This window comes from Scaptodrosophila lebanonensis, unplaced genomic scaffold (assembly GCF_003285725.1).
Source record: "Scaptodrosophila lebanonensis strain 11010-0011.00,11010-0021.00 unplaced genomic scaffold, SlebRS2 tig00001412-arrow-pilon, whole genome shotgun sequence".
NCBI lineage: Eukaryota > Metazoa > Arthropoda > Insecta > Diptera > Drosophilidae > Scaptodrosophila > Scaptodrosophila lebanonensis.
Window position 1 is genome coordinate 1,811,662 of NW_022060739.1, and position 561,208 is coordinate 2,372,869.

At 38.9% G+C, this 561,208-nt stretch overlaps 56 protein-coding genes and 2 non-coding genes across 84 annotated transcripts; 29 read left to right on the forward strand and 29 right to left on the reverse strand.

Annotated features, from left to right (window-relative positions):
• Window positions 1-862: 862 nt before the first annotated feature.
• LOC115631196 (extensin) lies at window positions 863-3,908 on the reverse strand. The gene is made up of 3 exons (XM_030527887.1): window positions 3,891-3,908; window positions 3,531-3,751; window positions 863-1,217 (listed from the first exon to the last, which is right to left on the reverse strand). Exons 1-3 carry the CDS (start codon window positions 3,906-3,908, stop codon window positions 863-865), a joined length of 594 nt encoding a protein of 197 aa, XP_030383747.1.
• A 7,274-nt stretch (window positions 3,909-11,182) lies between these two features.
• Window positions 11,183-19,962, reverse strand: LOC115631650. Its single transcript, XM_030528461.1, has 3 exons — window positions 19,805-19,962; window positions 19,253-19,500; window positions 11,183-12,101 (listed from the first exon to the last, which is right to left on the reverse strand). The coding sequence occupies exons 2-3, from the start codon at window positions 19,442-19,444 to the stop codon at window positions 11,919-11,921; spliced, it is 375 nt and encodes a 124-aa protein (XP_030384321.1). The 5' UTR covers window positions 19,445-19,500; window positions 19,805-19,962; the 3' UTR covers window positions 11,183-11,918.
• Window positions 19,963-22,863: 2,901 nt separating this feature from the next.
• On the reverse strand, window positions 22,864-22,936 carry Trnav-aac. The gene has a single exon. It is a non-coding gene; the product is annotated as a tRNA-Val (tRNA).
• A 170-nt stretch (window positions 22,937-23,106) lies between these two features.
• On the forward strand, window positions 23,107-23,177 carry Trnag-gcc. The gene has a single exon. It is a non-coding gene; the product is annotated as a tRNA-Gly (tRNA).
• A 241-nt stretch (window positions 23,178-23,418) lies between these two features.
• LOC115631704 (protein spaetzle 3) lies at window positions 23,419-33,447 on the reverse strand. The gene is made up of 7 exons (XM_030528530.1): window positions 33,060-33,447; window positions 32,276-32,987; window positions 26,331-26,464; window positions 25,716-25,840; window positions 25,241-25,609; window positions 23,795-23,920; window positions 23,419-23,695 (listed from the first exon to the last, which is right to left on the reverse strand). Exons 1-7 carry the CDS (start codon window positions 33,261-33,263, stop codon window positions 23,539-23,541), a joined length of 1,827 nt encoding a protein of 608 aa, XP_030384390.1. The 5' UTR covers window positions 33,264-33,447; the 3' UTR covers window positions 23,419-23,538.
• Window positions 33,448-39,074: 5,627 nt separating this feature from the next.
• LOC115631197 lies at window positions 39,075-42,944 on the reverse strand. Its single transcript, XM_030527888.1, has 6 exons — window positions 42,760-42,944; window positions 42,323-42,482; window positions 42,075-42,237; window positions 40,953-41,086; window positions 40,229-40,893; window positions 39,075-39,330 (listed from the first exon to the last, which is right to left on the reverse strand). The coding sequence occupies exons 1-6, from the start codon at window positions 42,942-42,944 to the stop codon at window positions 39,075-39,077; spliced, it is 1,563 nt and encodes a 520-aa protein (XP_030383748.1).
• LOC115631765 (probable small nuclear ribonucleoprotein E) lies at window positions 41,166-41,642 on the reverse strand. Its single transcript, XM_030528601.1, has one exon. It carries the CDS (start codon window positions 41,575-41,577, stop codon window positions 41,293-41,295), a length of 285 nt encoding a protein of 94 aa, XP_030384461.1. The 5' UTR covers window positions 41,578-41,642; the 3' UTR covers window positions 41,166-41,292.
• Window positions 42,945-49,028: 6,084 nt separating the features above from the next.
• On the reverse strand, window positions 49,029-175,909 carry LOC115630998 (homeobox protein 2). The gene is made up of 2 exons (XM_030527591.1): window positions 174,674-175,909; window positions 49,029-53,061 (listed from the first exon to the last, which is right to left on the reverse strand). Exons 1-2 carry the CDS (start codon window positions 175,823-175,825, stop codon window positions 49,720-49,722), a joined length of 4,494 nt encoding a protein of 1,497 aa, XP_030383451.1. The 5' UTR covers window positions 175,826-175,909; the 3' UTR covers window positions 49,029-49,719.
• A 1,614-nt stretch (window positions 175,910-177,523) lies between these two features.
• LOC115631064 (NADH dehydrogenase [ubiquinone] 1 beta subcomplex subunit 10) lies at window positions 177,524-178,563 on the forward strand. The gene is made up of 4 exons (XM_030527703.1): window positions 177,524-177,575; window positions 177,676-177,776; window positions 177,983-178,258; window positions 178,320-178,563. Exons 2-4 carry the CDS (start codon window positions 177,695-177,697, stop codon window positions 178,451-178,453), a joined length of 492 nt encoding a protein of 163 aa, XP_030383563.1. The 5' UTR covers window positions 177,524-177,575; window positions 177,676-177,694; the 3' UTR covers window positions 178,454-178,563.
• A 33-nt stretch (window positions 178,564-178,596) lies between these two features.
• Window positions 178,597-181,056, reverse strand: LOC115631063 (ATP-dependent DNA helicase PIF1). Its single transcript, XM_030527702.1, has 2 exons — window positions 180,030-181,056; window positions 178,597-179,966 (listed from the first exon to the last, which is right to left on the reverse strand). The coding sequence occupies exons 1-2, from the start codon at window positions 180,993-180,995 to the stop codon at window positions 178,926-178,928; spliced, it is 2,007 nt and encodes a 668-aa protein (XP_030383562.1). The 5' UTR covers window positions 180,996-181,056; the 3' UTR covers window positions 178,597-178,925.
• Window positions 181,057-181,983: 927 nt separating this feature from the next.
• Window positions 181,984-184,569, reverse strand: LOC115631682. Of its 2 annotated transcripts, XM_030528497.1 has the most exons (4): window positions 184,431-184,569; window positions 184,143-184,358; window positions 182,676-183,206; window positions 181,984-182,624 (listed from the first exon to the last, which is right to left on the reverse strand). In XM_030528497.1, exons 1-4 carry the CDS (start codon window positions 184,514-184,516, stop codon window positions 182,258-182,260), a joined length of 1,200 nt encoding a protein of 399 aa, XP_030384357.1. In that variant the 5' UTR covers window positions 184,517-184,569; the 3' UTR covers window positions 181,984-182,257. The 2 variants fall into 2 exon arrangements, with proteins under 2 accessions (XP_030384357.1, XP_030384358.1); XM_030528498.1 differs by lacking the exons at window positions 184,143-184,358; window positions 184,431-184,569 and adding an exon at window positions 183,323-183,554.
• Window positions 184,570-186,545: 1,976 nt separating this feature from the next.
• Window positions 186,546-189,945, reverse strand: LOC115631199. The gene is made up of 3 exons (XM_030527889.1): window positions 189,809-189,945; window positions 187,187-187,707; window positions 186,546-187,112 (listed from the first exon to the last, which is right to left on the reverse strand). Exons 2-3 carry the CDS (start codon window positions 187,673-187,675, stop codon window positions 186,546-186,548), a joined length of 1,056 nt encoding a protein of 351 aa, XP_030383749.1. The 5' UTR covers window positions 187,676-187,707; window positions 189,809-189,945.
• Window positions 189,946-199,622: 9,677 nt separating this feature from the next.
• LOC115631848 lies at window positions 199,623-204,654 on the reverse strand. The gene is made up of 5 exons (XM_030528692.1): window positions 204,241-204,654; window positions 203,467-204,170; window positions 203,194-203,400; window positions 200,061-200,600; window positions 199,623-200,009 (listed from the first exon to the last, which is right to left on the reverse strand). Exons 1-5 carry the CDS (start codon window positions 204,610-204,612, stop codon window positions 199,694-199,696), a joined length of 2,139 nt encoding a protein of 712 aa, XP_030384552.1. The 5' UTR covers window positions 204,613-204,654; the 3' UTR covers window positions 199,623-199,693.
• Window positions 204,655-209,398: 4,744 nt separating this feature from the next.
• Window positions 209,399-212,323, reverse strand: LOC115631408. The gene is made up of 3 exons (XM_030528131.1): window positions 212,234-212,323; window positions 210,029-210,559; window positions 209,399-209,977 (listed from the first exon to the last, which is right to left on the reverse strand). The coding sequence occupies exons 1-3, from the start codon at window positions 212,287-212,289 to the stop codon at window positions 209,671-209,673; spliced, it is 894 nt and encodes a 297-aa protein (XP_030383991.1). The 5' UTR covers window positions 212,290-212,323; the 3' UTR covers window positions 209,399-209,670.
• A 12,258-nt stretch (window positions 212,324-224,581) lies between these two features.
• LOC115631474 (N-acetylgalactosaminyltransferase 4) lies at window positions 224,582-227,148 on the forward strand. Its single transcript, XM_030528228.1, has 4 exons — window positions 224,582-225,156; window positions 225,210-225,552; window positions 225,609-226,037; window positions 226,258-227,148. Exons 1-4 carry the CDS (start codon window positions 224,624-224,626, stop codon window positions 226,909-226,911), a joined length of 1,959 nt encoding a protein of 652 aa, XP_030384088.1. The 5' UTR covers window positions 224,582-224,623; the 3' UTR covers window positions 226,912-227,148.
• Window positions 227,149-233,342: 6,194 nt separating this feature from the next.
• LOC115631363 (eukaryotic translation initiation factor 4E-binding protein 3) lies at window positions 233,343-235,034 on the forward strand. The gene is made up of 2 exons (XM_030528082.1): window positions 233,343-233,689; window positions 234,361-235,034. Exons 1-2 carry the CDS (start codon window positions 233,542-233,544, stop codon window positions 234,567-234,569), a joined length of 357 nt encoding a protein of 118 aa, XP_030383942.1. The 5' UTR covers window positions 233,343-233,541; the 3' UTR covers window positions 234,570-235,034.
• Window positions 235,035-238,828: 3,794 nt separating this feature from the next.
• Window positions 238,829-251,020, reverse strand: LOC115631449 (phosphatidylinositol 3-kinase regulatory subunit gamma). The gene is made up of 3 exons (XM_030528194.1): window positions 250,634-251,020; window positions 249,435-250,341; window positions 238,829-242,641 (listed from the first exon to the last, which is right to left on the reverse strand). Coding segments are annotated over exons 1-3 (1,578 nt in total). The 5' UTR covers window positions 250,635-251,020; the 3' UTR covers window positions 238,829-241,971.
• A 163-nt stretch (window positions 251,021-251,183) lies between these two features.
• Window positions 251,184-253,483, reverse strand: LOC115631142 (stress-induced-phosphoprotein 1). The gene is made up of 5 exons (XM_030527812.1): window positions 253,286-253,483; window positions 252,934-253,216; window positions 251,979-252,853; window positions 251,687-251,919; window positions 251,184-251,620 (listed from the first exon to the last, which is right to left on the reverse strand). The coding sequence occupies exons 1-5, from the start codon at window positions 253,292-253,294 to the stop codon at window positions 251,548-251,550; spliced, it is 1,473 nt and encodes a 490-aa protein (XP_030383672.1). The 5' UTR covers window positions 253,295-253,483; the 3' UTR covers window positions 251,184-251,547.
• A 516-nt stretch (window positions 253,484-253,999) lies between these two features.
• LOC115631318 (splicing factor U2af 38 kDa subunit) lies at window positions 254,000-254,958 on the forward strand (the record flags this gene model as incomplete). Its single annotated transcript, XM_030528033.1, has 2 exons — window positions 254,000-254,172; window positions 254,283-254,958. Coding segments are annotated over exons 1-2 (720 nt in total), but the record flags the coding sequence as incomplete, so codon positions are not given.
• Window positions 254,959-255,240: 282 nt separating this feature from the next.
• On the reverse strand, window positions 255,241-256,167 carry LOC115631319. 2 transcript variants are annotated; one of them, XM_030528035.1, is made up of 3 exons: window positions 256,070-256,167; window positions 255,803-255,933; window positions 255,241-255,742 (listed from the first exon to the last, which is right to left on the reverse strand). In XM_030528035.1, the coding sequence occupies exons 2-3, from the start codon at window positions 255,892-255,894 to the stop codon at window positions 255,415-255,417; spliced, it is 420 nt and encodes a 139-aa protein (XP_030383895.1). In that variant the 5' UTR covers window positions 255,895-255,933; window positions 256,070-256,167; the 3' UTR covers window positions 255,241-255,414. The 2 variants fall into 2 exon arrangements, with proteins under 2 accessions (XP_030383895.1, XP_030383894.1); XM_030528034.1 differs by lacking the exon at window positions 256,070-256,167 and having other exon boundaries at window positions 255,803-256,020.
• A 1,267-nt stretch (window positions 256,168-257,434) lies between these two features.
• On the forward strand, window positions 257,435-265,785 carry LOC115631120 (androgen-induced gene 1 protein). 3 transcript variants are annotated; one of them, XM_030527782.1, is made up of 3 exons: window positions 257,435-257,704; window positions 265,016-265,236; window positions 265,308-265,785. In XM_030527782.1, exons 1-3 carry the CDS (start codon window positions 257,507-257,509, stop codon window positions 265,630-265,632), a joined length of 744 nt encoding a protein of 247 aa, XP_030383642.1. In that variant the 5' UTR covers window positions 257,435-257,506; the 3' UTR covers window positions 265,633-265,785. The 3 variants fall into 3 exon arrangements, with proteins under 3 accessions (XP_030383642.1, XP_030383643.1, XP_030383641.1); XM_030527783.1 differs by lacking the exon at window positions 257,435-257,704 and adding an exon at window positions 264,201-264,410; XM_030527781.1 differs by lacking the exon at window positions 257,435-257,704 and adding an exon at window positions 264,532-264,780.
• On the forward strand, window positions 261,229-262,877 carry LOC115631964 (protein amnionless). Its single transcript, XM_030528827.1, has one exon. The coding sequence runs from the start codon at window positions 261,229-261,231 to the stop codon at window positions 262,789-262,791; it is 1,563 nt and encodes a 520-aa protein (XP_030384687.1). The 3' UTR covers window positions 262,792-262,877.
• Window positions 265,786-267,011: 1,226 nt separating the features above from the next.
• LOC115631674 (androgen-induced gene 1 protein) lies at window positions 267,012-268,759 on the forward strand. 2 transcript variants are annotated; one of them, XR_003996225.1, is made up of 3 exons: window positions 267,012-267,764; window positions 267,820-268,053; window positions 268,116-268,152. XR_003996225.1 is itself a non-coding variant. In XM_030528488.1 (2 exons), the coding sequence occupies exons 1-2, from the start codon at window positions 267,084-267,086 to the stop codon at window positions 267,964-267,966; spliced, it is 828 nt and encodes a 275-aa protein (XP_030384348.1). In that variant the 5' UTR covers window positions 267,012-267,083; the 3' UTR covers window positions 267,967-268,759. The 2 variants fall into 2 exon arrangements, 1 of the variants encoding a protein (XP_030384348.1); XM_030528488.1 differs by having other exon boundaries at window positions 267,820-268,759.
• On the reverse strand, window positions 268,726-278,578 carry LOC115631668 (protein smoothened). The gene is made up of 8 exons (XM_030528482.1): window positions 278,458-278,578; window positions 272,810-272,942; window positions 272,371-272,749; window positions 271,819-272,300; window positions 271,145-271,439; window positions 270,757-271,082; window positions 270,380-270,550; window positions 268,726-270,320 (listed from the first exon to the last, which is right to left on the reverse strand). Exons 2-8 carry the CDS (start codon window positions 272,815-272,817, stop codon window positions 268,802-268,804), a joined length of 3,180 nt encoding a protein of 1,059 aa, XP_030384342.1. The 5' UTR covers window positions 272,818-272,942; window positions 278,458-278,578; the 3' UTR covers window positions 268,726-268,801.
• LOC115631670 lies at window positions 273,269-275,561 on the forward strand. Its single transcript, XM_030528484.1, has 4 exons — window positions 273,269-273,518; window positions 273,593-273,745; window positions 273,807-275,003; window positions 275,070-275,561. The coding sequence occupies exons 1-4, from the start codon at window positions 273,344-273,346 to the stop codon at window positions 275,375-275,377; spliced, it is 1,833 nt and encodes a 610-aa protein (XP_030384344.1). The 5' UTR covers window positions 273,269-273,343; the 3' UTR covers window positions 275,378-275,561.
• On the reverse strand, window positions 275,462-276,184 carry LOC115631676. The gene has a single exon (XM_030528489.1). The coding sequence runs from the start codon at window positions 276,119-276,121 to the stop codon at window positions 275,594-275,596; it is 528 nt and encodes a 175-aa protein (XP_030384349.1). The 5' UTR covers window positions 276,122-276,184; the 3' UTR covers window positions 275,462-275,593.
• On the forward strand, window positions 276,704-278,414 carry LOC115631672 (protein mushroom body miniature-like). Its single transcript, XM_030528486.1, has 2 exons — window positions 276,704-277,613; window positions 277,673-278,414. Exons 1-2 carry the CDS (start codon window positions 276,780-276,782, stop codon window positions 278,192-278,194), a joined length of 1,356 nt encoding a protein of 451 aa, XP_030384346.1. The 5' UTR covers window positions 276,704-276,779; the 3' UTR covers window positions 278,195-278,414.
• Window positions 278,579-278,994: 416 nt separating the features above from the next.
• LOC115631673 (protein mushroom body miniature-like) lies at window positions 278,995-280,491 on the forward strand. Its single transcript, XM_030528487.1, has 2 exons — window positions 278,995-279,890; window positions 279,954-280,491. The coding sequence occupies exons 1-2, from the start codon at window positions 279,000-279,002 to the stop codon at window positions 280,410-280,412; spliced, it is 1,350 nt and encodes a 449-aa protein (XP_030384347.1). The 5' UTR covers window positions 278,995-278,999; the 3' UTR covers window positions 280,413-280,491.
• A 346-nt stretch (window positions 280,492-280,837) lies between these two features.
• Window positions 280,838-318,745, forward strand: LOC115631671 (tRNA-dihydrouridine(16/17) synthase [NAD(P)(+)]-like). Its single transcript, XM_030528485.1, has 6 exons — window positions 280,838-280,953; window positions 316,072-316,482; window positions 316,540-316,735; window positions 317,559-317,807; window positions 317,872-318,049; window positions 318,108-318,745. The coding sequence occupies exons 2-6, from the start codon at window positions 316,080-316,082 to the stop codon at window positions 318,636-318,638; spliced, it is 1,557 nt and encodes a 518-aa protein (XP_030384345.1). The 5' UTR covers window positions 280,838-280,953; window positions 316,072-316,079; the 3' UTR covers window positions 318,639-318,745.
• On the reverse strand, window positions 280,938-283,574 carry LOC115631669. Its single transcript, XM_030528483.1, has 4 exons — window positions 283,195-283,574; window positions 281,858-282,997; window positions 281,642-281,797; window positions 280,938-281,570 (listed from the first exon to the last, which is right to left on the reverse strand). Exons 1-4 carry the CDS (start codon window positions 283,390-283,392, stop codon window positions 281,070-281,072), a joined length of 1,995 nt encoding a protein of 664 aa, XP_030384343.1. The 5' UTR covers window positions 283,393-283,574; the 3' UTR covers window positions 280,938-281,069.
• Window positions 286,748-290,161, forward strand: LOC115631211. Its single transcript, XM_030527916.1, has 3 exons — window positions 286,748-287,639; window positions 287,715-288,470; window positions 288,519-290,161. The coding sequence occupies exons 1-3, from the start codon at window positions 286,748-286,750 to the stop codon at window positions 290,087-290,089; spliced, it is 3,219 nt and encodes a 1,072-aa protein (XP_030383776.1). The 3' UTR covers window positions 290,090-290,161.
• A 260-nt stretch (window positions 318,746-319,005) lies between the features above and the next one.
• On the forward strand, window positions 319,006-320,261 carry LOC115631212 (ribonuclease P protein subunit p30). Its single transcript, XM_030527917.1, has 6 exons — window positions 319,006-319,156; window positions 319,215-319,402; window positions 319,461-319,529; window positions 319,591-319,865; window positions 319,923-320,002; window positions 320,062-320,261. Exons 1-6 carry the CDS (start codon window positions 319,066-319,068, stop codon window positions 320,259-320,261), a joined length of 903 nt encoding a protein of 300 aa, XP_030383777.1. The 5' UTR covers window positions 319,006-319,065.
• Window positions 320,262-320,747: 486 nt separating this feature from the next.
• On the forward strand, window positions 320,748-370,235 carry LOC115632033 (mucin-19). Of its 13 annotated transcripts, none has more exons than XM_030528988.1 (18): window positions 320,748-320,825; window positions 333,447-334,189; window positions 334,689-342,814; window positions 342,920-343,097; window positions 344,815-344,902; window positions 345,098-345,251; window positions 346,539-346,863; window positions 347,038-347,127; window positions 348,229-348,435; window positions 348,943-349,085; window positions 349,710-349,882; window positions 351,291-351,752; window positions 361,420-363,640; window positions 363,811-364,060; window positions 364,121-364,331; window positions 364,405-364,645; window positions 364,751-365,387; window positions 365,715-370,235. In XM_030528988.1, the coding sequence occupies exons 2-18, from the start codon at window positions 334,146-334,148 to the stop codon at window positions 368,587-368,589; spliced, it is 16,425 nt and encodes a 5,474-aa protein (XP_030384848.1). In that variant the 5' UTR covers window positions 320,748-320,825; window positions 333,447-334,145; the 3' UTR covers window positions 368,590-370,235. The 13 variants fall into 13 exon arrangements, with proteins under 13 accessions (XP_030384848.1, XP_030384856.1, XP_030384850.1 ...); XM_030528996.1 differs by having other exon boundaries at window positions 364,124-364,331; XM_030528990.1 differs by having other exon boundaries at window positions 345,098-345,236.
• On the reverse strand, window positions 343,099-344,638 carry LOC115632035. The gene is made up of 2 exons (XM_030529000.1): window positions 343,988-344,638; window positions 343,099-343,925 (listed from the first exon to the last, which is right to left on the reverse strand). The coding sequence occupies exons 1-2, from the start codon at window positions 344,556-344,558 to the stop codon at window positions 343,177-343,179; spliced, it is 1,320 nt and encodes a 439-aa protein (XP_030384860.1). The 5' UTR covers window positions 344,559-344,638; the 3' UTR covers window positions 343,099-343,176.
• A 397-nt stretch (window positions 370,236-370,632) lies between the features above and the next one.
• LOC115631131 (TBC1 domain family member 15) lies at window positions 370,633-373,453 on the reverse strand. Its single transcript, XM_030527798.1, has 3 exons — window positions 373,274-373,453; window positions 372,280-373,168; window positions 370,633-372,210 (listed from the first exon to the last, which is right to left on the reverse strand). The coding sequence occupies exons 1-3, from the start codon at window positions 373,394-373,396 to the stop codon at window positions 371,087-371,089; spliced, it is 2,136 nt and encodes a 711-aa protein (XP_030383658.1). The 5' UTR covers window positions 373,397-373,453; the 3' UTR covers window positions 370,633-371,086.
• Window positions 373,454-374,580: 1,127 nt separating this feature from the next.
• On the forward strand, window positions 374,581-376,873 carry LOC115631491 (homeobox protein Mohawk). Its single transcript, XM_030528250.1, has 4 exons — window positions 374,581-374,646; window positions 375,460-375,520; window positions 375,585-376,277; window positions 376,334-376,873. The coding sequence occupies exons 2-4, from the start codon at window positions 375,477-375,479 to the stop codon at window positions 376,551-376,553; spliced, it is 957 nt and encodes a 318-aa protein (XP_030384110.1). The 5' UTR covers window positions 374,581-374,646; window positions 375,460-375,476; the 3' UTR covers window positions 376,554-376,873.
• Window positions 376,851-377,830, reverse strand: LOC115631492 (39S ribosomal protein L10, mitochondrial). Its single transcript, XM_030528251.1, has 2 exons — window positions 377,702-377,830; window positions 376,851-377,614 (listed from the first exon to the last, which is right to left on the reverse strand). The coding sequence occupies exons 1-2, from the start codon at window positions 377,721-377,723 to the stop codon at window positions 376,887-376,889; spliced, it is 750 nt and encodes a 249-aa protein (XP_030384111.1). The 5' UTR covers window positions 377,724-377,830; the 3' UTR covers window positions 376,851-376,886.
• Window positions 377,831-378,965: 1,135 nt separating this feature from the next.
• On the forward strand, window positions 378,966-381,635 carry LOC115631472 (alpha-N-acetylglucosaminidase). The gene is made up of 2 exons (XM_030528226.1): window positions 378,966-379,409; window positions 379,468-381,635. Exons 1-2 carry the CDS (start codon window positions 379,182-379,184, stop codon window positions 381,535-381,537), a joined length of 2,298 nt encoding a protein of 765 aa, XP_030384086.1. The 5' UTR covers window positions 378,966-379,181; the 3' UTR covers window positions 381,538-381,635.
• A 1,039-nt stretch (window positions 381,636-382,674) lies between these two features.
• LOC115631831 lies at window positions 382,675-383,512 on the forward strand. Its single transcript, XM_030528669.1, has 2 exons — window positions 382,675-382,727; window positions 382,805-383,512. Exons 1-2 carry the CDS (start codon window positions 382,677-382,679, stop codon window positions 383,408-383,410), a joined length of 657 nt encoding a protein of 218 aa, XP_030384529.1. The 5' UTR covers window positions 382,675-382,676; the 3' UTR covers window positions 383,411-383,512.
• Window positions 383,513-384,733: 1,221 nt separating this feature from the next.
• On the forward strand, window positions 384,734-385,524 carry LOC115631217. Its single transcript, XM_030527922.1, has 2 exons — window positions 384,734-384,784; window positions 384,843-385,524. The coding sequence occupies exons 1-2, from the start codon at window positions 384,734-384,736 to the stop codon at window positions 385,452-385,454; spliced, it is 663 nt and encodes a 220-aa protein (XP_030383782.1). The 3' UTR covers window positions 385,455-385,524.
• Window positions 385,525-386,619: 1,095 nt separating this feature from the next.
• On the forward strand, window positions 386,620-412,351 carry LOC115631731 (putative mediator of RNA polymerase II transcription subunit 26). The gene is made up of 6 exons (XM_030528568.1): window positions 386,620-387,135; window positions 408,212-409,383; window positions 410,151-410,339; window positions 410,399-410,641; window positions 411,277-411,279; window positions 411,628-412,351. Exons 2-6 carry the CDS (start codon window positions 408,310-408,312, stop codon window positions 412,123-412,125), a joined length of 2,007 nt encoding a protein of 668 aa, XP_030384428.1. The 5' UTR covers window positions 386,620-387,135; window positions 408,212-408,309; the 3' UTR covers window positions 412,126-412,351.
• Window positions 412,352-413,699: 1,348 nt separating this feature from the next.
• On the forward strand, window positions 413,700-418,127 carry LOC115631218. The gene is made up of 4 exons (XM_030527924.1): window positions 413,700-413,706; window positions 414,787-415,098; window positions 416,356-416,775; window positions 416,839-418,127. The coding sequence occupies exons 1-4, from the start codon at window positions 413,700-413,702 to the stop codon at window positions 418,125-418,127; spliced, it is 2,028 nt and encodes a 675-aa protein (XP_030383784.1).
• Window positions 418,128-418,762: 635 nt separating this feature from the next.
• Window positions 418,763-421,316, reverse strand: LOC115631511 (lactosylceramide 4-alpha-galactosyltransferase). Its single transcript, XM_030528276.1, has 3 exons — window positions 421,036-421,316; window positions 420,415-420,979; window positions 418,763-420,358 (listed from the first exon to the last, which is right to left on the reverse strand). Exons 2-3 carry the CDS (start codon window positions 420,963-420,965, stop codon window positions 419,776-419,778), a joined length of 1,134 nt encoding a protein of 377 aa, XP_030384136.1. The 5' UTR covers window positions 420,966-420,979; window positions 421,036-421,316; the 3' UTR covers window positions 418,763-419,775.
• Window positions 421,317-421,821: 505 nt separating this feature from the next.
• LOC115631022 (pre-mRNA-processing factor 40 homolog A) lies at window positions 421,822-425,553 on the forward strand. 2 transcript variants are annotated; one of them, XM_030527637.1, is made up of 7 exons: window positions 421,822-422,002; window positions 422,067-422,456; window positions 422,533-422,765; window positions 422,825-423,882; window positions 423,950-424,315; window positions 424,389-424,478; window positions 424,732-425,553. In XM_030527637.1, the coding sequence occupies exons 2-7, from the start codon at window positions 422,119-422,121 to the stop codon at window positions 425,014-425,016; spliced, it is 2,370 nt and encodes a 789-aa protein (XP_030383497.1). In that variant the 5' UTR covers window positions 421,822-422,002; window positions 422,067-422,118; the 3' UTR covers window positions 425,017-425,553. The 2 variants fall into 2 exon arrangements, with proteins under 2 accessions (XP_030383497.1, XP_030383496.1); XM_030527636.1 differs by having other exon boundaries at window positions 421,822-422,456.
• A 267-nt stretch (window positions 425,554-425,820) lies between these two features.
• On the reverse strand, window positions 425,821-428,570 carry LOC115631023 (splicing factor 3B subunit 2). The gene is made up of 5 exons (XM_030527638.1): window positions 428,439-428,570; window positions 427,721-428,382; window positions 426,689-427,658; window positions 426,386-426,630; window positions 425,821-426,310 (listed from the first exon to the last, which is right to left on the reverse strand). The coding sequence occupies exons 1-5, from the start codon at window positions 428,460-428,462 to the stop codon at window positions 425,944-425,946; spliced, it is 2,268 nt and encodes a 755-aa protein (XP_030383498.1). The 5' UTR covers window positions 428,463-428,570; the 3' UTR covers window positions 425,821-425,943.
• LOC115631024 (histidine protein methyltransferase 1 homolog) lies at window positions 428,486-430,005 on the forward strand. Of its 2 annotated transcripts, none has more exons than XM_030527639.1 (5): window positions 428,486-428,547; window positions 428,729-428,849; window positions 428,914-429,280; window positions 429,337-429,506; window positions 429,576-430,005. In XM_030527639.1, the coding sequence occupies exons 2-5, from the start codon at window positions 428,847-428,849 to the stop codon at window positions 429,981-429,983; spliced, it is 948 nt and encodes a 315-aa protein (XP_030383499.1). In that variant the 5' UTR covers window positions 428,486-428,547; window positions 428,729-428,846; the 3' UTR covers window positions 429,984-430,005. The 2 variants fall into 2 exon arrangements, with proteins under 2 accessions (XP_030383499.1, XP_030383501.1); XM_030527641.1 differs by lacking the exon at window positions 428,486-428,547 and adding an exon at window positions 428,625-428,666 and having other exon boundaries at window positions 428,729-428,817; window positions 428,888-429,280.
• A 76-nt stretch (window positions 430,006-430,081) lies between these two features.
• Window positions 430,082-431,858, forward strand: LOC115631026 (palmitoyltransferase ZDHHC23). 3 transcript variants are annotated; one of them, XM_030527643.1, is made up of 4 exons: window positions 430,082-430,122; window positions 430,197-430,461; window positions 430,521-431,438; window positions 431,517-431,858. In XM_030527643.1, the coding sequence occupies exons 2-4, from the start codon at window positions 430,301-430,303 to the stop codon at window positions 431,692-431,694; spliced, it is 1,257 nt and encodes a 418-aa protein (XP_030383503.1). In that variant the 5' UTR covers window positions 430,082-430,122; window positions 430,197-430,300; the 3' UTR covers window positions 431,695-431,858. The 3 variants fall into 3 exon arrangements, with proteins under 3 accessions (XP_030383503.1, XP_030383505.1, XP_030383504.1); XM_030527645.1 differs by having other exon boundaries at window positions 430,096-430,122; window positions 430,320-430,461; XM_030527644.1 differs by lacking the exon at window positions 430,082-430,122 and having other exon boundaries at window positions 430,312-430,450.
• A 1,092-nt stretch (window positions 431,859-432,950) lies between these two features.
• Window positions 432,951-436,488, reverse strand: LOC115631025 (calponin homology domain-containing protein DDB_G0272472). The gene is made up of 5 exons (XM_030527642.1): window positions 436,213-436,488; window positions 434,796-436,156; window positions 434,342-434,732; window positions 433,300-433,823; window positions 432,951-433,235 (listed from the first exon to the last, which is right to left on the reverse strand). The coding sequence occupies exons 1-5, from the start codon at window positions 436,438-436,440 to the stop codon at window positions 433,085-433,087; spliced, it is 2,655 nt and encodes an 884-aa protein (XP_030383502.1). The 5' UTR covers window positions 436,441-436,488; the 3' UTR covers window positions 432,951-433,084.
• A 614-nt stretch (window positions 436,489-437,102) lies between these two features.
• Window positions 437,103-438,801, reverse strand: LOC115631221 (serine--tRNA ligase, cytoplasmic). The gene has a single exon (XM_030527927.1). The coding sequence runs from the start codon at window positions 438,739-438,741 to the stop codon at window positions 437,242-437,244; it is 1,500 nt and encodes a 499-aa protein (XP_030383787.1). The 5' UTR covers window positions 438,742-438,801; the 3' UTR covers window positions 437,103-437,241.
• A 231-nt stretch (window positions 438,802-439,032) lies between these two features.
• Window positions 439,033-440,373, forward strand: LOC115631457. Its single transcript, XM_030528205.1, has one exon. It carries the CDS (start codon window positions 439,041-439,043, stop codon window positions 440,163-440,165), a length of 1,125 nt encoding a protein of 374 aa, XP_030384065.1. The 5' UTR covers window positions 439,033-439,040; the 3' UTR covers window positions 440,166-440,373.
• On the reverse strand, window positions 440,178-441,291 carry LOC115631458 (protein cornichon homolog 4). The gene is made up of 4 exons (XM_030528206.1): window positions 441,092-441,291; window positions 440,885-441,015; window positions 440,492-440,814; window positions 440,178-440,427 (listed from the first exon to the last, which is right to left on the reverse strand). Exons 2-4 carry the CDS (start codon window positions 440,960-440,962, stop codon window positions 440,355-440,357), a joined length of 474 nt encoding a protein of 157 aa, XP_030384066.1. The 5' UTR covers window positions 440,963-441,015; window positions 441,092-441,291; the 3' UTR covers window positions 440,178-440,354.
• A 285-nt stretch (window positions 441,292-441,576) lies between these two features.
• On the forward strand, window positions 441,577-442,632 carry LOC115631858 (zinc finger matrin-type protein 5). 2 transcript variants are annotated; one of them, XM_030528704.1, is made up of 3 exons: window positions 441,577-441,778; window positions 441,846-441,980; window positions 442,404-442,632. In XM_030528704.1, exons 1-3 carry the CDS (start codon window positions 441,649-441,651, stop codon window positions 442,541-442,543), a joined length of 405 nt encoding a protein of 134 aa, XP_030384564.1. In that variant the 5' UTR covers window positions 441,577-441,648; the 3' UTR covers window positions 442,544-442,632. The 2 variants fall into 2 exon arrangements, with proteins under 2 accessions (XP_030384564.1, XP_030384565.1); XM_030528705.1 differs by having other exon boundaries at window positions 441,846-441,894; window positions 442,404-442,528.
• Window positions 442,633-442,685: 53 nt separating this feature from the next.
• Window positions 442,686-444,701, reverse strand: LOC115631630. Of its 2 annotated transcripts, XM_030528438.1 has the most exons (5): window positions 444,306-444,701; window positions 443,983-444,245; window positions 443,712-443,914; window positions 443,000-443,646; window positions 442,686-442,934 (listed from the first exon to the last, which is right to left on the reverse strand). In XM_030528438.1, the coding sequence occupies exons 1-5, from the start codon at window positions 444,607-444,609 to the stop codon at window positions 442,771-442,773; spliced, it is 1,581 nt and encodes a 526-aa protein (XP_030384298.1). In that variant the 5' UTR covers window positions 444,610-444,701; the 3' UTR covers window positions 442,686-442,770. The 2 variants fall into 2 exon arrangements, with proteins under 2 accessions (XP_030384298.1, XP_030384297.1); XM_030528437.1 differs by having other exon boundaries at window positions 443,983-444,701.
• A 373-nt stretch (window positions 444,702-445,074) lies between these two features.
• LOC115632046 (RNA-binding protein 5-A-like) lies at window positions 445,075-450,552 on the forward strand. 2 transcript variants are annotated; one of them, XM_030529018.1, is made up of 12 exons: window positions 445,075-445,175; window positions 445,297-445,388; window positions 445,474-445,911; window positions 445,979-446,183; window positions 446,241-446,310; window positions 446,589-446,662; window positions 447,222-447,299; window positions 447,660-447,774; window positions 447,894-448,130; window positions 448,377-448,847; window positions 449,096-449,906; window positions 449,972-450,552. In XM_030529018.1, the coding sequence occupies exons 2-12, from the start codon at window positions 445,312-445,314 to the stop codon at window positions 450,333-450,335; spliced, it is 2,940 nt and encodes a 979-aa protein (XP_030384878.1). In that variant the 5' UTR covers window positions 445,075-445,175; window positions 445,297-445,311; the 3' UTR covers window positions 450,336-450,552. The 2 variants fall into 2 exon arrangements, with proteins under 2 accessions (XP_030384878.1, XP_030384877.1); XM_030529017.1 differs by having other exon boundaries at window positions 445,076-445,388.
• An 871-nt stretch (window positions 450,553-451,423) lies between these two features.
• On the forward strand, window positions 451,424-478,583 carry LOC115631153 (dnaJ protein homolog 1). Of its 3 annotated transcripts, none has more exons than XM_030527825.1 (6): window positions 451,424-451,580; window positions 464,273-464,490; window positions 464,982-465,289; window positions 465,345-465,573; window positions 465,629-465,998; window positions 478,014-478,583. In XM_030527825.1, exons 3-6 carry the CDS (start codon window positions 465,064-465,066, stop codon window positions 478,239-478,241), a joined length of 1,053 nt encoding a protein of 350 aa, XP_030383685.1. In that variant the 5' UTR covers window positions 451,424-451,580; window positions 464,273-464,490; window positions 464,982-465,063; the 3' UTR covers window positions 478,242-478,583. The 3 variants fall into 3 exon arrangements, with proteins under 3 accessions (XP_030383685.1, XP_030383687.1, XP_030383686.1); XM_030527827.1 differs by having other exon boundaries at window positions 465,641-465,998; XM_030527826.1 differs by having other exon boundaries at window positions 451,428-451,597.
• A 4,384-nt stretch (window positions 478,584-482,967) lies between these two features.
• LOC115631762 lies at window positions 482,968-483,990 on the reverse strand. The gene has a single exon (XM_030528597.1). It carries the CDS (start codon window positions 483,671-483,673, stop codon window positions 483,089-483,091), a length of 585 nt encoding a protein of 194 aa, XP_030384457.1. The 5' UTR covers window positions 483,674-483,990; the 3' UTR covers window positions 482,968-483,088.
• A 5,428-nt stretch (window positions 483,991-489,418) lies between these two features.
• Window positions 489,419-490,200, reverse strand: LOC115631926. The gene is made up of 3 exons (XM_030528776.1): window positions 490,061-490,200; window positions 489,816-489,938; window positions 489,419-489,622 (listed from the first exon to the last, which is right to left on the reverse strand). Exons 1-3 carry the CDS (start codon window positions 490,198-490,200, stop codon window positions 489,466-489,468), a joined length of 420 nt encoding a protein of 139 aa, XP_030384636.1. The 3' UTR covers window positions 489,419-489,465.
• Window positions 490,201-533,872: 43,672 nt separating this feature from the next.
• Window positions 533,873-539,391, forward strand: LOC115631219 (carboxylesterase 1E). Its single transcript, XM_030527925.1, is given in 3 exon segments — window positions 533,873-534,825; window positions 534,994-536,130; window positions 539,236-539,391. Coding segments are annotated over 3 exon segments (2,208 nt in total). The 5' UTR covers window positions 533,873-533,910.
• Window positions 539,392-561,208: the final 21,817 nt, after the last annotated feature.

Genomic DNA, 561,208 nt, shown 5'->3' on the forward strand with positions numbered 1-561,208 from the left:
TTTTACTATATTTAACGTATTAGTATTTCAAATCAAATGGCATCCTCGTCTGGCTAGGCATACAGTTTGACAATCACTGACCTAGTTTGCTTGGCCGCTCAATGAAATAGTTTGACATTCACTTGAAGTTGCTCTCACTTCACACGCTAGTGCCGTTACTTGTGCGATATGTGGCAACGCTTATTTAAATGAGGCAATTACTTAGTCATAATTTCGTTTTATACATATGTACTTTTATTTATGCAATAGCCATTCATTTACATATAAATACATATACTTGAGTATCTCTTTTTTTTGTTTTTCGAAATTTAACACATTTCCTTGCTATCCTCCAACAACAATTTACAGAAACATTAGATGTATTGCCTATTTGAAATTCATTTGCGTTTTGCGTGGAATTGTCTTCTTTTTTTTGTTTTTGAATGGTTACAGCTAGCTCAGAGTGGGTATATGTATGTATGTTTGCGATTGGGATTGGGGACATACATATGTGTATATATGTATAGTATAACGCATGCTTATGAGACTAAGAAAAACTTAAGACTAAACAAAACAAACAATTTGAAACAAACAGCCTATGAAGAATGTTATTAGAAACAACTTTAGAGGTAAATATTATTTAAGAAACAACAAGAACATCAACCATGGGGAACATGATATTGCTTGTTCGTTCGCTCGCTGATCGTTGTTCGTTGCTCGTAAACTTTGTCACACGTTAAGTCGATTTTTTTCCTTTTATGATTTGCTTTAACAAAATAGATTCGTTGAACAAAAAGAAAAAGTGGCTTGTACTTGGAAACCATGAGAGAGATTGAACACGTGTCCAGTTGGATGTGAGAATGGGTCAGGACATGTGTGGGGCTTAGTTTGCGGGCACGCCATATGAGCTGCTGGGCACCGAGGGTGCGGGAGGTGCGCCTGGGGCTCCATATTCCGACGGAGGAGGCGCAATGCTGTTGGGATATGGACCAGTTTCCTCCTTCTGGGTCTTGTAGCGAATAAAGTAGACCTCTGGCTTGCTGGGTTGCGTTGGTGCAGGCGTGGGAATGATAATATCGGGCTGTTCCTCCGGCTTCTTGACTAGCACATAGACCAGGGTCTTCTCCTCGTTCTGTGGGAACTGCGGAATGACTGGTGCTGTGGGTGCGGGCGGTGAGGGCGCCTTGATGAAGACGATCTTGTAGTGCTTCTGGGGTGGTGGCACATACAGGGGTTTTCTGCATTGAAAGTAAACAAAAAATAAGTGAAGGTATTCATAGGTTTAGAACAAGCAGCGAAGCGATTAATTCAAATTGTTGCCCAAGTCTAAGCCCAAGCCCGAACCCGACCCAAAAACTTGTTTATCCAGCTAATGGTAATAAGACTATGACAACATTAGCAACAACAACACCAACAACAGCCACTACAATGACTGTTGCTGCGATCCAACAAGCTGTCACAATTACCGCCCACCTTTGCGGTGCTTGGCTGACTCTTAGGGCTTATATAAAATGTATGCTATGGTAATTGCGACCCTCCGCAAATACACACACACACACACACAGAAACACACACAACTATGAACATATACATATATGTATATACGGAACGGGCTGGGACAGGGACAGGAATAGCGGCAGTTAGTCAGTCAGCTGGGCTGGCTAATTAGCTTGGAAATGGTACAATAAAGCAAAAACTTAGGTAACATTTTAGTCACGGTTTGGCGATCTTCATCACCATATCTTTCCTCTGGTAATTAACATTACTTGTATGTATGTATCGCTCTCTCTCTCTCTCTCTCTTTAAGAAAGAAGACGACAAAGTAATGGCAAAACAGACAATCGGACAGACTAGCACAGAAATAGTCATACAGTTACTTGCAATGGTCACAGTTATAGCCTTCGTGTCTGCGTATGTATGTGTTAAATAATTTTCCTGGCTCGCATTAAAATGTGCTCAGTGTACCCCTCAAAAATGTTGTGGCTGTCATAAATGATAATGCCAAACACGATGTGGTAATGGCGGCGGCCCCATAGCTGAGCAGCGTAAGATGATCACCGACTCGTTGGGGTGCATTTTGCAATGCCTGTACAAACAAACTCGTACTCGTACTTTAAATATGCGCGGGATCGCTAGTTTGCTGTAAAAGATAGAAATTTACGAGCGCCACAATCGCCACTTAAAGCGACTATTAATCAGCCATAAATTGTTTGCTCATCCCTCTTTCATTGCAATGGAATGTTTGTGTCTTGGTTTTCGGCCAACTCACGAACTGACGACGATCTTTTACGCATGCCAATATCATTAGCGTAGCTTTTGGCAATAACAACAATAGGATTAAGTCAGTAAGCAGGCAGGACTCCAATCTATTAGTTTTGAGTTATTCTTGCAACGTCCTATTAACTAGTTCAACATACTGAAGAGGCTAATTCTTCGGCAGGACTCTTCAGAACATGTATAGGCTTTCTTTTTGATCAGTTAAGGTGATTAGGTTAGATTGGCTTAACATTTTATAATAAGTACATAATGAAGATATGGATAGAGAATCCTTAATCCTAATGAGGAGTCTTTGAAGCTACTTATGAAGTTTTCAATACATGCGTACATAGCTTGCAGAATTAAATATACAAGTTTGAAATGTGGGTTTCTCTGGTCTCAGCTTTCACAGAATGCTTTGCTCAAAAGCAGAGAAAATCTTTTTCCATTACCGCCTTACACAATACAGAATCAGATTTAATAATAGAGCTACTTACTAGGTCAAGTAGAATTTATAGTGAAATTGGTAGAGGAGAAATGTAATGGTGGCGAACTCTCTTTAAGTTCTTAGTTTACTAAATAGGGGAATCATTTTGTTGGCCCTAAGATGCTTTCTTGAAATTCCTTACGCAATATGTCGGGTCCAAGATCCAATTATAATATCGGCTTACAGAATCATTTTTATAATTGAATGGGTCTAGATCTAAATGAGGTTACGATCCAGTTGGGGTGATTTACAAAATCAGCTTTTTATACAAACTTAGGCGTTTGAGGCGTTTTTAAAGGACGATAATGGAAAGCTATGGTTGATTACAGGTTATGTTTTACACAATTTAGAATAAATTCGATAAACTTTTAGAAATTGCTCAGCACCTAATTTTATAAGAAGGGATTATTGGCAACTTCAGAACGCAGAAGAGAATTAGGGTGTTTGAAATATCGTTTCGAGATATTGATTTAGCATTTCAACATACTAAGTCAAGGAAAATTCGCTATGATTTTCATACACATAGCCAGGCTACTATTTTTGGATCATTATAGAGGCCAATTAAACGGGTCTTGTCAGTAGAAAATATTGAAAGAAATTGGGATTGCACAGACTAGGACGAATAAAAGTCGAAGCTTAAATAGCTGAAACAGTTGGTTCGGAATATTTGCGAATAGCATTAAACTGGTGAAGAACTCAGTATGGGTTATTTGAAGGAATTTGAAAATCCTTTTATTTCTTGCCCTTTTATTCTTTGCCCCTTTATTTCTTGCCCACCTGAATCGTAGTAGACTATTCAATGACTTACCTGGGTGCTTGATACTCTGGCTCTGGTGGTGGCACATGTACATAGACATGCTTGTGCACTACCGGTGGCTGCTGTGGTGGTCCGTATTGTGGCGCAGGTGCTCCATAACCGCCGCTGGGTCCACTTGGCTGATAGCTGCTCGGCGGTGGTGCACTGTACGTGTCACGTGGTGGCTCCGGGCGGGCAGCCACCAATGATGCGGCGGCCAAAACCAGCACAATCTGAAGCGTTTGGACGAGAATAACAATGACAATCAATATTTTGGACACTTGACACACACTTTCACTTTATAAGGGCAGCAGCCAATAACAATAACAACAGCAACAACTACAATAACAGCAACAACAATTATAAACATACCACACAACTGGGCTGCATTTTGTTTTGTTGGACCGGGGAATTTAGATTTTTGTTGTGAACTAGTCTAGGCACTTGGTGCAAATTTTTGGGCACTATTGAGTGTTTGCTGAACTGATGGACTCGTTACTGCTGCTGCTTGTTCGACGCGGAACCTCTTACTGCATGCCACAGCGATTGTTGCAGTTTCTTTTATAGCAGCGCAGCGCGTGAAATAAAAATTAAGTAAAAATAAAGACGGCAGCGCCAGTGGAAGCCGCGCGACTGCGCAGTCAGCATTAACAGCAACAACAACAACAGCAGCAACAAAAACAAGAGTAACGAAGACGATGGCAGTGCGCGCTGAAGAAGCAGTTGGCAAAGAGCACATAACCATGAAGAAATTGAAATGTATAAAGCAGCAGCAACAACAACTATAACAACAACAACTGTAGCCACTCCATGCTCAACAGCTGGCAAGTCATCTGAGGGGGAAGCTGAAGCTGCGGCGGCAGAAGCAGAAGCAGCAGCTGCGTCTGCGTCAGCGGCGACTGATCTGTGACTCTCCTAGCTGACCATTTCTCGGGTTTCCTTTTTATTAACCTCTTTTTTTTTAATAGTGTACGTGTGTTTACACATGGACGTAGCCCCGATTAGGCAAAGTAGGACAATAGCCTAGAACTTGACTAAAATGTTGCTGAACAACGAAAAGCCAAAAAAATTTTTTTCAATCTTTACTTTTTTCATCTTTAGTTGTATTTGTGTATTATCTAACCGATTGATCTTAATGTCTTTTTTCTTTGGAATATAAAGAGAAGAAAAATGTGCATAGCTCGAACTTAATTTAATTTGCGAAATTTAATGGTTGTCTGTCGGTCTTGACACTTCTCAATTAGGGTTTGGGTCCGTTTTGTCATGTCATGACATGTCGGCATGTCGTATAAGCGGTTCAAACATGATTAAAAACGTTGGTTGAGTATTTTGGATGTCTGAATTTAAGGAGGCTGTATAAAAAGCCACGACACAGTAATGTTAAAAAGTGTTTTAAATTGATTTTCTTTATTCAATCAAAGTTAATACAATATCGAAAATAAATTAGTGATATCTCAGTTAGCGACAGGACAAAACGTCTTTTGTGAGAGCTGATTTATCCCCAATGAAATGGATAGGAGACTATGTTGAAAAATTAAATTTTATTTTTTAAAAGTTGGTTGCTTTTTTTGATATATGGGTCACAGGCGAAGGTTTAGGTTGTGAAGAATCGGTTATGCTATACCTCTCTACTCGTTCCTTCACCTGTAGTAAGAGCATCATCTTGATATTAGTGGTAGTTAAATAACATCAGTAAGTCTCTGAATTTGTATTTATTAAATTCTCATTAACATATTTGTCAATTTATAATAATTGCCAGAATAAAACAAACAATCGAAAGATATATCAACAAAGAGAGCAAAAGAAGGAGATGGAATAAACAGATGAAAAATAAATCAGATGGAAAAAGAGGGAGCTGGAGCTGTTATCAATTGAAATGGTGTAGTTATTCAAAATATATTTTACCAATCAATTATCAATAAATTATTTTATCGATGAAAATTAAAATATCTAAATCAATCTCGATCAATAAAATGAAGAGTAACTGATTCCACTTTGGAATGTGTGTGGAAGTGGGGAAAGAGTGGGGAAAAGAGCACAAAGAGTGGCTTAAGAATGCTCACTCATCTTCCATCCCCTCTCAGATAACATCCTGTCTACACCTATGTGTGTGTGCACAAGCCTTTGCGTTTGTGCTAGTTGTTTTTGTTTCATTTTTATTTTGGTCATTTGGTTATTTGCGTTTGTGTGTGTGTCTGTGTGTGCGACAAAAAGTCGAAGAAGATGAAAACGACGACGACGACGACGCAGACGAAGTCGAAGACGATGCGACTAGTATGTAGGATCGCCGGATCGTGTAGCACGATTCACTTTCAATTTCAATGGATTCACACTCTCTGCCATGGCCTGGTGAAGCTGTGGTTGCTGCTGTTGTTGTTGTTTTTGTTTAGTGCTTTTATTGCTTTTGTTGTTGTTGTTGCTTGGATCTGTGTGCTTATTGCCTGTAACCTGGGCTGTTTGTTGTCTCAACTTTTTGGATTGGCTTGGAAACGCTTTGATTTAATTTCTTCATGCTCTTCGGCCGCCTTTTGTTTTTGTGCTTACGATGTGCTCTGTTGTGTTTTTTAGATGCGCCGATTATTATTGTTATTATTATTGTTGTTGTTGTTGTTGCTGTTACTTTTGTAATTGCTGTCCGTTTGGCCACGAAGCATCATAATGAGCTTCACGCTCTTGTTGGGTCGCCTTTGCTGCTGCCAGCGTCACCATCGCGATCGCCATCGCCATCACCGTCACCGTCACCGTCGTCAACATATAATGCAATATTTTGATTTGAATTTCTTTCATTTATTTTTTCTTACGTGTATTCAATCATTTTTCTTTAAAATGCGCGACGACCCCAAACAACTGTCGAAAGGTATAGGGAGGCAGGGACGCTGCATAGAAATCTCATTTGCCAATGAGATGGGGTACGACACTTGCCATCGCAGTTGCTCAGAGTTTTTATTTATTTACTTTTGTTTTTCGTATTTGGTATTTGTTTTTACGAAAATGATTACCACGGTTACGTGTAACTTTTCTTTGATTGTCATGGCGTCACGATCAGCCATCGACCGTCGACGATCGGATCGACTGTGTGGCATTGGCAGCCATTTCCCCCGACTTTTCCCCGCAACCACTGCTACTCGACAAGTTGCAGGCATTTGGAAATAGAAATTCATGAATGCAGATGCACAACATTGTTTGGCATGGCAATGACTGGCAATGAGCAAAAATGTGCAAACAAAACAAAAAAAATCCTTAAGGCCAACTCCTGTGCAAATAAATGTTATTGCCAATGTCCATTGTTGTCGCAAACGGTGCTTTATCATAACTAAGTAAAAGAGCAACTTGCGCTTGCCGGAATTTAATGCGATGGATGGCATAATCATTGCCAGGCAAGCAGGCAGGCAGGCAGCCAGCCAACCAGCCGGCGGCGAACGAGGACGACACACAACTGCCAGCAGTAACTGCGACAGTAACTGCAACTGCGGCTGCGGCTGCGCCTGTGCCAGCGCCTGTCAGCTTCAGCTTGAAATTGGCGACTGTCACTTTTTCTCAACCGCATCGTTTATAATGCCGTTAGCCAAATGGCAAGTGTTTGGCCTGTGTTTTATGTTTTATGTTGATTTTGTTGTTCATCTGCGGCGCCTTGTATTTCCTTAATTTTGGCATCGTACATCCCGCATAGCTCATCGCTCATCGCTCATCACAAGCATCGAATTTGTCTTGAGTGGAGTAAATTATCATTGCAACATGAGTATTGTAAATGTACAGATGTACATACATACATACTTATTTATTTATGTACATGCACAGCAACACTCCTGTAATGATTAGTAGTCAACAGCAAAAACCGCAATGACAGTAAATTAAGTGCAGTAGCAGTAGGTGATAGTATTTTATTAAATATTTCATAATTTACTAATGCAGCAGGAATATTAAGTCATCTATTTATTTATAAATAAGTAGCTTAAAAGTAATTAAAATTACAGATAAGCTGTGTCAGTCCAAGCCTAAGCTAATAAGCCATAGATATCTACAGAGATGCAGCTGATTTAACAATATATAATTTATTTTAATAGATCAGCTATAATGGAAGCTATTAGATTTGACAACTTAAGAAACTTACCGATAATTATAAAATGATTATTAGAAGAACTAAAGGGAGATGTGGCTGTGCTACCAGTTGGGAAATGTTAAAATATTGCTTCACTAATTTAGGAGCAACAGGACTTAAAAGGTGTTTGCGGGTTAGCTTATTGCGACGAAGAAAACTTACCATACACATATGCGATTTTTTTGTGCGTGTTTGGGAAGTGATAGTGGGGATCAATTTAAAAATATAAGTTGATAGGGCATTTACCTGTCGTTTTGCCTTTTTGGTTACCTTTAATAATACAATTATTGTTATATGGCCGAAGTGTACATGTAGGGGGTTAGGTTAGGTTCCAATGGCTGGGGCGTTGGTGCTTACACCCACTTAGGGCTTAGAAGCCCATTGTGATGCTTTATAATCTCCATATATTGATGAATAGATATATATGTATATTAACGATATAAATATTTGGTAACTCAATAAGCTTTGTTTAAAATTGGTTGCCCTTGCGCAATGTAACTCCACCAGCTTAGTGCTGGGCAGTGGCAGAGAAAGTGCTCTACGCTCTTTTTCATTTCTTTTTCTCCGAAGCAACGTTTGTGATTGCTCTTGTATGGTGGAAAGAGAACAACAGGAATGGATCTTATCTATCTATAACCAATCTAAATCAGTAAAGATAACGATCATATTAAAATGAGCAGTAAATGTTGAATCTTGTGTTGTGTGCTCAGAATAAACTGTTAAATATTTCATATTAATGTGAACAAAAAAAAAAACGAACCTTTTTAAATCCAAAACATATTAATTTAAAATTTTACAATTCGAACGTCGAATTCTGTGGACAGAAAACTTTACAGAAATGGCGCAGTGAGGGCGAGAAACTTGTTCGTATTGGTAATTATAGTATTGGTGGCTTAATAGCGATCCTAATTATGCACTTTTTATGATATTTTACGCAACATAGCTGTCAATTGGTTTCTTGTGGTTATGTACTATAGCTATTCATTGTCATTATACTGCGTTAAGCTACGTTTTCAAAATTGTGGGTGGGTCTACATATTCGTTACATAGAGCCAAGCAAATTAAAATCAATTTGACATTGGTTTTAACCAAAAATATCAAATGTTTAAGCCGAACAATGGTTATATGAAAATAATCTTGCTTATGTAGATTGCTCAGATTTGCTTGACTTACCCTGAGGTGTCTTTTTATTCGAATATGTCAAAATGGTATGAATAAGATTGGTTGTAAAAGCATGACTTTTTAGGTGTCTGGCCATTATGGTGTTAGTAAAATCATGTTTTCATTCGCTTTAAATTTATTGTTCATATTTTGATATTTAAAAATATTGACAGCTTATCATGGTTGTCAAAAAAATGGAAACGCCTGCCAAATTGAACAAGTCTTTCTTTTCTCATATTAACTTTTAACGCATATTGTCTTTTATAACAACTCCACAAAGAGGCAATACCTTTTTGCACTGATGAAATTATTTTATTGTTCGCTATAAAAAATGCTTGGAATTATTGGTTATTGTTAAGCTATTGATACATATGAATATAACGTGAAAACAACTCTTAAGAAGAAAATCGTTTCTATATTAAAAGAACAACTGCCGTATTACTTCAGGGTGGGACCTTTTCTACATTGCGCGTTTTTATTTCCAAATCTTTTGAATTCCAATTATCCTTACTGTGGAGCATTTTCTCCAGAGCGGGTGTCCCAATAGATGCAGCATGGCTAGTCCGCTTTGTTGATGGGAAAATATAATTTTAAATGTTCAATTCACTCAGAAATTGTCATGCAACAGATTCCGGCTCTTGCACTATGTATCATGGTAGTATGTTATCCAGCACGGAATATATGTTTTTCTTCACATTAATTACGTTTGGCAGTCATATCTGAATCAGTGAAATTTTTAATTTGTTTTGTCTTTTTTTTTGCTTCAAGTTTGAATAATGTATATACATACAAGTATGTGTAATGTGAACGCTTTATTAGTTTTTTTTTTGCAAAGAATATTTGTCAGAAAAATTTAAACATTAGCAGAAACTTTTTTATCTCGGAGTCTGTGTTCCACAATTTTTTCTAAAAGGATCTTTTAGAAATAAATAAAATCACAAAATAACTTAATGACGCCTTTTTCTGTAAAAGAACAAATGAAATGATTCTTTAGAGTATCACAATTTTATTTATTTAGTAATGCAATTAGTACGCTGTGTAGTTCCGTTTCCCCTTCTTAAAATAAACGTGATGTATTTAATTTACAGCAAAATCGAAAAAAATGGTGTGAAGAAGTCGAAAGTGAAGAAAATGTTGATTCGTTTCTATGATTTAAAGTGATATTCGTTCCACCTGGTTAGTACAGTGTTTTTTGTTGTTCTTTTGAAGTGTTTGGTATTTGACCCGAACATCGTGAAAGAAGTTGGCGCTTGTTGCGCTATAACCCTTCGTCTAATCGGTCGAAAGTTGTGTCTGAATTTTTGATAAAAATTCAGATTTTAACCATAAATCACTTTCCTGATTTGGCTCAGTGTAACTATTACTTTTTCTGGTAATTGCATTTGTTCATTAAAGCAAAGTGTTTTTAGGACATCAAAGTTTTTCAAAAGGCTTCTACAACCATTCGAAAGTACCCAAAACGTCGATATGCTTTCTTATCGTGCAAAACGTGGTATTGGGTAGGAAGTTTATAATTTCGAATAAAATAAACTCATGTTGCCAAAATATTAATGAGGTGTTCACATTTTTAATAAGTTCAGTTTATTTTGAGAAGTCTCTTGTACATATATACATATGTATATTGTCGATTTGGTATTTGCATCCATTTCAATCAAAGGTTTCTAGCTGAGAGTAAATGTTTTGCTTGCTTGGAAAGAAGCTCAAAGCTTATTTGACAAAGATCTCTCTGTGAAGATTGCCTTATTAGTAGAATTTATTTATATGAATATGTGTACACACACACAGAATTATAATTATTCTCTCTCTATTGCCCTAAGGCGTCATTTCGCTGCACCCTGACCTGCTACTCTCACTCGCATTCCAGAGGCATGTTTCGTTTTTGTTTTTATGTAACAAATAATAAAATTGTGTACATATAACAAAACTGAAACAATAACAGTAATAAACAAGTTTACAAAACGTCCAAACGGTACTTGTCGCCGGACCGCTTGAGTAGAGTAGCTCTCACTCTCGCTATCGCTATTGCTCTCTCGCTGTCACAGTCACAGTCGCAGTCCCTCTCCTAAGGTCGCCATCGGCTGACTGTTACTGTGTGTGACTGACAGGTCGTCGTCCCCCGCACCGCTCCCGAACCGTTATACTCGTATGCGAGTGGACGAGGGAGATGAGGGGACCGATGGCTATCGTTGCAGTGCGTTGCGCACTTTTTAGTTTTAATTTGTGAAGAGTTGCACTTGAAAACGCCAACGCGTTGCCCAGAAAAAGTAAATTGAGATAAAGCTCATGTGAACATGCTACAAATGTAGCCGGCAAGTTGTTGTTTTGTTGCATGATGTAAATTTGTTGTTGCATAACACAAATATCGGCCGAACAGATCTTAGTAATACTCTGACGCACAAAAATGTAATTTGCATTGAAAATGATTTTTATTGAGTTTTAATAACGCAAGTTAACAACAATTAAATGTACAATTGTAAGTATAGGCCGATGTACATACATATATACTTAGATATACATATATATATATACATATATATGGCTACATCATATTTATATCGCATCATAAAACCGAACTAAAAATAGGCTGTCGAGGTTTATGAACCAGCAACTGAGGTCTGAAATCTGAATCTGAACTTGTAACGCCACTTGAAGGTCAGTGGCGGCGGCTTCTTTTAATTTAGTGCCACAAATTAACAACCAAATTTTAGCCTCAACACTTTAACTATGTAAGTAAGTAGGTATGTGGTACATACATATTTCATTTTATTTAAAACTCATAGCCAGCCTTCATGCCAAAACATGCACGCGCGTCCCCCACTTCTGGGGGGGAAATATTTACAATTGTCTTCACGCGAGCCTCAAAAGAAAAAACAAATACAACACTAATACTATATAAAAAGAGCTCAACATTTGTTGCTGCTGTTTTGGGGCATATACATATTCATACATAAATACATTTGTAATATACATATAATGTAAAAGTTTAAAATTATTGTGCTAACATAGGAACCTCATTAGTTCTTATTAGTTTCTTCGTTTTTCGTTCTTCGCTCTTTTAGAATTTTTGTTTAAAACCTTTGGGTGGCATTTTTCATATCATCTTTGTTTTCAGAGGGGGTCTTCAGCATTATTTCGGTTGTCTAATAGCGTCCATAGGCATCTGAGTCTAATGATCCGAGCTTTTGAGGCCAACCGGAGTTGGAACTACGCTGGGGTACGAGGGAATTCACGTTGGCCTCATTGCGCAGACGCAGCATTGGGTGTTGTTGTAGTTGCTGCTGCTGCTGCTGCTGCTGTGGATCCTCATTGCTTAACTCCAAAATCTGCAAACAAAAAGAGTTAAACATACAGTGTTGTTTTGTTGTGCGAATTATTTCTCAAAAATACTGTTGAAATCTCATTTATTCAACGCCTCGCACTGTGGAAGCAGACGATTACAATTTGGCCAAAATATAAGCTTTTGAATCTGATGCTTAAGCATCAAACAGGGAGTTCTTATACAATTTGTAAGTAATAATTGAAAAATGAAGTTTTTTGTAGGTAGAAAACCACGTTAAACTTTGTTAAAATGGTCAACATAAGTTTCTTTTAAACATTAACCAGCTTGATTCAAGATTTCATCTTGAACTTCAATTCACAAAGCTCCTCGAATTTTTAATTCTCAATCTTTGCTATTTTACCAGCTTTACTGAATTTTTTCGTGAGTTCTTTGAAAGACTTTATCAGTACTGATTATAAGTGAATAAAAATGTATTTCAAGTTCAGTGCTATTTGATTCCAGAACTAGCTTGTTTGTGGCTAAACAAGAAATGGTACTGCATAAGCCCCGTACCTTACCGATTTCTTGGACTGCATATAGAGGTATAAAGGTAAATGTTAGAGATCATCATCAGTTCAGACCGATCCGACTCTTGAGCTAGCTTGTGTGGGGCACGATTTATAGCTAAGCTTTAACTCTGAGGAAAGCACAGAAAACTTGGTGAGCGAGCTCGCAACCTCACCGACTACTTAGACGGCATGTTAAGAATACCACACGCAGGTCATACAGATTTTTAATTCAGTCTGAGAGTCTTCACCCAAAAAAGATGATTTCCCCATAATTTTAATCATTTTTCGTAATATATAGTATATATATATAACATCGCAGAAATTATCTAACAATGCGATCCTTTTTGTACGCTGTTGATAGATGAAAAGAGAAGAGAGATACTTTAAATAGTTGAAAAGGGGTTAAAGAATTATATTATGTGATATATTTATGGGACACCTTAGAGAGACCTTAGTGTTAATTTCAGATGTGCTTACTTTGCACAGTTCTGCAATAAAACGACATGTATTGCAAACTTATCTGAGAAAATAGATGCTTTTCTTCCTTTGGAATTTGGAATCACATGCTACTTATCTATCGACATATATTGCAAAGTTAACTGAGAAAACAGAAGCTTTTCTTTCTTTTGAATTTTGAATCACATGCTGCTTATCTATCGACATCTATTGCAAAGTTATCTGAGAAAAGAAAAGCTTTTTCTTTCTTTGGAATGTGGAATCACATGCTGCTTATCTATCGACATCTTATCTGAGAAAACAGAAGCTTTTCTTTCTTTGGAATTTGGAATCACATGCTGCTTATCTATCGACATGTATATCAAACTTATCTGAGAAAATAAAAGCTTTACTTTCTTTTGAATTTGGAATCACATGCTGCTTTTCTATCGACATCTATTGCAAACTTATCTGAGAAAATAAAAACTTTACTTTGGAATCACATGCCGCTTATCTATCGACATCTACTTGTATTTCAAACTTATCTGAGAAAATAACATGCTGCTTTTCTATCGACATCTATTGCAAACTAATCTGGGAAAATAGAAGCTTTTCTTTCTTTGGAATCACATGCTGCTTATCTGGTAATCACGGTATGTGTCCCATTGTGCGTCGTCGACTTCAAGGAGGGCGCTCGTCTTGACGTGGGAAGTTCGTCACTAGTTTTGGTGGATCATTAAATCGACTGAACTTTATCTGTAACGCAGCAGTAGCAGCAGCGTCGGCGGTGTCGCTGTCGCTGTCGGTGTCGGGGACGACTATAGTGACGACAACAACTACCACTTCTTTGGGCCGATGTGAGCGCTGATGACTGAAAATGTGTTAATGGGGGGTATTGTCGTGTAATTATCAACAGCAGAGCCAACAGCAGCTGCGGCAACCTCTTTTCTTCGGCTGGTGGTGGTGCGGATAACGTCTTTTGCTTTTGTCTTTTGGCGAACGTTGTGTGAACAGAAGAAGAAAGAAAATATGTTTAAAAAAAAAAACAACAACAACAACTTAAAACAATTTCGCGCCAAGTAATTATATTATTGCTAATTTAAAAGATTGTTTTGGTCTCTCGTTGGCTCTGTGTTTAGTTATTAATAGCCCGACTCTGCGATTGCGTCTGCCTCTGCGCTCCCATAAGGAAGACAGAAACACACGATGCCGATGTTTGTTATCGCAATAGGCAGCTAGTAGTATGTATGTGGCTGCTGGTGCTGCTTGCCGCTTGCTGCCTGCTGCTCACAGTTGCCGTTATCTCATTGCAGCATCTCCTGTTGGGGGCCTACGGCAACGCCAACAACAACAGCAACAACACACAGACACACACAAGCCACAAGATTTACTAACCGACCCATTTTGACAGTTTAATTTGAGCGCTGGCGTTAAAAGTCTGCTGCCCTGCGCTCTGCTTCTCTGCGTGCTGTTGATAACAATGCAGGCTGCAGGCTGAGGAGACCGGGGAGGGGGGAGAGGAGCAGCAGAGATTGTCAACCAGATGTGTGGGTGTGGGCGGAAGGTCGCTGTGACTGGCAGATTAGTTTAAACCATGTGTGTGTGCTATGTATTGGAAGAATAGACGAGTTGTGTGGGATAATAGATTGCCTCACCCATAACAAGCGTTTACTTCCCATTTACTTGTGCCACACTCGTACTTGTATGTTATCTAACAACTCGGCTTTTATCTGTGTCTGCGATGTCAAGCACCGCAAGTACTTGTAGTTATTATGAAAAACCTGCAATCATTTCTTAAAAATATACAACAATTGATTAGATTACTAAATGTTGCCCCTTCACTTTCTATAGAGTTCATAGCCAAGAGACATTAGATTATACTTTCGATTTGAGGATTTGGCTCGTGTTTAATTGTACTTTTACTAAAATAATGGATTGCTATCAAGATAAAAAAACATACGTTTAAATATTTCCTTTCACATATAAACAAATATAATAAAGCAAAATATCAGTAATTATAATTTGTATTAAACATTCCTTATATTGTAGTCACTACAATACGGAAAAACTCTTTATTTAATTAAAATGAATTAACATCTTTGATTGAATTTGCCAATAACGGAACGGAACTTTATTTAAATCGATTTTTAGATATAGTGAATTTATTTATCGAGTAACAAAGCGCTCTTTGTGACAGAAAACTTATAAAATAAAACATAAAAAACCTATTAAATTAAAAAAAAAATAATAATGCGAGAAGTTCTAAAACTGTTTTTAACTTTTTGTAAAAATCCTGTAATCTCTAAATGTTTGCAAATAATGTCCCAGGATGAATTACATTTCTTTTTGTTTCATTGTCTATTGTATGTTAGCCATGGTATTTAAATATCCGGGGTTCCTCAAAGGTATTAAGAGAGAAAATACATGTTGAGTATGATTAATTCCACCATATAATGCAAAATCTAGTCATAAAGGTAAAACCATAGTTAATGTCAATGCTAAACTTTTGGGTGATGCTTCATCAGGGACAGTTATGCCCCGATTCGCAGAAAAAAGTTGTTAATATAAAAATATAAAATAAAAATCATCGCATTTAAAACATAAGCAAATGAAAATCAAAACAAGACAATAAAATCAAAACACTCAATATTAAATTACAAGAATAATATAGAAGAAAAGCAAGTATTTTAATATTCTCTGGCGCAAGAGGAAGCTCATTGAAGACTCACTACAAAATGTTTGTATTCTTTTGCTTAAAAACTCGTCACTTGATTCTTATATTGCTTAACAATATTGGTATGTAAATACTTTTAGTACGAGTTTATTAAAATATTAAATTAATTTTAATATTTGATAATTCTATCGGATAAATTGTTTAACATTGCTTATTGTTATTTTTTTACTCATGTTGTTTAATGATTTTTCTAATGACTATATTTATTGTGAGAAAAGTCATGCCAAATAGCTGTATAATCAATAATGGCGGCTCCTTTTTATTATTTAGCTGACAAGGCGCCCTAATAAAAGCGAAAGTTGTTTTAAATTCGCGTCAATATAAAAAGGCATTTATGTTCAATAAAAACTAAAAGTTTTCGTGCGACAATAGAGAACTGATAGTTTGGTTTGAGAGGAACTTCTAAGATCAATTAGCAATGGCGCAGTTCTGTCTGTTGTTGTTGTTGTTGTGTAGGAGGCTGGTTGTGGGCTGCTTCATTGGTACTCGATGATTGTTAATTCGAGATGGTTCAATGATTTCTGACAGCAGCTTTTGGCCCAGTCATTTGTTGTTGATGGTGTCGTTATGTGGTGGTTGCCCGCTCACTCACGTGCCCCATCAGCATCAGCATCGGCACCAGCATCCGGCGACGTCACCAATGACATTTGTTTGCCTTTTGCCATTGGCATTTCGGCCAAAAGCCCCATGTCGCAGCCATTCAGTCTGGCTATCTGTCTGTTTGTCCTGTCAAGCGTCTCACGTCAGCGACTTATTGATTCGCACTGCCATGACTCAGAGCAAACGTGAGTGGAATGTCTGTGGCAGGCAGGCAGGCGCTGTTATGACTGTTTGGTATAGCTTGAAAATGAAGTCGCAGTCGCAGTTGCAGTTGCACTTGCAATCTTTACACTTGGCAGCTGCAGCTGTTTGCACTTTGAACAAAAAAATATAAACACTTACAAATAAGAAAAAATGATATGAAATGAAACGCTGCACATCCATTAAATGCCTGGCCCCCTAGTCGAGCCGCATTTTTGTTTGTTGCGAAAAAGAACAGGAAACTCGGCAGCTTGCAGCAAGACTTGCTAAATATGCCACACAGCTGAGCACCAGACTCAGACTCAGACCAAGAGACAGACTCAGGCTCCAGCTCTCATCTTCTGCCGCAATAATCGCCATCGACTCTAAAGTTGAGGCTGTAGCTGAAGCTGAAGCCGATTCCAAGTCTGCGTCCACAGTCCAGTGCTGGCAATTGTGAGCGGTCAGTCTGAGGCAATGTTTGCGAAATATTTGAAGTATTCGTGAAACGGTTGCACACGCAGCCAACTTTGGGCACATTTGTGGGCAGATAATACATACTTGTACATACTATATAGGCGCAATATCTATGTATATATATAAGTAGTTAGCCCATTACATGCGAGTACAGTCGAGCCGCATATGGCGGTTTGGTCAGTTGTTAATTAGAGTACAATATTTGAATAATGTGGTTTATGGTCAGATGAGCTCCTGGTTACAGAAAAAAACGGTAGAAGGAAGCGTTCAATTTGAAAACAAAAAACAACACCAAATTACAGCAAAGCCTTGCAGTAATAAACCAAAAACCTATTCTCCTAAAAAAATAACTTAATTATGCTTAAGATAATGTTTTGATTGATAAAATGTGCTATAATGTATATAAAGAAGCTATATGTTCTAAAAATTCTGGTGTAACTTCTTAAAATGTTGGACTTTGCTTGAATTAAAACACTTTTGTTTTTCTATTGCAGCTTAAACATTTCTAAGGCCGCGTTTATCAATTTGAATTTCATCATAATTTCATCATCACAATTTCTCATCAACTCCATAATTATAATTTTAGAAATATTCATTTTGTTCTTGCTGAAAAGTTTTTAAAAGCAAAATACCTTTTTTGAATTGAAATAATAGTTTCAAGTATTTCGAAACGGATCATTTTTTTAAATAAAGAGGACATTTAAGAAGTTATATTAATATTTTAAACAAATTGTTTAGGGTTAAGTTTGTGTAAAAAAGTTGTCGATGCCATGGGAGTAATCGTGAACAAACAAAACTGGCTTAATTTGAAAAAATGTGTACGAAATTGTATAAAAATAGTATAATTTTTGCCCTTATTGCTATATAAGGACATCTTAAGGCCCGGCAGGACCTACAACACACAACCCTGGGGAACGGTCAGTTATTTCTGGTGCACCCTTCTTTGTGCGAAACACTCGATCCATGAAACGATATGGTCGTATGTTGAGTCACAGAAATGTCCCGATTTATCTGTTTTATCTATTCTTTTCGCCATAAAGCTTTTATTATTAGTATTATAAATAACTGCCTTCTATATGGCAAACACTCGATCCACGAAACGATATAGCCGTATGTTGAGTCACAGAAATGTGCCGATTTATCTGTTTTATCTATTCTTTTTGCCATTAAGCTTTTATTATTATTATAAATAACTGATTTTATTTTGGAACCATTTAATAATTCTCCTAAACAAGAACAGTTTGTAAATAAAATCAACACTTAAAAAAAATCTACTTATACTACTATCTATGTATTTTTTTGATTTTGTTAAGACACAATTTTTAATTTATAATCTTGCCATTTGACTTGTGTGGCTTGTTGTATTTTTGTCAATAAGGCAATTTAGGCCTTTCATTATTTAAATTTTGTTTTCATATTCAATTCTCTCTATAAGTTCTTTTACAATTTGATTAAAAGTTATTCAAATATAGTTAAAGAATTTAAACTGAACGTGATACATTCTTGAAAAACAAATAAAAATTCTACAATTATATTCCCGTTCTCAAACATCAATAGAATGGCAATTTTCTAAAAGTTATTATTGTAAGAAATGTTAAAAATGTTGTTGTTTTTTTCAGCCACAATTGAATTTCTAAACAAATGCATATAGTGTCCGTAAGTATTGGAAATGTTAATATTTGTGTATTGTCTGGAGTCCCCAAATATGTACTTAGGCGGCATTTGAGTTGAGTTTATCAACAGGGGGGACCCCAATCTGAGGTGAGACTGTACTTAGTTGTTAACTGTTGTAACCCTATATGTAAGCGGGTCTTTGTGCTGCCTCTGCTGCTGTCCAGCAGATGACGTAATAAAGGCAGACAGGCGGACATGCGGACAGGCAAAATGCCAATGAAAACGCAAACGCAAACAAAAACAAGTTAAAAATAAAACCTCAATAATTGGCGACATAATTGCAACTTAATACCACGCTTTGGCTCTTTTAATTTAGTTAATTATATCGACCAAGACAACAGAAAAGCGAACACTGAAAACAAACCAAAAATACGTGTAAAAGGCAGAAACAACAACAACAACAACAGCAAAAACAAAAATACAGATAATGCAGGCAAGAAAAGCAGCACAGTAAGTTAAGGGCATGCGAGCAGTAGTGAGACCCGTAATAATGAACTGGTTGCGATTGCTCGAACGCTCCACTGGCCGATCGCTCCACTTACTCACCTGCAGCATCAGTTCACGCAACTTGTCCAAATCGTCGCCGTGCGACCTTGTGGGCAGATAGCGGCTCTCGCAGGGCTGCGGCGGCACGGCCAACAGCAGCAGGAGCAGTAATGGCAGCAGCCAGGCCAGCATGTTGCTCAGGCCGAGACTGAGGCCCAGGCACTGTTGCACTTGCTTCCTTGGGGCTGTCATTGTCGTCTTGGCTCTGGCTCGCTTGCTCGCTTGCTTGCGGTTTTTGTGGCTAACAACTGCAAGTTAAAAGGCATAAATTTATACATATGTGTTTATGTATGTGTGTGTAGGGAGAGTATGTTTAAAGGGTTCGATTTCACACACAAAGGCTACAATTTGATAGCGTATGCCTGGCCCCCACCCCACCTCGCCTCCACCCAGTCAACAGTTGGCGTCAGCTGCGACCTTGAGGCGGCTCTAGTTATTGCCACTCACTTAAAGTATTACACAATCAATTCTTCCCATTGACTTTTTCATGCAGACAACAACAACAACAGCAGCAACTACAGTTACTTTCTCATCAAGTGCACTCTGACTCACATTTATCGGTGTTATATATACGTATAGTATCTGGCTCTGCTTTGTGTGTGTTTTGTCTTAACCACGTCACTTGGGGTCTTAAGGCGCGTTCTACCGCTCAGCTTTCACTTGCCACGATGTGTTGAACTAGGATAACAATGTTGCTTTAAGCGAAGCTCCGTGCGAACATTTGTATTTATAGCTTTGTGTGCGGCAGAGATTCCAGTGCCGCCTTCATTGCCTTTGACTTTGGCTTTAGCAGAATTTTCGCATTGGTCATGGTATCTGGGCAAGGACTCAACGCCATCTGCATGACCTACATACGAGCAGCTAAGCAAACAATTGAAGCAGGAACTATTGCCGTAGATAGACCAACATATATATTCAGAAAGTATAGATATCACAAAAGTACTTTTTAACTCTCCCATTAATAGCTTTCACCCCGTTTTAGACATTCTAAAAGGCCTGATTTACTCAGCCTATTAAGTTTTATATTTCAAACATTCATTTTAATTCAATTAATTTAATATTGTTATTATTATTTCAATAATAATATGTATGCATGTCATTTTTAATCGCATGCTATAATAGATGATCAAAAACGAAAATTACATACATCATCTGAGTAAGCTAGATTTTTGCTTGCAGCGTGTTTGAATATTTTAAATTGACTTTTGAGATGATCGAAAAAAAATTAAATACATCATCTGGGTAAGCCAGATTTTTGCTTGCAACATGTTGAAATATTTTAAATTCACTTTTGAGAAATTATTTTGCGGTCTTAAAAACGTTTTACTAATTATTATTGGTAGAGGCCTAAATTGACAACCTCTGTTGTTTGGAAAACAGGGAAAAATGAAAAAACCAGCCAGTTTTTCATTTAATTTATTTGACAATCTAATTATTAATTTTATGCTTCTGTTTTTACATATTAAAACATAAAGTATTATTTTAAATACATACATTTTGCAACAGTGTCGTGATCTATTTAAATATACATACAATTTAATTTTCATCTATTCACTGTTTATTCTGTTCTATGTTTTTTGTGGTTGACCTTTCTGCATCAGTCTTCTTCTAATATTTTAGTTCCTTCATTTACTTTTATAATTATTACTTACACATGTATTGTTATCCCTTATAATACAGACAAATACCGTTTTATATAGAATTGTTATTGATTTAAATTTGATTCTATTCATGACTCGTTTATTGTTTACCTTTTCAACTGGAGAGTGCTTAAAATATATTAGAACACTAATAAATGACTAATATAACCTTTTTCCATTTTCACATCACATTTGGGTCTGTTCCTAACCTTATATAAAATCATGGCCTCACCTCAAATTAATTGCTATTTTGTTTCTCTTTTACTTACATAAAAGATGGCTTCGCTTGGTTTTAGTCGACTTTCTATTTTTTAATTTCTTATTAGCGAATTTTAATTTTAAACTTTTCTTTTGATGCAAAGTAATGATTTTCTGTTGTTATTTTTCTGAAATATATTCAAATTCATATGTGATTAAGAATATTATTTATTTGTTTAATATGTTTTGGATTTATTTTCTACTTAAATATTATTTTTTAAATATTTCAACTACACTTCCCCTTTATCTTGTATTGCTTTTTTTTCTTCTAATTTTCTTTTGTGTCCTTTTGGCAAATAAAATTGGACAGTTTTGTTATTTCTATAGGCTTTGTTTTTCTTTAGTTTTATCTAGTATAAGTTCTGCATTGTTTTGATTTTTTTTCTCAAATCAACAGCTCTGTTTGTCGATAAAATAGTTTAAAAAAATAAATATATATTATTATTATTTTTCTTTCAATTAATATTAAGAATATCGTTTGATCATAACACTCATAAATGGTTTTAAAATAAATAAAAAATTGTGTTCGAATCGCAAAGCTTTCTTCTGAATGGCTGACAGTATTAACTGCCTCTTTTGACTTGGTATTTTTTAGGAAATCAAAACTAAGACAATATTAAGTTAAGTAGCGTATCCTGGATCCTGAGGAGTCGGTTATGCCGCTCCTTTTTGCCACAGCAGTGTGCCAAATTCTTTTCACTTTTGTGACGCAAAGTGTGTGCGCGCGCAAGCTTAACAGAAGCGCGCACACACAAAACACTCACAAAACACATACACGTATAGTACATACATATATATGCATAAAAGCCATACAGACAGACACAGGCACAGACACAAAGGCAGCAGCACAGCAGAGCACAGCAGCCGTATCTTTTAGCCGCCCCATGTACGCCACTCTGTACTCTGTAGTGTCCATGGTGCGGCACATAATGGTGTGGGAGAGATCATAATACGCCCAACACACACACACGCACACGCACACACACACACACAGCTACAACCACTTACACACCATGTAGATAATGTGGCGAAATATTTTCGCTTACAGATTTTCATGCTTGACTGCCACAGGCTTTTCCCTGTCGCTGTCGCTGCCGCTGCCATTGGCTGCCTTTAGCTGCTGCTGCCGATTTTTATTATAATGCGTGTTGCTGTTGTCATTCTTTTGATTGTTGTCATCGTTGTCATCGTTGTCGTCGTCATGGCTGCAGTTGTTGACATTACGGCGTCAATAATATCCAGTCAAGTAACTAGCCACATGCTCGTACAACAAGCTCTTTACGAGTAGCTTCCCATTAACTGCGCTTGGGGGTGGTGGGTGGTTTTGGTGATGGGCCGTCGCTCCACTTCAATTGCTCCATTTATATACCGCGCACGTTGCCCGCTGGACGAAATTTTGATATAGCGCCGTTTTGTGTGGCCATTGCTGTGATTGAATACGTGCCCGGCATTTTCAAATGCATTCCAAGGCTCCGCATTGGGCAATACCCAGCGCAATTTATTAAGTTATTTACGATATTGTACCATATAGTGTGTATGTGTATGTGGTGGATATAATATGACAAAGTCCTTTCCTCTAAATCTGCAAAATAAACTGCACATGAAGCTATTAACTAATTATTTATGCCACTTGCGTTTCATAATAAAAGTGATAAAATATGAAAACTACTGACCTAAAAAAAAGTTGAGAAATTGCAAAAAAACTTTCTCTGCTGTTTCCGCCCGGGATCGAACCGGGGGCCTTCTGCGTGTTAGGCAGATGTGATAACCGCTACACCACGGAAACAACTGAACGAAGTCTCGCTAACATACAATATAAGCTCTAAAGCTCAGCAGCCTTTGTGTGAATAGTCGTTTTTTAACAACTAGGCAGCACTGGCTTGACAAAGCTGCTTGCTACGAAACACAAGCTCAACTTCAGCCTTGTATTGCGTAAAAGTCGACATTCGGCATGAAGCATCGGTGGTTCAGTGGTAGAATGCTCGCCTGCCACGCGGGCGGCCCGGGTTCGATTCCCGGCCGATGCAAGACTAATTTTTTGTTTTTTAAATCCCCTTAGAATTATTTAATTTATTTTTTACTGGTAGTACATTCATATAATAAAGCAACTGAGTTATTATAAACGTTTTATTTATTTGCATTTTTCAATTACAATAACAAATGAAGGCATTTTGATAGATGGGACATGGACATGGCTCGTATTTAAAAATTAATTATAAATCTTGCTTAACTAAGTATGTATGTATGTATGTATATAGTACCGTAAGCTATAATGCTACTTAACAACAACTAAAATACATTCTGTGGCATTCGACAACGTACAACGAAGCATAAGTACACTTTCGTTTCGTAGACTTTTGTTACGCGCATAAAGGCTTAGGTTTAAGTTTAAGGATTACATCTACAAACACAGCATGAAGGAAACAGGAACCAATCCATAAATATGCCCTTGCAATCGTTGTCCGGATCGTAGGCAAGCAATCGATGCCACTTATATTTCTGCTCGCATCCGCACTCGCCCTCGCAGCGTGGGGTCTGCGTATTGCTGAAACGAATCGAAACCGAAGTCGAATGAAAGCAAAATTATGAATGGGCGGCCATTTCGAGTATATTATGTTTATACGTAGTATATTATGTGTTATACCTGCAGACCTCCTGATGTATGGCCTGTTCGAAATGTTGCGTATTTACAATGGCTCGTATTTTTCCAGCAGAATTTGAGGCCCAGTAGGGTGTCACAATTTCAATTTTTGATTCACAGGCGTCAAGTCTGCAAAAATAGGATTTTCATTTAAATGTGATTTTATATTGCATTAAAATACTGATACTAAGAAAGAGATACACAATATTCAAAAATCAGAGTGTTGGATAAAAACAAATATGTTGGTATAGCTTATAGCTAAAATATAGGTTTAAAAACATATTTATAGCACAAATCTCTTGAAAATAGGCCAGTCTATTAAACAGTACTTCATATTTATCCTTATACTGATTATATGAAAACAATAGGTATGAAGAATTTTTTTAAAGCTGTACGATTTGAAATTGAATGAAGAATTAAGAAAATGCTGTCCAGATGGTGGTTAAATATAGAAAATTAGGTTGCCTAGGGACTGTATTCTGCCGGTCCAATTTCTCACCAAAATCTTAAAAGCCAAGCCTGGCTTGTCCACATATGTATGTTGAGTGAGATAAGATGATACATATTATTAATTAAATATAGTAACAGCTTATTGACATTTTTAATTCAAACATCCTTCATGGATTAAAGGTTAATACATATTCTCATAATAATGTTTTTAAATTAAATGGTGAAAGAAAATAAATGCCTTTGAATAGCACTAAATTGGAAGAAAATATTGAACACCAATATTTGTGTAATATAATATAATATTTGAAGTAATTATTGATTAACAATAGCTTTCGAAATAGCCTGCATTTTTGAGATTGTTCGTTTTTCTTGGGAATTTGTTTAATAAAAGTATAAAGACAGCATTAGAATTACTTCGCTTCAAACATTTTTAGTTTATTATTGCAACTAAAATTTCAAAACTAAATAGGAACAATCCTTGATTGGAATTAAAAACTAATCATAATATTAAATCAGCACCATTTATGGGACCATAACATTAAATTGACATGCAAATAAATAACTAAAATAAATAAAATTTCAAAAGCAATGCCAGCGTATGTGAAAAATATTACGTTTAAATAAATAACATTTTGTTAAACAAATAGCTAACGCACTTGAAATAACTATTTGAAGAACGGTATTCCATAAGTGTACTTAGAAAATTAAATTATAAATTAGGACGCTTTAAGCATTTAGTACCAAATCCTCAAAGGTTTTAAACCTTGAAAATGTAAATAAATGTATAAAAGAGTTGTTGAAGAAAGAAAAACACTTAAATGAGTTGCAAAATTCTTTGAATTTCATCAGGTTTTGATAAACCACAGATGAAATAAAATGATTTTCAAGGAACTATTTAAACTAACCATTGACCACAAGAAACAAAAGCCGCGATCGTAAATTTAAAAGGCATTACGCATTTAGTCCCACTCCTATACATAGTACAAGTAGTCGTATTACCTGCCAGTGCCTGAACTGCCTTGTCTGTTCTGATTGTTGTTGTTGGCACCACCGGCAGCACCGCCGCTGCCACCGCCGCCGCTGCCACCGCCAACGCTGCCACCGACTCTGTTGCGATTCTGCCCCGCCGCTTGACGCTTCTTCCGCAAATTGCCGAAGTAACTATCGCCGGCCTCGGCATGCGTCGCAGCCCCCGCATGGGCCGCATAGGCGCCCGGAGGTATAAAGATGTCCGGTTCGTCGATGAAGCGTCGTTTGCGGATCTTGGCCTGTTGCCGGGGCCCGCCGGTGTCCATATTCATCTCAAAGTCCCCATACATGCGACGCATCAGCGCTTTATTGTCATCGATGAACCGTTCGATTTTGTCACTAAAAGCAAAGAAAGAGAGAGGCAGAGAGAGAGAGAGAGAGAGAGAGATGGTGTTAGATGATAAGTTATTGGCGTTAACTGACCTCAGACACTGTCAACACTTACATGGGATAGCTGTTGCCGGCGGTGGGGCAGAAGAGCTGATGAAAGCGCTTGATGCAGGGCACACCTTTGATGACATCGCCACGCACGTCCAGACCCAGAGCCACAGACAAGGCGGTCCACCAGATCTATAGAGAGTGTGTGATTATAATTTTCATACCTGCATTCATACAAGCGTATAACAATTTATAGCAGGGTGTGAAAATGACTCAAGTACGACATAAAATTCATTTTTTTTTATATCAACTCAAAGCTTTTTTTTTAAAGTTTTTTTCTTCTTAATTTTGTTTTCATCAGCACCAACAGCCGTTGCTTTAACGAACGAACTCGCGCGACCTTCGTGCGCAAAAAATGAAACACACAAAGCAAAAAAAAGAAGAAAAAACAAACAAAAAATAACGAAAAAGCAACAAGTATCAAAAGTTATTTCCGCAAATGAGCAAACTCGATCGATATAATATAATGCTGTCGAGTACGAAAGCATGTGTGGGGGAAAAAACGCCGGACCTGAAGATTCTTTACATTTTCACGCCTCTTATTCAATTGTACACGTATTGTTTGCACTATGTGTATTCATTTTGTATTCATTTGTATTTATTCGTATTTATTTGTACTTACGGGTATCTGCAGAAAGCTGCCATTGTTGAGCTTCGGATAGGAGAAGAGCGGCACAACCGGCACACTGCCATTCTTCAGATAGATCGGACCCTGTATGGGTGTGACGGTGGGCATGTTGCCGCCTTTAGCATTATCTGCAATCAGGGCCAAGAAGTCAATTAGCCATTTAGCAATCACATGTGAGTCACTCTGCAGGTAGGCTGGCAGTCATTGTAATTCGTAGCTGACGTCCTTGCTGCCTGCAGAGCCATTAATCAAAGTGTGGTTTACGGATAAACCCAATATTATGTGCAACCAAGACTGCCTTGCTGCTGCATACAAATGGGCTGGAATTTTGCATTTTTGTTTTGGGAGGGGGGAGGTACGAGTCGTCTTGCAGTTGCAACGTTGACATTTCGCATTTAATGCGTGCAAGGCACTGCTTAGCATTTTTAATGCCGCTCGGCAACAACTTTCGCTTTGGCTGGCTACTTACTAAGTAGTGGTCTGACAGGAGGTCCAAAAAATATTTCAAAAAAAAAAAACAAAATTAAAGCAACGAACAACAGTGAAGATCGCCTCGCATGCAAATCTGGGCGAAAGGTATGGCTGCAACAACAAGTTTAAAATGCAGCTCCAGCTCTGTCTTAAAGACTTAACCGAGAAATTAAATGAAATGAATTATTGAATTGAAAATTTGTTAGTCCGAATCGGTTAATTATAACTTGTAGATATCATAAGCCAATGCCAAAATGTTTGTACTGCTGGAGTAAACAACTGAATTAAGCATAAGCGGGGCTCTTCAAAAACATAATCTTCCATGTTCTCCCATTTGATATCATCGGGAGACCCACCAAAACAGTCTTAGACTATGAGAAACATTTGCATGGAAGGATGCAGCTCCCCACCCACATCAATTATTACATACCAAAAGTTAACTTTCAAAAGGTCTTCACTGTTAGGACTCCCAAAGGACTAAAATGTGTATTTCTCTCGCACGCAAGAGACATCGCCATCAACGTATTTACGGCTGGCTTTAAACAAAAATGAAAAGGAGGAGGAGTCTACTCTCCGGAATTATAGAATAACATTCTCTGTCCGACTTCCGAACCACTGCAGTGTCCATATCCCAGGTGGAAATTAATGCGATACACCTATTTCTAACGATTCTAGATATCTGTCCGACCAATTCAAGATATCTAATAAAAATTCAAATGAGAGCTTAATGCGGTTTAAGGAAATAGAACCAGAAGAGAATAAATGATTGTTCATTCAACTAACTAAGTTCTAAAGCACAAATATAGAGAAATATTAAATATTGATTCGCATTTGTGCATATGGTGGTTAGCATAAACTATGTGTGAAGGTATTACTAAACGATTAGGAATTAAACACATTTGATATTAAGAACAGCATACATTTGGGCTGAACTTTATGGTTCTGCTGCCTATGCCGAGTTAAATGACAGCTTATAAAAAAGAAATCCAACTAACTTAAATACTGAACTCGACTATATAAGAAAGAGATGTTTTTAAAACTTTTAGAAGAAATATTGAAGGCCTAATAAAGAAATAAAATTCGATTTAATTTAAAATGCAATTAAATCGCTTCAATTGTTACGTGCTTCTTTATTTATTAAATGCTAGCTTCAAGTAAAAGGTTTCTAATAAATAAGCTATTATAGTCAATTTTATAAGCGATTAAAAGATTGTGAAAGATGAATAATTTTGCTAAAATGTCTATCAATATATTACAAGACCTCATTAAACTCATTTTAGAAGAACAACAAATTTTGGTTCGACGAAGTGTGTGTTCGATTTATATTTAATTATTAAATTAAATAATCTACTTACTGCACAATTCGACAATCCCTCACATTAAGAATCAATCATACACTGTAGGCATTAAGCAAAGTTTCTTTAATAAAAACCACTCATTTGCTTAGGTGATGGAGCCGATCAGTTGATTGCGGATTGAAGGAATAATAATACGCAGAATTGTAAATGGCACCACAAGAATAGATTTGGCTCAACTGAAGGGCCATTGAAACAAAATACTGAAATAATTCATCCACTTTTGTCCTTTTTTATTTTATTTGTTCTTTTTGCTCGCTTGTTCCTTTTGTTAAGCAAACAACTGCTCTTCAAATAAATTCAAAAGCAAAAACTGTTCAGTTCATGAATGAAAAAAATAAGCTGTTGAAGAACCTGATGAAATCGATAATGAACAAAATTAGCCGGTGACTGGCTGATCTTTTTTTCATTTTTTGAACTCAAAAATAATTAATTTACTGTATAAAAACTGATCTATAAGCTTCCTTTTAGTTCAGTTTTTTTAGTTCAAATAAATTTATGGAAATATAAAAGGCATTCTCTTTAGAGTTTGTTACAACTAGCTGTGCATTTTATGTAAGAAGATATAAATAAAATGAAATTTTCCAGTAATATTTATTTAATTTTGTTAATTACTTTGAAGTTTTGAAATGTTAAACAAATGATTAGAATATTCAGTTTTAAAAATGGATTAAGGTTAGGCTGGCTTTTCAATTTTTTAATAAGCAATAACTTCAATTACAATTGCTTAAAATGTTTTGCTTAAGCAGGCTGCCATAATAAAAGGTATTTTGTTTTCAGCTTATTTTTGATTTATTTTTATATTTCAGCCTGCCGCGCATTAAAATCTCAAGCTGGTTTTGTGTTTTAAGTTGTTACTTGTTTTCCGCCGTCTCAAAAATGTGTGCTTCTTAATCGGCTTTTAAGTTTCGAAAACTATTAAGAATGAAATAAACTTAGAGTGCAATTTTTGAGAGCAACAGCTGTGGAACTGGCTTAGGGTAGAGGGATGTACATATAGGAGCAAGCAGGCGTGAGGGCGCAGCTTGTTTCATGTTTTCGACTTCACTTAACTCTTCATTACATGATGGACTCGTTTCACACGAAGGCTGGCAAAACACGCAGGCATGTACAAAGGTGAAAACAAAATCTTGAACAAAACTAAAAACAGAAGAAGAAAAAAACAGAAATGAAACACAAAGCCAAAGAAATACAACATGTATGCGTGTGCACGTCTTCTGCAGCATTTAACATACGAGCTTGAGCCCCAGACCCAGACCGAGCCCAAGCCCCACTTCTTGCATAATGCGCGTTCGCGACGAGCACTTGAGATCGTTATTGTTGTGGCTGTTGTTGTTGTTATTGTTGTTGATGTTGTTGCTCGTGCTTGCCAACTGCTTGGCAACTCAGCAAGTTGGAAACTTGGCAACTTGGCAACCTGGCAGGTTGCTGTCTGCAACTAACGCCTTGAGATGTTTTGGGGCTCAACTAAAACAAAGAGGCGCCATCAATAGAAACCCAAAAAAAAAAAAAAAAAAAAAAAATGAAAACGAAAGCCCACAAGTATAATTATTGCCAGGCCTCAAATGAGAAATCAAATTGCAATGACAGTTTTGTTTTTGGGTCGCTTCAGGAGTACATACATATTAACAATAGCAACAGTTAAAACAATAGCAGCAACAACAACAACAACAACAATAACAACAGACGTTGCTTCGAACGAAATTGAAAACAAAATCGGAGCGAGAGTTGTTGGAGGCAGGCAGTATCAGTCATCTAAGCAGTGAGCCAGTGAGCCAGTCTATCAGCCATAAAAGCCAAACACTGGCCATTACTGTCAAAAACGAGACCTTGTCGTGCGTTTGTAGACCTTTGACCTTGTGGCTGTAGTTGTCTGTAGTCTAACAGCTATACTATAGTATGTGAAGAAGTTGCTCTCAATTGGTAAGATACACAAAAATAACAAATGCGCTCGACAGCCAATACTATGCGATAGCAATAGCAACAGCAACAGCAACAGTGACAGCAATAAACATTAAACATTTAACCCCGAACAAACGTTTTAGAGGAAACCTTTCGCCCCCTACTCGCACTGCTGGAACACCCACAGCCGTCGAATTTTAGAAGGGCATCATAGATAGATAGATTAGAGGTTGGTGGGTGGATTGCCAACAACCTAAATGAAAGATCATTAATATCAAGTTTCCACGCTCCTTTTTACACTACAATTAAGACAATGCTCGACTAACATTCAAATAAACGACCAATTTAATAATGATCCATTAACAATCGACTGCATTCAATTTCTTGTTCAATTCCTGCAATAAATGATTTCATAAAAAATTTCAGAGTGTTTCCCTAAAAACGCATTATTGTGCGTTGTTCATTGTGTTTATGAAAGATGTCTTATGTCTGTTATTAATACGAACTGTAAGTACTTGATCTTAATTAGTTACTCATCATTGCACAATTCATGGCAGAATTGAATGATCAATTTGAAATATAATCTTTTGGCGTGAAACAAAGCAGCGTTAGAGGAAAACTTGGCAAAAGCTTGAAATGCAAATGCTTATAAAATTAAAAAAAAACCTCGTTCGGCTTAAATCAAACAGAATAAAACGTAGATATGTTGCTTTGGTTTAAAAATTAACCAAATGAATCTCACAGATAATTGCCCCTTAGGGTTGGGACATAAGAAAATTTTAGGTAACGGCAGTTCTATGATTAAAACAATTTTGACAAACATTTTGACAAACTTCTCTATAATACTATGTAGATTGAAATGGAGAACATCTCTGCAAATACTATGTAGATTGAAATGGAGAACATATTTAAATATTTCCAATTTATATATTGCAGAGAAATAATTATATAAATATATCTTTAAAATGTGCTGCCACACACGGCACATTTTATGGAAATTGTACTTCATATACAAATTTAATGATGTCCTAATTTCTGATCATGGTTACTTGAACTTGGCCTAAATCTATGGCCGGGCTTTTTAAAGAAGCCATGTTTTCTAGAGAATAGTTTCTCTGGGAGGAGAGCAAATTGTGAAATTATGAATCAAGTAAAAGAATCCGACTAAAGACACCCATAAATTTTAACCGCGTTGTTAGTTTAGAAGAGAAGTGGGCATTCAAATATGCTGATGTATTATAGCCACCAAATTTAAAGCAAAACATTCATAGTTCCAACATTTTTAAAAAGAGTTTTGCAAGTTTCGTCCTCAAAGATTTGTGTACTTCTTAGTTTTAGTTTCATATTAAAATAGAAATATCTATTTAAATTACTTGTATATTAAAATTTATTTTGAATTGTGAATGTCGATCTTAGTTGGTTGCTTAAAATGCTGATAAAAATGACAAGTTATGCGGTTAATAATCTGTTTTATAACAAACCCATCTTACTAAAATACACTTGAATAATTTTTGATGCAATGTTTGGTGTAATGGGAAGGATTTAGTATCACAAAATAAAACAAAAATTTGAACTGAATATGTGATGACTAGCGTAATAACTTAAAAGTAATCTGGCACTTGTAACGCTAGAATAAGTTAATAAAATAAATAAATAAATACAGATAAAAGGTTCTTTTTTCAGTTGTGAATACCAATCGACAGCTATGTGCCTCTGGAATTTAAAGCTAAAGAACATTTGTTACAATTTTTTAACCAACATCCAACATTTTACGTACGATAACTAGCCTGATCTATAAAAATCACCATACCAGATATCGTTCTAAAGATTTCAAATCGGAAAAGCAAAATAAGTTCGCAAGTGAACGAAGCTAGTTTTAAATTTTTGTGGAATAAAGATTAACCTACTTTGTAATACAACACTTAAAATGTATGGAAGTGGCATTTAAAAAAGCTTTCAATTGCATTTGGTAGAGTTCTCTCCTGTAAGCTAATACAGAGAAAGGCTTGAGCAGCACACTTGTATACTAAGTGGTGGAAATTATCATATTGTAGAAAATTCATTTGAAAAGAATTCACGACCTCTGTTATTAGTTTTCCAATAATAATCGTGAATCAGCGGCAACAGTCACATTGTAACAGTTTCGTAATGAAAACCAATTTGTTGGGAATGCAAGGAGTGCTGGAAAGTGTAGAAAAAATTGTCATTCACCTTTTTCGTTCTCCTCGCCATCGTAGTAGTCCTCGTCCTCGCCCTCCTCCACATCGTAGTCGAGCACTGCATGCACTTGGGTGCGTGAACCCTGACCTGCCTGAACACGCGTAAATCCGGGCTGGCGTTCCGGAAAACCGCCACTCGGCGGAGCCACGCCATAGGTGGAGGCTGGTTGATCGGTCTTGCCACTGGAGCTCTGGCCTTGCTGCGGATGCTCGTTGACTTGCCTCGGCCGTTGTCCGGGCTGTTGCTGTCGAGGATTGTTGCCAAAACTGGTAATACTAAAGCTGCCGCTGTTCTTCGTAAAACTCGCACTGCCATGTGCATTATAGTACTGTTGTTTTTGTTGTTGTTGCTGCTGTTGCTGCGGTTGTTGCTGCGGTTGTTGCTGCTTCCCTGCCTGCGGATAGCGAGTGTAGGAGCCCTCGGCAGGACCGCGACCACTCGATTGTTGTGTGACTTGTAAGGTGCTTTGTCCTGTGGAGCCAGCTTGGAAGGCCACACTATTCTCATCTGTTTCCAGCTGCTCGCTATGGCTGCTTGCCTGCTGTTGGTGTTGCTGCTGCTGCTGTTGTTGCTGCTGTTGTTGTTGTTGCTGTTGCTGTATGTGGTAGACAGAGTTGCGCACTGCGCCCGCTGTGGGTGGCGGCAAGTAGGCGTTGCCGCTTTTTCTTCTACTATTCGAGTTGTAAGGATAGCCAGCAGCCTGCTGCTGAACCTGCTCCTGATGCTGCTGCTGCTGTTGTTGTTGTTGTTGTTGTTGCTGTAGCTGATGCAACGCTGGTGCTGCATAGGGATTGTTCTTAAAGTATTCTGGAGCCGCTGGTGTGGCATCTTGTGGCTGCGCCTGCTGATGATCGGCCGGCGAGTAAAGCAAATTGTTCGTATTGCTGGCCAGCTGATGTATGGGATGCAGGGGGGATATGGTCACGCCCCAGGGCTGTGATAGCGCGCCAAATGGCAATGAAAAGTTGGCCAGAGCCATGTCTAGCCAGCCTAGTCTGCTACTGCTACAGCTGCTACAGCTGCTTCGTGTTGTTTTGTTTTCGTTGCGTCACTTGTGTCACTTGGCAATCAATTTTCAATTTCTCGCTGCATGTCCAAACAAAAGACTTAGGCAACGAACGTGCTCGCTTTTCGCAGGGACTGTGGCTGCGCTTTTTGCATGTTTTGTTCTTTGCTGCTATATGGCTGTTTAATTTTCTATATAGAACACACATACACATGTGGTGTACACACACACACACACTGACACACTCACACACACACACTGACACTCGCACAATCGCGATAACCGTTCGTCAAGCGCGCGCTAAATTGATTTATGCAAAAATAACAAATTCATTGGCTCATGCTCGTATGGTGGTGTACCTTACAATAAGACAATTTGAATAGCACACACGCACACAGACTTAGACACAAGCACATATGAATACAAACAGACAAACATATATATTTGTTTGTGTATTATAAATATGTGCAAATGTTGTTGTTGGTAGTAGCCAGCCAGCCAGCCAGCAAGCGTGCAGCGTTCGGTACGGGTCGGCGTTAATAACTCGCGGCTAACTCTCGCGGTCTTGTGCTAAAAAACCATTCACGACAAGCTGACAATCAAGACTGAGCCGTTCTCGCTGTGCGCTTTTAAAAAACTTAATGGGAAAAATGTTTAACAAGTTTAACTTTAAAACAGTTGCTTTGGTGAGCGGCGCGTCGCAGCCCCAGCAGCAGCAGCGGCAGCAGCAGCCTCAGTCTCAGTCGCAGTCTCCGCCGGAGCCAGAGCCAGAGTAGAGGCAGAGGCAGCGAACAGCACTCAGCAACGTAAGTTTTTTGAATGGCAAAACAAAAAATAAAATAAAACCGGAAAAAAACCAAAGTTCTGCAGCACGAATTGTAAATGCCCTCAAATTTCAGACCACTTCTCAATATATAAATGTGTGTAATAGTTGTCAGAACTTTAAATTCTACAAAAGACTTTTACAAGTAAAGCGTGGGGAAAAAATTAATTAAAAAAAACGTAATTGATTGATGATTTGTTAATTATTAATTATATTTAATTTCAATGAGTTAGCAGGAGTGTCAGGCCTGGATCACGCCGCAATGTCAAAGTTATCATAAAATTTAAATTTTGTCCAAGATAAAAAAAAAAAAAAAATTCATTTCAACCTAAAAAGCGTAATGAATGAAAACTTTGTGCAACTAATAGCTCTACTTGTAATTTTTCCAAATGCTTCTGAAATGCTTTAGAATCAAATATTTATCTACTATATGATTATTGAAAAATATTCATACTTTCGTTTCCAATTTAGTTTTATTTTACATAAATAATCTGACTTTAGGCAGCAGATTATTTCACAATTATAGAATAAAATGCTCTTTCTGTAGAATGCGAATTATAATTTTTTGAAAACTTTGATAGAGAGTCGGAATTGAATTAGTGAACAAATTATTGCTACACAATTGTTGTGAAAGGATAAAAAGTCCGTTTAATACACTGCTATATAACTAAAAACAAAGTGTTAATATTCTATTAACATTTTAAATACACAACACATATTAAGTACAATTTACATATTTCACTTTCCTACGCACTTTTTGAAGTATTGATGGAAAAATGCGTGCACCAATATTCATATCTAAATGAAAATGTTATAGTTCTAATAAGATGGAGTCGGAAATAAATGACTGGATTGGATTTTGTTGGAATTGCTGTGACACACCTGTATGCCAATATCATAAATATATTTTATATATATGTATATATATTATTATGCACTTGTTGACAGCTGCGTTGAGCTTTGTTTGGCATATAATTTGATGTATTGCCGTTGCGCTTGCTGCTGCTCTGTTGTTGCTGCTCCTGTTGTTGTTGGTGTTGTGTTTGCTGTTATTGTTGATGATGATGAGTCGTCATCGTTTGTTTACCATGTCATCGTGGCTGGGTCAATGCGTTTGTTACCAATGCCCCGAGCTCAAGTCCATGGTGTGCGGTGCTACAGTTTTTGCGTTTTTGTTTCATTTTCGAAAAGCGCATATTAATCACAGCAGACACACACACTCGCACACACTCACACACTCAAGAAATCATCGCTTTTTGAAGGCAATGAAAAGCAAAAGTATTTTTAAGTGGGCTCAAAAACAGGTTGTGAAGAGTTGTGCACGCAAAATTGCTTAAGAGAGAGGCTGCGCATGCTTCCATTCTCTCGCTCTCTTTAGAGAACTTTGTTGCCCCCCTGTTCGAGTGTATGTAAGCAAGTGGGAAGGGAGGAGGGGGGGGGAGGGGGCTGGTAGTGTCAAACAACATTGTTGTAATGCCGCATTGCTTGTCTACGTGAGATGATGATGACGAGAGCTAGCAAGCTGAGCAGAGCTGAGATCAGTCGATCAGCAAACGTAAACTGTCCAATACGTCACACACCTCATTTCATCTAGTTTGCATGTTGACACTAATAGCTTCTCTTTTCACACCTCCGCTGCTACTGTTACTCTCACAGTTTGTGGGGCGCACATTGCGGAAACGGATGCTGACGCTTTGGTTTGTTTTTTCGCCGAGTGGCGTGCTCTGATCTTATCGTTTACATGAATGTGCCCGGGAAACCCGCTAGCTCTTTTTTTTAAATTTGTTTTTTCTTATTTCTGCTCCTGGTCAGCTACACGAGCTGCCTGTCAAATGATTCACAGCATTCATTAGTTCGCGGCAATTAGCAAGCTTTGGAGAGCGCATGAGCAGGAATTAGCAATGTTCTAAGCATGTATAAGACACATTTTTTTTTTAGCATATCACATACGTGCCTGCTGTAAAATTCCACCTTTTAACAACTCCGGCAATTAAGAGCATTCTTTATAATAATATAATAACATTTATAAACAAGTGTTTTTTTAATTTAACGGAATTTTAGTTGAGTCCGTTTGCGTCCTAAAGTCCTAAAATTGGCTGTAAAAGTTGAAAATGCGTGTATTTGTGGAAAGTCAATGAACTTTTTAATCAAGATTTGAACAATTTTATAGATCCAGGGTGAATACCCGCAGAATCAAGTTGTTTTCGTTTAAAGATTGGCTAAATTAAAAATTGTTGATAAGAAATGCAAAAATCAACAAAGAAAATGATTCAGCATCAAGTTGAGCTTCGATATAAGTCTTACTTTGTTTCCATATCAGTCTATATGTTCGCTTAATCTTGTCGCTATTGACCTTACTTCAAATCAATTCTCTAAGCGCGCACTTATGAATGAAATGAAAATGATGAGTTATGAACAAGAAAGATACTTATGGCTGGATCGTAATTGCTTTTCTGGCAAGTTCTGTAGCTATCGTGTGATATATTTGATTGAATTTAAACAAATATGGGCAAATAGTTAACAGTGACTTCACTAAAAATATGGTAATCTTAATTTGAAAATATGGTTGTTTATTTTGAAAATGTCGTTCATTTGGAACAAGTTAGATGTTTCTGTTGTTTTTGTTGTGGCTAAATCGAACTGGGAAGCTGCCATGATTAATTTAATTAATAGTAATGAAAAGGATGCGGGTATTACTTAAGCTTTGGCCAAATTCGTTATGTTTCTATTTGATTTGATACTGAAAATTTTTAGATGTATATCTGAAAACCAAAAATCAAATACGATTTTGAAACCATTACCAACTCAAGCGGGCTAAAAAGCTTTAACATTATGGCTTTCAAAAACTGGTCAGTAACTATTAATGGTTCTTAAGGAAGTTGAAAAAACATTAAAATTGTTTGCCACTCGACAAGTTATTTTAGATAGTTTTACTTAGAAAGAAATTCTCAGTTATTTGCCATTACAAATTTTACTATAAACTTCTTAGAAATATATACACCCAATTCAGTTCTTACACGATCTTTTTTACACGATTCTGATATAACACGGTTTGAAAATTAAAACCTTTAGAGATAAGGAAAGGATAAACGGTTGTTTCTGGAACCAATCTACCGTGTAAAAACAGAATTAGGTGTATTTGTAAGTATGAGTTAAAAGTGATCTGGAGAACGCTGACTTCCAAGTCAATAGACGCACCAGCCCATCCCGATCGCCATATCACCCGTCTCAGAACGAGACAACCGACATACTTACTAGAATAAGCTGGCAAATATTTTCACCCATCAATATATAAAACGTACCTTGTTAAGTATGAGTATAAGTATTCTTAAGAAAGTATCTATTTTCTTAAGAATCGCATATTTGTATTAAAAAAAAAATAAATAAATAGGCAATTCAAACGGAGTAAGAATTGGGGCTCACAAGCTGGTCTTTTAGTGGCGCCTGCAGCTCAGGGGCTTTCCAAGTCTGGCCAGAATGTTGTGACTTATCTGTTTCCGTCAACTTTATGGATAGATTTAGAGCAGAACAAGTTTGCGTTTGCGTTCGCACACAAATATACAAACAAATACATACTTACTTACACAGCTGACTTGGTTAGATATTCGAGTAACAACAATAGTAATACTAGCAACCATAACATGAACTACAACAATTGCTGTTGCCTTTCCCTTTTATGCGCCAGCATTGAAATGTTTGGTGTGGCGCAGTCGCAGATTTAAAGCACAAGCTCCTACATGTGTTCACGTACATACCAATTATATATATAATCCATAGTTTGATATGTGTACATACATATGTACGTACTCGACAAATCTAAATATGACATTTCTTAAACTCGTACAATAGCGAATGGCTATGGGGAGAGGGGGGGAAACTGTCGCCTGTCAAAATCGAGCGTTTGCCTTATCGTGTCAAAGCATGAAATGCGCGCTTTGGAGCTCTAGCTTTTCGGCCTTAAACACCAAACCAACTTAACAAATTTGACTGTCAATCTTTTGTGCAGACACAATATACAATACGGGTATATATAAAATAAAAATAAAAAGCGCCAAAACTGTCTGTTATAGAATTTTAGCACCAGTGCTAAAGACGAATGACAAAAATGTGCGCCCCTGGCTGACCGTTGATCGATCAACATAAAAATCTCTTTAATTAGAACCAATTTAAAGCGTGGACCAATTTATCAGAAGCATTTTGAAAAGTAGTTGAAAACCAGTTGAGAACAACTTCAGAATAGAATCGAATGGCAGAATGGCCGTGGAGGGGCGGCGGGTTTTGTTGTGAAGGGGCTGGTGGCTGGCACTGGAACTGGTGCGGGTGTGTGCTGTTCACCCAATACAAACAAACATACATACATACATACATACATACATATACACACATATATATACTTCATTAAAAAATAAGACCTGACGTTTACCATTATTTTTTTGTGTGTTGCCTTTTACGCATTTGTTTTTCTTGGTCAATTGTTGTTGTTGCTGGTATTGGCATTGTGTATACGACGTGTGTGCCAAAAGGTGTGGACCGCAACAAGTTCAAGTGCACATGCCTCATAAGTATATACATATACAAATACATACAAGTATGTACTGCTTATATGGCTGTGTGCGCGCTGCAAACAAGTTCACAATCTAGATAAAAGGCGTCCAAAAAATTTTCTTTTATACTCCATCATTAATTACCTTTCGATTTCTGGCCAGATATGCCAACGACTGTGACTTGACCAGTCCCGTCCAGTCCAGCTTTACCTTGTGCGGTGCCATGAACTCTGCCACACACACACCCTCATCACATATTTGGCATGGCTTTAAGTCTTAAAGCCCCTGCCCGTGGCGGATTTGCGGGATTACAAGATTGCGGTTTCTTAGAGGAATATATGATTTCTGATTTATTTATTGCAGCTGCAATTGCACTTAAAACATGCACATACTATATGTATGTATGTCTTAGCTTGTCTAATACCTATCATATTTTGTCTTTGTGGGCACGCTGGGCGCGGCTCCATTGCTGGCCGTCGTTTGGCTACTTCCTGACGCTGCCAGCGTGTAGACCTCGTAGTCACTAATCGTGAAGTTATAGTCTCCGAAGAGCGGCAGTTGGGCGGCATTGGGTCCGTCGTAGGAGTGCGGCAGATTCGAATAGGAGTCCATGTTTATGTTGCAGTTGCTGGATATGAGCAGATCAGCGCCAGCGCCAAAAATGGGGCCACAGCTAGAAACAAATTAGATATAATGCAGATTAATATTGTAATATCCGAATAAAATTGGAGATCATGAAGATAAACTTGCACAAAACTTTTTGTTTAATTTGAAATTAATAGCATTATATGAGCATTATAATCAACTTTAGTCAAATAATTAAAGTTTCTTTCTGCCTAAAATGAAAATAAAGCATTGCAGCAGACGAATTTCTTATATTTCAAAATTCACCAATACACTAATTAAATTCTAATAGCAATTAATGGATGACAGTTCTAGTTTAGGGATAGCGTATTAAGATATTAGTATATTATTGGTACAAGGTGCGACTAAAATTAATGACGCAACAACCTGTTAAAATTATTAACACTTGTTATTATTTACGAGCACGAAACACATTTCGACTTGGTTGGCTTTGTTAATAAACGTAAAGTAAAGTAAACCCAACCCCGATACTAATTTGCAACGAACGCCAGAACAGCAGTCTGCAAAATTGTTTCGGAAAATGCGCTTAAAACAGTTTGTATTTGTTTCTCGGCCATTCCAGGTTAGATACGTTTAACATATTTAAAATCGCACAATTATATAAAAAATTGTATTTTGTAATAAAAAAGTCAATCGCCAACACAAAAGATACATCTTTTTGTAGCCATTAAATAAGACTAAGTAAAAATTATCGAGTCTATCAGACATTAAATAAAATGCGGTGTTCCACGGAGGAATGGAATTTAAGAGATCCTGCATAGTTTGGTGGTTCTAGCTTTTTTCGGAAGCAGTAATTGAGTTTTCCAAGATATACCGGGTTTTAGGAGACCATTGTAAATTTTACATTTACGTTTCAAACACATGATATACATGATACAATTATTGAATTAAGCTAAATGTACAGCTCTCTAGCCAAGTATACTTACTCTGGATGATAGCAGATGGCATAGGGTTTCTTTACAATGTCAAACTTGACAGGCTGCTCCCCATTAGGTGGTGTCAGCATAAAAAGGAAGGCGCGCTCCGAATGCACGTAACCCCCCTTGCGACTTGTCTTGGCCCAGGCGACGTCTGTGAAGCCGCCACTGATCTCGCCGTGGGAACCCATGCCAATGACCATGCAGGGTGCCACACCATCGCAATAGCGATGAAAAGCGCTGGACACAAAGCCATGCGTGGACGCACGAAAAACCAGACGCCAGCCTTGCTTGGGCACACCATACCAGCCATTGAGAACGCTCTGCAGCGCCAGTTTGTCGTTACGCAAAATCTGTGAGCCGGGGAACATGTTGACAGTGAGCCGTGGCTGCAGTCGCTTGTCATTATCCACCAGTTTATTAGCATGCAGTGCAGCATAGCGATAGCGCTCAAGCAGCAGCTCCATGGGCACGGCGCCAGTGGGCTCCACCTCCTCGGCAAACACCTGACTGTCGATGAGCAGCAGGCGCACATGACCCATCACACCGCTCAGGTGCTGGCACACGCGGGCACGTTCCTCCTCAGTCCAGTGAGCGGTCGGTTGTGTGACGCCCGCCTGGTACTTTGCCCAAGTCAGAACGCAGCGCCAGACTTCCTCCTCCTCCAGGCAGAACTGCAAGTAATTTGAGCATTAATTACCATTATTATACTAAGAATATAGAGATCACTTACATAGTCAGAGGAAATGATTTTGATGAGCGCCTCCTTGCTTAGGCTTAGAAAGGCATTTGTCTTGACGCACTCGGCGGCATTCTCGCCAATATAAATGATGCAGCGTTCCATGAAGGAGGCCGCGCACTTGGCGCCTGCAAACAATTTGAAGAATTAGTAGCTACAATTCTACACACCTGCCACTTACGACCATAACATTAAAAACTCAGTCAATTTCATTTACATTAGGTTCTTTTATTATTGGAAAGTATTCAAGTTACATATAAATTCACTTATATTTACGATGTGTACTATCGTAGAGGACAGCGCGTGTTTCGAGTGTGGCTTGAAATTCTTTCTTTTAGTCCTTGGAAGGGCTGACATTCTGTATGAGCGTGATGTTATCACCCTTGAGCATAATGCGGCCCAGACTCTTGCGCTGTCGGGTCTTAACGTACACTTCCTCGGCGTCATCCAGCACCAGGTTCATGTATTCGTCGAAGCCTACGATATGGCCCTCAATGCGGAGAGAAATGTTCTCATATAGCCAGACTTGCACGCGCGAACGGTTTTGCAGGTAGCGAAAGATCAGGTTGATGGGTTGTACCATCACCTTTTGCACTTTCGTGTTGCCCTTGAACGACATTTTTGCGCTTTTTTATAGTTTTTATTCAATTTATGAAAATAATTTGCGCCGAAAACGTTTTCCTTTTGCCGGCGTCGTGATGTAGAGGCTAGAGATGGGCGTTTTTACACGTATGCGAGTTTGTCGCAGTTATTTCAGAGTCACAGTTGTGACAACTGTGGTGGGGTATTTAAATTAAGAATTATAATAAAAATCAACAATTTCTGCCACAGTAACCAAAATTATTGCAAATAAATTTGTATAGTTATTTGCAGTGAAACTTGTTGTTTTAAAACAGCTTCATAATTAAAAATAAATGCAATACACAGATGTCACAGGTCACAAAATACATCACATTAAAACTATCGGTATATCGAAACGCGCGCGCACGCACGCTTTTTAAGGCTGCCTGATACAGCACGCTTAACAAAAGCGAACCGGCGTTGCCAAGTGCGTGAATTTGTTAAACTCCGTTATGTTTATTGACATTAAAAGTATTTTCTATTGTTTTCACTCACCGGCCTTTTCGTGCATTTCCATAACAGCGCTAAGAAATGTGCAAGCATTGTCCACAGATAAAGTGGAGATCACATGATCTTCGCAAGCAGCACGCAGTTGAGCAAATCCCATGTCCTGGGCCAGCGTAAGCATTTCAAATACGCGCGAATCTTGCAGCATGAGCTACAGAAAAGCCGGTTGGAAAAAGGGGAATTGGTAAGTCGGCTAATAGTTAATGCTTTTAATTGTGTGATTAACTCGTGTTTACCTTTGCGGTATAGACATACAATATGAATTGGCGAAACAGGTCTGCATTGACATGTGGTAGGCGTATGGATGTGGGCGTGCCAGGTGCTGCCGGCGGCGAGACTGTGCAACCGGGAATGCGGCAGACCTCGCCACGTTTTGCGGTCTTGAAGCTCTTGCAGCTGATGGGAAAAAGCGACAAAGTAATTAACTGATTACCCGTTTATTTTTAGCTTATATCATTGCACATGTTTTCGTTGCTGTTGTTGTTGTTGCTGGTATTATTGTTATTGGTGGCGTCCACAAACGCATGCCTTAATCAGCTGGACGAGCCTCCATCCGCAAAAGGCAATAAACGCGGCGATAGCGCGGATAAAAAAGCGGCAACAAGTGCGTGTACGAACAAATATAGTGAGAAGCGCAATTAACGCGATCGGGCATGACTGGCAATTAACTTACCGGGCCATCAGCATCAGGCGATGGGCATAAATGCGTTCGTCCTCGCGCCCGCATATAAATACCAAGTCGGCGCTGTCCTGATCCTCGGACAGGCGTTGCATATCATCGATGAGTTGCGACAGCGCCGGCTCGCAGCTGTGCTGAGTGTTGGGCGCGGGGCAGGGGGGCGGAGCACGTGTTCCCATGACGCTCTTGAATGGAATGGAATCAATGTCACAGCTTTGAAGTACGAACTGACCAAATGCACTCGGCACTTTATTTTGGTTTTGTTTTGCTCTGTTTTCTCTGTAAATACGATCGTACCGATTTTGTTGCTCGGTTTGTTTATGTTTTCGATCCCACACTCCGCTCAGCTAGCGGAGCCAAGCACGTCGCGAACGTGGAATAGAACCGGTTCCTGCTGAATAATACGAAAAAAAATGCTACTCAAAAAAAAAAGCGAAGAACGCCACGAAGAAAACGAGCCAGAAAAACAATTAGTGCTCACTTGAGAACTATTTATAGTCTTTTTTCCTTCGATTTTCACAAATTTCCAACACTTGACTCAATTACTTTACACTTTAATTCATATTTATTGGCTTTTTACATTTCCCACGAGTGTCTCTAATTGAAGAATTCTGCTTTTTTTAGCCGCCGCACATCAAAATCTTCATTCATGCGCACGCATCTTGAATTGGCTCTGTTCGCAATCGCGTCGCCGTTAAGACTAACAAAGCCGACTAGGGACTGGCTCTTCCCAACAGGTAGGAAATGTGAATTTCGTTTTGTTTTGGCCTCTACTCATAAATTTGTTGCTGTTGTAGTTATTGCTGTGGTTGTTGCTATTGTTGTTTTGCTCTCTTAGGTCCATTCTGCGCCTGCGCAACACCGAACACACTGCCAGAGTTCACTAACCACATTTTGTGGGGTGGCCTGTGCCTGTGGATGTGATTTTGTTTTGTTTTATTTAGGTGAGGAATGTCGAATAGCTACTGATATTACTCGTATGAGTACGCTTCGTGGCACTTATTATGTGGGTCGTCATCTTCTTTATGTTCACAATAGGATCTGTATTAGGATTAACATAACATTCCAAATGACTAAAACGTCAATTCCTTATTTTTCATATTTTCACCCGCAGAATTTGCTTTATTAATTACAATATCTTGTCGATATTCTTATGCATTTCTCGCAATTAATTCACAAATGTTCGACTGTATAATATACTTGTTACATTTTGCTTTTCTATTATTTGAGAATGATTGAATTTTTCTAATAAATGCATTCTTTTAATGATTTCAGAACATATGCGTGTCATTATTCTTAATGAGCTCGTTGACTAAATCATATAATATATACTCATGTTTTGGTAAGTTTTTATAGTATATCGTACCGAATTATAACTAAAGAAATGCATTTAATATTATAGCATTAACCCTTGCGGTACTGCTGGATTATTACGTCCCAGAAAGTTTGAAAATTTCTGCTTGAACGGAAACCTCGAAATCGTCAAAGTTTCGCATTGAGCGCCTAATCGATATATGTAAGTAGACTTTATTTATAACAAAAATACTAAAGCTTATTAAATGAAGTGATTCTGGGCTAATCGCAAAATTAAGAAAAGATTTAAGATATTATTAAAGCGAAATTGTTGAGTATTTTGGTGACCTTCCTCATAGTTATTTTTATTGTTTGGCCGGCTCGAGGTCAGAGTAAGAAAAACCAATTTATTTAATTTTCTTTTCTTTTTCCGATATATTTCGGTTACGCCACGGTAACCGTCTTCAGGGCAATTATTTAAGCAAGTCTGCTCTGTTTGACTTGGAGTTACTTGGAGTTAGTAACTCCAAGTCAAACAGAGCAGACTTGCTTAAATAATTGCCCTGAAGACGGTTACCGTGGCGTAACCGAAATATATCGGAAAAAGAAAAGAAAATTAAATAAATTGGTTTTTCTTACTCTGACCTCGAGCCGGCCAAACAATAAAAATAATTAAAGCGAAATTTGTCTTTATAGTCCCTTTATTTTTTTATTTTATTTATTGTTTCTTTTCATAAATATTTTATAAATATCCTTAAATTTAAAATCTTAGTGGCATTATTAAACGCTCGAGACATAAAATGTGCGTTGGGACAGTATATAAAATTAAAATTTTAAAAACTTTTTTTTTCATTATATACGAATATTTTTTTCGCAAATAACTTAGTTTTCGAGTAAAATGCTAGCCCGTTTTAAAATATATTTTCCAATTGTATCATTTCCAAGTTACGCTAAAAGAATATAAACAGTATAAATCGAAGTAAGAAACTGAAGGTAACATAACCAATTCGATTTTATTTCAATTTAATATTTAGTGGTTTGATTTAAATGTCTATATACAATTTTATTTGAATGGCAATGTATAGTTTATTAATTCTTGCTGTAGACAAATGAAATAAGAATTCTTCAACTGATTCGATAAGTTGCACCTCTTCGCCTAAAAATTTTTTAAAATTAATAACATTATAAATTAATTCCTCCACAGTGTCAGAGGCGTTTTTAGATGTTATTGTAATTTTGTGGGATTCTTTTTGGGATTTATTAATCAGTTAAGCTATACTGAAGTTGGTAATATTCAGATTTTGATTTTTAAATGAACAAATTTTATACTACTTATATACGGGTACAATCTTACAAGCACTTGTTGCCAGTCTTCCTAGTCTGTTCGCAGCATTCACCATAACTGCCGACTTCACCATTTATTTGAAATTCTACGGTTTCCAGATTTAGGTCTCGTAGCCGCGATCGTAACAGTCGCATCCACTAATGAGCCGTAGCGCTTTAGTCGGTAGGTATTTAGACTAGTCTGCAGTTCCAAGCTGTAGATATGCTCCAAATCTCTGTACCTCCTTGTTGCCATAAGTTTCGTATCGCGCTAGGTTCGAATTTTGAAAACATTGCATACGCTCAGGAGGCAAGTATCAGAAAATAATTGTAGTTTCTTATACTCTTTGGTAGAATTTCATGCAATTTCATGCAGAAAAAATGCTTGAAAATCAGGAAAATATCAGATTTATGATTTTCTGATATTATTTATTTAATGATAACTATTTTAATACACCCCTTTTTTACGTTGGCTACCATTACGACTTATTGGTTACTGTCTACAACAATTAAGTTGACGTGCCTGAGGAGGGCCTGACGAGCAACCTTGGGATGTCATGTAGACCCCTTTGGATTATTGCTGTGCTTTCAACCATCCTGTGGTCCTTAAGAATTTCACATTCCTTATTTTTGGTATTTTTTGGAGATCATTTGATAGGGTTGCCCTGGCTAGAGCAGTGAACGAAAACCCGTTAGGTGCTGGAGAATAACACTGAACGCTTTCCCTTCTCGTCATCTCTTCAGTAATTCTGCAGTAATTGGACTGATAATTTGTTGTTGACTTTGAAATTATCGAAATTTCCGTTTAAAGCTGGTTCGTTGGGCCCATCATTTATTAATGCATAATTTATTTCTTGTTTTAAAACACATTTGCTTTAAATTAGCGTAATACACAATTCAAGTAAAAATGCAAATAATGTTTTATAGTTGTTGTAATGTGGTTCCTCTGTTATTATCTCTGAATAATTATTCATGCAATCTACAAGGATTTTAGTGAACAAATTGTCAAAGTTTTGTCAAAAAATGTACATTTCTGAAAAGGAAACGCTTTCTTGTGTCTGCAATCGATCAGATGTGGTGGGTTTGCGTTGCAAATGGTTGTTGTATTTGCTATTTTAGCCGAGGTTGAAAACGCCACCTATCGGTCATCTTAAAGAAGTTTGCTGTGAATGTTGAAGCAATAAGCAAAGAATTGGACGTTATTTTTGTTGTTTTTTAAATATTTATTTTGCATAATATTTACGGTTTGTTTTGTTGTTTTTACATATGTAATATTTTTGTTGTTTGTTGTGGTTTATTTGTCACTACTTAAATATGAAACGTTGAAGTCGAATTTGTTTATAAACTGTTTAATTTGATTAAACTTTTACTTTGTGGCGCATAATTCCTCACTTCCACTATTCCTCTCTCTTCCCCAGCCTATAACATCATCATTATTTATCGTCTAGCTTTCCATCCATTGGCGCTTCACAATTTGTACATTTTATTTGCATTCTGAATGTCATAAATAATATTCTTCTTGACAAGACGCGGATTTGATGCTTAATCTTAATAACTTATTTAAATCTTGTTACTTATGCTTTTTCCTTTTTCTTGTTTGTTTTTATTTTGCGCAACGCTGTTTAAATAGCTTTGTTGTTGTTCTTGTAATTCTTTCTTGTGGTAATTTTATAAATTTGTAACAATATCAAGTCGCTTGTTTGGGTTTCTAAGCAGCATGAAACAGGGCATCTTTTCTATATAAACATGTATGTAAAATTTGTTAGTAGATACATCATTTTCTTCCTCTTCTTCTTCTTGTTATTTAATTATAAAATGATTGTTTTTGTTTAAGTTTGTTTTTTCGTTTATCTTCTTTGGGTTATTAGCAAAAATGATACAAAATCTGCAAATCTCTTTGCGCTCAACTATTTCTCCACTTGGGCTTTGAGTTTGTTTGTTTGTTTGGTTTTTATTTAAGATTGGTGTAAAATTTGGCCATAAATACGAAATACGAAATTGTTGAAAACCGTTTTGATTAACATTTTTTAACTGCCTTTAATACTCTGTTCTCAGTTTTCTCTGCTTGTCATTTTTTGTTTCTTTGTTTGCTGTTTATGTTACGCATATGTTTGTATGTATGTATGTATGTATGTATGTATGCATTGGAAATGAAACACAAGATCAAAAATTAATGTACAATAATTTGTATTTGTTGCTGTTGTTGTTTTTAAATATTTTTATTTATTTGCATAGCAATTTGTATTTTGTTGCATATAATTTGTATAACTTTTAAATTTGCATAACAATTGTTGTTTTTTATTTGTATTTTTTTTATTTTGTTTTTTCTTTTCTTTTACTTACTTTGTTACAATTTAAAGTGTTTAATTTTACAATTTTACATGTGTTGTTGTTGTTGTTGTTGCTCTAATAATAATATTTTTTGTTGCATTTTTGACAAATTTTGGTTCGTATTTGTTGTATTGGTTATTTGTTTTAAATTTCGAAAATTGTTTAAACAAACGACGAAATGTTTTCTTTTAGAAAGTACAAACACACAGGCATAAATAATTTATGAAATATGTTTAACAAAAAGTTTATAGATTTTAGAAATCTCTGCGCTTTACCGCTTGGCTCTTGAAAATGTTTCACAAAGTGTTGGCAACGCAAACGAATCAGATGACAGATAATATACAAACATACATACATACCCATTTATGTATGAATGTATGTATGTGTGTATTGAAATAAGATATTTACACAAACATAGTGCTCGACGAAGCCTTAAGAGTACAAGTTTTTGTTTGTTTTTTTGTTGTTTTTCTTGTTTTTGTTGCTGATGCTGTTGTTGCTCTTCCAACGACTACAAACTAAATGCCTAGAAAGCAAGCAAGCTTACGAGTGAAACAAGAACTACATACGATGTACGTTAATTAATTAATTAATTTGAAACAATTAATCGTTAAATTAAGGACTACAATAAATATTAAAGTTTATATTTATGTGTGTATGTATATGTATGTATGCGTATGTTTAGGTATAGTATATGTATGTATGCATTGTTATTGTATTTGAATTATGTATTCAATTGAACGCGGCATTAATTTTGTTGTTCTCTTATTTATTCTCTTTCGTTTCGTTTGTTTGCAGTTTTGTTTCACATGCTATACATAAAATATTTTAAATATTTAATAATTAAAGTGTAAGATTGGTTTGCTCTTCGTTTGTTTGTTTGTTGTTGTTGTTTGTTTGTTACTTATTATTCATTAGTCAGTGGTGGGTTCATTTGTGTTTTCTTCATATTTCCATTTAAATATATTTTATAACTCTCGTTTTGAAACTTAAAATTAAAGACTAAAGATCATTAAAAATATATTATGTATGTTTGTATGTATGCATGTATTTATAAAGAGTTCAAAGATGCATTAGAATATTTTGCTAAATTTTTAAGCCTCGCTTTGAGTGATTTTTACTCCACGTTCTTTCTTCTTTCTTTTTTTTTTTAGTTTTTTGCATAAAATGTCTTCAAAGTATTTTCTTGCTTACAAATTTAGATAAAACCTAGACGTAATTAAACTAAAGTACACATACATATGTATATATTGTATATATATTTATGCATATAAAACAAACTTAAAAAAGCAGAACATAAACACACACGTAAGTAATTAAAATTGGTCTCAAAAATGTACAAATTAATTTGTTTTAAAGCTTTGGTTTCAATCATAATTTCTGCAGCAGAAGAACAAATTACAAAAAATTTTGAAAGTAAAATGCAGATATAAAGGGAATATAAACAAAAGAAAAAAGAAACGAAAAAATTGAATTGGAAAAAAGGCAAACATTTTGTTTTGTACGTGAGATCAAGTCGCGCATTATGAGTGTAGAAAAGAGCAGAACAGACCAGACAGAGCACGAGTAGATGCGATAGAAATGTTAACAGATTGTTTAAGCTTTTTACAGAAATTCTCTCTTTTGGCTCGGCAGCTTAACAGTGTTGCAGAGTTCCAATGCCCATACCCTTTGGGTAACGGTTGATGTTAATAGCTGCCTGTAAAATGTGCGTAATATTTGTTGCCTCCCTCTCTCTCTCTCTCTCTCTCTCTCTCTCTTTCTTCCTTCTCGATCGCGAAGCTTAAAGAGAGTGAGTGGTATAATAAGATTTACGCGCTAATGACTTAAGCTAAATTGTATTAAAATGTGTGTGTTTTTTGTTGGTTTGTTATGTTGAGTGTGTGGAGGGGGAGGGGGTGCATGTGTTTGGGCATGTGTGTGTGTGTATGGGATACGGCACTATAAGCTACAACTACAGCTAATGAATAAAAATAACAATGTGTTGCATTTGCGATTTACGGTAATCTAGACAATCTCCTTTTTGTTGATTTGTAATTCGCAATTCGTTGTCGGCGGCGTTTGCTTTTTGCTCGCTTTTGTGGGCAACGTCAGAATGCGCGGTGCAGCTGCTGACGGGGTCGATGCAGGCACAGGCGTCGATGTAGGCGTTGGTTTTGTCGTTGCAGCGATTGGAGCAGGTGGAGGCGCCACTGTCTCATTTTTAACATAGTTGTTGTGACGCTCCTTCAGGCTCTGTTGTTGACGACGCTGTTGTTGCTGTTGTTGTTGCTGACGTTGCTGCAGCGGCATTTCATCGTCCTCATCTTCATCATCGTCATCTTCTTCGTCCTCGTCATCATCTTCATAATCTTCATTTTCATTGTTCGCATCGCTGCTGTGGCTGTTTCTGTTGCTGTTGTTGCTCTTATTGTTATTATTATTATTGTGTCTGGCATTCTCTGGTCGTCCTTCCTCAGATTCTGCAGCAGACATTTTTGCCAACGCATTACTGGCCGACATCTGAGCCTTTTTCATGGAGCTCTCATCGCTGCTGTTGCTGCTATCGAACAACTGGCCAGCAGTTGCTGCCGAGTCAGGCGATATGGGCGTGGTCGCTGTGGGTGGCGTGACAATAGCATTGCTATGTGGCGCTTGCACTTGCTGCTCCTGGCTCTGCTGCATCTCGTCATCATCTTCCTCCGCCTCGTCATCCTCTTCATCATCTTCTTCCTCGTCCAGTTCGCTGCGTTCGGCATTGCTCTCTTCGTCGCTTTGACCTTGGCTTTCATCGATGCCGCCATTTTGTGCATTGTTTTTAAGCGGCAGCTGTTTGAGAGCTTTCTCTTCATTAGCGGCAGCTTCAGTGTTGCCAGCATTTTTCTCTGCTGCTGCTACTGTAGCTGCTTCAGGTGCTTCCTCTGCTTGACTTTGTCGTTTTAGACGCTTGATATGCGGCTCTGCCACTGATTCATCTTCCTCTTCTTCCTCCTCTTCGTCATGGTTGGAGCCATTCAGAGGCGTTGGACTGCGTCGATGTCCATTTTGTTGCGTTGACTTTTCCTCGTGATTGTTGTTATCAGCATTGTCTTGTGTCATGGTCTCATCGCTATCCATGCCGTTTATGCGCTCCTCCTCATCCTCCCGCTCTTCACGTTCCTCACGCTCATCATCTTCCGCTTCTGCTTCTGCTCCCTCATCCTCGTGCTCGTTCTCGACATAAACTTGCGCGGGCTGCTGCACTTGCTCCAACGTTCGTTTCAATGGCACTCTCAGTGTTGTCGCTTCATTGACCTCCTCCTCAATCATCATGTCCGGCTTGCTGCTACTATTGCTGCGAACGCTGGCCACATCGCTGGCATCGCCATTGCGCTGCTGCAGCTTCAGCACAGCCTCCAGCTCGCATCGGCAACGCTGCAGCTGCTCCCTTAGGTCGACTATGTGCGCGTCCTGCTTGTGGACTAGCTCACTCAACTGTATGTTGTTGTACCGATATTGTTGGTTCTCCTGCAATAGGCGCTGTAGTAGATGCAGGACACGCTCTCGATCTCGGGGTCGTGTGTCTCGCAACGCCTCGACGGCCATCTCCCAGGGTGGCAACATGTTGCTGCTGTCCGGCTCACCATTCAGGCTGTCGTCATCCGTGTCCGTGCTGAGCTCGAATTCGCTGCCCAGATGCGGCTTGCCTTGGCCGTTTTGAAGCGGAATGGCCTGTGACTGGAGCTTCGAGGTGTTACTGACCACATTCGAGGAGTGCGTGCTCAGATTGAGGCCGGCGCTGGAAGACTGCGTAGGCGAGTGCTGCTGGCGATAGCCCTGATGATGGTGATGTTGTTGCTGTGGATGAGAATGAAGATGGTGCGACGCTGGGGGTGGCGGCGCCGACTTATAGTAGACATGGCTAGGCGGTAGCAGAGTTGCAGGCGGCGGTGTCTGTGGATGACTCATCAGATTCTTATTGATCCTTATGCGGCTTGGCATGTCGCTGTTGTTGTTGCTGCTGTTGTTGTTGTTGTGATGAAGCTGTTGATTGCTGCCGCTGTTATGGTTGTTGCTGCTGTTGTTGTTGTTGTTGTTGCTGCTGCTGTGGTAGGTGCTTGTTGGCAGGAGCTTGGCATGCTGATTGACAGTGGCAATAATATGTTGCTGCTGCTGTTGCTTGCTGCTGCCATTGTTGTTGCAGTTGCTATTGGCCTGTGGCACTGGCGATGTGGAGGAGGTAATCTCGTTGGATCCCGAGAACTCTTCGGGACTGCGTGATGTGCGCAGCGTGGCGAGATGACGCTTCACCGTCGCTGACTGATGAGCGAGCTGATGTGGGGAGTTGTGACTGTGGCTGTGGCTAGGCGGGGGCGGCAAATGAGCGGGCACGGGTACCGGCTTCGGCGGTGTGCATGAGGCACCAACTGTCGGCGATGTGGTGGAACAGGCCGAGGATGAAGCCGTCGAGGACGATGATGATGACGAGGTTGAGTGCGTGGAGCTTGAGGTATGTAGGGAAAGGCGCTGCTGTTGCTGCTGACTCAGACTGAGCGACATTGGCGATATCATTGGCATGATGGCGGCATCTTCGTCCATTGGTCCATTGTGATTATTGTTGGCATTACAGTTGCTGTTGTTGTTACTGTTGTTGCTTGCGGGCGGACTCTGCAGCATGTCCAGCGGTGTGTTGGCCCGCTCCTGCTTTATGTGCAGCTCACTCTCTGTCACATGATGTGCCAGCTGTTGCTGCTGCTGCTGTTGTTGGTGGTGAACGTGCGATGATTGTTGCTGCTCTCTCAGCTCACGCAACTCACGCTCCCTGTGCTCCTTCTCACGCTCCCGCTCGCGCTCTCTTTCGCGAAGGCGCTGCCGCTCTATTTCACGCTCCCGCTCTCGCTCAATGCGCTCACGTTCGCGATCCTTGTCCCGCTCCTTGCACAGGATGCTCTTGCGCGGCGCCAGCGCCACATTTGGCTGGTAAGTGCCTCCGAAACGCTCGCGATCCGAGCTGCGCACCACACGCTCCGGATTCTGCAGCTCCGGGGGCTCCTGACAGGCGTAGGGCAGTGAGGATAAAGCTGCCACAGCCGTTGCATTGTATGCATGCAGTAGTGTCTTTGCCGAGCCCCAAGGACGAAAGGCGGACATCTGTTGACCCACTCGCTGTTGCTGCTGCTGCTGTTGCATGCAATGTGCATACATCAGTTGATAGCGTTGTATGTCCAGCGGATGATAGGCAGTCGCCACATCGAGGCTCTTGTGCTTCTTCGTTGGAATGTCCAGCAGCTCGGCTCGATGATGTTTCATGCTGGCGGGAAGCGTTTGATGGGATGGCGGTGGCGCCAATCCTGGCGGTCCCAGCAACGGATCCTCCAACAGCATTTCCGCCTACAGAGACGCAAGAGAGAAAGATGGAGAGAGGAAAGAACGAATTAGAAAATTGATCGGCCATAAAAATAGCGCCAGTCCAGAGTCGAGTTGTCTGTAAACGGCAGCTGTTTGCCTGTTTGCCTCAAAACCAGTAGCCTTCATTAATTTGAATTGCCGCTGCAGTCGTAGTTGTCGGCAGATCGCTGCACAACGTTGTCTACACTAAGCGGCATATGTTTTGGGATTGAGTGCTATAGGAAGTCAATTCGAAATAGTGGAAATATTTAATGTGGATTATACTGGATTGAAACTTGAAATATGCAAGATAATATAATATTATCTTTCGTTTTATTGTTATGTTTTTCTATAAATAAATAGCTTATTAGGTTTATTAATTAGGCTCGATGCTTCGAAAGTATTTCGAACTAGACAATTTGTCAGTTAAATGTTTCAATCCGACGACGGATAGACGAAACAAGTAAATACAAATATTTATAGCAAAGAATTATTATTATTAATTGTTTTGGGAGCTACAAGTCACTAATTAGAACAAGTTGAATCAATGGTCTATAATTTTAAGTATTTTCACTTAAGTTCATACAAATATAGTTAATAATATAAATAAACAATAATATAAATAATTGCTTAAGCGCCCTTTAGACGTGCATTTCTTCTATGGCAGTTTTTTTCTGGCATATAGTTTTTTCCAGCACAGTAAAGCGTTTCAGACTGACAGTTTTATTTTTTTTTAATACCAGCTGAAAATTAATTTAATTAAGTAATATGCGTTTTTTAGGAAATTAAGTTAATGCCAATTTATAGACGAACTCGGCACATGCGAATGAATTTCAATACCAGCAGACTATGCTTGAATAGCATTGTTTTCTTTGTCTGACAAAACAATGACATATCTACAACGTAGATATGTATGTATGTCAAAGAATTTTTTTGATTGTTAGTTAACTTTAAAGGAAAGATAGTTGAGTTATAAACAGACTAACTAACCTACGGATATGCTCGATTGGAATTCATAAACAATTGCGTAATTTTTGTTGAGTAATGGTCAATTAAAAGGGCCTGTTCGTTTAATCACTTCATTCTTTTGCTTTACAGTCTCCCAGACTAAAAACTAACTGCCTCCACCTGCCAGCCACACAGTGCCAATGAGGCAAAGGTCGGTTGACGGATTAATTATCCGTTGGAAAATATCCTCCCTACTTGTTTGGTTGGTTGGTTGGTTTGGTTTGTTGGCAGACATATGTGTTTGAGTGTAGAGTCCGTTGTTCGCTTGTTGGCTGCTTCGTTTTTACTTGGTAATTATAAACAAACAAGCAGCGACTCAAGCGCCCCATGGCGCCCTCGCCTGGCCCCGCCCCTCATTTCAATATCGTCGCAGCCATCGTTGGCGTCGTTGTCGATGCCAGTTATGGCGCCAATTGTCATTGAGCCCGTCGGGCCATCGTTGTCGGTGCATCGTTGTAGTCGCCGCAGCTCATCTTGCGCGGCTCCTCTTTGGTGGTGCCTGACAAACACACACACACACACACACACACACATGAACGCACACATGAACGCACACATGAACGCACACACAGATACTCGGACAGATATTTTGCATTATCAGCGACGAGTTTTGCGTGCTGCGTGTTTGCCAGGCTGTTAAAATGATTGGCAGCGGCCAATTATGAACGGCAGGCGGCAGGTATCTAAGTATAACCCATAGCCATAGCTATGGCCATAAAGTGCTCACAATGGCGCATTCGATTTGAATGGGACGACAGCTAGGTGTCAGTGAATGGATGAGGCAGATAACCGATAAATAAGTAAGCAGGCGACACTTCTAAATGTTGCTCAATCAGTGAGTTATGTGCTTTACTATCCAAATAGAGAGAACTGATGATGCGGACTATAGAAATGGATGATCGCATCGCATTAAATGCCCAAGATTGCAACAAACATGCTTACCAGATTATGGAATTTAATTATACACATATGACAGTTTATAATTTGTAGCCGATGGATGAGATGATATAATTCTTAAGAAGGTACTAATATACTTGTATGCGTATTAAGAAGGCAGAAATGAGCGTGACGGAATCTATATTATAGCTAAGTACTATAAATGATCAGCATGACGCGACTAATCGTCTCTTCGAATAAAAAACAAGAGACTTTTGGACTCACTCTAACATGATTTATAGACTTGCCTAACTAAATCTTTTTACAAACCGTATAAAGCCTATTTTAGAAGTGAACGACTTTCTTTTAGCAGCGCGTAGTTGTCGCTATTTTGAAGTACCTTTAAATCCATGACATCCTGTACATGGTCTGTATACTTTTTATATACAAGTAATATTAGTATAGTATTATAGTAATCCCCCTCAGATATAATGCACTTATGCCAATCCCCGGTATGGCCATCAACTCGTTCTTATATTTGAATTTAACTCATCAATTTTGGCAAAACGCTTTCCTTTCATTAGTCTCTTCAGTTTTGGGAATAGGAAAAAGTCGCAGGGTATTATAACTTCCATGTAGTATTCCTTATTAACCGTACGATCTATTGGCTAGAACTCATGATGCACTACGCATTGTAATCGAAGAAAACAGTGAGGAAAAACTTTGCAAACCTTTTGGTATTAAAGTTTTTTCTAGCGAGGATCAATTCTAAACAACTAAAAAGAATACAACAATATTTAATTCGAAAACTTTCAATGCAAGTTCTGGCTCTAATTTCGTGAATTTTCTTTTTGAAATAAAACATAGTTCTTCATTTCAAATACCTGCCGTCGCCCTATTACGAATTTAGTCTAGAGAGCAAATATTAGTTCTTCGGCTGATTCATCATGCATCAATTGTGCTGCACCTCTAATCAGGCAGCAGGCGTCAATTACAAGCGTGTTAACAACAACTGGGCTCCGCTCATTACAATTGCAATTACAAGAGAAATAATGACAGGCCATTACTTAATAATAATACAATGGACAATGGGACAGACTGACAGCTCGAAAGTATGCAGCAACCTTTGACCACAAAGGAGAAAAGCAAAAGCAATGACAGTGGTGCCAACTTAACTAAGACCTGGCTAGTAAACAAGCTGCCATAAGTTGGCCTCAGCATCCACTAACAACACTAGTTGGAGAAGAGGAGGTCTATGAGCCAGGCACTTGAGCGTCTTGGGCTGGCCTGGCTGGCTGGCGACGACGGCGCCGTTGGCAGGCAGGCAGGCAGGCAGCCAGACATACATACTATATAGCCGAAAATATAACCGAACCAAGCACAGACTTTGCAGATATAGACGGCCCGATAAGAAACTGGAAGCCAGGCACAACACACATACATACGCACACTCACAAATGTGGCATTAAAAAGCAAAATCATAAAAATCAAGAGCCATAAAGAAGTCGTCGTCGAAGGAGCGCCAGTTGGCAATCTCTTCTTAGTTGCTGTTGTTATTGTTGTTGTTGCTGCCAGCGCAGCAGGAGTTGCTGCTGCCGCTGTTGTTGTTGTTGTTGCTGTCGCTTGGCGGTTTTAACTGTTCGGAGATCGCAGGCTGCGATATAGATGATGCAGCATCCAATCCACTTGAAGAAAACAGGGAGAGATGCCACAATACGGACAGTACTAAAACAGATTCTTTACTAGATATATATCACAGAATCTTGATCCGATATAGTTTAATGGATCTTATAAATATTGGTGACTATGACTCATATAGTTATTTGAAACATTGTTTCACATTTATATATTTATTCTCATGTAATTTATTTGCAAGGATTGTATAAAAAGTAAAGGTGCGGAGGCGAATTTTCCTTTTGTGGTCGTCCTTGATTTCTATAAATTCTTTCTGAACATTTATTAAGCATATTTTTTATTTTTATACAAAATTGATAATACGAAATAGGTTCCAATTGATCTTGTCTTTAAGTATGTATTAAGAAAGACGCGTTTCATTCACTTGGAACTTCTGGTCTAGTTCGGCTTACCTAGCTGCAATGATTTCTTTACTGTTACTTAAGCAGATCATTACTGGATTGTAAGGTACTTATATGGATTTGTGCTTAAAGAGTTACCTATTTCGATTTGACAATCGAACATTAAAAGTATCCGTCAAGTTTGCGGCTTTCGTATGTTCTTTCAAAGTATAAAGTGTACAATCCATACAGGCTTTACAAATAAATTGGTAGTTAAGATAGAAAAGTACCGTAAATATAATTTTCTATTAATTGGAATAGTAAAAAAAATAATCTTCGGTTATTATCGAATTGAGATTTGGGAGACCAAGAAAGATCATTCTTGCAATCAAACGGACAGGATAATGAAGTCATCCTAGGGGAAAACATATTTTTTGACACACTTAAAGAAAGAGTTAGTTCATCGTTGCTCTATTCAATACTCATCTTCCAATAAACTGTTCACTCCTTGACAACTCTAAATTCCTGGCACTGAAATAAATAATGGATTTTCTGCAAGTGGAAAGACAGCGAGCTGGCCTTTGTCTCGACACTGGCTTAGTCTCGAATTGTGGCGCACGCGTCTCGCTGACGTTGCAGTGACAAATTGTGGCATGACGGCAATGGTGGCAACTCTGGCTGACGGTGCGGGTGTGCCGGCAAGGCAGCCACGTACAGTTTTTCAAAGCAACATTCGGTTTGCCACAACTTCCAAGGTCTTTTGCCATAACTCAGCACCAAAGATGATGTGCGGCAGCGGTTGCAACAACACCAACACCAAGAACAGCAACATCAAACATATATATTGAGGCAGCGGCGACATACAAAATAAAATAATTGCGCCCCAGTCGATGATGATGACGACGATGGGGACGGACACGAACAGCAGCAACAGTCATGGCAACAACAACAACAACATAACTTTGCTGAACGATAAGATCATGGCAAATATTGACGACGACGACGACGACGTCGAAGACGATGATGTTGATGTTGACAATGAAGTTGCACACACACACACATACTCGCACATACCCATATGTGTGTATGTGGGGCTTGACTGCAACAGCAACAACCACCACATTGATTTAGGCGAGCAATTATGCGGCAAGAGTAAGACGATCGCTTGCAACTTGCAATACGTTTGGCAATTGCTGATCATCTTTCTCTTATTTTCGCTGTTGTTGCTGGAATTGATGAGCTTGTAATCGGGTATGGAAATAGAGCAGCAACCAAAACGCGACACGCCACGCCATGCCACGACCCATATGCAACTTACAATCATCATCATCATCAACATCATCATGATCATCATCAGCATCAGCATCATCATAATCAACTGCATTTCTTGGCGTCATCGTTGATATCGTTGCTGATTTTTGTCTGTCTGGCCGTAAACTTGTTTGCTGGCGACATTTAAAATTTTAATTCGTGTTGTTGTAGCTGTAGCTGCAGTTGTTGTTTAAGTCTGGTACGAATGCATGCTTGGAGCAGGGAGCGCCGACTCAGCGCCCGCCACTTTTGCGGTCAAGTTTGCAACGAGCGTGCTAGAGGCTTGCAACAATACGTGGGCTGTTTGAGAACTTACCGGAACCAATCAAACTTTATATGCCAACTAAGTATACATATAATTCAAATTTGTTTGGTATTGAAGCTTAGACCTTTAAGATGGTCTTATGCCGGCTGATGACAGATTAGTATAATAGAGAAAAAGTTTCTAATTTCTGCAAATTTGCAAATATTTAATCTAAATATCAAGCCTAGTATTAGGTATTCACACTTTAATACTGTTTTAACTTTTATTTATTCCACGATAGCATGTGTCCATTGCAATATTGTTCATTGTAGTACTTAAGTACTTAAAAACAATAAAAACCTTATGAAACTATTGTGTTTAAAATCAAAATATCGAAGCGGCTCTGGATTTAATTTCTAATAACAGATGCTCTATTTATTTGGCCCAAGCATTTTGCAATGACTTTTATAGAATTTCCAAATGTAGTTTATTATTGAAACAGCATTGAATTTTCGTAGTTGTCTTTAAAATATATCTTTAATATTTTCATCTTAATCTAATCTCTCCTAGGAGACTGCAATTACCAAATATTTAATCTACTTTAGATATTTAAATATTTCTAAGAACTGTTATTTATTGTACGGTAACATGTGTCTAATGCTATGGACATTATTAAATGCTTATAAACAATTGAAAAGAATTGAAATGAATTGAAAGACTGCAATTCCCAAATATTTAATCTGAAGTATTAGATATAGAAATATTTATGGGAACTGTTATTTATGTTATTTATGGACATTATTAAATGCTTATAAGCAATTGATAACTTTATGAAATTTTAACCGGCTGTGGATATAGTTTCTAATAACAGATGTTCAATTTATTTGGCCCAAGCGTTTATGAAATTTTCAAAATTTGAGTCAACATAGAATTTTCATATCTATCTTTCAAATATTTCTTTACGACAAATCTTTAGTCATAAGTACCTACCTTTATCTATGAAAATTAACTACCTTTTAATACATACACATAACAAAGATCGTTTTGATTCTGGAAGCTGCGGTCACACATGCAAATAATTTGTGGACAAATTCAGTTCTGCTAGTTACTAATTAGCTTTTGTATAATATTTTCTGTCAGTTATAAAATCATACCACAGCTTTTAATGGAATAAGTTGTGTTTTCCAATGCCTTATTGCTTGTCTTTGAAGATCTTTCTAAAGCAGAAACGTTTGTCATCCACACACTCGTTTTACTTTAAACTGTTTTTAAAATGGAAACGCTTTCAGAATTTCTTTTTAATTATTTAAAGTCGCTTACTAATGGAAAGAACCTCGTCCATTGGCATGCCTTTTGTCTGTGTAATGTAATGAACAAATTTTGCGTGGCTGCTTTTATTTAGAGTTGTGCTGCAGTTGTTGTTGGATTAATGACCGATTTAATTATAGAGCGGCATTGCTAATAAAAATCTCAATTAAACTAAAACTGTAAAGCGAGACAGGGGCAGCAGCAACAACAGCAACAACAGCAACAACAACAATAATAATAATAATAATATCATGCAAGCGAACGCATTTAGAAAAATATTTAAATCAACTTTAATGAAGTTGAAAACAAATTCCAAGAGCTCTCTGTCCATGCATTCTACGGCCCGCTGCCTGACTCAGACTCGTCCCGTCCCGTCTCGACTCGACTCTTTTGCATTTGTTTATGTTTTGGGCTTGCATAATTAATGAGCAGGCAATAGGGGGTAGGGGAAGGGCAAAGGAGGGGGATGAGCAGCATACAATGCTATGTTGTCTAAACGAAACCGAAACTGCGCGTAAAATAAATAAGAAGCTAATGCGTTGGCCACTAAATCATTGTTGTTGCTGCCGCTGTCCATTTAAGTGGCCAGCAGCAGCTTCAAAACAGTAACATCAACAGCAACAACAACTTGCCACAGAGGCTTGAACTGCACTGCACTGCAATTTCACTGTCCAATTAGCGTGCGACGTTTTGAGTGATGGCCGCAAGTCAGACAATGCCAATGCCAATGCGACTGCGACTGCAACTGCGCAGGCGCAGCTCAACTACATACTTAATGCTAAATTATGCAAAAGTAAAGCGGCAGAGGCAGCCGTAGTAGTAGCAGCAACATCACTTTGTTCTGCTTGCAACAACAACAAAAACAATCGCTGCACTACATTGCATTTTTATGACAGACCCCGGCGTAATATTTTCTAAATTTATGCCCACAAACCGAACTCTAATCAAGCGATGCATTGTGAGTCAGTCCTGTAAGGCCCGCATAAAATCAAATTTATTGTCATTAATCATTGACAGCCATGGCCATGGCCATGGCCATTTTGTTGTTGCTGCCTCTACATTGTCATTATCATGGCCATGGCTATAGCTATAGCTTTAGCTTTTATTGATCAGCGACGGCAACCTGAACATGGCAATTAAGGCTGTGGCGGCTACAGGAAAGCTGGAAAAGCAAGCAAGAAAGTAGCCGTTTGTCTAGCTATCCGCAAAATTGCTGGCAAATTTATTTGTTGCTCTCGCAAATGAAACAGTCGAGCGACTTTTTTTTTTTTTTTGTTGCAGCCACAACAACAGTAATGGCAACAACAAGAAGATAAATGTTGACTTTGGCAGTGGCAGCCAAACATGCTTCATTATGGGTCATTTGTATTGGCCATAATTTTGTGATTTGTGTGAGAATAAAACCAGCCCAAAATTGCAAGCAACCCACAGTAAAAACTTGATACATTACACTTGTAGTCGAAGCTTTGAAGCAACAGAAGCTTGTCATAAGCAATTCTATAATTAGACTCGTGCTTTAGAACCATGACTGCATCTGAACAAACAGAAAACTAAGCAGTGGAGTGATTATATATACATACTCGTATGAGGTATACTTCTTGGTATTCTTCTAATATTTAAAATCTGCTTTACAAATCACATTATTAGCCGTGCTTTTATATCCGTTTTTCATTTAAACATTTCCAAAAAGTTCGTAAAATTCCATTTGTAAATGAGAATATTTTAATTTCAAGTTTGTATTTGACGTGCATGCCGATTTTTTTCTTCGTATTTATTTTAATGTGTATACGCATTTGTGTAATAAAATATATATACTCGTATTTGCGACGCAAAACTCGAAACAATTGATAACAATTTTAAAAGCTTGACATTAGTGAATGTGCCGTTAGATTAATCTAAAGAACAACATCTATTTTAAGCCTATGAGTTAAATATTTATAGATTTTCCATTAGCTTTGAATACCGCAGGCTATTTAATAAATGTTGTGAACAAGGATTTGCTATTTCAAAAGTAAATCACAAACATTCCGCTATTACAAAAAAGGGATTGTTTTTTTGACGAGAGATGTTAATGGGAACGTTATGATATTGGAGTATGTAATACTATATCTAATGGAATGTATTTCAAGACATATTCGTATATATGTGTACATATATGCATGACATTTTGATATTGGTAGAATATGTTTAAATAGTTAGTTTTGTCGTTTAATAATGGGGATTGTTGTATTTTCTGTATAAAGCAAGTTATATCTAGTGCCTTAGAACATGGTTAGCGGGTCTATAAGCATGTATTTATTATTATTATTATTTATTATCACATTATTAAGACGGAACTATCTTAGAGAGTTCACGAAAGCCGGAAGCTGACAGGTTGCTGCATAGGTTTTTATTCTACTACAATATTTAATAATGTATAATAAGTATAAGTATAAGGTATAAGTGTTCAGTTAACCCATACCTATTGCAATTAGAAAATTGTCTTTGAATATCTCTCATACTACCTTATCTAAGAACACAGTAATTGAAGTACAGTTTTCACATTCGAAATTCAAGAACTCAAGTTCTTCAATGCGGAATGAAACTGAATTTCTTTTAAGTAATTTCCACTATAGGTGTGTGAATACACTATAGTTTGACATGCAGTGCATTTGGCAGGACAGCTTGAACATTTTGGCTTTGGGGCGTGTTTTTGTACAAGAAGTGAAGTTCAAGTTGTTGTTGTCTTTTTATAATGAAAAGCTCCAGCATGCACAAAATCAACATGGACAATTGCAAACACACCCACAGACACACACAGACACACACACACATACACGGTGGATAGAGGAAGAGAGTTGTAGACCACAATGGGAGGGTGGGCGCAACCCACCCCCTTCCATCAATGTCGTTTAGAGTTGCCTTTTGTGGGGCGTCGTTCTTTTTGTTTCCTTTGCATGCTTGTCATTTAAATTAAAAAGTTTAACCACAGAGAAACTCCTACAAAAGAGAGCGGCGGCAGTGGCAGTGGCGGTGTGCTTGTGTTTTAGTTTTTTGGTTTTGGAAAAGTTTGCCACACGGCCCCGCCCCAAAGCTGCGGCTCAGAAAGAACCAAAGTCGGCGTTGCCATCAAAATGCTTGACAGGCAAACATTGCGCTAAAGCAACAGTTTTAAGCAAGCCGCCGGACTTGAGTTTCTAATGCGTCAAGAATTGCCAAGACATGCCAAGTACATGCATACATAAATACGGCTACATACAAATCCAAATATGTATATTATGTATGCCCACATATGCATAGTATGTATGTATGTACGAGCTATAGATTATGCCAGCAGGCAGGAAGGCAGGCAGGCAGGCCGACTAGCTGGCTGGTTGGAAAAAAGAAAAACACCGCGATGGCGTTAAGCAAAAATCCTTCAGTTTTGACAAAGTCAAAAACTTGTCAAGGGAAGTGGGGCCAAGTCAAGACTTGCGCTTTGACTGACAGTTTAGTGTAGTTATAGACAACAACAGCAACGGCAAGAACAACAATAACAAAAAGAGCAGTAACGGCTGTAACAACAACTGCAGCCAGAAGCCCAGTCAGTCACTCAACTCAGTTCGCAATGTTTGTCAAACTGTCAGTTTTGTTTTGAATTCTTCCTACCAAACAACCAAGCTTCGCACTGTAGATAAATTCAAGAATATTGTTGTGTTCATGCAGAAAACCTGAGATCCCAAATATTTATTTGAAGTGACTTTGGGAATTATTGAAAACGCGAACCAGCTTCCATCAAAAACATTTCAACATCATACTCTATAACTTTTTAAAGATATATAAATTTTGAGTAAAAAAAAATTATAAACTTATCCTAGAATTACAAGTACCAGATTAATGTCAAGTTATTACGCTAGTCATTACAAACTATGAAGGGTTTGGACATCAGTTTTTCGAGTAAGAACCTGCACTGCGAGCTGTCAAGCCAATGTTCATCTCAGTCTAGGAATTGAAGTGGCATTACAGCCTTCTAAGGGTAAGGTAATAAACCCTAAATGTCCGCTTGAGTCAAAAAGAAAACTTTGCCTAACGGAGCTACTGGAGTAGTACTTCTATTATACCATAATGGCATTTGGTAAAGTGTAATACTACAATCGTTTACGGCACTAAAATACAAATAATTAAGCGTCTTAAGATTTCTAAAAGTTTGAGAAAAGTTCTGTATTTTAATTAAACTCTGCCTTTCCCTTAAGTTTTGCCAAAGAATTTTCATTTTAATTTGCGTTTGGTTTTTGGTTTCAAAATACTTTCAGGCTTATCCCAATTTAATTTAATTTACGCATTGTCAAATTTTATTGACGTACGAAAATAATAATAATAACTGTAATCTACCTTTAATCAACGTATTCAAAGCTGTACCTATCTACATGCTGCTTTCTCAATACATTTAGATAAGATTAGATAAGATAAATGGGCACATTTAGCTAATATTGACATCATGTTTATTTTCTTGCCATCATGTTAGTTCTGTCTTTTATTTATACGTACATGTTTATCATAATTTTTTGTAACCATAAGTTTTCAATAAATTCCATGGTTTTGTCCGTTAGGTGTTTAACTCTAAAGCCTGCATTTAGCACTGGTCTTTGCCGTTCTTCTCTTCTATTATTATTCTTCGCAGGCATTGTTTAAAATTTAAATAACGCAACGCATTTCTTGTGGCCACTTGACCTCAAAAGGCCAAAGCTGTGCATTGCGAATGCTTCAGTTTTATGACCATTGGCAGCACTGGACTTGACGCGACTGGACTGGACTGGACTGTATGTTCTATACGTACATTGTACAGTTAGTTGACTCTTAAAGAAACCAAGCAAGAGCGGTTAGGCCAGGCCAGGCCAGGCCAGGCCTGCCAACCAAGCACAAGGAATCACAGAACTTTGCACAAAAATGCCGTAAACATGAATCGAGCAGAGTTGAATTTATGAAAATGGTCGCTTGGTGAGTCCTTCTTGGTCGTGGTCGTAGTCATCGTCGTCGTCATCGCCATCGTCTTTGTCGTCTTCGTTTCGCTTTATTTATTGTGACTATCAAATGTCCATAGACGGGCAAAGGCTTGCTTGCAATGTCGCCGACCCGTACCGTTGCACAGTGGCTCTAAAACTTTATGACCACATGGGCCCAGCCCGCGATCAGCGGCTATTGTGAAGCTGCGCCTGCGTAAATTGCGCGTCGCAGTTGACAATCCATGAGCAAATCATGAGGGTCGCTTACCGGCTCTGGCTGTCACCAAAGACGCCACGCAGCCTGGTCGACTGGCCGACTGGCAGCATGGCAGCTGGCATCTTAATTGCCTCTCAGCTTAATTAGGCATAGAAGACAGCGTCTTAACAATTGAGAGGCTGGCTCTTCACTTCTTCGGATACCAGCCAGCTGCCTGGCCAAGTGCTTGCCCATTAAAGCTAAGAAGCGAGAGAGAGTGCGAGAGAGAGATGGAGCAACAGAGAGCTAGTCATCGAGCGAGCGAGGGAGCAACAACATTATTCCACACCCAATTGCCGCAAAAATCCAACTGCAACAACCCGCAGCTGTAATCCCAGCCTCATTGTGCTTGCCTGCGCTGGAATTTCATTTCATGGCAGTCATGTCATTGAACCAACCAGGCTTCGAGAGAAGTAAGCAGGCGGGGTGCACAGTTATGTCGCAATTACTCGTAACCCTGCAGGCTGCAGCGACCGCAGTGGGCGCCAAAAAAACGACAACGATACCAAAAATCGTTGGCCAACACCGAGCAAAAGGCAATGCTGAAAAATTGAAGAAAATATTGTGGAAATACAAAACCAGCGTAGTGTGGCAAGCAGCAAGTCTGATGCTTCATATTCACCCCCTAGATATACTATATATATGTACAGGGAATGTTTATGCAAAGTTTATAATTCGTAATACTGTATATTTTTTATGGAGAGTTTTGGCTGTTATGGAAGTTTAGTCTTAGATAAAATAATCCACTACAATACTATTATAAAGTGTTATCAAAAAAAAATAAACAAAAAAAATTTTAACAGTTTTTTCGTAGAATTAACATTTATAAAGAAATTGAAATTCAGTTAACAGTTTATTTCGTGTTATAACTTCGATTTCCTCTTAACAAACATTCTTCAATTCTTTGATGAATGCATATCTTAAGATATCTTATACCGTGGCATCTGTTTTCTAAGACATGCACTCTTAAGTCTTTCTTAGATAAAATAAACAAAAACCACTAGAATATTATTAAAAACATAAATAAATTCTAAAAGTTTAATATTTTGTGTTCAAACTTCGATTTCTTCCTAACAAACTTTCTCCAATTGATTAATGAATGCATATCTTGCAATATCTCAAATTTATATCGCAGGGATCTGTTTTCTGAGACTATATATTCCTCTTATTTTCTACCAAAAATATTGCTTTAATCTGCAAACACTTGTCTCATGATGTTCTGATAACGTTGATCACAAGTTCGGAGCCTCGCATAATTATTAAGTATTACATGCTTTCCGCTTGTTCTCGGGATGTTCTATAAAAAGAAAAAAAAAGGATGGAGAATTGCGTGCTGCTGCTCTTGTTGTTGCCGCAGCAAGACCAACGAACCGAAAGTCAAGTTTAATTCATTAATAATGGGAACAATGAATGCAAGGCGCTGTGAGTGGATGGTGGTGCGCCTGTTGGGGGCGGGATCGGTGGTTTTCGTTGGCACGCTGATGGAGGTGGTAATGGTGGTGCCTTCAGCCCAGCCCAAAAGTATGCAACGCAATTAACATGCTGCCACTGCTAAGCGGCGCATCAAGGCAAACAAAAGAGCCTGGCAGCTGGCAACCAACTGCTTACCCTTGAAATGGGGCACACACTGAGGGAGTGGCAAGTTGGTTAGGGGACGGGTCGTAGAGGGGTCATAAGAGGGAGCTACGCACATGCCAGCACATCATCAGCAACGAACACCCAGAAGTGCACATTGCATTACAAATTCGAATTGTTAAGGGAAAAAAAACACAAAAACCGTTGAATGTGAAAATTATTTCAATTATATATATATATATTAATACTTTCTAATTAATTACTTTATAATTAGTTATAGCTATAAAACAACTTAATTTTGGTCTAATTAAAGAATAAAGAAGTCGGAAAGTCCGAAAGTTTTACAGATCTACAGACAAGTAGAGGAATACAAACTCAGAGCCAGGCACTAATCTGGCATCGGTTGCATAGTTTTTTCATTATATATCTTCATCAGTACTTTAATTTGAAGGTAAAATTTTATGTTTTAAACAAGCTTGAGCTTGTCAACTTATGGCCCAGTGTGCTGCGAAGAAAACGTTGCTGCCGGGCAACAATTGCCCCACGCGATGCAACAACAAGCAGCCAGCTGTACACCCTCAAGTACTCGACACACCCGCGCCTTCCTCTACTCCTATATACTCGTATATAGAAAAGATTTTTTTTTTTACAGTTGTCTAATTAAATTGCCAGCTCATGCAACTTTGCCAGCATTTAAAAGCCAAGCCAAGCCAGCCCGCCAGCGAGCTCAGCGCTCCAGCACATCCCCTACAAACATTGCCATTGCTCCGCCACCTTCACCCCCTCCCTTCCTCTCTGCAGTCGCCTCTTCAACAGTGTACCCCCTTAGCGCCTGCAGCAGCACTCCAAGCATCGCATTGTGGATAAAATAAAAACTGTGCTCCTTTTTTTGTGTGTGTGTGTGTGTTTGTAAGTACGAACAAGTATGTATGTTTGTATTTGCATTGCTGCATGCCACATAAATTCAGACACACACACACACACATACATATACATCTGCACTGATTTTCTGCCGCATTTTGTTGTATCCTTGCGGGATTTGAAATGAAAGTAGCAGTGGAGTGGAAAGAAGCAGCACAAGCAGCGCATAAAATGTGAAAAAAAACAACAGCAACAACAAATTGCAAAAAAATAGGAAAAACGAGTAATGAAGTCATTTAGATTTGCCAACGCTTGGGGTACATATGGCCAGGTACGCTCTGCTCTGTATTTGAGGCCTGCGAGGGCGGCACAGTTTGGCAGTCACTGCTCGGTACGCTGCAACAGTACGCGGCATCTCGCATTTTTGTTGGTGTTAATGAACTCGACTCGAAGCTGGGCAAGTTGTAAAAATAACAACAACAAAAATACACAAATTTTTTGTGTTTTCATGCAGCACTCGAAACTGATTTCTTTTTTTTTTTCTCTCTTTTTCAACTCCACATTTTTTTCGTCCTCGAGTGGTTTATGCAATTTCGCTTCGCATTTCTGGCACTTCATTTGGCCACCATGTTGTTTTTTCGCCATGTTTTTCTTTCAACATTTTCCTATACACAGCCTCCTGCAATATGGATACCTATACATACATATATGGGGAGATTTCTATCAGCCGCATTCAATGCACAACTTAAACTGAAGGATGCAACTCTGCATCTGAGACAGTGTGTGTGTGTGTGTGTGTTTCTGTTTGTGTGTGTGTGCGTGTCTCTCTCATTAGCAGTTGGCGCTTAATTTGCAACAATTCTGCCTTCTAATTTTTGTCGTTGTTGAGGTTGCTGTAACTGATTACAGGCTGGCGAAGGAGAGCTTATCCTGGCACTCAATATACATATATGTATATATATATATTGGAGTCACGTATTTTGGGCGCTGGTATTAAGAGGGCTCCAAAATGTTTAGAGCGTTTGCTTAAAATTTAAGTAAGTTGGCGTTTTTGAGTATGAAACTCCCCCTCTAGATTTAATAATTGTTTAATTGCTGCTCAGCTTCGATAGATAAATATTTGCTAGCCACTAGCTTCAGAGAAGCTAAAAATATCGTAGCTTCGAGCATAGACGATATCTGAGTTGGTTCCTAGAAAAGTGACGTTGTTAAAATTATAGCAAAGTGCTGGCAGCTATGTGGCGAAGTAAATGGTTATAGATAGCTTACGATCTAACTACATATGGGATGGACAGTCAATGCAACTGTACATGAAATGGCTTTATATAGTTCGTGTATTTGCGTTGGGAGAATAAGTATGTACATATATCTTATTCGCGAAAACGGTCGATTTTGGGAAACATGTTGATTGAGCTAGCTGGGGCGGGCCATAAATAGAAAGCTAACAAAAAAAAAACGTACAACTGTTAAGAATATTTACAGAGCAGCAACTGCAAGCCCATTTGCCCATTTGCCGTGTAGAATTTTACTCTTCAAAGATGTCAGCAGACGCAGGTGGTTCTCAAAGTCTCGAGTCTACTGCTGCTTGGATGCGCTGGGAGATCTAACAAATTTATTATTGCTATATAAAGTTTTTTTTTTTTTTGTTTAATTCCGTTCAATTAGACACATTTTAAAAATAGGTAACCAATCCCAATGAGAGTCGGATCTAGTAGATAGACTCCTGGATTCGTAGCTATAATAACGTCATGTAGTTTTTTGTATAGCTTTGTAAATGTTTCAATGGAATCTTTATGTATTCTGGTGTTTTCAAGTTTTTTTTTTTAATTTCCTATAACCAGAAACGTTTTAGGAATAGCTAACCAATCCTAAAAAGATTCGGACCTAGCAGTAAGAGTCCTGGGATTATATATATTATAACCTCCTAAAGTTTTTTGTATAACTTTGTAAATGTTTTAATGGAATCTTTATGCATACAGAGATTTTCAAGTTGTTTTTTTGTTTAATTCCCTTTAATTAGACATATTTAAAAAATAGGTAACCAATTCTAAAGAGAGTCGGATCTAGTAGATAGACTCCTGGATTCGTAGCTATAATAACATCCTGCAGTTTGTTCGTAAAGCCTCGTTACTTCTTTATTGGAATCTTTATACTATAGTAGACAGTGAAGTGCAAAGCAATTCATAAGTATTTATGAAAATATTCGGGTAATCCAAAACGATATTTTTCAATGCCAAATTATCTGCAGCGGGGCGATATTTTGCGCTACTCGTAGGGTTATTATTATTGAGGCAAGCGAGAATTTGCCACAATGAAGTGGGTGTGTGTGTGTATATGCATGTTTGTCTAAATCTGTGGCTATAAAGAAAGTGTCTGTTTGGGGCGTCACTCGTGTTGTTGTTGTTGCTGCTGCTGTTATTGCTGGGCTACGACCGTCGACAGCTGCAGTCGAACGACGCCGGCTCCGCATACACAAATTAGTTTTAATTATAGCGCAAATGCGAGCGTATGAATGGGAGAAATTAATTTCTCAATTGCATTTTGCCACGCATTTTATTGTAGGCAGCAACAGCAACAGCGTCAAAGGCAACCAAGCTGAGCGGCCAAGACCTGAACTGGGCGATGTCTGTGGGGAGTAGGGGAGGCGTCATCGCCATCGTCATCATAGTTGGCGGCGGCGGTGGTGGCAGTAGTGGTGGTGGTGCTGGCAGCGGCGGCGTCGGCTTATTTGGTGTCTGTAATTTGAAACGCTTCTATGCCTCGCTAAAAAGAAAGAAATAGGAACGAAAAAAAAAGTGCTGCGCGCTCAGCTTTCGTTGCAAGCCAAGCGACTGAGACTGTAACTGAGCGGACCGCTAAATGTTTGTTGCATATTTCGAATGCACACGCAGTTGCTGTTGCAGTTGGTGTTGTTGTTGTTGTTGTTGTTTCCGCTCGCACAAAGAATTGCGCCGCCGCCGGCGTACAGCTTTTGACTTAGGCGTTTTGGGGGCGGCGGCCGCTTCACGCATGCGCCCCAACAGCAGTTACTTGCAACTGCAACGCTTAGAAAGAAAAGATGATGATGATGACGATGACGAGGAAGAAGAAGAAGACGACGACGACGACGACTCGACTGACGACCATTATAAATGATGGTTATTTTATAATTGTGGCTCCGTACGTTCGTATGCAGTCAAAAACGCATATTGTGGCCATTTTTAATAGTCACAGCAGCGACGTTGGCAGCAACGGCAGCGACGGTGCGCAGTAAATCCATCAAAGAGTTAATTGCCATGTTGCGGGCTGGCAGTTGCCAGTCGCAGTTGCAGTCGCAGTTGCAGTTGCCAGTTTCTTGGACTGCACAGCAGTAGCAATGCCAGCGGCATTTCTCGACACAAAGACATAAAGACAAAGACTTGGGAGTCGGACGTGGTCTGTGGGAGGCGTTGGGTCAAACAAATGGGCAACGTCAAACGGTAGTTCAGCCTAATAAACGCCATGAGCCAACTTTAAATTAGTGCTTGGAAAATGGTCAAAAAGAAGCCACAAAATAAAGTGAAGCTCAACTGTAGATGGAGCCGTGTCCACTCAACACAATGGGGAGAAAAAGAGTCTATGAGAATTGAGGTATTTGAAATCAAGAGTTTATGGTAGGCGCCCCATTGTATGCGAGTATATACGCAAAGGAGACGTGGTCGTAAGAGTGTTTCATTTATCATTTGTCTCTCTGTATAAAGGCTTAATAGTATTGATTCCATCTCCTGTTATTTTAAAGAAATGTGAGAAATTGTTCAAATCTGCTCCACTGTTTTATACTATATATGTGATATTATTACGAAATGGCTAATAATTTGGATAAAAATAATAATAAACACCAAGTCCGTAGAATAAGATATGGAAGCTCTTCTTATCTTCCTGTTATTGTTGACTATATTTCTGTGCTATTCTAATGCCTGATCAGCAAGTTTTTAAAAGTGAAATCAAAGTGTAAGTCGAGTTCTCAAAACTTATATACAAATAGAATAGTTATTATTTGCCTTTGTTCATCTGTTCATTTGTCTGTCTGTATGAATGCCAAATACTTTTGAATCCAAATAGCTACAGAATTAAATATTCAAGCTCTTCATATCCCTATACATTACAAATGTGTTACAAATATTTTAATGGTGCTAAAAAATGGTTATAAATATAATTCCAAGAAAATATTGGTTCGCATGTTGAATTCCGATTTCAATAATTTCATTTATTGTTTGTTTATTTTATTTTTTTTCCAACCCACAACATTGAAATTTTTCCCGATTATTATATTTATTTGATTTATTTCTTTTTGACTCTGGGAAACTATAACATTGATTATAGACTTTTTGTCTGGCCATTGGCCATTCTGTATGCTGTAGCAGATAATTATATTTGCTTCCAAGAGAGCAATTCATTATATGGAGGCTCCACTGCAGTTTTGCATTTCAGCTCACGCCAGCTGCCGTCACACACTGCGTATGAGCTATGCGCCTTGGCATTTCACTTGGCAAATTGTGCGATGCATAGCTAAGAAAACTTGCATCGAACTCATACTTGTGCATACTATTTTGGACTTTGGGCCCATAAAATGGGCATAAGGTAGGAACAACAAGCTGAATAAGAAATAGCGCGTTGAACGACGAACAATTTTTAAGTGTGTAGCATTAAATATGTCTAATTAATTTTAATATTTATTGCGAATCGTTTTTGGTGCGCGAAAAATGTGGCGCCAGAAAATAGCAAATAGATGGAAATGGAGCGCTGCTGATGTTCAATGTGGTTAGGGCCGTCGTTGGGCCTATTTATCAGGCATATGACCTATGCCTTTGCTGGTGTGTATTAACTTTTGAATAACAAGCAATTAAAGCATTGGTCCCTGTCCTCACAGTCCCCAGCATTGTTGTTTCTGGCGGTGGCGGTGGCGGCGGCGGCGTCTTTTGTTTTCGTAATTGAAACCTTTTGCTTTCGTTTGGACGACGTCGTCATCGTCATCGTGGTCCGTGTTTTCGGCGCCAGCACAAAGGACCCTCTCTCTCTCTAGTGGCCTTTTAGTTCAGGCTTTGGCTCCGGCTCTGGCTTTGGCTTTGTTTTTGTTCTGCTGCCTAGGTGAAGCACAAGTAATTTAAGCCTGCCACACTGGGGTCATTGACAGCCTTTTGCCTTCACCGAGTGCCGCCAACTGCCGACAGCCTGGCGCTTTGGCTTTGATGTTCTGCTTGATATGCGCCGCTCCATATGCCCGGACTTGACTTAAGTTGCCCTGCACTGCCTTCCCCTTCCCCTTCCCCTACTCATCCCCTTGGCTTTTGTTTTGTTTTCTTTTATTTTGTTTTGTTTTTTGTTTTTGTGCTTTGCTTATTATTTAAATACGCTGAAAAACTAAATTATTTTCTTTTGCGTTGTAATGTCAAACACCGCTTAGCGTTGGCGGCCTTTCCACATAGCCTTTGAAGTTGTCAACGACTTGACGTCAGAGAATCAAATGAAATTTGATATGCGGACTTGGTCAGTGTGCTGTTACTCTTGTTGTTGAGCGGGCGAAACCAAAAGTGCACTTACTATATCATATATATATATATATATATACTAGTATACGAGTGTAGGGTCAAGACATTGCGCGCCAATATGGACAATGACCGCAACGAAAGGGGCTGGCAAAGTTCAAGATGCTGCAAATATGGAGTTCAATAGCCAGTTGTTTGCTGCCACAGACATGCCCAAAAAACCAACAAGCCGTTGTCGTTGTCGTCGTCGTCGTTGTCGAAGGCTCCAAATTCAGGCAGACTCCAATACAGACAGGGGCCAGGGCCCAACATACAAACGCCAAGCCAAAATAAATAACGAAACGAAATGAAAACTAGGTGTGTCTGGACACACAAAAGCCACGACGCTGGCGACGACAACCAAATGCCAAATGGAGCGCATGGCCGGCACAACTGCAAAAAACCAAAACTGGAATGTGGCCCAGACGAATGCGTGCAGAGGAGGCTTAGAGCAGGGCAGGGCAGAGTCGAGCAGGGCATGGCATGGCAGGAAAGCTAGTGAGGGGAGATGTGAGGCAGCCCCGGCATTGCATCAGTTGTTTCTGTTGTTTCCTTCCTCGTTGCTGAGTCAGACCTTGAAATGCCTCAGATGTCTGCCAGCCGGGCTTTAAAAATAAAAGGTTCGACTGCTGCTCTTTGTGTAAGCGGCGACGACGACGACGACGAGGACTGTCAGACTGTTGAATGTCCGCCTGCCGGCCGCCTGGTCCGCCTGCCTCTTCAAAAGCTCGACGACAACGACGACGCGTCCTATGCAAGGCAAACGTGTAACAAAACCAGATTTAAATGCTTCCAATGCATGCATGCTGCCTGCCGCTGTTGCTGGGCCCCTTTGGAGCTCTGCTCTGTCATTTACAGAACTCATAAAATCAGGTTTTCGAACATTCGCAGTTGCAGTTGCAGTTGCCAGGAGCGCGCCAACGTCCTCGAGCAGGCATTGCTGCACAGCCACTGCCACACATGTAAAACCAAACAAAGTCGCATAAGAATTGCAAAAAAAAAAAAAAAAACCCACCAGAGGATATAGTAGGAGTTGAAGTATAGAACGCTAAATGCCCTAAATACCAAAAAATTATTATCTTTATTTTCTGTATCTATTTGTGGCTAATACAGACAGCTGTGATTATGAACTATCAACATAAAGTATTGATATTGAAAACGATTGTTCAGATAGTTTGCTGTATTAATGCACGATAATGGCATAAGCAAGAGCTTCAGTTTTTTAAAAGGTTTGTACAGATAGATCGAAATATTTATTATCAAGTTTCGTTAGGAAATCCAACAATCCCTGTATCGACAATGAACATTTGTTATAATAGACAGGCTGTTAGTTTGAATAACTTAATCAAAATTGGAAAAAAAAGAATTGATTTATAGGTAGTCGACAGATTACTTGTATATAATGAGTAAAAAAATTATTATTACCATCGATATGTAACATTGTTTAGAAATGTGTATACAGCATCGATTATTCCACTAAAAATATACGAATATTGTGAATAAATGAATGCTGTTCTCCCACTTATTCCTATACATTATTCAAATTACTAAACAATTGAAAAAAGTTATAATTAATTGCTCCAAAAGATTGATAGTTCTAATGTCTAGCTCGACACTTGATAGCGTTAATTCGTCAAATCCCGGATAATTCCTAGTCAGAAAGGTTTTGAATTTATTTAATTTATTTTCATAAAATTGGCTCATAAATTTGTGCGTTTCTATTATTAGTTAACCATAAAGATTTCAAGTTCTAAGTTCTATCAACTGAATTAAATATAAAATATGTTTTTACATATTATGAGCGAACGCAGAGTTTCGAATATGTCACAAAAGCGGGGGACGAATTTGATCAAAAACCCATGTGGGAAGGGTATTCAATCGTAAAAAGGTGAAACCAGTTGTGTCGATTGCTCAGCGCTTCACTGTTTGCTATGGCTCTTGGCCATCAACATGGCCAGACCAGAGCAGGCCAGACCAGGCCAGACCGTGCTTTGTCTTGCCAAAGCCATTTCCATGACCATGCCATGGCGGGCCATGCCGCTCCCTGGCATGTTAGCCAGAGAAGAGAAACCTAAACAGAAACAGCAACAGCAACAGAAAGAGCCAACACTCGTCGTCTGCTCGCCATGTCGAAATAATAAATGCATTTGGAATTAGAGACTCTTACGCCAATTACAACAAAATGGTTTCAGGCCGCATTATCCTCAAGTTATGACAGCCGCAGCCACACACACACACACACTCACATATGGAACTGTAAGTGTGTCTGTGGCTGTGGCTGTGACTTAAATGCAACTCGTCACGATAGTGGCACGCAGCAACGCTTTAATTTCGCCCGTTCTCATTCTAACTGTGCAATCTGCATACAAAGTCGTACAGTGCTTGTAAAACTGTGACTGCAGTAGAAAATGTGTAACAACAACAAAAAAAAGAAGAAATGTTTAACTTTTGCGCGCAGCTGAAAGTTCTGCGAGCAACTTTAAACTACGCGTTAGTTGCAAAATTTTCAGTGTGTGTGTTAGTGTGTGTGTGTGTGAGTGAGTGTATGAGTGAGTGTATGTGTGTGTGTGTGTGTTGGCATGCTAAATGCATTTCATTTTCTCTGCATTTCCCTCCCAATTATGTTGAGTGCAAAAGCGCCAGCAGGGGCAGCAACTACAACAACAACAACAAGAAGAGTAGCAGCAATTACAACAACAAATGTGGCAGCCAAACTGTGCTGCACAGTTCAGTTCAGCTTCACTATATTTTGCTGTTGTATTTTCTTTCTTTTTTTTTTCAAATGTCCCAGCAGTGCGTGAAAATGAAAAATTATGAAAATCGCACACATCTCTCACCAAGCACACACTTCGCTCTTCTCCCATCCCTTCCTCCCGCCACTCACACACACACACACACACACACAGACACACACATGCCACTAATGCGAGTTCAACGTTCTTTGCGCAACATTGTGTTTGTGCTTTCCGCTTATTTTGCGTCCATGCTGCCCCGCTTGCCACCTCCCATTGCCAACGTTAGTAGCAGCGGCACACGCGCTGCACCTTTAAGTGCCCCACGACAGGCACCATTGCATTGGACGTGTATTGTAGAAGGAAGAGGAGGGGCAGCAGGAGGGCACAGGAAGCTAAACGAAACTGCAGGCAGCAACCAACCACGTCATAAAAGACAATTTTTGCCTTTTGCTTATTTATGTTGCGCTGCATTTGTGCATTTGTCTGACTGTCTGTCTCTCGTCTGTCTGTTCGACTCTTTTCTGTCCCTCTGTCTGTCTATTAATCTGTACCTCTGTCTGTTGCTGCGTCTGCTTGGGCTGTCTGCTCGTGCGCCAAAATGCAGCTGCCACACACACACACACACAAACACACAGTCTACTTAAATAAATGCAAGTGCTTGGTGCATGTCTGCTTTGGCGTCTGGCCTTTAGGTTTAACTTTGTCTCTGGCCAGTCCCCAATACTCGTAGCAGCATACAGCTAGTTTATAGGACAGATTTCTTTCTGATTTGCTTACCCAATACTCTGATAATAACTAACAATTGAGCAATCAAGCAGAAGAGGTCATTCCATTTGGCTATGTTTCAGAATTCAAGCGCTGCACTAAAAATATTTTCAAGTATTATTTAATTAATAAGTAGGTGCAAAAAAAGAGAAACTTACATGTCACATATTAATTTCATCAACTGAAGTACTGAGAATCAAATAATATTCATTCGTATATTCATTCAAAGATATATTTTCTTAAAAGATGTTTAATAATATCACATATTTTAAAAAATGTTCAGGAATTTCTGTAGGAGTTGAATAAATGAATAATGCTGTTTATGTGATGCTGCCTCTGGTAATTAAATAATAATGTTATTGAAAAAGGAGAAGGTGTGCATTCATTTCAAAGGAATTTGTTATTCAGCATCATAGCTTATCACACCTTATAATGAAGAATTTATAGTGGAATATTCAAAGGTATGAAAATTTGCATGTACAGTAAAAATGTAGAGCATTTGTATGAATTCAAAAAATAAGCAATCTTGTTCACATAAATATTGGCATATGGATTAAGTTTTGTGATGGATATTTAGCTCGCTTATCATTTGAGGGAAATAAATCAGAACTACATTTCTAGGGGGAAAAACGGATGCATAATACTTATTATGGAATCAAAGCAAGACACAAAATTGAAGCGAATTTATTGGTATTTCGTTCGTAAAGTAATTGCTTGCATTTGTAATTGTAATTAAAAGTTAATTTGTATTGTCGGGATAAATGTAAATAATTGTATCTACACTTTTTTAAGCAAACATTTTTATAAACAAAATAATAAAACACAATCACCCGGACTTTATAAAAAAAATTCTATGCTATGCTGCATTGTTTAGTTATTCATTCATTAAATAATTTCAATTTTTACATTTTGTATAAGTAGCTTTTGGCCAAGTACCTTAAATAATTTTACAAACAATGCATTTGAAGAGAATTTATTAGTTTTTCGTTCGTAAAAGTAATTGCTTGCATTTGTTGGATAGGAATTGAAAGTTAATTGAAACTAGTTTATTATATAACTAATTAATTAAATGTAAATAATTGTCTCTACACTTTACTAAGCAAACATTTTAATAAACAAAAGAATAAAACAGAATCTCCCAGACTTTGTAAAATGGATTCTTGGAATCCAGCTAAGCTGCATTGTTTAGTTATTCAGTAATGAAATAATTTTATTTTTAACGTTTTGTATAAGTAGCTTTTGGCCAAGTACCTTAAATAATTTTACAGTTGGCTGCCTGAATCTTTAAGTTGGATTTTAACGACAATTCTGGCGCCGCGTCCACACTAAAGTCAAGACTCAACACATATCATAAATGTTTAAAGAGCAAAGCTGATTAAGTTTATGGCACTGTTTTTTTGTTAGCCAGTTATGGGAGACGCTCTTTCGCTAACAATTCTTTTATTATACTATATACTCGTATATACGGGCATACATGTATATATGGTTCTAGTATTGATTATTGTGGCTGCTGCTGATGCTGCTGCTTCTTTAACAAATCGTTGGCAGCCCACAGCAATAGTATTTGAGGCACTAATTCTATTTTAATGAGTTGCCAAACTGTCACTACAAATTACGCAGTCTATTAATAAATAATAAATTCGGTCTGTGTGTGTGTGTCTGTCTCACTTTCAATATTGGGCGATGAAGATGCCACCATACTATACTATACACTCGTATAATGCAGATGGAACCAAAAGCAGCTTACACATAAATAATATCTTATTTTTGGGCAAGGCAACTTTTTCGTTCCAGTCGTCGTCTAGTCGTCTGTCTGCGACCATGTGGGAGACTGATTAGCATAAATTGATTTGTTCGTTTGTTCGATGGCATCGAAATGGGCTTAGGCAAACAAATTTTATTTCGTATTATTTCTCAAATGGACTTTTGACACAACGCTCTTGGGGCCCACATTCGAACGCCCAGCCAGCCGAGTCGAGCCAGCCGAGCACACATTTTTGACACATTTTTGATTTTACGATATCTTTTTTGTTTCTGTTGTTGTTGTTGTTGTTTGGATTTCAAAGGCATAAGTAGAGTTGTTGTTTTCTAAATCTGTAGGCCTGATGACCCACACGTTGTTGCCACAGAGACAACATTGCTTTAGCTTTTTTGACATTTCGTAGGCATAATTTATGACATTTCATAGGCAATGGCCCTCATGCGGCTTCTAGGAATGAAGTGGGTCAGTGGTTTGAATGTGACCGAGTCTACCACTTCCGCGAACTACTCGCATATGATCCCAGATCCTTCTGCGAAACGCAACGCCTACAAAAACTTACAGCCATCATACATACGAGAATATACACAATACACATTGTATGCTTTATTTGCGCTGTAATTTAATCGAGTGGCATCTATATGTATATGTGTGTGTGTGTGTGTGTGTACGAATGAATGACTGAATGAATGAATGGCTGGCTGGATGGCTGGCTGAATGGCTGGCTCATGGTATACAAAATTCCTGGAAGCAACGGCAAAACTTCAAAACCACAAACAATATCCAAAGCTTTTGTGCGTGGATCCAGTCTCGCTTATTTGCTGCGCCATCACAAAATTCAATTCATAACAAACACAAAAATGGCCAAGGAATATATAAATTTTTATATGAATGTATGTGGATGGCATAAACAAAAGCTGAATGCGACGACCATAATCATAAAATAACGACAGACAAAAACCTTTCTGTTGGTTCGGGGGTCTGGCGACAAGCATGTCCCGCGCTAGACTTTTTTTAAAACGGAAGACAAACAATTCTAGGAATGGCCCGAGTAGACTTCAGACTCGATGTCATTAGAGGCGTTCCTAGCGCCAAGATGCGGCTTAAGAGTGCTGCGGCAAGCTCTTCTAAAAATCGACCCGAGACTACAAATTAACCCTTGAGAGGAGTTTGTTTATATGTACGGGTATGTGTGAGGCGTTTGTAACGAAAACAACATTAGAAATTGAATATCTGCTAAGTATTTGTATGAAACTGAAGGCTGAATTGTAGCATAATTAATTCATTTAGTTGTTATAGAGCATAAGCAATAATACGAAATGCAACTTAGGATTTTAGGAACGTCTTTAAATTATTTATTTCATATTAGAGCGCATGAATCGGGTTTTTAAAGAGTTTGTTTATATGTACGGGTATGTGAGGGAAATGTAACGAAGATATTAAACATTGAATAACTTGAAAATATTTGTATGAAAATTAAGGCTGATTATCGAGCCTTGATTTGTGCCTCTTTCATCTTAATCATCCCATAATTAATGTTTTTACTTATTATAGAGCATAAGCAATAATACGAAATTATAATAATAATTTCAAATTATTTATTTCATATTAGACGGCATAATAGTATACGTAACTCCAAGTAGGGCTCAGTATCGAGTTGCTTGTCCCGCTTTATATCTTTAATAGTCGCATAATTAATTTATTTAGTTGATATAGAGCATAAGCAATAATACGAAATGCAAATTAGGATTTTAGAGACGAGTATTTCTTAAAGTTATTTATTTATATTTATGTCCTCTTCGGGATTTTATGGAAAATATGAATAATTTAATTAGTTATACCTTTATTTATGCTATTTGTCTGTCGAATCATTTACCTCAACATTTAAAGAAAATTAGTAGGGAATAATTAAATTTGTTCTTAAAAAATAAGTAACTAACATAAAATGTTCGAAATGTAAAATAATCCATTAAATTAAACTTTATAAAATTGGTTAAATCGAGTTCAATTTTGTCAATTAAATTGTATATTTTTTGTGACTAGGAAATAATAATAATAAATAATGTCAACAAACCCTCTGTCTGTTTTCTAAGCAGCTCTTAATATGAAGACTGTCTTTTCGGCTAGCAAGGGTTAAGCTTTTGCGATCTGTCTGTCTGGTCTAGAGTTCTAGAATTCCACGATAAGCGCAACTGACCAACTGAGTGTCACTGCAGTTGTCGTTAGAGTCGTCGCCGTGTTTAATTGACAGCATAAATCAGGGCGACTTTGCCGGTGCGAGGCTTCTCACCACACACCCCCCATGCCTCTGATTTGTTTTTCCTTTGCCATGCAACCCACTCCACTGCGTGGCAGCTTTGCGCGCACGTTGCGTGTCACATGGTTATGAGCAAAGCTCATTTGCAAATTAAACGCGCACCATTATGAAAGGGAGAAGCTTTATGCGAATAGGAATAGGAGAGCCCGTGTCGCCGTGTTTGAAAGACAAAGCTGACAATGTACGAGTACAACTGCAGACGCGACTATACATAGTTCTTGTTCTTCTTCTGCTGTCCAGGTCCGACGTGTTTGTGCGCTTTGTCGAGCTCATCATTCATCACGTTCAACGAAGTCGTGGCAGCCACAACAAAGTTGTGCAAAGCCTACATCGGCAGAGCTAGCTTTATGCCTGCCTGCCCCTCTGTCTGTCTGTTTGTAAGATTATGTAGGTATGTGTGTGGTCCGGCCCGGTCCGGTCTGGTCCGCTGCAACAAACGGCGGACGCATAAAAACGCAAACGTCGTCACATGCGGGCAAAAAGCGGAGAAAAACAAAGCAAGCAGCAATGCCAACTTTTATGCGTGCAAGTGTGTGTGTGTGTGTGTGTGTGTGGAAAAAAGTGTGAATTAGAAAAGGCACTCAAGCTTAAATGGCAAGCCGATAAAAAGCGACAAGAGATCAGAGCGAGAAACGAAGCGGACCACACGCATCGTCCAACTGAATGGCCAGCTGTCCGCCAATTGTCCGACCTGTCCGGCTAATGAATGTGGCTAACAAACTCAACGAATCAATCTCGCGCATCTTTGTCATTGTCGCCGGCAGCCACTCCAACAATAACTACAAGAGAGAGACCACCAGCAGCCGCTGCAGCAAGCTGTGCTAGCCAGTTCAGGCTTTTTCCGTCAGATTTAGCTATTTTTTCGGAAATTATGATAATTTGAGTAATTCAATGCAATTAGGAATGTATATTTGCCAAAATTGTTAATAAATACGAGATATTTATAGATATTTTTTGAATACAAATCGAGCAAGCTATTCAGTACGAGAATTAAGTGAAAATCTTCAGTTGAATTTAAAATTATAAGTTAAGTTTTTGCAGAAATTATTACTCGCATTTTAAACTCATTTATGTAAGTTAGAATTTCAAATTATATTTCGTCAACTTTTCTGCTCTTATTTCTACACATACTACATTTGAAATGAATAATATAAGTATACATTCAACTTCTTCTATGTATAATTAACGAAAGCCAATTTTAAAATAAAATTTAAATGTGGAAATGCAATAAGGGCGATTAGGTTTATTTCTTTTAGATCTCCTGATTGCCAGAAATTTTAAAATGGAAAGCTTGGGCTCGTAATTTTAGGAAATTCGAATTTGTTTTTAAACCACATATGGATATTTTATTTAAACGACCTTTTAAACGATTAACGATTTGTGTGGCAAGACAAAATTGTCGTTATTGTTTTCCGTAATTATTTGCAAATTTTTATATTGCCTTTTGCAACCCTTTTGCATATTAAACCCATGAATTTAATAATATAAAAAACATAAACAATACTGCTCGTTAGATTTGTTACTGCATTTTTATGCTTTTTAAAAAATCGCATTTTTATGTTTCGCCTTTTCAGCTTTTTTTGGCGTTCAAGTGCTGGCAACACTAGCGCGCAACAACGGACTGCAACAAATGTTGCATGCAACATTGTTGCTAAACATTAATAAATATAGTGCCTAATAAATAAAATGCCATGCCCTGTGGCCCAGGGTTTGGCAAGCACTGTTGGTGGCTGCTATTGCCGCTGCTGCTGTCGTTGTTGTTGTTATTGCTGCCGTCGCTGCTGTTGCGGCCTTTTTGGTTCGTTTCCTCGCTATGCTCCATCAATAAAAATAACTTTAATGCGCGCCGCCAACGCCGATGCCGATGCTGATGCCCCAACCGATGCCGCTCCAGACAGTTTGTCTGTTCGACGCGCTGGCTCAGCATGTGTGAATATTTGTGTGTGTGTGTATGTGTTTGTGTGTATTGTGACAACGTCTGCTCATTTGCAGCTTCTGCGTCGCATATCTATGCGTATGTTGTGAATTTTTGTGTAGGATGGCGGCGAGGTCAACATGAAGTCATGCTTTGAGCATTTCTTGTTTCGAATGCCGTGAATTATGCGACGTTTCCTTCTAGCTGCTGTTGTTGTTGTTGTTGCCGTTGCTTGCATTAGCAGTGTCGTTGTTGTTGTTGTCACACATATTAAACACTTTTGCTTAAGGGCGCCAAATCGCGCTCAATTAACCCCTTCATGTCGACTTTGTAACGAATTCGCGCTCCAATTCAAAGTTCATTCACGGGGTGTGGCTACTGTTGTTGTCGTTTTTGTTCTTGCTGCTGCTGCTGCCACAGCTGGCGGCAGCTGCTTTGAAACTCTTTGAAGTCGTAGCAGTTGTAGAGCACGCACTGAACTTGCATGGCCATTTACATTCGTGTCCAACAATATTGGGCATTTATTCAACCCACAACGAACAATTAAATTGGTGGCTAAAGTTTTTGACAGTACTGGTGGGGTTTGGGAGTGGGCTGAGGGCGGTGGGTGCTGGGTGCTGGGTGGTGACAAGCTTAAGGTAAACAAGCCAACACCAAATGAAACAAAAGCGAAGGCAACACAAAGGCCCATACAAAATGGAAATCGGCATGGGCATGAGCCTGTCATTCAGTCAGTCAGTCAGGCCAGTCCCGTGCAGTCCAGAGCAGCGCTCAGCTCAGCTCGCCAGTCATTCAGTCAGTCAGTCACTCAATCACTCACTCATTCACCCACACCCCACTGACTGGGCCACTGCCCACCACTCTACGGACCAGAGCTGTCTATCTTTTAGCTCCGTTTTTATTTTCGCATGCACAAAGAGTCAAAAGCAAACATACGAAAAAAAAAAGGAATTCGTTTGGGCGCCAAAAACGAACGGGCTGTCAATGCAAAAGCATGTTGCTACAGCAACAGCCACTTGAATAGATACATTGCGCAGCAATCAAAATTATTACAATAGGTCGTTGCTGAAAAGGTGATAATTAAACATTTGTTGACCGACTTCTTAGTTTGATTTGTCCGAGATAAAATTACTCGAGAGAAATTACTCATAGTCATAAATTGGTAATTTACAAATATTGGATAGCTTTTGTATATAAATAGTTATGTGTATAGAGGTATGAGCATTTTTATTTAAAATTACCCAAATACCAATTATTTGGGCTTGATAGAAGACGTTTTGGGTGGAAGTGCATAAAAACTGTTTCAACTTTCAAGACTTCTAAATGAAAACTGTATTCATAAAAGTGGAACTTCCGAATTCAGTTATTGCCAGAACTGATTCCAATTCCAGAATTGCAGCAAAGCTGCTGCGCATATAGTATTTGGTATTAATAATATTTAATACAAATTTGTGGACTTTGTCGTCCATTCTGCATTGAAGTATGACAAAATCAAATAAATTTCTCAGCTGCAGTCGCATCTGCTGCAACTAGTTGTGTGACTATTGCTGTTCGTGGATGGATGAGTGTGTGTGTGTGTGTTTGTTTGTTTGTGCGTATCTCAAGAGCCCACTTTGCCAGATTTAATTTAATATGAAGCGCTGTGGTTAAAAACAAAGCGTTTGCTTGCATTAAATGAAACGGTATACACTTTTTATTTCTGCTGGGTTAATGCTGCAATTTAAGTGCACTTTTGGTAGGCACCAACAACAGCAACAAGAACAACAACACTGCAAATCAAATTCAAAAAGCTTGCCGACGGCTCTCATTTTATTTATGCGCAACATGACGCCGACGACGAAGACAGTGACGATGACGACGACGACGAATGGCAATAAAAAAATTGCAATCAAAATGCAGGCGCGACAGACAGCAACAAATCGCCAACGCAACACAACAGCCAGCAATTTGTTGCAACAGCTATAACAACAACATTAGCAGCAACAATCTACAACTACAATTACAACAACAACGGCAGTGGCAGTTTGCCTGACAACTGTCAGTGTCAGAGTCAAAGGCAGCAGCGCATCTCAAACTGCAGCAGCGGGTGTGACAAAGACAACAACAACAACAGCAACATCTGACGCTGTCGACGACAAAAAAGCACCGACGCGTCGTTGCCAGCATGTTGATGGCCTTTTTGATAAGTCAACGCGTGCATTTGACTGTCGCCTGCAGGTTTCTTGCCTTATTTCTTTCTTCTTTTTTTTTTTTTGATTTTATTTTAATTGACAGAAATCGTTTGTAACACTGTGCAGCATAGCAACAATCTGTTTATTTGATAAATTGACGTTGGAAAATGCGACAGTCAGTTAAAAGCAAAGTCAGCAAAAGTTGTGGATGGTGCTAGCCAGGAATGGCTCCTTCTTTTTACTTTCAGTACACATTTTATATAACTTAAACACACCAATGAGAAAAAATTTAAGCTACGATTTTTATGATTAACTAAATACGTATACTCGTATACCCGAAATGTTAGCTAATTCTCAAATTTCTTTGGGTTCCTGCAAAATTTAATTTGAAAATCAAATCAGAGCTTTTTTACGACATTTTATTTGACTGTTTTTCAGCCTTTTCAATTAGCAGAAAATATTTATTTATGAGAAGGTTCAAAATTAATTGTTAACCTATTGCATATATGCATGATTTTAATAATATTTCTGGATAGATTCTATATTAGTGATGATTTCTTTTATTACTTGTATGCTATCGTGTGTTGGGGATTTTAGAGCGATTGCTGGTATCATATGGAAGAAAATATAAATACTCCCATCGATGTCTGCAAAACTCTCCTCGTGAATCGTGTTTCCTTTTCTATTTCACTGCTCCTTATTCTAATTTTTAATGTCCCCTCGAGCTTATTTAGAAACTTTGCGAATTTCAAATTTTTGGGATTATCGATCATTTTCTGGTTCTGGAATTATCGAATTTGCTTCAAGAATTTTTAATAAATCTTTTAATCTAGCTAAATCTATTTAATAGATTCGATTATCTATTAGTTTGCATCCTTAAAATAAATTTGTAATAAATTAGTAAATGCAGCTGCAGGAAATCAAATATTTTCCATAATTTAGTGGAAAATATTGGCATAGAATATATTTCTAGCAGATTATATAAACACAGCTCTGGATGGATTGTTGATTTTGTGCAATAGTGTTATTTTTTCCTCTGCTTTTATTATCCATCGTTTGGCAAAAATATAATCAAAGGAAGTTGTCGTTGCAGCTATAAGACAAATAAAGCCATTAATAACAAACAACAATAACCATAATGTAGTCTATTGTTGCAATTGCCGTGCCACAGACTCGCATGTGTGTTGTTGTTGTGATTGTCATTGTTTTTGTTGTTGTTGTTGTTGCTTCACCATATTCGGGAACGCATTTGCCTGAGCAATTAAATAACATTTAACTCGGCTTCTTTGTCGGCACGCTTAAATGAAGCCAGAAAAGTCAGCACACGATTTTCCATTTAATTAATTTATGCTTCAAAGAAATACACACTATAAGTTAGTATGTGTGTGTGTATGTACATATGTATATATTGTAAGCTATAATTGCTGCATCATGATCTTCATGATGATGCAAAAAATCTTGCCAAGAGTGATGGTAGCTGCTAATGCTATAGTTGTTGTTGTTGGCACTTTGCATGCGCCGTCGCGTGGGTGTAACCAACATGTCTAGATATGTGCGAGTGTATATATGCAGGTATATATAGTATAGTATAGATGTGTAGTCGCTGCTTTTGCTAACTACGGCGATAATTAGACCCGTTTTACATGTGTCGGTGTCGCCCCACACGCGCCTCTCACATTTGATTTTGTTTGACGGCTTCGCTGATTTTGCTTTAAACAACCTGCCAATGTTTGTCTATTTCTTAGGCTAAACTTTTACGACTTACGCTTTTTTGTATAGTAACTACAACAAAAAGTGACCGTGTCCGTGTCTTAGCTGGCCTTGGACCTAGAGTGCCATGGTTATGGGCTGCATTCATACATACCTGGAAAGAGGGGGAAAAAAGAGAAAAACGAAAAGTTAGTCAACACAAATTACAATAATCATGCAATTACAAACAAATTGTAATTGAAAATGCCATAATTTTTGCACTCAGCGAAGGCAGAGAGAAACAGCCAAAGATTAACTGCCAATTGTTGATATTCAAGACACAGCATTGGTAACTCGCGAACGGCAATTAGTTAAAACAACTCGCAAATCGCACATAAAACGCTGGCAAAATGTCAAAGAAGTTCTATACCCTATTCATAATGAGTAACATTAATTAGAGAATGAGTTTGTGTCAAAGGCATTGTGGAAAAACAGACAAACAAACACGTCAATACACGTTTAATGGCTAAATAAAGTTAACAATCGGTTTAATTATCGTTAAAACTGTTGGACAAGAAATTCGGAACGAAAATTGTCTCCTTCCTTTAGTCAATCTATAATCAATCAATCAATAATAACGTACTAAAATTTTCTAATTTCGCAATTAGATTTGTTTCAATGTTTTTATTTATTCGAAATATCCCTCAGTTGAAATTTCATTGGACAGAACGCAATGTTAATCTTAAAAGATTAATTTGAAATTTTAATAAAACTGCTGATTCCGAAATAGTTCGTTGCAATCGAAATGCTTTTTACCCTAATAATAAAACACTCTTTTGTGCAATGCCTCCCTATTACTTCAATTTTGAAAAAGTTTGCTAAACACTTATTTCCGGGTCAAATAATGGAATAAAACACAGCAAATATCTTTAATTAAATTTGAACATAAATTCATCATTAAAATGCACTGAAAATTATTTAAATATTTATTAATATTCTAGCTTCTTTTCTCTATGTGAGTTTAAAATTAAGCAGAAAGACTGTATTGAGCCCTTTTCCTAAACATTCTCAGAGCAATCTTTCAACAAAGCAGTTGCCCTTTTTTTATATTATATTATTATATAGTTTATTAATTTTATTTTATTTATTTACATTTCCCTTGGCAATTTAGTAAATAATGAAGTATTTAAACAAGCATTGAATTCAATATTTGAAACAGAAATTTTACATTTAAGCTTTAGTTAAGAATATTTTTGATATTTTGTTGTTTTTTTTTTTTTAACACAAATTGTACCTTTAAGTTCAGTTAAGAGTTTTTTTTTTTTGATTTGTGTGTTTTTTTTTAAACCTAAATTGTATCTTTAAGTTAAGCTAAGAATATTTTTAAATTTTTTTGTTTTGTTTTTTTTTTTAAACATAAATTTTACATTCAAGCATCAGTTAGGAATATCATTAATTTCTTAGTGTCTTTGTTTTTGTTTTTTAAAAGAGCATTTAATCGTTCATTTCCAATTGGGAATTTTTCTCACATCTTGTTAGGTTCTTTACAATTCGCTGCCATCGCCGCCCTCGCCCACACCCCCGACCACACCTAGAAAATAATCAGAACCAATTAAGGCAAAAATTGCTGGACAATTTGGATTTGCACTTGGCGGGCTTTTGACTGTTTTGGGGCTGGGCCAATTGAATTGGCAAAACGAAATATGCGCAGACAGTTTGACGACAACAATGGGCATTGAAGTCGTCGGGCCTTCAGTCCAGTGTGGTTCGGCAGTTAGTCAGTCAGTCATTCATTCAGTTAGTCCGCTGACTAATTTATGCATGCTAGTGCATTTTCTACATGTCTATACTAGATGTGTGTTCGTCTGTGTGTGTGTGTGTGTGTGTGTGTGAGCCTGACCTCACCATAACCCAGTTATGTGCAGCAGCTATAATTCGAGCTGCATTTGCCACATAGTCGGCAACAGCAACAACAACAAAAACAACAACAACAACTGCAACAGCAACAACATTCAATGCCAGGCCACGTCTGTTGCGCCGTTTGCGCTTGAGCGCATTTCTTGACTTGGAGTTTGGGTTTCCTGCCAAAGGCATGGCACGAGTGTTTGTTGTTGTTGTTGTTTGTGTTGCTACATGCGTGGGTGTGGGGCGGCAACAATTCGTTGGCTGTCTTAGGCTCTCAAGCTCGTGCTCAAGCGCTTGCAGACAATTATAATTTGACGTTTTGATTTGGCTTCACTTCTTTGGGTTCCTTTGCTTGTTTTTGGAATCGAGATTCGAAGCGAACTGTAATTCATGTCATTGACAGCCAATTCTAGATATAAGGGATTGGGCGCTTCTAGGGGCGTCAAAATCACAATTTCTATACACATTAGATCATTTTAATAATAGACCATAAAAGCATGAGATCTGTTTAAACAGCGAGTGTACTTTTTATAAGGGAAAAGGAACTTCAAATCAAATATTGAGGTATGATAATGGCTTTTACTCGCACTATTCATATTATAACTTATTTGAATTTGAAAACAGTCCTTATTTAGCAGACAGATTCATGAGCTTCCCTTTTCAAATTGTAACCTGGTGAGTTTTTACATTTTCTTTGATTCCTCTAAGCTGAACAACAAGCGGAGAAAGAAGAAAAATTCATAGCTGATTGGTTTTTGAATGCAAAAAGCTTAAAATCAGAAATGAATCTGTCAAAGGGAGCAAGGAAAATGAGCAAAGTCCTTCGCTAAACACAACTTAATTAAACTAAATGAAATCAATACTTTAGTTTCGCCTTCTAGTTCAATTACTAATTGATCTATCAGCGATGTAGTTGAAGGCTCCTTTCATTCTTAGTTTTTTAAGTTTGTAGGTTCTCAGTTCAAAAGCTTTGCTTGGCCGATGTTTAAGTTCATAGTTCCCGAAAGTAGTTCAACAATTTACAAGAACTTAGACAATAATAGTTTCAAAGTTGTTTTTTTTTTGAAATTCTAGTTCATTTACTTGAACTACATCGACTTTCAAAAGCTTCACTTTGAAGACTCGATCAGATGAACTGGTTCGATCCAGCCCAGCGCTAATCAATGCCTGAGATGTTCCTTAAAGCTAGCCAAATTTCCACGAATCTTTTAACTCGAGTAAACTGTGGGTTTTCAATTTGAATACTACATGTATTTAGAATAAGAAGACGTGGCCACTCATTGCTTAATATCTGCAGGGCGCTTTGCTGCCTAGAAACGGTCCTGCTGTATGCTCGGACTGTCCAGTCGATTGGCTAACTATTCGAATGTTCAAACATTTGACTGTTTTACTGCTCGTTTGTATGTTTGTTAGTTTGTTTGTTTGGTGGCAAGTCATGACAGCGTTTACCGTTTCAAATAAGCCAGCTTCAAGGTTTGCGTCGTCTGTTGAAAGTTGCCGCAACTTAAGGCCAAACTCATAAGAAGCATTCATGTGAGCGCCACATGTGACTGCTCCAGCTGCCAAGTTGTTATTGCTGTTATGGTTGTTGCTGTTGTTGTTGCTGCAGTTGTTGCCTAGCACTTGGCCCTAGTCCAACCCGGCAATAAACTGCGATGACGACGACTGCAAGAGTCGCGTTGACAGTTGCAAATGTTGCGAGCATCGCCATTCGTCGTCGTTTGTCTTTCTTTTCTTTCATTTTTATTTCTTTCTTTTTTTTGTTTTTTTGTTCCCTGCTCTGCTCGACTTTTTGTGTAAACTTCCGCATTTCGGGGGCGCGCATAGTGAAAAGTCATCCAGAATGCTCCTGCTGCTGGCCACAGATTTTTGCAAATGATATAACTTGAGCCAATATTTACATACATATAAGCACTCGCAGTCGCAGTCACAGTTGCTGCTGCTGCTGCTGCTGCTGCTGTTGCAACAAAGTTGAACAACGCCAATTTTCTAATGTTTGCAGACTCGAGTCTGCAAGTGGAGCTGGACAGACAGAGGGACATGGGGAGACAATCAGACACTCACTCAGTCACTCTGTCGTGTTACTTGCGGCTCTTCTGCTTTGCTCTGCTCTGCTCTGCTTGCTCTGCTTCAAGACCCATTCCAAGAAATGAAAAATTACACTCGGGAGCTAATTCTTTCAAAATTAGCTGCCAGCTATGCAAACAGCGTCCACGACAACCGAAACGGCCAAGAAGGAGACGAAGAGGACGACCACGACGCTGAAGATGAAGATGACGCGTACAAATGTGCGATTTAAATGAGCACAGCGGCAGTTGCATAGAAGGGTGCAGCAGCAAGCAGCGGCTTGGCAGAGATCGGCAGCTTGCCAAGAGCCATGTGTCATACAGAGCAGCAACTGTGGAAGGAAGAGGCAAATCCAACTCCATCTCCAACTCTAACTTGCAACTGAGGCAATTAGCCGCAACTGCAATCAGTTAAGACGTAAAACACAGTTAGGCCAGCGGCTATCAGGCAGTCAAAAAGAGAACGAGCGAGAGAGAGACAATCGGACAGACAGTCATCCAGCTTGACAGGCAGAGCCTGCCCAGCTATTAGCCTTTGGCCAGGTGCGTGACTTCATTTCAATTGAATGTCGTCATTAGAAGTCTTTGCGGGCTGAGCTGGCTGGCCTACACGTTCATATATTTATGCATACACTAAAAGGAAAGGCTAATTGAATAATAGAATAGGTTTTGAGCGTAAGAGGATTTGGCAAAAGGACGCCAAATATTATGATTAACTGCGCCCACACTTTTGATTTAGCTGCCTTCTACAAAAAGTGTCTAGCACATCGTTTCGACTTTCGTTAAATCTATATTTTGCTAGCATTTGTAAAAACGTTTATGGCCTTAAGATTTGCTAATTACCTTCGCGTCTTAGTAAGTATATCAGCCATCAGCCCCCACAGGTCTGCTCTGTAATTGACAAATCCTATGGTGAATATAATACTTGTATGTAATTGTTGTTTTGACCAAGAGACTTCAAAGTCAGCCGACCGCCACACTTGTTGGTCACACACTTGCTGACCACATTCGACAATTGCCAATCGACGACGGGCTTATTAATAATTATGACAATGCAAACGCTCTGCCGGCCTGCCTGCCTGCCTGCCTGCTTGCCTGAGGAATGCCAATAGACACAGCCACAATGGCGGCGGCTGCCCACGATTGAAACTGCAGCAACAGCAGAAGTTGCCAGAACTGCTCAAATGCTCAACTCTTGGCTGTTAGTTGTTGTTTGTTGTCTGATGTCTGCGGCAGCATAGCGAATGAATGTCACACGACCACACGACAGTTGCACACACACACACACACACACACAATCCTCAATCCACCGCAAATGCAATAACTTGGCCGCTTTTGATCGTGACCATTGTCATGTTGCTTTGCCGCCAAGCTATCGACTTGAGTTGTCTTGACTTGACTACACTGAGAAAAAAATACGAATAGCAACAGCTTAAATATAACTAGATGATTACAGTACAGGGTGCGCCATCTTTTATGTCGGTTTGTAAATATTGAATAACTTTGTCGTTAGTGAACCGATTGACTTGAGTAGACCAGTGTTAAAAAATTAGTCTGAAGAAATTGTACAGAACCAAATTAAATAAAAATATCTCATACTTGAAAATCGGTTGTTTATTTTCAAAGATATTCAATGTTTACATACCGACATAAAAGATGGCGCACCCTGTATAATTTGCTTAGCTGCCTCCAATACTTTGCACAGGCTTTTGGGACAGCTATCCTAAAAAGGCAGCTAACATAACTTTATTTCTAACCGACTTCAAAAAGGGGGAGGTTTTAAATTTGTCTGTATTTTATTAATGTTTATTACCTCAGCACATTCAGCTGGTAGGACCGATTTTGATGATTCTTTTTCCATTTGAAAGCTGGTGATTCCTGAATGGTCCCATTTTAATTTAGTCCATTTCTGACAATGGGATCCATGAGAAAACTACCCCAAACATACGGCATGTAGTCCAAATAGCTTAAAATCGGGCGCGTTCAGCAGGTCGTAGCGATGTGCGATTTGTGATCGATCATTACTGATCGATCACCTGCCGACTCCTATGAAACACTTAAAATGATTGAGCAAGACCTGAAGTCCGTTTTTTTTTTTGTTTTTTTAACTAAAATTTTTTCTCTTGCGCTTTGTACACAATATATGAAGTTGTATTACGTTGTTGGTCACATTATATGTACATATGTTTTAACATGTATACAATTTCTTAGAAATAGCCTGTAATTTGTCGTCTACAACTAAAAGATTTACAGCGATTAGTTGTTATTTTACCAATATGCTTTTATACTCTAAATGAGTGAATAATGTCTTGGCCTAGAGGTTGCATCAGAGTAGTTGTATATCGAGAAAAATCTTATATTTTTACATCCTTCTACAAACTTAAACTTAGAATCAAAACAAGAAACGGGTGTAAAAAAAATATGTACACACTGTCATTCTATACTGAAGACAAAGGGGCTACCTAATTTGAAAAGAATATTTCATAGTTTGCGCAGCTAACTTTCTTAAAATTCATAGAAAATGCCACAAAAAATGACAGCCGATATGAGGCACTTAAGTCGAAAAGGCTGGATGCACCAAACATAATTATTTTCTTACGAAATCAACTCTTAATGCTGCTGACAAACAGCTAGAAACCATTCTTATATGGGTCGGTATGCACATTTTATATGTGATTTAATAAAATAAACAGAAGTCCTTGTTTCTCACTGATGTGAATAGGTTTTAGAGATAAGGAACCAATCGCGGAACCAATCTACCGTGTAAAAACATAATTAGGTGTACTGTATTAATATTATTTTGAATTCAATTGGTGTTACACATCTGATTAAAAGGTGATGTAACCACACAGTTGTCATCGCGCTATACTACATTGTGGGTATGTTCTAGGCGATAAGTCGACTTATATTCTAGGCGATAAAAAGTGCAATAACTGAATGTTATTCTCTGTATATAATGAGCTATAAACTGTGAGAAATCGAAATATGGTAATCTCATTCATCTATGCCTATTCAGAGTAGACTAGCTACCATGATGAATTGAACTTGGGTTCACAAAGTGCAGTTAATTTTTTATGCAAATGGAGGGAGAGCCTGGCTTAAGGATTCTGCTTCGATGCGTAGTGTTGTGTTTTGTTTTGTTTCATTTAATTGCAGTGTACTCTTGCTTTTATAGCTGGCCGCCTGCCAAGTTTACGCGCGGTCAGTTGGCATTTGCCGCCGCCTTTGTGTGGGATTTATAAAGTTTTCAGCGCTTATTTACGATCAGCTGGATAGGCAGGCAGGCCGGCCGCACACTCGCCCTCACCAACTTATCGATTGCAGATCTCTGCGCGCGCTCAAGCGGGACAATCTAACGCTGTTGCAGTTGGTGTTGTTGCATCTTTGCCACCGCCATGCGCTGCTGCTCGCTATGCCGCCCCATATGAGCTGTCAAAATGAACAACGGCAACAATATCCTCCCTACTTGTTTGCATAAAGTGCGTAAAACCAACAACAATAAAGACAACAAGAAAGCGCATTAGAGCAGCTAGCATAAAGAAACAACCATTTGGGCTTTGAAGTGAAGTGCAACTTTGCGATAAGTATGGGGAACCAACCCCCCCACTGCTATTCTCGTAAAGCCCATTGCATTTGGTTTAGGGCCCCTGAATGCAAACGGCTTTTCGCATGGACCGCTAAGCGGCTTAGAGGCTCAACAGGCCGAGCAGAATGTACGTACCAGTTCAACACTTGGCTCAGAATATGAACGGTCATAAATGGCTAATTAAAATGTGCGCGTATACGCCGCTGGTGGGAGTCAGTGTTCGGCCCTCGACTTCGACTTCTCTCAGCTTCTCTCCGCTCCGCTCGACCGGGGAGTGCCACTCAACAACTTAATTAATGTTATTTATCGATGCGGAATATCTTGGCGCGCTCGGTAAATCAGACGACTTGCGAGTTGCCACGGAAATGCTAATTAAAGTAAATAAGCAAAAGCCGCTGCCGCTGCCACAGACAAAGGCGCAGGCGCAGCAGCCACAGTAACAGCAAAGGAATGAGAATTGGCAGCACCACCACCACCACCATCACCACCACCAGCAGCCTGTCGCTAATCTCCTGTCGCTGACTAGCTGATAAACACTGTTTAACAAGATTTTCAGTATAACAGTAAAGTGCCAACATGAAATCGACATTTGAATCTCAATCTAAAACTATTTAAGATCTCATTTGGAATGGTTTTTATTTAAATTGTATGCTGCTTATGAACAAATTAACTTATTTATAGAAACAAGTGCTGTTCTGTAAATAGTTTGTGTTTTTAATGAATGTAATTCCTTATTTGAAAAAAATGAAATTTCAATACTTTATTTTATGAATTCCTATCAGAAAAATTATTTGAACAACTTCAATTGAATTTTGAAAGTATTGGTTCATTGATGATTGTTTTATTGATGTTTTGGGCATCTTTGCACGTCCTTAAAGTCCCAAAAAAACACTTAGAATCTATCACGATTTAATTACATCGCTAACAATGGATTTTTAAAATTTATCACAATTGTTTAAGAAACCATTAATTAAAATATACTTGCAAAAGTTCCTTATTTCGTTTATAAAATAGCAAGGCTTAGACCCTAGCCATAAACCTTCTAGACAACAGTACCTCCATCAGAAGACTAAAGAGTCTTCGTCCATTTGACCTACCCCTTAGAACATATAACTTATTATCTATTCTCCCTTCTAATCTTCATATTAATGTCGAGCTTAATAAAATGTTTAAATTCCTCAAACATAAATATTGAAAATGTATTATTATACAATTTTATGATTGTCCTTTTAGGGGCAGATTTTAAATAAAGATCACAAAAAAAAAGTATTAAATAAATCAAGGACAGTAAACTATCTTCAGTGATTTGTTTTCATCGAAAAATTAGTATCTCAAAAGACTGTGTTTCGATTTCCAAAAAACTCGACCTACACTGAAATTTATAAATCAATAAAGAGAGGGGTTTCATAAAATTTGTGAATTTTAAAATATTGATAGATTTTGAAATATACACAAAAAGTAGCAATAAATTGACAATTTTGGTAATCAGTGGGAAATGTCAAAGGAAACTAACGCCAGAAAAATGAATAGCTTGTTGAAAACTGCTGAAAGGAATGTGAAGAGTGCCCAGGAGTGGCGTCTTCTAACTGCAATTTACTTTTTTTTTTTGTCGCAAATTTTGTTGCCTAGCGTATACGTAATTGACAGCGACGTCGGCAGCGGCAGCAGCAGCAGCATTGGGATTGGCGTCGGCGGTGGCGGCGTCTGTGATTTCCATAGTCGTCCAACCTCACCTGCCGTATAATACAACATGCACTTGGGTATCATTAGACGGCAGTTGGGCGTGTCCTTGGGCCTGGAGCGAGGCTTGCGTTTATGCATATAATGAACGGCGTCATCGTCGTCGTCGTCGTCGCCGGCGCTCGTGAACTTTCGGACGCTCCAAGCCAAGTGTGCCAGGTTTCTGCGCCTTGTCTAGTCGGGCCTAAATGGTGTGCGCGCTGCTGCCATTAGCGGAAATTTGAATGCCTGGCGCCAGAAGCGCTTGCGGCGCGTGCTGCCTGCCACAGCAACATGTTATCCGTTTGGCGCCATGCTGCTGCTGCTGAAGCTCTCTAATAATTTGCTTGGCTTGACGTTTGAGCTCAGCGTTGGCAACGTTTAACGGTGACCGCGAAACGGAAATCGCCTGTCAATGGCAGCCAAAGAATTGTCGCCAATTGCTTATACGCGTACGTCTCTGTTTATGTGTTCAGCTGGTCAGCGGGTAAGCAGGAAGCGCAACTGAGAGCCTGAGAGTCTTTGGCTCTTTACATTTTAATTGCCAGTTAACGCAAAGCCGTGTGAAAATGGCCAATTGTAGGTTTTGTGTGGCTAAGCAGCAGCTTGTAGGCGCGCGCACAGCTTTAAAGACGTGCCAGCCATTTCCTGTACCAACCATATATGTACATGCTATATACTTGTATATATATTTATGTATTAAAGAAAAACCTTTAGACTGTTAATCTAAATACTGGACAGCCTCACAAAATGCTCTGCCATTAAAAACTAATAACAACGCCACTAATTAAAATAATTGACTTTGGCGAAAAATTGTTTCTGGCCGCTTCTGAGATGCTGCGTGCGCTGGCAGCTGCCAATCATGCAGAGATCTCTTCATAGCTGGCCAACAGTCAGCAGAAGTAGTTGGCAATGGCCAATAGAGATGTGTGGTTTCAGTTCTGGGAACTAGCTCTAAGCATAACTATTGGGTGGCAGTTGCAGAGACTTGCCAATAGGAAAAAAAATAATTACAAATAATATTCAAAAATGATTTTCATTTGGAAAAACATTTATCTTAAGTTGAACTACTTGTGTTATAATTAATTTTATTTGTTTATTTTTGGAAAGAAAGTCATGAATAATAAAATATTACTTCTGCGTATTTTTGGGAAACTTTGCAGATGGTTTGTGATTGGATTGGCTACCAGTTTTATTCCTCAATATTATGGGAAGAACTTATACATAATTGTGATTTTATAATTAATTTTTAGCTCAAAATGTAGGTTTTCATAAATTCCTCAATATTTTGGAGAGAACTTATGCATAATTGTGACTTTATAATAGAGTTCTTGGCATTTTTATCTCAAAATGTAGATATTTAGGTTTTGATAAATTTGAAAATACTTTTACGAGTTATGATTATGAACATAGTTTATATAGAATAGTACTTGCTACTAAAAAAAAAACCCTCTGCTTAAACTACATTTTAATTTAAATAGCAGCAGTTGGCAGGAAAGTTTTGGAACTGGTTATGTTCAAACCGAACTAAAAACACAACACTAATGGCTAGAATTCGTTTCTGGTGAAATGGTCAGGCATACAAGTAGAACTATGAATGGATGCTTGGTTGTTCGCTGATGATTGACTGACAGCAGCAGCAAAAAGCATTTCAGCTGGAGGCTGATTGACTTGGCGCACTTCATTTGGGGCCATAACCATGGTCAGCCACTAAGCGCTGCTAAATGGCAGCCACCACAGCATCAGCAGCTGCTGCTTAAGCTTTGGTCGCATTGTTATCATTACCATGATGCGGCTGTGGCGGCTGCGGCGGCTGCTGCTCCAACTGTGGTTGCAGCTTCTGATTATTATCAGCATTTGCTTGCTCCGCGGGTCATGGCAGGCGAAAAAACGTGTAATTAGTTTTTATTGCCAGGAATTGTGGCAAAGCAGATCCGAGCCGAATAGAGCAGAGAGTAGCCGTTTGGCCAAGCAAATACGATGCGGGCAAAAAGCGTTGCAAAAATTAGCCCTTGCAGCTATGAAGCGACTACTGACTAACTGGCTAACTGCCTGCCAGCCTACCAGCCTGCTGCCGTCGTCCATGCTGCTAATGTGGAACATTCTAAACGGCAGGCGGTCAGGCAGGCTAGTAGGCTGTTAGGTAGGCAGCACCTTGGCATAGAACAAGGAAGTAAAATGTAGCGGCAGTCCGCAGCTACTTCTACTACTCTCCTACCCATTTAATACTTGGCAATTTAATATGAAATTGTTGGCCAACTTTGAATGTCATGCACTGGCTGTTGCCTCTGCTAGCAGCACTGAAAAAATTATGAGCATTGGTATTAAAAAAAATGATTTTAGATGTCAAAGAACAGTACTATCAAGCAGCATGATGGGATAATTCGAAATCAAATCTCTCGAATCAGTACTCTTTCCAATCACATCATAAGAAAGGTTTTTTCGTATTAATAGTTTTTTGTTTATAAAGATATTGAAACCAAATTGAATATTGATTGATGAGTATATTGAGAATAATACCTAAAGCTGTTGTAACATCCGTGTGTTCCTAAAGTTCCTAAACGAATGGCGAAATGCAAGAAAGTTACAAAAATAGTTTTTACTGAAAAAACTATAGACAATGGAGACAACAAATTTGTTTTGCATTTGCAAGAACAATTTTTTTAAAGCTCCACACACACCCAACAAATTCACTTCGAAAAGCATAGATAGAAATGCAAACCCTTTAAGAATATGAAGACTTAATTGAATATGAAAACTCGCTCATATATAGAAAAAAAAGCTCAATTCAATATTTCAAATTACTAATAAAGAAAGAAATTGTTTTCTTTTTTAAGCAAAATGTTTGCCATTAATGGAAGTTGCTGCTCTTCCTGCTTTTTTTTTGAGTGTACCTTTTGGTGGTGGTGATAGCCTTGTCTAAGTGCTGCCATCAGTGGGCTAGGCTGCTGCTCTAGCCACTGTACCTGTACCAGTACCAGCCTGTCGATGATGTTGTTGACGACGCTTTTTGCAGCCACAAAGCTGCAAACTGCAAACCGAGAACTAAGAACTGAAAGCTGAAAACTGAAATCCGCCGCCGCCTGCTACCCAAACGAAGCAAATACAAAACTGTTGCTGTGGCTACCTACTTTGGCTGCTAGAGATAATTTCAATCATTAATTTTGATTATGAACAAGCAAAGAGCAGCATGCCACGCCACCATCTAACTATCCACTGTGCCACTGCCACAGCTAGTGCTAGTGCCAGTGCCAGTGCCACCAGGCCGTGGCCGTGGCCGTGCCACGCACGAGTTTTGTGTTGGTGTTGGCCACTTGGACTTGGCCGCTTGCCCGATTGTCCGTTTTTGCCTGAAATGAGTTCATAAAGACGGCAGCTAGGCAGCAGGCGGGCAGGCTGGCCGCTCGTTTTCCAGTGAACGACACGTCTTTGCAGCTCCTCTCCAGTGCAGTCGCAATCGTAGTCGAAGTGCAAGCATCGTGCCTCCTCTCCTCTAAGTGGATCTGGCAGCAAGTGGAAGCCAAGTAGCAAAGTAGAGAAGTCGCAGTTAGTTTGGGTTAAGGCGCAAAAGCATTTTCAGATTCTGATAACTCGCGCCGGTTTTTCATTTGATGGTGTACGAACAGGTGCTGCTTTTACATTTATTGCTGGACAGGCTGCCTCGAATTTGGCACACAAAAACAACAACAACAACAGCAACACTCACAATTATCCACACATACATACATACACATGAGTATATGGGAGGCAATTGGCAATCAAAGGTCGCTGCCGCTTATCGTCGAGGCTGCTGCTGTTGTTGTTGTTGTTGTTGCTCACTTGCCACCATAGATTGTCTTTGTTTACAAGCGGCACGCAATTTGCTTAGGCCATGCCCCCAGCCCCCACCATGCGCCTATTTACTCATGGTATGTGAGGTGATAAGACTCTTATCAGCACACAGAACGTACGCACGTCAACTCTATTGATTAGCCAATGGCTACTGAGCCATCGAACGATGATACTATGGAATAAATTAATTTATTTTAATATCGAATATTCGCAGCTTTTAGTTCACAATCTAGAAAAACCTCAAGTGTAATGTTCGAGGAAGTAAAATACGAATCCATATTACTATTAGTGTTAAATATTTTAGAGAGTTTTGAATCGAAATGTAGAAGTTTTCAGTAAATTCGCAATTTAGAGCTAACAATCAAAGAAAAGTTCAAGTGAAATGCTTGAGACAAGCGTTGCTTCCAAATCACTGTAAAGGTTAAATATTTAAATACTATTCGTTTATAGCTTTGAGAATCTTCTTCTTCTTAAAACTATTGGAGAAAAACACTTGAAAATGTTTTGCATCTAAATTAATTAATTTTGCAGTAAATGGTTGATAAATTGTCAACTAAAATTCTTTTCAATTAAACATTCCGGGTTCTTTGTTTATTGTTCCGCACTTAATGATGGAAATAGATTATATTTGTTAACTTAAAATCTCAATTTTCATTATTTAAATTCTTGCCATTCTTCGTTACTTTATTTATTTAATTTGCCAAGTCAGAATCAGTTTTTGCTTACTATATAGCTACTTCTACAATATAACTAGACAACAGAACAACTGAACTCAGCAGCTCATTATAAAAGCTGTGAATTAACAAAGTTACATTATGTGCAACTTTAGTTTACTTTTTTCTATTATTTTATTCATTGCATACGCTTTTGAGTGTACTCAAAGGTTTTGTATTTACTTCACTACTTCTTTATTATTATTATTATTTTTAAATTGCTTCTATACATTTTTGCTGTATTACTATGCGTTAAAAGTTTGTTTATGCTCATCTGTAATTTGCTCCAAATGTATTATATGCCTATCGATTGCTAATTGTTGTTGATTTGTAAATTTATTGACAGCCAATATACGATTTTAACTAGTTTTGTTCATCATGGATTCATACGAAGTTGTTTGATATCAGATTTCATATTTTAAGCTTGATGCATCAATTTTTGTTTAGTAAACAATGGCGATTTCAATCAAACTGCAAACTCTCCATTTGCTGCATAATAAAAATGTATATTTTCAAACTATGATAACATTATTAATTTCATTGTAAACGAGTTGTTTATCTTTTCTATTTAAATTAAAAACTATTTTTTTTTCGAAATGATAAAAATGAAGTCCTATTTTAATTCAGACACTTTGATGTGATTTTGAAAAAGCTGATATTTTTAGTTCTGGATTATAATTAGCCGTATTCATTGGCCATTATCCGGTGCAGTAGTCCCCAGATCTGAGTGAATGGTAGGAGCAGCCGACAACAACAACAACAACACAGTGTTATCTGCATTTTAAACTGGTGGCGACTTTTATCGCATCGTTGCCATCGACTGGCGCGACTTGATTGCTTGGGCTAAGTAGCGGTTTTTCGATGCGGCTGCCCCCCCTCCCCCTCCCCACTTTTGATGACCGGCCAGCGGCTATCGTGATTTTGTTGCTTTATTATAGAAATTTGTAGTAATTCACGTGGCCACTTGAGATAAACGCAGCAGCAGCAGCAGCAACAACGGCAGCAGCAGCAGTAGAAGTGGCAAGTCAGCTTGTGGCAGGCAGTTGGGTGGGGGGAAAAAAGAATAGGGCGTGGCAGCTAGCTGGTGGCCGCTGGCCGCTACTGAAGTAGCGCTACTTCAAAGCTTCTTGGCATTGACACTGACAAGACGGCGAAGTCGACAACGACGAGGATGCCGACAACTTGACCCGCATTCGAGTGGGCAAAGACTAATCAAATTATTTGTAGGTGGGCGTGAGTTGGACAGAAAATCAATTATTGCTGGCGCAGGTGCTTGCAGAGCACTAGAGGAGAGCACGTGCTGAGAATTTATTGTGGAAACTTTGACAGCGCCTTTAAGCAGTCAAGGAGACTGACTTAAGCTCCCTAGCGCATTACAAAATAAACTTGCCAGCGGAACTCTGTCACTCTGTCGTTGATGATGATGAAAAGCACAGCAGGATGTCGCGGTGGAAAATAATGTTAGATGGGGGGACTTTTGCCTGCCATAATAATGCCCATAATGAATTTGCGTTTAGGGAAATGCTCCAAAGAAATTAAAATTTGTCAAAAGATGGAGAAGATGAGTGCGAATAGGAGATAGAAGGAGGTGGCGAAAGATAGAATGTAGAGAGAAAAGCAAGGCAGAGACATCGGTGGAAAAAAGTTAAGCGCATGGCGTAAAGGATTCAGCGCGCACAGCCATGCTGCTGATTACCCAAAGGATATGCATGCCACCAAACCATGAACACAACAACAGTAACAACAACAAGAGCAGCAACAACAATGACAAGAACCACAGTTGAAAGACAATGCGACGCAAAGGTGAAGCAAAAAACTGTGCAGACAACGGCAGACAAATAAAAATTCCACTCAAGTAGATGAAAATAGAGCGGAAGTGGGTGGCGCTTTGGGTGCGCGCGGATGCGGATAAAGGAGGCCAGGCCTGGCTGCTGAATAAACCAAGAAGCAGCAACAACAACAACAAAAGCAACAACAACAACAACAGCGACAACTACAACAAAAGCAGAGCATACAAAACTGAAAAGTAGCAGGCAAATAAGAGCAGGCAGGCAGCGAGACCAAATGACAAACAGACAGACAGACAGACAGTGAGACAGATATGCGAATGGACAGGCAGCCAAGTAGACAGCTACAGTTAGAAAAGTAACAGAAGTAGCAGGAATAGAAGTGAAAGAAGGAGAAGAAGAAGAGCGAGAGGAGCAAGAAACATACGCGGCAGACATCGGCATAGACGTGAATATATTGCCAGAGAGCAGCAAGCAGCAAGCATCGAGAAGCAACGCCCCATCCTGGCAAATGTGCGACTGACAGCCAGACAAACAGACAGACAGACAGTTAGAGAAACGGCCCAGTCAGACAGACGAAATGGCTGACTGACTGACAGCTAAACAGACAGCAAACTCTCAGACAAGCGGGCGACGGCGGCGGTGGTGGCGGCTGAGTCGACTGTGATGACTTGGCAGTTGCTTCTTCTTCTTCAATCGCTGCCCCCACACTCCTCTCCACATGGACCGCTTATCAAACCAATAGGAATATATACAAGTATGTACGTACCACGCGCGTGCACAAATGGGCATAGAACAACTTTTAGGTGCTTTTTAACTTTTGGGCGGCATGGCCAACATGAGCACGGACCCAACTTTAATAGGACCAATGCGCTAAACTTTTGTCCAACAGCAATGCTCATGAAAAGCAATTAGTGAGCTCGGCAAAAGGGGCGATGTACGCACAGAACAATGAAATTTTAATAAACGGAACTCCCATTGGGCATACCTCCTGCTACACCACCTACTGGAATGGGATGATTAAGAGCACACTTCGCAGTCGAATCAGTCTTGCTAGTGGCAGGCCGAAGTGCTGAAGTTTTTGTTAAAGTGTGGTATCTTCAAATAGGTTCCTCGGGTAACGTTATAAATTAAGAGGCAATAAATCTTTGAGTGAAAACAATGGAATGGAATGCTAGTCACGCCCTTTGATAAAAATTAAACGAATTGAAGTATTTTAATTACACCTGTTTTTAATAACAATTAGTTACTAATAACGACACGAAACCAACATACGAGTAAATACACATATTGATGTAATTTTTCCACTACATATATTTGCTTCCGACTTGTATCTTTTCTATAAAGTGCAGCCATAGCAGTTATTGTCTTTATCCCGATGGAACTGGACAAGACTGTGAACAAATTACGAGAGTAATTGGCACAAAATCGAAACATATTCTGCTTTGGTGACGACCTTTTTTCTTATACATTTCAAATTGTTTGCGTTGGCACGCCACTCAGCTCGTCCTATTAATCTAAAACACATCTGCTGTTTCACTAAACTAAAGGGTTCACTGTGTATTCGCAAATAACTGAAATTTGGGCTAAAATTTCGCTGCCGCACACACACTTGACAGTTGACAGAAGGGAGCGACCAAAACTCATCAAAACAGCGGAAATGTCCGGTAGTTGTTGCAGCCAATACTTTTCATATTGATTTTCATCATCGCTATATCAGAGAGAGTGGCATTGCTGCCGGTTGAAAGATGAATCTTGTACCCAGTTGGCCCACAAAAACCAGCGAGCCGTGCAAACGCAAACTCGGCGCAGTCTATTTGGCGAAATTACTTTCATTGCACTGTGTGCTCAAGTGGACGTATGTGTGTGGAGGGAGGTGTGGGTGAAGGACGTTAAAGGCTTGTCAGGAGGCGCATGCAAAGAGAGAGAGAGAGAGAGAGAGAGAACGAGACACTGGCAGGCAGTTGAAGAGTCCTTGAGCTTCTGATTTTGTGTACTGACGTGTACGTTGTTTGTTTTGCCGACTATGACAGGGTTACAAGGGGTCACAGTAAAAATTCCCCAAAATGAAAATGCACAGAACATTTATATTTCGTTTTATAACTTCGAAACCCTGTACCCCTAGGGTAAGAAGGGGAATATTAGTTTTGTGGAAAGTTCGCAACATGGCGGAAAGAGGCATCCCTGACCCCTTAAAGTATGTATATTCTTAGTCAGCATATCGAGACAAATCGATAGAGCCGTGTCCGTCTGTCTGAATGAACGCCAGGATTTCGGAGACGGTTGAGCCCACATTCACCAAACTTTGTATGTAGACTCTTCTAATTTCCAGACAACACGAGTTTATATTTATTATCCCCCCCCCCTCCCCTCTGCTCACCCACGTACAGAATTTCATCAATCCCGTCCTCATTTTAAGAGCTTCATAAACCAAACTTTGCATGCGTAATCTTAATACAAAACCCTACTCTAGTTTTAAATTTGAGCCAACTCGATTAATTCTAAGAAAAGTTCGTTCTTCTTCTTTTCTTCTGCTGTGCTCGCATATAACTCAGTTCCGGAAGTTTGTCTGGGTGCAGGGTATTTCACTGTCGTGCTTGCTCTTGTTTTTTTTTACCTTCAAAATGTTTTTGAATATGAAAAGGCATTTCATATGATACCAATATATGAGCTCTTAGCCAGAGACCATTGGCGATGTTAGAACTGGCTTGAACTATATTTGAGTTTATGCAAGGTAGTAAAATGTTGTGTAGAGTTGTAAAAGCAATATCACTGATTTGAAGGCATATTTGCATTCAAGAGTTAAGTCCGTTTTGGATTTTCTCCACTGTTTGGATCATACTTCTGTTATCTTCTTCCCCGGGTTTTTTCATTCTTCTCTGCCATGATTAATGCAGCCACATGTCGCTATCGTTGTTGTCAGTCCTCGCAACACCCACTCCTTCCATTCAGACTCGCATATGCGCCGTGTCATTGTCATAAGCCATGTTCGTACAGCAACAACAAGAACAACAAAAACAATAGGCAACCTTTACAATGGGCGCAGAGTTGATTTCAACAGCAACAAGAACAAGAGCTTCAGCCACTCATTCCGCCCTGCGAGACCAAGAAAGTGAAGTTGTAGTCGCCACTCAAAATCAGATTTTTACTTGAATTTGTTGCCATAGAAAAGATGCAGAGACGAGCAAAGGAATCCCAAGGCATGTGTGTGTGTGTGTGGGTGTGTGTTTTAGTAAATAGAAGGAGCCAACATTCATTACCCATGGCTAAGTGCTGTTGTAGGTGCTGTTGCTATTGTTGTTGTCGCTGTTGCTCAAGTGCGGCCTCTTGTAATGTTAGTGAAGTGAAATGAAATGTGAAAAACGTGCCAGACCTTTGCTGCCATTTTTCTTATTTCTCTTGCTTCTTTTTGGCTTTCGCCGTTGTTGTTGTCTTTGTTGTTGTTGTTGTATATGCCTTTGCTGATGTGGCTTCTTCTTTTGCTGTTACTTGCTGCTTTTCATTCTTGTACTTATTATTTGCCGTCTCATATGATACACGCATAATACATATGTACGAGCAGATGGCGCAGGGACCCTCCGAGGTGTCCTGGAAGTCTAGCTGAGAGCTTATCGAATGATGATGCAGTAGATTAGAGGTTGCTACTGCTAATGTAGTATCTAGTTGCCTAGGCTTTCACTTAAGCAGCAGTTGCTAGGCCATGTGTGAGTGGTAAGTTAAAGTGTCTCTCAGTCTTAAATTTTCTGACTACGAGTTTGGCTTTAAGGAATGGTATCTAAGGGAAATACATGGCTTGCTTGATAACTAAAGATTAAATGCTTACAAATGAAGTTTGTAGACACTACATTTTTTTTGGCAACCACTTTTGAAAAGTTGGTAGTACTTCAAAATAAATAAAATATATAACTATGCCAAATGGAATCAAACTAACTGCTCAGCGTTTCGGTTTATAACAACATGGGATATTGGGTTTAGATACTACAGGAGGAGTCTTGGCAAAGACAGACGGGCATCTCGGCGGAGGTGGTATGTGCGTTTATGTAAAGAAAGTTCAAGAAAGCCGGATCCAGACACAGCTGGTCGAAATTATCCAAATAAATATCAATTATCAAAATAAATGATGGGAGGTAGTACACGACGCTAGAATCAATGTACATGGCAACATATATAATTAAAAATTAAAGATGTTACCAATGGACTAGGCCGACAAAAATATTGAAGAGAATATGTTAAAGAATACTTATGTGTCTTTTGTATATATTTGCGTTGTTTGTCGAACTCGAAATCGGTTACAAATTTTAAAGTGAAAAACGCGTACATGCGTTTTCTATAATATTACCCATACGCAGCATGTGCACTAAAAAGTTTTGCCTAAATATAACAATAATTCCTGTGTACAGGAATAAGCTTGAGGATCTGCGTGCATTACAATGCCTTCCCGCAACAATAAAAACAACATACAAAAAGATTGACCTTGAACGAGCACGCGACGTATACGTAACATTTAAGTACGCATTTATGTATTCGAGCTCCCTATTTTGAGTGAGGCAGCCAGTCATGCTGTTGTGGCACAATTTCGCCGACTTTAAAATTAATTTAACATGCGAGCGCCTAAAAATACCTTTAAATGCGAAACAACAAAAACAATACAGCGATCCAACAACAACAATGCCAGACAATTATAAACAAAATGTAAGCCGGCAGCGTTTTTTGGAGCACACCTCCAGTGCGTGCGATGTGAGAGTGTGTGTGTGTGTGTGTGTGTGTGTGTGAGTGCGTTGCTCACAGGAATCAATAAAATACAAATACATACACACACATACGCACACACAGACAGAGAAACATACGCGTACAAACAGAAAGCACAAGCGGCAATGTGGCAACCACGTGCAGGCTTCAGAGCCTGGGGACACGCGCACGCAAAAGCGGCGTCAGAGCAGCAAATGGCATTTGAAGCAAAGTGCGAGTAAGAGAGAGTGCGTGTGTGTGTGTGTGTGTGTGTGAGAGAGAGAGAGAGAGTAACGAAGAGGTGGCAAAGGCAAACAAATTTAATTTACTGCCGACGAAACAATTTTGCCACGTGTAAGCGGCAAACAAACACACACGTACACACACACACACACATACAAACGCACAGACACAGATACCGCTATACAAGCAGACGCAGCCACGCCGCCAGACAAACAAACGCAAAAGTGACGAACGAGACACGTACGAAATTATGTAACACGTGCCTGTTTTGCCTTCGCTTTAGTTTCTATGTGTGTGTGTGTATGATCTTTCTCCATGTGTGTGTGTGTGTGTGGGTGTGTGTGCATTTGCGTCTGCTGAGCTTTACTGCCATACAGTAAATCCCCATAGATGTCGACTATAAAGGGAAGCAGCAATCATTAATTTATTTTAAAAGTGTTCTTTATCAAACCAACCAACTATTCTTAGTTAACAGCTATAGCCAACCGACTTGCATAATATATATCTCATTAATGCTGGACTTTTACCTAGGATAACTAATCAAACAATTCAACTGACTACTCTCTACTGTGAATCGGGGCGTAGCTGGCCGTTTGGTAAATGAAATTCCCCCACCGAGTCGAATTCTAATTCTTATAGGCTTTTTCATTCCTTAGGTTTTATTTTTCTTTCTTTTTTTAATTGACAGCTTTGTTTGTCGATGAAATAAATAAATAAATAATAAAAACAAATGCAGATCTTAAAAGGGAAATTATTATAATCGATAGTTCAAACTTCAAAAATAAATAATTTTGTTTCCAAAATACTTTATTCAGTTATATTCGTATGAAATAAAATAAAATAACTGTTCGACATAAAGGCAAACGATTCAATTACATATCGTTTAAAATAGAGAGAAACGAAACAGCTTTATTCGTTTGATATTTGTATAAACACACACGTACAACAGTCTTTAATCGTTTATCAAAATAAATTTTTCAATATATTTTCAATGAATGCTTACGGATAACAAAAGCATTGTGCTCCATATACAATATACATACATATGTATGTATTTCTGCAACAACAAAAAAATATTTTGTCGAATATTCAGGTATAATATTAAATCGAACCTTCCCCAAAATATAAAGAAGTATACTTTACAATCATTTGAAAAAAACCATCTACACTCAGAACTAAAATTCAGGTATACCTGTAATTTAAATAAAACGTCAAACTTTCAATTCTTTATCTACAATGTCAGACTTTCAATTCGAATGTGGCAAATGCCATTGAATTACTTAGGCAAGTCTCACTGTACTATGCGCTTTTATGGTGTTCTTTGACTTTGCCCAAAAGACAAGGAAGAGCTCATTGAATATGCAAATTATGCCGAAATCCACGATGCGCACTCGAAACTAACAAGGCGGCAGACAACGGACAAGGGACGCAAGACAGACAGATAGACACTCACACACACACAATCAAACAGAGAAAATGTCAGTTAAAGGTACAGAGCAGGCAGGCAAGCTGGCAGTCAGTCAGTCAGTCAAGGCAAAGTAGTCCGAGTCAAGCCACTGCGACGACGTCAACGCTGGGCCTGATGATTAGTGCTTTGGCGTGTATATCATGGGCCGGGCAATGGCAGTGGGTCTGGGCGCGGAAATGGCGCCGCCTGTCAAGTCAAGAAGAAAGACAACATGGCACACAGTTCGGAAGACAGGCGAAGGGACTGGCAGGCGGCGGAGGGACTGTCTGACGCGTCTGCAAGACGAGACAAGAAGACGAGACTGTGGGCACAGCTAGGAAGTGGCGAAGGGGCACTGAAAAGCAGCAACGAATGACGCAAACAAAGCAACGAGGAGGCACCTCAAAAAAGCGAAAGGGATAATGCTAAGTATAGACTGAGAATGGGCCAACTCAATTGCTTGTTGTTGTGTGTGTGTGTGTATGAGTGCATGGTGTACAAAGAACTGTCTGTCTGTCTGTGTGTCCCACTTGAGCTAACGCCGCCGCCTTGGGCGCAAAGTTAAGCCAAACTTTTGACACTTGAAGTTGTTTTATTTTTCTCAGGCGGAATGAGAAAACTGCTCGCACAGTTAAGGTGTTCGAAAATAGTTCCAAACTCATTAAATGTTTTATGTTTTGTATTCAGGACCTAAATAAGTTTCAGACATGCAAACCTAATTGTTGCTATACATAGATATGGTTCGGCAGGTATAGGTATACAGTATAGGTATACAGGTATACAGCAGCGAAGAAATATACGTAGTTGTTATTAAATTATTACTATTCGTTGCATGTAAAATAATTGATTGACGTGTATTTGAAAATCTTGTAATCTTTGGTAGGCCTACTCCTACGCCTAATTAGGTTTGAATTTAAATAAAGCCACAAATCCTCTTCGTTAGTAATATCTTCAGGCAAACACGTTGTAAGGACTGTTTTTTTTTTTTTAAGTTTTACGCCCAACTCGTTTATAAATTTATCTGGATTGGATTGTAATCTTGTTTAGCTTTAACATTGCTTAGTAATGAGCTTTCTAAAATTTAGTAAGAAACAAATTATTAAAATATCAGAGCAGCAGAGAATCCAATCTGCTTTAAAGACCGAATACTTGTACTACTTGTATTTATTTATTATTGTTAAGTTTGTGTCTGATTCGTTCACATGTTTAATTAGTCTTCTACCCAAAGTATGTTGCAATTTAAGAAACGTTCTTACAAGATATTGGAATCTTCTAATGAATTCGTACTCGCTTTATGTAAATATATTACAACTTATTTGATGGCGAATGCGCTTTTCAACTATTTGACGCTCATAAGTATGCTTTAAATTTTTAGGCTATTTAAGCTGGGAGAGCACTTTGGCGTAAACTTCAGCAGAATTGTGTGAAAACTTTTGGTAGGTTGAGCACAGGTGCAAGTTTTGTTAGTTTGTACTCACATATACAAATGTAAGGGTATGTGTGTGTATGTGGTGCATGGTTTTACAACCAGGGAGTGCAAAAGCTAGCCAAGCTTAGCCACATGGCAACATGGTACAAAATATGAAACGCACATGGACATAAATTCTCAGCTTAGACGGCAACGTGGCGAAAGGAAGTAAAGCACGCAAAAAACAACAAGCCCAACAAAAAGGAATGAATGAAAAGAAACCAAGTAAACAAAGCACAAGTTTTTCCCCCAGTGCGCTTTCCCAAAATAAACGAGCTCACAAGCGCGCGCCAAGCCGACAGTATGTTCCCCCGCCCAAAGCAAGCCCAAACAGCCCGAGTGGGGCGGGCAAGGACCTAACTATGCCGGACAAGCGAAAAAGTGTGTGGGGGGAAGGTGGTGGGGCGGTTGGTCGCTGGCACACAAAAACAAAAAGTAGCAGCAAAAAAAATTAAAGAAAAATATAAAACTGCGCACAATGCGGGCCACATTGTGTGGGCAAAAACAGCGAGGGGTGGGACAGCGGGCGGGGAAGGCAGACGTCGGCAACGACAACGACAACGCTGCTGAATGCCTGGCTGGCAACTTTATTTGTGCGCCGCTTCTGCGCTGCGCCAAATTTCCAGCAAACAACCGCACAAACCTCAACAGCACACAGCACAAGCGAAAAAAATACAAAACAAAACAAAAAGAACCAGACTCAAGACCAAAACGACGAGGATGTTGGTGAGGTGCAGAGAGTGGGGACGACGTCTAACGCCGTCTGCTGGCTGCTGTCTGCTGCGCACGACAGTAACGACAGTACGAAATAAAAAGGAACAGAAATGAATGAAAAAACGCGTTGCCATACACACACACACACACACACACAGTAACACAACTGCATGTACATGTATGTATATAAAAGTTCGCGAGCTGCGCGCCAAATAAGTAAAGCTGCGGCCAAGTGGGTGGCAAATGGGCGTGTAGACTGATGTCTCTCACACTCAAGCAGAGCCAAAGCCAACGCCAGCGACGACGACGGCGGCGACGATGTAACCGCGCTCTGCGTCACGACCGCGATGCGCCATCTGGCGACGGAAACCCCAAAGCGCGGAACGCTAAACACGATCGCACTGCAATATGACGAATCTAATAGCACCCAGGGCATTAATTTTGGGTTTCAAAATGGTTGCATAAGGGTTTTTAATCATATCTGAGTTAATTGTTAATAGTTAATTGTTAATAGTTAATTGTTATTAATTAATTGTTAATAGTTAATTGTTAACTACTGTTAGGCTTGTATTTTTTTTTAGAGATTTTATCTAAATCCTTCAAACTTATATAAAAATGGTGATTTCTTTTGGCAAGAAAAACAACTACAATATGACAAATCGAGTAAGAGTCAGGCTATCAAGTTTTACAAGATTTTTGAAGGTGTTTTATCATTTCCGGCTTATTTGTAGCCATAGATTTTATTCGAATTGTAATTAATTACCAAATTACCAAATCGTTCTGTATAACAAATCTAGACTTATTCTGTTTAAAAATATTTGAATTCGTCGTTACTGATAGTACAATAAATTTACATATAACATCCAAATATAGAGAGCAAAGACAGAGAGTAGAACGAAAGAATTCAAAAATAGGCTTGCTACAGATTTCTATTTTCATATTTCTAACAAAGCAGTTGCACATTCTCTGGATAAACTGGATTTCCAAAACGCTTTTAAATATTTGTATATCATTACAGGAAATGCATAAATGGAGAACAAATGTTTCTTCTACAGTGAGAGAAATAAAATAAAATAAAGAAATTAACAGAAAGGGGCAGTAAAGAAATCACCAGTTTTCAAGTTATATTTTACATTTATTCTACATAACCCTGTCAGCTAATTGCACACAAAACTCTTTATAGTTGGTCGACTGTATTTATAGAAGGGAGAGAGACAGCAGCTTGAAGAGTGAGTGAGAGGAAGAATAGAAGCAGAAATGGGTAGCGAAATTGCGAAAAAAAAGAATGAAAATAAAAACTGGTTCATGTCTAACCGAATTGTGGGGCTGCTGCTATGGCTTGGGCAGGGGTTTCAGCTTGGACAGGGTTGTGGCTGGTTTGGGGCTTTTGGTGCTGCTGGCCATTGTTGTTGCTGTTATTGTAGATGTAGTTGTTTTTGTTGCTTTTACTGTTGGTGTGCATAACGAGCACAGTTTCCGTGGCAGTTAAGTCGGCACGTTGTGGCGTTCGTTCCGTGCCGACGCAAAAAGGACGACAGAGACGACAACGACAACGGCAACGACGATGATGATGATTGTGTCGTTGTTGTTGTTGTTGTTGGTCTTGCACAAGTTTCGTCTGCCAGGCAGTGAGCGCGCAAATTGTGTCTCTATGGGTAAGTATGTGTATGTGTGTGTGTGTGTGTGTGTGTGTGTGTGTGCGAGTACGAGTATGTCTGTGTTAACGATGAGCCAGCCAATGCGTCTGTGTGCCACCAGCCAGCCGCCAACGTTTCGTCGTCTGACGCAATGGCCGACAGTCGCGCGACCTAAAATCAGTTAGTCGCCTGCCCTGCCTCTATATATGTAAGTCCGTGTGTATGTGTGTGTGTGTTTCTGTGCCGCCGCCTATATGTATGTATATGTGCGAGTTGTTGTTTGGCTTTCACTATGTGATGCGAAATGCGTGTGTCTGTGTATACTATATACGTAGATATGGTGGGCTGTGTGTGTATGTGTGCGCGCGCGAACTGAAAAAAGGAGTGTCTGCTCTAGAGACGAGTGCAAAAATGTCGCAACAACAACAGTAACAGCAAAAACAACAATAAATGTAACGGAGCAGCAGCTGCGCCAAAACTTTGTTGTATACATTTGGGTGTGTTTGCTTGCCACACACGCACACCTACAAATCGTACATGAACATGTACTTACTATATATGTATTTGTATATATGCCATATGTATGTGTGAGTGTGTGTGTGCTTTTATTAGTATGGCACGCAGACAGTCGTAAAAAGAGCCAAATTAATGGCCATGCTTTGGCCCGCTGGCAAAATGGGCAAAAATGTGTGTTGGCACGGGACGAGTGGGAAAGGGTAGAAGGGTGAAGAGTGCCCGCAGGCTAGCGCAAAAAATTTTACGCAATTTTAGCAACGCATTTAAAACTTTAATCATCGTGTTTGAAGTAGAAATTTCCAGCTGCACGTCAAAGGCGTTTTGTGGGCCAGTGCAAAAATGTTGCCTACTTTTGTGCGCAGCTCGCAAAGAGAGAAAAGGAAAATGCACTACAACTAACTCAATGAAAACGGAAAGAACTAAGTATATAGGTTATGTAAAAGCACGATATAGCACTGGCAGAGAACCGATCTACTATATACGAGTATGTATGCACATATATATATAGAGTAGCGCAACAGAGACATAAAAATGAAATGCCGGCAAGGGGCGTTGAAGAAAAACCCAACTAGCTGGAAATTGAACTTAATGGCTGTCATCGAAATGTGAAAACTATCAAAGCAATAACTAAGAATGTTGTTGAAAAAGATTGGAGTAATGGATGAAGTATTTTAATAAACGCTATAAATAATGAGCAAAAATAATAAAAGTAACGCTTAAAAGTTATTTGGTAGAACAAATTATATACTTTTTGTGTTAGTATTACAAAATCTAATTTTAAGAGTTGCATAACTTTCAATAAAGTATTGAAGCATCTAATCGAGTACTCAGTTTGACTAATAAAGGTAAGGATTTCGAAATTGGAAAATTTGTAGTCATATCGCAATACATATCTCATTAATATATAAACTACTTCAAAACAATAAATCGCATGTAACCCAAACTTGCTATTCGAAAGCTCATTAGGTTAAACCATTTATAAAGTATTCCAATTTAGGAAAATCGAATTATTTTATATAGAAATTCATTGCTTACTTTAAGCTCGGGCTGAATATAATAAAATCACGCTGTTTAACAATAAATGTGTTGTGCGACAACCACGCGTCCTCTTGGATGTTTACATACATAAATAATGGTAAAATTGTACGAGTATTTCCCAATCCGGCATCAATATGTACGAGTATACCTATCAAAAGCGCTTCAAACCAACAGCTGACCACTAACTGAACTGCCCAAGTTGTCGTTGCTTCTGACGTTGACACCCAGACGGGGGTGCAGGGGTTGCAGTCGAGTGTGGGCCAATCAGTCTACCTCTCCGTCCCTAGATATACTATAGAAGCCATAGTCTGCATCATTAGAGCTAAGCCGCTGCACAGTCGTCGTCATCAGCGTCATCGGTTTCGTCGTCGCCGTCATTGTCGTCGTCATTGTCGGGGTCTGATCGATGGCTCTGGTCACGCGAATGGCAACCACACTGACCCACATTCAATTTGCGAGCAACCGCAATGGGGCGGCCTGACATGAGGCAGCGTTGCAAGTTCCATGCCCATTACACTGTTGATATATTTATTTCATTATGAAATGTGCACCATCGTCCGGCAAATGGTTGACAGCTGGGGCGCTGCTTCTGCCTCTGCCGCTGCTGTTGCTGTTGCTGCAGACGACACACGAGTGCAGTGGCAACAACAATAACATGAGAGTGACACGATGGTCGCTAAACGGAAATATGATTTGCCTGCCAGCCTACGTCCCAGTGATGTGTAGGGGGCAGCGTGGGATTTGTCCATGTACGTGTCAGTGGGTCAGTTTGGGGGTCGCTTGGGGGGTTGCTTGACAGACTGACCCCAAAAGCTCGCTAACTGTGGCTGTTGCATTTAAAATTGCCGAGTGGTTTCGTTGCTCGAACTACTATATGTTTAATGTGTAGTACAGAGTTATATGTGTAGAACGTTGTTTCTACAATTTTGACCAAATCTTGGCCACTTGATATCACATTATTTTTGTTGTCTTTGCATATCAGACACACTTAGCATTAATTAGTGCAATTAAGTTGCCGCCTGCACATTCGTTTGGCAATGCAACGCAGTCAGCACGACGCCGTCATCACTCACTTCGTCACTGCTGTGGATACCGCGGTGCCTCCTGCTCTGGTTTGCTGGTGCTAATTGGCGGCGTAATTAAGTCGAGGCACGCGCTTGCAGTGGCAAACTCTGAGCATGGTTCATCGTTTAGTCCGCACAGAAATGCCCGCATGATTATGCCACAAAAAAGTGACAAAAAATTTAAGTATCAAGTATACGCATGGTTGACTCATTAGGTGGAAGCCTGCCATTAAAATCGTTGCATTTGTGCTTGAAATTAAGTTAACGATTGTACGCAATAACTGTGGATAGAGCGCCTCAAATATTTACCTACTTTTTTAATGCAAGGTGTGCCCAAAGAACAGTTGATTTTTACTTAATTTGTCTTTCAATCTCTAAGATAGAGTTTGAATGAAAATTTTCAGACCCTTCTCCTAACAGCAACACTAACTCAGCAAAATCTTAATATTCTCTTTTCTTCTTCTTTCGAAAAAATTCCGAAAATAAGCAAAGCATCTAGCAGAAAATAAAAATGTACATGGTGGTGTTTTATTTGAAGCAGAAACTACTCAAAAATCTTCAGCTTGACCAGCTGCTAAGGGTTTTAAGCTAAGGAGAACGCTAATCTACGACAAGAATTGTAATTGCCGGGCAAACGAATTTAATTTATAAGCCTAATCGATGTTTAATGTCCTTGCTTAGTTAAAGCATAAATAATTTATCTTCATTCATTTATTATTAAAAAATTGAGTTGAATTCATTTCACGCTTTCTCATTAACTCCTGCTCCAAAGTTCAACGTCATTTTGGTGACCTTTTAGCAAATGTTGTGCTTCCTCATACGATATCGACAATTAAATTCAATTTAATAAAAAAAGGATCACAGTTGTTGACCAATTTAATTTTGTACATGGTAACAACAAATGCTGTTAAACTTTTGAAAGTTACGCTTCGTAGTTTCGTTACTTTTTTAAGTTTCTAAACAAGTTATATTTCGGAAAAGTTTGACCCACTTTAAATAGCAAGAAAAATGAAATGAATGAGTATTCTGTCAAATATTTGAAGTGTGGGCGTATTTGCGATTGTGGAACAAAGTTGACAATACCTCCCGCTATTTTTTCTCTCCACTTTACACATCAGCGTTTGACACTACTGTATGTGGATTTTCTCTTCGTTTTTCCCTCTCGACTTTTTTTTTTTGTGAATTTCTCTGTCTGCTTTGCATGTCCATATATTGACAGCGGCTTAAACACGATTCCCGCCTGCCAGCATTTGTGCGAGTGTGCAGCTGTACGGATGTGTGTTTCTCATTCTCTGTGTGTATGCATTGCGGTTTTTAGCATGTTCCAAATGTATTTGCACAAATTCTAAAGTACAACTTGCAGTGTGTCCAACTCAGCCTCATCCTCAGCCCCAACTCAACTCTGTCTGTCCCCAGGACTATTCAGTTCGACGCGTGCTTGGCGCATCTGAAACTCAACTAGACCATACAAAGTTGTTAGTTTCAGAGCTGCCCGCATTTCAGTTTGCCGCTCAACATGACCTGATTCCCAAGCCTACACACCGCACTCACCAGCCTTCCAATTCATCCACACACACAGATACACACATCCATTTAACGCCCCTCCAACTACAGGGCTTGGCACTTCTTTTGCTATTGGGCCTCAGCCCGAGAGTTGAAGGTCGTTTTGTAAAATGAGAAACCAACCAGCAGTAGCAACAGCGGCAATGGTGGCTATGGCGGCTACATCAGCCGAACGACCGACAAGTAAGAGCGGCAGCACTTTGTGCCACTTTGGCAAACCCATATGAAGCCACAGTTACCACACACATCCATACACACATACACATACACATACAATTACAGTTGTACTACTGCTGCCTCTTGCCACATTGAGCATCGAGCCTTTTAGTGTTGAGTGTGGCGCAAAGGCTGTGTGTCGCTGCCTGCCAGAGCTTCTGCTATGCTGCTGGCTAAATGGAGAACCAAGCACTTTTGACGAGCGCGCATAATGGCAACACATATAATACAAATGCATCTTTTATATACCAGTATGTACATACACTGTCATCCATTTGCATAGGAGCAGCAGAATTGGCGGAAGCCCAAAGCGGATACATTTAACTTTTCAATTGTAGCCCACCTTAAAAGATATCATAACGATATTGTTAATTTTCTCTGAGCAACTCAATTATTTAAAAAGAAGTTCTTTAATTATAACCTGACTAATTCTGTTTATCTACATTTATAGTAAATGTCTGCTCTGAAACACATTCATATTTTTAAAAATATGAAAGAAACCATGAAAGAATGCGTTGAAACCCAAGCATCTGCATTTCCTCATTTATACAAATTTTCACTACTGCTTCAACATTTTATCTATGCTTGTCACTCTTTAGCTGTTTGCATTATCATTTTAATAATTCTACATCATTGCAACTTCTCTGCTGATGCTACATACATATATTTTGGTTTAAAATAGCGCTGTAAGCCCTGTCTATTCTACAAGTAATTTATTTGTTACCATGTCAATATTTGTTTTAACATAACACAAATTATAATTACGATCCTAATCAATGTTTTATTCCTCTCAACACCTTTCATGTCAGCAGTGACAGCTTTGACAGCTTTGAGCTCATTGCGTCTATATTCAATTGAACGGCACTGTATGAAAGTTTCTGTGTGTGTGTGTGTGTGTGTGTGTGTGTATCGTATGCATTGCATTCGAGTGCTCATGTTCAGTTATTTACAATAGAATTGCAGTTTCTATTGTGCTGCCAGCAACAGCAACAACAACAACGACAACAACAACAATAAAAACTACAAGTTTGTCCAGAACTTCTGCTTGCCAGTCAGTCAGTCCGTGTGGCTTGGCCCATGAACAAAGAGGAGAGAAGGCCCCCTGGGAGGCAACGCCCACACCAACATTTAATCTTTATTATCGATGACACAATGATTGTCAGCAGTCATTCTTTTTTATACGAGAGTATGTATATATATACTCGTATATTATATACGAGTGTGAGTGCCGGCGACAGCGACAGCGACGGCAATGGCAACGACAACGACAACAATTTCCAAAATGGCGAACATTTCTCTTCCTTGCGTTCCATATCCTGTCCGCTCCAATTTTATTTTTGGCGTCGCCAATGTTGGACATCCCCTGCCCCCAAGCCAGTTGGAATCCTGTCTGCCTTATCGCCTGCTGTGCATGGATCGCTGGCTGCATAATTCAAGCGAAACGTCGCCATAAAAACCAAGTGGGGAAAGGTCCGGCAACAAGAACAACAGCAGCAACAATAACAACAATGGCGGCGTCAAAATGGCGGCCCTATTTGGTTTTTGTTCTGTTCAGTTTTTTTTTTGTTTTTTGTTTTTTCAATGCCGTTGTCCATTCCACCGCTCGCACGTCCCGGCGACGACGCCATGTCATAAAAACACACATCCAGCTGCGTCGCGTCTGAATTTTCATTTATTTTTCCATGCCCATGTTTTGCGCATTCCCTTTTCAGCAGCTGCGGCTGTTGCTACCATATCTGGCTCTTTTCTTCTTCTTCTACTGCTGCTACTCGTACTGCCTTTTGGCCCGACATAATTTGCTAACTGAAATGGAAAACATTTTTCGACAGGCGTTCGGTCGTCGGCGACGGGAACGGGAGCGGAAATGGATCCGAAAGGACGAGGCAGACACGCGCACCAATACTAAAGCAAAAAATAGCACACAAACACACATACATGTATACATATGTATGTATACAGCAGACAGGCACACACAGACATAGACGTTCGCAGACAAAGAAAGAGAGAAATTGAAACGCCAGTTGCCTGGACTATAAAAAGCGACAAACAACAACAGTAACAGCAACAGCAACGACGACATTGGCAACTCAGACAGGAAAAAGGATGTCGCCGAGGTGTGGCAGCAAACGGAAGTGGAGCCAATGGCAGCACTATGGCATTTATTTACGTGTGTCTGTGTCTGTGTGTGAGTGTGTGTGTGTGCGTTAGTTTGGGTCACCGCTTTGTGTCCCAGCTGGGCCGCCTTATCGTCAATGTTGCGACAGTTATGAACTCGCCGGCCGGCCCCAAAAACTCACTCATTCATTGTCCAAGTTGCTGGCTCGAGCTATTAAATGTAAATGCTTGTTATTGTTGCTGTTTGTCCTTCACAGGCCCCGTCGCAAGATGTCATAAAAACGAGCAACAGCAACAACGACAGCAACAACAACAACAGAAATGTTATAATAATGATACGCACATACACTATACATATGCATGTAGAAGAACAACAACTAAGCAGCACAATGAAATGGACGACAAGCGACCGCCTGGCGTCCTTTGTTGTGACTTTCGTCCTTTAAATGGAAGCACTGACATGCATGCATTACAACTGGCGTCGCACAGTGGCTTGAAATTATCTCTATATTTGTTTTCTAAACCCTATTTTATTCAGTTTATCTTACCTGCCATTTGAGAACAAATGTAAACTTTAGATGAAAAGATTTGGACACTACAGGGGCTCGAACTAGGCTAGGTTACAAACTCAAAGGGAGTTTAAAACGGTCCCTGAAATTTGACTCAAAACTATGTACTCTAATGGCATTGGGGTGCATTTATGAATCGAGTTTCTGACGAGTTTTGATTACAAAACTGTCAGCACTGAGTTTTGTAAAATATATTTTGAAGTGCAACAAAATTTTCTTAAAGGATGTCATTTCATTTGACTGGAGCATTAATTTATAAAATCTTTCTTGTCGCACTAGGAACTAATAAATAAATAAATAATCACTCATTCATTCATTTCGTTGGTAATCTATAATGATTGGTCAGCTTGTATGCAGAAATTGAATCGATTGTTTCACTCAAAAGTCAAGAATATTAATACCTGCTTTTTAATTGTTCCAATAATGAGGCTAGGTTCATGAATTACAATTCTCTAGACCCAACCAATGTTTTATAAGCAAAACAAGTTATTAATTTTAAATGTTAAATATGCGCTTTTGTGACACTGTGCCGCAGTTCTAGTAGTTGCCGTCCATTATATCGCCGTATATTTTTAGGCGCAAATGTGAATGTCTAGCCAAGAGTGAACCAAAAGGTCCGACCCTCCCAGTTGGCCAGTCCCACAGTTTTTAATCATTTTCAGAGTCCGGCCTTTTCATTAAAATTTATAACACGACTCATTGCGTAATCAAAACTTGCGATACTATGGCGACTACTGCTGCTTCTGTTTCTGCTGTTGTTGAGGATCCTTGCCCGCTGTCGTCATCAGCAAAAATGTCATTTGTGTGACCCAAAAAGCAAAACAGAGCTGCGCAAAATGTTGCATGAAAAATTAACAGTCAGTTGCTAAATGCGCATTAGAAAATGCCAAGAATCGGCGCGCCATATAAAATTCATACACACATGTACTTGTATATAGCCAGCAGAAACTACAGAAGCAACAAAAACAAAAGCAATAACAACAGCAGATACTGCGCTAATGGCGGGCTAATCAAATTTCATTTGAGACGCCATGCTAATGCGTCGGGAAAAACCCAAAATGGGCTAAGAGAGACAAAAAGAGGCTACGAGGTATACGAGCGGGACAACAAGCTATGATGGCTATGGCCGATGAAGATGGAGATGACTACGACAGCGACACCGACAGCGACAACGACAACGACGATGATGTTGATGTTGATGTTGACTTCCATGGCCGCCAGGCAAAGAAGCGCGCCAAGACCAAGACAATAATAAGAGCCACACTTACTTTGGCGGCCATCAAGCGGCGAACTACGACTATAACTACGACTACGACGATGACGATGACAGCGACCCAAAGGAAGTCGAGGTCTTTGGCACAAGGTTTCACTGCCAGTCTATGTTGTCGGTCTGTCTGCCTGGCTGTCCTCCATGTCTGTATGCCAGGTGATGAATGGTAATGAAAATGTTGCCATGTTGCCGTGTTGCAGTGCAGCGGCAGTTGCATTTTCTTACCCTATACGTTGAGGGGTATGTTAGCAGAGTGTCTAGACATGTAAGTTACAAAACTATTCAAAGACCATGATGGTTCGTAAAGGGAGCTGATTGAGAAAGCTTTGTCGGAGAAAGCGTTAAAAAAATATGTTTGCGAACATTCCTCTAATATCCTGGTTTTGAGTTTTTAAAATGTTCACTTTGTTTTATAATCTATTGGTATCTATAGAAGCTAGAGGAAGGCATTTGTTGTGTATATTTCCCCTAACTAGATTATTTTTATAAGCAGTCATAGGCGTCAGATACAATCGATTAATTAAGACCATTTCGCTAATAATTTGGATATATATATACCCAGATTTTGAATAGTATAAACGTTAGGTATAATATTTTTTATTCCCAAAATTAGTCTGTCTGTATGATCTTTATCTAAATCTGAAACTTAACTTCGAAGTTCATGGCAGCTGGAGACGGAAGATTTAAACAATTAAGTTATTTTTGTATCTAAAAATATTCCAATCTTCCACTGTAGTGTATAGTTAGATGCATAGACCTCATATTGTGAGTATTTCTGTTTATTTTAAATGCTTGCTATACCTTTATATTTATAGTCCGATAATGGAGTCTGGAGACATAAGTGTGACTGACAATATATATTGCGATTAAGTCTCTGTTTCGTTTTAGATAAATTAATATTATTATAAACTAAGCTCATATATACAATAACATTTAGTCAACAAGCCTACAGATAACTATAATTAGGGTATCCCATAGCTGATTGCACTCGACTTTAGTGTTCTTTAGTGTTTTCGGTGTTGTTGTCGTTGTTGCTGTTGCCACGTTGTCTGCTATCCAACTGCCTCAATAAAAACTAATGCAGTGGCAGTGGTTGTATGGAGTGGTTGCTGCTTTTGTTGTTGTTATTATTATTGTTGCTTCTGCTGCTGCCGCTGCCGCTGTCGGCCGATAATCATCTGCAACTCAGACTGTGGTTGACTGCGGTTGTTGCTGCCACTGTTGGCCATGGCTGCAGTTGTAATTGTTGTTTGGTTTTGTCTCGTTGTTGTTGCTGTTGTTTTCGTTATTGTAGTTGGCCCACTTGTTGCCCACAAGTAGCAGCACCAGCAGCACATAAAATTTTATGCATTCGTATTTCTTGCAAAGCAACTAGCAGGCCTCCTCATAGCCTCCTCTCTGTCCCCTCCTCATGGCTAACAAAAACTAGCAAAAACAATTGTCGGTTTTCTCTAACGTGTGTGTTGTTTAATTTTTTGCCGTTTGTAGTTTTTGTGCCTGCTCGTTTTGATTAATCTGACATTGTAATGCAAAAATCCATTTGGCCAAAAAAAAAGAAAAATAAATAAAAAACGGAGTTATTATTATACGAGGTCGAGCGGACGTTCATTCGCAGCTCCCCACCACAGTCTCCTAGTAACAAAAAAGACCCAAACTTGACCTAGGTGGTAAATTTAGACATCGTATTCGACTTCACTGGCAGCCGAAGCCAAAGCAGTCAAGCAGCCAAGAATTATTGTCTGCAACACGCCCCTTAGAGGGAAAAATAGAGAGGCCATGGAATCGCAGATGCTTAATTTCATTTCTGCCAACTGCCCACAAAGCTCTGGCACGAGCTTCATTTAAGTCTCCAGTCTAGGCACCCGACAGAGTCGACTTGGTCTCGGCGCTGGTCAGCAGCAGCAATAAAATTGCGGAAATGATTCCAACAAATTGATAGGCATCTGCTCCCAAAAACTGCTCCACTTTAGCGCTGGTTAGCTTTACTGATGGCGGGGCGTGTATTTTTGGCAGCACAAGAAACGCGCCCAACTTGCAAGGTGTGCGTGTGTCCTGTGACCGGGGCGCTGGCCAAGGACAAGCCCAACAAGCCAAGTTGACACTGAACGGCCTAAACGCAGAGCAGCCCGTGGTTTGAAAGCAATGTTCAATGTCTGTCAATAATTTATGTTTATTACTTGAGTGTAGGTGTGCTTGACTTGACGTTTGCCTTGGTGCTCCCTGGGACTTCATCAAGAAAAAACCAAGCACGTCATTGTGATATCAAGGGTCGCATACCCTCGCAAATCGAAGTAGAGTGTGCCTTTTATTTGTCTTTCAAACTAGGGCTTATTATTTGCTGACCCTGATCTAATTTAGATGCTTCAAATGTAAACTCTAATATAGAGTAAGGCTTGATAACTTATATGAATAAAAATAAATTCCAATTAGTCTAGATGCTTCAAATTTAAACTCTAATATAGCGTAGCGCTTGATAACTTTTAAGATTACGATGAAATAATTTAATTTTCCTAGTTTACTGCACCTCACTAACAGCATAGAATATTTATCAAAGCCTGTACTACTATAGAGCATAAGGAAAAAATTTTTCGCATGAACAGGAAATTAAATATGCTTGTCATCTGATACCTCATGGTCTTTGCCGCTTGGGTCATTGAAATTGATGTGTTGGGCAGCATTCTGTGCGGCACAGGGGCTCTAAAATGTAACTCATTAAAGTCAAATGCCAAACCGCAAATGGACCACATGCGTTCCTTCACATCAGCAGAAACGGCAGCGCCAGCAGCAGCAGCAGGCAGTGCGGTTCTTTAAAATGTTATCTAAATTATGCACTTCAATTTAAATTGCTGAATATTTCGCTTAAAGCGACTATGTCTAAGCTTTAATGTGATTTTGCAGCAACAAGAGGAACACAACAACAGCAATAATAACGATAACATGACATGTCTGCTGCCTGCTGTTAGGAACAGAACTGAGGCATTGGGGCTACGCCCAACGAACGCGCCACGCCCAGCACACACGGCTTCTTCCTTCCTTCGACCGGCTACGACGATGACTGCGACGACGACTGCGACGACGACTGCGACGACGACATAAACTTGGAATGTTGAATGTGCCTCAAACTTTTGCTGACATGACTGTCACTAATGCCAAACACGCGCCACAGTTTCAGACACACACACACACATACAGAAACCACGCACACAAACACCCGCAGACAGAGACACAGAATGTCGGTGTGACAGAACGTCGGACCGACAAACATTTGGCACAGAAAAGCACACAACGACTTTTTACATAACTGTGCCGCAGACGACGCAGACGAGGAGAGGCAGACTGAGACGGAGACGGAGACGAAGACAGTCTAGTAATGTTGGCAGACAGCACTCAATACACACGCAATGGCGCTGCCAGAGCTCCCATTTGCCTCAAACCCCCAAATCGCACTGCTCCCCCCTCCACGCCCCACGCCCACCACCCAGCTGTGTGGCTGAGTATAACAAACGAGCTAGCAAACGAAAGAGCGAACGACTGAACGACCTAAAGACCGACAAAGCGACCGACAATCTGTCCCACTGCCATAGTACTCTCTCTCCCCCTCTCTTGCTCACTCCCTCTCTCTGCCACTCTCCCTCTCTTTCGCGCACATAACGCCAGTCTGTATCTTCTATCGTCATCAGCTAACGAAGCGCCCAAGCCCCGAATTGTTGGCCCAAAAAGCAATTTCCCTTACGAATAAGCAACGAAGTGGCTGAAGCACAGTGGCTAGAATGTGTTGAATTTTTTTTTTTTTTGCTTATACTAATAAAAGGCGTTAGCCTGCGATAATAATATTGATAGTGCAAATAATAAAAGCACTGAAGAAGGCGAGTAAGTCCAATAAGAAAACAGTAGCCGTAGCCCTGCAGTAAATAGTTTAAATAGATCACTAGGCCATAGAATTAACAGACATTTTTGTTACAATTAAGTTCAGTAAACACGCTAAAACATGTCTGATTTAATAACGCTGCATACCAATTGGAATTCAGGACTCTTAAAAGAAATGCAAAGCAAAAATAACAAAAAGTAAAGAGAAATACACACAACATTGACGAATATTCGATTGTGTTTGGAATTTATTTAACACCTTTAGCTTTTAAAATCCCCAAAATGTATATAAATCAGCCCTTTGGCTTGAAATTTTAGTATTAGGTCTTATCTATTTGCTTTGGAATACATTGGAATTCTGGAGTCTTAAAAGGAATACAAAGAAACTAAAAATAAAAATACACAAATAGTTGATCGTGTTTGGAATTGCCGAAAACGATAGATTGAATAATTTTAAGCTTACAAAATCCCACCAAATATAGATAAATCATGGGACTATGTGACTTTAAAAATTTAGTATTAGCTCTTATCTATTTATATCCATTCCTTTGTATAAAAAGGAGACTTTTTCATAGTCAAATATATTGAATTGGAACTCTTGAGTCTTAAAACGAAAACTAAGAAAGTAAATAAAAATACACACAACATTATCAAATATTATTCGCCTGTGTTTGGAATTGCGGAAAAGGACAGATTCAATAATTCTTAGATTTTAAAATCCCGCCCTTCAAATATGAATAAATCATCCCTTGGTGCGACTATTTGACCTCAAATTTGAGTATTAGCTCTTATCTATTTATATCCATTCCTTGGAAATAAACGAGACTTTTTATAGTCCAAGATATTGTACCCAGTGTACGACGCCCAGACAGAACGACCGTCAACGATGTCTCAGCAGACGCTGCCCAGCCACCCAATTAAGCCATAACCCAAACAGCCAGCCAGACCCAACCGCCAACCAAACCTGCCTCCATCCAACCACCCACCCACCCAAGAGTCGTAGCCCAAAGCGCCGATGTCGACGTCGTCGTCGCCGTCGTCGTCTCCACCACAACCTACAGCAACAAAATTTGTCTGAGGGCGCGCCATTAGTTTGTTGTTGTAGTTGCTTTTTGCTTTCTCTTTTGGGTTTTCTTTCTTTTCGTCGGTTGGACTCGTATGTGTGTGTTTGTGTGTGTGTGTGTGTGTTGCTGCACGTTGGGTTACGTCTTCTACACCCCCGCCGCAAGGGATGGCGAATTTCTTGTTGTTTTTTTTTTATCGTTTGCTCAGTGTGTGTGGCAACTTTGCCCTTAACGTTCCAACCGGCATAGCTCACACACACACACACACACACCCACATTCACACTTCTGCATGGAATGTAAGGCACACACAATCGTATAGTGCGGCATACAGACAGCGAAAAGAGAGAGGATGGGGAGAGCGGGAGCGGGAGCGGGAAGGGTGTCAGCAGACACGCGCTGACAAAAAGTTGAAAGTTTTCTGCTCACTTGCTCGCTTTGTTCGCCACCAGTGTCTGTGTGTGTGTGCGTTACTGTGTATGTGTTTATGTGTGTGTGTGTGGTCCAAAGTTTTGCCGTTTTATTTGCCAACTTTACTTCGATTTCCTTTTAGACGCCACTGCCCCTCCTTGTAGCCTTGCCAGCCTGTGCATCTGTGTCTCTTCTTCTTCTTCTTCACACTCGTCTCACATTTTTCTTATCAGCTTTTCTTTTATACTACTATATAGTATATGTATGTATATATTTTTTTTGTCTCAAGGGTGTTTTACTTTTATAGACGGCATTTGGTGTTCTTCTTCTTTTTAGCAATCGTTGGTGCTGCTGCTGCTACTGCTTATTCTTATTCTTCTTCTTCTACTTTTCTTGGCTTTACTTTGGCCCAGTGCCCCAAGCTGCTTTATATTTTGTTCTCGTTCTTATTTGCAGTTTTGGTTGCTCATAATAATTTATTGATTTTGCTTTTGTGCTTAGCTGCTGCCTCAGTGAAGAAGAGGGCTATGAATGGGGGATATGCCGGAGACGGTGGGTGAGCTGTCTTGGAAACGTCTTAGAAACTCTTAGCACCATATAACATTCACACACACATACATACATACAAACATATGTATAAATATTAGTATGTGCGTAAAAGCCACTCGCATAATGTGGTTTGTGTTTAAATTGCGGCAAAAATTTGAAATAATGTAATATTTGCTTTTGGTTTAATACGGCTTGAGTTGGGCAACTTTTTGAGGGCAGATCTACAATTATTTATGAAGAAAATGAGAGTTTCTGGCTGTTCATATATGCGCTGCATATATTTAGTTCATCCCACTGCCTTTTTGTCAGTCTATCTGTGTATTTGTCTGCCTGTCTATTCGACAGCATGAATTTTGCCTTCCCCTGTTCACATAGAGAGACGCAACCGGCTATCCCTCTTTCCTACCTCTACTGTTTATTCGACAGTATAAATACAGTTCAAACTTTGCAAATAGACCCGACTTTCTCCCCATTTATTTCATTATTTTCTTAGATTGTCTGTTCTTAGAATGTAGACTTCTACCATTAATACGAAAATAAAACATATGAAATGGTTTATAAACTACTTATAATAGGTAAGTACTATTAATGCGAAGAATAAACCAATTGGCATTAAATCTAGCATGCATTTTAAATTATTTTGTTCTCGTTCGTAAGTATACCAACATTTTTTTTTACACTAGTTGCTTTGTAAAATAAATATCAGTGTGAGCTGTAAGAAATCAAGCAATCAATTAGCAGTAAAATCCTATTTTATTACACCACATTACGGTTCGAGAAGAGTTTTAATCCGATGTTCAGTTATCACATATGTACACAAGCGGCTTGTACCTTGAACAATTTTCTATTCCGTCGCAGTTTTATTGTCTGTTTTATATAGAATGTATGCCTCAAATTACACGGCATTTTTTCGTATCAGTCACACTTCATTAGGAACGAAATGACCGCTTTATACTCATTTGAGGTCCGCTTTCCACCTCTTTCTTAACGCCAATTTGAAAAATTATGTCACTTATACGCTTCAAGTTCTATCAATATTTGAACAAGTTGCTCAATGAATAACTCAATGAATGCCTGCCTCCCTTACTGCCTGCCTACCTGCCTGTCCAGACTTTAGGCCCACGTGCGTTTGTCAAATGTTGTGTAAATGGCTGTGACTGTCTCGTCAGTGGTGTTGTTGTTGCTTTTATCACTGTATTTCTTCTTCTTATTTTTTCATTGTTGAAATAATTCCATAAATTATCGTATCGGCAAACACACACGTGTTGCTTTCCGCTGTCAACTTGTTTGCTTGATTTTTTTTTAATGATTTACTCAACATAAACAGGTGCCAGTCACAGCAGCAGCAACAACAACAACAAAAAGCAGTAACAACAACAACAACAACAATGCAAAGTTGTTGGTCATGTTTTCGAAATCGCTGCGTTTCAATCAAATTTGAATCGCCAACCAAGTGAAGCGTAAGTCGCTCTAATTGCTTGTAATCTTGTTCATCAAATGAAAAGAAATTTGAAGGCGTGTGGGTTGCTGTATTGTTGTAATTGCCATAGTTGTTGTTGTTGTTATTGTTATTATTGTTGTTAAAGCATGCCACTTTAGACAATCTACTTACGGTACAAATGCGTATACACCATATGTATATATTTATTTAGAGCAATAGTCATGGGACACTTACCTATAAAGAGAAAGAAAAAAGATATGGCATTAGATTTTGTAGCTGCGAAATAAGTTTTATGTTTTCGTTTTCGTTATTTTTGTTAAAAATGCAAAATTGAAAGCTATTTTAATGCCTGCCATTAATTTGTCAATAAAAGTCATTTCGTTTTTGGCAACAAGTTGAGAGCAAGATTAAAAATATTTTGAACAAAACACCAAAAAGGTGGAGGGAAGCATGCGGCCAACGGGGCGTATGAATGCACGCGCCCCACACAGCACAAAGATGCATTGTGTTTGCGTGAGAGAGAGAGAGAGAGAGAGAGAGAGAGAGAGGGGAAGAGTGGAAGAGTGCTGAATGAAAAGTCATCCACCGCAAGCACAGTGTAACAATGTAATGATATTTAAATAACTTATACATTTTTTAATTTTTCACTAAATTCAGGCCTAACATTGTTTCATTTTTAAAAAGGAAAACTTATAATTTAAATACAACGATTTTTGTTTATATTTATTTTTGTTGATTCAGTTTGTATTTGTTTTAATTATATAATTATTTAAATATATATATTTATTAATTTTGGTTAATTTTAAATTAAATTTTTTTAGTTTACAAATTACTTTTTATGTTTTTCATAAAATTTTAGATTTTATTTATTTTTTTTCAATTATTATTTTTATTTTTGAAATTCTTATTTTTGAAATTTTATTACTTTACTTCTTACTTTTAATTATTTTTTTTTTTTTGTGTTTTGCAATTTGATTTTTTTTTATATTCTGTTAGTTTTTATTTAATTACTTATTTTGATTTATTTATTGAATTTTACTTAACAGTGCCAAATTGCTTGTGAACTTTTTATTATTTCTACTTTTCTACCTAAACTATTTCAAAGTATAGTCAATTTAAATTATAATTTATTTATAATATATAGATTAAAAATGTGTTTAGGTAAGCTTCTGTATTTTCATGTGTATAATAAGTATTCATGATATTGTTATTGTTCGTATTGTGTTCATCTACTTTTGTTTTATTTAATTTATTCTTTTCATTTAACTGCAACATATTAGTCATCTTTAAATAAAGTAAAGTAATTAAATATGTCGTTATTATTTATTTTATTTTAGTTTAATTAAATATATATTTTAAGAAAAAAAATTTATTTAAGTTTAGATTAATAATTAGTTATATTAATTTTTACAATTAAATAATCTTTAGAAATTGATGGATAACGTATCGATTGCGACAATTAATCTCTAATACTCTAAAATGTATGTATGTTCGAATATCTTTTATTTAAAATCTTCAAAGCTCAGGCTTTGTTCTTACATTTCATTCACTTGAATGGTTTGGCTTTTCCACAACGCCTTGCACCCAATGCATTAAGCTGACTACGCTGCATTTTTCTGCCAAGATTTATGTTGCACGGCATGCCAGCCCAAATATACGGAGCACCCTGCCTCCCCCTCCCCCTCGTACCGCCCATTCAAATACTATGCAGGCAGTTTGGCAATTATTTTTGAAAACACACACACACGCTGGCAATTTTTCGCTGCAGTTGCGTTTTGCTAAAAGTGTTTTTGCCCAAATATTTATGAGGCCCAACCGACGAAAACTTAGACAACACCGACGATGATTATCATGGTGTTGATGATGATTATCTGCCTCATCTTCATCATTCTCGTCAACGTGATGGTCTGTGGGAGTGCACGAGCCATAATGCATATGAAAATAAACGGATTGCAATGAAACGCAATGAAATCAAATGATTTCGAAAGCAATGGCAATCAAATCGGAATAGTATTTGTGCAGTTGAAATTGAACTTTGAGCTGCTCGCTTTATAAATTGTACAAATAAATAGCGTGATGGTTCAAAAATGCTCGCTCTTCACAACATGCATATACAACGTACTATATATAAGTATATATGTATGTATATATGTATTTGTATGTACTCGCACAAATATGCAAATGTGCCAGAGCATAACATTTTCATAAATTAACGCAATAAATTTAATAGAAAATACGTGAAGACGTCGCTAAAGCAATTGAGTGAGTGAAGTGAGTGGTGGGGGGCGATTGTGGGGGTGGGGTTAGGGTTGGGGTTGGGGTTGGGTTCGTTTGTTTGTGTCGCCAGCCTGCGAGACTAGACAGCCGGCAGCTTTGTCCTTTGCGTGTGGCGACATCGTCGAAATGGCGTCGGCAACATGTCGCCAGAGTTGGAATATGGTAGCGATAGCATAGACTTATATATCGCGCATATCCACACACACTATATATACACTATATGTTCGTATGTGTGCATGCATGTGTGTTCTGTTTGTGCATCTATTTGTCTTTTGGCGCGTTAATTACCCCCTTTGAGCTGTGGCCAGACTTGCGAACCGCTGACGACTGACAGCGACAATAAACGATGAAGCAGTTGCAAAATTTGCGACGAAGTATCAGGCATGGATCGTCAGCCCTATATGGGGAGGGTTGCCTCAAGAAAAGCGTCAAGAAACGTGATAAAATTACATGCATTTGGCAAACGTTTGAAGAGGGAATTAGTTCCACTACAAAAATAAAGGAAAGTGTTCATTTTCGATCCAGCTTTATACTTATGATCTGGTACTATCTAAAGTGGTAATTAAATCCAATTTCAACTTTCAACATTTGCGAATTAAAGAGAAGTTGGCAACAGTTTTGTAAGTTCTTCTTGAAAACGACTTTAAAAAACTGAAGACAGTTTAATTTATTTATTTAACAGATCAAAAAATAGTGCTGTCGATATTGTTTACTAATATGACGTTTTAATTTAAACTTTAAAAAATAAGAAAAAATAACTCAACAATAATGTCTATTAATGCCCCCGACACGTTGGGCAGCTCTTTATTCTTTATCTGTATTCTTAAAATTATGATCAAGAATCAAGGACCAGTAACAGACTTTATATGTCGTAGCTTGTACCGTAGCTAAGAATTATTAAAAATAGGAGTAATTGGTAGTTTCAGTATCAGTATCAGAGCTGATATCATAACATGGTTAAAGAAAACTAAAACTAGTATAATAACATGCACCAAACCTACTACCAGAACAACTAGTACAAAAACTATTACCGAAATGAGTACTAGAGTTTGTAATACTAGTAATGGAACCAGTATTGCACGCTAAATGTGTGTTTTGGATAAGTATTACCCATTAATGCGAGCACAGCACTGAGTTGTGATTTCTAGCAAGAGTAATGCTAGAATTGGAAATTTAAGCGAAAAATTGTTATAGACATATACTTAATTTTTAGCTAATACTGATTTATGAATAAAGTACTTCTCGTCCAGCCCTTTCAACATATAGTAGGCCTAGTATGTATACACATATAGAGTAAGTTTGCCCGCCTGCCAATGTTGCTAATGCGCCTCTAATGTTGCTAAATTTGTGCGCACTCTTTGCCGTCGACTGCATAATTTTCCCTTGCTCTTTTTCGAGCTGTTTTAATTTAGCAAATGTTGTAAATTTACGCTAATTTATTGCGTGTCGCTTGGCACGGTCGCCTGACTCTCTCAGTCAGCCCGCCCCATTGCCTGCCCCACTACGAGTATTTGTCCAACCGTTCGTCTGCCTCTGCTTGCCTAGTATGAGCCTTTGCCGCATTAGTCACTCTTTGCTTTTGGAGCTGCCAACGCGACGCGCCTTTAGTGACTTCATAGCCTGGCTCTAAGTTGTTGGTTGCCCCCAAACTGTCTCGCAACGAGCGACCACCCAACAATGCGCCAAACATCTAAATTGTCATTAAAAATTGTTTTGATTTACAATCAGTTTTCACATTAACAGTAGCTGGGGGCTGTAACTCTAGCTGTAGCAGCATTTCGTGGCTGCGAAGTGGTGGCCACAATCATTATAAATATGTTTTTTTCGGTTGGCCAAAGTGCGAACATTATTTAACAATGTGGCGCATATAAATTATGAGCAAAATACACGCGCATATATCGAGTTACAGCGACGATGAGGATGGCACGAGTACACGGAGGTGCAGTTAAAGCTGGGGTTGGAGTTTGAGTTGGAGAGGAGACTGGCCAGCACTCTAAGTGCAAACAAAGTGCTTAAGCAAGTGCAGCCGACTTATCAACATGCCCGCACCTGCCCGATGTAGTCGAAACCGACGAGCGCAGCACACATTGCCAGGAATTTATAACAATAAATCACAAGAGCAGCAGCAGCAGCAGCAGCAACAAACCACAGCCACAACATGATGTTGCAAAGAGAAAGCAATGGAAAAGTGCAACAACAATAAAAACAACTGCAGTCCTGCTAGCCGGTATATGTGTGTGTGTGAGCTTTTACTAGGTTTATGCGCGGAATTAAGTTAACTCGACAAGGGGTCACCAAATTTAGATTCCAATTAGGATTCGCTACTGCTAAATAATTTTTTAGAAAACTTGACAAATCAAAACGCAAAACACGTTTTCGCATTCGAACTAATTTGTCGAAATAGTTTTAGTTTTGAACAAAATAAGCGAATTTCACAAACATTAGCAATGAATTATACTCATCAGAGTATGTATTATCATTGATTTGAGTATAGACGTGGACATCCCCCTTCATCTTCACAGCCTATTGAATCATCAATTCAAATGTTAATGTTTTAAGTACGATTTTAAAGCACTTCATGGTTTATTGGCCCTAGGTTGAGATTGCCTTTTTGTGAGTCCCCTTTGGTCTTTTATAGCTCCGCTCTGAGCCTCCTTGGCCTGTTAATTGCTGAACGATAACAAAGAAGGTGTTCTGTGCTTTCCTCCTCTTCTCTTTCCTCCTCATCTCTAAAGCTTCTTCAATAATCATAAGATGGGATGCAAATGTTGGCGGCTTCTGCTTAACGAAAAGTGGTCCACCGTGCAAACTTAAATCGTTCTAGTAGTTCGTAGATTGTCATGACTTGGCTGTATTAGCCTCGATGGCACACACACACACATTTGTGTTTTGGCAGCACTGCTCTGTCCTAAAAATGATTTTTTTTTTTGTCAGAAGAGATGCGTGCTGAAGTTCCCTTCCTCGCCAGCTCGACTGCTATGCAGTTTTCCCCCAATTTTTCACGGTCCTGGTACCTATTTGAGGCCTAACTTCACTCAATTATCCATTTGCAACCATGATTATATTTGCGCATAGCTTTCTCGCCAATTATATTGTATAGTACTTGAAAATTACCACCATAAAGTTGTTTTTGTAATAATGATTCTGCATAAACGTCTTTCCTACTAAATGCGTACATAAGTGTGTATGAATGTGTGTGTGTGTGTGGCAGTTGCAATTGCAAAGTGCGCTAATTGCAACCGCAGTGGCAACAAAAGCAGCAGCCAGGCTTTCTAGGCGACAATAATACCAACAACAAAATGAGAGAGAAATTATAGGTAAAAAAAAAAAGCGTTGCTCAAAATGGCGTTTAATTACAGAGGCAGAGAGGCGCGTCGCCACCTCTTACCCCTGCCCCCTTGTCGCCCTCCCCCCCTGGTTTGCATAATTTATTGTAATGAACTCATCGTAGCCATCGTTGTCGCCTCTGCCGCGTCGCCACGGCTGCCATTGGCAATTATAAATGAGCATTTTCTTGACTTTTCATGTATGTATGCATTTAACGCGCGTCGTTTTTTCTTTCTTCTCCTTTTTTTTTCATTTCTTTTTTCTTTGCAGCTTAGTTGAGGTTTTTCATCTACGCGGCTTTTACGGCTTTCTGTCTTGTAATTTATGAGCGCGACCCTTTTTAATGTCTCGCCCCTTCTTCCTTGTACTCCTCCTCTCCTCCTCCTTCTTGTATGTGTGTGTGTGTGTGTGTGTGCTGTCTGGTCAACGCCTGGTGCCGTTATAATTAAGCCTTGTGATTAATTGAAATTAATGTGTCACTAATTTAACGCCACCACAATGTCAATCATACGCCCCGTTGACAATGCAAATTTTCAACAATAATAACAACAGCAACAACAACAAACATCAGTCAAAGCGCATACGCAAAAGAAAAGCAAGCAAACAAACAAACAAATAAGCAAACGGACAGCATTGAAACGAACAAATTTGTTGCAAAGTGTACATTTTTTCTCAATTAATGCCAAGCAATTGGAAAAACTCGAACGAAAAATTCTTAGCGGCACTCAAAACTGCATCAGCAGCAGCAGCAACAACAACAACAACAGCAACAAATATGGAAGCAAATGCTTAGCCATGGCTTGTCCATCGTTGCACATTCAGTTGTTTGTTTGTTTTTCCATTTTTCTTGTTGTTCTTATTGCCATTGTGCGCCCTCCCTCGACGCAATGAAATATTAATTAGCGCAAAATGTGCGCCGCTCTAGCAAATAAAATAAAAATTGCAGCGACCAAAAATAGCGGACCAAAAAAGAAACACAAAAAAATTACAAAAAAAATAAAAGAAAATTGTTCACAAAAACATTTTGAAGTGCCGCCTCGCCCCATAGAAGGACGGCAGCCAAAAATGTTGCACCAAAAATAAATGTGAACAATCCTTTAGGCAGCGACTATCGATGGCATCCCATAGAAGGGTGCGAACGGAGCTGAGGGGCAACAGAGGACAGCAGAGGGCTGCACTAGCAGCCTAGTGTTTGTGCATGCAAATTTATGCAGACTGACGGGCAGAGGCCGTTGGGTAAAGTCGACATGTTAATCTTTGTGCAGCGCCAACAGCAGCACCAGCAACAACAACAGCAACAGCAGCAACAACATCAATAACAACAGCAGCAGGCATCAGGCAGCAATTAAGGACATCAGCAACGGATGCAAGGCATGCGGCTGGCATGCCCAAAAGATAAATGGACCGGGCGCACGGCAGCACCAACAACAACAACAACAGAAGGAGGCAAAGCAAAAAAAAACAGTACAAGAATAGTAAGTACCATGGGGTAAGCCCAACTATGGAACACCCTGCACAACAAAATCTATGATATTTTGAGGAGTTAGGCGTTTGTTCCTTGTATTTTAATATTGTTGATGGGCTTTTCATCAAACTAGACTACATTTCGATTGCTTGACTAGGCAGAGTCTGACTTTAAGACACCCTCTAAAAGAGTTTTGGGTTTAGAATTTATAATTCGAGATGGAGCTATTCTAGCGAGTCGAAGGGCAAATAATATTACCCCACCGGGTCGGAGGCGTTAATTAGATATTATTGTAATTTGATTAGATTTCTCCTTCTTATGCCTTTTCTAGCTTATAAGATGGTTTTTATAATTTATATATATATAGTATATTACCTATGTCGACATAAATAAATAAATAAATAAAAAAAATAAATAAATACTTGGTTATTAAACCATTATCAGTCAACATCCGCTTGATCTACCTAACCGAAGCAACTAACTGCCATTACTTTCGAATCATTGCTTCAATGAAGTATTTTTAAGGTAATGACTAAAAATAATTTCATAAAAATCCTATTAAAGGCTGGCGTTAAAAATAAATTAAGTATAGTTTTTGTTTTTAAATTTTAAGTACGATAAGTCACTCCCTATTTAGTTAAGATAATGATGATATGGATATTCTAAAAAACGTATCATTTTTCTAAAGTTTTCTTCATCGAATCATTATCGCTTGTCGGTTCCATACAAAATAATTTCTAAGTTTTTATTTGAAAGAGGAATCACTATTAGTCTTCAATTCCAGAAATATATTCCACATCTTTCTTATAAAATTGTATATAATTCATAAAATTTAAAAAACGGAAATAATAGACTTAACAGATCGCAGGTCAAGGAAAAGGCAGTCGAATATGTTAGATATAGATACTCATATATCTGTTACCTCCAGTGTTACATTATCGTACATCAATACAAAATGAATGTGCCCCAAGGATACGTAGAAAGAGTATGAAAACAGGCGAGTCATCGCTGCTGTCTGCATTGTGTGAAACATCAGGAGGCGAGGCACAGACCGCTAGTCAACGCTGTTATGAAATCTGTGCCATATTTATGCCTTGAACAATTCAGCGTAAAAGAGATAGAGCGATTGGCGAGGATACGGGGAGCGAGCGAAGGAGCGAGAGAAAGTGTCGAGATGGGGGCATTAACAAACTGGGTCAAAATTATAAACACGTTATCATGCAAATGGCACAGGGACACGCAGATAGAGCAAGGAGCTAAAGGACGAAGATGTACATGGCAGACATTGGTGACCTGGCTGGCTGGATTGCTGGCTGGCTGGCTGCCTGGCTGGCTCGCTGGCACAGAAATTATCCTAGCCAACAAGCATGACAACGAACGGCAGGCAAAAGCCGCACACAGGACTTGCATGAGTGGGGCAGAGCAGGATGTTGCATTTAAGGGTTAGAGATGGGAATGTGGCTGCATCTGGTGAGTCATAGGGAATTTTGTAGCGCATAACATTTGAAATGCAGATGAATTAGTATTGATTATTTCCAAATGAGATTTCTACAAGCTCTGGTTGGACGCATTGCAGCTGAAATTTCGTTAAATATTGGAGAAATGTTACTCTACATTTCACATATATAATGAGTATGTACACGTATCCCGATCTGTTCCAATTACCTGCTCTGAGAAGCAAAACGCAAAATAGCTGTTTCAGTTTCCATTAAGAGGCGGTTTATTCCAGTTCTTGAAAGTTCACAATTGCTTGCAAATTAAGTTATTTGCGTAATTTGTTCTTTTAATCTCAGGTGTTTACTTTTTAGACAATAAAAAAGTGACGGTGGTAATAGAATAATAAATATATAAATGAATGAACTTAAATTTTGTTTCAATTCAAAGAAAACTTTCACTTTTGTTGATATGGTCGATCATACATGTTTCAGATTGGCTTTATAGTGGAGACTTAAAGCAGAAAGAGGGCCAGCCTTTAACTCTGCATCGCATGAGCCTAACTTGAATAAACCATTTTAATTGCAGAAGAGAACCATCACTGGGACACAGTGGTACATACGGAATGAAAATATCTATAAAGATTTAAATGTGGGACCTGTTAGAGATGAAATCGCCAAGGTGAAAGCAAACTACCAGCTCAAGCTTCGGAACCATCCAAATAGACTTGCGCAGAATTTAACTTGGCAGACTAGCCATACACGACTCCGGCGAAGAGACCGCCCCACCCAACAATAACAATTAGAGCCGTAATTTGAATATTTAATAGTAATTAATTAAACACCTATATTCAATTAAGATTTGATTACTTATGGTAAGTCTCTGAGAGAGAAGATTCAATAAATATAGAAAACTACAAACAAACAAAATTCGCAGATTGTTTTAAATTAATTTTAAAAGCGCTATAAACAGTATTTCCGACAATTTAAAAAATGGATTTTAAGTGCATATTTGCCGTAAATTGTATCAACAATTATAATGTGCATTATAGGCGTCGTTTGTGATTCACAGTTGATGAAAACAAGTGTCGCTAACCATTGAAATAAAATATGTATAAGTTGGAGAATAAATAGTTCAGACTAGACTTAGAAAGAACTATTCATCAGCAATACAAATCATAATTTTTTGCAGACAACTAGGCACGTATTTCTCATCTCTAGCCATTGTGTGTGTGTGTGTGTGTGTGTGTGTGTGTGTGTGCTTAATAGGTAAAGGATGATTCTGTTGTTGTTTCTGCTGCTGCTGATTCTACTGCTGCTGCAGCTGTCATAGCTGGCCAAGTTGGTTAGACCACAAAATGCGGTCACAGCATGCCCGAAACTTTGCTCCCCAGTTGCTTATCTTTTGGCTTTGGCGCTTCGTTAACTGCTTCTGCTGATGACGATGATGATGATGGTGACGCTGCTGATCATCAAATTGTCCATCATAATGTTGTTGATGGAGATGATGATGCTGCTGCTGCTGCTGCACGTGTCATTTGGTTGCTGTTTGCGTTGTGTTGTGTTGCCATGCCGTGAAAATTCCACTGGCAACTGATTGGGATCTGAGCCATATTACGAGTATGTTGCATGTGACTGCACAGACAGCAACAACAACAACAACAACAGCAACAATAGGAATACGCGTAGGAATAACAGCAACGTGCAACAAATTTTTATTGATGTAATGACGCACATTTCCATTTGTCTTAACAACAATAAAACGACTGCTAATTGCAGCTGTTGGTCAGTCAGATATGCACAATTGTTATTGTTGTTTTAAATGCATCTTGGGTTATCGTTTCGTATCTGTTACCCATTCCATTTCTTCTTTGCGTGTAACGATAGGCTCACAAATGATACATGAATTGCTTCACTTTTTGCCTGCGTCTGGCAAATTAATGCAAAAGGTAATAATAAAAAAAAATTTACAAATTGCGTGCAAAGACCTTGCCTCCTCTTTCCATTTCTATTTCTGTTGAACAAATTAAAGAGCAGACTTTTAATTAAATGATTAAAATCGTCGACAAACAATGAAATCAAAACGAGCGAACAAACGACTTATGTACGAGTATAGACAGTTGCCGAGACTTGAATATTACTTATACATAGTTCATTCATGCATTCATTTATGCACTTACTCGTCAGCTCACTCGCTCACTCACTCAATCATTCATTCATTCATTCATTCAGTCAGTCAAGCGGGCAACATTTTTCCTAGAATTTCTCACAGGCCGCAGCGCAGCGCATCGAATTTTGCGCGCCAAACGGCGGAAATGGCGGCCAAGACACGCAGCACACAAAACTGTACACAAATTGGCCACAGAGACTGATGAACTGATGGACTGACAGACTGGGCGACTGGGCGACTGAGCGACCGACTGAATGCTGCATGCTATTGCTATAACTGCTATTGATGTACATTCGTCACAGTTGTCTACTCGTACATCGAGCATGTAGGGAAAACTAATCAGCAAGACAAACAAAGGCGGAAAATGTTGCTCGATTCAACTCTTCTCGTCTCGTCGTGTCTCGGCTTGGTTTGACTTTGATTTTTGGCCTGGTCAGGCATTCTTCTTCTTATTTATGTGACTTGTCTGCGGCCACATGGCCACATTGATTTTCATTAAGAACTTATATGGTTGGCATTCAAATTAAAATATTTGCTCTATGCTGCCAAGAAGTTGCAACCGAAATGGACCTATAAGAGTGACATATGACCGAATGCTGCAACTATAAACTAAAGCGATAGCATTAGCTACAGTAGAGACTCCCTTACACGAACTGAGCATACTTTAAAGTCTCACGATATCTGCAACAAAGGTACTAAGCGAAGTAGCTCTAGTGTTTGAATTGTTTCGATGTTTTTGCTTAAAAATATAATATCGTTAATGGCTAAGTAGAAGCCTGGAAAGAGTAAGCATGGGTCTAAGTAGCTCATATTTTCAATCTGCCCAACAATTTATATATTCTTAGAAATATTAAAATATAATTTATGTGCTTCAGCGATTTTTCTATATACTTGTATTATTCGCGTTTCGTTCTTCTAAGAAGTTTTCACTTTATATTATGCTGGCAGCCTTTAACGATTGGCATTCGATTGCTTCAATGTTTGAGGCTCATGGCTTGATGGTTTGATGGCCCATGGGCAAATCATGGCTTTGACTGAGATTGGCTTAATTGCCAGCTCACGTTTTCGATTTGGCTTTAGCTTTGGCTATATAGTTTGGCTTGGTTTCATTTGATTTCTGGCGAATGACATTTTGCAGCAGTTGCAGACAAATCGCTCAGGCGGCAACAACAACATTGGCATTGACGCAGATAATCAGCGACACATGCGCAGAGACAACAAAAACAACAACAACAACAACAGCACCAACGACGACTGCACTTCACTTCACAATTCTGAGGCGATGTCGTTACGCTCGTCGATTGCACTCGCTTGATATTGCAGTTTCTTGATATGCGACGTCACCGTCGTTGTCGTCGTCGTCGCGTCCACGTCCACGTCCCATGCAAATGCCAATGCGGCACACACACACATACACATGAAACACTTAAACATCTGCGCACAGTGGTGCATAAACAATTTGTATATTTGAACAAAAAAATTGCAAAACAATTTTAAAATTGCTGCTTCATAGTACAAACGTATTTGGTTTAAGGCAAGACATTGAAAAGGTAGAAAACGTTTAGAAATATTTACGAAAAATATTTTGCAATTTAAGAACTACTTAAATACTCTTTTATTAGTCTTAAAGGTAAAACCTTGGCCAAATAAATAAATTAATAAATAAAAACTATATGAAAGAAGACCCAACATGAAAACTATAAAATTGAAAATGTTTAGAAATGATTAGGAAAAATATTTTGGAATTTTAGGAACTACTTAAAAACTCTTTTATTAGTCTTAAAGGTAAAACTCTGGCCAAATAAATAAGTTAATAAATAAAAACTATATTAAATTAATGAAAACTATAAAATTGAGAACTTTAAAATTGCTTTAGCTTCATAGTACAAACGTATTTGGTTTAAAGCAAAACATTGAATATGTAGAAAATGTTTAGAAATATTTAGGAAAAATATTTTGCAATTTTAGAAGCTTAAGTGCCTTCTATTCTATATTCTATATATATTCTATATTGTGCTATACTCTTTTATTAGTCTTAAAGGTGAAACCTGCCGCAAAAAAATAAATAAATAAATTAAAACTATATTAAAGAAGACCCAACATGAAAACTGCATTTATATGAATATTGATCGTTGGCGGACTACTGTGCCGCTTCATTGTTGTCGCCGCAGGCTGGCAATGACAACAGCCCCAGCTTACAGACGCTGCTCAGCACTCACTCCCTGTCTCTGCCCCCACTGTAATGTCTCTTCAGTATCTCACCAGCAGCACGTGGTGTTGGCCTTGGCCATTCGCCTGCAGCAACGTGGGTGGGCAGCAATAGGTGTTGTTGTTGTTGTTGGTGCGACGTGTTTAGCTTTTAATTGCAAAATATCTAATGCAACAGTGAGGCAACGAAATGCAATGCAACATTGAAAACAAAGTTCAAACAAAAGCGACCAAAAACCAAATCGAAAAAAAATAGATGGAGAAAACAACTGCAAAGTTGCAAATATGCCAACTGCATGAGTGAATCCTCAGTCCCCCCCTCTCTACTCCACTCTCAGTAAATGCCTAACAGACAGACTGGCGGACAGACGAGCAAACATAGCGTTGCACATCAATTCCACATGAGTTGAGCTTTGCTCGTTGGCGGGCCACATTTTATGACTGCCGCTGTTGCTGCCGTTGGCGTCAGCAGCGCTGCCGTTGTACATTTTTGTTGTTTGTATTTTAACATTGTTGCATTTTGTTGTTGTGGTTGTGGTTGATGTTGCCGCTTCAAATGTAGCGTGCAAAACTTCAGTTTTAATTTAATACGCACGCATTCGACCGCCGACTGTTTGTTACTGTATTGTTGGCCCGCTCGTCTCATGAATTTTTGTCAAAAGCGCTTGCACATACATCCATAGAAATGTGGGGCGTGGCTGTGGCTGTTGCTGTTGCTGTGGCACAGGTGTTGAGTGCAAAGAGCCCGCGAACTTTTCCGGCCAGCGGCAGAGGCTGAGAGAACCGCAGACACCGCAATTTGTCTTCTCTGCTCTACTCAACTTGGCGCGGCGACTCACTCATGTATGAAAGGTGCCCGCTTCCTCTCTGGCTTATCCTCTCTCTATCACTCTCCGGTTCTCTATCCCCCTCCAATAGAATACGCATACGCAATTAAAATGAAATAATAATTAGCATCAAATTCTAAAACTCCATGTTTCTGTAATTATTTCATATGCGCGTTGCGTAAAGCAAATAATTATTGTAAGTTTTTGCAATTGCCCCAGAGAATGTGTATGAGAAATGGACATGCGATAAGACACCATGTGTCTCAGAACTATATTCGGATATATACTGATGTATAATGTGTTTAATAGAATATTTTTGGTTATTTGATTTCGTATTTCTGACCCTCAATTCCTTTTATTCAATCCATTTTTCTTTACTTCTTTTCTTTCCTTGTACTACTTTGTTTCCTGTTGCTACTTTCTTTATGGTCTTATACGACCATTCATCTATTCTCAGAAGATTCTCACTTTTTTTTAGTGTCCCTAACTTCAACTCTCTTGTTTCGCCATGATCTGTGGTTGGTTGCTTCATCCTTCACTTGCATCCTACGATTTTATTTTTATTATTTCCTTCTCTCTATCGTCTATCCTTCCTCCTGGACATTTCCGCTTCGGTTTATCTCCCAGTAAGGCATTTCTGTCTTTTTGTTGCTATCGTTTTCTGTTTTCTCTGGCCCTCTCTTCAACCTTGTTATCTCTGTATTACTGCTACTTTTTCACTCTTTCATATATCAGTACTCTTCCTCCTGCCTCTTTTAGCTTTCTGTTACTCCACTCTTTATCCTTATGCTCTTTTTGGGGTTTTCGTTTTCCCTTCCATATTCTTATGTGGCCCTTCCTCATTCTTTCTACACAAATAAGCATGCTTTTTCAAATTTGTGCTCTTTTTGAAATGTTATAAATGTATGAAGGCGCTTGAGGCGTATACGTAATGAAAACAGCCCGAGAACACTCACAATATACATAATCCATATTTATAAGTACATAGATACATGCATATGTAAATATGCGTATGCACGTACATATATACATATCTACAACTATGTAGTATGTATGCAGATGTCAGGTATTGCATTGAATATTTGTCTGCAATGTCAGCAGCTACAGCATCGTCATCATCGTCGACATCAGCATCAACTTCATGAGCCCAGCGGCGGCCACAAGCGTTGACCGCTTGGCTTGCAATAAATAAATGCCAATATGTGGGAGCGAGAGAGCGTTTTTAAGTATGCATGTGTGTATGTAAGTATGTTTGTGTAAATTTTGTACATTTGGTCGCTGGTAAATATTTGTTTATTGCTTTATACACGTGTTTACACACACACACACACACACACATACCTACAAACATGCATGCATGCATACATTCAAACATACTTATTCCCAAACAGGCCGTTGCAGTCGCTGACTTTTGCGCGTTAATTGCCACGAGCCATTGTAAGTCACACAAATACATGTGTAAATACACACGCACGCATACGCATACATACATACTCGTATATAAATATGTATGTGCAGTTGCAGTTTGTTTGAGTCAAAGCATTTGGCAGCAGTGAGGCATAAGACCATTTATAAAACTTGGCTTTGAGTCAAAGGATTATAGGGAGTCGTCATGGGCAAAGCAAGTGTTCTTGCCTTTACCCAAACATGTGAACACCACTGTGAGCTGGCAAGCAGTTATTACTCAATACGTCGACGTCGACGACGACGACGACGACGCCAGCTGAGTCAGCGCTGCTTAAAAACGCAGCAGCAACAGCAGCGGCAGCGAAAAAAGTCAAACATTTGCATTCACTTGAATTTGATTGCTGCAATGGGCATTGGGCTATGGAAAGTGAATGAACGAGTTAACAAGGGTGACAAGGGAGACAGGGGGAGGAAGAGTCGCCGAGAGCGAAGAGTGCGGAAGGTGGGCAGTTGAAGAAGCCCGTGGCAATTGCAGCCGGAAAATTAATGCAAGCAAATTTATTTTTGTCACAAATGCAAACAACAGACAACAACGGCAGCTGCGGCAGCAGCAGAAACAACTACAACAACAACTACAGTAACATATGAATGAGTAACAACAACGAACAAGAGAAATAACAGAAAACAACAACTACTACAAGTTATAGCAAACACAGCACTTGGCGCTGGCGCGTTAGCTTTAGCGTTGGCGTCGATGTTGACGTCGACACCTTCGTCGTCGTTGTTTGGCTCTGACAAAAGCAAAGGCAACGAAAGAAATAAATATCGCAAATAAATAAGAAAAATGCCCGCTGGGCAATGGCAGCAAATGCATAAAAGATCACACCAGAGCGAGAGGGCGAGAGGGTGAGAGTGCGAGCAAGGTGGAGCAGTGAACGTACGAGCAGAATGAGAAATGCGCCAAATAAATTTCACATATTGCAGTCAAAGAAATACAAATACACTTGTATACAGAAAAGGAAAACAAACAAAATTGCAGTTGCCCCTAAATATAATTTGTCATTGTAATGCATTGTTTAAGTGCGGGCCACTTGCTTCCACATGCAAACATATGTGCATAAGGGTACATATGTATGTACGTGTATGTGGGTTGTAGGTTCATAACGATAATAAATATATACATATATGTAAGTTAGATAGAGTTCCAAAACCCCTTCCATTTTAAACTAGAGTCGTTTTTTTAATTACCTTAAAATTATAGAGCAGCTAGATATTTTTGGCAAGGGGCTTCTCAGATGGACTAATGCTACCAACGCAGGATCGCTCTCTCCTCTCAAACACAAACATATGCTCTTAAAGAAGGAAACTTTTACCCAGTCCACATATATTTCTTAATTCAGGAAGGGCCTATGGTGGAAATAATGCAATATATGGGTCTCACCCTTTATAAAAGGCTGACCTAGAAGCCACATAAACACCTGAACAAAGAAAAAAGAACTGGCTGTTGCGTAAGAAATCTAAGAACTAATAAAACACAATTCTACTGTCCTCAAGCCAAGATTCCAAAACAAAGTACTGGAAACAATCTGCAGAGCCTTTTTGGAACTTTTGCAGCGCAAGTTGTTGGAATAACTTTAGTGTGCCCCTAAGAGATTTAATTTCTTAATAGTCAGACTGCATTTTAATTAAAACGTCTGCTTACTGTAGTATTAGTAGTATTTCTAAATATTTTGTTCGTTTGCTATTATTTTAAATATTACAATTTCTTTTTAGTTTCTTTTTCACTTCTTATTGTTCGAAGGTCGTCATTTTTTTCCAATTAGATAAGAAATTCACATATTTTGTACCTAAGGTATGTTTTATTTTATTTCGCCCCTTTTTTCTCAAACAATGAAGTTGCTGCAGTCGCCAATTAATTTTACGAATCCTAACCTCCCCCCAACTGTTAAAACAAATGAAAATGCAGCCCAGACTGCAATTGCCGCTGATGTTGATGATAACGATGATGATGAGCATTTTGTTGTCATTGCTATTACTATTGGTGTTGTTGTTGTTGTTGCTGCTGCTGCAGTTTTGTGATTATTTAAATAAAGCAGTGGAAGCAGCAATGGCAGTGGCAGCCTCAATGTTGTTGACAACACGCGCAAAAAAAAGTCACGCACACAAACATAACACAGCATAACATAAAATGTTGAAAAAATAAATAAAGCGCAGGCAGCAGCGCAACGCAACGCAGTCAGCAGCGTAGATTTGTTAGCTTAACCATCCTCCCCTACTCCCCCTCTACAGCGACCAACAGTAAAACTGACTGCCTGGTTGGCAACCCCATGCATTTATGTATGTATGTATGCAGTAAGCAGCCCCAGCTCACAGTCCTGCCTCCACACACACACTCTCTCCCAGTCTTCTTCCCACATACACACACACACACACACACACTCTTTCGTTCAACTTTTGCTGCGCTTTGCAAATTGCACGAGCAACAACAAAAAAAAAAAGAAAAAAGTTGCACGCGTTTCCCTTCATTTTACATGCGTTTCATAATCATGTCGAGTTCGCAGTCATCGTCATTGTCGTTGTTGTAGCTACCGTCCTCTCCCCTTTGCACACCCACCCACAACCGTTGCTCCCCTTTCTCGCTATATCTGCTATCTCTGTCATTGCTGCTGCTACTGCTTGAAATGACAGACATTGCGACGCTGCCACTGGCGCGTCATGTTTACAGTTAGTTGCCGTTGCTTTTGCTGCTGTTGCTGTTGTGCGCCCCAAATGAATATGCGTAGGGGCCGACGACTGTGAATGCAAACCGTTGCAATTTTCAAATTAGACAATTCAACACTGCAGTGCTGGAAACAACAACAACAAATCAGTGCCGCGCACGACTGCATCAATTAGAATAAAGTCAAAACAAAGTCTAGACGTGAGAAGAGACGCCAACGTCACGGTAGCAGCAGCGACGTTAGCGTCAAACTAACGCCACTTTGTCTTCTTGACCCGCTGACCGCATACATGCACGCATTCACACACTTGCATAGAGTATATATCTATATACAGCCCTTGTCAACGGCAACGTCAGGCAGGCAAGCAGACAGGCAGGCAGGCATTTAGTTGTTGCTGTTGTTTCAACCGCAAATTTGATTATCACACATCGTTAAGTCATCAATATCGATGCGTGTCCAAGTGCCTGTATATGAGAGTATTTGTGCCCACGAGCTGATCACGCAGCTTGTTGCATGCCGCCTCCAACGTCGCTGCTGCTCTCGCTTTTGGCTTGAAACGTGTCTTTCATTAGCGGCATAATTAGCACCTGACTTCCAAAGTGTTAATGGCGGAAAAGTACCAAAAAACAAGGAGCAGAAACACCAGCTTCAACAACAACAATATTAATCAGCAATTGGTCAGTCTCCGATTTTTCTGCAAGACGCCTCTGCGCCCGCACTCTACCTGCCGCTGACCTTGAGTCTGCGCCAGTTATCGGTCAATGCGGCGTATGCGTGTGGTTTTTTTTTTCTATTTTGACACCTGCGATTGTGTCGTAGAGTCTTTAAATAGCGATGGAATCGTGATAAAGCCGTTTAATCTGATTGTTTTGTTTTTTATGTGCCTGATTATAAAGGGGAATGGTGTATTTTTTCAAACAGAGCTTCGATGATCAATAATCTTAGAAAGAAATGTGGATATATGATGGATATGATAAATGATGGATATATAGTACATACGTATGTGTAATATACATATATACATCTTCAGATTCCCCTGCTTACCCTATTCTCCGAATTTTTTGGTTGATAAAAGATTTTTAGTTCTAGCAACAGCTGTATAACTTAAACAAGTAATATTATATTCTATTATGAATAAAAAAGCATAATAATATTTAATATAAATCCCTTAAAAGGTCAACCAAACCAAGTATTAAACTTTACAGAGTATTCCCCAGTTGAGCTTGCTTGGCTGTCTGTTTTTAAAAAGTTGTCGCATTTTCTTTATCTGTTCCCTATTTGCCCGTTCACTATCATATCGCTAGTCCATCTCTAATCGTAGCAACTATAGATATACAGATATTGCTTTGTTGTTGTTGTTGAGATCGTTAGCGAAAGTGTTTCAAAGAATGTTGTGCGATTTGTTGGCCAAAACGCTGCGTGCGAGAGAGTCAGCCATAGACAGCCCACAGACGATGTCCATCGAGGTGGTGGCGGTGGTGGTTGCGGTGGTTGTGGTGGTCGCCGTCGCCGTCGCCGTCTTCGTTGGTTTGGCCATTCGCGTTTGATTTTTTGTTTATTTGAAAAGCTCTACATCATTTTCGAAAATAAATTAGAAAAACCAACAAGCAAAAAGTCAGACACGATTTTTATTTAGTTAACAATCGCCATGCCGCTCTTCCACTCTGCTGTCACTATTGCTTCCATCACCCCACATGCTCTTAATGATTAAAGATTAGCAATTTGCGGCTGGCCCGAAACGTTAGCGGCGGTATTCCAAGCAAGAAAAAAGAAAATGCGTTATCTTAGACACGTCGACGACTTTATACTCTTGCCTACATTTTTTAGTGTAATATTGGCGTTTAACATTTAGGCATTTAGTGAAGGGAAATGTGAAAAGGATTTAGTTATGCCAGGTAGTGGATTGTTTTAATAAATTGTATTTGCCTCAGTAGCTATTATAATGGTAAGCTGGTCACATTTGGTCAAGACTATTCAACTATTTGTTATATCGCCTATTCATGCCAGTCTCAGAATATACTCGGCTTGGCTGCTTCGATGTCAGATTAATGCTCAGAGAGCACGTTATGAGAAATAAATCGTACAATGTATGCGTTAAGCTTAGAGAGTCTATAGAGATTTTCGAGTTTTGAATATAATACTTGAAGTCAATCCACTGATCCCATGTGTAATACTTGTATATAAATAACCAGATACAGTCATCTTGTAAACTTCTTATCAAGAATTCAGCGCTTAAAAGCAACAAGAGACATACAAGTATGTATGTTAAATCAGTAATACTTGAAGTACAACATGGAGACATATGTACTTGTATGTTAAATCAGTAATAGTTCAACTGCAAAATGGAATCTTTAACACTTTCTTTTATATGTTACACAGAAATCTGACTAAAACTATGGTACTCTCTGACAACACGCGTATATATATTTTTTTAAGGAAGAGAATGAGCAAAATTGTTTATTTTTGTATTTTGAATGAATAACGGCGCTGCAAATCAAAAGCCAAAATCTGGCCAACAACTGATGGCCAGTCAGTCATTCAGTCAGTCACTCACTCATTCAGTCAATTCTTTGATGTGAGCCTGTGTTTGTGTGTGTATGACTGCGTGTTTGTGTGCGTGTGCTTTTCAAAACTGGAGCAAACACATTTCAGTGTGTTTGTCTGGCGTGCAATGCGGATTCCCGACACCACTGAAATAATTTTCCGCGCATATTTTTCACAACTTGATTGATGATGACTGAACTTGAAATTATTCCAGTTGTAGTTGTTGCTGTTGTTGTTGCAAATCAACGCTTGAATTCTAGCTATGAGAGTACTGCTTTAGACTGTAAATAGACTTGATTCTGAGACCATGGCACAACCATTGTCTCAAAGGCCATTTATCAAGTAGAAGACCAACAAAAAAGACCCAGTCAACTGAATGACGAACGTAGTGCTGGACGGACTGACCTGCCAGGCAACTGTCAAGCTTCGAGCGTGCCACAGCCCCCGCCGCAACTTGGCAGCTGTCGGACGTGTGCGCTGAGAATTGTAAGGCTAATTTCCAAGCCAGTCAGTCAGTCAGTCAATCGTACAAAAATATGTACAGTCCAACATCAATATAAGTTATTTGTAGGTAACAAAAAGCAACATTTAAAAAATTTTAAAAATTCTATTCGTGCTTAGTTCCAAGCTACAATATAAAATAAATAATCTCTTGCGTCTAAATCTAAGAGTATTCTACAGGTATTACTCGTTTTAATCCCTTTTAATTAACGGCAATTAATATTTTAAGAGATTTTAATACTGAAGACCATCCAAAGTTCTAAAGTCCAGAACAATTATTACGCCTGTTGAAAAATTATTAACCCTATTAACTATTAATCAGACGCGTTGTTACGTATTCATATTTAGATCTGGATTCTGAATCAGTAGAAGCATACCCTCTACTTCACACATACAAGATTGTAGATTTATCTGTATGTCTGTAATGCTACAACCAATAATGTTGAAGCAAATGATGTGCCAACTGAACTAACTCTGAGCAGTGGGAAAAGGTTTATCATACTGAGGAGCAAGAACGATAGCTAAGACATTTTGACTGTACGTAAGTACTATTTGAACGAGGATACCCTCGTTGGTGATCAGATCAACCAATATAGTTGTTTTAATATAAAAATGTAATTTATTTAAGCCGCATAGTTATGTTTCATGCCAATACTTGTATCATAAATAATGATGAAATCCCTCGAACGTAGACAATAACATACTGGTAGATCTATAAATGGACGATTCATATTAAATATAATAATTCAGGCACCACAGACTGCTGAACGGTCAGACGAACGCCGATGACGATTATTGAATCATGGTGAGCCTATATTTTTAGCTACAACTGAAATGAGTTCTACTAGACACTTAAATCTTGGCTACACCTGCCTCCGACCGGATCTGAGTCAATTCTGCAATATCAGGCCAAAACTTTTCTTTAAAACAGCACTTATATGTTAGGCATAGACTTGCTTTTGATAAGTTGCTATTCCTGTATAAAGAAGCTCAACTGTCTGCATGTATCTGCATATTGAATGTATTTGTTCGATCTGTTACAACAACTTTTAGATTAGTATTCTTGACTTTTGATGCCTTTTTGTTTTTGTTTAGATTGCATTTGTTAATTACGCATTACATTTGTTGCTTTTAAGTTCTCTTTGTTTTGCTTTTTGCCATTTCTGATTGACACTCTCAATTGCCCATTTCGCAATTGCAAATATTTTAATTAAGTTTTTCAGAAAACTAGTCAAGCGACGTGTAATTAGCATTTGCAATGCGCATTTCGTTGCCTCTGCTGCTGAACTTCAGTCAGGAAATTCAAATCAAGGCGATGTGACGAGACGCGGCCAATGCCGATTACGCAATCGCATGGACAGAGCCATTTAAACAAGGTTGCAAGTCCAATTGTTCCAAGCTTGACACATTTTTCAGGGTGTGGCGCATGCGCGCGCAGCTGTTAACCCTTTTTAGAAATAGTGCTCATTTATTTTTTCCTGAATTTAATTTTAATTAACTTATGAGTAGCCTGAATAAAATGACAAAAACTAATGCTTGAATATATTTGGAGTATTTAGAAGAAACTGATTAATTATTCGGAACTACAGTGTAACTAAAAATTATAGTAAACTGGAAAAGAAATACTGTATGTAGAAAATAAATAATTTATATAATTACAAGTTTTTCTAACCTACTTATGTAGGCTTCCCATGAAATATAATATCCAATGTATGTATAATATTATATGTATATTTAAAAATAATATTTCCCTTCAAATCTATTACAGCTACAAATAATTGCTTAACAAATTTTATCTCAGTACAATAAACATGAAAAAAGAGAAAAATCTAAAAACATTTTAAAACCCTTAAGGTAACTTATGATTACATACTAAAATATTAAGAGTTCGACTGAAGGAGCGAGAGAAAGGAAGTGGCAAGAAGCTCTAAATTAATTCGTCAATTGGACAGCCTTCTATCTTTGTAGGGTTAAGGGACGTACACAAAGCTTAGCGTGCAACATGCGGCAGGCATAATAAATGTGACAAATGATCGAGGCGGCAACAACAACACAATTGCAACAACAACACGCACACAATTACAACAATTGGCCATATAAGCAAATCGCTGACTTCGTCGCACTTTTGTCGATGTGTGCGAAAATCAGAAAAATATAAAATAAAAGTCGCATCGTCGCTTTGGCGTCACGTCGGCCAATGACCAGACAATGACCCAAGACCAAACGAACGCCATTAGCATTATCGTCAGTCTGTCTTTTGAGCGTCCCTCCGCGGTTCGTTCGTCCATCCATCTATCTTCGATGAGTGGCGACAAGCGAAGGTGATGGTGATGGCGATTGGCGGTAGTGGTGCTGGTGGTGCTGGTAGTGGTGGTTATGTTGGCGGCGTCAGCCAAAGTGTTGGCACACGAAAATTATGAACATTTAAGCGTAGCTTTGAAGTCGCCACACGCAGAGCCAACAACAATTACGAAGACGACAACAATAACAACAGCACAACAACCACCACAAGTCGGCAACACTTTAAGACACATGCGGCTAGCCGCCGGCGTCACTTTGGCCAACGCATTTGGGTTAGTAAAACATTGAAGCGAACGAACGGCCATAAGCGGAACTTGTAATTAAATTTCGTGTATTTCACGTTTTGCTAGGTGTTACATTTGTTGTTGTTGTTACTGTTGCTGTTGTTGCTGGCTTAATGAGCCGGCGCTTGTAACTCTCACGGCCCAATTGCACTTTAATTGCAAATGCGCCAGCCGCGACAGCTTTTGTGGATGCACTTGGCCGTAAATAATGGCACGCGACAGCAGCAACATGTGTCCAGCAACATCTGCATGCTGTTGTTGTTGTGTTGCTAACGCCTAAACAAACTACACTGCCCAACACTACTACTATTTAACTTGAAGGCGAGAACCTAATCCATATTGTTATTATTTTCAAAAAGAAATAATTAGTTCAAGCTTAAATAATCGAAAATAATAAATGAAAATGTTTTGCACAATAAGAGTATAACAAAGTTTTTTTCAAAATGTTATATTACTAAATATATATTATCAATTAATATCTAGGTAAATAAGTTCGAAACATCTTATGTAAAAATTAAAAATTTAATACCAATTTATAAATGTATTGAAAAACTATTTAACTTGAAGCCGAGCACTTAATCCATATTGTTTTTATATACAAGAAGGACGAATTAGTTGAAGCCAAAATAATCAAAGAATGTTTTATACATAACTTTTGAATGAAAATGTTTTGTAAAAAAGGAGCATAATAAATTTTAAAAATAATCTAATATTCCTAATTATACATTATCAATTACTATCTGTGTAACTAAGTTAGAATAACAAACATCTTATCTAAAAATTAAAAATTTAAAAACAAATGATAAAAGTATTGAAATAAGTTATAAACAAAAGCAATTCATGCGATTAACAGAAAATGCAAGGTTGGGGGGTAAGTTTTATTTCTTCAAGATAAGCAACTGATGAGTGGACAGCATTGAGGCGTGACAGCAACAGCACCACCATGTCCAACAACCACAACTCGGCGAGCAGAAACAACCACAACATGTTGCCCGTGACTGTCGCATTGCTGCCGCATTTATCTTGTCTACGTTTATTTTTAATGTCAACATAACAATTTCTGCTTATCTAATTGCAACATTTTTATGCATGTTGCAGCAGCGAGAGCGCAGCAGCAGCAGCAACAACAACAACAACAGCAACAACGACAACAACAAGGCAGAAAGAAGACTGAAGACTGAGCAGGTGTTTTGAACTAAGTGGCTGGCATGTCACACACGACGAAGACATGGCAAGAAACAGAGACGAAGACGCAGACGATGCTGACCATGAGGAAGAGACGTGGCAGTGTCCAGCTGTGACCAGATCTCAGATCTCGCCTCTCTTGGCTTTATTATCTTTCAGTTGTCGCGGTCACCGTCGCTCAGTGCGAAACAAACAAACTTTGCCTTAATTTGACTAGACTTACGCATTTAGAAGCGGAAATGTACAACCAACTGTCATTTTGTGCAAATGACACAAAAGACGACAACCAAGACAGCAGACTGGCCAACATACTGGCCAGGATGGACAGCAGTTGGATGGAGAAAAGCCAAAGCCAAAGCCAAAACCAAAAGCATGTACTCGTATGTTTGTTTCCATGGCAGAGATGAATCGTTTGCTGTATTATGTGCATGAGGATTGATTTGGGAATGGAAATGCAAGTGGGATTGCATGGGGCGTCTTTAAATTCTCAATTATCAGCTACAAAAAGAGGATATCAACCAATTTAGAAAGAAATGAACTGAAAGCTATACGAATGGAAAGCAAAACTAATAACTGTGCCACATTTAATTATGTATTTGCAGTCGAATTATGCTTTGTATTATTCGTTTGTAAACTTTCCTAAATCTACCAGTCATTGAAATTCTTATTCGGAAAAGACAGTTGCACCGAACGCCTAAAAGTAGGCATGCCTTCTAACTGTTCCACACTTTTCGAGCCTAAAAAATTAATTTATAACAACAACAACGACCCTTACAAGCCATGTATTTATTTCACAGACGGCGCTAACCTTAAAGAGCATCTCGGCTTATCAATCGCCATGAGAAACGTTTTGAAATGGGGCACAACGGATGCTTCGCAACTCTTCCAGAAATCTAGCACATTAGAGAGTTAGAGAGGGAGAGGTGTGGGCAGACTGACTAGCGGACGGACTGACATGCTTATCAACCACAACAACGCAATATAAACAGCAGTGGCAGCAGCAACAACAACAATCGATGATATGGCGCTAAATTTCTTATCAAGCAGCGAAAAAAATGGAATAAAAATTAGAAAAGCAACAAAGCGGCGATAGCCACAGCGGCAAATAGAATGAAAAATACAATTTTTATACTAAGTACACAAATACAGATATTAAAAGAGACTTGTCATAGTAACAACAACTAGCAAGTGGTGGGAATCTTATGCCACACTAACTGATAAACAAGTACAGAGTATGTGCAATAATATAATACAAAATAGTGGTAACTTCTTCTTCACTAGAGAGTTTTCTATCGCAAAACCATACTTTTCCATAAATAATGAAGGTAATACTAAGACAATATAAACTCACAACAGATGAAGCAGAATGAGGAGAATTTCCTTGCAACATTAAGACGCTTATCTACAAAACAATGCTGATTTTAAGAGCAACTGCTAATTATAATAAATAAGTTAATGCATCCTATAAAATAAAAAAGCAATGTAAACATTCTTAAGCATCTGTGAGTATCACTTGAGGTTTATGGAATTTCACAATTCAATAAAGTCAGAATTCATTTCTAATCACAGGCTTTTGAATGTTGTAAATATATATTTTTGAGTTATCAATATTTCTACTTTTTATTTCCGAGAGAAGAGGAAAAAGTTGGAAATAATTCTAGAAAATGTTGCATAGCATTTCTATTTAAATCAAACTCTTAACGAAACAATAAAACTATCGCATTGAAAAGAATTTTAAATTAATGTCACAAAAAACACCTTTTTAATATGAAAATCTTAACCCATATCAATAGATATTAAGTAAGTGGTAAGTCAAACGGTACAAAAAGCGTTTTATTACATACCTTTTTTTTAACATTCTTCATTTATTTATTGTATCTCCGGTTATTTTCTCAAGAGACTAGCAATAATTAATCAAATCTTACTCTAATTTATTTTACAATTACATACATTAAAGGACTCATTTCATAAGGGTGCCTTTTAAACAAAACAAACTTCTAATTATAGTTGTAATACCCCTTGGAAGGGTACACATACCATAGTCGTAATAATAATAATAACCAGATAAGAGGCAAGCAGGGCGCGCAAGTATCGCAAGCAAAAGTAAAGGCAATGACAATATGAAATTTGAAAATCATTGGCGCTTGGCCAATTGTCAACAGCAAAGGCAACAACAACAAAAAAAAAAAAAAAAAAAAAAACAACGGCAGCAGCGACAGCAGCGACAAGCAAAACGAAACGAAACGAAGTGAAATGAAATGAAAATAAGCAAAAGGCGGCGAATACAAGAATCAAATAGAGCAATGCAAATGAAACGCAAAAAGAGAGCAGCCAACAACAAACAAGAAAAGATAGCAATGACAGCAGCAAAAGCAACAGCAACATCAGGCTGCTGCCAGTCAGTCAGTGAGTAGAACGAATCTAAGCAGCAAAGACAACAACAACAATAACAACAACAAAAGCAATGGCGCGCAAAAGAAAAACCCAGCAAAATGTTTTAATTAAAATTGTCTTAATTTATAATTTATGTCTAAAGCATTAATTCACAGACGATGGCACTGATGCTGCCGCTGGCGTCGCCAACAACTTCTACGCCACTAATTCACAGCTGGCCCAAGTATCTAACAAATACATAGATCTATCTACGCAGCAGTGTGTTCTGCTTGTTTTTCTAATTTTTCCATAAAACATATTTTTGTCGATTTCTTTTCATTATTATTATTATTTTTATTTGATTTGCGATCTCGCCAAGTGGCAAGCGATTGTGCCACACATCATTGAACACAATGCGAGGGGATGTGGGGAACAATGAAGTACGAGTAAGCTGTCGGAAAAAAAAAGGATAACTGCACCAGGGTTTGGGAACAAAGAATATAAGTTAGACAACGGGAAAGTCAATGTATATACTTAGGGGGATATGTGTATAGTATATAGCCCGGAGCTCTAATTATTACATTCAGATACATTGCGTTTATTTATTTAAAGACTGGCTTTCTTTTTTTAGGGGAAGATTGTTTTTTAATAATACCATTAAATATTTGTATGCTTTAAATTATAGAGTTTAATCTCGAATAGGAAATTTTATTATTTAACATACAGGTGTAACCATCATTATGAAATTATATTGAACTCAATCTCGACAATATCGGGCATATTTATTTCGTCAAATTTGAAAAAAATTCAAAAGCGGAAACAAGCTTAGTCACAGCTAACAACCCCAAATATGAGCAGAATTAATTGGAGATAGATTTGTAAATCTGTGCCAATTCTTTGAAATGCAACTACAATAGAAAGAGCTCCGAGCGTATTTTGATGCCTCATCTTCGACTATATCTTCATAAAGTTTGTGAATTATAAAATTGTATTAAAGGCTTTAAAAGTGTAGGGGCAAGTTTATTTACAAGCGACCCAGGTTTGTTATGATATCGTACATGAACAGTGGTGGCTGTTATTGCTGTTGTTGTAGTGGAATGCCCGACATGTCAAAGTCACATATAAACTCATAATAAAAAGGGATTTTCCAATGAATGCGCGTGCTTTTGCGTCCCTGCTTCTAATGAAAGGCGAATAATGAGCAAAACGCAATTGCCAAGAAGAAGGAGAAGAATAGGCGATGATGATGATGATGATGATGAAGAAGAAGCAGCTATAGCACTAAAGTACAACGCACCGTGTACTACAACAGCAACAACAACAATAGCAGCAGTGGCAATGATTGTTGTTGCTGCTATAAGGAATGTCAGGCGTTGCCGGCGACATGTTGCCCCCAATCTTGAGCAGCAAACGCGCGCATTGTCATTGAAAGGAACTTGAGCAGCACACACATATAGCGGATACAGTAGAAACCTGTTAAAGCGAACGAACACGCTTATCTAAATCATCATCACTTTTTCTATCAAACGCTTGGCCGCCTGGGTCTTGATTTTTCAGTGATGGCAATTTTTTTGCTTTCTGTTTTTTACATTTTTATTATTATATCTTATTTATATTTAAATAAACACAACATCTTTCATTTTCAGAGATTCGTTAGTTTGTCGATCTGTTCATATCATATGAAGGTCTTTATTTCTAGATATAAAAATCTTGAACAATTTTTGATGCATATAGGCATATTTCACTGTTTACGCATACAGCCAGCAGTGTAATAGGAAGCAAAACAACAATGGTGCGGCAACTGCTTAGATGATGAAACGCAGCAGCAGCACCACCAGCAACAACAACAAGAGCATAAAGGAAGCAGCTAAAAGCGGCCAGGGGCAGCGACCGCATGGTGAACGAGTTCAACATTTGCAGGAGCTGGCACATCATGTCCTGCATTGGCAAAGTCTTTAACCTTTCAAGGATTTCCAGCTAGCTTTGCTGTTACCAAGTGTTGTTGGTGCTGCTGCTGCTGCTGCTGCTACTGCTACTGCTGCTGCTGTTTATTGAACATTGGCTAACAGCTAAATGGGGGAGTTTCTCAGCAGCTACATACACGCGTCTGTTTGCTGATCTCATGTCGCAACTATAGCGATAAAAAGCAGCTAGCAGTCAGTTAACTAGTCTCTCAGTCAGAGTCCACCCTAATGCCAAGTGGCACGTACAGAAATCTAATAAATACGAGCACGGAGAGTGAGGCAAAAGTTTATGAACTTCTCACACACTCTCGCACACAACTCGAATCATGCTCGTACAGTAAAGGCGAAGCATCAGATATATACTTGTAGTACAAAAAAAACGGACTTTTTGAATTTGCGAAAAGTTGTCAGTTTTCTAAAGATACTATATGTTTGATTACAACAGATTTGAGTCGAAATTGCCACTTCTGGCTAATTCCAATTCGAAAAGATGGCATTAATTACAACTTAATTAACTATAAAAATATAACTGTTAATTACAACACAAGTCGACTGACCACCGAAAATTGCTAACTCTTGATGTTTTGGAGATACTCAATGATTTTTGCTGATTTTTCGCGAATCGTCGTTGATCACGGATTTTGGTTAACCCACATGTGGGTCATCATCTATGTCGATGATCTTTTTTAAACAACGTATATCACTCATGTACTCTACCACCAAATAAACAATTACCATTATAAGCTTGGTTTTTCAATTGAAGCAGAACTTAATATTGGCTCTTTGTTCGATTCTCATTTGTGTGCCAATGTCACAAACACAAATACAGGACTGGTCACCAGAAAATGTCTTATTTTGTTTAATTTAAAATGTACATTGTATAATCGTTGCTTGCGTTTGATTGATATATATAAAGACTCAAAGAATGTTTTCACAGAATTTAAAAATAATATGACAATTAACCGCCTAAAGAGAAGATAACCGGCCGATCTTACTGACTAACCCGATTAGTGAAATGTTTTCGCTATACATGTACAAATGAACATAATGTATTGTTAAATTGTAAAACTTTGGTCATTAATATTAATAAAATGTTATGACAGACTGTCGAACGCCGAGAATTATATGGCTTTCTTAATGCATCTCAGTATACACCTAGACTTAAGTATGACTGTTACAATTATCCAAAGAGAATTCTAAACATATTGAGTCGAATGCTTTGACGACATACTTTTGCTACTTAGTGTAGATATGCATATGCATTATCTAACAGCTTTGGGCCCTACGCACTTTTGTTGTTATAGCTAAAAGGTAATCACCCTGCCCTATAGCTGCATTGCTTCTAACCCACACTAACACACACGCACCACAAATGCCTTGGGCTATTTGCTTTAAAAAAAAAAAAAATGTCATAAATGGCTGACTGGCAATTGTTGTTGTTGTTGTGGCTGTTGCTGCTGCTGTCTGGAGCTATGCACACGCACATACATATGCATTACTACGAGTATGTACAAGTATGTGCGTATGTATTTTTGTTCTTTGTGTGTTAGACCCTTGGAAGCAACCCTCGCTAGGTGTTGCTTTGTCTTTGCTACGCATTTTGCCAAACTGAAAAGCAACGCAATTTACGTTTCCATTTGAGGGTTGGCTTTTGTTGCTGCTTAGGAAGCTTTCGAAGGGTTGCTAAGCAGAAGCTGCTTGACTAAGGTCTATCTACCTCCCTCCCTCCGTCACTCCCCCTCCCCCACCATAACTCGCTCATTCATTTGTTCCCCCCCTTTGCCTGTCTTTCGTTTGCTTCCCCCTGATGAAGCTACTGCATGCATTACTTACGCACTTTTGTCAATATTTGCCTGACGTTGCGTTTGCGTCGACAGCAATTAAAAATTTACCTGCTTTTTAGTTTCCTCCCCTTTAGCTTCTTTGTCAGCGCTTTGATAAGTCGCGCAAGATAAACGTCATTAAAAATTAGCACGCTAAGGCCGAAGGGGTGGGCGGGGGGTTGTGCAAGTACAGTTGCTGTAAACGCTTTGTTGTTGTTGTTGTTGCTGCTGCTGTCGCGTTCGTTGCATTTGGCACCACATGTTTTTTTAATTGCCTTTTTAGATAAATCGTTGCTGATATTTAAGCACCAATTGGCTAAGATAAAGCTGTTAACAAACAAACAAGCTGCGTACCATGCGCCGTATACTTAATGCTTATATTTTTCAGATTTTTTCAAAACTCATACATGCGTACATACATATATCTGTCGGCTTTTGCATATAAGTATTTGCGCATAAATTTGATTTATTTTGTGTCTATTTTAAGCCAAAGGCGGCAAGCTAATTGTTGCTGACAAGACAAGAAACAAGAGAGACGGCCCAAAAGCCAACAGCAGCAGCAACAACAACAATAACAACAACAGCAACAAACGTGTGCTCGCATAACTATAAATAACAACAGCAACAACAACAACAAACTCGCGCACATAAATTACAAATATTATACTTATTTGCACTTTCGGCAAAAACAATTTTTTTTAAACCAATTTTTTTAAATCATTTTTTTGTACTCTGTACCTCGCAAGGGGTCACATTCACCAAAATATGTGTTATAGTCAGGTTAAGCCTCAACATTTCCTTTTATTAATACACACCACCTAATGATCTGCGAGATTTCAGAGACCAACAGAGATATAACCATAAAACATTGCTTTGCATAGGCCTTGCCGGATTATAAATGCTATACAAAAAATTATTTTCAACGTTTGTTTACTTTACGGATTTATCAAAGTTCAAAGTTGAAACTAACTGGAACTATAACTTTACAACTTCACAAAATTAGTAGCAAAGATCTTAAATCTATATAAGTTTTCTACATAGAATGTGAGCAAAAGTTTCAGTTTCCGAACAAAAAATTCTCAGATCATCAAGGTGCAGTGTATTCCAGAGTCGAAAGCACTGCCTAGCCGTAAAGATTTTATTTTTTGTTTGTGGCATTTAGAATTTGTTGGCAACAAGAGCAACAACCACATAGCCACGCCCACATAATTTCTGCGTCTTTTTATCCCCATTACACATTTTTTCTCACTACTAGCAAAAAAATGTCTATATTTTCCAACGAATTTCACGAGAATTTTGCATGAGCTGTTGTTGTTTGTCCGATGTTAGGACCGTTCGGTCCGGTCCGGTTCACATCGCTTGCCAAGATTCAACATCGGCCGCCTGACTCACCCACCCATCGCCACATTTATGAATGACAATATTGTGGGCATCGTCGGGTCCTCGTCGCCATCGTCGCCATCGTCGCCGTCGTCGTCTTCGACGATGGACGATGAAGACAGGCGGCAGCTTATCGTAATTAACTTGAAAATGCGAATGGAAAATGGGGGAAAATTGTTTTCATGGCAATGTCGTTGCCAGCGTTGCCAACATCGTTGCTGTTGCTGTTGCTTTTGTCTTTGTTGCTATTCTTATTGCTGTTGATGTTGTTGTTCGTCTTTTGTGTTCGCACTCGCGCTCCTTAGTGGGTCAAATATATGCGTGTGTGTGTGTGTGTGTGTTTGTCTGCTCGCTAAAGTTTAAAGCTAAACCTTAACGCATGGCAAAAACCACTTAAAATATTTGTGCAAAAAAGCGCTTGAAAAATTGCCCAAGTGCCTGAGCAGCAATTGCATAACTGCCACAAAACGAGGCACGTTAATTAAGTACATATGTTCAGAGAGAGGAGACACACAAGAAATTATATTTAAAGGCTAACATATAATTATTTATTTACTATATACATCAGTTTAAGGCCGGGTTTTCGGATTAGAGAGAGAGAAGTGAAACAAAAATCACAAAAAAATAAATACGTTTTAGAACCACTTTCCACTCTAAGGAGACAATGAAACACAACTGGCAGTGAACAGTTCGGTAATTAGCTTACAAAAAGGATCTTCGCGGCATTAAATAATGTATTATTCAGTATTTTTCCATTTTCCATTTCTTAAGTTTCTTTATTCGTAATTATTGTGAAGCGCGCGGAAAAGTACTGGTTTAAGGATTTCTAAGTCTACTCGCTTTGTCCCTAGAAAGTTGAAAATAAAGTACAGCCTGGATCTATTTAAAAAACACAAACAGGAAGTTTTTTAATGGCATCTTAAGAGTCTTTCAGTTTGAGAATTTTATTGAACGTGCCTCGCACATTGGCTGGCAACTCTGATGAGCGAGCGGGTGTTGACAAGCAGACAAAACGTTCGTTGTCGCCAGTTGCCAGTTGCAGACACAAATGGCAGCGACAGACGGTCAGACGTATGGAGGGGTAGACGGACGCACATCAAACAGCTGTGCGCCAACATTGACGGTAGGATAGGTTAGACGAGGTGAAGGGGGGCGGCACATTTCCATATTGTTAAGCAGCTCCAACATGCTGGCTTTTTAAGGTCATGGCGCGTTTTCGTTGCAGCTACAAAATAATCAGTAGAAAATAAACTGCAATTGGCATAATTGAGGCAAGTGGCAAGATAGGCGTGTGTTGGCAACAGCAGCAGCAGACGCCACAGACTCCATCATTGCATGTAATTGGCCAAAATGGCAATGGCAACAAGTGCAAGAACAACAACAGCAACAACAACAGCCGCGGCAGAAACTAACATTGAAGATTAACCATGTAGCTTAGATGTTGCTTGCACTGGGTGACCAGCAACATCAGCAACAGCAACATGCGCCTAGAGATGGCCAAATATGATATCGATAATTACACAAAACCCCAAGACCTTAATGCAAATGCTCTCAAACTATTGTAATTTGTTAAATTAAGCAATAGAATACATTAACCGATCAAAAGATTAATGATCAATAGTGAGTTGATTTTTCAAACGCCTGAACTCCCACCAACTTTTGATATTTTTATATAAACATATCACTTCTTTCAATATTCATAATGCCTTTCATAAAAAATGTGAAGCTTATGCCTTATTATTAAATTGTGATGTAAAAAAATGAAACAAATTGAGTACAAGGGGTTTTTAAGAGATTTTATGAATTTCATATTAAATATTTAAAAAAAAATTAAATATGTTTTTATCATCTTACTACACATTCTCTCCGCTCTCGAAATACAATTATTTTATTTACTTATACCGAGCTGCAGTTGGCTCTAATTCACATCTCTAGCATTCGGGTAAGCGATAAAGTAATTTGGCCACGTTTTGACCAACATTTTGCGCACAAAAACAATTTAAATTGGCATCAACATGAGACGACTGTTGTGTGTTGTTTGTTGTTTTTGTTGTTGGTGGTGGTGTCGGTGTTTGTGCTTGTGCCACAAAAATGGCGTGACAACAAATTGTTGCAGTTAAAGTTTGAAATACGCGCCAAAGTTGCTGCATGAGGCAGCCACTTGGCCAGTTGGCCATTGAACCGGTTTCCAGCATGGTTGTGTCCAGCATCCAAATCTGGGCGGGCGCCTGGCTGTGCCGTCAAATCAAGTTCAAAACTGCAATTTGATTAGTGTTGGCGATGCTGGCCAGCCGCTGGACATACTATATTACAAAAAAAAAAAAAAAAAATAAATAAAACTACATACTCGTGCATATATACATATGTACATATATAATAATGAAACATCGTTTTACAGCCGCATTAGAGCGGCGCAAAATACAATTGAGCCGGAGCTCTTACATAAGCCAAGGGCCGACGTTGGCGACGACGCCAGACGCGGCAATTAGTTGACGACGCCAGACACATGCCGGCAAATATTGTTGTTGTTGCTATAGTTGCTGTCACGTGTAAAAAGTCAATATATTGCACAATGTGCGCCGTCAAGTGGGCGAAATGGGTGAGAGAGAGGGGCCACACTCGATAGCAATAAAGAGGTCGCCGCTCGCTGTTGCTGCTTCTGCTGCTGCTGCTGCTGCAGTCGTCGCCACATGTTTCCGTAAACAACGCGCACACACACTCACACATACACCTATGAGTGCAGAGAGAGCGTCTCTAGGGCGCACATTGCATTTAATTACAAAAACAATGCCTGCAATAACAACAACAGCAATGGTTTAATGCACGTTACGTTATAATTACGCGCACGCTCTTGGCTCTCTCTCCCACTTACTCACTGCCTTTACAAATTGCAACGTCATCCAGCTATAAGTACAGCCTCTAGCGCCCTCTACTGTCCCCACCAGAAAACAGTTGTCGGCATTTGTTTCTTAACATCAGCCAATTAATCAGCAATTTATGTTTTCTAATGTATGTATGTAAGAATTCTACTTGGTTTAGAATTTTCATAACGGAAGCTGTACTAATCCGTAAATTTATTATAAGCTTTGAAAAATAGCAGTATTATTTAAGCTTAAGCTTGAAATAAACAGTTTTTTTAGTTCGGTTCTGCATTCTTATGTAATACGTTATTAAAATTACAATACGAAATGTAGAATCTTAAGTATGTACGCATAGAATATTGGATTGCAGTGTTCTGAAATTTAACATTTATATAACTTTACCAGTTTATTTGTTGCGGAACATAAACATATAGGGCCTACTGTCTCACTGGGCTGGCTGTCAACTTTTTTAGCGTGTTGTGCGAGCTGTTTTGTCAGCTTCTAATATTTCATTAACAGCCACAAAGACGAGGAGACGAGACGCTGAGGCAATGAGGCGCGTGCCTCTGTCCGCGTTCGAGCTTTTCTTAGGGGGGGCGTCAACGTCAACGACAGACCTATTGTTGTGTTGCTGCTGCTCTTGTGTGTGTTTTTGAGGTTATGTGCATTTTGTGTGCCAATTAAAAATGAACTCTAAGCTGGGCAAAGGGAGTGAGAGAAGAAGGTCACTTGTTGGTGGTTTTCATATAACATAACAACAATGTTGCGCGATTATTTTATAGTTCAGTAACTACTACAGCTATGGCAACAGCAACAATGTAAACGCTTGGATCTAGCAGTTGATGTTGTTTTTGTCGCGACAATATCACTTACAACAACGAACGAACTGCTTTTCAATTCTTCCCGCAAAAATGTACAATTGACGCGCTTGCTGTTGTTGTTTTTTCTGGTTTTATTTGTCTCTTCCTTTATGGGTAAACTCTGTACCCGAACGGTACAAGAGCATTATAAAATCGATTTATAGATTCTTGATCGCTGAAAATTAAAACGCTCATGGATCTTTGACTTTATGTGCGTATCCACCAACACTTGGCAAAAAAAAGTGGGTAACACAAAGCTAAATAATTTAGCTGATAGTGAATGTTCAGGGCAATATAGCAAGCTATGACATATGAATATTAATTCAATATAATAATTCACTTGTTCAATATTTTTCAATGCTTGAGGTTGTTGGGTTCAAAAAGAGCCGTTACAAACAAGGGTAGGGTGACCCTCTATCCTATATTCAGTTTTGGGCTGAAGAGTGTTTACAAGTCGATCACGTGCACATTATCATTTGCACTGTTTGTTTGTTTGTTTTTTGTTTGTATTTTCTTTTTATGCAAAACTTGTTCAATGCTCGCACCTCGCTCAATGTGCACTCATGCGCATTGACTGGCGGCAAACAGCAACAACAGCAACAACAGACGCTGCTGCTGTTGACATTTAGACGTCTAGAATTTCTGGCGCGCTTAACACGGTAGCTGTTGAAATTTAAAACAAGAAACAATACTACAAGCCTCTAATGTAGCACACATTTTAGTCTAAATGCAACAACAATTACATTAACAGCAACAAAAGCAGCTGCAACACCTGCGTAAGAGCAACACCTACACACCCACACATACACAGATACACACACAGACACAAAACTGACAGGCAACTGTCGTCTGTGGTCAACGTCATAGCGTGTGAAAGTGCAGCCCAGCAGACGTCGCAACGTCAACAGTATACAGCAACAACAACAACCAGAGCCAAACCAACAACAACAACAACTACAACACTGTCAACGAAACGCTTGGGTGCTCAGGAATGGATGCGGGGAAACGGTTGCTACTAGGCGTCGCATACTTTACTTAATTATCAAAATGCCATAAAATGAATGTCAAGTTTTGGATTACAACAGCTGTCAATCAGGTGGGGCTAAAAGGTGCACGAGTGTGTGTGCGTGTGTGCGAATGTGGGTGGAAGATTGGGGAGGTGCAAACAAATACACAAAAATAATACACATCTAGCTACTGGCTGTTTAAGTGCAATGCTGAAATTAAATTCTATCGTTTTTTAGATACACATTTTTTATATATGTATATATACATATCTTTATTTATGTAAGATCTGTGCTAGGTAGGACAATTATTAATTATTATTATTAATTATATGGTTAAGCAAAAAGTCTTTCCTATTGGTACAAATTCTTTCAAAATTCTAAAAAATCTTAACTTTAGCTCACATGTCGTATGAGCGATCCCAAACTACGCATACGCCATGGAGTCCCCAAAAACAAAAATTATGAAACAAAATCTGCTTGCACAAAATGAAAAAACAAAAAATACTATATTGTTATAATTACTAATGGTGTTGCTGTTTAATCGATGATGGATTTGACATTCCTATACCCTTCATTGGAAAGTGTAAGGGTATATTGATTTTGATGTGTAAGTTCGTAACGCCCACCAGGTAGGATGGTACACCACAAGTTATACTAACATTAATTTGTAAAAATATAATTTTACCTAAAATTACTTTCCTGTACTTCTTATGTCAACTGTTTGATAGATATTAATTGCAGTAATTGTTATACAAAATTGAGATAATATTAAAGATAAGATATTAAACATAAGTAACTCGTTTATATATTATATATATTCATTTATTTATTTGCATAGTTTTCTTAAACAAATTAGTTAATGCTAATGGATTAGCATTTTAAGAATATAGTCAACCCATTCAAGATATATTCAGAGCTAGAGCTTGATTCTAATATTAAAGATTTGCTTCAAACAAAGGCAAGAAAATATATGTATATAAGAAAGATGCCCAGGCAATTACAATTTGGTGAAAAACTACTTTTTTTTTTTTGTAGTAGTAAAACTTTTTACTATAAAGGAATATATAGATCCGTCTCATCATACCGATCATAAAGAGTAATCTCCGATATTCGAGCACTACCGTACTGCAGAGCACATTTTGGAAGCTCCCTTTATAAAGTAATAACAATAAAAATAATTTTCTCCCACTTTTGGAATTGTTTTGTAGTTGTTGTTACCACAAATGCCAAATCGCAGCTCTGTTTGCCTCTCAACGTAATTGATGCGCCATCGATTTTGTTTTGTCATTTTTTCCCCTTTTTACTATATTTTATTTGAACATGGACTTTGGCACCTCTGCGAAATTCGTATAATTTTATAATTACCACTATTATTATCACTGTTGTTGTTGTTGCTATTATTGCTGTTATTGCTTTTTACTTGATGCTCTTGCCCGCAAGCCAATTGACAAACAATTAGCGCTGATTGTGAGCAGCAAGAAAACAACAACAACAACAATAATAACAGCAACAACTTGGCAAAGTCAGCGACTTACTGCTGGCTTGCTAGGCGCAGACACTTGAAGCTAATTTCCGGCTAGACAAACGAACCAAACCAAACCGATCCAGCCGGCTGACCGTCCGGCCGACCGACTGGGCCGACCAGCCGGGCGACTGGCCAATAGACCAAGCGACCAATCGACTGCCCAACCGTTAAGTAAATAGGAAGGAAACGGGCAACGACACAACAACAGCAACGAACACGATGGCAAGCTAAACTTGAATAGCGTCGTTGCCTAGGCCTACAACAGCACCAACAACAACAACATGTGGCTAGATGTTGCCGCGGCGGGGCACAGTCCAAGAAGCATTGAAGCAAGTCGCTGGCCAATGATGATGCCGTCGCTGATGCCTGTCAACTGTGCAGGTGTAAACTGTCAGTAAATAGCGAAGAACTGGCGCACAGTGACACAAAATTTAAATCTAGAAAGGAAAAATAACAACTGAACTAACAGAACGTTCCTAAATTTACAAATATTCCTTCCAAAGGTGTTAATTCATAATTCTTATTTCAATTAAAATAAAGCACTATCATATATTATTACTTGCTAATTATAAGAATCTACACTTAATACGGTCTTAAAGGCCTTTCACATAATTTCATTCTTTTCCCAAAGAAACAGCGAAAACATACGGATGGATTTATGGATCTATTGATCTAAACTTATCCAACAGTTAATAGGAGAGTACTTTAATGGGTCAACAAGTTAGAACACCTTAGCCAATAATAGTTTTTTAAATTTGTACAAAAATACAAATAATACAACTCTTATAATAGTCTTTTATCTCTCATCAAATAACAATTCTGAATGATGTCATCAAATATGTTAATATTACAAAATGGTTTAAAATTGCAAAAACGTTAGAACCGATGTCAGATAAATGTTACCACGCAAGATAGCTTATAAGATAGGGGCTCCGTTAAGTGGCATCTCTCATCAGATGTGCAGCAATAAATGGACACTTGAAGAGGAACCTTCGTCTTTACTTAACGAGGGATATAACAACAATTCTCAAGAAACTTTGCGAGGATATATCCCTCGCAATATATCGCAATTTTAAAGACTTTAATTAATTGCGTTAAGTGCCCATTGTCCAGCAGCCGTTTGGGGGCAAACTGACTGAACTGAATGATCGGCTGGCTTGGTTCGACTGCACTGAGCCTGACTGGGCGCTGACGGAAATGTTGGCCAGCAAGAACATGGGAAACGACACTAGGAAATCGCTTGTAAACACAAGTCGCTCAGTTATGTTTCCATTGGCTTGTTTAGTTTGCATTTGGAAATCTTTTGAAACGCATTCTGTCTGATACCAGATACTATCACTAGTGACAATATCCAACAAGTGCCACAGCACTTGGCAACATTTTAATCGAAATAGTCGCGTCGGGCAAATTTTGTCACGTCTCTGTGTGGGCTGTCGAGTTCTGATTGCAATTATGGCCAAAGATATGGCCAAAAGGTGCAGATAAACCGACGACACATAGACGACGAAAGAGAGCCACCTGCTGATAAGATAAGTCTCTGACTCTCCTACACACACGCGCTCCCTATCTCTCTCTCTCTCTCTCTCTCTCTCTCATTTTGCCTCATTTGCGGTACACATGTAATACACGGCTGGCACTTCACACATTCATTATCAGCATTGACAATAAACAATTGATTACACAGCAGCGACAATAACAAGAATACAATATTAATAAATAATATTTAGAATTTTTATTATCATACAAAGCAAAAACAACAAGAAGAAGAAGAAGAAGAAAAGCAACAACAACAAATCGAGGTCGTTGGTTGCGGCGAATTTACAAAAACATTTACATAATAATTTTCACCTCGACAAAATGTTTCGGAACACGTTTTGGTTGTTTAAATATTTTCACTAATTTGTGTGTTAAGTGTAAATGAATAAATTTCTCAAGTCAATTGGTTACTGGTTTTAACTTGATGCGCAAAAAATTATATACATATACTTGTATGTATATATATATATAGCAAACATTTAAACGCTTTGTTTTTTCATTAAAATAAACATGAAAATTATTTTTAAGTAACTGAGTATTTTAAATACTAAATACTCGGGGAGAAGTGAGCGGAGTGGCCCACCAACGGGCCATGTTGCAGATGCAACTGCCACAGCAGAAGAATAAAGAGAAGGACGACAAAAAAAGAAAGAAAGAAAGAATAACAACATCATCAAACAGCCTATTTAGATGTAAGACTCGCGATAGACAACGACGACAATCTCAACAGACGATGTTCTTTGGCCGACAGTCAGGCGACAGTGCACCTGTTCGAACAAAAACAACAACAGCAACAATAACAAGCAACACATGCGACTAGTCCAAGCTAAGAGCCGCACCTCAAGAAGAAGGGAGAAAGGCAGCAACAACAACAAGAACTAATGTATAATCAGACCCAGATGTCCTGTTCTTTCAGGCTTGTGATCTAAGGATCTAAGCCATTGTCTTATTTTTCAAAGCATAATAATATTTATTACAGCACAAGTCTATCGGAGTTATATAATAAAATTAATCGATGGAATGAATGGGTATTCGATTAAATACTAGAAGAATATAATTCCAATCGAGCTTTCTTTTCATAATATAGTAGTTCGCCAAATCTATAGACTTTAGAAAAGAAACAAAAGCAACTACAAGATTTTAATATTCTTCTCTAGAAAATAAACAATGTTTTTGCAAGAAAATACTTGGGGTATTCTACCTCGACTTCATCGCAGTAGAGTGCTATAATTTTGTGACCCATTTGTAAAAACACTGCATTCACCGCCTCAGACAGACCTCAGCGTGTGTCTAAAAACTGAAATAGATAATTTTTTGTGCTTGCCTGTAGATTTAATAAAAACATAAAAAAAAACAACAGCGCACGGCATGCAGCGCCGATAGACAAGAAAAGAGTAGAAGAAATGGGCAGAAGGTAGGAGGAGTGTAGAAGTGGAAGAGTTGAGCAAAGACATCACATGACCAGCGCCTGATGTTGTTTTTGTAGTTGCTGCGACGCAGTTGAAACTGGACTGAAGGCATGACTAGATGGCAAGAGTTGAATGAGATTGTTGCTAAGATTTGCTGAGATTGTCGGGTTGAACGAGACACCTGCTGGCAAATGCTTATCAGGCGCCTATCCAAGAGATCGCATATAAAAGCAAATGATTGCTGATGATGAGGCATTGCTATACTATGTTGCATAATGCCTATAGTAACGATAATTAGTAGAAAAAATCATTAAAAGTACATAATTATCAAGAATAAATAATTAATAGGAATTAAACGGAGCTTGTTAGGTTCCGAATGTACAATTTACAGAAAATGTTCACTATTAAATGGGACGGTGTGTTCCTCTCACATTTTTGTAACTTTATTGGCATAGTTTGATTGAAACAAAAAATGGACCAATATTGTCTCCTACATGCTGCCTTATATGGAAGAAGTAATGCCGTTTCTGTGACCCGAAACATAGGAGCAAAAAGGCTCACAAATTGTTGAAGAAAAAATCTTTTGCTTTTATCTAGTGGCCTTCTCAGTCATTAGACCTGTAGATGTTTTTCTTCAAAAGCCCTGCAACAATAATGAGCTTGGCGTTGTAATTAAGGTGTCCTGGGGAAACTTAGGTTCAAAGGATATGCAACAAAATACTTGTATTCGAATTGTTAGATACTTAACAAATATTACACTTCTCTCATATAATAATAAGCTTTTTCACCGCAGCTGTAGTTGAAATAGTATGGAATCATTTTTAACAAAAACCATTTAGCTAAGCTAATAAAAATTATGTAATTTATATTAACAAAAAGGATTATTATTTAATAATAAGAATACCAATATATTGATCACATTGTATAACTATTTAGTATTAAAACAATCACTTCAAAATGAATAATAATTATATGCTTTTATGTATGAATAATTACAAAAATAAATACAATTTATATCAATAATAAAATTCACCATAAAATATACATATTATTAATATTCTTGTTATTATAATACGTACTATTTTATGTCTGTATGTAAGTATTTGAATCAAATGTGATACCACAGCTTCATAAAAAAAAACAGCCCTAGCCTTGGATTATTTAAGCTTATCAGCACCACAAAATGCTCTTTGCTTGCTTCCCATTTGATTAGAATACATTTTTCATAATTGTTATTGTTAAATACGTACATACATACGTACATACATACGTACGTATGTTTGTATGTATGTATGTATGTGTGTCGAAAACGTGGTCAAACAAATACATGTGCACACGTATACATATACATACCTATACCTATAGGTGATGTTATCAGCAATATTGTTGCTTGATTTGAATATAACCAGAAAAACACGACGATCACACAAAAGAGTTTAAAACCACAGATTAGCATAAAATTTCAAATTTTACGACTGCGTTAACTTTGATAAGCCAGAAACAAAAACAAATACAAAAACCAACAAAAACAGCAGCCATGCTGAGACAGACATTTAAAAACCTGTTGAAATATTTGCCACACTCGTAAAAATCCAAAAACACTAATTTTTTTGCGAATCAAAGTTCTTAATGAGTTCCAAATTAAGAAAAATCTCGCTCGTTATGTAAGGCGAAAGCTTCAAAATAAATTGAATGAGTGATTGGCAGTCTGTCGTGCAAAGGGCGGTATTTTTGGCAATCCCAGAAACAACAATAACAACAACAGCAGAAAAGCGCTTAAAACAACATCGCATTGCACTGCTTTGCACTGTGAAGAGCAGCAGCCAACAACAACAAAATAAATAAATAAATAAATAAAAGGCTGCAACAAAATTCAACGTACTTGGGTGTCTTTGTCGCTCCCGTTTGTGTATGTGTGTGTGAGTGTATGTTTGTCTCTTTGAGCTGACATCGCAGCTGACGCAAGGCAGCATCGTCAACGTCTGTGCTCTCGTCTACCACCGTTCATTGGCATTTTTCAAGCAAGTTTGTTGTTTGCATGCTGTGTCCGCTTATGTGCTTAACTGTGTGTATGTGTGTGTGTGTGTGTGTGTGTGATTTTGCCGTTCTGCTTCTTTTCGTTATTATTATTTTATAAAATGTTCTTTTTTGCGCAACAAACGCTGCAAGCGGCTTTGTTTTGTGCACTCTCCTGCGACTGCGCGGCGACGCGTCGACGCAACTGAGCGGCCCCGACAGCGACGCCCATAGCAAGACAAGGTATGGCCCGAAGAGGGGAGCGCCCAACGAGAGGCAACGGCAGAGGTAACAATAACAGCAGCCACGGCCAAAGTACAATGGACAAACCGACAGACAAACAGACGGACATACAAACAAACACACATTTAAACCGGTTTGCGATTTATTTTTGCTCTGCCGCTGCTTCACTCGACGTCGACGACAACGTCGCCGCCAAAGCTTGCTCGCAGTTGCCGCTGCTCATTATCATTATTTGTTGAATATACATATAACTTTGAGGAGCGCTTGGTGCGAAATTCATAGCAAAAAATCGAAAATGACGCCGCAGGCGCTGCCAAAATGGACAGCAAATGGCAAACAAAAGCAACAACAACAGCAACAGTACCAACAACAATTACACCCAAAACTAATTTAGAAGCGTTGAAAACATATTTCCGATACGAGGGCAGATCAGAGAGTGCCGCTCTCTAATTTCAAATTCCACACCAATTACAGTAGTAACTGTATTCTGCGATATCAAAAACAACAGATAACGAAATGATGAAAATTTTTGGTATAGCTAAAAAAAAAAAACGAAAAAGGATTTACTTTTTTAGTGCGAATGTATGGACACAAAATAGGAGGTAAGGCATGCTCCACAAAGTATTATATATATGTACATACATACATACATACATATGTACATATGTATGTATATCGAAATGAGCTCGCTTCTACGCTAGACTCGGGTCACTGAGAGACCGACCAGGAAGGCATAATTTGTGTTTTTTCTCTTTCTATCGCTATTAGTGATGTTATACTTGAAACTTTTAACCAACTAGATTTTAAACAAAACGGGCCTGCACGATTCTAGCATTCAATTTTATTCATATTCATAATTCATATTTTATTTTAAAAACTTACTAAACTCATGAAGCACCCTCGCTAAGATCTTTGAGCGAGGAGTGACAAACTTAAAGAGAGCAACAATGTTTGTCCAAGACGTCACGACGCAGCAAAGCGGACTGCGATGACAGCAGCGGCAGAATCGGCGGCGACTGCAGCAAATAGACAAGTTGTCGTCTTGGCCGAAATACAGACACTCACAAACACTGCACAGTGGTGCCAACCACATATGTACGTATTAACTTGGTTTTTAAAATTCCAATCGAACAAAAAACGCTTCACTGCTGTGACCAGAGCAGACGTGCTGGCTGCATTTTGCCGGCGCAGCACGCAATGGGCAGTTGTTAAGCAAACAAAACGGAAAATATTTATTGTTTTAAGCCAGCGAACGCTGTTTAAGCACAAATTAAGTAGTTTATATAAATAAATATGAGCTGCCGCTGCAGCAAACAAAAAACAATGTTTTTTGCAATAGTTTTTTCCCCACCTTTTTTTTTGTGGCCCTTCACAGTGCAACTGCAGCGCTTTTAACAGTGAACGCAAAAAATTAACCGACAGTGATCGACGCGAAGAAGAAGTGAGAGAGAATGAAAAGCAGCGAGAGCGGGAACTCAAGAAGCTGCTGAGATACGAGCAACGACGACTCAGCGGCGCTTCAATGCAAATAATTTAAACGACGCCATCATCATCGGATGCAACAACAATGCGCATAATTACATTTGAATTTAAATTTAGAAAACAATTATTATAATATTTCCATTTTCGTCGCTCTTTGCCTCTCTGCCACTGTCGCTGTCGCTGTCCACCGCTGCTGTTGCTGTTGCTGTTGCTGTGCGACAACGATGCCATCGCACGTTTTACGACTTTGGGGGCAATTGGGGCGGCGCTCTGGACGACGACAACGACTGATTGACTGCGGCAATCAAAACGCGCACAACGGGGAGCGCTTTACTTTGGCTACTGACAGCGCCAACGTCGACGCCAGCGTCGCCGCTAACTTAAGTAAATTTATATTTATATTTGTCTGCCTTGCCTTTTTGTATAACTTTTTATTAGTTTTTAACGTGCGGCAGTCACGCCGAGCGACAAAAAGTCATAAAATAAAAAATATTCAACGGCAAACAGAATTGAAGCAGAGAATGTCAATGCGATGCGCCAAATAAGGCACCGCCCCCAGCCACCCCAGCCGTATATGTGGGCGCACTGCTGCGGCGCGGCTACTGCAGTACCCAAAGGTGTGAAAAAGCCGCCGGCGCCAGCTTCGCCACTGCTGCTGCTGCAGCTGCTGCTGCTGCTGCTTCTACTACAGGTTGTCGGTGAGAGGTCGCGAGGCGTAAATACACGCAACCACATCATAATTAAAGTCTCGTTTACACGGCCAGTTTCGGTCACGTAAAACATTTTATCACTAATCTTTCAAAATGTGGCAACGGTATTGAAGTTTATTGGCGACAAAGGCTCCTTCCATACCATTGGTATGCACTTAATTATTCTAGAACTGACGTTGTTCGATTACAGCTTTCAAAAAGGAGTGCTTCAAATTTTAAACAACAATTTAGGTAGTAGAAATATACTTATTTTTCCTTTTTTGAAAATAACAAAAGAGGTTGTTCTAGCTCTTGTACATGGCTATTGTCAAACTTATCAATAATATATATACATATATACTTATAGGGAAATCTCTCGCCTCCTTCTGGGCTACAGACATTCACACTAAACTGGTATACACCTATTTCTGTTTTTACACGGTCTTTATAACACGGTTTGAAAATTAAAAATTTCATATATATTTCTCTAGATATAAGGAACCAATCACCATATGATCAGGTACCCTTTTATTCGGATACAGGGTATAATGAGATCCCAAATTCCCAAGCTTAAAAGTAATGAAATATTATAAATTTTTCAAATTTCAGAATAATGTTCAGTTTGACTCTGCACTGTAGTATGACTTATATCTGGATACCATTTAATTTAATTCAATTTCATTTAATTAGAAACTGAATAAGTGTAAGGACGTCTCCATCTGTGGAATTTTTGACAATTATGAATTTTTCAGTTTGAATTGCAATTTTAAACATGGAAGGAATATGTAATGTGATATCTTTTAAAAACTCTTAAAAAATAAGGAAATGTCAACAAGTTGGAATCAAGAATTTTTACGTTTATTTGCGAAATTGAAATTTTAAACTTATTGTTAACTCTCTTCTTCTAACGTACAGGAATTCTCCAAATATTGGAGTTTTGATTAATAATTGATCCACTACATACCTTTCGCTTCTTTTGATCCAGTTGCGCCTTGTGCGTCTCCTTTAATTCGACCTCCTTGAGCTGATCCAATATGCGTTGATATTTCTCCCGATTCTCGACATCGAGCGCCACATGGAGATAGTCGTGCCAATTGCGGGAATCAAAGCCCCAATGGCAGGTGCGATTCTCGAACTTGCGATGCACATGCCCCACGAACTTCTGGGGCGAGAACCAACCGTCACACTCGAGGCACTTGATGCACGTCGGCTTCTGATACGAATACATATCCGGAGTGCAGATACCCTCACATTTTCCAAAGCATTTGTGGTAGACGTGGAAGGAGAGGGCGCCCTTTGCCAAATTCTCGACGGGTATATAGCTATTCCGATCTGAACGATGCAGCAGTGCTGCACACAAGCGCTCCGCATCGGTGCGTGTAATCAGACCACTCGCCTTCACATCCGAGGGCAGTATTTTGGCGGCCTTGAACTCCACCAGCTGATCGGGCGTACATTGGGAGCAGTAGATGCCCAACTCATCAAAGATCCGATTGATTTGCTCCAATGAGAAATCGTTGAGCACATTGTTGAGGAATTGTGGCAGACACAGACGCATCTCGCCACCCAGCGAGAAGCAGCCAATGGTTTTGCCCTCCAGACGCGTCTCGTAGAGCTCCCCAGAACCGGAATCGGCCACTGAGAGTATGGGCTGTGACAATTCCGGCGGTGGGGGCGGATAAATTTGTGGTGGTGGTGCTGGCGGCGGTGCCACACCTGGTGCGGCACTTGAACCAACCCCTGTGGCAACCACAACTGATGGATTGGACTGCTGCACTGCAGCATTCTGTGTATCTAGCATATCATGCGGTTCGGGTGAGCTTAAGATCTCCTTTTTGATTAGCGCCACAGCCGGTGGCACCACCTGACCCTGTCCCTGCCCCTGCCCTTGAATCTTGCCATTGGTTAGCGAAGTTTGGGCGACCGCGACTAAATCACTAATGCCATTGCCAGCAATGGTGGCATCCAATGGACAATTCACGCCCGAAGCTGCTGCTGCTGCCGCCGCTGCCGCTGCCACGGCCAGCGTATGTCCTGGACCCTGCAGACTTTTTGGGGCACTGTTCTGGTACTTCTTCAGCACGCTCGTTATAGTGGGCGTCACGTATTCGGTCATTTTACACGCGCAAGGACGCGGGCACGTACTTTTTGTTGTTGCTGGGCAAGCTTATTATTATTATAATTATTATTATTTGTATAACAATGTTATGTGCTATTATCGTTGGTGTTGCAATTGTAGTGCTGTTTTCTATTTTTATATTTCTTATAAATCACGGCAGCGCCCACGACGACAGAAATTCACGAGAGCAGCACAACATTTTGCTCCCTAATTATTATTTGGGTATTTATTTGTATGTATTTTTGTTAACAATTTGGCACTTTGTACAAAAAACGCATAATTCATTCTTCATTTTTATTTCGGTTGCGCCTTGCCGACGGCATTTTGACGCCGCAACCGTCGCTGCTGCTGCTTCTACTTCTGCCGCTGCCTCTGCCGACGCCGCTGAGAGCGTGAGAGCTTTTGTGGCGCGTGTTTTTCTCTGCCGCTGTCGACTGCAACGCAATCGCAGGACTGACAATATTTTTTAAAGATTTCTGTCCAGTTACTTTAAATTTGCAATTTAATTTGTGCCATAAATTAATTTTCCACTTATTTACTTCACTTATATTATTCACGCAATACAATTTCTTAATTTGAATTTCGTATGCGCTTAACTTTTATCTATGCGCTGCAAAAATACACAAACGCGAACACACACATACGCACACACTGGCTGCCGAAGAGTGAAGAAGCGCGCACGGAGGGACGAAACGAAGGCCGGTAGACGACGACCAGCCAGCCAGACGTACACACAGACACACACACACACTCGCACACAAACTCAAACGCACACGCACGCAGACAGAGAGACGGCGTCAACAGTAAAAACGTAAACGCTGCCAGACAATTCTTATTGGATTGCCGACGCTTTGCTGCTGCTCCGCTACTGAGACTGAGGCTGCGACTGCGACAGCGGCTGCCGATTTGCCGCCGCTTGTTAGTGTGTTGTTGTCGTTATTGCTGATGTTTTCTTGTTGTTGTTGTTTTTGTGCACTATTTATAAACTTCTAAAAATGCTTGCAAATATTTTTGCATTCTTAACGATTGCTTTGTCGTTATTAAATATTTATTTAAATTATAGCTCTTTGCTTAACCACACACACACTGACACACGCGGCACTGCGAGCATTTTTTATATTATTTCTTTTAGGTGCTTCCCTACTTATTGTGTGAAAATTGGCGATGCCGACGCGTAACAGCTTTACGTTCTCACAGGAGGTTCAACCGCGGACTGACAACAGCAGATTGGAAATTGAAATGGCAAGGGGGCCGTACACATCGAACATGTTCCGGCTCCCGCGTTGGAACAATACAACGTGTTCGATTGTGTTGGCAATACAACTTGTTGTTGCAAACATTACAGCATAAGCTTTTGCATTTGCGGGACAAGGACAAACAATTGCGCGCTTCTTCTGAGTGGTGAGTTCAACCAGCTGGTGTGGGGTATTTAATGTTGCAAAAAACATATCTGCTGTGGGTAAGAAGAGTACAGCATCTTGGCGGCAAACTGCCGATTCATTTGAATTGCTGATGGCGAAATGCAAATAAGTAATATTTTTGTCTTACTTAAAATATCACAATTATCTAATAAACAAGGGCTATTTGGTAATCTGTAAAAAGACAACGACGCCAAAGAAAGTATGTATTGAGTACTCGATAATCAGTTTGGTGCTGCTATCGACAGTGCGATATACAAATTGGTGTCATCGCTAGTACAGCTGTTTTGTTGTTTCTATTTCTTCGATAGGATTGGTTTCCAAACTAGGTACGAAACTAAAGGAAAACTACATTACTTAGCCAAATTAAACTCAAACTATAGGGTTCTTAACGTAGTTAAGGTTGTTCTTTACTTTGTACAATTACAGTTCGTGAAAGCGTTTGAAAATGCCGGAGCCGCGCAGCCCTATGCAGAGCTTCGCACAGTCAGTGCAGAATACCATTGATGGCCCCATTACGTGGTTCCGAGGTAAGATTTGCCACCAGTGGATAAGTCCGCGCTGCACGAATGCGATGAGTGTCAAGTGCTAATTAAAAGTTATGCTCCTGGCAAAGCAAAAACTTGGAAATGCTTCTTACATTACATAATGACATAACCTCAACCGAGGCGGCTGCTTCTGTTTTTGTTTACACCCGCACGCAGTTTATAGACAAGTTATATTGTTTGCATTGCAGAGACGATTGTCGAGCCAAATCAACAGAAATACAATTGGTATCATCAGCGCTATCGTCGCGTGCCAACCATCGATCAATGTTACACAGACGATGCCGTTTGCCGCTTCGAGGCCGATCAGCAATTCAGACGCGATCGTATGGTGGACAACGAGATTGTGAACATCTTGCGTCAACGTTTCGAGGATTGCATGCTCTACGAGGCACCCGATCACATTGCCAAGTGCACGCCGCTACTGGAGACATACGAGAAGGCCTCAGAGAACTGGTTCGTTAAGTGTAAGTGGAGCTCCAAAATGCAAAAAATGTATTTCGCTAAGCTTTCCCACTCGCCTTGCAGATGGTGATTTGGGCGGCTATGCCAATGCCAAAACGTGCTATATGAAGCAAAAGCATCGTTTGATTTGGGAACGTCGCCATGGCCCAGTCGGCAGCGGCATGAAGAGTGAGGATACTGTTGGCAGCAATCACTAAAGCATCGTATTGTTCCCGGCTGAGTTAAATTTCCGCAAAACTTGTTTCTTGAACGTGCTTCAGCAAAACAAAACAAATATACATGATCCAATCGAAGAATACCAGCTAAATAGCATGTCACCAATTCATAGACACAATCCGAGCATATTAGTAACAATATTACATTTTTTTTTGTTTGTCTTGTTACATTTAATGCTGCGATAATGTCAGTTCATATATTGTATTTTAAATCTAAATGTATAAGACGGTTTACAAACTTGTTCCTTAAAGGATCTTCAAATTCCAAGCTCGATCTTGTGCTTATAGAAGTGCATTTTGTCAAGGTCTTTCGTCCGGTTTCGTATTGAAAGACATTCTCAAAACGCTGCAGCGATTTGCGCGAGCTATGAGTCGAAGAGCCTTCCGTCAGTGCTTAAATTTGAGCTAGATGTGATAACTTAAATTGCGTACTTAATGTTAAAATATTTTTGCATTAGCTGATGGAGACAAGTGGTTTATTCATGAGGCTTTTCTTAAGCTTGGCCAATGCACTGAGCTTGCTATCGGTTGGCTTCTTTTCCTTATTATTCGGTCCCAATGGTATCATGGTGGTGTCGACAAGACGGCGTCGGAAATTCTTATAAAATTGCAGCACTTGCGGATTGGCCCACACCTGCTTGGAATCGAAGTCCAATATGCGCACCGAGTCTAGTGATTTGGCACGTGACAGAGCCACATAAGCCTGGCCAGCCTCAAACACTTTAGAGAGTGACATCTCTACGCAATCAAGCGTAAGTCCTTGACTTTTGTGTATAGAAAAGGCCCAGGCAAGCTTTAGTGGCACTTGGCGACGTGTGAGGACGCCACCGGTGGCCGTCTTGATTATCCACTTCTCGTGCTTGCACGCATACTCGTGATTGTTCTTGAAGCGCACCACTGGCAGACCCTTCTCAATGCGCACCACCACCCCACGAGCGCCATTCACTAGACCCGATGCAATGTTGATATTCTTGAGCAGCATCACCTGCGCATTCACTTTTAAATAGAGCTGTGCCGGAGCTTGGACTTGCTGATCCAACTGCTTGGTCAGCGTGGCGTCCGAATCCTCAGCACGAAAGAGCACTTTCTCGCCCGTTAGATTGTCCAGCTTGGATTCATTTATGGAATTAGCATCATTCGTGTGGGAGCACAATTGTGTTGCCAGTATGCCATTACCCTCGATCTTTTGCTTCGAGGTGGACACTAATCGTGCAGTTATCGTCTCATTTACATGCCCAATACGCAAATGATTGAGGATGCGAACAAATTCTGGATCTGATTGACGATGAACCTGCTTCAGCTCAAAAATACACTGTATGCAAGTCTCCCAGGCACTGGATTGAAAGCAAAAGCGTTGCTGAGCTGCGCTATTTTGGGCAGCAAAGTCGGCCTTAACCACCGGCGGCAGCTGCAGAAAGTCGCCACATAGGATCAGTTGTATGCCACCGAAGGGACGGTCATTGCGCCTTATGTGCCGTGCCACAGCTTCAATTTTCTACAACAGAATCAAATTTAGCGATTGGATATCCTAATTTATGGTCCATACTTAAGAACTTACCTCAAAATACTGTCCATCCACCATAGAGATCTCATCAATGATCAGTCTTTTGCATTTGCGCCAAGTCTGTGCCGAAACCGGACGCGACGCCAATTCCAGGCAACGCTGCATAGTCGCATCGCCGCCTCCAATGCCAGCAAAAGCGTGAAGCGTGGTGCCGCCGATGAGGCAGGCAGCCACGCCAGTCGACGCCGTCGCCACTGTGCCGTCCGGTGGCAAAGCAGAAATTATTTTGCGCAACAGAAAGCTCTTGCCCGTACCTGCAGAGCCCGTAAAGAAGACATTCTTGCCGGCGGTGCAGGCGCGCAGAACTTCCATCTGCTCCTCACTTAGACGCAACGAGTCCTCAGTTGATGTTTGCTGGTATAGTTTCTTGGCCGCAGGCACAGCGCCTCCACTACCATTACGTTCATCGCCCGTCTTAAGCTCCTCAAAGCGCCGCTTCTTGGCCGCGTGTGGCGATGGGGTCGTCAATGTGGCACGCGATGCCGCCAAACCGGCCTTTTTACGCGCCAAAACCATCTCGGCCGTCGTTACGGGCGAGACTTCTTCGAAGGAGCTCGGCTTGCCCGACAACATGTGTTCGCGTAACTTCTTCTGCAGGCTCGCCTCGTCGGGCTGTCCCTGCCCCTCACCCGTGCCATTCAGTTTAATGAAAATTGTGCGTAGGAAGAACATTAATGGGCCCGGCGGGGCATTTGATAGATAGAGCGCGCAGTGCTCTGCCTTAAAATTGAATGTTGCCTTGCCTTCATTCATGAACTTTTTGTGTATCATTATGTCCTTCAGTTTGAATTTAAGAGGCTTTAGCTTTTCCGGCGTCACTTCGACAAATAATTCGCGCAGATCATTGCGGACTAAGCGTAGCGTCGCTGTCTTGTACTGTAATTTACGCCCCGTCACGCCCACTGCATTTGTCCATTGAATATTCACCGCGCACGTGAGCACGGCATCGTTGAGATCCATGGTACGCAATTGTAATCAGAATTTTTGTTTAATAATAAAAACTAAAAGTCTTTTCTGTCCCCCAAACAGAAGCGTAAAAGGAAAGGGCTGCCAACTCTAGCACCCGCCAAAACTGCATTCACAATAGACAAGTATGGGATCAGTTTCAAATGGCAACGAATATCTCGAACGGGCGCTAGGTGGCGCAGAGATCGCCACAAAATGTACCATTGTTTGGTAATTGCTTACAGTTTTCTGTCCAATTTTCGAAATTCTGCCTTCTCTAGCTTCTAAATATTGTGAAGTAATACTCTTTACCTCAATTTGTATTGTATGTTAAAAATGCAATTGTTAATATGTCATGGAAATTTACAATTCATTTCGTGGAATCAAACTTTCATGTAAAACGAATATTTTTAAACTGTGCTGTAATTTTCATTTATGTACAATTTAGTTTCTGCACCTAAGTAGTATCTTCATTATTTTTTAGGTTAATGTTGCCAAGAGTTGCAAATATTATATGTATATATATTGGCTTTATTGGCAGTATTTTTGCATTAGATTATTAAATGCAACTTAAAACAGTACGAAATAATTGATTTATATTAATTATCTCTTTTGGCAACTTATGCAACTTCTGTAATGACAATAAATGTGAATAAAAATGAAGAAAATGAGTCAATACTTCACTAATTTAGAAGGTTTTGAAAACCTCAATCTTATGCTAGAATAACAAAAGTAAATACAGACAGATGAGCTGTGCTTAAAAACGATTGAAAATCCATTATGGAAAGGGTTCGAACGTTAAATGAACCTGAATTAAGAGATAATCTAGAAATAATACATTGACTGGAAGCCAATTTATTTCTTTAGATATTTTCTAATGAGATGCTTTTGCATCAGAAAATCCAAGCCAGAAGTAAATAAATAACTCATATTGTTAACCTTTCTAGTGTCTACCAGCCTTGCTTTTACGATTTACAAACAATACAATTCAAACTATGTCGGGTTTATTTTTAGTATACCTTTATTTATACACATTTTATACATTTTATTTAAATTTGTGGCAGCTCGACTCTTTAATACCCTCTACCCACCATTTTTCCCGTTCTCCATTCTTTTAATTTAAATCAGCATTGGTGGAAAATTCATTCCTATGCCAATAGTGTGCCGAATTTAATCAATCTTCAGATCATGGAGTACGGTGGCATGGGGTACAGGGTATTAAAAATGACATCAATACAAGAAACACATACGTGTGCATGTGTGTTCATTTTCAAAGCTTATTCACTGCTAATGGCTGATAAATCTTCTTCAGCATTTGGAAAAGCTATCATTCTTCGCGCTTCCTCTTTATAGAATTCATGCCACTTCTTAATGTTGTTTGAAAATTTTGAATCGTCAGAAATCTTGCATTCCTCGAATGGACCAAATGTCATATAAAATATATCTTCAATCACATTTTTGCTGATCGGGTTTAGACAAAGTCTTATTTCTTTAGCTCGATGATCTTCCCACTCTTCTCCCAGTTCTTGTATTATTTGTTGTCTCCATTTTCCAAGTTTCTCATCTTCTTCTTTCAGTTGTTGTATTATTGGTTGTGTCCATTTTCCAAGTTTCTCATATTCTTTCACAAGCTTTTCTATGCTCCTACAACTAAAGAGTGTTTTTTATTGCAAACTAAAATCGTGTCAATGTTACCTTCCTCTCTCCTCTTCACTTCTCTCATACTCCTCTATCCAGGTATATATGCCCAACAAAGCAAAGCGACGAATGTCAGCAATAGTGTCCTTTGTCTGATCCCAAAGTAAATTGAATATCGGCAAAATATCTGTCATATCGTCATACAATCTACAAAAATAGTGCGCGACAGATATTATTGATAGCTGGAAGTTCGGAGGCTCTTCCTGGAGTTTGCTCAAACGATCCGTTAGGGATTTAAAGGATACCCATTTTGCTACAAAAGTCTCATAAATCATCTTAACATTTAGTTCGTCAAACTGGGCTAATACCAAATCCCACCAGTTTTCTTCCCATAACGAACGTTTATCACGGATCACTCCAATGCGTAACAAAAACAGGCCAATGCGTAATTTAATTCTATGATCCATTGAATTGCGACAATATATCGGAGCTTTCTTTGTGTATTCCACGTGTAGACGGACTAATTCGGATATATACTTCGTATGATTCTTAGGATGGATAGACAGGTGTTCTAGACCGGTGTTGTCCCTGTAAAATGCATAAAGAAAAACAAGTTAGTAACTTTATTACGGTATAATGTTCAGCTTCTGAGACATGGTAGTATTGTTACTACTACTAAAATACATTAAAAAACAGCCACTTACATAGGATTTGTCATAGGAATTATCAGGTCTTAAAACGAGTAGAATGTAAATATTTGGGACTCTTCCTGGAGTTTTGTCAAGATAGATGTGTGTAGTATCACTTGAGCAGTCACCTCAAGGCAGACTAGACTTTATCGTATTCTAGTTTTGTGCGAATGTATGTAGCACACAGAAGGAGGCGGGGCAGACCCACAAAGTATAAATATATATTCTTGATCAGGGTGACCAGCCGAGTCGATATAGCCATGTTCGTCTGTCTGTCTGTCCGTCTGTATGAACGAAAGGATCTCAGAAAGTATAAGAGCTTGAATAACCAAACTTGGTATCCAGATTCCCCTAAGTCCGAGAAAGGACAGATGTGTGTGTGTTTTATCTGATGCGATCAAAAAAATTTTTTTTTTTTTTTAATACTATTATTATTCTAAGCATATGTACAGAGTATTTCAATGTCAGGACATCCGACTTTATCTTTTCTACTTGTTTTTATTTTATTTAATTCCTTTTTTTAATTTTTTTAAATAAATGTTTTTTGTATTTTCTGTTTTTGTGGAGAGTAGAGGGTATTTTACTGTCGGGCTTGCTCGACTATAGCGTTTCTCTTGTTGTCTTTTAAATGCTGCACTTGAATATGGAAAACCCTATATCATAAACATACATGTGCATTTTACTCAAAAGGATTTTAAGTGGCTTATTTATTTAAAAATCTACTTTTATGTATTACATACATTACTGTCTGTCCATGAGAAAAGTTGAAACGATCAGTTCCTATATTAGTTGGGACAAAAAAAAGAGTCTCGAAACTAATCGACTTCGTACTTACCACAAGTCCTTTTCAGAAACCTTGTATGGAAGTATTATTTCGCGCAATAACGCCATTGATTCAAATTCAAATTCAAATTTATGTGTAGTCCATCTTACCCATCTCCACAAACTGTTGAGTGGCATAAATAGAGCAAATTTCTGTACGATTTTTAATAAATCCTTAGTAACAATGTCTTTTTCTTCTTTTCCTAAGAATTTCAAAATACTTGTCGAACTGTTTTACAAAAAAAAAAAAAATGCATTTGCCATTAATATATATGTATGTGTATCAAATTTAATAACTTACACCTCTTCTTTTCCAAATATTTCCACATCAGTTTGTTCTAAGGATAAACTCAAAGCCATAAAATAGTCATAATAAATCCCAGGCATTATTGTTTTAATTTTCGTAATTTTTAAATCAATTAATTCGCGAATGGCGACTTTGGACGGACTTCGTAGAAGTTCTTCGAGACTTATATTTTTCTTTTTTATATCATCCCATTCCTTTATTTTTTCTCTGACAAAAACTTCAACAATTTTGGTCTTCACAAAGTTTTTCTCTTCCTGAGTATCACAATTCAGCTCTTTTAGAAAGTATTGTTGCACATCCTTCAAATTGTCGCGTTTTTCCAGAATGTCTATAAACGACCTGTATATTCTGAGCCAATAGTTAACGAATTCTTTAACACAGTACCCATAAGTGGGTAGGTGTACATATGTCTCTGAATCGCGTGTGATAAGAGAAATTACGAAACTTAACCAAGCCTGTTTTGAATCCTTCTTCACACTCTCTAATAATTCGGCTTGATTTTTCTCAATTTCTGGTTGAAATATGTCCTTGCATTTGCAACCCATATAATTATGTATATTACGTATTTTTTCCCAACTCATCGGAAATCCGCATCTTCTTTCCTCTGGAAGCCAGCCGCACGACCGATTAGGAAGTGAGTGGACAAGCATTTTGGTTATTTTAGACACTATTCGAGGGGTCACCCGACAATTAAACATTGATAAATTTATATTTTGGCAGAACTCAGCAAATTCCGTAAGTGATATATGGTCTATGGTTTTCTGAAATAAAGTGGTTGCAAGAATATAATACACAAATTGTTTTAACTATATTACTAGAAAAGTCACTTACCTCAAACAAATCAAACATTTGGTCCCCTAACTTTTCCCTGAAATTCCAAGCTCTTTGAACGCTCTCAGTTAGCAAGCAAAGGGTCTCGAACCGAAGAATTGGTAATTTTTCACGTATTTCTACCAAGATGTCCAGCCAGTAAAAAAAGGCCACTGGATGCCACTTAACCGAGCAAAATGCCTCTACGAAGATTGATATTTCTTTCGTATTCGCTCCCTCGACAGCACGGTTTATTGGCAATAAGAACCCATTGGGATTGTGAAGCTCCACATTATTCGTGGCCACCAGAAACTCTTTCAGAACATTAAGGCGCATGGTCACATCAATTGAAATATTTTTCAAAATGTATTCCAACGCCGTGAACCGCAGCATTATATTTGTATTATCGCTTAAAAGGTTTATCAGCAATTTGCGCAGCCACAGATGCCAATCCTTGATCGCACTCAATTCAACAATGGACGGCAGGAATTGCTTTAGAGCGCTCAGCGCCTGGTCTATTTTCCCTTGCTCGAGGTAATCCACCGTTTTGAAAAAGGCCAGCCCTTGGATGGGCTGACAATCATTCGATCCCATACAAAAATCGACAGCAGTTGTGTTTTTGAACGCATAAAAATTGTGCATTACGGCAGAAGCTGCTTTTCGCTCTTCGGGATTATCTGAACTCAAAAAATCGCGAATCATTGATGGCAGAGGGGCAGCAGTAGGGATGTTTTCCAATTTAAAAGCAATTGGTAATTCTGGTACTGGTATTTCCCAAATTTTGCAATGCAACGAAAGCTCATTCAGAAGATACTTGCAGTCCACTTCATTCCTCTGAATAAACGATTGCACCAAGTGACAGATACCTTTCCTTAGGTCGCTTCGCGTTGGGTCGAGCAGTCTTATCATCATAAGGATTGGCTTTTTACTTATAATGGATCCCCTATCATAATTGCTATGTAACAAGAAATAGATGAACTTGATGAGTTGGTTAAGTTTGTGGTTGTCGTCTTTGTTCCGATTTATCAGATCGCAGATCATGGAGTCCAAATAAGTTTCACATTCCACGCTGTTTGCATATGTTATATATTTCTCAAGCGGTTTGGTAACTTCAGTTCCTTCAAAGTTTTCATCAACATTTATATTTTCCAATAAAAGGTCAACTTCACTTAGCCAATTCGAATACTGTTCGTCGCTTTGATTTGAACTAATCAAAGTATTTTCTTGGCATGGCATTGGACCTTTAGATCTTGTTTGTATAGATAGCTGAGAAAAACCGTTAAACACACTCTCTTCGATCTATATTGGTTGATCCCCAATACTCGGATTGTTGTTTGAATCATGACTGAACAATGGTGGCAATATTTCTATACTTGTCACCTCTACCTTCGTTGAAGGCTCAATCTCAGAATCAACTTGAATTGGTGCATTCCCACTGCATTTGCCATCACTTACTGTTGTAGCATACCGGACAAAACTTACTTTCGTTTCATCCAATATTTCATCGCCATCGTAAAGCATTAGCTTACATGGGACCGCAGTTTCGATTGATGAGTTGGGACCATCATATTTTGGAACTTTGTAGGCCAGAATGCTATTCGTCTTTAGTTTCTTAAAAGTTGTGTTAGGTTTGATAATCGCTGACTCCCAATTTCCTTCCTCATTACACAATTTAATCTGATAATCTCTTTTAACATCAGAAAGCAAGAGAGACACATCTTCACCTTCAAATGATAATTTCTCGTTGAAGCACCGTATAATGCTTACTGATTCGCTCGCATTGAGTATTCCATTTGAGAAAACTGTTTCACAGATTTTCCACCGATTCCCGTCCTTGACAGTAAAAGCAGTGAATGCTAAATAAACCTATAGAAATTACAAATTCAGATCTCAGCAGATCTCACTAAGGTATATATTCGTAAAAAGAAACACAAACTCACCGTCACATCCTTACCAAATTTCTGTGTAATCACATCATCCGGTGGCAACTGAACCAATTCCGGAGTTATACTTTCCTTCAGTTTCTCTACATTTTCTTTGATGTCCGTATGCTTTGTCTTAGCAATGCAATAATCGGCCAATTTAAATGTGAAATTCATTCCTGTGCTATCAATAGTCGTCATCCACTTGCGAACCGGCTCAAAATTGAAGTTTAAGTCTGGCTTCTTTCTCTTTCTTGTTTTTCCGCCCACTTCAGAATTGGGAGCAATGCCAATATACTGCAGCGTGTTTGGCGATACGAAGTATCCATCGTGACCTTCATACTCTTGAACCAATTGGCAAACAATCTGAACTGGACTCTGAAATGGCTCAGTAGTTTCTAATCTTAATTCCGAGGCTTGTAGCGGAGCCCGAAACCCTTCACTTAAATAGCGAAAATGATGACGCTGAGAGGGCTGGGCGGTAATCTCTAAGGTGGCGGGAAACATTATATCGAGCGGCTTTTCGTAATGTTTAGCACCTATAAATATATATGTAAATATCATGTATTGTAATCAATTGTCCGGATGTTCAATATAACGTTTATCCCCTTAAAAAATCGGCAACGCCAATATATATGTACATATTATTTTTTGATGCGCTATGTGGGGATACATATGTACATACATGTGCATGTACATACATATACATAATAGTGTATGCATTCAATTGTTCAGTTCAACACTTTATTTATTTATCCATATGTGCTTTTTGAATATGAATGTTGTGAGTGTAAAAGGCGAGTTTCTGCTTTGTAAATCATAAGAATACATTTACGGAATAAGCTTAATTCTGGGAGACATTAAGTCCCAGAATTACCGTTTGGGTTGTGCGTTGATCACCAATCAGTCAGTCAGGACAAACTGTTTTATATACAGTGGCTCACAGCTTATTCGACCCAGTCCATAGAAAAAATTTTAAATGAGTATAACTTTTAAACGGAAAGAGATATCAACCAAATTTAAACGCAGAATCGTAGATTAATATTTAAACTAAAGCATAATGATTTCATTTATTATTTATATTAACCTATTTTATATTTAAAAAACAAAACAATTTCAACAATTTAATGTCACAGCTTATTCGACCCACGATGTTCAATGAACAGTTACGATCGCTGGACATGCAGGATAACGGTACTTTTTTGTCTATGCTTTGGTCATTATATTTGCAAGTAGAATGTGCACTTTTACTCAGATTTGATCAGCGCACCTCGTGTTATAACAATGGGAAAACGCACAACCGTAGAGCAACGTGAATTGGTACTAAACCACCACAAAAATGGCAATTCTCGCCGAAAAATAGCACAATGTGTTAATATTCCAGAGTCCACAGTAAAGGGAATCATAAATCGTTTCCTTTTTGAAAATAGAGTGGAAAACAAAGGAAGAATAGCGCCAAATAAAATATTCAACGAAACGGATGAGCGAAGTATTGTGCGGATTGTTAAACAAAACCCAAAGATTTCTGCTCCAAAAGTGGCCAGTGACATATGGGACAGGCTAGACAAGTCATGTTCTGCAGAAACAATCCGTCGAGTGCTATGAAACAATGATCTGCACGGCAGAATTGCTCGTAAGAAGCCTTTTATAAGCAAGAGAAATCGTGAGCACCGATTAAAATTCGCTAAGGAGCATATTAACAAGGACTCTAGCTTCTGGGAGAGCGTTATTTTCGCTGATGCGTCCGATGGGCAAGAAAAACATTTAAAAGCTACAGTCAAACATGGCGGTGGCAGCGTCATGGTTTGGGCCTGTATGTCTGCAGCGGGGATCGGAAGAATGGAATTTATTGAAAGTACAATGGACAAAAATATGTACCTAGATATACTTAAAAAAAATTTGCTCCAAAGTGCTGAGGATCTTGGCGTAAAGGACACTTTTCGTTTCTATCAAGACAATGATCCAAAGCATACGTCCGGGATAGTGCGAACTTTGTGTATCTGGAACTGTCCGCACGTTATAAAACCGCCGGCACAGTCACCAGACATTAACGTAATTGAAAATTTATGGGCGATTTTGGACGCGAATATCCGGAAAAGACATATTTCCAACAAAAACGACTTGAAAACTGCACTTACTGAGGAATGGGCAAAGATCTCTTCAGAAATAACAAAAAAATTAGTAGAATCGATGCCAAAGAGGCTTAAAGCGGTCATTGAACAAAAGGGGGGTCATACTAAATATTAAAATATTGTAGTTGTTCCTTTATTTTGCTTTTTGTCAATATTTTTTAAGGTGGGTCGAATAAGCTGTGACATTGAATTGTTGAAATTGTTTTGTTTTTTAATTATTAAATAGGTTAATATAAATAATACATGAAATCATTATGCTTTAGTTTAAATATTAATCTACGATTTGGTTGATATCTCTTTCCGTTTAAAAGTTATACTCATTTAAAATTTTTTCTATGGACTGGGTCGAATAAGCTGTGAGCCACTGTATGTAGATACTGTTTGGCTCTTCCAACGATTTTATCGTTACTCCCGTTCTCTATATTTGCCAACAAATCAAATAACTTTCTGATTCATTCTGACTCAAGTGCATTTATAGTAGTTTAATTTTTATTTTTCTGCGACCAACCTTAATTCACATTTATCATATCATAACACTCACGACGATCAAGAATAACATTTATTGAAAATTCCAAAGGAATAATCGTTATTTATTGAAATTACTACCTATATAATAAATGTTTTAATATTGTATAGTATTTATGTAAGCAATTCAAAGAAACACAAGGCTTTATCGCAATGGGTCTTTCTTTGTTATCACTTTTCAGTGCTCCTTCCGATACGATCGACCTATTCGCGACGACAAGCTTTAGAATACTGAAAGCACGTCTCCTACTACCCAATAGAGCTAGAGCTTTTTCGTTTCTACAACTTGTTAAAACGCGATGACGCAATTAAGTGTCCAACTTTCTGTATTCCATTTCGTACTATACATGAAATGTACAAGAGTGTACATATGTAATGACGCTGGCTGAATATCGTAATTTTAATTGCATTACCTTTGTCAAGCAGTGCTTTGGCGGCTTATGTATAGCTATGATTTGAATTAGTGATTGGTTTTAGCGCCAACTGCCTATTATCAAATTTTGTTGCCTTAGATGATGAAAACCACAAATTTTCCATAGTTGTTTTTTTTTTGAAAAAAAGAAAGCTTTTATCGCTCCGCACGGCTATTGGCCACCTACTGGTTGTTTTCTTATTTCGCAGTGGCAATATTTGCTAATTGTCAGTGGCCCTTGCTTGAACCCTGACCTGTCAGAGGGGAAATGTCAGAAGTGTTGTGAAGCAATTTCCGCAAAGAAAAGTTATCTTGCGCCGCCTCGTCATCCGGATGCTTTCCTTTCACCTCGAGATCGCATGGAAGCAAGACGTACTCAATCTACTCTAGCTGAACGATTAAAATTGTGGTTACCTATAACCTATAAGCCTTTCTAATTCGGCTTGAGCATTTTATTATTTCGGCGCTTACTTTCGGCTGAACTTAACTTGTTCGGCATACCAACGGATTTTCGGCAAGGTGCCACTTCTGACCAACGGGTAAAAAGCATATGTATCTTTTATTTTCGCATTTAAAGTGCAAGCTTTTATATCGTCATTTCGATTTGTCTTCGCTCTTTTCGTGCAGAAATGGCACCAAATAAATAAATGAGCAATTAGCGCATAAAACTGCGCTTATCACTTTGAAGCTCATGCTGAACGAAGGGCGCCGCAGAGGAAGCGTATAAGAGTTCATACAAGGTGTGTTCCGAAGTAAATAGGACTTTTTAAAAAAAAAAACAGAACAAATGGTTTTATCGGCAAAATCAATTTACTTAATGCAAAGTAGTCTCCTTCTGCTTCAATACAGCTTTTTGCACGATCCAAAAGCATGTCGAATTAGTGTTTTAGCTCGTTGGCCGGTATGGCCGCCAGTATGCCGATGCAAGCCTTTTGAATGGCCTCTACGTCTGCATAACGCTTTCCTTTCATGAACAAATGCATTTTTCCGAAAAGGTAGAAGTCGCACGGTGCCATATCAGGTGAATACGGAGAGTGGTTAATGGTTAAAATGTCAAATAATCGGTCACAATCGGTTGGATTCTGAACAATTTTTGGTCGGCAGTCAATTTGTGCGGAACAAACCGTGCACCCACCTTTCGTAAGCCCAAAATGCGATAAATCGATGTTTTGGAGATGTTCAATTCCATTTCCATCAATTTCAATGATGATTTCGGCTGATTTTTTATGAATTCACGCACAGTTTCGATGGAATTTTCGGTGATCACGAATTTTGATTGGCCCACATGCTGATCGTCATTTATGTCCTCACCACCACTTTAAAAACGTTGAAACCACTCGTGCACTCTGCTACGGGATAGGCAATCATCGCCATTAACTTGTTCCATCAATTGAAACGTTTCGGTAAAAGTTTTACCAATTTTAAAACAAAATTTATTGTTGGCTCTAGCTCATTTTCGCACCGATAACACAAACATACTGACACTTAAAACGCAATAACTTCACTTCCAATCGATGAAATGTCATGAAAATCTCACTGGACAATCGATAAAGATAGCAGATTCTAACGCACCTGTAGATAGCGCCACCAGGGGGCGCTACATTCAAAAAGTCTCGTTTACTTTGGAACGCACCTTGTATAATGTTTTTCTGCGTTCTATTTTTTTTTGGTTATCTTTTTTTTATTAAGTGAGCAAAGCAACAAGGCCTGGTGTAAGTGCGAAAGAGAAAAAGTTATTTCAAAGAAGTAAACGAACAATTTCTTAACAGTCACGAAAGCAACAAAAACTGAGTAAACAACGCAAGAAGTAATTCATGCCAAAATTATATTCAATGTGTGCAAGGCATTGATTTCATATAAATTCCGCATTATCAAAAAAAAAAAATCTTTTAAAAATTATGCATGTAGCAGCAGAGAAGTCGTCGCAACCGAAAGATCTTTCTACGTTGGACAAAAGACTGTAAGTAAACCCATTATAATTTTTAACAATATACATATATCTAACTGCTGGCATACATACATACCTGCGCGAATAAATGAAAACGCATATGCCTTACATAAATACCTATGTAACCCTTTGTTTGGTCACTTCGTAGTTTAAGAGAATTAAATTCAATTAGATATTAAGAATGTTTTGAAGTTTAGATTTAAGTAAAAAATGAATTGTTTGCACATATGTTATTGTTAGGCGGTGTTTACAGCTGTAAGTTTTTTTGTTTTATGTTGCTCTCTCGCGCTCTTGAATGCGATCCACTTGCGCATGAGAGAAAGCATAAGCATTGCATTACTCGACAATAAAGTCACTTAGAAAACTCAGATCAGACGGTGCAGTTCGCTTTTGTAACTTCTGCAACGTAAATTCAGTGCGAGCCGAAAACAGTCTGCCATTTTGACATTCAATAACATCGCTTCATTTGGAAGCGAATTAAGATACCTTGGACCTTCGCCTTTGCCATACCGGCAAGTTTCCGGCTTAAGCCGTACAATCTGATTGCCTGCGGCGCATTGAACTTCTATTTTTATACTCTGTACATGAAATGTACAGAAGTATATTAGGATTGCGGGAGCTGAAAAATGTAACAGGCAGAAGGAGGCGTGGCAGACCCCACAAAGAATATATATTCTTGATCAGCATGACGAGACGAGTCGATCTAGCCCTGTCTGTCTGTCTGTCCGTCTGTCCGTCCGTATGAACACCTGGATCTCAGAGACTATAAGAGATAGAGACACCAAATTTTGCACAAAGATGCCTTATGTGTGTATTTTATACGAGTTTGTTTTTTTTTTATTTCCCCCCTTTTCCCCCCTATGGGGGTTTTCCCGATTTTCCATTCGTATAATCGCCTATATCTCGGAGACTTTAAGACCTAAGAACACCAAATTTTAGTCCAAGATGCCTTGTGTGAATACGCAGAAAATGTATTTTGGAATTTCCCTCCTTCCTCCCTCTCTCCGCAAATTTTCTCTAACTCCCGTAATTCTTGGAATTTCGAACTAAAATACCAAATACTCCCTATTAGTTATTATGTGTCCGTATGCCAAGTTTAACTATAATAGACCGATTTAACAAGATGTTATAGCCATAAATATATTTGCTGCTGCAGCGCTGCCCGCAGCTGTTGTTGATGTTGCTGTTTAGTTGACTGCTAACATGTTAACACAGACACGAATAGATGCGCATAGGCATACATATACTCACACAGACGCAATTGCTATGTAAATGTGTAATTATATACCCTTTACGTGAGTTCGAATACCGATAAAGGTAAAATCGATCAAAATTTTTTGTTTTAATTTTTCTAATTTTTTTCATTTTCTATAAATATTGTAAACATATGTACAGAGTATTTCAAAGTCGGGACACCCGACCTTAGCTTTTTTACTTGTTATTATAAATTATTTGATATTTTCGTTAAAATGTGCATTTTATAGTATAAATTTTAGATTGTTAAGTATTTGATCTTTTTTTGCGATGCATCGACCATGTATCGATTTTTTATAAAGAGACATCGATGTACATCAACGTCGATGTTTTCCCTTCGATTTATATCCCTAGGGCAGTGCTCTGCCTTAAAATTGAATGTTGCCTTGCCTTCATTCATGAACTTTTTGTGTTTCATTATGTTCTTGAGTTTGAATTAAAGAGGCTTAAGCTTTTCCGACGTTACTTCCACAAATAATTCGCGCTCATCATTGTGGACTAAGCATAGCGCCGCTGTCTATACATACTGTAATTTACGCCCCGTTCGTCCGTCTGTCCGTATGAACACCTGGATCTCAGAGAATAAAAGAACTACAAAGATGTGTGCACTCTGTGCAAGTTATCCTCCCTATGGGGGATTTTCCGATTTCTCTTATGTGAATACTAGTGATGTAAGTCCGAATCGGAAAAGAAAATTGCCATGACAAACATCGATGCATAAATTTTTAATAAAAATGTAAAAAAAAAACAAGGGAGAAAATGGTGCTGCCAAGCGGGCTCAACTTTTAATTTAAGAGTCTTAAATACCCTATACCTACACCTGTGCATATTGCATTCGCATCGGGGTACAAAAAGAAATTAGGTGCCCATTTTGGCATTAATCATACGATTTTAATCCAAAAACATGTCATATATGTGGGGTTTTTTATTTAATACAATGTAATGTTTAGTTAATCAAAAGGTGGGATTTAATAGAAATAAGTTTGTTTACATCTTTTAAAGTCAAAACAAAAATGCACGGCTTGGCTCAGCGTTCCTAGTACCATGGCTTCAGGTATTCAGCACAGGTCGATGAGTTGTTTGGGCCATCAGAGTTGCCCACCTTGGTAACATCGTAGGAATTGTTATGTTTTATTTTGACAATTTTGTAGGGACCCAAAAACTTCGGCTTAAGTTTCAGACCGCTACCAAATTGAGTTCGTTTTATGGCAACTACGACGTTGCGGTCGTCGTTAAATGAATCAATCAATTCATTCTTTATCAAATTTTGTAGATTCTGGTCTTCTTTGTATCGCATCTTGACTCACATTAACAGCTCAAACGGTGTGCTGCCAATACTTCTGGTAAACGTTGAATTTATGGCGCGCTGGACGCGATCGGTGTGCTTGTACCATTTTGCAGGGTCATCCACGCTGAGTTTGGCAAGCACCGAGATGATTACAGCATTGAGTCGCTCCACTTGGCCATTAACTCGGGGTAGTCCTGTAGTTGTCTTGATAAGTTTAATGTTCTCGTCTTCGCAGTACTGTAAAAAATCAAGAGAGGTAAATGCTGAGCTTCTGTCAGATATAATACAGGCTGGATTTCCAAATACTGTGCTTTGGTTTCGTAACTTCGTGATGACTTCTTTGGCTGTCGTCGATTTTGTTGGGTAAAGCCAACAGAACTTCGTGAATGCGTCAATTACAGCAAATATGTGTTTGTAATCTTTATTTGTGGATTCAAGCGGTCCTAGAAAATCCATGGTAAGTCTGCAATGGTACGTCGTCTTTTTGCAAGGGATGCAAAAAACCCTCCTGCTTGCTGCGCTTTCGATTTACAAGCAATTTATATAGTTCTTAATTTTTTCGTCGATGTTTGGTATGAAATACTCTTTGCAGATCAGCTCCTTTGTTTTCTTGACTGCAACATTTCCTCTGTCGTGTGCTCTGCCAATAATTTGTCGCTGCATATTTTTCGGCACTACGATTAATTCGTCGTCGTTAACCAATTTATAAAGGATGCTTGCCTTCATAAAATAGCTCTCATAAGTTTCGCCGTCGTTGATAATCTTTGGTCTTCAAATGCTCGTCTTGTATTTATGCCTGCTCTATGCCAGTGATTATGCTCTCGTCAGTTATTCTCATAATTGGGTATCGGGACAGTGCGTCTACGTGTCTCATGCGTGATCCAGAACGATGTTCGATGTCATAGGAATACTCTTGCAAAACCATTATCCATTGTGCTACTCTTGTACAAAGGTTCTGCTTCTCCAAAGTTTTTGTAAATGCATTACAGTCAGTTATGATTTTGAAGTGCAGACTCAACAGGTAAACTCTAAATTTTGCATAATTAAAGATAAACTTTCTGAAATAACCTGTTAAACCCAAAAAACTTTCAAGTTGCTTGCGTGTCTGCGGCGTTTTAAATTTTGAAACAGCTTCAATCTTTTGTGGGGTCGGATACGTTATGTGTTCCAAAAAGTGACATTTTTTCAAATTCAGCTCAAGCCCATATTCTTTACAGGTATGTACAACTTCTTTAAGTTTTGATAATGCTTCCATCTCGTCTTTGGCTGGGATTATTATATCATCTACGTAGGGCAATGCTATACCTTGGCGTGCTAATGTTCGAAAAATCGCGTTGATGTGCCGCTGGAACACGCTTGGTGAATTCGTCATACCAAAAGGCACCTTACAAAACTGGTATTGCCCGCTCTGCGTCACAAATGATGTGTACTTTTTGCTAGACTCCGAAACTGATACATGGAAAAATCCATTTTCAAATCAATCGTACTGTATATCATAAAATGATCTTTGCACATTACCTTGTTAATGCGTCTGTAGTCGATACAAAGACGCGGTGTACCATCGCTCTTCTTTACAAGTACAACAGGACTCGTATACTCTGAGTCGGACTCTTCAATTACGCCATTTCGCAACCACTCGTCTACTTGTTCATCTATAATGCGTGTCTCTGAAATTGAAAATATACGGGGACGTGAACAAATTGGTGTATCATCTTTAAGAACAATTTTCATTTCAATGTTTGTTGTTTTCGGCTTGTCTGGCTTGTATTTCATTATTAGTTCGCGCACCTCGTGCTTAGCGTACTCACTGACGTCATTATTTATATCGAGTTCCATATTTTCCTGTATCATGTCAATTTTCATCATAATTGTTTCATCGTTTGCATCATTTTGTTCATCTTCAGTTTGCGTCTTTCGGATCATAACGCCATTGCGATTGAATGCAATTTCTGCATACATATGTACATATTTCTTCACCAATTATCATTTTAAGGTCCATACATTTGATTGGCACGACATAAAAATTTAGAACATAGCAATAGTCATCAATGCACACTTTCTGCTCAAACTGCCCAATCGGCTTAATTTTGTTTGCATTACTCTCGCTACCGAATCCTTTTAAAACAACAGAGCACTCCATTAGTTTTGACAAATTTAACTCCGTATACAAATCTTCACGTATCAAATTAAATTTACTGCCAGTGTCAAACAGTGCAACACACGTCGAGTTTTTCAATATAATTTCCTTGCTTGTTACGTCGTTTAAGCTTTTCACAATGCGCATGTTTGGTTTCTCATCTTTTTCTTTTTCGATCTTACAATTCTTAGAAATATGGACAAACTGATTGCATTTAAAACATTTTCTGTCCTTCTCTTTGTTTGTACAGCTATTAGATAAATGCCCATTCTCTTCACAGTTATAACATTTTACTTCTTTTTTGCCACTTTGGTTACCACTGTGCACGGCGCCTGCTTTTGTTTTGTCTTTGATTATTTTGTCGCTCTTTTTCATCTTTCTATTTATAATTTCGTAATCCTTTAATTTGCATTTAAACTCGTACAGATTTTTAGCACCATATAGCATCGTTTTGTTTGTGAGAGTTCATCAATTCCATCAATTACATATTGAATGAATGCTTCGTCCTCGACATTGGCACGGGACGCTATGTACGACGCTTTCATTCTGTAAAAATATTCTTGCATGCTCTCTTCGTTTCGGCGTTTACACTCAGTTAGTCTTGCATGTATTTGTTTACTACTTACTCTCGTTATAAATTCGTTTAATAAGGCCTGTTTTAACGCACTTCAAGTATTAAGGCGCTTTTCACTCAAAACGAACAATTTCGCTATTCCTTTTAGTGACTTCTTTGCAAATATTAATTTTTGCAGTTCACTCCAGCACATCAACAATGCTTGTTCTTCAAACTATGATATCCATGCTTCTATCGATAAGTCGTCACTGCCATCGAATGTTCGGATTGACTCTTCGTTATCTCGAAAGCTAATGGCAAATCGTGGTGCTGCCATTTCACAGCTGTTTTGTGGCTCTCTTCTTTGTGGTTTTTCTCCCATGTTTGTAACTACGCTCGCAAATTCGCCGTCGTCGCTTTCGCTAGTTCTGCCTTTTTTGCGTATATCTCCGTATCCTGCGTTTTCTTGTCCTTCGCCGTCGTCGCTGCTCTCGTCGTCTTCGTTTCCATTATCGTTGTTGCTAAGCAATTGGCCGGCTACCAAATTGCGAAATATGTTCAACTGTACATCATCAACGTTGTGGCTTATGCCCAATACAACACAAATCGATACAAGGTCACGATCGCTTAGATTTTGTTGTATGTACTCGCATTTTGCCTTGTGTAAGTCATCATTTTCGTTGAATTCGAATCCAGAAAATTCTCGCAAACGCTTTCTATTACTTCGGGCTCCTTCGGTTTCGAATACATATTTATGCAAAGCGCAAATGCTTGCCTTCGTTGCTGCCTTTAATGGCTTTGATATTAAATTATTTAAACAAGTCTCTTTTTTTTCAATTACGGTTTTTTTTTAAATCAAAATTTCACACGTCGTTGTAATTTAACCACTTTACTGTATTCCGGGACGAGCACCCAAAATGTGGGGTTTTTTATTTAATACAATATAATGTTTATTTAATCAAAAGGTGGGAATTAATAGAAATAAGTTTGTTTACATCTTTTAAAGTCAAATCAAAAATGCACGGCTTGGCTCAGCGTTCCAGTTCGTCGTCGTTTTTGCTCGACACTTCTGTCGAATTCAACCTCTTTCATACGTCTACTGGACGTCTTCCTGCTGTCGTCGATCGTCGTCTTCTTCTCGCCTTCTTCTCTTATTCGTCTTGCTTGTTGTCTAGGACGTCGTTTGGAAGGCAAAAGGGAAAAGGAACAGCACTCCTTCCCACATATATTTGATAAGTTTAATAATTACCAAGTTTTCTTATATGTTAATATTCCATTTATCGATATTGAAATGTTTTAAGAATATTAATTTGGATAGCTGCTCTGGCAATATGTGGTTATACTTAAAATACATCTTGCGCTGAAAGAAGCCTTTCGGTTGGCACAGAATTCCCAAAAAATACTTCTCGGCAATATGATGAGTAAGCGGAAAAGTCGTTTTAAGTGAATTCGAAGTCTGCAAAGGGCAGACGCTGTGATCTGCAATGCATGTCTATACATGTGTACACGTAAATATGTATGTACATACATTTAACATAGGCCATGTTAGTTTCCGTTACGTGTATATTTTGTTTTTTGCTAAAATCGGAATTTTCGATTGAAATGGGAATTACAACTTACTAGCACTTTTCTGCTTTACAATGTCCGTAAAACCGATGTTTTTATAAAAATCGATCGGATCATCGAATCGAAAAATAGCGAGTTAAAATCGAATACAAACGCTAACGTATAACCCGATACATCTATGTATCGATGCATATTTACATCACTAGTCAATTCTAAGAAAACTTACTAGCGAAACAATTTCACTCCAGTACTACGGCCGAAAACTGCAGCATTAGGTTCATCTTCGTATTTTTGCTTCTGCTAGGGGCGCATATAACTCAGTTAAGAAAGTTTGTCTGGGTACAGGGTATTTTGGCTTTATTGGCAGTATTTTTTTCGGTAGATTATTAAATGCTACTTAAAACCATACAACGTAATTCGTTCAAATATGGAAAGTTGTGTCAAGTATAATAACAATAAATGTGAATAATAATATAGAACATAATTCAATACTTTAAATTTAAAAACTTCAATCGCATGCTAAAAAAATTAAATACAGATAGAGAAGCTGTTCTTAAAAACGATTTAAAATCCATAATGAAAATGGTTCGAATTTAATAAAACTTCAGATCATGGAGTACGATGGCATGGGGTACACGATATGAAAAATAACTCAGTACAAGAAATACATACGAGTATATACATACATATATGTGTATGTGTGTTCATTTTCAAAGCTTATTCAATGCTGATGGCTGATAAAATTCTTCTTCAGCATTTACAAAAGCAATCGTTCTTTGCGCTTCCTTTTCAAAGAGTTCGCGCCACTTCTTATATTCGTTTGAAAAGTTCAATGCGTCTTTAGTCTCATATTCCTCGAATGGACCAAATGTCAAATAAAATATATCATTTATCACATTAATGCTCTTCGGGTTTAAACAAAGTCTTATTTCCTTTGCTCGATGATCTTCCAACTCTTCTCCCAGTTCTTGTATTATTGCTTGTCTCCATTTTCCAAGTTCTTTGTATTTTTTCAATGCTCCTTGGCTACAATTAAAGAATGTTTTGTATTGCAAACTAAAATTGTGTAAATGTTACCTTTTGCTATTGTTATACTCTTCTTCCGTACACTTCTCTATCCAGGTGTATATAACCAATAAAGCCAAGCGACGAATGTCAAAGGTAGTGTCCTTTATCTGATCCCAAAGTAAATTGAATATCGGCAAAATATCTGCCTCAACTCTATATGTCAATCTACAAAAATAGTGCGCGACAGATATTATTGATAGCTGGTTGTTCGGAGACTGTTGCCGGAGATTTTTTAATCGTTTCATTAAGGAATTAAAGGAAACCCATTTTGCTACAAAAAGCTCATAAATCATCTTAACATTTAGTTCGTCAAACTGGGCCAATACCAAACTCCACCATTCTTCTTCCCATTCCTTTGAACGATTACTCAAAGCATAGGGCATTTGAATGGATACCAAAAACAGGCCAATGCGTAATTTAATTCTATGATCCACAGAATTGCGACAATATTTCGGAGTTGTCATTGTGGATTCCACGTGTAGACGGACTAATTCGGATATATACTTCTTATGATTATTAAGTTTCCAAGGCGATAGGTTTGGCCTGTCCCTGCAAAATGCGTAACGAAAAAATATAAGTTTTTGAGGCATGGTAGTAACAACTAAAAATATATTTAAGAAACTGTTAGCGATATACAAAACCTACAACTTGTATAGGATCTACGTTAAATTTGTTGCTGGCCGATTTAATAGAAACTTGTACTTATTGTATAGGTATTTAGGTAACGAGCCAGGAATCCCAGTGTGAGTTAGTTGCTGAGTAGGCACTCGGTTCGAATCACGGAGCAGCAATCATCTCGTAAGCATGATTTAAAATTACTTGTAGTCTTAAAACTCTGTAATTTATATAAGTTATATAAAATTTGAAACTTCCGTGTTATGGCCAAATCTGCGAATCCCAGTATAGAAAGCAACAGGAACGTATTGAGTCTGTTCAGAAGCAATTCCTTCTTTTTGCTCTACGTGGTTTAAGCTGGGATCCCAACCTCCGCTTGCCATCGTACTCTAGCAGGCTGATGCTTATAAACCTTCCTTCTTTAGTTAATCGTAGGACTGTTCTTGGAGTAGTTTTTCTCCACAAGTTGATTATCGGTGAGGTTGACTCCTCTTCCCTCTTAGGTCGCCTTAATTTTTCCGTTCCTTGTAGACCAACAAGGAATTATTTGCCATTCGTCTTGTCTAGGTGCACAACCGATTACGCTGCGCACAATCGTTTTCGAGTCATGTGTTCCAATTATAATGAGCTTTCTCATTTACTTTCAACAGAACTCTCTCTTTATTCTATAAAAGTTCTTCTTTATAGTTATCTCCGTGGAAATCTCTGACCACATATGGCTGTGAATCGGGGCATAGCTGGCCAACTGGCAAATAAAATTCCCCCAACGTGTCAGGGGCATTTATAGACGTTATTGTACAGCTTTTTTGTAGGCTTTCTTATATTGTAAGTTGAGACTTTGTTATATTAATCATATTTGTATTTTTAATTTTAAATCTTAATATATATATAATATGTTAATACATATATATTGTTTTTGAATAAATCGACAGAACTACTTGTTGATTTAAATAAATAAATAAAAATAAATAAAGTATATATATTCTGAATCAGCATGACGAGAGAAATCGATCTAGACATGTCCGTCCGTCCGTCTGGATGAACGCAAGGATCTCAGAAACTATAAAAGCTAGAATAACCAAAGTTGGCATCCAGATTCTCCTAGGTCCGAGTAAGGACGAGTTTATTTTATTTTTTTTTAATTTTCCCCCCCTTCCCCCGCTACAGAATTTCGTCAATAGCGTCCACATTTCAAATGCTACCTAAACCAAACTTTGCACATATAATTTATAAATAAATATCTACTGTTGTTTGAAATTTTATTCAATTCTGCCGATTCTAAGTTATTAGCGAAACAAATTCTCGCCAGTACAACCCCCACAAACTGCAGCAACAAGTTCGCTCTTCTTCTTCCTCTTTTTGCTGCTGCTTTGGGCGCACATAACTCAGTGACGGAAGTTTACCTGGGTAAAGCCAGGGCTTGCTCGACTGTAGCGTTCTCTCTTGTTTTTTTTTGGTATTTTGGTACACATATGCTTATCAGTAGTTTGTTGTTGACAACTGAATAGGTTAGTCACGTTTTTGTGTGTTCTTCAATTTTTTACATGTGCATAAAATGGATCAAAGAAGATGTATTAAATGTTGCCTTAAAAATAGAATAAAGTGCTCCAACGCACTTGAAATGTAGAATGTAGTGGTACAAACGCTTTACAAAATGCTGAGAAGATGTTAATGACGATGGAGTTGCAACCACGGCAACAAGCGACGAAAACATCAGTGAACAGAGAAAACAATTTTGTTTGGTAAATCGTCGAATTATTGTTAGGGAAGTTGCAGAGGATTGTGGCATATCAATCGGCTCATGCCATGCAATTTTCTCGAATGTTTTTGGGCATGAAACGTGTGGCAGCGAAGTTTGTTCCGAAATTGCTAAATTTTGAACATAATAAACGTCGCTGCTCGTGATTTTTTGGCCAAAAACAACACCGTAATCATGCCACAACCACCGTATTCACCAGATTTGGCTCACTGTGATCTTTTCGTATTCCCGAAACGGAAAAGACCAATGAAAGGAAAGCGTTTTGCCCCAACTCTGCTAAAAGGCACACAACTTTTTAGGGCTAGTTTGAGAATCTTTTGTTTAATTGCTAATTGGAGTTTAATCATTAAGGTGTTTCAACATTCAATTTTTTTTCATTATTTGTACAAATATATAATTAACTTGTATTCTCTACAAAGTTGAGCGAAAGCAACAATAACAACACCAGCTGCGAGCAGCGCTTGGCTATAACTTTCTGTTAAATCGGGCTATCAAGATGAATCTTAGATCGAATATCCAAGGATGTATCATCGATCGAAGAAAAGGGTTGGTAATATAGCAATTTCGTTACTTTTTTCCCGACTTTATCTTCTCCACTTGGTTAAATTAAATATTCTAACAAATGATTATATCGGTTATCATTCTCTTACGGTACAACTCTCATATTGAGAGGTCCAAAAACTGACATTGGCCCGATCAATTCGATCGATTTTCCTATGTTAGTTGGAACAAAAAAAGAATCTCGAAACTAATCGACTTCGTACTTACCACAAGTCCTTTTCAGAAACCTTGTATGGAAGTATTATTTCGGCGAAGAGCTTCATTGATAATTCAAATTCACATTCTTCTATAGTCCAACGTAAACATTTCCACAGAATACTGAGTGGCATAATTAAAGCAAATTCTTTTAAGATTTCTAAAAAATCCTTAGCATCAGGGTCTTCTTTTCTTAAGAATTTCAAAATAGTCGTGACTCTGTTTTACAAAAAAAGAAGGAATTTGCAAATAATATAGGTATAAGTGTCAGATTTAATAACTTACGTTGTTTCTTTATCAAATATTTCCATTTCACTTGTTTCTTTTAAATCAAGGAAACACTTACATATGTCACTGCAATTGTTCTCATATTGTGTTCTGCTAATTTGCATATCTAGTAATTTGCAAATGACAACATTGGAGCGACTTCGTAGAAGTTCTTCGAGAGTTACATCTGCCTTATGTATATCATCCCACTCCTTTATTTTTCCCCTCACAAAAAATTCAGCACATTTGGTCTTGACAAAGTCTTCCTCTTCCTGAGTTTTACAATTCAGTTTACTCAGAAAGTATGTTTGCACATCCCTGAAATTGCATTCTCCTATACTCTCCCTATTCAATTCGAACGCAGTGCTCCAAAAGTCGTAGTGTGCCCCAAAAATATTGTCTAAATACGTGTCTAAATTACATGCTAAAAAAGGAATTACGAAACGTAACCAACCCAGTTCTGAAACATTTTTGACACTCTCTAATAAACTCGTTAGTCTTTCCTCAATTCTTGGAAATAACGTGCACCTGTCGCAATTCTCAAAAGACTGTTCTGGACAAAATGAATTGCAAAACTGTTTGCTGAGGTTGCACATTTCTTCATTTTCGGAATCATTTGTTTTAGGCTCTATGTGAGGTTTAACCTGAGTATTGCGCATTGATAACTTCATATTTTGGCAGAATCGATCAAAATCCGTTAATGATAAATGGTCTATGGTTTTCTGAAATAAAGTGGTTGCGAGAAAATAATAAAAACCATTTTTCAACTATATTATTAGAATAGCCACTTACTTTAAACACATCAAACATTTTGTCCCCTAACTTTTCCCTGAAATTCCAAGCTCTTTGAACGCTCTCAGTTAGCAAGCAAAGGGTCTCGAACCGAAGAATTGGTAATTCTTCACGTATTCCTTCCAAGTTGTGCAGCCAGTACAAGAGGGCCACTGGATGCCATTTAACCGAGCAAAATGCCTCTACGAAGATTGATATTTCTTTCGTATTCGCTCCCTCTACAGCACGGTTTATTGGCAATAAGAACCCATTGGGATTGTGAAGCTCCACATTATTCGTGGCCACCAGAAACTCTTTCAGAACATTAAGGCGCATGGTCACATCAATTGAAATATTTTTCAAAATGTATTCCAACGCCGTGAACCGCAGCATTATATTTGTATTATCGCTTAACAGGTTTATCAGCAATTTGCGCAGCCACAGATGCCAATCCTTGATCGCACTCAATTCAACAATGGACGGCAGGAATTGCCTTAGAGCGCTCAGCGCCTGGTCTATTTTCCCTTGCTCGAGGGAAACCACCGTTTTAAAATATGTTATCCATTGGATGGGCTGACAATCATTCGAGCCCATACAAAAATCGACAACAGTTGTGTTTTTGAACGCATAAAAATTGTGCATTACGGCAGAAGCTGCTTTTCGCTCTTCGGGATTATCTGAACTCAAAAAATCGCGAATCATTGATGGCAGAGGGGCAGCAGTAGGGTTGTTTTCCAATTTAAAAGCAATTGGTAATTCTGGTACTAGTATTTCCCAAATTTTGCAATGCAACGAAAGCTCATTCAGAAGATACTTGCAGTCCACTTCATTCCTCTGAATAAACGATTGCACCAAGTGACAGATACCTTTCCTTAGGTCGCTTCGCGTTGGGTCGAGCAGTCTTATCATCATAAGGATTGGTTTTTTACTTATAATGGATCCCCTATCATAATAGCTATGTAACAAGAAATAGATGAACTTGATGAGTTGTTTAAGTTTGTGGTTGTCGTCTTTGTTCCGATTTATCAGATCGCAGATCATGGAGTCCAAATAAGTTTCACATTCCACGCTGTTAGCATATGTTATATATTTCTCAAGCGGTTTGGTAACTTCAGTTCCTTCAAAGTTTTCATCAACATTTATATTTTCCAATAAATGGTCAACTTCACTTAGCCAATTCGAATACTGTTCGTCACTTTCGTAATAGTCATTTTGATTTGAACTAATCAAAGTATTTTCTTGGCATGGCATTGGACCTTCAGATCTTGTTTGTATAGATAGCTGAGAAAAACCGTTAAACACACTCTCTTCGATCTCCATTGGTTGATCCCCAATACTCGCATTGTTGTTTGAATAATCACTGAACAATGGTGGCAATATTTCTACACTTGTCACCTCTACCTTCGTTGAAGGCTCAATCTCAGAATCAACTTGAATTGGTGCATTCCCACTGCATTTGCCATCACTTACTGTTGTAGCATACCGGACAAAACTTACTTTCGTTTCATCCATTCTTTTTTCGCCATCGTAAAGCATTAGCTTACATGGGACAGCAGTTTCGATTGATGAGTTGGGACCATCATATTTTGGAACTTTGTAGGCCAGAATGCTATTCGTCTTTAGTTTCTTAAAAGTTGTGTTAGGTTTGATAATCGCTGACTCCCAATTTCCTTCCTCATTACACAATTTAATCTGATAATCTCTTTTAACATCAGAAAGCAAGAGAGACACATCTTCACCTTCAAATGATAATTTCTCGTTGAAGCACCGTATAATGCTTACTGATTCGCTCGCATTGAGTATTCCATTTGAGAAAACTGTTTCACAGATTTTGCGCCGATTCTCGCCCGCGACAGTAAAGGCAGTGAATGCTAAATAAACCTATAGAAATTACAAATTCAGATCTCAGCAGATCTCACTAAGGTATATATTCGTAAAAAGAAACACAAACTCACCGTCTCAGCCTTGCCGAATGGCTGTGTAATCACATCATCCGGTGGCAACTGAACCAATTCTGGAGTTATACTTTCCTTCAGTTTCTGTAAATTTTCTTTGATGTCCGCATACTTTGTCTTAGCAATGCAATAATCGGCCAATTTAAATGTGAAATTCATTCCTTCAATAGTCATCACCCGAACCGGCTCAAAATTGAAGTTTAAGTCTGGCTTCTTTCTCTTTCTTCTTTTTCCGCCCACTTCAGAATTGGGAGCAATGCCAATATACTGCAGCGTGTTTGGCGATACGAAGTATCCATCGAGACCTTCATACTTTTGAACCAATTGGCAAACAATCTCAACCTCAGTCTTAAATGGCTCAGTAGTTTTTAATCGTACTTCTGAGGCGTTTAGCGGAGCCCGAAGCCCTTCCCTTAAATAACGAAAATGATAACGTTTAGGGGGCTGGGCGGTAATCTCTAAGGTGGCGGGAAACATTATATCGAGCGGCTTTTCGTAATGTGTAGCATCTATAAATATATATGTAAATATTATGTATTGTAATCAATTGTCCGGATATTTAATAGGACGTTTATACCCGTCACTGAGAAGGGCGACGGTATATTGATTTTGGTTATTTTTTTTTTTTTGGTAAGAAACTTATTGTGTCGAAATAATTAAGTCTGGTTAGATCTATTAATATGAATGTTACATAAGATATTCGTTCGCCAGGAGGATAATAATAATAAATAAATTTAAGAAGAATTATTGATAACAACATTTATGATATATATATATATATATATATATATATATATATATATATATATATATATATATATATATATATTTATATTTTGACACGATAAGTAGAATCTTGCCCACAACTTTTCCGTTCAGCATAGAATCAAACGGAAACAAATTCCATTCTTAATCATTCAACTCGCAAAAGCCATTCTATTTCTTTGAAATGTGATTCATAGTCAAGATTATAGACCGAGTAGCATATGAACCATCTCGATAGGCTCTAATATTTGTGTAGTATGCTGTTTTCATTTACATAGCAAGTTGTTTATCTCTCGCTGCTTAAATATAGTGCACGAATGTCAATTGCTTTAAGAATATTCAAATAAAAACATGTTCATTGCATTCAATCACTAATGTTAAGTGCGTGCAAACTTTGTAAGACTAAGAGAATTTCACACGATATTTTAACATATAATAATGTTGAATCAATGAAAATATAGACACATAAGACACGATCCGAGGTGCAACGCTCCTCCTTCTCCAGCCGCTGAATTGTTTCCCTACTCTCCACAATTCCGTATATCTCTTGCCCTTTTTCAAATTGTATCAAAATCGGGCAATTCTAAGAAAATTGATAAACAAAGAATTTCCTAAATAACTTGTGAATTACAGTAGCGATACCGGGGTAAACGCTCTTAAGAAGTGAGGAATACATATCTCACAATATAACAAATGTATACTGTTTGGATCTTCAAACGCTTTTATCGCGACTATCGTTCTCCCTTCACTGCCACTCTTAAATTGGATCGTTTGTGTATTTGCAAACAAAGCAAATAACTTTCTGATTCATTCTGACTCAATGGATTCGCTGATTCCTTTTGTTATCTCTTTTGCTTAAAGCTTTCGAGTTTTATTTTTCTGCGACCAACCTTCATTCACATTTATCATATCATAACACTCACGTTGATCAGGAATAATTTTTATTAGTAGTTGCTTTAAAAAGGTCCATATCTATTGGCACCACTCCGTATATCATAAAGGTATTAATATTGTATAATATTTATGTAAGCAATTCAAAGAAACACAAGGATTTATTGCAATGGGTCTTTCTTTGCTATCACTTTTCAGTGCTCCTTCCGATACGATCGACCTATTCGCGACGACAAGCTTTAGAATACTGAAAGCACCTCTCCTACGACCCATTAGAGCTAGAGCTTTTTCGTTTCTATAACTTGTTAAAACGCGATGACGCAATTAAGTGTCCAACTATCTGCTTCTACTCCCCACTCTACGTTATACAAATGTATTCCATTTTGTACTATACATGTAAAATGCAACAGGCAGAAGGAGGCGTGGCAGACCCCACAAAGTATATATATTCTTGATCAGCATGACAAGACGAGTCGATCTAGCCCAGTCTGTCTGTCTGTCAGTCCGTTCGTCCGTATGAACACCTGCGTTTCAGATACTAAAAGAGCTAGAGACACCAAATTATGTGTGTACGCTACACGTGTTTGTTTTATTTTTTTGATCATTTATTTAATTAAATTGATTACATTTTTTTAAATAATTTTTTTTTTTCCTAATTTTCCTTGTTTGTGGAGAGTACAGACTATTTGACTGTCGGGCTTGCTCGACTGTAGCGTTCCCTATTGTTTTAAAATCTAGTTTTTAGTTTTAGAAAAAATTGCTGTTTTTGTTATCTTACTATTTTTGGTTGAGTCTACCAAAAATGTTAGGCTAATACAATTTTTATACCCTGTACCCAAAGGGTACAAGGGTATATTAGTTTAGTGCGAGTGCACATGGAACACACAGAAGGAGGCTTGGTAGACCCCACAAAGTATATATATTCTTGATCAGCATGACAAGCCGAGTCGATATAGCCATGTCCGTCTGTCCGTCTGTCTGTCCGTCTGTCCGTCTGACCGTCTGTCCGTCTGTCTGTCTGTATGAACGCAAGGATCTCCGAAAGTATAAGAGCTAGAATAACCAAACTTGGTATACAAATTCTCCTGAGACCGAGAAAGGACGAGTTTGTTCATTTTTTCTGATCCATTATAGCCATATAACCAGGCTCAATGCACACATACATACATATGTACAAGTACACAAACACGCATAGACACGATTCTGATGTAATTGTAAATGTATGTATGCATGCATGGAATATTTTATATTTAATTAGTTAATATTTAGTTAATTAATTAAATTAATTTAGTTAATTAATTTAATTAAATTAATTAATTAATTTAATTACTTTTTTGTGGGGTGGTACAGGGTATTTAAGAGTTGAGCCTGCTCGACTTTAGCATTCCTTTCTTGTTAGAATACAGAATACGTTGACTGGATGGCAATTTATTTCCTTAGATATTTTCTAATGAGATGCTTTTGCATCATATAATCCAAGCCAGAAGTAACTCATATTGTTAATCTTTCTAGTGTCTACCAGCCTTGCTTTTACGATTTACAAACAATACAATTCAAACTATGTCGGGTTTATTTTTAGTATACCTTTATTTATACATATTTTATACATTTTATTTAAATTTGTGGCAGCTCGACTCTTGAATACCCTCTACCCACCATTTTTCCCGCTCCATTCTTTTAATTTAAATCAGCATTGGTGGAAAATTCATTCCTATGCCAATAGTGTGCCGAATTTAATCAATCTTCAGATCATGGAGTACGGTGGCATGGGGTACAGGGTATTAAAAATGACATCAATACAAGAAACACATACATGTGTATGTGTGTTCAGTTTCAAAGCTTATTCACTGCTAATGGCTGATAAATCTTCTTCAGCATTTGGAAAAGCTATCATTCTTCGCGCTTCCTCTTTATAGAATTCACGCCACTTCTTAATGTTGTTTGAAAATTTCAAATCGTCAGAAATGTTGCATTCCTCTAATGGACCAAATGTCATATAAAATATATCTTCAATCACATATTCCGTGTTCGGGTTTAGACAAAGTCTTATTTCCTTAGCTCGATGATCTTTCAACTCTTCTCCCAGTTCTTGTATTATTTCTTGTCTCCATTTTCCAAGTTTTTTGTATTTTTTCAATGCTCCTTGGCTACAATTAAATAATGTTTTGTATTGCAAACTAAAATTGTGTAAATGTTACCTTTTGCTATAGTTATACTCTTCTTCCGTACAATTCTTTATCCAGGTATATATAACCAATAAAGCAAAGCGACGAATGTCAGTAGTAGTGTCCTTTGTCTGATCCCAAAGTAAATTGAATATCGGCAAATAATCTGTCATATAGTCATGCTTGAATCTAAAAAAATAGTGAGCGACAGATATTATTGATAGCTGGATGTTCGGAGGCTCTTCCTGGAGTTTGTTCAAACGATCCGTTAGGGATTTAAAGGATACCCATTTTGCTACAAAAGTCTCATAAATCATCTTAACATTTAGTTCGTCAAACTGGGCTAATACCAAATCCCACCAGTTTTCTTCCCATAACGAACGTTTATCACGGATCACTCCAATGCGTAACAAAAACAGGCCAATGCGTAATTTAATTCTATGATCCATTGAATTGCGACAATATATCGGAGCTTTCATTGTGTATTCCACGTGTAGACGGACTAATTCGGATATATACCTCGTATGATTCTCAAGATTGATAGACAAGTGTTTTGGACTGCCCCTGTAAAATGCATAAAGAAAAACAAGTTAGTAACTTTATTGCGGTATAATGTTCAGCTTCTGAGACATGGTAGTATTGTTACTACTACTAAAACACAATTAAAAAACTGTTTATAGACTGCCACTTACATAGGATTTGTCATAGGAATTATCAGGTCTTAAAACGAGTAGAATGTAAATATTTGGGACTCTTCCTGGAGTTTTGTCACTTGAACAGTCACCTCAAGGCAGACTAGACTTTATCGCCCTATCGTTTAGACCTGTAACCACTCTTTTCATACTAAAGGAAAGCTTGTACATGTATTATTCCAATATGATATAGTGAACCGATTTTAATAAGTTTCAGAATATGGTGAGACAAACCATACAAGCTTTTCTTAGGATATATATTTGTATACCCTGCACCCAAAGGGTAATAGGGTATTCTAGTTTTGTGCGAATGTATGTAGCACACAGAAGGAGGCGGGGCAGACCCACAAAGTATAAATATAAATTCTTGATCAGGGTGACCAGCCGAGTCGATATAGCCATGTTCGTCTGTCTGTCTGTCCGTCTGTATGAACGCAAGGATCTCAGAAAGTATAAGAGCTTGAATAACCAAACTTGGTATCCAGATTCCCCTAAGTCCGAGAAAGGACAGATGTGTGTGTGTTTTTTCTGATGCGATCAAAATTTTTTTTTTTATTTTTAATACTATTATTATTCTAAACATATGTACAGAGTATTTCAAAGTCAGGACATCCGACTTTATTTTTTTTACTTGTTTTTATTTTATTCAATTCCTTTTTTTAATTTTTGTTAAATAAATGTTTTTTATACCCTGTACCCGTAGGGTAAAAGGGTATATTAGGTTTGTGCAAAGTATGTAACATACAGAAGGAAGCATCTCCGACCCCATAAAGTATATATATTCTTGATCAGCATGACGAGAGAAATCGATCTAGACATGTCCGTCCGTCTGTCCGTCTGGATGAACGCAAGGATCTCAGAAACTATAAAAGCTAGAATAACCAAAGTTGGCATCCAGATTCTCCTAGATCCGAGTAAGGACGAGTTTTTTTTTTTTTTTAATTTTCCCCCCCTTCCATCGCTGCAGATCGTCAATAGCGTCCACATTTCAAATGCTACCTAAACCAAACTTTGCACACATATTTTATAAATATCTACTGTTGTTCAAAATTTTATTCAATTCTGTCAATTCTAAGAAAAGTTATTAGCGAAACAAATTCTCGCCAGTACAACCCCCACAAACTGCAGCAACAAGTTCGCTCTTCTTCTTCCTCTTTTTGCTGCTGCTTTGGGCGCATATAACTCAGTGACGGAAGTTTACCTGGGTACAGGGTATTACACTGTCGGGCTTGCTCGACTGTAGCGTTCTCTCTTGTTGTATTTTCTGTTTTTGTGGAGAGTAGAGGGTATTTTACTGTCGGGCTTGCTCGACTATAGCGTTTTCTCTTGTTGTCTTTTAAATGCTGCACTTGAATATGGAACACCCTATATCATAAACATACATGTGCGTTTTACTCAAAAGGATTTTAAGTGCCTTATTTATTTAAAAATCTACTTTTATGTATTACATACATTACTGTCTGTCCATGAGAAACGTTGAAACGATCAGTTCCTATATTAGTTGGGACAAAAAAAGAGTCTCGAAACTAATCGACTTCGTACTTACCACAAGTCCTTTTCAGAAACCTGGTATGGAAGTATTTTTTCGCGGAATAACTGCATTGATATTTCAAATTCAAATTCACATTCGTTTGTAGTCCATCTTAAAAATTTCCACAAACTGTTGAGTGGCATAAATAGAGCAAATTTGTTTAAGATTTCAAAAAAATCCTTATCAACAAGGTCCTTTTCTTCTTTTCCTAAGAATTCCAAAATACTTGTAAAACTGTTTAAAAAAAAAATGCATTTGCCATTAATATATATGTACAAGTATGTGTATCAAATTTAATAACTTACACTGCTTCTTTTCCAAATATTTCCACATCAGTTATTTTTAAGAAGCTACTGAAATCCAGATACTTGTGAATATAAGTCATAGGCATTATTGTTTTAATTTTCGTCATTTTTAAATCATTTAACCTGCAAATGGCCACTTTGGACGGACTTCGTAGAAGTTCTTCGAGACTTATATTTTTCTTTTTTATATCATACCATTCCTCTATTTTTTCTCTGACAAAAAATTCAACAATTTTTGTCTTCACAAAGTTTTCCTCTTCCTGAGTATCACAATTCAGCTCTTTTAGAAAGTATTGTTGCACATCCTCCAAATTGTCGCATTTTTCCAGAAACTCTATTAGCGACCTGTATATTCTGAGCCAATAGTTAACGAATTCTTTAACACAGTACCCATAAGTGGGTAGGTGTACATATGTCTCTAAATCGCGTGTGATAAGAGAAATTACGAAACTTAACCAAGCCTGTTTTGAATCCTTCTTCACACTCTCTAATAATTCGGCTTGATTTTTCTCAATTTCTGGTTGAAATATGTCCTTGCATTTGCAACCCAGCCCAGGGTATAAAAACTGCATATAATTATGTATATTAAGTATTTTTTCCCAACTCATCGGAAATCCGCATCTTCTTTCCTCTGGAAGCCAGCCGCACGACCGATTAGGAAGTGAGTGGACAAGCATTTTGGTTATTTTAGACACTATTCCAGAGGTCACCCGACAATTAAACATTGATACATTTATATTTTGGCAGAACTCAGCAAATTCCGTAAATGATATATGGTCTATGGTTTTCTGAAATAAAGTGGTTGCAAGAAAATAATAAAAACCATTTTTCAACTATATTATTAGGATAGCCACTTACTTTAAACACATCAAACATTTTGTCCCCTAACTTTTCCCTGAAATTCCAAGCTCTTTGAACGCTCTCAGTTAGCAAGCAAAGGGTCTCGAACCGAAGAATTGGTAATTTTTCACGTATTCCTTCCAAGTTGTCCAGCCAGTACAAGAGGGCCACTGGATGCCATTTAACCGAGCAAAATGCCTCTACGAAGGTTGATATTTCTTTCGTATTCGCTTCCTCTACAGCACGGTTTATTGGCAATAAGAACCCATTGGGATTGTGAAGCTCCACATTATTCGTGGCCACCAGAAACTCTTTCAGAACATTAAGGCGCATGGTCACATCAATTGAAATATTTTTCAAAATGTATTCCAACGCCGTGAACCGCAGCATTATATTTGTATTATCGCTTAACAGGTTTATCAGCAATTTGCGCAGCCACAGATGCCAATCCTTGATCGCACTCAATTCAACAATGGACGGCAGGAATTGCTTTAGAGCGCTCAGCGCCTGGTCTATTTTCCCCTGCTCGAGGGAAACAACCGTTTTAAAATATGTTATCCATTGGCTGGGCTGACAATCATTCGAGCCCATACAAAAATCGACAACAGTTGTGTTTTTGAACGCATAAAAATTGTGCATTACGCCAGAAGCTGCTTTTCGCTCTTCGGGATTATCTGAACTCAAAAAATCGCGAATCATTGATGGCAGAGGGGCAGCAGTAGGGTTGTTTTCCAATTTAAAAGCAATTGGTAATTCTGGTACTAGTATTTCCCAAATTTTGCAATGCAACGAAAGCTCATTCAGAAGATACTTGCAGTCCACTTCATTCCTCTGAATAAACGATTGCACCAAGTGACAGATACCTTTCCTTAGGTCGCTTCGCGTTGGGTCGAGCAGTCTTATCATCATAAGGATTGGTTTTTTACTTATAATGGATCCCCTATCATAATAGCTATGTAACAAGAAATAGATGAACTTGATGAGTTGTTTAAGTTTGTGGTTGTCGTCTTTGTTCCGATTTATCAGATCGCAGATCATGGAGTCCAAATAAGTTTCACATTCCACGCTGTTTGCATATGTTATATATTTCTCAAGCGGCTTAGTAACTTCAGTTCCTTCAAAGTTTTCATCAACATTTATATTTTCCAATAAATGGTCAACTTCACTTAGCCAATTCGAATACTGTTCGTTACTTTCGTAATAGTCACTTTGATTTGAACTAATCAAAGTATTTTCTTGGCATGGCATTGGACCTTCAGATCTTGTTTGTATAGATAGCTGAGAAAAACCGTTAAGCACACTCTCTTCGATCTCCATTGGTTGATCCCCAATACTCGCATTGTTGTTTGAATCATGACTGAACAATGGGGGCAATATTTCTACACTTGTCACCTCTACCTTCGTTGAAGGCTCAATCTCAGAATCAACTTGAATTGGTGCATTCCCACTGCATTTGCCATCACTTACTGTTGTAGCATACCGGACAAAACTGACTTTCGTTTCATCCATTCCTTCTTCGCCATCGTAAAGAATGAGTTTACATGGGACTTCAGATTCGATTGATGAGTTGGGACCATTATATTTTGGAACTTCGTAAGCCAGAATGCAAATCGTTTTTAGTTTCTTATCGGGTGTGGGTTTGATAATCGCTGACTCCCAATTTCCATCCTCATTACACAATTTAATCTGATAATCTCTTTTAACTTCAGAAAGCAAGAGATGCAGCAAACCCTCGCCTTCAAATGATAATTTCTCATTGAAGCAGTATTTAATGCTTACTGATTCGCTCGCATTGAGTATTCCATGTGAGAAAACTGTTTCACAGATTTTCCACCGATTCCCGTCCTTGACAGTAAAGGCAGTGAATGCTAAATAAACCTATAGAAGTAATAACTTGAGAACTCAGCAAGAAAGGGATATATTAAGGAATATATTCATACAAAGAAACACAAACTCACCGTCTCAGCCTTGCCGAATTGCTGTGTAATCACATCATCCGGTGGCAACTGAACCAATTCTGGAGTTATACTTTTCTTCAGTTTCTCTAAATTTTCTTTGATGTCCGTATGCTTTGTCTTAGCAATGCAATAATCGGCCAATGTGAAAATCATTATTCCGCCATCAATGCCCGTCATCCATTTGCAAATCGGCTCAAAATTTAAGTTTAAGTCTGGCTTCTTTCTCTTTCTTCTTTTTCTGTCCGCATCGAAATTGGGAGCTTTGTCAATATACTGCAGCGTGTTTGGCGATACGAAGTATCCATCGTGACCTTCATACTCTTGAACCAATTGGCAAACAATCTGAACTGAACTCTGAAATGGCTCAGAAGCTTTTAATATTACTTCCGAGGCTGTTAGCGGAGCCCGAAGCCCTTCCCTTAAATAGCGAAAATGATGACGCTTAGAGGGCTGGGCGGTAATCTCTAAGGTGGCGGGAAACATTATATCGAAAGGCCTTTCTTAATGTTCAGCACCTATTAATATATACGAGTATTTTAAGCATTTGCCCTCTTTTTCGGTAAGAATCTTTTTGTTCTTCACTCAAAAGTGAGACGATATTGTTTGTGTTTGTATTTGTGTTTGTTTGTTGCACCTATGAGGAAGAAAAGTAGACCACATGTTATAGGAATCAATATTAAAACCTCTTTGCGAGGTAAGAAACTTATTGGCGTAAGTAATACTGTATCTTCCTAAATTTCCCATATCAATACAGTTGCGAAAACGAATTTAGTATTTTGTAATAAAATAAGTTGTCAGTTTTTGCAATGTTAAAAGAATTAAGTTGACAGTCCCGTATCATGCGATCGGGGCAGTTCGTTGAGCAACGCCATGAAGGCAAGACATACTATATAGTGAATAATTTCCCTACATTTTGAACAGTTAAATACACTTTTTATTTGATCAACATTGTGGTTTTGTTGTAACGGTGTTTTTAATGACGTTCGGCTTGGAAGTGGCAAAAAAAAACTATAGACACCAGCGAATCTCGTGCCAACCACTGAATCTTGCTAGAGCGACAGGTCGTTCGAGCCGGATATATAAATATATTTTCTGTTACAACAGGTAACGATAACGTCCTCCGGGACGCAACATGGTCCTTCGAGCCGGATATTTAAATATATTTTCTCTTACAACAGGTAACGATAACATCCTCCGGGCGCAACATTGTCCTTCGAAGCCAACAGAACGGCACTTGGGTTGCGTATAAAGCGACGCTTGATTTCATCAGAAATTCCTGGAAGTTGTGTATGTATTGCTAAGCACGAACTCGGACATACACACATACTGGAGTCCACACGTATACGCACATACTCACATGAACGACGACTATTGCGTGTGTATGTATGTATTGAGTGTGCAACGGAGAAATCGACAGCAAAGCGCATTACAAAAATTGAGAGCTGTGGTATGCATGTACTGTTAGCTGCCCTTGAACAGACTCAAGCATAAAAGTTGTATGTATACATGTTTTGATTGACACGTACATATATTTGGTGACATTATTGGTGGGAACGATTGGAATTAGTGGAACATTGTGACGTCATACGATCAATGACAACAATGATGGCAAAAACGCGTTCCAACAAGAAAAACCACAAGGCTGGAAAGGTTGCTCAGCAACATCCAATTATGGACACGCCACGTCCAGACGCGAATATTGGCAAGCAGGATGGCACACTTACACAATTGGACGACACTAAGGACACTGTGATGCCAAACAAACATTTGCTATTGCCTGCATCAACTCCAAAAGGGGTAATTATGTTGATCGTCAATCAGGTGCTTAGCGTTCAACATTCTCACACATCATCCAAGGTACAACGAATACAGGTACAAATGGAGTTTTTGGAAAAATCGAATATCAGGAGAAAAAACTGGAGCTAGAAAGACGAATGCAGATGGCCCAAGTGGACTCAAACAGCCTTGAACAACAAAAAGATGGCTCCAGCGATAATAACGACCAACAGGCGCAGAAGCGGACACGTGAGTGGGTTGAATCAGGACGTAGATTAGAGTTTTCAAATCAAAATCAAGATCTTAATTATGAAGTCAAACCTAGTTCTATTGAAACTTTTATGGCTAGACCAATGATTCGACAAGATTTACCAACATTTTCTGGTGATCCAATTGAATGGCCTATGTTTTTCGCGGAATTTGAATGTAGCACTGGTGCATGTCGATTTACTAATTATGGGAACATTAATCGTTTGCGAAAGGCATGGGCAGGACGGGCCAGAGATTGTGTTCAGGCACTATTGGTGTTACCAGAGAACGTTGATGTAATCATGAATATTTTGAAAGAACGATTTGGTGACTCTGGTCATATCATAAGGCAGTTAATTGAGAAATCAAATGTTTTCCGGTAATTAAAAAGATAAAAGAGGCGACTACACTTGGATTTGGCCAGTGTAAATCAAAAGAGACCACATTAATAGTTTCAAATCAGTCAAATGTTACAAACATTAAAGACATTACAAAGACAAGAACACGGCACTCTGCAATTATTACAAATTGACAGATCATTATGTTGGCAATTGTAAGAAATTTAAAGTCTTGAATATTGATGAGCGTTGGAAGTATGTTGCTAAAATGGCTTATGCATCTCATGTTTGAATAAGGGGCATATTATGAAAAACTGTAGACGTAGAAAACTTGGTCAAATTAACAACTGTAGTCTCTCCCACAATAGTTTGTTGCACAAGGACAAGATTGCTCTGCAATCGGGCATGGAAAATGTTTCAAATGATATGTCACAGGCAGAGTTTGATACCAATTGTAATGTAAACTTGAGTCAAACCAAAGTTTTGCTAAAAATTAAACCCGTTTGTCTTATAGGACCCAAAAAGACAATCGAAACATATGGTCTGCTTGACGGGGCAGCAACAGTTTCTTTGATAGGTGAACGAATAGCTTCTGACATTGGGTTAGATGGTCCTACCCAATCTTTAAAAATGCATTAGACAAATAACCAAGTATACGAACAAGATGATTCCAAAGTAGTAAGTGTTCGTATAAAAGGGAAAACAGAATCCTCAAAAATATTTACATTGAGAAAGGTTAAAACTGTTTCCAATCTTAACTTGCCTTTAGTTGACGACTTGTCCAAGCAGTTTGGATTCCTTAAAGACTTTGCACATTATTCATATCAGAATGCTCATCCAAAAATCTTGATTGGGCAAGATAATTGGTCACTCATTGTATCGCGTAAATTAAAATATGGCACTTTCAATGGTACAGTAGCTAGCAAAACTGCTCTGGGTTGGGTTGTCCATGGATTGGCAAAACCAGTAAACTGCACTGAGACAAATTATTCCTTTCACATAAACAATTATGAAGAAAATGGCAATTCCGGTGATGATTTGGATGCTTTGCATAATTTAGTGAAATCATACTGGTCCATTGAGAATGAATTCACGAATCCACAAGAACCTCCAATATCACTTAGACGTGTGGGAAATCGTTTTCAATGTGGACTGTTTTGGAAAGACATAGACGTACATTTGCCAGAAAGTTACAAAAATGCATACTCGAGACTTTTGTTATGTGAACGTAAAATTGATAGGGACATTGAATATGGCAGAAAATATCATGAAGTGATTGAGTCATATATTTCAAAGGGATACCTGAAAAGATTAAATTTGGCAGAGCGAGAAGTTCAAACACCACTAACATACTATCTTCCACATTTTGGAGTGCTCAATACTAATAAACCAGACAAGTTTAGAATTGTTTTCGATGCTAATCGATTTTCTTTTGTCAGGTCCAGACCTTTATAATCAACTTTCTTCTGTGTTGATGAATTTTCGGAAACATAAAATAGCCTTTGTCGGTGACATAAAGGAAATGTTTTTACAAATTCAGGTTCAAGAAACGGACAGACATGCACAAAGAATCTTATGTCGCAAGAACAGACAAGACAGACCTGAGGTGTATGAAATCCAAGTTTTATTTTTTGGAGCAAAATGTAGCCCAAGTATAGCACAGCAGGTTAGAAATAGTAACGCACTTGACTTTGAAAAGGAATACCCAACAGCTTGTAGAGACATCATTTAGAAACATTATATGGATGACTATTTAGGCGGTGCAGATGACATTGACTCAGGAACGCATACTCGGATTGATTTGGGACTATGAAAATGACATTTTTACTTTCAATTTAAAATTTACAAAGTCGTATTCTGAACTTTTAAAATTGACTAGAAGACCGACAAAGCGCGAGGTATTAAAATTAACAATGTCAGTTTTCGATCCGTTGGGACTTCTTTCAAATGTTCTTATTTCAAATAAGATACTTCTCCAAGCTATTTGGGACAGTGGTATAAAATGGGACGACTCCATCACAGACGAACATTTTGAAATTTGGAAAACTATATGTAATTCTTTAGGTAGAATACGTGACTTTAGTACAACAAAAGCAATGACTTCCTTGCCAATAAACAAATGTAATATATATATATATATATTTTTTTTTTCTTCGTATTTTATTTAAAACTGTCCATCATGGACAATCATTAAATTTGATAAAGATAAACTTCTCAGTTTATTATTTCATTTAGAGTGTAGTTGTAGTATCCGGCTCGTCCCTTTGGAGGTCCAGAGGATGGGTCCTGAGCAGCCTCCTGGTCCGTTCGCTGTTGTCCAGCAAGTTCATCGCCAAGTTGTTGGGGTGGTCATGTAGCCTCTGCATGTACCGCTTGCTGATTTTCTTAACTTCGTCCTTCACCCAAGGGAAGCTGAGGACTTCATGAATAGTGTCGTTGTCGTGCAGAGGATGAGCGCTGGTGGCGATGCGGAGAGCTTTGTTCTCGAATGTCTGTATAATTCGGACATTAGTTTTACAGGCGGTGCCCCACAATTGGATACCATATGTCCAGATTGGCCTGATAATCGCCTTGTATACAAGAAGCTTTGATGACGTCGGCAGCTTGGATCTCCTACCCATCAGCCAGTAGAACGCTTTAATGCGGTCTTCTGCCTGGCGGCGCTTCTTCTGCAGAAATGTAATATATAACTGCATGTATTTTGTGATGCCTCAAAAGTTGCCTATGCGACCTGTGCATATTTACGTTTTCAGCACAATACAAAGTAAGTCGAAAATATTTTGATAATGGGTAAATCACGAGTTGCACCAATTAAACCAATGTCAATTCCGCGACTAGAGCTTCAGGGTACATTGTTGGGAGCTAGACTTAGCAAAATGATAAAGAAGGACTTGCAGATGAAGATCACGAAGACATTTATGTGGACAGATTCAGCAATTGTCTTATATTGGCTCAAATCCAGTAGCAAGAGATTTAAAACATTTGTAGCTCAACGCTTGAATCCAAGAACTTACAAATATGTGTGATTGGCGCTACGTACCTTCCAAAATGAATACCACAGATGAGGCCACAAAAGTATATGATATTGATTTTTGTAATAATAATTTATGGCTAAAGGGTCCACCATTTTTACAAGAGGACATAAGTAAATGGCCGGTTGGAAAAGTAGTGGAAAAGTGTCCTATAATCGACAGGATAATGAAGATGTTAGCAAAGAATATGTCAACTTAACAACTTTGACCAAATACTTTGCCGGACACTTCAAGATTTTCGAATTGGATGAGATTCCTGAGAACTGTTGCGTGGGTACAAAGATATATATCAAAGCTTAAGCGAAACAAATTTGTGGACGACGAACTCACCGCGAAAGAATTAGAAAAAGCCGAAATGTGGATATTTAGGAGAATACAATTAGATTTCTACCAGACCGAAATAGAAAGTTTAGTTAGACTCAGAGGAAGGCTAGATTATTTGAATGAAAATGAGTATGACTTTGATGCCAAAAATCTTATTATTTTGAGCAAAGACCATTCGATTACGAAATTGCTGATACATTACTATCACGTAAAAAACTGTCATATGGGTACTGAAACCGTGATTTCCAATCTTAGGCATAAATTTTGGATTACGAAATGCCTTAATACAGTTAAAAACGTCATTCGCAATTGTCAGCACTGGAAAAACTAAAAAAAACACTGTCTCACTCAACAGTGATAGGACAGCTTCCATTATGCCGAATAGAACCAACTGCAAGAGCATTTTTAAAAGTGGGAGTTGTTTACTTTGGACCTATAGAAGTTACTGTTAACAGGAGCCATGTTAAACGCTATGGTGTAATTTTTACGTGCATGGTATCCCGTGCTGTCTATCTCGAAATAGCTGAGGACTTGTCTAGTAATTCGTTCATGCATGTGTTTCGACTGTTGGGTGCCGAGTTCATGCTTAAAACTCTCTTTTGCGAAATTGAATTCATGATGAACAGTCGACCTCTTTTGTATGTGCCCTCTGATTCGATAGAGTCAGAACCATTAACGCCAAATGACATTTTGATCGGTCCCAATTACAGAGACTAGTTTTATTCTAATACAACTGACATTGATTTGAAACTTTTGAATATGTGGAAAGCATCACAACGACTAGCTGATATATTTTGGCTAAAATGGAAAAAAGAATATAGACAATATTTATTGTACACTCGCAAATGGACAAATAATAGTGATAAGGGGATATAGTTTTAATAAATGAATCTGAAATTCCAAGAAATGTTTGGCCAAAAGGCATTATTGTAAAAGCATATCCATCAAAAGATGGGCGCGTTCGTATTGTTGTTGTCAGAATAAGAGATAAAATTTATAAGAGACCAATCTAATTAAATTAGATGTTAACAATGAATTGTAAATCTTATGTGTTGCTGACTGCAAAACATTGATGCATATTATATACTTTTGCCGACTGCAACACTTGGGAGGAGGATGTTGCGAAAACGAATCCTTTAGTATTTTGTAATAAAATAAGTTGTCAGTTTTTGCAATGTTAAAAGAATTAAGTTGACAGTCCCGTATCATGCGATCGGGGCAGTTCGTTGAGTAACGCCATGAAGGCAAGACATACTATATAGTGCATAATTTCCCTACATTTTGAACAGTTAAATACACTTTTTATTTGATCAACATTGTGGTTTTGTTGTAACAGTGTTTTTAATGACGTTCGGCTTGGAAGTGGGAAAATATCTATAGACACCAGCGAATCTCGTGCCGGATATATAAATATATTTTCTGTTACAACAGGTAACGATAACAAATACTCTGTCGAAAGAACTAAATCTGAATAATTAGTTGACATTAATATGCATGCTATGAATTTTATGCTTTCGAATTTTTAAACATTCTACTACACAATATTTTTCGCACAGGAGAAGTACAAACATGCCTACAACTTATCCGTCCAGCTAATTATATGAAACCTTAGAATATAGTTAGGTAGAATTTAAAAGAGATAGACACAAAGTTTTCCACTCCCAGTTATGTTGGCATCTTTTTTTTATGGCAGCTTATTAGAAAAAAAGGCTATACTCGTATAAGATTTCTGATAAGCTTTAGGGTCTCTTGAATACTTAAATCCAGGTGAAATTATTTTGTTTATATTATTTTGAAGAACATTGAATATTGTTTGATTTGAGATGAAGTTAGGCACGTTCAGTCTGAATATCAAACCGTCATTATTATATCAGTGTAGACCCTCCTAGGGACCAGAAACCTACCTGTCATTAACCCAAAGGTGAAGATGTTGTTGTTGATGCTGCTTTGGTTCAACTTTGTGCTGCACACATACACGCATATAAACACGCAGATACACGATTCTGATGTAAATGTATGCTGTTGAAACATGTCTCCACTATCGTATGTATGTATTGAATAATTAATAAAATTTTTCATTTTTTCCTTTTTGGTGGGAGGTACAGGATATTAAAGAGTTGAGCCTGCTCGACTTTAGCATTTCTTTCTTGGTTTTATTTGAATTTAAATCATTTAATTGTAAAAATATAAACTGTTTTGTACAATTTCGTTGTTGTCCACTCCGGGTACAGGGTATTTAAGAGTTGAGCCCAATCGGCTCTATCGTTCCATTCGTGTTTGAAGTCGAAAAGAAGCAGGAACACGCAGTGCCGTTCAAGTCATTTAAAAATCAGCTGATCACATAGTAAGCGCTCATTCGAAATGTAGAATACGTCCAAATACATTCTTTTTTGCTCATTTTTATCGTAAAGCCAGTTCTCCCTTCACTCGCACTCTTAAATGGGAACGTTTGTGTATTTGTAATCAAAGCAAATAACTTTCTGATTCATTCCGACTCAATGGATTCATTGATTCCTGTTATGTCTTTTGCTTAAAGCTTTCCTTTTTTTTCTGCGACCAATCTTAATTCACATTTATTATTGATAGCACCCATGATGATCACGAGTAACTGTTATTAAAATGTACTTTAAGAAAGTCCACTAAAGTTAGTTATTGGCATTGCTACTTATATAATATAGGTATTACTATAGTATAGTAATATTTATGTATGTTTGTACTCGTTAACAAATCTACTACAAGGCTTTATCGCAATCGGTCTTTCTTTTTTATCACTTTTGTGTGCGATCCACCTATTCCCAACGACAAGCTTTAGAAGACTGACGGAAAGTCTCCTACTATCCAATGGGGTAGAGCTTTTGTGTTTCAGTGCCTTCAGAAGACTGACGGCAAGCTCCTACTATCCAATAGGCTAGAGCTTTTGTGTTTCAGTGGCTTGATAAAACGCGATGACGCAATTAAGAGTCCAGCTTTCTTCTACTCCCCATTTACGTCACACATGAAAGATTTTTCACGTTCTATGGAATTTAATAAAAAATTGAATTGTACTTGTAAGTATAAAATCATTTCATATAAATCTATTTAATTTTCATTATTTAAGCAAATATGTAAAGAAAAGACGTGTGATAATTACTAATTTGAAAAGCCGGCTGCCAATTTCAACTCAAAACTAAAAACTTAAAGTGTGAGGAAAGCTTGCCATGGAACTGCCAACTCTCTGGCTATTAAAATTTCACTTAGTACTTCACACAGACAAAAGATGGCGCCAGTGTAACTTATTAGCTGCGAAATTCAAATTGCAATGCAATTGATTTTTATCTGAAGTGAGTGGAACAATAGAATGGAGTAGTCGAAGCTACAATAGCAAACAGTATTGTAGCACTGATAATGTAATTGGTAGTGCAGAAGCATGTTCACCAAATTTGTGTCCTTATCAGCAGTCGTAGCTTGCGTTTCGTGCTTACCGCCACTGCTAGCAATTAAACTAATGAGCCAGCATCGCACACGCATTGCCAACTGCCAAGACCAAAGCTGCAACGTGTAAGAATTGTGGTTATTATTCGGAACTCAACACTCCCTCGAACCGATGGCTATGAAAAAGCGCTACGTCAAACGCCTTGTGCGGAAAATTGTCTTTGGATTGCTAAGCGTTGCATTCATCTCACTAGTGACCACCATGATTGTAGAGAAGCGACTGGGTAAGGGTAGTGGCGGAGAGGATGAAAGCAATTTGGACCCCAATGGGGATCCCATAACGCTGGAATACAAAGCGGTAAATAACATACCACCTACCCGTCGAGCTCCAAGGCCACCGTTTCAAGATCGCAGTCTAGCACGGGAGTCTGCCCCCGTGTCCCAAAATCTGCAGCAGTCGAAGCCGGCAGGCAGCTCGCCTGCTTGGCTGCCAAAAGCGCAAGGTCCACTTAAGGATTGGCATGATTATGCCGCCATGGAGGCAGACAAAGCTCGCATTGGTCTGGGGGAGCATGGTCTGCCGGCTCAAAACGAACCGACGGAAAAAGAGCTGGAAAGACAGATATTTTTAAAGGATGGCTTCAACGGCATGCTCTCCGATAGAATTTCAGTCAATCGCTCTGTGCCCGACGTGCGACGCGAAGAGTAAGTTTAGTGGTTTTGCCACTGCACTGCCTTTTTCAAATCCTATTTCGCAGATGCAAGACCCGACAGTATCTGGCTAAGCTACCCAACGTCAGCGTCATCTTCATTTTCTACAACGAGCACTTCAATACCCTTCTGCGCTCCGTCTATAGCATCTTCAATCGCACACCACCTGAGCTTCTCAAGCAAATTGTTCTGGTAAATGATGGCAGCGATCGTGAAATGTTAAAGGAGCAATTGGATGATTATGTGGCATCCCATTGGTCTCACCTGGTGGATGTGGTGCATAATCCTGAGCGTCGTGGTCTGATTGGTGCTCGCCTGGCTGGTGCTAAGATCGCTATAGGAGATGTTATGGTATTTTTCGATTCTCACATCGAAGTCAACTACAATTGGGTAAGATCTACATAATTTCCAATCTTAATTATTTCCTGCCAAGTGTCCTCTTACAGCTGCCGCCCCTGCTGGAGCCCATAGCCATTAATAGCAAAATCTCCACCTGCCCGATTGTGGATATTATTGATAACGAGAACTTTGCGTATAATGGCGGCTACCAGGAGGGTTCACGTGGCGGCTTCGACTGGCGATTCTTTTACAAACAACTGCCAGTGCTGCCTGAGGATAGCGTTGACAAATCACAGCCGTATCGCAGCCCCGTCATGATGGGCGGACTCTTTGCTATTGATCGTCAGTTCTTCTGGGATCTGGGTGGCTACGATGATGAGCTGGACATTTGGGGTGGCGAGCAGTACGAGTTGAGCTTCAAGATCTGGATGTGTGGTGGCATGTTGCTGGATGTTCCCTGTTCGCGTGTGGCGCACGTCTTTCGCGGCATTATGGAGAAACGACCAAACCCACGAAATTACAATTTTGTCGCTCGAGTAAGTAGACAAAGAATATAATTTTTAAAGCGATATCTCAATTCAAGAATACAATTATTTTATTGTAATGATAGCAATAATCATTTAAAAAAAAATTAGGAGCATTGCAACATATCCTTTTATGAATTAAATCCAATTCTAAATTGAAAAATTCATTGTATCAATCATTTGTCGATTATTTTAAAACTATGGCATATTTTTTTATACACCCTATTTACAGAACCACAAACGTGTTGCTGAGGTATGGATGGACGAGTACAAGAAGTATGTCTACGAACGCGATCCAAACACTTATGATAACATCGATGCTGGCGACGTTACCAAACAGCGTGCCGTGCGCGAACGTTTGCAATGCAAGTCCTTTGACTGGTACATGACCAATGTGGCGTTTGATTTCCTCAAGAAATTTCCACCAGTGGAGCCACCCAGCTATGCTTCGGGTGCTATAAAGCATCTGGCTAGTGGCTACTGCATAGATACGATGAACCATGGCTCCAATAATGCCGTTGGACTCTATCCCTGTGCCGAAAATCTTACGCATCCGCAGCATAATCAGCATTGGGTGCTGTCCAGTGACCGTGAGCTGCGCCAGCTCGATCGTAGCGACTGTCTCGATGTTCAGGATTCACATGCGAATGCCACTGTTTGGATTTGGCATTGCCACAATCAGGGCGGCAATCAATTCTGGTACTACGATCGCGCCCATCAATGGATCGTGCACGGCCAGAACACACATCGTTGTCTGGAGGGCATCGTCGAAGATGGTAAAGCCCATGTCTACACGAATGAATGTGATGCGAGCAACGACCGCATGCTCTGGACTTTTGGCATTATAAACAATGAAATGCTCGATAAGTTTTATGAAGGTCTCTAGGCAATAGCTTTCAACACTTTCACATAAACGCCAAAAACTTTGATCATATCACATACAGACACTATAAGCGATAAAGCTGCCAATACCACAACAGCAACAACAACAATACCATACCATACAAGGTAGGTAGGGTAGCTCGTAGAACTCACGCGCACTGCTGAAAAGCCTGGAGTGGTTCGGGTTCGCTGCTCGTACCGAAGGTTTCAAGTTTGCAAAATAAATTTCCATGACATCTTACTTCTCTGCCGCCTTTCCATTTCAGTTCTTTAATTTATTATTATCGATTGAGTGATCAGTAAATACCGAAAGTGTAAGAAGCTGCGATGCGCTCCTAACAACGCCTCATACGAATATCCCTCAATTCATGAACAATCCAAATCTTTAATGCATATATACTCGTAGTATTTATGTAAACAATCTTTTAATTCTATGCCATGTCTCGGTTCTAGCTTATCAGCTGAGTGCTGTTGAACTTGATCGGCAAAGGGGCTGCGTACTATATAGATGAAGTGCCGATCTACGAGTGTGTCGGACTCGTAATGCGCGCGACTCAATCCAGCAGGAATGACTTCTGACTGATACATGCTCGTAGATAGCTTGAGGCTGATGTAATAGGGCATGAAATTGCGCCGCCACGTCCAGGCAGACGATTACGTGGTAGACCGATTGGGACATTTAACAATTCTGGGTACTGAACTACAAGGTTATAAGGCACCAAGCGGTCTACGCTTTCCAAAATCTGTGGCTGACTTGAAGCTACCATTTTTCCATCTGATTACCGCGAATATATATATATATTTTTTTTTTTTTTTTTTTTTTTTATTCCTGTTTTACTCCACTTGGGAGCTTAGGGCTTCTACAAGTACTTTCCATCGAACTCTATTTCTGGCCGTCTGTCTAGCTGTGTCCCATGTGATGTTGTTATGGGATAATTCCTGAAGGGTGGTCCGTCGCCAGGTTATCTTAGGTCTGCCGACCCGTCTGCTTCCTTGGGGGTTCCGGTCTAGCGCCATCCTTACAATGCTGTGTGGGTCCTTTCGCAGTGCGTGGCCAATCCACATCCATTTCTTCCTTTCTTCCTTATCTGGAGGTGGATTGGAGATTCACCAGTCATGCTCCACAGGTCTGCGTTTGATATTCTGTTCGGCCAGAATACCCCGCATATAATTCTGAGGCATTTATTTATAAATGCCTGCAGCTGTTGGATCATTCTTTGTGTGGTCAGCCACGTCTCGCTCCCATACAGTAAAGTGGATTTCACGCAGGCATTGAAGATTCGGAGTTTGGTTTTTCTGCTTAACTGTCCGCTTCTCCATATGCGATACAGTCTTCCGAATGCTGATCGGGCTTTGGTAAGACGGCTCGACACATCTTCATTTACGCCACCATTTTTGGAGATAATGGTGCCGAGGTATGGGAAGTTATCAACAAACTCGATTGGGTTCCCACATATGTTGACATTTCCTTGGCAGGCGTGATTGAAGCGCATCGCTTTTGTTTTTGCCGTGTTTATTTCCAGCCCGACTCGACTGGGTAACTCCACGAGGTCATCAGTTTTGGATTGGATATCACAGAGCCTGTGAGAGATCAGACAGATGTCGTCCGCATAGTCCAAGTCTTCAAGATGTCTGTTGAAGCTCCACGTGATGCCACGCTTGGACTTGCATATTTCCCTCATGAGTTCGTCTACCACGATGTTGAAGAGCAGTGGCGATAGAGGGCAGCCTTGCTTGACTCCTGTGTTTGTCTGGAAAGGTGCACTTGTTTCTCCATTGTGCAAGACCGCCAGGTTGGCATCATCATACATCGCCTTAATTATGGCGATAATTTTGGTCGGTACTCCTCTCCTTGCAAGTGCGCCCCATATTGCCGCTCTTTCCACTGAATCGAATGCCTTCTTGAAATCGATGAACAGGAGGTACAGTGGGGCCCGCCATTCCACAGCTTGTTCGGTAATTATGCGTAGTGTGTCTGCCTGGTCTACGCAACTCCTGTGTGGTCTGAATCCTGCCTGTTCATCACGTATTGATGGCTCAATTTTTTCCTGAAGACGCTCGTTCAGTAGTGTGGCTAGAACTTTATAGCTCGTATTCAACAGCGTGATTCCTCTCCAGAATATATCACACATAATTAAGTATAGTGATAGCCTTACATGACCTTAAACGCAGCTTTAGGCCTTAAACCAGTCAAGACTCGCACAATGACACAAACAACTGATAAGTTTAAACAGGTTTAGTACGTTTGGTCAAATATCTATTTAAATTAATGGGTTATGGGTGCTAATTTGCTGCAATTTTTCCACTCAACTGTGATTTTTTGAAGTTGTGCATAAAACGATGACCCAAAAAAGTACAAGTATTTTAATTGAAAAGTTAAAAAATATAAATTAATTAAACATAAACACAGTAACAGAAACCTTTTCTTCAAAAATTAACTAATCTTTTATCTTAAAATATATTATTTAAAAAAGTCTTTAAACTACGACATGCTAGATAGTAGATACATAGATGACTCCACAAAATTATTTCCATTGTGAACTTACAAATGAAAAACTATTTTATAAACAAGTATGTTTATATATTACCTGTTGAACAAGTCTGAATATCGACTGCAATAAATAGGAGCATACTTTTAGGATATACTTTTCGGTTGTGCACTCCGGGTAGTTATAATTACATTAAAAACCTTTGTTCTTGAAATATTATAAACGTATGTATGAATTTTCTTCATCAGCATGACGAGACAAATCAAGCTTTGGAGTCTGCTGATCCTACATCTCTGCCTAGGCAATACGAATTTACAGAATTTCTTCAATACACTTTGCAGAAAAACTATTAGCATAACCATTATATTCCACTATTATCACTGTCGGGGTTAACTGAATGTAACATTACATCTTTTCGTAACATTCTTTGCGGTAAAAAGTCTTTTCAGTTATATGTAAAAATTAAATTAATGAAAAAAAGGAAATAATGAATATAGAATAAATGATAAATAAAATATCACTCTTTTTTAATTATTTTCAAAATGTAAAAACATCTTTCCGTTTGCATTTAATATAAAATAAACAAAACAGACTTTCGGCTATTCGCCAAGCATTGGCTCGTATGTGGGTCAACGACGTCGGCACGAGTTTAAAAATGTTGTTGTTGTTGTTGATATTGTTGCTATTTTGCTATGTTTATGCAAAGACGAATTTGCGCAGCATTTCGGCATTTCATTCACAACAAACTATTTTAGAAAAGCAATCGTTAAATACAAAATTAGTAGACGACGCCGAATACTGAGTATTTAAATTCGTCTATGATGATGAGCAAACGAACTGTGCAATTTCATCAGCATTTTATTTTTTACTCCCTGCCGAATGTTATAACAGTTGCCTACCTGATGCGTCCCCAATCTCAAGCAATTTTCCTAAGACGCATTTTCACCGGCCATTGCAACGCAATAGACGAAGCCGCTAAGGCGCAGGTACAAATAAAATTCAGAGGGTTGCTTGCTTTAATTGAGAAGATAGTAGTGAGACGTCTGAGAGAGTCAGTGTGTGAGAGAGTGATTGTGTGAGAGCGGGTGAGCAAAAGGGAGAGGAAGTTTAAAGGGCGAGAGCGCATGAGCGGGTAAAGCATGTTTAACACGCACGTAGGGCGTAGATTTATGTTTTGTTATGTTCTCGGGCGGGCTACGTGACATCAAGCATGCTAACCTTTAGGCTATAGCCGTTGTAAGTCCCGTGCTCCAAATTAATGCGCCTTTCGGGGTCAGATACATCCATACCTACATATAGTACATATGTACTTGTATGTATGTGTAGCGAACGCACTTTGTCACTTTTATCAGTTTTATGAATAACTGCACTTGTCTTCCCATTTCACACTCTCTCTAATCTCTAACGAAGGCTATCGCACTGGCAAGTCAATAGCCCGCTTGACTTATTGTGAATTTGTATTTGTTGTTGTTATATTTTATACAGAATTTTGTTTATATACCTTAATCATAAATTAGAGCACGTGGCCGTTGTCGTTGACCTTGCGCAATATTCTTAGCCTGTCCTCAAAGATGTGTACAAAAATGCTCAATATATATAGAATTTCTATATATGTAAGTACTATGTAGTTCAAAATCGTGGGTGTTTCGTGTGCGGGATATTTGTATGTACGTGTATATGTGTGACACACATAAAACGCTGTCCTCGCTCACACGTGGATGGTGCTTAGATACTCGTGGGGTGGTGGTGAATAGATTGGGTTAATATCCAAGGGGACCAAACTGATCTGCGCAGCGGAATTGATCAAAATCTATTCGATTCAATTAATCACAGTGGAAATTGCAAATACTGACTTTTTTATACATTTCTATACAAAGTTTTCGTTATGAAAAACACAAAATATAAATTCAACGAATTTAAAAGTTTATTGGTAACAAAACAATAATAAACATTAAAATGTTTAATTAATACAAATATTTTATTTAATACAAGCTTTAAAATTAACCACTGATACTTAAAGCGAATCAAGTTAATAATTTAAATATTATGTGTGTATGTGTATAAGTATTATGTAACATATTTACAATTAATTAATCAAACTAAACAAAATTGTATTTATAGGGGGAAACTTAATTATAATTAGGGACTAATTAAATGAAGAGCAAAAGAGAGAAAGGAAACGCGTTTGAACAATTATTTCAATGATTATATATTTATTTATATAAGCAAATTTGCTATAATTGCTTATAAAATATTTCGATATATAAATTAAAATCTTATCCGAGAGCACCAAATTCTATATGGCTTTGAGCAGTCCAAATCATAAAAGTAGTTGTAAACTTTAGAATATTTGCATCTCAATTGATGTATACTGTAGGAAAAACTTACATGGCGCCCTCTTTCATCGTCTGTTTTGTAATGCCAAAAGCGTGTGTCGTATTATTCAGATACAGATACGTCAGCGGTGTTTATTGTTGTGGTTCTTACATTTTGTTTTGGCACTCATTACGCCCCCGCCCGTTTGTTTCGATATTCGTACGTACATATGCTTTTTATTTGCCTACGTCAGCAGCATGTTAGCGACGATCGATCTAGCCGGCAACGTGCCATTATGCAAAATACTAGCGATTTTCGCAATAAAAAAAAAAAAACTAACACCCAGCCACACAGCAAACACGCGCTTGACTATGAACCGCTCGCTCATCCAACGGTGCTCCGGTTATGATGATGAAACCATATAAATTCTAAGAAATGCGCCACCGACAAACATCGACTCCTTTAGTCATCATTTCGGGTCTATTCTCTAGCAGACGATCTTATCACAAAATACATTTTCCATATCTACTATACACTACACCTTGACTAACCAGAACACGATTGTGAATTCTATTACAGCGAATTGTTTATACAATAGGTGCTGCGTATCTTTGTTTACCAATAAATTTCAAGCAACAACACATTATCGAGTAAAACAAAACCAAAAACAAAAAACAACTTAAAATGTTGTCAACAACTGGCCACACATAAAAATTAGTAGAATTATTGCTTGGCTTACCCCAGTCTCGATTGCAATAGCCGGAGAAATCGTAAAAACAACTAGAAGAATGCTTAAGTCGCTCAATCCCGACATTTGTACACTCTGTACCGGATCCCTTTATACGCTATAGCAGCTACATACATGATATTGTACTGCCATTTCGATATAACTTCAGAGAAAATCGTAATTTACCAGCAAAAATGGGTTTTTGCAACTAAGAACTATTTTGGAAGAGCTTGTCTCTGTGTTGATTTAAGTAAAAATTGGGAATATGCTGAGGCATAATAAACAGCTTGGAAATACTATATACAACTTAGTATACTCAGAGTAATTTTTGCACCGTTTTTTTCTAGGGCAGCCATGAACATACATGTACAAAATAATAATGTAAAATATGGATTATGATATACTCAGTCCACGTATTGATTAGACATATCTGCAAGCCTAGTTTTTTGTCCCTAGTTATTACAGTTCATACCTTCAACAACACCAGAACTTTTAAACAGGGTATAAAAAAGTTCAGCTACTAGGGTGTGCCCACAGCTTCTAAACAACAATAACAAATTATGGAATGAGTGAAGAAAATGCCGGCTGAGCATTTGTCATGCACATATGTATAAGAAAGTCGAATGCAAACTACGCAGATATTCCGTTCCATGGAACGGCAATAACAAGAAAACAAGAAAACAAAAAATAATATCAGCAGACCCAGCCAGACCAGACCAACAACAATAGCAAATCAACCAACCTTGCCAGAGAGCGTGAGAATAGAGCAGAGAGCGCTTGCGCATTAAGAATTTTAAACAAACAGCAAACAAAAAAGAACACAATGAAAGAAGCAGCAGAGCGAGCTAGCGAGCGAGTATAAATACCGCCACCCATGCCACTGAGCGGCACACTCGCCACTCGGCCAGCAAACGGAAGACGTAGCTAGCATTATAGCAAGTGATAAGGTGTAACCAGCCAAGCGAATTACTCACTACCAGAACTGCCAAAGGCAACAACGCAATTTTCGCAAGAAGCATCGTGCGATACCATCAAGTGTTACAAAGTAACGGAAAAGTTTTAAAAACAAGTTAACAAGAAGCACAACAACTACTACTACAAGATGTCTGCATCACCAACCGCTCGTCAGGCTATCACGCATGCCATGCCCATGATGAAGACCAAGAAGATTTTCATCACAGATCCCATACAAATGCCGGAGGTGTACTCTTCAACACCCGGAGGCACGCTGTACTCCACAACACCTGGCGGTAAGCAACAAAAAAGATGAACAAACAAGTTGTAGGCCAGGGGTCAGATAGCTGCTCATATAGGGTTTTCAAAAATTTCAATTATCATAAATTATACAACATAACAAGGCATAGAATCAGCATCATATATATCAAGAGTGTAACAATGTTCTCTACAAACTTACTGGAAACAAAATTCATACTCACTCTTCTTCTTCTTATTCGAAACGTTTGGAACTATCTCATAGCTAGTTGTGCATGGTGACGGCTTTAGAATACATCTCAGGAGTGCTAGATTGCTAGCATGCACCGCATTCGAACTTCAAAGCTCACGTGTACTTTATATTCAAAAAACCATCTTATCAACAACCATATGTATGCTAGATAGTTGCACCTGGTAATTGGAAAAAGATTGCTCAACATTTGTGTATATACTTGTATGTACATATGGTACGAAGTTCAAGAAACTGTCTCACCACTGTCTGCACTTTGCTGATGAAATTTTTATGCCGCTGTGAATCAGTCAAATCTTTTGATAAGACTCATTGTATACAGACTTATTATGTATGAATGAATATAGGTGTAGGTAGTATGACTCAGGTGATGGGGCCTTATCATCAGAACTGGCATTGATGGCATTGACATAAATAATAACATATGTGTCTTTTGTTTCTTTCCTTCCTTCATTGCAGGCACGAAGTTAATCTATGAGCGCTCCTTCATGAAGAACTTGCGCGGCTCACCGCTAAGCCAGACACCACCAAATAACATCCCCAGCTGTCTGTTGCGCGGCACCCCACGCACACCCTTCCGCAAGTGTGTGCCACCGCCGACAGATCTGGTGAAGAAAACCAAATCGCTTAAGATTGAGGATCAGGAGCAGTTCCAGCTGGAGCTGTAAGCTCCAACTACTAGGAGTGGGGTTCTACGGCTTTGGGCTTTTCAGCAAATTCCATGCCACAACTGCCAGCCCAATAAGCACCCAAAGCCCCATGGTCGTATCCCCCAAAATCCCAAAACTAAATAGCTTAAAACGCATGCCATCATCAACTTAGTTGTATTAACTTGATCTTATATCTTATATGTATATCACACACAATGCACCAACTCACCCTGCCCAACAACTCCAACAACAACTACTCACTCATATCACTCATATAGCTCGTAAGTTCCTTTGAGTTCTTCCCAGAGTTGGGCGTTTGTTTGGTCATATTGACTGAATTTTGAATTTTTGTTTTTTTGTATTCTATACATTGTATTCTATATTTTAAGCGATTGCAATACTAAAAAATAATAATGTTAGTAAATATCGAAAGAAAAAAAGAAACAACAACAAAACAAAATACAAAATATTTAAACACAACTACTTTCTTCGCTTATCATTTCACCTTGAACGATTCGTCATTCATGCATAATGGCCCTGGGTCTGTCGCCTTGTCTTTGACTATTATCGTGCACTCGAGATTGTTTCCACTTCGCCTTGAGGTAGTTTGCCAAATGTTGGGGAATTTTTCGGAAGTTTATTGAACTACAATGCGCCAGTTGCTGGCAGCAATGAAACAAGGTGAAAGGAGTGAAAGGGATGGACAAACCGGCCGGCGTTTTGGCCTGAACGAAAACAGTTCTAACCGTAAACAATAACTAAAGGCGTGTGTAGCCAAACGACCTTAACAGCGCGCGTGGCTTCCCTACACCAAGCCATAACCTACATACATACATATGTAAACACATAGATGCATATACATACATATTTTGTGTATATAGCATGTGTGTGTGTGTGTGCATGTATGTATGTACATAAGTATAACAAGAAAGGAATGCTAAAGTCGAGCAGGCTCAACTCTTAAATACCCTGTACCACCCCACAAAAAAGTAATTAAATTAATTAATTAATTTAATTAAATTAATTAACTAAATTAATTTAATTAATTAACTAAATATTAATTAATTAAATATAAAATATTCCATGCATGCATACATACATTTACATTTATATCAGAATCGTGCCTTATGCGTGTTTGTGTACTTGTACATATGTATGTATGTGTGCATTGGGCCTGGTTATATGGCTATAACTTTCTTTCCGATCATTCTATCATAATGAAACTTGGTATACGGATATATAATTACTAATCTAATGTAACTACCAAATTTTAGTTCAAAATTCCAAGAATTACGGGAGTTATAGAAAATCGGTAATAGGGGGGGAGTGGGGGGGTGGATCAGAAAAAATGAACAAACTCGTCCTTTCTCGGTCTCAGGAGAATCTGTATACCAAGTTTGGTTATTCTAGCTCTTATACTTTCGGAGATCCTTGCGTTCATACAGACAGACAGACAGACAGACAGACGGACAGACGGACAGACGGACAGACGGACAGACGGACATGGCTATATCGACTCGGCTTGTCATGCTGATCAAGAATATATATACTTTGTGGGGTCTACGAAGCCTCCTTCTGTCTGTTCCATGTGCACTCGCACAAAACTAATATACCCTTGTACCCTTTGGGTACAGGGTATAAAAACCGGCATTCGAACAAACAGACAGAGACGATGGCGACGAGACCGCACAATAAATAGAATTAAGTAACTGCGTAGTTTCTGCGACCCGCCGCCTGTCAGCATCAGCGGCAACATGTGCCGGTATGCCCAACCCCCACGACGACGCCAAACCAGCGTCCAACACTGGCTATGCAAATGTGTGTGTGTGTGTGTGTGTGTGTAAGACGTGTCACATCTACACGCGCTCGCTCACACACATGCACAACCCCCACAAGCTAAAAGGCAGCCAAATGGCGGCGCAGCTTTATCGCATTAAATGAGAATATTGCGCATGAATAATTAAGGCAAACAAAATTTATTCTTAGCGGCGCCTCATCGCCTCCACAAACTATACACCCGATGATATAAGTAATTGGCAAGTGTCAACTATTTATGACTGCACTCTAAATACTAAGCAATTAAACTACTTCGATAATGTTTAAAAATATGACATAAATGGACAAGCTCAAGAGACTTGCTTAAAAAGACAACATCCTCAATCTAAATTTTTCACATCTTAGTTTACTTTAATCACTTATACAATAATTCTCAATTTCTAAATAGCAAGGCTTAAGCCCACTCCCAAAGCAAACATTGGGTATAGGCTCAGGGTAACATGAAACAACAAATTCTAGACTCAACTGAAAGCATCTTTCATACCTTATTTTACTTAAACCATTTATCAATTTATTCTAAAATTCTAAGTCAATCGTCTATGTTTTCAAACTTTCATTTATTAAGCCACAAAACTGCAATAATATAAAGAACGAATTTGAGCAATATAGCTCAATCAAGCTCAACGGATATAGTATTATGTGGAATTGTCTTGACATGGATTCAATATTATAAATTCATTGGAATTGTAGCTACAGTTTAACTTACAATATAAAGCAACTATTTCTGCAGTACTTCTGACTATATAAATTAGTTAATAGTAATTTATCGCTAAAGAAAAATAATGGCCAATATACTTACTAAAAAATATGAATTGTAACTACTAATATAAAATAAGATATTCATTGGTTCTCTAAAAAGTGTAATTTTTGTATACTACCTTTAGAACTAATTAATCCATTAACATTTATTTTCAAGCCGACAATCCTATGGTTTTTGAAAAGCTTAAAATAATAATAACTTTCTTATGCAGTATTTGACTTTCAATGCCAAAAGCAATAAAAAAACTATAGTGAAAATCAGGATTGTAGGGTTCTGTAAATAGTATATAAAAATACATAAACATCGGTATCTATACGAATCAGTTGAGATCAATTCAAATTTGCTGTGGTGGAAGTGAAGGTCTCTAATTTCTTTATATTTTTTACAAGCTTATAAATTCTCTTTCTTTATAAGTTGAATACATTTTTGTAAAATTATAATGTCATTTTATTAAAACTGTTAAAACGCATTAAAATAAAAAAAACAAGTATGGAACTACAATATGAGTTATATAAGTTGAATGCTAATTGGACGAAATTATTAATAACCTTCTACACCTTTACCTTTATAATATATTTACTATTTTGCTGAAGCTGTCTATTTTTGATTATCACCACCCACCCAAAATACCAACTATTCTCATTTTGTGGTAAATGTAGTTAATGATTTACATAGCTACTAAATTAAGAGTTGTCTAAAAGTGTGAAGCAAAGTTTCGGTTTATATTTCAAATGTAAACTAAATGATTGGCAAGCAGTGCACGCATAACTCCAAGCAGTGACATGAGCAAGCAGTACTTTTTGAGCTGTACGGTCGTTTTAGCCAGTTTTTATTACATATTAATGCATTGCCATTTTCAGGAGCTACATTTTAAGCTAATGCCATCATCGCACTAGCAAATTGCAACTAAATTGAATTATCAAAATACTTATTTTAGGCACTGTTGAGTTGTTTGCCTAAGCATTAGCAAGCTCCCCAGCTGTGCGCGCGCTCTTATGTTGTTGGTTTTTGTTAATGCACTTACATATACATAAATGGTGTATATATGTATGTGTGTGTGTATGTAGTGGTTTTGGGAAAAGCTTTTACCAGCCCTATGAATTGTGCTTTTTAAGCACGCAGGCCGCAGCATACTTTTGAGCGCCACAAGCTTATGACGTCAGCTTGAAGATCTGGATACCATCGCCCACGCTTCCAAGTTAAAACTAATACCATGCTTTAAGCCTGCTAAGAGGCACATTGCTTAAATCGTTCCAACAAGTTCCAACCAGTTCTCAGGCTCATCCTGCTCCAATTTCAGGCAACAAAACAAAGAGAAAAAAGAGCACAGTAGCTATAAAATTCCAAACTAAATAAAAAGTTGGCCAACTGTCGGTGGTGGTGTCGGTCCGTCTTCATAATGTGGCCATTGTGCATGCCCACAGTTGCTGATCAGCACATCATATGCATGTATTTTGTTATTGTGCAGTCCCTCCACATTCGCGCTGCACTTTTGGGGCGCGTGATATGAGACCTTTTGGTTTCGCGGCCTCAGCAAAAGGCGACGATTCATTGAAAGCCGAAACCCACACACAGCTAACCCATGCCCATGCCCATACCCATACCCATCGACGATTGTAAATATGTACACACGGTTGGCACTTTTGTTTATATGTAAGATGTTTCATGCTTTTTATTGTTGTTTCTCTTGTTATTTACGAACATTTTTGCTGTTGATGTAGACACAAATACATTCAAATATACACGACTCACTACTACAAAAAATTGTATTTGTGATTTTTTTCTTCAATTTTTTTTTTTTTTTGTTTTCCTTGTTTCTTATTTTGTTTGTTTAACCGCCTGTTATCACTTAAAGTCTACAACATTTAGCATAGTTAGCCATGCTTTTAGCAATGTATGCACAATCTACACACATATATATGTATAATGCATATATACTATATATATATATTCATATAAAAAAATACAACAAATTTGCAATTCGTTTCTTCGTTTTTCTCACTTATTTTGGCTGCGCGCCTGCGCCCAAAATGCAGCTTCAATTAAATGACACATACACACAAGCATGTGTATGCGTGCATATGTGTGTGTGTAAGTATGTATGTATGTGTATATTTAACACTTAAGTATGGCAAAAATAATTTGGCATAATCAGGCAAACTTAGAAACTAATTAAAACTTTTGTCTCATTTAAAAAAAATTATAAATGTTTTGCTTTTTAAGTATCGGAAAATTGTTGTTAAATTATCATTTCAATGGCAAATTATAAATTTGTAATAATTTGTTAATGCAACAGTTACGTTTCAAATTAAAAGTTATCCCATTCCATTTGGTCTGGTGGTTGGGTAGCGACCCTTTATATTAAGCAAGCAGCTAGCTTTTTGAAACCGACCGCTTGCTTACTAAGCTCCAAGTTTTAAGTAAGGTTCGAAAGTCTGTCTGATTAATCCAATTGTTACATATTTATATATAAGTTTGTATGATCATTATATATATATTTGACAATACAAGTTTATGCCTATTTGTTTATTTGTTGTTTGAAACGCATCCTAATAACTAATGTTTAAAACTTATAAATACTACAACGTACGAGATCCGCCGAAATCTCATAGAATTAGCAAAAAAAGAACAAACACAAAATCATATAGATTTAAATAAATTAGAGTTCTCTCTGTGTGTATGAGTGTTGTGTTGTGTGTGTGTGTGTGTGTGTGTATGTGTACATATATATACACTTTTTTATCAAATATTTTTCGTTGCCTGCCTTTTTTTGTTGTGGCACTAAAAATAAACCCAACATGCTATTGTTTGTATACAAGAAATATTAAGAGCGTAGTAAGAGTGATTTTTTTCCACAGTTGGATTTTGTGTTACAATTAATAAAATTATAAACTATTTTGCACATTGCAGCAGTTTCGAATGAACAACTTTTTTTTTTGTCTTTTTAAACCGATTTTTTCTGCGCTCGAGTACAAATTATTGCCTTTTGTTTCTTTACATTTCCGTTTGCGCTTTAAAGGTTTTTGCTTTGCTTTTTTGTAATTATTTTTTGTATAAATAACAAAAGGTAAAAAGATGGTTACAGGTTACGGTTTCGATTGCACTTTGTTTTGTTTTTTCAATTTGAGTTGTTGAGTGTGTCTGTGTGTGTGTGTGTGTTTGTATATAATATATGTATATGTATGTAAGTTTTTCTTGTAGTGTAAGTATTTGTAGCTGTCTATAAATTAAGTTCATAAAATTATTTAAATGTTTATAGTACTAAGTTATATGCATTACAAAAAATTATTATTTAGCAACAATCAACTGATCACATTGAGTGCAAACATATGCCAATTACTTAAGGACTACCACATCAAAATTATTATCAATAACAACGAATATTTATACGTAACTGTTCTGTGTGTGGGTGTGTATATATATGTGTGTCGCAGACACACTAAAAACAAACCAAAACTATATATATTTACATGAACATGAAAATTGCTACGTTTATTTATATGTATATCCATGACTATTGAATCCGTAATGGTAAAGAGGTATAAATTGATTGGACAGATCGCCCATGCATATAAGACTGCAAAAATCCGACTCAAATCCGGCCCACATTAGGGCACAATACGACTTTAAGTCAAACAAACGAAAAATCTCGGGGTTTCTCTTAACATGTGTAACTGAAAATTAACGAGACTTTAGAGTCCGAAAGATACACGGTATTTCCGTGAATGAACATGGAAAACTCTACTATTGCAATTATGTATTTAAAATGTTCCAAAATGTTTGACTCTCCACGTGAAGAGAGAAGCAAACGCTGCATATATAATATAGTATATGTATTTGCCTTTTTGGGATAGGCAATACAATAAAAAATCTGTAATAGCAAGTGCACCTTTTTGCATTCAATAGTCATGTCTTGCCCGAAACCTGAGAAATCATGAGTTCTTGATTATATTGGAAAGCTTTAGATCTCAGTCAAACCATCCATAAGTTATGGAGAAACACTGGAGTTCTCAAAACACATCATTTTGAAGGCAAGGCAATAAACGAAGCAAGTTCCATTATATCTTCTTTCTGTAGTTTCTTTTGTTTGTATTGGCGAATTTTCGATAACGCACAGCGTGCGATTATTCACCAATATATTAATATATACGTATATTTATATATATATAAATGTATATATATATATAGAGTAGAGGGAGTAAGTTTCGATGAGAGCCAGTCAGTCAGTCTTAGAGCTGATGAATTTGGAAGCTGCTGAAGCCTCTTAGCTAACTGCTAACCGCAAATATTTCTCGTTTTTTCTTTTTATCACGCGAAATGCATTACTTTATATATTATATAAAAACATTATACCAATTAGAAAATTTGTTGTTGCTGTTGAGTTGCGCGTGCAAACGCATTAGCTTTTCAATTCTTTTTTTTTTTTCAATAATTTCTGCATATATATATAAATATATATGTATTTATATATATGACTGTATATACGATAAACAACATCAACATGATCACTGAATTACTTGTTACTGCTTCTTCTTCTGGTTCTTCTGATTTTTCTGATTTTCTGCTACTGTTACTGTTTTCCTTACTGCTACACATGTAGAGTTATCAAAACGGCAGTTTTGAACTGCCGACTGCAATCACACACAAATATTTATAATATAGTTAAGACATATATGTATATATATGTATATGTATCGGTAGCGTGGGAGTTTCTATGAGAGATAGAGAGAGAGATATACGTAGCTAGCCTGAGGGTTTTAGGTTAGTTTTAGTTAGTGGTGGTTTGCTGTAGAGATATATCTTTTTGTTTGCAATAACCGCTTTTTACTGCGAGGGGCTGAAATTGGAGGGTGAAGTAGAAGCCGGTGGCGTCGTTTCTGCTTCGCTGCTGCCCACAACTGTCGAATTATCATAGTGGCCATGGCCCAGATCGCGGCCCCGTTGCGTCGGAATGGGCGCACTACTTGGAGGCATAGGGGACGGCATTATGTCGTCCATGGCTAACTGTTCCTGATCCAATTGGCGCTGCTCCTCCTCCAACTCATCAGCCAGCTCCTCCATATAATGCTGTTTGTTTTGCTGCCAATACAGCACAGGAATGCGCAGCGTTGTCTTCAATGTGTCGTTGTGCTCCTCAAGCGTACTAAACGCATAGTGCTCAACAAGCTTCTTCAGCGTTGGATAGATGTTGTAGGGCGCAGCAAACCCAAATCCGCTATCGGTCTTATTGATAATGCAATGCTGAACCTTACCCTTGCAAGCAATTGATAGTGCATAGTTGCCGGCAGCGCGCATCCGTATAAGGAACGTGCCCGTGGGTGCTCCAAAGAGCACCTCCTCGGCATCGTTGCGATTGTAATCGCTGAGGAGCCAAAGCGATTCATTGCTATGAGGCTGATTAGATATCTTCTCATAATGCTGCCTCCAATTGTCATAGCCATGCTCGAGTAAATGCAATCGATCTTCTTCACTAAGACCAAAACTTTTCAGGCGTCTGTGGATGAGGAGACACAAAAAAACACGACAAATGAAAATATATTCACAAATATATATCGTAATAAGTGCAATTCAGCATTAGGGAGTACAAAACTGGCAGTAGCTTAACTTTTGGTAATATCTAGTATCACATTATAAAGGATAATCACTAAATTAACTTATTCTAAGGATTTATAAACAACTATAACGCTGGAATCGTTTTTATCATTTGACGTGCCCTGTTCTCTTAAAAAACTTCAAAAAATATCATTTATTATACCCTGTACCCGTAGGATAACAAGAAAGGAATGCTAAAGTCGAGCAGGCTCAACTCTTAAATACCCTGTACCACCCCACAAAAAAGTAATTAAATTAATTAATTAATTTAATTAAATTAATTAACTAAATTAATTTAATTAATTAACTAAATATTAACTAATTAAATATAAAATATTCCATGCATGCATACATACATTTACATTTACATCAGAATCGTGCCTTATGCGTGTTTGTGTACTTGTACATATGTATGTATGTGTGCATTGGGCCTGGTTATATGGCTATAACTTTCCGATCATTCTATCATAATGCAACTTGGTATATGGATATATAATTACTAACCAAATGTGACTACCAAATTTTATTTCAAAATTCTAAGAATTACGGGAGTTATAGAAAATCGTTAATAGGGGGGGAGTGGGGGGGTGGATCAGAAAAAATTAACAAACTCGTCCTTTCTCGGTCTCAGGAGAATCTGTATACCAAGTTTGGTTATTCTAGCTCTTATACTTTCGGAGATCCTTGCGTTCATACAGACAGACAGACGGACAGACAGACGGACAGACAGACGGACAGACGGACATGGCTATATCGACTCGGCTTGTCATGCTGATCAAGAATATATATACTTTGTGGGGTCTACCAAGCCTCCTTCTGTGTGTTCCATGTGCACTCGCACAAAACTAATATACCCTTGTACCCTTTGGGTACAGGGTATAAAAAGGGTATATTAGGTTTGTGCAAAGTATGTAGCAGGCAGAAGGAAGCATGTCCGACCCCATAAAGTATACTTATTCTAGATCAGCTTGCCGAGAGAAATCGAGCTAGACATGTCCGTCCGTCTGGATAAACGCAAGGATTTCAGAAACTATAAAAGCTAGAATAACCAAAGTTGGTATCCAGATTCTCCTAGGTCCGAGAAAAGACGAGTTTTTTTTTTTGGAATTCGTTTTGACAATTTTAATTGCATGGATGAATAGTAGCCGAACTATTGCATACAAAGTTAAGCTGTTTTGTGATATCGGCAGAAAAATAACGATTTAACAGTTCAGTTAAGCTTAAAACTCGATACTCTTTTTTCGAAACTCTTCAATTGAAGAAACAAGTTTATAGTGAAAATTGGTTGTCCCATTGCAAAGTCCCCTATTGCTCTCGCGACTCAAGAACGTTGGGATGACTTCAAGGTGATTGTGATGACGTGAATACCGTTGTTCAAATTTAATCAAAACCATCAGTTAAGTTAATAAAAATTGAATACAATATCTTCAAATCGTCTTGCTTTCTTACAACTGATAACCTAAAACTGATCTCATCGGTCAACACATTGGACAGATTATTTATTAACATGCCAATTGCCTAAAACATTGAAACGAAATGCTTCTTGGGCACGCAATACGTCGTATTGAATCGGAAGATGATTATTTTCAATAAAAATAAACCTTTTTTGACAGAATGTCACTTTAGTGTTTTATTTTAAATAGTCCTTTGTACGGTATCGTACAAGCAATTTCTTAATCGATCCTAGTTGAAATTAATCAAAAAGAAGTCATCTATTCACTGTTCATCCATTCACTGTTTGTCTTAATAAAACGAGTCCAGAAAGGAATTATGGCAAATGTTTTAAGCTTGAAAAAAAGGAATATTATATCCACACTTCATCAGCAGCGCAACAAACGCAATGAAGATATGAAAAACGCATTCAATTATTCAATTTGCAACGACGATTTTAAAAACTTAATACACAAAAAAAAAATAGTAAGAGGAGAAACAAGGCAGGATTTGATCAAGACTCTGTTTTAATATCATATTACAACTTTTATAGTAATGATAAATACACAAATGCGTAGTATTATAGAAAGCGGAATAAATAAGGAAAAATAAAAATATAAATAAAAATGTGAATTTTTTTCAGAGTAAGCTCATGCGACAGTTCTTTTAGTTAACATTAAGCAATTAAGGAACAAAACTTTCCTGCCACACAGCAGCGTTACACCTTTCAGTATGGTATTTAACCCATTCTTATTGTCCCTAACTTAAGTTTGAAAACTTGTTTGATCAGTTAAGATGAACTATTAAATCATTGCCCATTGCATGTTTCATATAAATTCCACAATTACACATTTAAATGTTCTTAGCAGGCATTCAATAAACATCATTACACATATACTATACTCCTGGATTTTGATAATACCATGAAGAGTATTTCATCATTTCACAATATTAATTTCATCACTCGGACTTTGTAACAAAGACCATTTTCCTTACTAGATACATATGTACTCGTATGTGTATACAGTTTCACATGTGAAATACATACTCATCAATGGATCTACAGGAGTCTTCCTTGATCATTCGTTTTTGACCGTTCATAGCTTTCTCTTAGCCTTTGTACGAGTACGTATTTCTTGATTTCGTAATACACTACTTGTGCTCTTGCCCACGTCTTTCCAGTACTGAAATTTCTAGACGAATGTGCATCAAAACCATGTCGCGCAACTCAAGTTTTGTGCAACTGGTGGTAAGATTAGTGAGTCATTAGGGGTGTGCATGTGCATGAGCCCAAGTGCTTTATTGGGGATGGCTGAATATTCTATAGATATCAACAAACACGAAAAATAGGCTGCCAAAAAAACGAATCACAATTTATATGGACAGACAGCCAGCTCCGGTTTTTTATAGCCTGTAACCAAAGGTTGTTGTTGCTGCTTTGGTTCAACTTTGTGCTGCATATGTACATAAACGCATATAAACACGCATAGGCACGTGATGTAAATGTATGCTGTTAAAACTGTACATAAACATGTCTTCTAATTTAATTAAATTAATTAATTCCGTTTTTTTTAATAATTTAATTTTTTTTAATTTTCCTTTTTTGTGGAGAGTACAGGGTATTTTACTGTCGGACTTGCTCGACTGTAGCGTTCTCTCTTGTTTAAAATAAAATATTGAGCAATGGATTTGCATTTCGAGTTGAGAGCGGAACTGTGATTTATTTCAAACAAACCAGGCTCTGATGGAAAATCAACAAAATTCACGAAGTCGACACCATTTCGTTAAAAACGAGATTTAATTTAATTTTAATCTGTCAAAATCAGAACAGCTTTTGGGAATTAGAATTTCTCACCTACAAATGGGCATTAATTGCAACTAATTAAAGTTCTATCTTTAAATTTAACTAAAAAAAAACATTCCTTTGTAATATGTAAACAGTATGTATGTAAAGACTATGCAAACTTTAAATGTGCAACTTACAAATTTTGAGTCTTTACTCAATTTGTTAATTGGAAACATCAAACACTAACATTTGAGATATTATCTCGAATTCGACAGGCCTGTACCTAGGCCGCTGATAACAAAGACTGCATATAACATAAATATTTTATGTATAATTAAATTGATCGAAAAAAAAAACATTTTAATTAAGGTGTCGACTAATTTATTACAATTTGAATTTAACGTGACAAAAAGTACTCACGCGCACACCTCTAAGAATAAATATTGCATATTCGTATTGTTCGGTAGAAAGTAGAAATAGGGATATTTGTTTTAATTATGGAAATTATTTGACAGTACATTGTGTGTGCTAGATATGGACATACTCTAAAAACGATCGAATTATTTATAAATTCCAATTATTTGCTCAAAATTTTGAGTATATTCTGAATATACATATATATGTATATATATTGAAAAGTATGTTTTTCGTGCCATGTTCGTGTGTGCTCGTGTATGTTTTCGATTCAACACAGCCACTCACGAAATTGGAATCTGTAACACCATCATGCGTGCCAACGCAGTGCCCTACGACCGAAAACAGGGCCCATGCCCACCTTTAGTAGGAAGCAATGGGAATCAACGTGGCAATGCAGCAATGCGATGTAGACATGATATCATCCATTTATGTATTCGAACAAGAACAAAATCAAGACATGCCAGTTAGCTTATACATATACGAGTATACTATATATATATAGTATAGAAGTACGTGTAGATACAAACATACATACGTATGTATATAGTACAAAAATCTTTCAATGCTCGATTGCTAGTTCGATTGTGCTCTGCTTACTCTTTCTTTATCACTACAAGGCCACGCAACGCAAATTTTGCGACCCCTGCTATATGCGAGCATTATCAGCGAGCATTGCGAGCGTTCTAAACATAGCGAAAGTTTGGAGCATATATGTACATACAAACATACGTATATATGTACATACATGTACGAGCATGTATTTATCTCTGAGAGGGCAACCTAGGGCTCGAAGCTACAGAGTGACGCGTTTTGGCAAACGTGCTGCCTGATAAGGACGACTTAAGAAGAATTTGAGCTACAACTACAACAATTACACCCACACGCTTATCAAACAGATACATGTACCTACATACATACGATATATGTATGTACATATACATATATGCGACTATATCCATATATCTATGTGTATGTTTGTATGTATACGTGAATTCTGCGAGATGTGCGCTAATCTTTAATTAAAATAGAAAATTTCAACAGCAACAACAGAAAAGGTGCGGGCATTAAAAGTTGAAAGAAAGGAAACAAATTAAGCCGAATGACAAACATACATATAATGAATGACTGCCTGATAAAGATATCGTCTTATCTCATAGAACAGCGAGACCACCAGTCTGCTTACCAGCCGGTTCTTTTGTAGGCAAACGTCAAGAGTTTTGCAAATTTCACGGCATTTTCAGTCGAATCGGACAATAGACATATGTATATGTACATATACAGACTTGATGCAGGTGGTTGACTGCATTCATGGTTGCTATTGGAAAACAAAAATAGTCCTATCTAAATGTTTCGAAGAGATTAAAATTAAAACGCCAATATCTACCAACAAAATATAAGCCCATAGAAGCTTTACTCAGAAACATTAACATTTGCTCATTTTGTGTCATGATTATATTATTTGTTTAGATTGAACTTCCCTTGTTATATCCAATTTTTTAATTCGATTCAATGTTTCGACTTATAATAATAATTCCCAAATTTTCACACGTTATTCCTACTATGTACTAGCCTGAAGGAAAATGAAATGAAATTTAACGCTAGAATAAGTTCTAGTAGTGAAATTGGGTACTCTATCGTTTTATCTAATTTCTAGTTAGAAACACCCACATTCAAGGTCAAGCGCCCGACGTTATGCATTTTTGTTGTTGTTTTGAGGTTGAGAATGCAATCAAAATTTTGAGCGCCCGCACGTAGGCCAGCGTGGCTAATTGCAGGGCACAACCAGACAGACCGCGCCATAGTTACTAACAGGTACATCGAGACAAATGACGTGCACTTTATATTATTGTTGTTGTTATTAATTTTTAGCGGAGCGACAGCTCAGACAAGTCTGCAACTGTTGGGCAAAATTATAATTTCTTGGAAAAACATTCAGTTTAATACAAATTATATCAACATATGAATATTGATGTAGGGAAATGAATATGACATCCCCATTAAATTTTGGGGTAACAATAACATTTTCCGTTCCAGAATAGAAGCATAAAAATGTTTTGGATATAACAACCTTACGGTTTTTAAATACAAGTAAATACTAAAAAGAAAGGGTAGTTACAAAAAGAATAGAAATCTATCGGATATAACTACCTTACGGCTTTTAAAGGAAGAGCATTAAGGAAATGTAATTACATGCCTATACATATCTTTATTTAGAATTTATAATAATAAATATTGATGCACCTGCCTAGTTTTGTAGTTCTTGCGTGATTTGGAAAAGAAGTTCCAACCTGTATCGAAATCGGGTTGTTAATATTTGATACCGCGATTTTTAACTATAAAACTCACTATTGAAAAGCTGGAATGTAGAAGTCTTGTTTGCTTTTAAGAAATGTGTTTCAGCTTAAACTAAGAATGGAATGCTAGGGTCAAGCGTGCCCAACTCTTTGTGTCTACATAATAGCAGGGAAGCATCATCTCGGACTGATGAGAATCTGGGTAACAAGTTTTGATATTCTCTTATACTTTCTTATTATTTTTGTGATCGTTGCGTTCATAGAAACAGATAGATGGGTATCGCTATATCGACACGTTGTATCACACTGATCAATTAATATATATACATTGTGTAAATTCGCACTACTTAGCCTTTGAGTACAGGGTTTTAAAATAGTAGCAATCGTGTTTGAATTCCTCATCCTATTGTGCAAGCATGTAAAACGAGCCAGAACTTTAAGCATTAAAATTCCCTTGCTCGTTGGTCTGTTGGTTGGTTGACGAAACAACAACCCAACAAAAGCAACACGCAGCTAAAATGCAATTGAAGTTCGCCTCAGCCATTAACGAAGACGACATATCAGTCCGGCAGTAGTGCATGAAACGACCGAGTGACTGACTGGTCACCTCCCCCCCTACGACTGCATATTCGTTTCTTTTCTCAAATTTGTCTTTCGGTCTTTTTGCGCTGACTCGACGATAATCAATTGTTATCGCGCCACTCCATTATAAGTATAGCAAATGACGTCACTACTAATAATTGCAACAAACAAAATAATGAACTTACTCAACATATTTATCCTTGTTCCATTGTAGCGTTTGAAGTTCGGGCTTTGCCGTATTGATCTCGCGCTCAAGCGTCTGCTCCTCCTGTTTTTTGCTCTCGATATAATTATTTAAACGGTCAATTTTATGGTGTATTTCATTGAGATTTTCATGCAATCTTTTCAAACTTTCTTGTAGATGTTCCTGCTCCTGTTGTCTTGTGATATTGTTGCATGTTGTATTCCCGGTGCCGCCAATAGCAGCGGTGCCAACTGAGCCTGCAGCTGTGCCAGTGCCTTCTGTGGCATTGGATTGCGGTTTCAGAAACGTTTCAACTAGCATTATTTGATTGCGAAACAATTTCTCAGCATGCCCAAAAACATTCTGCTCCAATTTTTTCTCCTGCAACTCTTCGCGTATGGCATTGAACGAGGTCTTCTTTTGGTCCATCTTTTCCTCCTGCTTTTGCAGCAAGCTATGCACCTGAATGAATTCATTGCAGATCCTTTTTAAGTCGCCATGTTGCTGGAAATCCTCAACGGGTCGTGCAATAGGATTGGTTAGCGTAATATCCAACGACCTATTGTACATAACTAGCGAGTTGGCACTGTAGTAATCGACCATCTCCACAACGGAATTGAACAGATATTTAGCGACAAAGCCATACTTTCCATCCATATTACAGATCTTGATCAACTTCTCGTTGCCATCCTTCATTAAGGTGAGCGTGTATTCGCCCTGCTTGGTAAGTGCATCACGTACCAAAAAACTGCCATCAGGCTTACCGCATAAAACGTTTTTAGCCTCTTCACGTGTTATCCGGCCCCAATACCATAGAGCAGACCGCAACTCATCCTCATTTGGATCAGGAACGAGCGATGCGGGCGCCTGTGGCCGCATTGTCGAATAATGCAGCGGTGATGAAATCACTGTAACGCAAAGAGAGAATTTGAGAAAGAGAAGACATTATCATCATCACCTAATCATCGTCATCATCGCGCAGTTAAAGTCGTTAGTTGTTGCTGTTTAATTTGTGTGTGTTTGCCGCAAGCTTTGCAGCTTTCGCTGCTTGGTTAACAGCGGCATGCTGTTGCCAAGTGCCCCCAAAAACGCATTTACGACAGATATATGTATGTACATATGTACATATAAACGAATGTATATTCGATACAACAAAAAAGCAATGCTAAAAAATTAATATCAATAGCAGCTCATACTCACTTTTTGTGCTGGCTTTAATAATCCGCCTGCGTTTGCACCCGATAGAAACAATTCTCTCTATCACTTTTCGCTCGATACAATACACAATTTGCTGTTTAATTTTACGCTTACAGTGCCACTACTAGTACCCGGACATCATTCTACTCTCGATTTCGCGAGACTGAGACACACACACACACACACACATACACTACAGAGAGAAGACACACACTCGGGCACACGCTTCTCAAAAAAGGTAGGTTGTGGACTACGCGTGGACATATAAACGTGCCAAAAACGTGTAAATTTTATTGGCTTTTGTGGCAAATTTATTCCAATATGTATTAACGGGTGCTTTCGTTGCAGCTGTTAAGTTAATTTGGCGTTTCAACGCATTTTAACACGGCAATAATCTCATCACAATCAGCACACTACTTTTGGAATGGCGGTGGTGATGGAAAAAACATATCGATAAACCGGTTTTTGGCAGAGTTGCTATGACTAGAGTGTAAGGTTATTACACTTACGATCTGCCCAACACTGGCACAACATTTGAACACTTCTTCGGTAATTAGTTTTACCTTCTGTCTTGTATATTTATTTTTTTTTTACATTCAAAAACTTATTTTAGAACTAAGCTACAGCGTATAATGTAGAATGAAAATAAGGAGGAGGCGTCGTGGCGAAAAGAGCTTCTCCAGCATCTGCTTAAGTCAATTAGACAGACGTAATTGTGTTTCCTTATCCGTTTAGCGTTGCGAAATATTTAAGGTATTTTGCTCTTTTTAGCTGTTTTTTTTAAATGTTATAACGACTTATTTTTATCCATTTCATTTTTTAGATGGCGGCTGCGCGCCGCAGGTTATTGTTGCAATTATTTGTAGTGAATGGTTGTGTCTCCTGAATATTAGCGATAAGTTTTTAGACCATTAGTCCTAATGTATTTGTATGACTCCCGATTCAAGCAGCTTCATTATTTTATCGGCGATGGCTGGATTTTGCAAGTGTCTATAAAACAAAATAGGTTCAAATTTAATATTCGCAGTTAACACTAGAATGATTTTAAAGTCTTACTCCTTCACAGCGTTAGGCTCATTTTGCATTTGTTCCAAAATTATGCGCATCGCCGGATCCTTGAGAATCTGTTGAATTTCAGGATCTGACATGGCATTTTTGAGCACTTCTTGAGGATTACGTTGAAAGTTCATCGAGCACTGGCGGTAACCGTCTATAGCTTCAGCATTGTTTGGATCAATTTCTAGGGCCTTTTGGTATGCCGACGAAGCTTTGGAAGTCTGCTGCATGCCCTAAAAATATATCAAAGATTAAGGAGATGTCAACCTAATTTAAATTTTTCTTTACTTACTTGCAAAATCTTGCCCTTGCGTATGTAACCTTTAATGAACTTTTCATCCAGCTTAATGCATGTGTCGCAATCCTTCAGGCCTAAATCAAAAGCTGCCAATTTAGTGTAGCAGGCAGCGCGATTACTGTACAGTTTTGGATCATCGGGATTGCGCTTAATAGCTTCAGTATAATGCTTTACGGCAGTGCTATAATCGCCCTTCTTGAAGAACTCATTTCCCTTCTCTTTTTCCTCTTCGGCCTTGGCCGGATCAATATAAGCGCGACGCTCCTCCTCCTTAATCTTAGCTTCGATTTCGCTAAGCGATGTTTTTATCTCAGGTGTGCGATGTTCCGACATAGCCTTCTCAAAATATATTTTTGCCTGCTTATAGTTCTCCAGCTTGCGGTAGGTGTTACCAATGCGAGCAAAGGACTTGGCAATGAGCTTGAAATCGGCGCGGTTCTCGCGACCAACTTCGATGCCCTTTTCACACTGCTTAATGCAATCATCGTATTCCTTACGCTCGAAATACACTGCCGCAATATTGTTATAGAACGTTATGTCGGTTGGATCATGTTCAATGGCAGCATTATAATGCTTGAGTGCAGTCTCGAAATCTTTCTTTTTGTAGGCCGCATTGCCTAGATCTTTTTCTTTCTTGGCAAAATACTTTTTGCGCTCCTCCGCGGACATATCTTCAACTTTTGGCTCAGCTGGCTTTGGCGGCTCTTCCGGCTTCTGTGCCGGTGGCGGGGCACGACGTCCAAATGGGGGGACTTCACCATCAACGTCCATCGGTATGTCACCCTGCGACTGTATATAATTCAACACAGAAGAAGTGATATCCTGACGTCCTTGCAACAGAATAGCATTATGAGGATCATGTTTCAAACCTGTAAGCACACATAAACACATACACACACATACTCATTGGTTTAGTGAGGTTAGGGTCAGAAAGTTATACGCAACTTACCCTCATTATAGGCCTCAAAGGCCTTAATATAATCCTGGAGCCCTGCGGCAGCGGCTCCTTTACGTGAATAACCCTTGGCCCAGGTGGGATTTAATGCAATGGTCTTTTCGGCATCCTCCAACGCCTCTGCAAATTTTCCAGCCTTTGCATATGCAGCGGAGCGATTGCTGTATAGAACATGGTTCCTACCATCCAGAGTAATGGCTTCTGTGTAGGCCGCAATAGCCTCATCAAACTTTTCAGCGGTCAGTGCATTGTTGCCCTTTTCTTTAAGTTCGTTCACCTGCTCGATTTAAAAAAAAGCCGTTTTCGCAATGCAGACAGAACTCCTTTAACAAAAGATGCTACTTACCTTTTCCATTTCGATTTTAAACTATTTTTTGTGGGTTCAAACTAAAAGAACGTGCCAGAAACACGCCGTTTCAAGAAGAAGTCAACGTCAGTAATGCTAATGTTGGATATGCAAAAAAAAAATGCCGCTGGTCGGACTTTTCTAGAATGCATGAGTCGAGCGCTCTCGCACCTTACATGCTCTCACTGGTTGTCATTCTGTTAAAACATATGGCAACCTTATATAGAGCACTGCCAACAGCACATGAAACGGCAAGCACAATAGTTTATTGTTTCAAATATTTGATTTGGGGTGCTTTAAAACTATTTTTCGTTATATTCTTGTTCAGGGTGACACCAGAAACAAGTAGCACACCCGTACGCTTTATTAAAAAAAAAAACCGAATCCGTCACTAGTTCATATTGATAGCCTAATTTATTCACCTTTTAAATTTGTTACATTGTTTAAGAATACCTTAATTTAAACAACCACGAATAAAGACTTGAATGAATTTATGCTCAATTTAAATAATGTAACATAAGCAATATAATTAACTGAACAAAAACATCTCGTGTATAAAATATAACAAAATAAATGAACAAGTTCAGTTGTTCATATTAATCTTTCGTTCAACTGAACTGAGTCTGAACGAAAGAGCACAGCTCTATTTATTTTGTAATTCTTAGCTGGCAACGTTGTCAAAGGCTGCCACCTAAGAAAAAAATACAAGCAGACGCTGCTTTTTGCGTGCGGCAGATGAAAAACTTGCAATTTTCCAAATAGATAATATTTTTAGGCCGGTTCAAAACACAAGCAAGCAGAGGTTAACCATTTTCAGCACATTCTCCTTACAGCGCAACAGTAATGGCCGAGTATTTGGCATCCATTTTTGGCACAGAAAAGGACAAGTAAGTAGTAGTCATAGTCGCGCGCATGGTTGGTTCGTTGCTTCCTGTACTTTGTAGAGAGAAAACTTTGGAAAAAAAAAACAAATTGCATCCACGCGTTATTTTTACAGAGTCAACTGCTCGTTTTACTTTAAAATTGGAGCGTGCCGACATGGCGACCGCTGCTCACGCATTCACAACAAACCGACATTTTCGCAAACTGTCCTGCTGCAGAACCTGTATGTCAATCCTCAAAACTCGGCCAAGTCGGCGGATGGATCCCATTTGGTTGCAAACGTGTCCGATGAGGAAATGCAGGAGCATTATGACAACTTCTTTGAGGATGTGTTTGTTGAATGCGAAGACAAGTACGGCGAGATTGAGGAGATGAACGTATGCGACAATTTGGGAGACCACCTGGTCGGCAATGTGTACATCAAATTTCGTAATGAGGCGGACGCGGAAAAAGCAGCAAATGATTTGAACAATCGCTGGTTTGGCGGCCGACCAGTCTATTCGGAACTATCGCCCGTTACCGATTTTCGCGAGGCCTGCTGTCGACAGTATGAAATGGGTGAATGCACGCGCTCCGGATTCTGCAATTTCATGCATTTGAAGCCCATATCCAGAGAACTTCGTAGGTATCTATACTCGCGACGTCGTCGCTCCCGCTCGCGTTCTCGTTCGCCGCGTCGACGTTCGCGCAGCCGTTCACGTTCACCCCGCCGCCGCCGCGATGATCGTGGTGGAAACGACCGTAGCGGCAATGATAGGGGAGGTAACGACAGGGGTAATGATCGTGATCGACGTAAAGGTGGAGGAGGCGGTGGTGGTACTGGTGGCGGAGGTGGTGGTGGTGGAGGAGGAGGCGGAGGTGGTGGCGGCGGTGGTCGGTACTAGTCTCAATTGACTTCCGGAAATTTGGTGGCAAACAGTGAAACGGACAACAGACAACGCCAAGTATCGTGTATTTCTCAAATTTCATCAATCAACATTGTATTTTTGTTTAATTCGAAGGAAGAAAAGGAAGGGGGTGTCCACCACCTACATATGTACAAACGCCCCCCGCTGCATAAACAACTATGTGAATTACTTTACCGAGCGCCCATTAGATTTGTAATTACTTATACACACATTCGTCGTAATAATAAAACTTGAGTAATATAATGGTACAGATTTGCTTTTTTAGGCGTCGCTCAACAACATATTTTATGGTTTTTTCTGTTCTCTATTTAATGCTACGGATTTGTATGCACTTTTGGCCTAAGAGGACGCTTCAGGAGGTTGTTGTTGTATTTCGTCTTTTGCGATTGGCTCCTCAGATACTGGCTGTGCCTCAGAGCTGGCATCGGCCGTCTCTCCCGGTGCTTCATCCGACTGCACCGCTGCAGCTTCCACATCAAGACGTGCATTGGAACGTGATTTATCTGCCTCAACCGGCGGATTAGGCATTTGTCCCTGACGGCCAGAACCCTCCAACTGCTTCAGTTGTTTGGCCATATCACTTTGTTGCTGCAGTGTGTATATGTTCTCATTTTTACGGCGCTGCTGCTGCTCTATGTCGCGCAACACGCCCTCGTGCAGTTTCAGGCTGTACACAAAACATGACATAATCACAATTTTAACTCACATTTTTAATAATACAACTTACCGGTCCTCGGACTGTTTGTAGTGTACATAACCTATAATGGCGCTCGATATAACCACAGCGGCTCCCAGTGTGATTTTCGATGGCAGTGACATGATGGTGTTTGTGTCGGAGTCTGCGGCCAAACTGTGCTACTGGAAATTTTGGAACTTTTTATGTGAAATATTTAGTAACAAATTTTGAGGGGCACTCAGATACACCACTTATTACGACATGCCTAAAACTGACGGAGAACAAATGCTTGGCCCACTCAATTGATACTGAATTTACCTCCAGAGTTCGTCTTTTTCATTTATAGTTGATACGCCTCAACATTAGTCGCCGGCATCTCAGAAATGCAAATGTACGCTAAGTCAACAGAAATACAAAAAAAAAGGAAAAAAAGAAAACAAATGCAATCCCAGGGCTGTTGTACAAAACAGCTGTTGACTGCAACGCATCGATAGTAGCGATAGCGATACACGCGCCAAAGGCAATTTTTAAATTTGAGGGAAATTTATGCTTATCTTGTGCTAGAACTCATCTACTAAAAGCTTGTTTCTGGTGTATGGGTATTGGGTTGACGCATTGTTAAGACTCACTATATTATCTCCACCTGATTATGTATAGCGATAATTTATCTTTGTGACGTTAATGAATGATTACAATATAAAATGAGATGCAATCCATTGTCAATAATGTAGGTGTAGAGTCCATGAGTCGTGGCCATAGTACGCATAAACACAAAATGGTAACCTATAAATGACCATACAGCACGCAGGTCATTCCGAACATGCGCACAAGCTACGCAATGTAAGCGTCTGGGGCGGGCTGGAGGCACCAGAACAGAACCAACAGCGGCGGAGCCAACGTGGCGTATGAGCAACATTTATATAGCAGCACCAAATAGTGCGACTCCAGTTTTCCATACGCTCAGTTCAGCGACAACGCTCGACGCGAAACACACTCACAAAATACAAATTAATATATAAAAAAAATTACGTGCGTGTGTGTTATTAGCAAACGTTTCGAAATACTAAATTAAATATAAATTAAAATTAAATTGCAAGCAAGCCGATATACTAGCATATATACATATACTCACACAGCGTCTTAGTAGGCCTAAAATATTTATGTTAGTGGCGCAAATATTGATTTCAATTGCCTGACTTGGCTCTGGCTTTAAGACCCAAAGGAGGTGTGAGGAGGGGACGAGTGCAAAACTGTCTGCAACTTTTGTGCGACAGCTCTTCTTTGCTGCCACTGAGGGAATATTTTGGGTTTTTTCATTTCTTTTTTCTGTTGTCACACTTCAATTATTCAGTGTTATTATTATTCCTTTATTCTGTGTATCTAACTTGCTGAGTGAGCAACCAACACATTATTGTGGTTGTTGTTGCTGTTCTCGTTTTTGTGGCTCCATTCATCATTGAATAAATACGGCACAGTATCCGTATGTGCATTAATTTGTTTTAGCGATAAAATTACCGGATTGTTTTGTCTGACTCAGTTATAAAGCGCCCAAATGGGCAGATAAATATTCAGCTGGATAATTAGAAAGAATGATTAACTTCGCTTGCAATTTATGTTTTGTCCAGCTTAATGCTATTTTACGCTTTTCCCCTCCTCTCCACCACCTTCATAAAAAGCAGTGAATTGCAACCAAAGGGAAAACAGAGTTAAAAAGAAGAAAATATTCAAGGGGTGAAGTGTAAAAAGTGATAAAAGATGACCAAAGTGGAGTTGTACAAGTCGCGTGTCTTTGTGACCATCATACATTTGTGTGCTCTGGGTCAGTTCGCCTATGGTCTCTACTACAGTAGCTTCGAGGTGCAACGGAGCTATAAATTAAAAACAAGCGTGAGTCGTCGTCTGGTGCCGGAAGCACTATCCCAGAAAGTTCGATTTTTGTCCTACTGGTCGCTGGTGAGTTCAGAAACATTTCCCAAACATTTGCTCAAATAAGCCTATTTATATGCATATTATTAGTTTATTACAAACTTTTATTTTTTATACAAATGTTCATACATTTATTTCAGTATGTATTTAAAGTTAATAATTAAATATTTGTGCAGGTGGAAGTTACAATCATGATTTTCAATTTACAATTTACAACTTTATGGTGTGGAAAATATTTAAATTTTGTTACATCAATGAAATTCTTTCTTAAGCTAGTAGTTTAAAAGATTAAAAATTTGACGTAGCGAATCGGCAAAGGGAATTGCTGGTTCGAACCGATTAATAAAGAAAAAACTTTTTTTATTCATTGAATATTATCATTTTTGTTCAAATTATTAATATATATGGGATCAACAATATTTGTAGATCAGCAAATATTGTTACAAGAATAAAATCAATAAAAAATATTGCCTGTGTGCAAAATGCGGTCAATTACAAGATTTTCAGTGTGTTGACACAACTGTGGGAATCATTATAAACGTCATATATCACGGAAATTTTAATTGAGGAAATGTGCGGCCATTTCAAGTGATCCCCAAAACAAAAACGGAAAAAGAATGAAAGAAAATGAATACGAGCACGCTGTCCCCTCGTACATTTATGGGTGCCATATGTTTGTGTATTTCGACTTGTTTTTATTGTGTTTTTTATTTTATAGATCCCACATCTTGCTTTTTTATCATGACAACGCAATCCCTCCCAACCGTTTCGCCACCCCAGAGCTCAACAATTGCAGCTGCATCTTTTGAAAACTTTGCGCCTGCATGAAAATTTCAATTTACAATATATTCACTGATGCTTTTGTTGTTGTCGTTGCAAAGTGGCCAACTGCAGGCCGCACACGATTTTCCAAAAATAATTTCCAATATTTATTTGGTCAGGCGCGCGCTAAAATTCCGTGGCAAAACCAAAACCTCTTTATTGAAATGCAAAACTGCACAAACATACAAATCAAAACAGCAAACAAAAGGCAGTCAGGCAGGCACTGAACACTGCAAGAATTGCCGATTTTATGGCTCTGATGAATGCCAGATTCAGATTATCTTTTAGCGTGAATCTAAATATATGTATGTATATACAAATGTATGGGTGCAAGTGTATGGATGGTTACAAGGGGGAAGGCGCGAGTATGTAAAGCTGTTTGCGGCCGATGCTAATGAAAATCGATCGTATATCGAATATTCCAGCCACTTCGGAGCAGTTGCGTGTGCATTGCAGATGTAAGAGCTGTGCTCGGTCATTGGTCACTTCATGATACAACCTATTAGATATGTATGTATGTATGTATGTATGTGTGAAATTTTAATATGAATTGGGAGACTCCAAATGTATGAAGATATCAGTACAGGCTGCTAACTGAGCATTGCTTTTCAATTTTCCATCCATTGGTAATTCATTTCCACCAATCGGGACACACAAGTGATGCAAAACCTTCACTTAACACTTTAACATTCTTAATATTTTGGAAGCAAATAAGATTTTGATAAAATAAAATATTTTTAAATCATATGCGATTATATTTTGCAACGCTGTCCCGGTTATGCTCGCCGTTTATTTTATGTTTATTTTCGAACCCCGAAATAAAGTTTTGGAACCCGCTTGGTGGTTCTGTTTTCATAGAAAAGCTCATTATTTATGTACCGCCTCCCGTGGCAAATTATACTCAATTTCGATTTCGCTTAAACTTAAACATAACAGCTCGCTTCGATGCGCAATGACCCTTCGCCCTCGTGGCTGTATTTAGATTAATAAATAACTCCATTTTACGTTCTTTCTTATTACTCTTATGTCTTACGCCGTCCTCGCCATCGTTCTCTTGTAACGACACCCTGTGACGGTCGCCAGGGCGTCGGTTCAATATTACAGGGATGAAGATGATGTGGGGATCTGACAAGATCGGCCTCTCCTTGTTATTTGAGTCATTTACAGAGCAGCGGTGCAGAGCTTAAACGCGATAGTTTACAAGTGTAGAAGGAGTAGTGACTAAGACAGGCAGACAGACGGACATCGGAATTTGCATCTGCTCATATATATACATATATACTTATAATATTACCAATTATTTCAATGACTTGAATTCTTCTATATGTTTAGAACAGATAATAACTAACTCTCTGCTGTATTTAAAAAATGATATTCAAATGATATTTGTAAAATGTAATGCAAAAATTAGTAATTCCATGTTTGTCTACAGGAAAGAAAGATGTTTAAAGTTAATAATGGATAACAAATAATCGAAGCTGTACACTTTTCATCTTAATAACTAACCACACCTGAATAACAATGGCGCATTATCAGTAAGGCACTTGATAGATTTTTGATTGGTATGGGAAAATTAACCCTGTAACGTTCTTTCAATAAAAAGGTGTCCATCTGGAAAGCTTTGCGGTAACCCTATTTTAGTGCTGGATGGATTTATTATACGCGAATCCATTTCTAAAACGAAAGTTGAAGGTTTTTTCTTGAAAGCTAAGCCTACATTTTGAAATATTCTAAAATCTAAAAAGTTTGGAATTCTAGGAATAGGTTCTCTATTTATGAGCATCAATAGTTTAGACTGGAAAGTACACACTATAAATCCAATAAATAGGATCGAAGTTGCTGACCCATTTTAAAATGAAAGTTTTGAAAAAAAAATTCAAATTTCCCTAACATAAGTACATACAGTCTTATCACGACACTTTGGTCCGATCTGCTCAGATTTCTCAAATTGTTTGCCACGCGTAGCTTTGATCTTGGCACAACGTGCTCCATGTCTATCTGCATATTGGGTCTGGGAACAAAAAAATTTCATTAATATTTATTATACTAGTGAGTACGACGTACACATGGTGGTTGCTATTAGTTTATTGTTGTCGGAGTATTTTCGTTTTTTAGCAAAAGCTTTCATGTGCCATAACACAGACAATTCAGTGCTCGAAGGGCTTGTGGTGGGTTTGGGGGCGATGAGGAGGCCGCACGTCCGCTTTAGCATTTCCATGGCTTCCGTCAAATCAGCACCGATGGCCAGCAAATTGTTTATATGGCTAAATTCAAAATAAACTTTTTTGCGCCAAACAATTGTGAAACAAACGTTCGATCGATCGAATCGATTCAAGCTATATACATACATGTATGTATATCCATACATAGGCGCCTCTATAAATACATTTGTATGTATGTACTAGGTATGTAGCTGATGCGAGTTCGTCTCGGGATCTGAAGCGATTTATTATACGTACATTTATTTGGCAAATCTCTAGAAAAACATTGAGGTGGTTAGCGATTATGTTTACAGCTGGCATGCCATCACACTGGACTTAGTTTATATCCCTCTGTGCTGAATGATCGGAATTCGCTTATTATCTGTTGAGTTGGCCATGCGAATGCAGGGCATGCCGGCGCGTGATAAAAACAAAATACTCGCATTGGAACGCCCCCCAATTATGAAGAGCCATTGAAATTGTCGATGGCATAGTCAGTCTTCATATCTTTCTCATTTCGATCGCCTCATGTTGCATTTGCTGATCATATTTTTAGGGCTGTGCCATCAGGGGGCTCTCGGTACCAAGTGGTACAGTGGCAGTCCAGGATTTTCCAGCTCTGACGCCTGGATTGATGGCTATATGCCCTGTGCTCGCGATCTTGCGGTTTTCCCCTCGAACTATCGCGCTGTTTTGCCACTAACAGGCAACATAAAAATTGGCGGCTTTGTATTACCTAATGAGGGAGCCTTAGTCCTCAGTCAGGATGTCACCATATTGCTAAACGACTTGGAGCAGGACCGTGAATGTGAGAGTGATGAGAAGCGTGCCTATTTGAAGCCACCTAAGACCAGCAAGTGGTTTGATCCAATGTCTTGGACCAGTCCCGATATTTTGAGCCGCAGTCCTGCAGTTTCTGAGATAGAAAAGGTGCCGTGCAGTGATGAGCAGGTGGTGATCACCAGTGCGAACGGAGCACTCTCTTTCGATTTGGAAAACGTACTATTTTTGCGCTTGGGTCATCTCAGCCTGCTCGGTTCCTCCATTTCAAAAACGTATCTGCAACAACTGCTAAGAACGGATCTTGGTGAACTGTTATTTCCAAATGGGGAAATCACGTACGTGGAATACTATCGCAGTGAGATCTGTGGCTGTCACAAGGACTACATGGACCTCATCGTGTCGACCTGCCACAATGTTGAGTGTGAACGCCCCCATTGCGTGAGTCCCGTACTGCCTCTTGGCGCATGCTGCCCCATATGTGGCGCCACTGTTCGATATTCCGTCGAGCACTGCTTGGAGAGTGAGCGTAAGGATCTGTTGGACTACATAAACAAGCAAATGGTGCGCGAAGGCCTAACCAATGATATTCTTGTGCATGTGGAATTTATAAGTAGCGATGAGCTGGGACAATATCTACAGACGGTTATTGTCGATCGCGATACGTACAATGAGCGCAGCAAGCACTTTTTGGAGCTTCTGATGGAGAGGCGTAATGAGAGCAATTTGCTCAGGGGAAAACAAGCATTGGTCACTCACATGGCTGGTCATCCGTACAACCCCAATGTGACCTTCGGCTCTGTGCTGCTCATTATCTTTTGTATTGTGCTGGTGGGTGTGGTGGCCATAATTATTCTGGCACACTACATGCCCCAAAATCCCCATTTGAATCGCATCCCACAATGGATCCACGATCCCCGACGCTGGCATTGGAGCAATCTTAGCTTGGGACTGAGAAGAAATTTGTTATTCGCTCGCTTCGATAATGCTGGACAGGAGGCCGGTATCAGTGGTGGGGGAGCGGCTGCCACCAGTGGCGTAGAACATTTGCCAGAACGTATTATGGGCTTTAATGCTGAAAGTGAAGAGGTGCGCGAGCGTGCATTTAACAATCCCATGTTTGAGGAGGGAATTACGGCCCAAGCAGTGAGCACAGATGTTGCTTCTAACAAACAAACAGCACCGGAATTTAAGCCCACGATGGAGGTGGGAGAGTTGGACAGTTGCAATGTGGAGGAGCAGGAGCTTACCGAAATAAGGCTTGAATCTTCGGATTCGGACAGCGATGTCGAGGAGGAGACTGCCAAATAGTGATGGGCTATAAAAAGTTAGAATAGAAAAGAAAACATAGAACCATAACAAGAAAAATAGGTATAACCATTACTTACAAGCAATAAAATAACCCAACAACTGTTAGATATTTCTTCCCCTTATTGGATTATTCAATTTTATTCAAATTAAATACACAACTCTATAAGATATTCACATCGAATATAATATTAACAACTTGTTTAATATTTGGGGCAATAGACTGAGGTTTCTTCATTTCTGTATGCTTCAAGAAAAAAAATCATGGCCATAAAAAAGACTATGATAGTTTGGTCCAAATTAGTAGACTTTGTATATCCTGTAGCCTCTGCTAAAAAAACCACGTTTAGAATTTACTCGTGAATATGGACCGGTGATAAGCCTAACCATTCCGAAGCTTTAGCTCAATTTAATGAATATATACAATATTTGGGTAAATCTTTTGGTCATTAAAAAGCGCCCAACGTTTTTATTTAAAGACATATAACAATTATTAAACCCTTGAGTTTGTGTTTATATTTGTAAATATATATATGCATAATAAGCGTCTAAATTTCCCAGAATGCCATTATTATTACCATTATAGGAATAATAAACTTTAAATATAGGTACTTATACAATGCGGGGGACATTCATATCATCTGATGCCATGGTGGAGGGGACGCAATTTTCATTTTTCCATTCCATGAAGCACTAAATAGTGTAGGCGTCAGCATAAGCATATAATTAGACATATGGATGTAGATTAACATTCCTCATAAAAAAAACACATGTGCTGGGGGCACCACTTAATGGTCAATCAATAAGCCGGCCAAGTGACGCACCTTCACACTCACGGGCCGCTCACCTTGATAATTAAAACGGGAGTAGAAATATTTTTAATGAGCAACAGTGGCGCACGAAGAGTATGACGTGCGGTTGCTCTTGCTCCTTGACCTTCAGACGTCTCCATTATTATGATGTTGCGGGTAACGAACATTGAAATGAAATCGATAGTTGGTGTTCGTTGTCGCAGTAAAAAGACAGCAGCGGATTCAATAACCAAGCGCTATACGCATTAGCACATCTATTCATAGTTTATGCCACTCCTCCCTTTTTACATTTTTAGACGCTCTGCATTTGAGTGCACCCTTAATATTTACTTTCTCCTGCACTCGAGTTATTTTTATGCCACACTACATCTATTCAGACTGCAGCCCCTTTGCACCGCCATTGATGATAAGAGTCGCGTTATCAGCAAAATTATACACATCGTTTAATGTTTGTATGTGCTCATATGTAGGTACATTATGTGAGGGGGATTGTATTTCGTATGTACATATGAATGCATGTACATACATACATACGTACTCATGCTATTAGTCGCTTTCGCTGACACTGCCTAATCAGTACGCTTTGGACTTTTGTATGTGAAGTAGCTCGGTACTATGGCAAAAACGAAATCGAAGGCTAAAGGTTCCACGTCAGTTGGTTTTAATCAAGCTGTAAAGCTTCTTCTGCACATTACCGCTGTCGTACAATTCTGCTATGGAGTATATTTTTTCCATGAGCGTGTCCAAATGCCTGCATCCATAATGCACCCATTTGCCGGCAAATTTAAGTTCCTAACGTTTTTATGTGCGGTAAGACGAAAAAATGTTGTTTTACAACACCAGGCCTATGGCCTATCGATAAAAACAAAAACCACCAGGTTGGCAGCCCTCTGATTCGGTAGGCGCTTTGAGTTATTGGTCAGTTTGTGTTTGTTGTTTTCATTGGCCGGTTGATAAATCAATTTCTTGCACGGGAATGGCCACATCTAGTGTAAATAGGGTTTATGAAGGCATTTATGGCTCTCTGCGAACTCTGATGCATCTGGTAGCTGCCGTACAGTTCAGCTATGGCATATTTTATGACTACAACTACGTCCACTTTCCAGCCACCTCAAGTAACGATGCTGTTATATACCATCCGTTCGGTGGCAAGTTCAAATATCTAACATTTTTGGATGCGGTAAGCATGAAGAATCAATTATTCGGACTCGGACACAGCTTTGGGGCAAAGTTCAGGTGTAAAAAGCGGAAGAGCTGTTTAAATCTTATCTAAATTTCTGAGTGTCTCTCTATTGGATAACTGGTTTGCGTGCTCCAGTGATTAGTAATTCTTTCCACTTCACTTAACAGCCATCAACAACAACAACCCTTAACAACTTTCGTGTGTCTAACGATTGCCTTACGTATACTTACAGATAATACAAGCGCTGTATTACGTGGTCTCTTTGGTCAATGATTTTGTCGGAACAAATGAGCTAGCGCCTAAAAATGCGCCAACTATACGCAAATTTAAGGATTATCTGATGGCTACTTTAGCTTTTCCCGTGGCGCTTAATGTCGGTGTCACTTTCTGGACCCTATATGCCATTGATCGCGAACTGGTCTTTCCTAAAGTGCTGGATCCTGTATTTCCAAGGTTCGTCAAGCGGCAATAGCTGTAAAATTAAATTTGTTTCTATTAATGTATCATATTGTTTTGCCCTGCAGCTGGCTTAATCATGTCTTGCACACGAATATTATGGTTTTTATTGTGTTGGAGTTGTTCACCTCATACCGGGCCTATCCGAAGCGCAGCAAGGGCCTCACTGGCTTAGCCATTTTTATGGTCAGCTACCTGATCTGGATTCACATTATTAAACACTATTCGGGCGTATGGGTTTATCCAGTGCTGGAGGTGCTGCAGCTGCCTCAACGCATTGTATTCTTTGTGGCCGTACTTGGCTTTACCTTTGCCCTCTACCTGCTCGGCGAGTTTCTGAACAACATTGTGTGGGCCAAGGAAGTAAAGCTCGCCAAGCGCAAGTCAACCTAGGCTGTGTACAGGCTATTGTCTGTGTGTGTATAGTCAATAATGTCAATATGTGTGTGCGCTTGCGTGTATTTGATCAATTTTGCAACTATTAAAAGAGCATGTTTTTTGCTTATATTTTACATAAACTATATAAATGCAAATGTTTATCATATAGAGCCAAACTTTCTTATGATATTCGTATTACAACAACACATACAATTGATGCAACAAATTTTGAGGTTAGTAGTAGCTGTAGTTTACGATATACATATATATTGCAGTTTAAACTTAAATGCATTAGTCAGCGTTTTGTTTCCTACTTAATTGCAACCAAACTCATATCAAAGAAAATAAAGAAACCAAGGCACAGCAACAATTTTGAAACACCTTCGTTACATTTGTAATTTCCAGAAAGTCATTCTAATAAAAATCAAATATAACTAATAATGCATTTACTTTTTGGGAGTTAACGGATGCTCATAACGTATAGTTACATAATTTGAATTTTAAAGAGTGGCGCCAAACAATGTACACACACCTGATTTGCATGCGAATGCACTTATTAGGAAATCAATCAAACTATAAGTAAGTACAGTGGACCACAGGTTTTTGATGTAGTGAAAAATTTCTCTAGCTCTACGATAAAAATCAAATATGCGCCAATTCATAGCACAACTAATTTGTTTTATTGTGTAAAAGGTAAAGAAAATATGTTGTCCCTTCAAATTTCTACGTTCCATTCAATTCAGCTGTGCTATAATATTAACAAGTAGAGCATCATTTTTAAAACTACGCATGTAGAAGATGCCGAACAAATTGTTGAAAATGTACAATATAGGCATCGTTCGACAAACTTTTTAAACGTAAAAAATTAACCAAATACATGTGATTCAGTCTTTTTGATAAGCTGTTGAAGTAGGCTTGGGCTGTAGGCTTGGAGCTAATAAATTACAACAAAAGAGATGCGATTTACTCATAAAGTAATATTCAAATTAATAGATATACAGATGTTTAGTCACAAAACTGTTCCACTGCAAGTTCAATCTCAAAGCCAGACATTTTAATTTATTGAAGATTATGATAAATCCAATTTTAATAAGCTGAAGAGACGAGTTGTCTGGCAGAAATAGCTGAAAGTGTTATGTTAGTCTCCGCAATAGTCAATCAACAACCCAAAAAGATGACTAATTTATTATTAAATAGATATATATTTTTTTTATTTAAAACCATCTTAAATAAAGTAATTTGATTTTGTAAGCTTTGAGCAACTCTTGAACTTTGTCAAATAGATTGTGACCCACTGAAAGGTGCACAGCGAACATGCGCTTTAACAATTACAAATTAAGCAATGCTAATGCTGCAGCCCTCGCTAACGTTGACAGCTGTTGACAGTGTGGATTGTTTGTTTTGTTTTGGTTACGGGAGAAATTATTTTCGCAATACTTGGAGCGTATCAACCAATACCAGGAGCAATGGGAAAAAGTAAGAAGCAGCTACGAGAGCAATACGCTGCCACCGAGGCAGCAAAGGCCAACAATGTACAGTTAGAGACCTGCAACGATGCCTACACATCGGGTGCTTTTAAGTACCTCCGTTTTTTGGTTCATTTGTTGGCCGCCGCTCAGTTTTCGTATGGAATTTATTATCATTATTTTAATGTGCACTGGCCCAAAGGGCTGCACGAGGAAGATGAACTGAAGACGCGCTGGGGCGGAAAGTTTAAGTATTTGACATTCCTCGATGTTATCATTCAGGCCATTTATCATACACTGGCCCTACTAAACGATCTATTCGGTGATAATACGCTAAATACCGCGTCCAAGTCAAAGTTGCGAATTATACGGGACTATATATTCGCCGCGTTCGCCTTTCCTGTGGCGCATAATGTTTGCATTTCCTTTTGGGTCATCTATATATGGGATCGTGAGCTGATTTTCCCTACGGCTCTTGATGCCATTTTTCCAAGCTGGCTGAATCATGTAGTCCACACTAATGTTGCCTTGTTGGCAATTATGGATTTGTTCACCTGCTTCCGGCGCTACCCCAGCCGCTTGGCCGGCATCACTGGCAATGTTAGCTTCATGCTCCTCTACATCATTTGGATGCACATTGTGCGGTATTTTAGTGGCCAGTGGGTCTATCCGCTGCTTGAGGTGAGTTCAACGCTATGGAAGTATATTCCATCCATTAATTACCTTTCTATTCCAGCCACTTAGTATGCCAATGCGTTATTTGATGCTAGTGGCTTTGCTGGGCTTCAATTTGTTTTGCTATTTACTTGGTGAGGTGATCAATAGCATTGTCTGGGAACCAGAATTTAAGCTCCTCAAGCAGCAGAAGATCAAGCAGAGCTAAATATGATTTATGAAATGAAAAGAGCGCATTTCTAGGAGTTTTTCCCCATTAATTTCTTGGGGGTTTTCCCATTTTTAAAAGAATTTGGTGAGAATAAGCATTCCTATATTTTTTAATTAATGCTCTTGAACGAATTACTCAATATCTAGGAAAATTGTGCCAACAATTTGTGTAAAAAAAACTGACCATTGTTAAAAATAATTATTAAATAACTATTCCTTTTAATGTTGATATTTCAAGAAATGGAAATTGGAAAGCATATTTTACAAAAGTTAATTACACAATTGCCAGATTTGTAGTGGAAGAATTTCAAGTCGGTCACGTGGAATTTCAGTTAAATACTCTGGATGTTGGTGGGATGGGTTTTAAGGATTTAAAATCGATTTATTAGTTACAAAATGTTAAAAATGTAAACTTAACTCTATTAAAAATGATATATATTTATATATACCTTAAATTAGTTACAAAATGTTAACTGTAAAATCAGCATGCAGGCACTTGTAATAGGTACGATATATAGTATCTCGTACATAACTTATTCGATAATCGATGTCCTTGTTGGCCCATTGGAGTTCGGTACAAAGTTATAATTAAATACGTCTAAAGTCTAGTTTAAGGAAACAGTCATGTACACTTTAAATGCTAGATCCAAATAATGGAGCGATGTGGTATATTTTTGTTGATGTATGTGTGTATGTTTGTTTACTTATTGTGAGCATTCATGGACTTAATGGCTATGAGTATTTTGATGCACGGAAATAAATGGAAGGGTTTGAGCTTTTAAGTAAATGCAGTTTGTTTCGAGTTTCATTTTTCGATCGTTTGATTTATAGATTCACTTCGATGGTAGCAGCAGCATTTTAAGCTTTTCCGATTCGCTCATGAAATGCGGCTCTCTATGCCTTTGATTGTGACCCAGCAGTGTTTGTAGCTCCGTGGCCTCCTCTGGCGCCGACTCCATGCGTTGACGACTGGCCGCATTCAGCAGACGCATTGCATTCTGAAGCTCATCATCACCATAGGAGGCGGCTATCTCGTATGCATTGGCCTGTATACCTACATCACAGCTTGTCTTGCTGTTGCGCGAGTTGGGCTTGCCCAAGGACATGCCCGAATAGGACGAATGCGTAGTGCCCATGGGTAAATCGAGCTCCAGTTCTGCAGAGGAACAACTCAGCGTTTCACCATTTGCGGCCATTAACCCACGAGTATAGAACGCATTGAAATCCATCAAATCCTCACAGCCTAGGGTTTTGGGATTTGTGCGCTCTTTGTTGGTTCTTGTGCTCCTTGAGCGCTTACTGCTCGCTGCACCGCTATTCATAGCCGCTGTAGATTTTGTATTCTGAGATTTGCGGCTGCGGGTTGAGTTGCGGGACTGACGATTGCCATTGGAATCGTTGGATTTGTGCATGTTCTTTAACAGATGTTCCAATGCAGCAGCCTGCTTTTTGTTATTGTTGTTGCTGGAGGATTCATAGGGCTCTTGAATAGCGGGAACTAATTCTACAATGCCCCTATCATAATCATCGTCAGCGTCTGCAACATTCGGATCTTGAATTTTGCATGAAGTTTCCTCTTCCGATGAGGTGGACATGCCTTGATTCTGCCAAAAGGAATAGATGTCACCATTTTGCTGCAATAAATTCCCAATTACGGCGGGATCCAGTCCTGCATTAGCGCTGCGCCGCTTCATGGACTGATGCTTGGATTTGGTGCTACGCGCAAATATCCCCACTTTCTGACTAGCATTTGGATAGGTCAACTTTTGCATGGCTATGACCTGGGACTCAATAGACGTGCTGCTCTCGCGTCGCCCGCTGGATTTCCGTCCGTAAGCGGCCGTTGCCGATGCCATGAAATCGCTGCGACGGCCAGCACGTTTATTCCTGCTCGAGGTCGATCCGCCACCATGTTTACCGTGATGATTGCGTGCGCGCGATGCCACTTTAGTCTTCATTTCGGCAATCTTCACCGAGACTTGCGAGTCCACAGAATTGCGACGCGACTCCACAGATACATGACGCACGCTGAAGCTGATTTCTGAGTCCAACGAATTCTTGCGTGTTGTCGGTCCCTGACTGGATGAGTTTGTGGCTGCCGCACCGGGCAACGCATTTCGGCGTTTCATGAACTGCATCAGATTGTTGACCCATGTAGTGCTGATTTCATTCGTTTCCACCGAACTCACATCGTTTGCGCCGTCATTAAGACGCGTCGGATCAGGATGCGTATTATGTAGCGTTATAGACACGCGGCCCTTGTCCTCAAAGTCCTTGCGTTTCGCCCAGGTTTGAGCGATCACCTTGTGCTTAGGCATTTTGACGTCCTCCACAATTTCATTGCCGCACTTTCTGCAATAAATTATATTTTTTTAGTAAACGATTCAAAGCTAGCCTGCCTCTGCACTTACTTTCTGAGGTAACGCTTCCAGGTCTCGATTGAGGATGGCGTCCAGCACCATGTAGACATGAGTATTCCAGAGCCAAAGAGACAAAGAAGATGTAACTGTAGGATCGCAACGCTCGGACGATTTTCGAGCTTGCAAACCCTGTGCTCGTCAAAAACGGAAGTAATACGACATCTGCAAGTACCAAATTAGATATAAAATTGATAAAACTTAGTTTTTTAGCTTGTATGCCAACAAAAGTGTATATTATAATTGCACAAGAGTCTAAAGAAACAGGAGTGCAACCAATAAACAAAAAAATTAGCTTTGCATCCCAGAAATTCGATTCGTTCGTTTCGTCAGATATACCAACCCAATACATTAAATCACTTTCTACTCACATTATATAACGCCGGAAGCTTAACGCCCATTCGTGAGAATGCCGGAACTCGGTTACGTGGCATGCAATGACCACCAGAATAAAGGTAAGCACAAGCAAGCCGCAAATACCCATCCGCATTATCATAAAGTGTAGACGATTGCTGGCCGATGTCGATTTGATTTCGTTGGTGTATTTTTTTAGATTAAAGAGAGTCACCATCCCGCGTATTATACAATAACCTCCAATGAGTATGACACCGGCAAGCGGGCCCAGTAGGAAGCCAGCTCTCATTGGATGATTGATATATCCTACAAAGCAGATTCCCACAATGCCATTGCCATCGACCTACAGAAAAATATATGCGAATACAAATTTTATGTATATATGAATATAGTATATATAAATACCTCGCTTAGGGCCATTGTTGTTATTGTCAAAACTAGCGGTAGCGACCAGGCGACCAAATGGAAGTAAGAACCATTTTTGTCGACACATGCCTGGACGCGTCCAATGGCCCGCCAGTGCCAGGAATAGGTGAGGAAGACAAACCAAACCATGCCCGCTGTAAGGAAGTAATATACCATAACAAATATTACAACGCAGGACAAATTCTCGCGGGCTGATGGCTCCGACTGACGCAGTGTGCCATCCTTACGGCATACGATATCTTCACGTGATCCAGATGTAAATTGCAGGAGCCACCTAAAAGATAAATGTTCAATGTATGTAAAGCATAAATATTTACGATTATGATAATGGTATTGGGGCCACAGTACTAACGCTGTATTACACGATTAGAGCATTTTTTAAGTCAGATAAAACCATAGGCAATCTACGTACATATATAAGGTTATCTGCTCTTCTACATATTGTCGATTAAAACCAGATGCTTGCAATGATAATTGAAATCTATAATTTAAAAGCTATGCAAATAAACAAATTCTTTGCTTGCTTGAAACTCACTAAAATATATATCAAAAAGTAAAGATAATATAATTGAATTACATGCATTCTTAAATGTCTACGAAAAATCGGATTGAGTTTATTTGTAGATAATTACAGAACTCTTGATATTACTTACCCAATACAAGCGATTAAAAAGCAGAGATTTATGTAGAAAACATTTAGTGCGGGATATTTGTTTGCATTTTTCCAATCGATAAGAAACGTGGCCACCACAAATAAATTGGACAAAAGACACAAAGTGCCACCCCAGCCGATAAGCTTCTGTATCTGCCGATGCTCATCGTCCGTATACAATGGATCCTTGCATTGTACGCCGCAACCATCAAATCCCGGATAATAGCTGGCACTCGAATCTGTTGATACCAGTGGCTTTAGACAACTACCGGTAACATTGAATTTCATTTCGCGCACATCATTGCTACACTTAGATGGAAAGAGGGTTTCGTTGCAGCGCAGAAACTTTGGAAAGAATGTCGTATTGTAAAGGACGCGACAGGGTTCAAGGGTAATGCGACACATTTCGAGGGAAGGCAGGTAGACCATCTCCTTTCCGTTAATTTCCTCGCATTTCGGCTTAAAAACGGCGCATAGAAATGGCTGTAAATTAAATGTGGCATTCCTCAAAACATGTTCAAACCTTAGCAGCAAATTTATTGCGTCTTCTCACCTGAATTACAGCCCAGCATTTGGGCACATGACGCAAGGATGCATGATAACCGCTCAGTACTTCGTTCAGTTTCTCCTTCTTGTAGAAATCTGTGAGATCGAGGCTAGTATAATTGTAGGGTAACTTAATGCCAAAACAAGTGCTATATTCTGGATCTACGGGAATACAACGCCCATGTCGTACGCATTGTACGTCCAATCCATCGAAACGCATTTTGTTTTCATTGGCTTTCTTGCCAAAGATGCGGTAATTTAAAGTCTCGGTTATTGGATCAAGATCGATTTGTGAAACACTTGATTGGGTTGTGCTGCTGAATTTAGAGCTGCCATGAACGACAGTTAAACCGCAGACAAGCAAAAGGCAGGTAGACACCAAATATCTGGAATTCATTATAATGATTATATTAAATTGTGATCGCCCAGAGCGTTATCAAACTTACGCAAACATTTCCGTATATGAAGCTTACACACACAGTCTTGAATTTATTTCATAAGAATCTATATAGAAGACACAAATCCAAATTCAAATGGCTCTGGAATGCCGCTCCTTTTGTTGCCTTTCAGTGCATATTTCTAAAGTTTTTATTATGCCGCGCACGTTTTATATTTAATGGCTATTTATTGCAGATGCCTTGAGCGGCGATAAATAAACGCAAAAAATAAAACAAACAAAGCAGAAAACAAAAACCAATGCGTCTTTGAAGACGCGAAAGCAACAAATGAGCGGCTATGTACAACGAAGTGGAAGCAGCAGGACCACCCACAGAGCGGCTCGACAGTGCTGCAAAACGTGCGAGTGTGTTCGATTGAAAGCCGCGGCGGTTGCAGTTGTTATCGAACGCTGTCGCGAAAAAACATATCACTACATTTTGCATCCCTAAAGTTGGTTTGTACGGAATTTGCAACGAATAATAAAAAGAAGGCTTGGCTTAAAACAATTATTAATAATATTAATTAAGCTATCAGTATAAGCCATGGACTTGGACGCCGCCCCTGTAGCGGCAATATTGCAGGCTCACGAGGGCAAGCAGCAGCAGGAACAACAAACACCCCCGGCGTCCGCAACCGCTGCGGCGAATGTGAACGAAAATGGTGTACAAAAACCAAAAGTAGATACACCAAAAAAATCAGAACCTGCGGACGCTATTGGTATGTTTTTCTGAATGGTGTGGAATTATTTACATGTTTAACATGAGCTTGTATTATTGTTTATCCAACTGTAGAGACACATTCCAATGTTACAGGCGAAAAAGCGCAAAATGAGACAAGCGTGGAATCGCCCATTGAAAAAGTATTGATTACAATATGCAGCGCCGATCGCAAAAATAAAAAGACATTTATGTCGTTGCCCAGTAGGAAAGATGTTATTGAAAAAGGTGCGTTATTAGGACTCAATTTATCAGTATTAAATACAATTTTTTAACCATATATTTTTAGCGCATAAATTCGGATTGTCAGGAAACACAATTGTATTGGAAACCAATGGGTGTGAAATTTGCGAAGATGAAGTCCTAGTTTTCGCAGCTAAGGAAAAAATATTACTCATGCTACTAAGCGAAAATGATGAGTACGTAATCCTACCTCCTCCGTCGCCATTAAATCGATCCGATCGTGCTGGCAGTTCAGTAGATCCCAGTTTTTATGCCAACAACAGCTTGGTGTCGAATGCCAATGACTCTACAGTTTCAAATGACGAGACATTATCATTGGCCAGTGCCTCGGCTAGTGGAAGCAATTCAAAGACGACGGCGCTGTTTAAAGATTTCTCGATACCTTGGAACAAGGTACCCAACGAAATTATGAAACTTTTACGCAGCAAGAACAGTCTGGGAAAGCGTTTAAATACGCTCGGCAATATTCTGGTGGACGCATTACGTGAGCGTTCGGCTCACATACCCACTCGAGTCTTCCGTCAAGTTGCTCAACAGGCGGCTGAAAAGTATCCTGACTCGTTGTTGGAGAAGGATCGAGAGGGCCAGCTTATTGCCACCACGCCACAATCGCTTATCTCGAAAATGATCAATCGCAATAATGCATTAAACAGACCGCAGAAACGCCAGAGCTCTGGGAAATTCGAAATACATATAGCCGCCAAAAAACGAAAAACGAGCAATGGCAACGGCTTGGTTGCAGCAAATGGTGATGTTCAAGCTATGGCTGTCAATCGCGATCTTGACAATAAAAAGGCACTGCTGATCTCCAGTTATCGTGGCAGTGCGACGGTGGAGCCAGCTACAATTGCGGAATATATGAAGGAATGCTTTCCATTGCAGCGAGCCTTCTTCAACAATAGTGAAAAAATTCCCGACATTACGTCCATTAAAGATAACTGGCCGTATATATTTAACAAGGATATGCTCTACCAGCATTTTGAGTTGCTCATGTCCATTGATCCGCTTGTGCTGGAGAAAAGATTCCTTGCAGAAAAAGAGCGAATCTTCAAGTTTTTTAAAACTTCAAAAAATAAGAAAATAAGCGGGCTGGAGGAAAGCAATGCCAATGTGGTTCGCGGCATAGCTTATTTCTTTAATGAAGACCCAGATTACATATTTAAGCAGATGGATAAAGGCCCACTCGCAAAGGATACGCTACAGCACGTAAATCCAACCAATGCGCCTTGGGTGGCTCTAGTCAGTGAGTAGCTGTACCTCCGATCTATTTAAATTACATTTTAATGATAATTCTCTTATCTCTTTTTAGATACTCCACCAACGACTGCCGGCGCTGAAACACAAACAGATGCAATGGTTTACATTGAAGGCCAAATTATGGCCACCTTCACCTCCACCACCATCGATGCCCTCATCCCTGACATCATTTCTCAATTGCTATGCTACTATTATACCTTCAATATGATGTATCCCAAGGAGGCCAATCAGACTCTCGAATTTATTGTCATCTACTTTCTTCAAAATGCGCCAGAACATGCGCGCAACTCGAAGAAGGCCATTACTAACAACAGTAAATACAATCAGCTCATTGCCAAGCTGGCCAATGCAAATGGTTGAGTTTGGCTGACAAGCAGACACACACGCACAGACAACAACAGTAACAAGAACAACAATTCAAACACTTTAGCAACCGTCGTCGTCTCATTGTATTTAGTTATATATTTATTTGCAGACTTATGCACTTGTACTCCTATTCCTAAGTTTTACGATACATAAATTGTGTAGTATGTTGTGTATACCATTTCTAAATTGTCCATACCACAAAAACAATTCCTACTCTTTTCGGCGACGCAGAACTCCGTATTGTTTGAAATCGTGTATAACATTTTTTAAGGGAGTGCCCTTTGCTTTGATTGTGGCCTTCGTAAGTTTACGACGAAAATAATTGCGTTGCTCATACGTCAGGTTTTTTGGATCCAATGTTGGAATCTGGACTTTAGGCTTAGCCTGTTTGTTGGCCTTGTGCTGGAACTGCTGTTTCTTATTGCCGGCATTATCTTCAAAAGATTCCCACTTCGTTGGCTGACTGCGCTTGGATTCAATTTGATTGCGTCGATGGTTATGCTCACGTTGTTTAATACACTTTTTGGCTTGATCACTGCCCATGTCGACTTGCATAGCATGCCGTTGTTCCCGTTCGTCGTTGATGATGTCGTTTTTGACGTCTTTCCATAACATGGCAGCAGCTCCTTGGACGGATAAATTGGACATTGCGCCTACATTCGGTTTGAACTTTACTTTGCCCCAATTTTTGGAACGCTCAAAATTATTCTGATACGGAGGTTTTTTCGGTGGGGCCATCTTAATTGAAAGAAATATGTTTAGAAAACAAATACACTCGTCCTTGCCTTTATAGATGAAGCAGAAACTAGAGGGTGCACACAAATATGATATTTTCTAAGGTGGCAACTTTTGTTGAGTATTTGTTAAGACCGTGCACGAGTATTTTTTCAGTGTTGTATATCTGTTGGAACTCAAGGCGCCAAGCTAAATGCTTAATTGAGCACATTCTCGCCAATTATTGTTTTTTTTTTTAGTTTTTTGAGCAAAGAACTTTTTACTGAGTACTTAAAAACAAAAGACTTAGGATTTTCATAAATACACTGGAAGTTCGCAGCGCTTTCGCTCGAAGGCAAAGTATTATTTAATCAGCTGGCAACCCTGCCATTCAACACGTGCGATTCCATACATCGATTTCGGGCTTGGAGAAGCAATGAATTCAGAAGGATCAAATTGGGGTCAATGTGACAACTATGATGCTGGCGGAGGCCATGGTGGTGGTGGTAGCGAAGAATACGGACGCGGTCGTAGCGGCGGCCGTGGCAGAGCGCAGGACGGTGGTGGCAGGGCGCAGGACGGTGGTCGCAGAGACAGACGTGACGGTGGTCGCGGAGGCAGGCGGAGGCACAACCAACGCGGGGGAAAAGGTAGAGGCGGCGACAGGCAAAATTGGAGTAAAATGAACAGTAGCTATAATCGAGAATCAAAAAACGGAGGCAATAATCAATTAAGCAACAACTCACAGAAAAATAATCAAAGATCTTATAATGTAAATAATTCCAATGAAAACTCGTTTTGTAAGTTTCGGGACAGTAATCAACGCCATTCTAACCATGATCACCAAAATGCACAACTCCGAGAAGGAATGCAAGGTCCGTCCCACAGGAAATTCGACTTTATTGAAGATGCAGAGCACGTGCAGATGCAAAAAGAAAAAGTCAATCCTTCGCCTAATTTTCATAACCTTGTTGTTCAGCCAGTGGTAGAACAACAGCCACCTGTACAACAAATAACTGTACCTCAACCATGTATACCACAACAACCCCCTACACCTTTGTGCACGCAACCTCAAATCAATATAGCAAACATAAAAAAGGAGAAACAAAGTACCCCAGTGGCACCTAAAAAGCCGGCGAAAAGCAGCTCAAGTTCATCAGAAAGCTCAGATGACACTTTAGAAATAGGCGAGGTGAGAGCCAAATCTGAAAAGCTAAATAAAACCAGCGAAGTTGCCGCCACGCCGAGGTCCAGCTCGAAAAAAGGCACTAGTTCAGAAGACTCGTCAAGTGAGGACAATTCTTCACCGGAACGAACAAAATCTGTCAAAAATGCCAATACTAAAAGTGGGAAGAAACTTAAGAAACTGCCATCGGAAGAAGATGTGGTATGTGTAGGGAGCATAAACCGGAATTTTTCCCTGAACAGTGATAGTGAGGATGAAGAAGAGTTAAAAGTGAAAAAGGGAAAAGCAAATGCAAAGACTGCAGAGCAGTGCATTATCTGTGATAAAAAGGTAAGTCCTTAAGAATAACTTACTCACATATCACAATAATTATCTTATTTTTGTCTCAGGGTCACACTTCTTTTGAATGTCAGATGATTTGCAAAAACTGCTCGGCGCCGTATCATTGCTTAAAGAATTGTCCTAACCCGCCAAACTTAAATATTGCGTTGCAAAGCTTCATAGAATTTTCAATGAAGCAATTCAGCCTATTCAACATGGACCCGCGCCTCTTGCTTCCTGCTGCTGCACCCGTATCGGTTATGATGTCCTCAGCATCAAAATCGAAAAGGGATAAGCGCTCGGATAAGAATTCAAATTCCAAAGCCAAGAAAAAGTCCAAAGTGGAGGTGGATAACAGTGATGAAGATGAAGGCGAAACAACTGATGAAGATTCAAGCAAAACAGAATCAAGTGAAGCAGATTCTAGCGATGAACCGCATCCCAAACGCAAACGTAATGCCAAACAGTCCAACGTCCCAATAGCATCTAAAATATCCAAGCAATCGTTTCCATTTCCTGTACTTGCTACCGCCGCCCACTACAACCCAATGATTTACCCATATGGTGCGGCTTTCAATTTCCAAAGTTAGATAATCCCCAACTACAGAAATTAGAATATAAATACATACATAACTGTAAACGATTAAACGCATCATATGACATGGTGTAGATTATTATTTAACAGCTAAATTAAGAAAGGCCAACCAGGCATTTGGAAAATGATGATTGGGTTAATTTTTAAAATGTAAAATAGTGTGCCCGTTTTGCATTATCTACTTGTATATACATATGTACATATATAAAACTCAATGCCACTTTTCGTTGTAATTTTATAACTCAAGAACGGACTCACCTATGTATATAAACCAAATGTTTAGACTTTGCTCGGACTATTTTGTAGATGGTTTATGTGAAGTTTGTACAAAATCGGTCGAGCGGTAAACGATTACAATATCCTGTGCGTTTATCATTTGCGATGTCCATCAACAAGGCAACAGGGCAAACACTTCACGTTTGTGGAGTGAATTTGGAGGAATCATGTTTTTCACATGGCCAACTTTATGTTGCCTGTTCCAAAATCGGTAGCCCCAGCCGTTTGTTTATTCATGCTCAAAATGGAAAAACAAAAAATAATGTTTATCCAAATGTTTTGGATTAAGTTTTAAAATAGCTAGCAATTAATAAAATATTTTTTTGTTTGCATAAATAAATTAGATGTTCCAATTACATTTTTTTATTTTTTCAATTTATACGTAGCGAAGCACATACCGGGCCGCTAGTAAATCATAATTTCATGAAGTATTAACTGTCGATAGTACCACAAAAAAAGATATATCGATAGAAACAGAACCATCGATTTTTTTTTCAATCTATCATTTCGGACTTGGACCAGCAATGGACACGAACACGGTAGATTCTGTCCCGATCGTCACATCAAATTCTAGAATGCAATGGGACCGCAACAACGCTGCGAGTGGTGGTACTGGCAGCCAAAAGGACAGCCCTCAAATGGGTGACAGGCAAAGTTTCAGTAAAATAGGCAGAAGCCGCTACAATTTTCCAAACAATCCACGACTTAGGGCATTGGATCGTCTGAATTATTGGGTTTTTAGAAGACACAATCGCGCAAAAGCGACTCGAAACGGACCGCGAGGCTATGCTCGTTTTAGATCAGAATTGTTTGAAGTTAATGGTCCGGAGAACACAAACGAAAGGGTTAATCCTGCTCTAATTGTGACTAACCGTGATGCCGCCCCAGCTGTAGAAGCACAGCCAATAGTACAAGCTGGGAGACTTGATGCTTGGTCATTACCGACGCAGTTACAAACGAATCTGCCTAACATAAAAAAGGAAAAAAAAAGTGCCGAAGTGGCACCATCTAAGAAGTCGGCGGCAAGTAACTCAAGCTCGACGCAGTTAAAAACGAGTCTGCCTAACATAAAGAAAGAACAAAAAAGTACCGAAGTGGCACCATCTAAGGAGTCGGCGGAAAGTAACTCAAGCTCACCAAGAAGTTCCGACGCAAGCTTCGAAGAAGGCGAGTTGAGAGTCAAATCGGATAAGCTTTATAGAACGAATGAAGTTGCCCCCACGCGGAAGATCAACTCTAGTAAAATCACTGCATCGGAGGAGGAAGATGTGGTATGCATAGGAAATTTGAACCGAAATTTCACCCTGGACAGTGATAGTGAGGATGACGTTGAGGATGTATATGAAGAGTTAGAAGTTAATAACGGGATATCAAATCCAAAGACTGCACAGCAGTGTATTATTTGTGATAAGAAGGTATGTTCTAAAAACAAATTAATTCATACATAACAATAATCAACAAAGTAATATTTCACTTAGGGACACAGTTCGTTTGAATGTCAGATGATTTGCAAAAACTGCTCGGCGCCATATCACTGCATGAAGAACTGCCCTAATCCGCCAAACTTAAATATTGCTTTACAAAATTTCATGGAATTTTCTATGAAGCAGTTCTGTTCATTTAACAAAGACCTGTGCCATTTGATGTCCCCCACAGCCAAGTCTAAAATGCAAATGCACTCCAATTCAAAAGTTAAGCAGAAGTCCAAAGCAAAGGCGGAGAAAAGCGATGAAGATGAAGACTCGAGCGAAGCGGAATCAAGCGAAGCAAATTCTAGCGATGAAATCCACTTAAAACGTAAACGAAATGAAAAGCAGTCAAATGCTCAGTCTGCAGAAAAAATCTTCAAACAAACGTTTCCATTTCCATTGTTTGCTACCGGCGCCCACTATAACCCAATGATTTATCCCTATGGCATGCGCAATTACCAAACCTAGAAGTGCTAGTTATATATTTGTTCCGTTAGGGAATAAACGACGAACCCACAGTCAATAAACCTACGTGGTTACTTCTTAATTTTTGACTTAAATGAATTTCGCAATTAATTTTGATTAAACATGTGTATGTACATATATACACATAAGTACACAGGTACACACATATGTCACATTTATTAATTTATTTTAATTGGAAAATAACACTAATTTGGATGTCCTGCTTGATTACACGTGGGAGCATTAGACATCTTTGTCCATATCCCACTTTAAAATCATGAATTCAAAATCATAAATTAGTAAAATATTTAGCCATTATTTGAATAAGAGTACAAATATGAGTACCAACGAACCGCAATAAATGCCAAATGGGTGGCGACGAAGTGGCAACCCTGGTCGTATGGCCAGCTGTTGCATGTGCAGCACCATGCTTGTGTGTAGTTTTGTGTTGTGTTTACAATTCTGTGTACAATATTGTGAAAATTGAGTGAGATTGTTGGAAGACAGCACTATTAGGTTTCGAACGAATTAAATATAGGAGTAGGTAAGTGCTCTACATTTATTACACATTAAATTTGTACGTCACAATTGCGAAACATCGTATCTGTTATAAGAAAGTGTCGGTGGATACAACTCGTCCTTGCTGCTTTCGATTCAATGTTATTGGCATAGTGAGTAGCTATCGCGGCTTTCGGGCCCACAGCTACTGGGATGCGTAATACCTCTCGGATCGATGCCCGGCTTAAGCAACGACTGTTGCAGCTCCCAAATTATTTCGTTTGACAATACGCTGACAGCCAGCTTCAGACTGGACTCATAGTTAAGAGAATTGACGGCATAGCTCAAAATACCGCGTGCGATTTGATCGAAAAGGAAATTCCTGTCCAACTCGAGCAGTTCCTCGCGTACATCCATGATGCGATTCTCAAAGTGACACTGTATGGCTGTAAATACCTGCTTGTCCATGCCGACCAGCAGCTCCCGCTTAAACTTGACCAAATAATGCTCGATGAAGACAATTTCGTTTCGATTTAAATGCGGCAATCGCACCTTCTCCTGTATGACTTGTTCGCCTATTTGGCTGACGACCAGAGAGGTTAACGAGCCCGCTGGCGTAGGACGGCGATCGCTACAAGGGCGCACGTCTACGAAAGGATGTATCTGGCAAGTGTAAGGATGCAAAAATTATAAAGTAGTCATGCCAGTAGTCGTCATATATAGTTGATGTTTACCTCGTAACTGCCAACGCCAATTGTACAGGCAACGCCACTGAAGGATACGTGTGAAACACGCGAGTGGTTGCGGAGCGGAAGGTTCGGCTTGGCAACCGCCGGCGGCATTTCCACGGTCTTGCGGTCGCGTGTAAAGCGTATGATCTGCGATGCTTTCTGCAAAAACAATATTAGAGAGTTTTATAGGGGAAGGAAGGGAGCAAATTCATAACTCACATAGTTCACATATTTTTTGGCATCACATACAAACTCCTCCACGCGTCCTACCATCACTTGCAAACAGCATTCGTCCTCGCTTAGATCCCTATCAAATCCACGCAATATATAATTTGTGATGAACTGGGCGCTCTTATAGATGGGATCGTCCTGCTTAAATGTGACCGGAGCTTGTCCTTCCAAAGCAATAGCCGCGTTCAGTGCATAGCACAGCTCACTGTCCAGTAGGCCATCGAAGGTAGCCTGATATTCATCACAGAATGAAGGTGGAATCTTCTTTGGAATCTTCTTCTTCTTTCGACGTTTTGGCTTCCGCGCCATCATTGCTTTATGGGCACGCTCCTTAATCTCCTCCTGTATTTGTTCCCATTTCTCGCGATAGCGCGCTTTGTGGTTCTCAATGAATACCACTCGTTCCTTTTCTACCTCCTCAAGTAGCTGATGGATGCGCCGTTGATTGGATATGCGCTCATCCAGACGCCTCTTCCACGATTGTATCTGGGTTTCGGTGTTTCTCATTAGCCGAATCTTCTGCAGATTGCGCATATTTTTATTGAAGCGTTCCTTTTTGAACTGAAACAGTTTCTTGAGCTTAATAAGCTGCTTTCGCTGGAGATCCTGACAGACCGTCAAATGAGCCTGTACACGCATGTTGGTCAACATCTTGCGATGCGTAAGGAGCATGTTCTGCATGGCAGCTAGACTCTCCAGACGCTTAAATTTCTCCGTCGTTATGCTGTACAGATGTACAAATCGCTGATGTCGCTCCTCGGCAATGCGTTGCTTGCGAGCTGCAATTTCTTCATAGCATTGATGACGGGCAGCTAAATTTAAATGATCCCGCTTGGTTATCTCCTCTGCATTCGCAATAAGCATACGATCGTGCTGCTCCGCTTCGCGTCGCTTGTACGCCTGCAGTACATAATACAAATGCGATTTGTGGAGCTCCTGGCGATACTGATTGAAGTCCTTCAGATTGCAGATTACATCATTGGTGTCCGTGATTTCGCCGTTCTCCCGCAGACGCTTCAGATTACGCTCGTTGGCATAGTATGTCTTTAGATTGGAATCATGGAGGGGATTGTATTCGGGAATTGTGTCTGTGACAGAGGCATCGAACTCCTGTCTGGTGCTCCTGAACTGGTTATGGAAAATATATAGTTTTAGAGAATGAATAGAGGACTGGAGATGACTGATTGAACAAAACTAAAGATTAAAGCATTATTAATATTCATTGTAAAATAATACAATCTTAAATACGATTTGAATCATTTCCTATTTTAAATCACTCTTTAATTTATCGTTGTATCTAAAAATATAATAATGTGTGCACTTACCGATTGTCCGATCTTATTTTTTGAGAATATCACTTGATTGTCTGGGCATTTGAGCATGGGCAGCTTACAATTTAGCGGTATTAGCTCCCATCCGGGCAGACTATTGATTGGCAGTCCGGTCCTATAGCTAACGACCTTTAATAGCGCCTGATTGTTGGCCAAGTTATTACGCCGCGGCAAAGATAGTATATCGATCATATCGTTGATGTTTTTATCGTTTCTGATGGTCAAAATGCGTTAAGTATGTGTGGAATTCCAAGAACTTTACAAAATTTTTGTTTTCTGTGTTTGCGGCTGATGCCAAATGATAAAACTTTTTAATCTGAACTGAGATCTGTATGGGTGAAAATTTTCCAAGCTTTTTTTTTCTGATCAAAATTTAATTGCCTACTGGTCGAAAAAGGAGTAAAATAGAAAAAGAAATTAAGATGCAGACAAAAGATGCTGTATGTTTATTGATTAATTGGACAAATGGGCCTGTTTCCGTTTCGGAATACTCTTTAAAACTCAGGATTGCTGATTTGTTCTCAATTTCGTGCTTTCGCTGATACCACTCAGACAAAGGCAAGACTTTTTAAGCCGAACAATTTGATAGTTTTTCGCAAACCGAAACAGCTAAGAACATTTTGAAAAGCAACTCGGTATTGTAAATGGTTGGATTACTAAGTGCTGTTTTCCATCCCTATACAATATTTCAGGATTGAGCTTTTTAACGAAACTGACTCAAAGTTGAAATTGAAAGGTGCAGCTTTGATTGAATGATTGCAGTCTTCCATGGCAGAGCGTTTCTTCAATCTAGCTGCGTCTGTTGGCGTAAATAACTGTGCTTATGTATGTCTTCTTATCAAAGCTTCCGCTAAGCACCCTTATGGGTTTGCTTGCTGTTGTTGCTGTTATCGTTTCAATTGCTGTTGTTGCTGCCACTCCACTACAAGAATAACAACAGTTACAGCAACAGCAACAATGTATATTTTATGCAAAATAAACAAGCACTTGGCCATTTTATTGATGGCCAACTTTTGTTTATTTTGATAATTTGCGTTTCGATTAGGATTTCCTCTATTGGTCCTGTCTTGTCGTCATAAGTCTCGTTGAAATTGCTTTAAGACGCCAGCTTACATAATTTGAAGCGTTTTTTTCCTCCGTTTTTTTTTTTTTGAGCCGGCCCCATTTCAGGACAACAAGCATAAATCTTTGGCAATCGGTCAGGCGTCATATTGTCTGCAACCTAGCGGGCCGTGCTAATAAAATCAAAGCAAGTGCTGACACTACTAGTGAATGTTATTAGCCACATATGTATATGTATGTATGCATGTATATACACGTGTTTACCACCACCGTCCGTTTAGTCATTGCTCCAAATACCCTCTCGAGTGTACTTTCCATTTCAACACACGTACGTTTTCCCACCCCCTCGATCCCATACAGGCCCATTCGTTGTCATGAATAAAAAATGATGCTGGGCATCGAAAGCGGCACGTGAGCGACAAACAAACTTCGAAGTTGCACGCATAAATCTGGAGTGGCCTCTTTTTCCTGTCGTTATATAATAGTTGCTACCCGTTAGTAAATGTAAACACAAAGGACTTGGGCAGGTGAGCAACCCCATAGAGCCTTCGCACCCCACCAACTGTGGAGCGGTCTTTCTTGAACTGTAGTAGAAGCCGGCAGGCACACAGCTGTGTCAAAGTGTTTTCCCCACCCTGACTCTACCCCGCCAACCAACTCTTGAAATGGCAATCGTTACGTTTCAACTGTGTGGCAAAAGTTTATTTTGTGACGTCACAGAAATTTCGTTTCACTTGTGATTAAAATATTTCATTTTACCTCTAAAGCTGTGGTCAGACATGCACAAAATTTGCAAGCTAATCTGTTTTATTTCACATGTAGGGTATTAAAATATTCAACTCCAATTATTATTTTTGTTGCAGAAAACTATGATAATATAAAATATTGAAATAAAAATAAAACTAAGGAAAACCTTTATAATCCTCTAAAAAAAGAAGATATTTGTTGCTCTTAGAGAGTCGTAGAGTGTATACATCAAAATAATAAATGGCGAACCAATGTTTTTAATGAATCGAATATATTACAACAACAACAATGCAATTAAAATACAATATTTAATTTATTGTATGTCCAGCTCTCTCACATATTAAACTAAAAATATTCAAACACGGCCATCCCCTAAAATAACTCTAGAGTTCTATTCGTCTTACTAACCTAAATAAACAACTCCTCTTTCTCAATGAAGCCATAGAAAAATGGCAATACAATATAAAAATGACTAAGATATTGAAAAAGTTATATTTAGTTTTGTAAACTATTCTACGAGTATATTTTAATAATAATAACAAAAAATAAAACGAAGCGAACATCGAACATCGTCAAAAGAATCTCTGCATTTTACTTTCGCTAAGCTACATTAAAAATGAACAAATAATCGAACAAACAATGATGACAAATGTTGCAATTGCAAGAAATAAAGTATCCGGCTTTAGTTGAGGTACGGCGCTTTTAAATATAAAATAAAGGCGAGTGTGGAGAAAAATTGTAATTTAACTTTATAAAGTTGTAATCTTTTTACTACTACGAAAAAACGTTCAATGAAAAGGAATCACCTTCAATCCCCGAAAGCTTTACTCTCACTTTAGATGCTTTCAACTTTCGTTCAATCGTAGGCTTTTATAAGCTTCATTCAATAAGCAGCGCGCAGTTGCCTTTTGTCTTTCGACCGTGTCGGTTGTTTATTTTCAAAGCACGCACGTTACTGGACTTGGGAGCTTCAGTTGCTTCATTCGCTACGCGTCTCTCTGTGTGAGTGCGAGTGTGTTGTTTGTGTGTTCGAGTGTGTGTTGGTGTTTCGAACAAAATACCCAAAACGCAATAGCAGGCAAAATCATAGAGCAAGAATCTATGCGGGGGGTGGCAAGCGGCTTATAAAAAAATATTCATATAAACGAACCAACCACCCCCAAGAGCAGATGATGATGATGATGTGAGTGTCAGTGTCAATGTGTGAGTGAGTGAGGCTTTAAACTGCGACGCCTTTTCATTCACAATAGTGTGCAAGTGGCAGTGTAAAGGACATAAAATGTGAGCAATGGCCACAAAACGGCAGCGTCAAAACATTTGCCACCTGCCGCACAAATGCTGATTAAGCTACTTGAGTGTGGCTAAGATTACAACAGCAACCACAACACGAAAAGTGACAGCTGACAACTAACAAGCGACTAGAGACTAGCGACTAGCAAATAGCGATAACAAGGACGTCATTACATAAACGGTGGCGGGCGTGGTGTTGAAATTGCAAGCAGGAAAATCCTCTTGAGCCGTCTCCATATACGCACCTATAACCTCTTGCTGGAATGTGCTGCTCGTTAACTCCGTCTATCTCATCATCATCATCGCCATCATCACTATCATCTTTATCTACTACTACTACAACTACTACGTCACTATCATCATTTCATTGCCACAATAAGAAGGAGAACAATATCAACGATAGTATTTTAAAGCCTTCAAGTATCGCCAAAACAAATGCAACTAAAAAATGCCCAACCAGACACAACGCGAAACGCCAGCAACTGAAGCAGCGCTAGGCCAAGGCCAAGTCGCTTCCACGGACCACATCATAACCATAAGCACTGCCAGCATTACGGAAGCGTACACCGACGACGACACCGAGCAGCTGAAGCAACAACGTCTTCTGAAGCAGCCAACCCAGCTGCCCCATAACGTTGTCTCACCCACAGAGATTGCAGCACCCACTCCATTGCCAGCTTCAGGTGCCGCCTCCACTCCAGCGACCAGCAAAGCGAAGAAAAAACTGCGAGCTCTCTGTCAACTGTCACAGCTGGTCTCCTTTCAGAACAACATTGCCGATGTGCATCATCGTCGGGGCCGTCGTTTACATGGATTGCAGTTGCCGCTGCATCCATTGCAGCTCTTTGGCTGGCTGGTCTTAGTGCTGTTTGGTTTGGCCAGCTATTTGGTGCTGATTCCGGCCTTCAGTGTGCCATTTCAGGGCCCATTATATGGTCTCATCACAGGTCTATATATTGTGCACATTGCCTCACATTTGGCCGCACTGCTCACAGATCCGGCGGATAAGGAGCTGCGTCGTGTGCATCGAAACGATCGCATTGTGCCCGAATTCGATCGCACCAAGCATGCACATGTGATTGAGAACGGACGCTGTCATTTATGCAACATACGAACCTCCTCGCCTCGCACCAAACACTGCTCTGTGTGCAACAAGTGCGTGGGAAAATTTGATCATCATTGCAAGTGGCTGAATCATTGCATTGGCTCCCGAAACTATGTGGCCTTTCTGATGTGTGTGGTCAGTGCGGTGGTGGCCACTTTGGTCATTGTGGCGGCTGTGATTGCCCAGATTGTGCTCTACTACTTCCAGCCAGAGTGGTTGAGCTTCTACTGGTGTAGTGGCGGTGGATCAACTGATTCGGATGTCGATAGCAACCCCATTAGTATAGGTAGCTTAGATTTAAATGCGCTAGAGACAACGTCATCGCATGCAGTCTTTAATGGCACTGATTTCATTAATCTAACCCTAAGCATGGGCAATGGTACACTTATGCTCCTGGAGGATCAAGAGCAGACCGAGGGAGCGAAAGAAGATCTCTATACTCAGTTGGAAAACGTAACGCTGCCAACACTAATGCAAAATCTAAGCACAATGCTGGAGGTAACCCTTAGTCCAGAGCTGACTACAAGCGGAACCATTCCTACGATGCTGGAGGAGAGCAATCATACAGCGTCCACGCCCACTGTGGCAGGAATAGGCGTCAATGAAACTATATTCCTAGTACTGATTGGTATTCTCGGCCTGTTGGCGGCCATTAGTGCGGGTCTGCTGTTACATTTGTGTTTCTTTCACATCTATATATCATTCTTGGGACTTACCACTTACGAATATATACGCAATCATCGACAGGCCCAGGAGGCCAAGGCCAAACACCTGTTGAGCACAAACGCTGCCACAATGCTGCCCAAAAATGGTGTCCATTTCTCGCCCACACAACAACAGCCACACAACAATCCGTCCAGGCATAATGGTAGCGAGTGTGGTCAAATCTTTTGCTGCTCCAGTGTGCGACATCCCAATGCATTGGCCCACGAAACAGACTACTTTGAGGCGCGCAAGCTTCAACAGACTGAGGAGCAATTAAAATTGCATTGCTGCGCCAATTCACGAGAATTTCATCAGCGTGCCCACAAAGCCTACTACGTGTGCTCGCTGCTAGATGAGCACAGTTTTGGTTCCAATAGTTTAGCCGCTCAATTGGGCAGCGGCGGTGGAGGCGTGAGTCCCTACGATGAGTCCCCAAATCTGGATCAGTCGCGCTTGCAGACCTTTCACTGCTGCTCCAGCTTTGCGGCCGGATCTCTGCAACGACGCGTCAGCGCAGCCACAAGCAAGGCGACTCTGGTTAGCGATGTTGAGGCAGCTGCCGCCGCCGCTAGTCTCAGTGTATCGGCACGTGGACGTCCCTATCTGCAATATACGGAGCAGTGCACTTTTTGTACCTTCCGTATTCGCAGTCCGTTGGTGACGAAGCGCACGGGTGGCAGCCACAGTGGCAGTCACATTAGCAATAGCACTAGAATACTGGCCACCCACAGCCAGCCCTCCATGCTGCTTCGGCACTCGGCCGAGGGCAGTTCCAGCACAGATACAGTCGCGAGCACCGCCACCACAGTCACCAGCGCCGGCGGTGGAGTGCAACGAGAGCGCGAACATCAGCGCTGCTGCATGAAATCTATCTCGAAGCATCAGCGCTGGCGACGAAAATGGAATTGCTGCACCAGCGTACCCGACAGTCCCGATGTGCCCAACGATCTCATTGCGGCACTGGCCTATCGCCATCAACAGCAACAGCAACAGGAGCAACTGGCGGATACGTCCAATAAAATCAATGCTGCCGAGCTGCCGGTGCAGTTCATACGCACACTAAATGGCGACGCCGCTGCCGCCAACGCCGCCGGCACTGCATCCGCCGGAACTATAAAATCACAGTCCAGCAGCTCGAATTCTCGCACCTGGCCGGTGGCACGACTGCGCCATATGATGCGCATGCTGGGACGCTATCGACGCCCGCGTTGTCGCCATCATCATGGGCATGTGGCGGCCGCCGAGCAACACCATCCGTACCTCCCGAACCACCCGCCCCACCACACGTCCGTCAAACAGAATCAGATACGTCCGCTTCAACTGCAGGGCCGAGGCGTCGCCAATGGTGGCAACTCCGGCGGCTACTATGACAGCAGCACGCCACAGCCGCCTAGCTCCTGTACGCCTACAGCTTCAGAACTGAGCAGCGAAATGGAGCATAGCACTAGCGATGGTTCGCTGACATCAGCGCATAATAACGAACTACTCATCCTGCCAACATCCGTGATACGCGACGATAGTGTAACCACATATACGTTGACGTTGCCACCGGCCTTGCCGCCACCCACGCGCCGCAAAATGCCCAATCCCACTGATCTGAAGGAATTGGCCGAAACTCTGGGCTTTGCCTCTCCTCCGTCCGGCCCGTACACACCGAACAGCTGCAGTGGAGCGCAGCAGCAGCGTCTCCCTGTTTTGGGCAATGTCTACAGACGACAGCGACGTAAGCACTTCCTGCGCACTCGATCGCCCACTTTGTCGCCCATACATGAATCCGGCCTCTCGAATCCGACCTCGCCACAGCCCTGTCGCCACAGCATCAACAGCAACAATAACAACGGCAGCTCCAATTGCTCGCCCAACGTGGCACGCTCCTCGGTCCTGGTGCAGAATCTTTGTGGCATCGCTGGCGAGACACTCCGCAAGGCCGCCTCCAATAGCTCGCTACAGAGCGTCAGCTCCAACTCGAGCAGCACGTAGTAGCATATTGTGGTTTTTCTCTAGTATTAAGGAAAGGGTTGTTGATATCTACAATAATTTTGTTATTGAAATAGCGCTAGTAAGGGAAAAAGCAGAAATAGTATGGATAATCGTTCGCATTTTCTATAGCAAATATTCTCAGATAAAAGTTCCGAGTTTTCTCTTTACGAATTCAATCGCAGATCTTATATTCTTAACTTTTTCCGGATAACTTCTATCATTATCATAGATAAAGTTTATTCATTATTTGTCAAGTTATTGTCAATTCAATAAATTTATATAATTCCTCAAAAAAAAACTGCCTTCACCCATCAAGATCATTCAAAAGGTCCGTTTTCACTATATAGTTTTTTAAAAACACGTTTCTAAAATATTTAGTATTTTTTATGCCAATATTAGGTTTCAATAACCGCCCTTGGTTTATGTTTTAAAAAAAGGAAATATTTGCCAAAATTAAAAACTCTCTTTCTCTGAAATTTAAAACCCCAACTTTATAATTTCATCTTGAAAATAGAAGAGAATTTGTGAATTTCACAATTGCTACATGTTTTTTTTTGTTTTTTTTTTATTGATGATTAAAAATTAATATTAGTTTCGGTTATGACTTCGAAAGACATTTCACACATTTTGGACATATTCTTAATACTCATTTCGAAAATAGAGCAGTGTAGACTGGCGGCTTCAAACGTTTCTTCAAGTAATATTGCCAAATAATCGCCATAGTATTTATAATATTCCAAAGATATTAAATAAATCTAAATAAATTAGGAAATTGATGCGATATCAACAACCCTAAATTAAGCCTAGTCTGTAGTCATCAACCTAAAGCACCTAGCAACTGTTACAGTTAAAAAAAAAGTTCTAAATTGATGAACTATCATTGATAACAAGTTAATAATGTGAAATTTAAAGTACATTAGTTTTGGCCAGATATACAAATATTAATTTTTATTTTATTTAAAGTGCCACCTCAAGTAAACAGGACTCTTGAAAAATAAGAACACAGAATTGCTATTTTGACAAAACGACGTCTTTTTTTTATTCAAAATGATCATGTTCCGATCCAATATAATAATGTTGTGTGCGTTGAGGAAGAGCGAGTGTTACAGTTCGTCCTACAGCCAAATCAGGCGAACCTGGGAAGTGATTTCTGGTTGATATGCGATTGTTTGTCAAAAACTCCGAAACAAATTTTGAAGGTTGAAACAAACTTTTGGTTATCAGTCAGCATGTGCGGAATGAAGGAAGAATTCGCGTTCAGTTCACCCAATTGTTCGGTTATAAATGCGATAAATCGTTGGGTTGGAAACATTTAATTCCGTTTCCATAAATTTAACCAAATATTTTGGCTGATTTTCGATAAATTCATGCACTTTTTTAATTGCATCTTCGGTAATTACGAATTTGTGAGATAAACAATTATTTGTTTGTTGTATCAAGTTTTAAAAACACATTCCATTGATCTTCATTTTTCTATCGATAGCACAAACACAGTGTTACTTTGTGAGCGATAACGGTTTTTTTTATTTATTCGATTGCCATGATATTCGGATGGTATGTCGTTAAGAGATGTGGGCTGCCACTAGAAAGGGATAGTCTTAAAAAGTCCTTGTTTATAATTTAATATAAACTACAACTCTGTGAATTAATTGTGCCCCATATAAAATCAATCAGCTTAGAGTAGATTAGTAATATCGTTGCCACCATGGCTGAATCGATAAATCTATGCCAGCTTTGCAAAATGTTAATTCACAAAATGTCTGTTATACTCGTGTGTGCACACATGTTTGTTTATTTCCGATACATAAATTATGCAGCAGCATTGACAAAAGTCCTGGCCCTGTCGGCTGCAGCAGTAGTTGTATTTGTGCGCCATCCTCGTATTGATTTTGAAAATTGTCAGTTTGGTTACGCATTGTAGCTACGTAACATATACATAGTATATACTCGTAGTATGTATGTATAGTATATATACATGTATTTATCTCTGAGTTTTTCTAGCGTTTCATAATGGTAAGGGCTGCTGGAGGGTGGCTGAGCGACTGCATCATATTCCTGCCAAATTGTTACGCAAATGTTTTCATTCGATTTAAATTCAAATGCAGTGCCAAAGTTGCTTGTTTATTTCAAAGAAACATAGCTCTGGGCACATTCAGCTATGTTAGGCAAAGCGTTCTGGGTAGCAGGGGATTGCATAATAAACATACACAGTCATTCCACGGTACAGTGTAACTTTACTGTAAATAATTCGAATAAATACTATTTGAAAACCGACAATGAAACACAAAAGAATTAAGTAAATATTTGTGTTTACAGAAGCAAAATCAATTGACTGAATGAGTTCTTATAGTTTGCAAAAACTAAGTGTTTTAAATTCTTCCAGAAACGGAAAAATCAGTTATGCATAATTAAGAAATCTTCGATATTAATTCATGAGGATAGCTCAAGGTCTTACTATATAGTATATATTGTAAAATCTATGATTCCTCATCTATTTTTCTAAACATCTTTTATTTCATTTCAATTCGAATAAATTCTATTTGAAAAACGACAAATGAAACAAAAAAGAATTAAGTACATATTTGTGTTTACAGAAGCAAAATCAATTGACTGAATGAGTTCTTATAGTGTTTTAAGTTCTTCCAGAAACGGAAAAATCAGTTATGCATAATTAAGAAATCTTCGATATTAATTCAAGGGAATATTTCAAGGTCTTACTATATAGTATACTATATTGAGGAATCATCTATTTTTCTAAATATCTTTTATTTCATTAAATTTGATTAGTTTTGTGGAAAAAACGTTTTAAAATCACCCATCGTTCCTACTATGCTGGACAGATTACTTCGCCAACTTTATCGACGCCACATTTTTGATTTCGGTTGAAGATTTTTTGGTCCAACTTAAACTGTAAAAAAAAAAGATTATAGTCTGAATAGAACTTTTTTCTTGTTGCTATTTTTTCAAGAGAAAATAAAATTCCACTAGCTAATCGTGCTTTCAAAAACTCACCTGTATATTTGAACATATTTTTCAAAGCTCTATTTTGATCGTTCATTTATGGTTATACAACACTGCAAAAACAAACTATGGATCCGAAATTTTGAAAACCAGCAGTATCAATTTTTTAAAAACCACTTTTTTAGAACGAAACTTCTTCGTCCAATCGAGGCCACATTTTTGATTTCGGTTGAAAGCTCTATTTTCACTATTTTCACTTTTCATTTATGGTTATACAACTTTTACGAGCATTGCAGATGCAAAACAATGCAACTTATTCTGTTTTTACACGGAGGATTGGTTCTAGAAACAACCGTGTAAAAAAATACATTGATCATATGCAAAGAAAAGGCGATTAGTTCCTTTTCTCTAAAGAAATGTATATGCAATTTTTAATTTTCAAACTGGGTTATATTAAAATCTTGTAAAAAAAAGACCGTGTAAAAACAGAATTAGGTGTACTCACAAATTTTTTCAAAACAGCAATGTAAATTTAAAAAAAAATCACTTTCTTAAAACGAAATTGCTTGGTCCAAATAGAAAGCATACTCCGGCCTTAGTTTCTTTTTTCAATGATGATTGGAACGATTCTCTATAATTCTTCATAGCCACAATTGACTGTGCTTGCGTATATACATATGTATATAGCATAAGCACGTATTAGAAACTTTTGCTCTGGCCATAAAAAGCTGAACTTTTCAGTTGAGTTTTGATGTGAACTGCGTTTTGTGGTCGCTTTGCTTCCTTCCATTGCATCACAGAATGCACATACATACTCGTAGGTGCTAAATATGGTTTCCCACACACACACACATACATAACTTAAGTTTCATGCCCTCTGCGCACTGCCCCCTACGACCGCCTCCTCGTTGCACGCAATGAAAACCTCGACGTATTAAATATTCCAAAACTGAATTATTAATGAAGTAAAAAATACGTAGGGCATTGCGATGCGACAGCCAAATGGAAATGCGTCAAAAGAGATTGAACGAGGAGTGATATGACGGTTGGGCGGGTGGGTGTGGCACAATTGGGGCATAACTGGGATGGACTGGGCAGGCCAAAACTGACAGCCAAGTTGGATAGATGTATAGATAGACAGACGCAGGCAGGCAGGCAGCCAACCAGTCAGCTAGGCAGGCTGAAATGTTATTGGGAATGACAGGCGAATACAGGCAATGGCAGCTTTTGTCTGTGTATGTGTGAGTGAGTGTGCCCATGTGTTAGCCAAGTTAATTAAAGTGGCTCAGCTATACTCAACAAACTGCAACTCCCTCTAAATTGTTCCATTCTACAATGCACACATAACTATAGTTGCTATATATAGTTTGATTGTTGCTGGCGTTGCTATGTTTAGAGGCAGAAATGGTTATGCTTAGACAATGTCATTTAAACTTTGACTGACATCTACTATATATGTACTATATGTAGGTAGTTCGTGTGCCCATTCCCATTCAACTAACTAACAAAAATCACTTCAACACATTCATGCTGTTCGTTATTCCTGAAGTGCTGAGCTCGAGTTGAAGAGTTGATTGCACTTTATTTCAAATTCTAGTCCACCGTTTCCACAGTCTTTCATGTTATTCGGTTGTTGTTGTTGCGCTGCTCATTTCCGGTTAAAAAAAAAAAAACAGGTGCATGCTTTGGGGCGCAAATATTTAATATGATGGCTCAAGGCATTAACATTTCACACCACATAGCAGGTGTGCGCAAACTAAGCACACAAGCTTATAGGTTGATAGGTACAGTAAGGGAAAACAAAAACAAACACCACACCAAAGAAAGAACATTTTAAAATATCTGTTAAAAATGGTTTGGATTGTTGATTAAAAAAGACTCCTTTCCTCTTTGATTTCTATTTCATTTTAATAATCACGTACAATGTTAAATTCTACCTTCAAAGCAATCTTGAAAAAGCTTTCCATTGGAAAAAACAACAAGACTTTAAAATCCAATGAATGTAAAAGAAGCTTACTCTTCAGTTTTCTTCTTTTAAAGTATTTTATTTTAATGAGCTATAGAACATAGAATGCGCTAATTTGAAGGGTCAACGAAGATTCTGCCTTAAATTTTAAATTTCCTAGCTCTTTATAAAAACAAAATTTATGCCAAACACACTTGAAATCAGAAGCAGCAGATTTTTAGGTTGAGTTGTTAGCCTAGACTAGCTTGTTCTTTTCTATACTTTAAAAACACTTCTGGGATAATTGAGTTATTTATTCTTTTTCTTTTGCATTTCATTTAAAATTAATCCTAATTCAAAATAATTTGATTACTTATGTTCTTTGTTTTTTGTATTTGAATTGAAAAATAAAAAAATCGGCATTTCTTCAAATTTATGCCATACATTTGAAAATATATTCGTTTTACCCAACTTTATAGTAAAAATTTCATGAACTTATGAGGACAGATTGAGAAGCAATAAATAATAATAAATTTACACACTTCTTTAGTTAGTCTCCTTTAGAACGATAAAGAAAAACAGTTCCTTCATTCTTTAAAGCCTTTTCATTATCACCAAATTTATTTTCATAAAATGGTCTTTAGCTTCTTTAGATAGTCTCCTTTAGAACGATAAAGAAAAGCAGTTCTTTAATTCTTTAAAGCTTTTTCATAATCAGCAGTTTAGTTTCAGTTTCTCAAAATGGTCTTTAGCTACACAGATGGGTGAATAACGCAAGTTTTCCATCGCGAAATAATGTTTTATGCAAGGACAGTGAAAACGCAGCATACGAATATTTCAAATGGATCAAACATTTGCTGCATATAGTATCTCTGATATGAAGTGTATTCCCTATAAGAATCTTCACTGCCTTCTGTGCTTTGTTGAAGTCATATATGAATATCTGTATGTGTCTATTGCCAGGCAGGCTTTAGAGTCTTTCCCTCTCTGAGCGACGACCACATGTGTGAAAATTACTTTGGGCGACTTGCGGGCACACTTCAGTAAATGCTACACACACATATGAGTATGGTATATACATGAGTATGTACATACCTACATACACGTATATAAGAGTGTAAGCGTGTGCGCAAAAAAGGCCAAGGCTGTCCAAGAGGTGCTTAAGCGCACCTTGTTCATATTTTGGGGCACGGCTGTTGGGCGCGGCATTTATCTCATATACTAGATGGCATAACATTCGCAACTCTGGTGCTCCCTACCTCCATCTACCATATCTGCCCGTCTGCCTGTCTGTTGCTTCATTTAAGTTTAAATATTTCACTTTAATTGCATGTCATGTTGCCATACCGCCGACCCAGGCTATCGAACGAGACCCCCAAAATGTGGTGCCTAGCAACACCCTCTCCCAGTAGTGGTCCCCCCAAATAGGAGTTTGTTTACAAGAAAATCAACCGCCGGGCAGACAAAAACGTTAGGTCCTCCCCCATTCTCCCCCATCTACCATTAACATCATCCTACCAACCGTCACGCCCCCAAATGTCTGGAATTCTCTCATGCTATAAGCTTTTGTCAACTATGACAACAATACTCGTGTATACATATATAAATTTGTGTGTGTGTATTGCGGTTGTTGTTGTTGTTGTTGTCATGGCCACTTGTTGTTATTGCTATTGTTATTGTTGTTTGGTTGCTTGCCAGCCACTCCCCCCTGCCCGTAATTATAAAACGAAGTTGCATTGAATATGCCTTTCGGACGGCTTTTAATGCGCCATAAACACGCAATAATTTGCATGAAACAAGCCACACAGATGAAAGGGTCGTGAAAGTTGTTGAATTTCCAGATGGGAGTATAGATGAAGTGTAGTTGGAGCAATCACTTAAGTCTAGGGTCCATTGTCTGGCAATTTGTTGGCGCGTCGACTGCGTGCCATTTATGACAATGGCAGTCAGAAAAACTGTCAATTCTCCTACTTTTGTAACTAACTAATTACTTTCCAGAAAGTTATATTACAATGCTGAGGACAAGGACAGCGAGCAGAGTGAATATGACTAGATATTACTAGAGATTTATGAGTCTCACTACTAATGGAATTGTGCAAAAGAGCTTGCCAGAACGATCCATGAGACTCTAGCCCTTTTTAGATCCCACGCCAAACTACTGAATATTTTTGTATGATTATTGAATGGTCTTTATATTTTATGAAAATATTCACAATTTTAATATTCTTCCTGGATTTCCAGGACATGGACATCCGTTCAAAATTTTAGCTGAAAAACGATTTTTTTTTTTCGCCAAATGAGTAAAACTTATTTTAAATACTTAAATTTATCATTTTAAAATTGAAAATGCATTTTTTTCGCTAGTTATTCGCTGTTATTTTAAATTTTAATTGGAGTGTCAGCTTATTTTGTCCAAATTTCTCAAAAAATTCACTAATGTTCAAGGAACGGTAAAGCGAACCGCGACACAATGTGAGAAACAAACGTAAACAATCGATGCGCTTAGGTCTTATTAACATTCGTTAAATATAAATGGAAATATTGTGGACAGAACCTACCCGCACAATCGATACATCAGGGTCTAAAAGCGCTACAATTCAATAGATTAAAAAATTGAGCCTAGATTGAAATTTGATTTGATTTACATAATTTAGTGTGTCAAGAAGTTAAAGTAAACTGCTGACTCGATGTATAACCCTGATTCCTAATCATGAAACATCATTCGATTTTGTTTGAGTCACTCTTATTTGATATTTCAATAAATTAAAACGCATAATTAACTTTAATTTACATAAATTACTAATTAACTAAACATTTTTATGAAACGAACTGAAAATAAAAGACAGTTGCACTAGATGTGGGATTTAATCGGGTTTTAATTTGCATGCCTAGATCTTAAAAGAGAACTAAGATAAACTTTGGTTTGTGAAAATAAAAAATGTATTTCATTTTAGTTGGGCATTTGTAGTTATTTAATAACTCATATGTTTCATTTTGATTTGTCATCGTGAACTTTAGTTGTAGGAAGACAAAAATCTTGTGTGGGAGGCCATCCATCTTCGCCCCCACTTCCTTGTTAGTCAAACCTAGAAGGCGTCCACTGCTGCCCAGATCGGTTGTCATTAGCAATCGTGTAGTTGTAGAAGTTGTTGTTATTATTATTAATATTAGTCCATTAAATAGACCCTTGGCTTGGTCATGATTTGGGGCCTATAATACTTAAACAGAAATTTCTACACGTTGCTGGTTTCCAGGCAAGTTGACAGGCACACCTTTGGCTCACCTTTCGTAAAGTGCCGCTGCTCTTGGTATTCATGTCATTGTTTGGCACAAACACACATGCATATATATATGTGTGTGTGTGTGTATCGGTGTGCTGGTGTGGGTGTCTGTGTGTGTTGTGTGATTTGAACTGCGCTTTGTTTTGCGCACTTGCCTTCCGTTGTCGTCTTCGTCTCCACCAGCCGTTGCCCCCAAAAGCATGCTATGACATTTGTGCTCTGCTCTGCTTCTACTTCTACTTCTGCTCGTGCTTCTCCTTTATCTGCTCTTCTACTTTTTCGTTAGTTCAACGAACTGTGGGCAGGAACTTTGCCATGGCTTTTGTTTAAACGCCGCCCAGCCAGGTGAAACAAACACACACACACATACAGAGAAGCTTGTATTTTGTCTACCTTGTTAGCCCGCTAAACAACAAACTTTCTTACCATCCGCCCACCTTTTTTACCCCCTTTAGCACTTAATATGCTTTTCAATTTAGTTAATGACTTTTTAGACAGGCAGCCGTTCAAATAATGCGACGTTTAGCTTGTGGCCAGTTCCAAGGCGGCGTCTTTATAACAAAAGCAAAACCAAAAAGGAAAATATGTAGTGAAGAGAAAATATATATACACACACACACACATACCCATTAAGTGAATGAGACTGGATTATTGCTTATTTGATAGTTGCTAGAGCCAAACGTTGAAGAAAAAACAAAAACAAGTATGATTAAAAAATGCATTCGACAAATATTTGCAAGATTTAAAAATGCAATTCATTTAAATGTAATTATGCAAACAAACAACAACAATAAAAATCAACAAACATTGAATGCAACGCAAATATATTTTGATAAAATATTCAAAAAGTTCAGGCACATACAAATTATGCAAATGAAAGAGAAACAATAAATAAAATGTATATAAAATATAAGCTGCAATAAATAGCAAAAAATAAAAATAAAAACAACAATGTACACACACACATTTAGCCTATGCATATAGAAATCGATGTATTTATGTATTTTAGTCGCTTTGAACAATATTTTCATAGCATAAATAGTTTTGGTATTCATTTTTTATGTGCTACATAAGCGTTTAATGTAATGTTAATGTGTGAGAGAAAAAGAGAGAAATAGCAAAAATGAGCGAATAAAAAAAAAACAGAAACAACAGTTTGTTACACTAATTTATTGGCTGCAAGGACAGCGCATTAAAATAGAATTGATTTATTTTCAGAATATACGCAAACTTTTTACTACACTTTTATGTGTATTTTATGCTTTCAATTTGTTGAAGTTTCTTTTATAATACCACTTGCATTATAAAGAACTTAGAAACAGCATTCGATATGTTACAGTCCAGCAAGGCCGACCTCACTTTTGCGGGTTGGTGGTGCTTCCTTTTGCCTGTTACAAATATTTAACCTCCTTTTACTCTTCGGGTACACATAAAACTAAGGAAGCTAGCTCTATAAAAAAAAAGGCATTTCAAGAAAGAACAGCAATTTTTGAACTAAAGAACGCTATTTAATAAGTTAATCGGTGTGAGCGCGTTTTAAGCCAACATATAAAAGCTGTTGCTCTTGAACTATTCGTTGGGAGTAGTGTTTAAGACACATCGGCTTTCACACTGCTCGCTACAAATAAAGAAGACAGCTCTCTGACTGGTAAGAGTGCTTTTTAACTAGGTATATGTTCTTGATCGACGTGACGGGACAAATCAATGTAGCTCTATACGTCCGCCGAAACGTTTTCCTCCCGGAGTACATAAACGACATCAACCAAAGTTGTTGAGTAGACTTTTCTAAACTCTGAGCAGTACGAGTTTATTTTCAACTGTATTTACGCTTTTTTTCGTTCAAGATATTCCTTAATACTGTCCTCAATTCTATAGACAAACAACGTAAACGAAGTCTGTATTCAAATCCAAAGCTCTCTTTTCAATACGTTTCTGTTGTCTACAGCATTGGCTAAGTTTGTAAGTAATTCAAAATCAAATAAATATCATAACAAAGACACAGTACCTAAGACCTTATTGGTGGCCAATAATGAACGTTTCTTCGTCTTCTTCTTCGGTGACAACTCCTTCGGAAATGCTGTTCTTCCCTTCTCTTCCCTTTTACCCAAAGCAAGCCAATAGATCTTTTGATGCCTTAATTCTGAGAGAAAAATTCGATGACTTACCGACTGATCGAACCGACCTCGTATTAAAGCTTAAGCACGAACTAGCACAATTGGCTTTGTTGTTGCTGGTTCTGGTTTTTCCTCCACTTTTATTTATTTTTTTTTTTGTAGTTCATTGGTGCTTAGGTAATTTCCTCTGGCGGGTCATCAGAGCAACCAACCATTGCTGACCCGCTTTCACGTGCCGCACGATACGACAAGTCCAGCATTTTAAATATTTAGCAGCCGTTGTCCCTCGTTATATAAGTACAGATACGAGCGGCTGATAGAGTCGTGCGGCTGACCACCAGGAAAGCCAGGACATGTGCACGCCAGCCTTCGAAGTTGACTTTGCCACGGCCCCGGCTGCAGCTAAAAAGAATTTTGCAGTCATCATTTCCAGCATTATCGTTGTCATTGTCGTGGTAAATTCTATTTATTTGCTTCTCCACTGGCATTTTAAATTGGCGCTGTGGGAATTCTATAACAAGCCTCTGCTTGGCCACGGACAACACTGCGTATGCGCAATGTTTGTGTATTAAAGAGGCGACTGTTGCTGATGTGGCCATTAAATGTCAACTAGAATCGATAGTCGTGCATTTAGTTCAAATCGTTAATTGCAAGCACCTTGTCTGTCTTGTGTTAAATGTTGTTCTTATTTTAATTGATTGATTTATTGTTCCTACATGCATGGCTATATAAGATACAATACAATTGAAGCCTAATAAGATGTTGGATCACAAATAAAATCTGCAGCTTAGATACCAGTTTAATCCAAGCAGAGAAAAAGAAAGTTGCAATTGAAGGCACAAAAAATTAACATTTTCAGACATTTTTCTGTAGCTGCATTACAAAACTATTTGAAGAAGTATACTTTTAATTGTATTATAGAAATAAAATTGTTCTTAGGAAAGCTCCACTGTAGCACATGCGAACGACAACCAATTACCGATTTACAGCTAAAAGGTATTGTGGGTTTTCCAGCGAATTGTATATTTCTGCGGTATTTCTGCATTCGATAATTTTCAACATTTGTTTAATTAAAAGTTGTATACGCCCTAGTTGTTTTTAACAAATTTTATAACAAAGATTTGATTAACTAAAACACACTACCCGGTCTATATTGGTTTTAGCATTTTATACAAGTACCTATGGGATGTTTACCTTTATGTTTATCGTAACGTTTTATTATTTATGTAAATACACACACACTTGCATAAATTAACAAAAAAGTAAATTTCACTTGACATTTTATTGCAACGCGTTTTTATTTCCTGTTTGCTTTCCTACGTGTGTTTTGCCAAGCAAAACAAATCAAACAAATGTGACGACTATACACGCACACACACATACACGCCTACACCTACCACCAACGCACAATTGCGCGCACACACACACACACACCCATATATACATATTTATGCACACATGTGAGCCACAAGCGATGGCGATAAAGCGTCGGGAATTTATGGCTACGTGTCATTTGGTTTGTTTGCCTTGCAGCACACGGTAGCTCTCTAAACACACACGCGCACGCACACTCACACACACACAGACAGATGGACATGCAGGCACACATACATATATTAGTACTATATTTATCAGGGTGACCACTTTTCGCTGTGGTTGTAATTGCTTGAAGACCGACAAGCATTTACCTTTAATCGCTTAATCTAACAGATTTATTGAACATACTCGTATGTAAAATCGAGCTTGTTAATAGTTTGTAGAAGTAAATTAAAGGATGGAAATACGCCGAGAAAATGAGAAACCAAACAAAACATTGAGCAATTAACATTTCTTCTGTGCTAATATGAAAATTTTGCAAATGAGCTTTTCGATTGTTTAATTGAAATTGAAGAGGTCCACATGATTAAAACAAGACTTAAAAAGGCAAAACCTTAAGGCTCAACAGGTTCAATTGAGCTGACTGATGAGCCAAAACACTATATATAAAGCAATCTGTGAACTGTTATTCTCTTGGGGCTGCGTCTTATTAAAGATTTTTTTATTATTACTATGGAGCTAGAATAGAGTAAAATGAAGAGATCCTGATTGCAGTTATTTGATAAACATCTTCAGTCTAACGTACCTTTTCAGCTTCCCATTTACTTACATTTCGAAAAGACAGAATTTTCTTGCTTTTAGATCGCACACTTTTTTTGTGTGCTCGCCTAAGCACGAACAATATTGCTCTGACCTATACGATCAAAAAGAAAGTCACAGTTCTGCCTCAAATAGAAATCAATTATGTTCGAACATTCGCGCGTATCTTGTTTCTATTAAAACAAATGCGTTTTTGCTATTAAATTTTAATTAAAGAACTTGACGTTGAAGAACTTGATAAGTGGTATTTGCGGTTTAATCTATACTACTCTTTGATGGTCTGTTGTTAATTGGAAATCTAATAAAATTAAAATTTTGAACTGATTAAATACTTTCAATTAAGTCAAGTTATTCGTAAGAAAATTGCACATAATTAAAAAATCAGTTTCAACAATGAGCAACATCAGAGACCATTCCCAATTCCTCCTGTCACTATAAAAAAAAGAGAAGAAATGTAGACTCATAACTGGCCATTGCTTAGTAACCAAGGGCGTAGGCAGCTTTTACCAAAGGTGGGGCCAAAACATTAAAATTTTGATTAAATAATGCACGATGCATCTAAAAAATAATTTATGCATATGATCAATGAAAATACTTCAACAAATCCAACTCAGATTCAATTTAGGGCAAAATATTGCGTCATAATAATGAACGTGTAGTTGACTTTATATGGCAATATTTTTTCTAGGGGGGGCAAGGGCCCCTCCTCCCCCCACTGCCTACGCCCTTGTTTGTAACTCTCCAAGTCAAGAAGATAGGCATGCCAACGGAAAAACGGAGGATCGTAACATACCAAGTTAAATAACTGAACATGCCTTCCAGCTTGCCTCGCCGAAATAGGCATAACATAATGGATAAAAAAATATATTTTAAAAATAATCTCAAGCATCCGAGAGCATTAGGGACTATCGTTGATGTGCGACTGCATAGACTAATCTAATTACAACTTCGTTAATTTAAGGATAATAAAGTATCAGTTCCTTTATGATTTAAATTGCTTTTGATTGGCATACAAATGTATTCATTCAACGACAAATTATGCGCCTGTCCAATGATAAGAAACATCTTTCTTATCAGTTAAATATAAAAAGAATATTAAGAATAGAAGGCGTTTAACATATCTTGTTTAGGAAGAGGATACCTAAATACTTAGTACAACGAATGAATGTGCTCTTCGCCTAAGAGGGTGTCCGGTTAAAAGAGATGTCCATTAAGAGAGTTTTCACTGTATTTCTGTTCAAGCTGACTAGTAAATGCTGTGGGTATTGGCTGAGAAAACTTTGTGTTTCATATTTTTAGCGTTGAAAAGAGCTCTGACAGCAAAGCTGGTCACCCTAATAAAATCTACATGCGGCTCGTAAATAAATATATGTATATGCAGTTGAATAAATAATGCAGCGTCGTTGCTCATGACAAATAAACAAATCGAAACGTTCTCGCACATTCTCATTTCAACAAGTTGCAAGTAAATCGACGCCTTTTGGGTATGCTACAGTATTTGGCTTTCCTTTTGTTGTTAAGCCATCTATGCAGAAAAAAAGAGGCAAGCAATGGTGCTCATCAGATCGGACGACAATGACGATGAGGACGACGAGGACGACTCATTCAATCAGTGGATTTCACGTTCAATTTGCTGCAGCCTCTTGTCTGGGCATAAAAATATAATTAAGTGCAAAGTTAACACAACACTGCAGACACTTACGTGAGGCACACACACACAAACACACACACCTACACTCTCACATAAGTACAAGTTGGACAGACAGCTGCGCTTCATTATCGTTACGGGTGTTGCACTTCCCACCACCTCCAATATATCGACATAGACGTCGACTTTGCTTGCCCCCCTTTTTGGTATCTTTCGCTTTTTATTTTTACTTGGCAGCAAACAAGCATCATTAGTCCTAATGAGCTGTGTAAGAGAATTTCATCAAAAGTGTGTGCAAACAAAGTTGAGCGCGACCTCGTGTGTCTGCCCAGATTACACGAGATGAGCAAATGGCTGGAAGAGAAAACGGGGTGTGGCGCGATGTGGTGCGAGCCTGGTGGAACAGACTGCGGCAGTTATGGTTAGGTGGTTTAGGAGCCTTCAATCTGCACTAGACATGATTGCAAGCGCCTGCGGTACGCGTGTGTGCTAAGTGGTAAGTGAGTTGAGCTCGAGCGTCAAATAATTAATAAACCAATTTTAATTGGAAATCTCGTTTGTATCGCTGGCTTGAGATTTGAGGTAGCAGCAGGCTGTGGGCCCAATATTTAAGTATAAGCTGTGTATTCCGAGTCCTATTGATTGGCTCTTCCAAGAGAGATTTTATTGATTACTCAAGTGGCATGCAACGGCAGACTATGAAAATATAAATAGCTGACCCCTTATGGGCATATACGCGTACGTATAATAAAAACAGATAGTATGTTGTCGGCGATAGTCTATGTATTTGTCCATTTATGCGTACTCATGACGGTAGCTATATATTGACCAATAATCTTGAGCAGAAATATACGGAAAAAAGAAATAACTTTGTGCTATGACTACAAGCTCTTTAATAGCTTTGAGATCGAATTGCTGCAGTGAAGTTATTTGTTATGTGGTTTTACATAGACATTTAAGACAACTCTTGAACAAACAGACAAATGAATATATAGTTAACTATTTAGATACGTTTTAGAACATTACCAGCTCTTATAGATCTTGAAGATGCAGCGGGGCAGACAAACATATAAACTTACTTATACAGTCGACTCTCGGTAATTCGAAACTAGTCCCTCGAGTTAAAATATTACTATTTATCAAGAGTTTGAAATATCAAATAGTTCGAAATTTGTGAGAGAAAATAAATGAAACTCCGAATTATTAAGTGTTGATCAATCTATAACAATGTCAAAAGAGTAACAGTACCTTAATGATAACTAAACAAACCAAAACGTGTGAAGTGTGTGTCAAATAACCAAACTAATCAGAAAAAAAAAAAAACCGGGACGGATCTTGAACGGTGACCGTTAGATGCGCAGAATTCGATTTTTTTGGTACAGGCACCTGTACGTTAATACAAGTTTGATCTTGTCGCAAAATGTACTTACAATCTTTCCGCGTCTTTCTGTATTAAACTTTAAATTGTCGAGTGTTGGACGCCGATGAGTTCGAATTAACGCATCGTTTTGTTAAATAGCAATGATTTTTTCGTTCGAATTACCAAGTGCATAAAAATGTATTGATTTAGTTGGAAATATTAAGAGATTTTGTCGGGAACTCGTGATAATATTTATGGAGAGGTTCGAATTATCGCAGGTTTGAATTAACGAGAGTCGACTGTCGTGGTAATTACGACAACTATTTGCAGTATACTGACTTATACATATACTTGTAGTACACTGTTAAAACACCTAAAAATGTTGTCTCTTTAATTTGAAGGATGCCTGAAGCAAGAGAACTGTGTTTTTTCTCTTTTTTAGTTCCAGATTTATATATTAAGTATATCTCCCATTAGTCCACAGAACTTTACGTTTCTAGTACACCATTCGACTCTCTTTGTTAAGACTATATTGTGGTCTTTGTAAATGCCTTTCAATGTCCTTGTTACGACTTGGGTGAATGCAAAACAAAGCGCTTGCAGCCTCCTGCACAGTCATGTGTAAGTGATGGGCTGCATTCAAGCCGACTACCTTGCTGTCAAATCATACCTATCAGCTAAGGCTGTCCCACAGACCCTGACAATGGTCGCTCATTCATTCATTCATTCAATTAGACCGTCCCCATCTGAGAAATCTCAGGCTCAGGCACAGGCACAGGCATCGCCAGCGTGTCGCCAACTTTTTGCCTGCTAATGGCAGTCATGGTATGCGTCTTTTTGGCCTTCTGCCCTTGAAATGGGCCCAAACACAATGCGGTCTTTTGTTATGGGGCGTGCGCACGCGCCCCCTTTTCTTACATGTACTCGTAAAGTCAGATTATTGCGTCAGCGGATGCTCGGCAGTAAAGACGATGGGACGGACAGCTAAGCAGCTGCCAGCTGGCAGCCAGTGCCCTGACTTTGACCTCGTTGCTGGATTCGAGCAAGGCACAATTGCATAAAAGATGCGCCTGACTGCTCATCTCTGTTTGTTGTGCAGTGGCGCCATCTGGCTGCGAAAATTGAATTTAATTTGCCTGCAGCTCACCGCATGAAATGCAAAACCAAAAATTACGTTCTGTGGCCAATTTGAGTGCAAGCTCAACAGTTCTGGACCTGACATTCCCCCTCCTCATACACCCCTCATTTTCCACTTTCCACTGGAGCGAGCGGCAAGTGCCCGAGCTCTTGTCTTTTAATAGACCACAAGTTGCTCCTAGGATGCAGCTCTTCAACACTTCAGCATTTTGCTTCAACTTGCCACAAGCTCCGGGGGCAAACTTGTTTACAATTGCTTTTTATGATGCTCCGCACTCCATGGCGTATGCGTAATATCTTATGGCCAGCAAGCAAGCACTGTGGCTCCAAAGATATATGTATACAGAAGTGACTCGTAAAACCGCATTTGAGGCATTTTGCATGAGGTTATGCGTATTATTTATGACAGCTGTCTACCACAGGTATGAAAACTGTCCAGCCTGACCAACCTATACATAGTTAAAAGATCATTAAATAGAGACGGAAACTTCCATTAACAGTTGATTATATAACTACAAGTTATTGTTGCATAAACTTAAAATGAAGATAGAAAACTGCAAAACAATATGCAATAGTGTTAAATATTTAAAGAGAGGTATAAACTTGAGTTGTGTGCTGACTAATAGATTCTACATATAAGGATTTGTATTTATAGCTGGATGGATAAGGCTATAAGGTCATAGTATTGCAAATAATAAGAAACAATATAAATAAACCCGTTTTTTTTATAAAATAATTATTAAAATCTATTTAGATTCTCATCAATCGAATTCTGTTTTTCTCTTACTGATATTTAGCATTTTTGTAGCCTGCGTGTTTTTTAAAGTGAAAACAGAGACTACCCTAATCTACACGAAAATAAATAATATATTAGGTTGGGGAAAAATAAATCATTTTTCATTTTCCATTCCCCCTTATTAAAAATCTTCTGTTAATTCTTAATGGGTCGATTCATACAAGTATGTAAGATAAACACGATTATCTATAAGGAAATATATTTGTTTGGATATTGGCGAAAATGCAATAAAGGCCGCTGAAATTGTGAATAATATTTATAACCCTGATAGAAGAATTCCGTTTAGTAACTATTGATGTAAAAATTGCAGCCATCGTTGAAGCAGGTCAGCAGCAAAAGCATCGCTCAAGATCTTAAAACAAAAAACAGTTTAAATCATTTACAAAAAGCTGGATTCAAAATGAAGTTCAGCCAAAAACAAAATAATGGAGCGTAGTCGACCCAATTCTTAACTGGACTAACAGACAGCAAGGTTTTTATGTGCATTTGGTACTTGAAGGAGGGAATCATTTAAAATGTATGAGCTGCTTCCATATAGCGAATGCTGAATTCGCTGAAAATAAGTTGTTCAAGTGTTTCAGCAGCAAGTACCAGTTCCTAAATGAGAGTGAAATTTTGAAGCTCAAAATGACAAGACATAAAACAAAACGGGACATATAAATTTAACATTGAATATTGAATAAAAATTTCAAATTGGTTAAAAATTTGATCATTTGAATTTTTGCTGCAATTTTTTATGTTTTGCCCCCTCTAATCATATTTCGTAAAGCATTCAATTTGGTTTAGGGAGTTTTCATATTTGTTTATATTTGTTTCCTTGATGTCTAAATTTTCAGTTAACCTTTAAACTTTATAAGTACTAATATGCTTCACAAAACGTGTCTAGTGCCCGTCCTCCTAGATAGTGGCCACAATGAGCTTGTTATGGTATTCCTTGTAACTAATTACTGTTTCCTGCGAATTGCTTATAAAGCAGCTCCACTGCCTGTATAAGTAGATGTGTATGTTTATATGTAAGTGCGTGTGTAAAAAATGAGGTCATATTTTGGTGGCTCTGCTGGCTCCAGCTCAGAGCAACTGTGCTCCACTTCTCATTTGACAACACTGGCCAGTGCTTCATCAACAACAATGTTTGTTGTTGTTTCTCGCATTTTTCTTGAGTTTTTCAATTTTACACAAGCAGAAAGAATGGAAGAATGAAAGAAAGAAGAAATAAAGCCAAGCGAAGCAATAAAAGCCGCAGCAGCGAGCAAATTGCGGGCAATTGTGAAAACGAGACCCAAGACCCGGACGTAAGGCTTTCGTTACGTCGCCAACGACGCTGGCTCTGCCGCCGACGTTAACGTTGACGTTGACGTTCACGTCGGTGATGACGACGACGTAACCACAAAAACATGTCAAAGACGCACACACACACACACACTAAAACGCACTTGTGATTGTGTATGTATGTACAGTTACACATACATGTATTTAGTATATATGTATATGTATGTGTGTGTGCGTTTTTGTGTAAGTGGTAATGTTTATTTGTGTGTTTGTTGTGCCTGTTGTTTGAAAGGATTTAACGCCTCGTTGAGTGCAAAGTTAATTCCATTTTTTCGCATTACGATTTTTATTAGGCGCACTTGGCAAGCACGCCGTGCGCTGCTACTCTGCCTTGGCCAACACACCACGCCCCACAAATTGTAATGTAAAAGGCGTGGCCCATTCCCTCTTCCCTGCCTCGGGCACCTAAATGTATTAGAAAATACCCATTGCCTCTGCGTTTCGCTTGTTGAGCGTTTTTCAATTTTTCCCTTTGCATTTTTTATTTCTGCCATTTGAGCTGGGCGCGAAGGCGAAGGTTAGCATTGAAGGCATTGAATAACATAAATAAACAGGGCTGACGAAATATTTTCAAATGAAAAGCAATTTTTGTGTCCTCATTAGATTAAATGACTGACGAAATCGATTGCATTAGACGTTTAGCTTAAAAATATGTTTAAAACAAAACACCTTTTGCTTTATTATTAAAGAGGCAGACATTTTCAGCAAACTATACCCTGCATTATTTCTTCGAGAATAGTCTACAGAAATCGTTTTCATATTATTCAAAAATCGTTCGATGTTGACTGCTTAAAATCCAAAAATCAAACTCAATAAATTTGACTATTTTCCAATAAAAATGTATATTTTCTAATAGATATAGATAATAGACTGAATACTTGTACATTTTTAATAATTTTCAAATAGCATTCATAGGCTTTTCGTTATGTGGACCGCCATTGCCAGTTCCACATAGACCCTCTTGGTCCTTAGTCGGTTTGGAGGAGATCAGTTGGGAAAACGGTTTAATAATCCGTTAGCATCTTGCCATGTTTCAGCGAGACAATGAGTAGGCCTGTTTTGAGCCTGCATTCCTTTCCTTGAGGTTGCAGGAGGAAATGGATGCATGTCGGATACAGGGTACAGGGTATCTTTATACCCTTTGGTATACTAGTTTTTATTAATTATCTTCCAAAAGGTAAGACAGTCAAGTAAGACAGTTTGAGTGATCAAAAAATTTAAAAATGCCATATTTGGTGAGAAAGAAAGTGTTGTTGCCTCAAAACAATCCACCAATTTACACTTCAACTCAGTTGCCCAAATCAATGAATTAAATTCGAATTCAGATTTCGCAATTTTCCCTTTTTATAAATTTGAAAAATAGACTCGGTGGTAAATCATTTGTTAACAATGAAATGGTGGAGTCTGAGATTAAAAGCTATTTTGAAAAACTGGACGTTGCTTACTATAAACAATGTAGCTAATCCTACCCTTCTAAAGACGCACTATATAAAGAAATAACAAGAATTATTCGCCAATTTATGCGTTTTCGCTTACATTTAACAATCCGTTGTTTTATTTATTTTTTAAAAAGTACTTTTGAAAATTTTTCGCAACTTTTCAGCCCTATAAATAACATTGAATGCTATTTGACCTTTCTTGAATTTAAGGTGGAGCCAAATGAAATGCTTGACCATTTAGGTGCGAAATGAAAAAAACTGGGTGGAATAGGTTTGGACTTCATTTAAAAAGTAAAAGCAATTGCAGCCTTGCATGCAACGCGTAGTGGCGCGCATGTGGCTACCACTGTGGCACGCTCCGTTGGCCAACAACTCTTTTCGCCCAACTTCGATTTGTAGTGAAAGTCCCCAGACGATGACGATAAAGACGACGACAGAGTAAACTTTTCAGGCAGTTGGCTAAAACCTTGGCATGCCTGCAGCTTTTGGCTTAATTAGTGCGCAAATTATTTTATTAATTACCCATTTGACGATTACTTTCTTTGAAAATCGAAAGCATTCAAGTGTTGCTGGCATGCGATGGTTATCGTTACATTTATTGTATCAATGAAATGAAAACCTTAATGCATTTGCTTTGTTAAACTAAAAGCTCGCAATAACAGTAATAATACGTACAGTATATGCTCGATTTAAGCCGACACGCTAGGCAGCCAATATAAAATATTCAAATTTAAATTTATAAAAAAAAGGTGACTTAACCTTTTTTGGTCACTAAATTTTCGCTCAATTTTTTTGGTTTAATATCTGTAAACGAGCTCGGCCAATGCTGTAGTGCTGGAAATAGTTTTTTTTTTTTGCTTTGTAAGTTCATTGTAGTTAGTGTTAGAAAGTTTGCGAATATTTAAGAAGCGAACTCGTTTTTCTCTATAGTTCCAACTCTTCGCTCGGTCTTGCGTTAAATTCATTCCTTTGTTCAGTTTATTAGCTTCCTGTAGCTTGTCGTTTCATTATTCAATTAGTAATAAAAATATAAACAATCTGCGATCTACCACTATCATATATGTACTATACTTTTATAGTAGTCTTGGAGTATATTCATTTCTGACACAAACAATTAAAGGAGAAATTACAGGAGAAAATCCGGAAAGGTGCTCATTATATTTTAAGATAAGACAGTGAACTTCGAATTCCATTGCATGTCATAGTTACTATACATATGTGTATTTTAGAAGCGTCCGCTCGGCTAATGCAAAATAAGAACTAAATTATATTTAGGTGAGATCTACTAATTTGCTTACAATTATAAAATAATAAGTTAAAGATTTGGATTTCCACAAAATTGGCTTGGAAGACCGTTCAAAGAATATAACGAAATACAGCATCTTAAGATTATTAGTAGAGTTCTTTAAAAACATCGCAAGCCAATTCATATTATGGATTAGAAAATTATGTTTTAAACACGGACCGAATCGTTTTAATTTTGTTTTCCCAACACCTTTTTTACATTCTTGTAAAGTTAAAGTTAAATATTTCCATTAGCGGCCGCTTAATAGTAATATGTTTACGATGTATTAAGTATTATATTATTATATATGTTTTATCGAGTGTGTACTGTTGAATAGAATTGTTACAGCAGTGTTTGGAGTAGTTCCTGAATTATCGTTGAGTGGATTTTAAATGACGCACAAATTGCAAGATGCTGCCAAGCTTCTCTTATCCTTGGCATAATTGTTGTCTTTCTGTTCTTGTTTATTGTATTTTCAACTGTCTGATTTTTTTCACTCAATTTTCCACCTATTTCCCCCCACTCCACTGCCTCTCTTTCTCTTCTCTCTGTTCGTTCTTTGCTTAATTTGTGCAAAAAGTTTTTAATTGCAAATTGTCCATTTGCAGTCGTCTTCCTCATTCGTTCTCATTGCTCCCCCCACCCCCACCACTGCTCATATTTTGGGCATAATTATAACAATGGCAACAGCTGCTGCAACAAGAACAACAACTAGGCTGTGCCACGCCCACAGCAAGGCAGTCGCAGGGGCAGTCAGGTCCTTTTGTTATGCAATTTGCATTGCTAGCAACTTTTTATATGCATTTCAACTTTAACTGTGGCCAGGCACTGACACTGAACCCAAAGGCCAGGCAGCGAAAGCGAAAATTGGCAAGAACTGGTAACTCGACTATTGAATATACTTAACCACGTTGTCACAAATGCAGTTAACCTGATGAAGTTTTCGGATCCATCCTTCTCGCTTTCCGGCACTTAAACTAGGATGCTAATCGGGTTTCTGCTCATTCAATTTCCATCTTTGTTCAACCGTAAGACAGTTCTTATTGCTTTTTTTCTCCACAAGCTGATTGTCGGGGATGTTGATTCTTTAGCCCTTTTATCTATCTAGAGGTAGACTGCTGCACAGACTTACAACTCATTACGCTTTGCAGAATCCTTTTTAACGTTTACATTTAAATTTCTCAAGTGCTCGTCTCGTTCCTTTGTCTTTTTCCTTATTAATAGCTACGCTTTTTAGTTTTCAACGTGAAAATCTAAGCTTGGTTTTGAAGATTAACTCTTCTCTTTGTAGTTTAACTAATTAACAATTCGAATTAAGTTCTGTTTTATTTATGAATGCTATTTATAAATGATGATATACTCGTATATATATTTGAGAACATCAAATTATCATCTGAGTCGAAATTGAGTGGAAATTTTGAAAAAAAAAAACAAACAAAGAAACTAAACTTTGAAAAAGTGTGTTGTCCGGATTACAAAGTCTACCTACAATTGAAATGAACTTGATGTCTTAACGCCAAATGAAGATTCCATGCTATATATAAAACCAAGTCTCGTCTCCAGTATTATGCATTTCATCTTGTTAGCGTAGTCAGAAAGCATTGGTTTCATATTTTTGGGACTAAACGAGTTTTATCTTCTACGAAGCACAAAACTTCTTTTAAAATGGTGTTGACTGGATTAAGTTTGTACACAGTAGTAGGTCTCTGGAGTTAATATATATATAATACGAGTATATCATAAAGGAATGATTGTTGCAACAAAGTTTTTATTTGGGTTTAAGGACTGTCGCTGTGCCTCTAACGTTTCTATCGCCCAACGTTAATTTAATACAAATTTAATATATTCTTTATACGTTATACTGATATTGCAGAATTTATCCTGCAAAAGATATTGTGCTAAAGATATTAGCGTGCTTCTATTAGTAGGATATTAGAGTATACCCAGTCTGGGCAACTTTAAGACGTTCGGGACTAAGAACAACAATAAAAACGTTGAGCAGGCGGCGCCATTGATAAAATTGCATGCCATTTCCGGTCAGTAAACTTTGATGTGAAAAGTTTTCGCGTTGCCTTTGCTGCGGATCACGCTAAACAAATTTACAATTGGACAAAAAAGTTGTGCAAGTTGCTGTATATATCAGCATGCTATATATATACCTATGTAGAAAAGTATTTATACATATATGTATGTATGTGTTGGGTGGGAATGCAGGGAAATGGAGTGCCATTTAAGACTTAAGCTGCTTAACTCTTTTAAAAGTCAAACTTGGGGTCAGCAAAACAGAAAACTGAAAACGCAGCGAAAATAATATTAAGTTTCTAATGCAGGCACATCATGTAACACAATTAGCTGCAACTTGTGTTGTTGCATTTACATTTGTAGTTTTTGTAGCTGGCGTCGAACTTAAGCGCTTTTTTCACGCTTCTCTGCGCCCCCAACCATGAAAAGGGTAACTGCCCAAGAAGAAGAAAGTGGAATGCAAGTAAAAGAAGATGAAGCAGAAAGAAGCGCGTGTGCTGGTAATTGGAGCAAGTTGGTGCCTAAGCTGTTGCCATAAACCTTGGCTGAAAGTGAAACCCACCGTTAAGTTCCATCAGCGATATGAGGCTTTATTCGCCCACTCCTCCCCGCCTATGTGTGTGCTGGAAACTTCTCTATGCTGAACACTCCAATGGGCATAACAGTAGACATTCTTTAAAGAGCATCGTTTCTACACAATGGAAAGTTTAAGAGTTGGATATAAATCTATGAAAATGATATGATAGAATCGAAAGAAAAAATTAAATAATAGTGTTTGATATTCTGATTTTCTTCTACGTTTTATAACTTCATTTTTCTAAGAAAATGCTAAATCTTCGGCGAAGTGATTTATTTTTTTGTGCAAGCACTAGTAATACAAAGTTGAAGAGATAACTTAAAGTAGTCCTTCCAATTTTATAAAGCTTTCCAATCGATAAACCAAGATTGGACAATGCACGCCTATGCCGAGTCACAGGTCTTAAGAATAAACTTTGATTAGAGGGTGATGAAATTTTGACAAATTTTGAATTGACAACTACCTCCAAAATTACAGTTTATTCCAATTTAACTAAAAGGTGTGTGTCTGATTTGTTTCCCTCAACTTAACTGTCAGCACTCAGAAAATTTCGTTGCTTACCAGTTGCATAACCATTGGCAATCAAATTAAAGCTGTTTGTGGATATAAAAGACATCCAAAAGAGTTGTAGAGTGTCTGCGGGAATGATGAACATTCCAAAAGACGATTTTAAGCATTCTATGAATAGTCGACTAGTCCCAGAAGTTTATAACAACTCGAAGTTCGGTCTCACTTAAAAAGAAAAGCAAGAAAGGAAAGATAAACTAATTGCAGAAAGCGAAGAACTTACAGAACCACAGACTTTAAATCTCCATTGTTGGCAAATCTTTAAGCACTTGCGGCTTACAGAAAACGACTGACATTGGTTCCAATTTTTGAAAACCTGAACAGCTTTCGACTCTCTGTAAAAGAACAGTCTACTACAGATTATACGATAGATTTATCCCAACAACTCTTGTTAATCTGCTCTTTACAAGAAGAACACTCGAACTAGTGATAAAGGATTTAATAGAATGTAAATGAAAAGTACAGTCACGTCTCTTTATATTAATTAAAATAATCAATCAACTTTGAGGCTTTTACATCGTAGTCGGCGTTTTTATTTAAAAATAGTTATTTTAGGAGACAAGTGTTTAAGGAATACTTCAATTTTAATTCCAGACGAAAAAATAAACAAACAAAAATATTTTATTAGTTTATTTTTGAGTATTAACGTTCGGTGTTTTGAAAAACTTGAACATTAAAAAATCACAACTCACGATTTTCTTTAAAATCTGTTGCTATTGCTTTCTCACAGAGTCTTATCGAAAACCTACGAAAAATTTAAACTTAAGCAAAGTATCTAGATAGAACACCAAATGTAGGTGTTAAATTAAATTTAAACTTAAACAAAGTATCAAGGTAAAACACCAAATGTAGTATCGCCGCTATGGAAAACGTTTGAAATGGAAATAAGTATGATAAAAAATACTACATTTGTTTAAGAAAATCTAGTCTAGATTCGAAAGTTTCTTATGAGCGACTCACATAATAATTTGTTTTCCACAGTTAGGATACGTTTTTGTAAGCCTTTTAAACTATTTTTTTTTACATTTAAATTGTAAAATTCTGGTAATTAGGGATTCTTCTTCCTTACCAGCTGGCGTTGATTGCCTGAGGTTTGCTTTCGATGTATTTCCACTGTAGTTGAACTTTGCATGGCCACATGGGGGAATCGTCTCTGTGGCACACATTGACATGCCGCACCCACGGCGTCTAATGTGCCGCTAATTAGCGCGACAAGTGATGGCCGACTGCTCCCCCGTTGCGTGCCAAAAAGTGCGGCCATCCAGGCAGGCAGGCATTTGTCAAAGGCGTCCATTGTACATGTGCCCGTGCGGCTGTTGAACTAATTTGCTTGCCATTAATTTGACATTTGAATTTTTTCATATTCTTCAATTTTTCACTTACAGCTGCAAAAATGGTTAACGATGTCGGCAAGTTAAGCGGCTATGAGTTCTATCGTCGTGTCCTGGGCTCGCCACAATATGTGGTCGCACCCATGGTGGATCAGAGCGAGCTGGCCTGGCGCATGCTCTGTCGAAAGTACGGCGCCCAGCTCTGCTACTCGCCCATGTATCATGCCAATCTGTTCGCCAACGATCCCAAATATCGCAAGGATGCGTTGCAAACATGCCCCGAGGACAGGCCATTGATCATTCAACTCTGTGGCAATGATCCACAGCAAATGCTGGACGCAGCGCTGGCTGCTCAGGACTACTGCGATGCTGTGGACATCAACTTGGGCTGTCCACAGGCAATTGCAAAACGCGGACACTACGGCTCCTTTCTGCAGGACGAATGGGAGCTGCTAACACAAATTGGTAAGAAAAGAAGCGACTCCTAAACAAGAACAAATAAATATGCGTTGCAAATTTCAGTAAACACTCTTCACGAAAAGTTGTCCGTGCCAGTCACCTGCAAGATACGCATCTTTGAGGATCGCGACAAGACTATTCGATATGCACAAATGCTAGAAGCCGCCGGCTGCCAGCTTTTGACGGTACACGGCAGGACACGTGAACAAAAGGGACCATTGACGGGTGTGGCCGATTGGAGCTACATTAAGTCTGTTAGGTATGTAAAGATTCATTTGGTGCAAACCAATAAGTCTGTTAGGTATGTAAAGATTCGTTTAATACAAAGCAGCCCCTATTAGTAGACTCAGTCAATAATAATAGTTACTATAATAAATTAAAACTTGTGGATAGCTTATGAGCTCAACAGGCTCCAAACATAATTTCATGCAAATAAACATGCATAAACAATTCAGCTCTGATTTTTCAAAAGTACTGCAAGTTTTTACCGAACATTTGAGCTTGCCGAATGGCAAATGGCACTCGACCCGCATGTGACATTTTTGATCAATTTATTTAAAATATTGTGGCCGCTCTCCTCTGCGATTCTCATACCAAGTACGTAAGCGCGGGCAAATTAAGAATTAAATTGTGAATTTTCTGAAAAATTTAATAATAATATTGTGAAATTTTTAATAAATTAAATGAAAATATTGTGGGCGCCCTTCTCTGCGATTCTCATACCAAGTACCTAAGCGCTGGCAAATCGACAATTAAATTGAAAATTTTCTAATAAATTAAATAAAAATATTGTAAAATCAAATTCTGAAATTTCTAAGAAATTAAATTAAATAACAAATTGTGGGCGCTCTCCTCTGCGCTTCTCATAACAAGTACCTAAGCGCTGGTAAATTGAGAATTAAATTGTGAATTTTCTAATAAATTAAATAAAAATATTTTGAAATTTCTGATATATTAATTTAATTTAAAAATAACTCAAGATTATTTCTCCAAAAAAGTTTAATAAAATGGCATTGTATTTTATTTGTACAGTTTAAGCTCAACTAAATACGTAACACTTATATTTATTTTTTTTATAACAGAGAAAACATAAAGATACCCATGTTTGCCAATGGCAACATTCTGGGTCTGGAGGATGTGCATCGCTGCTTGGTCGCTACGGGCGTTGATGGCGTTATGAGCGCCGAAGGCAATCTTACCAATCCGGCAATATTTCAGGGTATTGCACCAACCTGCTGGGACATGGGCAATGAGTACTTAGATTTTGTGGAGCAATATCCATGCCCCACCTCCTATATACGCGGACACATCTTTAAGCTGTTCCATCAAATGTAAGTTCGGGTGGAGCTATACAAATACTTCCGTAGTTAAATTATCAATTGGCTTATTTTTCAGTATGAACATTCGCCAGAATGCCGAACTGCGGGAACAATTAGCAACGGCCAATCAGTTAGAGCAATTTCGAGGCGTTGTGGCCAAAATAAAGAACAAATATGAGCCATATCAGAAGGGTGATGCAATATACACAATGGAGGAAATGGACGCCAGCATAACGCACTACACATCGGATCATGTAAGTTGCCAGTTCTATTTATTGTTGAAGTAGAAAATTCATAAAACTCTTTACACAGAAAGAAATGCTGCCTCCCTGGCTGTGCCAACCTTACGTTCGCGCCTCACCCGAATCCCACCGACAGAAAATAGCCGAAAAGGAGCGCGAAGCCATTGATCCGAATCGCATCAAGCGTCAATACTTTGACAAGGACGGAAATGAAATCTCCAGGAAGCGTATGAAAAAGCTGCGTCGACGTCAACGACGTCCCAACAAATCCGATGCGCATAATAAAGCTCGCCATGATCGTCAGCTGGAATATTGTGTTCAATGTGTCAATCCATTGGGTTTCAAGTGTGAATTTCGTTTATGCCGGGTCTGCTGCCGTGAAAAATGCTACTCTGACGACTGTGACTGCCCAGGTCATGGGATACTTATTAAATCACGACGTGCCAAGGCCAAACAATTTGAAGAGCATTCCAAGCACGGTGGCATTAATGATTCCGGTGTTGTAACTGTGGAGACTGTGGGTGCGGATGCTGACGAAAGCGATGACTTAACAAATAACGACAGTGTAGAAACACCAAAGCGGAAAAACGAAGTCATTTGATATTTGGTTTCACAAATTAGCAAATTTATACGAACTGTTTTAGGAAAAAATTATTGTTGTTCCTATGCTTACGTGCGCAAATAAACAGAGAGTCTATTTTTGTGTTATGTATATTTGTTTTAATTGTGACTTAAAACTACAAAAGGTCTAAATATGAAAAATCCATTTAAATCCCCCCCTCCCCCTCCCCAACTTGATAAATCAAACATGCAAAGTTTTGATTACGCGCTCAGTCTGGCAGCCGTGCAGCGATAGATCAAAGGCGAGCTATCGATAACAATTGTCAACTATTCATTTACAGCACTGCATGAGTACACATATATATTTTGTTTACATCTGTGCACATGTTATTACTTTAGCATCTGCATCTGTTCCAAATTAACATTTGTGTTCATATTTGAAGTTAATATTGAATTAATTGGTCAAGATGGAGGACACGAAGCCCTTCTACGACTTTAGCATACCCTATAACAAGAATGCCACGGTTATACGGGCCATACTGAACGAATTGGTCGAGTGTAAAAGAAATGCAAAATCGGCCAATTTGCCACATGCTCAAATTTTATTTATTTATAGTGGGCTACAAGACAATTGCTATTGAACAGAGCTTTGATCATAGCAAGAAGGACGCTGTAAAACGCGGTTCCGAAATGTTCCCCGAGCCATACAATATTGAAAATTTGCGCAATGAATTCAAAGACAAACTAAAGATTTTGCAGCGCCTGAACATTTTGTATGTAGACGCCAATGTTTCGCATGCAATGGTAAGGAAAACAGCCCTTAGTATTGATTTAATAAATTATTTACACCTCCATATTCTAGAGTGTGTCACTTAATCTCCGCAAATTTAATTTAATTGCTGGACAACCGAAAACCGATGCTGCATTAACGGTAAGAAGTTAACTCTTCCATTAATAGAAGCTTGCATAGAGATTTCCTTTTTACATTTAAGCACTGCTGCACTACCTTTAATGGTGATATTATCACATTTGATCCAGTGGCTGGCTCAAAATTGTTGGTGAATCGTAAATCCCTTCAAGTAGCTGTGCGCCGTGGTATGTTCTTTGAAATTAAATATGCGCCGGCCATTGCAGACTCCAATAATCGTAAGGACATGATAAAAGTGGCGCAAAACTACTGCACCAAGGGCAAATCGAAGAACATTATTTTTAGCAGTGGTGCTCTTCACGAGTTCCAGTTGCGTGGACCCTACGATGTGGCCAATCTGTTAAGTATTGATGGCATTGTATAAAAGTTGACGCACTTATTGAATTACATTTGCAGTGCATATATTTTTGGCCTGTCGGCGGATCAAGGTAAAAATGCAATCGACCGTTTTTGCCGACAACTCTTTCTACGTGCTGGTATGTTTTGAATTGATAAACTGAATGAAGATTTACTTATGAAGCATATATATATGTAGAATCTCGTCGCTTGGGGAAAACCATAATGTTTGTTAAAGGAAAAGGACCTATTGTTTACTCAGATAGTTCAGATGAAGGCGAAGACGATGATGTACAAATGGATGAAATTGAACCTATTATCACTGAACCAGCAACCGAAGATGAACAAGAAATCGAGAATTACCAGCCAAATAAAAAAAGACTGAAGGTGTTAGAGTAGAGAAATAAAAATAAAATGATCTATTTAATTTTTTAATAATTCATCTACATTGTTTACTATATTACCACTTGGCAAGAAGAACCAACAGCGAGCAGTCACTTCTGTTTTAGAATTGTAGGGACGTGCCAACTCGCTTACAATGACCGACAGCTGAGGCAACTACCGAATTTCACCTCGTTTGTTTCTAGATTGGCTGTTTGTGTCATTGTCAATTATGCTGTCAAAATGCTTTGCCGGCTTAATTTTAAGGTCGGTTTGACACATTACGACCTTGGACGTATCCGTTTTGACATCATCGTTCTCACCAGCGCTACTCTTATTATGGTTAAAATCGTGGTTAGTTTAACGCGCCATTTACGTTGCCACCTAGCCTTGTTAGTATCGAGTATTTAGCAGCCGCTCAGAGTCGTATTTAAATGTAGCGCCAATGCTGAATAACGCGCTTGTCGTGTTAATATTGTGCAGCACTGGTGGGCGACGCCATGCCAGTAGCAGCGTAGCAGTAAAGCATATCCGCAAGAGCGACATATCCGCAAAAGTGCTGCTAGAATTTTGTTTGAAACGGTAAATAATAGTGTGTTTTAATAGCTAAAACTAACAGCAAAACAAAACTAAAGGATCCGACAACATTTTACGCTGTAAACCTCAACGAAATTGAGCGTATTTGAAGCGTAATATGCATTTGAAAAATTTTCATCGAAAACCAGACACTTGAAAGAAGAAAAAAATGTGAAAAGAAGAAGAGAGCAGCGAGAGGGCAACGGCAACGATGAGAAAAACGGCAAAAGAAATATGTATTTCGCGATACGACGACTGCGACGGCGGCAGCAGCCAATGTTCAATTGTTATTCCTAGTCAAATTTGATTTTCTAAAGTAAAAAAAGTCGAACAATATCGCAACGTAACTGTGAATAATAGTTTCAATTAATAATTTTACGAAACCGGAGTATATTATTAGTATAGAAAAAAAATACATATGTATATGCTGGTCAGTGAAATATGGCCAAGTGCAATGTATGCGTGCGGGCGTGTGTGTGTTCGTGCGTTAATTAATTGGCAAATCAAGACAAGAGGTACAATGCTGCTGCAAAATCGGAACTTAAATCCAAACCCAAATTAACCGAATGAAAAAGTATAAAGAATGCAGAAAACCCAACGTTGGTCTAAAGGCGTGCACCCCGAAGTTTTTGCCTCTTTACATTTTTGTTACCTTTTGTATAATTAAAAATGGACCGCTGTGTATATATATGCTGTATTTGCGTGTGAGCGTGTGGCTGTATAATGCGCGAGTTGTATCTGTGTGTGTGTGTCGACGCTCGTTTGGGTTTTCGCTTCATGATGATGTTTGATTATAATAATGATTATTGCTTGCCTGACTTTTTGTCTTTTTTATGCATATATATATTTGTGTGTGTGTGCGTGTGTCGGTCTGTCGTTTGCTGCTTCGGCAGCTAAATTGTGGGGGTGGCGGCGGCGGCAGCTACGACGACAACGACGACGAAGTTGATTTCTTTCTTTCATTTTTTCTCTCTTGCCGCTTTGCTGCTGTGTAAAAAAAGAAAATTAGTTGCTCCGGCTGCTGCTTCTGTCTTTGTTGTTGTTGCTTTCTGCCCCTTTCCACGTTTATAAGGCGCACACACAGCTGCAGACCGCTTCGTCAATGATTTTTCATTTCAATTACATGTTTAGTTTTCTTTTTTTTTTCGTTGCCAATGTGCTAGTGTTGGTGCCTATATATGAGAATGTATGTGTTTGAAATAAAATTTCTTACATTACGCTTTTTTACTTGTTTCTGGCGTTGTAATTATTCGCCGTCATCGTCGCCCACCACACCACAAAAACGAGGCAAGTTCGCCATTTATATTTTCACTTCTTTGAGCTGCTTTTTCTTCTACTACTACTACATTTTTGGTGTATCTTTGCTGAGTGGCCGCCTGGTTGGCTGAGTGGCCTGTATATACATATGTATATATGTGTGTGTTGATTTTTACAATACTCAAAAAGTTTTCGCGTCGCGCGATACTCTTGTTGCAGCATAAATTTTGTGTATGTATGTATTGGTTTGTCGTTCGTTGCAGTGTTGCCATCGCATTCGCATATGCAGCCGTTGTCGTCATCGTAGCCGTCGCCGTTTGCACCTGTACAAAAGACAAGCTCACTAAAATGTGTCGGCTGCTGCGTGCCCCCGCCCCCCGCAGCGTACATTTCGCGACCGCTACAGTTGCTCTTCTTCGCTCAATTCATACCAACAAACATCCATACATATGTATGTATGTATGTTTTTCGAAATGAGTGAGTTGCCTCACACAGTGAGGCGACAATGACGTTGGGTAGTGCGTAAATTTGTTTTGAGGGGAAGCATAGGAGGCGGACTTGTATAATTTTACCCAACTAAATATCCCCATCATCTATTTTTAACGGATCTAATGTTAGGTTTGATTTCGCCTAATCTCTTCTACAATTAATGTATACTCAGACATGTAAATTATTTGCATACAATTTGGTCGAATTTCTGGTGTACACCATAAATAAAATGTTACTTCAATTTAAACAAATAACAACTTAATGCTATCTCTGAAACAAACAAAATTCGTTGGGATCTACCCTTCAAATCTTCCCTGTCATTTAACATTTTTTGTGGAAATTATGTGCATGTCTGACTAAGCTTATTGTTTTCCTGTAGATTTACACTGCTGTTTATCTCGTCGCAGTTTTGGATAGACTGGCTTAACCTCAGACCTTCTTTGAACTTGTACCCTTGGATAAATGTATAACGCATCATGCTTCCTTGCCTTTTACGTAAATGTTGCACATAGACAAAACTAAACTACCGTAATCCGCTATCATTTCACATTCAAGAGAACATCTTATTTTCTTAAGCAGCTATAATATCATAACTTTTGGGCTCACAGTGCTCATAGTAAATTGTTTGTTGCTTTTTAGGACAGGTGTCCATGAAATTTTTCTTTTAAGGAAAGAGCATTTCTTTGATAGGAAAAGTAAGGTCTCGAAATTGTGAATACTTATAGTTGAACAATTTTCTTACAAATGATGCACATTGGGCATCAGGTTATACACATGCATGTGTGTGTGTTCTGATTTTTACTTGATTTAGAACATAACCAGTCATCATGTGTATGCAATTGCAACGGTATTTTTTCACAGCACACATATACATATGTATGTAGTTTTCTGTAAAATGTCAAACAACATCAATGTTACCAACATCGTTGCTTCTATTTAGCGGTTGCATTGTCTTCTTCATCCATTTGATTGCAGCAGCAATCCTGTCTGTCAATAGTCTTTCTGTCTGCCTGCCCGTCTCTGCCTCCCTTAGACACTCGGTTCTTCTCATTCTCCTCTCACACCACCGCGCGCAATTGATGCCAAGAGAGAGCGCATAAAATTCATGCTCTCTTGTCTGTCTCGGCGCCATCAAAGTGCGTCTCGCAGTTGTCTGCTGCCTCTGTTTTGCCTTCGCGGCTGCTGCGACTGCGGCTGTTACATTTTATTTTTTTCATTTGACTGCTTCTTGTTATGTCGTCGCTCTGCAGCTTTTCCAACGTGTGCAATTACACAAAAGTTTCGATGGCCGTCGTCTGTATTCCATGCTGTTGTGGAAATTTCTATCGATTTCTTTGTTTAAGATTCTCGCACCGGCGTTCAGCCCCAACTACCGTGTGCGCGTCCACAGCTCACGTTTAATTGTAATTATCGTATGTATTGCATCGTGTTTGTGTGTGCGTGCGCAAGAAAGTGTATGTGACGTGTATATCCACAATTGTGCTTACTCAAGTCAGAGCAGACGAGCTCAGAAGTTATTTTTGTCTACGCTAAAGCTAAATACCCTTCACTGTGCCATGCAACAAAAATTGTATTCCTCATGGAATTACAAGTAAACTCGACTGTGTCCGCAATATGTAAATATTGTTACTTGCCGGGTCGGCATTTGGAATAATTTGCATGACGCTTCAATAATATAGTATAGTGATCTGGCATGATCAGTGTCTGCCAAAAAGAAGCATCCATGCAAAGTGTCAACGAAGTAGCTTTTAAACTACAAGTATGGGTGAAATAGTGATTGAATCAGCCATATGAACAGTGCTATTGGTTTTCGTCCCCCCATCCTGATTACTCTGTTGTTACACACACACCAGAAACCATATACCCTTACACTTTTCAGGGTATAAGCGAAGCAGTCATAGAGAGCAATCGCGCAAAATTACTGCAAACCGTTGCGCTTTGTAGCCGTAGTTTTCGCCGTCTCTTCCTCTGCTTTTGCGTACTCATACATAGGCGTCTCCAGATTTATTGTTACTGCAAGTGCAACAATTATTAATTCGCTTTAATACGTATTTATGCATACATACATATTCGAGCAGATGTGTGTGTATCTGTATCTACACTCAATTTAGTGTTATCGTTGCTTCATCACCTCCCTTCCTTCCTTTGTCAAATAAAATAAACGAAACCACAAATTGCGCATAATTATTGAAAAATAGTTTGACAAATGACTTCTGAATGCCGCAGTGCAAATTCGAATGAAAAGCGTAGATAAAACATTTGTGAAAAGTTACTAAGAAATTAATAAAAACCAGTGCATAATAAAAACGATATTGATGATAGTTAAATAAATACGCTCTCTTACTTATCACGGATTAGCAGTGTTGCCGCTCAAGACTAAAAGGTAAGACTCTTTAAAAATAATTCTACTCGTTCTAAATAGTAATATATTTATTGAGAAACTAATGAAGTCATCTACAATTAATTTCAAAGATGCTCATAATACAATACGAATCGTTTAAAAATTGTGTCAATCTCATTTGAAACTGAGTTATTCTAGAAAACATTCCATTTTTTAAGAAATGTCCCCTCTTTGTATCTGAAAAAAACATATTTTGACAATATGTAATCACATCATAATTACACAATATTTCGATCGGGCTGTCTAAATTAAGCAACTCGCCTATGGTTTAGTCATGTATGTATTTAGCTAGACTATAACGCCATATATATTTCATAATGCCAATATTTGCTCAAACGAATCGTGAAAATTCAGGGAATTTACAACAATGGAAAGGCAGAAAATGTTTTTTAGAAATAATTATGTATCTCCATCGAAAAGGCAGCTACGACGTACATACATACAAACACATACATATACACAACCAGTCAGTCAGTCAAGCAGGCAGCTAGTCGGCAAGTAAAAATGAACGAGCAAACACGCTCACTCACACAAGCGCAAATGTTTGTATGTATGTACATGCAAACAAACACAGGCAAATGAATTGAGCGGAAAACGAACGCCACCGCAGGCATACACACATACATAGCAAAAAAAAATATAAAAAGGCACACTCGTATGACTTCAAAAATATAATTTCAATCAACTCCTTGATGTGGTAAATGCAAAAAAAAAAACCGTAAAACGTTGCCTGCATCTTCTTGTTGCTGTTGTTGTTATTGCTGTTGTCATTCGTTAATATTCGAAGCGGCGAAAAATTAACAATAAAAGAACTACACAACGCGCTTTACGTGACGTGCAAATAAGAGCGGCGACAACAACAACAATAACACAAGAGGCCAGCAAGAAGAAGCGCCAAAGTGAAGAAAACAATTCATCGAACTAAGAAGCAAGAGTAGCGACACACACACACAAACATATAACAACTAGAGCCGCTAAAGCGAACGCACAACGAAATGGATTGCGGATGAAACGGGCAGTCAGAGACCCAACCATATCATCCATCCAAAACCGAATCAAAACCGACCAAACAACAAGCACAAAACATATGAACGACGACGACCCCAACGGACGCAGACACACAAGCGCACACACCCATGCAGAAATACAGACACAGATACAAATGCGGCATACAGCTACATACATATGTACATACAAACAAAGCAAAGCACACGATATGCGAATGCGAATAAATAGCAATAACAGCAACAACAACGAGCATAGCCATCATCAGGGCAGGCAAACCAACAACTATGCGCGGCGAATTTGCACGAATCATGCGAATCTCCAATACACACATGCATATACATACATACATAAATACGTGTTTTGTACTTGTCGCCGTAATGTCGTCGCCATCGCTGTTTCTGCTGCTCTTGTTGTTGTTGCTGCTTGTTCTCGCTCGCCATCCCATAGCTACATACATATGTATGTATGTAGATACAAACACTTTATTGTAGTTGTATCTACGCGCTACGTTCGTTACATTTCTTTTCAAACTCATAGCGCTGCTTTCATACACATACATGCATACTTAATATTCGCCGCAGCTGCTTCTGCTTTAGCTTTGCTGACATTTCCCTTTCCTCGCTTCGGTCCCGCTCGTCATTATCTTATAGTTATGTTAAAATGTTAAGGTAATATGCGAACACAAATTGCGTACAACAGAATGTATATTTTTTGGCTACACTTTTCTTTATTGCAGTTCATTCGCATTTTTGTTTTGACTGCCTCGCTCTGTCAACTCTCTGTGTCTCTTTTCTGTTGCTCTTTCTATACGAACTACCGCCGCACCCGCCTCCCGCCTCTGACAAGTGCCATGTTTTCACTTTGTGTCTGACACTCTGACGCCGTCATCGTTTTCCTCCTGTTTTGCCGCTCGCCGGTCTAAAACCCACAGTTCACCATGAGCTGTCGGCCATATGTCTAACGCGGCACTGCCGGCGTCGACGTAAGCGTTGGCGTTACCTCTGCCGCCAAAGGCCGGCTGTTGTTTTTGTATAGTATACGAGGGGGTCGAAAAGGGGGCGCCCCGTATGTCTGCTGCTATCGGCTGAGACAGCACGTGATACTAGCTTTTGCTTTTGTAATTTTCTTTTTGGCCTGCTCTTCAGCGCACGCTATGCTTTCAGCAGCATTTTTGTTGTTTTTGTGTTTCTTTTTTGCTCGTTGTGCGTTTTTATTTCGTCTTTGCTTTTATACATACATTCGTTTCACTTGTTGGGCTGTTTTTTCTTCGACATTTTTTTCATTCACCTCACTGTTTTTCTCTTTCCCTCTCACAACAGTTGCTCTCTTTACCGGCAGCACACGAACTGGTATGCTCTCTCGCTCATATTCTCTCTGCGTTTACTCGCAGCGTCCGCTTGCAACTTTGTTTAACCTCCTGGGCTGCAGTTCCCTTTATTGTTGTTGTGGTTATATTCGTTGTTATTGCTGCTCACAATGGTTCTATCCGGTTTAGGTCCAGGTGCAAATTTTATACAAGAATTTAACTCGATAATCGGGTCATGGCATTTGTTCTACACAAACACACACACATATTTTGTTGTTGTTATTCTTGTTTATTCTAGCGGGAAACACGGCGTCGCCTTTAAATTTGTCATACATATATGATCCGCCTGAAGTTTGGCAACGCCTGCCCCTGGCTACGCAATGTATTGACCAATATTGCCACATTGGCGGATTGCATGTCATAAATGTACCGTTACACATCCAAAAACATTTGACATGTAATGTGTTTTTTGCCCATTCGTCTCAGGCCCCGTCTATTATCTTTCACGCATACATAGATACGTGCATATGTGTGTATGTATACATATGTATGTGTGAGCTCTTTGGCTTTTCCGAAAAATAGATGTGGCGGCTTTTCATCGTCGTGGCCGTTGTCGCCGTCAACGCCTCGCGTTTTGCCGCTGTTACTTTACCTATTTTATTACCATTTTTATGTGTGTGCGCGCGTTGCTGTGCCCATCGGAGAGCTTGGGGCTCCAAACAGTGCTGACTGCTGATGCGACCGCGTTGCTTCTGCTGCTGCTGTTGCTTTTCTTACAAAAACCAACTGTACTTTTTTAGTTACTGTTAGTGCCCTCAACATGGGCGCGTACGTAGGCACACACAATACTTACATACATACTTACTCTGTGTGCCAACTGTTAATGGCCACTTGACTTGAACACATAGTCTTGTCATCATTATCATCTGTTTGGGCTTAGCTGTGTTTAACGTGTGACACCTGCAAATGCACTCTTAACTACATATGTACATGTGTATATGTATGTACCTACATACATATGTATGTGTATATGTACCTACATACATATGTATCTTCGGTTAACCTACCTGCAATTATGCATATTGTCAAAAACCAAAACCCATATAACAAGAAAAATCTAAAATTTTTCAAAATCTCTATTTTCTGTTTTCAACGAATGCTGTATACAATATTTCATGATTATACAAATAAGTACTTACATATGTATGTATGTACATTATTCTTCTAGTTCATTGGGAGGAAGCTCTACTGTATATATAAATTTTCAAAGATGCATGACCAAAGTACGGTTAGGCTGTCCCAAGCATTATTTAAATATTATAGGCCAAACGCTCGTTACATTAAAACGTATACGAAAGATACAAAAAAATGTAAATAAAGAGAAACAGACCTCCAAAAATGGACAGGCGCTCACTAAATAAATAATTGGAGAGGTGAATGAACTTTGTCGCTCTATTGCTTGGTTGTGGTTGTTGTCTTTTTTTTTTTTGCGAAATTTTTTATTATCACATTACATTTGTGTACGCTGCCGTTGTTGTTGTTGTGTTTACTTAACGTTTTTCATTCAGTTTTGCTTTTTAACCTCAGCTACGAGTAAGATCATGCCTTACACCATTATTTTTGTGAGGATGTGTGCGTGTGCTTGTATGTGTGGGCGATGAGTTGTGCTTTGAGATATTAGCTTGAAACGTAGCGGCACTTTGTGTTGTTAACTTTTAAGTTAAACTTTGAGTTTCCAATTTACGAAAGACTCAATGAAAGCATACAAAAAATTTGTAAACCTTTAAGGAGTGGGAATACAATGCAATACATCTTAGAATAATATATGGTTTATTTTAAGATATTTAAATTTTTAGTTATTATTTAAATAGTAATTGTGATACTAGACCGGTTCTGTTTCATATTAAAAATAAATTACATTTATTTTATTCGTTATTTATTAAAAGTTAAAATAATAGTAATTGCGGTTTTAGTTCGACATTTTTAGACTATGATAGCCATTTGGATGTCATTAACGGTTTGATGTCATTACTTAAATAATTTGTGGGTGCTTTTATTTTTTGTATATAACTATAAACGTGTGTGTTTATTTAAACAATTATAATTTTCCTTAAGAGTTCTTAAAATGACATCTAAATTATTTGCGAAAGCATTGTGCAATACATTATTCATACATAGTATACAAATATGTATGCCTATATACATACTTGTGTAAACATTACCAGGCGGAATGTGTGATATTTGAGACCTTGTTGAAAACCCAACAAAGACAAACTCAAATGCAGACAAATACACACAAATACACACTTGGTCGCTGCGTTTGCAAAGTTACATTTTTCATAGCTCATAAAATTTTGTCGCTGGCAGCTAAAAAGTCGCCATTTGCCACACACACTTTCAACTATTAATACCAACACATACAGACAGTCAGATAGACAGAGCATACAAGCCTAAATGCAAAGGTATTCGGAGACAAACCAAAGCTACTTACTAATGCCGCAGACCATCAAATGTATCGCTGTTGTTGTTGTTGTTAACGCGGGTTGCTGTTGTTGTAGCCATCGTTGTTGTCGCTGTTGCTGTCGAGTCGTCGTCGTCGGGTCACAACATCGCGTCACAAACTTGGACACACAGAAATTTGCTTTTCTATTATCACCTTTAATCGATTTTTCGCTTATTTAAACAAAAGTACAGTTGTGCGCGCACAAGCAATATATGTACATATGAATACATATGAATGTAGGTATGTTGTATATAATTTCACAAAAAATTTCGTTTATTTGCTGTCGCTCTTTAGATGTAGACGCCAACGTAATGCTTGTTTGCACACACACACACACAAAGCCCATACATACATCCATATAGTATGTATATTACTATTACTTTTAGTTCATTGTTTTTGCAATTACTTGGCTGATTTGTTTTTGTCTCGATATGTAAGCGCAACGATGTCGAGAAAGAAAAAATTAAACTCAATGACATGTACCCACCACAAACATACAAACACAAAAATAAATAGTCATACATATGTAAGGTACTTACGTGTATCTGCCAGATACAAAACTTTTGCCACACGCACACACACATGCATAGACCAAATAACTTGACTAATAATAAAGCAAAAAAAAAAACTGAAACTAAATAAATAAATAGCTAAAATTGCAAAAGCGAATTGTAATTGATTACAGCAACAACAACAACACCCATATCAACAGCAACAGCAGCTAAATGAATACCCAATGAGCGTGCGAGCGAGCTGGGTAGAGAACTGGCGATTTGACAGTTGGGCGTTCGTCTGAGCCTCAGTAAGCCAGACACTCACTTCAAGCATAACGTAATAAAACAGTCTGCAGAGCCTAAAAGAAATTCGTTTAAAACCATTCGGTACAGTCGAAAAATTAACTGAAAGAAAGAACTTTGTAATAGCAATATAATCCAAATGAAATTATAATATTTTGAATTAGACCTAATTTAATACTTTGTACAATTATGAACCGCACTATTTTCAAAACCGCTATTTATTCATTAACATCTTTTTTACCACCTTCAAAATAATTTCTTCCGGGTGCAAAAAACGACATTTTTAGAAGTTTTAGCACAAAAACAAGTCCACAAGTTGCCAACTTAAAAATAAAAAGATATGTCCCTATCATAACACCCGCTCGATTTCAGCCCGATTATTTGCATACGATACTATAATTTTTCTAAATGGTTATCATTTCTTTGAATAGCTGTTTTGCATTCGTCATAATATGAAATTGACGCTAAAGAAGCTTGCCTGTGCTTTGAGCAGTCACTAAGGGGCAAATTTGTATCTTATTGTGGTTCGTATCGCTCTCGTAATCTGCATGTTTGTATATTTATTTGTGTTTGTGAGCTACTAACTGCATATCTATAGAAATACAATACTAATGTAGACAGACCGTGTATATAGAGTGGTTGCGCTCATTGTAGTTTTTATATCTACGCTTATACTTGGGCACTCACTTTCTATTCGCACAGCTTTGCGCAATTTTTTATTTTTTACCTCCCATGCTCATTTTTTGGCTGCTGTTTTTTCAGGCGTCGCCTTTGCCCATGTTGTTGTTGTACAACAATAGCAACAACATTACCGAAACACCCGCATCTACTTACTGATATGCAACATCCCATCCTTTAGCTTCGCATTCGTCTCTGCTATTTTACATTTTCGGCTTTACGCGCAGCAGACAATGCGAAAAATCGATATGAGTTACCATTTTTTCCTCTTTTTTTTTACCACCAACCAAGCCGACACGTCTAAAAGTTTTGCAGCTTCCCCAAAAGACGACGACGAATGCGAGGTCTCTATAAGTCTGCCGAGTCAAGCCATAATGGCATCCAACTGAAGGGTTATTTCTGACTGCCAGCACTGTAGTAGACATCTACACTCACCCCGAATAAAATCTATGCGAAGCTAATTAGTTACACTTTGTCTCACGTTTCTGAAGAACTTTTTCACTCTCTGCCTTTGGTCAGTGGGGTAGTTGGTGCTGCCGATGCATCATATTTGCTTATTAAATCCTGAAAATTCACTACAAATTTGTGTTTAACTTCTGATGGAGAAATCGCGTCACATTATGCATCTGAAAACTTAACAATCTAATAGGTGAGAGTAAAATCTAACACACTCACGCACAAAGTTTAGGGGGTTAAACTGTACGTTGTATGTGCATATTGCAAAATTCATAAGCGTATAGCTTTTCCCCTTAAAAGTTTGTGTGCAAGCATCAAACAGCAAATCCGTGATACAATAAAAAATTTAGCAAAGAAATCTATAGTTTATATGTAAATAAAAAAGTAAATGTTTGTTTGTTTTGTGCCCTTGAGTATTCGACCGATTTTCACCGGTTTTTCGGAAAAGCAACGTTACATTCGAAAACCTTTTACATAGACGTCACACTTGTGCGAGCTAAAAATAGAGCCATCTGTTGGACCTGTATATTACTTTCCGACAATGGAAATTATTCCCAATGATTTCCATACTGTGGGGTTAATCGACGACATTTTTAGCACCAACAGTTTATTTAATAATATAAATTATGTAAATAATTGTTGGCCAATACATTCAAAAACGCCGCCTACGTCCGCGCTTTTCATATGTAGCAACTAACCGCAGCCGATTTAAACACCAAAAGATGATTTAATTAGGTTAAGTAATTTTTACGAATAAATTTAAAACACCGCGCTCCTCCGCAATTCTAAAAAGCCACTTTTGGTAGCAATAGCTGATATTTCATTCTATTTAATTGAAGATGTGTTTAATATATTTAATTTAATAACTCATTTAGTACAATTAAGCCCTCTTTCGTGCTCTTTATACGAGCAATTAGGCCAATCGTAATGCCCTAATAGCTGGTTTCATAATAACTTTATATTGTACATGAAAATATGTAATTGTCCGTCAAACCTATTGGGCTGATCATATTAACGGAGAAAAAGGGATGATGGGCTATTTATAATTTTGAACAATTGGGGTAACTGAATCATTAGCAAATATTCCATTTATCTATGTATATTTCGAGTTTCTCTATTGATAGTAACACCCTATAATAATATTGCTCAACGAAAGAACGGGCAAATAAGTCTAGTAAGTCCAAATAAGTGGCTCAGCGAATGGCTATCTACTAAATTTTGACATTACAGTTCGATAACATAAAAATATTTAACAAACTCTTATTCTAAAACGGCTATCCTTGTAATGAAATTCCAATCAGCCTGGAGCCAGAGTTGCATTGGTTTTAGAAAATTTTGAAGAACCTTATGTTCCGCAAGCTGTGTGGTCACACGCTTCTCGACAAAATCTATTATAATTTTCAATTATTGGCAGGAATAGCTATTGTCTATTGTCAATAGCTATAGGTTAGAGGGTGAAAATATGCTGGTGGTTGTGTTTGCACCCCAATGATATTTTATTTCGTTAACTGACCGATCGTAACTATAGCATAAATATTAAACATGAATTGTAATTGTTTACTAATGGAACTTGTGCACTTTGTTTTTCTCTTTGCAGAATACGAACTGCAAATGCAAATACGCTCACAAATTACGCTCAATACATCGGACTTGTGTGATCCAAAATTATCCTAACATTGAATTCTACTCATTAATCATTTTTTTCTAACTAAATTCCCTCCTTTTCATACAGCTGTGAGTGTATAAACCACTGCGAATATGTCAATATGTCGATAACTACCACTACTAGGACAACAAGAAAAACAACAACATTAAATATATCAATAGGAAATACTACAACAAACATATAAATGAGTGCAGACAAAAACACAAAGACGGTCAACTCTATTAAAAGTTATTAGTTGAAATTTAAAATCCAAGTCAAAGCAAAGCGATTGACATATTAAGCAAACGGGGAGAAGCAGTCGCAGAAAGCAGCAACAAGGGAGGACGGAAGGAAGCCTTCAACTTGTCAGATTGAGTGTCATTGTCGCCACTGACTGTTTCGTGTTGTCCAGCACTGTGCGAGACCCTGTACGGGGGGTTTTAAATGAGTCCACGCCGCGCACAACCTGCGCGACATTCGACGTGAGCGTCGGCGGCGTATGGTGTGCTGTTGTGGCCGCCAAAAGCCAGCAGCCAACAACCAAAGGGCCGACCGAACGCCGACAGACCGAAAGACAAACAGGAACGATACGACGGATCAAAGAGAGAAACACCCCCAAAAAACAGCGGTTGTAGCAGCTTTGACAACGGACACGCAAACCGAGCAGTGGCAGCAACAGCAGCAGAAGAGCATCAGCATCAAAATTAAGCCAACAGACCTCCATCCAGAAGCGGCGGGTAACGACGCGAAACGGACATTTCTGTGTGCGCTGCGTTCGAAAATCTGATGGATGGAAATGCACAAAATATGTTTCACGGAAATCATCAAGGGTGAGTTTTGTTTGTTTGTTTGTTGCGAGACGCTGCCTTCAGACTGCCAACCGACCCTTCTTTTTATTTGGTTGGGGCGGCTTGGCGCACTACCTGTTCCCTTTTGCGTGGGTTGCATGATAAGTAGCCATCTTTAAACCGAAAATGCAATAAAATTTGAGTTTATAAGATTTCCCTTTTCGATCCTGCATTTTTTGTTTGTTATGTGTAATAAAATACAGAAAATCCTGCTCTCAACGAAAGCCACAAAACAAACAAGATTATATTGAAATTCTATTAACGAATAAGTTGTAAATCCTTAGCTATAACATACAAATTTCAATAGTAGCCCCACAGTTTCAAAAAAAAAAAATTATAATAATGCATATAGAAAACCTTTGTTATGCCTAATATCCAAAATAAACCTGGCTAATTGCTTATTATACAACCTTAACGTATCAACGTGTGACCAGATAAATCGTATATAAACTGACTTTTATTATCTGTTTGCTCTTTACAGCGACCCCTATTACCGCTATGACGCGGCCGCCGCCGCAGCAGCTGCCGCCGCGGCCAATCCGCGTGCGATGGGTCCACCCGGTGGCTATCCGACACGGCATCGGGCGCCACATCCGCTACAACAGCAACCACAATACCCATCGTACCAGCCAACGGCGGAGAACCTGTACGGGCTGGGGGCCACCGATCAGCATGCGGGCATGGGTATGGGCGATCTAAGTGGCTGGGGTGCCGCACCTACCGTGCCCGGCCAGGCAGGCGCTTATCCGGGCGCTGGCCTTGGCGCCTATGGTCATCCACAGGCTGCACCACCCACGCAGCAACGCCAGAGCCAAGCAAATGCCTATCGCCAGCACATGCCCGCCTATGGACAACAGGAGCAGCAAAAGTTGCCCTATGGCGCGCAACAAAGCATGATGGGCAGCTTATTGCAGCAGCCGGGTGCCAGTGTAGGAGTAGGTGTCGGCGTCGGTGCTGGTGGTTATGGCAGTTTGGCACCACAACAGCAGCAGCCGCCAACGCCGCAACAACAACAACAGCAGCAGCAGAGTCAGCAGCAGGCTCGTCTGCCGCAGCATTATCCACAAGCGCCCGGTCAACATCCTCTTTATCCGGGTGCACCAACGCAAGCGGGTCAACCAGGCGGTCCTGGCGCACCCCAACCCTATGCGCACAGTCCGTATGGCAGTCCCATGCAGCATCAGCCCGGCCGAGGCGCGCCACAACATGTGGGCTACGCCAGTCATGCCGGTCTGGACCAAGCGTCCCCGTATGGGCAACTCGTCCCCAGTGCAGCACCACCAACACATCATCTAACTGCGCAGCAGCAGCAGGCTGCGCAGCTTGGAGCTCACCCTGGTGCGCATATGCCCCAGCAGCAGCAACAACAGCAGCAGCAGCAGTTGCAAAGTCAGCAGCAGCAGCAACAACAACAGCAACAAGCGCAGCAGCAACAGCAGCAACAACCCAATCATGTCAGCCTCATGCAGGCAGCAGCCAGTCACCAGCAGCAGCAACTGCCGGGTGCTGGTCTGCCACCTCCACACATGGGTATGCCGCCAAGCTATAGCTCACATCATCAGCAACAACAGCAGCAGCAGGCACAACAGCAACAGCAGCAGGCTCAGCAGCAACAGAGCGCACCGCCGTACATGTCCAGCAGCAAACATCAGGCAGCCGCTCAGCTTAATTCATCGCCGCAATATCGCGCGCCATTTCCACAACTCTCGCCTCAGATGTCGCCGCGACCGCCCACAATGTCGCCACATCCACAAATGTCGCCACGCCCTGGTGTATCCCCGGCCAAACCACCGCAAACGGCACAGCAGGCCCAACAACAGCAGGTCAACACACCCAGCCAGCATAGCATTCAAGGCATGGTCGGTTTACCATCACCACGCCCACAGCCCCCTACTGCGGTGAGTGCGGCAAGCTCCAAGGGCGGAGGCGCAAGTGTACCGCCTGTTAATACATTGCAAGCTCTAGAACAAATGGTCATGCCAACACAAGGAGTTATGGCAGGTCCTGGCGGTGTGCCCATGGACTATCCTTCGCCATATCGTAGCGCGAGCCAAGCGCATGCAGCCGCCATGGGTCCACGAATGCCAGCCTCTCCACAGCATCATCAGCAATGGGGCGCACCACACATGGGCATGCAGCAACAGACACAGGCTCAGCAGCCGCCACCACAACAGAACCCTAGTGGAATGGGTCTGAGTGCATCGCAACAGTTGCAGCACCAACAGCATCAGGCCCAGCTAAGCATGTATGGTCAGACTCAGAGCATGAGCCACCAGCAACAGCAGCAACAACCACCGCCGCAGCAACAACAGCAGCAGGCACAGCCACCACAGCAACAGCAGGCGGCGCAGCAGGTCCCCGGCACTCCAGCGCAGCCGACGCCACCTGTGCAACACCAACAGCAACAACAGCAGCAGCAACAACAACAACAGCAGCAGCAGCAACTCAACGAGCAATTGCAGCATTCCATCAATGATATTGTTGGCGGTGGTAATCAGCAGCAACAGCAACAGTCTCAATTGACCACCATGTCGCCACTGCATCAGCAAAGCCTGCCCAGCATGCATCATCTGACGTCGCATCATCAGCAGCAGCAGCTGACTGGCGAAACTACAGCTCTGCTGACTCGCCAAACGCCAGCTATTGAAACCTCCACCTCGCAACAACAACCACCTCCATCCCAACAGCAGCAGCAACAGCCGCCTCAACATCACTCACCACTTCATCAGCTGCAGCATCAATCGCCCATACATCAACAACAGTCGCCGCATCATCATATGCAGCAGCAACAGCAATCTTATGGCCAGGCGGCGCAACAGGCGCCTCCTTCGCAACCACAACAGCAACAGTTTGATCCATTTGCGAATATATTGGCAGATACACAGTCACACCAGGCTGCAGCACAGCCTCAGACCATGTCGCCGGCTCATGTCAGTTCTCCGATACCACAAATACAGCAACAGCAGCAGGCGCAACAGCAACAGAGTCAGCCTAACCCACCCACACCATCGACACCCTCGCATCATTTAAGCAGCATACTCAACGAGACTGCCAACTCTAATGATTCATCCACACTGGCTGTGGCCGCCAATGATAGCAACAATAGCAGCAGCAACAGCTCCACCAATAGCATTGTAAATAATCAGCCAACATCAGTGCATGACAGCAACTCGCAGAGTTCTATAAATAGTAACAATCAGCAGCCATTACTCTCAGGCATGGACAATGCCGCAATGATGAATAGTAACTCGAACTCGGCTACAAATGTTGGTGGAGTCCCTAGTGGCGGTGGTGGCTTACTAGATAGTGCCGGTGCGAGCCTCTTTGACAACAACTCCATGTCATCAACGAGCGCAGCTGTAGCGGCTGCTTCAAATGCCGCTTCCGCCGCGGCGGCTCTGCTGGACAGCAATTCGCAGTCATCTACCTTTAATGAGCGCAGCACAGTAGCTGGAGACTTTGAAAAGGTAGGAAGCGAAGCTGATGCACCAGCTACAATGGCCGCGACAGCCGAGCTTAGTCTTGCTCAGGACGACTCTAGCGTGTCCAAAAACCAGGAGCCGCTCGCAGAGGTGCCCATGCAGGAAGACAGCGAAACAACAAAGCAGACGGAAGAGCCAGCAAATACTGAACAGACCCAATTGCTGCCTCAAACTGCCAGCGAATTGGCCGGTGAAGAGACTAAGTCAGCCGAAGAAATGACACTCGGCGGTCATATTAGCGGCATTAATGATGAGAAGTCACAACCTGCAACGACGGAGTCCAATATAACGCCACTTGTTGGTCCAGGTACACAGCCGCCAGTGCCAATACAGCAGCCGACCATTGGCTTGCCACCACATCATACCATACCACCAAACCCCATAACAGGGTATGACCCACAACAGCAGCAGCACATACCACCCATGTTGCCTCCGTATCCGGGCGGCGGAATGTATCCACCATACCCCATGCTACACCAGCAAGAGATTGCGGCACTGCAGCAGCAACTACAGGAACTCTATTGCATGCCACCCGGACATGATCATCAGGAAAAGATATTACGATTACAGGATCGTTTGAATTTGCTGCAACAGCATGAGGTTAACGATCAGTGCGCGGGCGGCCCACAATGTCTGATGTTCCAGACTATGCCACCCATGTATGGCAGCAGTGCGATCCATAACCAAATGGTGGAAAGTCCGCAGGTCTCAAGCACCACAGGACGTGGACGTGGTAAGGGTACAAACAAACCACGCAAACCGCGCGCCAAAAAAGGCGAGAAAGCTCTGCAGCAGGCGTCGGGCGATCTAATGGATATTAGTAGCAACATAGTAGCAGCTAGTGCATCTATTCCCACAACCCAGCTGCCAGTTTCCGAAGACTGCGTTACGCAGGGAGCTGGCGACACAAGTGTCGTCGGTATGCTGGAGTACAGTGAGGGAATGGGCGACTTGTCACAAGATGTGCACTCGGCTAATGAGCTGGATACTTCAACAGATGGAACTGGCAAGAAGAAAAAGCCTCGCAAGCCACGCACGCCAAAGGATCCAAACAAGCCGCCACGTGAACGAACGCCGAAAGTCAAGAAAGTTCGTGATCCCAATGATCCGAACTCTACCGACTCACCGAGTACTGGACGCAAGCGTACCGGAACTGCTAAACGACGCAAACAGTATGGAGAAGATGATGCGGAGAAGACGGGCGAGGGCAGCGAGGTCGAAGACAACAAGCCGCTGGTACCAAAGACCGCTGGAGCTGATGGTGAAGCTGAGACCACATCGGGCGGTGTTGATGGTGAATCTCCAGACTATGATGACATACCAGTTTCAAAAATACCACGTGGAACCAACGATGAGGACAAAGATGCTGAGGCCGGGGACGAAACCGTTGACTCAGTGCCTGATTCTGCAGGCGATGCAGCCACAACTCCCAGTCGGCGGGATAGAAAACGTTCTGGTGGTGGTCGTAGTCGTCGCAGTGCAACCTCTGAGGATGGCGGTAGTGCACGTCGTCGTGGTGCACTCTCGGCGAAGGCACTCAAGAAACGTCGGAATCGTGGACGCATTGTACCAGAGTCAGACGGTGAAGACGATACAATGGATCGTACTCCACCACCTTCACCGCCACCAGATTCGGAATTGGACTCAAACAAGCGACGTTCTTCGCGAAATACTCAGCGCAAGAAATATATCGATGATGTTATGCTGCGCTTCTCCGATGATGAAAATTCACTCCTAGTTGCTTCGCCTGTCAAGAAGGAGAAAAAGTCTTCAGCTAATGCGGCTGTCGCAGCATCTAATGCTGGCAGCGATGTAGAGAAAGCAGAGCCACAGTCCGGTGCCGAGGGTGAGGCTGGCAGCTCGGCTGGCGAAGATAAGGCACCTGTGGTCACTGACGAAACTACTCAGATCGAAGCTAGTTCCAGCACCTCGACAGAAAAAGCGGAGCGACAGAGCTCAACAGAAGTCGCTGTTGCTGCCATGTCCTCTAAGCCCAACTACGTTTACATTAACACTGGCGACGAGGATAGCATGGTGGTACAATTTGTACTCGCAATGCGCATGGGCAAGCGAGAGTTAATACCGGAGCCACCACCGGCACCCAAGGCTAAAACTCCTGAACCCAAAGCTGATGAGGCGGAAGATGAGAAAAAGGATGAGACTGTGGAAAAAGCTGATGATGAAATTAAAGAAGCAAGCGAAGTGGACGAAGCTGAGAAGATTGAAAGTACTAAGGAAGAGAGTGAAAATGATGTAAAACCAGAGGTCGAAGCCAAAATGGAAGTCGATGAAAACGAAGCGGAGAAGTCTGCAGAATCAACGGCTGATAAATCTGAAAGTGAGGACCCAGTCAAAGACAAAGAACCAGAAGTAGAAGAAGAAAAAATGGATGTTGATACTGAAGAAAAACCAGATGATAAAACGGAAGAAACCAAAATTGACGATGTTGCAGAAAAGTTGTCCGAGGAAATCGCTGATAAAGCCTCGCCAGATGAAGTGAAATCTGAGCACGGCGACGAGGATGAAAAGACTCCTGAAGTTAAGTCGGAAAATGAATCATCTGTAGCAGCTGATGATACCAAAATGGATGTAGACGCTGAACCTGTCAAATCTCCGAAGGCAGACGAAGAACCTGCAGTCGAAGGTGAAAAGGAAAAGTCGTCTGAGGAAGGCGAGGGTGAAGGCACAGAGAACGATGCTAAACCAGAAATCAAAGAAGATGGTGAAGGAGATGAAAAGAGTGAGTCTGATAAAACAGAAACAGCCACGACAGATACCACAAACAAACCGGAACCTGTTTTCATTGACGTAGAGGAGTACTTTGTAAAGTACCGGAACTTCAGTTACCTCCATTGCGAGTGGCGCACCGAGGAGGAGTTGCTGAAAGGCGACCGTCGCGTTGCAGCCAAAATTAGACGATTCCAGCAAAAGCAGTCGCAGCAGATAAACATCTTTGAAAATATCGAGGAGGAACCTTTTAATCCAGATTTTGTGGAAGTGGATCGTGTCCTAGACATGTCTGTGCACACAGACGAGAACAGTGGCGAGACCACAAAGCATTATCTAGTTAAGTGGAAGTCACTACCCTACGAAGACTGCACCTGGGAGTTGGAAGAGGACGTAGATGACGATAAGATCGAGCAGTATTTGCGTTTCAATAAAGTACCTCTGCGTTGTGAATGGAAGAGTCGCAAACGTCCACATCCCGAACAATGGAAAAAGCTTGAGAAAACGCCCATATATAAGGGCGGCAATAGCTTACGCCCCTACCAACTGGAGGGACTCAACTGGCTTAAATTCTCGTGGTACAATTCGCACAACTGCATCTTAGCCGACGAAATGGGTCTGGGTAAGACCATTCAGAGTCTCACATTTGTGCATTCAGTGTATGAATATGGCATACGTGGACCATTCTTGGTAATTGCACCGCTCTCGACAATACCAAATTGGCAACGCGAGTTCGAGGGCTGGACAGATATGAACGTTGTGGTCTATCATGGCTCAGTTACCAGTAAGCAAATGATCCAAGACTATGAGTTTTATTACAAGGCCGACAGTGGAAAAGTACTAAAGGAGCCTATAAAGTTTAACGTCCTTATCACCACATTTGAAATGATTGTCACTGATTACATGGACTTAAAAGCATTCAACTGGCGCCTATGCGTCATTGACGAAGCACATCGCCTGAAGAATCGCAACTGCAAGCTCCTTGAGGGTCTACGTCAACTAAATCTGGAGCATCGTGTCTTGCTTTCTGGCACCCCCTTACAGAATAACATAAGTGAACTGTTCTCGCTGCTCAACTTCCTTGAGCCGAGTCAGTTCTCATCACAGGAAGAATTCATGTCCGAGTTCGGAAACCTGCGTAACGAAGAAGAAGTCAACAAACTACAGGCTTTACTGAAGCCAATGATGTTGCGTCGTCTAAAGGATGACGTGGAAAAGTCTCTGGCACCGAAGGAAGAGACCATCATTGAGGTGGAGTTAACCAATATACAAAAGAAATACTATCGCGGCATATTGGAGCAGAATTTCAGTTTCCTCAAAAAGGGTACAACCTCCGCAAATATACCAAATCTGATGAACACTATGATGGAGTTGCGCAAATGTTGCATTCATCCCTATCTACTAAATGGTGCCGAAGAACAAATACAATACGACTTTAAATCCCAGCACGGCGAGGATCCTGAGTCATATTACAAAAACCTTATTCTGTCGGCCGGCAAAATGGTTCTGATTGACAAACTGCTGCCTAAATTAAAGGCTAATGGGCATCGCGTGCTCATTTTCAGTCAGATGGTTCGCTGTCTGGATATACTGGAAGATTACCTGGTCTATCGAAAATATCCTTTCGAACGCATCGATGGTCGCATTCGAGGCAACTTACGTCAAGAGGCGATTGATCGCTATTCAAAACCAGGCTCTGATCGCTTTGTGTTCTTGTTGTGTACTAAAGCTGGTGGCCTAGGTATTAATCTGACTGCCGCTGATACCGTAATCATTTATGACTCTGACTGGAATCCCCAGAACGACTTGCAAGCACAGGCACGTTGCCATCGCATTGGCCAACGTAAAATGGTGAAGATCTATCGTCTTTTGTGTCGAAACACATATGAACGCGAAATGTTCGATAAGGCCTCCATGAAGCTAGGTCTTGACAAGGCCGTGCTGCAATCGATGAACACACATGCGTCGAAGGACGGCAGTAACAAGCAATTGTCAAAGAAAGAAATTGAGGATCTCCTTAAGAAGGGTGCATACGGTGCCGTTATGGACGATGATAATGCAGGCGACAAGTTCTGTGAAGAAGACATTGACTCGATCTTAAAACGTCGCACTCAGGTTATAACCATGGAGTCGGAGAAAGGATCGACATTCTCGAAAGCATCTTTCGCTGCCTCTGGCAACCGCTCCGATATTACAATTGATGATCCCGATTTTTGGACTAAGTGGGCCAAACGAGCCGATATTGATCCTGATGCGTGCGAGCGTGACGAAACCGAGGACCTTGTTCTTTCAGAGCCGCGTCGTCGCACACAAATCAAACGATATGGTCATGAAGATGTTATGGAAATCAATTCAGAGGAATCTTCAAACGAAAATAGTGACGAGGAAGGTGGCATTGGTAAGTAAACTAAATTTGGTAGACACGTTAGAGACAAACAGTTTCAAATTGAATCTTAAACACTTTGTCATATCGTGCACACTAACCAATTATTCGAAATTACAGGTCTACGCTCACGTCGACGAAAGGAGAAGCGCGATCGTGGTCGCGAAAAGAAGGCAAACGATGAGTATATACCGCGCGAGCGTGACGCTCTAGCAGCATTGGGACTCGAGGAAATCCAATATGGCAACTGGGCCAAGTCCGAGTGCTTTAAGGTGGAGAAAGGACTACTATCGTTCGGGTAAGTGCACAAATCATAACTCGGAAACAATTTTATTTTTCGTATTCGTTTGCTTGTGTATCCCTTGCGGGCTCTCGTTTTACTTGTTGGAATTTCGCTTGCAACGTCGCAACGCGTTGTTAAGCTTCATGTTAAGTATGTAGATTTTGCGGTGCAACATTTTCTCCTCCTTGTCGAGCATTAGGGCCTCCTCCTTGCGTTCAATATATTCGGCAACGCTTGGTGCCTCATAATCGTACAATTGAGTGCGCAACTGAGCGAGAACGACGCGGTCCTTTTTGTTGTTATCCTGCACTAAGGCGACCTCCTTCTCCAGCTTGGCAATGGCGCGAGTAACGTCTTCGGTTCTGGTAACCACATTTCGCATCTCAGCCTCTAGACTCATCATAACCTGCTTTTCCTCGGTCATGGACAGGCTAGTCTTACCGGTGACACCCTTGAGTCCGGCCATGTGATTGCTCTTCTCCTCCAGCTCGTTCAGCAGCTCAGTGCGTTTAATTATCAGCTTCTCGAAGTCAACGGCTGTCAGAATGCCGCTAAGATCGGCCTTGGTAATGAGATCTGCCCGATGCTGTTGACAAGTCTCCTGTAGCGATATGATGGTGAGTCGCATGGTACCAAGTAGGGCGCGTGCATTCTTAAACCAATTGGCCGTAAACTTGCGGAATTTGCGCTCAATCTGTCGCTCCGTTGCCGTTTCCAAGAAAGCAACATCGTTTTCGTCACGCAAAAAATGCAAAATAAAGTTTTTCTCTGTCTCAATCGTCTCCTCACTGCGAAAGCGCAGCTCTTCGATTTTAGCCCGTAGTTGCTTAACCTCAACCATGGCTAAATAAACGGGTTAGGACTGTTAAAAGGAATGCGTCTCATCCTATATTGCTGTCACTTACCATTGCGCTCAATGTCAGTCACACGTTTCTCCACCTCAGCGGCGGCTTTCTCCGCCATTTCAGCTTTGGCCTTATAGTTCAGCCTATAATCGATTGCCTTTCGTTTTTCCGTACCCGTACCTATGGACGCTGATATGGCCATAGAGCGCTTCGAGCTCGAGTGGCGACTGGATTGTGGCTGGCTGCCGGCGAGCGATACGCGTTGATTCTTGTTCTGTAGCTTTTTCAATATAGAGGTGCGACGCTGGCGTAAACCGATCAATAGCTTGGGATCATTCTTTTCCAAAAAGTCCACCAAAATACAATTCTCCAATCGCAATGTTGCCAAATCATTGTGCAAAAGATCAATGGTGCGTAGCATTTCCAATGCATCCAATTTTTCGTGAATACGCTCGCGCTCCTCGTCGGTGCAACTGTGGTAGTCATCCAAATAATATTTGTAACATATTGCCGGAATATCCAGGTCTTGTGGCACATCAATCATCTGCGACTTGCTGAGCAAGGACTTGGCGTCAGAGGTGGCCGAGCGAAGCGAGTTCGCTATGTGAAGACTGTGCTCAGATATACTCATGTTGTGGCGTGTAATAAACGTGTATAACTATTTCAAATCTTTCTATGTACTTTACGTGAGTTATTAAAATATTTGGAGTTGAATTTGTGCAATAGAAATGTGAGTTTCAATATTTCGACGGGCTCTACAAAGCCTACTAAAATAATAGATTCCAATCAAGTATAACGGGGGAATATACATATTTAACAATTAGTATTCTTATGTAGGTCTGTTTGAACTAAATAATTCAACATAACATTTTATCTTCTACTTCCAGCTGGGGTCGTTGGACAGAACTGCTCGAGTTGGGACAATTTAAGCGCGGCTGGCGCGATATCGACGTTGAGGACTGTGCACGCATCATTGTAAGTAAACGTACAGTACGCTTCAGTCATACCTTCTTCCACGTGATGACCAACCATGCTAATATTGAGGAAACTTTAGGTTTTCGCTGAGTAAAAACAAAACTTCTCAACCTGCTGATATTGCCACAGTGCTAGGTCATACTCATTTATCGAACACAATGCGTTAATGTGAAACATTTCTCATCTGATTTTTAGCTGCTGTACTGCCTGCAGGTATACAAGGGTGACGAGAAGATTAAGACCTTCATTTGGGACTTGATAACGCCCACCGAGGATGGCGAGGTGCAGAAGATCAGCAGGGATCATAGTGGCCTACACAATTTGGTGCCACGAGGTAGGAATGCCAAAGGTATGGTAAAAGATACATTCACGCACTTAAACTGCTGCACGGACGTAGAGTTATAAAAAAAATCGAGCTGCCTCGAACTACGAGCTGCCATCTATAAACTACATAGAAATATTGTACAAAATACCACACTATCGCAAGCTGGGCTCTCTCGACTATTTGAATAACTTTCCAATATCCTAATTCTACTACCAGCAACTGATAACTGGATATCCGACCTAAGATGAGCAGCGATGTAATTGTGTAGTGTAACTGTACTGTGTATAAATTAGTTGTTATTAAACTGTATATCATGTGCTACCTGCCACTGGTGTGAGCTGAGCTATCCCTACTATATACATACGATTATTTCTCTACCAAGAACTGTCCGCCTGACATCATTTTGTGGCCATGTACAATGTGTCAATCTGTCTCTAATTGTCCGACTAAACCCAACGACCTATTTTTTTTTTTTCAATGAGCACGCGACTTTTTACATACTTTTCAAAACTGGACAGAACAACAAGAATGAAGGACAAAAAGTGTGTGTATGTTTTGTTGCCATGCAATTGTGTATGCCTTTTACTACTACCTTTTATTATTATTTTATACTATTATATTATAATGTACATGCTTATCACATTGCCTTCCTTTGCCTAACAGATTTTTCCAAAATTTTCCATTACTAATCATTTGTAGCAGGTACCGTAACGGTTATGGGAATTGATTGATATTTACAAGAGTTTTAGTGAACACCATGTCGAATAACTAATAAATAATAATATAAGATAATACCATTTATAGAGCAAAGAATTATTAAATTGTAAGATGAAATATTGGAAATATAAAATTCAGTTTTATTTCCCACCAGAAACTCAGATAAATATCAAAACAGACCCACAATTTTTGATCATAATTCAAATAGTTGAAATCAGTTTATTCTTTTGATCTTAATGCAATTATTTGAAATCCTTAAGAGGTCAAATTTAAACTAAACCCTCATTTTTTTATTTTTGTTAAAAACTTAATCCATAACTGTTTTTGCGGTCCCTGATTTTTGTAGTTAACAAGCATATAAATATATATGTACTTATGTAAATATAAACCATATGCATATTAACCGCCTATATAGAGTAGTGCGCCCCATTTGTAAAATTGACTGATCAAGTAGTTTATCCTTCAAACTCATCAATAGTTTGCCACTACCATTGGCTGCTTTCATTGATTGATGATTTCACTGCAAGCGGTTCCATCAAAATAGACGCTTTTGCTAATTCTCCCAAAAAACAATGCCACACTTACAATTTGCAGGACGAAATGGTGGCAAGGCACAAAAGGATTCGGCGGGCAATACAACTCCAGCGCCTGGAACCGCGTCGGGCAGTAATAGCGGCAATACGACCCCCGCCCATAAGCCGAGTGCCCTGGAGGGCAGTAGCAGCAACAACAGTGAAAAGGATGTGGCCGGAGTGAGCAACAGCAGTAATGCGATTAGTGCCAGTGCTGTGGCAGCTGCCGTCAGCAATCCCATCATGACCATACACGATCCAAATCATTGGAGTAAGAAGGAGAAGTACGATGCGGACGCATATTTGGAGGGCGCTTACAAGAAGCATTTAAGCAGACACGCGAATAAGTGAGTCGTGTGGAATCGAATTTATTTAGCTAACCCAATCGCAGGCCGACTTTTGCTAACCCAACTTCAACTATTTCCTTTTGCTCTTTTCTGCTCTGCTACTCCCTCATCATTTTATTAAATGTATTTTATTTTTCAATTATTATTTTCGTGTGTGGTCATCTCATTTCACAGGGTGCTGTTGCGCGTGCGCATGCTCTACTATATTCAGCACGAGGTTATCGGCGATTTAGTGCAGCAGATTAAGGATAATACGCCCATCAGGTAGGCACACTCCCAGCTTGACTGGCCTAGTTACGAATGTTGTTATTGTTGATGTTTGCTGTCGTCAAGCATTTCTTTTCTTATAGTTTTTTGATCGTTTTTATTTGAGTTTGATTTATTTTCTTTTAACATTAACATGTTCTGCTCCTTTTGTAGAATCACTACAAACTCTAACTGGTAATTATTCATAATTCATTAATTTGTTAATATTATTATTATTTTATTTTGTTAATACTAAAAATGCCAATTTATTGAATATATTTGAGCCCTTTAAACCAAGTTGTTGACCAAGTTGCCTGTCTCTATAAGTCTATCTCTTGTAATCTAATCTAAGTACTATTTGAATTTTAAACGCTCTTAATGTTTGTGTGCCGCTCAACTTGAAACAATTTAGATCACTCTCTTAATACATTTTACATAATCGTACTCACACATCTGTTGTACTCTCTATATATATATACTACATACGTAATAACTCTACTTCTCCAACTAACTGGGCGTTTAATTTCGAACGCCTTGAATTTGTTTCGCTGTGTTTTGTTGTTTACATACCCCCCTAACGTAAAAAATTCCAATTGCTAATCTAAATAAAAAACACTATGTGTGTATATGTGCCTATATGTACTTGGAAAACGACTGCAGCAGAACCCAATCAAAACAACTTGCACCCAATCTGGAAAGGTAAAACCAAAAACCAAAGACAATCCATCAACATGCACGCACGCACGCCCATCCAAGCAAAACTGTGAAGGCGAATAGGGAAAACCACGCTACCAGCAGCTCGTGCATTAACATTTAAAACAAAAACAAATTACTTGCAATATAATTTTCCAAATTTCAAATCGATGTGGCAAAACGCAGCTTTAAATGCTCTTGAGTTCCTCTAATTTGTTTAGACCTTGTAATCTGTGTAGTTCAAAATGATAATTGGCTCTTAATACAAAATTATAATTTCTTTTAGTTTTTCTTTTAAATTATTATTTTGTTTAATTTATTTAGAAACAACAACAAAAAAATACCTGAACGTTTTAAAATTATTTTGTTACTAAATACGCATTTCTTTGCAAATTAAATCTTACCCCCATATATTCAATCATGTAGCGAGCTCCCCATTCGCCCGCCGCCAACGCCCGATCAAGTGCCATCGTCATGGTGGAATCCCATTTGTTGTGATAAGAGTCTGTTGGTTGGAACCTACAAGCATGGCTGTGAAATGTACCGTCAAATGCGCGCCGATCCAAACTTATGTTTTGTAACTCATGTGGGCGCCGGTGCCGGTGATGATTTGGCCGTCACGAATTTGCCGATGTAAGTCTAAGAAACACTCATAATTTAACACACATTAGCATGAAATCAAATTAAAGTGTCCTCCGTTCGTCGTTATTTGAAATTATATTCCAAGAATTCTTTAATTCCCCCAACCGAGTAACAGAAAACGAATGACGTGATGAAATCGGTTAGAATGGAATTGGGAAAATAAGGCCCAAAAATATTTCAATTTGATTCCATGCAAGCTTCAACACCCCCATAATCAGCCATTCCATAAGCCACCAGTACTAATGTCAGCTGGTTGGAAACGCGAAGGATTCATTTGCACACACAAACGCCCACCCAATCATTCACTGATGGGATAATGCGCTAAATCATTTCATTTCGATATTTGAAGAAAAGGAGTGTCTTTGTGTGTATTTTCTCAATGTAACTGCAATTTCTGTTTGGCATGATTATATAAACGGCTTAGCCTTGCCCTTGCTCCGATCTCCCCCTTCCCCGTTTACAGGCAATTAGTAACCTTTGGCCATTTTGTTTTCACAGAAACGAAGACGATGCAAATTCCAAGCACGATGACGGCGATGAAGTCGATGATGATGGCACCGCCACCAAAGACTCGGATTCCACCAAGCTAACGGCCGGCGACAACAAGGACTCGCTTGATCCGGAGCGTCCCAGTTCGTCGGGTAAGAGCGAAAGTAACAGCGAACCGAACGCCAAAGCGGTCGAGGATAATGCTGCGGTTGCGGGCAATGGCAGCGCTCTCGATGCGGGCGCTAAAGTGGCAGCCAGTGCGGACGCGGTCACAGAATCGGCAGATACTAAAGAAAATGCAAAATCAAAAAGCGCCGAGCCTGCTGCAGTGGATGCCAATGGCACTGCGGAGCCTGCCACCGATGTCGATATGGCAGACTCCAGCTCAATGGATGCGGATGCATCCGCTGCAGCGGCTAAGCCGACATTGGCATTGGATTCGGAAACGGAAACAGGCAACGCGACCGCCAACAAGACGGGCGAAAATGCCACAGAAGTCCCTGCTGAGGCTGCCGCAAGCGCCGCCGACGTCGACGGTCCTGCCATTGCCCAGATCCCAGACGCGCAAGCGGGCTCTGAATCATGCACTAACGCTACCACCACAAACATCACCACCACCAATACCACTACTACTACTATTACCACCATTACCACCAATTCTACTTCAACCCCATCATCCACCACCACCACAACAACAACAACAACTGCAGCAGCCACTGGTGGCAGCGAGGCAGGTCAAAACTGCAGCGAAAATGCTAACTCCAACTCAAATTTAGGCTTGGACGAGGAGGAAAGCGTTGCCGGCAGTTATCCGCCGACACTGGCGGCCGTCGAGGATGCCACAATGTGGCCATCAATGCAAGATCTAAACACACGATTGCGTCGCGTTATAACCGCCTATCAGCGCAATTATAAGAAGGAAGAGCTCAAACAGCAGCAGAAAGCCAAGGTAAGTACTCGAATAATTTGTCAACTGCCATTCACACCCTCGACCCAATTGACCAAACAGTGTTTGAAAGATTCTCACACATACTTATATATCAATCGCACATTAATCCATGTGTAAATGTGACCCCAAAAGAACTCCTCAAACGCACTGGCGGATTTAGCTTATTTTCAAAATTTTCTAGTTACTTTCTATCTGGCTATTTGGCTGTAAATGTTTAGTATAAACTTTTTCAACTGCACCATATTATTTACCCCTTCCCAAACCCATTCCAATTCTAAGAGTCCTGAGTATAAGGAAGCAAATTTCACAAACTCAAGCTGTCAGGAACTGCATATCATCGTCCAAAATAGAACCAAGAAGATGGAATTCGAGTTAAGCACGTCCCCTCTCTAAGCAGTTCTAAATTTATTAGTCAATTCATTATTTTTTTTCCAAATCCCACAAAAATGTGGAAAGTTTTAGCTGTGCTAGTCAGAGTCAGACCCTAAACTTCAGGCGCAAATCTTAGTCCCGGTATTGGTACGTAAAATGTTTTAAATACCGAATAAACATTATGAAAATGATCAATATCATTTAGCGTTTGCCATAAAAGCAAATAGTTTTCTGGCAAATTTATGCAGCTTCACAAGTATGTCATGAATATAATGTTACTTCAATTAAATAAAAAGTTCTTCACTAAAATATTGTTTTCTGCTACAATATATTGCTTTAGAACTTGCTATTCACAGCCTACTTGTAAAATATGTGCAAATTGTTTGCATACCAGTCCTTCCTTTTAGAATCTTTGTTTGTGAAATTTGCTTCCCTCTCTTATTGACAATTTCCCATTATAATATACAACTCCTATACCATCCCATCCAACTACGTACCTACCACATAAGCAGTTTTTGTTTAATTGTTTTTCGTTTTGTATTTAACTTAATGTAAAAACCTATTCGAAATTTGTAGCTGTGGCCCGTGCTGTAGACTAGACGTTGAAAGGCCTGCGCCAAAATCCATGTACGTAGTTTTGTTGCTTAGCTGTTGGCCGTAGACTACTTGGCTTAGATGATTTGTGCGAAAGTAGCGTAAAGTAGACCCGAACACAAATTCCCGAACCGACAAGTACCGATGACGTTGACGAACCCATCCAACAACCAACAACCAACAGCTGAATAACAAAACTACCTACAGGTGGTCAATTGAAGAACAAATGACCTTAAGCCTCCCCTAGCTCCCGCCTCTGCCGCTGCCCCTATCAACCAGCAATTCATCATTGTGTTCATCAAAAGAATATGTGTACTTTCTCCCGTCCCACACATCTATGAATAAAAAGATTTAGAAGAAGAAAAAGAAGCAATTTTCGCTTCGTGTTGATTAACCATGTTGTTTAACCAACTTCTACCCCCAACCCCCCTCTTGCAAACAGCTACAGGCATTGGTATCGTCGACACCACCGCTATCGGTGCCAACGACCCCAACGCTTCAGTCCATGCAAATGCAGATGCAGAATGCAACTGCATCCGGCCCAGGCGGCGCCGCAACCGTTGGTCCCACAACCTCCAGTCAGCTACAGCAACAACTCGACTCGAGCAATCGCAACCTCCAGGCACTGATGCATTCCCAGGGCCCATCCACCTCGGCGGCAGCTGCAGCGGCGGCCGCTGCTGCCGGCGGTAGTGCATCACAGCAGCAGCCGCACAGCATCGTGCCACATCAGCAGCAGCAACAGTCCGCCGTTGCTGCGGCAGCGAGCGGTGGATCGGTGCCACCCATGCCCACCGCCGCCGACATCAGCCTTATGCTGAGCATCCTCAACACCACCGATGTCAGCCAATTGGCCAATTTGGATATCAACAAACTGGCCATGTATTTGGTTAGTATGAACAATGTATGTGCATCGCCAATTTTTATATGATGATTACCTATATATATTTTTACATATATGAATATCTCACCTACTCAATACACTGACAACTAGAAACCAACCTAAACCATCCGAAAAAAACCACCCGCGTGCCTGCCCACCTCTTACTCACCAACTCACCCACCACATTTGAACATTGAACAAACTAAGAACAAACATTTCCAGATATCCTCCTATCATTCTATTCTGAATCAAGACATCATGCGGAACTTACTATGTTCCGTGTACCATTCTTATCCATTTTTTTTAGACCCTGAAGACCAAAATCTTCTAACGTCTCATTACACTGACAAATATCATCACTTGCCACCATCACCACCCACTAACATTTACTTACATACCTTGTTAATTTTTACTAACTGACGCATGATTTTAATCGAGCTGATTACAACATCTTTAATCTGTACATTTTAGAGGTATTGATTTTGTTACTAACCTTAAATTTTACAATACTAACTGTTTATATGGTATCCTATATCTGTCTTTTGAAAGACTGCCGTTGCATTCGTATGTTAATTAACGCGTATTTCCGAACTCGACATAATAATATGTGTATCTTGTATTATTTATGGTATTAAGCTTAATCATGTGAGATCTATTTTTTGAAACCCAGTGCTAAGCTACCAATACTATAATTCATGCGTATGATTTACATATATCTTTTCCATTTCTGCGGCGATTGATTTTTCGTTTGTAAAACGAATTTTATCAAATTAACATAATGTTGGGAGGTACTAGGGGTTCACAAAATTAGAAAGAATTTGGAGTTTATGGGAACACAAAAAGATAAGTAGTTTTGATATGTGTTTCTATTGTACACACGCTATCGATAACCCTCCCCTATCATATATGACTATACACACACTTGAAGCGGTAAGTGTGTGAAAAGCCGAAAGAGGACATCTTGCAAAAATAATGCAGAAATGTTACAAATACACGCACACATTCGCACACCCACCAATTGAATTTGCTCCTGTTAGCTGTAAGCTGTTGTCTCTAGGTTTGTAATTTTGTGCGACTCTATCTGTGTGTTCTTCCGAATGGGCAAACAAAACGACGAGACGAGAAAGAGCGAGAGTAGCAACAACAAAAACAGAAGCAACGGCAAATACACTTATGCTTAATTTATGCAAAATAAAAGAAATACATACATACACTTGAATTTGAACCCGAAATGGTACACGAGGCGGCGAGTGCGATGCGGCTGAGTGAGCTGAGAATGAGCAGCGAAACGAAGACGCCGACGACGACCAAACGAGAAAATGTCAAACCGCTTTGCGCACTCAGCAAACAGCATCGCAGCAGCAGCAGCAACAACAACTACAACTACTGAGCTGATGTTGAAAAGTAAAGCCACAATGTGTTGGCCAACACTGGGGCTTGGGTCAAATTATGAGATGAAGTCACTTGTACCCTACAACCTGCCTCGCATTTTACTGTATTCGAGCCGAGTCGCAGAGGCAATACCCATCGTCGTCGGCAACAGCGATGAAAACGCCGCCATTATCAAAAGGCAAAGCCAACGCCATCGCCTCGCCATCAATCAAACCAACAACAACTACAACAACATCAATAAGAAGAGCAAAGCAAAACCTTCCTGCACAGACGGCGGCAGGCATTAAGCCTGGTTGTTGTTGTAGTTGTTGTTGTATTGACGAAGTGGTGAAGTTCTTTGGTGACGATGATTGTGCGGCGTTGGCGGTGGCGGAATTGGTGGTTGCTTGGTTGGCTGTACTTGTGAGTTTCCCTACGACTGACAGACTGCTGACTGCACATTGGAACAGTGTGGGGAAAACAAGGAAACAAAAATGCGAATTGTATCAAAACGAGATATTGAGTGTGTTTCTGCAATAATTTTTAATTTTTTACACGACTTTTTCTGGAACCAGTCTACCGTGTAAAAACAGAATTTTGTACTGGCTAATACTTATGTTCTCGATTTTTTACCAAGTCAAAAGAATTATTGTAAAACATTTCTGGAGTTAATTTCACAACAATTTAGGGACATTTTTAATTTAGAAAAAAAAAAACAGATAGATATATTTATTTAGTAAAAATTAACTCCCTGATATTTTTTGAACAGACGTCCTATGGTAACCTAAAGGGTGGGTTAAATTTTCGTCCACTGTATTTTATGTACTTAGTGCAAGAAATTTGATTTCGTCCTAGTATGCTGTAGTGGCTGCTTTTCCATGCATATGTGCTAGGTTTCCCCACGTGTGTGTGCGTGTATGTAGCTTTGCTTTTTGTTTGCATAATTTTACATTTTGTGAATTTATTCAAAAGAAAAAATTTTAATTTTCGTTCATGTCGTATCTGCTTTTGCCACCCAAAAACTCAAGCCATTTGTGCTCTCGACGGCGCTCTCCCGAGCGAACTGTTGTTGCTCCTGGCGCTGCTTGCTGCACAGTAAGGAACGTGTTGTTGTAAAACGCGCCTATTCACTTGAATTATTGAGCGAATATGTGACTCGATGTGACCTGTTCTTGACGTGTCTTTATACCCTTCGTGGAAAAGTCTAAGAGTATGTTGTTTTTAATACATAAGTTTGTAACGCCCAGCATGGCAAGGCGAATCCATATCCCACAGTCTTAGAAGCTTCTTATTGTTCATACGAATAATAAAATACGTACATATGTACATATATCGATCAATATATCAAAAGTATAAAATAAGAAATAATGTTTTTTTTTGTAGAGAAAAATCTGATAGTACGGACACAGTAAGATACATAAAGGTATACGATAATCGTTTTCCATGATCATGGAGGAATACAGTTTTTGTTGTGAATGATATAAGGGTATCCAAGGAAAACGAAGATAATTTCTTAGCTCGTTTTTTCCACATTTTGTGCTGCATGCATAACCACAACGCCACACCCCCTCTCTTTCGCTGTCACTTCTCTGTGCGCCGCGCTGCTTCGTTGCTGCCGACGATAAACCCTAATTGTGCTCATTTAGGCAGCAGTCAGGCAGAGACAGGCAGCAGTTGATGATGAAGAGAGGCGAACGGGTAGCAGATATTTGCACACTGAGCTCTTGCTGTGCTCCTGTGGCTGCCACTTGGCTCGTTTGCTGGTGTTGTTGTATTTGCTTTTTATACGTTTTTCTACTTGTGTGCAACAGCAACATCAGCAGCAGCAGCAGCTTAAAAGCCTTTTTTGTTGATTCCTTTTTGCATTTGCAACGTGTATTTGGAACACAAGCTCACACATACTCGTGTACACATTCTTTAAGTTTATGTTTACGTGTGTGTGTGTGTGTGTGTTTGTGTTCTCACCGTTCTTTTTTATGCCATCTTTGGTTTGGCTTCATTCGTTTGTTCGTCGACTACTACTGCTCTTATTGCTTCTTCTTGATGGTGTTGTTGTTGCTGCTTTTTCTGTTGTTTTGAATCGCATTCGATTTATTATTTTATTAGCATTTCTTACTGTCGTCTTTCTCTCCGCTCAGTTACTCTTGCTCAATCGCACAGTGGTTTCAAATGTACCACAGCCATATGGCCATATGCAATTATTCAATCACTGTGAGGCAAGCAGTACGAATAGTGTGTGTTTGAGCCTCACGTGTTTCTAAAAGGTGCAGCTGGACTAGAATTTTCTTTATTCACACCTGACAGCCATAAAACATCAAACCCCGTCGCCTAATGCACTTCTATTGCAGCATCAGCATCTGTCGTTGTTGGTCAGCATCGTACATTACATACACACAGGCATACATAAATACGTACAGATGTATCTCGAACTCAATGTGCATTTATGTACCCTTTGGATTCATCTGAATGAGCAACGAACGTCAAACTGATGTTGCCTCATGTCGCTTCTCTACCTGCCTTTTTGATTTAGTTTGCGTTACGCTTTAGTCAAATTTTCAACGAGTCTAGCTTCGGACAGCGCGCAGCTCCATAAAAATCGTCAAACAGACATACATACATGCATGCATATGTATGTACACTCGCACTACATGGGCAAGTTACTGCTAGAGGTGGACACTTGATAAAATATCTTTAAAATATTTCCTAAATACACACACACTGAGGCAAATGCAAGAGCTGGCCGATGGAATATTGTATTGTCCCCTTCTGGATGTTGTCTTATAAATATTTCCTAAACATACCCAAATAAAGTTTTATATTTTAAAGACTGGGGCCGCAAACAAGGGAGATGGAATGTTTTTATTTTCCACCTTGCAAGGTAATCGTGATTGTATTTGAGGTTTTCATTTTGCTGATCAGCTGTTCATATCAACTTCATATAAAATTAATTGTATGTCAGGGTTAGTTTTTGTTTGGTTGTCAAATTGAAAGAATAGTTTTTCAGATCAATCGATTCTTAAAAGTGATTGTTCCGTATCTGGATTAAGTTTTAATTTATTTTAAATAAAAAAGGAAATTGAACAGGAATAACCTTCACGTCACGGGATCGCTTCACGAACTCCTCTCTAGTTGCGCTCTCTGTTTTCTATATCAGTGTGTGGGTTAGTCGCCGTCTCATATATGCATTTGCCGCTGCCGCTTCTAAAGATGTGTCGCGGCGGTTAGTTGGCTTTGTTGTTGTTGGTGGTGGATTGGTGGCTGTGTATCTGTATCTTTGGATTGATTAATAATCTCGTACTCGTTTTCGTACTCGACGCTGCGCTACGCTCTCGCCACGTATGTACGTGCTTATCGCACTTTAGCGCATTTTCTATCTTTCGCCACGGCGGCGACAAGTGATGGGTTGGTTCATTCTCTAGCTCTACCCTAAGGTCATATTAATTACACAATTGCATGCATACCAGCAGCAATAACAATAACAACAATTGCAACAACAATGTGTGCGATTCGTTGTATTTATCCTTTTGACTGCAGCTCCTTTGAAGGTGTTAACGAAAAATTTGCTTATCCAACAATACATACATACCCGTACATCAGTACATACATCCATACGCTCAAAATGCTCAATTGTATGAGTGGCGTATCATCTTTGTTTAACATGGATGCAAAAATCGTTCTTGCTACCATATGTGAGTGTATGTATGTGTGTGTGTGTCTCACATTTTGTACCTGAATTTTAATCCATTTCATGGCGAGGCGAGCAAGCTTGTGGCAACCAACAAACCAGCCAGCCAGTCAGGCCAAAGCCCAGAGCCGACTTTGTGTCATGCGCTGCTGCTATTATTTTATTTTATCCCTTTTACACAGTGTGTCCTTTGCCCGTTCTCGATTGCTTTTTGTTTTATTTGCCTGCCACGGCCAGCCAGCGTCGTAGTCATCGCATCAGGCCGCTCCCCCTCGTCATTACCATCTACCATCAGTCAGCCCAACTGCTGCCGCGCCACCGCCATTGCCGCTGCCTCTCATCTCAGCCCTCAGCCTTGCCGTCAACAGTTTTTGTGGTACATTTGTTTCATTGCTTGGCTTTTTTGCCATTTGCTCGAATCTCCTGCCGTGTGTTATGCGGACGGGTATGTGTGCTCACTAGAGTTGTGCAGGGTACTTCAATTGGGTGAACTAGTATCTGTAGCTGTATAAGAAAGAGAAGCCATACCAATGCATACAAATTTTTTAAACGACATCGATTGCATTTATAAATAACCGAATTCTAATCATAATCCGATATTTTCGGCATCACAAGACAAATTCTATTCCCGATATCGGTATGTCCTTCAGTTTGCTTTAGTTACTACTTCTAAAGTTTTAAATCCATCGCGTTTAAATGGTCCTTTTTAATGGACACTGATAATATCACAGTAATAGAAACGATGTATGTATATTAATTTAAAAATTATATTTCTATCAAAGGTTTGCAAGTACGGACATTGTAACTGTAATAACTTTTATTTTGTTTGAATTTATTGAATTTGATTTTTAAATAGTGGCCCCAAAGTCCTGCTGTTTGCATATAAACCATTTGAACCGGTTCAAATACGCACAGCTCAAGTGAGTGTGTAGGGCAGCCTGTGGGCTCTGCCTGTTGTGTGCCCTGTGCTTGGTGCTCCTGTGCCCTGCGCCTTTTGCCTTCTTTGCTTACATTACATAGAGTTGACACAATGTGTGCCTCATTCTTCAACTCGTCCATCCAGTGCACACACACATCTATACCCAAATGCACGCACACCATTAAAGCAGCAGCCGCTACCGCCGTGTATTGGTAAACTCTCACACACTCTGCCATCGTTTCGCTCTTTCTCTCTCTCTTTTTCTGAGACGAACTGTTTGCTCTCGCTCTCAACACTCACTTGCCGCTAGTATGAAATCGTACTGCAAGTGACGCTTGCCGCTCATTCACCTCAGACAACAACAACAAGAGGAAGACTAGCACACAGCCTGCCCTGCCTGCTGCTGCTGCCCATCTCATTCATATATATTCCACATTCACCCAAAACGGCGGCGTTTGGCTTAATCTCACGATTGTTTGGTTTTTCTGTTGCTCCCTCGCTCAATAGCTATAGCCATAGCCATCATATAGCCGTATCTGGTTGGCTCTGGCTCTTCGATTTTAGCTGCTAGTGTCGTCGTCGCCACCGCCGCCGCCGTTGTTTCTGTTTCCGTGTGCCTCTGTATGTCTGTATGTGTGTGTGAGGAGTGTTTCTTGTATTTAGTTCGCAATGCGCTCGCTCATTATTTGTTTGAGCGCCGCGGTGTAAAGTTGTAAAAAGTCCAAGTGCTTGAGCGGCGCATCCGTATATCCATATCCAAAACGTCGTATTTGTTGCCGTATCTCCGCGTGTGTGTGTGTGTGCTTGCAAGAAATAATAATAATCAAATATAAACGAATGGGAAAAATGTAATTGTAGAGTAGACGAACGGCTACATCTGCGCATACATACATACATATGTATGCATAAATAAGTATGTACATTTGTACAAGTATGTTTGTCGACGAGTGCAGACATCGTCGCTGACGAAACGTGCAAATGGCAAGCAAAATGTGTCGCCTACTCAAAACGCAACTCAAAACGAAATGAATGATAATTAGTGTGTTTAATTAAAATCAATAATGACGAAATCCATGGCAATAATTGTGATATTGTAATTGTAGTTCTGCACAACGACAACTGTTTGGGTGCTTAGTATTATATGGTTATATTTACATACATATGTGTGCGTGCGTGTTTTGTAATACAAAATGGAGGTTATTAAACCCATGGATTTTAGCAGTTTCTCTGCATTCTGCGAGCACTTAAATAAATCAACAGCAGCAGCTACACCAACACCAAACTTAAACAATGGCATTTATTTGGAGGTAAAATATCATCACAGCATATCAAATAAACAAACCGTGATACATGATTACAACATGGAAAATTTATGATATCAAACTTGCAAAACTTAATTAATTTGAAGGCAAAGCGTCGACTATGGCGACAATGAAGCCAATGCAAAGAATGCGTACAAAACGCAAAAGAAGAAGCAGACTTAAACAAGTAAAGCCAAGCAAGCCAGCAGAGAAGCGAGTGAAGAAATACAATACAAAACAATAAATTTATTCCTATAGATTTCTTTATATAAATATACATTTGTGTGTATGTACTTACGTACATATGTATGTAACACTCGTATAGCCCATTACCACTTAAAACAACTTACACGGCATGTGTGTAACTCAGTCCACTCATACAACAACAACCGTCCGAGACTTGCGCTCCAACTTTTTTTGTAATGGCTTGCATGTGTGTGCGTGTGCACTCATTTAAATTCTATTTCCTTTGCGCTTGCCTTTGACTTCTCCCCCATTTCTTTTGCCGTTTTGTACTTGCTTCCTACTAATAATCATAATCAATCGCTCGCACTTGTATATCGTGTAGATGCAAACGTTGGTGACGTTGACTGCGACGTGTGCAGAAGCGAGATGGCGAAGGCAACTACGACGTCGACGTCGCGCTTTATCTTCTGCGCTTTGAGATTTGTTTTTGTTTTGTCCCCCTTTTTGGATATCGTCGACGCTTCGCTTGTTTGGAATTTGTGTAAAAGCCGTTAGCTGTATAAACAGTTTCAAGACAGCTCAACAGAGTTGCCAGCTAGGGTCAATTTGTGTCCTTGCCAACATACCTGGTTGCCTTCTTTTGAATATTTGTTGGTTTGTCTTTTCAACCGATAATTGCCGAAGCCATGCAATATTTTGATTTACACTTGTGTGTGGACTTCTGCTTAAAATTTGTTGATTTTTGCAACTACCTGGCAACACTGAAACAACATTTGGGGGTCTCATGCATTTTTGTATGCTAGCTTGCTTTGCTTGTCCCCATCATCATCATTATCATAACCAAGCAGCAAGCAGAGCGTTCGCACACGTACCCTAAATTTATGTATGGGTGTGTGTGTGCTAGCTCCTTGCCTCGTGTCGTGTACAGGCCGTGCAATTGGTCTCGCAGGATTCATTTATGTGAGTGTCTTCTGTATGGGTGTTGTATATATGTATGTATGCATGTATGTAGGTGTGTGTCTCTGTGCTTTGTTGCGCCTCGTGCTCATTGCGCCACCCGTCCGTCAGTTACCGTTGCCTTTTGCCTGTCGTTGTTGCCTATGCCGCGACGTTATTAGGGGTGTAAAATGGATTTTTTTTACTTTCATTATTATGATTTTTATTGTATTTCCAGTTTGTGTGTAGCGGCGCACGTTCGTATTTAGTCGCGTCGTCGTTCGTATCGTTGTTGTTATTGTCGTCGGCAGCATTTACCCATTGTGTCTCATTTGCTGCTTGCCTCGTTTTGCTTTGTGTGCGCGCTCTTATTCGCATATTTTGTCTTTTTCGCAAAAATTGTAATTCAAAAGCTCAGCATTGAGCACATTGGCCGTCCGCCACGGACAGTCGACAGTCGGCAGCAAATAGATGAATGCGTTGTCGTTGTGTTGCACGTATATGCCACCCCACCACCACCATAACTATCACCACCACCATACCAACTAGCCCTGCTTCACCCCACTACTAAGGCACCACCCTCACTAACAGTGGTCTCGGTAGTGATTATTGGGTTGAGGGGTCGGGGTCACTGGACGTCGTCGCACGTTCGTTTGCTTGCCTATGTTCTGTATTTTTAATTTTTTTCAAATTGTGTAAATACTCGTAATGAAATTCGCACGGGGCGTTGTTTGGATAAAAATTACCGAGAAGAAGGTTTGGAAATGGGTTAATTTTAACACCTTAAACTGTTCCACAATACATACATACATAAACAATATGTACATTTAAGACTGGCATTATCGACAGTCTGGTAAATTTTTTTAAAGCAGCTGATATTTGTAGATGAGGAAAGATTTGCCCTGGATTTGTCGTCCATTGCACCATTTTTAATTCGCGCATATAGTAATGCGAATTTATTTATTCCGAGAGTTCACTGTAAATAGATTGTCACTATTAGGGAAGTCCCAAACTCATGTAAAGATAGTAATCGAATAAGTTTAACTTAATCTTTACTATGAGTTGATAAGAATTTTCTTAGAAATTCGTGTGATAAAGAACGTTTAGAAGAAGTTCACCTTTTGGATAGTCATTTAGAATGCTAAAATATCAATGAATTTATTCCCAATCTCAATTTATAACTCAATTTCTCCACTTCAACATATTTTTAAACTAATCTGGACAATCTAAATGATTATGTAATGAATTATTGTAGCACTCGCTAAACATTTCCTATTCATTGCATTACAGAAAATGGAACGCCAAGGTAAAATGGAGCTGGCGGCCAAGGAGCGAGAGGCACAGCGTTTGCAATTGATACCTAAGAAATGGAATCGTCGCGAAGAGTACGAATTTCTGCGCGTTCTAACAGGTTATGGCGTTGATCTGCAACTGCCAACAGCCATGGGGACTACTCTTTCACCTGATTGGACCAAATTCAAGCAAATGGCGCATCTAGAGCGCAAAAGCGATGAAACACTTAGTGATTATTACAAGGTTTTCATAGCCATGTGCAAGCGACAGTCTGGTATCAAATTGGCTGAAAATGAGCGTGGTCTAGAGGGCATTATTGAGGACATTGGTGAGGAACATGCCAAGCTTATATTAGATCGTCTAGAGCTGCTCTCCAAATTGCGCGAAGTGGCTCGTAATCCTCAGCTAGAAGAGCGTCTAAAATTGTGCACCATGAATGCAGACACGCCTGATTGGTGGGAACCTGGACGCCACGATAAAGAACTCATTGCAGCAGTGCTTAAGCATGGTCTCTATCGGTCCGAAACATTCATTTTCAACGATCCCAACTTCAGTTTTGCCGAGTCCGAGAAGCGCTTCATTCGCGAACTGGAGGCGCAAATACAGCGTACTATTAAGCTGGAAGCTTTCAATGCCGAGAAGGCTGAAAAGCTGGCAGCAGAAAAGGAGGCGGTTAAAAATGAGGTGATAGATCTGGATGATGAGCTCTTGACCAAGGAGAGTGTTATCAAGAAGGAGGATCCAGTCAAAGACGAAGTCGTAGCAGAGCCAAATGAAGAAAAGGAAACGGAAAAGAAAGCGGATGAAGAGGTGGCCAAGCCTGATACCGCAGATGATCCTAAACCTGAAGCGGAAGCTAGCACAGAGAAGGATGAAATTGTTGAGGCTGATAAAGAATCGACCGATGCAGGTGATGCTAATAAAGAAGAAGCCGCCGAGGTTGTAGAAAATGATCCCAAGACTAGCGTGGAAAAAATGGATTTGGATGAAACAGTCGAAGAAAACGACAAAGACAAGGTGACTGAAGCAAACAAAGCTGAGCCGGAGGAGACTGAAAAAGCCCAAGACGATAAATCAAGCATGGAGGACAATAAGGAGGAGAACAAAGAGGAACCTGAGAAAATAAAGTCAGCGAGTGAAACTGCTGACAAGGACCAGCCAGCAGAAGAACCCAAAACAGAAGAAAAAGAAGAAGAAACTCCCACTGAACAGAAGAAGGAGACCGATGAAGTAACTGCAGAGAGCGCTGCCGATCCTGAAGCTGTCAAAGAAAGCACCAAAACAAATACTGCGGAAGTGGAAAGCACCGAAAAGCCAACCGAAGCGAGTAAAAAGTCTGAAAAACCAACGGATCAGGAAATACTAGATCTGGTCGCTGCACCTACAGATCCCGACGACGATGAGGTAATGAAGGAGAAGGAAAAAGCCGTGGAGGAGGAATGCAAGAAGCAGGCTGCTGAACTAAAGGCACGTTTCCCCGATCTTGAAGTCATACAACCCGGCGCTGTCAAACAGCAAAAGCTTGAGAAGCCCAAGCTAGAGATGTGCATGATTCGCTGGTTCAAGGACTTTGCCCTCGAACGTCGTATTGCGCACATTGTGACATGTGTTGAGACCAACAAGTGGCCAGTCGATAAGCAGTATACAGCCTTTGCAGGCTGCAAGGGCACCGACTTAAACATTGCATTGCATGAGTCCATTCCTCATTTGAACACCATCGAGCGCCGCTCACAAACACCCGATGTGATTACTATAACCACCGATCAGGGTGTGACCAAGCATTTGCAGGCCTCGCAAATGCAGCAGGTAGCCAACACTGTGCCATCCGCTCCTACGGTTCCAGGCACCGGCATCGCCTCTAGTATGGCAACCGCCGTCCTGCCACCGAAACCATCGGTGGCAACATCCGCAACGTTGCCGAGCAGCGGCATTCCCGGTCTGGATGCCAATAGCATCAATGCAGCAGTAGCTGCTGCTGTTGCCGCTGCTGCAGCTGGTGGCAATGCCACTTCGCTGTCATCCCTTCTTCCCGGCATGTCGCTGACGACGGCTACGGCAGCTCTGAGTGCTGCAGCAGCTCCGTCTAACACTTCGGCTGGTGGCGTCAATGTACCTACTGCTGGATCAAACGCGGGCAAGAAACGAAAGCGCCACATTGCTATTGATGTGGAAACGGAACGTGCCAAGCTCCATGCACTCCTCAACAGCTCGCAATCAAGTAAGTAAACTGAACAAATGTTTTAAACTTAGCTATCAACAACGGTTTCCACAAACTATTAATACGCAACTAAGATTAAATATTTCTACAAGTTCGGTTGTTCGGACCGCTTTGTGGCAATCGGCCTTAATCTGAAGTTATTTAAAATTTGTCTACTTATTTTCTTGCAGTGGGACCAAAGGACTGGGAGAATGAAATTGCCAATATGGAGGCGCTCACCTCTGTGGGAGCTGGATCCAGGCGTGGCGGTTCTTCAGCTGCTTCAGCAGCTTCGGCTGCGTTAAGTGGTTTACAGCCACCGCCTGCGCATCAGCACCCCTCGCTGTCACGTCAATCATCTGGGCAATTTAACAAGCCAGCTGTGCCACCGCTTAAAACACCTCCACCTTCAATGGGTGCACCCATGGACTTGTCTTCCAGGTAGTGAACATTTCTAATATTTTTTGTACCATATACTTAAGCTTTATCTTCTATTTGCAGCAGTCTACCCAAGATGAACATGACGGATATGCTAAAGTCTGCGTCCAGTGCTGGCGCCATTGATTTGAGTGAAGTGCAAGATTTCTCAATGCCTTCAAAGAAATCTTCAGCCTCCAGCGTGCATGCCGCGTTAAGTTCAGCCTTTCCTTCGATGGGTGGCAAGAGCAAGCTCGATGATACTCTCAATAAGCTCATGAAGAAGAACAATTGCGTAAGTTTGTTGAATGGATTCTATGGAAACGGATGTATAACTTATTTGATTTTATTTTATGCATCGCTTGCAGACAATTGAAGAGCCCGTCATTGGCAAGGAGAAGAAGCGGAAGAAGCTAGATGAAATAGTCTTGGGTCTCTCCGCTGCCAAGGAGCAAAAGACCTTTCCCGATCCATCGCTGCCTTCATCGAAGAAGCCCCAAATACCGCCCAGCGTTTCGGTTACGCCTGCGAATCTTCAATCGTCGCTATCCAGCCAACAACAACAGAACCAAAAGCCGTTCACTATCACTGTTACGACAGTGCCCGGAAGTGAGTTTGAGTCTCTGCGCTTTGATATTTACATTTGCATAAATTAATGGCCATATTTCGCATTTACTGACCTTTTACTCTTTACGTTTTTACCTTCCTCTGCAGAATCTAAAAATTCATCAAACACGCCCAGCGCCAGTTCCTCGAGCAGCGGGCTCTCGGCCTTACAAAACATGACCATGGGCGGTCTGTCTTCCAAGGACAGTCTCAATGCACTGCTCGCACAAACTATGGCCACCGATCCTCAGACGTTCCTTAAGCAACAGCAAAAGATGATGCAGTTCCTGCCCCCAGCTCAGCGCAAAGCCTACGAAAATATGCTAGCCGAAATGGAGCAGGCTATGAAGCTGAGCTCCAAGTACAATTCACCACATGATGTTAAGGTCAACAAGTGGCTGTCGGACATGACAAGCCCACTGGGTGATCAGCTCAGCATTGACTATGTCGGCGGTGGAGGTGGTGGCGCTAATTCCAGCACCAGCAGCGCAAGCAATCGACGCTCCAACCGCCAGCAAGGTGGCTCCAATTCTCAACAATCCAGTGCGGCACAAATGCAAAAGGCTGCTGCACAATCACACGCTCAACAACAACAACAGCAACAGCAGCAACAACAACAGCAGCAACAGTCCATGGCTGGACCGCAGGGTCTGACCGGTGAGGAACCCGTTCCTGTTATCAACAAACAGACGGGTAAACGTTTGGGAGGAAATAAGGCGCCGCAATTGAAGCGACTCATGCAATGGTGAGTGTTAATTGAAAGCTTTTAGAACCAATTAAGACCTTACTGAGTTCGATAAACTTATCTAGCCCTAAAGACCTAATCTACCTACATTTAAACTACTTAAAATTAATTTCAAATATCAATGACAAGTATTAAACTTGTTTCGACACTTGTAAAATTTTTTACCCAGAACTCTTGTACATTTGATATTTAAATTTGTAATACCCGTTTAAAGTTTCCATTTTAAGTAATCACCTGAAACTAGTTTAAAGGCTATTTATTCTGTGTATAAACTCGGGCCTCTATAAATTGTTATTATATAATTTGTGTTTTTTTTTTTGAACGCAGGCTGACGGAGAATCCTAATTATGAAGTGGATCCCAAATGGCTAGAACAAATGCAGAACCCTATGTCAGCACCATCGCCGAAACCGATGGATACAAGTTATGGGTCCGCAGCGAGTAAATCCCATGGCGGCCGCCCCTCGTCCACATCGAGCAATGCCTCGTCCAGCAGCCATTCGCAGCAGCAGACAGCCGCGCAGTCTCCAGCGTCCAATTCGGGCTCCTCAAAGAAGTCCTCACGGCAATCGGCTGCCTTGGATCAAGCGGCGCTGCAGTTCGGATCGTTAGCTGGACTCAATCCGAGTCTCCTGGCCAATCTACCTGGCCTGGGTGCTTTCGATCCGAAAAATCCGCTCGCCGCTTTTGATCCGAAAAATCCGCTGCTGTCCATGCCGTTCGGCGGCATGCCCGGCATGGGCAACATACCCGGCTTGGGCAATCTGAACAACATGAATCTGTTCGCCAGCTTGGCAGGCATGGGTGGTCTGGGCAATTTGGCTGGCATGGACGCACAGTCGCTTGCTGCTCTAATGGCTGCTGCGGGCCCCACGTTGGGCGGCCTAACGGGCACAGGAGCAGGCAACAGTTCCGGCAAGAATCAATCGCAATCGGGCAGCGGTTCCTCATCGAGCAAGAAGAGTAAACAGAGCGAAGCGGCCCAATTGGCAGCAGCAGCAGCTGCTGCTGCAGCCGTTAATAGCGGTAATAGCGGCAGTGGAGGCAACGCATCTGGCTCTGGCAATAAGAATGCAGCCGCCTCTGCATCCCAGCTTGCTGCTGGTTTTCCATTCCTGTTCCCCAATCCATCGCTGTTGTATCCACCGATGGGCCTGGGCGGTCTCAATCCCTATTCATTGGGCTCTACCGGACTGGGCTCCGCCTACGATCAATTGGCGCAGCAATATAATCTGTTAAATGGCGCTGCGACCTCATCAGCAGCAAATACACCATCCACGCAATCCAAGTCGCATCAGTCGCAGTCGAGCAAGTCAAGTAATTCACGATCCTCGGCCAGCGCCGCTGCTGCCGCGTCCGCCAATTCGGCGGCTAATCTCATGAATGCCATGGCCAGCATGAGTGGTGCCCAGAGTATAGCCAGCACCGTGACCACACCGTCCTCCAGTTCCAGTCGCAGTCGTCAGTCAAGTTCCAGGAACACGCCTGCGGCCCCCTCCGCCGCGGACATGGCTCAGCTATCCAGTCTGTTAATGCCCGGTGCTGATCCGCATCTGCTTGAATCGCTGAGTCGCATGTCTAGCATGGATCTAGCGCAGGCAACACGTCTCATGAGCTCCCTGGGCATGCCACCATTGCCCACGCCCAGTAGCAGCAGCCAAAGCTCCTCAAGTGCGAGCAGTAAACGAGCCGCCGCTGCTGCAGCTGCTGCCAACGAAGCCTCCAATGCGGCCGCCCAAGCCGAAAAACTGGCCGCCAAAGAGCAGCAGAAATGGATTGAGAGTTTCGCGCGTAGCGCTCTGCCCACAGATCTGGCCGCACTGCAGGCCTTCTCGCAAGGAAAGCTGCCATCCACATCCTCGGCTGGCGTGGTCTCCAACACGGGCAATTCCTCCTCCGTATCCTCGTCCAGTAAGAGCTCGAAGGCGGCCTCCTCAGCAGCTGCAGCTGCTGCAGCGGCAGCCCAATTGGCACAACTGCCTCAAATACCAGGAATGTCCAGCGATTTCTCGCAGGCGCTCCTCGCCGAAATGGCTGCGCAAGCGATGGCCGCAGCCGGCGGATCGTTACCATTGACCGGACCCGGCTCATTGGCCAGTTTGGCTGGTTTGACAGGCGGTTCTTCTAGTGGTGCTGCCAACTCCTCGTCCAGCAGCAATAGCTCCGCCTCGAAACGACAACGGGAACAGGATGCTTTTAAGCAACAAATGGACTACTACACCAAGACATTGGGCCTGGGTTCGGGCATATCGCTTATACCGACTTCGTCAGCTAGTACCTCCAGCGCCAGTGCCGCAGCCGCTTATGCAGCCGCTCTAGATGCAGAGCAACAGCAGCAGCAACAACAACAACAGCAGCAGCAGCACAAATCGAAGCGTTCACGTACCGAATCCCTGCATCCAACCAAGGATGAGCTCACAGCCGCAGCTCTTGCTGCTGGCTTACCCCTTAACCTGGGCGCCAGTATGTCCAGCATAGAGAAAAGCTTACGCAGTGGCAGCATTGGCGGCGGAAGCTCTGGCAGTGCCAATGTTGGAGGATCAGGCAATAGTTCCTCTTCCGCTGCTGCTGCAGCAGCGGCTGCAGCTCTCTCCAACGAACAGCAGGACAAGGTCACGCTGACTCCACTGAATGCTTCAGCTGCTGCCGGTATTGCGGCCAACTTACCCTCTCAGACGACCATAACGATTGCGCCACCCATAAGCTCTGGTGCCAGCACCAGCAGCGAACGCTCCGAGCGCAGTGAATCGCGCATATCGCTGACCATTACCAATGCAGCCGATGCGGCCAAGTTGCCGCCACCGTATGAGGAAGCAGATGAACTGATCATACAGCCAATACTCAAGAAGCCAACAGCGCCCGGCAGCAGTCATGGTGGAAGCGTCGAGGATCTGGAGACAAGCGGAGGTGGAGGCGGCGGAGCCAGCGGCAATGGAAACGCTTCGGGCTCAGCAACTCCAGCCAACCTCAGTGGCTCATCAACGTCCAGCTCTGCAGCAGCAGCCGCTGCTGCCGAAGAGAATCGACGTTCTTCCAATCGCCTCAAACGTCCGCGTTCCGGAGCCGCTGAACACAGTGCGGCTGTCGAGCAGCCGCCTGAGAAGCGACGCGAATTACGCTCCACGCGCCACACACGACAGTCTGCCGATGCAGCCACCTTGAATTTGTCGGCAGGCAGTGAATCGGAGGAGCGGAATGAATGAGTAATGCGACGCTCAACGCGAACGCGTTAACAACTAATGGCCCCTCAGCCTACGGCCAAGAGTCAAGGGGCAACGAAACTGATGAGCAAATCCAGCAGCAGACAGAACAAGTGCAACAACCGCAACAATGGCAACAAAAGCAACAATAACAACAAAAGCAACAAAAGCGACAGCAAGAAAAATCAACGCAGAACCAGAGGACGACGCAAGTAGCACACACCAGTTTGAGGGAAGCCGTGAAAATTTGAATTCTAGCATATACGCGAGAATTAGATTACTAAGCTTAAAGTTGTGTAAAGTTTAAGTATATACATGCATATATGCATATATATGTATATTTAGTTGGTAGAGAAGCGTAGCTGTTTGTGAAAGAAGGAGAGCAATGCTAACGTCTGCTGAAGGCGCAAGCGCAACGCACTGCTGCACAAAGCGTTGCGTTTGCGCCTCCAACACGCATTAGCTTTGCTGGCTAGGCAGAGCAGGCCAAGGAACGTTTCCATTGCTCGACTGCTGCTAAACGGGTAATTGGGACGGGACTATAAACGCCTAGGTCTGTATAAGTAGAGGGTCTAGCTCACAATTGAGCGCGTTGTCTGCATTGCTGCGCAGGCATCGCATCGCCTCTGAGAGCCAGAATGGTAGGGAAAGGTGGCATGATCTTTCACAGCAGCACAAATCATATTGATAATGACGATGATGGGCTGCAGTAGAGAGCAACATAAATTTATATATTTAAAAATGCGCTTATAATTTAATGCTAGCGAGTTGGAGGGTATAGAGAGCAGATGTTTGGCCAAAAGGCAAAGAAACAAAATATATCGTTTAAATTATTGCAAATTATTTAAGATAAGACAAAATGAAGCCTATGTTTAAGCAGAACCAACCCAACCAACAACAAACACACATTGGTGAGCGAAGCGAATCGTTTAATACACAACACACACACACACACACCTATATATATATTATAGTGCATAAACACATATATATGATAAATGTAGGCTATATGTAATTCAGCTACACTACTCTCTTTACAACAACAAAAGGAAATGACCCTGTACATAATTTATAATCCATATAACCCTTTTCCCCATGTCCAATCCTCACTTTTATTCTAAGCTATATAATGTTGCGTATTCACGCAATTTTTACTTTGTTTGCGTCACTGTCCTAAACAAATATTTTATATTGTCCACTCTGTGTCCTATAAATCGCTTTTATATACATATTTTTATTTTTGTAATTAGTGAAAATTCGAGTATTGTGTTTACCGTGTATTTTTTAAATTTCTATTTAAAAAATCAAGTTTTGTCCTTTTGAACAACCACAAGAACGAAAAACAAACAACAAATTAAGGAAACAACAAAAATACTGTATGTTTATTGAAAAATAGAATTTTTTAATTAAATAAATTTATATTTAATTCAAGATCTGCATGTTATTGTGGCTGCTGCATATATTTTTGTTCGCAGCTAAATTTGAAAAAAAATTTTAATTAAACAAATGGCTCCACAACAAAATAATTATATGGAAAAAACAAACAAACATTTAAATGCAATCTAATTTCTTTATTGCATACATAAAGTTTAAGTATAAGTCTTAATTACAGCATAATTATTATTAACTGCAAAACAAACAAAACACAACTAAAGCAAAAACAACAATAACAATTAACATCAAATATTGATATTGATGATAAATATATAAAAGAAATAAATTTCAAAAATTACAATAAAAACCTTTTTCTATAATTTATTCGCTGGATTCTATGGATGGGGGGAACAGGGGCAACTACCGCGAATTAACAACTATGTACAGTAATGTACCGTTAGGTGTGTCGCTATTTTTGGTTATATTGTATTCTGAAAAAAAAAACGAGGACGCCGCTGAATTTAGTTTTGTCGATGTTTTGAATAAACGTTAAAAACTTTTTGAGGTCGACGCTGAATTAAACGGGAAATTGGCCCATTATTTGGTCTCTTTTGGGATGCCTTTTCTAACGGCTCATTAGTGACGTAGTTGGATATAAGAAAGTCAGTTAGATTTAATATGAATATCGATTGATATATATTTTTGTATAATCTACAAGGATATAACAATGTTTACGGGCAAAGCTGCGAAAGAAAATCCAAAGTATGACATAATTGACACTTTTAAAAAATGTTTGTGTGAATAAATTGATATAAAGGAAATTTTTTACGTACATGGGAACTTATCAATAATAATATGTATCAATAAAATTGCTTTCGTGAGCCAATAATAATGGTAGGAAATAACAACTATAAATACAAAAAGTACAAATATGTATACAATATACAGTATATATAATATGTATGTATGTAATGGTGTATCAGCAATTAAAGCACTTTACCAGCTATGCCTCTGGCACGAAACGTTAGCTGCATCAACGATACGATAGTAAACTTTGAGTCTTAGACGCTACAAAATTTGCGCTTGCATTGTCTTAGGCAATGGCAACCACCCCCACGCAGCCATATCATACGTATTGAAGGAACAGGGAGCGTTCGCACGCCTCCTCGAGTAGTTCCTGCTGGCGTCGCTTCTCCTCCGGTGTTAGCTCACGTAACTCGTCGAAGCCATCATCGGAATACGCCATTTCCTCTTCATCATTAGCTGCCTGATCACTGCCAGCAACTGCTGGAAGTAATGGCTCGCCTATGATCTGGCGTATGTCGTTGGGCAGTGTTTCGGACGCCTTCAGCTGCAGATAGATGGCCTCGGCAATTTCGAGTGTACGTCTCACGTCGATGTTGCCCGAGAGTTCGTTGACATGTTTCAATATTTCTGTGAATTCGTAGTTGCTGTCGATGATCACGTCTGTGTGCTGATCCAAAATGGCCACAGAGATGAGCAGATGGAAATTGGGGCAAGGGAGGCGGGTCCACAGACATTCCCACAATTTGAGTACGTCATCGTTGCTAAACTCGCGCTTGTACCAGACGAGCAGCCATCGAAAACAAAAATACATGTTGTCCGAATCATGGGTGCGCATATAGTTAAATAAACGGGCATTGGCGACTTCAAGCAGGCTACGTAATTGTGCAAACTGAGTCTTCATGCCCGCCTGATCCATATCGAAGTTCGTAAAGACCATGTCCATGAAGCCAACAAAGCACCAAAACGCGTCCACCTCGTTCACCTGAATTTCTAGTATGGGTGCCAATAGATCGGACATGCCTTGAACATAGCCCAAGTCGAAATTGTACATAACATAGGTCATGAGTATGCCCTGCAATAGCGCCAGATTTGGATTATCCTCGCCGGCAAAGAATTGAAGCGAGCGGTCTGTGCGCTTCACATCCTTCTCAATTTGGCACTTGCGATCACGATAGCCGACAAAGTTTGCCTCCTGAGTCTGTGTCATGGCCAGCCATTGGGCCTTCATGTTGTAGTATTCCCGTGATTTTCGCTTCCGACGCTCTATGCGCTCCAGTTCCGTGTCGGACCATTGATAATAGTTCAGCAAATATTTCCACACATCTGCCCTAAGGCTGTTCACAATCCCACCGCGAAAGATAATCTCCTTAACGCGTGCGCTGTCGGAGAGGCGGCCATCTGGCGTCTGGAACTCCAGCCACTGTGTTTCGCTCAAAGGCGGACCTACGATATTAAATGTATTTTTAATTAGATATAATGGAGAATAAATATATGAGAAATATTTATATTTACCTCGCTGAACATTTTGGCGATCGGGCAAATTGTTAACGATTTTCTCGTCTTGTGCATTCAAATTTTCCAGTTCACTATCCGCCGGCGACTTATCCGCGCTATCGCCACGACTCTGGCTGTTCGAGGAACAAGCACTGTTGGTGCTTCCGCTGAGGCCAATAATTTGATAGTTGTCTGGCGATATCTGTCGGTCGCCCTGTATCAAAGTGCTGGGCCTAGACTTGGGCGAACGTTGAAACGGCGGCTGCACATAGTCGGGTATATTGCCCAGAAAGCCAGCCAACTTATTGGGTAGCCAGCTCTCTTTGGGCAACTGGCTCGACTTGATCTCGCCTATATCGAGTTCGGCAAAGGTTTTCTTCAGCTTCTGTGTCTCCGTTGTCAGTATGACGTACTCCTCGCCACCACGATTTGTCTGGGAGCTCTCAATGAAATGAAGTTGTCGCATGGAGCGCACAAATAGATCCGCATTGCCATGCTGAAAGAAGAACTCGCTATGCACACTGTGATCGCTCTTTCGCAGGAACCGAATGGTCTGCCCACGATGGCGTACCTCAACCGTCGACAAATCATCCAATAGCACCCACATAGTGCGGGCACGAGCCATCGCTGAGTTGCCATTAACAGCCCCATCCGATGGCTTTGTATTAAACGCACGACACTCGGAGGTGGTCCGTGTGCGACCTGATATTCTGTCAACCAGCGCCCAATCGCCCTGATCCTGACTGTCGTCCGCTATCATAATGCTGTCATTTGGATGCCATTCTAGATAAAGGCGGCGACGGTGCGACTGATACTCCACTAGCGATAGCGACCCACTAGTATTCAGCTCTGAGATATGCTCCGCACTGGCTTTCTTCAGCAGCACACCATCGTGGGTGCAAAGTATCTGGAAATTATAAAAACAAATCCACAGTTAGTCGAGTATTTTCATGTAGTTTCTGCATGAGTCAGTGTTTACGACAATGACAATGATGGTGCGCCCACTACTTACGTTTCCCGTGCCCTGGGGATCAATCTCCACCTCCCCGCTGCGCAGCGCATCCACCTCCAGCGATTCGTTTAAGGGGCCCAGCTGAATCTGCTGGCCGCGCTCGTAACGCACCGAATCGTTCATAGCTACCGGACACGAAGCTTTGTCCAAAAAATCTTGATTAATCCTGCGTTTTATTACGTTCTAGATATAAACAATTGACCTGAATGCTCAGTGTGCAAAAGACGCGCATTAAAACGCACTAAAAGACGCAAACGCGTTTTTGCATTGCTGACTTCAAGCGGTAAATTCGAAACGTGTGGTAACGCAACAAAGATAACTGTAAATTTTGGCTACTGATTTCAACAATAACTGTTCAGTAATTGTGTATTAAGTAGGTTTCAATTTTCCCCTATTTTATAAATACTCCAACTTAAATATTTAAATAATTAAATTAAATATTTTTTATTTGCATTGCCAATAGAGTGTGTATAAATTATTCATAGAAAAGGCTGCCTATCTTTTCATTCCATTTACCTTATTTAAATGTTAGGTAGTTTTTAATGTTGTTTTATTGAATAATCGTTTTTTAATTATTAGCGAAAGTTTACTTTTTATGGTTAAGACAGATTGTTATTAGATATTAGCAAAAAACAAAATATCAGTTAAAATTTATGAGTTATATCTTATGTAAGAACGACTAATTTAAAACAGATCGTAAAGTTAATAATTCGACTCTGGTTTTACCCCTTCTTAGGTACCGAGCAAAATTATGTACATACATACATACATATGTAGTTTAATTACGCATATTCCACTGCATCTTTTGAGCTTTACCTACTGCCGTTAATTATATTTATATGAGTGTGAGTAGGATCCGACAATATTTCGCAGTGATAAATACTTTTTAAGAAGAGAACTGGGGTTAATACTCGTACCACCATGGCCACCAAATGCCTGATGGTTGCAGAAAGCAATTGAGAGCGAAAGTGAATTGGCGACAAATTGGACTGCGCAGTCGAGCATATGCCCTGCACTGGATGCTTGAGATATAGAAACACACAGACACACATACAGATATTGTTCAGTTTCGGCCATAAAGTGTGTTAATGGCAATGCTTCGACCACTCTGTAGAGACTATTAAAAATAAGCGCATCTAAATATTTTCTCGTATTTTGTAAATAGATTAGAAGTGCCTCCGCGCTCGTTGTCGTTGATAATACGTGTGAGTTTTCCGAGTGGCAAAATGTTTTCGAAAATCATTTGGGCATTTTTGAAAAATTGCTGAGCGTATCAGTCTGCGCGAGTACGTCGAGCGAAACGTTTGGCCATCGAGTAGCCATTTAATACGACCAGTACAAGAATTTGGAAATTTACATTTTCAACACAACAGGTGGGTGTTTGAGGGCAAAAGGTGAGAGAAAAACTAGGACGTGGATTTTCTTGTATACACCGATATGTAGTAATTAAAATTATACGGATGATCGAGTACAGCAATAAAAAAACAAGCCTATTGTATTCATTCAGGATTATATAATTTGTTAATGTTACCACAAATCGAATTAGAATGTCAACAATAATTTTGCTTCATTTAATCCCAAAGCATATTTTGTATGCTGAACATAGTGTTTGATTTTAAAGGTGGTAGCAATATTTTTCCTATATTTGGAAGACTGCATGTCAAGAATCAGCGCAGAAATGATTGTCTCCCATTATCTGGTTGGCCTAAACATGTTTGGCAAAAATTTCTCAATGAATTCGCTCGAATATATGTTAATATGTATCTACATATAGTATATATAATTAATCGAAACTGATTATTAAAGAGACAGAGTGTCTGTGCTCATTTAAAAAACACGACCCTGTCGCAGTTTTCTTCCAATTTTCTCCACATTTGACTTTGTAGGTTTTCATTTTATTGCTGTTTTGATTTCATCGTTTGATATCCAACGCCAATTTCGCTCTCCCTCTCTGGTTTGCCCACCTATCCGATATTTCTTAGTTTATTTTCATTACTCGAGAGCTCGTTTAAAGACAACAAAGCAAAAAACATGAAAACTCAGCAACGTTCGGTGCCAGAAATAGCGCCACCCACCCAAAGTTTTGAAATGGAAATGCCTTACAGCGTATTTTGGTCCGATTGGATTAATTATGAGCAATCACTTACGGTATTTCTTGGCTTGTTGTTGCTGTTGTTTTTTTGTAGTGTTGGTGTGCCGTGTCATGGAGAAATCATCGCGTCCCAAGCGCAATCGCCGCCACAGCAGGTGAGTCCCTTTGCGCTCAACAGCCCGACAATTTGCTCAACACTTTCCATTCTCCATTTTGCAGGCGTGCCTGGCCTCCGGAAGATGACGGGCATCCAACACGCGCTGCCAAGCGTCTCTTTACACCCGACATCAAGCGCATGCTGAAGGATTGGCTTATAAGGCGGCGGGACAATCCGTATCCCAGTCGCGATGAGAAGAAGCACCTGGCAGCCGAAACGGGCTTAACATACACGCAAATCTGCAATTGGTTTGCCAATTGGCGACGCAAATTGAAGAACTCGGAGCGAGAAAAGGCTAAGAAATCCTGGGGCCATCTTATCAAGAACTACAATCATAATGCTCGCGGAAATGTCGAACAATTTAGCATATCGTCCGAGGATAGCATTTGGGAGGAGGACATGCGAGCTCGCGGTGAAGTGGACGAGGAAGACGCTGATGGGTATGAGGATGATGAACTGTCCAGTCGCAGCACAGGAAGCGATGGTAACGGCAACAACGCATTAACAATGTACAAGCCAAATTTCTATGTGGATGCTATGGGCACTAATGACAACGTTAATCGGGTGCCCATGCTGCCAACTGTGCCCGTTGGAAAGGCCAAGTACAAACAACAAATGATGGAAAAGTATCTGCGGGATACCGGCAGACAAGATTCGACCCCGCAGGCGGGCACACAACTCAACAAGTGGTTGGAAAGTGCAGCCAAGTTTACGCCGGATAAGCACAACTATCACATTGAATGGAATATGCGCAGGTGAATCTATATGATATTGAATTCATTGGCCATTTTCAAGCATAGCTTTATTGCAGGCATAAATATGTTGAAGACGCGCCTCCGTGTCCCAGATCCCAAGTACTCTTTACTAGCGATGCGACTGCGGCTGTTCAGAATTATTATAACACCATACACCATAAGGACGAATTGGATGCAGCCGAGGCTTTAGCAAATCTAGCCTTCAATTGCCGGCAACGTTTCCACAATACAGAGTCAAATTTAGGCGGCACAACACAGCAGGCGATAAGTTCCTAGACAGGAGCAGTGCAGCTGAGAATAGGAACAAAAACGCAATCATTCCAGCCAGCAGATGTATCAAGAGGCGTTGGAAAGTGCAATCTACAGAACTAATGCCGTTTCCGAACATTTTTTGAAATAAAACAACCAAGCCATGATTTGGAAACGTTAGGTTTCACACAATTCTTTTTAACGAAAAAGATTTGCTACGCATTTCGTCTACGAAAAGTTGATCGGATTCGGAAACGGCATTAGGGCTGCCTATTAGTGATAGTTGTGGACTCTAGTCTTAGTTTAGTATGAAAGACAAATACATATTTTTTCCTGTTATATTGTTATTAACAATCACAATTATTTATCCGACTGCTTTGAGGTATCCGCTTCAGTCGATTGCTCGACACCCTTGGCATGGACATCGAGTACATTAACAAAGTTTTGTTGATGTGTCTGCAACTGCTGCACAAGATTTCCAGCAGCCATGTTCAAGGTTTGCACAAGTTCCGCCTGCGCCGACTGCAGATTAGGCAGTTGGGAATACGCCACAAGTTCGTTGCGACTAAGAAGCGTGTTCTCTACAATGCCGCCTAAAAGCACCATTTGCGGCACCTTACGCGTAAGCCGCAGCAAGGTCCCCACACGTTGGTCCGCCGAGAATACAATGCAGTGATTGGAGTGAAACAACGGCAGTATTGCCTCGAAGCGTGTGTCGCCCACTGCGTTAGCGATAATTTTGCGACCGTACGACTTCAGGTGCATGTTTTGTTTGAAGAGCTGCACCCGTACTGCATAGAGTTCATCGGCTGTGATGGAGTTTAGGTGGAATATGGCCACCATGCTGGAGTGTTCCAGCCAATTGCGCACCTCGCGCGCAATTATATCATTGTAGGGATTCTCTGGCTGGGCCTGAGTGCGCTTTTTGAAGCAGGTGATAGCTTTTGGTGGGTCTGGGTATTTTGGCGTCGTAACGGCAATGACACGTGCCCGTTCATAATGCGGCGCTCGGGGCTTTTGAATGTTGATCTTGCCGCGAAAGCGCAGGAACTGTAGGAGTGGCGTGCGACTCGTTGCCAAAGGCAGAGCTGCAAAGGTAAAACAAAGTGTATTGTATAACCAAGTAAAAAAACGCATTGCGTATGTTGTGTTTAGAAAATTGCACTTGCAACTACCTTGCTGCATTAAATTAGACATGTCTTGGGCAATTTCTTAAACGCTCTACGTTAATTTCTCCACTGCCCCTTTACGTATCCATTCAAAATTAACAAATTAAAAGTTCTTGTAAAAATGCTCGCTGACTAAATGTCAAGTTGCCAGCTCGGTTAGTTTTTCATAAATGAGCCACCCTGACACACAAATATTTGTTTTTTATAGCGTCTGGCAGCACTACAGTTGTGTTTATATTTTGCGTAGTGACTTTTGCCGCGGGATGCTTTTTAGTGTGGGTAAGTACACAATTCATTTTCCCTCCTAAAATTGTTTTAAAAGCACTTGCTACATTTTATAATCAAAATTAAATTATAATTATAATAACAAAGGTCTAAATAAAAACTACGCTATAAAGAACAAAATAATGTATAAGTAAAATTTATTTTGCTTGTAACGACACTATATGATTGGGATAGAAAGTTCACTTTATTGTCGAAAAGAGATGTAAAATACAAAGTAAAATACAAATTAATAATTCGTTCTTAAACTACAATTTTGGGACAAAAGACACTTAAAGCACTGCTCACTCAGCAGTATTGGCAAGGGTAGGTCGAAAAATAGATCAAAAATTAGCCATTGTATAACTATACTAGCCATGTATAAACTATGTTTTTTCAGTTCGCTTTGACCGCTGAAGGTAACACAATCAAAACACTTATTTTGTTCGGTGTCGAGTGTTATTCCAAAACATGTCTCAAGTAATATCTAATATGTTGAATGTTAAATTCTCCTCTGTTCCGTAACGTATCCATTCGAAATTAACAAAATTAGCCACCCTGTTACCCAATCGAATTATCTTGTTCTCTTATACGTCCGGCAGTACTGATGTTTTGCTTTTTCCGCCGGCCAGCTTTTTCAGTGTGGGTAAATGCACAATTTATTTTCGCTCGCAAAATTGTTTTAAAAACCACTTGTTGAATTTTCTTTATGCAAATTAAAAAATATAATTTGTAAACGAAACTCTCCATATAATTAGTATTTTATTTACTTAATAAAAACGTGCTAGTTATTTGTACTTTTTTACAACTTTAGCAATTTAATAACGATCAGAATATACAACATATTGTCTGGTGTCATTACTGCTTGCATGCCTAGGTCCGGTGGCTGATAAGAGCAGCATAGCAGCAGCAGCAGCAATAACAAAATAACATTTCCAGCTGTGTTGCAGCGTTTGTGTTGATCGAGGGGCAAGTGAGCGGCGTTTGTGTTGATAGAGGGGCAAGTGAGCGGCATTTGCGCTAGTAATTCAATTGTGCTCTCACATTACTAAATAGTAAATAATAGTAGTGGTGCACTGATCTTTCTGATACGCGCATTTCATAGCCACGGCCCCTATTTTTAGTTCACGTTCATTATCAACTGCGGGTTGCTGTTAAGTTGATGTCCACGGTCAATTTTCCCTGCCATGGTCAAGTGTGCGCGTAATCGTGAATAGGAATCAGTATGGATCTAATTTTGAAACTGTGTGCTGTTATAGCACTCATCATACTGTTCGAACCTAAAGCTTTTGCAGCGCCTGGTCAAGAGCTGGCTGAGTCCTTGGCACCCAACATCTCTCCCGACGTACAAGAACAAGCGGTTAGAGAGCTAATTCAGCGGGTGGTGGGTCCAAATGCCGCTAAACTTTTCGTCGTGGAGGTAAACAAACTATTGGAATTTCGCAGCTATCAGGTAAATAAATAAATACGTGGTTGGAGTCCAAAAAATTATATTATGTACGTTTTCACAGATCAGTCAGTTGGATGATGGAAAAGTACTCATTGCTGGCTGGGATGGAGTATCAGTGGCCAAAGGCTTTCATTATTATCTGAAATATGTGCTGAATAAGGATCTGGATTGGTTCAAGACGCACATTGAACTGCCACCAAATGTGCAACTGCCAAATGTCACATATAGTTCCCAATCGGCTAGTTCTATTATTTACTATCAGAACGTGTGCACCTGGAGCTACAGCTTTGTGTGGTGGAACTTTGGGCAATGGCGTCGTCATATCGACTGGATGGCCCTAATGGGCATAAGCCTGACGATTGCGCCAATTCAGGAGGCCATTTGGCAGGATGTTTATAAACAGCTGGGACTAGAGGATGAAGAGATCGATGCCCACTTGGCCGGGCCTGCTTTTCAAGCATGGCAACGCATGGGAAACATTCGTGGCTGGGCTGGTCCACTGCCTCCAAACTATCGGCGCCTGCAGGTTTTGCTTCAACAGCAAATTCTGCAGGCTCAGCGATCCCTGGGCATGAGTGTGGCTCTGCCTGCCTTTGCTGGACATGTGCCAGTGGCCATGAGGCGCGTTTATCCGAATGCCAGCTACACGGAAGTCGAGCGCTGGAACAAATTTCCCGACCCATATTGCTGTGGCTTGTTTGTGGAACCACAGGATCCGCTCTTTAAACAGGTGGCCACACATTTCCTGCATCGTGTGATTCAGCGATATGGCTCCAATCACATATACTTCTGCGATCCGTTCAACGAACTGCAGCCGCGTGTCGCTGACGCCGACTATATGCGTGCAACTGCTGCCCAAGTCTATGGCTCTATGAGTGCTGTGGATCCGGATGCTGTGTGGCTGCTTCAGGGCTGGATGTTTGTGAAGAATATCTTTTGGACGGACGCATTAATAGAGGCCTTCCTTACAGCTGTGCCGCGCGGTCACTTGCTGGTGCTGGATCTGCAAAGCGAACAATTTCCACAGTACCAGCGCACATTCTCCTATTATGGGCAGCCTTTTGTGTGGTGCATGCTGCACAACTTTGGCGGCACACTGGGCATGTTCGGATCGGTGGAGCTGGTCAACAAAGGCATCACATCGGCTCGCCAAATGCCCAATAGCAGCATGGTGGGCGTAGGTATCACTCCCGAGGGCATTGGCCAAAACTATGTGCTCTACTCGCTGGCCATGGAGTGTGGTTGGAGCCTGTCGAGGCTGTCCCTTGATCAGTGGTTCGATCATTATGCGCTGGTGCGCTATGGTGTGAATAATTCTAATCTCGCTCAAGTTTGGCAGCTGCTGAGGGGCAGTGTCTATGCCTTCAAGGGTCTTAAGAAGATGCGCGGCAAGTACACGATCACACGACGGCCGGCGCTCAATTTACAGCCTTGGAGCTGGTACAATGGCTCTAGTGTTGTGCAGGCCTGGCAGCTGTTGCTGGAAGCACATGATACTATACCAATGGAGGACGACAAGTACGAGATCTACCTGCACGATCTTATAGATGTCACGCGTCAGTTTCTGCAGCAGAGTGCCGATAAATTGTACGTCAACCTTAAGTCCGCGTACCGGAAAGGTCAATTAGATCGTTTCGAATATATCGCTGGTCAAATGTTGGAGCTGCTGGACGATTTGGAGCGTGTATTGGCCAGCGGGAGGCATTTTCTGTTAGGCACATGGCTGGAGGCTGCCAAGCGCATGGCTACTTCTGCTAAGGAGCAGCCACTTTACGAATTCAATGCGCGCAATCAATTGACAGCTTGGGGTCCTACGGGTCAGATACTCGACTATGCAAACAAACAGTGGTCAGGCCTGGTCCGAGATTATTATAAGCCTCGCTGGGCCATGTTTCTGGACGCTGCGACTCTGGCGCTGAAGTCCCACCAGGAGTTCAATAGCAGCGCCTTCAAAGAACGCGTGGCTAACGAGGTGGAATTGCCATTTAGCAACAAGACTGATGTCTACTCTGTAAAGCCGGAAGGTAATCCGTGGCTCATTTCACTGGAGATATATGAAAAATGGATACGGCATGCGCAGAATTCACAATTTCTGCACTATAATCGCTTGTTTGTGAAGATTTTGGATTAGTTTATTATATAAAGAACGATTAATACAAGTTTAGTTTAGTTTATTTGTTCAATTTTAAAAAAATACAAAATTTTGAAATAGGATTTAGTAAAACACAATTCGGGTGAATTAAATATTACTCTGCAGAATTTTGAATAATAAATCTTATTCTATTAATTGATAGCATCGCATATTGTTTAGGCCGAAGTTTTGTTTTTATATTAACAATGGTTCGATTTGTCAAGCTGTCCACCATCATTGGGTCTAATAAAAACCTTCTTTATTTACGCCACATTTGTTTAATTGCAGCTATATGTGTTATATATTAAATAGATAATATAATAAAATATAAAATTAAGAAATATCGTATTTAAATTGCAGTATGCCCTATGCGACGGTATATAAAACCATTTCGTCAGCTCTCCCAAAATAATCTCTAATTTTATTTCTTAGTGTTATAGTACTCGTTTAATTATACATACGTATACTTATTAAAAAGTAGAGATTATTAAAAATATAGAATTCAAAATGCATTCTTATCTAACTTTTTTATGGCCGATTGATTTGAAAAGTATTTTCATGGCAAAAAAAAAAAAACAAACGGCAAACAAGAGAACACTCGTCTCGCTTTCTTTATGTCAATTTCCTACGATAGTAAACCCTCTTTTGATTGTTAAAAAGTTCAGCAGTAGCTCAGAAAAACAAAAATCAAGTCAAGAATTAGCGCCATATTGAGGACACTACATTCGATTAGAAGGGACGCCTGCTTGGTTGTCTAAAAGAGATGTGAGCAAGTGATGAAAACATAAATCCACAATAAGTTAAAATGTCCTTAGTTCTTAGTATAAGGTAATAATTGCAGAGCATCTAGAACTGGGTACCAGCACAGTTTAAAGTAGCAGTGTAAAGAACCGACCTGCGATACCCATAAAAGCAAATCAGACAGTCGCCGTTAAAATCAAATGAGCGCCTACGTTTTTTATGAATAAAGTACACGACAAATTATCAATTATATACCAAATATGTGTTATTATGTTGTAGGTTATCAATTCGAGAATATATGCATTTTGATCACCTTGTCCGTAATTTGTTTTACATAGCATGCAAATAGGTATAAATAGAGATTAGGTAGCAAAAGTAATTCCACAGTACATTTCGAGATGGGACAAAAGACACATCTAGCGTTCCTTTTTATAGCGCTGTTGGCCACGGTAAGACGAAACTAAAGTCCAAAATTAATAATATAATTAAATAATTATATAATTAAATATAATATGTGATTTTTTAGTTCGCGTTGGCTGCAGAAGACAGCTCGTCCTCCTCTGAAGAATTTAAAGAAATTGAAGCAGTCAAACAACTTCTTTTATTCGCGGTCGAGAATCTTTCCCGCATAACTGAATATGTAGCAGCTGAGGGAAAAATTATATTTGAAAAAGTCGTACAGGAATTGTCGCCTCTCCAGGAAGGAAATGAAGAACTTCGTATTAAGCTCCTTAATTTCACGGAATTCATCGAAGATGCTGGCAAGTTGAAGCCACGGGAAGAAGGTCAACCCTTCGAGCTGGAATCGTATATGCTTTTTGTCACCTTGTTCGAAATTGTGAATGCATATAATACCACCGATAACGCAGTGAAACCGACCCTTGAAACATCACTCATATGGGCCTCTATGACAAAGAACGGCTTAGATGCTATAGAGAATGGACTAAAAACACGTTTTTCGGTCTACTTCAGCGAATTCGATAAAAAGTTTAAAGAGTTCGACAGTTCGCTTACTCCAACGGAGCGCCAAGAAAATAGCAAGATCTTTGTTTGGTATAACAGTGTTAAGAACGCACCCACCCTAGTAGAAAAAGCAAATAAGTTTTTGGGGTACTTGTTTCAATATTTATAATACTAGCTAACAGAAAACATGTGCAATAACTGGGTAATCGTATCATATATGTAGATACATTTGGATATTTTTCAATCAATAAAAGCATATTCAATAAAGGAAGATCAAAAGAAGATTTTTTAAATTTCCAAGATGTCGCTCAGTAAAGTATTTGCGTAAAAATTGACTATTTAAATGTTGTAGAAAAAAGTGTGCATAAGTTGAAAAACTTTCTTTCGCCACTTGTCATCAACTGCAAAGACATTTTCATAAGCCCTTGGCACCGACCATATAACATTCGTGTATATACATATATACTGATTGATTTAATGGCAGCTATATGTATTATATGCATATTTAATAGATAATAGAATATATTAAATGGAAGGTTATATCGTATTTAAATTGCAGTATACCACCGTCTGCAACGGTATATAAAACCATTTCATCAGGTCTCTCCTAAAATAATAATCTCTCTTTTAATGTCATAAGTCTTACGGTACACGTTTGATAATAAACATTAAAAAGTAGAGGCTATCAACAATCTAGAATTAAAAATGCGTTCTCATCCAACATGTTTTGGGATATTGATTTAAAAAGTACTTTAATAGGAAGGAAAAAATAACAGTACATTCCAAAATGACAAGCAAGAGAAGACAATTCTCGCATTCTTTATGCCAACTCTCTACGATAGTAATCCGCTTTTTGACTGCTACAAACACTCATGCAATTTAGATAAGATACGATTGGACGTTTTCAAGGAACTTACCCAAAAATAAAAGGAGGAAAAGGATTTAGACACGAAAAAATTGAGCAGTAGCTCAGAAAAACTAATATCAAGTGAATCTGATAATGCATAAGAATAAACGCCATTTGAGGACACTACATTCGATTAGAATAGAAAGCCAAGCAGGTTGTCCCAAAGATATGTGAGCAAGTAAGGAACACATAAATCCACAATAAGTTCAAATGTCCTTAGTATTTAGTCTAAGGTAATAATTAAAGTTCATTTAAAACTGGGTACACAGCACAATTTAAAGAAGCTGTTGAAAGAACTGCCCTACGACACCAATAAAAGCAAATCAGACAGTCGTCATTAAAATCAAATGAGTGTCTTTGTTTTTACTTTAAAACATAAGTAAGCTTTATTAATAAAGAATATATGAATTCGAGATTCAATTCGAGAATATATGAATTTTGATAACCTTGTCTATTGTGTGTTATCAATTCGAGAATACTTGTATATGAATTTTGATAACCTTGTCTATAATATGTTTTTCTTAACATGCAAATAGGTATAAATAGAGTTTAGGTACCAGATGTAAATCGACAGTATATTTTGAGATGGGACAAAAGACACATCTAGCGTTGCTTTTTATAGCGCTGTTGGCCACGGTAAGTCGAAGCATCAATCAAAAATTAGCCATTCGTTTTGTAAACTGTACTTCTTTAGATCGCTGTGGCCGCCGAAGACAGTTCGTCCTCGTCCTCTTCTGAAGAATCGAAAGAAACTAGAGCAATCAGACAACTTCTTTCATTTACGATGGAGCATATTTCCCGCATAACTGAATATATAGCAGCTGAAGGAAAAAATATATTTGAAAAAGTCGTACAGGAATTGTCGCCTCTCAAGGAAGGAAATGAAGAACTTCGTATTAAGCTCCTTAATTTTACGGAATTCATCGAAGATGCTGGCAAACTGAAGCCACGGAAAGAAGGTCAGCCATTCCAGCTGGAATCGCTTATGCTTTCTGCCACATTCTCCGAGATTATGGATGCATATAATACCACCGATACCGCAGTAAAACCGACCATTGAAACAGCGCTCATATGGGCTACTATAACAAAGAACGGCTTAGATGCGCTAGAGAATGGGGTAGAGACACGTTTTGCGGACTATTTAAGCGAATTCGATAAGAAGTTTAAAGAGTTCGACAGTTCGCTTACTCCAACGGAGCGCCAAGAATATGGCAAGATTTTTGTTTGGTACAACAGTGTTAAGAACGCATCCACTATAGATGATAAATTGAATAAGTTTGTGGATTACTTGAACCAAAAATTTTAGGATAAACTTAAAGAAAACGTCTGCAATATTTGGATTATCCTATTTTATTTGCAGGCTTGATTTATTTACTTATAACCTGTTAATTTGAATTGAAGTTTTAGAAATATTTGAGCTATTGATATTGTCATATTTGTAGATACATTTGGATATTTTTTAATCAATAAATTTCGAAATTTTAATTTTATTAGATGTCTTTAAATGCTGTCTAAATGTTGTGGAAAAACATTTGTGCATGACCAAAACCTTTATTTTTCATATGCCACTTATCATCGACTGCAAAGACATCTTCAAAAACCCTTGGCACCAACCATACTACAAATATTTTTACATATACATACAAGTATGTCTGTAGATGCGTCATTTCATATAATGAAAACCTCCCAGCTAAATTGTCAGCGTAAGCTCCCATAGCTGTTCAGCTAATATACTGTACGGAAACATAAATTGATCTTTGAGCTTATAGGGGAAAGAGACAAAACGATTAGTATCAATTAATTTGTGCGGTATTTGACGGCTAATTATTTATTAAATTCATATAAAAGAACAAGTTTCACTTGCTTAGCTAACAATTATATTATAATCACACATATTTAAATCAAAGCGCCTATTTACACAGCTTAATATAACAAACTTACGCCTGGTAACTCTTATTGATGTACACAGCGGTGTCGTTGCCACCTTAGTACAAATAACGCAATAGGCATCGGCTTAGCTAAATGTATCGATGCCTTGCTGCCCATACGAATATCAGTTGAAAAGGGAATTCCGTTGCGTGAACGTCGTTGGCGCGGTGTTTTCAATCGCCGGTCTCAACATATTTCAAATAGTTTTTAACGAAATTCACAACCAACGCGTGGTTTATTTATTAAACAATTGTGTGGAACACAGTTATAAATGAAAAATTATACAAACAGTAAACAAAAGCCCGCAGCTTCGTTTGTGGATCGGCTACAGCACGAAAAATAAAGAGCAGCGCGTGCGTTTATATCTACTTATGTATGTACATGTGTGTGCAAAAAGCCAGCAAGAGGCGTCTGCGCCTGCGTCTTGGTCTTGGCTGCTGTCTTGAAAAGGGCAGGCAGGAAAATTCAAGCCAATAAAAGATACATACAAAAAACGAGTGCGCGAAAAATTTGTTACTTTGTGTGTGCAATTGTGTGTGTTTGTCTATGTGCAATAAACAAACAAATAACGAACATTTATATTGTTATTGCCATTGATGGGTGTAAAGTATTGTTTTTGTTGCTTAAACAATTAGACGCGGTGGCTGTTTACTGTTAAATGTGCGTCTAAGGCGGCATAAGAATGGGAATGCGGCAGCGTTGCGCATGCGTCTGCAAATATTTGTTGTTGTTGTGCGGCAAGCTATAGCAGCAGCAGCACTAACAACAACTACGACTACTCAACTGCGCAATTTTTCACGCGTTGGACCTGCGACAGCCTCCAATGTTGTGGTAGTGGACAAGGCTAAAAAATATAAATACGCAAAGCCACGCTACACCCATACTTATACACATACATATCTGTGTAGACAGCCCGCTGTAAGCTCTACTGCGACAACAACAAAAACTTGCAACCACAGGGACATTTACAATTGAGCGTCTCTCTGCTAAAAAAGGAACAACAAAAACCGGAGTAAAGCGAGCTTCATTAAAAATAAAGCAACAGCAGTTGAGAATAGGTATGTATGTATGCGCCATTTGGAAAGGAATTCATTCTTATCCCTCTGTCCATGTTAAGGAGTCTAAGCCTTTTCTATAGCTGTACTCGTACAAATATTTTGATTTTGTTTATCATAAAGAAACAATTTTTCGTTTATTGCGGAAAGAAGAGCTTACATTTCGCCCCAACAAAGATTTGTTTAAACTATGCAATAGCTTTATTTCTTAACTTCGTGCTTTTTTATTTTATTTTGTTTTTTTTTTTTTTTGTATAAATTGCTTAGAACTGAAAACAAAATGAGTTATATTTAATTTTGTAGTTCAAAACAGCTTGTCTTGAATTTTTAACCGGAGCCATTTCTTCAGTCTTGTAAAATATCATATTTTGAATTCATATCAAAGATTTTGGAGTCGTTATAAAGCTTAATTGAATGAAGAGGTGTTAAAGAAATGCAAAAAGTTGAACTTGACACATACGTATTAAGACTTAGTTTACAGCATTTGAATGTTTTTAAACAACATATACTATATACATACATAAGTATGTATGTTTGTGTGTAATATATATACATATTTATTACTATTATTAGTTCCTTCAAGGTGTTTTGTTTCTCTGTAATATATTGAACATTTGAGTTTCGCCCATTGCTGTCACGTTTGCTGACTTCATAAGACAACAAATTAACAAAATTAACTCATGCATATTTATGTACATACATATGTAGCCATTCCCTTCATCTATTCCCTGGTTCCGTGTCCCAATATCAAATTGCTCTATTCTATTCTGGCATTTGGGAACGCCCACTTTCACGCTGCCCACACTTCTCTGTTTTTCTTCCCATGCACGTGCATAAACATACGCGATAAGTATGAGCCATCAAATGGACACCCGAACCCATTTCCACTTATCTGGACAACAATAAAAATAAGTAAAAATCAATTTAAGAACAAGTACAACAACAGCAACAACAGAAGCAACAAGCGAACAAAAGCAGGACACAAAATAGAAAACTAAAAAAAAATACAAATAAAATAACAAACAGCAACCAAAAGAATTTTAACAGAGCATCACAGTCACAGGCGCAGCAACAACAGCGGGTCCAAAATGACAATAACATCAATTTTGAGGCATTTATATGCGCCAATAAATTTCACAGTGAAACAAGAGGGAATAACAACAACAAGAACAACAACAGCGACTGCAACGGCATCGAGTGAGGCAGCAGAAAGATACACGACAACGCTCAACAATAAGACAAGATCAAACAAAACCAAATACAAGTTGCCGCAAGAGGCAGCAACATTTTACCTGTTGCAGCAGCAGCTACAAAAGCAACAACAACAAAAGCGCCAGCATCGTCGGCCACAACAAACAGCGAGGCAACAGATTTTGAAATGTGCAGCAAATCAATACGCGCGCGCATGCGTGTATATGTGTGTTTGAATGTGTGTATGAGATGGAGAGAGTGAGTGAAAGAGGAGGCAGAGCAAAAGATAAAAATGCAGCAGCAGCAGCAACAGCAATGACAGCAACCTGTTGCGATGACCGAGCGACTGCTGTTAGAAGAAACAGCAATAACAATGACAGCGACAGCGACAACAGAGAAATGTAAAGTCAATTTTGTGTATCGAAAATCTGTAACTAATGCCAAAGCGGTAACTGCAACAGCAGCAATAGTACCACCAACAAAAACAACAACAGCAACCAAAACCAACTGCACACCCTACTTATGTATTTCAATACAATACACAATGCTACCAAATTGAGAGCTAACTGCCTAAAAGTAAAAATGTCTATTTTAGAGTGAGTGCGTAGCATTAGCAGAGCGAGTCCTTCCTTCGTTTCCTGAAATAAGACGGCATTAAGACCTTGAGAAATTCAAAAGCCAAATTGAATTTTGTCATACTTGAATTTTAGAATTAAAAGTTTTACCCATCACCTGCTTAAATAATCAATTTTATAATTGTGTAAATGTATTAATATTTGTAGTTCGATTCATGCGGCTTGAAATAACGAGTCCGTCCTTCGTTTCCTGAAATAAGACGGCACTAAGACCTTGAGAAATTCAAAACCCAAATACTTGAATTTTAGAATTAAAAGTTTCACCCATCACCTGCTTAAATAATCAATTTAATATTTATGTAAATGTATTAATATGTGTAGTTCGATTCATGCGGCATGCAAAGTTCAATCGACCATATATATATGTACATACATATACATATAGTATGTATGTATGTACATAAGTATGTATATATTAATTTTGTCAATGAAATCGCTGTGTCCATGGGCAAGAAACTTTCTTTTCCTTTTGGGCCGCTTTGTTCTTATCATGCACCATCATTGGCCTGAGCAGAGATCTGTGTGTGCGTGTGTCTGCTGGAGTTTGTTTGTGTGCGCTGCCTTTTATAATTGGTCGCTTTTTATTTTAACGCGCCTGCTGCGTATCAGCTTCATGGTCCATTAAGACAATTTAGGTTGTCTCTTGCCGCTCCCAGTCTGCGTGGGAAGTTTGGTATGCCTGTTGGCTGGGCCCATTAAGCTCTGCCTATTGAAGAGGTATGAGGCAGGTTAGCAGCGTTAGGCGGGCAGGCAACTGGCCACAACAAGTGTCCCACTTTACTGGACTATGGCAATGCCAAGAAGCTAGTGAAGCAGTAGTAAGTAGTTACTAGAACTAGTTTAAGTTTCCTGTCGCATCGCTGGAAAATCTCGCCGCATATACGAGGCATATCAGCACGCTTTTTTCCTTTAGGCCAGTTATGTTGCATGTGGTTGCTGCTGCGCCTTCCATTACCGTTGGCAACATTTTCTCACACACTGACACACACATACTGAGAGCAGAGCAAAAATGTAGCTGCCAGCTTTTTGCATTGGCGCGCCTTGAAATGACAACGAGCGATCGAGGTATGGAACATGCTGAACCATGCGTTCCAAGTCGCATTCCAAATGCGGTACAGCATATGAGGTACCCAGCAAATGCATTAATTCAAGTATAGGAGCAGCAACAACAACCATCTAGTACAAACCTCCATTACAAACAACTTTAAGCTCTGCCTCAGCCAGCATTTTTGCGCCCCTCTTTGCGCTTCTCAATAATTTCAGTGCCGTCTTGGTTGCATGCTGTGATCAGTATAAATTAGTTTATACTATATTTGTCCTCAACGATGTTGACAGTTAGCTTAATAGTGTCTAGAAAATATTATTCCCATACGCTATAATACAATATCTCTGTCTCTTGGAAATATCGAAACATATTTATGGTGTTATTCTTAAATTAAGACTAATCAGGGTATATAGCTCCTCTGGCCCTACAATATATAAAAGATGAATTGGCAATACTCGTAGACAAAGCTATAAAAATAAGTTCTAAACCATTACGACGAAGTTAGAAGATTATTATATACAGTTGAAAAAATGAATAATTTTATAAGCAATTGAAAATACAAAAGCAATTGCAATTTATATAGTTCTGATACCAATAAATCGAAGCTACAGCTTTATTGCGCTTTCAATCGTTTCTAATGATGATCATATACGAGTAGTATGTACGTGTATTCTCTTCCTGCATTCCTTTTGCTCCACCGATCATTAGCCATCAACTATCAACTAACATACAATACAAATCGCACATTCTACCTGTGTTTCCCTGCCACTGCCACTTAAATTGTTGTGGCCATTGTTATAGGAATGTTGCCGGTTCCATTGCAGCAGTTGCTGTTGCTGTTGATGTTGTTGCTTCTGATGCTGCCGATTTAAACGCACGACCTCCAAAACGCTACGTTTAATAGAAATTTACATAAAATGTAACTGCAACTGCTGCAAATTTTCAGCACATGCTATTTTATATCTATGGCTCAGTTGGGCCAGGCCGGGTCGGGCTTCTTCTTTCTTGGCTGCCTAATTTAACACTTTGTTGCCGATGTTTTGCTGTTGTGACTGACGCGGCAAAAAACAAAAAAAAAAAACTTGTTTGCGCAGGCAAATAAAAATAATGGCACAAAAGTTTATTAGAAAACAACACAAGGCAACAAAACTAAACAAAATAAAATCAAATAAAACCGAAACACCACAGCAGTGAAGAGAAAAAGTGTGCTTAGAAATTAGAAAGTACGGCGCGCGGTGTGTGTATAACTCGATTTGTGACTGTCATAAATGGCGGAAATTGTGGGGCTGAGGCTGGGACTGGGGCTGGGGCTTGCCGCAGATGCTGCTGCTGCTGCTGCCGCGCTACTGCTACTACTCGTACTCGTATTCGTATTCGGCCGACTGCCTACTACGGCCTGCCCAACTCTGCCTTACTTGCCGCCCGTCTTGACTTTCTTGCTTTCTATTGGAAGCACAGTGGGACGGAATAATATAATTTTATTTCAGGCATATTTATCATATGGTTCTCCACTCAATTCTTACATTCTGCATATACCTTAATCATACCCTTTAAATAGAACGAAATAGAATAGTGTGGAAGTAAAAGGATGTCACACAAACAATATATCGTGGACTTAAGACTAAATCATCGCTGCTCGCAGGAAGCTCTATTCAAGCTCGCAGGAAGCTCTCTTCAAGCCCGCAGGCTTACATTACAAACGAGAGAGTATTTGCCGTTACAGCAGTGAGAGACTGCGGCATGAGAGAGCTAACAGTGCTATGATATTAGAGAGGCCGCTGGCCTGTCCCAATAGTTAAATTTGTTTCTTATCCGAAAGATGATTAATTTACTTATCAATAGAGCTGGTGTTTTCATTATTGTCGTTGCTTTTTTAAGCTATTAATCCTTTTATATCTTTAATCATAACCTATAGGCAAAACTGCTGTTCAAAATAGTATTAAAAAAGCAAAGTAAAATTAAATAAATATAGTTGAACTTCAAGTTCGATCTACTTTCTAGACTTATCTATGCTCAGCCCTTTTAAGTTCTTACTTCGGAAGCTTCCATTAGTTAATAAACAACTGAAATAGAATTATAATCACTTTATGGTACATATTTCAAAATTATCAGATAATTTGATTATTATAAAATATTTAGCCAACTAAGTAAATAAATTTATTTAAGGTGATTCTAAAATTTACCTAAAGAATACATTTTCAACTGCGGACGAGAAATTGAAGTCTTCGTATGACGCAGAAAGAGGTCATCAGTAGTTAGAAATAATATATTGACTGCTAGCTGATAATATTTATATGACGCTGTATCTCATGATTTCTCTTCTCGAATCGAAGCACTTGTTCTATTTTAGTGTAAGCTTGAACATTTCTCATTGGTTTAGTGAGATAAATAATCAGGGAAGTATGGCAAATGATTGAAGCAGATGATTCTTTACACACGACATTAAAGAGAAGATGCTATTCAAACAAGTGTTAGCGCCTTTTATAGTTCAAGATATGTGATGTATTTCTGTAGCGATTTCGGCCACTGTTGCTTGGCTTTGCTTTGGTGGCTTGGTGGACTTGGTGGCTGGCTTTCTTGCCTATAATTTGTGCCATCAGCATTTTGTCGTCGTTATCGTTAGCAGCGACGTTAACTGCAGCAGCAACGGCAGCAGAAGCACCAACAGCAGCAAATGAAGCGTGTGCTTTCCCCCCGTTCCACCAACTGGCTTCATTGGCGGCTGCCTTCACCTGAGTTATTAAGTTGCCCTCTATAATTATCAGGCACACCGTGTAACAATTGCAGCATCACATTTTGGCTGCGTTTTATTAATTTCGCCGACTTTTTTATGACTTATTCAATTCGGGGCCCAGTCGCTGGACCAAGACAAACCGCTCTCTGCGTTTATTATTGCACTTAATGTGACTTGATTTATAGGCAGCAGCAGCATCATCATCATCGTCAGCAGCAGCAGCAGCAGAGCTGAATAAGGAGGAGAAGGGCAATCTCCATCCCGATCACAGCTGTTGAAAGACAGTTCATTTTGCAAACCTTCAACGCTTCACTGCGCGCCATACTTATAACGTTGATATTGAGTTACACGATCTCCACAACACCACAGAGTCCAGTCGCTTGGCTCTCAAGCAAGCTTCGTTCATCTCTTGGCCCTGCGATACACGTATTGCCTTTTAATTAGTCCATAAATTTTGCTTTATGTAAAAGTTGAGACGCAGTTTTCAGATTTCAGTTTCTTTGCTTGCCTGCTTGTTTGTTTGTCGTGAGTGCGTGAGTGCGTGTGTACGTGTGTGCGTGCGTGCGTTTTATATAACACACAAAACCGTGGATCCTTTCATAAATCTTTACAAAGCACACACACACAAACACTCACAGACAATCCGGAAGTTTGTGCACAAAGAGCGAACAATCATTACCCACGATCCGTTCCAAAGCGTAAGCGGCTTTGCCGAGAAAGGAAATTGAGAATTCTCTCATCGGCGTTTGCCGCGCACTTTTCTAAAGTCATTTTAATGGTTTCCGCTTTTTATGGTACTAGGCATTATTTTATTCTACGCAGCCTAAGCATTGGTAAAAAGAAGTAGAAAAATTAATAGAAAATTAATTGGTCTGCCGCCAACTTTTGCTTCTATTGGCGATGGCATTTATTGCTTTGCGCATGCGTAGCCTGCCTTGTCACTAATTGTTGTTGCTTTTTAATGGTTTATTCACGCTTGCCAACAACGCGTGTGGTGCCGGAGCTAAGCGTGTTAATGCCTTACATAATGCTATTATGTATTTATTTGTTTGCTTGTTTGTTGGCTGCCTGTCTGGGCTTTCATTAAAGTTGCTCGCAATGTAATGTGGGCCGGCCTAGTCGTTTTGGCCATACTCGTAAGAAGCATATGGTAACTATGAGCTTAAAGTACCGCTAGGGGCAACAGCTTAACTGTGCTTTCGGACTTACTTTTGTGCTAACGTTGTAATGGAGTTACTTTTTCTGTACCTCAAAAAAAAAAAAAAAAAAAAAACATGCAAATGTGAAACTATCATGTAAGGGGCCCTCTACCCTCCACAGTCATTAAAAACCAGCCCATAAACGGCCAGACAGTCAGTCTTTAGGCAAATTTCATCACCAAACATGCTCACTAAAGCCAAAAGGCAACAAACTTTAGGGCAAAGCAAAGCAAAGCCAATCCAATTTATTTAGCATAACTCGCATTTAAATATAGCCCGATCTTCAATTTCAAATTATGCATATGCTCCAATTCGAGTCTCACATTTAAGTCAAAACGCGACGCATATTTGATTTTTACGACTACGCAGATACACAAAGATTGGTCGGACAAACAGCTTCGGCTACTTGTTTAGACACACGCCCACAATTCTTAATTGCTTGATTGATATACGAGAGTCAAACTATAACCAGAAACAGAGTAAACGAGAGCCGATTCTACTAATTTGCTTTGTAATGATTGGCCCAATTCTAGGACTCGTCACACTTCAGATTAACAGTGTCTCAGCCGTGAATCTTGCATTTCATTAACCAAGGGGCTAATGGAATTCAAAACGACTACCGACTAACGACTACCCCGATAGATAATGAGCTTGACGTACAGGTGTCAGCTTTTACATTACATTTTACATGTAAGAATATTTTTTATGCCGTTTTTCTTGTTCTGCATTTCTATGAGCAACCAAAAATGGAACCAATATTATACATTTTTAAGAACCGCAACCAGTTTGAAAATCTCTGTTGATAGGTTCTTTTTTCGAAGAACATACTATTTAGTATTATTATTTGTCAACAATCTTTCGAAACCAGTTTGAAAATCTCTGGTGACAGGTTCTTTTTTCGAAGAACACACTATTTAGTATTATTATTTGTCAACAATCGCTTCAAGAAATTTCATGGATCTTTATCCTTATCTGAAAATGGAAATGGAGAAGAGCCTTACGATTTTTATTGAGAAATCGCTTAAATAAAATGTCTGGTGTATATGTATACCCTTATATTTGTACCTTATGTGAAAATATATACTCGAATAATATTGGTCGATTTGATAAGAATATAATATAATATTGTTCTCATTGTTCTTTGAATTCTGCTTTCTGCTAGAAAAGTTGGACTCAAATTTCTCCCTAAATTTCTTTTCAAATAAATCGATCGGAATAATTATCCTTAATATACAAACTACAAGGGTAAGTCTTTAATGACCCCCATTGGAAGGCTTAAAATATACATTTACTGCATGTACCTATTCAACTGACTGCTACTGTATAAATAAACATGCCAAAATCGCAGACGACGGGGCTTCGTGTTGGCCATAAACATGTTAGCCATTTCTTGCTTGAAATTAGCTGAGGACAGCAGCAGAAAGAATAACAACGCTGGAAACACTGTGTAATCAAGAACAACGAACTGCGCAAATTATTTTTGCATGTAAATTAAACAAAAATAGCAACAATAACAACAAAATTGGAAACAACGGCAGCGAACGAGATATCTGAAGAATATTAGGTGTTTCCTTGCTGCTGCTGTTGTTGTTGTTGTTACATGCTTTCAAAATTATCGCTAAATGAAAATCTTTTGCTAAAACTCATTACCACGCCTTCGATGGCAAGGGTTTGGTTACAACAACAAACCAACCACAACAATACGAAATTGTCGAAATATGCAAATTTCTATGGAAGGCAACCAAAGTGCCAATCTCGAACATTTGAAAGACTGCAGACGGTCCACAAAAATGTACAACAGCACATTAATCTTAGTGCCAGCATCTCAGCCACAACAACAACTTGTAAACAAATTCTACACATTTGCCAAAAGCCATAAGCCGGCTACAACAACAGCAACAACAAGAATAACACATGTTTCTACCTTTACAACAGCTTCAAACACTAAATTACAGAAATGTAGTTTTGTTTTGTTATTTTCCAACCGTTTTTCGTTTTTCTTTTTCTTTCTACGTTTTTTTTTCTTGGCCCCGTAACCCAATAAAGTTCAAATGTTCAAATATTTAATTATGAATATGTATGAAAACGAGGTATACAAGTAGTGTGTGAAAAGTTCGAGCAAGTTTTTGTGCCCCGTGTACAAGAGATCGGTAGTTTTGAATGGCTTTCGGTAGTTTCAATTTTGTTTTGCTAAATAATAGTCTCGGACTTTGTCAATTGAAGGGCTATACAAACGGAGATTGACACTGAACAGTTATAGGGCTTTAGAATCTAAGTCGAAGTGTTTAATAAGATGCCTTTTGCGAGGATGTTGTCATGAGGAGTGGTGTAATGTCTGAGATAAATTAGTATTTGATCTAATGCGATATTTTCGGGTAGAATCAGCAATTTCTTGAGGCTTAATGCAATCAATTTCGATAGTTTCATACTACTTGTTAGAATCAGTAGTGTTGTTCTTATGGAATATGTATCATTTCTGGACTATCCTTATTCCCAATGAATTAAGTGTAAAAGAGTAGAATGTTAAAGTCCTGCCAGTTCGGCTCTTGAAAACCCTTTCGTGTTCACCGCTGCAACGAATTTAACTTAAATAAACGTTATTGTACCAATTATTCTTGTGACAGCTTTATGATATAGTTTTTAACACTATGACATCTATATGATTTTATTTATTTATTATTTCCTAGTGCAACAAGACAAATTCTTATTAATCCTCGCGCGGAAGTGCTCGAGGTTGGGCTATTTTATATTTGTAACAAGAGAGAACGCTACAGTCGAGCAAGCCCGACAGTGTAATACCCTGTACCCAGGTAAACTTCCGTCACTGAGTTATATGCGCCCATAGCAGCAGCAAAAAGAGGAAGAAGAAGAGCGAACTTGTTGCTGCAGTTTGGGGGGGTTGTACTGGCGAGGATTTGTTTTGCTAATAACTTTTCTTAAAATTGACCGAATTGAATAAAATTTTATACAACAGTAGACAATTGTATATTAATTATGTGTGCAAAGTTTGGTTTAGGTAGCATTTGAAATGTGGACGCTATTGACGAAATTCTGTAGCGGGGGAAGGGGGGGAAAATTAAAAAAAAAAACATAAACTCGTCCTTACTCGGACCTAGGAGAATCTGGATGCCAACTTTGGTTATTCTAGCTTTTATAGTTTCCGAGATCCTTGCGTTCATCCAGACGGACGGACAGACGGACGGACGGACGGACAGACGGACGGACATGTCTAGATCGATTTCTCTCGTCATGCTGATTCAGAATATATATACTTTATGGGGTCGGAGATGCTTCCTTCTGTATGTTACATACTTTGCACAAACCTAATATACCCTTTTTACCCTACGGGTACAGGGTATAAAAATGTATTGTTAAGGTGCTAATCTGAATGCACGGCTTCAATGCTTTGATTAAACAGAAAAAAAAAATTAATTTATGCACAATATCACAAAACATACTATTTTCTTTGATAAGATTTAAAAGGATTTTTATAAAATTTTGAGTTTAATTTAATGGATTTTGAACATTTTATATTGTTAGTTACATATTTTTTATAACAAATTTAATTTTTCCATAAATACGATGCACATCTAATTTTTTTTAAAATGGTATCGTTGTTGATTTCACAGTCGAATATGCACAGATGTTGATTAAACTTCAGGATATCCTGAGACACTATACAAAAATCATAAGTATCCGATTTTTTTAAGGTTTCATTGTTATACAGGGTGCGCCATCTTTTATGTCGGTATGTAAATATTGAATAACTTTGTCATTAGTGAACCGATTGACTTGAGTAGACCAGTGTTGAAAAATTAGTCTGAAGAAATTGTACAGAACCAAATGAAATAAAAATATCTCATACTTGAAAATAGGTGGTTTATTTTCAAAGATATTCAATGTTTACATACCGACATAAAAGATGGCGCACCCTGTAGTACCAAGAGTGGTTTTTTTTTACCGATCAATGATATGGGAGTTTTACAAAATATTAGCCACGTTTTTTAATAAAGCTGCGTTGCGTGTGGAGAAGACATGTCGGTTCAAAAGTTTTCGGCGGTTATAAGGACGGACATGTCTATACAATTCTTCTCGTCATGTCTATCATGAGATCTGCCACGCCTGCTCCTGCCTGCTGCATACATTTTATCTTTTAGCTTTTCTAGTATAACATTTCAACTTTTAAGTAGAGTATGAGAATAAAATATAATATAGATTACCTTTTCTTTTTAGGAGTAGTGCTTGTCTATATGATACACGGTATATTACTACTACATTAGACAATAAATATGTTAAACCCTAAAATCAAGTGAAATGAATCCCTTGTTGGTATACTTGTGTGGACCTGACTGCAACTCTATTGCTTGCTTCTCTTCCTTTTTAGGTATTTCTTCAAAGAATTCCTCTAGCTGTTTTAGGTGTAAAATTTTGAATAATCATACATAAATATTTATGCAAAGTGAAATAAATGAGAGATCTACATACGTATATACAAATATGCACGTATATAGAGGAGTGTTGGTTAAATTCGAAGTGGCATCTAAAATTTGTTTATGCTAATTCAAGGGGCCCAGGTCTGGTCACTCACTCATCATCTGTCTGTCTGCCTGTCTGTCTCTCGGTCGGTCATTTCTACTTCTTTTGTATAATGCGACTGGGCAGGCGCTTCATTAATTTGCTGTCGTTGAATTTCTACCTTCTTTTCCATATTGTTGTTGCTATCTTTTATTTTGTAGCAAGGTGCGTTAGCTCTCTTTTGTATGTGTGCCTTGGTTTCGCGTTCGGCGGCAGCGGCTACTTTCGATTTTGTGATTTTCTGTTTATAGCTTTATTATAATGCCCGATTGGTTTCGTTTCTTAGCTGCTTTGGACTCTGTGTGGCATGATTAATCGTGGCGCTGGCTGTGGCAACCTAAAGCTGAATCGGGCGCTGACGTGGGCAGCAGCGTAGCGCGTGCTTTTTATGGTGTGATATTTCTATACCGATTTGTAGGTGGTAGGTGGCATAAAAAACATGCAAAGCTGCCTTTTTTTTTTTTAGTGGGTGGCTGCTTTAAGCCAGCTGTCTGTCTACCTATGCATTGCATTAGCTGTAAGATACTGTAAACATACAAATATGTATAATACCGACAGCAGTACGAGTATATAGTGTATTTTATTTACACGCTTCAAGCTGTACGCCTTCTGATCTCTAAGGTTTTTGTTTTCTCAACTCCTTGGCATTATATGGAAAAGTTGAAACCTTTCTGTTTGTTCAGTTTACTTATCTGCAGTTTGCTACTGCCTAGTCCTTAATATATAGAGAGCAAAAAATTGTTAAAATCTCGCTCTAGTTTCATTTACCCTCAAAGAGTTTCTTGACTTTGCAACCAAGACTTTCGAGTCAGCTTAAAATCAAATAATAAGATTATTATATGTCTAACTGAGGATGGCGTATCCATTGGCAGTATGGCATCATCTGTATAATCCTAATTAAAAACGCAGCTGAAAAGATGAAATTATATAACAAACTAAACCAAAATACACAACTCATAAATCACTTTGTGGGTAAGGATGTTTTGAAAAGAGCTTTTTAGGTTTTGAAGACCACTTTTTCGAAAGCATCGAAATGATAATGATGATGATTTATAAAATGAACGAAGTATACTTTTAAAAACAAACTCTCGATCAGTTCGTTATAAAAATTATTTAATTTCAGAAACTGGTCCATAGAATGTAAAGTTTTCCTAAAGTTTTCGTCCTACCTATGTAAAGGCAGTAGGTTGAAGCAGAAGACCTAGCACTTATTACTCTTGTTTGAATAATATATACATATCTCTTTCAAGTCTGTAATCTTTAGCAAGCTTAACATAGATATGAAACTATTTACTTGAGAAATTCTTAAATCTAATCAGCAAGTATTAATCCATCTAACATTTTAGATCGCTTTGACCCTAAGGGTAAGCCATTGCTTGTTTGTAAATACATAGTTTATTAAGTTCATTTAGTTATTTAAACCAAATTTTCGTTCAACTCATTGAAAAACTGCGGGACCGAGTACCACTTAATATAATTCAGTGAAAATTTGGAAAATTAGAGCGTTGTTATGATAAGGCTCAGAGTGCAATGAAGTGGCTGGAAAATCATTATACTTGTGGAGTAGCCCGCCTGTACATGCATGCATACTCGAAAAACTTATCTTTGGCTGCCTTGAGGCAATTTATACATACAACCCAAGGTCTATAACTGCACGCTATTGAGGCCACACAGCTCAGGCAACTCCCCAGTTATAGCAACCGGCACAACAACAACGAGACCAAGAACAACAACAATGTTTGCCGCCAGCCTAATTAAAGCTGCTCTAAAAGCTTTTCATTAGCAAGCAACTTGCTGCTGGCTGGCTCCTCATCTCCAACTCATCCAACTCATCCGCCTCATCCATGCCTCTTTCATCTTACCACAAGCTTGACTTATCGCTTAACCTTTACCGTTTAAACGCTTTTCAACCATTCTTCTCGGTTCTCTGCCTGATGCGCGTTTCATTTTTTATATAAACGAATATTTGTATATGTATAATTTTTTTGCGTTTCCATTATTGTAAGTTGCTGTGTTTATTGTTTTTATTCCGCCGACCTGTGCGCTCCTACTGTGCTACACATGCCGTTTATTATTGTTGTACGAGTATATCAGACAACGTTTATGGTTTTACATAAAAGCAGGCAGAGAGAGAGAGAGAGAGAGAGAGAGAGAGATAGAGTGAAAAGATAGTCACGTGGGTGGGCGCTTAAAGACATTAACATTTTATGGCAACTTTTAAAATTTATAATTAGTTGAACGTTAAAGGCATTTTATTGAGTTCCAGTTGTGTGCTGTGCTTGAATTGTGGGACAGTATGGTATTAATTTCAGAGATCGTTTTTCAAGACTTCCTCGAATTTGTGTTGTTTTCGTTTTTGGATAATGATGATGCTCAGTGATTGATATTTTTCAGCGGCTTTTCCTTTTCGCCCGCCTGTCACATGCCAGCGACTTAAGGCCAGCCAGCGTCTCATGTTGATAAATGAACTGCGCAGACGCGGACGCGGACGCAGACGCTGGCAAACCCGTAGTCGAAGGCGAAGGTGTCAGCACAAAGTTTTGTGCCCGTTTTGTGTGAGCAACTCAATGACTTTTGTGGTGCTTGTCTGTACTGTGTTGTGTTATGTTGTGTGTTGTTTTGTGTGGGACCTCCCCATCCTTTTGTCTTTTGCCGCACCATTCATTCATGAAAATTTTTCAACGGCCCGACTTGTGTCACTTCCAAGTCATCTGTCCGACTTAGACGGCGAAGGAGGCGAAGACGACGCACAGTGGCTTAAATGGCCAAAAACGTGAATAACTTTGTTTGTTAAAATATGGGGCACGGGATCATGTTTGTTTGGTGAATCAGTTTTTTGGAAATAGAATAAGCAGATACCAACAAGGTTTCTACAACTACGATGCAGAAATTTGATTGGATTTTATTATTGGGTTGGTTAGTGTATAAGAACAAGCATTCTAGGGGAAAACAAAAACTGAATAAAAAAGCTTTTTCAATATTTTTAAATAAAAGTAATACAAGGGATGATATTAAACGATACAATTATTCGGACACTCGTTTTAGAAAACAACAAACAATACAGATGCGAATATTTCTATATTGTCGATCAGAAGTCCACTATTTAGTCTCCAACTGTGCATTTGTCGAGCAAATAGCTAGCTGTTATTATAGTTTCAAAGCCCGCTATTAGTTGTCCAAGATATTTTTTTGCATCGCTAAATTATTAGGGAAATTCTTTAACTCTTACGATGCTACATTTGCACTATCTAGATCAAATATATGTCGTTTAGTCAAAAAATTACAGAGCAATTAATACAAGAAAACATTTCCATTTCTGTACTAACACCCAGGTGGAGAACAGATGGATCAATTGTTTTAACGCAATCCAAGGCAGCTTAAGTGAAGCCTATTCAAATAATATTAAAGAATAAGAATTACAAGTAAGAAGAGTTAACACTCTTTCTGTAACTGGCCTTAAAGTTTGGACCACTGTCTTATGTTGGGACAGAGACGAGTTCTCCCATTGTCGTTTGTCATCCGATACTAGCGGCGAAGGCGTTTTTTGAGCCACGTTTGAAAAACGATATGTATATCGAGCTATATATTTACACTCACACAGACATATGTGTATGTAGTACTATATATCCATATAACGTATCGTGGAGACAGCCACGCGTTTTTTGGTGCGTGCAATGCAAATGCAATGAAGCATGGCTTCATGGAGTCGGAAAAGTCAGTCGCTAAGTGTGAGTGTGTGTGTGTGTGTGTGTGTGGGAGTGGGTGTCTCGGCTTGGTTGCTTGGTTTCTTGAACTCCTCGTGCGGGGTTTCTCTTGTCACATTTCCGTACGTCCGTCTGACCGGCCGGCCGGAGTGGGTGGTTTTTATGTCAGTTTATCCTACTCACTCATGCAGTCGACTGTGGACGTCGACGTCGACGTCGCTGTTGCAGTCGCAGTCGCTGTCGTGATTCGAGCTTTGGTTTTCATTAAAGAAAAAAATAAATTTCATTGTCTATTTATCTGTTGTCGTTGCGTTGTCCGTGCTGTTTGGTTTGGTCGCCCAGTTAAATTTGGTTTTGAATTGTTGTTAAGTAAGTGTACTTAACCCACATGACTTGTGGTTTTCTCGCGCTTGTTTCTCCTTCTATTGCTGTTGCTGTAATTGTCGATGTTGCTGTTGTTGTTGATGTTGTTGTTGATGTTGTTGTTGCTGTTTCTGTAGCTGTCTTCACTTAGTTTACTCCCAAAACTGACTCGGCCTGTCTACGCTTAGCGTCGAGTTTCGCTTTGCTCTGTCTTGTGCGTGCTGTTAAAGAGATTTCTTAACCTTGAGTGCCTTTGAAATTTTTTTATTAACCAATTTTTTTTTTACTTATTATTTTGGTATATTAAATTGAAGTTTGTGTGCGCATATGCGTGCATGTGTTTCGTTTACCTCTACGCTTATTTCCTTAATTAAAGTCTTGTTTCATGGTCCGTTGAGCAACACAATCAAAATAAGCCGACTGCCAAAAATGGCAAATACAAATTAAATACCATACACAGCAGATATGAAAAATCGAAAATAATTATTGGCAAAGACTATAGAGTCCGCTTAAGGGGGTCACAAGACTTCTACAATGAAGCATAAACACTTTTATGCGCGTGCCAAAGCTGTCGCTTCTCTCACACATATTTCAAGCACAACTGTACCTCGAAGTCCAAATTCCTAACAGCTATTGTGAGTAAATAGAGGCTAGAAGAATCCAAAGTCAAGGGTGATTGTCAAAATAATTAATGTGAGGGTCAGTAATAATTTTATAGAGTACCTCAAAAGTTACATTTTAATAGCTTCTCTATAAATATTTTGATGGATTAACACTTCACTTTAAAGCTAAAAATATTGCAATTAAATAACATAAAATACGGTTGTTTGTTAACTTTTTTAATTCTATTTATAAACTTATTAGAGGCCAAAAACTTAACACCAAGAAAAATGTTGTATACGTTTATAAACGTTTACGACGAATTCGACTTGTTTAGTCCTTGCATAATTTGATAGCTTCGAGCACTTGGCGATGTCGGTTTTTAAACTTTTCTCTCATATTATAAATGAAATCAGTCTCTCAAAACATAGTATGTTCACAAATGGTTCCCATCAGTGCAGTATTTATATCATATTAATTGGAAACGGTAGGAGATATCTCGCACATTGAATATACCCCGACTATCATTAATTATATCGTCTTTGCACCAACTTAATAGAATTTTTGATGGACAGCATTGATATTATTTATGTGATAGGTGAGCCCTTCTTTCAGGGGGTTGCAAAACGGGACCATCCAAGTGGAACGTTGTTGAGCCAGACATGTAAGATAAAAGGGCTCCTTTTCATCACCCCTCCCTCCTAAGTGTTTTCGGGGAGGAATTTCTTGACATATGCTTGGGCTATTTAGGCTGTCAGTTGTCAGCTTGCCAACGTGCTGCGCCCTCACTCCCTCAGCGACAACAGCTGCATATTCGCATTCAAAGTCCCTCCAAAAAACTAAAAAAAAACATGAGCTGCAAATGACAGCAACAGGTGCGAAATGTAACAGCGCCCGCGCATTTACAGAACTTACAGCGCCAGATCGCCAGACGAATGCACGGGAGGAAGTCTCTGGCATAGAGACAAAAGGGTTTGGGCCTAGGGCCCAACCACGACAGCCAAACCACTTCCTTCTCTGCGCGCGCTGGCATGCAAAATTACGGCAAGCAAATGTTGCCATTGCGAAATAAGACAAAAGAATGCGCCCCACAGATTGCCTGGGCTCGGACCGACTCGGCCCGGCCCGGCCGTGCCAGGCCCTTTGTTTTAGCATTGCTACTCTTTGTTTTTTTACCCCACACACAGCCAACCAGCCAGCAAGCCAGCCAGCCAGCCAATTGCTGCGCCTGCGCCATGACGAGGCGCGTATTCTTATTGCGCCGTCGCAGAAAACTTACAAAACACCAGAGTGGAGGGACGACAGATACAAGAGTACTCTACTCGTACAGATGCAGAGACAGAAACAGAGACGAGCAACAGTTGTAAATCATCGAATTACCTCAAAATAATAGCAATCGCTCTTTGCTTTGCAGTCAGTTGGCCAAGACGAAAATGAAATTGCCAAAAGCAAAGCAGCGAGCTGGCTGAAAACAATCACGATAGACTCCATTTGTAAGTAGTCGAAGACTACATGCCCTTGGAAAGCTATGATTATTACAGGTCTAATTGAAGTCGTTTGATATTAAACGAGCATATATAAAGAGTCGACTTTAGGTTATTGGTAATAGTCTGATTAAGTCAAGATAAAAATATGAGATCATTGTTTCATATTGTAATCAAATAAGAGAGCGTTTCACTATTATCAAAAGTGTATTAGAAGATAAGGTTGATTAGGCATGCCCATTCAAAAGGGCCTTGGTCTAGGGTAATGCTAATAGAGTGGCTCCAAGCTCTTAACAGGTCTATGCTTGATATATTAGATTTATTTAGATTTGTTTCAAAGGCTTTCAGTGACTGCCTTTTTTTTTGCTGCGAAAGGAAACAAATAACACGAAACTCCTCCCATCATACAATTATGTTAGATTATGGGATCGGTTTAAATTACTTTCTTCTTTGCGTCATACAAATCGTAATAGAGTTAATATACCCTTTGGATAGGGTATGAAAAAAAGACAATGCAAGAAGGCAGCTGACTCGTGTAGAGACTGCGCGAGACTGAGACTTCTCTCGCTCGTAAAGTTAAGACTAAAGCCAGCCAGATACAGATACTTTGGCCAGTTGAGTCACACAGACTCCCAGGCTGAAAAGAAGGGGCGGCAGGGCGGCAAAAGTAAGTATTATTTTGTTTTTTGGCGACTGCCGCCGCTTGCGAAATGAAGAAACCCCAAAAACAAAAAACGACGACTACAAACAGCAAAAAACTTCGTGTGTCAGTTACGCTTAATGAGCACAAATATTGCTCTCATTGTTGTTGTTGTTGTTGGTTGTGTGCTGCTGCTGCTGCTTTTGCTGTTGTCGCTGTAGATTTTTTGCTCTTGATTGCCGTGCCGTGTGCACGTTGAACTGCCTGGCCAAATGAACAACAGACCGACTGCCTGACTGCCAGCCAGCCTGCCTGTCGTTTTGACTCTGGGGTTGGGGGTCTCGTCTCGATTTCAATGAAGATGACACTGGCACAGTCGACAGTCGGAAATGCCAATACTTAGCGTGCCATGAGAAAGAAAAATGAAAAGCTTGGCACCCAAAGAAAAAACCTTCAAATTCGTTGTAGTTCGACCGCCGCATGTATTGTAGCTTAACCTTTATAAGGCACAAACCTCACGCAGTCAGGGGCAGCGGGCAGCGAGCAGCGAGTCGAGCAGCAGGCTGGCTGGAAGGCAGGCAGCATAAATAGCAAATCATCACCTGGGCTGTGTGATAGCTAGCCAGACATGCAGCTAAAATTTTTTTACATAAGTATGTACATACACTGAAAGAGTAGTGGAAGGTGATCTCAGCGAGAAACGAAAATGTAGTGTTAAACGCTTAAATTAAAAGCCCTCTAAGAGCTTAATACAAACAGCGATTGGTGACCCCGACGCTAATGTTCTTTTCCACAAGCTGAAGCCATCCATATTTTTGATTGAACTAAATTCTTTCGGAGTCAACAGACTTTCAATTGAAATTCCTTTCATTTCGTTCATTTCTCACCTGAAAGCATAATTCATAAACTTTTTCTTCTTTTTTTTTTGAGTGCACAACAACCCGCCCGCGCCCGTACTTCAGCAGCCACTTGAAATGCTCAGCGATCAAGACAACAACAAAAAAGATGAAAATAACAACAACAGAAATTTATTTAAATATATGGCCTTCGGCTCTATATTGGACGCACTTAATGTTTTGCCTACTTATGCGTATACAGCTGTCCGACCAGCCCCGTCCCGTCCCTGTCCTTCTCTTCGTAAATCTCTCCCACGAATAGCACATTTTTTTCTGACTTGGCATAGAGCTCGCGCTTAAATCTTTTGCTCATAAGAAGAGTTTTATATACAGTCGTGTTTTTTATCCATTTCTTGTTCGCACTCAAATCAAAACGTGGCACAAACTACCAGGGCTTTTTTTCCTGAAATCTTGCTAATGCTTTTCATTGTCTCTGTGTGTTTTCTTACATGAGTCGAGTTGCCGCGGGAGTCGCGGGTGTATTTGCTGATTATTAGGCGTTGGCGCAGTTTTGTTCACAAATAATAAATTGGTATAATTAGCGGCATTTTAATATGAGGTTGTAATAACAAGACCACTGACAAACAACAGACCAACGATCTATGCAAATGTGGAGTTGTTTTCATAGCCCTCAGGGTAAGCGGTATGGCCAAAGCAAAGAGCTGGCTGCCTGGCAAACAAGGCAGCTATGTACGACGGCTCGCAGAAGGTGTCGGACTGCTAAATTACCTGGACTTCGGGCTAACTCTGGTGTAGATTCCCAGGCTCTGTGGGTGGCTTCGTAGCAAATAATGAGAGAATGCCAAGTGTGTTTTGTTTCTTGTTTTAGTCTTTTTTTGTCTTGTTGACAATTTAGAATATGAAGATGGCTAATAAAAGAAAAACGCCAAAGTTTATGTTAAAAGGCAAAGAAAAAGGGGCCTCGCATAAGTAATGAATTGTGGATGAGATCAAAGCCTAGCCGTCGGGAAAGAAGGTAATTAATACTAAGTATGGGAAAACAGAACGGCACACTTACGTATAAGCTGTAGGAATAAGTAGCCTAGATCCTAGGTTGATCTGAACTGCCTACCAATGCATGAAGTTAGATCAGAAATTGTTCATTCGTACTTATCCGTATTTATGTATCGATTTGAGTTCTACGATTTTACAGCTACTTTAAACATAAAAATACAAATAGTTGTATTACATGTGTGTGACAAAAACTACAATATTGAGAGTTTCTATATTCTGATCGCTAGATCTGTAAAATCTAGAGTGTAGATTATTATTTAAGAAGAAATGTAACATTTTTATTATTAAAGTCAAGAAGAAACGATGAAAGTAAATACCGAAACTGATCTTAAGTTGACATTGTTTTGCACGGCTCTGACATATTTCCCCCATAATCACATCAAGCTTGCAAGTTAATTAGACCAAAACATGAATAATTTCCCTTTTAAACCTATGGAGAGCGACGAGATATTCGTATCCGTACGAACACATAAAAACAAAGATAGTCGTAATCCCATTTGGATAGAGGGCTGTTCCAACACGGAAGCCACCACTTAGGCCAGACAATATGCCAACAAATGCCAGGAGGCGGGGGCACTTAGCGATTAGACGCTTGAGCGCCAGCAAGTCATCGTCATATACAGATTGTCGTAGACACATGCGCATGCGCGCCCTTAACGCCCAAGTTGGCAAACTTTGGCGACGCTTGGCTGCATTTTGTTGTACAAAACGACAATGTCGTCTATAGAAGCAATGTCTTCAAGGCTTCAATGTCTGGCTGGCTGACTGCCTGGCATGTGTGCGGCGTCAGTGGCGCGATAAATGCGCATTTCACTTTCTATAAGCATCGGCCGACTAATGGCAGTTTAATTATGGCGGGCATGACTTGCCCTCAAATGTCACATAAATTGCATGAACCATGCTGTGATTTATTGTAACTTTAATTTTTTCTCTACCACGCCCGTTTATTACATACTTATACTTATATATATATGGTCTTGTCGTCTGTTTCTATTGCAGCATGGCGTCGAGGTCATAGACACGCAACTTGTAAAGCAGAAGAAAAGACAATAGACGTACACAAAAAATTAAAGGCAAACGACAAAACAGGAACTAAAATGTCCGGCAATCAACATCAGCAGCAACTACTTCAACAACAACAACAACAGCAGCAGCAACAGCAACAAAAGACACTAAATGGCAATTTAAACACAGCAGCAACAGCAACAGGAGCGACTACAAACAATTTGGGCACAAATTTGATAAAAATTAATAGCACCGCAGGCAACAGTGACAAAATTGTACACAAAACAACGCATGCAATTAGTAAGCAGCAACAGCAACAGCAACCACAACAACAATTTCAGCAAAGGCGTTCATTGCTACCATCAACAACAACAACAGCAACAGCAGCAGCGCAACACTCAACGCAACAACAAAGCGTAACGACATCACAGTCGCAGTCACATCAGCTACAAACTGTAGCCACAATACATCAGCAACACTCGGCCCAGGCACAACAACAGCAGCAGCAGCAACATTCGCAGGCACAGCAACAACAACAACAGACAACCCACTCACGTCTTCCCATACAGCAGTCGTCGCCACAGGCTAACAGCAACAGCAACAACAACAACAACGTCGGAAAGGAGGCGACAGCAGCACCCACAAACGGTCACGGACACGCCCACCATTCACAGCTGCCACACACGCGTCGCAGCTTCTATCAACTGCAACAGCAGCAACAGCAGCAGCAAACGCTTAAAGCGCCCAGCAACAGCAACAACAACAGCTCGGCTCCGCATTTAAAAGCGCCCGCTCATTCTATACCACCTCGCTACCAACCACCTCCCCAACCGGGCGGCGGTGGCGGCGGGGTCGGGGGCGGCATATTAAAAGCGCCCAGCAGCAACGGTCTCGGCATCGGGGCAACACACTTGCCACTAAAGTATCCGCCGGATATACCACAGTTATCCAGCGTCTATATACCCGATTCGGTCAAGGCGCATCAGCAGCAGCAACAACAACAGCAGCAGCATCGCTACTTGCATCAGTCCAAAGACATGCTCAAGTTTGTCCGCAAGCCCGATCAGGAACATCCCTCGCCCAACGCTTCGGTCACGTCCAGTGGGACGGGCATACCGACAGCGAATGCAGGGCGTCTCACAGCGGAACAGAATCGTCAATTGCAGGTATGCTATACTATTAGTATTATAGAGTAGATCAAAAAGTAATGCTTAAATAATAATGGTCTGAAATAGGATTGCTGAACTGAATTGGGTTTTATGTAAAAGCCATAACTGAGTGCGGGACGTTTACATAAAATGCGTTCGGAGCTTTGTTGCTTCCAATTCATAGAATCGGTATAAAATCATTTTATTTAGGTGATGGTATGGCTAAAGCGATATGTGTAGAGCATTATTGTATTATCAAAGCACGAAACATTTTGGGGGCTATAAATAAAACTCTCTCTTGGCCGGACACTCCAACTTTTGCCCGCTTAAAGGGATACTTAAATACTTAGTATGTTCTAGTTAAAGTGTCCGCCTAAGTGGGGTGTCCGGATAAAAGGGGTCTCCATTACTGACTACCAACCTTTTATCATAAGTAGCAGAGGTTTCAACCAATCGGCTAGACTGGACAGAAAACGAAAACTAAACCGCAAAGTATATACAAGTATAACGCTGGAAAGCTTCAGCTTAATTACTTCAAAAGTAAGAGGGTTTAGATGTCACGAATGTTACCTTTTATGAATTCTTCTGCAAAAGGGTAAAGCTGTAATGCTTTTGAAATAGCATTATTTGCCTTTCTAAAATCTTTACCATAAAAGAGCTCTCAAAATGCCTTTAAAAAATGCTTGTAATGGAAATGCAATTAAAGAATTTATTCATGATCTGTAATAGCCCATATTGAAATTAATATCAGCTGCCTCTAAAAAAAATTTCTGTTTTCATTCTAGTCCCTGGTAAATGAGCTCCGCGCGCTGAAGGAACAAAATCAGCGTCTGCTGGATGACAACCAGGAGTTGCGCGATTTGTGTTGTTTCCTAGACGATGATCGGCAGAAGGGACGCAAGTTGGCACGCGAATGGCAACGCTTTGGACGCTATACGGCTAGTGTAATGCGTCAGGAGGTGGCGGCCTATCAGGTATGAAATAAATAGCATCGAGTGTGGCAATTGTTTCAAAATCGAACATCCTTGTCTAGAACAAACTACGTCAGCTGGATGACAAGCAGCAGGAGCTGATCACTGACAACTTGGAGCTGAAGGAACTCTGCCTTTATCTGGATGAGGAGCGAGCCCATGTGGCGGCCAATGCGCTCTGCGCCAGCTGTGGAACTGCCACACGCAACGCCTTGCGCGATGATGGCGATGGCTCCAGTTCGAGCACCAATGCCGATGAAACTATCACAGCATTGCGCAACTATGCGGAACAGAGACAACTGCCGGTAAAAATAATCGTAATATATGTATAGACAATTGTAAATTTAAATATTATATACAGTCCATTGAAGAAATGTTTTATGTTGCGACTTCAAAGAGGAGCTTCTTTATGGCAAAGTAAATTAAATATATAGTAATAGACAAATACGTATGTGAAGTGAGAAACAATTTACAATAAGTCGAGGGTATTATTTTCAAATGTCCAATTAGCTGTGCAGAATTTCAATATTAACGGATGAAAGGTTCTGGTACAATAGGTACTGGAAAATAATTGCACATAACAGATTACACAAAAGTTGTAATTATAATTGGGAGTCTATTGTTCTAAGCAAAAGATTTTAGCAGAGGAATATACAATATAGCTCCAATTTGGACCCTCTAAAAAGGGAAAGGTGAAACTAATTCTGTTCTGATTATTAAAGGTCTAATGTAAAGTGCAATAAGCTCTAAACACAAACAGAATATGTATTCGAAAAAGTAAACCCAATGTATTAATTCGTTAAAGGGACACCAAATTTCTTTCATTAAGAAATCATATCAAGACCCATGAAGCAATAAATGGCTGCAATTTTAGATTAGAAGACAGCTTAATTACTTGGTTCGATAAAAAGGCTAAACGCTAAATCTTCACCAAGGCTAGCAAGTCTTTGTAAAACTATGAATAGTTAGCAATCATTTTGTTTGTAGATGAATTGTAATTATAGGTTGATCGAAGACAATAATGTCCACAATACAAATAGAAAGCAAGAAAATTGTCCGCAATATGAGTGTTTTATGGTGTCTGTTTAAATATTTTTATTAGTAAGTAATTATCTAAAATGTTGATTACAACTCTACCGAAACGTAAGCTAGAATCAGCAACCAACTTCAGGCTATTCGCTAATATTTAACAGATTATTTATATTTTATATATATTTAACAGATTAATTCGATATTAACAATGCAGAAAAAGATCAATTTCTCACTCTACCACTTTTACTTTATATCTCAGGATCTGCGAAATGTCAACACGCTGAACGATCAGACGTTGCAATATGTGCGCTCCCTAGAGCGACGCATTCAACAATTGGAAGAGGAGAGAGTGGTCAGCACGCCGACGGCCAATTTACAGCAGCAACAATCGGCACAACCACAGCAACAACAACAGCCCTTGCCACAACTGCCGGCTAAGCTTGCGCAATCGGCAGCGCAGCAGCAACAACAGCAGCAGCAGGATTTAAGCAATGCAGTGGCCGCTGCGGCAGCCGCTGCCGCCCAATTGCCACTTCCCGAGCCCATTGCCGGCCGCCCCGAGGCTGTGGTGCGGGCTCTTCAAGTGTTGGAGGTGCGCGAGCAGCTGGAGCGAGATCGGTTGGGAAATCTGGCGGGCAGCGCCATCGATCAAATGGACGATGGTGAGAAGGCGCTGGTGCGCGAAATGTGCAACGTGGTGTGGCGTAAGCTGGAGGGCAGCCCCCATGCAGCAAACGCTGCTCTGGAGCAGCTCTAAGCAACTTTGGGGCAACAACAACATCAAATAGAAAACAACGCAACTAACTTGGCTAACATTTAGAACTTAGAATGTTTTATGCTAATTTATGCCGTAATATTTAACACCCCTAATATATACATTGTACAAAGTTTAAACTACTATATGGCTAAGCTAAGCGCTTTATCTAAACACAGAACAAAAGTAATACTCGAATGTTTTTTTTATTATCTACTTTAATCTATAAACTGGCACTGTTACAAACACTTGAAACTGAAAAAGAGTTGGAGGGAGCTTGAGCTCTAAGCGCTAAATTGCATATACAAATAAAATGCATGAGATAATTTCAAAAAAATTGTGTTTTAATTGAAAGAAGTAATTAATGGAATATTTGGCTCGTAAATAAAAAATAAAAAAAATAGTCCAATTTGGTAACGTAAATTCTATGTTGTTTGTTTCTTATTTATAAATTTGTTTTGAAATTCGGCCAATTCTGCATTCATTGCTCTAACCAGTCTTAAGAATCATTAATTAGCAAAGAACCAACCAAAAATACAACTTTCGAGAAAATTAGACATTCGTTAAAAGAAACTAGCTTTAGTGACTGTAGCAATTCAAATATTTCTGGTTATTATAGTTTCTGAATGCAATTAGTTTTACCCTTAAGGTAAATTTAAATGTCAGGGTACATAGTTTAATAAAGTATGAGAAAAAGTTGGTACATAAAAAAGAAAGAAAGCAAATCTGATTCCTTAAACCAAATATGTTTATTAATAAATCTGATAGAGTATTGCAAAAGGTTGGTAATGGTTGGTTCATACAAAAAATTAAAACAAAACTGACTCTTTAAACCGAATTGTTTGGTTAATAAATCAATAGCATTAAAAATGGAAAATAATCTTTTTAATTTATGGTACATATTTCAAAATTCATACCATTCATTACCCCGTAACATATGCAGTGGAGTTTTTCCTGAATTTAAAACCCATCTATTATTTGCTTTGAAACATTGCAAGGCGCAAAATCGCTTTAAAACTAAAACTGAAAAGTATTCCATAGACCAAAACTGGGAACAAATCTAGGGTTAAATGTGAGCTAACAGCTTAACCGTTGTTCTACTGTCGCCTATTTACCTCCCACTTCTGGTAGCTAAACGCATTTACACTTCTTGTCTTTGGTTGTTGCTGCTGCTGCTGTTGCTGCAGCAGACAGCTTTCTACGCTTTGCTGAATGCTGCTGTTCGCAGTTGTGGTTCTTGTTGTTATTGTTCGTTGTGGTTGTTATTGCTGCCTGGCCAAACGAAAATTACCACAAAGCTGTTTAACCTGATTTTCTTTGCCGATTTGCGCTGCCCGTATCACATTCATTCACAAGAAGCATTCACATGCCTGTGAATGGCAATGATGTTGATAATGACGATGATCGCGCCGACGATGATGATGATGATGATGATGCAGCAGAAATAATGCACCCAAAAGAGCAACCCAATTTCCGTTAATTCGCGTATTGTCCGCTTCTTTTGGATCAGGCATGTTGCTTTTATTGTTGCTGTGCGGCAAGGTGTGAACATGTGAGTTAATTTACTGCCATTAAATATGCAAGGTTTGTGGCATCCTGATAAGCGATCCAGAGCAGAGCGTGTGAAAAGAATGAGGAGAGCAGACCATTTAAAGGTCAGCTGCACACTGCAGCAGCGAGCCCACTAACATACTTATGTTAATTAACATGCCGCTGTAAGTAGCAGACCGCAAGCATTTTGTAATAATTAGCATACAATTATGAAGAAATTAGAGCAGAGCTTATGTTATGAATGTATTGTAATTTCAGCTTAGCTTTCAGCCAATTCTGTACATAAATATACTTATATAGTTTATTCGAGAATTACTTTCAAGAGTTTGTGTGCAAATCCTTGTCATGTCTGACCATAGCTTTAGACTCCAATGCATGATTGTGTTGGCCCAGTTGTGAGTGTGGCCAAAAAGTGTGTAGAAGGGTAGAAGAAAAGAAGTGGAGCAACATTGCCAAACGAGCACACAACGAAAATAACAACAAAATTTAAAACTCGCGCCGCAAATAAATAATCACAGATTAGAGACAGCGACGACAATAACAGTACAACTAGCAAAGCAAAGCAGGCAAGACCAACAAGATCGCTCACACACACACAGACGCACACACACATGCTCGCAACAGCATCCAAGTAGCACTGGCAACTGGCCGCCACGGCAGACAGGCGCGCATTTTTCATTCAACAGCCCAACGAAACGCACGCAAACGCTAAAAAGCAGTTAAAAACTTGAACGGACATTTTGCCAGAAAGGAGCGCGGCAGTTAGTGTGTGTGTGTGTGTGCTTGGTGTGTGAGTGTATATATGTGTATGTGTGTTTGTGTGCGTGTGTATGCACATGGCATGGTTGGAAGCCATAAAAATGCTGTCGCACAACACAAACCCCAAAGCCATCAAGTGCAATAAAACCGCGAGCTTATTACGAATACAGCGACATCCAAGTCCCAGTCGGACTCGTACTCGAACTCAAAGTCGGACTTGTGGTGCGGCGAAAAAGAAAGTTATTGTTGCTTTTGGTGCCTCCTCGGCCAGTTGTTCTTGTTGTTCTTGCCATTGGTGTTGTTTTGGCTGCTGGAACCTGCAGCTGCTACTCCTCGTCATTTGCATATTGACAGCGCACCTCGCACAGCTGACTGCGGCAGCGCCATCGACTGAAACGGCAGCCTGGCCACCCATGCATCATTATGATATTTGGAGCGCCGATTTGAAAGCGTTGACAAGCGATACGGAAGTTGCTCAGCGAGCAGAGACAGCATCTGTCTCAGAGCTAAATGAGCCGTTCGAAACTAACGATGATGACTTGCTTTTAAACAATCTGAACGATCTACAGGAGAATGAATACAGCGCCAAGTTGGCCCAAAGCATTGGCTGGCAGAATCAAACGACCATACCAACCATGAGCAGCAGAAGTACTAGGCGTGGTAAAGGTAAAATCGATTACTTTACAGAATTTGAGAAACCAAAACTCATTTATCAGGATTTAGTCAGCACATAAAACAATATGAAAAACTTGTATTGAATTATAGATAGATTCTTTCAGTTAGTTAGAAACCCTGACAGTAACAACTTTGAATATCGCGAGAATTAATAATATCACAAATAAAAATTGATTCCATGGCGATCATGTCGCAAAAAACTAACCTATAGTTTCACCAATTGGCTTTTCAATAATAATGGACAGATAGTGGTCATACGCATTAATATCTAAAGTAATATTGAAATTAACAGTATACGATATTGTTCAGAATAATCAAAAATAGGTTCAGTTTGAAATCGAAATAGTTTTAATATCCACTAATTTACTATGAAAATATCATAATATTTTTGAATATCAATTTGGTAGAAGTATTACTTTAAAGAAGAGCGCGTAAAAAACATAGGTCGCCTTTTTCAAATTGATTGCTAACCATGGATAAGGTAGATTTATATTTTATTTGTTATTTTCTAAATGTTGCTTCGATAAAGTACATCGTATGAGAAACGAAAAATTATACACATATATTTTATGTATGTATATGATTAATCAGCTTTTGCTGCTGGGTATGAACAGCTTGGAGAGCAGTGTTTTTAGTTGAATAATGTTATTGCTTAAAATGGCAAATTTTTGCTTAAAATAGCCAGGGAGAAGAGCTCCAAAAACCGTATTCTATTAACGTGAAATTGAAGTATAGCATGTATTGCTTTTGATTATTTTGTGGAATAATAGCGCGCCCTCCTCTGCGATTCTCATACCAAGTACCTAAGTGATGGCACAACAATTTATTTTTAAAATTAATTAATTGGATTCAGTGAAATAATTGTGGAAATGAAATATATTTATGAAGAAAATGCACAACATTATTTTGTTTGGGATTAGAATGTTGTAATAAAAGTTTGGCAAACTCCTTCTGTTAGTGGTTATACACCCTTTGCGTGAAGGCGGCTTAATCGATCAACAAATTGTTTTTAATTTTTTAAATTGCTGCAAATAGTCTTCATATATGTACAGAATATCTATCTCAATGTCTGGACACCCTACTTTAGCGATTCCACTTTTTTATGCGTACAGTATTATTTATTTATTAGAAAAAGAGAGGCCTTCAGTTAAACTATCAATGATCAGAAGGTGAAGGGGCCCACTGTACAAAATACTATAGATTTTCTGACAAATCCCAAGTGGGCTACAAAAATTTGTTTCTTAGCAGTGATCCACTTGTTTCCGGTTCCCGTGGATGGCGAGTGTTTGTCCGACGATGGGCGTCGTCTGGGCAACTGTTTCAACGCCTACGAGTGCAGACAGAAAGGCGGCACGGCAAAAGGTGAATGCGCGATGGGCTTTGGTGTCTGCTGCGTGTTTGTTGCCAATTGCAACGAGACCATTACCAACAACATAACGTACATTGTGTCGCCAAACTTTCCCAGCTTCATGCCCAGCAACTTCACCGGCTGCAGCCTGAAGGTGAAAATGATGAGTGAGGACATAAGCCAGTTGCGGATAGACTTTTATCACTTCTCGCTGGGTCAGCCAAATCGACGGACGGGCGTATGCGATGGTGATGTCTTCAATATTAGCGGTGGACCCAGCGGATCGTTTTCGCTGTGTGGCCAAAATAGTGGACAACATTGTAAGTTGTACTCAATGGACATTTTGTTTACATTGTTTAATTGCCATTCTGGTTTGCTTACAGTGTACTATGATGTTGGGAGTCGTGCCCTGCCGCGTCAATCACAGCTTTATGGCAGTCTTCGCCCTCTCAGCTATGCACAACTATATGGAAATCTAACCAATGGCAATAGCAGCGCGGCGGATCAGTTAATCGACATAAATCTAAACTTTTCGAATCGCTTTTTGCCGATACGCCTATGGGAGATACGTGTGGCGCAGATCCCCTTCAGCCAGCGAGCGCCGGCTGGATGTCTTCAATATCACACCGGTGTGGAGGGTATTATGCAAACGTTTAATTTTGCCGACAACGGACGGCATCTGGCCAATCAACATTATCGCATCTGTGTGCGCCAGGAGACGGATATGTGTTCTATAATGTATCAGCCGTGCGACGAGCAATCATTCCGCATAGGCGGAGGCGGTGCAGTGAGAATGGGTGCAGCTGCAAGTCCAACTGCTGGCGCAATTATGAATGGCGGAGGACAAGGGGGCGCGGCTGCTGGCGGACCAAATGGTATGCCTGCCATGAATGGAGTCGTCAATAGCGACATGGCCACTACACCTGCTTCTGTGCAGGCTGACGATGCAGCAAGCACTACAGGAACCACTATGTCCACAAGCACCATCCAGTTGACAAGCGACAGCAGCTCCTCTGCCTCCACTGCGATGCCAACAATGGCAAGCTCCGATGCCAGTAGTAGCAGCAGCAGCGCAACGACAATGAACGTTACCACAGCGGCACCACAACGATCCAGCACCGTGGCTGCCATGGAGGAGGAAAGCAGTACAGCAGCATCCACTACCGATACGCCTTCATCCTCACCAGTAAACGACGATGTGGAGGGCTCCGGCGATGATGGAAATGATGGTGGGTTTAATCTATTTGGCGGAGCGTCTCCCACAACAGCTGCTCCACCGGGCGTCTCACGACGTCCGCGCCCAGTCGGCGGTGCAGGTGGTGGCAGTGGAGGATTCGATTTGCTAGGCTTTCTGCGCAGTGCCTTTGACTTGCGGCTACGACATCGGCGCCGCCGTCAGTCCCGGCAGTTCTTTAGCACCTGCAGAGATCGCATTACCATGCCGTGCATAATCGAGGATTTCATTGGTACGGGCCTGGGACCATTGCCTGGCTGCGAACCCGTGCATTGTGGCGCACAGTTTTGCTCCTCAGGTGTATGGCCCTGTCGCATCGAGTCAACCGTCACGCCCTTTTACATAGGCGTTCATTTTGGTAACGATGCCGAGGGCAAGGGCAGTCCAGAGGACAATATTGGCGCTTGTCTACGTTACGCGCAAGTCCAGTGCATGTGAAGTGCTCTGGTATCATCTTTATTTCGTTTTAGGAAATGCCCAAACTAGATTTATTGGAGGAATGTCAGTCAGTGTGTGCTTATATGATTAAATTATGGATGGTATCAGTGGTATTCCCACATCTGTTATTGATGTGCAATAGATTTGGCCGAACAGTTTACAGGTCACTCTCTTTGAAATAAAAAGATTGCTTTTTATAATATATTATCAATGTGGCTGTTCCCCCGGATTGGCTTTGTTAACTTAAAGCGCTTGCTCTCGAAATCCGTGGCATTTGTCCACTTTTTACTTGTCGTGCCACAATATTCAAAATCATCTAACCACCAACTCTTTCGAACACTGTGTACAGGGGCTTGTCAACAGTCTTTATAGTTTCAATTTGATCCGATCCAGCAGGAAACTGTCGTTTTATCTCACATTTATTGTCACACGAAATGAAAGACTTAATGGCAATTAAACGGATATAAAAACCGGCAAACAATTTAATTCCTGTTACCTAGACTGGCTGGATAAATCCACAATATTTATTTATTGAATATGTATTTATTGAATAAAACACAACTGAATGTCGAATTGATTTCTTTTATTTTTTCTCATACAGTATGTAAATGGATACATATTGCCTGTTATTTGTAAAAGATTTACATCGCTAGAAAAACAACCTAGTCTAAGGATGTAGTAAAACATTACATATCGTATAGGCAACAAAAATTACATATAATTCTACATTATTTGTGTTTATTATATAACCGATACAGTGGGATCTATAATTATTTTCATCGCTTTTCTGGCCATTTGAGCCCGGGATTCGTGATTTAAAGTTCGATTTTGTACCGACAGTTTCAACTGTCATGTGAGTTTCTTAAAAATACTTACGTACTAAATCTGCGCAAATAATTGTGCGTATACTTTTTTTTTTTTTTTATCAAAGCCTTTTACATTTACAATTTGGAATGCAATACTAGACTAAAGTACAAGCTACCAAAAGAGAATGTGCCTACAGATAGCCAAGCCGAATATTTTAAATTGTTATTAAAAAGTAGAAGAACTGTACTCTTTTGGCTTATTTGAATGTGTTCATTCATTCAACCAATTGTAACAAATGTGCCTTAAAATCCAATTTAGCAAAGTCCAGTTCTACGGTGGATTACAGACAATTTGGTACATGGCCAAGATATAAGAAAAAGGCACTCACGTAAGTCATTTTTACGTATAAAATTTCATAAGAAATCGAAAGTGGACTCTTTAGTATAAATAATAAAAAAAAAGTTTAAAAATTTCTTGTTGAGTATTACGCAGTTAAATAAAAAACTAAAAAAGCAAATTTTTACCTCTCCTAATAATAAAGTACACAACAAATAAAAACTGCACGAAGTATTTAAGAACGAATGAACGGACCTTCTTTAAAGCAATGACTAATGACAATTGTTCGTGGACTTTGCTTGCGAGGGCACAAAAGGTGAAATTTAATAGCAGGCGGCACAATATTGTTTTTAATACTAAAATGATATCTTTGGTTTAAATTAAAAATTTACAAAATATATATAAATATAAATATAAATCAATATGTTTGTAGATGAAAAGATTTGCAGAACTGCGAGATAAGGAGAGATTCATCCGAAGGTCGTTTTCGACGCTTTTTTAGAGTCTAGAAGTACTCACCAGTTGCCGCAAAAACTTTGGGACAATTTTGTTCCGCATATTTGGCATAGGCTGCTTTTGAGCCCACCTTAATGAGGAGGTCTTTGGAGTGTTTATTCCACACATGCGCCACATATGAGTCCTTGGTGCGTGCCATTGTTTGATCCAAGTATGTTGGTTCAAAGAAAACACGCCACTCCCTCCAGGGCACAGCATAGAACGCATTTCGCTCGAACACCTTGAAGCCAAGGCAACGCTTATGATCCTCGACCATTAAAGATATGACCTTGGTGCCACAAATTTTCTCGGCCACACGAGTGATAACACCTGGACCATTGTTTCCCCAATCGCTGCCATCGAAATGCTTTTGAAAATTGCGTAAACAAAGATCTGCAATTTCATGACCAAAGCCATCAGGTGCGAGATTCATAACGCCAGCAGCCAAGCTAGTGGTTGACTCAGCGCCCGTGTAGTTCGGTGGAACATCTTCCATGCTGCGCAGCACTACAACATCCATGTCCAGATAGAGACCCCCGAAGCGATAAAGCGTTAAGTAGCGCAGAAAATCGGATATGTGCGAGATCACATAACTGAGAAAATTTATGGATAAGTTTCGATTCGTCCTTCTTGACCTTTAGCTACTCACCTTGAGCGAAACAGTTGGCCATCTTTGACCCACTCATCGATGGGCGTGCCTGCCGCATAGCTCCAGAGATTCACTCGGCGTATATTTACATTTTTATAGCTAAGAATAGCGTCTATTAGAGGCATTACGCTGTGATTTTTCCACACCAAGTATGTTGGGCTCGCAAAGAGAACAAACACTTGGAAATTGGGATTGTGCAGGGCAGCTGACTCAATTGCGCACGCCTGTCTCGGCGTCAACTTTAATTTTCCCATCTGCCACTTGCCCTTCTCAAGCTCCAGCTGATGGCAACTGGTCTCATGGAAAAATATGCTTTTACCAGGTGTCGGCATTGGCTCTGTAAGCAGAATATCTCCCAGGCTCTCCGCCTCACCTTCATTCTCACTATGAGGTTGCGCGTCTAGCTCCATGAAACACATTTTCAGATCCGTGCGCTGATAATATGTAATGGTTAATCCACAAATGAGCATGACGATGAGGGTCAGGAACATCAATCGCAAGCGACCATTGTGCAGAGACCGTGCAAACAATAGGGACAACCGCAGCAACATAATTGAGCTTTTGACTGCGTAAATGGCAATAAAATTAAACTTTATCAATTGATTAGTATTATGAACTTACCACGTGATTAATGAGGCAAGAGCATTGAGTACTTTTTATTTAAAATTGTGCTCTTCCAAGGGCTTGTAATTTATGATTGCCAAATGCAACAACAACAAAACAAGTTGAGCACGGCGATACGGGGTTCACGAAGGGTGCCGTTTGTTTACATCTATTCGAAGCGAACTAAATACACAGATTAAGCTCATTGCTGCATCATACGACAATTTGCAAGACTATTGTCCATTAACAACGACATTTTAAGTATTTCCCCAATCAAGCAGTCTGTGTAGTCATTTTTAAAATTAATTATTTATTCTGTATGAGCAACTTGATTGCTGCAAATACATGTTTTAGCCCCGTATCAATGCGTTGCATTGGTTCTTGTGTGTGAACGAGTCGAGCGAAGCAGCCCTGGTATAAATCAAGTTAATCATAGGGCGGTTCAGGTATTAAAACTGTTCAATTCAAAAGTGCTTACAAAAGGCAAATTTTAATTAAGTATGTTTTAAGCAATTTAAATTGAAATAAAACACTAATAGCAAATCAATTTATCATTTAAAGCATCGCAGCTTTAAAAAAAAGATGTATCACGTGGATAATGGCACTGTACCTGTTACTTTTGTTAATTTATCACAGCTGTGACTTCTTTGCCTTTTTGGCGCAAGTTCAAACTGCGAAACAAAATATAATATTTCTGTTTCTATTTTGTTCCGTTGTACTTTTGTTCAAAAATTATTTAAAGAGTTTTCCTAAACGCATAATAAATATAAATGAAGTGATTTATTAAAAACAAAAAAGTTCTTCAAATAGAATTAAAATCCACGATTTTGTTCACGAGTCACTAGTGGTTAAATGAACCATTTTTATAAATGAACCTAGAAAGGTGTCTGTGAATGCCAAATCGGAGAAGTGGAAGAGAAAATTGTAAAGTTTTCGCTTAAAATCGCACAGAAGCATCGAGTTGGCTGATACACTGCATCGACCGGTACTCGTACCAACGTTTAATCAATAAATATATAGCAAAATAGTGAAATGAATGTTCCTCCTAGCGCCGCTGGAAATGCGACAGCGGGCTACCCGCCGGCAATTGTGCCCCCGCAAATGCAATTCAACGTGCCGCCGCCGTTTGCACATGGACACGCACCACCACCACCCGAATTGGCGGTTGCTTTTGGTGGTATTCCCCCATCCACTGAATGGACGGAGCACAAGGCGCCGGATGGACGACCATATTACTACAATCAAAATACAAAGCAAAGTTCGTGGGAAAAACCCGAAGCATTAATGACGCCCGCCGAGCTGCTGCACAATCAGTGTCCATGGAAGGAATATCGCTCGGATACGGGCAAGGTATATTATCATAATGTAACCACCAAGGAAACATGCTGGGAGCCACCACCAGAGTATGTGGATATGAAGGCAAAGGCCAAGGCAGAGGAGTAAGTTCATACAGTTTAAGAAATGAAGCTTAATCGGATATTAATGAGACAATCATGTTTTTTTTTTATTTTTCAGAGCTGCTGCAGCTGCGAAAGCTGTGGCCGCTATGACCTCATCTAGCTTAGCGGGTATGGTGCCCCATGCAGCTTTAGCCAATATCCTACCCGCCGCGCTGCCTGCAGCCCCTAGAATAGCCACACCTGAAATACACTCGCCTCTGACGCCGAGCAGCAATGAAAATTCATCCTCAGCGCTGGATCAAGCCATGGCTGCAACGTTAGCCGCTATTGAGGTACCGCAACAAAATTGTAAGAAAACTTGGATAACATGTTTTGGGCCATTATTCACTCCTTTTTTTTATTGGTAGCTAAAAAAGAAGACAACAAATCGCCAGATGCCGGATCAATTGTATTTAAAGATAAACGCGAGGCTATCGAAGCCTTCAAAGATCTGCTGCGCGAACGGAATGTGCCATCGAATGCCAACTGGGACCAATGCGTTAAAATCATATCGAAAGATCCACGCTACACAGCGTTTAAGAACCTCAATGAGCGGAAACAAACATTTAATGCATACAAAACACAAAAGCTCAAGGATGAGCGCGAAGAGTCGCGTCTTCGTGCCAAGAAAGCCAAGGAGGATTTGGAGCAATTTCTCATGTCCAGCGATAAGATGAACTCCCAAATGAAATATTTTCGTTGCGAGGAGGTATTTGCGACTAATCGAATTTGGACTACTGTCCCAGAGCAGGATCGACGTGACATTTACGAGGATTGTATATTTAATTTGGCCAAACGGGAAAAAGAGGAAGCGCGTATTTTGAAAAAACGAAATATGAAAGTGCTAGGTGAACTTTTGGAGTCAATGACATCCATTATGCATGGTACAACTTGGTCTGAGGCGCAGGTTATGCTCCTCGATAATGCCGCCTTCAAAAACGATGTTACCCTGCTGGGTATGGACAAGGAGGATGCGTTAATTGTATTCGAAGAACACATACGAACTCTTGAAAAGGAAGAGGAGGAGGAACGAGAGCGTGAAAAGAAGCGACTAAAGCGGCAACAACGCAAAAATCGCGATTCCTTCTTGGCTCTGCTTGACTCGCTGCATGAAGAAGGCAAGCTCACTTCCATGTCCTTGTGGGTGGAACTGTACCCAATTATATCTGCTGATTTGCGTTTCTCAGCCATGCTTGGACAAAATGGCTCGACGCCACTGGATCTGTTCAAGTTCTACGTAGAAAATCTGAAGGCACGTTTTCACGACGAAAAGAAAATTATACGCGAGATTCTCAAAGAGAAGCAGTTTGTGGTTCAGGCCAAAACTTCCTTCGAGGACTTTGCGACGGTTGTGTGTGAAGATAAACGCTCTGCTAGCCTGGATGCGGGCAACGTAAAGCTGACGTACAATTCATTGCTGGAGAAGGTAAGTACATAATTGCGAGCAGTACCAAAAGTAAATTCATTTTAAACCCACTTAAAATCTTCGACAGGCGGAAGCCATTGAGAAGGAGCGCATGAAAGAGGAGGTGCGACGACTGCGCAAACTAGAAAATGAAATCAAAAACGAATGGCTTGAGGCGAACGTTTCCGTCAGCGAACCTTACGAGAGCGCCAAAAAACTGGTGGAACACTTGGAGGCATTCGCATTATATGAAAAAGAAATCGGCGTCGAGAAGATCTGGGAAGACTTTATAAAGGAGAGTGAGGATGCTTGTAGCCATCACCACTCGCGGTCGCGTAAATCCAAAAAGAATAAAAAACATAAAAAGCGTCTTCGCTCCTGCTCCAGATCAGACATTGAAAATGAGCTTGTAGAAGTTGAAAAAGCAAAACGTCGCCGTTCCAAATCACGATCGGTGCGTACAACTAACTTTCTAATACTTAACAAGTAATTTTTAAACAATTATTTTTACTATCTCCATTCCGCAGCAATCATTGAGCTCTATTGGCAGCATTGAAAGCGAAAAACTGCTCAAGAAGAAAAAGAAACGCAAAAATAAATTACGTTCCCCACGTGCTGTAAGAATCCACATGCTAAACATTATACAAATCCAAATTCCAGAATCAGAGTAGGGCGAAATATCCTCTCTGGCTTGACTGCGAAAAAGAAAGAAAAACATTTGCTGAAATGTTTGCGCACTTTTTCCCATTCAATAAATATTCGTACCCTAATGAATAATCTAAAATCGGATTCCTGAATTTGGCTTCGTATAAATGTAAATGGATATAATCATCATTATCATTTACATCTTATCATTCCCTCTCATTATAGTCCTCCTGTGAATCGGAACTTGGAAATAATACGCCCAGCGCTGCACTCCTGCAAACTGATTCCAACTCCCACTCACCAGCCAAAAAGAAGAAAAAGGAGAAGCGTGCAAAGAAGGATAAAGAAGGCAAACGGCATCGGCACAATCGGTCAACTACGCCGCTCAGTCCCACTCAATCGCTAGAATCGCCCGTTTCGCGAAATGAGGAGCTGGCTCTAAGCGACGCTGAGCTCGAATCGAAACGGGCCGCGCTTTTGGCGCAGCTTAACGAACAACTGGATGAATGACAAGCAAGCGCAAAATCGCAGCAGTTAGCATTAGTCAGCTGTAGTCAATATCGTAAGCAAGCAGTATCCTCTAGTATTCGTCAATCAGACAGCATCAGCAGCAGAGCCGTCACCCACAAACACTGGCAAACAAAGTAAGCGGTATTCCATGATTACTTGGTTTGCTTTCCAAGCACATTTTTAGCGAAGTAGAACCTGATCAGGGGAACTATGTGAATTATTACCGCATGTTTTTGTTTATTTAAGTCCCATGTCTGTTTTAACGTTTTATTAGTAGGCGCACTTCAACTGTTTTGGACTACAGCACTGAGAAAACCTTGCACACACACAAAACAAATACGCCCAACACCATACAGCAAGAACTGTAAGTTTTAAATGAGCTAAGTTTATATGTAACATTTTTAAGATTATCAGCTAACAACTAAATAATGGTAAAGACTTTGCGTCTATGAAAAATTTCGTTGTATTTTTTATGGTGAATCTTCATATTTAAAGGAATGAGACATTACAATCATCTAGTAGCTTGAATATATTTGCAGAAGTCTAAAAAATGATGGGAACACGTACTTATACATCTTAATAAATCTATCTCTAATTCCATCAAGCATAAAGTGAACAATTTTGCTCCTCTTCTTAATCTTAATATCCTGTACTAAATATGGGTACAATGCGAAAGGGTAGAATTCTCAGTACTTCCCTTACAGATTTCTTTAATTATCCCTATTGCTAGACCAAGAACATCTCATACCATGTTGTGTATTAAGTGGGAATATTTAACTGGATTTCGCATTAAAACAACTACAATTCTTTATATGTTGTTTTTAATAAAATTTGAATTAAGACTTTTTCCTTTATACTAAATCCTCTATTGAATGCCAAAGACGGAAACGCATAGGGAAAGTTGCCGTACCTGCCCTTCAGGCAGCACTAGAATTTGAACTCTTTGTATTTCTTTGTGGTCTTGGCTGGATCTGTTTGCTGTCGCTTGCGTTTCGATTTTTGGCGCGCCACATGTTCAGCCAACATATCTGATAGATCCTCTTTCTGCAAATGGTTTTGTTGCTCACGCATTTGTTGTTCGTAACGTTGGGCCATAGCATCATTATCCATGTCCAATTCGCTCGGATCTAAGGCTAACTCCACAATGCCCTCACGATCTGTGGTGGAGCGCGTGGGTGGCTGTTTATTGGCCCCGCCTCCGATGTCATACACATGTGTGGAGGCCATCATTGAAGCTCCTATACGGTCTGTGCGCTTCTCGGGCAATACTTGGTAGAGCACAGGAGTTTCATTGCTTAGAAAATACGAAGGGAGAACAATTTGAACGATTAATTATGAACGGCGTTTCCTTTTTCTACTGATCACTTACTCTTCCATTTCGGCCTCGATTTTCTTCTTGCGCAACTCAATATTCTCGGGCGTTTCCATACCGGCTGGTACGCTTGTTAAGCCTGAAGGTGTAACTAGACCCTCGACCGGCGTTACCAATCCAGTTTCATCCTGCTGATTGCCTAAATCTTCTCCATCATCTTCCTCCTCCTCCGAAGATTCCTCAGACTCGGATTCCAGCTCACCCCATTGATTGCGTTCAATGTCGTTCTCATCAATGGCGTTCTGTATGAATATTTATTAAAAGATCTTAAATCTTAGCACATTTTCATCATATACTTACGTCCAAGTCCAGTATACTCGTGCCGAATACATCGCCGTATAAGGGTTTGCCATTCTCATCCACCGGCGGTTTGCCCCAACCGCCGGCGTGATAACCGAAGGATGTTCCCTCTGGAATTGGTGCATTCAAGCCCGGAATTTTAAGATTCGGATAAGATGGCGGCGGTCCATAACGCTGCTGTGCAATAAGCCATGGCGGCGGTATTTTATGAGAATTGGGACCCACAGGCATACCCAAAGCAATGCGCAACTCTTCGGACAAATCTCCTGGTTTTTTCTCCTTTAGACGCGTTTCGAATTCCTTGCCTTCATAGTAGAGATCGCCATGAATGGTCATGCGAGGTTTGGTCTGCCACTTAAAGAATGCATCATGGAGTTTCTGATAATCAATGTCGATTTTTCCCATCTTAGGACGCACACGTTCTCGCATTTTCGCCTTGAGCGTTTTGGCATCATCGCGCTCCTGCAACGACTCGCGCATTTCCATGATGCCAGTTTTCTTGATAAAGGCGGGAAGATCGAAGGGCGGCTTCTCTATGCCCCGTTTGCCTTGCAGATACTTGCGTTTGAAGCACCAATGACGTGGTACTTGCACTGTATTGCGATAAGCTTTCAGTTGCACCAACAATTTGGGATCTCGTGCAGTAACATCGTGCATTTCGACAACATCAGGCCGTGAGACCAGCTGCTTCAGTTCTGCAACACTGAGACGCGTTAGCTTCTTAAGTTTGCGTTTGGACAGTTTCTCTTTGTCCTCTTTATGTTCCTCGTCATCTTCATTATCGTCATCATCATCGTCGTTCATTTTGTCTATCATCTTCTTGTCCTTGGCGGCTGTTTCAGCATCTAGTGCTGCTTTATCTTTTTCCACAGGCTTCGGTTTATTCTCCAGCTTGAAAATCTCGAACACACGATAAAATTGTCGGTACATAGGTGCCAAATCGGCAATGGTTATTTTTTCGGGCACATATCTGCATGGTGGTCAACATGTTTAATAAATAATTAACACTTTAAGGCTATCAGTTGCACTTACTCAATGGTAACATCGTCCTCCTTATTGTCTGATTGCTTGGTCTTGTCCTCACGTTCTTTTTTCTTTCTGCCACGTTTATCTTTGTGTTTGTCCTTCTTTTCTTTTGCAACTGGCTGTTCAGCGTCATCACCATCTGCTGCATTTTTGACCTCAGCTTCGTTTTCTGGTTGCTCCGTCGCTTCCTGCTCGGCACTTGCTCCATTTTCCAACGCACGTGCTTGTTGCCGTTCGTTCTCAAGTTGATGCCGCAATTTTTTATTTAGCTTCTTTCGACGTTTCTTCTTTTTGTTTTTCTCTGCCTTGCTTTGTTTGCCTGATTTCTCTGCCCCTCCACCGTTCAAAGTATGTTCTCCATCGTCTTCACTGTCCTCCCCTACGTCAGCAAAGTCACCATCGTGCAGCGCACCAGTACCTGCTTGCAAATCTCCTATGCTGCCAACATCATCAAGTTCGGCAACGCGTTGATCCTTGAGTGCCAGCACATCTTCTAAAGCTTTTGGCAGCACAAGCTCAGTGGTGTTTTTCTCATCACCAGTCCCACCACTTTCCACCCCGCCAGTTCCATTAGGTCCACCATTCGCAGCAAATTCACCAGAGGCGGCAACACCGTCTACAGGCTGATCAAAGCGTATGGACATCAGTGGTGGAGGTTGTCCTTGACCCTATTGCAAATATTTATGTTTCTCACTCTATTTGAAACTTTTAAAAACGCACTTACATCTGAGATAAATTGATCGGCCATAAATTAACAAATTTCTTTCCAAAACAGCACAGAAAACAGACTCGGCGAAAAACAATTAGGGTGGCCATGCGATATTGCGGTCCAGGTATGCATAGTTAAAGCAAATTATCGATAATTTATTGTCGTCTCCATAAATAACAACAAAGTGGAGTAGCGTGGAATGGTAAACAATAAATAAAATTATTTTTATCAATGTAAAAAGTGGTAAATACAACATAAATGCTTTTAGCAATTGCCTAAACTATGAATAATTAAATCGTTTTCAGGTTCTTCGATGATAGATTAACTTCTGCTTTCGTAACACGTGGTTTAGTGAGCGGTACCGGTACCTAACAAAATACCTTGCAGGAACAACGTAAAATATTACTTTATTTGTAAATTCGAATGGTATGTAATAGCTTTTAAATAAAATATTTAATCAACAGGCACTACAACCATCGTTGGTCCACAGGGCGTCTCACATCGCTTCGAAATGTTTAAATTCAATTTCGAAGTAGCCGAATCGTCCGTTGAGGAGTTAGGTCCAAGTCCTTTGAAAAAGATAAAAAGTGATGATTCAGAAATAACAAATTCAGATAATGATGAAAATTGTATAAAGTGGTATCTAGCCGAGAAAGTAATTCCTACTGAAGCGTTATTTAATAACTTGGACCTGTTCGAACTTAATTTAAAAGAACGGAAAGTGGGAACTCTAGAATTGCGACATTTAATAGCCGGCTTTTTGCTTGAGGATATTAAGACTCATAGCGATGTGGATAGTCGCGATATAAAGAAGTCTGAGGAAAGCCACTCTGATCTAATAACAGGAGTTTATGAAGGTCAGTATGCGACAAAGTATCCTTCCTTCCAAACATAAAATACTAAATTATTAAAGGAGGTGCAAAAATTTGGGAGTGCACTGATGACTTGCTGCTCTACCTGTCAGAAAACATTGACAGCAATTACTGGGCAGATAAACGTGTTCTAGATTTGGGATGTGGTGCTGGCTTATTGGGAATATATGCGCTGAAAAGTGGTGCCAAAATAGTTGACTTTCAGGATTATGTGAGTAATTTATTAATGACATTTTAACCTACATAACAAAATTGAAAATATAACGACATTGAATTACAGAATAAGGATGTTTTAGAACAAATCACTTTACCAAATGTTCTTTTGAATTTGGAACAGACTACAAACGCAGAGAAATTGAAGCAGTTAAAGACTCAAACCAATTTCTATGCTGGCGATTGGGCACATTTCGCAGAGCTCACGGACAAGATGGAAAAATACAACATCATACTGACCTCGGAAACAATTTATAATATAGAAAATCAACAAAAGCTATTAGACACCCTGAAAAAACGTCTAGCACTAGGGGGCGTTGTTTTAGTTGCAGCCAAATCACATTATTTTGGTGTGGGGGGCGGCCTAGAACAATTTATTGATGTGGTTAACAAAGATCAAGTGTTTAAAGCAAAAAACCTTTGGCAAGCTTCCGAAAATCTAAAGCGAGGCATTCTTGAATTGAAATGGCAATAAAGTAAAAAAATGTTTAAAAAAGGCCGGTCTTGTGCTTAAATTATTACTCGAGACACGCTGTTGTGCACAGGGCTGTTCATTTCAATAGGGAGATTTGTTATCGCGAGTCGGCGGCTCGTGGGGTTGGTTGTGCAAAGTTGTGAGTAATTTTCAGATAATTTTTTTTCAAATGTTTAATGACCGTTTAACGGGGATTTGTTATGTTGTGCATAGAGTGTCATAGCTAATCAAACAATTCTTGTGCATGCTGCGTGGATTTCTTTTGGGAAATATCCGCACAACAACAACGCCATTGAAATAACTTTACCTGCAAATCGATGCCCAATAATGTTGCAGCAACGGGAACGAAACGCAACAACGTTTCAAGAGCAACAACAACTGCACTTTGCTGCTGCGAATACATAGCGCATGATAACGAGCGATTTCACATTTTAGGATGCTGCTGTAATTGCGAAGATTTTGACTTGGTATGCACGCGGTATGCTGAGCCCAACTCACACAATCACATACCCACTAACTGCATCCTCTTCTCTTTAGGCTCATCACGTGTAGACGCATCGAACAGCGCAACATAGACGGCATGTTAATAGCTTTCCAGGATCGTTTACGTATACCATGGCATGGAGGTGCAAAACGGGTGTCCCCGGCCGCTTTGGCACCCGGGCTAATCGTACCATTAATGTTGGGACTGGCAGCGTTGAATGCCAATACGGCCATGGTACTGATGCTCACACTGGTGGGGTTTACTATCTGGGGACTGCGGCTGGCTGAACGCACAGCCACACGCACCACTTTCTTCCTTAGCTGGCTTATATTTTCTTTGCTCTATATGATCATAATTTTTGAGTTCGAAGTGCCATTATTGGAGCTATTGCCGGAAGAGAACTGCATCTTGGTGCTTATTTCGGCCGCGTCACTTTATTGTTTTTTTCGCACCAAGCAGCTGGCACCCCAGAATTTTGTAACCGCACAATATGGCACCACGCCTAGGGATGAGCTGCCCGGCATAGCCGAAGCATCTAGTGGCGAGGAGCAAGCAGAACAGCAGGAACATGAGGCAGCCACGGCACACATATCGCTGCAAATGGACAATGTGTTGAACATCGATGATGATGATCTTGGTGGGGCTGGTGGTTCGGAGGGCGCCAGTTTGATGCATTCACAGCCAAATATTTGCGAGATATGTCGAAAGTGCACTCCCACACGTAGTTCCCATTGTGCCGTCTGTGGAAGTTGCATCAAGAGGTACTCGCATCACAGTTTTTGGCTTAACTGTTGCATTGGCGAGCTCAATTATCGTTGGTACCTGCTTGGCCTAACCACTGCTGAGCTGGCGTTGCTGTTGGGCGCCAATCTCACACTGACCGCAGTGTGTCATCCGTTCCTGGTAGTGCGGTTTTTGGGTGTGCCCTTCTTGCTGCCTGACGACTGCAGCGAAGTGTTCGAGGACTTTGAGTAAGCAGCTTCCCATATCTTAATTCCAATTATATTCAATTACTAACTTCGTTTCCATATTTTTCGTATGGCTTCCAGATTGGGTATATCTTTTGCGGTTGCGGGCTATGCTTTGCTCATGGCGAGCTATATAGGCTTCGATTTAATGCGGCAGTTATATGCATGGCGGCGTGGCAACACCCTACATGAATTTAAGCGCACAACCTTGCCTAGTCGCAATCGCTTATGGAGTAATCGGCGCACTTTTTTCAAATGAACTGTTTACGCATCAAATTATTACAACGCAAATCCAAATAATTATAAGTGTGCGGGTACTTAATATTGTACGAAAGTATTATACCAACTGAATGACTAATCTAATTTAATTTGCTAAATCATTAAGCTTAAAGTTTTATGTGAATAAACGGTTCTTACTACGAATCGCTGTAGAATTTAATTGTAGCAACATTTTAGCTGACATTTAATGTTGGAAGATACTATGTTTGTGTTAATATGCTTATATGACTACCCTCACTTCCAATAAGTCACAATTGTAAGTAAAAATATCCCAAATATTAGCTGTTTATAATTTTATTGAGCGGATGTTGACAAGTAGTCTTAAATATTGGAGATTTTAGCAAAAACCTTACTTGTACTTGTACTTACTCATAAATGACATGTTCAAGTTTATCTTAATTTTCAAAAGTTGATAAATTATTTAAAATATTTAAGATTTAATCCAAAAATATGTTACTTGCATGAAGAGTTGTATTATTTAAATTCAATTACTATTAGCTTCAAGGAAGTGGCTTTTTCAAATTAAAAGGTAAAATTTTGGGGAAATATGTAAATTGATTTGATCGCTAATAGAATTGAACAAAAGGGGAACTCGTTTTGATTGGTTAGATTCATCAGATTGATATTATGTATGTGTAATGACGAAGTCAAATACGTAGAAATTTATTAATTAATCAATAAACTCCGCTGAAAGACTAAAACTGATACTCTTTTTTCGAAAGAATTTGTGAGTTCTTTTTGCAGAAATAATGTCCCCTATAAAATGAAACAGGTATGTTAGTTTTTAAATTTGTAATAAAAATATGAAAAGGACATTTCAATTGTTTTTTTAGTATTGTATTATGAGCAGATCTACATTGGACGCATTTTTTCGGGTGAAAAAATAACACATCGTTGCAAATGGAAAGAAATTAAACCGCATTAAAGGTTTCCATTGGACATCGATTAAGCTACATACATTTTACTCATGGACTATATTTAACGAAAATTTGTTTGAAAAGTCAACGTATTAAGGTAGGAATAATAGTTCCGAACAGAAAGTAGTAACTCGGAAAACAAATATATGCTACTTGCAAATCCTTAACTCCACAGAAATGTTATTATTGATTGCAGGATAACTATTAATATATTTACAATAATAAAATAAATTGATTTAGAGGAAGTAAAGTTTTATAAGTGAAAATCGACATAATAAGGTTAAAATACGATTATACAGAGGGCAGACTAAACCAGAAATTGGATCTTTAGATTTATGTTAAAATTATGTCTTCTAAGTTTCCATTAAAATAGATTGTTAACATGTTAATTTGAGAAAGATAAACTTTTTAACACAAACCGCTTAAAAATTAACAAAAATAACTAAATATAGGCTACCACAAACTATTCTCCCGTGGCTTGTAGTCCGGTAACAGTTCCCAGATCTTCATGCGCCAGCGCTGTCGTCGCTCCTCCGTTTCCCTCTCCAACTGCAATATCTGCGGAAGACGTTGCCAACAGTCCAGAACCTTCCATTTCAAGTGCCTGTATATTTGAAGCAATACCATTAACTTAGCCCCTATTATTCTAGACTTATTATTTTTCTCACCATTCATGATGCGATATAGCCTGCCGCATTTTGGTGTCCTCCGTCAGCTTACAGTGTGTAGTGTAGTTTAGCCATCGCATAAACCAATGCTCCGTAGCATGCAGGGCATGCCAATCAATGGCCACTAGCATCTTGCTGCGCTCCTCCTGAACATATCGACACCAGATGACAAAGGCACTCCTTTTCAGCGCCCGTTCATGGCATTGCTCTGCCTTAACCATTTTCTCCCGTTGCCGATATGCCGTATAATCGCGCCAAGCCACAAAATAGTTTCGCATATACAGCTGCCTACGAAACTCTAGACATTTGGCCAGATTGTCGCGCTTGCGCTGTAACAGGCGCTTAAAGCCCTCCATCCCTACACGGCGCAGCAGCAAGAGACGGCTAAATTCCAGCGCCTTTCGCTGATTCTCAATGAAGCGCTGACGTTCGCGTTCCTTCAGAATTTTAGCCATTTTCTCCTGACGTCGCTTCTCCTTTAGCACTTCAATACGCAATCGTTTAGCCTCCTCATCCTCCTGGCGCTGAAAATTATATTTAAATATTACCTTATTGGGATTTGCTATTGCTGTTTAAACTCCTGTTACACTATTATTTGAAATATGGTTTCGCTAAATATTCTAAAGAATCAAAGCTATAGAAACTCTAGATGTTGTTTGAAATCTTCAGAAATCGTTTGATAATTGTAAGTAGACTATAATTTACACCATTTATGCTGTGTTGGTATGCTCTCTACCTTTGTTGGGTTACTAAAAATAATATTCAGAGATAAAAATTCCAAAAAATTCAGAGAAATTCTAGTACTTCATTATTATACTTCCAATAAAGTGTCAGACTTTTAATTTGTAAGAAATGTGCAATATTTAAATGAATGAAAATAAGTTCTAGACTGATGGGATGCTCTCTACAATTATTGTAATTCTTTATGGTTATTACAATTGTGGTTTCTTTCGGGGCTGTTAAATTTCGAATTTGTGTCCCCTTCCAAATATTGGGGATTTCTTTTTACTTTAATGTATAATGTAGATACATATGTACATACCTTGGCATCTTCTAATGCCATTTTAGCCGCTTCACGTTCAGCGTCGGCCTGAGCTCGACGCTGACGGGCCTGTTCATGTTTAATGCTGCGTTCTAGGGCGCGTTCCTGCATGTGTTGCAGAAATCGAGGCTGTAGCAGGGCCTTGCCTTGTAGGCGCGCCATTTCCTCATCCTCGGCATCGCGCAGACTGCCTATTAACTGCAGGCACTTGGCCTTGGCCTTTGCCTTGGGATCGCCACAACGTATGACAGTCTTTAGCTCCTGCTTGAGATCTTCGCGTGCTTCCTTGGCCTCTTCGCTCAGCTTGTTCAGCTTCAGTTGTAGGATCATGCGTTCTTGGCGTTCCAGCTTGATTCGCTGCAAGTCAATAATGTCCTGCTGCACTTTAATCCTGTAAAAGTTGTATGAGATGTAGACTTTCCTTTTTGCGAACGTATTCTGCTTGCTATCTTACTTATTTTTAAACTGTTTTGCCATTTTAATAGCCTCCTGTCGCTCTTCCACACTTTTCTGTGCCAGCTGTTCCTTTTCTGCGGAGCTTGGAACACTTTTGGCCGTCTTCAGACGCTTCTTCTCTAGCCGCACTTTGTCGAGAAACGCGTTGATTTTTTGTACGCGGTCCCCACGCGTTTTCCCATTTTCTCGCTCAATTCTCTCAATGGTTGTGTAATGTATCCATTTGAGGAAATACTTGCGCATTGTGACCAGCTGGGAGTTGGCACGCGCCTGGAAGAGCTGACCAATAATACGCTTCTTCTCATGCACATTCATTTCGCCTTCATCATCCAGGTCGTCAGCGTCACTGGTCGTTGTACTCCCCGTATTCTCCGGCTCAGGCTCTTTGGGCTTAACGACCACCCTGGGCTCCATGCGCGTTATAAGCAGCGGTTCCAGTTCCTCAATGGGTGTGGGAGCTTTCTTAAGTTGCTTCGCTTCGGCCTCATCAATTTGAAACTGCACATGCTTGGCAGCAGGTGCAGGTGTAGCCACGGGTTCCAACACTGTTAAAGCCGTTTCCACCTGCTCCTTTTGCTCCTCGGCCGCTTCCATTTGCAGCTCGTACAAGGCCTCTTCAGCCAGATCCGATATGACCGAGTCGATGCCATCGCTTGTATTGGAACAGGTAGAGGGCTCGCGTTCTAGCTTGTGCTGTGCCTTTTCCGCCTGCTCCGCCAGATCCTCCTCACGTCGAACCGTGCGGATGTGCAGCATTTGACGTTCGGCAGCAGCACGCATGGGTTTGAAGAACTCATCGGTGGGTGTTAGTGGACTCGGCGTGCGACAGCGTTCTAAGAGGGCCTTACTCTCATCCACCTGCACTTGCTTGGCAAAGTTACGATACTCCAGGGTATCCAGGTCTATGGTAGTCTCCTCTTCGACAGCTAATTTTTTGTCAGTCAGAGTCACATTTTGCACCCAAGTCTCTTGTTGCATCATAAAGTTTTCCATATCGGCATCCTTCTCGGCCGTAAGTTCCTTTAGTAGAGAACTGGTGGCCGCCTGTTTGCGAGCTCCACACATTTCCATGGCCTGACTCAACGCCTGCACTGGAGTCGCATAGAAATCTTCTATGTGCTGAGCCGCTTGCGTCAGACTCTGCATCAATGGCCGATTGTTCAGCTTAAAGTCCGGCTTGGTGGGTCGTATACGAAAATCCTGAATGTTTCTGTGTTTTTTGGCCAAATGCTGACGGAATTGTTGCAACTGATTGTTTATGTAGCGCTGCTCCACCTCCAAGTTATGTGCCCTGGTCAAGTCTAGGTTTCTACGATTGGCCACTGTGGCTAGCGGCAGCTTACGGGGTATTTGCTGGAACTGGTAGAGGATCATTAGCGTTAGATCTTATAGATATATTACATTATTTGCATTACCATCTCATGGCGAATATCCATAATAACGCTGGGATTCAGTTTCTTGCTGGGTTCCGGCTCACCCTCGATTAATAGACGCTCATTGTGCTTACCAATGTAGTCCGTTTCAATCAAACGCCGCACGGCATCAGTTTTTAGCGCTAGGGTATTTGTGTTCTGATGACGTTTTCGTATGCGATCCCAGCGTGTGTCCTTGTAAGACTTTTCGCGACTTTTCCATAGGGACATTATATCGAATTTTTCACAGCAAATATTGCCAAGACTATGTTGATTCTATAAAACAAATCTGAATTATGAAAACCAACATACTTACATGTATGTATAAACAAGTTGCCAGCGTTGCCCAGCAACGGGTTTCCTTTTTCTCAAAAGCCGGCATGGTCTGAGTTGCTTTTCTTGTAAAGTTTTATTTCAAACTACAATCACATCAAATTATCATTTTCTTAATATCTTTAAATCATCTTACAATTTAAAAGTTCACCTTTAATTGAAATATTGATCATTTAAGTAAATTTTTAAAATATTACCAAACTTGTTTTAATAGAAAATTATTAGAAAATCGGGAGCTTAGCTAATGTGAAACTACTGGAAATAAACTACTCGAAAGCCTTTATCCATATTAGCGGAACATACCATTCTTCACAAGATAATACAAAAACGAGCTTCCGTTTTTTAAAAGTCCAAAAATTTAAGCTGCAGTTACCCATGTTGTAGGTATTTTAAAAACTTCGTAGATAAGATAATGAGATATATGTTTAAAAACAGATATTGATTTTAAATGGAATGTTGTTAGGCTATTTGCAATGAAGGAAAACACTTTTTCTATATACTATGTATGTATGTTTGGATTCGGTTGAAACTTGTGCTTGTATATGTACTAAAAAGCTGCATTTGAAGCGCATTTTGGATCGAATTTTATTATCATAAAAATTACATAAATGCCATAAATAGAAAATCTAACATAGACATAAACAAATTTAGAGTTGAAAGCGTAGTTGTTTGTGTTCTAATAATGAGTCGCTTATCAGCTTAGGCAGCTGCATCTTTCTTGTTCTTCTCCTTTTTGCCCTTGGCAGCGGCAGCAGCCTGTTCCAAATCAATGGGCGCCGGTTTAACAAAAGGAATCTCATCTTGGAACTTGGCCGGCATATATTTTTTCAGAGGCTCTGGAACCCTAACACCTGTCTCCGTCTGATGTGTTTCCAGAATGGCGCAAATGACACGCGTTGTGGCGCACATAGTAGCATTTAACATGTGCACATAATCCACTGCAGCATTCATCTTTTTCGTCTGGCCATAGCGAACAAGTAGACGACGTGCCTGATAGTCTAGGCAATTGGAGCAGGAGACCAGCTCTCTGTAGGCGCCGCTGCCACCGAACCAGGCTTCCAGATCAAGTTTCTTGGAGGCAGCATGATTGAGGGCGCCAGAGACGATGTTGACCACACGATATGGAATGCCCAACGATTGACAGAAGTTCTCTGCATTGCCAATCATTTCGTCCATCATTTCCCAAGATTTATTATCATGTGGCGAGGTAAGCACGAATTGTTCGATCTTCTCAAATTGATGCACGCGGAATATGCCACGGGTATCGCGTCCATGTGAGCCGACCTCCTGGCGGAAGCATGTAGACAAACCGGCATATTTAATAGGCAGTGAAGTCTCTGGCAGCCACTCGTCACGATGATATGCCGCAATGGGCTGTTCCGAAGTAGCTATCAAATACTTTTCATCAGTGCCACCCTCCTCAGCCCGCTCGCTACCCTTGCCGACAACTTTATACAGCTCCTCGTCGAATTGCGAGAGCTGCGCCACCTCCTGCATGACTTCCTTGCGCATGAAGAATGGTGTATAAAGCGGCGTATATTCGCGGGCATACAACAAGTGTAGGGCATGCTGAATGAGCGCTTGTTCGAGGAATACAGCGGCGCCAGTGAGAAAATAGCCACGCCCACCAGATACTACAGCACCCTTTTCGGCGTTCATGCCATCGATCATAACAATCAGATCAACATGAGAATATTTTCCGCGCTTCTCGCAATCCCCAAAGGTGCGCTCCACTCGATTCTCATCCTCGTCATTGGAGACGGGCACAGACTCATGCAGGTGATTGCCCACCTCACGCAGTGCCGTGTTTCGGGTTTGTTCAGCAGCCTCCAGCAACTTTTGGTTTTCAGTCATGGCATCGTCGATGAGTAAGCGCAGCTGTTTAATTTGATTCACAGTCAATGACTGCAGCGTCTCGGCCGTAATTTGGGTCAGATCCGCGCGTATGGCGGCCGGCACTTCTTCGCCTTCAGCACCGACGGGCTCCTTTTTCTTCATCTTCTCGCCAATTACTTTGCTGCAGACATTTTTCACCTTGTTCAGGTTGTCGGCCCGATGACGTCGCTGACGCCATTCGGAGTCCTTCTCAATTACCGTCTCGACCAGTCCTACATCCTTGAAGCGCTTCTTTTGGTTCTCGCGCACAGCATCGGGATTACCGCCCTTATCGCTGCGAAACAAATCCAAATCGAGTACCATTATTAAATTTCAATTATGCACTGCGAATTTCGTCAACCGCCGTCTTCTTGTTCGATGTCTTCACAACGTGGCTGAATGCTATAAGACCGTATTGCGTATATTAAAAAATACCGAAGCCGCTTAGATTGCCTCCGCCAAACACTTCAAACTCACTTGTGTCACCCTGTGCTACAGACAGCTGTTGTTAATAACAATACCATACCCGTTTCTAATGTTTTTTAAATGTGGTTATTGTGGCGGTCCGTAAACGTCATCTGTCAGAAAAGTTAATATTTTTCCAAAAAACATAAACCTGCGTAATGGATATAGTCAATGCTGAAATTTCTGATATACGCGGCAATTGTGAACAGCAAATAGGAAATACAAAAATCATTATTTGTAGCGCCTCTCTTGTGCGCATCGACATATATCCTGATAAGCCGAACCGCCAGATGACAGTTTGCTTACGTTTTCCCGAAAACTATCCTGGATCCCCAATTCTAGTAGAACTTAAGAGCCGCATCTACTCGGACAAGCTGCTGTCGGAGCTGACACGCCTCATAGATGACTATGTACGCGATTATCTTGGTAAGCCGCAAGCGATGTTGGTACTTCGATTCGCCCAACAATATCTGCACGACAATCCGTTGTGTGTTTGCCTCGACGAGATAAAACAGCTGCGCCAGGATCTAAAGACCCGTGTCGCTTGTCTGGATTTGGCCGAGACAAACAAAAGCGATTCGGATAGTCAACTAAAACTGCGACAGCGGAACAGCAGCGTTGAATTGACGGCGCGTGGTGGTCGTTATGAGTACCGGGTTACTGCCACCGTGCCTGACACGTATCCGGTGCAGTGCGTGGAGCTCACCTCACCGGAATCAAATTTACCAGCTGTACTTGTTCGCTATCTGAATGGACAATCGCGAGAGATTGCGAGGCAGTGTGTTGAGCCACCGTTGCGGCTCAGCAAGGAGGAATTGGCTAATTTTCGACCAGTACGCAGTCTTTATCGCACACTTAAATTTTGCCTGGAGGCCACACGTGATTTTTACCGCGAATTGTGTCCCATTTGCGAGAACACAGTCTTGCCTGTCAATCCGGATGATGTGGTACTCAATGACAATAGTGATACGTATGTGGAGCGCGTCTACTGCGGTCATCTATTCCATCAGGGTTGTTTGAAGCGTTACATGGCCGAACCGCCATTTCCCAAAGGTGGTAAATTGTGTCCCGCCAAGCGTCGCCATCCGCGCTCCGATGCTCAGACCTATATGGGCAAATCCAGCAATGCAGCAAGCACCTCAAAGCAATTGGATAATGTGGTCTGTGGCATAAAGCTTGCACATGATCGTTGGGTAGTGAACGTCAGGACAGCTGAGGCACGTTGGGCTCAGAAACAGGCACGACAACGTGAGCTAGAGGAGGTTGTGGAATTTCTACAGTAAAATCCATCTTTGTACTTTACATATGAATGTGATTTTTAATTGATTCGAATACGCTTCTAATGCTAAGGGTGAAGTAAAGGGTTTAATAAATATATAAATGAGGGCACATACAGGTCTTGTGCGTTATGGTCCTGTGACTAGCTAGGATTTGTAGAAGGTAAAAACGTAAAAAAATTGCTTTGGAAGACCTCAGAAATCAGTCACTATTTCATCGTCCTCGTGCCGCTTTATGGGGTCGCCTTTGATCAGCGATGAGATTAGACTGAAGTAAAAGAAAATTAAACTTATAGCGAGTGTTGCTATACTAAAATTAACTTTAAACTCACCAGTACAAGCCCACAAAGAACATGACGAAATAGTACCCCAGATAGATCATGCAATTGCGCAAATGCACCTTAAGTAGACCCCGACTATGGATGTCGACGGGATCATACACACCCAGGCTGTCTCGTTGCTGTCGATTCAACTCATAGAAAAGCCACAATACCATGGGCAGATTGAGTAAAAACATTATCCAGTGGCCACCCAAAAGGAGAAGAAGGCAGAGTATTGCATGCGAACCAAACTTGGGAATAACCCAGAAATTCAGCCGACGACAGCATTCCTGTGCATTTAAATAGTCGCACTCCAAGTCGGCCAATGTTAGTACCTGTAAGCCAATATACACAATTATAGAATAACCGTTACAACAATAAATAATTAAACACAACCAACCGTACATAATAAATAAGGAGTAAAAGAATCGCGCCATAGACCAGCAGCGTTATGCAAAATGTTGCCGTCTCTGGCAGAAACATAATTGCACTGAAGATTCACAGTTTATGCTTACAAATAAATTGGCTTATTAGTTCTGAAAAGCATCAAGACGAAAGAGCAGCTGTTAATAAGTACTGACGAATTTCCGATGTTTTTGGCCCCACATTTACCTTAGCTAACGTGCTTTTAAGGCATCGGCTCCACGCATTTGGAATTTCGGGGCTAGCGTGTTTATCCAATTGTCTAAATAAATCATCTATCTCAAGAATACGAGCTTCTTTTCTCTCATGCTTAATAGCTTAAATTAAATAATTGCAACAACGACTACGAATTTGCACATTAACGCCGTCATGTTCAAGGCGGTGGTTGGCACAGGACTCCTCCACTGAATCTAAGAGTCCAGTTCAATTTGCTGAGTTCCTTCAGTTGCAATAATTTAACAATTTTATTTATTTATTTATTTATTTTTATTTTATTTATTTATTTTTTATTATTATATACCTAATGCCTATATTAAATTTATAAATTAATAAATATAAGCAGAATTAAATGAATAAATACAAGAGAATCCGTGTACAAGTTCAGTTGTTCCAATCAATGACTGGTTCAATTGAACTTATACAGTTCTAGAAAATCTTATTTATGTACATATGCGCTGGAGTTCTGGCTGGCATCAGCTGTTGATAAATAATTGGAAGCTACAAATTTATGTTTTATACACTTTTAAATGGGTGGCAAGAGCTATTACTGCGATTATTGTCGCTGTTTCATGAAAAACGACTTAAATGTTCGCAAACTACACAATTCGGGTCTATCGCATACTGTAGCTAAGGTTACCTTTATGAAGCAATTTGAAGGCAAGTAGAATTTCTATAGGCAATAAATACAAATTAAATAAATTTCACAATATGTTGTGCTTTTTAGATCCTCGCAAGCTACTGGAAGAGGAGCGCGCCAAAATTCCCTGCACACGGTATTTTAGCGGCTATTGCAAATTTCAGCTTTTCTGTCAATACCGGCATTTTAGTGACAAGCAATTGGCGAAACTAGAAGAAATTGGTGCGTAATACAGACATACATATGTATGTATGTATATTTGTTTGCACATGCATATGTATTAATATATAAACATACATATGTATGTATTTCAAATATTTATAATGTGCGATAAAACGGACGCACCCACCTTCTTATCTTCGCTTGGTAATAAAACGGCGTAACCAAAAAGTAAAAGTATTTTTAGAACGAAATTTTATGAAACAGGGGTTTTCCTGCTTTGCAAACAAGCAATGATATCATAATTTGTAAACAATTTTAATATTTGTATAACTGACCGGGCACACCTCGGTTCATGGGTATTTTATATAAAACCGGGAATTCCTGCTAATTGGTGCCTAATTGATCATGGGATAAGAATTTTCCATAGTCAGCCGAGTCCTGTATCTTTTGCTCTGAAGTCTGTAATTTCCTTTCTCTTTCCAGTTTCTCAGCTAAAAAAGTCGCACAAGAGACAGTTCAAAAAGCGTCAGGCAAAACGTTCGTATAAGAATCTGCCACCTTCCTTGCAGCATATAGACGTTAGCAAGCTCAAGCAAATACATTTTGAAACCAGTTGGGGCTAGACATATACAAACATATGTACATAAGTTAAAATGTATGTATGTTTTTTAATTACGCATAATAAAATGTTAATTAATGCTTAAACTTTAAATCCAGTTGTATCATTTAATAATTGTAATTAGACTTTAAATATATGTACATAAATTACAATTGTCATAAAAATTCAGTGTATATTTAAATTAATACAAAATCTATATAATAAATATGTATGTGTAAACATTTAAATATTTTAATTACTCAACAATTGCATCACTTTATTCATAATGCGGGCAACCTTTAGATTTAAACGTAAAATCCGCGCAAATTCATAATGGTATGACTTGGGCGAATGCCCGCTAAGATTTTCTTCATCGGGATCCGCAAAGTGTGCCAGCAGGAAATAGCAGAAATGCTCTGAAAATAATTGAATTTGATTGAATAAACGTTTGTATAGTTTTATAACAATAATTTAAGCATACGCATTTCCCCTTCAATGGCGTAAAAGAGTGGCACATTGCCACCCCTTGCCTCAGTCGTGTTTAGCAGTTCGCGCTTTAATCGCTGATCATGTTTCTTATTCTTCTCCAACTTTTCGCATTCCCGCTCATAAAATTTGGCAAATTTCTTCTCTTCAGAGAGCTCTGTATTTTTGCTATCGGCAGTTTTCGTAGCTGTGTCCGCCTCGTTGGTGGTGCGATTATAAATGGGTTTGCCTAGGACACGTTCATCAATGCCATCGCAAATAATCTCGGCCTGTTCGTACTGATTGCTACGAACCGCAATGTGCATTGCTGTATACCCATCATCATTCTTCTCAAGCAATAAATTCAAATCTATTCGACGCATCAATTCACGCAACGAGTCTAGTTGTATGTTATTAATGACGGCCAAATGAACGGCATTGTTCGAGTCCTCGTATATATGATTTGGCATGACACCAGCTCTTAACACAATTTGAATAATTTCTGGGGCACAATCACTCGTGATGGCCAATTGTAGACAATCCTCTCCATCTGCAGTGACCAAATCGTTGAAGTCGGTTGAGCATTGCCGTAGTTTGGACCAAACGTAAATCTGCCGCTTCAGACCGCAAATATCGTCCCGCAGAATCGCATCGTGGATGGGTCTAAAAACGAAATGTATAACTGTAAGAAAAACATAACTATGTATGTTCAATAAATGCATACTTACAGCAAACCTTCTACGCTTATATTGCCAGCCATCAAACATTCTTTAAGCATTATTTTACTAATTGCAACTCTATTGTCGTCATTAATATAATTTTCCACAAATTGGCACATATCGTGCACATTTTCGCTAGTTATGGAAAAGTTGGAATCTACCGAATCTTGGCGCTGTGACATCCTTTTCGTTTCTGTTTCAGGATTTCGCTTCTATTAAGAGAGTACAGCAAAAGTACTAATTAATATTATCAATTTCTAATAGCTACAAGAGTACGTACCGGTGATTCCACTTTCTTTTTTTTCACCACAGGTGTTAGCTGTTTTTCCTCACGCTCCTGTAGAGCCATTTGTGCTGCCGATCGTTTAACAACCTTGGGTACGCAGGTGTTACGCTTTCGACCACGTTTCCGTGCAATCACGGCTGGCGGGGCTTCGCTTTGTGGTTCATTTTCAGATTTTTCAGTTGGCTCCGTTTTGGTAGGCTTTTGATTAAAGGTCCTAAGATCTGGTGATGGCAGAGGTGCTTGGGTTGACTTTGTCCCTATTGCCGATAATGGAGCTGTTTGAGTGCCAACATCTACCTTTGATACACGTTGCTTACAGTTTTGGCAGATAACGTTCTTATCACTGCTATTATTCATTGCCTCGATCACACGTTGTTGGAGCGCCTTATCTGGGAGGCGCATAAGTAATTTGAAGATCTCCTGGTATGTGGATTTAAAGGATTGGCGCTGCATGTATGTATTTGTTATGACACTTGTGGTACGTGTCACTTCAATTGCAGATCTATCTATTGGCGTGGCTGCCGTCCCGATTAATTGTTGTTGCTGTTTTTGCTTTGCTGCTAAATCCACGGGAGCCACGCATATGTGCTGCGATTTAGTTAATAACACTTTCTTCATCATCGATGAATCTTTATAAACTGCTGCTACGAGTAGAAGATGTCAGATAGGACTATTTTGTGGGGTTTCCAGTTTATTATTTAGCTTTTCACAAAATTATTTAGGTTTTTCCCCACACGCGCTGCGCACACGACTGTGTTTATGTCATTGATTGGCCACACTTATCTTATCAGTGCACTCGATACATTCCGGGATATTTGGATTCTTGATACTGAAACACTATCCATATATTTAAAAGAAGACTAGTCCAGGTGCCATTCGCTAATTGTATTCGATTGCATTATTCTCTTTTAAAAGTGGCAAATAATGCAATAGCAGGTGACATTACAGCAATAATAATATTGGTATTTTATTTCAGCCAACCCTTGTGCAACACTGCTGAGTATTCGATAGTTACGTTTACTGTGAGTGTCAAAACAGGCCCTGAGAATTTTTTCCTTGTGTGCTGGCTCAGATTGCTACCTTTTTTTGTTAGTAAAAATTCGGGATAATTTAAAAAAAAAACACGCTCGGTCGCTAACACGAAAGAATACAGATAAAAGGCAATATATACGCAGTTGAATAAATTCGTGAGTTTGGATTGCTGTAATTAGAGAGTTTGTATTGTGGGCCGTCACGCTGGTCTCTGTTCTGAGCGACATATTGTTGTAATGTCTTTTTGGATAACGTTTTAACTACGGATTTGATTAGACACAGACTCTCAACATGGATTCTCGCTATGGTCGTAATTTTTCGGGCGGAGGCGGTGGAAGACGCTTTAGTCGCTCGCGTTCACGCTCCCGGTAAGTGCAGCTCACACACACACATACGAATACACATAATAGGCATATGTATACATTTGGACATGCTTAAATGGAATTTTTACAGGGAACGCAGTCGGGAGCATAATTTTAGAAGACGTAATTCACGCTCTCGGAGCCGGGAGCGTGCATCTTACTACCGGAACACGGGCAGTGCCGATAAGGACTTATATCGGGATCTAATTAATGAAGATTATAAAGAAGAACGTAATTATGGTGGACAGTCGCGCAACTATGACCATGTCTCGCAACGTCGCGAAGATAACTTTGATAATGAACGTGACCAGCGGGATATGCGTGATCAGCGCGAGCCGCGAGATCAGCGGGATCAGCGTGATATGCGGGATCAGCGTGATCAACGTGATATGCGCGACCAGCGGGATATGCGTGATCAGCGGGACCCGCGAGATCAGCGCTGGAAGAACTACGATCGTGAGCGGGAACAACGTGAACAACGTGATCAACGTGACCGTGGTGCCGATTTCGACAGGGGCAACGATCGAAGGTGGGTGTATGCTGTATAAACCGTTTTTTGGATATGTTTGTTTATATTCGGACTATCCTTATATCAGAGACTATCGTCAGAATAACAATGGCAATGGGAATTCTATGGGTCCGGCAAGCAACAATCGTGATCGCGAAAAGCGCTATTCTTCGGATGATGATAGCGACGATAGTGACGATAGTCAATATCGTCATACGCACACTAAGACCAGCAACCAGCCTATGAATACTATAATTGTGTTTGGTTTGGCAAAGCACAGAACGGAAGCGGATGTAAGTAGCAACTAAGTGGCTTGTAGGTGTTTGCTATAATTGCTATGTCTTCCTTAGATTATGAGTACGCTGCTGCAAGTGAATATGGCGCCATCGTCTATACGTCTTATACGGAAAAAACGCACAGGTGGGTTGCAAGGGAAACATCTTTAGTCTTTTTATAAATGTGTAGCAAAAATGAGTGTATATTATGAGAGCGTAAGTATTGGATATGACTTGGCAAATGTTCAAAGCTTCACGATAAAGTGAATGAAAAATAAAATAAAAGCACCAGCAAAACAAATTCCAAATACATCAAAAATCACCGAATACAACATACAATTTTCCAAATGTTACAAAGAATATCAAACCACAAACATAAAATTTTGACAAAAAATTTTGTATTTGCTTCTATCTAAAATTTAGGTGCATCACGTGGTTTCGCATTTGTCGAGTTTAATACCGTTGAGGAAGCAAAACATTGGATGGAGTTAACTAAGGTATCACAACAACAACAAAATACAGACAACTCTACACCCGTACAGCAAGATGTCAAGAAAAACTCGCGCGTGCTCTAAACCAATATATTCCTTAAGTTCAGTTCAAACAATTTCAAAACAGCAAGCATAACGAATCAACTAATGAAGTCACTACCTTATCCATAGCTGCGAGTATTTTCCATTTAATTATTCCATATTCCATGTTGGCAGATAATGTCAGTTATACGTAGGCAAGAAACCTACACAAGGCAGCTTTGTCGTTCTCATGCAATATTAAGTGAGGTGAGCTGCTCTGGATTTTGTTTCAAGCTGAACTTAAGGCAATAATGTAACTATAAATTACGTCTGACCATTAAATTTTCGGACCATGCTGTACAAATGAGCACTTAAAAAATAAGTAAATTTCTGATTTCGATACCCAACTTGGACACGCGAAACCCAACAACAACGGCAGCTACAGTAACTGCAGCAACCTGGTGACTGTGTAGTCTGTGGAATCTGTTTGAGCACATGAACCTCGCTAATCTACTTTTTTTCTATTCTGTTTCCTCTCATCTAGGGTGTGCTTCAAGTGCAAGGACAATGGGTATCACTACAATACAGCCATACTCGCATCACGGATTGGCATTGTAATAAGGTGAGTAGCTAAATTCTGTATTGCCCTGAAAAAAGTAGTGGGATGGTAAACAGAAAAAGTGAAGATCTAGGTAGATTTCTGATCAAAATGTGGCTTGCATTTTAAATAATCTTATGCATGTGTAGTATGATTTATCATTACATATTTCCTTTATTGAACTTCTTTCGAAGAATTATAATTATGAACGTATATAATATAATTTGGCAAGAACAATATTATACAGATTATCTACAGTCTTTACAAATGAAAAGGTCCACCACAATCTTGCTATAAGTTCATTTAAGTTAATGATCTATGATGAAAACGAGCGGGGATGCTGATATTGTGTATGGTTGTGGCTAATGATATTTATTTTTTCAGTGTGGCGTTTACAATTTCAAGCGACGTTTTTCGTGCTTCAAATGCAGCGCATTGCGTGCAGAGAGTTACAGTCCCTTCATTGGCGGTGATGAAGTTAGCAACATTCTAACAAAAAGTATATAAAAAAAGTCTCTAAAAAGTTTAAAAAATATGTAATCTTTTTCGAAATTCGTACAAGCAATTTACAAAAATGTACCTCTGAACTTATTGAAATGCTTCCCCAATTCAATGCAGAGATCATGTTTCGCAATCTGGATGCGCTGACCAACGAGGAGGGCGTTTTAACTGTCATGCAACAGTTATTGCCCGATTTGGCCAAAACCATCAGTAAGGTGCTGATCAGTCGCGATACGCTCACCCAAGTATCGCGTGGCATTTGCTATCTTAATTTTGAAACGTTGATTGACTCAATGAATGTCCACAATGCACTGACGGCGTTGGATCCTCCGCTATCAATCGATGGTCGTGATGGTAAGTGTGTGGGGAATTGTCATTGCATTAACTAGGGGTGAGAGCGTGTCGTGATAGATCAAGTGAGATGCGAAATATGTATTTCGAGTAAAAAAAACGGCACCAACAGCATTGATTAATTGAAACAACGTTAACAATTTCGGTATTTTTGAACAATTTCTTTATTTATTTTTCTTAATGCCGCGCGCTCATCTGTAACAGCTAAGCATAATTATATACATATTAACGTTTATATCCTTTTCGCAGTGATCGTCAGCTATTGCATTGATCATGAGAACCGTCAGTTGTCAAAGGAATCCCAAGGAGCGCCTAGTGGTAGCTCTGGCACCATGCTGGGCGCTATCGCTGCTGTGCCCCCCTCGGGAGCAGGTGGCACTTACACATTGGCCGACGTGCCACGTCTGGCTGAATATAGCGCATCATTATATGCTTCCACACCGGCAGAACAGGCGCACTATGTGCGCTACTACACAGAATATTATGTAGCGGAAATAAAGAAGGGTCAATTTGGTGGCGATTCACATCTAACGGAGGCAAATTCGGGTGCAGCCGTTGCCCTTTCTGCCATACAACGTAAACAGAAGAAGATGAGCGGCATAGAGACTACAGCGACGGCTGCTGCCGCGGCAGCGGCACAAGCGGCTGCAGTAGTAAAGGCCACGTTATCGGCGGCACAAAATGTGGTGACACCGAAGGGCAACGATGGCAAAACATACCGTAAGTTTATACTAATATACAACCATTTCAATTACTGTTTCTTCATCCGTATATTGGACATATCCGCAGTTTTTTAAGGGAAAAACGTAAGCAGGATGAACATTTAATAGTTAAACTAGGTATCTTGTACCAAACTCTTCGTAATGATGAGCTTTAGAAATAAGTTATCATGTTCATCAAATAACGTCTTAAATATATATATTATAGTTATAAGAAAGTATAACTTAAGCTGTCTATTTTATTTACAGCCACGCCCGATGTGTCCCAGTATCAGTATGATGAAACATCTGGCTATTATTATGATCCCAGTACGGGTCTTTATTATGATGCGCACTCCCAGTACTATTACAATAACGAAACGGGCGCCTATCTTTATTGGGATCAGCGTCGCAGCACCTACATCTTGGCCACGCCCGCCTCTACTCAGGCTGCACTACAGGAAGTGCTGGCCGCGGAGACACAGGTTGAACAAAAGTCTCAAGAAGAGGAATCAAAGAAAGACAAGACCAAAGACAACAACAAGCCTGACAAGGTAAAGGTGGCCAAGAAAATTGTGAAAGATATGGAAAAATGGGCCAAACAATTAAATCAAAAGAAGGACTACACTGTAGTTGCCACACCCCAGCCTATACTGGCGGGACGTGGCGAGGCGGTGGAAGCTCCAAGCACGTCTCGCGCCGCAGCTGGAGCCGGCGGTGCCTATGCCGATGTGGGCTTTTCCATTCTAGAGAAAAAGGAACGCGCAAAATTGAATGATTATTTGCCAACAGCGAGCAACGTTGCGGCTCCGCCGGGCATGAATAAGCTGGTGAATGCTTACGGAGGCTCTGATTCAGAAGACGAAACCAGTGTAGCAGCTGCCCCCGGCGCTGTAGATGAAATGGATTATGTAGATATGCAAAAGCTAACTTGTTTGTTGTGTAAGCGTGCTTTCCAATCGATCGACGTACTGCAAAAACATTTGAAAATGTCAAATCTGCACAAGGAGAATTTGGCGAAGCATAACTTGAGCATGGGTTCCAGTGCCGGAGGCGACGATACAGCCAATGCGGGTCTATCGTAAGTATACGAGAACATTATTTTTTAATAATTATACTTGAACAAAACTGCCTTTGTCTAAACAGCTATCGAGATCGCGCCAAGGAGAGACGTTTGAAATATGGAGAGTTTGATCCTCCACCTGTCAATCGCAATCGGGAGCGTTTCCAGCAAGAGATTAAAACTTTGCAGACGCGACAAAATGAGAGCGGTGGTACGCCCGCCATGCCAATTAGCTCCAATAATGTGGGAAGTCGATTGCTGCAGAAAATGGGCTGGTCAGAGGGCCAGGGACTGGGACGCAAAAATCAAGGGCGCACCCAGATAATAGAGGCTGATTCTCGATCCAATAATGCAGGCCTGGGCACAAAGGGTAGTGGCATTTCATCTGGCGATGATTATAAAACGTACATTAAGAAAATGATGAAGTGGCGCTACGAAAACGCCTAAATGTATTGACTTACATGAAAACATTGATAGGTTACTGTTTATTTTAAAATCCACAATTGTACATTATAACTTTACATTTTTACATTTGAATTGTGCTTAAAACATCAGAGCTGTTACATCCATTTTTAAAAGGTCATTTGCCCATCATTTCTAACAGTTCATTAGTTTAAATCGTTAAACAAAATATACACGTAAATATATGTATAATTTCAAAAAAGTGTGCATGGATTTCCTTCTCTTTATAAGCATGCAAATGTTTGTGTGCTCTTTAAACGCTCTTTTCAGGTAAAAGCTTGCCGTTTTTATATTGCCTATGGGAAAAAGTCCCTCTGATCAAAGCAAAAAGAACAACATCACGTACTCATAGTATTAGTGTTGGTGTAGAAATGTTTGTACTTGGGTGTATATTTTTTTGGCTCAGTTGTGATTCTGGTTTACCAAAATTCCGGAGAATGGTATGGAAAATGGGGAAGAGTCTCATTCAAAGAAGAGAAGAGAGATTGTAACAGTAGTAAGGAGAACGACTATTGGATGCTCTTTGAACTGGTCGTCTGATTAAGAAAATATAAATGTACATGCGTTATAGACTTACCGTACGCTCAATAAAATTGTTTTTTTGCACAAAAACGGAAACATTGTATGAAAAATAGATACTTAACGGCTAACCATTAAACCTTTTAGCGATATCTTGGAAGAATATCTGCTTATTCCATCGTTTGTTTATGATTGATGTGTTATAATCACTGAAAAGAAACATTACAGTAAAGGATAAATAGCGCAAGGAAATAATATATACATAGAACCGAATTTTTAAGTCAAAACCCATTCTGAAAGAAATCACATGAGCTTTCTGCCTAAAATATCAATGATGTGTAGGGTATACAAATTTTTCATTATCTTTTTTTTGGGGGACAATAAAGCAAGCATCTGCTCTCTTTTGTTTTCTCGAGGGCTCTCTTCTCTCTTCCATTGGGGCAAGCCAAGCACGCAGGCGAACAAGTAAGCAGCAGTTGGGGGCCAACAGCCAGCAGTTGGCATCGGCAGAGTCAGTGAGTCTCTAAGCGTCGTTGCGATCGTTTCTCGCCGTTGCGTCGATGCGCTGTAACGGGTTTTCGTCATTGTCTGTGTACGCATTTTTCGTCAACGTTTAACGGTTCACGACTACGATTACGACTTCGACGACGACGACTATAGCGAGCAGTAGAAATTGCCACTCGAGAGTGCAAAGTGTGCGCTAATAATAAAGTAAATCACTACCAATTGTAAGATATTATTAGTAAATTTATTGTTTTTCAACAACAACAAAGTTTAATGCCATTAATCACGGGCTGCGTGAGCGTGTGTGTGTGTGCTTGTGTGTGGTCTGTGTGTATTGAGGCTTAACGTGCGCTGTTGCCAAATGTGGTCAAAGCAAAATAACAAAAATACATACATACAAACAAACAAATAAACCTACGTACAAATAAAACAGTGGCCGTCTCTGTCTGTACATGTGTGTGCGTAGCTCTCTTTGTATGCGTGAGAGTGCGTTGCAAAGTGCTTTTTATGGTTTGAAATTTGCGAGTTTTTGTCGTGTTTGTTGTTAACAAAAAAGCAAGAAAAAAAGTTTATAAAACAATGTAATGTAAAACAGCGGTTGTCAATATTCTTAGACACATACGTATACGTACTTACTGGAATATTACGCATACGATACGTAACATTTACTGCCCGTCGATTGAGCAGAATATTTTTGCATAAAAATGTAGTGTTTTCATAAAAACGGTCTAAGTGCCTGCCATAATTCACAACATTTCATCTGCAAATTAGGCAAAAACTTGCCCAAAGTTTAGGCAACAAGCATTGAGCAGAAGCAGCCCAACCTCATTTAAATGTTCTTCTGTTTAAAATATTTTCTTATGGTTGAAATATTTTCACTGTTTGTCCATTTTGATTTTTATTATTTATACTCGTCGTTGCTGCTTTTGCGGCTACTGCTACTGCTGTTGCTGCTGCTTTTGCTTTCCTTGTGTTTTTGATTTTTCATGGTTTCATTTCTTTAAATAAGTTTTATTTTTAGCATTTTCAGTTATTTTTGTTGATCTTTTTTCCTTCTCGCCAAACTTTTTTTTTCTGCTGCTCGACTATTTCGAATTTTCTTTTTGGCTCTTTGGAAATATACACACAGAACGTTTATAAATGTACATACATATATGTGCATATATACATACATATGTATGTATGTATGTTTGTACAAATTTGTGTATGTGAAGAAAGATTTGTGTATAAAGTGCTGTGAACTGCATAGGTACAGGGTACCGTTAGTTTACATTTGTGGAAAGGAAAATAAATACATAGTCTGTACTTAGAATCGAATGTTTCAAAAATTTCGAAAGCGATAATTTTACTAAACGTGTACTCGTATATGTGTTCGTTTTCAGTTTAAAGATAAATTCTATACAGCGTGTGTTTATCATTCTGAGAGAGAAATTTACAAAACAGGGTATTTAAAAAACAATTTTTAAGAAAAGCATCAAATTCTTATTTGGGGAATTAACGTGAAATCGTATGTATCCTTTAGAGTTAATTTTCATATGAAGTAAAAATAAAAGAAATATTTAGAAATCATTAAGATCAAGATCAAGGCATTTGCAGAAAATATTAAAATACCGGTTTTGTTTAATTTGCAACTCATAAGCAAATTGTAATTACTTGTCAGCTGATTGAATACAAACATAGTTTTAGTCTTATAGGCTTACTCTACATTAAATCCTAGAAAAAATTCTACATACAAAAAATATTTCCTTTTCAGAATATATAAACCTCTTACATCTTTTTCCCACGCCAAAATAAATAATACCACAGTGATAAAAACTTATTCGTATCGAATACATTGCGTTTCGTATCGCTTATCACTTTTTGCAAGCCTAAGGACACTTTTTATTTCTTTCCAAATACTTGTTTGTGCAATCACTTTGAAAGGAATCGGTTACCAAATGTATACTGGAAGGAAATCCTATTCTTTTAATCAACTTAACTTAGGAAATGTAAGTCTTCACAGCGATCGAAAAGTCGCGGAGGACGATAGCGCGTATGTAAATAAGTTTTGATAAACATTGCTGTTCGTGTTGTTAGTTTAAAGGTTAAGAATTAAGATAAACAATTGCACTTTTAGACTTGAAAACAGAAGTGATGGGAACCGAAGGCTTTAATCTTTTTTATTTTAATCGTAAATAAAACCGCAACACCACCATTTAAAGCTTATGGATTTATTTGAAATACTAAATGCAAAGCTCAAGAGTTTGGTAGCACACAAAAAACAAGAGACAAGGCAACATTTATTGTGCTGGCCTTCAAAATCAAAGTCGAAAAAAGTGTTTTATGATGGTTGGTGGGCGAGCGGGCTAGCGGGTGTGTGGAGGCGTGGGTGCTCAGTCTGGCAACAAAAATGGCAAATTATCACGACGTAACATTGAAAGCAAACGCAAAATCATAATCACTTGCTCACACATACATACATATATCGAGATTTATACATATGTACATGTACTTGTCAGTCATTCATTTGGTTGTCTATAGCTTTACCGTTAGCAATTGTTGGCTCTCTTGCAACTGGCACTTTAAGTTTTTGTATTTCGTATTTTTAAATTATGACACATAGGCCTCGCAAATGCTCACACACACATATGTACATACACACACATTTACATACATACATATGTACATGTATGCGAGAGTGTCTGCAACGCAACTCTTTGAAGAAAAAAGTCGTCGAGTGGGCGGCAGACCCCAGACATCGTGTGCTCCGTAAATTTTCTGTTTTCTTTGCCATTTAGCATTTGAGCAAAATTTTTGCAGAAAGTTTATTTTTGAGCGGAAAGAACAAAAAATATGCCAACAACTGAGGCATTTGATTAAATGAGCCGCAAACACAGTTCGTCATTAACATAAAAGTGAGAAAAAGAGCGACAGAGCGTCACACATATAGAGAGACAGAGAGGCAAGAGAGATAGACTGCTACAGAGCGAGAGGAAGCATTTTAGAATGGCTCTGGCAATTAAGCAAAGTAATTATGAAGAAAGGAAGAACATACGGAAATAAATTTTCTCGCTGTTGTTATTGTTATTGTTGTTGGTGCTGCTACATCTGTTTTTGTAATTGATTAATTATAATTTATTACATTTTTCATGTTGTCGCGATGCATTTGCTTTTGTATTTTCGCTTACCCGCAATTAATGACCATTTTGATTTTGTCATTTTTTGAGGAAATTAACAATAACTCTTAAACGTACATAAAGTATGTACACATTGTCAAAAAATGTAAAAATGTAATGGCAAATAATATGCTGTAAAACGTTCTGGGTTTCTTATCGCGCATGTTTTTCTCGTGACAAATAGATACAATTATGGAAATGTGTGGAAACCTGCATTAGAATCTTTTAACTGTTCAAATGTGATGATTAGTATTATTTTAAAGTATTTTTATTCGTTTTTTATTGCTTTATTCAGTTAATAGTGTATGTCAATGATAAAGAAACATTTTATTTATACCTAATGATTATGGTAAGCAATTGATAATGATTAGTTCACAGTAAATGAAAGTATTATCTTGAAAACTTGGCGACTTGACGTACGACTGTAACTGTGATTGCCTCTTCTTTACAACTGATACTGATATGCTAGTGTCGCGCCAAGCCGGACTCTTATATACCCTATACCCGGCTTGGTAATTAATTAAACTTAATTATAAACATTATTTGTGTTTTTAAATTTAAAAGATTTCAAAATTTTAAGTTTTTTTGATCCTACATTCAATATCTTTTTAAATTCTAGGTGCTTTTGAGAATTTAAGCAAACAGGAATATTAATATTGGGAATAATATTATTAGATTTGAATTAATTTATTTGTACTCTATTTGGCCGTAATTGTGACTGAAAAAATAAGTTTGATAGCAACTCTTTGCCTTTTCATGTATCTGCATATTTTGCATTTAACTAAATTGTTGTTTATTTTTTTTTCAATCAAATTAAACTATTTTCACACATAACACAAAACAACAACTCTGTCACTAGTCTAAAACAAGTTTCTCAGAGTCAAATGCAAATTGCTGGCCAGCCAATACAAAATTCACAGAATACTTCACACATTCATACACATTATATACATATGTATACATAGGGATGTCGCTTTAATAGTTATTCTATGCAAATTGCATAAATTTGCTTGTTGTTGCTGTTGCTTTCGAGTAATCCAAAATAAACGGAAATGGAATTTTTTGCATATGCTAAACATTTAATATTAGCCACTACATGAAAATCAATTTCGTTTAAGCTTTAAATATTCAAGTGCTTATCAATTCAGTTTTATTCAGAAAGCAAAAAAAGCATCTATTGATTTACTTAAGCATAGTATGTTGAAAATCAATACAAACATAAGTACCAATGCACGCATGTTAATATAAGCAGATAATAATCTTATGTTATCTACAAGTTATCTGTCACTGTTGCATACGAATGTAAGCATAAAGAATATGTATAGCAAAAGTGTCAGTCTCCAATAAAACTCTAAAGCGAACAGACGCACGGCGGTCCGCGACTATTGTCTTTTACTTTACTCCTACTGAGCCCTTCCCTTTTCAGCGAATATATAATCTATTCAATAGGTTATGGGCCCAGGGCATATAGGCTCATAGGAGAAGTTCAAAGTATTGTGAAATAGTAATCGTTTGGTGACTCAAGAAATATAACATTTAAAAAATGAGTGCGCTATATCAAATAGACAAATTGGAAGAGCATAACTATGACTCATGGAGCATACAGATGCGATCTGTCTTAGTGCACGCGGAATTGTGGAGTGTGGCATCAGGTGCTGAACCTAGTAATACTGAGAGTTCAAGGCCAAAAGATGAAAAGGCATTAGCAATTATAACGCTAAGTGTAAAAGCTTCACAATTGGGCTTCATTAAAAATTGCAACACTTCGTACGAGGCATGGAAAAAGTTAAAGGACGTTCATCAGCCGAGTGGACCTGTACGGAAAGTGTCGCTGTACAAGAAATTGCTAGGCAAACGCATGTTTCAAGGCCAAAGCATTTCAAGTTACATACACGAATTTAACGAAATTCTGGATGGTTTGTGTACAGTTGGCATCGAATTAAATGATGAGTTAAAAACAATCGTGTTGTTGTCAAGCTTGCCCGAACCATACGAAAATTTTGTCGTCGCCATTGAGACGCGTGACAATTTACCGTCATTTGATGTGTTATGTATCAAGCTGATGGAAGAGGGAGAGCGCAGAGGCAATGCAGATGGAGAGAGCGAGAATGCAAGAGCATTTATAGCTACGCAGCAGATCGTCGCGCATTCCAAAGCGAATTCAAAAAGGAATTCAAAAATCGTCGTTTGCTACAACTGCGGCGAAAAAGGGCACTACAAGGCACAGTGCAAGCGTGAGAAAATTCGCGGTGAAGGGAAAAAGCAATCGACAAAGAAAGAGATGGAAAAGCAGAGCAGCTTGTTAAATGCGTTGGACGTTGGAAAGATAGAGAACAACATGTGGTGTCTGGACAGCGGAGCAACAAGCCATATGTGTTGCGATAAGACGTTATTTTCAAAATTTATTGCGCACACTGAAATGATCGGTTTAGCTGACGCTGGTTTCCTGAAGGCCGAAGGCAGAGGAGAGGTGAAGTTACAGACAGAACTTTGTACCTTGGTGTTGTCAGATGTACTGTATGTACCGAAAATGAATGGCAACTTTATGTCCGTCAGCCGGTCAGTGCAAAAGAACAATGTTATACATTTTGGGCCACATTTTGCTAAAGTTATACAAAACGGCGAGTGTATACTGAAAGCGAATAAAGTTGGGAACCTTTATATGTTTCAAGGCAAACAAAATAGGTGTTATTCCGCAACTGAATCAGATGGTACATTGTGGCATAAGCGTTATGGCCATTTAAATTTTACCAGTCTGAAGGAAGTGATCAGCAAAGAGCTAGTGCGTGGTATTGGAAAGGTTGTTTTCCCAGACAACTTGAATTGCAAAACGTGTATGCTAAGCAAAATACATGTACAGCCATTCCCAAAGGTAAGCACTAACCGTGCCGAAGAGCTGTTGGAACTGGTTCATGCTGATGTATGCGGCCCATTCGACACGAAGTCACTTGCTGGATCCAAATACTTTCTGACCTTCATCGATGACAAGTCCAGGCGTATATTTGTTTATTTTTTGCGGAAGAAAGATGAAGTGTTCAGTAAGTTCGTCGAATTTAAAAACTTGGTTGAACGGCAAACAGATAAAAAGCTCAAATGTATTCGAACCGACAATGGAGGCGAGTTTGTCAACACAACATTCAACGGTTTCCTGAAACACCATGGTATTGCAAGGCAATTGACCGTGGCTTATACTCCGCAGCAGAACGGCGTGGCGGAAAGAGCAAACCGGACATTAACGGAGATGTCCAGATGCTTATTGGTGCAGTCGGGCCTAGGCGAGTCTTTGTGGGCCGAAGCAGTCAACACAGCAGTATACATAAGAAACAGATCACCTACCAGTGCACTGAACAACCTGACTCCAATGGAAGCGTGGACAGGTAAGAAACCCTGTGTTAGCCATCTAAAAGTTTTTGGTTCCATTGCAGTTGCACTTGCAAAGGGTCCCCGTAAAGGCAAATTCAAACCCAAAGGGCATGAGTACCGTATGGTTGGGTATTCGGTAGCAGCCAAAGGCTATCGGTTATACGACCCAGAGACGAGGACGATTGTCGAAAAACGAGACATTCTATTTGATGAGCGTTGTGGTGGTCATACCAATGAAGATACCGTTACGGTAGATTTTCCTGCATGCGAGGTTCAAGAGCATGTCACTCACACGGATGGTGACAGAAGCATCGACGACGATGACAGTGAGCACAGTTCTGACGACAGCAGCTCCAACGCATATGAGAGTGCAGTCGAAAAAGAAGACTCTGACGAGGATACTGTGAAGATTGGGTCAGGCCGGCCTAAAATTGTTCGAAATGGTAAACCTGGTCGTCCAAGAAAGCAATACAATGTGCTTGGAGCATTGGTTGCTAGTGACGTAATGGTTCCGACATCCTATGATCAGGCCGTTGGTAGCACACATGCAGTATTCTGGCAAGAGGCGATGCAAAAGGAATATCAGGCACTACAATCAAACGAAACCTGGCAGATGGCTGATTTACCAAAAGATCAGCGAGCAGTTGGTTGCAAGTGGGTATACAGCCTGAAACGTGACTCTGATGGAAAAGTCGAACGTTTCAAGGCACGACTCGTTGCTAAAGGGTGCTCCCAGAAGTATGGCGTGAACTATGTAGAGACGTTCTCACCCGTTTGCAGATTGGAAACCGTGCGGTTTATTTTGGCGTTAGCAGCGGAATTGAAGCTGTACCTTCACCAGATAGATGTGTGTACCGCCTATTTGAATAGCGACCTGCATGAAACTGTTTATATGAAGCAGCCACAGGGATACACAGATCCCAATAATCCAAGTAAGGCTTTATTGCTTAAAAAGGCAATATATGGATTGAAGCAGTCGGGGCGCGAGTGGAACTCCAAGCTCGATTGTGTACTACAAGGCATAGATTTTGTAGCATGTGAAAATGAACCGTGTCTTTACAAAAGGAACGGAAGAGGTGACTTATCATTAATCCTTGTTTATGTTGATGATATAATTATAGCATGCCGATCAAAAGAGGACTTGGCCAACATCAAGTCAGCCATTACAACATCGTTTGAATGTGTTGACAAGGGAGAGCTGCATTTGTTCCTTGGCATGGAAGTGCAGCGCGACGGTGAGCTTGGCGAAATTTCGCTAAGCAATTCGCAATACATCAAAGACATATTGCGTGAACATGGATGCGAGACCTGTAGACCTACAGCGACCCCACTGGATGCTGGTTTCCAAGTGATATGTACCAGCGAGCATTGTCAAAAGGTTGACATTGCATCCTACCAGTCTTCAATTGGCGAGTTAATGTGGCTGGCGCTTACAACAAGGCCAGACATATTGCATTCCGTTGCCAAGTTAGCTCAACGGAATCAAGATCCGCATGCAGAGCACCTAGTGGGTGTAAAACATGTGCTTCGATACCTGGCGTCAACTGTGGACCTGAAGTTGCACTACAAAGAGTGTGGACAACCCCTTACCGGCTATGTGGATGCAGACTGGGGTGGCGACCGCATCGATCGCAAGTCGTATACTGGCTATGTATACTACTTGGCTGGAGGACCCATATCCTGGCGATCTGAAAAGCAACGCAGCGTGGCACTTAGCAGCACGGAGGCGGAGTATATGGCTCTTTCAACTGCGTGTAAGGAGGCCATATACCTACGGCGTCTTATAGTGGAGATTGGCTGCGGTGACTCGAGTACTCCAACTATTCTTCATGGCGATAATTTAAGTGCTCAACAATTAGCTAAGAATCCTGTACACCATGAAAGAACAAAGCATATTGATATTAGATATCATTTTGCAAGACAGGTTGTAAACGAAGAACAAATTGTTTTACAGTATACATCAACCAATGAAATGATAGCTGATATTTTAACGAAAAATCTCCCTAAAGCGAAGCATGTTCATTTTACAAAGCTGTTAAATTTGATTTGAAAATTTTTGTAAAACATGTTTGCATTGAGGAAGGGTGTTGAAAATCAATACAAACATAAGTACCAATGCACGCATGTTAATATAAGCAGATAATAATCTTATGTTATCTACAAGTTATCTGTCACTGTTGCATACGAATGTAAGCATAAAGAATATGTATAGCAAAAGTGTCAGTCTCCAATAAAACTCTAAAGCGAACAGACGCACGGCGGTCCGCGACTATTGTCTTTTACTTTACTCCTACTGAGCCCTTCCCTTTTCAGCGAATATATAATCTATTCAATATAGTAAACACATTTGGCAAATGCATTTCCGAAAATTTCAACAAAATGTTGATTGTTGTTGCTGGCTTCATAAGTGATTTGCAAAGAATGAATATCTGAAATGTAACCTTTCGCTGGCCTGACGTTTAATACCCTAACAAAGTTGTTAAAAAGCATCCATGGACCATGGCCAATAACTATTGGCTCACGCTGTTGAAGACAGCCCCTCCCATTTCGTCTTTGGTGTAATCAAAGCTTTCACCAAAAAATCATCCATTGCAGCAACATTTTCTCCATCAAATTAGGATGACTCTTGAACTCTTAAATTAATTAAAAAATTTAATTTGTTTATTTTTAGGTGAATTTAAAAAACTAAATAAATAACTGTGGCATGATCTTGATATTACATTTGTAGTTTGATAATGGCTAAAACCCTGCATTGTGCCACCTTAAGGATTAAAAAAAAAATTACTTAAAAATTACTAAGATATGTGATCTGCAGTCTCGATAATTATAGTGATATAAAAAGTAGTAAATAACTAAATTGTTATTAGCCGTTTTGAAGGGTGGAAGGAACTCCGGATGAATAATTCCCTTCCAATTGTAGAAGAAAATTAACATACCCTGAGATATTTCCATTCTAGGATTGATTGAAAACACCATCTTCATCACCACAACATGCTGATGTCACAATATTGTGCAAGAAGTTTGGTGTTTTTTTTAATCCACTTACTGATGTCTTTCAAATGTTGAATTCTGAGCAATGTTTTATTATTAGTTTAATTATATGGAACAAGGCAAGCACACACCTTCCGCCGACCAAATTGTTCGGATGAAATGCGATGAATCGGATTGGAAATATTTACTTCCATTTTCACTAATTTCACATCAAATTTCTGCTACTAACTACAATGGCAGACGTACACTTTGTTTCAAATATTATTCATTACACATGAGTAATAAGTAATTTAATATGTTTTTAGTAAATTTAAATTGAATATGGAAATATTCATATTTTAGAAGCGACTCCCTTCATGACTTTCTAACTTTGCTGACACTTCAGAATTAAATAAGAAGATTCAAGAAAGTCTTAAAGCAAATCCTCTTATTCAATAATGCCGCTTCCATGGTTAAATATTTGAGCAGATTTAAGCTGTCAGAAGCTGCAACAAAATTAACCGCGATTTTAGGCGAATAGTTATTGCCAGATACATACAGCTCGATTTGAAATTGTTTATAATCTCTAAACATTTTGCGATCCATCGCTCAAAATACCCTTTCACTAGAAGTGAAGGGTATGAAAATGAAAGCCTGTTTGACCGGCAGCTGCGTCACTACATGAGTCGCACATCATTTCTAAAGCTGAATCATTCCCACAGTTATGAATGCATACTTTTATACTCGTCTATATTTTAATATTTACCTGTGTGTATATACAATATTGTATATGGTACCGGCATTCGCAAGCACATGTTTTTCCAAAAAAAAATTTTGGCGCTCGCATGTGGGAGTCACTTTTACACTAAAAACTCGAAATTGTTGTACGGTTTTTTTTCGTCTGCCTAGCCAAAATCATATGCGCTTAGTCATGCGTCCTATTTTTGTTTCAGATTTGTGGGCTTAGAAACACCTACTGGAATCTAAATCAATTGGTTTTCTGTTAAAAAAAAATATTTGTATTCAATTTGGCCAAAACTGGTGTTCCTGTTTATTTGTGTTTCTACCCTTTTAAAAGTATTGTAAGCAGATTGATAGTCTGGCGTTTGTTGCGGAAAAAATATAACACTTTGTGATTGTGTGTTTTTTTATTGGTTCGATTTTTCATTTGTAGGCTATAAAGTTATAGTTAAACCAACTTGAATCTATAAAAATATCAATTGAAAAGTTGTTCCTTATGCAGGGCTAACGCTAATATAATCATTTGTTTTAAAGCTAAAAAATGCATATTTCAGTTATTGAAGATTAACATATTATCTCGAATATAATTACCTACTTAAAAAGAGTTCTTTGTTAAACACGAGACTCGCAAACGTTTATTACAGCAAATAAAATAATTTAGCAACTAGGTAATTTCTGGGTAATGCCTTCAATAAAATAACATTGTTTCTCTTTTATAACATTCCCTGTTCCCGTTTGTAATTCAGAAAACGAAACAAAGCTGTTTGCAATATAAGCCAGGCTTTCAGTTTCTTAATATTGCAGTTATATTTTGTTTTTTATTTATTTATGTATCGCTAAAAGTAAATAAAATTACAGATTAATTTAGGTGAATCTATAGCGACGTAGTCTTAAGCTTATGTATTTATGGAGATATAAAGAGCTGATATTATATTATATGATCCATCCATATATTATATGATCATGTATTTAATTTGTTGCCGTAAGGAAATTTACAATCATTTTAAAAATTTTTCTGGAAGGACTAAAAAGAAGGGTAGTTGGGAAGTTTTTTTGTTAAGGTATTGGCAGTCAGATATAATTGCTTCATTGGTGTTTCAGAATTGGCAGATGCTTCATTTGTGTGTTATTGATTCCTCTGGGATGCTTAAATTGCTTGATTTACTGGACACAGACAGCCAAGTCGAATATTATTCTGTGCTTTATATCAATTGAGTTTTTATTCGTGTGATAATTGCATTAGAAACGGATCGAAATAAACAGGTGTAAAGAGTATGTATAGTTCGATATGGCGAATTTATCGAATACATTTGTTTTATTAGAGCATTTTTCATCACATACGAGTATATAGGTATGTACATAACTGGCCATCGGCCCGTTTATTTGTTTAAATGTTATGGCTGATTTTGAGTGGTTATTTATTTTACTACTTTAGTCGCATTTTAGAATTATTTGCAATGCGCAGAGGTGTGTTGGTTTCTTTGTTTGTTTGTGTGGGCTCGTGGGTGAATAAACTTCATGGTGCTTGAATTTATCGACATTTCATATAAAATAATAATAATAATAACACCACAACAACAAACGGCTCGGTTTTCTGTTGTTTATTTTAGAGGGAATCTCATTAGCGGAGAGGGTCATGCACTTTACTTTGCAGCTTAAACGGCAAAATTTGTTGGAGCATTTAAAATTCTATCATATGGAATGCATTTTATTTTGCGTTCATAAATTAGAATTTAATCCTGATCGTAAATCAAACGGTTATTAAAACTTTTTATTGCATTTTTTCCCCCCATTTTTGTGAATTTGTTGTGTTGTTGTGCCTTAAAGAGGCAACAAATTTATGGCAATGGGGCGTTGGACAATCAGATAAAAAAACAAAAAAAAAAGAAAACTGAACAACTGTGAATAAAAGGAAGCGCTGTAGCTTTGCGATCTAAAAGCATAAATCAAGTTCAATTCAATTAAAGCGTATTAAGCGCTACACTTTGCTATGCCTTTGACTGGCCTCATAACCTACGACAATTTATTAATTTTAGCTGTCGGCTGAAAAGCGATGCACACACACACACAAACGCACAGAGATATACATATATTTCGACATGGCCATTATATGTTAAGGTCAATGAGCATTTGAGAAATATACTTGAACAATTGAAAATTGTGGCAGTGCGTATAGTATATATTATCCATCTGTATGTATGTATTAAAAATGTTGTATGCGGAAGATATATGGCTTGGATATGTTTTCACAACTGTGAAGCACATTTTATTTGTTTTCGAAATATTTAACTTAAATCAATAGTATTAATTTTCTATTTGCAATTGCTGTGTTCTAAGCAGATCGCGAGGCAAATATTTAATCTTAATTTGTCCATAAATATGTACGAGTACATACATATAAGTATTTGCGATCAACCGAGATATATGTGTATATGTATTTGAATGCGATATATCTATCTGTTTTCAATGTTCAGCTGCTATGATTTTTTTCTTCGCGAGTGCTAAATATAAAAAAGAGCGTGGGCTGTCAACATTGAACGTGGCCAGTCCGTCGGTCCGTCTCACTTCTCTGTCCGCGTGACGCAATGGGGAAACTTTATGGGTTCCAAGAAATGTGAAAAAACTAAATTCAATATTACTATATATACTTGTATTCCCATCTTTTTGCAGTGCTAATCAACTAAAAAGTATCCAGCAAAAACAAGGAACTACACAACAAAAGTGACAAAATGCATGTGCCATTCTAAATCTCAAAAAGGAGAAATTTGGAGCAGTATCAATTAGTTTAGTGGAGTGCACGCCTGGATATCACTGCAACCTAACATACACTTATGTGGAATATATGGAATACATCTTAAGATATATACCATATATAGTACTATAATTAAGTAAGTACCATTGTTTTTTTTGCTTAAAAACTTAGAACTCAGAAATTGGAGTTTGGGAAAAACAAAATTTGCTTTGTAACAACTGTTTCTAGTTTTTAAGGAACGAAGAACCTTTTGTCTTAGTAAGGTTTAACCTCGACATTACTAAACCTGTTAATGTTCTTTTTTATGATAGAATTTTGATAAAAATGTATTGTTTGTTACGGTAAAGGCATGTTTACATTTTCTCGAGCGGTCTTAGGCCTTCAAGGTGGGAAGTTGTGTAAAATGTCACGTCCAAGAGAATTACCAATAAGGTTTTGTTATAAATATATATTTCTATTGCAAAATCGAATCGTACAGAATCAAAATTTATAAAAAAAATGCAGTTGTAGTTAACCATTTAAACCATTCACCTTGCACCCATTACTCAGTTCTAAGAATATAGAAAATAAAAATTCTTTTTATCACCGATTTTATGTAACTTTAACTAACAAGTTATTATTCTACAGATCTTAGACTAAACATAGCAAGTAAACGGGAAAACGATAATCAATCAACAATCACTACTATACATAAAACACATCACACAACATGGGAAAAGATTACTATAAAACGCTGGGTCTGCCAAAAACTGCCACCGATGATGAGATTAAGAAGGCCTACAGAAAGCTGGCACTGCGCTATCATCCGGACAAAAATAAAGCGGCAAATGCCGAAGAGAAATTCAAAGAGGTAGCCGAGGCATATGAAGTATTATCGGACAAGAACAAACGTGAGGTTTACGATAAGTATGGCGAGGATGGTCTCAAGAGTGGTGGTAAGTGCTATACAACAGATTATGATAAATATTACTCATACATTGTATATTTCAGGCACTCGTAATGGCACCGGCCCCAAAAATACATTTACATATCAGTTCCATGGCGACCCACGCGCCACATTTGCACAGTTCTTTGGCAGTAGCAATCCTTTCGCCTCGTTCTTCGATATGGGGGACAACCTGTTCGATAAGAATGTATTCGATTTGGATACGGAACCAGATTTCTTTTCATCCCCCTTTGGCGGTCTAGGGTCAAGGCATGGTCTGGGCAGTGCTTTTAGGTAAGTGATGCAATAGATTTTTGTTTGCTGCTCTCAGTTCGCTCACTAGGCGCAGGCCCTCTTTCAGATCACACTCCTTCAATGTGCATACACCGTTCAAGAAGGAGCAGAAACAAGATCCACCCGTTGAACACGATCTCTATGTCACCCTGGAGGAAATCTATCATGGCTGTGTTAAGAAAATGAAAATCTCACGTCGTGTGGTGCAAGCGGATGGCAGCTCCAAGAAGGAGGACAAATATGTGTCGATATCAATAAAGCCGGGCTGGAAATCGGGCACGAAGGTGACGTTTCAGAAGGAAGGCGATCAGGCACCCGGAAAAATACCAGCGGATATTGTGTTCATAATTAGGGACAAACCCCATGCCATGTTCAAGCGCGAAGGTAGCGACTTACGATATACGGCACGATTAACACTTAGGCAGGTGAGTTATTGGATGAACCCAGGTTGCCTTTTCATAACAAATAATTCGAGTATATAGCGGCAAGCTTCTGAGATACTAATTCAGTGACGAATGAGATTCAGACGCGTTTGGAACAGAAACCTTTAGTAAACAGCGGGCAGGTTTTTTTTTTTTCGATAGCTATATTTACAGTTTAAGCATGTTTCTTAATTATTATCTCTACTTTTTAATGCATTTTGCAACTTCTTATTAAGGTCTTCAACTATGGGTTTAACTACATAGGTGTTTTAGTGTACGAGCTTTTTATATATTAAAGCGGTGGATCGTCTTATTTTGGTTTTAACTCTTGACCAGACATCAAATTAATCTAATGCTGAGCAAATATGGGCGATCCATCTAGATTCTAGATTAATAATTGTATTTTGTTCTATGAGTGTTTAAATTTGTTTATGATATTTCCTCTTCATTCGTTGCAATATTAGAAAATAGGGGCTTTTAGTTTCGGGTCCATATTTTTATACCCTGTACCCGTAGGGTAAAAAGGGTATATTAGGTTTGTGCAAAGTATGTAACAGGCAAAGGGAAGCATCTCCGACCCCATAAAGTATATACAAGTATATTCTGAATCAGCATGACGAGAGAAGTCGATCTAGACATGTCCGTCCGTCTGTCCGTCCGTCCGTCTGCCTGGATGAACGCCTGGATTTCGGAAACGGCTGAACGTACATAAACCAAACTTGGTATGCAGACGTTCCTAGTCCCTAGTCTATACGAGTTTATTTTACTGTTATGAATTCCTTTTATGACTATAGCGTTCTCTCTTGTTTTTTCTATGATTGTTTAAATTTGTTTATAATATTTCCTCTTCATTCGTTGCAATATTAGAAAATAGGGGCTTTTAGTTACGGGTCCATATTTTTATTATTATTATCATTTCCAAACTATGCATTGACATTAAACAGATCCTTCGTAGCACATCGTTATTGTACGAGTTTTTACTACAGCTAGATGTGATAAACAGAAAGATCTCATATTTTAAAGCTATTAGCTATGACTGACATTATTTTAGATGCACTTAGTCTACACTTTTCTTATAATGAAAAGCAGTCTCGTTGTTGTTCAACAAGCTGCTAAGTATTTTCATATTTGCATGACAATAATTTCTATATAGACCGCAAAGTCTTTAATTGTAGTATGATTATCCGCTTAGAGTCGAATTATCCGTTTAATATGTGGCTGTAATTTTAAAGCCCACAACATTTAGTTTTTAATTTTAAAATACAGCTTACCTGTGTGGACTGATGTGGCTGTCAGCGCTTTAGTTCTCACAGTTAGATTGTCCAATCAAAGCTGTCTGCGCCTAAAAAAAATTTAAATGAAATAATTTTCAAATCCAAGCGTTATAGTTATGGTAAATTTACCATATACGCCGATATTGATACTCGCATACAGACATGGAAAAACATCGAGCCGGCCAATTTGGTCAACATGGTCAAGTTTCAATTAACGATGTTGGCAGCGTCTGACTGCACAGCAGTTGGTCGCTAAATTTAAAGCCTACACAGCCCGAAATAGCGCCCCCAGTCAACAACAACAAAAACCACAATAACAACAAAAACAACAACAACAACAGTGGGGTACACCACCACTTGGTAAGCCAGCCAGCCGTGTGACAATGTGACGCCGCGCTTTGGGGCAAGGTGTTAAATTTTTCACACATGCACACGGCCAAGTGGAAATGTTCGCATAGAAGCGAAAATTTTAAAATTATGGCGTGCATGGCCAAATATTCTCTAGAAATACATACCTACGCACATCATAACATATATAGTATACATAAGTATATAAATATACTCGTATGTATGGCGACTATTGACAATTACAAACACGTCAGTGCGCAGTCATGTTAAAATTGTTAATTGCATTAACTAGATTAAACAGTTTGGCCCAAAGGCAGTTGTTGTTGTTGTTGCTGCTACTGTTGTTGCTGTGAACGCAGCATGAGAATTTTTAACATTTTATTGCTTGTTAGCGCGACAAATTTAGTAAATATTTTTGGTGCTGTTTTAGCTTTTTATGCCCAGATCGAAGTTATGAATTCCATTTCTATCCAAAATTGGTGCGTCTCGTTTGGGTATAAGTGTCATGTCATGTTTCTAAATAGAAATATTTGACACGGTTTTAGTCGCCAGCTGTAATTATGATCACGCTGACAAACTATCTCAGTATGGCAATGACTTGAATATAATGATTTCGAAGTTGCAAAAGGGTGTACGAGTTCTATTATTCGTACTAGTGTAATTCAAGTGCAATATCAACTCAATAAAGCTTTACATTTGTTAAAGAATGATCGAAAGTACTTATGTCTTTTAAAAATAATAATTCTTGTAAATGGAATAGTTATAATAAATATTAGTTTAAAGCCGTCAAAAAGTTGCTTGACTTAATGTTCATGTTTTCTAAATCTTTGTCTAATATTTTAAACACTTCTTGTATCTCCAAATTTAAAACATGCCAGAGGGTTTATGAAATTGATTAGTATTTTTAAACTTTTTATAAAAGACAGATATTTTGATGGCTATTTTTTGAATTTTTATACATAAGTAATTTTGAAGTGTGACTTAGCTTCTGTTAAATTATGTAGAATGAGCTTAACATTCTATTAATATTGAATATATTGTTATACAAATTAAACTCGTTACATAATAGAAATTTTAAAAGCCTTTTTAATGACCTCAAAGTTCTTACAGCGCTTTTTTTTTTGATAAGCAAATTCAATTCTCCGAAAAGGTATTATTCTCACAATGCCAACACAGGTGGTTAAGGGGAGTGGTTGATGGTTAAAATGCGAAAAAAATAGATATTCATCGTCATTCAAAAGATGTGCTTTCAGAGTCACAATATATCGTTTAAAATGCAAAGAATCTTTGTAATGGGTATATTTTTTTTATAAATTCACGGTGTTTGTCGGTAATTAGATGTTCTTCGTCATTCAAATCATCATACGACCATTCTTAAATCCTGTATATCACTCGTGAATTTTTCCACGAGATAAACTATTATCAATATTAACTTTTTCCATAAATTAAAACGTTTCTTTTACCAAGTTTTAAATATATTTTCGATCGCCATTATTATAGGGTTACTTTAAAAAGAAGACAATTCCCTCCATCCAAATTTTTGCATGTTTTTGTCTTTGTTTATTTTATATTTTCATACATTAAGGCTAAGGAGTAGAGTGTCTACTATTTTGTTTGTAAAACAAATTCCTACAAGACTTATAAACTACATCTTGGATTTTTATGAAGCTCATACTATAATAGAAAAGATTCAAATTATTTATCCCTTATTCAAGGCTGTGTCTAATATTTTACACGTGATTGCAATCATTTGACAATTAAGTTCATTTTTTATGATCCCAATACTCATGCCGGTGGGTCGGCTCCGATATTTTATAAATTGTTTTGTCTTCTATTGCGTCCCATTTTTTGTATTCATAATTAATGAAATTTTCAAAATTCTGCTCACGCGTGTTATCCGCGTAGTACTTTTGTTCATTTTTCAGTTGCTGCTCGAATTTAAATTTGATTTTCGAACGCGGCACATAAACCAATTAAAATGCCATATATGTAGCGCACATATAATTGCCTACAATCATTTACATTACACAGCAGCGGAGGTTCAGCACTCTGTGTGTTTTATGTATTGTCGTGACATTAAATTTAATACACATCATAAATTACATCATCACGTAAGCCACAGCACGAGACACTCAGCATTCAGCATTCAGCACCCAGAGCTTCGAACACGAGTCATAAACAAGTTTGGCATATTTGATAAAGCAGTTTATAGATATGTATATGGTTATGGTTACAAATTTAACAACCAGACCATTAGAATACAGAGGCTGATCATAGTTTGTGTATAAACTTTTCCAATTCAATTGCCAAAAAAGGCAAAGGGAGCAGCAATCAATGCGCCAGTTCAAGTGTCTGCGACAAAAAATTCGCGAGTGCAGAGCTCCGTCGTCTGCTGCCTTGTAAGTTGAGTGATGAATGCTCAACAATGAACAATTGTTGTACATACTATAGAAAACGTAATAGAATACGCGAGTACTCCTAACTGATGGTCAGTCGTTGGGCGCAATTGTTGTTGTGGTCCAGTGCTTGTCGTCTGGCTGTTTGGCATTGCCAGTATCTGGCAGTATTTTGGGGTGGTGGTGCATAGAAATGCACAGCGAAACACAAAACACAAAACACTTTTGCCAACTTCGTTTGCATTTGATGACAGACATCGTCGCCCAACCCGATATAAAAAATTTCAAAACAAAAATGCCGTATGGCATGCGATTGAACATTGTTGATTTTGTTCGTTTGGCATTTTAAAAACATTCTCGCGCGTTTGAGTTTTGACTCGCGCCTTTGTTCGAAATGAAGCCCCTGCCGTCTCATATTTTAAAGCTATTAGCTATGACTGACATTATTTTAGATGCACTTAGTCTACACTTTTCTTATAATGAAAAGCAGTCTCGTTGTTGTTCAACAAGCTGCTAAGTATTTTCATATTTGCATGACAATAATTTCTATATAGACCGCAAAGTCTTTAATTGTAGTATGATTATCCGCTTAGAGTCGAATTATCCGTTTAATATGTGGCTGTAATTTTAAAGCCCACAACATTTAGTTTTTAATTTTAAAATACAGCTTACCTGTGTGGACTGATGTGGCTGTCAGCGCTTTAGTTCTCACAGTTAGATTGTCCAATCAAAGCTGTCTGCGCCTAAAAAAAATTTAAATGAAATAATTTTCAAATCCAAGCGTTATAGTTATGGTAAATTTACCATATACGCCGATATTGATACTCGCATACAGACATGGAAAAACATCGAGCCGGCCAATTTGGTCAACATGGTCAAGTTTCAATTAACGATGTTGGCAGCGTCTGACTGCACAGCAGTTGGTCGCTAAATTTAAAGCCTACACAGCCCGAAATAGCGCCCCCAGTCAACAACAACAAAAACCACAATAACAACAAAAACAACAACAACAACAGTGGGGTACACCACCACTTGGTAAGCCAGCCAGCCGTGTGACAATGTGACGCCGCGCTTTGGGGCAAGGTGTTAAATTTTTCACACATGCACACGGCCAAGTGGAAATGTTCGCATAGAAGCGAAAATTTTAAAATTATGGCGTGCATGGCCAAATATTCTCTAGAAATACATACCTACGCACATCATAACATATATAGTATACATAAGTATATAAATATACTCGTATGTATGGCGACTATTGACAATTACAAACACGTCAGTGCGCAGTCATGTTAAAATTGTTAATTGCATTAACTAGATTAAACAGTTTGGCCCAAAGGCAGTTGTTGTTGTTGTTGCTGCTACTGTTGTTGCTGTGAACGCAGCATGAGAATTTTTAACATTTTATTGCTTGTTAGCGCGACAAATTTAGTAAATATTTTTGGTGCTGTTTTAGCTTTTTATGCCCAGATCGAAGTTATGAATTCCATTTCTATCCAAAATTGGTGCGTCTCGTTTGGGTATAAGTGTCATGTCATGTTTCTAAATAGAAATATTTGACACGGTTTTAGTCGCCAGCTGTAATTATGATCACGCTGACAAACTATCTCAGTATGGCAATGACTTGAATATAATGATTTCGAAGTTGCAAAAGGGTGTACGAGTTCTATTATTCGTACTAGTGTAATTCAAGTGCAATATCAACTCAATAAAGCTTTACATTTGTTAAAGAATGATCGAAAGTACTTATGTCTTTTAAAAATAATAATTCTTGTAAATGGAATAGTTATAATAAATATTAGTTTAAAGCCGTCAAAAAGTTGCTTGACTTAATGTTCATGTTTTCTAAATCTTTGTCTAATATTTTAAACACTTCTTGTATCTCCAAATTTAAAACATGCCAGAGGGTTTATGAAATTGATTAGTATTTTTAAACTTTTTATAAAAGACAGATATTTTGATGGCTATTTTTTGAATTTTTATACATAAGTAATTTTGAAGTGTGACTTAGCTTCTGTTAAATTATGTAGAATGAGCTTAACATTCTATTAATATTGAATATATTGTTATACAAATTAAACTCGTTACATAATAGAAATTTTAAAAGCCTTTTTAATGACCTCAAAGTTCTTACAGCGCTTTTTTTTTTGATAAGCAAATTCAATTCTCCGAAAAGGTATTATTCTCACAATGCCAACACAGGTGGTTAAGGGGAGTGGTTGATGGTTAAAATGCGAAAAAAATAGATATTCATCGTCATTCAAAAGATGTGCTTTCAGAGTCACAATATATCGTTTAAAATGCAAAGAATCTTTGTAATGGGTATATTTTTTTTATAAATTCACGGTGTTTGTCGGTAATTAGATGTTCTTCGTCATTCAAATCATCATACGACCATTCTTAAATCCTGTATATCACTCGTGAATTTTTCCACGAGATAAACTATTATCAATATTAACTTTTTCCATAAATTAAAACGTTTCTTTTTACCAAGTTTTAAATATATTTTCGATCGCCATTATTATAGGGTTACTTTAAAAAGAAGACAATTCCCTCCATCCAAATTTTTGCATGTTTTTGTCTTTGTTTATTTTATATTTTCATACATTAAGGCTAAGGAGTAGAGTGTCTACTATTTTGTTTGTAAAACAAATTCCTACAAGACTTATAAACTACATCTTGGATTTTTATGAAGCTCATACTATAATAGAAAAGATTCAAATTATTTATCCCTTATTCAAGGCTGTGTCTAATATTTTACACGTGATTGCAATCATTTGACAATTAAGTTCATTTTTTATGATCCCAATACTCATGCCGGTGGGTCGGCTCCGATATTTTATAAATTGTTTTGTCTTCTATTGCGTCCCATTTTTTGTATTCATAATTAATGAAATTTTCAAAATTCTGCTCACGCGTGTTATCCGCGTAGTACTTTTGTTCATTTTTCAGTTGCTGCTCGAATTTAAATTTGATTTTCGAACGCGGCACATAAACCAATTAAAATGCCATATATGTAGCGCACATATAATTGCCTACAATCATTTACATTACACAGCAGCGGAGGTTCAGCACTCTGTGTGTTTTATGTATTGTCGTGACATTAAATTTAATACACATCATAAATTACATCATCACGTAAGCCACAGCACGAGACACTCAGCATTCAGCATTCAGCACCCAGAGCTTCGAACACGAGTCATAAACAAGTTTGGCATATTTGATAAAGCAGTTTATAGATATGTATATGGTTATGGTTACAAATTTAACAACCAGACCATTAGAATACAGAGGCTGATCATAGTTTGTGTATAAACTTTTCCAATTCAATTGCCAAAAAAGGCAAAGGGAGCAGCAATCAATGCGCCAGTTCAAGTGTCTGCGACAAAAAATTCGCGAGTGCAGAGCTCCGTCGTCTGCTGCCTTGTAATTTGAGTGATGAATGCTCAACAATTGAACAATTGTTGTACATACTATAGAACAACGTATAGAATACGCGAGTACTCCTAACTGATGGTCAGTCGTTGGCGCATTGTTGTTGTGGTCCAGTGCTTGTCGTCTGGCTGTTTGGCATTGCCAGTATCTGGCAGTATTTTGGGGTGGTGGTGCATAGAAATGCACAGCGAAACACAAAACACAAAACACTTTTGCCAACTTCGTTTGCATTTTGATGACAGACATCGTCGCCCAACCCGATATAAAAAATTTCAAAAACAAAAAATGCCGTATGGCATGCGATTGAACATTGTTGATTTTGTTCGTTTGGCAATTTTAAACATTCGCGCGCTTTTGAGTTATTGACTCGCGCCTTTGTTCGAAATGAAAGCTCCCTGCCGTCTATGGAATTTATGTTCCAAACTGCGGCATTTTCAAAGGCAGCAGCAGACACATAACATTTACTTTTATTTTCGTTTGAATTTGGGGATATCAAAATAAATTTTAATTGACAGACTGCTCTTTTAATGCTTAAAACTGCGAATAAATTACAAAACAGAGAATAAATTAGGACGAGTGTAAAAAAATTGAAGCCAAAGAGTGACAAAAGTACAAGCAGCTCTAAATTCCTTACAGCAATGTATGTTTTAAAACATTTTCCAATCGCAAAATATTTCAATTTTTTATTGCTGAAGAACATTTTTGCAGAATGTTAATTTTATTTTCTAAATTTATTTTTCCAAATTTATTTATTGGTCTTAATTTGTGCAATAACCCATCCAGGAACTTGTATTTATAACACCCTTACGCAGAAAAATGTTCTTGAGAATTATAGTTCAAAATAAGAAATACTACATCAGAACTAAGCCAATCATTAAAGAGATTCAAGTATTGCTTACAATTTTGGCGTCACTCGCGTTCTTCATTTAAGATTTAAAATTTGTATACAAATCTTTTCAGATAATAGATCCCCGTTTTCCCGTTCTTAAGCGAACGTAATGTTTTAACCAGAATTTTTAATAGTCTTTAAATTGTAGGCTGGATGAGATATTCATTATTGTGTTAGCTAACTTTTTATTTGATTCAAAAGAATATATTTATTTGTTAGTCAATTGGAATTCTTATTAGAAATACAAGTACGTAATCATATAACTAAAGTATTAATACCCCAAGAAATATAGCGACGTCGCTGTCTTCTTAACGAGAGCTTCCTTGAGTCCTTTAATGTCTAAAATAATATATACATATGCTACTAATTTAAGCAAAACTAAATTTATTATAATGCGAGGAAAGAATCTGATCATTAGATCATTTTATTGATAATGCCAGAGCTACAAACGACTGGATTTTCATTTCAATATGTTCAAGTATTAAATATTTTCTTTACTTTTGACATTACATTGACAATTACAAGGAAAAATAAAAAGTATTAAAGCAAAGGTCTGTGCCTATTCCTATTTAGACTTACTCTTTATATATAGGATAGCAAATATAAAGGAACAAACGAAGCAAGGATTTATTTCGATTGTATTCTGCATTTCCTTTTACTAAAGGAAAATTTAGTTATCTTCTTACTATATTTATAACTTCATTAAAGAAAGGACAGTTTTAATATTTTTTTCGCTTATATTGTTCAGTTCCGTTATTGTTTTACATAGCGGTTGATGATACCGGTTTTATTTCCTGACTTTAATTTAGCTTTGTGACAAGCCAACTTTTATTGCATCCTTGTTTACCGGCTCTGATTGATCCCTGACGTGTTCGTTTATACCACTTAACATCAGTATTTAACGTGAACGCTGAGCTTGAGCTTTTTTTCATTCTTCGCTATTTTTTGTTTCTTCAGTTTCAGCCAGTTTGTCAGTTTTTATGCCTTGACTTCCGTAAATGGTAACAAGTATTTAAGCTTTTTTATGTTACAGAATTTATTTTATTTACGTGTTGTTCTTTATTTTTTTTTTGCGTTTCAATGCCTCAACATTTCCATTAAAAAATATCGATGCTGGTCGTTGTTGTCGTCATCATCGTTTTTGTTGCTGTCACCGTCACCGTCATCGTCATCAGTTTATGTTGTCATCATCGCTTTAAATTCGCAGCCCCTATGTCTCTGCTCGGTCCACCGTCTGCCATGCTGTATTTAAATATTCATAAGGTGTGCACTTTTGCTTATGTCGCATTTATTTCTGTTTTATTGGGTGAGGCTGCGAACGGTGCACAACGCATTTGAACTATTCGAATATGTACATACATTCATTCCAGTATGTACGGGCCTTTAAGTAGATCTGCACTCGCATGTCGCGTTTCTTACGTCAGCTGAGAGCGGATTATTGGAGTAGTTTTTTGTTTAGCCAATTCCCAATTACAGTTCTTTTTCTTGTTGAAGAAAAAAGTGAGGATATCTCGTACTTGTCGGTCTCGGTCTCTTTTACGAAGTTTATTTGGAGTCCTTAATTCCGTCGTTTTTCGTGTGAATTTAGTTGATTGAAAAGAGACTGCTGCCCAATTTTTCGTTTCTCAACACATCTCGGGGTAAACGGGTTTACATATAATTGTATTTTATGTTCATATTCTTGTTTTTATAACTTAATAGATATTGTCCACTCGTTAAGTCATATTTAGAGCGTTTTATTACAGATAGAGGAAAGGAAATTATCAGAATGTTGTCAAAAAATCAGAAACTAGTACAAACAAGAATCAAATTTATTCCACTGCTGTCAGGAAGGAAGATAGGAAGCCGCAGTGGCGCCCTTTTTTATAAAATAATATCGAATAATACATTATACTAAATATAATAAATGTGCATCGAATATTTGCTAAATAATGACAGCTTTTCGATTTCAATTATGTGGAGGGCCGTGAATTTTCATTCTTTTGTGATTCATGTAAGCATATCTTACAATTTTAAAACGATCAGTCCAGTAGTTTTGACGTCTATTAGAACTGATAGACATTGACTTCGTTAGTTAGTTAGTTAGTTGGTTTGTATGAGAAGCGCAGAGCAAGACTGTGGTTTTTATTAAATATTAGAAATTAATTTTTGAAATTAATATAATTAATATATTTAAATAAGTTATTGGTGCTCTATAGGCATAGTACATATAATATAATTAAAAGTCTTTAATTCTATGGAGTTTTGATTCATTTTTTTTTCTAGCCATCTCTTATCGTTCTTACTAAGTGATAGAGGACAGTTCTCCCCTAGCTACCGGTAGATGGCGCTGAGAACCAAATTTTATGATTTGTTAGATTTCGATCTCAAAAGACTGTTCTTTTTCTTTTTACGTTCTGTCTCTCTCAATTTGTTACGTGTAATAGTTAAAAAAAAAAACCCAAAAAGAAAAAAAACAGCGTGTATTTGTCCTATGTATTTCAATAGATTCTGTTTACGGCCATTTGATCATTTTATATTATTTCAATTATGTTGTGTTGTTTTAGTTTATAAACATAAATGAAACCTTTTTAAACCTAATTAGTTTAAACTAAAGTGTTGGTTGCACCGAGCTGCAGTATTTCCTACCTGTGTACCCGTAAATTTATTTATTAGGCTTCTTTGAATTTAGTTTTCAACTTTTATTTCACAAATTTGCAGCCAAGCAATCAAATCCGCATTCAAGCTCAAATATTTGAAAAGCTGCAAACCAATTAAATACAATATATTAACATCTTAAATAAACTGAAAATCGTATTAGGATTATATTTCATTCCATTGCAGAAGACAAATTTATGCTATTTTATTTATCCGATTTTGAATAAAATACAAGTTGGTTGGGGTCGATTGTGAATTCCTTAGAATCACAAATAACGCAATATTATTCTTTTTCTATCCATAGCTTCTCAAGTGACTAATCCTGCAGCCATTGTTAGCATCAGAGTCTGCTTCACTAATTAACTGTTCCAGTCCAATAAGTACATCACATGCTTTTAGCTTCGACATACATTCAATGATTGATGGGCATTCCTAAAGCAGGCAATTAAACAAATAAAATGTCAAATATGCGCCAAAGGCAGTCATCAAATCAATGAGCACAATATTTCTCAGACAACAAACAGAGATAGATGTGAGTGTAGGCCGAATTGGTCCGTTGGTTTGGGTCAGAAAAGGAGAAGCGGAATGTCAACAACATCTTTAAACACGAATTAGGCGAATAAAAAGGCTGTAGGCATAAGAAAGGATTTATGGATGTTTTCGATACAAAAGCAAATAACGAGAAATGTATACTTATATGTATCTGTCTGTATTGGGTTTAGTTTGTTTGTATATTTTGTGCACCACTAAGAAAATAAACAGGATTATCGAAAGATTGATAGATTTCCAGTTGGCATCTCTACCCATAAGTGGATGAGAGTGTGTGTGTGTAAGTCTTCCGTTTTTATTTTGGGGTCTTAATGTCACGAAAGGCAGCGAACAATTTACAGGAAATTGAGTTGTTCTTTAGTTATTTAGCTCATGTAGTTGTTGGCAGCTTAGTCGCCATTTGATTGATATATTGTATGTTTTAGTAACAAAAAACAATTTATAAGCTTACTATTAAACGTCCATCTTTTCTTGTTCATGTCCGTCTTTTCAGGCGCTGTGCGGCGTTGTGTTTCAAGTTCCTACAATGTCCGGCGATAAGTTGCGCATCAGCACCATGCAGGAGATTATTAAGCCGAACACCGTGAAACGCATACAAGGCTATGGCTTACCCTTCCCGAAGGACACCACGCGCAAAGGTGATCTACTTGTGGCCTTCGATATACAATTTCCGGAGAAATTGACTGCCGCACAAAAGGAAGTGCTCAGGGATATGTTATGAAAATGATATTCATAATGGAGTTATTGTTCAAGGATGTAGAAGGAAAGTGTGTGCGATTCACTCACCCAGTCGAAATGCCTACTTAGTTATAGGAACTAAAAATAAAAATAAAAAACAATACCAGAAATTTGTCATTGCCAAGTTTATGCGAAGCCAAAAAGGAATTTCAGTTTCACAAACTTCAGATATCGCATAAACATGGCTAGTTTATGTATGTGAGAGATATAAGAGCAGTTGTCATCAGTTATTTTCTTTTTAGGCGCATTTCATTTGTGACGTTTTTTACAGAACTTTTTAACGTACTCGTATGCATCAAAAGTTTGTGCTCAGTTGCAATGTGTTGATTATAGTTAACGTTTACCACGTAATACTTAATTTATTTGTCTAAATTAAAGCTAAAATAATAATAATAATATTAATAAAAACAAACTATAAACCATGTGTCTACACACTTTTCTTCCTCATAATTATAGTATACGAGTAGAAATTAACAGCTTTGGCAACGAAAGCGAATTCGTCTGCACAATTAGTGCCCGAGCTCACAGGCTAACTGGGAGGACACAATGCTCGTTAAGTCATTAAAATTGCATGAAATCAAAACTTTATGGTCTGCAAAGTTTACGTCAAAGCGACTAAACCCAAAAAAATATAAAAACTCCGAGTGCAGAAGAAAGTGTACGACAACATCAAAGCCGACAAATGGTAATTCATTTAATTTGGTTGCAAGTAGACACACACACACACACACATACACACAGAGGTTGCCTTTAAGGGGCAGAAGAACAAGAACAAGATGAAGCGGCAGTAGAAGGCCTGTCAGCAAACGCATTTCATTTGCAGACAATAAAACAAGGAAACAAGGAAACAACAACAATAACGGAGGCAATAGCAACAACAACAAGCACTAAAGTAAATAAATTAAATTTTGAACAACTCTTTGCATACAAAATAGACGCAAACGCGAGGATAAAAGCCAAAGCAGCCAAGTCCTAGCCTCAGATTTCAAGCACATGCCACAAGCTGCTGCTGCTGCTGCTGCAACTGATACCAAAAAGAGTGTGTGTGCATGAGAGAGAGAGAGAGAGGGAGAGCGCGTGCATGCCAGAGGCAACACAAAGTTCAATATACACGTGCCTGCCTGGGCCTCAAACTTTGTAACAATTCGTTGCGATTTTCCACTTATTTTAAAAATCGAACCAAAGGCGAAAACCTCAAATGGGGGGACACATTGCACAGTGGTTTGGATATTTCTGAAGTGTGGTGGAAATAGAAATGAACAAGTTTTTAAATGTTTTGGGTATTTGAGAAGTGGAATTTCGTTCCCTATTCTCTTCACTAACTATGTTCATTGCCAGTTAAGTTTCAGTTACGCTACGCAGCCCTGGCCGGACGCTCACGGTCAGCCAATTTTTGTCTGCCCAAGAGAAGTGTCCGCTTAAGGGGTTACTTACATACTTTGTACACCGATCGAATGTTTTTAGAAAAAGTGTCCGCCGAAGAGAGTGTCCGGGTAGAAGAGGTGTCTATTAAGGGAGTTTTCACTGTATGTAGATCTGCTGAAGGAGCCAGGTAGATGCTGTAGCTATTCATACAACAACTGCAAAAGTGATTGTCGATTAGAACATTCCCGAAATTGTTGTGTAGCTCTTAAATTTAGGATTACGAAGAAGAAAATTGATACTCCTGACGGTATGTCTTATAGTCACATTACTCTGCTTGTAGTTTTGACTTTAACGTTTAAAGCCGATGATTCAGGTTTTGTCTTCATAAGAAATACATAGGCTGCTTTAGGTAGGTTAGGAGCAATAGCATCCCTTGCCATGTTGCATGCGAATTTTTTAATCTATAGACAGGGAGTATAGTGTACTATATACAAAGAACTGCTCGTATATGTAACGGGCAGAATAAATCATGCTCCTTATCACCTTAACGAGCTAAATTGATCTAAAAATGTCCGTCCGAGTGGATGAGCTCCTATTAAAAAAACTATAGCCTCTCCAAGTCCGTAGCCAATATGACAATGAATTTGTTTTATTGTTCTTCTTTTTTATTTTCTCCCCCTTATCAATTCTACAATACCATAAAAATCATAAATTTAACATTGTATGTACGTACATAAGTAGTTCACAGTTCATCCAAATCTTTTAAATAAATTTGGTTCGAACACCTAAATTTGAAGCTAAAGGCTCACTCTAAAGAAGCTGCAGCATCGGTAATAATATGTCAAATGTTTCAAAACTCTTTTAAGTCATTAAAGTTTCTGAATCTAGTAAAAAGTTCACAAAAATTAGCGAAAAATGTAGGTACTATATGTCTATAGATCTTCCATTCAGATTTGTTTGTAATTAATAATGAACTAGAAAATAATTTGATTTCTTAATCAATTAAACTCTTTTTCTTTGCTGCGTAATTTATATACATAACCGTTTGTCCGTTCGTCTGTCTGTCTGTATGATCCCAATAATTTCAGAATGCATGCGAGCAGGAGTTACCGAGTTTGGAATGCTGGAAAGGTACCAATAATGAAATGTAATGAAATGCAATAAATTTAAAAAAAATACAGATTTTGAAGAACTTTCGTTCGTTTAGGGATCTTTGGAAGTGGAAAGTAACTGTATTTAAATATTACCGCATCTAGATCCACTGTGGCTTGGCCACATTTTACACTGTAGGCGCACGATAAAGAGAATGACGTGGCGGCAGTTTTTGTGCGGAGCAAATCACAGAAAATCATCGACAACTGGCAAATGTGTGAATTGAATTTTCAAACAATTTTGCGACGCAGGCAAACTGACAGGCAGCGTGCAGGCGAGCAGACAGGCTGGCCGGCAGGCGGGCAGGGTGGATTCCTGGTAAGTAAAGTGCAGCCATGGAACCAACCAACCAACTATATAGGAAGATGGGCACGGCAAGGAAAGGCAAGGCAAGGCAGAAACGTGCATGATTTGAGATTTGATTTTCTGTGGCCGCCATCGATGGCGTTTCTGGCATCGTTGCCATTGCCGCTTGTGGTTCGTTCCATTTGGTTGTTGGTTGCCATTTTGGCTGCGTTACAGTCGCGGCTGCCCTTTTTGTTTGAAATTGGTTTACAAATTTAGCTCACGTTTCGGATGTTTATGCCATTAGCGTTTAAGTTGCCATACAAAACGCGTCTCGTAAATAACAATTGCTTTTGTATGCGATGGTGGCGGCTGCAGAGTCTGCGATCCTACTTCGGGCATTACTCGTATTTGATTTTGGTAATCGATGCCATTGGCAGTTATTGAAAAGAGCGCCCAAGCAAAAAACCAAGTGCGCATTGTAATTAACTAAACCTAATTGCACATAAGAAGGCTTTAAATTTATCTTAAAGTAGAATTATCTAAAGCTATTCAACTTGTAGCTTCAAGTATCTATGGCTCTTGATGCGGTCGTCGATTGTTGGAGCCTGTTAGGAGTGGAATTGATGAGTGTTTGAATTGTCTGAGAGCTTACCTATTTTGGATTACTGGTGTGGTACACAAATGTTTCTACGCTGGCATCAGGGAGTGAGCGATTAGTGTGACACTCAACGGTTTGAAGCCCTTTTAAGATTTAATCTCAATTGGTTTGTTAAAATAGTTTAGCAGTCGGAACAGTCTAGTAGAGGGATTCTAGCCCCTATAAACATTATAATAAAGTTTTAGAACCCAAAAACTTCCAAAAGTAAAATACTAAGACTAAAATATTATCATCCCCAATGAGAGCACGAAATGAAACTCATCTGACCAGCTAAGTATGCTAGAAATGCAAAACACCTTCAATAATTCGGAAGCAACTTGTCTATTGAAGTGAACTTTTTTTCTCGCCTTTACAAAATAAATACGACTGAGATATTCAGGAAATGAGAACAGAATGTGAGGCCAAATTAGAAGGTAATAGGCCTCTGAGTTTTTTAAGTAGCTAAGTAGTAAGTAGCCTCAAATTTCTAACTGATATTTTAATAGTATATCTCATCTCCAGGTAGCAAGAATAAATTTGAGAAATACTTAATATGCTGGTTCTGTGAGTTATAGTACCACACTTTCCATTAGTATAAATTTTTCAGAGGTAAGATTTCAACCTTTACTAGCTGCTTCAGAATGATCTTTACGACCAGACTGATCTGTTCATTGTCCAGACAAATAGTATGTATGATCTATTCAATTTTATAGCTGTCAATGAGAGTTCGTTCCTTGAATCGGTTAGAATCACATCGCAACCATCATGATTAATAGAATAAAATTTAATAATTTTCCAACCTAGGACAGATCTTAAATAAGGATTAAAAGATCTAAAAAAAAGAGAGTTTGAAAATATAGTTTTTCTAAATGGAAAGTACCAGGTGGCAAAGGGTACGAAGTTATTTGTGTGTTGTATGTTTTAAAGCCATTGTATCGTTAATGTCTTTCAAAAAATCACCCTGGAGGATGCTTTTTAGATACGATTTTTGTTTTCATGACAGCCGCACCAGCTACACTTGGGAAGAGTTTAACCGGCTGGCCTATCAATAAACTATAACTCTGCACAAATAACTATATGATAACTTTTTACCCTTTGGTTACAAGCTATAAAAAGCCACTCTTATGTACCAGGTTATCCCCAACTTGTAGAAAACGTCTGTTAAAATAGTACATTCTCACAGTTTGTTTGGAGACTTGCTTGCAATAATTGTGCAAAGTTTTTAGCGCATTTGATGGATCCACTAGAATTATATGAATACGACTGATTTAGTACAAAGTTGAATTTAATGTTACAGACTAAAAGCAGGCAACCGTTTTCGAACACCCACGCATAAAAACTTGTAAGCCAAACTCTTGGAATGTATGTATGTGTGATTGAATTGAGGTTCAGCCATAAGAATGACACTCGCAAGAACAAGAACAAGAACAGCAATAGGTATCACAAACATCCACCTCCGTTTTTGGTGGCACTGCCTGTTGCTTGAAGCGCCTATTGCTGCCCCCGGCACTTGCCACTTGCTTTAATTTCTCATGCGCCGCCTTGTGCAGTTGTTGGATGCGCGCCCGATATGTTCTGAATTCTTTGGTGCTATTAACCCCCTTGATTTCATAAACGCAATTCGATTGCACGCTCACAAAAGGCGCTGCCTCTGCACACTCCACCAAATCGATGCCAGTCTCATAATCTGGTTCAAAGTCTGAGCTCGACTTTCTCCATCTGTTTACTTTGCGTTTCTTGGCACGTTTCTTTTTCTTCGAACCACTCGAGATCTTTGTGAAGCTGAGGCCCGAGATGGCGGCCTGTATTTCCGCCTCATAGGAGTTCTGACGATCGGCGGCCTCTTGTTTCATTTGTGATACCAAATTATAGCGATGCTTAATATCGTCAATGATCTTCAATGTCTGATTGAAGGTCACCTCTACTTGCTCCACAGCGCGCAATGTGTCCCAAAGTAATTGCTTTTTCATCATTTTGGCACAAAGAATTTATTATAAACTACGATACGAAATAGTGAAATAAATTAACTTCACTTTTGACATTAAAGTTTAAGCTTTCTATGCTTTGTTGCTAGAAGTGCTGCTTCGCCTAATGATGATGTCCAGGTCCCTGGTGTCCAGGTCCATGGTCTCCTGGCCCGTGAGGAGCTGGCTTGTGAGGGGGACCTCCATGGGGTGCTGGCGGATGATTCGGTCCATGCGAGGGAGAATGGTGAGGATCGTGGTGTGGACCTGGCATGTTTGTAGTTCTTAGTTTTGCGATATTTCAGTAAACCGTTCAACTAGCTGGCGTATTGCGTACTAACTAATTACGGCAGGTCTTGCATATTTATATGGTTGACAAAATTGCTATAACAAGTATCTTATCTCTGCTGATAACACAACAAAAATACTTTTAATGGCACTGGGCGAATGCGCTTTTTATTTTTATAGGATTTCCCACCTTAATAAAGATATGAGGGGCAAGCTCGTTTTATGATATGGCTGACTATCTGGTGTTTTGTGACACTTTCTATATCATGAATCATGAGTAACACCACTCATGGGCTTTTTGCACTATTTGTAGATATCAAAGACGTATAATTCTATAAATTTAGCTAAATAAGCTGGGCTTAAGCAGTCGTGATAAGAGACTTGCATTTATAAGCTAATTAATGGTTGTTAAAAAACATAAGTGAGTGAATGCATTATAAATTTGATGTATTGGACGAGTGATGAGTGCCATTAGGGGCCAGAAAGCATATCAGTTATATGAAATACCTGGGTTATCTTATCCGGTCGATTAGTTAAATGGCTTGTCAAATAGGGGAGATAATATTGGAGATATAATATTTGATTCCATTCGAAAACTAACACTTGAGGTACAGAATATTACATTGTATGATATCTTTCTTCGTTTTCAGTATGTTTTTAATTGAAATGTCTCGCAAATGCAATTGTAAGGTATGAAGGCGTATATATCAATAATTTATTATTAAAATTATTATAAAAGTTAGTTAATTACTTACTTAATTAAGTTATAGTAGCGAGGGCCTTAAGCTTATGAAAGTGTATTAATTATATACATTTATTCGATTTTAGCTTAGGTATAAGGAAGCTAAAAATATTGATGGGTAATTATATTAGGTGGATTTAAGGAATGCTATTGTTTGTTGGATGTTAGTAGGTGCTGTTATTTTGTTATTTGGTTTATTGACGGGTTAAAATATTTGGATCTTTCTATTTGGAATCGGGGGCAAGAGAATCATAAAATAAGATAAATATCTTGATCATTCAAAATTGTAGCAACTTAAATCTGAGAATACAATTTAAAGCAATTTTCAATAAAAGGCACTGAAATGAGACAAAAATAAAAAAACGAAAAAGTCCAAGTCTGGGGTATTACTAACCATAAGAGTTTTTCTAACCGCATGAAGTAATCACTTACTTGGAAATTCCGGCCATGACTACCTTAAGTACTTTTCCACATACTTAGAGTGAGTGTTCACTTATCTGTTTGAAAAAATATAAAATACAACAATCTTATCAACTTAGAATGTTGTAAGTATATACGAATTGTTTGAGGCAAGTGATTAGGAGTAGTTTCCATTAAATCAATGAGGCATTGCTGTCCTGTTCCTGACCTCTGTGGAGTGAAGAAGTGAAGATACTTGGGCCCTAACCTCAAGCCATCACTCAACCGCTTAATAACTGTATTTCTATCACTGCATGTCGGACTGGCCGGACTGGCAAAAACAAACAGCAAATAAAATTTATAACAAATCTAACACACATACTTCATTTTGATATGCCAGTGGAGCGCACATCAGGCACGTATTCTTGTCGGGGTTGCGCATATTTGCTCAAGGCATAGATACCCCTCTCACACACACACACACACACATGCACTGAGAAAAGTGCACAAGCACACAGACACATTAATTTTGTGCGAGATACAAGTGCTCGCTTTCTAACCGCATGCAATTTTTCTTGGCGCTGCTATCGCTTTTCAATGGCAGGAAGTGAGCGTTGGTCGCTGCCAAAGGCACATCCTTCAGCCAGTCTGTTCATCCGTTCCTCGGTCAGGCCGTCAGTCAGTCCGTCACAGTGTAGTCAGTTAGTCAAGTCAGCTTGAACGGCAGCAGATAAGTGTGGTTGGCTGCAGCACGCGCTCTCCCAACCCCTTCTTAGAAGGGCTGATGCTCAATACAGTCAATAAATTGTGCCACCAATTGTGGTTGCTGACCGCGCCACCAGAGGAGGAGCTGTTGCCGCTTGTGCTTGGGCTCGGAGCTAGCGATTGCACTTCTTGGTTAACTGACCGCCTTTCATATGCAGCTAAATGCTAACCCCTGACTAGAGATGGCAGAAAATTAGAAACGATTGCTTACTCAAGCGTAGTCAGCATTGTGCAACCACTGAAGGAGAAGGGCAAAGAGTTTCCTGCTATAATAGAAAAGGAATCAGCGACATCGCCGATGTTCAGCTGGTGGTCAGTATTAGGAACTGTTCTATAGCGCGCCATAAATGGTAGTTTAGTAGATTAGTAGTTTTCTGGAGTATTATGGCAAATAAGTGATGGGATTTCAGTTTAAACAAGAAATTTTTTATTTTGAATTATATTATATACATATATATAAAAATTACTACAATAGTCTCAAATTGATCAATTCTAGGAATCGTTTCCGTGGTTGTTATATTTTATCTCTTTAATAAATATTTTAGGTAATGGGCAAATTATTTTTAATTTTAATTTGATTAAATTAGCTCAAATATATTGTATGTAAACATACTTGTATATATTTTTACTTACTTTTTAAAATTATGATTATTTCTCAAAATACTAGTTTACAAATTAATTTTAAATAATATACATTTATTATTAGTATTATAATTATAATCAAAAAAGGTATACATTTAGTCTAAAGATTTTGAGAAGGAGGAGGAATAAAAGGGTTCAATTGTATAAACGCTTCGAATTTTAAATAATTTACATTTAGTATTAGTATTATAATTATAATCAAATAAGGTATACATTTAGTCTAAAGATTTTGAGAAGGAGGAAGAATTATAGGGTTCGATTGTAAAAACGCTTCGATTATCTAGATTGCAAAAGCTAGACATTCCAAGTTTAGAAAGTGAGCTAAACATACTTATTGTACTTATTACAGCGTGCTTCAACTTGGAAAATATTTCACTCAACTACTTCCATTCGATATGAGAATTCTCTTAGATAAAATATGTTTAAAAAAGTGCTTTATTAAATGCGTTTGCCCACAGGCAGGATCAAGTATAGCTGTCATTTTTGAACTCAATTTTCTGCTCCTACACTCTTACACATCTCTCACACAGACCCATCGCCAATATCCTGGCCAGGCTCATGACAAAATTGATGTCGGGCATTTTTCTTGGCACTGCCCTTTGGTGCTTAACAGAAATCAATGTAACTGCCACACTTTAAGGCGTCTGCCCGGTCGCTCGCTCTAATGAAGCTGCTCATCTCAGTTCAGTGCACTTGATTAAAATGCCGAAGATACCGAAGCAGGAGAGAATCAAAATGTTGCAGCCTCCGCCTCTGCCGAATTCCACTGCAAATTCATGTTTATTAAAAGCTCATTAAATTGTTTTTGCTGTTGCTATTTTGCTATGCTATGCTATTTGGAAGTCGTGGAAAAATATCTTTAATAAGCACAGTACTCCACTTTTTCCCCTTCCCCCAACAACGCAACCTACATATTTTCTCTCCTAATATAAAACATGATGGGTGGACTGAATCGCGCCTAGACAGAGGAACATTTTAATTCGCTCATCACTCGTTTTCCACGCCGCTTAAACATTGTTTGGCATAGCTACAAGATTCTTCAACTCAGCGGAAAATATGTTATTAATTCAAATTAATATAATACATTTTTTCTAGTTACTGGCATGCCAGGAAATGAAACTACTTTCTCAATGCTCAGCGTTGCTTTGAGGAAAGATGTTTTCCTTTTCCGTGCACGGATATGGTATGCGAGTATGTAGGGCAGTTGTTTTTTTGTCTTTTGTTTTGCTGTTGCTGGGCTCGGCAGTTAGGGGAGTGGGAAGGCGTTTGGTTTTAATAAATCCTAGATATGCGTTGTGTGGCAGACTTAAATTTCATACATTTTTCACTCTTTTGATGGTGGTGCTTTATATCTAGTGGGTGGTTTGGCTTGGGGTTTAAGAGCAATGAATGAGAAATGAAGATTACTTAGACTAATATAGTGAATTTCTGATCGGGTGAGCTTGATATTATTTTTAAACGTCGTGTGACAAGCTTACGAATTTGGGACGAGCTGATGTTTTCATTTATAGCTAAATATTTGACAAAATGTTCACGTTAGCCATGGATTTTTCACAGAACCGAGATATAAATCCAATGGATAACCTTTGGGGGGTTCTCTTAAATAAGGCTTATGCCAGTGGGATGCAGATTAATACTTTAAAGAATCTCAAAGTAGCTACTGTCCTGGAATGGGTTAAAAATAAGAAAAAAGTGCTTTAAAACCTAGTAAATTCAAAGGAGTCTCGTATAATTAAGGTTATAAATAATAATGGAAGTCGATTTAATAAAACCCAAGTAACATGATATTAAATATAATAATAAAACAATGTTTTGTTATTTGTCCCAGCTACTTATTTAGCTTAAGCAAATTAAGCTGCAAACTTTTTATACTTGTATTACTATTAGGAAAAAAAAGTGCAAAAATAAAGTACTAGAAAAGCCTAAGAAGGAGAAATCTAATCAAATTACAATAATATCTAATTAACGCCTCCGACCAGGTGGGGGGAATATTATCTGCCCTTCGGCTAGCAGTTTATTTCGTACATCTTAGATACAAGTCCAGCTGCATTTAAATTACCTTCGCCCAACATGCCAGTTCTTCGATACTGGTGCTATTTAATAGAAAGTCTATAGCATGTTGCTAATATTACACTCCAGGGACTTGCCCTCTCGACAAAATCGTTAAATTTGGAAGACTACAAATATACTTGTTAAAAATAAATAATATATTTTATTGATTTTCTGAGTATACTACCAATGGCTGTAATCTAGAAAGCCAATACGGCAGTGATTTCAAAAAAATTAAAAATATAACAATGGTTTTGAATTTTAAACCACTGTGTTTGAATCCAATAAAGGAGAGCTAGCCATTATCGAAACACTAAATAATTTGAATGATCCGGTATGCAGTCACTTTTTTGTAAATACTGGTCTTCCTGGATACGAGCTAGATCGTCAGTCTATCTGCCAGTAAATCTTTACTATGTAATGGCACCTATGTTCGTTCTAAGATAACTTTTAAAAGATAAAAGCCTAAAAAAATTATTTAAAGGCATCATAATGGTCGGCAATGTCGATTGTCAATTCATATACATAACTTATAAATATAACTACATTTTCCGCTTGTTGTAAAAACTCTATGCAATACTATAACAAAAATAAAAACAAATTTCACTGCCGAAGAACAGCAAGATTCAACTCCATGTTATTTCCGAGCAAAACACAATTTCCCACTTTTGAATTAAAGTGAAATTTCCACTTTTACTTCGATTAAATATTTACGTTAACAACAATGTGAAAATGAAAGCAAGCACGATTTTCAAACGATTTTCAAGCTGCCTGCAAAGTGAGATACAATTCGAGCTTCGAGTTGCGAGTTGATTTTTTTTGTTGCACTTGAAATGTTTCGCTCTGAGCTTAACTCGTTGCTTGTTAACGTTGTTGTTGTTGTTGTTTTCCTTTACTGCTGCTATGTAGAGGCAGTCTAAAAGCGACGCGTACGCGATGTCTCGCCCTGCTTAAGTATCTGCTCCAGGCGTCTTCTTTCCTTGACAGTCAAAACCTTCTCCAGTGTTTCCAATGTCGAGTTGATCTCGGTCTTGGAGTGCAAGGGCGGCCAGAGGGTGGTAATGGCGAAGGTTCTTCCATACAAGTATAGTACAAAGATAGCATGAAAATATGTCAGAAATGTGAAAAAGGACTCAGTGTGTTGTGTATTTGTGTGGGTGTTAATTGCTTGGAAACTGTTCACTGCTGCCAGGTGCTGGCAGGTGTGAAATTCGCGACTTCCCCTCGCACAACCTCACTATCAGCAAGGACTATTTGCTCGCCTACCTGTGTACACGCATTGCATCGATGGCACAGCGTTGCATTTGCTCGTGTTTTTCCATTTCCCGACGGAAACGCTCGTTGTAGCGTCGAAATGCGGCCATGTAGCGCTTGTGGCAAATGTCAGCACTAGGGTTCGCCCATTGATAGCGTTGAAAATGAATTGTAAAATGTATTAAATCAACAGGAAATTGCAATTTTCACACAATTTGATTTGATCTGTGCCGCCATCCCAACCCCCCCGCACTTACTAGGTTAGCTCCTTTTCGTCCGGTGGCGGCCGTTGCCCGAATGCCACGCGTCTAGCGAGCAGAACACGATACCATTGCTTTTGCAGCGCATTCATCGGCCGCTTGAAGGGATTGGCCTCCATGGCTTTTAGCTTCTCCATGGCTCCAGGTGGAGAGTTGGACGTGTGTTCTTCAGCTTGTACGAGCACCTGCTCGCAGCTAACCTATCAATGCTGCACTGTTGTACGTTCTATTGGCTGTTGTTGCCGCACACTCTCAGTTGTTGCCACGGCGTCGTTTTGAATGGCTTTATTGAACAAACAAGCCGCTCAGATAGTAGTGCAACTAAGGCATGAGTGAGGGGCCCAGATGATTGGTGGCAGTTGCATGAAAAATGGGGAGACTGTTGCATATGTGCACAAGCTGTCGAAATAAGCTTTAGTAGGGAAAGAACCATATGAAAAGTGGCAGCTCAGAACTTATGCCCAATATATATATATATGTGAATTAAATTGTAGACAATCCTTAAGGAAATATGAATGTGATTTCTGCAACTAGAAACAAGATTTTCAATGCACAGTTAAAACTGTAAATTAATAGGTTTTGCTAGATTCTAGAAATTTCAATATTATTCTCATGCCACATATATTCAGTCGAATTCTCTTCATCCGCTTCTTAGCAGGATGTGTCATAGATTGTCACGCAAGCTCATAAATACATCCTCACCCAGATGAAAATATCGCCATAATTTATGTCAAGTTTTCAATGCCGCACACTATGTTGTTTGTTTTTAGTTATTTACAAATATTTTTAAGTTTTCACAGCTACGTAAAACTCTGTAAGCTTCGATTAAAAGTTACTCCAAAAATAATTTAGTGGTTCTCGTAGGCCTTTCTTTACCACGATACATATTTATTACTAAAGTTATTAAATACTTTGTAAATGGCTTTATGGCTTTAGAAATTGCCACTAAATAGGTGGGCTACTAGTAAATGAAAATTATTATCAATTGTAAGCCTTCTGCATAATAGATTATATTAATAAAAGCGCTATAAAGGCAAAAATCAAACAAATAAATCATAAAAAGGCTAAAAACTTATTTAATGTACTATAAATATTAACATATCTATAATACAGAGCTTGTTTGGAGGCCAAACTGTGACTGACAATCAATAAATCATAAAAAGGACCTGCCTATAAAACACACTTGTTACATATTTTTCTTGCAGTATGAAAAGCAGTATGGCTTAAAGTTTGCCTTTTCTTTCTAGCTCTTTTACATATCAGCATACTATATATATAGTATGTAGGCCAACAAAAGCCAAAAGGGTCACAATATCTTTCAAAGCTGCCAAGTCACCCAAACACATATTGCAGAAACAAAGCGAAGGCTACCAAACAGATGACAAGACACAGCAAAAAAAAGGCATAAAAGCGAAAAAAAGAAATCAAGATTGTAGGCGTTTGCAGTCACAGCTGTTTGGAAATTTGCCAAACAGTCAGAGCCAAACTACAGAAGGACTCCCAATCGAAAAAGCAATAATATAAAATGTGCTCTAATTTAAAGTATAAATTGCTGCATGAAAATAGAAAACAAAAAAATAAAAGGGAAAAAACAGAAAAGCAAACGGAGCTGCCAAGCCCGCAACATATGAAATTGTTGGCTAGCAGTTTGAAGAGAAAGAAAACATACTATATGTGGATATATCTGTGCAAAGCGATGTCAATATTGCAGTTGTGACGCGTGCCAAAAAAATTATTTTTATATTTTATGTCTGTTTGAGTTTGAGCGGAGCCAAAGGTTCGCCGGGGTTCAAGCCAACATCAACATTAGTTCACGGTAATGTCATGAACTTTTGGGCCAAGCATTTGCCCTGCGTCACCAACTTTTATTTTGGCATCAGCTGCTTGGCTGGTGGTGCATGGTGTGGGCAAATTGTCAGCGTTTATTGATGGCCAAAGCCGTTCTCTGTTATAGCTAAATGTTTTTCAATTTATTTGAAAAATAAGAAAACAATTTATAGACGCCTAGTCAGAGTCGTAAACATGTGTCTTAGGACATTATGGCCTACGAAAAATTCAGCGAATTGTTTTTTGTGTTGCCAGCTGTATCGGAAATGTGCCTTATTTTCGCATTTGTTCGCTCCGCACGCAGACGAGACGTATGAGTAATGTGTATGATTGATGTGCCAAAATGTGTAGCATACTTTTGGGCACGGGCTATTTTTAAAGTGGCCTCCCAGTGCGATCAGGTGCGAGTGAGATGGCACGTACTTCCTATAAAAATTTAGAAAATATTCTCTTGCCATAAAATAACTGCTGCGTATTTTTTGTAATATTCTGTGAACTTCTTGTTCTTATAATTAATTGAACTAAAGCTATTCAATTTTAAAGTACGCTGTTCTAATGGTTTAATAAAATATAAATAATATGCAACTCTAATTTCAAGCAAATCAATTACTTCATACTTACAAGAGAGAGCAATCTTTTCACTTGTCTGGGGGACCTCAATACGTTTTCAATAGTGTAATAAGAAAGAAAAATGGAGAAAGTCTTATTAGAACAAACAAACCTCTATAACATAGCGAATGAAGTTTTTCTTTTGGGTATTGGGTAATTAATTGAAAGGTTTGTTCGACTGTAAAATCTACTTTTATTTAAGTATCCAATTAAACTTACTTAAAATATGTTTTTTTTTCTCCAATATATATTGATAATGCAGATACGTGTTCTATCAATAAAGATAATAGTATTGACAATGAGCCATTAAACGCACTTATGTGAGAAATATAATTAAATAGTTCCCTCTTTTAATGGCCACCTCATTTATCCGAACACCCTTCTTAGGTGGACACTCTTTCTAGAACATTCGTTCGATGTACGAAGCATTTAAGTATCTGCTTAAAAAAAAGTTTCCAGAGTACACCTAATTCTGTTTACCCGGTCTTTTTTTACACAGTTTTGATTACACACGGTTTGAAAATTAAAAAGTTTATATATGGTTGCACGACTTTATTCCATTTAGCACAATTCAAAATAACATATGATCAACATCTTATTTTACAAGATTTTTTTTGCAAAAACAGAATTAGGTGTATATTTAAAATACCATAAATATAAATATTTGTAATACAGCAACATTATTGCGGTCTAGTTTTAAATAGGCTAGTGAAAACAAAAACTATTTGTGTCACCAAACCAATCTTTTAAAAGTGTTCCTCTTGGCTCTGTTTAAGTTAAACTCTTAATCTTTAGCTGCAGTATTTTTTTTAAACATCAATTTCCGCTTTCTCTTGGCTTTATCAGTGAGGAGCTGACAGCTACGATTTGTAGGCCCAACGTCATCTTTTCATTAGTCTGCAGCTACCACTTTAATCAACTTAAGTCGTTATGTAATGCATAGCCAAGCTACAATTAGAGCTATGGCAAACAATTTACGCGCAAATCTGTTTACGTAGAAACAAACGAATAACGACGACCAACTGCAAAATTGTTAATGGCAAGCAGCCAGACAAGTGCGGGCGCCATCTCTCTATATTCACATACATATTTATGTATGTGTGTAATGTGCTCTACATATATGCATATGCATAGATATATGTATGTATATGGCACAATGAGTTGATAATCCCAAAGGCAAATACGCACACATGCAGACAGATATGCAAAGCCATAAAGCAACAATAATAAACGCACATCATCATCAGCATGCACACAGAGAGTGAGAGATGGGTTGGAGAGGGGGTAGGGGGTATAGGGGATAGGGCAGCGCTGTCAGCAAAAAGTATGAAATATCATCTAAAATAGGAAATGCGTAAATGCGAAATCCTACAGAACGGAAACTGAACTGAAGCGACGCGCAAACGAATGATTTCCACCACTGTATGAAAGTCAATTTTTCATTTAGATAACTTTGACATACGCAAACGTCATGCGATGTGGGTTGATGGAGTCACGAGAAGTTGATGCTGAGGCTGAGGTTGGGGCTGGAGTGGGAGTGGAAGCAGCACTGGGCATGCCTGCTTCATTTTGCATGGCAGTTGTGCTCATACAGTAGTGGGTTAATGTATGTGGATAGAGCGTTACTTGCAAGATTAATATCGAAAATGTATTAAATAATTCTAAAAATAACTTCAGGCTTGATCTTAGTCAACAGGCTCGGAATTTATTGGGTGCGGCGTCTGGTGCTCTACACTGCATCACAATCTACATCTGAAGACTGTAGAGACTAAGATCAGCCGTTATTATTCGCTACAATGACGGACTGATAATGCACCACAATAAGCTAGCTGACCTCTGTGCGACTGAAAGAAGAGAGACGTCTGAAATGCTAGTTAAAGTTTTTTTTTTTTCTTCTATAATATCTAGTTCTGTTATTATTACTTGTAATAGATATACTTCATTGTGTTTAGTTCACTTGTAACTGTTAAATAGCTGAGTTATAGCCATTAATGCAGGCAGTACTTTTTATTTTATTTTTTAAATTTCCGCTTTATTTATTATCTGTCCTAGAATTTTAATTTAAGTTATAAAAATAACACTAAGAACGGCATGCTCTTAAATATGAATATCCCACTTAAAATTGTATTCTAAATCAGTTGGATAATTATACTTGTATATAGTCTCATTTTATTTCACATCTTATTGATAAATAAGTGTCGGTTTTCTGAAAGGTTTTACATTTAAATTCTAAATCTTATACTTTTAGAAAAGAAAATGTTAATCGGCAAAAGTTATATATAGTCTCATTTTATTTCACATCTTATTGATAAATAAGTGTCGGTTTTCTGAAAGGTTTTACATTTAAATTCTAAATCTTATACTTTTAGAAAATAAAATGTTAATCATCAAAAATTATAGCACGTAATTGCCTCTATAACTATTTCAATAATAAAATAAACTTTTAACTTAGTATGGGAATTGGGGTTAAGTTCTCATTTGTGAGGTTGTTATTCGCCATAACTTTATGTAAGTTTGATCGTTTCTAGAATCCACATGGTTTTATCGGCTAGGAGAGCCTTCCTTGCACTTCCACAATCCTAGGAAATTATATACAAGTACTATACACGAAAGTATGATTGACATGAAGCTTTCGCTTTATTATGATTGTTTAGATGCCTGGTAATTTGTTAATAAGTACTTAGTTCGATTTAGATAGATACGGCAATACTTTAACAGATCAGAGAGATTATTCCAATTTGCAAGCTAAAAATTTCTATGAGTCTTTTAAAAAGTAATATTTGTGGTATAGATTCATAAATACTTGTACATATGGGAGAAAATTCAACCCAATATTGTGTATAGCAAGTTTAATAATTTAAAGCTTAAACAGTATACGTAAGTTGACTTTAGTTATGAACTCCTGCAGATGTTCATTCATTAAGAAATAAATTAGAGATTCTCTCAAAGAGTCATTCCGAATTTCAAAAGTCACGATTGAACACTGGATACATATCGCAATCTACTTCAAAAAACGGTTCAGATACTACTTAGATTTACATGGAAGATAGAAAGAAGCATAAACAGCTTTTTATAATTCAATCAATAATTAATTAATTCCGAAATACTTTATGCTTACAAAATTGTATAAATTGATCAGCAAAGGTAATTCCTTCTCCATCTTATTTGCACACTTTGTGTGTATTTTGTAGTCAGAGTAACTACAAAATGTCCCAGCCCAGAAGTTTTAACTTGTTCAAATACATACATGCGGTTGGTGTGCTTTCATAAATGTGTAAGTTTGTATAGATGAGGGGGATATGGGTGTGTGTGTGTTCACATAACGATTCAGATTTAGGTTCAACTTAGTTTTGACATGTGCTGGCGCCAGCGCATCGTTTGCGCGGATATGCGGGCGACGGCGACTCTGGGTCTTGGGAATGAAGCTCGGCAGCGTTTTGATAAATGAATTTTCTCTGCTGCTGCGGTATAAACGTTTATGTCTGTCTGCGTGTGTGAGTCTGCATGTGAGTGGCTTAAATGAAATGTTAACAATTAAACGCAAAAGGCGAAATCCAACAAACGACACGAAAAGACTATCAAAATAAGCTGCCGCTGATGTTTGCACAAGCGTTGATAATACGCGGCGTATGCGCAATGTGATAAATAAATGAAAAGCACAAGTTGAATGTAGCAAGTTGCAAGTATGCTTATTGGCTCCAGTTTGCTTAGGGTTGCTTGTTATTGCTATTGTTGTCTTTGTTGTTTTTGTTGGGTGGTTGTTTAGTGCAAACTTAACAAAACATAAAACAAGGTAAAGTGGCAAAAAGGATAAAGGCATGAGACTCATACAGCGATGAGTTTCATTAAGCTAACTCAAAGGATCGCCCCCATTGCGCACTCCCTATTCCTGTTGATGCCGAAATGAAAACAAGTTGTTTTTTGTATTTGCGCGAGCTTCGAAGCGACAACAGACACTTACACATTGTTATAATCATAAAAAGTATTAAAAAAAGAGCCAAGCAAGACTTTTTCAGAAGTGGGCGAATTTTGTGGGGAGTTGTCTGGCAGACAGGTGAACTGCGCGTCCAGGATTGGGGGGCGAAGCCATTTGAAGTTGATTGCCCATTTTTTGTTAGCTACCCACCTACCACACTTGTTTACATACTTAAGACCATGCTGGCTATGCACATTGTTCGAGAATCTGGTCGCGCCAGCTTACTATGTACAAAAATTTGCGCTTAAGGTAGCGTGAAATGATGTTGGGTAATAATGTGATGCTCTATCATTACGCCAAGGGGACGCTCAGATGCGCTGCAGATAATATTTGGGCAGATGGTGCGAGAAACTAATAGGAATGTTATACGTAGATGCTCAGATAGTGGTTGAGATTGTGGGAATAAAAGTGCATGTTAAGCGACAAGTTCTTAGTTTACTTAAGATTTGAAAAACGTGAATAGCATTTAATAAACAACCAAGCTCGACTATCTAATTGTGTCTTTACTGAAGGTTAGAAGTATCCCAAAAGCTATACTTGATATTTTACACTGCTCCATTGAGTTAGTCGTATTAGTATATACTAACATACAAAATTTCTTGGCCTATTGTTTCATAATTCATAAAGCACTCAAAAATTATAATTCAATACCTGGTCATATCTGACAGACTACAATTATACGTATATATTGTACATACAGGAGAAAGCCCCAGTTTCTGTTCGATATCTCAGCTATTTTGATAATAATATTTTGAAAATTATTTAATATTTAGCAATGAAACATGAGTAAACGGTTCTATCTCGTACACCCAGCAGGCTTATAAATGAACATAGAACATATGTAAATAATAATCTTGGGAATAAGAAAGGACCTTAAAAAAGCGTTGTTAGACCTGTCAACAGATGTCATGATAATCTGAATATATTATTTAGATCTAAATAAATATTACCGCTTAAGACTTTGTATAAAAAGACGTAACATTTTAAATAAAGTATCTATCAACCGACGCGTTATCTTCTTCAAGGTGCATAATTATTTGACTCATCTAGAGTTATATACAGCATCTTTGTAAAATCAGCTAAAGGACATGTAGAGTGGACATTTCATTTTTAAAATAATAACATTTAAATACATTTGATTTAAAATGTTGTTGAGTGGATGTTAAAAAGCAACCAGCGTTGCTTCTTTCAGATCCGCAAATTGCTTGTTGTCAAGTAAGAGAACAGGTCTTAACTTAATAACCTGTTATTGAGTTTATTTCTTTCAGATCCGCATATTTTTTTTTGTCAATTAAGAATACAGGTCCTAAGTTATCAAGCTGTTACTGACTTTATTTGCAACGTAGAAGTAATATTTATTTTTCTTCATCTGAAACAGATATAGTTGATATTTTTGCTATGTTAAATGCTTTTCATGAAATGCACATTTTTATTTAAGAATATTGTTGCTTTTAACAATGCTCGCATTTGTATGCCTCAGAGTCTGTTTTGTAGCGCAACACAATCATATTTCACGCTTTGGTTGAGTCAAACAGACAGGCAGCAAAATCATTGGATTTTATATGAGTTCCACAACACGAGTCGGGGTAGTTAACAAATACTCCGATGTAAAGCACAGTGGCAAGGCACATTGTACTTTTTAATGAAATATCTCGAGCATACCCCTAATAACTTACCTCTGTACTCGTATGGGTGTAGGTAGAATGGAAACTCCACCTTGGAAAAATCGTAAAATTCTGCATAATATTTTATTAAAGCTTTTGCTTAAACATAACCTTCAATGCGGCAGCCGTAAATGTTCACACACCTGCGTGCTCACACCACTAAACACTCTCACTCACAACTACACAGCCACAGACAAGCACACAGACAAACACACACACACACAGGTAGAACTAAAATGTGTTGTTTGCCCTTTCCATTTCATTGTCGAGGACTGCAGCCGGACGCAGGTGTTGGCTACGTGGTGGCTTGGCAAAGAAGCCAGCCAAGGCAACGACTTGGAAGCCACAAAGCAGGCAAACTGGCTGGTAGCCACTAGCCAGACGGGTCGCAGCTACGAGTATTCCCAAAATGTCTGGGCACCTTAACAATACTTAGAGTTTTGGGTCCCACAGTTTATTCTCATTTTATTTGGCGGCGCTCTCCACTCGTTGCATACCTTTTTGGCACTTTGGAGAATTTATCGCATAAGCTTTTCGCATACTTCCGGGTAATTGGCAACACACACACATACACACATACAGCTGTGTGATCAGGTGTGTGTATGTGTGTGTGTGTTGCGCATTTAAAGGCGTTAAGGTGCAAATTTATTTCTGTGAAACCTTTTTTGCCTGCTTCGCTTTTCATTTCCTTTTTCTTCGTCCTGTTTTTTCTTCTTCTTTTAGTTCTGTGATGCCGTAATGAGCACTTTGTGTGCGTTATATTTCTCATGGTTGACATATGGGCAGCGCCCACAGCCAGGCCCCAGCCAAAGGACTCACGTCCCAGGGTCGTTAAAGGCGTCGACGCCGTCTGCGCACTTGTGGTTTACGTTATTGTTTAAATTGTTAAGTACATTTAAGCTTGATTTAGTTGCATATTTATTTTGTTGCCCATTTTAATGAGTTATGTAAACTGTCTGGGGCCGATGCGGTCTTTATGCGTTCGCCTGGCTTTATGCTGAAAGCACATGGACAGAAAGATTATGAATGCGTGCCTTTATGAGTTCAGGTACTAGTGAGAAAGTAAGGCCTCCAAGTTCATTATGGGCTTATATGTATGGAAACAGTTGTGTAAAGTTATGGTTCATTCGACGGAAAAAATTTAAGGACTGCACTGAACGTTATGCTTTGTCTTTGGACAGGGGAGAGCGTTTTAAAATAAGAAAAAAATGCAATTCTCAGAAATCAAATGTAATGTAATGTAAAACAACATAGCAAAAAATACAATTAAGCAATGAAAAGCTACTATAAAACGTAAAAAATTAATTTGTTTAAAAAATTGAATGGAAAAAAATTGAAAAGAACAAAAAAATGAACATGTTGTTTACATTTTCATTTTATTTGAGAAGACAACAAGATATCTGAATTTGTTGTCATGGGTTTTTGATATAATTTTTCCCCCGTTTTTGTTACATATTAGAAACTGTCAGTTCGGTTATAAACTCTAAAAACACATCTAATTATAAGGTCCTATAACCTGAACCCTTTATTGTTAAGTAATTATAAAAACACACAAATTTATAAGCCAATTTTTGTGAATAAATGAAATGAAACATATGAATTGGTTTTGAAAGATTTCTTTGTAATTCTCATTAGTTAGTTATTTGGATGTATTTCTTGTCTACTTGTAGGTTTTTTTCAGATTCTATATTAAGTTATGGCAGCAAATATTAAAATAGGAAACATGAAATTATGCAGGAAAATAGATAAGAAGCATATCTGACTTAAAGAAATAACATCTCTTATTCACTTTTGTTTAATGTAGAAAAAGACACAAATGTTTCAATTTCAATATAATCGTCTCAACGACTTGAAGTTTCAGAAAAGACTCCGGCATACATTTTCTAACATTTCGAATAGGATGTATGTTATCTTTGAATAGACAAAGGACTCTCTTATATTGCTATTTAAAAAAAAAAGCAAAGGTCAAATATTAATAATATGATTCTAAATCACAAAAGGATGCATATATTCTCTAAGAGGTTCAAACATCAGGATGTACTTTATATTTATTTATTCATCTACGCCCACAAATATAAGTATTCAGCTTTCCAAATAAATCAAGACTATTATCGTGACATTTAGGTTTTCCAACTGCTTATTCATAAGTAGTTCAAACTGAAGGCAAAGCGAGACGAAGAGAACGGAAAGCCATCTTATCACAAACATTTTCAGCCACGTCGACTTCCGTTTACCACACAAAAAGAAAAGCCCATGGGTTAGGAACCAGAACGATGAGCCGCAGTCTAAAACGTCCGACCTGCAACCTTTTCCTGTGTATGTGTGTGTGTGTGTGTGCTGCACGATGATGAAAACCCACGAACGTCGCATTGCTTTATTGTCATAAATATTTCATTATGAATTTTTGGCAAGCGAACGACGCATTTCGACATGCTATCATAAGTAATTTTGCCCCTTACTGCTTTTTGGGTCGCCTACAAGTTGCCCCTTGTTGTTGCTGTTGTTGTTGCTGCTGCTCCTGCCTACGTTGCCATTTGCTGCCGAAATAAATAATAAAAAATTCAATCCTTTCTGCACTGCGTGTCCGTCGTTGCCGCTTCAATAAACCTTTGCCGTGCTCTCAGCCAGCTCCAAACAATTTTTTCCTCCGCTTTTGTTTTACGCGTCAAAATGTAGTGCACGATAGGGTTAAGCTGCAAAAGTTGTGGGGGGGAGGGGGCGTTCGTGACATCTGCAAGTCGCATTAATAATTAAATGAAGCAATAAAAATTCAGCACGAGTGGCAGGAAGGCGGCCAATGTTGTTGTAGTCTCTTTTTGTATAGCCACGCATAGTAAAAATAAATTAATCATTCATTTGCTGTTCAGCCACGCCCGAAAAAGTATGCTACACTGGCGGAAAAGCGATCCCTTTCGCTTGATTTTGCCAATCTAGGTATATAATTGTGGGATGGTTGGTAGAATATAAGCGAATAAACTAAACAACCCTAGACAACAATAAGTATAATCCAAATATCAGCTTAACCAATAAACAGAACCCCACATAATTATTAATAAATATATTAAGTTTGCAATTAATGGACGAGCTAACTAATTTTGTCAATTCCATCCTAACATTAATAGGTATCCAAAAAGAAAATTCATATTTTAAGAACAGTATTAGCAATAACAATTGAGCAAGCTCGACCATAAAATTTACTGTTCATAGGAGTACCTAGATGGTGGCAAGGCTAGAAAACAAACCGGCGTTCTCATTCATGTTCTATACTGTAAGGATAGCTTTAGCCTCATTTTGAAGAATTTAAGTTGAAAGCGGCTTATTCTTTATATATATTATATAATATTATTAATTATATTAAGTTGTGGAAGGTTAGAAATGGAAGAAGCAACCTGCTCTTAGCCTTGTTGATTGTGATTGCAAACGTCAAATTGGGAATTGCAATTTTTTGATCTTTTTATTTTTATTGCATATTTTTTGTTGAATAAATTAAGTTTGAAATTTAATTTATAATGAGAAAAAATATCTTTTCTTTGAGTGTAGGTATGTAGGAAAAGAGTTGGGCTGCCTGCTTCAATTGAAAATTGACAATTTTCTGGTAATGTTGGCTGCCCACATTGAAATATTTTAGCATCCGAATCGCTCGCCTTTAAACTTTAATAATAAATTAAAGTACATTTGCATTGTTTGAAAAAACAAATTGGAAATGCCGCTGCACATTGTTGCGCACGAATAATTCTGTAATGAAAGCGCGAAGTATTTCTGCACTTTTTTTTTGCTTGCTATTTTATTATGTATTTTGCAAGCACGCGCTGCAAATGCGATTAAAATTGCTGGAGCAAATTATGGTAAAAGATTTTAAGCGCCCACAGTTGCTGTTGCTGTTGCTGTTGGTGGCGCGTCTTTATTTATTTATTTTTTTATCTAATAAAAATAGTTTCCGCGGCTGCTGCTGCTGTTGTTGGTGCTGCTCATAAATTTGCAGATAGAAATTCCAACAGCGTAAACGAAATTACAACAAAATTAAGAAAGTTCTTAACAAACGAAACGGCGGGCGGCCGTTAAGCAGGAAGCAAGCATGCCAGGAGCTAAAGCAGTAACAGGAGTGGAAACAAGACAAGAGAAGTGCAGGAGGGGAAGGGCAGGACCAGGACCAGGGCAGGCATCATGCCAGGGCCACACGCAGTGCGTGCAACTTCAAGTTTAATCAATAAAAGCCGCATGGGGCGCATAAGTTTTGGGGGGCACACACTCATACACTCACACTCACACACACACAAGCTCACTCACAATGCCCGCACATTTTTTTTGCTCGTCTATGCTGTATGTGTAGAAGTTATTGTTGTTATCATATTTTCCCCCTCAGCCCGTTTTGGCTGCCTGCTGCGCTTTGTTATAAACTTGCTGAAATTTTTATAAAAGCATTTTTCCTCTCTTCCAGCATTATTTTTTTGTCGCCACTCCCCTTCAGCTTAATCCGTTTAGCAGTCAAGAGCAGCCTGTGAGTCCTGCGTCTTTGTCGTGGCCTTTGCCGCTTGTCGCATATCTCGTTACTGCTGCCAAGGCGTTTGTAAATATTTTAATTGAAATTAAATTTTAGTTGGCATGCAGCTTATTCGTTTCTCTCTCTGTGTGTGTGTGTGCGTGTGTGTGTGTGTATAGTTGAGCCCTCAACTTTTGGCCGCATTGTTTTGTTTAGTCTCTTGGCATTGTCTTGACTCGGCAAGCCACAAAGCCTAGCTACCTGTTCCAGGTTTGCATTAGAAACACAAATTTGACGTGAAAGCCCAAGTGGCCGCAAGAGTTCTGCTTCAGCAGTTGCCTTTAAAATGCCCATTAGGAAATCACCAAAAGCTGCAGTCTATGTAGTGGCGAAAATGTCAGTTAATTGTATCCTGATACTTATTACCAATATTACAGTCAATTTTAAAATTTTAGTTGGTATATATTTTTGGAATTTTATAAGAATATTTGTAATGCCCCAAATACAATGAATATTAAAATATAATTTTTAAATATAAATCATTGGGGCCTGGCATAGCTTAATGAGCCAGCAGGAATCCCATAATGCGAGTTCGTTCCTGACTAGGCACTCGGTTCGAATCATAACTGATTTAAAAATAAACATAAACAAGTATGTAAGACTGAATTATGTAAAAATGTCAAATTTTCGTGTTACATATAAAAAAATAAATAGAAAAATTGATCATTTAGAAAATCAATATTCCCGCAATTCCCATTGCCTTAGTATTTTCCATTAAGTAGTGAAAAGTAACGAAAAGCTCTCCAAGGATTTTATTTTGTAGACAATGTTTTTTCTTAAGATTCTCATTGATTTTTCGAGAATTTACAAAGGAAAAGAAACAAACGTATTTGTTTTGAGTGATTATTTATCCTGAATGGACAGAAGAAACTGCCTTCGGTTACAAATTTTCCCGACTAAATGATATAACTAAAAATAAAGATTAAGCAGAAATTGTTATATTTTATTTTCGAATAATGTTTGCCCTAATAAATAATTTAATTTAATTTTGGAAATGTTCATAAAATGGAGGAACTGTTTTAAGATATCATCTGCCAATTAGCAATAAGAATTGATATTGAAATCGCAAGGAACTCAATTATGTACGAAACCGATCAAAAAATTTTAATTATCTGCACAACGAGACAAAGCTGGTCGTCATGTAAAGGGGCTTATAATAGAAGCCGATAATGAGAAAGTTGTGCAGTAGTTCATTGAAAAGTGATATAGTCAAAATGTTAATCAAGAAAACTGTAGCAGTTGATCGCGATTTCTCTCCGTTTAAAATCAGCAACTGACTTACATTATTTGGCACTGGGTTTTTTACTTTAAGCCAGCAAAGTGACGACCGCTCTCAACTCACTTTCAACCCACGCCCACTGACTCTTTACACAACCAGCTGGGCTTTACATGCACACAAGTTGGGGCCAAGGCCTAAAGTGACTCTTGCATTGAGTTTCAATGCCAGACCGAAAACTTTTTCAAAGCAATTAGATAACGGCTTTGCTGATTTTAAAGTTTTGCACTTGCATGCTCGTAGTAAGTATCATGCAAGTAGTCTCATTTCCCTCGGTTCTGTTTTGGCCGTATCTGTGGTTCTTGGAAAAGGGAACAAGCTACGGGCTGGCTGTCGACAAGCGTCTCTTTTGTATACGTTATCATGGTCGTCTTTTGCCGCTGCTTGAACAACATTTAATCAGCGTAAAGTTTCCGTGTATGCGGACAAATGCGAAATGCTCAGCAAAGTTGTAAAGTCGCTCGAGTACAAACCTTACGAACTACTACTCGTACGTCTGTGTGTGTGTGCGGGCGTATGCGTGAGGAAAAGGCTGCTTGACCAAAATCTCATTAAACAAAATACCAGAAGCAAAGTTCGGACTTGAATAATATTTAAGGAAGCGTAAACGGAAATGGCCACTAACTTGAGTGTTTTCCTATTCAACACAACAAAGAAAAATATTTAAGCACTTAAGTGCAAAAGGATTGCCCATCCATATATACCCCTAACCCGCTGCTTATGCATGAGAGTCCCCATAGTCTCAGTCTCCAAATATCCGAGCATCCCAGCCTCAGAGCCTCCGAGCCTGCGACTTCCATTCGTGTCGTGCCGTGCAGTGCCGTGCCGTGCCGCCTGCTCCTGAGTGCGTGCGTCCAGTTCAGTCAGAAATTAGTTGTAAGATGAATGGCCAAAGTCTAAAAGTTTTGCAGCTTTCCTTGGATTTAGTGCGGCGACGGCTGTAACTGGCTGCCGGAACGCTTCGGAGCTCGCTCTTTAGTTTTTATTTAAAGCTAAAACTTTTTTAATGAATGCTCTTAGTTGTGCACATATATTTTTAATGGCAAGTTCATTAAAAAGCAACTTTATTTTGGCCAATTTTTTATATTTTTTTTGTTATATTTCATTTTTTCTTTTGCTTTGACTTAAGATTTATGCTAGCAAAGTGCCTTCAAAGTGACGCTCATGTTATAGCTTGAATATGAGATTTCTTTTGGCTCTAAGAACTCTTCAAAAGTGCTCAACGAATTTTCTTAATGGACTTGCAAATTGTTGTTGGTGGCAAATTTTATTTCTTCTGGAGTAGGAAAGCAATAAATTCTAGATCGATTGGGCTTGCATTTATTCCATTTTTTATTTAATATTTTCTTCATACTTTTCCTGCTCTCCTTTCCTTGAATCAAAAATGAATTCATCTTAATTTTTAAAATCGATGCCAACTAGCATTCCCAAGTGTGTTTTTAACCACGTTGTGTTATTAGGAAACATGAATTTTAAAGATTAATGGTATTTTATAAGGTCCAATTAGTTATTCATCATTATTTATATACATTTTGATTGGTTTATTGTCAATATTTTGGAAATAGTAATATTAATAATAACAGCTTTGGGAAATGCTTCATAAAAAGCCAAACATCATTGAAAATATTAATTTAATAGCAACAAAAGGAGTATATTCATAAAATAAAATAAAGAATGCTCTAAAATTAATTAATTAATTATGTTAGTAAAACAATTTTCTAAGCTGAAGAAACCGTATTTGAATCAGTGTATAATTTAATGTTTGAATATTTTTAATATTAATATTACTTAAGGTAGGTAGGTTTCTCTATTTAAAACAATCCATTTTTAATTTATTGAGTTGTGGACACCGTTCAATATTTGTTTTATAATACAAATGCTTGTAGTGTTGAAGGTGTTTGTTGGCATTCACGATATGAAGAATAAAATAGTATTGTAAATAAATGAGTAATAGAACAAATGGCATCACAATGGCCAATGTGTAGGCGCGTCTATAATACTTCAGTCATATCTATCTAACCTATAAAAAATACTGTATTTAGTAGAAAACTCAAAGAAACAATCTACATATTTGAAAATAACATAATAATGAATCGACTCGAGTCTTGTCCTGCTGACTAAGAGTAAATATATTTTGTGGGGTCTGCCAAGTCTTATTCTGCTTGTTCAATTTCTCGTTCCATAAACCTAATACTATATCCTTGTAAAGTTTATATACAGGGCTTAAAAAGAGTTGGCAGATATCATATGGAATAGTCAAACTCAGGAATAGTAAGGGGAAGCATTTTAATGAGATTAAAATGTGGTTTACTTTGCAAAATATTAGGTGGTGTTAGTTTCCCATAATTTCATAGCACGATTTCTGCATTGCATTTGCAAATTTTATAACAACTTTTCTTTTGCATGTCCGCAAAAAAAAAGCGAAATTCAATACGCGACATAGGTTCTTGTTGCAAAAAGATAAAAATATGTACCGCTTTGATAGTCCCGTCACGTAGTATCAACGAAAAAGCTGATACGCCGTGTATAATGGGATTTGTTTATTGGTATCATTTGCGCCAACTTTTTTTTTTGTTGCTTACCACTCAGCTAGCCTCCAGCTCTGTCCCCTTCTTTAACTCGGGCAGTGGGTGTGCTGGCTGCCTAATGTTGTAACAAATACTCTGGCTATATATTCGTATGCCAGACGAGAACTCACGAGCCGGGAAGATGAGTGCAATAGCAAAGTTTCGTGTTGCGCTTTAGAAGGTTGCTAAAGTGCCCCAAAAACGTACACAGCGCTAATCCTAGGCAGCTATCGGCACAGCTGGCCTGCCCAGGTGGACCCAAAGGGGGGCGAATTTTGGGCTGACACGTGATGCTATAACGCAATATTGACACTTTCAACAACTTCACGCGCTAAGGCAAACGTCAGCAATGTCAAAAGTCATAAAGGGAGTCAAAAAGTGGGCGCAAACAACAACGCGAACACATAGAGCGAAAAAGTTTGGAGTTGTCTACCAGGATGGGGTGCAGAAGCGGCGCTCAAATTGCAGTGAATGGGTATAAAAGCAAATCCATGGATTTTGTGTAGCCACTTAAACTTTTTCACACCCAGCCCAGTTGGTACTGACGATGTTGATGACGCCGGTCCAGAGTCAGACTACGGCGCTACACTTTAAGTGCCACTGAGCGCTGCACTGTGGCATAAAATGCTAGATTTTTAGGGCGAAAATATGCTTAAGACTAATATAAATTTTAATTGAATTGAAATTTAGAAAAAACACAGGGTTTTGGACAGCTCTTGGTTCAGGATTTAAAGCCAAATTTGGTCGGAGACGTTATTAGAAATTATACAAATAGTAAAAAGTGGAAATAACCAATTATAATTAAAAGCTAAATAGATTACTGAAGAAGCAGCAAGAAATATAGTAAAGGAAAATCTCCAACCCCGTGGGGGAAAATTCGATTAATAATCAGGCCTCCACTTACACCCGCAAGTAGTCCGAAATTTCACAGGATATGGCTTAAAATAACTTCATTTATGGAATGAAGATAGAGTTCTGTCGAAAATACGTTGGAAATATTATTACAATTAGAACACAATCCGAAAACGATTGTTGTTCTACAAGGAAAGTTAGGATGACCTAAAAGAGCATGTGATTCAGACAGTAATTCGGATATTGAGAGAAGAATGTACTATAGATTTGTATTTTGCTTTCGCCTTCTGAAATGAAAAGATCAATATCAATACATTTAAATTTAGATGTCAGCACATATATACTAGAAATAACAATAAAAAAGAAGAGCCAAGGAACTATAATTATATATATAAAAAAATTTAACTTATAAAATGTGGTGCTAAAATTAAAATAGCACAAATAAATATAACATTAAATTAGAAATGTGTTAAGGTATATTGTACTCATTTATAATTAACCTAATACTTTTAATGCTAGGGTAGAGATTACAAATAAATAAAAATAATAAATAAATAAGTACAATAGAGCCTTCCGAAGTGCCAGCAGCTTTCTTTTTTTTTTTCATTGTACTATGTATACAAATAAATATGATAATTAAATAAGTACAATAGAGCATTCAAAAGTGCCAGTAACTTTTTTTTTCATTTTACTATACAAATAAATAAAATAAATAGTACAGTAGATCCTTCTAAGGAGCCAGTAGCTACCTTTTTGACTATACAACCAATTTGGAAGCTAAGGCTTAAAAATGTATCATCCCATTTAATCATTAGCGCGAATTTTACCCAGCAACGAATTATATTTTTTTCATGAGTTTGTAACAACCTGAAATTGGTTCTCCACCTGTGTCTAGGTTTAGGGTTTTAGCAAGACAATCAATGCTTTGTTTGAGAGCAGAAAAAGAACGTTGAACAAATTTTAATTGCTTTAGTCTTATTCAGCATGCCACCAACATCACTAACTTTATTTTATTCGAGCACTAACTCTGAAGAGATGACTCAACATTTGGTAATCCCGTTCTAACTTGGATTGCCTGATCGATCGGTGATTGAAAATTTCACATAGTTCATTATTACGTTTAAAGTTTAAAAGAGTAGCTTTCTTTTTCCACTAATTGTTGCTTAACTATACTAAAATATACTAGTTCTACCCCATTTTTTATGTCCACTGCCCCACTGTGCATTTCGCTGACTTTTGTTCGAGCGGAGGCAGTGCGTGTGGAAGGAATTATTTTCATTGTCGCATTTTTCATCATCACAGTGAAGTTTTTATGGTGTTGCTTGGCTGCTTGGCATCTCCTTTGACTGCTTTCCTGCACCTGTGCTTTGCTTAAGGACGGAAGCTGCGCATCAGAGCCCAGCGCTCGCACAGTGGGAGCATGTGTGGGTGGGCGGCTGACATTTTTCGGGGCCAGTCACGCTGGCTGCTTTCTAGTCTGCAACATCGTTGACGTTGCCGGCGTCGTTGCCATTGTCGCAATTGCCACTCTTAGTCTGCACATTGCAGCCTCGTCTTCATTGTCTCTCTATATTGCTGCCTTTTTCTCGGCTTCTTCGTTGTTGTTTTTCTATTTTTTTTTGGGCAAATCTCTTTTGAATTATTACTGTAATTACCGTTGAGTTTCGCTTCGCTTTGCCGGGGCTTCACCGTCTGTGGCGGCGCCGCTGCTGCCATTGTCGTTCTTGTTGCTGTTGCAAGGCATCATCATGCTGCTAGGTGTTGTGACACCGCTGATGACTGTGTTGATCCGACGATTATGATTTTATTACGTTTTCGTGTAGTTGTGCTTTGTTTCCTTAATTTCACATGACCAAGTCCTCGAACGTCGTTCCACCAGCATCCCATATGCCCGCCCTTCGCCTCAACTAGCGCTGCCTGTGGCGTGAATTATGGCCCCCGATTTGGGCTGCTGTTTTGTGTCGCCATGCTGCTTTATAGCCAAAACATTCGACTACTTTGCTGTTCGTTTTTGGTGGCAATTGTGGGTTGAGCTTCTTCAATATTATATATCTTTATAGTGTGTCTGTAAATTGCGCCCAACAATCAAAATTAATCGCTTGTAATGAAGCCACCCTAATGTTGTCGAGAGCTTCCACTGGATTTCATGTGATAAACGATGGCTCACAATTGTCCCGATGAGTCGCGCATTTAATTGTGATTGCCATGGGCCAGGCTTAGTTCGCAGGCATCATTTTTTTCTTTCTTTCTTTGTAAGTACAAGTAAATCAAAATAGATGAGAGACATTATTTGTTGTGGGTGAAGTTGGTGAAACTGTTGTGTATGCTAATATTATAATTTCAAAATGCAAATGTAACTCCCCCAATGGCATTTTCAACACCAGCTTGACAATTAATAGCCTATGAACCTTTTTTAATATTAATCTATTTTCTACCTGATTCGTTTTTTAAGGAAACTTTCCAAAAATATTTGTTGTTAAACAGAGTAGAGAGAAAGACACTATATGGTTTTTAATTAAAAATTCAACACGTTTTTGCGAATTGATTTTTTCATACAATCTCAGCTTAAAGTTTGCATTTACATTAGTTTGATTAGTTTTATAATATACTTGTCTGCATAAATAAAATTGATCTCTATGGTGGCACTTACATACAAGCAGAACCAAATAATTCAGTTATCAAATAAAATAATAGCTTAAAAATTAAATATATAATCAGATATATAAATTAGATATATAAATACCATGTAGCTTCTTTTATAAGTAACAAATTTTGTGCTTAATTTGAAAAAATGTTTATATTAATCTCAGCTTAAAGTTTGCATTTACATTAATTTGATTAGTTTTATTATAATAAATAAATAATTCAATAAATTATGAAATAAATAGCTTAAAAATTAAATAAATAAGCAGATATATAAATTAGATATATAATTAAACTAATGGCCTTTTTATAAGTAAAAAAATGTGTGCTTTAGGATTAATTCCAAGTTAGTAATGTTGAATAATAATAATGAATTTAATTTACTTCTACACTACTACATATTTATATAAATACATGGTTTCCAGATTTTTCAACGTCCCAGAAATGAGAAGATTGCTTTTTACTTTCTTCCAAGATCAAGAATTTAAGTATTTTTATACTTTGTGGGGTTTGTCTCCTTCTGTAAGTTACATTTTGAACTATAAATTCGTCTTATCCGTTCGGTATTGGGGCTTAATTTGATCTGAGACCATGAGTAATCGACCATGAGAGTTCAATTTATCGTATGATAAGCAATATTTTAGACCATTAGCATGCACTAAAATACCTTTTTTGTTACAAGTTATATATTAAACTAAATAAAATACATATTTACATTCTATTCACGTTTAGAGTAAAGGCCAGTAACCTAAAATTCGTACATATCGTAAGGTTCAGTGGCAATTGTGATCGGTACATCGTGCTGTTTTTCGAGATTCCTTTTTCAAAGTATAATTTATTTGAAAACAAAGCTATAATTTTTAATAGAGCTGCTAGAGTGAACATAATTCCATTCTCAATTAAAAGCTTTTTTAAGACGACTTCTGCCAATTTCTGCTATCTATATAAATATGAAAAACCAACATTTTCAAAAAAAAGTAAGCCAAATGGAATTGAAGTGAATATATAGTACATATAAATAACCGTCGTTACTTCAACTCTTTTACAGCAAAATTTCATTATAGCAGTCATATTTCAACTCAACGTTCTCTTCATTGTTTCAAGTGGCAGTGCCTCCATCGTCAACTCTGGGACCATAAAAATTTCAAATACGCAGACGCCTTTATCAAAGTGAAACATCTGCCTTTTCTAAAATATTAAATAAAGCAATCATATAAATCTTCCAACATGCCTCATTTATTGCAGATTACCAGGCCAACGTCAGCGGGTCTGCTGTTGCCGGCTGTCTTCGGTTCCGCCAGCTGCCAGCCCTCCTCCTTCTCCACCCCCCCTTTGGCTGCATGTGGCGCACAGTTCCCCAAAATGCAAGACAAAGCTATGCTTCGCCCCCCCACTGACAACAACTACAATAAGAACAACAAGAAGAACAACAAGAAGAGCCGAACCAACACCGTTATAAATTTATACGCACGTACACGCCCGGGCACTATCATTACAGTTCCCCCACCACTCCCCAGCACTCGTCTTAGCCACGCACGAGCACATCACTTGTAATCAAGCCGAGGTACAGCATTTTGAACAGCATGGAATGGGTAGAGTGTGCGGTGGATGGGGGGTGGGGAGGGGGGCAGACAAGGGAAGAAGGGGTGGGTTGGTTGGTAAGTGAACCTTCAATTACGTAAAATAACGACTGCGAGCGCAGATTATCTCATTAAACAACATAGAGCAGCCTCTGGCCGAGCAACACGGAAGTGGCTGTTGCACGCAGCCCAAAAGCAGGCAATACAATTTTTTTATTTTTAAATTCTGCTCACAAACACATATACATACATATATACACACACACACACTCAACCAATATTAAGGCTGATGAGGATGGTGATAGCTGACAAACTAAAAAAAATATGCTGAATGTCGCCATTATGTCTGGCAGTGTCGCGCTTGTCCTTGATGCCGAGCTAGAAAGTAAAAGCTGCTACGCATAAAACGTCGTCGCTTAGATTTTCATTTGCGCAGTTTTCAGCTACTTCTACACATGAAAAAATAATGTTGGATTTGCAGTTTTAAGTAAGTTTTAAATTTAATAATTGATCAGATATATGATGAGATATTTGATAACTACTTTTAAAGTGCAGTATCACAAATCGGCCCCAAATTTAAATGAAAATCTCATGAGAAACAAACAATTTATTTTCTTTATTTATTAAGTTGAAAATAAATAAACTTGTCAATGGAAACAATCAATTTATATGCTTCTTTTTTTATTAAGTTCAGTTTTTGCCTGCAATGTTAATATATTTCCAAGAATGTGTTCCAACTGGACATATTTACAAATTATAGAAATTATACATTTGAATATAAATAAATAAATAGTTTTAAAAGTTAAATATTTTATTGATTGAAAATGTGGTACAAAATACATTGTTTATTTGTGTTTTTTGATTAAGACATAAAACTAGAGTTTATTTGTTATTTTATTTAAAAAGATTTTACATAGTTGTTTCTAAAGCTCAGATTTTTGTTTATTTTTAAAAATTCAAGAGTGATATTTTCTATAAGCCTATGCTTATATTCTAATGTAACTTCATATTTTTCCTGGTATTATTTGTATTATTATATGGCAGTTTACATTTTCAAAAAGAAATTATACTAATATAATATCTGGCCTTTTAATACTACACTAAGTCCGAGACAACAACATAAGTCAATAGCTAATTTGAATGCGGACTTAAGGCAATGAATTCGATTTTTTGTGTGAAAGTAAGCAAAAGTAATTTTTTAAGTGTAGTGCCCACTTCACCACTTTTCCACTTTCCCACTTTCTCACTTTCGCTTTTGCTCTTAGACACTTTTACCCGCCGTGCTTTGCCTTGCCGGCATCATCGTCATCGTCGCCTCTGTCGCTGCTATTTTTGTTGGCGCTTTCTGGTCTATAAATTTATATGGCCAAGGAATGCGTGTTTAATGGCCAAAAATGTGCGTATGGCAGCTTTAAGTACGTGCTCTTCTCTATATGTATCCGCTCGCCATACGTACGTATGTAATACAAATATGTATATGCATATATGTGTGTGTGTGGCAATTGCTTTGCTGGGGATAGCGCCATTTATTATGCTTCAAATTTTTGGCTGATGGAATTTTACGCTCCTCTCTACTCCTCTCTGCAACAAATGCCATTTTAGAAGATGTTTTATGTGTATGTTGACATTTTTATTGCGGCAACATGTGTCGAAACACATAGGCTGTGCTTTTGTCTGTCTGCCTGTCTCGCCATATGTGTGATGGTGTGTGTGTGTGAGTGTCACTCTGTCTGCCTTTCTGTACGACTGCATGTGTGTGGAGTTTGTTACGCGACGTGTTAGTGTTTGGTTTGTTGTAGTTGGGCTATTTTGGTATGGTTTACATTCTACTTAGCAAGTGAAAGAGTTAAATGTGTTTTCGGGGCTTACATTCGGCCAGGGCGTATGTGTGTGTGTGCTTGGTGATGGGGAACTTGGAGCATTAGCTGGTGGTAAGTGGCATTAGAGGCCAGTGTTGTGTTTTGTCCTTAGCTTGCAGAATTTTGAAAAGAAATGTCAATTACTTAACGAATAATTGACTGTAGCATCTTCCAGTATAAAGTATTCACTATAAACAACGTTGTGGAGGAGGCTCAAATGTGGCAGAAAAGTGCATTCACTATATTTTTTGTGAACAACCAGGTACCTTAAAGGCGTTAATTATCTGCTCGAAAAACGTTCTGTCTTCAGCGTGGCTGGGCTAGATCCGGTCTACACTAAATTTCTTGATACTTCTGAGCTTCTAACACAGAAATTTCTTACACATAACACACTTTTTTCTGTTTTTGCTTTTTTCAGGGGCTGCGTAAAATATTTTATTCTTTTCTATATTAATTTAACTGCTATTATTACAATAACTTACATTAGTGTGTTTAATACAGAACACTACTTCACATATTTCTTTTACACCTGAGCGCTGTAGAAACTATTTATCATTAAGACTATATCTGAAATTATTTGCATTTACTGAAAAGGGTGTTTCCAAATCGCTGCATTTTCCATTAAATTTATTTGTAAGTTTAGGCCATTTATAAAATACATCCAATTTCACTCTTTCGGCTCAAGTGCTATATGAATTTTGATTGCATATCTTGGACATTTTTGGGCAGCAACCTTTTTTTTTTTAAACAAATAACCCAAGCTTAGAAGTTATTCAATTGTGCAGGTAAATGGACTGCAAGTGACGTTTATTTTAAGGCAATGGCAATAGACTTTGAAAGCGTACGCGGACCAGACCCCAAATCCAAGCAGGTCGACCATTAAGACCGGAAAAATAACAAAAAAGAAAAGCTTAAATGCGAACGTGAAACGGGGAACAGGCGGCAAGGGTTAAAATGTTTCATGCGCATTCACATACAATTCTGAAATCGACAACTCAAACGCCATTCGATAAAAAGGGTTCAGTGTGGTCCAGACTTAATCACTCTTCAGCCTGGCTCCTTTATACTATGCACGAATGTATAGAATGTTTTTTGAATATACACACACAATTGCCCCTTGCCTCGCTTAATGCCTTGTGCAAACAGCCGTGTTTGAATTTATTAGCAGTACGTGATGCGCGATAGTTGCTAAGCCGGCTCTAAAGGTGCAAAAAACGGAAAATACACCTACATACATATAATATATATGTATACAAGTATGTATAAAAATGCTACACCCTCGAGCATTTTTAATGCTAATTTATGGCACCCTCGTATGTGAAGGTTGGCGGTTCTGTTGGTTCCTGTGGCTGCCGAGGGCACTTTATTTATGTATGTACTATATGCTTCTTCGTGTTGATTTTTTCACACACACACACATACATACATACACATGCATATTCTTCTTTATTGTTTTTATTCATTTGCAAATCTGTGTGGGAATTCAAACATTTAGTGCAGCAAAATGTCAGCGGAAAAACCATTTTAATTAGTAAAAATTCCCACAGCGCGTATGCGTAATATTGCGAGATATATATTTGTTGCTTCCTTTTTTGTGCTATTACACAGCATGCCGTTGGTAATGTGGACTGAAATAAATATTTATATATGTATACTGAATGTACAGGCAACTTCAAAAATGATGGCGAAACTTTTTAGCAGCTTAACAATAAAAAGCAAACGGTGCACACAAGATAGAACTAACTTGCCTCCGCCCATGCCACGCCTACAAACCGCTTTGCTGCTGCCAACCGCACATTAGTAGTTAGTGCAAGCAGGCGGCTATATAACAGTGTGGATGTTTTGATAGTCTATGTGTTTAAAAACTAAATCGAACTTATAAAATTTTAAGAGATTTTAAATTTCAAAATCCCATTTAATCTCTTTTAATTCCATTCAAAAAAGATTTCTAATTTGTTACGTTTAATGCTGATAAAGGTGGATTACTTTGAGAAAAACATATGCTTTTTTAACAAGGTATTTCTTTGTTAAGAATCTATACCTAACCTAACCTAATGAGAAAATGTTAAGAACTTCTGAGTAACCTTATTCTTCTTGTTCAATATTTCATCGAATTTCGACCATTCGCAAGAAAGGCAACTGTTAACACAGAACATGGATTTTTTAAAGGTATATTTTTAAGTGTGTTCTGTTACTTGTATTTTTTTAAATAAAATCAAATATTAATAAATATATTTTCATTAAAAGTCTTATTGAAGCTGCTTAGTATAATTGTATTTGTACGCTCATTCAAGGCGGCTGATGTAAAGGCATTTCATTTTAATTGTTGTACTTGAATGACAGCTGGCCACACTTAATTGTAAAATACGATTTGCGCTCAAGGATCGATGCTCTCTCTTGCTTTTTATCTTTTGTTATGCTGTCCACACTTGTCTTTGAGTGGTTTGGGGAGCACTTAAATAAATGTAAGCTCTCTGGCGATTAGAGCATCAAAATGTGAGTAGTCGAGTACCATGAAAGGGTGTAGACCCGAGCTATCCCGGAGTTATCACCCGGCTTTTGGCTTGAGCTATTGGAATTCATCTGCCAGCGCTGCCAGTTTGTTAAATTCAGCTTCTAAATTACAACTTCCCACAGAAAACAATTTTTGTTATAAGTACATATGTATGTATGTTGAATACATCTTTATGAATTGAATTTGAATTGAAGATTTCAATGAGCAGATTTTTAAAATGTATTGATATGTACAAAAGAAGAATTGTATTTTACTCAGATTTTACATAAATTTTATTAAGCTTATTTAAGAGCAAAACTAATTAGTGAAAAAACTGTGTTTCTCCTCGATTTCTATTTTTACGAAAATATACCATACTGCGAAATTATTTTCTACCAGAAACTATACTAAATACTCGAAATTAAAATACTATTTTACAGAACAGAAAAATGAACTTTGTAGCAATTAATCTTGGGCCTTTTGTACATTTTAAAATAAAAGCATTATAAGAAAATATTCAAAGTTCTGTGTTCACTTTAAAATGAAGCAGTATATTACAATTATATTCGTGGTCTAGTGTAAAACTACAATAATCCAAATATTGAAAAAAGTGGACTGCGTTTCACAACAACATATCCCACTGTGCACTTACAAATTTTGCCTAACTTTAAATAAATACAATACTATGCATAGAGAGCGAGCATTGGGGGTGTGGCATCGTCCCCAACCACCAAGCACCACTTTAGACAATGAAGCGTGTAATGCTAAATATCGAGGCAACCACAGCTGACGTTGTCATGGATGCCGCTGCTTGTAAGTGTGCATTGTGTGTGTGTGTGTATGTGTGCTTGTATATTTGTGTGTGTGTGTGTGTGGGCGTGGCGCAACTATTTCGTGCAGCATAATTTTGTGCGCGGTTTGGCAACAATTGCTTTCATTATAATTTTTGGTTGGGCGCCGTACGCTTTTTTAGATGCTGCTGATGCTGCTGCTCCACCTTGGCTAAAACCCGTTGCCTCTTCATGCTGTTGTTGATGGTATTGTTGTTGTTTGGTAGCCTGCGGCCGCAGATACATTATCCGAAATTTGCATAAAATAAATAAATTAAATATGCCAGACATGCGGTGTGCCATGGTCCTCGCTGTTGGTCCTTCTTCGTTTGTTTGCCGGCTTGGGCTCAAAGTTTTCATTTTATTATCACACGGCCCCCAAATACTCATACTTACATACACACATAGATGTAGTCGAACACGTTAAAGATGTATGCGTGAAACTAAGTTTTATTTGTATCGCTTACGTCCTTTTAGGGATGAAATATTATTTTTCATTGATTAATGAAGTATCTGTAAAGATGAAGGTTCCGCTAATACTTTCATTCTGATATTGATTTGTGATCCTTAATGGTTTCATCAATTCTTTTTTTTTTATCACAGCTGTCAATTGGTTTCCATATCGTTTTCAATATAGATGTGAGCACTACTTAAAGCGAGTTTCTACTGCCTTCTAGATTTTGCAGCCTAGTTTGGAGGTTGTTTGTTCATTTTATCACGATAGTTAGTTGTGGGCTGCTTGAAATTGCGAAACGCATCTTTTTTGATTGTAGAACCAATATTTTCACGCTTTAATTCACGCACATCTCTAGTATACGCTCTTATTCTCCAAGCAGCTCCGCATTGCAAAACATTTTGTATTTGTGGGGCTGCGGCAGGGGAGGGGGGGCAGGAGGCAGTTGTGGCTGAGGGACTCCTGCCCAGGATGCGCTACGTTGCGTTTGCTTGTCACGCTCCGCTGCCTGATTTTTGTTCGCTCGCCATTGGCTTTATGCACGGGTGACTGTTCTTGTTGTTGTTTTTGTTGTTACCTCTCAGCATTGCTTTTTGGCAGCAGCTACCATGTGGCGTTCCTACCATCACTTTATTTTAGCCACGTTGTTGTTGTCGTAGCTGTGCAGCAGCCAAATTGGTTCGTTTAGCTTGGGTCCATCCTGGGCACTTAAATTTTCTCCAGTGGCGGTCAATGTATGCTTGGTATATGTTGTTGTTGCTGAGCAGTTGTTGACGTTGGCTCCTTCGTCCTATTGTTGTTGTTCTTCATACTTGCCTGTCCATTCTGCCTACATTTCTTTACTGGGACTTCATCAGATTCAGTTGTTAGTAGCGGCATGTTTGATGAATAAGTGTGGACATTATTATATGTTACCCGGCCTTAATAAAAAATAAATATAAAGAATAGAAAGGGAGAGCTTATCAAAACCATAAAATAAGGCAAAAAAGATGATAAGAATATTGTCAGGGTGCTGTTGCATCCTAATGAGTTCGGAGATTTTTTCGGATCAGACTGTTTTATCGTTTAGTGGAATAGGTAATATAATATTTTTCAAATTCTTTTATCTCCGACAAAAGTACTCTAGCTTGTTAGGTTATTACCTTACCGATAGAGAGAAATGTCGAATTCCTTAAAATAGCTATCAACAGCTGACTCAAATTTTTGGTTGTTGGCAAATCTGTAGCCACGGAAAAGGGATTTTAGCCACTGCTTGATGAAATAACACTTTCCTTGAAACCAAATGCGGCAGTCCTTTCGATTTAATTACTCAAACAAGTTCGTATTATACTCGCCGATGATTATTTTTAGCCTTGGAAGATAGTCAATAAAAAATAATCTTCTGTGCATTACTAAAAACTGACCTTGATTGCAGAATTTGCCGAATTTGAATTGATTCTCCACTTTCAGTCCATTATTTTGACCGTTTTCTCTACCTCAGATGTGAATTGATGGATCAATTTTTCCTGTTAAGAGTCGGACAAAAAAACTCGGGTTTTTTGTATGAAACAATGCCACACTCTTTCAACATTTTTACGACCCTGTTTTTCTTCCAGAACAATCTTTCTTAATACTACACCCATAGTTTAAGTTGTATTTGTATTTAGTTGTATTTAGTTAGTTATATACTTTAAGTTATTCTAATAAAAGTATAATTAAACTCTAAATATCCGCAAAAAAAAAACAATTAACTTAAAACTAGGTTATTGAGGTTTTTAAATCGAGTTTGGAAAGAACAATTTAAATAAAAATGCCTTGCTTGCAAATATAAATAATATAAATCTGCCATGAATATGTGTCGCCCCGAAGTTCAGCACTCAGGTCATAATTCAGAGAGAAGCGCAAGCAAAAGCAAATTATACTTACGTGGGCGTGACACTTTATATCTTCCTCTATGGCCAGCTGCGTTGGGCACAAAAGCTCACAAGAGGCTGCTTGCTGTCTGCCTGTCTGTTTGTTTTCTTATCCTGGCCATATTTATGCGCTTGTTAGTCCTGGACAGGCAATTTGCTGCTTTACAATAAGTACCAGGACATAAAAATAATAATTATGCTTGTACCTTTTATGATTATGGTGTGAAAAGAACAATTGTTGTGCCGGCTGCGTAGAATCTATGCCCGGCAGGACAACGTTGCCACATATCCTAGTGAAAATTTACGAGCCATGTAGGTGGAGCGTAAAAGAACAAATTATTAAAGTGCTAGTCCCGAAAAAAAAAAACACAAAACAAAAAAAAAAAAAAAAAAAAAAAATAGAAAACAACGGCGGAGCAACAACGACAACAACAAAATGTTAATGGTACTGCAGAAGTGGCCCAAAATGGAAAAAGAGGCTGTGGCAGTGGCGCTGGGGATGGGGATGGCGGCCAATGGCAAACGACACCTTGGCCTTAACATTAAGCTTAACATGGCTTGCTGCGCTTCGCTTCAGGGGGAGTGGAGGGCTTTCAACACAATAAACAAAAAGTAATTTTCACAAATTTGCCAACTTGTAAGCCACGCCAAAGTGGGCGAGCCGCAAAACACGACCGAGCATTGGAATTTATGTAGCGTGCAGTCCAAAAACACCGAGTGCAGGGCGACTTGTGTATGTGTGTGTGAGTGTGAGTGTGTGTGTGTATCTGTGTGGGTGAGTGAGAGTGGACGCAGGTGTTGCCGTTGTGGCGTGACCTACGAGCTAGACGATTACAGCGTCGACGAGGAAGCCATTTTTACTTTCTTAAGACCGGATACACAAAGTTTTGTTAAAAGGAAACTGTCGCGACGCCATTTATTATAGTCGTCTAAAGGCGTTTGGGGTTAGGTATTGGGGGCACCAATGGGTGGTTAACGGGAGCTCAACCACTCTGCTCCCTTATTACTTATGTGTGAACTTAAAGCACATTATTCAATCATTCATAACAAAGGAAAGCGCTGCTTCAACTACCTTAAGCGATGTTTCAGGAATGAAATAAACACGGAAATGACGTACAATATATGTACGCTCATAAGTAAAATATGTTTTAAAATTCAGCTCCAACGGGACAGCTTAAGTTATTTCTTAGATTTCAAGTTCAAAATTTCATAGAATACATTTAAATCAAGCCCAATCTAGATTGATCTAAAAACTCTTCAAAATACGAAACATCTCAATTCTCATAAACAACATTCTAAGTTTCAATTAGGTATACAAGGCTAGCTATGCTGCCAAGGCTAACGTGAAGACTCGCGCCCCCGCCCCGGCTACACCTACAAAGTGTTTTGATTAAATTCGAGTCAAATATTTGTTGCTAACTGTAAATAAACAATACCCATATTTGTGGTTTTGAAAAATTGCTTAATAAATGTTCTAAATATGCTAAAAGTATTTAAATAAATATGGACTACTTAAATGAAGGGAACGCTACAAGCTATCTCTACTTATTATTAAATGCGGACTTAAAATTTAACAGTTCAACAGCCCTATAGCCTTCAGCTCTCTATAAGTATAGGATTGTGAGTCTTTTATTTATATTAACATTTGTTTGAAACATCCGTAGATGTTGGCTATCTTATTTAAACTAAATTACCGGGTCTTCTATGTATATATCAGATCATTAGCTGTGAACCTCCGATAGGCTAGTTGGTATTACGGCTGCAAGCTTAATTAATAAGATTAGCCATAAGCCGTCATTTCTTTTCTTTTTATAAATTAATAAATCTAGTTTTTTCTATTGTATGCTGCTGAGTAAGTAGATTCTCCTGTAGGTGTTGAAATCTTATCTCGCTACAGATTGAACACACTATGAATTACATAACATTTTCTACAGCCTATAAAGGTCTTATGAACCGTTTGATGTGAGAAGAATCCCATTCCTTTAAATAGTTCAAGGGAAATATTGCAGTACCTGGTTTACCGATAATTCTGAAATGGAACAAGTTTGGTTCCCGAAAATCTTTGTTTAGTTTAAAATTTACTATATATTAAATATATATACTCGTATATTGTATGAAACATATTATTTTATAATATCAAGTAGATATTCTCTTCAAACACATAAAAATCCAATATCTTTGGTTGGTTGTTGTTTGTATGAAAAACAAACGTCTCTGTTGCGCAGAAAACATTTTCTGATTTTAACAAATACTCTAAAAATATTTTAATATTCATTAATAGTGTTTATAGAACAAAACATTGTAATTAATTTAATTCTAAATAAAAATAATTCCACAAAAACTGGTAGAAAAGCTCTAGGAATGAGCATGTATCGGGTCAAAAGTCGACATGGTCGCATGCTTAGCATATGCGCATAAATCACATGAACCAAATACCCAGAAAAGGGTGGCCAGAAAAGTCGCTCAGTTGCCGAGTCCTTCGTTCGCCGCAGGACAATAAAATTGCTAAACGCTACAATGACAATTCAAGCATGTAAATTAAAGCGGCGCAGACAGCAAAGGGGGTGTCTATGAAAGGAGAAGAATAGTGGGTGGGAGCTAGGAAGACAACAATAGCAATGAAAGGCAGAAGACACATAGAGCCAACGTACAAGAGAAATCCAGTCGGGCAGTTGGCTAAGCAGCGAAGCGCAAAAGGGACAAGCTGAAGCTGGCTGTTGGGCAAGGGGGTGGGCGGAAGAGGGCTGAAATGTGCGCGCTACTTGGCTAGGACATTTTTTTTCATCCTTCTGCTTGGGGCGTTGCATGCGCCTTAAAGGCGCGCAAATGAAATTAAAGGCGAGCAAACAAGTTACGGTCAGACAATCAGCGACGGAAATGGGCAAAAGGACACTGGCCAGCACGCACGCACACACACACATTCGTACAAGTACAAAGACCCACATACATTCTGGGCTTTAATCAATTTCATTTGGCGAGGCGAGCCCCCAGACTTGCCTTTTGTCGTCCTTTTTTTTCGAAGCTGTTGTTGTTGTTGGTATGGAAGCAACTACTTTGGGGATTTGGTGCACGCGGCCTGCCGAGATTGATTTGTGCGTCCTTGCCATTGTCATACCATATATACAGACATATAGTAGTCGCTGTTGCTGCTTGTTGGCCTTTGATTAAATTAAATTTCATGGGACATATGTACACATCAGCATAGCTCCCTTTTTTCGGGGGCTATCTCTTTTTTCTCAAAAAACCCAAAAAAAGCAAAAGTTAAGAAAAATTGGGTGTAATTTGCTGCAAATCCGTCGAGTAATTTGTTTGTCAACAAATGAGTGTGTAAATGTTGTACATTTAACATTTTTTTGTGCGCTGCGACATTGTCTAATGAGTTAATTAGACAGTTATACGGGTGGGTGAATACGTTAGCCTCTATCGTATAAAGAGGCACATCAATTTTGTTTGCACGGGTCATTCAAAGAATCAGTGTCCTTAATGATTGGCAGGCTAAGCAGGGATGGAACAGAATATGAAAAATGTGGATCAATACCAAAGCTTAAGTATATGTCAAATATTTTTTGTTGTAACGCAAAAGTCAATAAAATGAAAAAAAAAGAATCCAAACAAATTGTCTGATTTTCTATTCAAGAGTTCATCTTGTTTTTTTTGGCATTAAGATGTAATTTATATGCCTTTATGTTATATAACTGGACGATTTGTATGGATCAACAAAAAAAGAATGACACCTTCATTAGACAGAAGAGGATTTAAAATATGGACCAACATTTTTTTAAATACCATGCCTAATTTTTGTTGCATCTTTTCTTTGGAAGAATCAAAATAAGTTCTCAAAACTCATTTAAAATACTTATGAACTAAACTGTTAGTTGAAGGTAAATGTTGTTTATACTATACGACCCTCAGATCAGATAATGCTCTAGTAGGTAATTTCTCTTGAGTTTTCAGGGCGTTGCTTGTAAAGAGATTGGGCAATTATGTTTGGATAAGTATTTCATTTATCGTTTTAAGTTCATTTATGAGGATTTTTTTTAATTAGAATTGAGTTAGATTAGTAGGTGGATCTTTATTTTATTGCTTGTCTTTTGTTGCTCATAAATCAATTGTTTTAGCAAGGCTCTTAACAATAAGCCAAAAAAGGTTATGTAGTTTTATGTAGATTAGATATGGCTCGTTGAATAATCTGCTGTGAACCATTGGCTAATAAGCCAATGAAAACTGTTCGACTTAGGTTTCATGTTCAATTTGTTGGCGGTGATGAGTTTGCGCCTTTGAGACTTCTGTCCAGCTGTTCAGCAAGATATAGAACGTCATTAAATGGCTTTGATGTGCCAGTTGCCGTGCCACTCCTCCACAAGTGCCAAACGGTCAGTTAAAGCCTCTAGTTGCATTGATCGGGCATCAAGACCTGCACAAAAATAAATATTGTATGTCGACAATATGTTGGAATAGCTGCTCTTCATCATTTGAAAACTGCAATAAGAGTTTACATGATTAACAAGCACAATCCAAAGTAAAAGAAAAGTAGGAAATTCTTTCTTAAACAGTCACATATATGTGTCAAGCTTTATCTGCAGAAGACTTTTGACCTTTGTCCAGCTCTAATTCATGTTTAATTCAATAAAGCTGACTGCGATGTCTGCTCGTTGACCCACAAAAACCGCAATAATTTCTGCGGCAGCCGAAAAACATTTATTTGAGTTTTGGCGAAAATGCAAAGAAACTTTTGTGCTGAAAACTGACCGCAAAGCACATAAATGAGTGGTACGAGCGAGGACAACTGCGGTTGCGTTGCCTGTCAATGGCCAAGACTCGAATGGAATATTCGAATAACTTTTAAGTTGCCTGCAGAGCAAGGTCGAAAAAACAATGCAAATTGAAATGAGTAAGAGAGCAAACGTTTTGTGGTAAGGAAGTGCCAGAACACGATACATATAAAGTCCATGCCGTCCAACTATGCTGCCCACTCCAATAACAACAATGTGCCTATAGAGTACAGCATACAGACAACCATAACTACAACAAGAAGAATGGACCAACAACAAGTATATGCAACAATGGCCATAACCACATAAATGACAAAACCAATAACATAATCCTTGCATTGTGATCATCCGGCCGTAAAAACGCCCCACGCCCAGCTTTCACTCTTTGTTAAGTTTTGCGTATGTGTGCATACGTATGTGTGTAGGCTTGTGTGTGTGTCTGGAACAAACTTTTGTGGTTATATTTGAAAAGGAAACTTGACAATGAAGGCAAGTTGAAACTACTCGCCTCTGTCGGTTTGTTTGTCTGGCCCATCAGGTTCCCCTTCTCTCATAGACTGGTACGAATTAAATTTTCATTTAACTAATGAAAATGTACGCCAAATGATAACTTTGTCGTGACCAAACAAAACTGTTCCGCAAAGCTGCAGAACCAAAGTATATGAAGGGTATGTAGAATGCACGGAAATGTTTTACTTCAATTGTGTTTCCTTGTTGATCGCCCACTCTCACCAATCCGTTCTGTGGGCGCATTAAAAATTAAAAAGCGGAATAATCAAACTGTTAAAACGTTAATTTAACACTTACACAAGTTAAACCACAGGAGGCAAGCAGTAACAATGTATGTGTGTGTGTGTGTGTCTGTATCGTTAGTAGACAACTGCTGACGCCTATTATTGAACTGGCTGCATATTGAATCCGAATTCCAATTGGCAGCATCTCTCTTTCTCTGTGTGTCACATTTAATGCAAGAGCGGAATTCCATTAAACGACAACCGCAGCACATCACACACTCAGATACACACGCTCACGCACACACACACACAAACGCACAGCCCGCCAATATAGCGCGACCATAAAGAGGAAACGCATTTGTGGTGCCAAATAAACACGCACACCACACACCACACGCCACACAAACACACACACGCGCACACCCAGACAGAGCCCAGCGGCCACAGCCCCCACACCACACACACACACACACACACACACACACACACACACACACACACACTCACACAAACACGCGTTGACTGCAGTGATCCACCAAGCGCAGCAGCAGAGCATATTGCAGATGTTTAAACAAAACTCTGGGGCGTCTCACAGAGGGAAAGAATCACAACACATATTCGTACATATCGTCCCAATACATGTTACATATGGATGTATATATGGCTATGTCCCCCGCTATTATGCTGGCGTTGTGTCGAGTTCCAAATTGTGAACTAGTTACAACTTCAAAACAGTATTCCTGATTTAAATTAATTGAAAAATCATTTTAAATTTTTATGACTGAAAATCCTTCTAATATTACATACCACTAAACGCAGAAATATTTGTAGATTAATTTATTTCATTTTTATATAGATTAATAAAAAGGCGTTTCATTTTGCAAACATTTTAATAAAATGATAAATGTGGAAAAACTAAATATAGTTTCTCATCTACTGTTCTCTCAACATTATAATTTTATATTAAGACTGACTTTTAAAATTCTTGAATTGTATATACAAGTAGAAATGATTTGTTTAAATTTTGCAAGCTTATCGGGTGTGGAAAGTCGATCGTATGTGAATACCACCACTACTAATTTGGCAATAATTCGACAGGGATGAACAGAGGCTGCTATTCAAAAAACTATTTGATCTTACTTATTCTGTAGAGGTATGTACATAAATTTTATATATGGGACCCATTTAGCATTATTTTTAACTTTGGAAGTCAGCATTGAGCGCACTATTCATGAGATATGCCTTCAAATGAATACAAAATGGAAACTTTTACTTCTAGAATGAAATTATCTAAAAGCTAGCGAAGCTGTCATTATTAGTTGCAATACATTATTTGCAAACAGGAACATTTTTTTGGTTTGTATGTCACGAAATAAATTTTTGGTAAGATGGCGACGCAATGGAAACTTTGACTTTTCATTCAACATGCTTAAAGTTTACTTTCTTCCGCTTTAAATCAAAAGCAAAAAATTCCTTCTTCATCCGAGCATAAATGCTGAATCTAACTGCCTACTAATTTCATTTAAATGAGAATCCTTGCACTTTTTTTTTGTAGAAAACCAAAATATTGAATTGGACACCTGGAAAACATTAAAATCAGTGCGGCTTCAGATATTATCTTAATGAAACAAATAAGAGAATCAAAGCATGAATGTTCCTTATATTTAAGGGTAGATAGTCGAAGCAAGAAAACAATTTATTTTGTGAATAATTATTAAGGAATAATAACCTCTAAATATAAGGATAATATGATATAATAGACATCATTTTTAAAATAAATACGTTTTTCTGCGACTTCTTATGACAACTTTAACTCCACGGTTGATGTTAGATATATTTATCTTGGATGTATGCTGGCACAAAACTAGGACGAAGTCTTTCAATTTATGCCACTAAATCGCTTTCAGTTAATAAATAAATACATTTTTCTCGAATATACATATGTGTGGTTCGTACTGCGTTAACAGATTGTGCTGCCGTTGCGATAACTTTATTATGTAAACTGATTGTTTGGCTTTGGAACCAGTTCCGAGACAACACCGTGTTATTTGTACGCGTGTGCCGCACATAAATTGCAATCGGAATATCAAATTGGCAGACGCAGTGTGGCAGGCAAGAATGGAAGAAGAATACCAGAAAACAGGCTGGGGTTTATCCAGCCCTTTGCTGCTCTTTCTCTCTCATGTCTGGGGTGGTTTGGTGGCTTGCTCGCAACGCCGCTGCGTTCAGATTTTATCAATTCAATAAAAACAAAATAAAATCTGTACAAATGCAAATACCATTAATGTATTGGGTTTAACTTTGTTTTGTAGTCCGTCCGACTGTCCCTTATGTGTATGTGTGGGTGGTGTTGTTTGTTATTGTTGTTGTTGCTGTTGCTGTTGTGTTGTTTTCTTTTGGCGACAGTTGAGAGTCGACAGTCGCCATTTATGGGCCTGATTGGTGTTCGCTGTCTGGTGTTATGCAATTTTTGGCTTGCCATTCCATTTATGTACGATTCTTTTTGCATTATTTACGCTATTGTGCATTTTTATTGTAGCATCGCTGAGTGGTGGGCGGTTTTTAAAATTGTATAGTGCGTGATGAGGCGTTGGGGTTGGCACTTTAACAAAAAAAAAATGTTACACTTTAATGATATTACAACGCAACTCAAAAGAGTTATGACTTAGGGTTTGAAGATGGGGGAAATTTAGTTATATGTATGTCTCTTGGATATGTAGAAAGATGTAGAACGGATGATGTTTCAAGATTATTTTCTTTATTTACTTTCGGTTTCGCTCTTAGATTAGTCCTTGTTGCTTTACCTTGTCTGCTGATTCTTTGGTTCTTGTTCATGGTTCTTGTTCTATAAAACAGTATAGAACAAAGAACAGGATTTCTGAATAGCTATTGCTCTCTAGAGCAAGCAGATATTTTCACCGAACAACCAACCACACTAACTAAGTATTACTTGATAGTAACATAATACTATTCTTATACCTTTAAGAATTGCTATAACACTATGGCGTTATTAATATGATAAAAAGGCTTTTAGTGTGCACTCGAGCATGAAGTTTTAAATATACGTGATCTGCTTTCAGCTGCCCTAATATAAAAATCTGGACATGAGTGTGACTGAATCATTTCCAGAGTAGTTGTAGGCGTGTTACCTTTCCAACCTTTGTAATCGTTCTATTTCTCCCGTACGTTCCCGCTGTTGCTTAATTATCGCATTTTTGTCAATGGATTCGACATTCGCTTAGAAGCTAATCTGTTTAAATCCTGTGATATAAGGAATATAAATAATATCAGGTTGTAATAGCTGAAAGGGGTTGCAAACCGGCTTAAAGAAAAACGTTGGTATCATGAAAAGCGCGAACTTTTTTTTGTATTTGAAACTATTAGCTTTTACATATCGTTTTGAAAATGGTCCTATCTGTGGTAAAATGTTTACTGGCTAGATTACATTTATTTCAATAGGTTCTTACTTCTAAGTATTCTAAACCATTGAATCTGTTCAAATATTATTAACAGTAGTGTGTTCATCCACATATTTTGCACAAAAACCCTTTATTAAATAACTTGCATTGTCAAAACTTGATTCAACTTTTTTTTTTTTAACAATTTGTTTCATTCTGCTCCAATCGGAAATTGTTCTAAAGATATTGGTCACAATCGAATTAAACTGAAAATAATGTGACTGTAGATTTTGTTGTTCAAATTTTCGAAGCTGTGTTAAATAAATTGTTATTTCTCTGCAAATTTATCATCTTTGGTGAAGGCAGCAGCAATTTGTAAAAGCCGCTTATGCGCAACATTCTTTATCTGCCATGAAATACAAAATAAATTGTATCATTAATTTCCAGCAGTTTTCTATCGCATTACGCACTAATCTAGACACTGAACAATCGAGACCCAACAGCTGTGTCTAATTCCCCCGCCTGCTTCTGACCGCAATTACTAATGAACTTTTGGCGTGTTCAACAAATCTAAACAATAACGAACTAACTGCACACCTTTCAGCACAACAACTGCCAAAGACAGACACACATACTATATATACACAATTCAATTATTTTATAATTAATATTTTGCGCATCAAAATCGCATCAAGAACAGCAGCTGCTGTTAATTTTCACCAGAACCGTGAGATTTTCATGGGCTCAGAGCACGCAAGGAAACTGTGCAAAGGAGATCCGAAAATTGCGTGTGGCACAAGCACAATGGAAGGAAAGATAAATTGGGCGCTCGTTCTTGAAAAACTGGCTCATATCGTGGCAATTAATAAAACGGAGCATATGTGAGCCCTCCATGCCGAAATCAAATTAAAATTCAATCTTGCATGTAATTATTACATTCAGTGAAGCTTGTGTAGTGATTTAGGTGTATGTGTGTGTGTGTGTGTGTTGGCCATGTCTAGAACATGTTTTGTAGTTGATTTTTGCTGTCAACTTTTATGCAAATTGCCATGGCAGATAAAACTCAATTAGAAGGACAAAATATTTACTCGATAGCTTGTCCTCCCAAGATTAATAACTTTTTAAGGACCTCAACCAGGCGGTCAGGCATGGCAGTATGGCAGCAAGGAAAGCATCTGTGTTCAGGTACATCTGTACAAACATTAATCGCGTTAAATGGAGAGGCGTGCCCAAGTGGTATGCCCCCGAATGGCCGCCCGACTGGCTGGCTGGTAAAGTTTGCGTGCTGCAAAAGTGTTGCACGCTTCTTGAACGAGCGCCGTTGCAACATATAATTATTCTTCGGTTGTGCGGCATGGCAGCTTCAGCAGCTCCCAGAAGTATACTTAATTATATTGTCGTAACTTTAAATGTCATTTGGCCATTGTCTGCGACACATGAGCAGCAAAGCACACACACACACACACACGCACACACCGACAAATCAGCTGGAGTACGTGTAGGCACGCGACCAGAGGCCAGAATATGTGACTCTATCTCTTGCAACTAGGGATGGGTGCGTGAGAAAGCAGGACAAAACTAATTAGGTACACGACGTTGTTGAAATATTCGAATGATTCTTTCACCTCTTATGCTAAGCCTAATCAGTAAAATTCTATTGCTTCTATTATTTTGTATCAATAGTTAATAAACATATTTGGCATAAATATGCATTATTTATTTTAGTAAAATAGTTAAACAAATTAACAGAAAAATGAATGACAGGATCTATTCTATAGAGTTTGCTTCTTAAGTTGGTGTACCTGTCTCATTCTTAATTATTTCTTTCTTTATATATAGAATACGATTTGCATAGATTTATGATGAAGGCCGTTACTCAATATGAAGACTCATTCATTAGTTCTTCTAGTTTTAGGGACTCAATATTTTCAAATAGTTATATATAAGCAAGAATACGACAACTACCAGAGAGAAAAGAATGAAGAAAAGAATTGAGTAAGATTTGAGATAAAATTTTGTAAAAAATCATTTATTGTACTTTTTATTTAATTTGTATATTTTTCGTAATGCCGCTTTGTAAACATAACATGCATTACTTATTTTAGTAAAAAAGTTATACAAATTGACTGAAAATGAATGACAAGAATTGCTACTTAGGTTAGTGTTCCAGCCTCAGAATAAATTAGTTATTTTTTTAAATAAGCAGAAATTTGTTCAACAGAGTGAATTTAATTCCTATTATTTTCCATAGACAATGTGTCCGGCTCCAATGCAGATATTCTTCTGCATCCAAAATTAAAAATTATTCTTCATCTGCAATCATTCTCTATCCATATGCAACCCCCTTCTAGTCTGTTGAATTCGTGTGTTTATTTATTTGAAAATCATTTTAATTGTATCCACTAGATGTATAGAGAGCGAGGTGGGCGCGCAGAACTCTATCATTTTGTTTTTGTTTGTTTGTTTTGCTCATTAATAGGCAATTGAATTGTAAATTTCTTTAATTGGTGCCTAATTAAGATTAATAGTCGTTTTGTAAGCGCCTTCTGTTATACTCTACAGTACCCTATAAACTGTTAAATCATTTTTATAAATTATCTAGAAAGGCAAATATGAATACGATTAATGCCATATCAAGTTCAGAATTAATAAATCAAATCGTTCAATATAATTAATAATAAGCAATGGATGTGCTTAAGCTCGAGCATTAAGTTGTGTTTGGTTTTTTTCTATTTAAAACATAATCATTGAATCCGTACCAATCTGCTTTAAATAATTAATTTGGAATTCATTCTAAATTAAGTTTCTACTACTAAGAAGCAATCTCTAAATCTATTACTGTTATTCATTTTTCTGTCAATTTGTATAACTTTTTTACTAAAATAAATAATGCATGTTATGTTTTAAAAGCGTATTACGAAAAATATACAAATGAAATACAAAGGACAATAATTTATGTCTTTATCTAAAATCTTATTCCAATATATGCTGCTTTAAATAATATAATTTGGAATCCGTTCTAAATTAAATTTATACTACTCTAATAAAGTTCTGATAAACTTCCGACATCTTTAATATTTGCTAAAAATAATCGGCGAGTAGGTATTATTTGCTTAATTATAAAATATAGAATTCACCACGCACTTTTCATTTCACTTCTTCAAGTTCAACCGGTTTTATACGTAGGTTTTTAGTACTTATGATTAGAATTGATTTAAATGATGCTTAACATTTTTGCTAAAATTCGAGTCGTTTTTGTGGAATTGTTTAATCATTTAAAGTCAAATTCATACATGAATTAGCACATTACCTGAAAGTGATGCTGATTATGTATGATTTTGTTCAGTTAATGATTATCCATTTTATTTTTCATAATATTGGAAAAAATCGAAAAGGATCTATTATTTTGGAATGCTATATTAAGGTGTTTAATCTATTGTTTTCAATCGACAGTTCTAAATTTGGACACCCCACAAATAAGTTGAGTGTCAAAATGAAGTTTCGGTTCGTTTGAGTGGCTTCGCTTGTTCATCATGGTGCCTTGCTGCCATCTCTAGATCAGAGTACAACAACATTGAGATTCATGTGGCAAAGTCATGCAGCGCGTGCCGTCTGCCTGCCTAATCCCAGCCATTTGCCAGGCTGCTGTTTCATCTTTGACTTGCACCCTGGTTGCTGCACCAGGGGGGTGGAGTGGCAGGATGGTGGGAGGGGAATGGCGTGTGCGTGAGTGTGCACTCAAGGCTTTACGTGTGTGTTCTTGTGGGAAACTGGCAAGAAACTTAAAATCACAACATGCGTCCGTTTTATGATATTTGCCAGCTTCCGTTTGCATTGTATGTTTGTTTGTTAAGCTTGAAGAAATGCGGTAGCTTTGTGAAAACATACTTGTACAAGCACACATACCCGTATACCATATAAATATGTACTATATATATATATTTATAAAAGAAATTATTTATCTGTGCAGCAGTAAACTTTGAGATGTGCTTTTGAGAGCGGTCAGCGACCAGGCAAGCAGCTACTGGGCCCTTAAAGCTAATAATTATTTTGCTCATGCACTTTAAAACCCAACGAAATGTTTAATGCTATTGTTTTCATTCAATATGCACAACAACAATTGCCGGTGCTGTCTGAGAAAAACCCAACTGATCAGACCAGTTTCAACTTGGGCTGCATGTGAGCGCAAGTTCCCGCAACTGACTTTGAAGTGTAACGAGATAAAAATATCAAAATAATAAAAATAGCCGTATTGTTAAATTGGCAAGCAATATGTACTACAAGTATAAAGCAAGTGATGAGTGAGAAGAAACTTCTCAGCATTCACAAATCTGAGTGCTGAAAACTGGTGAGCTGTAGCTGAATAGCCGATGCGGTACATGCTATATGGATACATATATTGTATGTGCCTTTTTAAAGATAAAATTATCTGCAAACCTATGAAGAGAATTTTAATGATTTATATATTTATTTATAGGAAACTATAATTTAGTAAATAAGTTTGTATGTAAAATCAATTAAGCAAGTCTAATAAATGCTTGAGCTGTGTTTGCAATACCATATCACATAAAATATAAGAGCTAAGAATAAATTGTTAATATATAAAAATTGTTTAATAAAACGTTTGTTTTTACTCCCAACAGTATATAAGTTGGTGTACCGTAGTTTAGAAATATGTATAGATTCAACGAAGTAGTATTCAATTCGTATAATACACGCTCTTATTATATTGAAACTTATTTGCATAGTATTTAGTAATATTTAAAGTAAGACTAATTGATTTTGTATTTTTCTTAATGAAATAAAATTAAAGCGAATAGATAAATAAGTCATATACAGCAATTAATTTAGGTATATCATTAAATTCTAATCAAACAAAGAAAAATATGAATAAAAATATAAAAAAAATCTAAATAAGAAATTGTTAATTTTCACGTGTATAATAAAAATATTTAATTAATTTTTTCAATTATAATTTTGCACTATTTAATTAATTTTATTAAGTAATAGGTGGTCGTTACCTAATGATAAAATCCTCTTCAAATTTGTATTGTAAGAATGGAGCTAAATACTTGTAGGAACCTGTGACGCTATTTGAAATCCGTGAGTTAACTTAATAAAAAAGTCATTATTATTATTATTATTCTATACTAAGCTACTCTTATATATTAAGCTATTAAACAATTTAGTTTAATATTGAATGAATTATACAAGTAAAAATTGAAGAGCTTTAAGATGCAAACTAACGCATATGGGGTTGAGAAAAAAAAAGACTTTTGGCGTTAATGTAGAATATAATTGATAATAAAAATACTCCGTGCTTCAAGACATATTTGAAAATAACAGAGGGAGTTTGGGGTGATTTTTAGCAATAATTGGAGCATTATGTCGCTCAGAATTCAATTAAACAGCTCAAGATCATTATTAACAATTGTACATTCCCAATGTATTTGCTTAGAAATGTCCCAAACATATGCCAATTGGTTTTTCATCATCAAATAAATGAATGGCAGCGCATTTGAAAGTCGTTTCAGCTCAAGGCAGCACAGTGAGTAAGTCTTGGTATAAACATGCTTACACACAAAACCGGGTGTAGTGCTTGAGTACGTGATTAAAATGTTAAGCTGCAGTGCTCATATCAAACGTATCGGAGCTACGCTCTTAATGGCGCTCCTGAAACAACAATAGCACGAACAACAACAACGACAAAAACAACTTTCGGTCGGTTGTATTTTTTTTATCGCATCGCACGCAAAGTCGAATACCAAGCTGAGTAACTTGCCGGCATTGCGATTAAAAGTGAGACTGACGCTTCACTCACCAGCCTCGAAACATCGAATACAGTTTCAAGTTGACAACGCAACGAGCAGTTGAATTAAAATGTTCGGGCTTCGAACTGCACCCAAGTGGAACGCGTTCCTTTTGCTGGCACTTTTTTGCCAGGCAGTCGTGACCTTGGCTGATTTCTCCAGAGTCGAGCACAAGCGAGTGAAGCGTATTGTGGGGGGCAAGCAGTCGAAGGCACCACCTGTCGATGATCCCGTAGTCTTTGCCCATCTCTACAATCGTGATGCACGCGTGGAGGGCTATCGGAACACACAGACGGGCATTTATACATTCCTGGGCTTGCACTATGCGGAGCCGCCAACGGGTGAGAACCGTTATGCACGACCTATTTACAAGCGCCTAGCCGGCGATATCAATGCCACACGCCATGGAGCACCCTGCATTCAACCGCATCCCCAACAGCCGGGGCGCATTGTGGGTGATGAGAACTGCTTGCTGCTAAATATCTATACACCCCAAATGCCGGATGAGACGTCCGGCTTACCCGTCTATGTTTGGATACATCCGGGTGGCTTTCGTTACGGCTCGGCGGCTCAATACGATGCAACGCCAATGGCGCAACAGGGCGTGATTGTGGTTGCACCACAATACCGCCTAGGCTCGCTGGGCATCATGGGTGACGGCACCAAGGAGTTCGATGGCAATCTGGCCATGTTCGATCTGGCAACGGCTCTTCGTTGGGTTACCGAATATATCTCGAACTTTGGTGGTGATCCCAAGCAGGTGCAGGCCATAGGTCATGGGTCAGGTGCAGCCTCCGCTATGTACTTGTCCATGTCGAAGGGAGCGCGTAGTGCTGGCGAAGTATCTGGAGTGGTGGCCATGTCTGGCACAGCCTTATCGCAATATGCAACCGACAAGGAGCCGGTGCAAAGTGTGGAGGAAGTGGCCAAAATCAATGGCTGTCCCACGGGCAATGAGTTGGAAATCGTAAAGTGTTTGCGTCAGGTGAGTGAGTCGTTAAGTGGTCCAAAAAATTATTGGAAATAGTCAGTCTAGAATCTACTTTATGAATGAAGTGGGATGGAATACAGAGGGTTTCACATACTATACATCTAGATATAATCTATGGGAGAACATGTTTATATTGAATACTCCCACCTTGTTTAATTCTAGAAATCCGCCGAAGATATTATCAAAAACGACGATAAAGTGCAAACGGAGCGATTGGCGGGTCGTGCTTTGGTCAAAGGTCTCACCGGAAGTGTCGGCTTCCAGCCGCATACGGAAAGCGAAGACGATGGTCGTGCCTTGCCGGGTCTCCTCATAGGCGAGCCGGAACAGCAGTTACGCAGTGGAAATTTCACACCCGTTCCCTTGCTCACGGGTGTGACGAAACATGAGACTGCCAATTCAGTCACTGTTGACACTATTAATAAGGTTTTCGGTTCGGCGGAACAATTTCTGGGTTCGCTACGTGGTGCTCTTGATCAGCTCACGGGTTTTTTGCGTATCGATAGTGTAACTGGGGATATAGCCAAGCCTGTGTTGCCGGGACTTACGAGCGCACTTACGCCCACACTTACGGATTTATGGAAAGTACCGGAGGCACTTAACATTGATCAAGTTCTCTCTAAGGTTGTGGAGTCCACCACTGACGTGCTCTTCAATTTGCCAGCCGTACTAACGACCCAAGTATGGTCGCAGCTAGCTCCTGCCTATATGTATAGCTTCGAATATAATGGCACAAAATCCAAGGGCATCAACTTTTTACGCGGCCTTCCCATTGTCTCGAGTAATTCGCAGCCCAATCCAGATATCGTGGCACACGGTGATGAACTGGGCTACATGTTCGATGCTAATGATATCTTTGGAGAGCCGCTGCTGGAAACACGCCTAACCGCAGAGGCAGACCTTCAGGTGCGCAAAAATCTCATTGATATGCTGGTGCAGTTTGCTAAGAAGCCGCAGAAGGATCAGGGCGGCAGCAGCGGATTGTTCCAGAGCATAACGGGCAAAGGCACACCTTTCATTAAGGTGCACAGTAAGCTGGAGACGGCCAATGATTTTCGCTTCTGCGAGCTGTCCGTGCTGGGTGCTTCACTCTCGCCTCTAACCTCCACAACATGCACGGCTCTAGGCGGCCTGCTTGGTGGTGTGGGTCAGACATTAGGCGGAGTGGGTCAGTCACTAGGAGGGGTGGGTGAATCACTGGGAGGGGCGGGCCAGTCACTAGGAGGGGTGGGTCAGAAATTAGGGCTGGGTGGTCGTGGTGGTGGTGGAGGTGGCGGAGGTTTACTTGGCGGTGGTTCGGCAAGTTTCATAAAACGCAATTCTGGTGGAGGGGGTGGCAATCTTGGCTTGGGCCTAGGCATCCTATAAGTTCAGCTAATAACACTATTGTCAAGTATTAAAATAAAGATGATCAAATAATATTTATTAATTTTTAATGGAGAAGGAGATAAAGAAATGTTGGAGCCGACATGATATGGTATGATATATTTTTGGTTGTTGTTGGTACGTTGATAATTACTGAATTACTTCAGAACTTTAGGAGTAAGTAGATCATTCAAGATCGTAGTCTTCTATATCTATCTGCACTCTCGTAGTTTTTCAAAACTGTATTCTGGTTCCTGGGAGTCCTACTTTTGATAGAGCCGACATGATATTGGTATGATATTTTTTATGTTATTTGCGCGCCGACGATCATAGTCTTCTATATCTATCATCTAGTGCCTGATAGAGCCGATATGTATAAAATATTGATGATGTTGTTCAACGTAACAGTGAACTATGTAGAGTATTGATTTAATCAGTCCTCAATGTAATACCACGCTTTATAGTCTGGCGCGATAAGAGAATCAGTGGAGGTAGCTAAAATTACATGCTTTCAGTGAGGAAAGGGAAAGTTCGCTTGAGAATAGAAAACGTGTGCATCTGCTGAGAAGCTGCGGCAATAAGTTTCTTGTTTTGGTGCGAAATAATGCATACGATCTTAAAAAACAGAGGAATCAATATCTTCGAGAGCTGTACGGTAGCTTTAGTGGTATGAATGCCATAGAATTCTTTGAACCAACAACAACTGAAATGTAATAAAAACTTAAAAACCTGTTAGTTATATCAAAGAGTGTTTAGAAATTGAGACCACACTACTTGTAGTCACCCATCGAGTCCAATCGCTCTATACTACACTCCTGTAGAACGCGTTTAAGTTGTAGAAATAGAAGAAAAAATGAATTTATTAGAGGGTTGCTCTGGCAATCGGATATTTCATTCTTATAGTACTTATTGGCTTTTCGCAACATTTTAAATTAAATTTCGTTTCATTATTTAATAAGTAGCTGGCTATTGACTTAAGCCATGACCTAGAGCTCAATTAGTAGAGCTTTGGGTCTATCGCTAATCTCTCTATTGACTTGTCGTTACCGCAGCAGCCGTAGCCGCAGTCGCCCCCCTTCCCCCTCCCCCCGCTTTCGCACCCACGCTGCTGAAATGTGCCGATAAGCAAATTTCCGGTGCGCAAATTTAAACAAAGGCCGCGGCAAGTTTTAAAACTTTGAGTGGGGTGGGGGGGCTAGAGTCAGGAATGTGCAGGCAAATCTTAGCTGGAAGCTGACGCTGCTTGCCCCAGTCGGTTACCAGTGGCAACAGTGCGTGCCACACACAAGCTGCCGTGCAAACAATGGGCCCAAGCTGCGATTGTTGATGTTCTGGTTGCCTTGGCGCCTTTGTGTAAATTCCCCCCACGCGTTCAACTATGGAAAAGCCGGCTTATGAAAATGCTAGCTTATTGTAGCTGTTGTTGTTTCAAGTGATATTCATGTTATTAAAACTAATTTCATAAATTGAAATGCCAGCTCCCGGACTGCAAAGTCAACTGTGGATTAAATGCCCGCACAGTTTCCCATCTGGTCTTTAAGGTAAAAGTCTCCTTAGCTACTAGTTTCCATTTGCAATTTCAGAAACTCGAATGTATTAATCATCATTGCCGAGTTACTTGCGACATCTGTGACAATATTAATGAGTAGCGCGGAAAAACAAAAAGTTGAGGTACAATTAATTAGACTGGGGATGATTAACGATTATAGTTGGCGAATCGTTTAGCTTGGGCAAGCTTTTGCAAAAGTTCCAGTCGGCCATAAATAGAAGATGTCACTGTAACTGGTTGCGCAATTTAATGACGGCAATAAAATCTACAAATGCGCAATGCAAAATTCTTACAGAGGCATAGGCAAAGTTAAAACCATTATAAATGATGAAATGATTTGAAAGCTGTGCCACACTGCTAAAAAAAATATGAGATTGCTTTCTCTATGAAATACATTAAAGTAAATTCTTGTTTAATTAATGATAGTCATCATTGAAGATCAGAGACAAATAATAAACTCAATCATTGTTCAAAAGCCCCTGTGCTGAGGCAGGATGTGCAAGGAACTGGAGACGAACGAAACCGTAGGACAGCTCTTGTTAAAACTAATAACTTGTCTCACTGAAGGCAAATCACTCGACAAACGCACTTTTTAAACGAAATGATTTTAATAAACGGCAGAATGCTTACGGACTACTATACTATTCTTTAAACAAACCTCCAACAATCGGCAATACTAAGGACCAGTTTTTGTCTAACATTGAAGATCGAAACATTTGTTGTGGCTTCAAAAAGCAGCCATATGGTGGAATTTTAAGGGATCAACATTTGGGTTTTTGTTTGCGTCTAATTGTTAGGGTTTTTTTTATACAAGTATAATGATTATTTTTGTTTGCTTGTGATTCGCATTCTTTAGCGTGTTTCATATTTTATCGTTTAAGTTTTCTTGTACTACTCGGGAGTACCAAGCACATAAGCCTCTGATTGCTTTAGTGTTTATTTGTTTAATAAGTCGAGAGTAGGGGGTGTTGAAAAACATAATCAAATACTCATGTTGAAAATAAACATTCAGCCAGCATTGCCTCGATTAAAGCAAAGTGTATGTCAGAGATTTTTGCAAAGAGCATGGATACCAAATTTTATTGAATTGTTAGTTAATTTACTAACGAATGGAGGGAGATTTATGAGCCAGCTCAGCAAATGATGTCCCTGCTCGTAGTTGTGTATAAGTGGAGAGTAGTCTTCCGGAGGTAGCTCAGAAATGTAGCTTTTATAACAGAGAAGAGAGAGAATAGTTGTTAAATATTTATGAAACAAAATATGCTTTTAAATTCATCAAGTTACTTATTTGAAATAATTGAAAAAATTGTGGGCGTAATTCCGAATGAAAATAATACTATTTATATGTTTGCTTTACCTCACTGGTACTTTTTCAATAGGGCTTGCGCTTTTGCGTGCGCATACAATTTGTAAGAGCCATTATAAAATGCAACTGTACACATTTGCAGTTGAAGCTGTAATTGAATATCAATAAAAATACAAAAATGTAGTGGGAATTCATACACTCAAAGCCGTGGCGAGCTGCTGGAATACTTAATCAGAAAACTTTTTTCGCAAACTGGTGGACTGCTATGGAAAATAATGTTTAAAAAAATCAAATTGAAAATAATATGTTTCTTGTAAAAAGCTATATAGCAGAAATATAATTTACAGATCTGTGCTTTGCTTAAGGGATTTTATTATTGGTCTGTAGAATATTCTCCTTAAACTCTTTACCTTTATATTTCAAGACCAATTTAAATGTTTGGCAGCCTTTGGCAGATAATGTAAGAAAGAAATTTTGTGACTGCCGCCTGCAGAGAAGGGGAGAGGTGCTGTTGTAATGGCAAGTCGATCCCCTTTTTGGCCATAAAACTACCACGCTACGTTTGGCAGCACTTTTATAATCATACGCTTCATTATGCTACAGTTTACCTGTAGGGCCCCTCCTCCGTCGCAGAACTTACCAGACAATGAATGACTTGATGTACCTCAATGGGCATAAATCAGTGCGTTTTATGGCTGGAGTGTCGCAGCGGAATTACCCACCACTAAAACAGTTTTGGGGTGTAGTTCTGTATGTCCCCCCTCCTTCCCCCGATAATTTTTCTTCATTAATGTATAGTTACACAATTTCCGCAAGCGCAAAACTTTTCTGTGGCTCTTAATTTTGGCCAATTCTGTGGCAGCCCCTCCAGCAGCACCCTGCTGTTGACTATTGCTCCCATCGCCCCCCATCATCCCCATCCCCATCACCATCATCATCATCAGAGTCATCATTTGCGGCCAGCCTATTTCTAGTCTTTGCGAAATTAGTTCCGCCCCTCGATTTATATTGTCATTTCGTTCGTTTCGATTGTGTAAAGCAATTTCGTGCTTCTATGTATTTGGGCGTTCTCCCCATCGTACTAACGCGGCTAACGTCCCATCGTTTCATCAATTTTTGCCATACAACTGTACTCTTATGTAGTTTGTCTTTTGGAGCAGAAGTTACGGCTTTGCGGCATGCGTTGTCTGCGCTATGAAGATGTTTACAGGGGCTTCAGGTGGGGGGCGCATAAATTAGGCCAGTCATTTGCTGTTAATAGCAGTTGCAGCTGCCTCTTGCTTTTCTTTTCTTTTCTTTTCTGTTTCTGCCACTGGAAAATGACTGTTGTTATGGTTATAGAATGGAACTTCTTGAAGAACTCTGCAATGGGATTAAAGCTAACTTGAAACAAATGTAATCGTTAACACAATCAGTATCAGTTAATAATTAAAATATATGTGAACATGCAAGTGGATTTGCAGGCTGCATTCCTTGAATTCGACGCTGGACACCACTGGCGCTAGTCTTCACAGAAGTCATTCCCTTTGTGCAACAGGCTCGAGATGCTCCTTTGTAGCTTCTGGTTGAGCTTTGGGGATGAAAAAGAAACGGGAATTTCTTATGCAGCCACACACTTGGAAAAAGCTGTAACTCGCTGCAAACTCTTTACAAATTTTTCAGATTCATAAAATTGTACAATTAAGACTCATATAGACACAGAGAGCTGTATAAGCTGAAAAGTGTCAAGGCGCATGGTCTTTTGTGCCTAAGTATGTAGCAAACAGAAAAAAGAATTGTAGGCAGCACCTTATACTAAGGTACATATATGACAACATGATTTCAAATCATGATGTAATATGCAATAATTTAAAAGTAATATAATACTCTCTTGTAACGCTAAGATAAGGTTTATAAAAAAAAAAAAAAATAAATAAAAAATATGTCGAGATTGTTGAAAAGACTTTTTTGGATGAAAAACTTGTTGTTGATAAAGATTTTGAAATAAATTTGAATATTGAGAATATTTTTGCAATGGTGTTGCAACACTCGTCGATTGTGAAAGCTGGCCATGGATGACGAAATGTAATTCTGATTAAAAATAGATGGGACGGTTTATGAGTAATTCCCGGCCAATTACTATGGAGTAAATATTTTCGAACTGTCTTTAAAATACAAATGCAAGTAATGCAAGAAATCCTATTTTTCCATACAAGTAATTATTTAATAAAGCAGAAGATTGGAGACTAAGTTTTTTTTTTTAAATTTAGAGTTTCGTGTATATAACCTCTTCTGCATTTTGTCTGTTGTATTGTTTTGGATGCCAGCCCACAGAAGTGTCAGGTCTATAGCCATACTAAGCTGCATAGGCATCTGTAAGTGGAAGTCCTATTCTTCCACACAAGTAATTAATTAATAAAGCAGGAGATCGGAGTTTTTAGTTTTTAAAAAATTTAGAGTTCATAAGAGACACACAAGAACCGGAAGAGTCCTCTTTATACGCCATAAACGTAATTAATTAATTGACAGATTTGAGAGTGCAGTTCTGCTGCCATCGTGTATATAACCTCTTCTGCATTTTGTCTGTTGTTTTGGATGCCAGTCCACAGAAGTGTCAGGTCTATAGCCATACTATGCTGCATAGGCACCTGTAAGTGGAAGCACGAGTACCGCCCGCAACAATTGTGGTCTAATCCAAATAATGGAATTTTGATGGCCTGCCTTGTGCCTGAGTTATCGGCTGACTGTCAATTTAGAGAGGCGGCCTGCAATATGCACGGATCCGGGCACATGAAATGCGGGGAGCGGTAGTTGAATATATGGGTAAGCACAAGTACCGCCGGCCGCTGTCAGACTCAATTTTGGGCAAGCCACTTGCCATTGTTCCAGGATTTTGACATAAGCAAAATCCGGCTGCAATCGCTCGGCATGTCGTGTGCTGTGCATGAGACAGGTCTAATGTGATGCCGGTGCTCATGCTGCGGGATTATGTCTTTGTTGGTCTAGCTAACAAGAGTGTGCTTGAGGGAGAATGGTGCTGGAAGGGGGGCTTTGACAGTGTCAATTGCAGCACTCAATTGGCCGCTTCACAAAGCGATTTTTTGGCTGGGCATTGAGGGGCTTGAGGGTTCTACCGTTTCTGTTTCCTTGTGCGCAGTCTTTATGAAGCCATCATGCTCTAATTAAAATTGATTACTATAATTAATATTGATCGCATTCGAACACGCACACACCCACACACTCACGCACAGTCCGTTCACTTCATTTTATACAATTTTTCATAATTTCCCATTTGAAGCTAAAGGAAGCCAAGCGTTCACACCTTGCCCCTTGACCAAAACATCATCATCATCATCATCATCATCATCATTGGCAGCAACAGCAACAGCACCAGAGACCCGGGGCAGTTCAAATGTTAACAGTTTTGACCCGCGACGCGCACAATATAATGAATAGTTGATGTGGTGCTGGGATATGTTTATATGTATAAACGAGTGTGTACCTACCTCGTACCTCGTACACTTGGCGCATTGTCGCTAATTAAGTGCACGCAATGGCTTTTTGTTGCATGAGCGTTCTTTGAGCGTCGAATGGGGCGCGAAGAGGGCGGTCAAAACTTATTGATTGCCACATTTAGGAGACTTCCTTGAGTGTGTGTTTGTGGGTGCCATTTTCCACAAAGTGTGTCATAACTTATTTATGCCGTTGATTGTTTTTGACATCTGCTGTAATTGACACTTTTCGCAGCAATTGAAGTCACTGGGACGCCAAAGCAAGTCCTTCAAAAAGAGCAACACACTCTGGCATATTTGTTGCAAAAACCAAATAAATATCATATTACATTCGATACAAGAACTATGTGAGAGCACTCAAAAAGATTATTATGTTAATATTTGATGTAATTGATAGTACATACGAGATATATGGTACTTGTATGAACTAAAGCTTCATTTGAATATTTGTCTCCCTGGAGGATTAAATATTAATGCTAATAAAGAAAATTGAAAAGTTATCACTACATTTTCTGTGTCAATTGAACATTCGTTTCACAATATTAAGTCCAAGTTTAATTTATTGCCACAATTCTTAAGTGATTTTAGAGTCCAAGACATTACGCTGATTAAAAAGAACACATTCATGCCCACTTTTGGGTACTTAAGACTCCCCTTTCCTTCTTGGCCTCGTAGATTTGGCAGTTCCCTTGAGATTTACTCGTACATTTCCTACCCTTCTATTGACAATTTGTAGATGTAACTTTGTCTTACATGAATCCTTAATTGTGTTGTGTACTAATTATAATCTTTTTATACCCTGTACCCGTAGGGTAAAAAGGGTATATTAGGTTTGTGCAAAGTATGTAACATACAGAAGGAAGCATCTCCGACCCCATAAAGTATATATATTCTTGATCAGCTTGACGAGAGAAATCGATCTAGACATGTCCGTCCGTCTGTCCGTCTGTCCGTCCGTCTGTCCGTCTGTCCGTCCGTCTGGATGAACGCAAGGATCTCGGAAACTATAAAAGCTAGAATAACCAAAGTTGGCATCCAGATTCTCCTAGGTCCGAGTAAGGACGAGTTTATTTTTTTTTTTTTAATTTTCCCCCCCTTCCCCCGCTACAGAATTTCGTCAATAGCGTCCACATTTCAAAAGCTACCTAAACCAAACTTTGCACACATAATATATATATAATTGTCTACTTTTGTTCAAAATTTTATTTAATTCGGTCAATTCTAAGAAAAGTTATTAGCAAAACAAATTCTCACCAGTACAACCCCCCCAAACTGCAGCAACAAGTTCGCTCTTCTTCTTCCTCTTTTTGCTGCTGCTATGGGCGCATATAACTCAGTGACGGAAGTTTACCTGGGTACAGGGTATTACACTGTCGGGCTTGCTCGACTGTAGCGTTCTCTCTTGTTTCATATCCTTCGAACACTATTTCGAGACTTTGAGACTATTTCATTATTAATTTCCTTCCACCTTGATTCAAACTATATCTAATCCTATCTTACTCTTCTATTTATTTAACTTTTTAGTTATACTATATATGTATGTATGTATCTACATAATATGGAGACATTAATTTAGACACAGACAAGTTAATAAGTGGTGTGATTATAAATAGGTTTCCAATTCTATCGTAATATCTGGGTTGTATGTCGAATTTTTACATAGAAATTGTTACTTTTCCGTTTCAGTTTAAACATCTTCAAGTAAAAATCAATAGACTAACTCATTCTCTATAATTAAAGCTCGCGTTCTTCAATTGTAAAAAGGAAGTCTTGAAAATCTCTAAAAAGCATTCTCTTGTCATCTAAGAAAGCAAGTCAATATTGAAACCCTTTTGAAGTCATTTCGCGTGCCGTTTTTATTTTGGTTGGGAATCATTCATGAGGTATGAATGGAAATTGTTATCTTAAGCACGAAATTAGACAATTTTGAATATATTTTATTTGAAGTACTGAATGCTTCGAGCCAGCGATTTCGATCGTTTGCATACTGCTGCCTGTTTAAAGGCCTGAGGAGGGAGTGAGGCTTTGCCAAGTGCATTGGAATGTGTGGCAGCTGCAATTGTGCGGCAATAAATTATTGTGCAACATGAACAGAAAGCAGACAGACAGACAGATAGACTGTCAGACAGGCTGACGCAATCACCGAATGAGTGACAGTCGTCGTCGACATTGTTCAGCTTGCAGACTGACGCCCTTGGCTCTCTGAAATTGTAATGAATGCAACGCAAATTTTTAACAATTTTTTAGCTTAACAAGTAAAAAAGCTAAAGTCGGGTGTCCCGACTTTTAAATACTCTGTACATATGTTTACAATAATTATAGAAAATAAAAAAAAATTAAGAAAATAAAAAAAAAAATTTGATCGATTTTACCTCTCTCGGTATTCGAACTCACGTAAAGGGTGTATAATTGCACATTTACATAGCAATTGCGTCTGTGTGAGTGTATGTATGCCTATGCGCATCAATTCGTGTCTGTGTAAGCATTTTCGCAGTCAACCAAACAGCAACATCAACAACAGCCGCGGGCAGCGCTTGAGCAGCGCTGCAGCAGCGCTGCATCAGCAAATATATTTATGGCTATAACTTCTTGTTAAATCGGTCTATAATAATGAAATTTGGCATACGGACACATAATAACTAACTGGGGGTATTTCCAAAATTTTAGTTCGAAATTCCAAGAATTACGGGAGTTACGATTTGCGGGGTAGAGGGGGGAGGGAGGGGAATTCCAAAATATACATTTTCTGCGTATTCACATAAGGCATCTGGGACTAAAATTTGGTGTTCCTAGGTCTTATAGTCTCCGAGATATAGGCGATTATACGAATGGAAAATCGGGAAAACCCCCATAGGGGGGAAGTGGGGGGGAAAATCAAAAAAATAAAACAAACTCGTATAGAATACACACATAACGCATCTTCGTGCAAAATTTGGTGTCTCTATCTCTTATAGTCTCTGAGATCCAGGTGTTCATACGGACGGACAGACGGACAGACGGACAGACGGACAGACGGACAGACAGACAGACAGGGCTAGATCGACTCGTCTCGTCATGCTGATCAAGAATATATATACTTTGTGGGGTCTGCCACGCCTCCTTCTGCCTGTTACATTTTTCAGCTCCCGCAAACCTAATATACTCTTGTACATTTCATGTACAGAGTATAAAAATTACGACAACGCTGACAATTTGCCATAAAAGAGGGGGGCGGGGAGTATGCGAAGAAGTGGCTGTTGTGCTGCCCTTTTGCTGACTTGACTGACTGACTTCACTGAACTTCACTCGACTGTGTGTGTTGACTGTCAACTTTGTTGCTGGTTGCCGTAGTTGTTGTGCCACCCATTTGATGTACCTTTTAAATTTATAAAGCCACCCAGCAAACAATTGTAATACTCTTCAACGTTCTCAGCAACATTATTTCAATGAAATAATAGTCGAGAAGTGTGTATAGCAACACATTGTGACTTATATTTTGCAACACCGATAATTAGCGACGATTGAAGAGTACTTAAGTGTATTTTAAATAATTGTTTGAGCTGTTGTGAAGTACGTTAAAGAGTGGAATTTGCAGCTTAAAGCGGCGAACCTTAATTTTTTTGGACTATATAGTATGTTTTATGACTAGAGATATAGAGTGACTGTGCTATATTTTTAGGAAACTTATTTATTTTTATTTATTTATTTATATACAGCTTACAGGTAATTAAAATTACAGATAAGCTAGTCTTAGCTATAGCGACGTGGCCTTAAGCTTAACTTAATTTTAGGAAACTTATCTAAAGCTTAATAAAATGTGGGATCGTACAAAAGTTCGCTATGCCCTATTTAAAAAGTCCTGTTAACTTTATTTCTATACCTTGTATATCTTATCGTTCACACCATGCAAAGATTGCCAATCAGTCAGCCAGAATAGACGATTTTGTACATTTTTTTGAGAAATGGGGCTTTAAAAAATGTGTTTATTTTAAAAATTCTATAACTATTAGATATTTATGTTGTTGCAATCTTCTTAGAAAGGGCTATATTTAATAAATTCTTCTTAAAATAGAAGTTATTAATTTGTCAATTTTGAATCAAACATTTCTAATATATGAACAAGTAAAAAAGCTAAAGTCGGGTGTCCCGACTTTGAAATACTCTGTACATATGTTTACAATAATTATAGAAAATAAAAAAATTAAGAAAATAAAAAAAAGAAATTTGATCGATTTTACCTCTCTCGGTATTCGAACTCACGTAAAGGGTGTATAATTGCACATTTACATAGCAATTGCGTCTGTGTGAGTGTATGTATGCCTATGCGCATCTATTCGTGTCTGTGTAAGCATTTTCGCAGTCAACCAAACAGCAACATCAACAACAGCCGCGGGCAGCGCTTGAGCAGCGCTGCATCAGCAAATATATTTATGGCTATAACTTCTTGTTAAATCGGTCTATCATAATGAAATTTGGCATACGGACACATAATAACCAACTGGGGGTATTTCCAAAATTGTAGTTCGAAATTCCAAGAATTACGGGAGTTACGATTTGTGGGGTAGAGGGGGGAGGGAGGGGAATTCCAAAATATCCATTTTCTGCGTATTCACATAAGGCATTTGGGACTAAAATTTGGTGTTCCTAGGTCTTATAGTCTCCGAGATATAGGCGATTATACGAATGGAAAATCGGGAAAACCCCCATAGGGGGGAAGTGGGGGGGAAAATCAAAAAAATAAAACAAACTCGTATAGAATACACACATAACGCATCTTTGTGCAAAATTTGGTGTCTCTATCTCTTATAGTCTCTGAGATCCAGGTGTTCATACGGACGGACAGACGGACAGACAGACAGACAGGGCTAGATCGACTCGTCTCGTCATGCTGATCAAGAATATATATACTTTGTGGGGTCTGCCACGCCTCCTTCTGCCTGTTACATTTTTCAGCTCCCGCAAACCTAATATACTCTTGTACATTTCATGTACAGAGTATAATAAATAAATATTTATACATTAATATTTATGTCTGTATTATATCATTATTAATAAATATGTTTAATATATTCATGGAATAAAGTTAAAACACATAGAAGAAGAATGGCTCAGATTTCTGCCACAATATAAAATGTTTGCTGGGACATGCATTTACATATACGAGCATGTAGTATGTCTGTATGAGTGTGTGTGTGTGTGTGTAAGTATGTTTGTGTGAGTGCGTGCTTACGTCTGCAATATTTTAGTCTGCCAAATGGGGGGGCAACTCATTTGTCAAATGTCACACAGACTTGATGATGCAATTGTTTGAGTGTATAAGTATGCACTCTCCTGGTTGCGTATATGGGTGTGCGTTGCCATTTGGTTTGCATGCAGATTTATGGCGCGTCTGCAGTTATTTAAATTTACTTTTATTCAGCTGCCGGCTGTTTTGTGATGTCTTTTCTTTTTTTTGCTACTTTGGGCATTAGTATGTTTTTGGCTTATTTGCGTGAGTGTTAAAAGCAAAAACTCTGTCAACTGCCACATTGACTGACAATCAAGGCAAAAGCTTTTTAACCACAACCTAGAAATGATGCTAAACATACGCTAAATGTTACTTAAGTAAACATATCGTATTTCTAACAAGGGTCTCGAAAAGTGAAAGAAAAACAACAACAACAACAGCAATAGCAATAGCAGCAACACTTAAATTACGCGGCGTCAGACTGTGACAAGAGACAGTCACACTCACCCCAAAGGATGTACGAAAAGATGTGCCTGCACATCAAAGTTGAACTTTTCTTTGGGGAAGGTGGTGGGAGGTGGAGGGGTGTGGAATCGATTCAACCCTCTGCTCCAGTAAAAATTCCACCCCTCTCTCACACAATTTATGCGTTTTTAAAGACTCCAGACAATGCGCTGTTTATCTTTTTGGCTGCGGCTACTGCTGCTCTCTATATTCCGTCTATTTTTTCTATTCACGCTCACTTGCATTTCGGTTCTGAAAACATTTCCATGCCCGAATTCATTGCCTAAGAAAATATTATTCTTTAATTTCTGCACTGTTGCATTTTTACCTTTTCGATGCGGCGGCCAAATGCCATAAATACACAATATATACGTATATATACGTATATATATTATATTTTTACCGTTACATGCCAGTAAAACCAACCACCACCCCGCCCCCAACTACAATGCAAAACTTTGGATCAGTTCGTTTTTTATGCGCACTGCAGGCAACGGTGTGTAGAACATGTTGATTGCAGTCCATCGAACTATAAATACCCTTTGTGGAGAAGTCTATATATGCATTAAAAATGCAAAATAGAATCTGTTGATCTGTAATAAAAAGATGATTTCTTACATTCGATTATTACCGATATATTTCGGGTTAAAGAGATTATTAATTGCGGCTTTAAAAAATATGGCCATGAAATGTGTTTTGATTTCATGGATTACAAGTATATAGTTTTAATGAAAATGTAATAGATTTTCTAAAAAGTTAATTGATTGATTGACAGAATTTAAAAAAAATTATATGTTTAAAATGCTTTCTGGAAAACAAAAATAAACTGGCTCTCTCTGAAGAAGGCACGACCCAACTAAAAGATACAAAATAAAACAACCCAAAGAATCGATAAAGTGGTTAATTAAATGTTACAAAAATATGATCCGTTTTATAAAATCCTAAAACAAATAATAAAGAATTGCAAATGAATAACGACTTCGTTTCCTTGGTATTTTATCAACCCTACTTTGTCTTATTCGTGGTCAAGTGGAATCGGAGGCGTTCCAATATGAAGTTAGTAAAAATATTTATGGGAAATAAAAAAATTGGAAAAATAAATATGAAAAATAACTAGAGAAGATTTAAATTCCCTTTTCTTATTAATAACAATAAAAAATATAATAAATATAAAAAAAATAAACAAAATATTTGATTTAGTTTTGCTACTGCCTTTTGTATTTGATTTATAAAGAAATGGAATGGAATGTACTATAGCTTACCTTACCGATTTGCGATCGTTTATAACAGCCACCTCGGTTCGATATAGCAATACATTTCGAAGATCAAATGTGAAGCTTAAGAGCTAAACAGGGAAGTATTTTTTAAAGTCTAATGCAGATGGAATAGGTCTCTAAGGGGGACTTTAAAATAAATTTTTTGAGTTACACACAGCCATTAAAAAATGGAGTGCCCGTTGCGCCAAAAATCGTAGCATATATTCGGGCGCCAGTAACTTATATTTTTTTGTTGACTCTTGCAAAGAAAAAGTTTGGCTTATGCTAGTTTTATTGAATATGTATATAAAACGAGTTGATTGCTTGTTTTGCTATAATTTGTACAAGAAAGCTTAATTCTGGAACAGATTTTGCAGCGTAATTGATTGCAGCTAAAAAATAAAAAATAAAATAAAAAACCATAGAGAGCTCTGTCTGTCTGTGTGTGTGTGTGTGTGTGTGTCTCTCCGTAAGCCTCAAAGCCTGTAAGTACGTGTAAATATTTTGCCAGACGACAGCAACGAAGACTGCATTAATCATATTAAACAGCGGCTTTTTATTTCCTTGCCACACAGACGGCAAACTTGGAGCTTGCACATAGTGCGTATGATTATTACCACTATTATTAATATTATCATGTGTCTCAGGATGCCAGGACAACAATGCCAAAGAGGCAGACGCTTGCTTTTGTCTTTGCCAGCGTCATCGTCATAGTCATCGTCATTGGAATTATTTAGAAAATCAAAGCACGTTCACACTGTGCTTTTATGCGTTTACGCGTGTGTGTGTAGATGGGTATGAGTGTGTGTAGAATGCTTTGAGCTGCTTCGCTTATTACGCCACAGACAATGCACAGTTGTTGACAGCGGCATAAAGTTGGCCGCCTCATTTACGAGTGTCTCTGTGTGCGTGTGTATTTGTAAAGTCTGGCAAAACAGCCCAGAGAGCTTTGCACATCATGCGAAAGTTTTCTATTTTATTTTCCTTCTTCATTTTTTGGGTGACGCATAAAAATTTAGTTCTACGAGTATGACGCGTAGGGCAACCATATTATGTGATAAGGTAAAGTTTTTCATGTTTGGCAGGTAGAATAGCATGTGATAAAAACAAATGTTGAGCTGGCTTTAAAATCGTGAGCAGAAAGTTCGAGAAAATCCGCTTCCTAATGTTGATAATTTGTTTCCTAGATAATATTTGAGCCAATCTAGTTATATAATAGAACTGTGTAAGTTTTGTGGTTATACTTTTCGAGCGAAGAATAAATTTCTGGCTGCAAATTTAACAAACATTTGTATTGTATACTAGTTTTTTTTTGCCAACTAATGGATGTAGAAGGTGATATGATTTTGAAATAGAAAAACCTAGGGTGTGTGTTTCTTAATAAATTACAATTAATTTAAGAATAAATAAAGCTATTCAAATAATAAACTATTATAGGAGAAATATATAAATGGAAAAATTAAAAATTCAAGCATTACTATATTAAATTAATTTTAAACATTATTATTTTTTTTTATTAAAATCTATGAAAGTTTTAAAAATAAAGAAATAACATTTTAGTAATATCTATTAACACCTTCGACTTGTTGAAAGAGTTCTTAATTGTTATCCAGTCAGCTTTCCATGAAGTGGATAGCCAGAGACATTAATAGACCTTAGAAACCTTATTAAAAGCTAGATTCCTTTTATTCCTTATATTACTCGCTTTAGATTGAGCAGAACATTTTGCAGCTCCTTTCAAAAATGCAAATAAAATGAGAAATTTATGCGAACGCTGACTCAAATATATTTCATCATTTTTTTTTAAATTAACAACTGTTTTGGAAACTCTTTGAAGACCGATAAAAAATACGAATATGTTAATTTTTTAAGGCTTTATAGCTTCAAAAGAGTCCTTCAAGATCACAAACATTACTCACGAATAGAGTAATCAACACATTACTGTTGAGAATATTATTCTATTTCTAAATTCGGTTGTTAAATAAGTTTGTCTAATATTCCCGTAATGGCGTTTGTGGAACGAATTTAAATTCGTGACCAAATCGGTGGCGCGATAATAAACTATCTTTGAGGGTTTGTTCGTAAGACATTGCAGTAAATACTACAATTTACATTTCATCTACAAATTCTTTAGCTAAAATATTTATAGCTGATTGCGGCATTCAAGCTTAAAATAACATTTAATCCTTGTAGCATTATGTTTTGGAATAATACATAAATTATATAGAGACTTCAAAACTTTTTGAATAAAAAGTGTAAGTACTTAACACTTTATATAGAATATAATCCAAATGGGACCCTAAGCTTTTCGCAGCCATATAACTAGATGCACAAAAATACATGCTATATACAGATATATATATTTATATGTTTGTCTGTCTGTTTGCCAGTCCTGGCGATATCCTGCTGTTCATGCTTGCTACTTTTGCGGCAGTGGTTTTAATTTAAATTGACAACATCAAGCAGTTAAGTACTTGCAGCGACATTTTAATAGCTTGTAAGCCCCATGAGTACAGAAAAACCCATACCGAGACAACAACAAAAAATATATATCTGTATAAAAAAGATGCCATGGCAAGCTAAAGAAAATAAATACAACGGACGCTTATTTACATATTCCCAAACGTAAATACGCACCATTTTTATTTGCCCGACTGCCTTTTTTATATTTTGGAGTCTGCAGTGAAATTCTCCTCGGCTGCTGCCACTTTTTTTCCGTATTCTTTTAAAAGAAAATTTGCATAAAGTGAAAACAAGCATTTTAATTTCACTCGACGTAGCAAAAATGAAATGTGCGACAACACATACCCTCACAGAAACACACACAAACACACACATACTCTTATAGGATAAACGTTTACAGTGCCACAAGAGCGCCCACGGCTGAGCCGTAGCGTCGTAAAAACTTTTGGGCCAGTCAGTTGTAATTGCTGTGAGTTAAAAAAGCGCAATGGTCATGCACACACACACACACATACATACATATACTATATATGTGTGTATATACCATCCATCCAAACACTCAGACAAAACAAACCAATTTAAATTAGACTCCCACAGCGAGTGCGTGGAGCTAATATTTGAAAAAGTGTTGAAAGTTTCGTGCGGTAGCAGAACTTTTGACATTCGCCAGCACTAACAGTAAGTGGTGGTTGGGGCTTCGGTTGAATATTGGGGCTGGCTGTTTGGGTCGGGGTCAGCATGATAAATGTGCAGTTTGTGCCAAGTGCGCAGTTTGCTTCGGTCGCCCGTTTGTACTCTACAAGGTGCTATTATGAAAACAATTTCAAAATAGAAGCGACATCGCCAGCCGCAGCAAAACTCATGCTCATTTAAGTTCTTCACTGTGGTTTGGGGCACAAAGGGATACGAGACCCTTACACAAACACACACTCCGGCAGTTTAATATAATTTAAGCCTAAATACATACCAATCCTATTACATATACACGTACACACATATGCAATGTTACGTTGCTCTAAGAGCAGACATTTGCCTTTTGAAGCCTTGCCCATAAATTGTGGCCCTTGGCACGCAGCATCTTCAAATTTTGCTTAGCCATTTGTGTTGTTGCTGTTGTTTGTGTGTTCGCTATGGGCAAACAAAACTATTAGGCTTACTTTGGAGGGCATTTAAACCCTTCTCATTAGACCCAAAGTGGAGCAACACCATAAAGCAATGTCACTTGATATTTTCCGTCGGTCTTTTGACACATATGTTTTGAAGGTGGGCGCCTGAAAATATCTGTACTTAACAGTAATTATTTGAAAATTTAATTTGCACTTCTGAATAAAAGCAATTAATATTCATTTTGAAAACCGATTAATTTTGTCTTATCGGTTGTAATTTTTTGAATCGCCTTTTTTTGCTTTAAAAATAGAGATCTGTAATTGCCCAACAAATTTTTGCATATGCAAAATTTAACAAATACGGAGATTTGTACGACACAAATACATAATACTAAATAATTTATTGTGTACCAAATATTCAGGCAAATTTCTATAAATAAATGTTTTACAGATGTCCAATTACAAATATTTTAATTACGACTTAAACTTAATTTTGATGAACAGCTTGGATATCGGTCTTTTGTAATAATTTCTAAGATTTTAACGCTAGTGTGTGTTTCTTAATAAATTACAATTAATTTAAGAATAAATAAAGCTATACAAATAATAAACTATATCGGTCTTTTGTAAAAATTTCTAAGATTTTAACGCTAGTTTCGATGACGGGTCTACCTGTCACCAAATTTCCGAAATTCGAAATTGCACTTAAGAACTGGCTGGACTGGCAATCAAATTTTCCAACCACCGGGTTAAAGATTTTCCTTTTTCTCTTTCTGCATTGCTTCAGCTAGATAGATCTTATTCTAATTTTTATTTTTTAAATGGGAAATAAAACTCCTCCAACGTGTCGTAGGCATTATTGTATAGTTATTTTTAGTGCTTTCCTATTTTGAAAGTTTAAATTATAACTTAATTTTAGAAATCTGTATTGACTGCACTATTTGCTGATCTATTTAATAAATAAAAGGGTACGAATAACTTTTGAAACTAAAAAACATGCATTGTTTTTCCGTTGTTGTTAATTTTGCAATTAGATTTGGAAACAGCTTCGGTTAATTTAGATTTGCACAACCATAATTAATAAACTAAAGGCTTTTGGTAAAACTAATTAGCATCGCTTTAATTTAAACGTTTCTAATTTCGCTTTCTTTATTTCCGCTCATGTAAATAACAATTTCGCCACACAATTTATCAACATCGATATACAAGTATGTGTGTATTGGCAACTAATTTTGCAATGAAGCCAATAAATTTATATTTAATTGGTTGACTCGTGTTTTTGTGGCGCAATTTATTGGCTTAATTGACAAAACGAAATGCAGAAAACGTGGCCAACAGGTTTTGCATGAGCAATGAGGGCTAAGTATCGGGGCAATTGGCAGAAACGTGTGCTGTTTTAATTGCTAAAAGGGATGCGCAGGGAACGGCGACATTGAAGTGGTAATATGGCATTAAATCAATAATGTATTTCCCACTCTTTCTTTTCTATTTCTTGAAGTTTGTGTTTTGTCTTACCTTCAAAACTTTTTTCCACACTGCGACATTTTGAAGTGCAAAGTATTCTTTTTTTGTTTTTGTTTTCTTGGGCTACTGTCTCAGCAAGCAGGCGGCTGGGAATGCTCCTGGGACTGAAGGAATTGTTTGCCAAAGTTGCTGGCAGACAGACAGACCCCCTGATATGTCTCACAGTAAAGGTGGGTGGGTGTGTGTGTGTGCGTCTAGTTGAGTGCATTTACGAGGGGACGACCGCCAAGCACTTTGGCTGTCAAATGTCAAGGGTGTGTGTGAGCCGCCCATTTTGGGAAGTGCAGGCGGACTGGTAGGTCTAAAAAGTCAATCACAATTCCCAGTGCAATCACAACACGCGTATTAATATTTAAAGAGGTCATCGAATTGGTTTCAACGAAATCTGGCAAGTGGGCTCGCGCCGAAACCCAAGCCCTCGGCCAAGCCCACGCCCATGTTCTCGTCTTCACCCTAACATTCGCCCTGGCTCTGATCTCAATGACGCCCCCACAGCTACTTCGCCTTGTGCAGTATGCCAGATAAGACACAATTTGTGGCCTGCAATATTTTCCACTTATTTGCCGATTTGTTGCATTTAAGTGGCGGGCGACCCCAGCCACAGATACATATGTTTGCTTTGTATGTATTTTATGTCTGAGCAATTTCGTTTTTATGATTTGCAGCTCACTTTTTATTGTCTCACGTCGTTGCATTTTTAATATGCCAGCAGCAGTGATCCCAGAGATTGATTTCACATCTGCATTTCCTGCTCGCTCATATTTATTTATGGCTTTACAGAGACACGTACATACTCTCTTATATGCATATATTCGAAACACATACTCATACATATACATATATGTAGATATAAGTTTTGTCTACTCACTGTCTGGCTGCAAAAGTTTCTTGCCTAAAAGTGAAAACTTCTCTCAACTAGTCTGCGGGTATCTGAATCACAGTCCAGTGCCATCAATCACTCTCCAAGTTAAACTGTTTTCACCGACTTGGCATTCGTCTGATGTGCGAAGTTTTTGAAAACATACGAATACATATTGATCAATGCATAACGCATTAGGAATTGAAAAACTTTCTATAATGCTATTAAACCCAGCGAGGAGTATTCAAACATAACCGAAATCTGACGAAGAACAGGAAGACCGTACCCGCTTCTGTAGTTTGTGGACGAAATCTGGAGTGACATTGTTTCGCTAATTAGAATTGATCGCTTCGGATGAAATTTTTAATACAAGTAGGGAATAAAATATTATTTACAAGTTCAGACAACATGGGAACTCAATAGGAAGATTCAGTTTTTCCTCATTTATGTCCATGTCGAAAGTGTTTTGTTGTTTTAATATCTTATTGATCATTATAGTATAGTATAGTATATTTAGGGTAACCAATAGAATTTAGCCAAGAACCCAGTCGGTAACGCCAGGGCAAAACACATCAACATCAACATACAGAACGGCGATATAGAGCTACGTTATGATGATGTCCTTATACAAAATTTTCCTCAGCGTAGACATTGACATTTTGTGAGACATAAACAAAACATATAATACTTATGGTCCGAAGAAATTCATAATGACAAGATTGGGGCTCATCAGAACACTAAATTGCTTAAACAGAAGTTATCGTAAGGTATCGATGACTTATCGATTATAAAGTACTTTTTGTAAATGAAATAAAGTAGGCTTTTGTATGTAAGTGTATGTGTGAAGTCGAAGGAAATAAGGATTTTTGTATAAAAAGCAGTTGTTTTCGATGTTGATATCATTCCTCGTTTGGATATGCTTTCATGCAGACGTCCAAAACTTTAATTTATTGTTTTTTAATTTTTTATTTTTTTTATATATTATTTATTACGGTGTGTTCAAAATTTATTTACACGTTTTTTGCTCTTAAAAGATTTGTCATTCAACGACAATGATGAGTTGAGTTTTTATTTTTGTTTTAAGTGGTATTTGTACTTTGAAACTGTATATTTATTTACTTTTAATTATTATTAATTTAATGAAAATTGTGTTTTCGTTACTAAGGCATTTATGGCTGGCCTGTATTCCTTTCCGGGCAATTGGAAAGTTTTGCAGACAACCCGATGTGTCGAATCAATTTTTTGTGATGACTTTTGATTTTGCAAATAAAATTTATAAAATTATGCCAGCAAACGAATTTACACTGAAAAGGTGGAGAACCGCCTATGGCATAAAGTTGAAGCCCAAGTCGTAGTCGAAGCACAGACCAGCGGATGGAACTCCCCATGTCAAGTTTGAAATAATGCCGAGCGGCATAAAGTTTGCCAGAGGGGTGCACCGGAACTTCCGTGCAGTGTTCAAGTTCTGAGCCGGCGGCTGCCTTGAAAAGAATGCCAAGTCGCAATGAGTGCAGTGCGCCGATGGAAGAGGCTGTGGATGGTGGGTGGTGGGAGGTCGTGGCTGGTCGGTTGGCTGGTTGGTTGGTTGGTTGTTGGTTGAGCTCTGGGCTCTTCAACGCGGTAACGTGTAAAATAAATTTGTTTTGTTTTTGTTGCTGCCACTGTTGTTGTTCTGGCGCGCCAAAGAGCAAACAATGCGAGCGCACAAACCGCAGCCACTAAATGCATTAAAAGCCGGCAAAGACGGTCTAGAATTCGTGAAGAAACACCCTCCAACTGTCTGTAAGTGTGCGTGTGTGTGCGTGAGAGTGTGTGTTGCGGTAATTCTGTAACAGCTTTTGTAGGCAAAGTCTGGGCATAAAAGTGGAACAGCCAGGCAGCAGGCAAGTTTGAGTTTGGCATTGTTTTCCTGCACGGATATCCTTAATGAGTGAAACTGGGCTAACAAGCGTGTGGCAGAGTCAAGCACAAGGCAGTAATGGTGGCAGTGGCAGTAGCAGTAGCAGCAACAACCAGCTGCCACCCAACTGTGAGCCAAAGCGTTAGACGCAACCATCATAATTACCCCCAACTCGTCTGACAAACACACACTCGACAAAGAAAAGGACGAGGAGGACAGGACGCTGAAGAGAGGGGGTGTAAGGCGACTTCAACACCCACACCTAAGCACATACGCATCCGCATACTCGGACCAAGTCGTCCTCGTCTACCGTTTTCCCTTATCTGACCACATGCACACATAAATCTTCACGCTGGCCCCCTTGTGCCCCCAAAGGTTCTGACAGCATCGTAGTCGTCGTCGTCGTCGTCGACATCCTCGTCGTTACGCTTGTGTAATTATCATCGTGATCACTTTTCAACAGTGGAAACTTTTGTATTAAAAGTAAACTTATGACAGAGAACAACATACGGCCTAGAGACGGCAGCGTGACAAAACAAACTTGGCGCCTTGAAGGGTTGCATTTTGTTTTTGGAAATAGGGATCAAAAGCAGCTAAGCGCCAGTCAACGTCACGGTCTTAATTAGGCTTGGAAGTTACTATAAAGTACATTACTCATATAGGCTGAAAAATATTCGAAAACTGAAGAAATAACAGGAAATTGCATATATTAATGCTTTAAAATGCATTACTAATAGCAACTAAAGAATAATCTGAAGAGAGAGAGAACAACCGGAAACTGCTTTCAGATATGTTGGCCTTATTAGAAAGAAAAGCTACAAATTACGTCAAAACCATTATTATAAAAGAATTATTTTTTATTCATTATTATATGATTAATATTTTAAAATTTTGAAAAGTTTTTAATTAATTGATTTTTATAGTTCATCTCAAGTAAAATTTTGTAATTTTTGTTTTCACTCAAAATGCTAAATGTACACTAAAATATGAATAAGTCAACATTTTCTATTCCCCTGTTTATCCTTTATTGTTTATTTAAGCATCTTGTTGGGCTGGAGAATCAAAAACATTTCCTTCTCAAAATCTCTTCAACTTTGTTTGGCGTGAGTCTTTCGAGAAGGAGTCATTTCTTAAGAGTGAAACGAAATATCTGGCAGACCTCATCAAGAAGCCAGTCATCACCACCTTAGCCTATGTCTTAATATTTTATTATTAATTCAAATATAGACAAAGGGCTTAACAGCTGAATAAAAGTACCAGAATAACGATATCCACCTTAAATTATAGCTTTTGTAATCATGAGTTGCGTATCCTTACCACTAATATTCCTTTACAGCTATAAAACTTTTGATTAAAATTAAATTAAAAATTAATCCATTTATTTTTTCAATGGATTTTGAATTTATATCTTATTGTTCGGAATTTCGCTTTCCATGGCTTTCCATTTTTCAGAGTCAGCTCTCATGTTCATCTCTAACACGCACACATGGCGCGAGGACTAAGGCCCCCTCCCCACATACATATATTTCCTCGCTCTCATGTTGGCAGCTATTGTCAAGTGTAATTTATCATTCAGTCAACGTCCTTCGATTGCAGTTTATCTTCTACGTTTGTCGGGCGGCCAAGAATGAGGGCGTCTAAAACTTACTTACTGGGTCGCCAGTGTAATTTTTATTTTCTTTTTCTAACTTGCTTGTGGCCCTCCGCCCCCACATGTTGGCAGAAGCAAAAAGGAAGCAAGCAAGTATATTAGACGAACAGCAATAATGATAGTATTGTTGTTGTTGCTTTGCTGCTTCTATTGGCATTGTTGTTGTTGTTGTTATTGTTGCCGCTTGCTTCTTCTGTTGTTTCTGTAAAATGAATGGAAAATCAGTTTCTGACCTCAGGTTGTTATTTTTCTTGCAAGGATTTTAAAGCCATAGAGAAGGATGCGCACTGTATAAGGGGGAGGTCCTGTGCTTGGTGTTGAGCATGGAAAAATAGCAATTAACATGGATTTGAAGCTTGACAACGTTCGGGTCGCCAATGCTGCAATAATCGGAAATAATTGCTGGAAAAAATACAGTAAATAGAAGTGAGTTCTTTGGAAATATATCTACACGTATCTATGTAATTTGTTACAATTTAATTGTTGTTTATGCAGCTGCTGGCAAAAGTGTGTAGAATCAGTGTAGTATGAAAACTGAACAGATTGATCAGCGGGCTAATTGTGATTGCGTAAATTGCTAAGACGTTAATTATCTTTATTTGTGATTAACTGGGTCAAGAAGGTTTCAAACGTTTGCTGCGCCTCGTATTTATTCTTTAGATTAATGATATACTATAGATATTTTCTACAATAAGCTTAAATTCGGACACAAGTTGCCTTTCACAGTGTAGGTGAAAATTTAACTCCAAAAGGGGGAAAACGAGTCTCAACTAAAAAATGAAGTTTTTATCCAAGTAATTCCAAAATTGATTTGTACCCTCTAAGAAATAATACAAATTAAACTACATTTGCTAGGTTTTTGCATGCACAAGCGTTTTCATATTTTATATTTGGATTTCATGTGTGTCCATGCATATGATAAATAATAATAATTTAAAATTGAGAAAACCATTACATTTATTCGAATTTTGTTGCAAAAATATCTTAAGATTTAAGTTTTTTTCAAAACATGTAGATAAAATCTGTTCCTGTTTTCACTAGGAGTTCCCTCACCTACAATTATTCGAATGGATCTGAATATAGTTTCCTATGTACATGAACATGTAAGAAGTATTTATTTGTTTGAGCTTTGAATATTAGGCAAAGGCACACAAAATGTTCTGATAGGCTGGTTGGGCGACTGGAAATCAACTGCGAATCTGAAATCGGAAGACAAAATTGCATTTATCAAGTATGCACTCAGAAGCGGCTTAGAAATGTTAAATTCCAAACGGGTTCAGAATTTGTATTGCATTTTTTATCCCTTTGATTTCATTCTATATATAAGATACCGATTTGGTCATACTGGAACTCAATAATTGGTTATGTTATGATTTTTGAATGATCGAAATAAAATCGTTTTAGTGTTCAATAATTATCTCTATTATAAAATCGTTTTAGTGTTCAATAATTATCTCTATTATAAATGCTATATATTTAAACAAATTGGTAGAATTAAGCGCATTTGGTTATAAGTTCATCGTACGAGCTCTTAAGATCTGCATAAAATTGAAGCACATATTTTACTTTGAACTAAAAACCAAATAGCCTGAAATGGCAAAGTTGAATGGATGGCGGCTGCATTAAATAAATAAATGTAACAACCTACATATATATGTACATTCCTTTATGCTTTCCAGTTGACCAAAAATTGTTGTCAAATTATGTTGCTTTGATTTAGGTAGATGGTAAAAAAAAGAATAACTAAATTAATAACAAAGCCAGTTTCGAATAGATATTATTCACACATACATCTATACATACCTCATTTGGTACTAGGTAGTTCCTTGAAAACTTTTTTTGGAAGTAATTTCAATCTGATACATGCTAGCATATAAAATAAAAACATTTTTATTAGGTTGTTTTTTCCTTACTATTTGCGATAAGCTTCGGCATTCAACGGTTTCTTGCATTTTTGAATGTACTCGCTACTTTTCTGATTAGCTCTGGGCGCTCTGCTCTCTTGTACTTAGAACACTCTCATCTGAGTGCTACTAGAAAAGAGCGTAGGAATTTTGTAACTCCGAAAAATTGAACAATGCTACTGCGCAGGCTCAACATAAATAGCCGGCACATTCAGCAACAAATGTTTTTGCAATGCTGGCTTTGATAACAGAACACAATTAATGGGGGCTTATTAAATATTATGAATAAGCCT

Excerpts from the sequence above, each read along its gene's own strand:
- LOC115631670 (XM_030528484.1), top strand. The coding sequence starts at position 273,344 with ATGGACTTGGACGCCGCCCCTGTAGCGGCAATATTGCAGGCTCACGAG. Across the intron at positions 273,746-273,806 it reads GAAAGATGTTATTGAAAAAG|CGCATAAATTCGGATTGTCA; the intron begins GTGCGTTATTAG and ends ATATATTTTTAG. Across the intron at positions 275,004-275,069 it reads GCCTTGGGTGGCTCTAGTCA|ATACTCCACCAACGACTGCC; the intron begins GTGAGTAGCTGT and ends ATCTCTTTTTAG.
- LOC115632033 (XM_030528985.1), top strand. The coding sequence starts at position 334,146 with ATGGATGGAAATGCACAAAATATGTTTCACGGAAATCATCAAGG. Across the intron at positions 345,237-346,538 it reads ACACAATTTGGTGCCACGAG|GACGAAATGGTGGCAAGGCA; the intron begins GTAGGAATGCCA and ends TACAATTTGCAG. Across the intron at positions 365,388-365,714 it reads TTGAAGCGACTCATGCAATG|GCTGACGGAGAATCCTAATT; the intron begins GTGAGTGTTAAT and ends TTTTGAACGCAG.
- LOC115631671 (XM_030528485.1), top strand. The coding sequence starts at position 316,080 with ATGGTTAACGATGTCGGCAAGTTAAGCGGCTATGAGTTCTATCGTCGT. Across the intron at positions 316,483-316,539 it reads GGAGCTGCTAACACAAATTG|TAAACACTCTTCACGAAAAG; the intron begins GTAAGAAAAGAA and ends TGCAAATTTCAG. Across the intron at positions 317,808-317,871 it reads TTTAAGCTGTTCCATCAAAT|TATGAACATTCGCCAGAATG; the intron begins GTAAGTTCGGGT and ends CTTATTTTTCAG.
- LOC115631491 (XM_030528250.1), top strand. The coding sequence starts at position 375,477 with ATGGAGAAATCATCGCGTCCCAAGCGCAATCGCCGCCACAGCAG. Across the intron at positions 375,521-375,584 it reads CGCAATCGCCGCCACAGCAG|GCGTGCCTGGCCTCCGGAAG; the intron begins GTGAGTCCCTTT and ends TCCATTTTGCAG. Across the intron at positions 376,278-376,333 it reads ATTGAATGGAATATGCGCAG|GCATAAATATGTTGAAGACG; the intron begins GTGAATCTATAT and ends GCTTTATTGCAG.
- LOC115631449 (XM_030528194.1), bottom strand. Across the intron at positions 242,642-249,434 it reads AACAAGGATAAATATGTTGA|ACGCCTGAAAAGTTTTGGTC; the intron begins GTAAGTTCATTA and ends CCTCATCCACAG.
- LOC115631668 (XM_030528482.1), bottom strand. Across the intron at positions 272,301-272,370 it reads AATGCTGGGCTGTAATTCAG|CCATTTCTATGCGCCGTTTT; the intron begins GTGAGAAGACGC and ends TTTAATTTACAG. Across the intron at positions 271,440-271,818 it reads TTTTTAATCGCTTGTATTGG|GTGGCTCCTGCAATTTACAT; the intron begins GTAAGTAATATC and ends TTTATCTTTTAG.
- LOC115631650 (XM_030528461.1), bottom strand. The coding sequence starts at position 19,444 with ATGACAGCCCCAAGGAAGCAAGTGCAACAGTGCCTGGGCCTCAGTCTC. Across the intron at positions 12,102-19,252 it reads TGCGTGAACTGATGCTGCAG|ATTTTGGAGTTAAGCAATGA; the intron begins GTGAGTAAGTGG and ends TTTTGTTTGCAG.
- LOC115631457 (XM_030528205.1), top strand. The coding sequence starts at position 439,041 with ATGGATATAGTCAATGCTGAAATTTCTGATATACGCGGCAATTGTGAA.
- LOC115630998 (XM_030527591.1), bottom strand. The coding sequence starts at position 175,825 with ATGACCGAATACGTGACGCCCACTATAACGAGCGTGCTGAAGAAGTAC. Across the intron at positions 53,062-174,673 it reads TGGATCAAAAGAAGCGAAAG|GCGGAAATGCTGTTGGAGGA; the intron begins GTATGTAGTGGA and ends GCGTCTCTGTAG.
- LOC115631212 (XM_030527917.1), top strand. The coding sequence starts at position 319,066 with ATGGAGGACACGAAGCCCTTCTACGACTTTAGCATACCCTATAACAAG. Across the intron at positions 319,403-319,460 it reads CCAATGTTTCGCATGCAATG|AGTGTGTCACTTAATCTCCG; the intron begins GTAAGGAAAACA and ends TCCATATTCTAG. Across the intron at positions 320,003-320,061 it reads ACAACTCTTTCTACGTGCTG|AATCTCGTCGCTTGGGGAAA; the intron begins GTATGTTTTGAA and ends ATATATATGTAG.
- LOC115631630 (XM_030528437.1), bottom strand. The coding sequence starts at position 444,609 with ATGATGAAGAAAGTGTTATTAACTAAATCGCAGCACATATGCGTGGCT. Across the intron at positions 443,647-443,711 it reads ATAAGCGTAGAAGGTTTGCT|ACCCATCCACGATGCGATTC; the intron begins GTAAGTATGCAT and ends TTTCGTTTTTAG. Across the intron at positions 442,935-442,999 it reads CGCCATTGAAGGGGAAATGC|AGCATTTCTGCTATTTCCTG; the intron begins GTATGCTTAAAT and ends AATTATTTTCAG.
- LOC115631024 (XM_030527639.1), top strand. Across the intron at positions 429,281-429,336 it reads AATAACAGGAGTTTATGAAG|GAGGTGCAAAAATTTGGGAG; the intron begins GTCAGTATGCGA and ends AAATTATTAAAG. Across the intron at positions 429,507-429,575 it reads TAGTTGACTTTCAGGATTAT|AATAAGGATGTTTTAGAACA; the intron begins GTGAGTAATTTA and ends ATTGAATTACAG.
- LOC115632046 (XM_030529018.1), top strand. The coding sequence starts at position 445,312 with ATGGATTCTCGCTATGGTCGTAATTTTTCGGGCGGAGGCGGTGGAAGA. Across the intron at positions 445,912-445,978 it reads GACAGGGGCAACGATCGAAG|AGACTATCGTCAGAATAACA; the intron begins GTGGGTGTATGC and ends TCCTTATATCAG. Across the intron at positions 446,184-446,240 it reads AGCACAGAACGGAAGCGGAT|ATTATGAGTACGCTGCTGCA; the intron begins GTAAGTAGCAAC and ends TGTCTTCCTTAG.
- LOC115631142 (XM_030527812.1), bottom strand. Across the intron at positions 251,920-251,978 it reads GCAAGGGCAAGATTTTGCAA|GGCATGCAGCAGACTTCCAA; the intron begins GTAAGTAAAGAA and ends ATATATTTTTAG. Across the intron at positions 251,621-251,686 it reads GAGCCTAACGCTGTGAAGGA|ACACTTGCAAAATCCAGCCA; the intron begins GTAAGACTTTAA and ends TTTGTTTTATAG.
- LOC115631153 (XM_030527825.1), top strand. The coding sequence starts at position 465,064 with ATGGGAAAAGATTACTATAAAACGCTGGGTCTGCCAAAAACTGCCACC. Across the intron at positions 465,574-465,628 it reads GGTCTGGGCAGTGCTTTTAG|GCCCTCTTTCAGATCACACT; the intron begins GTAAGTGATGCA and ends CACTAGGCGCAG. Across the intron at positions 465,999-478,013 it reads CACGATTAACACTTAGGCAG|GCGCTGTGCGGCGTTGTGTT; the intron begins GTGAGTTATTGG and ends CCGTCTTTTCAG.
- LOC115631472 (XM_030528226.1), top strand. The coding sequence starts at position 379,182 with ATGGATCTAATTTTGAAACTGTGTGCTGTTATAGCACTCATCATACTG. Across the intron at positions 379,410-379,467 it reads TGGAATTTCGCAGCTATCAG|ATCAGTCAGTTGGATGATGG; the intron begins GTAAATAAATAA and ends ACGTTTTCACAG.
- LOC115631063 (XM_030527702.1), bottom strand. The coding sequence starts at position 180,995 with ATGGATCTCAACGATGCCGTGCTCACGTGCGCGGTGAATATTCAATGG. Across the intron at positions 179,967-180,029 it reads TGGATGGACAGTATTTTGAG|AAAATTGAAGCTGTGGCACG; the intron begins GTAAGTTCTTAA and ends ATTCTGTTGTAG.
- LOC115631964 (XM_030528827.1), top strand. The coding sequence starts at position 261,229 with ATGTTGCATTTGCTGATCATATTTTTAGGGCTGTGCCATCAGGGGGCT.
- LOC115631731 (XM_030528568.1), top strand. The coding sequence starts at position 408,310 with ATGTCCGGCAATCAACATCAGCAGCAACTACTTCAACAACAACAACAA. Across the intron at positions 409,384-410,150 it reads AACAGAATCGTCAATTGCAG|TCCCTGGTAAATGAGCTCCG; the intron begins GTATGCTATACT and ends TTTTCATTCTAG. Across the intron at positions 410,340-410,398 it reads AGGAGGTGGCGGCCTATCAG|AACAAACTACGTCAGCTGGA; the intron begins GTATGAAATAAA and ends ATCCTTGTCTAG.
- LOC115631765 (XM_030528601.1), bottom strand. The coding sequence starts at position 41,577 with ATGTCGTTCAAGGGCAACACGAAAGTGCAAAAGGTGATGGTACAACCC.
- LOC115631363 (XM_030528082.1), top strand. The coding sequence starts at position 233,542 with ATGTCTGCATCACCAACCGCTCGTCAGGCTATCACGCATGCCATGCCC. Across the intron at positions 233,690-234,360 it reads GTACTCCACAACACCTGGCG|GCACGAAGTTAATCTATGAG; the intron begins GTAAGCAACAAA and ends CCTTCATTGCAG.
- LOC115631319 (XM_030528035.1), bottom strand. The coding sequence starts at position 255,894 with ATGTCACTGCCATCGAAAATCACACTGGGAGCCGCTGTGGTTATATCG. Across the intron at positions 255,743-255,802 it reads TACAAACAGTCCGAGGACCG|CCTGAAACTGCACGAGGGCG; the intron begins GTAAGTTGTATT and ends TTTTGTGTACAG.
- LOC115631926 (XM_030528776.1), bottom strand. The coding sequence starts at position 490,200 with ATGGAGAAGCTAAAAGCCATGGAGGCCAATCCCTTCAAGCGGCCGATG. Across the intron at positions 489,939-490,060 it reads GACGAAAAGGAGCTAACCTA|TGCTGACATTTGCCACAAGC; the intron begins GTAAGTGCGGGG and ends GGCGAACCCTAG. Across the intron at positions 489,623-489,815 it reads GATGCAATGCGTGTACACAG|AACCTTCGCCATTACCACCC; the intron begins GTAGGCGAGCAA and ends CTTGTATGGAAG.
- LOC115631848 (XM_030528692.1), bottom strand. The coding sequence starts at position 204,612 with ATGCTGCGGTTCACGGCGTTGGAATACATTTTGAAAAATATTTCAATT. Across the intron at positions 204,171-204,240 it reads AAATGTTTGATGTGTTTAAA|AAAACCATAGACCATTTATC; the intron begins GTAAGTGGCTAT and ends ACTTTATTTCAG. Across the intron at positions 203,401-203,466 it reads ATATTTGATAAAGAAACAAC|AGTCACGACTATTTTGAAAT; the intron begins GTAAGTTATTAA and ends TTTGTAAAACAG.
- LOC115631672 (XM_030528486.1), top strand. The coding sequence starts at position 276,780 with ATGAACAGTAGCTATAATCGAGAATCAAAAAACGGAGGCAATAATCAA. Across the intron at positions 277,614-277,672 it reads GCATTATCTGTGATAAAAAG|GGTCACACTTCTTTTGAATG; the intron begins GTAAGTCCTTAA and ends TTTTTGTCTCAG.
- LOC115631217 (XM_030527922.1), top strand. The coding sequence starts at position 384,734 with ATGGGACAAAAGACACATCTAGCGTTGCTTTTTATAGCGCTGTTGGCC. Across the intron at positions 384,785-384,842 it reads TTATAGCGCTGTTGGCCACG|ATCGCTGTGGCCGCCGAAGA; the intron begins GTAAGTCGAAGC and ends GTACTTCTTTAG.
- LOC115631511 (XM_030528276.1), bottom strand. The coding sequence starts at position 420,965 with ATGTTGCTGCGGTTGTCCCTATTGTTTGCACGGTCTCTGCACAATGGT. Across the intron at positions 420,359-420,414 it reads GGCCAACTGTTTCGCTCAAG|TTATGTGATCTCGCACATAT; the intron begins GTGAGTAGCTAA and ends AAATTTTCTCAG.
- LOC115631197 (XM_030527888.1), bottom strand. The coding sequence starts at position 42,944 with ATGGGAACACGTGCTCCGCCCCCCTGCCCCGCGCCCAACACTCAGCAC. Across the intron at positions 42,238-42,322 it reads TGTATGTCTATACCGCAAAG|CTCATGCTGCAAGATTCGCG; the intron begins GTAAACACGAGT and ends GCTTTTCTGTAG. Across the intron at positions 39,331-40,228 it reads GCCATCTGCTATCATCCAGA|CTGTGGCCCCATTTTTGGCG; the intron begins GTAAGTATACTT and ends ATTTGTTTCTAG.
- LOC115631676 (XM_030528489.1), bottom strand. The coding sequence starts at position 276,121 with ATGGCCCCACCGAAAAAACCTCCGTATCAGAATAATTTTGAGCGTTCC.
- LOC115631120 (XM_030527781.1), top strand. The coding sequence starts at position 264,577 with ATGGCCACATCTAGTGTAAATAGGGTTTATGAAGGCATTTATGGCTCT. Across the intron at positions 264,781-265,015 it reads ATCTAACATTTTTGGATGCG|ATAATACAAGCGCTGTATTA; the intron begins GTAAGCATGAAG and ends GTATACTTACAG. Across the intron at positions 265,237-265,307 it reads CTGGATCCTGTATTTCCAAG|CTGGCTTAATCATGTCTTGC; the intron begins GTTCGTCAAGCG and ends TTTGCCCTGCAG.
- LOC115632035 (XM_030529000.1), bottom strand. The coding sequence starts at position 344,558 with ATGAGTATATCTGAGCACAGTCTTCACATAGCGAACTCGCTTCGCTCG. Across the intron at positions 343,926-343,987 it reads GACTGACATTGAGCGCAATG|CCATGGTTGAGGTTAAGCAA; the intron begins GTAAGTGACAGC and ends CCGTTTATTTAG.
- LOC115631131 (XM_030527798.1), bottom strand. The coding sequence starts at position 373,396 with ATGAACGATTCGGTGCGTTACGAGCGCGGCCAGCAGATTCAGCTGGGC. Across the intron at positions 373,169-373,273 it reads ATCCCCAGGGCACGGGAAAC|ATACTTTGCACCCACGATGG; the intron begins GTAAGTAGTGGG and ends TATAATTTCCAG. Across the intron at positions 372,211-372,279 it reads TCGCCAAAATGTTCAGCGAG|GTCCGCCTTTGAGCGAAACA; the intron begins GTAAATATAAAT and ends TTAATATCGTAG.
- LOC115631218 (XM_030527924.1), top strand. Across the intron at positions 415,099-416,355 it reads AAGTACTAGGCGTGGTAAAG|TGATCCACTTGTTTCCGGTT; the intron begins GTAAAATCGATT and ends GTTTCTTAGCAG. Across the intron at positions 416,776-416,838 it reads CCAAAATAGTGGACAACATT|TGTACTATGATGTTGGGAGT; the intron begins GTAAGTTGTACT and ends GTTTGCTTACAG.
- LOC115631196 (XM_030527887.1), bottom strand. Across the intron at positions 1,218-3,530 it reads CCAGAGTATCAAGCACCCAG|AAAACCCCTGTATGTGCCAC; the intron begins GTAAGTCATTGA and ends CTTTCAATGCAG.
- LOC115631221 (XM_030527927.1), bottom strand. The coding sequence starts at position 438,741 with ATGGTACTCGATTTGGATTTGTTTCGCAGCGATAAGGGCGGTAATCCC.
- LOC115631064 (XM_030527703.1), top strand. The coding sequence starts at position 177,695 with ATGCCGGAGCCGCGCAGCCCTATGCAGAGCTTCGCACAGTCAGTGCAG. Across the intron at positions 177,777-177,982 it reads CCCCATTACGTGGTTCCGAG|AGACGATTGTCGAGCCAAAT; the intron begins GTAAGATTTGCC and ends TTTGCATTGCAG. Across the intron at positions 178,259-178,319 it reads AGAGAACTGGTTCGTTAAGT|ATGGTGATTTGGGCGGCTAT; the intron begins GTAAGTGGAGCT and ends CTCGCCTTGCAG.
- LOC115631669 (XM_030528483.1), bottom strand. The coding sequence starts at position 283,392 with ATGATCGATATACTATCTTTGCCGCGGCGTAATAACTTGGCCAACAAT. Across the intron at positions 282,998-283,194 it reads AAAATAAGATCGGACAATCG|TTCAGGAGCACCAGACAGGA; the intron begins GTAAGTGCACAC and ends TTCCATAACCAG. Across the intron at positions 281,798-281,857 it reads CCAAAAAATATGTGAACTAT|AAAGCATCGCAGATCATACG; the intron begins GTGAGTTATGAA and ends TTGTTTTTGCAG.
- LOC115631408 (XM_030528131.1), bottom strand. The coding sequence starts at position 212,289 with ATGCAGTTATTCCGCGAAAAAATACTTCCATACCAGGTTTCTGAAAAG. Across the intron at positions 210,560-212,233 it reads GTTTCTGAAAAGGACTTGTG|GGGCAGTCCAAAACACTTGT; the intron begins GTAAGTACGAAG and ends TGCATTTTACAG. Across the intron at positions 209,978-210,028 it reads GAGTATAACTATAGCAAAAG|CCAAGGAGCATTGAAAAAAT; the intron begins GTAACATTTACA and ends ATTTAATTGTAG.
- LOC115631022 (XM_030527636.1), top strand. The coding sequence starts at position 422,050 with ATGAATGTTCCTCCTAGCGCCGCTGGAAATGCGACAGCGGGCTACCCG. Across the intron at positions 424,316-424,388 it reads GCCGTTCCAAATCACGATCG|CAATCATTGAGCTCTATTGG; the intron begins GTGCGTACAACT and ends TCCATTCCGCAG. Across the intron at positions 424,479-424,731 it reads AATTACGTTCCCCACGTGCT|TCCTCCTGTGAATCGGAACT; the intron begins GTAAGAATCCAC and ends CTCTCATTATAG.
- LOC115631492 (XM_030528251.1), bottom strand. The coding sequence starts at position 377,723 with ATGTCTAATTTAATGCAGCAAG. Across the intron at positions 377,615-377,701 it reads GTCTAATTTAATGCAGCAAG|CTCTGCCTTTGGCAACGAGT; the intron begins GTAGTTGCAAGT and ends TTACCTTTGCAG.
- LOC115631762 (XM_030528597.1), bottom strand. The coding sequence starts at position 483,673 with ATGATGAAAAAGCAATTACTTTGGGACACATTGCGCGCTGTGGAGCAA.
- LOC115631474 (XM_030528228.1), top strand. The coding sequence starts at position 224,624 with ATGGCTATGAAAAAGCGCTACGTCAAACGCCTTGTGCGGAAAATTGTC. Across the intron at positions 225,157-225,209 it reads CCCGACGTGCGACGCGAAGA|ATGCAAGACCCGACAGTATC; the intron begins GTAAGTTTAGTG and ends CCTATTTCGCAG. Across the intron at positions 226,038-226,257 it reads ATTACAATTTTGTCGCTCGA|AACCACAAACGTGTTGCTGA; the intron begins GTAAGTAGACAA and ends CCCTATTTACAG.
- LOC115631704 (XM_030528530.1), bottom strand. The coding sequence starts at position 33,263 with ATGGCTCTGGCCAACTTTTCATTGCCATTTGGCGCGCTATCACAGCCC. Across the intron at positions 26,465-32,275 it reads TGGCGAGGAGAACGAAAAAG|ATAATGCTAAAGGCGGCAAC; the intron begins GTGAATGACAAT and ends CCCTGATTGCAG. Across the intron at positions 23,696-23,794 it reads ATACATCAGGAGGTCTGCAG|CAATACGCAGACCCCACGCT; the intron begins GTATAACACATA and ends GATTCGTTTCAG.
- LOC115631458 (XM_030528206.1), bottom strand. The coding sequence starts at position 440,962 with ATGTTTCTGCCAGAGACGGCAACATTTTGCATAACGCTGCTGGTCTAT. Across the intron at positions 440,815-440,884 it reads TTTTACTCCTTATTTATTAT|GTACTAACATTGGCCGACTT; the intron begins GTACGGTTGGTT and ends ATTGGCTTACAG. Across the intron at positions 440,428-440,491 it reads TTCTTTGTGGGCTTGTACTG|TCTAATCTCATCGCTGATCA; the intron begins GTGAGTTTAAAG and ends CTTTTACTTCAG.
- LOC115631199 (XM_030527889.1), bottom strand. The coding sequence starts at position 187,675 with ATGTTTCCCGCCACCTTAGAGATTACCGCCCAGCCCTCTCAGCGTCAT. Across the intron at positions 187,113-187,186 it reads AATTTGGTAAGGATGTGACG|GTTTATTTAGCATTCACTGC; the intron begins GTGAGTTTGTGT and ends TAATTTCTATAG.
- LOC115631023 (XM_030527638.1), bottom strand. The coding sequence starts at position 428,462 with ATGGCCGATCAATTTATCTCAGAT. Across the intron at positions 427,659-427,720 it reads GAGGACGATGTTACCATTGA|ATATGTGCCCGAAAAAATAA; the intron begins GTAAGTGCAACT and ends ACCACCATGCAG. Across the intron at positions 426,311-426,385 it reads ATCGAGGCCGAAATGGAAGA|CAATGAAACTCCTGTGCTCT; the intron begins GTAAGTGATCAG and ends GTATTTTCTAAG.
- LOC115631858 (XM_030528704.1), top strand. The coding sequence starts at position 441,649 with ATGGGTGGCAAGAGCTATTACTGCGATTATTGTCGCTGTTTCATGAAA. Across the intron at positions 441,779-441,845 it reads CTTTATGAAGCAATTTGAAG|ATCCTCGCAAGCTACTGGAA; the intron begins GCAAGTAGAATT and ends TGTGCTTTTTAG. Across the intron at positions 441,981-442,403 it reads GGCGAAACTAGAAGAAATTG|TTTCTCAGCTAAAAAAGTCG; the intron begins GTGCGTAATACA and ends TTCTCTTTCCAG.
- LOC115631025 (XM_030527642.1), bottom strand. The coding sequence starts at position 436,440 with ATGTCCCTATGGAAAAGTCGCGAAAAGTCTTACAAGGACACACGCTGG. Across the intron at positions 436,157-436,212 it reads TGGATATTCGCCATGAGATG|TTCCAGCAAATACCCCGTAA; the intron begins GTAATGCAAATA and ends ATCCTCTACCAG. Across the intron at positions 433,236-433,299 it reads GCTATATCGCATCATGAATG|GCACTTGAAATGGAAGGTTC; the intron begins GTGAGAAAAATA and ends TCAAATATACAG.
- LOC115631831 (XM_030528669.1), top strand. The coding sequence starts at position 382,677 with ATGGGACAAAAGACACATCTAGCGTTCCTTTTTATAGCGCTGTTGGCC. Across the intron at positions 382,728-382,804 it reads TTATAGCGCTGTTGGCCACG|TTCGCGTTGGCTGCAGAAGA; the intron begins GTAAGACGAAAC and ends GTGATTTTTTAG.
- LOC115631026 (XM_030527643.1), top strand. The coding sequence starts at position 430,301 with ATGCCCAATAATGTTGCAGCAACGGGAACGAAACGCAACAACGTTTCA. Across the intron at positions 430,462-430,520 it reads TTTGACTTGGTATGCACGCG|GCTCATCACGTGTAGACGCA; the intron begins GTATGCTGAGCC and ends TCTTCTCTTTAG. Across the intron at positions 431,439-431,516 it reads GAAGTGTTCGAGGACTTTGA|ATTGGGTATATCTTTTGCGG; the intron begins GTAAGCAGCTTC and ends TATGGCTTCCAG.
- LOC115631211 (XM_030527916.1), top strand. The coding sequence starts at position 286,748 with ATGCCCAACCAGACACAACGCGAAACGCCAGCAACTGAAGCAGCGCTA. Across the intron at positions 287,640-287,714 it reads GTTGAGCTTCTACTGGTGTA|AGACAACGTCATCGCATGCA; the intron begins GTGGCGGTGGAT and ends TAAATGCGCTAG. Across the intron at positions 288,471-288,518 it reads CTCGCTGCTAGATGAGCACA|GCGTGAGTCCCTACGATGAG; the intron begins GTTTTGGTTCCA and ends GCGGCGGTGGAG.
- LOC115631682 (XM_030528497.1), bottom strand. The coding sequence starts at position 184,516 with ATGCCTGGGATTTATTATGACTATTTTATGGCTTTGAGTTTATCCTTA. Across the intron at positions 183,207-184,142 it reads GTTTCTGAAAAGGACTTGTG|GGACAACACCGGTCTAGAAC; the intron begins GTAAGTACGAAG and ends TGCATTTTACAG. Across the intron at positions 182,625-182,675 it reads AGTGAAGAGGAGAGAGGAAG|GAGCATAGAAAAGCTTGTGA; the intron begins GTAACATTGACA and ends CTTTAGTTGTAG.
- LOC115631674 (XM_030528488.1), top strand. The coding sequence starts at position 267,084 with ATGGGAAAAAGTAAGAAGCAGCTACGAGAGCAATACGCTGCCACCGAG. Across the intron at positions 267,765-267,819 it reads GGGTCTATCCGCTGCTTGAG|CCACTTAGTATGCCAATGCG; the intron begins GTGAGTTCAACG and ends TTTCTATTCCAG.
- LOC115631673 (XM_030528487.1), top strand. The coding sequence starts at position 279,000 with ATGGACACGAACACGGTAGATTCTGTCCCGATCGTCACATCAAATTCT. Across the intron at positions 279,891-279,953 it reads GTATTATTTGTGATAAGAAG|GGACACAGTTCGTTTGAATG; the intron begins GTATGTTCTAAA and ends TATTTCACTTAG.